Source organism: Chelonia mydas, chromosome 9 (assembly GCF_015237465.2).
Source record: "Chelonia mydas isolate rCheMyd1 chromosome 9, rCheMyd1.pri.v2, whole genome shotgun sequence".
NCBI lineage: Eukaryota > Metazoa > Chordata > Testudines > Cheloniidae > Chelonia > Chelonia mydas.
Genome location: NC_057855.1, coordinates 26,706,375 through 27,223,554, shown reverse-complemented (window position 1 = coordinate 27,223,554; position 517,180 = coordinate 26,706,375). Strand labels below are relative to the sequence as shown.

The 517,180-nt window shown below is 41.3% G+C and overlaps 9 protein-coding genes and 1 long non-coding RNA gene across 15 annotated transcripts; 2 read left to right on the top strand and 8 right to left on the bottom strand.

Moving 5' to 3' along the window:
• Window positions 1-20,515: 20,515 nt before the first annotated feature.
• MINDY4B (MINDY family member 4B) lies at window positions 20,516-46,119 on the bottom strand. The gene is made up of 12 exons (XM_043522545.1): window positions 46,006-46,119; window positions 44,546-44,657; window positions 43,846-44,022; window positions 41,176-41,295; window positions 37,575-37,669; window positions 34,464-34,629; window positions 33,945-34,010; window positions 33,240-33,310; window positions 32,296-32,368; window positions 29,967-30,140; window positions 24,533-24,713; window positions 20,516-22,818 (listed from the first exon to the last, which is right to left on the bottom strand). Exons 1-12 carry the CDS (start codon window positions 46,116-46,118, stop codon window positions 22,679-22,681), a joined length of 1,488 nt encoding a protein of 495 aa, XP_043378480.1. The 5' UTR covers window position 46,119; the 3' UTR covers window positions 20,516-22,678.
• An 11,160-nt stretch (window positions 46,120-57,279) lies between these two features.
• Window positions 57,280-67,431, top strand: LOC122461655. Its single transcript, XR_006283737.1, has 4 exons — window positions 57,280-57,322; window positions 58,281-58,381; window positions 61,295-61,360; window positions 66,437-67,431. It is a non-coding gene; the product is annotated as an uncharacterized LOC122461655 (long non-coding RNA).
• On the bottom strand, window positions 58,500-73,614 carry CLRN1 (clarin 1). Its single transcript, XM_007057375.2, has 3 exons — window positions 73,362-73,614; window positions 61,861-62,040; window positions 58,500-60,542 (listed from the first exon to the last, which is right to left on the bottom strand). Exons 1-3 carry the CDS (start codon window positions 73,612-73,614, stop codon window positions 60,274-60,276), a joined length of 702 nt encoding a protein of 233 aa, XP_007057437.1. The 3' UTR covers window positions 58,500-60,273.
• A 26,812-nt stretch (window positions 73,615-100,426) lies between these two features.
• On the top strand, window positions 100,427-431,383 carry MED12L (mediator complex subunit 12L). Of its 2 annotated transcripts, XM_043522368.1 has the most exons (44): window positions 100,427-101,231; window positions 118,406-118,510; window positions 123,260-123,451; window positions 126,022-126,181; window positions 149,397-149,566; window positions 155,210-155,320; window positions 155,787-156,056; window positions 158,616-158,765; window positions 159,367-159,466; window positions 160,581-160,717; window positions 190,600-190,731; window positions 192,209-192,335; window positions 202,236-202,450; window positions 203,353-203,457; window positions 203,945-204,121; window positions 338,033-338,180; window positions 338,784-338,902; window positions 340,277-340,420; window positions 341,253-341,416; window positions 342,861-342,992; window positions 350,240-350,467; window positions 355,132-355,273; window positions 356,222-356,342; window positions 357,252-357,353; window positions 358,601-358,714; window positions 363,121-363,317; window positions 363,974-364,162; window positions 371,639-371,713; window positions 371,837-372,027; window positions 372,297-372,458; window positions 376,976-377,087; window positions 378,447-378,536; window positions 380,296-380,405; window positions 380,982-381,117; window positions 381,499-381,660; window positions 383,496-383,858; window positions 386,125-386,281; window positions 391,352-391,563; window positions 407,596-407,685; window positions 408,365-408,585; window positions 415,599-415,755; window positions 416,931-417,002; window positions 424,670-424,751; window positions 430,800-431,383. In XM_043522368.1, exons 1-44 carry the CDS (start codon window positions 101,133-101,135, stop codon window positions 430,850-430,852), a joined length of 6,495 nt encoding a protein of 2,164 aa, XP_043378303.1. In that variant the 5' UTR covers window positions 100,427-101,132; the 3' UTR covers window positions 430,853-431,383. The 2 variants fall into 2 exon arrangements, with proteins under 2 accessions (XP_043378303.1, XP_043378304.1); XM_043522369.1 differs by lacking the exon at window positions 203,353-203,457.
• On the bottom strand, window positions 210,164-214,088 carry GPR171 (G protein-coupled receptor 171). Its single transcript, XM_027819833.3, has 2 exons — window positions 213,693-214,088; window positions 210,164-211,839 (listed from the first exon to the last, which is right to left on the bottom strand). The coding sequence occupies exon 2, from the start codon at window positions 211,782-211,784 to the stop codon at window positions 210,834-210,836; it is 951 nt and encodes a 316-aa protein (XP_027675634.1). The 5' UTR covers window positions 211,785-211,839; window positions 213,693-214,088; the 3' UTR covers window positions 210,164-210,833.
• P2RY14 (purinergic receptor P2Y14) lies at window positions 221,211-238,788 on the bottom strand. Of its 2 annotated transcripts, none has more exons than XM_027819831.3 (3): window positions 237,567-238,788; window positions 227,335-227,441; window positions 221,211-224,499 (listed from the first exon to the last, which is right to left on the bottom strand). In XM_027819831.3, exon 3 carries the CDS (start codon window positions 224,473-224,475, stop codon window positions 223,483-223,485), a length of 993 nt encoding a protein of 330 aa, XP_027675632.2. In that variant the 5' UTR covers window positions 224,476-224,499; window positions 227,335-227,441; window positions 237,567-238,788; the 3' UTR covers window positions 221,211-223,482. The 2 variants fall into 2 exon arrangements, with proteins under 2 accessions (XP_027675632.2, XP_037765568.1); XM_037909640.2 differs by lacking the exon at window positions 237,567-238,788 and adding an exon at window positions 236,387-236,438.
• GPR87 (G protein-coupled receptor 87) lies at window positions 271,152-276,332 on the bottom strand. The gene is made up of 2 exons (XM_043521729.1): window positions 276,263-276,332; window positions 271,152-272,309 (listed from the first exon to the last, which is right to left on the bottom strand). The coding sequence occupies exons 1-2, from the start codon at window positions 276,330-276,332 to the stop codon at window positions 271,273-271,275; spliced, it is 1,107 nt and encodes a 368-aa protein (XP_043377664.1). The 3' UTR covers window positions 271,152-271,272.
• Window positions 300,125-302,370, bottom strand: P2RY13 (purinergic receptor P2Y13). The gene is made up of 2 exons (XM_007057374.4): window positions 301,974-302,370; window positions 300,125-301,366 (listed from the first exon to the last, which is right to left on the bottom strand). The coding sequence occupies exon 2, from the start codon at window positions 301,349-301,351 to the stop codon at window positions 300,338-300,340; it is 1,014 nt and encodes a 337-aa protein (XP_007057436.1). The 5' UTR covers window positions 301,352-301,366; window positions 301,974-302,370; the 3' UTR covers window positions 300,125-300,337.
• P2RY12 (purinergic receptor P2Y12) lies at window positions 323,403-344,608 on the bottom strand. 2 transcript variants are annotated; one of them, XM_027819829.3, is made up of 4 exons: window positions 344,479-344,570; window positions 342,934-342,963; window positions 331,608-331,935; window positions 323,403-326,148 (listed from the first exon to the last, which is right to left on the bottom strand). In XM_027819829.3, exon 4 carries the CDS (start codon window positions 326,123-326,125, stop codon window positions 325,133-325,135), a length of 993 nt encoding a protein of 330 aa, XP_027675630.1. In that variant the 5' UTR covers window positions 326,126-326,148; window positions 331,608-331,935; window positions 342,934-342,963; window positions 344,479-344,570; the 3' UTR covers window positions 323,403-325,132. The 2 variants fall into 2 exon arrangements, with proteins under 2 accessions (XP_027675630.1, XP_027675629.1); XM_027819828.2 differs by lacking the exon at window positions 342,934-342,963 and having other exon boundaries at window positions 344,479-344,608.
• Window positions 431,384-431,516: 133 nt separating the features above from the next.
• Window positions 431,517-455,839, bottom strand: IGSF10 (immunoglobulin superfamily member 10). 3 transcript variants are annotated; one of them, XM_043522366.1, is made up of 7 exons: window positions 455,342-455,839; window positions 453,919-454,168; window positions 451,409-451,538; window positions 449,043-449,433; window positions 442,994-447,433; window positions 441,444-442,344; window positions 431,517-437,071 (listed from the first exon to the last, which is right to left on the bottom strand). In XM_043522366.1, the coding sequence occupies exons 2-7, from the start codon at window positions 454,152-454,154 to the stop codon at window positions 435,163-435,165; spliced, it is 8,007 nt and encodes a 2,668-aa protein (XP_043378301.1). In that variant the 5' UTR covers window positions 454,155-454,168; window positions 455,342-455,839; the 3' UTR covers window positions 431,517-435,162. The 3 variants fall into 3 exon arrangements, with proteins under 3 accessions (XP_043378301.1, XP_007057434.2, XP_043378302.1); XM_007057372.4 differs by having other exon boundaries at window positions 455,256-455,816; XM_043522367.1 differs by lacking the exon at window positions 455,342-455,839 and having other exon boundaries at window positions 451,409-451,581; window positions 453,919-454,056.
• Between the last annotated feature and the right edge of the window lie 61,341 nt (window positions 455,840-517,180).

Sequence of the window (517,180 nt, the reverse complement as noted above, 5' to 3'; positions counted from 1 at the left end):
ACTTTATTTTCTCAAGCAATTGCACAGAGGGAGAGAGTGCACAAGGACACAGGGTTTCCCCCACCTAGGCAGATCTCTCAAAAGATAAACAATTGGAGCAAGCATTTATACCTTTATAACAGACAATAATAAGCAACAGCTGCATATTGTTTATACATATTCCTTCATGATATCTTATTTTTCTCACCAATTTCTCTTATAGTATACATTCTGTTCTTATCTAATACAAGGTCACAACAGCCTCTCTCACGGTTCTTTTCCCACTCGCTTCGCACAAATCCCTGCTTCTACAAATCTCACGTTATTAAAGCTAGAGTTAGTCTGACTCCTGCTCATTTCAGAGGCCTGAATCCAAATTCCCTTTATCTACTTCCACACTTCCCCCTTTTTGTGCTTCCAGCACAACTATCAATTTTAAACTTCCATTCTCATTAAATTTTGTATTTCAGATTCTACATCAAATACTTCAACCTTCGGGGTTTTAATTGGATACAATGACAATGCATGGTTAGTATGGACATGGAGAGTATTATTATTACATCCTTTACAACAATAATAACATAACCCTAAACTAAAGAACAACAATACAAGCAATAACATGCCCCCAATGATAATATAATGGGGTTGTTGCACAGTTTTAGTCACAAAACACAATACATCATAGTTAGTACATAAAGTAGACACTCTATAAGCGGTATGAAAGGCATACTTTTCAACTTGATATATATTTTGAAGCCTATGAATTTGCCCTTTCAGAGTAGCTGCCATGTTAGTCTGTATTCGCAAAAAGAAAAGGAGTACTTGTGGCACCTTAGAGACTAACCAATTTATTTAAGCATAAGCTTTCGTGAGCTACATGCATCCGATGAAGTGAGCTGTAGCTCACGAAAGCTTATGCTCAAATAAATTGGTTAGTCTCTAAGGTGCCACAAGTACTCCTTTTCCTTTTGCGAATTTGCCCTTGTAATTCAGAAATTTTCTGAACCTCTGGTAGGAGTAAAAGTAAATTTTGGAATCAATCAGGTACTAGGGTGGTCCAATTAAAGGGTATCTGAAACTTAAGGGCTGATTGTAAAATTCTATCCGCAGGCCAGTAAATAATATGATTGCCTGCAGCAGTGGTGAGATTAAAATGGATATGTTGTAACATGGTGGCCTGAACAGGCACACAGCTATCATTAGCTTGGAAGAGTAGGTGTCCTGTCAGGGTAGTTCCTTGTCCCATACCCTCCCAACAAACGTTGTCATGAATAGTCACAACTTCCCCTGGCTTCAGTTTACATACACACTGAAGCTGTGGGGGTTCTAACAGCCAGAATGTCCATTGTATCCCTATCCAAATGTGGGGTGTTATTCCAGGAGCACTGACTAAAAATTTATTAGGCATACCAGGTAGTCTAAGTTCCCAAATGTCTCAGTGAATTACCCAGTCCCACATGCATCCTCCCCACGGACTTGGCAGGATTCGGTATGTGGGAGCCCACATCCCTCCAACCGGTCCGTACTCTTGGAAGGAACGCTGCGAACGTCTGCACCTCCACGCAGAAAATCTCCAAGTGTGTCTCCATGGCCACAAATCAGATGATACTCCTGACGTGTCTGTAAGGGCAGTAGGCCAGGCCTGATGCTCTGAAGCACTCCGAATGGCTGTCAGCTGGTCATTCAGGAAATCCTGGATTTCTGAGCAAGCCAGATCCCACTGCAATGATTTCCCAGCCTCAGTGATATTCAGTACCATCTCTGTTAACAGCTTCTGGGTCATTGAACTAAGATCGGAGATAACACGTAATTCACCCACTCCAGCCTGAACCTGCTCCAGTAATGAGACCAATGGCTTTTTCCAACTCTCCTAATTTCTCTTCATGTTCTTGGTTTCTATAAATATTCCAAATTGCTGCTGCACTATTGGCCCCATCCCATAGGGATCCAGCTAAGTCCCTCTTCCTTCTAGAGGAAACCTAGGCCCTTTGTTGTGCTAACCTAATGGCAGCCCCTCTTGAGCAATTTGGATAGGTAGAGGTGATCTGAAAACTGGACAAGGGCAGAGTGAATTTTATAGTCCCTAGTGTAGACAAGAGAGGCATTAGCATTAATGGTATAAGAAGGGGTATATTGCAATATGGTACAGGTTAAATTATTAGTTACTGTAATAACTTCAGTACAGGTAAAATTTCCAGTGACAGAACAAACTCTTTGGGTATACGTTTGGTTATTCACTAATTGGGTGACCAAATAACAATAAGGGCCTCTTTCATCTAACATTTTACAAACTCCAGGAATGACCATCATCTCTACCTTGCTATAGAACCCACTAATCTCAATTTCTGATTCTTGGGGTTCATCTGTAGTGATATCATATGTTTCTATTTCCACTAGTCCATTTGTTTTCCATTCAGTTGTTCTCTTATATGAACTATTCTGAACCTTAAAAAATAGGTTTTCTGAACAAAATTTCAATAAATCACTTAGAAGAGTGAGAACTGTGTTTTTCTCCGACAATCTGGGGGCTCGTCCGGGATGGCAATGCCTGTGTAGACAACAGCAGCTGCTGCGGACCGTTCCCCTTCGAACCCCATGGCACCACAGTTGAGGTAAGAGACCTTTCGAAATCTCTGTTGGGGTATCGGAGAAGGACTCCCCATGAGGCCGTCTGTCCCTTTTGGGCTTATGCCATCTGAACTTATTGATTGTGCAGCAAGATGAGATGCAGAGCGGTACTGGGGATTTGTTTCTTCCCCCAATAAGGTTAGTTTGAAGTGGTACTGGGGATTTAGTTTTGCCACCCCCAATAAGGTTAATGCATAATGCTGAGGGGTTGTTACTGCCTTAAAGGTTGTATTAAGTCCGGACATAAAGCATTAAGGTTATTGTACAGGAGGTGCATCATGGTGTGAAGATACAAAGGCCTTGGTGTGTGTGTGTGTATTAGTGGGAATGAGGGCCACCGAAAGACGCCCAGAGCTCCCCGCGAAGCTGTAAGCTCGTGATCGCGAATATCTCTAACGCAAGCTCGGTGGCTTTATCTTAGCGGATCGGTAAAAGATCCGACCCAAGGCGGCTGTCTCTGCATGGCATGACCGGCGAGGGGTCTGCCTGGGTCTAGGATTGTGTGATCCCATCTCTCCTCCTCGTTTGAACCACTGACTAGTCTAATCACCTCACCGGAGGCAATTAGCTTATGCGGCCTTGTCTGTCCGAGACTAGCCGACGCTCTTTGCTGAAGGGGGTGTTGGAGGGCCGTGGACATCCTTGATAAATCTTTCCTGTGTGAGTGCCTGAGGAGAGAGAGAGAATTCCTTCGCTCATAAGCTGCTGAGCAGACAAGGCTCCTCCCCTGGTGTGTGTGATTGGAAAATGGGTGGGGGACAGTCTAAGAATTCCCCCTCACCCCCAAAGGGTACCCCTTCATACCACATGTATGTGTATTATGGTCCCAAAACCTGCAGATATTTAGAAAATTGGAATTCTTGCACGCATGATAATCCATCTAAACAATTCCCACTAGAAGGTACCTTCCATTTAGATAAACTTACATACCTCAGAGGAACCCTTACATCACCAAAAGCCTCTGATACACAGTGGGAGCAATTTGTATATTGGTGGGAGGAAGTGACAAAGAGACTCCACAAGTCTCGGGTGTGGAGTCTAAAGGACTCCCAGGAAAAATTAAAAACTCAAGGACAGGATTTAAAACTTAAATGCAAAGCATCCGGATGCCTCCCTGCCCGAGCAATTCCCTCTGTCCCTGTAAATCCCCAGTTGGTCAAGACTGAGAGTGAGGGGGAAGCTGCTGAGGACATTGTGGATTTTTTCAGCAATGTTTCACGGAAGCAGCCATTGCCTCCTCTCGCCCCTCTTCAGGCTGCACCTTCTGGTGATCTCCCTACAGCAGCAGCAGGCTCATTGCCGCATGTCTCGACTGTACAAATTGTTCTTTCTTCTTCGGGGGAAGGGCCTTCTTCTTTTCTGCCTTCTACCCGCAGAGAAGTGATTCCGATAATACCAGCCCCTCCAGCAGCTCACCTGACCCTGTTTCTCCTGTTCCAATTGCCCTCCATACTAGAAGCCATATATCAGCACTCCAGGCTCCCTTAAGACATTGCCTAGTAGTGATGGAAATAATCTGATTACAGTTCATGCCCCTTGGACACCAGAGGACCTTAGAAACTTGGTAAAGGAATTTCCTAATGTTTGGGAGGAGCCAGAAACGTTTAGAGACGAGCTCTGGACAGTGATTCAGTGTTATAATCCATCATGGGCGGATGTTAATCAGCTCTTGCGAGTAGTTATGCCAGCCAAAGTTCGACAACGGTTTTCCAGGCAGGCTGATTGGCCCGATGCTGACCCTGGAATTGAACGTGACTTAAGAGAGGCTAGGGACCGTCTTTTGAACTCCATTTCAGAGGTTTGCCCTAAGAAAAAGGATTGGACAAAGATTAACAACTGTAAACAGAACAAAGGAGAGCCCCCTGCTGATTATCTAGACAGACGGACTAAGGTATTTGAACAACACTTGGGAATTGCCCAGCCAGCTGAAAATGCCAGAGAGGCAGTAGGGGCTGCCTTTGTTCAGGGACTCTTGCCTACGGTCCAGCAGCAGTTAAGGACTATCTGTATTGGTTGGCAGACTAAACCCCTTTCTGAATTGGTGGCAGTTGCCAACCATTATACAGCTTGCATAAAGCAGAAGAAGGAAAGTACTGAAACAAAACTCTTGGCCTTGCAGTTGCAAACTTATCAATATAGAGGCCGTGGGGTAATGAGGGGAGGATGAGGACAAGGGCGAGGTCGGGGGAGAGGTCCCTCGTATCCTGCCCCGATAGGGAATACCGCGTGCCACTTTTGTGGCCAAGAGGGACACTGGAGGAATGAATGCCCAAACTGACCGTCTCAGAATCCTCCACCCCCTTTCCCAAATCGTGAAGCACCTGCCTTTCCCCCACCAAACAATTCTTATTAGGACAGCCTGAGGGAATGTAACTGCATCGTGAATCCTTTAATTCCTATTAATCAAGAAGGCCCATATGTAACTTATAAAATTGCAGGACAATCTGTTGCTTGTCTTGTGGATACTGGAGCTAGCTGGTCAGTTTTAAGATCCTTAGAGTTTCCCTCTGTTCCTTTGTCATTCTCATCTATTAATACCCTTGGCATTTCAAATAGAATAAAGGCACTCTCCCGCATAATGGATTATTGGTGCTGTGCACCGTGGCACATTTAGCACACTTTTAAAACGTAAGTTAATCTCAAATCATGTTACATAAGTCTTTTATGACTAGCAGTCACACCATATATTCTAACTTTACATGAACACATGACATAATCACTTCAAAAATTCCTTTGGCAGATTTTAAGATAATGTAAAATTCAGAGTGCTTTTTCAATATTTTCTATGGTTAACATCAGGGATGTGAAAGTTAGAAACCCTTGTTTGGCAAACACTAATGCATATACGGAATTTTGATACTAATCACTTGACTAAAGTTATGCACATGTCTAAGAGTTTGCAAGACCAGGGCCAAAGCAAGTGTAATTAAGTATTATCCAGTGGTTCTTCATTTGGTGAGGTAAATGCTGGAAGATTGCTTGTTTTGTCCAACCAGTGAACATAAAACCAATTGACTCTGACATTACTGAATCTGCATTAAAGAAGACTGCCTAATGAAATGACACATATTTTGTTTGATTGCATCTGGTTTACACAGCATCATTTCAGACCATATCTCCTCTCATTAAAAAGGGATCAAAGGATCCTACTTGCCTAAAGGAAAGTGACTCTTAAGTATTCCCTGGGCTATGGACTATTGTTACCCTGGAACTCTGGGTAAAGACCTAAAAGCACTTAGCCACAGTAATACTAAGAAGCAATGCATCTTCAGTGTTTTTTAGAAATTGACTTTTGTTGATGTTTTTGGATTGTCTCAAGATTTCCCTGTCTTCAGGCTAAGGCTCTTATTCCATTATTCTAGAGCTGCAAACTCCTGCATTTCCTCTTGTATCCATTTAGCCATTGCAGCTATTGGTTCTCTAAGCCCCAATTCAGCAACAGCTACTTTAAAATTCTTCTATTATATACTCTAATTAACCATGTAATGCATCAGCTGATAATGCACAAGTCTGTTATAATCGAATTCTAGAAGTCCATAGCTGCAGTTCCTGGAAGGATAGAAAAAGAATCGACTTGTACCATCTGCATGCCAGAATGAAAAATGCAGTACAGCGTTGACTGTAGCATGGAATACCTTGTGTCACAAGTAGAAAAATATAGCAGGCAGCATGTTATTGTTACCTCTGTGATTTTGGTGCTTGAAATTAAATTGTTTGTATGAAATCCATTCTCAGGAGTGGATGCAACAAAAACTGCCAGCATGTATGAATGAATAAAAAATGAAGATGTAACCCAAACTTCAATGGAATTACTCCTGTGTAAATATAAACAGGATTGGGGCCTGTTTTCATTAAATCTAAAAAGAATTAATGACAAAAAAAGAGTTTTGTGGTGGTGGAATGTTTTGTTGTTTTGCTTTACGTTTAATATTTTCCTAGAGTGCATGAGAATCAGAAAGTGGAACTGATTTGGTTGTTTTCATTGTCTATGCTAAGTGAAATTAGAAAATCAGATTCGATATTTTCAAAATTCCTTTTGTTTTAATAATATTACAGATGTGAGGAAACGTTGGTTGTGAGGAAAAAATAATCTTACAGTACCTCTTTACAATTTGAGTGAAATAGAGGAAAAAGAAGGAATACGTTTGATTATGGTTAGTAAAGAGTCAAACTTAAGTCTGGGTCTGTTTGTCTTTTTGTTCGATGACCATGTGTAGAGGTTAAAAACAAGGCTGAACTATTTCCTATATACAAGCGCCCATGTTCAGCATAACCCATCATAACGATCAGTTAGTCTTGAAGGAGTGGTATAACTAGTGTGCGTTTCCTTGTCAGCAAAATGAGACTATTTTCCAAAGAGTTGTTGTAATTTGCCTCTGAGACTATCTGTGCTTAAAGGAACAGTTTCTTACCTCATGGAGGCTTACATGTTTTTTTTTGTTTGTTAGGCCTTCTATAATTAGAAAGGTTGCTATGATATGAGCAGCTGCATGACTCATTCTTGACTTTAGCCACTAGCAAGATTCTTAATTAAGTTACTATCTGTACAGAACTTAGATTAAAGGGAAATTGTCATAGTTCCAAGCATTGGAGATCATTTTTTCCCCCATGTTCATAGAGAGTCCAGAGCTGCCCTGTAAAATCACAAAATCATATAATTGATAAGAAGAAAAAATGTTTTTGGCATTAGTACATGCATTTCTAGTGTCAATACAGCACTTTACAACTTTTTTAACATTTTAGTAAACTGTTCAATAATGCATAATGCAGTAATACATAGTGAAAAGAGCTTGCATTTCATCTGACATTCATTAGCAATATCATAGGGGAAAAACATGTAGGGGGAAACGGGTATCAAAACACCAACTGAATTTTAATGGAGGATGAATACCCAAGTCCCATTTGTGCCTTTGCAAATCTTTTCCCAACTTCTAATTTTTCGTGATGACCATTGATTTTCTGAATAGTTTTTTAGTCAGGTTTTTTCTCAAAAGAGTCAAATCATACTAAGAAGTATAATAGCTTGAAGAATATTCTTAACTGTGGCTGTAGAAGTGACTAAAGAAGTCATGGATTTGATTCTGAGGCCTTTATGGGCTAAATTCATAGCTTCCCATACAGTAGCTAACAATAGAGGAAAATAAGCAAGGTATGTGAAGAGAGAACAAAATGTCTTTCTTACTGTTTTGTCCGCTCTCTGCCCTGTGCATCTGTGATGATAAAACTCAGAAATAATCAACATATTATTAGTTAGCTAATATTATATTATAGTCACAGATGACTCCAAGGAGAGCCATTGATTATTAGAAATATAGAAAAGACTGACCAAATATTAGAATAATTTAGATAATTATAAAACTCTCATTTAAACAGTATCAAGAATAGATAATTACTGCACGGCAAGACAAATAAAAGGCAGTCAGCACAGAAAGTTCAGAAACTGAAGTAGTACAAGTAAAACAACTGGAGCGAAGCACTGATGCCAGCAAAATTAATGTTGCTTAGTGGGGTGCTTTTTCACACCCCTCAGCAACATAAGTTTTGACGACATAAATGGTAGTGTAGACATGGCCTTAGTTTTGGTGTCAGTGGTTGCTAGAATCACCACAGGACATTCTCAGACCATCGCAGACTTTCTCTGATGTATGTTTTCTCAGGCTTGGTCTTCATTTGAAAACTATATTGGCAAAGCTATGGCGGTCCGGGGTGGGGGAAAAATCACACCCCTGACTGACATAGATCAGCTACCATAACTCCCAGTGTAGACATGGTAATGTTGGTGGAAGAATGCCTTATCGATGTAGCTTACGTCATGCAGGGAGGTGGTGTTGCTATACCGATAGTAAAACCCCTTCCGTTGGTGTAGGCTGCAGGGCCATACTGGCATAGTTTTTCTGGTATAGTCTTTATAGGGTAGAGATATTCTTAGTGAAATCATCTCAAGAATGCAAAGAAGGCAAGGTAGGCAGTAGCAATTATTCATTCATTTTTTTTAGTCAAGCGGCTTTGTCTTTTACAAGGATCATGGTCTGTATGTTCTTAAAATGTCACTGAACCACACACTACACAGGATCAGTGAGATTTAAATTGAAATAAGGTAGTTTTTGAAATACATGGCTGAGGCTTTTGAAAATTCACTGTCCTTGACTCCATCAGATGAGAAGTCCCTTCACTGCAAGCCATTGCTGCCAGTGCTTGCCATTACTGTAACAGTGAATAGTTCAGATCTTGCGGTTTCATGTCTGCGACTACACTGGTATTCGTTCTCTGAATTTTTCAATCCATTTAAAACGCTACAACTTTACAATTACAGGGCCCAAGCCTGCATTCATTGCACAGCCAAAGCTCCCACTGAGGTCAGGGAGGATTTATTAACGGGGATACTCTATACCCTAGTACTCTATACTCTCCATCATTGGAGAGTTTTAAGAGCAGGTTAGACAAACACCTGTCAGGGATGGTCTAAGTAATACTTAGTCCTGCCATGAGTGCAGGGGACTGGACTAGATGATCTCTCGAGGTCCCTTCCAATTCTATGATTCTATGAAAGAGTACAGGATAGAAATTGATAAAGTACAGGTAGGGAGTGAAGAGAAAAAGCCAAACAAAAAAAGTCTCATTCAGTTACAACACATGAAGGCAGACAACTAAATACTGATAAATTTTATAAATGCTTGTATACAAATGCAAGAACTCTAAATCCTAAGATGAGAGAACTTGAGGTAGTAAAATAAGGATATTGATACAATAGGCATCACAGAAACTTGGTGGAATGATGATAATCAATGGGACACGGTAATATCAGGGTACAAAACATGTAGGAATGACGGAGTAGGTCATGCTGATGGGTGGAGTGGCACTGTATGTGAAAGAAAGCACAGAGTCAAATACAATAAAAAATCTTAAATGAATCAAAAAGAACTATTGAATCTTTATGGATAGAAATTCCATGCTTGAATAATAAAGAGTATAGCTCTAGGAATATTCTACCAACCACCTGATCAGGACGGTAATGGTGACTGTGAAATGTCTAAGGAGATTTGAGAGGCTATAAAAACAGAAAACCCAATAATAATGGGGGATTTCAACTATCCCCATATTGACTGGGAACATTATCTCAGGATTGGCTGTAGAGATAAAATTTCTAGACACCAGTAACGACTGCTTCTAGGAAAGCTTAGTCCATAAGGGGAGAGGCAATTCAAAGTATTAAGTGGCGCACAGGATCTGATCCCAGAGGTGGACATAGCTAAACCGCTCGGTCATAGCAACCATAATGTAATTAAATTTAACATCCTTAGGGGGGGTGGAAGGGGAGTAACCAAAGAAACTCACCGCAGTAGCATTTAACTTCCAAAAGGGGAGCTACACAAAAATGAGGCGGCTAGTTAAATGGAAATCATAGAATATCAGGGTTGGAAGGGACCTCAGGAGGTCATCTAGCCCAACCCCCTGCTCAAAGCAGGACCAATCCCCAATTTTTGTCCCAAATGACCCCCTCAAGGATTGAGCTCACAACCCTGGGTTTAGCAGGCCAATGCTCAAACCACTGAACTATCCCTCTCCCCAAATGAAAAGGAACAGCCACAAGAGTGAGATGCCTGCAAGCTGCATGTAAACTTTTTAAGGATACCATAATAGAGGTTCAAACTATATGTATACCCCTCCTATCCAACCTCCCCGCCTGAAACAAACAAACAAAAAAAATGGAGGACCAAAAAAATGCCACCATGGCTAAACAACAGACTAAAAGAGATGGTTAGAAGCAAAAAGTCAGCCTTTAAAAATTGGAAGTCAAATCTCACTGATAAAAATAGAAAGGAACATAAATTCTGGCAAGTCAAGAATAAAAGTATAATCAGGCAGGCCAAACAATAATTTGAAGACTAACTAGCAAAGGACACAGAAAAGAGCAATTTTTTTTAAAGTACAGAAGCAGAAAGCCTGCCAAATAATCAGTGGGGCCACTGGAGGATTGAGGTGCTAAAGGCCATTGTGGTGAAGCTAAATGAATTCACTGCAGAGGATGTGAGGGAGATTCCCACACCCGAGCCATTCTTTTTAGCTGACAGATCTGAGGAATTGTCCCAGATTGAGGTGTCAGTAGAGGAGGTTTTGGAACAAATTGATAAATTAAACAGTAATAAGTCACCAGGACCAGATGGTATTCACCCAAGAGTTCTGAACGAACTGAAATATAAAATTGCAGAGCTAGTATACATGGTATGTAACCTCTCACTTAAATCAGTCTCTGTACCAGATGCCTGGAGGATAGCTAATGTGATGCCAATTTTTAAAAAAAAGGCTTCAGAAGCGATCCTGGCAATTACAGGCCAGTAAGCCCAACTTCAGTACCAGGCAAATGGTTGAAACTGTAATAAAGAACAGAATTATCAGACACATAGATGAACTTAGTATGTTGGGGAAGACTCAACACAGTATTTGTAAAGGGAAATCATGTGTCACCAATCTATTAGAGTTCTTTGAGGGGGGCCAACAGACGTGTGGACAAGGGTGATCCAGTGCCCATATAATATACTTGGACTGTCAGAGACCCTCTGACAAAGTCCCCCACCAAAGGCTCTTAAGCAAAGTATGCAGTGATGGGGTAAAAGAGAAGGTTCCTCTCATGGATCAGTAACTGGTTAAAAGATAAGTAACAAAGGGTAGGAATCAATGGTCAGCTTTCACAGTGAAGAGAAGTAAATAACGGGGTCCCCCAAGGATCTGTATTGGGAGCAGTGCTAATCAACATATTCAGAAATGATCTGGAAAAGGGGTAAACAGTGAGGTGGCAAAGTATACAGATGATACTAAATTATTCAAGATAGTTAAGACCAAACCTGACTGCAAAAGTTACAAAGGGAGCTCAGCAAACTGGTTGACTGGGCAACACAATGGTAGCTAAAATTCAGTGTTGATAAATGTAAAGTAACACACATTGAAAACATAATCACAACTATACATACAAAATGATGGGGTTTAAATTAGCTGTTACCACTCAAGAAAGAGATCTTGGAGTCATTGTGGATAGTTCTCTGAAAACATCAGCTCAATGTTTATCAGCAGTCATAAAAGCTAGCAGAATGTTAGGAACCATTAGGACAGGGATAGATAATAAGACAGAAAATATCGTAATTCCAGTATAAAAATCTATGGTATGTCCACACCTTTAATACTGCGTGCAGTTCTGGTTGCCCCATCTCAAGATATATTAGAAGTGGAAAAAGTACAGAGAAGGGAAACAAAAATTGTAAGGGGTACAGAACAGCTTCCCTATGAGGAGAGATTAAAAAGTCTGGGACTGTTCCGTTTAGAAAACAGACATCTATGGGGGGGATAGGATGGAGGTCTATAAAATCAGGATTGGTGTGGAGAAAGTGAATAAGGAAGTGTTAATTACCGCTTCACATTACACAAGAATCAGGGGTCAGCCAATGAAATTAATAGGCAGTAGGTTTAAAACAAACATAAGGAAATACTTCTTGACACAGCATACAGTGAATCTGTGGAACTCATTGCCAGGGGATGTTGTGAAGGTCAAAAATATAACTGGGTTCAAAAAAGAATTAGATTAGTTCATGGGAGAGGTCCATCAATGGCTGTTAGGCAAGATGGTCAGGGATGCAACCCCATGCTCTGGGTGTCCCTAACCTCTGAATGCCAGAACCTGGGACTGGACAATGGGATGGATCACTCAATAAATTGCCGTTTTCATTCCCTATGGAGCATCTGACATTGGCTGCTATTGGAAGACAGGATCCTGGGGTAGATGGACCATTGGTCTAACCCATTCTTATGTTCTTATGTCATAGAGTTCAATAAGAAAGGATCAGGTTCCTTTTTGGAATATCTTTTTCTCAGGAATGTGTTTTAAAATTAAGCATAACACTTCAGCGTCATAGGAGAGCATGGGAATGCTGCTATATGGAGAGTTGTCAGTTTCCACTACAAACCCCAGCGTTGAGATTGTTTTAATTTTATATCTCAAATTAAATTTGAGCTGTAACTTCACATTTTAAGTGTCCATCCAGAAAATTTTTATATATTAATACATTTTAAAGTTCGCTTGTTTTTTTAGAATTCACTTGCAAAGTATTTTCATTATTTCAAAACAGTGTATTTTTGCTTGTGGTTGGACCTCTCTTCCTACCAAAATATTTTTCCTCATTTGGGTACACACACTGAATTGTTGTTGTAGAGTTGCGCCTGAATGAATTGATATGTATTTGTTTGTTTGTGGTGTTTGCATCTTCATTTTTTTTTTCATTTTGAATAGAAGCATTTGTTTGGAAACACACTCATTTGTTTAAAAAAGACACAGATTTGTGTGTGTATTTGTAATGTGTGTATCTGATATATAATTTAGGGTCTACTAACCATAGCAGTTAGACTCAAGTTTTGTGGCTTTTAAATGCTTTTCTGTGCTTTTCAAAACAATGCCTAGTTAGTTTATACATTGAAAAGGTCTGTGGTGTTATACTGCTGTGGCTGCAGACTGTCAACAGTGCCAGCAGTGTAAAAACATCGTTCAGCTTCTGTGCAAGTAACTCTTAAAGGTTTTTAGCAGGTCTTGATACTCAGGTGTGACACCCCGGGCCTGATAGGGATTAGTGTGTCAATGGATCACACACTTGCTAGGATTTTGCAGTGTAATCAATAATAGCTGAGAAGGAAAGGTTAGTGTTGTCAGTAGTTGATTGCCTGTGTGTTCCCTCCGTGTGCTGTCCTGGCTCTGGTCAGGTTGCCAGACCAGCAGACCTCGATTGAACGGCCCAGAAAGATTACCGACTTGGTTCAGTGGCGAAGGTGCTCATCCGGATTTATTGCTGACAAAGCATGGTACCAGCCCCCCATGGACTCTGCAGGGACACTAATACATGTATGCTTGTGACAGTGGACCAATTCAGTCAGTGGCAGGATCTCCCACTGCCCCTTCGGTCAGACAAAGACACTCCTCCTTTGACCCCTTCTTTTATACACGGATACAAACAAGTTACATAGTACCCTTCTGATGTGGTTAGTGATCACCCTACACCTTGTACCTGTTGGTTCAAACAAAACATCTGCATCCATTATCCTGTCCTTATCCTTAGGGGGTGCCTTTGTGTCCTTGTACCATCTTCGGGCAGTGTGTTTATACCATAACTTTGTATCGGACTGATCTAGTACTACCCTTCCAGAATGTGTTTCTGTGAATGCCTAGTGCCTAGCCCAGAGGTGGGCAAACTACGGCCCGCGGGCCACATCGGCCCGTGTGACCATCCTGCCCAACCCCTGAGCTCCCAGCCAGGAAGGCTAGCCCCTGGCCCCTCCCCTGCTGTCTCCCCTCCCTCGTAGTAACGCCGCCGTGCGGGCAGCGCAGCTTGCGCCCGCCCACCTCCCAGGCTTTCCAATAAGCCTGTCATGCCGCTCTGACCGGCATGGTAAGGGGGCGGCGGGAGGGGGGGGTTGGAGGTCCTGGGGGGGCAGGAGGTCCTGGGGGGGCAGTCAGGGGACAGGGGGCGGTTGGATGGGGCAGAGGTTCGGGGGGGGGCGGTCAGGAGACCGGGAGCAGGGGGCGTTGGATAGGGGGTGGGGTCCTGGGTGGGGCAGTTAGGGATTGGGGTCGCAGGAGGGGGCGGTCAGGGGACAAGGAGTGTGGGGGGGTGTTGGATGGGTCGGGAGTCCTGGGGGACCTGTCAGGGGGCAGGGGTGTGGATAGGGGTCGGGGCAGTCAGGGGACAGGGAGCAGGAGGGTTGGATTGGGGGTGGGATCCTGGGGGGGCGGTTAGGGGTGGGGGTCCCGGGAGGGAGTGGTCAGAGGACAAGGGGCAGGGGGGTTGGATGGGTCGGTGGTTCTGAGAGGGGCAGTCCGGGGGCGGGAAGTGGGAATGGGCAGATAGGGGGCGGGGGCCAGGCTGTTTATGGACGCACAACCTTCCCTACCCGGCCCTCCATACCGTTTTGCAACCCTAATGTGGCCCTCGTGCTAAAAAGTTTGCCCAACCCTGGCCTAGCCCATCTTAGGAGTGCCTGTGTTTTATCAACACCAGCCATGTTATTGCCAAGGCCATGTACTGGATAGTGAACTTGTAAGCAGGCATTTGCTTTATAGCAGGGCCTGACCTTTGATCATAGCCTGACTTTTGCTGACTTTGGTTCAGGCCTCAGGCCTTGTACCAGGCCGCATGTGTCAGGGTCTCTCTTTCTACTACAATTAAGTCAATAATGTTAAAAGTGTGTCTTAAGTGTGTTGTTTAGAAATCCCCAAAATATACCTAATCACAATAGAATAAGTTAAAGATGGCATCTGAGGGTTAACTTTGGTCCTATTTATACTACACAACAACTAAACCAGTCAGGGGAATCAGTTACAACTCACTTAAAACTTGGAGATTGGATTTAGCTGTGTCCCTGTAACAGTGCTAAAGCTTTATTTTTGTATCCAATTCCCCTGATTTGGCTTTAATTTAGTACAGATGGGGGCCTTCAAAGGTCCTTGCTTTTGAGGGCCAAATTCTGCTCTCATTTACACATGAATTCTATTCAAATTAGTGGAGTCATTTCAGATTTACAGTGGTGTAACTAAAGTCAGACCTTGGCTCTGCAGATTTAAGTTAGACCCTTACAGCTAAGCTTTGCCTATGCTACCCCAGGAAAGTCAGTGCAATTTCATGAAGTGAAAATGAGGGCAGAATGTGCCCTTGTTATTTTTTGTGGTTTATTATGTGTGCTGTGGTATGAGAAAGAGACAGAGAGAAATAACAACCTGCCGACAAATGGAGTGGAATAATATGGGCGTTTGTAACACAAGAGTATCGTTTTGTGTAATCCATTAATAGACATTAATTTAAAAACATGTTAATATATTTAAGCAGGATCTAGTTTTCAAATCTTTGTATGTAGCTATTTCACTTTTTTTTCTACCAAAGGCTCTTGCTAAATAACTACCCTACCTAACACTTGTCAAAGACTTTTTGGGCCTGATTTTCAGTGCTAACACCCACAAGACTGACTTAAATAAATGGGAACTCAGCAAAATCAGGTCCTAAACCAGTTGGATAGGTACCAAAAGAGCATGCGCATTTCCATTGCCTCACACTGGCTTGTCTACCAAGTTATGACTGTCCATTCTTGAAGACAAAGATGCTTGGAAAGGGTAACCCACCCTTGACACAAAATAGTACAGTACACACCACTACCTAAAAGGCTTGACAAGCCCATAGTGACCATTATTTCCAGAAAAAAAGGGTGATTCACAAAGCAGATAGTAAAAAAAATAAGAGCAAAAAGGATACATGCAAACAGCTATCCATACAACAGATAGATCTATGTCAACAAAACAGAGTAAGCAGATACCTAAATAACTGAAGGGAGTTAGGTCTAGAGCAAAACAACATGCTGCATACCGTGTTATGTACGTTTCTGTGAGTATCTTTGAGTGTCATTGCACATGTTTATTACCTATAAGTAAGATGAAGAGAATATCATTTATGGCAAGAAGGTAGCTGATATCTAATCTAGCTGCAAATGCACCTTTCCCTGTAGGCATATTTTTGTTTTAGCCAATATTTTTGTTTTCACCAATATTATTGTTGTTTTAAAAACAAAAGCTTCCATGTTTCATATACGATGTTACAGTCTAAGGACGGAAATATTTAAATATAATTAAAAAAGGAAGAAAAAATACAGGCAGTATAGGATACACAGATGTACCCAAAATTTTCTGTGTATTTGGTAATTTGAGACATTGCACTTTATAAGATTATGATGTTATGGTGGGGGAGAGAAAATTGAATTTCAAAGACCTGGAAAAAGCATTTTTTGCTAGGCTTGTGCATAGGGGAGTGTGCACGGTTAGGATTCCTATGTCTTGTCACCAGCATTTGGATGGTCTGTGTTGTTGCTGATGGGAAATGAAGCCCATGTAAAATCAGTCTTGTTTTGTTTTGGAAAATGGAGCTGGCCTGTTTCAAAGAGATGAGGGCTTCTGTAACCTACATTTATTAGACATTATAGGGGGTCTTTAGACCAGCATGGCCCTCAGAGGGATCATATGGGTGAGTTTAAAAGACACACCATCAATTTCAGTTATCATAATTAATTATGCAAAAATTTCAGAAGGTATATTAACATGGGCAGCTGGTGGAGCCCCGTTTTGGGAAGGCTAGTCCCCAGCTCCGCCCCTTCTGCCCATGCCCCTCCCCTGGGGCAGAGCCCTGAGTGCCACCCCCTTGGACGGAGGAGCCCTGAGCCCCCACGACCTGCCTGAAGGAGCCCTGGGCCAGCTGTGCCACCCCTCCTCTTCCTTCCACTCCCCAGACCCCAAGCTGCTCAGGAAAAGCTGCAGCATGACAGTGATTCTTCCTGGAGAACAACCTGAGCTTTTGATATGCCCCCTGCAGATTCTGGGGCGGTTGAGGAGGCAGTATGTGTTACTCAGATTCCTTAGTTCATCAGTAATCTCTCTGGAGTCCAGGCAGATTACTGGTGAACCCAGGAAGCTGAATAGCACACACCGCCTCCTCAGCCACCCTAGAACCTGTATGGGGCATAATAAAGCAACACCTTCCCCCCGCCAAACCTGTAACTAGGCATCTGGCGGCAAGCGCCATGGGATGCAGAACCGCCCCGGCCTATTATATCCTCCACCCATGGATATTAATCCTAGTGCGTCAGGGCTTAAACCTAACCATCAGAGAGCAGGATGAGGCCTACGTGGTGGGCAGATTATGCCACATCTGCCTACTGCAGGGCTCTTCTGAAGCATCTGGTGCTGTTCACTGCCGGAGACAGGATACTGGACTACATGGACCTTGGGTCTGAGCCGGTCAGGCAATTCCTATGTTTCTAATTTTAAAATTGCACTATTCTCTGAATGTTTTTACCTGCTGTTGTTACCTAAGGTAGTGTAAGTGAATGAGTGAATGTGTCTAGAAAAGGGAAAGTTTTCCCCCGGTTTGCTTACATTGTCCATTTGATAGCAGTTTAGTCAGTTCTATTATTTCCTATGGATAGTTAGCCAACTTTCCCATTTGTTTGTGTGGATCTTTCACACAGCAATAGAGAAGAGAAAAATAGTTAAAAAGCAAACAAACAAGTGGACCCTCCCAACCCCCGGGCCAAAAAAAATTCTGCTTATAAAACAACAGGAATTGGCAGGAGGACTCAGATACGCCTAGTGCTTGAAACTGCTTTCAAACTCCTATTTTGTGGCTTTAAGTGCTTTTTTGTCCACTAATGTTTCTTTACAAAGACGTAAGAGTCCAAAAAAGGGGGTTGTTGCTTTAGCTGGTAGGGAGGTTGGCTTGTATGTGTAGACATAGACACAGGAGACAGTGTTCACTATGCTTTGAAGAGCTTCAGCACTTTCTCATGTGTTAAAGCTGAGCTGTTAATACTGAGCCATAATCTTTGTATCTTTGGGTGTGCAGTGGCCAAGTTAATCGGGTACAGAAGTAGGAGTTAGAAGGCCTGAATTCTATTCCCAGCCATGTCACTTTCTTATTCAAACTCTGTGGGCAAATCACTTGGTTTCTCCATGACACAATTTCCTCATCAGAAAAACAGAGAAAAATGATACTCATGCTTTGTAGAACATGAGAGTGTGGGTGAAAGTTCTGCATTATTAACAGTAATTAGTGATGTGTGTACCACCTCTCCCGGCTGGATGGTGGCCATTCTCGTTTTCTAAATTACTTTCTAATTCCCAGTTTCTGGGTAATTGCTGGATATGGAAGCTGCACAGCTTGGTGATATGAAAAGATGTCCTGTCTGGTTCATTCACTCCTATAGCCTCTGATAAAGGGTTGTTCACGGTGACTTCATATTTTAAGATGCCTGAGGAGATGGCAGCATTTAATCTTTTTTTAAAAATAGGAATTGTGTGGTAAGCTAATGTGGTGTGGGTGTAGGTGTGTGAGGAGGGGCATTGGAAAAGAATTGCTTGTGGGAAGTTACAGTGCTAGGTATCCTATAAAAAGTGCTTTGCACTCCCCTAGTGCCTCCTGATCAAGGATGTCAAAATTCCTGGCAAACATTAGCCCCACAACACCTTTATGAAGCAGACATTATTACCCCCCATGTTACAGATGCTAAATATCCATGTGACAGAGATGGAAACCCAGACTCCCAGTGCTGTGCTTTTCTGGATGCTGTTTCCTCTCCTTCGGCTTGTGTAAGCTGTTGTTATAATAAAACACAATATTGAATACTAGGGGTAAAATCCTGGTCCCTTTGAGGCCAATGGCAAAACTTCCGTTCTCTTCAGTGAGGCAGGATTTCACCCCAAGTGACTTCACCCATCTAATCCATGCAATATCCCCTAGAAATGCAATGTGTGAGGTTTCTAGCTGCTATTATGAAACAGAATTTATAAAGAACAGTCAGGAAAATGTACCCACTCATGTTGTATGGGGCTTTGAATAGGATGTGCCACCAACCATAGGTAGTCAGAAAGTTGAATTTATGTCCAGCTCTTGAAAGCCATTTCATAATCATCCTCATCACTGTTTGATTGCTCTTGGAGTAATAAACTTTCCAGCTCATCCAGGAGTTTTCAAGGAGTTACATTGTTTGAATATTGAGGCTGGCTCAGGTAAGGTACCAAAATGAGTTGTGAGTTTCATTGTTTACATTGACTGGATTTGTTTGTGAAATACTTTGTCATGGCAGATTGTCCGGCTTAAAAATGGAAGTCTGGCCTGCCTAGACTATTCATGGGTAAAGTTAAGTAGGTGTGTGAGTCTCTGCAGGTCTGCAGCCTTAGCCTGCCTTCTGAGAAGAAATTTCTGTGCTAAAGGTGGAAAGCCACAGTTATTTTAATTGTGATTAACCTCTTGAATGCAGAATTTCTCTGAGCAGTCAGAGCTGTTTAATCTCCACACCTGTTTTTTTTAAATAGGCTTAACTAATAGCCACCGGTCTGTTATTTTTAGAGCCCCCCAAAATGTGCTGCAGCCTCAGAGAAATGAACGAAGACGCTGTCCCTGCTCAGAGGAACGTACAGCCTAGATTAGACATGATGCAACAAGGGGGATATAAACAGATGCTAGGCCAGGGCGTGGGGAGGGGCAGAAGAGAGGAAATCAAAGGGAAACAGTGAGGTCAGATGGTTTCTCAGCTCAGTGAGGCATGTGCACATCTTGACGTTTCTGTTCCCCTTTTTCCCCTTTCTTACTTCTTTTAGGTAAGACAGCAGAGATGAGGTGGCAGGGGAGGGGGGATTTGAATGAGGCGAAGGAGGTGGTTTGAGGAGCAGTGTTTAGGAAGGTACTCCAGGCCCAAAATGGAATTGGTGAGTTGTTTGCAAATCACAAGTCATGTGCATTTAGGGTGACCAGATGTCCTGATTTTATAGAGACAGTCCCGATTTTTGGGTCTTTTTCTTATATAGGCTCCTATCACCCCCACCCCCGTCCTGATTTTTCACACTTGCCGCCTGGTCCCCCTATGTGCATTGCCCAAGTTTACATGGGAATATTGCACAGAGCTTGCCCACATTATGCAGTCTCATGGTCACTAAAATCACCGAATACACCTGACAAATATTTGAAGAGGTTGCTTTTGGCAAAATACTCAGCTTCCCGCGTGTGAGTTTTTGTACCATTTTTGCTGAAGTAAAGGGTAAATTAATAGCTATAGTAGCACCACCTTGTGGAGAACTTAAATAACATTTAATGCAAGAGATTTTATGTAGAGCAGGTGTTTTAGGATACTGTTTATTGCTAAAAATGTTTGATTTACATGGGGTTTTTTGTGTGCAATAGATGCAAATTGTTCTCAGTAGTGACAAGTTCTTTACACTTTCATACTGTACTGTCTATCTGTCTGTGCACACAATCAAAGGACACCATTCTGATAAGATCAATTTTCTGTTTATTTCATGGAACAGTTAATATCATATGACTTTTTATTTTTAGATGTTCAGGTATGTCATGTTACATAACGTTTACATGCTTATACATATAAACAGAATATTTGTATGTGTTGTACAGAGAAAAAGAGACAAAGAATGACAAGAAAACTGAGAGGAACTGTATTTTAAAATGCAGTCACTAGAATACTCTGTTCCTGGTTTGTCAATGTGTCTGGGTATCTGAGGCAGGAATCAGTCACCAGTTCTATACTAGAGCTCTACCACTGACTTGTGGACATGATGTTGTTTTTCCTCTCATTGAAATTAAAATGCAGTTTTCAAAAGGGTTGGATGAAACTAACCCAGGGTGAGTGTTTTTTCTCATCACTGTAGTTCACCAAAATTATAAAGAAATTGGTCTAGATAAAATGTTTTGTCAGAAAAGTCCAAGTCCTGTAATGAAGGGGAATTGTAAGAATTAATTTACAGTGGAAATTAATTTCCTGTTACAGTTTCATTTGAACAGACTACCAGCTTCTGTTTCCTCCATACCTATTATGGTAGCACTCAGTTGGTTAGTTGCCAGGGCTCTGTTGTTCCAGAAATAGATACTCACTCCATAGTAATAGTTTAATTTTTTTACTAGCAAAGTGGTAGCGACTCTGATTACAGGTTAAGTTGGTGTGTGCAGTATATGGATGGGGTGACCACCTGTCCCAAATTGGGTGGGACAGGCCTGAAATGCAGAGTTCAAGTTCCTGTCCCGGGCTGAATGACTCTGGGACAGCATTTGTCCCAGAATCCCTCCGGCACAGCTCTGCACTTTCCCTGAGGCTCAGGGGTGGCACTAGTCTCTTCCGTGGCGGGGGTCTGAGGTGAGCCAGGCAGTAATAAGAGCTGGTCAGGTAGCTTGGGCTGCTGTGGGGAGCCTGGGACTGTCCACCTGCCCTTGGTGGTGTGCCTTGGGGGGGCAGGGACACTGGCTGGGGGCTGGTCTTGGGCACCCCAGCCCCCCATCCAGGGCAGGTGGAGGGTTTGGGACTCCACACAGCTGCCCAGCTCCTTGGGCTGCTCTTACCATAGCCTGGTTCCAGCCTCTGGCCTGGCCAGGGCCTCCGGGTGGAGTGGGGTCTCAGGGGAAGAGGAGGAGGAGAAGCAGGGGGAGGGGCCGCAGCCGGGGGTGCAGGACTCCTGCATATGTCCCGCTTTTGCCTTTTGAAAAGATGGTCTCCCTATATATATGGAATGCACACAGGGAAGGGACAGCTGTCCACAAAAGACCTTGTAGTAATCACTGGGCCAAAGGAATCCCTGTGTGAAACTGAGTCCTGGCACAAGGGTGCAACTCCAGTGCAGAAAGTGCAGTTCTACTCTCCACCATCCTGAAATTCAAGGAATGAATGTCATTCAATATTTGAAGCAGGGCTACATTCTCACATTTAAAGTCTTCGGGTGGGACTTTAATAATTGCTCAGAGTTGCCTCATATTTGCTCCCAGTGCGAGCAAAGTTAGGTCAATGCTGAGTGCATTTGAAAAATCACATGCTATTGTACCTTGCAACCAAAAATGCCTCAGAAGTGAGCTGTATCTAGTTCCCAGCTTCAAATCCTATGCTCAGTCCACTAGGACGCTTTCTTTACTTACAGTAGAAGATTTCTTTTTTTAAAGACATTAATTAAGTGACAAATCAGAAGTGCAAAGAATTTGAAACGTTGAGCAGCTTGCATTTCATACACATCAGATGAACATAATGGTCTTTTATACTATCCTCGCTTTATTGACTCTGATTTTGTTTCCACTATGTACAGCACATACAGGAGATACTATTATTCAGTTAACATCACTGCTTGCCCTGGGAGAAAGTGATAGTGTTGGTGTGGCCCCTTCTTCCCCCCAAAAAGTTGCCATGCTCCACTTTTCTCCTTACTCTTTTTTCAGCCTGCAGCTGTGAGAAGTGTGTGTGTGTGTGTAGCATAAACTACACCCCCTCCCAGAATTGTTGTATAGATTAAAATAGTTTAATGATGAATTCTTCTGTTTCATAAATGATAATTTATAACCAAATGCAAAGTGATTCGTAGTAGACTATAATGCCAGTCTAAGCTGGGAGTCCTGTTAAGATGGCAAAGATTGTTCTAATGGTAACAAAGCATTCTTTTCCTCAGTGGACTTCCGTACTTTACAGAGCCAGTCACAGGGCCGTGGATGCCACATTTGTGCAGTCTCTTTCTTCAGAAGAATGGGACAGCCCCATTCCAGTTGATGGCTGCCCCCTCCCACTTAGTTCTGATTGCCATCTCCACAGAAGGAAATCTCTTCTCTGGATCACTTTCTTCACAGTGATTCTTTTCCCAATGATGAGAATGAGTGTCTGAAAGAGCAATGCCCCAGATTCAGTGAAAAAACCCCAGCAATATGAGTCTAATTGCTACAGCTCCATTGGCTGTTTTGTGCAACCGCTGATCAGATTTTAAAATCCCACATTAGAAGCCTAATGGGACTGTGTGGTAATATTCTGCTCTTCTACATGCAGAGCTGGTCTAGAACTGCTAGGCGAATGCAGCTATTGCAGATGAAACTCTAGACTCATGGCAATATGTAGTTTAAATTTAACATAGGTGGCACTACTTGCTTTCCAACAGTTCATAATTTCAAAGGCGACTGTTTTAAATGTTCAGTTTTGGGGGTCAGAATTTCAGAAAGTGAGGCTTGAAGTCTGTGGGCATTACAAGCATATGGGCATGCAACTGGAACGAACTGTTGGTGTAAAAATGGACAAGGACCTCACATCCTAAAAATCTGACCCTAGTTTACAATAGCAGTAATGACCTCTGGGTGGCACACTTCCTGGCAGTTTAAGACCAGCTATGTTAAAGGCCCTTGGGCTCTCAGTCCTTCCCCTTGATTATAAATAGGCTGGAGAGGCCCTTTCCGTCAGTTATTACTTGATTCTGAACTCAGTGAAACGGTTCAGAATAAAGTCTTGCTTTCCCATGGGTTATTGTGCTAGTCATTAGCTGTTTAGAAGGCTGTTACTGAAAATACATCAAAGTCTGCACCTGCAGCAGCATGCAAAGCTCAGGATATACAGTTTATTAAATCAGAGCAGCCATAACGTCCCCTAGTGGCTTTTATATAGCAGTGATGGGGCAAAGGGTGGTGGGAAAGCTGCAGGTGGGGTTACAATGTAGTGCATGGAATGAAAGTATAATCGTTGAGTCACAGTTCTAGGGGCCATCCAACCAGAGTGGCAGTCCCTGAGCCACCTCCTGCAGATCCAGTTCCCGGCTCCAATAAACTGCTGTACCCCAAAAGACCTAGCCTCAGCGGCGTACAGTGCAGTAGAGTAGCAGCAGACTGGCCGTCGTGGCACACTCTCTTTCTGTACCTATTAGACACAAATGGATGATCTGGCCTATGGGCTGCAACATCATGATGTATCTGTGCCATTGTTTCATTAGGGGAGGACAGTTTTGTGATTAAGTCACTGGACTGGGACTCAGGAGATCTGGATTCAATTCCTAGCTCTGCCATTGACCTTCGGCAGGTAATTTAATCTCTCTGTGCCTCAGTCTCCCATCTGTAAATGTGGATAATAATACTTCCTCTCTTCCACCCTTGTCTATTGAGATTGTGAACTCTGTAGGGCAGGGGCTGTCTCACACTAGGTGTCTGTACAGCACTTGGTACAGTTAGGCCCTGATCTTGGTTGGAACCTCAAGACACTACTGTAATACATGTAATAATAATAATGTGATCCCAGTCCTGCATGGTGCTGTGCTCTCAATTCCTATTAATATTGGTGGGTATCGAGGATGCTCAGCATCTCAGAGGATTCTTGATATTCATATATAGATTCAAAAGTGGTCAATTCTACTGACAATATTCTTAGATATCGCCCCAATAATAGAGCTTCTGCTCAAGAATATTATCCCCACCCAACTGATTATGTCTCTTAAAATCAGCTTTTGATCTGAGCTGTCTCTTATGCACTGTTTACTGTATCTCTACATGAACAGACTAATATTAAACACTGACAGTGATATACATTTAAATATCTTTCTTTGATAAGCTTAAATGCCTACCTACTGTTAGATGTACTGTTTTTTTCTGTGATGGCTGCCCATTATATAAGTAAAGATCAAAGATGTGTTCCATTTTCCAGTCAGATAAGAGCAGCCTGTTTGTGCTGAAGAGAACACTGTATATGCCACTGATGTTGCACAGCCAGATGGGTAATTTAGGAGTCTTTAGCATGCTTCCAACCTGGGGGGAAAAGGGTATTTCAAACATACTTTCATTATTAATAGGCACTTAATGTCTATGTTGCTTTAAAGGAACATTAGTTTTACTGCTCTGAATACAGAGTTACTAGGAGGTATTACTGTCCATTCCCTCTAGTAATATCTCTACAGATACCTTTTAATCAGGACATGAGTAAATAAGTCAAGGTGGTATGAATGATATATGTCTCAAGTTGAACTCCAGCGCTGATGAAATCCTCACCTGTGCTTTCATGTCTATTGATTTACAGCAGCTGAGGATCTCACCCACTATGTTTTAGCTTGAGAAGTGCACTTTGCTTTATGGATAGTGTAATAAAAAACCTCCAGTAGATCCTAAGCCTGGGAATATATTTACGGGAATCAGCTTTTAAAAATAACACTGACATAATGGGGTTCCAAATGGTCTAAGAAAGGGTGAGATAATGAACGGGTTGTAGCCAGTTTAACAAATTGTGGACCCAATTCCGCAGTCCTATGCTCATTCTAAAGTGCATTTGTGCAATTGCTACTGAACATTGGTGCTATTCTGTCAGTAGGTCTATGTGGTAATGTAAGCAGCTAACATCAGCATCTGAAAATATAGAAAACAAACAGTGGTATGATGTGGTGTGACCGTGGAGAGTAAGGTGTATTCAGCGGGGTTTGAAGGGCTGAACATTGCAACAAGAAAAGTCTTTCTAAAAGTATGTAATATATTTCTCCCCACGAGTAGCTGTGAACTCTCCCAGTCCAGTATGTTTCCAGGTAGTCTGAGCATTGCATTATCCTCCAGGACCTGCTTCATAATGTCTCTTCATAGAAACCTCAGACCTCTGGGCTAGGTTCTGATCTCAGTTACACTGGTGTAAATATACAGGAACTCTCTTGGGCATAATTCTCATTTCGCTTACTTATATAGGTTTTAGGGCTGTCAATTAATTGCCGTTAACTCATGCAATTAACTCAAAAAAATTAACTGCAATTAAAAAAATGAATCACGATTAATTGCACTGTTGAACAATAGAATACCAATTGAAATTTATTAAATATTTTGTATGTTTTTCTACATTTTCAAATATATTGATTTCTATTACAACACAATACAAAGTGTACACTGCTCACTTTATATTATTATTTTTTATTACAAATATTTGCACTGTAAAAATGATAAACAAAAGAAATAGTATTTTTCAGTTCACCTCATACAAGTACTGTAGTGCAATCTCTTTATCGTGAAAGTGTAACTTACAAATTTAGATTTTTTTTTGTTACATAACTGCACTCAAAAACAAAACCATGTCAAAACTTTAGAGCTTACAAATCCACTCAGTCCTACTTCTTGTTCAGCCAATCGCTAAGACAAACAAGTTTGTTTACATTTATGGGAGATACTGCTGACTGCTTCTTATTTACAATGTCACCTGAAAGTGGGCACAGGTGTTCGCATGGCACTTTTGTAGCTGGTGTTGCAAGATATTTATGTGCTAGATATGCTAAACATTCATTTGCCCCTTCATGCTTTGGTCACCATTCCAGAGACATGCTTCCATGCTGATGACGCTCCTTAAAAAAAATAATGCGTTAATTAAATTTGTGACTGAACTCCTTGTGGGAGAATTGTATGCCTCCTCCTCTGTTTTACCCACATTTTGCCATATATTTTGTGTTATAGCAGTCTTGGATGGTGATCCAGCAGATGTTCGTTTTAAGAACACTTTCACGGCAGATTTGACAAAACGCAAAGAAGGTATCAATGTGAGATTTCTAAGGATAAATGCAACACTCGACCCAAGGTTTAAGGATCTGAGGTGCCTTCCAAAATCTGAGAGGGACAAGGTGTGGAGCATGCTTTCAGAAGTCTTAAAAGAGCAACACTCCGCTGCGGAAAATACAGAACCCAAACACCAAAAAAGGAAATCAGCCTTCTGCTGGTGGCGTCCGACTCCGATGATGAAAATGAACATGTGTCAGTCTGCACTGCTTTGGATCGTTATTGAGCAGAACCCGTCATCAGCATGGATGCATGTCCTCTGGAATGGTGGTTGAAGCATGTAGGGACATATGAATCTTTAACGTATCTGGCACGTAGATATCTTGTGACGCCGGCTACAACAGTGCCATGCAAACGCCTGTTCTCACTTTCAGGTGAAATTGTAAACAGGGAGCAGGAGGCATTATCTCCTGCAAATTGTAACCAGACTTGTTTGTCTGAGCGATTGGCTGAACAAGAAGTAGGACTGCGTGGACTTGTAGCTTCTAAAGTTTTACATTGTTTTATTTTTGAATGCAGTTTTTTTTTTACATAATTCTACATGTGTAAGTTCAACTTTCATGATAAAGAGATTGCACTACAGTACATGTATTAGGTGAATTGAAATATACTATTTATTTTTTTATAGTGCAAATATTTGTAATAAAAAATAAATATAGTGAGAACTGTCCACTTGGCATTCAGTGTTGTAATTGAAATCAATCTATTTGAAAATTTAGAAAACATCCAAAAATATTTAAATAAATGGTATTCTATTATTAACAGTGCGATTAATTGGACAATTAATTTTTTAAATCGCTTGACAACCCTAATAGGTTTTATAGTGATGTAACACCACTTAAGTTGCTTTGGATTTATACAGGGGTAAGTGAAATCAGAACGTGCCCCCATAACTTAAAACAGAAAAATAATGGGGGTGCTCTCTAAATGGTATAAAATGTAGTAAATACTGCTGTTACAGAGAACAGGCCAAATTCAGTTCTGGTGTAAGAGGACATAAGTCCATAGACTTCGATGGAGTTGTGTCTGCTTACAACAGGGCTGAATTGGCCTCTCATGAAAGGTCTTGTGTCTCTTTTGGCAGGCTATTGTGAGGATCACTTGGGGAAATGCAAATTTAATGTCTCTGGATGTGGCCTTTGAACCTTGTTTTCATTGCTTTTCCATTAGGTTTGGACTCTGATGTCATATGATATATATTTGGCAGTCTCAGACCAGCGCTTCATCGACAAACAGCTTGCATCCAATGGCCATTAACATTAAGTCTGGTGTGTAAAGATGAATTACCAAGGTGAAATGAGATATGACCAATCTAGAGACAGAATAATTCCTCACTTTGAGAACAAAATCTGTCAGGCAGAATTAAGTACTGAAGAAGAAGGAACCCCCTAAACAGTTTATAGACTCTAGTCCTTAGACATATCCATGCAGTAGTTTATTAGGAAAGACAGCTAAGATTAACTCTAGCATTTGATGGTATAAATAATCCCTCATACATAAAAGAAGAAAAGAAACTTTATGTTTTGCATTATTGTGTATTCTCTCTTGTTTGGGGGGAGGGGGGAAGCATCCTATCTAGAAAGTAAAGCAAGTCAGCTGAAAAAAGTGAATTGGACAACAATGTCTTGTATGTCAAGTTTGAAATGATCACCATGCTATTGATGTACGTAAGCCTCAAGAGCATGACAATGAGAGTAACACATGTAAGGAAAGAAAGAACAACATGTATTGAGTCTTCTCTGGATAAGTGAAATTAACCCCAGAGGGTCATGTTTGCATTCGTTCTGCATTAACTAGATCTGTGAAAATATTTCAGTCTTAAAAAGGGAACTAATATAAGAAAACCTTGGCTCAGGTCCACAAAGGTATTTAGGCTTCCAAATTTGGATCTGGGCCCTAGTAACTCAAGACCTTAAAATAATGTCCCAAGACATTAAAAGACTCTTCAAGCAGCTTAAATCCCATCTTCATAAAGGGCAGACTGTGTTGTTTTAAACTCCTATGGGAGTAGGCAAAAAGCAGATGGAAGTAGCAGTTTCCCAGCATTGACAATCTAGAAGTGTATTTGAATCTTTAAAGCAAATCGTGACTGACTAAACTTCACAGAACCTCTGGGAGATAGGTAAATCTTATCCTTATTTTACAGAAAGGGAAACAGAGGCATTGACAGGGTATGTGAACTGCCCCAAAGCCACACAAGTCAGTAGCAAAGCCAGGAATTAGAACCCAGAGAATCATGACTCTCAGTCATGAATACCATCCATCAGACCACACTGCCCTTCTTTACATATACATCAGAGTGTTTCATTGTCTTCATTCTTCCCATCAGCGATACTTTCACTCTTCAGCCAATTTTATTACTGTGTTTGATGAGTTGCTCTGAGGGCTGTAGCTTTGAAGCCCTGGAGTTTGCAAGGCAACACATTGAGCACTGGGGTTGTTCTCCTATGGCCTGAACAAGGGTGCTGAAAAACCCTTAGGGAACAAAGGAAAAGAATAGGGAGCACTGGAACCTATACAGCAGCTCCTCGGATGTGCTGGTGGTGTAGGCATGTGAGCAAAGTGTGGTTGTTTTAGCCATCTAAGTGGAAGCTCCTGTGATGCAGCAGGCCAGGGATTGGACAAAAGGAGGGGGCAGGAGTGTGCCTTAAAGGTTCAGCATATGGGCATCTAGCAGTGGGGATTGAGTATGGGAGGCGGGTGGGAAAGTGTGGGAGCTGTAGACTGAGAATGTGTGTGTCTGTGTCCAGCAGTAACTGTAAATGTGTGGCCATCCATTGCCCTTTTGTATTGGCAGTGAGTGGAGTGTGACTTATACAATGAGAATGTGTGTGTGTGTAGACCTGGCTAACTGGGGCTGGCTACATTTTGGCTTAATGCAGACATTGTCAGCATTAGTTCAGATGGCTTTCTACAAATGTATTTCCATGTTTTCTTTGCATGATCCTCCTTTTCCCCCTGTCCCTCCTCCCACTGACTCCACCTACTTTCTACCCAGCTACACTCAGATTATGTGCCTGTGATCTGTTTTTATGCTAGTTTTGTGTGTGTCATTGTTGGCACATTTTAGCTGCATGGCAGGGTGGCATTGAGACAACAACCCTGTAATTACCTAGCCTTCAGACGCTTTACTTCATCACTTATTGCCTATTCCCTTATTCCACTGCCTTTTTCCAATGCCATGATGTGGCCCCCACCCTCAGTAACCGTTGTGCTTTCAGTATATTGCCCAACAGGAACCTTTCTAAGATGGTTTGCAGGTTTCACATGATTTGTCTTCATTAGTATTTTATCTTGAGTTACCTAACTCAAATTAAGAACACGCTTTATTTTCCAGTAAAGATAAGCTCCCAGTCTACAGAGGCTAAATGAAATTTAAGGGGAAAGCTGATGATATATAGTGCACTCACTGTAATAATCTAAAGCCAGGGGATCTGAGCATAGGAGTGTCAGTGCAGCTCAGTGATTTGCATACGCTCTCACCTGGAGGGGTCTGTAATGCTCCACTTCCTCCTTGTTCCAGTGTAAATAGCCCACATCATTGCGGGCCAGGACTCCATGCAATAGTTCTTGCACTCCACCTTCACTGTCAAATTTCTGGAACCCATTAAATACATGTGGACTTGCTCTGCCTGTTAAAATGACGTTGAGAATTGCCTAGAGGGGAAATGACCTACAATTACACTTTCAGGCAGCGGAGCAGAAACTACGCTCTAGAATTCCTTGCTGTTGTTCATCTTTCCTATAGCTCCTTTTTTTTCTCTATATAGAGTAGGTGGCACAAAAGCATGATTTCATACACATCTGTCTTAGGCATTTTCAGGACACCTGTCACCCTGGTATCTACATGCCAATAATAATACTTGCCATTACGTAGAGCCTTCCAGATGTCACTTCCCTGTGACAAAGATAAGTATTATGAACTCCATTTTACAGATGGGGAAACTGACGCAGAGAGGTTAAGTGACTTTCCCATGGCCACATCGTGAGTCAGTGGCATAGCCAGGACTAGAACTCAGAAGCGTTGCCTCCGATCCCAGGCTCATTCTGCTAGACCATGCTTGTGTTGATGGAAGTTTCAAAACTGTATAATCAGTAGTAAAAACCCCATTGTGTCTATTGGAATGTGAGGATGGATTCATTATATTAATTAATGAAAATATGGGCAGGCAGCAAAACCAAACTCAGACTTCTGCTTACAACAGGTTGCCATCCATTACTTCACCAGGATGTGCTTGCTATTAAAGACAACTTCTGTTCTCTTCTCATTTCCACTTGTTTTGCAAGCGTCCTCAGAGAGGAAAAGCAATTGCTATGATTCTGAACCCTAGGCACTTAAATCTTGGTTGTCACTGATGTCTCCCACAAATAATTGCATAGGTGCTGAAACTAGGGATGCTGCAGCACTCCCTGGCTTGAAGTGGTTTCCATTATATACAGGGTTTACAGTTTGGTTCAATGGGCTCTCAGCACCTCCACTATAAAAACTGTTCCAGCATCCCTGAATAACTGAGGTTTATTTTATGCTGCACAAGGACATATATCTATTCGCTTCCCCCAACACCTGCTTGTACTTCTGTATTATCCTTTAGTGTGCCTTGAAGATAGACCTAAGTAGGCGATCTGTACCTTCTGATGCCTTTTGATTCAAGTAACTAGAAGCGGGAAAATATTTGCATTTACATTTGTAATGCTTGCCATGTGAGCATTTTTGCATTTTGTCAAAAATCCAAAACTGGCCCTATTTTTGAAAAAATACCAAACTAAAACAAGCCCACTATCATGTGAACCTTTTAATTTTGCATGTTTTTAGACTTAATTTCCTGTTTTTATGATCTTTTGCCCCCAAAGCCACATAATTTTCAGAGGTGGAAAAATACCTAATGAAGCCACCATAGCAGATGTCAGGAGAATGCCTGAAGCTTTACACAGCCCAGCAATGCCCTTGGCAATAAAACACAGCATTTTGCGACAGTAAAAACCATAATGATGGCTCTCAATCCTCATTGTCATTTCTGGATATAGACATCCAGCACAAAGTAATCTGCTTTTCTTCTCTGCAAATAATAGGTGCCAGATCCTTAGCTGGTGGAAACTCATGTTACATCCATTGAATGAGGATCTGTCCCATAACCCTTTATGGCTTAACATTTGCCCTTTAGCAAAACATAGTAAAAGTTATGACTGTTTTTCTACCTCAGCCACCAAATGATGTAGGAAATCATCTTCATCATGGGTAACATTAGTGATTCAAATTCTGGGAGACCAACAGTCAGCTATGGTAGGTGTATGAACCATGAACAATAAAAATCATCTGTTTGATAGGACTTGTAGAGGCTGACGCAAATAGTTTTTGAGTGGGGTGGGATGGGGATATCTACTGGGCCTACTCTTTGCTGCCTGGTTTGTTCTGTTTTCTCATTGTATTTTGGTGTGTGGTGATATTTTTTGAGACTACAAGTTTAGTTGTGGCCAGGACATCTAGAGTTTGTGTACAGATGTTCTTTTTTATATTTTAAATGGAAAGTAAGAAATCATAAAAATATTTTTGTAATTGGGAAGACCTTGATGGATTCTTTCTGAAATTGAAAAGACTAGAAGCAATAATGGAAATTGACCTAAAATGCGTACACTAATGTTAAGACAGTCAATTAGGAGAGCACGATTCTAAAGTGTCAGAATTACCTTTTGACCATATTTGGAAGTGGAACCATTTACTTTTAGGTGGGTCTTATTAACAATTGTGAATATTAGGTAAACTGATTACACATATTTTACAAGAACCATTCAGGAAAAAATCACATGGTCCTACCTGTCTACAGATGAAGTTTCCAAGACTGAATTGTAACAGATGAGATGTTGTGAAGTCTAGGTCTTTTTGGAGCCTGTGCAACCAAAAACAAAGTATTATTGTGGTGTCAGCTGAATGATAGGAATGACTCTGTACATCAATGTATGATTGTCAAGAAAAATTAAAGTGGCAATATGTTCCTCAGGGTTCTTTTGTTTTTCTTTATTACAGGCAAGGCAGTGGTGATTGAGCTATACTTTTATTTATAAACCCAGGTTTAACTTTTATTCGAGTTGGATCTGAGATGCAAAATTCAAATTTAGACCCAGACCCAAACTTTCCCAAAATGTATGTATGTTTGGTTCACAAGGTTTGGTTCCAAGTGATCTCTAGCATTTTCTGGTAACTATTATTAACAATTCTGATACCTATCTTTAGGAATTGAACTGAAATGTTAGTGAGTAACATTTTGAAAAGTGCCTAAGACCTGGTCTACTCACCTATTTTGTATGGCTATATTTATTTTTGTTAGGGGTATAATTTTTTTAAAACTAAAATACTGATACAACTCTGGTGTGGATGCAGTAATATTGGTATAAAAGTGCCTTATATCAATACAACTTATTCCCTATCCTACATAGGAATAACTATACTCGTATAAAGCACCTTTACACCAATACAATTGCATCCATTCTTAGGGTGGGGATAGAGGTTGTGCCACTTACCTTTATTAGTATAGTTAGAGTGATAATTTTTGAGTGTATACAAACCTCTTAGTGATTTAGGTGTCTAAGTCCCATTGACTTTCAGTCACTGTCGCCACTATCTATGTGATAAGAGTTGGTACAATACAGGTATAATTTGGCTTCCCTCTCCTAATTCCTCCCAGTGTCATGAGGAAAGAGACCACTTCATATGATATTGCTAAACGTGTATAGAAGGTTTTAAAAAAAGACATAATTTACCTTTCCAATGTCCTAGAGAAAAGCAAGCTGTATAGAAATAAGATCACACCATGGCTTCCTTCACCTTTGAACTGATAAAAAAACAATAAAGAAGGAATTATGGCAGTTACCCATGACTGGTTGAGATACCCCTTCTGTTAACTCTTCAGATTTGTATCCCTTGCGCCTTTTGCTACAATCTTAGATGAAAATACTGGACCAAATGCATGAGCTGCTACTGCAGTCAATGGGAGCTTTGCCACTGACTTATTAATCACAGTAGGATCAGGTCAAAAGGGGTGATAGAAATCTTTCATATCATTTCTATTATTTCATAGAACAAACTACAATCCTATTTGTTGTTTTCTTTGTATGCAGATTTTAACAAATGATTTTAGTGACTTTACAATTTTTTTGTATTTTTACAAACCACTTTTTCATTAACATAAAATTTAGCTCCTGATTACATAGAGTGGAGTATCCTGATCCCATTGAAGTCACTGGCCAAACTCTCATTACTTTCACTGAGAGCAGGATCAAGCCACGTAATGTATTGTTCTAATTTCCTGTAGTGAAAATCAGAAATGATTCATGACATGTTCATTAAGTTTCTGAAGATCACATTAAATATGATGTTATAAGCAAGATCAGTTTTTACACAAGAAATAGAATGGGTGGGAAGCAGCAAAATAACTCAACATAAGAAATTGCTTATTCCTCACTTACACATTGTATATGATCACAGATAAATTTCTGAGCTGCTTCTTTCTCAAAAAATTCAAACAGCTGGAGCTGTAAGTCAGGAACATAAGAAAAAAATAGAACAGAAGACATTAATTATATCCAAAAGTGGAGTTTTCAACCCACTGTTGTATTTCTTTCAGACAAACAAAAGAATAATACAGGAATCTAATCTGACTCTGCCTGAACTAAGGCATTCAATTATATACAGGAAAACTAAATAAATAGTTATAAAGTTAACATGTTTGCCCTTTTAGGAGGGTGGGAGAAATCATAGTTGTTAATCAAAAATAATTATAGCCTCTGGATTCATATAAAGCCTTTATAAAGAGATAGAAATACCTTTCAGAGCTCCAGCTGTGACATGGATCTTAAAGTGCTTATAATTTGTAATGTATCATAAGGTAGGGCACGGGTTTATGAGATTTTATATTTGTCTTTAAAAAAAACCCCACTTTTTTCTGCAAATCTTGTTTATAATAGGTACTGTATCTTCTTACTTACTCTTTCAGTCAAGTTATCTATTTTGTAGTCTATATTGGGTGTAAAATAAGTATCAGTGGTGACAAGACATACAATGGCTTTCCGACGTTCCCCTGCTGTCCACAGAATATCTCCCAGAGATTCTGCAAGAGCGTTTTCTTGTTCTGTTTGGCTCATTTCACATAAACTGTAATGCAGGACACAAAAGAATATGAAAGGCATGGCAATGGCCGATGAAACTACCACAGGAAAATTCTAAGGCGTTGTGTATGCTCAGGGACATCCCTGATTCAGCACTCAGTGCTGGCATCTAAACATAGACAGGGCCATACTGGGCTTTGTATCAAATGAGCTAAAGGACCGGCACAAACGCAGCTACACCAACTGCTGGCAGTTGTTTGCTGAATCAGGGCTGTGCCTGAGGATAGCCAAGGTTGTTACGAACATTATGGTGTTGAAGGGTTTTCTTATTATTATAAACGAGTGCCCTGTGTTCTGACATGATTTGGTCTTTCCTGTGTTAGAACCATTTTATAAGCATGCTACAGAATTATGATACAGTTCAATGAAGGTTAAGGTTCTAATATTCATTCTCTAACCTGGGTTGCCTCTGTCTGCGTAGGTGAGACCACGATGTGTTATGATATGGTCAGGATACTATCATGTAATAACCTGATTCCTGACACAATAAAATATGTACGTAGATCAGCCTTAGTTGACAACCAAATTCTATCCCCACAGTAAAACCTGTGAGAGGAGGCCAGAGGACCTTGAAGGGTTTCTGGCAGATGATCCTCTCATGGGATGAGCTTAGAGGGTTGGAGGAGGCCAGAGTATGAAAACGATAGCCCTGAGGTACCTGCTTCTCTGCAGCACTGCCTCTGCCTCTCCCTAGAATCATGCTGCCATTGGCTGTCCATGTCACAGTGTAAGTTAGTGCTATTAGCAGCTGCATTAGCTCCTGCATGGTTATCTGCCGCTGTTAAAGGGGGATGGGGAGCATGGCTGGAAGAGGTTTCAGGAGTTCTGAGAGGGAGGACCTTGCCACACTGGCTTCCAGCCCTTCGGATGCGTTCCCACTCAACTTTAGTGTATTAGCTCCCCTCCAAGTCTCACTGAGAGGGGTTTAAAAGTCTCTGTTAGATATTTGCTCATGTTTTTGTCTCTCTCCTTTGGTTTCTCTGAGGGTGCTATTGAAGACTGTCACTGCCAGAGAAAGGAAGATCTACCTTTATAGCAAGTGCAGCTTTACAGAGCTATCCTGATTACCCTGTTTGCCCTATCACCTGAACTAGGGCTAAGCAAGTTCCTGTTAAATCCTGCCTGATCTCTCTGAACCTTGGGCTGCTTTTTGGGGGTTTCAGTGCTGCATGGCATAACCTATAAAGAATTAGGGCCTGGTCCCATTGACAGCAATGAGGTTTTTTGGTTCATCAGGAAAAGGATTGGGCCCTTGGTTTGACCATATTCTTGTTGATTTACTTTCTAAATAACACATTATATGAGCCATTGAGTTATTTTCAAATAGTGTTTAATGCAGGGGTAGGCAAAGTTTTTGGCCTGCAGGCCACTTCTGGGTATAAAAATTGTATGGTGGGCCATGAATGCTGCAAATTGGGGGTTGGGGTGTGGGAGGGGATGAGGCCTTTGGCTGGGGGTGTGGGCTCTGGGATGGGACTGGAGATGAGGGGTTCGGGGTACAGGAGGGTGCTCCAGGCTGGGACTGAGGGGTTCGGAGGGTGGTAGGGGGATCAGGGATGGGGCTCAGGATGGCAGGCTCCAGGCAGTGCTTACCTCAAGCAGCTCCCGAAAGCAGTGGCATGTCCCTCCTCTGGCTCATACGCGGTGGTGTGGCCAGGTGGCTCTGCACGCTGCCCCATCTGCAGGTGTCACCCCCACAGCTCCCAGAAGCAGCAGCATGCCCACGGACGGCTCCTATGCGGAGGCGTGGTGCTGGCCATGCAGTTCTGGACTCTGCCCCATCCGCAGATGCTGCCTCTGCAGCTCCCATTGGCCATGCTTGGCGTGGGAGCAGTGTGTGGTGAGCCCCCTGGCTGCCCCTACATGTAGGAGCTGGAGGGGGGACATGCTGCTGCTTCCGGGAGCCGAATGGCAAGCTCCTGACCCAGCTCCCAGCTGGAACACTGGAGCGGGTCAAGCCCTTGACCCCACTCCCTGGCAGGAGCTCAAGGGCAAATTAAAAGGCCTTATGGGCTGGGTGCGGCCCGTATTTGTCCACCCCCGATTTAGTGGTTTTGTGGCTGTCATAGTGAAATACTTGTCAACTCACATAGCCTGGTTCTCAGCTCCTTGACACCAGCGTAACTCTATTGATTTCAATGGAGGTCCTCCTGATTTACACCAGTGTGAGGAAAGAACAGGCCCATGAACTCCATGTGTTCACTAGCCTCAGCTAGTGTAGAGTTATGCCAGTTTACACCAGCTGAAAATCTAGACCAATGTGGTTACTTAGATTTTGGATCCGTCAAGGAAGATATCACATTGGAAACTGGAAGGATTTGCTAAGAAAGGAGCTGCAGCACAAACGGTTAAATTTTTTCCTTTAAAACACCGGTGAATTCCTATTACAATATATTCAGCCAATTAGCCAGCCTGAACCCCAAATCTGGCTCTTTACCAAACAGTGCAGTCAGCACATGCATTTGTTATCATTAAGAAGGACCACACGTGCAGAGAGGGATAGCACCTGTGTTTTCAGGGCTTTCATTCATTTTAGCGCTACCACATTGGTGTCCTTTGCAATGACTGCTGACCCCTGCCTTCTCCTTTCAAACACTGACAAAGAATGTGCTTGAGATCAGGGGAGGCTTTTAATTTCAGTTGCCAGTTCAAAGGCCGGCCATGCAGCATGGAAATTGTCCATAAGTTCTGGTCACCACAACTCAAAATGGGCCAAACAAGCAAGTCTCTTGGCCATAAAACTAAAAGATTTCTGAGAGAAAAATCTATAGCAAATGGACCAGATTCTGCTCTTCACGCTTGGATTTGCAGAAGCATAATGGAGAGTAGACTCTGTCTCTGTATAACACATAGGACAACACTAATCTTTCTGTTTATGTCCAAATAATTTAAGTAATTCGTATTTTTTTGTGGGAAAGTACATTTTCTTACCCTTGGAGGGGAATATTTTCCTCTCTATTTCTTACGAACAAGCAGTATTTAATGATGTACACCTGTACAGCCATCAGAATTGCTCTTGCTCCCCCCTAGAAAAATTTCAGAGAGTTAAAAAACCGTAAAAGACCAACCTCCTGCCCCATATACTAGTGGAACCAAACTACAATGCGCTGTGTGGATTTTATGCTTATTCCAGCTGTCTCTGACCAAAGTTTTAGCTTTCAAATACCAGTGTCAGTAATTTGTCCAGCCTGCCTGAGACTTCAAAATGGCCACCATGCTACTGACAGCTCTGGAGATAAATGGAAAAGTAAGTAGAGAGAGGGCTTATGAGCCTAAAATTAGGAAATCACTATCCAAGAAAGGGCACAATTTTGACCCTGCTAGATGCCTATGCTGGGAAGATGTCCCCTTTACTCCTTTATGCTGGCTACAGCTATCTGTATGGTGCAACAAGGGGAGAGAGCAGCTGCTGCCCAGTCACTACTTGTCATCCTGTGCAGTGGGCAGGCAGGGGCAGAGCGTAGGTGGAGTCTGCTCTGCACAGCAGTCTGCTCTAGATATAGGACAGGTTCAGGTTGCATCTGGCTACTTTCTCCCCCTCCCCAACAGACTCCCAGAGCACCAGAGGGACCAGATTCTCTGAATTGCAATCTGATTCCTGATCTGCTTCTAGAGTAACACAAATAGCTCCTGACCCAGGGCTCATTGCAAAGTCCAACTAAGGCCTAAATTAATAAATTAAGCAATAACAGACCCTTCAAGATTAGAAAGTTTTGGCCCGACTTGCTAAAAGTTTTTCAGTGACATTAAATGGAATTGCTAGAAAGAATTGCTACATAAATAGTGGATTGTGGACATTCACAACATTAATTGCTTACTGCAGTCGTCTTGCTTTTCTTTTAAGGCCCTGACCCAGCAAAGCACTTAGTATGTGTGTAACTTTAAGCACCTTAAAAAGAACAGGAGTATTTGTGGCACCTTAGAGACTAACAAATTTATTAGAGCATAAGCTTTCCTGGGCTACAGCCCACTTCATCGGATGCATAGAACACCCCTACTCTACTTGCGCTACATTGATGACATCTTTATCATCTGGACCCATGGAAAAGAAGCCCTTGAGGAATTCCACCATGATTTCAACAATTTCCATCCCACCATCAACCTCAGCCTAGACCAATCCACACAAGCGGTCCATTTCCTGGACACTACTGTTCTAATAAGCGATGGTCACATAAACACCACCCTATACCAGAAACCTACTAACCGCTATACTTACCTACATGCCTCCAGCTTCCATCCAGGACACACCACACGATCCATTGTCTACAGCCAAGCTCTAAGATACAACCGCATTTGCTCCAATCCCTCAGACAGAGACAAACACCTTCAAGATCTCTATCAAGCATTCTTAAAACTACAGTACCCACCTGCTGAAGTGAAAAAACAGATTGACAGAGCCAGAAGAGTACCCAAAAGTCACCTACTACAGGACAGGCCCAACAAAGAAAATAACAGAACACCACTAGCTGTCACTAGCTGTCAGCTCCCAACTAAAACCTCTCCAGCGCATCATCACAGATTTACAACCTATCATGAAAAATGATCCCTCACTCTCACAGATCTTGGGAGACAGACCAGTGCTTGCTTACAGACAGCCCCCCAGCCTGAAGCAAATACTTTCCAGCAACCACACACCACACAACAAAAACACTACCCAGGAACCTATCCTTGCAACAAAGCCCGATGCCAACCCTGTCCGCATATTTATTCAAGTGACATCATCATAGGACCTAATCACATTAGCCACGCCATCAGGGGCTCGTTCTCCTGCACATCTACCAATGTGATATATGCCATCATGTGCCAGCAATGCCCCTCTGCCATGTACATTGGCCAAACAGGACAGTCTCTACGCAAAAGAATAAATGGACACAAATCTGACATCAGAAATCATAACATTCAAAAACCGGTAGGAGAACACTTCAACCTCTCTGGCCACTCAGTAAAAGATTTAAGGGTGGCAATTTTGCAACAGAAAAGCTTCAAAAACAGACTCCAGGGAGAAACTGCTGAGCTTGAATTAATATGCAAACTAGATACCATTAACTTGGGTTTGAATAAAGACTGGGAGTGGCTGGGTCATTACACATGTTGAATCTATTGCCCTAAAGTTAAGTATCCTCACACGTTCTTGTCAACTGTCTAAATGGGCCATCTTGATTATCACTACAAAAGTTTTTTTCTCCTGCTGATAATAGCTCATCTTAACTAATTAGCCTCTCACAGTTTGTATGGCAACTTCCAACTTATCTGTATGTATATATATTTCTTCTTACTCTATGTTCCATTCTATGCATCTGATGAAGTGAGCTGTAGCCCACGAAAGCTTATGCTCTAATAAATTTGTTAGTGCCTAAGGTGCCACAAGTACTCCTGTTCTTCTTGCGGATACAGACTAACACGGCTGCTACTCTGAAACCTGTCTTTAAGCACCTTAGTAATTACATTGAAGTTACATTGGGACTGCTCATGTTTTCAAACGTAGGTACATGCCTGCTGGATTAAAGTGAAATGTGATCACATTTGTTCCTTATGTGGATCTAGAAACATGTTGGGGCTTCCCTTATGGGACATATTTTGAATTGCCGTTGGGGAGCATGCATATGATTTGAAGTCCTCTACTGTGCATTTCATGGAGAAAAACAACAAAAATAGTGTACGGCTATTTAAAGGATGATTAAAATGTTTAAAAGAAGTTGGAAATACAGACCTCAGGATTGACTCTATGGACTAGGGAATGACAGAAATCATGAGAAAAACTGTCTAGAGAGGGGACTGGATGAGGAAATCTGAAGGGACTGAATTGAAGAAACAAGTTTTATAAATAGGAGACGGTAAATGAACAGAGGGATCTGAACACCAGCAAAACAGAGCTGGTAAATCAGTGCAAAATAACAATACCAACAAAAGAAGAGCAATAGTAATCATATCTGGACAGTTATTACAGAAAAAAACAAAACCTTGAAGAAGCAAGACAAAAGAAACAGGAAGGAAAATCCCACTGCTAGATAGGGGAGTAAACTGAAGAGTTCTCTAAATGGTTAGATTCCCGTGTGCAGTTTCACTGCCTAAAGGAAGAACAGAGCACTTCATTACAAATCTCCTGGAAATCTCTAAATTAAAGAGTCCGCCAAAGGCATGAAAGGGGAAAAGTGCAGAAATGTCTCAAACTCTATTTCAGCCCATTACTTCTAGGACTATTATAAATAAATCCTCTCTCTTTTTGGTATTTATAGCCTTTAGATATTTGCAGACTGCTTTGTCCCCCCTCAGTCATTGCTTAGCCATGCAATATATTCAAGTCTTGTAATCTCTCCTCATAAATCATTCTCTCCAGACCCATAATTATCACCTCTGAGCACATTCGAATTTGTCCATATTTCTGGTATTTAGATGCCTGGGATAGAGCACAGTGTTCAGGTGTGATCATGCAGAATTAGAGTCCGGTAAAATTAGAGTACATTTGCAAATCCCCGCAGTTCACTCTGTGATACTGAAAACACATGGTCAGTCATTACATATAAAAATTTACCTTTTCTGCCTCCAAAGCATAGGATAGGTCAGAATATGGAGTGTGGAACTTGAAACATGATTTTTTCCATTCATAGCTGAAGACGTGGAATGTGTTTCCAAATAACATTTTTCGGAGCCCCTTAACATGAGAGGAATAAAGATAGAATGGGTCCGATTCTCATTTACACTAGGGCCAATTTACACCACTTTGGCAATGTAGAGGGGCCTTCAAGTAGGAGTAAATTACATTTACATTCACTTTCAGGCACCTTCCTTCACATTGCCAGCGCAGTGTAAAGTGGTCATAGGGTGCATCTACATTTGAGCTGGGAGATGTAATTCCCAGCTTGCTTACATGTGCCTGTGCCTAAAAATAGCAGTGCGTCCCTCGTGGCAGAGGCAGGGGCGTGGCTAGATGCCTGAGTACATACCCAAAGGGCTAGGTGGGATTGTACTTGGGAGAGGGGGAGCCGCCACCAATGACACTGTGCTATTTTTAGGTGCAAGCTTGAGCAGAACTAGCATGGGTACATCTATGCAAGCTGGGAATTGCACTTCCCAGCTCAAATATAGATGTACCCTTCGTGAGAAGCAGGCCCTATGACATGAAAGGAAAGGAAGCATTTTTGGTTAGTCACGATGACTTATTTCAGGTCTCAATTACAATAAAATATAGCTCTAGGTTAAATTATTAATTTTAGGTTATAGCACCTAGTTAAAAGGAATCCACTTTTTCAGATTTGCTGTTGCTCTTCTATGTAATTCCAGGAATGAAATTCTGGACCCACTGAAGTCAGTGGTAAAAATCACATTGAGTTAAATGGGGCCAGGACTTCACCCCAGAGATGCAAAGGGGCCATAAAACTGGCTTAACTGGCTGCTTGGGAAGTCTCCTGTGTAAGGCGAAGCATAGAACTGGTGTGGCTGTTCACTCTCCCTAGTGGAACGCCTTCATCCCTTTAGTCCTACTCACATGAGTGAAGCAATGTATATACGTGTTTGCCCATTCAAAATGGATAAAAAGCCATTGTGCACCGATCACTTATTGTGCTGCACTTCTAGTCAGAAAACACTTAATGGGAACACCTGCCTGTGGTGTTCACCTCATGAGAGCGTGGCATAGAAAAAAGAAGCTTGGTTTAGCCAAAAGAGAGCACGTTCCCCATACCAGTCAGAGTAGGGTGTTCCTGGGCAAACATCATGGGTCCCTCTGTGCACAGCCTCTGCTTAGGCTACTCCACGTCAGATATGGAATGATTTATGCACACAGGCTGTTTTATCCAGTGTGGAGAGATTCATTTGAAGTCAGTGCGACTACTCACGTAAGCAAAGTCATTCATATACATGAGTCTTTGCAGGACTTGACCCTTACTATCTATTTTGTAAAAAGAAAAGGAGGACTTGTGGCACCTTAGAGACCAACCAATTTATTTGAGCATAAGCTTTCGTGAGCTACAGGTGAGCTCTAGCTCACGAAAGCTTATGCTCAAATCAATTTGTTAGTCTCTAAGGTGCCACAAGTACTCCTTTTCTTTTTGCGGATACAGACTAACACAGCTGCTACTCTGAAACCTGTCTCTGTTTTGTGTGTGTTCACCAATGCAGTTCTCTTGTCAGAATTTTACCCTTTGTGTTAAATGCCTGAGCTTTATGTTACATGGGTGTTGTACATTAATAGATAACTGGGATTTTTATTGATCCTTACAGCCTGTAGGCACCAAAGACCAATTCTGCAAGTTCCCCATCTTCAAAAATCCCATTGAAGTCATTGGAGACTCTGCATATGGCAGGATCATGCCCCAAAATATTTAGTGACTTAAAAAACTAGCCTTTTGGATAAGGGAAGAATGTTAACCTAATCTCCTGAATTTATGACCAGTGTTCTGACACGTAGGCCAGTGGTTCTCAAAATGTGGAGTTCCCCCCACAGGGGAACATGGAGGAACATTTAGGGGGCACATGAGGCTGGAGCCAGCCTCCACAGGGAGCAGGGAGGGAGCTCCATGCTTCCAGCGCCGCTCCATCCTCACACCAGCTCTGCCTTCAACCCTGTTCAGCCCCGAGTCCTGCTCCACCTCCAGGTCCAGCTCCATCCTCGCTCCCTCTCTGTCCCCACGTGAGCTCCGACCCCAGTCACAGCTCCACTCCTCCCCAAGACTAGGTGTGAGCCCAGCTGCAGCTCCACTGCGCCTCCTGCTCAGGCCCCAGCCTGGCTCTGCCTCTTGCTCCAGCTCCTCTCCCATCCCCAGTTCTGCCCCCAGCTCCATCTTCAGCTCAAGCTCTGCTGCTGAGGAAGCTTTGGCTGTGCAGTAATGGAGGGGTGTGTGTGTAGACAAATTCCATTGCTGGTAATGGGAGGGAGGGTGTGACTGGAAAATTTTAAGCACCACTGCACTAGGCAACAAAAATACCAAATAGCAAAGAAACAATATCCTTTATTATTTGTCATAGTACCTAATAAACATTGTATTATATCAGTTTTGTGGCTTGTACAGCAACTGTGTTCTTTAAAAGCATAATAAATAAATAAATAATTAAATGTATATTCTTCTTTTATCAATACCAACAAACTGCAGCCTTGAATCCAATAATAATCTAATCATCATATAACACCAGATAAATTCCCAGGTCTTTCTTGATTTGGTGAGGTTAAATTACAGCTCATGCTTAATTGACAAGATATGCTTACCACTGCCATTTCTAGGGAGATAGGCAGGCCGCCCAGGTTTGACGAGACTGTAAGCGGTTTGGGGATTGAGAAAGGGATAGTGGATAGAAACTGTCCCTGCTTTTTGGAACTTCTAAACTGAGATGCTTCCATTCCATCCTTGTTGTCATAATCAGATTTGTGATTGTCTTGGTATTTCTATAGAGAGAAATGAACAGGACTTGTATATTCTTTCAGCTGCAGGAGTTAGAAGCTAGCTTATTCCTATGCTTGGTCCTACTAAGTTATTTCCTTCCCCCTCACCCCCCAGCGTCCTTTTTTCATAACAACATGGACATGATGAAGTTAAAGTTATTTTAAAAAGTGGTAAAAGATTAAGAATACATATTCTTTGTCATATAATTCCAGATAGTTAAAAGGAAACTATAAAATGACCAGTACACTGATGTTCTAGATTTGAAATAATACAGCAATATATTTAAAGAGACAGACTGACATGTAATTCTGCAACACTGCTCAAATGGTGCAGTTTTTGTAATAACTGTATAGTTATCTTTCTAACGGCTGTTTTAAGCCACATAATTCCTAATATTTTCTGTTCATTGCATTGTGGAAACTAAAACACAGGTAAAATCACTTTCATGAGTCAAATTCCCAACAGGGTCGGGCATTTCTATTTTTGGGGTTGGGAAAGGAATAAAACAAATACTTTTCTACTTACTATTTGGCTTTTCTTTACCTCTTCCTGCAGTATTTCAGTATAACTTAACTTTGAATCTACTCGTCTGTTGACTTGCTGCACTTTTGGACCGATGTCCATAGTTTGCCAGTATAACGAAAGCAGTTACAGGAGAAGTTACCCAGTGACAGCTGAACCTTGGAAAAGAGAATTGCCTTCCTAGCTGTCTGGATTACCAGAGAACAGGAGAAGATCTCTTTCTTATCTAGTGAATAAATCATCTGAGTCATAGGCAACTACTGGAAGAGAAGCTTTATTGCAAACAAAAAGACAAAGCTGTCACATCGGCACTTTGAATGTTTTTTCAACCCTCCCACCTACAAAATGTTATTTATCTAATATGTATTTTTATTTTGTCTTCCTTCCTTATACACTTAGTTTTGAACAGGATTTCTAAAGAGTTTAAATTATTTCATTGTCCCCTATTAGGACATGAACAATAATTAATAATTTAAAAAATCCAGAGCTATTTCTGCTTTAGAACAAATTTGTTCAGGAAGCCATTTAAGAACAGACTTCAATAAAGGTGATGCCTTTAATTTCAAGTTAATTTATTTTAAACATGCATGATATTGAAAGTCAAATATTGGTTTTATATCCAGAAATGATTGTATTATCCTAAATACTAATGAGGGTGAAAGAGTTATCTGTACATATTTATTGTTTTAAATTGCTTAATACGCAGTTTACTTGTCTGTCTGACTCACCTTTTATTTTTTTTATCAATGGTTGCCAATAACTTCAGCACATTCTAATGACTACAGTACAAAAATATGTAATCTATGACTAAACTTTGACATCTTTCAATTTAAGGTTTGGGGCAATACATACATTTTGTATTTCTGAACACTGTGTCTTCTTTCCTATGTTTTAAAATTAACCAAGAAACTCTTGACTTTTAGACAAAAAAGTTCATTATCCTAGATTCTTCTGTTACTTTGAACCTGATTATGAAAATTTCTCTTCCAAATATATGAAGGCTTGCTTCTCAAAGGAAAAATGTATAAGCAGAAATTGCTAAAACAGGCTTTTTTACAGTTTGATTATTATTTTCTTAAGAGAATACGAGCATCTAATGTGCTACATGTTACATGAGTAATCTCTTAAATGCGATTGCCTACTGAAGCAATCACAAAAAAGGGCAGACAAATACAAAAATGTTACCTTTGAGAAAAACAGTTACCTGGTGAATTGTATTATTGATTTTCAACCTGCAAGTGAAAATAAAACTCAGCTGAAAAAAATAAATGCAGTATTAACCTCGTACAGTTTTCTTTGACCAGTGGGGAAGAAAAGCTTAAAACCAAGGGATTATACTTGCATTTTGAAAATACATTTGAGAATGCAGACATAGAAATAAAACATTTAAATTTGTAAAACCCCTAACAAAAGACTATCTGGTTGTAAGAATATGTGAGAACAAAGCAGAATAAAAATCTTACCCATGGCAACTAAAAATTTCTCTCCGTTTATCTCGATTTGAAATTTTGCTGGATATCTCAGCTAGTTCCATTTGTTGTAAGCTGTGTTCACCATTGGATGCCTCCTTGTCCATCTGTACTCTGCACAAAAGTAAGAGATGTAAACATTAAAAATCAGGATATAAACTCCCTTGTATCTAAAAGAGAAATGACCCTCTTGGCACATATGCCTATATGAAGTGTCCTAGCTCATATCATCAGATCCTGATTAAACTTTTATTAGAGTTGGACATAGTTTGTTTTTTTCTGCTCACTGTATATACAGCATGAATGTTTAATCCAAGACACAGATTTATACAAAAACAAACTGCAATTACATATCTGTTTCAGCGAAATCTGAATAATTAACTTGATGGCACTAGGCTTGGGAGAGTGTAATCATTTTCATATAGCACTCCAGGGAAGCCTACCTAAGGACCAAGTCTTGATTCTATTCAAGTTGATGGCTAAATGCCCATTGACTACAAAGGGACCATGATTTGGACCTTAATGAATGCTTGGTGCTGAAATAAGTTTCCTGAGGAACACATTTACTAAACAGATATCTATGAACTCCGACACATTCAACACAGTGATGTTACTGTGGGAGACAAGCTAGTAAAAAAGATGAAATTTAAGATGAAGACTGACACCCTGTCTTTGACTGCCCCCCACTTGTCAGTGTTTAGAGTTGACTGTTAGACTTATAGACTGATAGACTTTAAGGTCAGAAGGGACCATTATGATCGTCTAGTCTGACCTCCTGCACAACGCAGGCCATAGAATCTCACCCACCCACTCCTGTAACAAACCCCTGACCTATGTCTGAGCTACTGAAGTCCTCAACTCATGGTTTAAAGTCTTCAAGGTGCAGAGAATCCTCCAGCAAGTGATCTCTGCCCCACGCTGCAGAGGAAGGTGAAAAACCCCCAGGGCCTCTGCCAATCTGCCCTGGAGGAAAATTCCTTCCCGTCCCCAAATATGGCGATCAGCTAAACCCTGAGCATGTGGGCAAGACTCACCAGCCAGACACCCAGGAAAGAATTCTCTGTAGTAACTCAGAGTAACCCACCCTATCCAGTGTCCCATCACAGGCCATTGGGCATATTTACTGCTAATTGTCAAAGATCAATTGTCAAAATTAGGCTATCCCATCATACCATCCCCTCCATAAACTTACCAAGCTTAGTCTTGAAGCCAGATGTGTCTTTTGCCCCCACTGCTCCCCTTGGAAAGCTGTTCCAGAACTCCACTCCTCTGATGGTTAGAAACCTTCATCTAATTTCAAGTCTAAACTTCCCGATGGCCGTTTATATCCATTTGTTCTTGTGTCCACATTGGTACTGAGCGTAAATAATTCCTCTCCCTCCCTGGTATTTATCGCTCTGATATATTTATAGAGAGCAATCATATCTCCCCTCAGCCTTCTTTTGGTTAGGCTAAACAAGCCAAGCTCTTTGAGTCTCCTTTCATAAGACAGGTTTTCCATTCCTCGGATCATCCTAGTAGCCCTCCTCTGTACCTGTTCCAGTTTGAATTCATCCTTCTTAAACATGGGAGACCAGAACTGCACACAATATTCCAGATGAGGTCTCACCAGTGCCTTGTACAATGGTACTAACACCTCCTTATCTCTACTGGAAATACCTTGTCTGATGCATCCCAAGACCGCCTTAGCTTTTTTCACAGCCATATCACATTGGCGGCTCATAGTCATCCTGTGATCAACCAATACTCCGAGGTCCTTCTCCTCCTCTGTTACTTCCAAGTGATGCATCCCCAGTTTATAACAAAAATTCTTTATTAATCCCTAAATGTATGACCTTGCACTTTTCACTATTAAATTTCAGCCTATTACTATTACTCCAGTTTACAAGATTATCCAGATCTTCCTGTATGATATCCCGGTCCCTCTCTGTATTGGCAATACCTCCCAGCTTCGTGTCATCCGCAAACTTTATTAGAACATTCTCACTTTTTGTGCCAAGGTCAGTAATAAAAAGATTAAATAAGATTGGTCCCAAAACCGATCCCTGAGGAACTCCACTAGTAAACTCCTTCCAGCCTGACAATTCACCTTTCAGTAGGACCCGTTGTAGTCTGCCCTTTAACCAGTTCCTTATCCACCTTTCAATTTTCATATTGATCCCCATCTTTTCCAATTTAGCTAATAATTTCCCATGTGGAACCGTATCAAATGCCTTACTGAAATCGAGGTAAATTAGATCCACTGCGTTTCCTTTGTCTAAAAAATCTGTTACCTTCTCAAAGAAGGAGATCAGGTTGGTTTGGCACGATCTACCTTTTGTAAAACCATGTTGTATTTTGTCCCAATTACCATTTACCTCAATGTCCTTAACTACTTTCTCCTTCAAAATTTTTTCCAAGACCTTGCATGCTACAGATGTCAAACTAACAGGCCTGTAGTTACCCGGATCACTTTTTTTTCCTTTCTTAAAAATAAGAACTATGTTAGCAATTCTCCCGTCATACGGTACAACCCCTGAGTTTACAGATTCATTAAAAATTCTTGCTAATGGGAAATTATAATCTTCCCCTCAGTCCTGAGAAGGGGTCCTGCTTATGGGCCATGTTCTGGCCTCTTTGCACTATTCCGATGGCAGGAAGAGACCAAACCCCAGCCACAGCTCCCCACTGTGAAGTACTTCTAATGCAGAACAGTCTCTAGCATAGGTGTGTGTCTGGGGGATCAAGAGGGCATGTGGACAGAGTGCAACTCCTTGAGGCTGCTCTACATTTTACTGGGGGCTACTCTCAGATATTAGAAGGAGCAAAGGTAGCTTAAAGTATCTATGTGCCCTCCACCACAACTTGCCCTTGTCTACACCAACTGCAAAGTTGTGTCAGCATTGCATGTATTAGCTTGACCCTTCAAGGTCTTGTTCCATCATGACTAGATTTTGTGGTGAAGACAACCCCTAATTAGACTCTGTCTGGGAGAGTAACTCTAAAACTGACCCAGGGATCAGGAGAGTTTTTCTATCAGATCTACTGCTCCTGTCTCTGCCTCAGGTTTCCCCCCATTTCTCCCCTACAGAGATCCCCCACAGTTTGATGCTACAAAGTAGGCCTCACATTCCCTATCTGTTCCTGGTGCAGTGGATGTGGGGTGATTCTGCTGTGTTTTGGGCACTCTGTAGGCAGAGGGCCACGTGATTTAGCTTTGTGAAAGCCAGGCAGCAGCATCTAGAGCCAAAGCCCTGACACTGACTAGCATACACCCTTTCTCCTTAACCTTCCAAGTCTGCTATGCATAATAAAAAATGAATAATTAATCAGAGAAGGTGAATAAATTACTTTAGCTTAAGGCATCAGTAATAAGATCTGTGTAAATCTCAGCTGTTGACAGCATAAATCCTTCTAGGTGATAGTTTGGCATTTCCTGTGCCCATAGCTGATTTTTCTCATACAAATTAATAGTGACTCTCCTGTTTTTCAGTTTTGATATATCCAATGGGCCCAGTCCCATGAGGTGTATGTATTTGCACAACTCCAGTTGGACTCAGTGGGAGCCCCAACCACAATGGGCTTGTAAGACTGGGTCCAATATGAGCAATTACCTAACAAGCCAGTAACAATGGGTCAATAATCACAGGGAGGTTTAAATGTAGAGAGAGGCCACTGAAAGGGTGGGAATGCCCAGCCCTTAGAGCCAGTGAAAGGCACAAGAGCCATACATGGATAGCTTTCATTTGCTGTTGATTCCAAGGGGTCTGTGAAGCAGACCCATGGCCATTCAGCAAAGGGAAGAGGATTTCCCTGCTTTGTATCTGTCTTTGTACAGTGCCTAACACAAGTAGGTCCTGATTCTGACTGGCACTTCTAATTGCTACTGCAATACAAATAATAATTTATAATAACCCCTGCCAGCCCCCACAGAATGATCTGGGAGCAACATTGTGAGGAGATCCTTGCAAAGTTCTTCTCACCCTTAACCCTTTCCTGTGGGGTTTGGTCAGGAAGGGACAAGCTAAGCTCATATTAGGTAAAGGAACAGAACCATCTTTTATCCTAACACCTCCCTCCTAAAGGTTGTGAACATCTTAATATTTGTCCTCTCTATAATCTGCACTATTGACCCTGGTCTTAATAAATAAATAAAAAGTGGATCTGCCCTAGAGACTGACTTTACCACTTCTAGGATGTGTTATAGGTCAGTTTATTTGTGTTACTGTTTTATTAAGTGTTTAAATGACCAATGCAATGTATCAAAATTATGTAAAGGAGATGTTGGTATGAAGAGGTTGACACTTAATCAACAGTTTCTACAACAAAAAATTTTTATTTTGTTTCTATATACGCCCCCTCTTACAGTTGCTCTTGGTTTGAAAGATAGCCTTCATCAAGGAACCATAACAGTCAAGTGTAATGGCTTCTTACGTGCACTATAATGACTATTGTATTTTGATGCCGTACTACATTCCACCATATTGTATACACCCCTCTTTGTGACACATCAAAACTTGCCTGAGAAGATGTGCTCAGTGGATGCAGGCATTTTTTTAGACATCATAATGCACACAATGTCCATCATGAGACATTGTAGAAGACTATTTTTAACAAAAGTTTAAGTAGAGACATGTAGGAAGAAGCTTTACCAGCCCCTGAAAACTGATTCCTTTTGAAAAAGGTTAGGTTCTGAGGAATTAGCAGTTGTTACTGAACTCTCTCCATTACACCATTCAAAGTGCTGTTGAGTACATCATACCCGCTTAGAAACATTAGGTGAAACTGATATAGTCAGACACATGGAAAGGAATGGGAGAGCTCACCTATTGTAGTATCACCACCTTTTAGGCCAGATTCTGATCCTCTGGGCAAAGCCCAAGAATGGAAAAATCTATGGAGAGACATGGACTCCTTTACCTCAACCCAGTATCCAGCCACTCCTTGCTCACTACCAGAGACATCGTGCACCTCCACTCAAGGATTTTAGGCTAGTGGATCCATGTAGTTTGTGGGCTTGACACCCATACCCTAGAGCAAGTTTAGGTTTGAAGTAGTGCTCTGTGACACACGGGGCTCATGAAATGTCCCTGCTCTGCTTATCCAGGGCTCCCTCCTCACACCCACTGTTAGAGGACCCTGGAGGCTGGGCTTGGCAGGAAGTACTGCCCAGCAGGACTTGAGTGGCAGCCCCCAGCAGCCTCCTTTTTGGCTGATACCAGTACTTAAACCAGGAAGCCATAGAGGGGAGGTGTCTGAGCAACCACGCAGACTGTCTGCCTGTCTCTGCTCCAGACCGTGCTTGTGATAGACTCTGGCTTCTGCCCCTGGTTTGTCCTCAACTTTGTTATTCGATTGCTGTCTGTAACTTGGTGCCCAACCCCGATTTCCTGGTAACCTGATCCTACCTGCCTCCTGTTACTGGACTCTCACTTCACTTTCTAGCCTGTCTTGGGGGTATGTCTATGCAGCAGAGAAAAACCTGTGGCTGCCCCGTGCAAGCTGACTCAGGTTCATGGGGCTAAGGCTGCAGGGCTGTTTCATTCTGTGCAGACTTCTGGGGTCAGGCTGGAACCCAAGCTCTGGGACTTTCCACCTCGCAGGGTCCAAGAGCCCGGGCTCCAGCCTGACCCCAGACATCTACACACCAATGAGCTGCTGTATAAATGTACTCTTGCACTCTCACCCATGGGTAACCTGACTGTGCCTGCCTCCTGATGTCTGACTCTCAGTTTGCCCTCTGGCTTGTCTTGGACTCTCACCTCCCAGTACCCAAGTGTTGCTCTGACCACTAGGTAACACTGCCCTCATCCAAGTTGTGACACCAACCCACCCTCGTGTTCAGTGGAACTGTATTAGTTCTACATGTCAAACTTTAGTTTCCAAATGGTTAAGTGGGTTCTGCTGATTCACTGAAGGAGGTGTCTCATCACTCACCTAGATATAGAGGATGTGGTTGTTAAGAAAGGAAGAATCTAGGGTGTGGGCTGAGCAATCCTGAGGTAGGAGCCCTCCTGAGTGATGGCATGAGCTGAACTTTCTTATGTTAGTAAGGCAAGAGTGTTTGGGCTTTGTTTTGAACAAGTTGTGAAAGGCACCTGCTCACACAGCTCTGTGTGTCAACTGAGAACTGCACATGTTGTTCTTCAAACAGGACCTGCAAACTCTAGGAGTCAAAAGAGTCTGAAAAAATCATTTACCTAAACATAAATATAAACAGGAATTGTATTTCAGAAGAGGTGTGTGCGTGTCTGGGTGGGTGTGAGAAAGAGTATATTTAAAGCGTTTTTACACTTTGGGCCAGATTTCGTCCTCATTTACACTGGTGTAAATCCAGAGTAATTCCATTGAAGTCAATGGAGTTATCCTAGATATATATGAGTGTAGCTGAGCAAGATTTAGCCCAGTATTTGTATAATATTTTTAAAATGTTGTCACATTAAAAGAAAATGTACCAAAAACATTTTATAGGAGCAATGCTATATATCGTACATCACCACACAGCTGAGATATGTGGGGATTTTGTATAATTGCTGCCCCTGCCTCCCCCAGGATATGTTGTTTAGAGAATTTCAGGCGCAACATGTTTCTTTGTTCCAAAAAAATCCCCATCCTGCTGTATATTTTTCAATTTGCCTGCCTTGAATTGTTTGAATCCTAATATTAGCACAAAAATAATACATTCCATCTGTAGATAGATCTTAAAGTGCTTTACAAAGAAGGTGGTGTCAGTGTCCCCATCTTCAAGACTGAGAGGTTATATGACCTATCCAGGATCACTTATTGAGCCAATGGCAGGTCTTCTGACTCCAGGTCTAGTGTTCTAAAGGCAGCCTTGTCCAATGGGTAGAAGGGAAAATTATTTAGCTGTAGACGGCTAATGAAAGTCATTGCATTTTTGTGTGCCAGTCACATCCTTAAATTGGGTGCCTAAAAACAGTTCAGCTCAGTTCACAAAATCAGTGAAACTGAGGTGGCAGAGATCTATTAGGTCATCTTGTCCATGTACATAGCCATGGTATGTGTTAATTTTGAATACATACGTTTCAATATGAAGCTTCCATCATAGAAATGTTGCAGCTAAGAAGCTGCAGAGTTAATTCCCAGGCAGGTGGATTATTAGGGGTAATAAATAAACCCTGGCTAGTGAAGTCAGAACTATTTTAACATTAACAGGTTTCAGAGTAGCAGCCGTGTTAGTCTGTATTTGCAAAAAGAACAGGAGTACTTGTGGCACCTTAGAGACTAACAGATTTATTTCTGCATCCGATGAAGTGAGCTGTAGCTCACGAAAGCTTATGCTCAAATAAATTTGTTAGTCTCTAAGGTGCCACAAGTACTCCTTTTCTTTTAACATTAACAGATGCCAGGAGCAATGAATTAGTGTTTTAAGGGTTTTTCATAATGTCTGCAGCAGTGAAATGTAAAGAGGAATCTGTTTTTCCCACCTTGCACCATCTGTTATTTATAACAATCAGTAATAGATAAGTTGTTCATGTTAGTTACAGGAGCAAATTAGTTTTATTTTTAATTGTTTCTCCCCTCATGTGGTAGGTATTTTATATGAGGATAAGAACTGTAATCACTTGGAAGATAAATGGAAAGTTAGAACTTTTCCCTGTATCATGATACTTGGAATAAATCACCTTTCTTTATATAGGGAAACAAGTTATAAATAACTCAGTGGGTAACCTTTCATTAAAAGTGTGCTTCAGTTACTAGAAAACATGTCATTGAGGAATAATGCCTGCTATTATGATTCATCCATATGGTTTTATAATCCCCGGTTAACACTTCTTTGCCCAGTGTATTTACTGGACTATACTCTCCCAGTTGTTCTTATGCAGAACACCTCATTGATTTCAGTGGGGAGTTTGGATTAAAATTTGACAGCACAAGCCAGTCCAGTATGTGTAATTCCGACATGCTATATGCAACAGCGGTTGGTCTGTTTTAGATCTCATCTTTTCCATAAGTGGCTCTTCATTGCTGTCCTTCAGCTTCTGGGCTTTCTCCTTGTCTGCAGGGGTGAGAGACATAGAATTTAGGCACAGAGCTTGTGGCCCAGGGAAAGGGGCTGAGTCAGAGTACATATCTTCAGTAGGTGGGATATTCTTTCAATCCACCTGAAGGGGCTGGTTGGCTGGGACTCTAACTGGGAAGCCGGTCAGTTCTAATGTAGATGGTAGGGACAGAAAATAGGTTTTGCATTGTTTCTGTTATAGTTTGGGTATGTCTACCCAGCAAAAGTTGCGTGTTTCGGCTAGTCTAGCTGAGCAAGCTTAAATCCAGCTAGTGCGGGTAATAGCAGCCAAGTCAGCAGAGTGAGAGCTTCAGAGCAAGCTAACAAGCCAAGAACATACCTAGGATCCATGCTAGGCTTGTACTACTAGTGCTGAAGCCCGAACTAGCTCAGGTGGTCTAGCCCTTGCACAGCTTTTGCTGTGTTGACATACCCTTAGTCACACAAAGGACCCTATTGTGCTTGACCCTTTCAGAGGTGCAGAAGGGGGAAGTGGCCTTTCCCCCCCTTTTGCATCCCCATACAAGAGCTAGGCCCAATTGCTTTCTTCCGAGTTCAGGGACTGCTTCCCGTTGGCATCCTGAGGCATTCTAGTCACTCCAAAGAAGGTGGGAGGAGATGGGGCTATGGCTCTGCTCCTCTCTTCATGCTGGCCTGTGGAGTTGGCTGGCTAAAGAAGGGAGAGTATAGTATGTCGCACCTTCTTCTGCTCCAGTGGTAGCTGTGAGTCCTCAGAAAATCAGGTGTTTCAGTTTGGGCAGCCAAAATTAGTTGAATGCATCTGAAAATGTTATAATTGTCCCTCTTCTTCCTCATTAGCACCTGGTGTTGCTGGTTGCCGGTAAGTCCCAGTACATATGTGCTACAAGAAAAGGAGGACTTGTGGCACCTTAGAGACTAACCAATTTATTTGAGCATCCGATGAAGTGAGCTGTAGCTCACGAAAGCTCATGCTCAAATAAATTGGTTAGTCTCTAAGGTGCCACAAGTCCTCCTTTTCTTTTTGCGAATACAGACTAACACGGCTGTTACTCTGAAATATGTGCTACAGCGGCTGTTCAGGGACGATTCCTCTCTGTCATGCTCTCCCTTTTGCCTTGTAATCCTTTTAACTTCCTTCTTTCTTATCTGTCAGTGTCAGGTCAAATTACAAAGGTTTCCTATCACAGGCAGCACCTCCGTGTGGAAGGAGGAATTCTTGCCTGGTGGCGCAACACAGCTCCGCTGACTCTGAGTGTTCTCAGCACTGACTGGCCCCTGTGCAGTTAGCATTCTTTCCACAGTGGAAATGTCCACACTGCTGCTCCAGCAGGGAAATGGCTTTTCACCTCTAGGCGTTCACAGAGGGCCATTGTGATTAGACAATTAATCATTTTATAAAGATAATACTTTGCATTTCCATAGCAACTTTCTTCCCAAGATGTCAAAGCACTTTACCCAGATAAGTGAATGACATGGGAAGGTGTTGTATACCCCAGGAACATGACTCACCTAATTCTCCTTTAAATCCATTAGCCTGAGACAGATTTAAATGGATTTTACTTCTCTAACTTCACAGAAGATAGCTAGTCTTTCAAGTTCTACCCCCCCATCCTCATCTATCAACGGTTATAATTAGTGATTAAAGACTTAAGCAGGATAAGGGGAAAACATAACCGGTTTATTAGACAGCAAGATTTAAACAACAAGGACCCCAAACAGAAACAGAACAAATAATAATAGTCTGGTTGTTAATGATGATGTTGTGGACATGAATTCCAGAGCCCCCAAACCCTTACACAATAGGGCAAACTGAGGGACAATAAAAGACAATCACAGTACCATCTCTCTCACTGACCCAAGGGAGGAACCCTGTTGCTACAAGATGATGATGACCGGTTCCCTGGACTGGAACTGGAACTCAGGAACACAGGGACAGAAGCTGGAACACAGGAATGGTGGAACAGGTGATCACTTAGGTAAGTGGCCAATGTCCTCTTCTTCCTCTATCTTCTGTTCTTGAAGATGTCGTCCTGTGTGTGGTATGGAGACTCTTCTTTCTTAGATGTGTAACTGTTGCATGCAGGTAAGTCTTGAAGCTGGAAGCTATATAGAACCTGAAATCACTAACAAGTCCTGGTTTGGCTGGGCTCTAGCTCTTGGCTGCTCATGTGGAAGACTGCCTGCCATTCTGATGGACTGCCCAGAGTAACGGTTACGCTACCCTTAAATAATCTGCAGTTGCTGGGCAGACTAGGTTGTTACATGACTTACCCTTTTCCCGCTCTAATTTGAAAAAGTCAAAAAGGGTGCCAAACTCTTCATGAAGGAGGGTGTCCAAGATGGAGACCTAGTTGTTGTTTTAACAAATTCAACATGGCGAATGGGGAAACCATAACAAACAGATTTTAACCGAACACTTTTACTTCCATTTTACACCAGCAGAACTCCACTGACTTCACTGCAGTTACTCCTGACTGTTGTGAGAGGAAAATCAGGGCCACAGCATATGAAAAATGCCATCCCCAACAATGGGTACTGATGAGGAGTTAGAATCTTGAGTATGTCTTGAAGTTAATGCTACAGACTTTGGTCTGCCAGAGAGCTGGATGTTGATACATAACATTACAACCTCCTTCCCAATGCACATGTGCGCACACAAACACACACACGCAGGTAAATATGATGATGATTTTAAAATATTTTCTTTATTCCACCCCCCTCACCATACAACTGCTTCATGCTTTCTGATCACAAAATATGTGAATATCAAAATGGCATAGGGCAGAGGTTCCCAATCTGAATTCTGTTTACTGCTAGTGGTTTGCAGAACACTTGCTGGTGGTCCATAGCAAGAAAGAGCTGGTCACATGATGCTGGCTCTCACCTTTGCTTTCAGCTGCTAAAACACACAAATAGTTTCTAAGTAAACAATTGCTGTGATTGTAAAGGGGATGAGGTATGATCATGAATGGGAATGGTGTTGGTCTTCACAACTGAATAGGAGAGGTGGTGGCCCCTGGAGCACTCTCTTTAAGTGGTTCACCTTATGACAATGTTGTTTGGGAATGTGACAGGATGTATTAGGCCCAGAGGCCCCCTGCTGAAACCCTTACAGTCTTACACATGCCGTCCCAGAAAGGAGCAGTAGAGAAGTCCTCCAGGCTGCCTACCGTGACTGCGGGGGAAGTAGCCAATCAGAAGGAGGCTGCAGGGAGCCGCCAATCCAGGCCCAGCAGGGCCATATAAAAGCAGTTGCAGGGCTCTCTTGAGCAAGTCAGTTGCTGCCTCAAGTTGGAGGAGCACAAATGGTGTTCTTGGCTGAAGGAGGTACAGGGATGGGATAGCTCAGTGGTTTGAGCATTGGCCTGCTAAATCCAGGGTTGTGAGTTCAATCCTTGAGGGGGCTGTTTAGTTGGTCTGGGGCAAAAAATGGGAATTGGTCCTTCTTTTAGCAGGGGGTTGGACTTGATGATCTCCTGAGGTCTCTTCCAACCCTGATATTCTGTGATTACCTGATTACATTGACAGAATAGGAGAAAGTGTTAATATGCTTTTCAAAAAGGGGGGAGGGATAGCTCAGTGGTTTGAGCATTGGCCTGCTCAACCCAGAGTTGTGAGTTCAATCCTTGAGGGGGCCATTTAGGGATCTGGGGACTGGTCCTGCTTTGAGCAGGGGGTTGGACTAGATGACCTCCTGAGGTCCCTTCCAACTCTGATATTCTATGATTCTATGACCATGGACAGAGCAGTTGCCGGCAGGGACTCGGGAAGCAAGGAGGTGCTCCTGGCCAATTGCTGGGATGGCGTACAAGATTTCAGCCCTACAGTAAGGTTGAAGTGGTTGTGAAGCTGCTGGGGCTGTGGGGAAGTAGTCCAGGGAATTGTAGAAGCAATGCAGCTTAGTTAAAGGGATGTTGTGGGGTGGCTACTATTTGTAGGGTGCTTGGGCTAGGACCTGGAGTAGTGGGCAGACCCAAGTCCCCTCAGCCACTGTGGAAGTGGCTGGAATACTGAACTGTGCTAAAATCCCAGAAGGGGAACTGAACTGATAGGTGGCCTAGCTGGAGAGCTAGGATCAGAAAGGCACAAAGTGGGCAAAGAGTCTCCAGAGAGGAAGCCTTGGGGGCATGGCCCCATACCAGGGTCGAGGGACATTTGAAGGTTGTGGGACTGATAAGGACTGAGCCCAGGGAGGGCTACAGGAAGAGGTGTACCAAGATGTACCAACCATCATGGGCCCTATTGGATTCTTTATCCTAAAGGGATTTGCTTGTATTTCACACAGACTGTGTGTGACTTGGCAAGAAGGTTGAGTCACCGAACACCCACCTGAACTGAGAAAAAAGCAGGCTCACACACCAGTTGACAAGGGGGCACTCTCATGAGGTGAGTGCACTCCATTACAGGGAACCTCAGTGATAGAGTATCTCTGGTTCCATGTAGCTAAAATGTATTGAAAATACTGACTTCTTTACTGACCACTTTTTGTTTTGTTCTTTATTTTACAAATATGGGTCCTGCTCCTGCAGTCGGATCTGCTATGGAGCCCACTTCATGCAAAGTCTTAAAAATATACAAACAAATTATTTGTATTTTTGATCCATTACATTAAAATTTCAAAGATGTTGCAAAAAATTTTAAAGTAGATAATCTTTATGACACACAAAAACAACCAGAACAGAACATCCTTTTTTTCATTTACTGTATTTCCTCATCACCAATCCTATTCAAATGATTTACAGTGTGTCTGTACACTTACTGATTGTTCATATTAAAAATATTTCTTGGTTGTGTCATACTAGAGTGTGCATTACATCTCATTCAAATTCCAGTTGATATGATATGCTTTAGGAGACGATGGGATGTAATGGATGGGACACTGGGGTAGGAGAGCTGCATTGTATTCCATGCTCTGCCACTGATTGTTTCTGTTATCTTGGGCAAGTCACTGCCCTCCTCCCCCCTATGCCTCAATTTCCCTTCCTACCCTTTGACTCTCCTTCTGTTTAGAAAGTAAAGTCTTCAGGACAGAGAATCTCTTACTATGGGTGAAACCCTTGTGCTGTTGAAGTCAGTGGGAGTTTTGCCATTTACCTCAGTAGGGCCAGGATTTCATCCTATATGTGTTCAAATAATAATTAATTTGGCCCCTTCTCCAACCAAGCAACAGGTTTTACTTTCTATTTCTTCCCTCTATGGTCTTCTGGGATTGTCAGTACCATGGTAGATGTGGTACCTGTGAAATATGTGTGGGTTTAAGTTGTCCGCTATCTTCCTCTAATGTTGTTTACCTGCACCACTGAGAACAAATGAGTTTTTAAAAAAATGGAGCTTCTGTACTAACTAATTAAAAAAAAATCTCCTGCTGTTCAAACTCTTGTATTGCAAAAATCCTTTGTCTGGTTAACCTCTCTTTTATTTTTTTAAGTGGGGGCAGCAGACAACACATGAGGAAACAGGAGACAGAAGGAGACCTTTTTTCTGAGCAATTTAGGAGGGATGGAGGCATATAATAGATAAGGTTATAGGAAAGTCTCTCTTTTATGGACTCAATAGTGCAAGGTACTCAGCAAGCCTGGGAGGTGCTGAATACCCAACTCCCACTGGACGGTTACATATTCTGTAGATTTCTCCCCCCTCCTCCCTTCTGTTTGGAATAACCGCCCCTGCCCCCCAGCATGGTTTTGAACATTACTCATGGTCATTGTACTTGAGAGAGAGAATTCATCACCTTGTTTTGCAGGTATGGGCCCTAAATTTGTTACTTAAGCTGCAACAATACATTCTGTTTTCTTTCATTTGGTGTTTGCCGCTTTCTGGTGCACTCACCACTTTTCATTTGTTGGCCGGAGTGGAATTCTTAGTCCAGTCTTGATGCATAAAACATTAGTAATAGTCATTCCAATACACCACTACTTTTACAGATATAGGCAAATGCCGTACTGCTGGTGGAAATGTTTGCTTTCCTCCTTTATTAAAGTACATAGGGCCCAGATCACTGTTATATCTTATTTCTTTCATAATCCCATTGAAACAAATGGGACCGCTGTCATGATAAGGTACTATGCGATGGGAGTAAGGATATGTTGATCTAGTCCTAATGAGGACCATGAATACTATGCCTTTATTGTATTTACTGTGTTGACATTTATTTTAGATTTCTTCTTGATTTTAATGTCTTTCAAATTAATGATGTAAAACCAGATAGATTTGGTCACTGTTGAAAGTGTCTGAGATTAACCTTTTTGCTTGAAATGTTATTAAAAATTGACATCAGGCTAGTACATGAGATCAACTGCTCCAGTAGTTGTTGTGTCTGACTCTTTAGATTTTGAAAAAGGAAATTCAAATCCAGCAAGCCGTATTAGCACAACATTCAAGAAGTGCACCAAGGAGCAAACCAGGATGATCCAGAATGAATCCTGAAATTGTTCATTGTGAGTTTTAAAGATGAAACTTCCCTCTTTGTAATTTGCAATTTTCTCAGAGAGGTGGTGAATTTTCACTTCTGAAGAAAATAGTATCATGATGAGACAACTGCAAGAACCTGAAATAGAACAAGAAACATCACTGCTCTGAGAATTTCCTAACAACAAATCTTTATAAGCGACATAATAACCAAAAAGTAAAATGTCATTTTCATTACATTTGAATATATATTTTATGGTCACTTAACTGACTCCTTCCAAGGAGCTTCTTTTTCAGGACCTGATCCAATGGCCATCGAAGTCAATGGGATTCTTTCCATCGACTCCAGTGAATTTTGGATCAGGACCTAAATAGCCAACCATACCAAGTGTTATGTCTAGTGTAAGACCTCAGTCCAGCAAAGCACATATGCAAGTGCTTAACTTGACTATTCAGCATATTAATAATCCAATCGATGTTAATGGGACTGCCCAGGTGCTTAAAGGTAAGTATGTACTTAAATACTTTGCTGATCAGGGTCTTAATGAGCAACATCCCTTAGCACAATTTTTCTCTCCAGCTAAACTAATAGTAAAGATTTACTCTAGTTAAAAGTCTAATATGCCTCATTCTTTTTACTGCAAGTGGCAGTAGATTTCCTGTCCCTAATGGGCTTCTTCAAATAGGATGCTTTCCAGTTGCAACCCTTACAAAGTGTGAAATGTTGGCAATGAATCTGCCTCTTGCAAAGAAAGGCCCCTGAGCCTGATTTTGATCTCGCGCTGATATCAATCAGGAGTAATCCCAGTGAAGTCAGTGGTGTTGAGATAAGAATCAGGCCTATTGTTCTTTCTAATAAGGTACTAATACAGAGCCCTTTTCTCCCCACAGTTACACCAGTGAAATTCCACTGACATAAAGGGAACGAATGGGAGAGTCAGGCCCAAGGATTCCCAGGTGGGTTCCCCAACAAACAAACAAAAAAAAATTTTTTTTGGTTTTAGAATTTGCTGATTCATCAAAAACAAAACGTTCTGTGGAGATGGTTCGAATCTGACAAATGGAACCTTGCTTGCCAGGCAAGTTTTGAAACCCTACCTAGAATCCAGCCAATTTGCCTGCCTGGCTCTCTGGGACCTGTCTGGTAGGGTGCTGGGGAACCCAGGTTTCCAAGGTCTGTGGCCGCAGACTAACTAGTGGCCATGCTTCCTACCCTGTTATGGAGAATTTTGAAGTTTTGGGGTTTGTTCAGAATCAGAACTGCACCAAATTTTAAAATAGCACAATCCTCCAAAATGGAATATCTTTCTCCACCCAGCTATAGTTTTCAGGTTCAGATTCAATGCAGCGACAGTTCTCAGGACAGTATCATGTTTTATTAAATAGATCACTTATCTTAAGTCATTAAATATGAATAAGTGACTAATTTAAATGCAGAACTATACTAAAGTACTCACATGAAATGAAGCTCCAAAGATATAACCCTACTGGACCATGCAGAGTTTCATAGGGATTGCCAAATGCATTGTACATGAAGAAACCTGTTCCCACCAGAGCAAAGACTATCAGTACTGTACAGAAGAGAATGACACTTACATGGATACTTGCAGGGATAATTTTGAGCAAATCTGGAAAAACTAAAAACAAAATAGAACAAAAAATTACTACAAACATTAGACAAAATTATCATTTTAAAAATCTGAGCAGGGATTTTGTGCTGCTCTGTGCTAATTGTTTTAAATTGTGCTCCTCAGAACTCATGAAGTAATCAGATTTAATTATAAACAGATTTGTAAGGATGTTTAAAGAGAAGCACATTGTGGAATTCAGAAGTGCAAATTGGCCAAAAGAGAGAGACTAGCTTTGTGGGAAACCTCATCTCACCTTTTAGATCACATCTACCTACATGTATTAATAATTACTGCCCTTTCTGTGCCAGAGAGTAACTCAAAACCTTACCTTGTGATGTCCAAGCTTTTAAGAGCATTCTATCTGAGCCAGCCTTATTGTGTTGAGCTTTTAAAGAATGTAAATTCCACATATTTGAATTTTTAAATGGTAAAAATATGCCCTGAATCAGCATACTAAATGTTCACTCCCTACTCCCAAATGGTATTAAAACAAACTAAAGTGCTTCAACATCTGTAAGTATTCCTTCTGTTACACAGTGCCTAGGGACAATATAAAATGCAGACTAGAGTACAACATTTCAACACCCTGGAAGTCTCTGGGCCAAATTCAGTACTGATGTAAATAGTGGTGCAAATTATATGTTGGGCATAAGTTGGTCAAGAAACAGATCCTGCTGCATGTAAGTTGCAAAGTAATGTAACTGGCACCCATTTGACATTAAGTTTTTAATCTCAGTTAAGTTAGCCTGTCATAAAACAGGAAGAATGCAGTGGTAAATCAGATCCAGGTTGATAAGGTCTAAATAATGACACAAGGTGCAAGAGAGTGGAAAACCAGGTCCAATGGTGGTGATAAAGAGTGTAACTTGCACACCAAGCTGGTGGGGAGAAGGGCGGTGGAGGGGTGGCGGGGGGCGGGGGGGGGGAGAGAATGAAGCAAGAAAATGGTGTAAGAAAATACAGCTCTCACCTCACTTAATTTATAGGGAACCTTCCCATTAATTTTCTAGGGCAAAATTCCACACTGGCGTAGTGGGTTTCAACTAATAGGTTTCAGAGTGTCACATGATTATACAAGGACAAATTTTGTCCCCACCAAATCCCAAACTGGTGTAAGTTATACTTGGTTGACACACTTACTGAATGCCAAATTGTTGCAATTTATTGTATTTTTCTTAAACCCACTTAAATCAATTTTCTGACCAAGTTACACCTTATGTAGGTTACATTGACATCACCTAACATGGTGTCAAGTATCAGGGGTAGCTGTGTTAGTCTGTATCCACAAAAACAACAAGGAGTCCGGTGGCACCTTAAAGACTAACAGATTTATTTGGGCATAAGCTTTCGTGGGATGAAATGGGTTCTAGCCCATGAATGCTTATGCCCAAATAAATCTGTTAGTCTTTAAGGTGCCACTGGACTCCTTGTTGTTTTCATTGACATCACTGTTAACTCTGGTCCATAGTCTTCTATAAGTAACAAAAAAGTGCTGGACACTGGATTGTTCTGGTCATTTATGTAGCTGTAGCAAATGTATGGAATTAATTCAGAGTTTTGTTTGGAGGAGTTTGGATTTTTATTATTCTCACTTTATTTGCTGAGGGTCTTAGGTTGAGATCAGGAGTACCTTTACACTGTATCATTATTGATATTGTGTTCTTTAATTTATTTGATGGGCGCCTATTGGAGCTTTTATAAATCTAAAGAAATTTAATGATTAACTCTCCACCAGCTTTTTCAGTTGTAATTAAGGGTTTGATTTATACTGTAGGGGAGATTAATGCATTGTATTGTGTAGTGTACTTCCTTATCTGTTGGAGACAGAAAGGACTTCCCACTGAAAATGCACAGTCTGTGATTGATAATGGAAATGTATTGTGTGGGCACTTATTTATGGTTAAGGGTGTCCCATAACTTGATTGATGTAGGTGCAGATAGCTACCCCAGTTTGTGTTTGTAAGTTTGTTCCTAGATAGTTCCTATAGTTTTGAGTCCAGGAACTACAATTCCCAGGATGCACTGGGGGAGGAAGAAGAAGGAGGTGGAGGAGAAGAAAGATAGGAAGAATGTGAACTTTGTGAAAGAGTGAGGGGAATAAACCTTACCTTTGCTGTTATCAAGCTTCTCGAGCCTTCCTCAAAGGGGTTCAGGTAGAAAACAAACTGGCAATGAGCATAAAAGAACCTCAGAGAAACATAAATGTAAATTTATCTAAGTGCCTCATGATGTGGACTTACCACCAGCAAGAAGAAATGTCAATTCTGTACCAATTCAGTGACATATCTAGGACATACAATATGTAAGAATAGCATACAACCCAGACCAAGTGAAAGCCATTTGTGATGCACTAGAGCCTGACAACAAGGGAAACTTTGATCCTTCTTGGGACTGCGAATACTATTAAAAGTTTGTATAGCAATTTGCTATGAAAGTAGACCCCTTTGCATCATCTCCTAAAAATGATGTAAAGTTTGAATGGGATGAAGCATGCAAGACCAGCTTTAATAAGATAAAACATACAATTTCTACCAATCTGCCTCTTAGCCCTTTTATTTCTGAGATGCAAACAATTTCATAACAGACGCTTGTGAGTACAGTCTTGATTCAGCTAAAAAATGGACAAGAAGTCACTATTGCATTCACCTCCAGAGCCTTGACTGATCCAGAAAAATCCTAGTCTGTCACTGAGAAAGAAGCTCTGGTACATTTCTGGGCAGTAAGTCACTTCAGAAACTACCTGTGGGATAGGAGATTTATCTTTAAGATCTGATCACAAACTTTAAACTTTATTCAGCATGTGAGGTTGTGGGTGAGCAACACCAAGAATTGCTAAATGGGCCACCAAACAAATGGACTTTGATTTCCAGACAGTATATCTTCCAGGTGCCAAGAATACCACTGTAGATTGTCTGTCTCACCTGCCCATACCTTATCATGAGTTTAAATAGAGAAAGATAATGAAGAGATTGTCATTGCCCAAATATCTGCCACAACCCAAGGAGTGATCGCATTCTGAGAGTGGGCAACAGTCATGAGAGAAAACAATGTACTTCAGGACCTAAAGACTTACATTCTCAACAGATGACCTTACAAGACAATGACACCAGAACACTTGCAACCATATAGACACATATCACATGAGCTGTCCCTTGTGTAAATGAATGGATTTTGAGAATTGACTGTCTTGTGCCTACACTTCTGAGTATGATTGATTCACATGGCACATGAAGGATATCTGGGGATGAGTCTAACCAAAAGACAACTGTGACAAGCCTTCTGGTGGCCAGGGATGGACAAGCAAGTTGAGGAAATAATCAAGAATTGCATGGCTTATGTTAGTAGAGGTAAGTCACAGAAAACCTTCAGCATCCTCTCACAATAGTTGACTATCCAAGCTGTCCATGGGAGAATATGGCTCTCAACATAATAGGACCATTTGAGGATCAGCCTGTTATGCAAAGGTTTGCCATAATATTGGTAGATTCATTCAAAGTGTCCAGAAGATAGATTCACTGGAATGGTTATCACTTAAAGAGTGATTACGGTCATGTCATCAGTCTTCTCCCAAGAAGGATTTCCCAAGGAATTGGTGTCTGACAATGGAATGCAATTGACCTCTGTTGAAATGCAACACTCCCTCACTAGCAATAGTATCAAGCACAAAAGTGTTAGTTTATACCATCCTAGAGCTAATGGTCTAGTTGAGAGAACGAACAGACTGGTGAAAGAATGTTTGCAACTTATCAATTTGCAAGCTTTACTTGAAACACTGTTTGCTTACAGGACCACTCAACAACAAGAGTATCAACCTTTGAACTGTTGAGTGATCCAATACACGACTTACTACTGGTCAAGGGCTCACATTCTCCTTTTTCAATTAAACCTTCCAATGAAACTATTTGTGAACGTGTTAAGAATAAACAGCAGAAATACAGACAGTATGTAGATCATAAAAAAGGTGCTAAACCTCACAAGTTTCAAATTGTAGATTGTGTGAAGCTGCCATACAGAGTCAAAAAGGACATTCAAGATAGCAGAAATCCAGGGGATTCTGCTGTATTAATAGATTATTCTTCAGCTGCTGGCTGATGAGCTGTAGACAGAGTGCTAATTCTCCACCTTGGACCAGAGAACATCAATGACACCAATAATAATGATGGACAATCTATAGTAGTAAGAATTGCTCCACTGCTTAGTCTTGTTCCTGCCTTTCCAGGTATTAGGAGAAGTGTGAAACAAAGATTGGAAGACTTTGCTAGCAGACTCAAATCATGGTTTGGAAACGACTGTTAAAAGTTTTACAATGGTTATTATTAAGGGGAAGGCTGAGTTCTATCTACCTAGATGCAGATAGCTACCCCAGTTTGTGTTTGTAAGTTGTTCCTAATTGTTCCCATAGCCTTGAAACCAGGAACTACAATTCCCAGGATGCATTGGGGAGGAGGAGAAGAAAGAGGAAAAAGGAAGACTGAGCTCTATGAAAGTGTGAGGGTAATAACGTTACCTTTGCTGTTATCAAGGTTCCTGAATCCTCCTCAAATCCTCCTCAAAATTGGTATTTCCTTTTTCGTTTATGGACTATAACAATGAACTGGAACAAATGCACTAGGTTTACATTAGAGAATTTCCCTTCCTAAATTCTCCAAATGGCCTGCTGAAGCTAGGAACGGACAAAGGTCAAGGGTATTTTATAAGATCAGAACACTTCCCCTGAGTTTCTTTAAGTAAAACATTTAATGGAACGTTTTGTGTCTGAAAACATAGTTCTGCATGTAAAAGAGAGGGAATTAAAGGAGAAGTAAAAGAAAACAGTGAAGCCTTAATTTTAAAAAATGGGATGTCAAAATAAAGGAAGAAGAAACTAGTGGCCAAATAAGATGTATAGATATTGTGGGCCTTTTCCTGCTCTGACTCATGCTGGTTTTACACCTCTAACTCAATCAGTTTGGTCAGATGGCATCCTTTTGTGGGCTGTTGCTTTGCTACTTGTTACAAAGCACAGTACTCTGTATGTAATAACTCATTAATCAGCACTAACTTGTAAGTCTATATTTGTTTTTTAAAAATGGCCTCAATATTTTGGCTACAATTTGTTGCATGTGCAATTGTGCTCTTTGTCCTAACTACCTAAAGGCATCTACAAAGCAAGCAGTTACCCATCTAATGGGTATAAACATGCACATTATTATGCCTGCAGTTTTGCACCCATACTTAATTATTACTGAAGGATAAAAACTGTGCCTGCAAAACTGGAAACTATGTTGAGGCTTAGCTAAAAACAAGGCATATTTTATCAGACACAGTATCAAATACAATGTTAGGAATTATAAATGGTTTTGGCATCTTTTGTATTAGGTTTTAGCTATTAGTTCAAATTATGACCATACCTACACAGGTCAGGGTGGATAGTGAATCAGATTTTCTGTAAGTAATTTTTAATCATTTATGTGTTCGGTGACAACAAATATTTTAGAACTAACAATAGAACAAACTTAACTGCTGCCGATCCACAGGGGCATGATTAAACTGGGGGTAATAACTCCTCAAACTGCCTTGCTGTGATTATAACATGCTGAGAAAGAGCTAAGTAGGAGCCTCACATAAATTAATCTACCTTGTAAAATGTTTACCAGCAAACAGTTTTGTAGCCGGCAACGCAGTAAGCATAAAAAAGCAGGTAATGTAACATTTATAGTCATGATGAAATTAACAGCAAATTAATTATATTTAAGCAAACATTTGTAAAATTTGCTAGGAGATTTGCTAAATGTAATCTTTAATATTGTCTAAAAATATAAGGGTGCACTACAGCGAGTCCAGGCATTCAAATTCCCTTCTCCTTGCCCATTACCCTCTCTCAGCCCAATGTGAGAAGAATGCTTTAAAGCACTATTCAAAAGATCTGTTAAAAACTCTACTTGTCTTGACCGGTGTTGATGGACAAAGGCATTATGTAATTATGGTTTTGCCTTGATAGTCCCTGAGGGGTACAATCTCATCCATGTTTCTCTTATCTTGTGATGAAACATGTCCAATTGCAGAATCAAATCTCATAAAGTCAGAGTTATTAACACAGGAATTCCTCAAATACCAGTTCATATATTTCTAGCACTCACCAAGAACTTTGCATTTAAAACTAGCCATGAAAATAAAATTCAATTCAAACACTTATAGCCTTTGTAGCGTAGCTACAGAACTGCTGTTCATCAGCAACAAACAACCCCTCTGGTAATGCTGCCACCACCACCAGGCAGGAACCAAGCCTTTTCTACTTTCAAGACATCAGACTACAGTTATAATTCATTCCTTACTATTTAGGGTCTGATTTTCAAAATGTGTGTGCATGCCCAAAACTATGTACAGGATTGCATGCCTAATTTGCAAGAACATTTACCACAATTGCATGTATAAATCAGGTATTTGCAAATGCTATTTCTGCTGCGAGCCACTAACTACTGGTAACTAGACATTTGCACATCTGAATATCCAGGTTTCATGTGCAGTGACTGGGACTGTGCATGCATAGTTCTGAAAATCAGGCCCTTCATTTATTCTTTATTACACATTTACTTTCTTACTACCCAAAATAGTACTTACTAATAGTACTTACAGTAGTATCAGTGGAAATGGTATACATTTTAGCACTATGCCAATTAAGTTAGCCATAAACTAGGGAAAACAAAGTCTTTAGTTCATGTCGACTTTCTAAAAGGGTATATCACACATTCTATCACAAATAAGGTTCTCCAGAATTAAATCTTTCAGCACTAGTGAATGTTTTGGGATAAAGTACAATACGGCAAACTTAATAAGATCAATCTTTATTTTAAGTAAACATATAACTACATTGTATTGGCTGTTACCCTTGACAGCTACGTCTAGAATTTTAGAATTGTATAGGTGACATATCAGGAAAAATTAAATTCAGCAGAGATGTTGTTTTGAAAGAAAAACATTTCTTCATTATAATGAATGAATTTGTGTGCTAGGTGTGAATGCCAATGACCTTTAGAAAATGAACTGCCGACCCAGAAACTGATGAGAATCAGCCAGAGTAAATGAAGCAGAAGTCTTTTCCCAGCCTGACGGAGTTTGCTGGCAGACCAAATTCATTTTACAATTAAAAGAGATATAGTGGTCAGTAGGGAACATTTAATGGGAACAAACATAGAACTAAATCATTTAACCTATTTTCCAGACTGTTTCTTCTCAGATGTGTTACAGTGTACTTCAGTTCATTAAACTGTGGACACATATATCGTACTGCTTCCTGAGACATTTATAATGACTTCTAGAAAGAATTTGTGTAGACGTTGTGTGTATTCCCACAGATATGGAGAATGTCAACTGTCTCTCAGTAATTGGGCTCTGTGCAGCTGAAATCCTTCCTTAGATGCAGATATTAAGCTACCTTATCATATTTAAACACAAAAATCACATGCATTTGCTCTTTCAGCTAAATAAAAAATAGTCTGAGTTATTTGTAAAGGGAACATTAACTCCTCCATCATCCACTCTCTGTGAAAGTTCACAAAAGACAAAAATGCTTTAGTGACTGATTTTCCAAAAGGGTGTGTTTATAAGATTTATGCTGTAACCTAGTTGCAGCAGGTCATCCTCATGGGATTCTACAGTTTCAGATGTACACTAGGGCCAGTAATCACTTCCTGGTAGTCTCTTCTGAGGACACTACAATGAAATATTCCTGGGCATGTAAGCAGGATTTACAATGGGCTTGTAATACAAGGGGAAAATCTATTCACATAACAATGCAATGCCACATATTTAATTTAGATAAAAGGAAGGCAACATACACTATGGTTCACTTAGGGCAGGGGTGGCCAACCTGAGCCTGAGAAGGAGCCAGAATTTGCCAACGTACATTGCCAAAGAGCCACAGTAATACGTCAGCAGTCCCCCATCAGTTCCCCCTCCCCGCTCCCAACGCCTTCCTCCCACCGGCAGCCCCGCCAATCAGCGCCTCCCCCTCTCTCCCCTGCACCTCCCGATCAGCTGCTTCGTGGCATGCAGGAGGCTCTGGGGGGAAGGAGGGAGGGGTGAGGGCATGCTAGGCTCAGGGGAGGGGGTGGGAAGGGGTGGAGTGGGGGCAGGACCTTTGGCAGAGCCAGGGGTTGAGCAGTGAGCACCCCCCAGCATACTGGAAAGTTGGTGACTGTAGCTCCAGCCCTGGAATCGGTGCCTATACAAGGAGCCACATATTAACTTCTGAGCCACAGGTTGGCCACCCCGGACTTAGGGAAATGAGAGCTAGGAGGCCTGACTCTCTACTGATTTGTTTTATGTTCTTGAACAAGTCACTTAGACCCCTGTTCAGGAAAGCAGTGACACATATGCTTAAACTTAAAGTACATAGTTAAGGGCCCTTCCTCAGGAAAATGGGTGCATTCCTGAATCAGGGCCTTAATCTCTTTGTACCTCATTTTCTCCATCTGTAAAATTAGGATGATAATATTTGCTAGAGTTTCTTGTATTATTCTTAACACAGCCTCTTTTTTGCTTGTGAAATATGTGCAAACATTGCAATTTCCTCATATTTATTCATTACTCAAATGTATTTGATGAATTTTTAAAGAATATTTTCCCATGTGGAATGATCACATAGTTCATTGTGGATGGATTATCTAGTGCTCAATTTTTAACATTCCACACTGTGTTTAGTATGTTTAGCTGTGATTAGCTAGATACCTCACCTAGTATTGTTTCTGTTCATCTATTGGATGTGCATGCATGCACTTCTGGGTGCAGTTACTTGTAGGTGTGAAGCACAACATTCTGGTGAATGCCACTTTGAAATTAATATTTGGTGAACATTTGTGACAGTAAAGCTCGTTTGGACGAATGGTCCCAGAAAGCTCATCCAAAGAGTATATCTCCAGTGCAAAATAAAAAGGTGAGTTCTTAACTCACATTAGCTAACCCAAGATAGCTAACTCAGGTTAAAATAGCAGTAAAGACACAGCAATTCGGTTTTTAATTTGAGCTAGCAGCTTGAGTTAAAGCCTGTAGGGGAGTCAGGGGTTGAACGCGAGCTGCAAACCTAAGTTAAAAAACAAGTTTGTGCATCTTCAGTGCTATTTTAACTCATGTTAGCTAATGTGAATTAAGAAAACACCTTTATTTATTTATTTATTTTTTTGCGGGGAAGACAAACCCAAAGAGTGCAAGTATGACAAGGGAGCAAATTCATTTAAAATGGGAGTAGCTATTCATGGAAAATTTGTTGCAGTATTTTCCCAGCTCTAAACTCCACTTTAATAAAGAACTTTCAGATCCTTTGATGTATTATTATTATTATAAATCATTACAAACCTATTAAGAGCACATTCATAATTTCTCTTTATATAGAAGCAGAAGTGATATCAGATTAGAAGTGACCAATTCAGAACAGACTAGTAAATCATTTTGGTAATGACTAGTTCCATGAACCCAGCCACCTTAGGCTAGGAAAATGCATTATAACCATTTTACTTTACAATATGAGGACAATGCAAGTGTTCTAATAACTCAGGGCCCAATTCTGCAACCAGAAAAGGAGTACTTGTGGCACCTAGGGACTAACCAATTTATTTGAGCATAAGCTTTCGTGAGCTACAGCTCACTTCATCGGATGCATACTATGGAAAGTACAGAAGATCTTTTTATACACACAAAGCATGAAAAAATGGGTGTTTACCACTATAAAAGGTTTTCTCTCCCCCCACCCCACTCTCCTGCTGGTAATAGCTTATCTAGCAGGAGAGTAGGGTGGGGGGAGAGAAAACCTTTTATAGTGGTAAACACCCATTTTTTCATGCTTTGTGTGTATAAAAAGATCGTCTGTACTTTCCACAGTATGCATCCGATGAAGTGAGCTGTAGCTCACGAAAGCTTATGCTCAAATAAATTGGTTAGTCTCTAAGGTGCCACAAGTACTCCTTTTCTTTTTGCGAATACAGACTAACACGGCTGTTACTCTGAATTCTGCAACACTTACTCATGCTGAGTAATCCCTATTTGAGTGAAAGTCAGTAGAACTACTTGTCTAAGTAAATTCTGCTCAGTGTAAGCATTGCAGAATCAGGCTCTCTGCTGGAACTTTTGCCAAAACTCATTAGTGCTTCACACATTCCCAAGCTGCTGGGGAGACAACCTCCCCACTCCCCCCGCTAATCATGTGATTCCCAGCTTTCTCCTTAACCAGTCTTAACAACTCCATTATCTTAATGAACATGAACTAAATCCAGTCAGTGCTCTGTTGTGCTATCTGCATTATCATTTGCAGTTCATAAAAATATCTACAGATGAAATCTAATTCCTTGGGATTTAGTAGACTGCTCTGAAAATTCATCCCAGACTGTAAGCTGCAGGGTAGAACATCAGCATAGTGTGACAGCCAGGAAAGTAATAAAGAGAACTGTCATAAATAGACCCGTTATGGAATTTAGACATATCAAAGTTTAACAGTAAACTAAATGAATTTGGTCTGCTACCTCTGCAGAAATAGTACATAGTAAATCTTTTCTGATGCGTAATCTGGTAACCTTACACCACCACAGATGATTGATGCAAGCAATTTACCATTACTGTTTCAGAAGACTGCTTCCAAATTGTCTTTTGTAATAATAATTTCATGTGGCATATTGTAAGATACGTACATAAAACAAAGATCCATTTGTTATTATCCATTTAATATGTTGCTATATATAAACTGTATGTTCACTTGATCAATGTATTAATCTTTTTATCCTTGAAGATGAACAGGTTATGAATATTGCATGTAAATCAAAACAATTTCTAACTGTCTCCTTCCATTAAACTCTGTATCTGTCAGATACCCAATTCAATTTGCAGGTCAATTAATTGAACAGCTACTAGCATAAACCCAGTATGTTTTCCCAATTAATGCAGCAGATTTTATCTTTTGCTGCTATGTTCTTCAAAAGCAGTAAATGAGGCTTTGCGCTGTCTTTCTAATAAGGCTGCTGTTACCTTACTGCTGTTGATTTCACAATAGAACATAAAATAGATAAATAGACAACAAAATCATTCTTTCAAAATAACAAAAAAATTAGGGGGAAATAGCTATTTGTTGTAATAAACCATAAGAGAGGTGCATTGAAATTGTCACTAATACTGTAACTAATATTAGTAAGGTAGTTTAAATGTTAAGATGGACACACTTCAGAAACAATACCATTTAATCTTAGAATATTTTGCACTTGTTAAAACTCTTAAGTAAATAAGAACGCTGCAGCATTTGTCTGCTCATTATCATGGTAGTGTGCACTAAGGTATTAAATAATTCAAATGTCATTGTTACTTACATGAAAATCGAAAAGGTCTCCCTCCTAGCCCACATTGTCTAACACGCTCCCCGTAGAAAAGCCCATACTGAATTTCACCAATAAACTTCTCCAGTTCTGGTCCTGAGGCGTTGACAAGTAGAGCTCCAGTTTTGCACAGTATTGTTCCTTTGATCCATAACTGAGTTCCGATGGCTGCTGCAATGCCTAGAGCACAAGCAAAGCTTAACACCCCAGCTATGCAAAATATGACTTTCTTCTGTTGGGCTGGCATGGCTGCTTGCAAAGTCCTTTCTAGGGAAGGAACAAAACTTTTAATAAGAGAGCAAAACGATCTTCATCACATCAGCAAAGCAGACATACTATCCAACCCGAAAACTGCAATTTCAACTCAGTGGTAGCCCGTCCCCTCATAGTACTAGTATGCTGCTATAGTGCTAAGTAATCTCCCCCCAAAGAAGCTTTTAATTCTTTTTTTCCCTCTCCCCCTACATAATCCTAATTTATATACACACATTTTAAAAGAAGCTGTAAAATAGAACTGTTTGCAAAGTGTTTTTCAGCATATCCTCTGTGTTACTTGATAACAAAGGTCTAAGATAACAGATGGAACCTTCTGTGTAATTTGATGAATGTTTCTCCTCTTCTTCATTCTTTGTCTGATTGAGTGAGCTGAAAATTACAGAAATAGGTTTGGCTGCCATGTGACATTATCAACTTTCCAAAAAGTTAACTTCTGTAGGTGGTTTTAATTTTCCAGTGATAACTCTAAAAACTAGCAACATATAGCATTTCTGCTTGTTTCACTATTCCTTGTGCAGTACAGAGAACCAGAAACTGAGACAGAAGTCCTAGGTGGAATGTCCTTTTCCCCATCAAGATCTCCTTTACAACAGGGCTAGTGTGTTTTACTAAATAGTATTTTGTTTAAAATATGTGGCTGGATGCCAGCTTCTTGGTGGAGTTTGGACAAATATATATTTGAATTTGGGTTTTAGATATAAGCAAATAATTTCCATTTGTTTTACTCTTATACAGTAATATGTTATTCACAGCACTTATGTAGTTAGGCCCTAATTCTGCAAACACTTATGCATATGCCTATTTTTGTGTGCATGTGAGTTGAAGTCAGTGGGACTACTCATGTGCATATATTTATTATGTGCATGTTCTTATGTGCTTGCCAGATCAGGGCCTCAGATAGGACCAGATGCATCGGTGAACAACCTGGAATGGTTCATTGACTACTTGCCCTCTCAACACTTTTTGTAAAACATTAGGGCCTTGTCTAGACTAAAAAGTTTCACCAGTTTAACCAAACCAGTTTAGAAATGGATTTAGTTAACTCAGTGCAAACCCTTTGGATGAACACTCTTAAATTTGTTTAAGAATACGTTATATCAATTAAGCTTAAACCGATTCCTTACTAATTTAAACTAAATCCATTACATTAATTCAAGCACTGGTTTAACTAATTGGTTTTAAAACAAGACTTTTTAGTTAAACTGGTACAAGTTTGTGTATCAACAAGACCTAAAATAGGATAGTTTTCTGTAAATAAAATAAATTAAATAAACCTTTGCTCATGGTTGTGATAGTAGATGTAACCAAAAGATGGCGCACTGCTTTATCATTAAAAGAAAAGGAGTACTAGTGCCACCTTAGAGACTAACCAATTTATTTAAGCTTTCGTGAGCTACAGCTCACTTCATCGGATGTAGCTCATGAAAGCTTAAATAAATTGGTTAGTCTCTAAGGTGCCACTAGTACTCCTTTTCTTTTTGCGAATACAGACTAACACGGCTGCTACTCTGAAACCTGCTTTATGATTAGAATCCTTAGGGTCAGGCTTATACTATACTCTGCACTAAATGCATACGTGTTTGTAGCAGTACTTAATTTTAAAAATGATTTTGAAAATTCTTGGTCAAGAGGAATGCCTTGAACACTTCCAGGTAACATACTATACAAACATCACAAGTACAACAGCACTGACACCACACACAACAAAAACTCCTGGGAATCATTTAAAAGAAAACATGTAGTTTAAAAATGAAAGAACTGAGGGTATGTCTACACTTGCCAGTAGATCAGCACTGCTGCAATCGATGCAGCGAGTGTTGATTTAGTGGGTCTGGTGAAGACCCGCCAAATCGATGGGAGCATGATTTGTGTACTCCACCTCTCTGAGCCGCGTAAGGGAAGTCACATAGCACAGTGTAGCCACCGCGGTAAGTGGATCTAACAGTGTTGACTTCAGTTACGTTATTCATGTAACTGAAGTTGCGTAAATTAGATTGATTTACCACGGTGGTGTAGACCAGCCCTGAGTGCTAACAGCACCACAGATCCCCTACCTGTGGGGATTTTATTTGATAGGGCCAGTTTCTGATCCCCTTTCTCATTTTGACTAGTACCTTACTCCACAGATAGTTCGATTACATCAATAATGTTACTTGTGGAGTAAAATATTATTCCACATGAGCAAGAGGATCAGAATCTGGCACTCATTTTTTAGTGTTTAATTTAAAAAAGAACGAAAACAAATAAAAAACTCTAAGGGTCAGGCTCAAGACTCATGATTTCAAAGCAGCTACTCCAAGGGTAAGGTACTACTCAGCATCTTGCCTATAATCTTAAATTTAGCCACACTCTGTTTGTACTCTGCTGGCCTAATTCAGCTTTTACGCAAGTGTGAATTAGGAGTGACCCCAGTGAAATCAGTGAAGCTATACTGTTACAGCAGTATGTGAATGAGAGGAAAATCAGGTCCTTTTAACCATAAGGGTGGGGAATTGTTCAATGGCGAAGCGGATTAGTGCTGGGTTGCTTTTAAAATCACGGTGTTTAGAATGTATTTTAAATGTCAAGGGGGAGTAGAGTGTATGGATAGTTTCCTTTTAGCATATTTACAAATCTAAATAAATACAATAAATCTCCTGATATACGAGGCAGATGTTAACTTTTCAGGTCTCTGCAAACTTGAGGCCCAATCCTGCAAACCCTTGTTCATGCAAGCAGTCCTGAATGGTCCATGAACAGTGTTGTTGAAGTCTATGACACTACTCACAAAAGCAAAGGTCTGAAGTATTGTTATTATTTCATTAATTTAACAATTCTATTGAGGTAGTGTCTAGAGACCTCAACCAGATCAGGGGCCCCATTGTGCTAGGCACAAACTCTTTTTACTCAGACTAAGTTTCCAACCAATTTAGGGCCATATTCTGATATCCTTACTTCCACGAAGTGGCAGCTTACTCCATGAGTAGTTCCATCAACTTTAATAGGACTACTGAGTACTCGTATTTTGAAGGAAAAAGGATATTGAAATCTGGCCCTTGGCAATTAAGGGTGGGATTTTTCAAAAGTGCTCAGCATTAGCCTAACTCTGCTCCCATCGAAGGCAATGGTAAAACTCCTGTTGATTACAAATGGGAGCAGAGTTGGGCCAATGCTGAACACTTGTCCAAATCCTACCCTGTATATTGAGCTATCTTAACTGAAATGCTTTTGATTTGAAGATGAAGAAGAGCCTTGCTAATCCATATATCACACACCTGCCCTCTCAATTCACAGAGATATCTTTGTGTCTCCCTATATATCACTCAAGATATTATACCAAAATGCAAGTGATGTTACCAATAAGCCCTCATTGTTCATAGGAAATAGGCTGCAGTACATCTACTGGTACGTTCTTTTCACAAGTAATTCAAACTAACCTGCAGTTGCTGAGATAAACAAGTGAGGTGCACTTTTCTCTTGGGTCAGCCTAACATTGGCCGGAGCAGAGGGGCTTTGGGCACCACACGCTTTCACAAAGAACCAGTGTCAGTGTCAACTTGTCAGCCCTCCATCCAGTGTTGACGCTTCTGTCATACTCCCAATGATGCACACACTGGGGCAAATGGGGCAGACAGTGGGTGGGCCTCCTTATGCCCTCTCAAGGCTCCCCAGAATGGGTGCCTAGGGATGTTTGCTCATATAACTAAATACTCCTGCTCCATTACAAGAGTAGTTGAAGTTTTAGGGCAGGAGTGGGCAAACTTTTTGGCCTGAGGGCCACATCGGGGTTCCAAAACTGTATGGAGGGCCGGGTAGGGAAGGCTGTGCCTCCCCAAACTCTAACCCTATCCGCCCCCTCCCACTTCCCAACCCCTGACTGCCCGCCTCAGGACCCCTGACCCATACAACCCCCCCTACTCCTTGTCCCCTGACTATCCTCTCCTGGGACCCCCTGCCCCTAACCGCCCCCCCCCAGGATCCCACTCCCTATCCAACCCCCCCTGCTCCCTGACTGCCCTGCCCCCTATCCACACCCCCACCCCCTGACAGGCACCCGGGGACCCCACTCCCTATACAACCCCCCCACTAAAGCCCCTTTCAGAATGTGGCCCGGCGAATATGGGCGGAGGACTCAGGAGGAGCCGGGGCAGCCGCGCAGCCAGAGAGAAGCGGCGGTTTCCCCTTCAAAGCGCCGCTTCTCTCTGGGTGGCTGTGCAGCCGCCCGATACTCCTCCTGAGTCCTCCGCCCGCGTTTGCCGTGCTCCCACCATCCGCACCGCCCTCCTGCTTCCCTGTGGCTGCAGGTGAGCCTCCCTTCCTGCTCTCCCCTGCCCCCGCAGTGCAGCCCACTCCCGCGCTGGCGGTGCGGTGAGTCGAGGCTGTGGGGAAGAGGGGACAGCGGGGGAGGGGCCGGGGCTAGCCTCTGCGGCCGGGAGCTCAAGAGCCGGGCAGGACGGTCCCGCGGGCTGTAGTTTGCCCACCTCTGTTTTAGGGCTAAATATAAATAGTGGCTTCTCTGCAAGACCAGAGCAAAGGACAGCGACCGGTTGTGCTGTCCCAGGCAGGAGCAGAACCAGAGAGTCATAATCCAGTTGGTGGTTCCTTCCTGGCTGCAGGAGGGAAGGAAATTATACTGATTGTACAGATTATTTCTCTGTCTGAGCCAGCTCAGCTGCACTGGCCCATGCAAAAGCCATGGCTGGATAGATAGATAGATAGATACATACTGTGCACTGGCCCATGCACTAGCCTGGGGGTAGAGCCAAGGATCCACCCATTCCCAGCCTGCCTGTACAGGAGGCAGAGTAGCAGCTCTGCAGAATGATGTAGATATGCATAATCCTGACACGGGAAAAAGAAGCGGGCTTTCTAATGTCTCTTTACTCCCCTACATGCTCACATAGGGGGAGTGACAGTCTTGTCCTTTATAAAGATGGAGATTAACCCTTTCCCCACTTCTCCATGGCCAGGGTTTAGACATCTCATGACAGAGACAATGCAAATCACTGAGGTTAGTGAAGTTATAGTATATATAAAACAATACATTTTCAAATATAAACCCCATGATGTGATAAGTTTAGAAGAATGAATGTGCTTTGAGGCGATTCAGTGCTGAGTTGCCGTTTGCCTGCACTAACAGGTGGGTAAAAAGGTATTTTTTATGGTTTTCAAATTTGAAGAATTATAATAGACAGTTTGAGGCTGGTGGGGTGAGGTTCTGTTCTCATTGTTTTTAGCATTATTCAGGTACCCCTTTTCTTTGTGACCTTTCCCGAGCTTTTCTTTTGTGACAAGGAGTCAGGAGCTGCAGGTTGGTACTGTTAATATTCCTTGCTCCTGAATTGTGTCACAGTTGTCGGAAGCTTTCAGAGATTTAGGCCCATTGCTGCAAGCACTTACTACTGAACATGTATTTCTTCAGTGGGGTTGCTCACAGTTGTAACCTTAAGTATGGTAGAAAGTATTTGTAGTCAGGCTTTAGTCATATGTGCTGTTTAGACAGGCCCAGATCCTCCAAAGTATTTAGTTGCTTTACTTCCATTGATTTAAATGGGAGTGAGGCCAAATCTACATTACAAAATGTTGTCAGTATAGCTATGTTGCTCAGGGGGAAAAACACTGCCCTCCCCCCCAGGCAACATAGCTATGCCAGCAATCTCAGCCCCCCCTCCCCCGGACGCAGCTGTGCCAACAGGGGGAGGTGGTGTTACTATGCCGACAGAGAAACTCCTTCTGTTGGCATACCCTGTGTCTGCGCTAGGGAGGCTCTGTTGATATAACTGTATCAATACAATACTGGCAAAGCATTTGTAATATCGACAAGGCCTTAAGGGTCTAAATACCTTTGAGCATCAGAGTCATGCTGACTAGTTTAGGGCCTGCTTTCCTTGAGTTTAATGAGAATGGTTGGTGAACTAAGAATATAGGATCTAGCTCAGAATCAACCATTGCTGCATGCAATGCACACATTTCACAGCACAATCAATAACTATTATCTGGCTCTTCCCCCTCTTACATTGTATGATGCATTGTACATCACAACATACAGAGGTCATGAACAGTGAGGTATGTGTGTGAACGCCAAAGAGAAGTTGTGTGTTATCCTGTTAGCAACATCTACAGGACACAGATAAATATTTATTATTTATTGTGGCAGTGTATGCATCTATCTCTAAGGACTTTATCAAAAGGATCAGAGCTAGCTGTTGTTTTGGAGTAGCGTTTGTTATGTCTTCTGCAATTGAGTTCCAGGGTTTAGTACATAGGTTTGTTGCAAAGATATGAAGAAAATTCAATTAAGTCCTGTACTGCATGAGGAAAGAGAGAAACTGGATATACTGTCCTTCAAATTTTGGTACCCTAGGCAGTCAGATTTATCTACACAGCGTACAGATTATATTCTATAACAGAAGACTATTTCATTATTCCATGATTTCATTCCTTTATTAAGAGAGGCATAAATGAAGCTCTTTCGGATTAGGTCCTAGGCTAGATCCTACTCTTGTTTGAGCTGATGCATGAGGAAGAAAAAGGGCATGGGGCAGCATTATGCAGGGGAGGGGATATCTTGCAAGAAGCCACAGGAGTGTGCAGGCAACTATGCATCTATGAGTCAGGACCTGCACTATGGTAATCAGGATGTGAAAAGTAATCTGAGCAAAAAGGGACATGGCTAGGCCTCCTGTGCTACCGTCGTCAATAGTGTAGCAGCACCTGGCAGTGCATTGCAGTGAGCCATTGTATTCTGCTATGGTAGAATGCCTTTTTTTGCTGGATGTACAGTCAGCTAATCACCTCTCTCTCCATGCATTGATTTCCTGCAGTCAAAGCTATAGATTTATGCATTTATCTTCACAAACCATTGTTATTTCTTTAAAGGGGTTTAATTGATTTCAACAGAAGTTAGGTGCCTATATCCTTTGAGGATCTTTGTGCTTTATTCTCCAGAGTGCTGAACACTATCAACCCCACTGGGGTGAAAAAAACCAAACTTTTCATTCCCCTTCCAGCTTAGGGCTTTCCATGGAAAAGAATAATTTAAACTGACACCAAGGACTGGATTCATCTTTCACATACCCCAGTATAACTGAGAGGAGAATCATGCCTGATCATTCTTAAACTTACTCACTCTTTGAACAGGTGTACTGTACTCAGTAAGTACAGACATGAAGCAAAAGCACCCTTCTAATGATCACCTGTATTCTGCATTCCCAAAATTGCAGATGAGGTTTCTGGCAGTGTCATGCAAGCATTCCTCTGGCAAGAAACAGAGTATGGCAATGCAGATTCTCTTTGATTCCTGATCAGAATTCAGCTCTTGAGTTGCTATTAATAGGGATTTCTACTTTTCATCTCTCTTCTATATGCTTTATTAAGTATCCTTGGTGAGGGAAAAGCATGTTTTATATGGAAACTTGCCAGAAACCTCACTGATGACTCCTAGTTTGGATAAGATAAAGCCGATTAGTCACCTTTTTATTTTTACTGTGTCTCCATTAATAATCCATTAATAATGTCCTTCCGCTCAGCTCAAGACCAAACATTGCATGCTGGGGTCTATTGTCTCTGTGGGCTAGAGGCCACATTAAAATTGAGGGCATCTGCAAGCTCTGTTGTAGAATTCTGGTCACCTCTCCTCTTTTTGAATGAAATTTCACACTGACACAGTAGGTAGGTCATTCAAGCTTAGCATGTACTAATTAAATTACTAAATTAATCTTTATTAAATCTGTCAGGTGAAGCAATTTCATGGAGCCTAAACCTAAAAAAGGTATAATTTTGTGAGTAGTAACTTCTCTCTAGCGGGGATCGATTTATCGCGTCTAGTCTAGACATGATAAATCGACCCCCATGTGCTCTCCCATCGACTCCTGTACTCCAGCGCCGCGAGAGGCGCAGTCAGAGTCGATGGGGGAGTGGCAGCAGTCGACTCACCGCGGTGGCGACACCACGGTAAGTTGATCTAAGTACATCGACTTCAGCGACATTATTCACATAGCTAAAGTTGCGTAACTTAGATCGATCCCCTCCCGCCCCCCAAGTGTAGACCAGGGCACTATCAGGTTTCTGCTATGCCACTTTGAAACAAACTAGCTGCTATAGAGTGGCTGGTAATTTAAGGGGAGTTGGTCCCAGCCTAATATGTGATGGATCAGGGATCTCTCAGCTGAGACTGATTAGCTAGGAATCAGGGGATTGTAAAAACCAGGATAGAGAGCTGCTGGGATTAGAGGGTTTCTGGGCGAAAGTCTCTTGGTAAAGCTATAGTAAGAAGATGGGCTCCTGTAACAGGCTGGTTCAAACAAGTGCCTGCTAGTGTGAGAACCTGTAGGGAAGAGATATTCCCCTGCAGAGGACCCTGGATTAGGTGGGAAAGGATGATTGATATTCTGAATTTCTGTTAGTTGTTTAGAGGAAATAAAGTTGAATCCCTGAGAAAAAGGGCCTGAACCAGACTCTGAATGTAGTATCAATCCTTCCTGGGCTGGGGAGCCCACACTTGCCAAGAAATGTGATAATTTAATGTTACTCTGCAATGTTGTTTATAACGAAAGGCCATGGATGATAATGAATTTTATGTTTGTACTAGAAGAAGGACATGAGCATTAAAGGCAGAAGATTGTTTACTGTAACACCACCCTGCTATGCTCAGGGGTGCCTCTAAATTTCTGGAAGTCTTGAGACCAAATTCAGCGATTGTCTACACTGTAGTCCATGGTGTATTTGAAAGCAGAACTTGGTTCATCAGCACTGTGTGTTTAAAATGATACCATTGGTAGTTTGGAATACAAACCTACATGATTTTGGTTCAATGAATTTACAATGGTCAAATACATATGGTGTTTTAGATCATATATTGTGTATTAATTTTGCTATCATTTAACTGAGTTCCAGGGTATCAAAATAAATGTTTCACTTTGCATGGGGAATTCCCAGTTGGCTGTTTAGGGCAACTCTGTAGCCATAGTGGTACAAAGGAGTTGTTATCTTTGGGGTCAGGATTTAACTGTAGGTTTTTACTTGCAGTGCTTTTTTTTTTTAGTTGGAGTATCCATTATTAAATGTAGGTACTGTGATGGGTTCCCCGCGGGGTGCCACCTGGAACTGGGGTACTACTGAGCCTTCTGCCCCACCAGCCTGAGCTGCCTCTCATACTGCACCATTGTGACAAGCTCCAAAGCCCTCCAGCCTGCACTTTCACCAACAAACATACAGGGAGGGACACACCCAGCTGCAGTTACAAGCAGACTCTCTGACCAACCCCTGCATGGGAAGGCTACTCCCAGCTCTTCAGGCTCCCCGTCTCTGAAGTATAAACCCAAAATTATACCATTTTGCGCTGCACAGGGAACTGTACAGTGTAAGCTCATAAAATTTGCCTGCTCCCTCAATATGGAGAGGAATATGCAACAGCCTTTTGCCCCGAGTTATGATTCAAACACATTTCACTCCAACTCACTGGTTTAGCTAAAGCAAAAACAAATTTATTTACTACAAAAGATAGATTTTAAGTGATTATAAGTGATAGCAAACAGTTCAAAGCAGATTACGCAGCAAATAAAAAAATGCAAACTAAGCTTAATATACTAACTAGATTGGATGATTCTCACCCTAAGAGATGATACAAGCTGCAGATTCTTCAGTGGTAAGCTGCACTTGCTTTACAGCTTGGAATCCCCAGGTGTTTCATTTACAGGCTAAAAATCCCTTTAGCCTGGGTCCAGCACTTCCCCCAGTTCAGTCTTTTTTCCTCAGGTGTTTCCAGGAGTCTTCTTGTGTGGGGAGCAAGTAACACCAGATGATGCCACTCCCTGCCTTATATAGCTTTTGCATATGGTGGGAACCCTTTGTTCCCAAAGCTTGGTTCCCAGACCAGTCTGTAGAAAAATACTGACATCCCAAGATGGAGTCTAGAGACATGGTCTCATCACATGTCCTTGTAGAGTCATAGCAGCCATTACTTGGAGGTTGTCTGTAGCATTCACAGGAAGGCTCCCAAGGTGGGAGATAAGCTTCTCCTAAGGCCTATTATTTTTTCCTAATGGCCCATTGCCCTGAATAGGCCCTTCTCCACCCACTATTTAGGCTGAAAGCATCTTGTCTAGTGGGCATTACCCAAGTGTAACTACATTTTAAATACAGATATGTAGTCAATATTCATAACCTCAGATACAAAAATGATACATGCATACATATAGGATAGTCATATTCAGCAAATCATAACTTTTCCAATGACATCTCACATGACTTATTTCTCATAAAATACATTCTAATTATGTCATAATCATATCATAATATCATTGTGAAGAATATCGGGTGCAGTGTCACAGGTACCAGCTTACTTCTCTTATTCCTTAGGAGAAGTGGCTCTGCACGGAATAGATGTAGCTATCGTGTATTATTCCATACTGTTTCCCAATTTAGAGACCCATTGTGTAAAATCATCAAGTCAGGCCTGGTTGTTTGTTTGAAATTCCTTGTTTTCTCCCCACTGGAAGATATCAATGATATAGCTCAATGCTAATAGATAACTTTGAGTTAGACCTTTTTATTTAGGGGATTTAATATCTTTTCTGTACCCTTTGTAAATGTGTGTACCATCTGTGTTCTTAGAGCAACTGATTGTGTGTGTGTGTGTGTTTAAATCAGAATGAATGAAATAAATATCTCTGCCTAGCTTGCCCCCTGTCAAAAAAAGCACATACAATGGTGATCAGCAAAGACGGCTGACCGTGAATGAGGAACTTATTCAACTGAATATGAGGGAAGGATTTTTCCCTACACTTTCACTAGCATTAGGAGGAGTAGTGCTGATGAAGCTGATAACAGAATGCAAAATAGGAAAGAGCCATCACTGGCTGATCTAATGTATGTCAGGGCCAGGGCGGAGCCAGGTGGGTAATTGGAGAGCTGTATCTATGAGATGTCCTCTCCTCTCTGCTGTGCCCAGTGGGCTTCTGCTGCAGCAAAGCCTGACTCCCAGGACTTGAACAACCAAACTAAAATTAAAGGCAGCCCAGCAGGACTCATAAAAAGAAGTAATTCATAGACTCATAGACTTTAAGGTCAGAAGGGACTATTATGATCATCTAGTCTGACCTCCTGCACAACTCAGGCCACGGAATCTCACCCACCAACTCCTGTAACAAACCCCTAACTTATGTCTGAGCTACTTAAGTCCCCAAATCGTGGTTTAAAGACTTCAAGGTGCAGAGAATCCTCCAGCAAGTGCACTGCAGAGGAAGGCAAAAAACCCCCAGGGCCTCTGCCAATCTGCCCTGGGGGAAAATTCCTTCCCAACCCCAAATATGGCGATCAGCTAAACCCTGGGCATGTGGGCAAGCTCTGTACTGTCAAGAATCGCAACCCAGCAGTTTAGCAATGGAACTGAAAGGGTTTATTGGAGGAAGTTTCCAGGGCACTGGAGCAGTGGGTTAAATTCAAAAGGGGCCCCTATGAAATTCCCAGAGATGTATAGGGGGAGACTGGGACTGCGTGGGAAAAAACTTCCAATGAATAGTGCTGGAAAAAAAATGCAGAAAAAAGAAGCAAAACAATTTTTACTGCAGGAACTACGTGTGTCTTTGTTTTCAGATGTTTATTTTGTATTATAGTGATGCAGAATTGTCTCATGTAGTCAGTGTAGGGATGCTGGGCAGTTACTGACCCAGAACCGTATACGTATTCTCCAGTGATTTTAGTTCTCTGCACTGTGGCTGAGAGGTTTGATTTGCATGAAGATTGTATGGTTATTTCTCAGCCATACAGTGTGTAGATCCCTGCATACTCTCTGGCTCAGGGCTGTTATTAATATTATTAATATGTTATTAGCTGATCAGAGCTCAGGGATTTATAGTAGACAAGCAGAGTATAAGAGAGAGGAGGAGGAGGAAGGGAAGTGCATTTCAGCACAGTAGTAAATATAACTATTTGTATTCTAACAACACCCAGAATGTGCTGACCATCTCTGAATAACATTCCTGTTAATAAATTTGAAGGGGCCCCTGATTAACTCAGTAATTAACATGCCCTGCATTAATAAAAATTCCTAGGCCTTTGACCTTGGTGTTTATTTCCTACAGACACCTTAGCCTTTTTCCTACTGTTTTTCATCCAATATATAATTATTATCTTGAAAACAGGGACCATTTTTGTTTTTCATTTAATAACAATGAAAGTTATGGCTTGATAAGTCTATGGGCAGTTCAAAGTGCTGCTGTTTTTTTTTTAACGAAAAAGTAATGTATGCTTAAGCTGGAGTAGTGGTGTGTTACTTCCTGGCTGTATTCAGGGTTGTGAAATCTCTTGCTACCACCTGCCCTTAGGAAAGCGTTGGCAATGGCTATTCTGAGTCAGCTCCCCAGGTCCACAGGCAACACAAGTACTTGCCTTGTCACTCTACAGGTTAGCAATTGGTACACTCCAATCCTTGAGTGTTCCGAGCGTCTTCCTGGAGTGTTCGGCCACTGGACACTTGCTGTATTCTCAGATTTGCTGCTTCCAAAGAAACAGTACACCCCAGCTTACCAATTCCACCTCAGATCACTGCTCCCCTTAGTGCACAGAGCACTTAGATATGTTTTTAGTGAAATCAGGCATAAGTTACAGAAGCACAGAAATTCAAGTAGTATCAAGTGGAAGTATTGGAAACAGAAGGTTAAATATAAAATTGTAGCATGCATTCTAGAAACTAGACTTAATTAACAAGACACTCATCTCTTATAGATAAGGTTGAGATTCTTTCACAGGTATTTTTAGTAAAAGTCTGGGAGAGGTAGTGGGCAATAAACAAAAATTCACAGAAGCCCGTGACTACTCACTGACTTTTACTAAAAATACCCTCGGGGGAGGGGGACGAATGGTCAGAGTGCTGCTGGGGACTGACCTCCAGCAGCTGCTTTAGCCCTGCCGCTGCTCCAGGCCCATCCAACCTCGGCCGCTTCGGAGGTAAGGTGACCAGACAGCAAGTATGAAAAATCAGGACGGGGGTGGGGCTAATAGGAGCCTATATAAGAAAAAGACCCCAAAATCGGGACTGTCCCTATAAAATCGGGACATCTGGTCACCCTATTTGGAGGCCACTGGATGCGCTGGAAGAAGTCCCGGAGGTCCTGGAAAGTCATGGAATCCATGATCTCCGAGACAGAATCATATCCTTCCTTATACAGCATAGCTCACCCATAATCCTTGCAGCACTTTATAGCCAGGCTGGCTTGGACTCTCTTTTCATGAGGCAAGCACACTGTCTCCTAGGTGAAGGATTCACTGCGTCGTTTTGTGCTCCAATCCTTTGTCTTTATTCATAAATAGCACACCCCCTGCTGCATGTTTCTTCCTGTAGATTTTCTCTCCTGTAGAATTTGCGATCTCACCATTTGCATTTAGCTCAGTATATAAATAGACATACAGTACACAAATGGCCCCATCAGTAGATAGGTGTCAGTTACCTCCTACCTGACTGGAGCATTTCCTAGGTATGGCACCTCCTGGTGACTTGATTTACCTCCAAGACCTTAAAAATATAATTTCAGTATAGATATGTAACTCCTGAAATACTGTCCGTACATACAGTTCTCAGTGATTATGACAACCAGTGGGCTAGTGGCTCTCAGTAGAAGACTCACATGCTACCCTTCAATGACCTGTTATGCAGATATTTGACCCCAGGGATTCCTGTAAAACCCTGTGCACCCCTCTGCCCTCTGCCAGGTGTCTTTATATATTATTTACCTTATATCATCCATTACAGTGTCCAGAACTATTACAGCAGCAAAGGTACAATTTCCTATGGGGACACTACAGTTCCCCTTATTAATAACAAGTAGTATTAATATGCCTTCTGCCTAAATCCATATGTTCTCTGTTAAATTCTGCCGTTAAAGTTCTGCTTGTGACACAAAAGAAGAATATTTGACAGGGCCTAGTGATTTATATTTGATAACACAGCTGCACATTTATTGCTTCCCCACCTACTGTCTTGTTTACCTTCCTGTCTTCAGACTGTGAACTCCTGCGTGCAGGAATTGTGCTTTCTGCTCTGGGTGGAAAGTGTCTTGCACACTGTGGGTACTATTCGAAATCAGTAACATAGAGGGCCAGCTCCTCAACTGTGAAATTAGGCACAGCTTCATTGAATTCAGTGGATCTGTGCTCATTTACACCAGCTGAGGATCTGGCCAATAATATTTCTAGTTTAAAGGCTAAATTTTCAGCTGGCTTTGAACCACCCCAAGAACATATACCTAGAAGATGGGTGCATGTTTAATTTTGTGGGCACAGTGCTTTTGGGAGCAAATTTGGAGGCTGTGGCTGAGTTGTCCCTTCCACCATAGTTATGACTCAGTCAAATTTTTAAACAAATCCACATTTACTGCATTCATATTTTGTGTTCTAATATTTTAGCAAACAAGTTGGCTACCAGCAATGTTTGCCAAAACAGCATAGTACAAGTCTTGGTATTTGATTTGATCCTAAGAGTTATGCTCATCCTATCAGAAAACAGAAGCTGAAGCATACCTTATCATATCCATGCCCAATCAGGCAGCTCAGATATTGAATACGTGGAATGAATGTGTACTAGTACCTGTACAACTGCCTTAATCTAGTTTCCTGAAGTCCACTTTTTGATTGGTGTTTCTTCTTCCCAATTAATAAATCACTGTGCATTACTGTTAATATTGTTCAGTAGCAAATTATATATATATATATACGTACATAGGAGAGAGATATTATATAGATAGATAGATATAGATATAAATAAAATTCAAAGATAATTTTGAGCTTGCTTTAGCTGCAGTAGTCATGCTGAATTCATTTGATATTCATGGGATATCACATGCATCTTGACAGCCATTGCACTGTAATGCAGCATTATCTTCTGAATGCTTAGAATAATATCTCCAGCTATCTTCGGCATTCTGTGTATCAAGCAATTTACCAAAAAAAGTCCCCACCCCATTATTTTAGATGTTGATGACATTTTGTATACAGGCAGAGAAAGGTGTCTCTCAGTGAATTTTTGCAGGTTTCACACAAAATGTCCTCCAACTTCTGGAGTACATGAAGCAGTAAATGCCCCCCCCCCTTTTTTTTTCTGCAGGTGATTAAACACAGAAGTGAAACTGAGTCTGTTGATAACCACACAACTCATTTTATTGCAAGTGCTGTATGCTCCAACTCCATGAATGTTACTCCTAATATGTGACAAGAGACCAGAAGATACAACAAATCACAAAATGAAAAAGTATGTGGGGGTGACTAGCATTTTTTTTGCCTTAAGAGCATGAGAAGCCAGACATTCTCACTGAATCACTGATGATGAGACTAAAGCAAGTTACCATTCAAGGGCCAGTTTGATAACCTAACGTTTGTTCAAGGAGTGTTGTAAGTGGGGTATTGTGATTGGATGTTATCAGATGGGAAGGGATGATGTTTAATTTTTGTGGCCAGTAAGTGGCTGAAATCTGTTTTGTTGCTAGATAAGCTGCCACTTAAAGTATCACCAACCACCTTAAAATATTTTACTGTAATTCACACCATCGTATTAATTGTATTCACACCATTGTAATAATCTTTGTACAAAATATGCCTTGGGAGGTATCATTTGAAAACTAATAACTTTCTGGTCAATAATATCATGTAATATCATGTGTAGCAACACTGTATGGAAAGTTACAAAATCCCCCTGTATGATATTATTAGCACATGTTCAAAATCACACAGCCCTGCCTAGGGAAAAGTTGTTAAACAGCTGTGTCCTAAACAAAGGAATGTGCATTTACCTTAATATACATATAAATTGTAAACAGCATCCTCAGACAGTGAGAGGGTGAAGACAGCAGACAAGGAAAATCTGCATTTTAGCAAACCACAGCATGAAATATCTTTCATTATGCGATCCCATGTCTCCATCCTCACAGTTGGAAGGAACTTTATTTGGGGGTAACCCTCAGGAAAATGCATTTCAAAGGGTGACAACTATAAAAGAGAGAGGTGAAAACACTCCACATTCTCTCTTCCTATCCATCTCTCTCTTTTCCACCTAGGAAGACAAAAGAAAGAGTCTATGGACTTTGGGAGCAGATCCTCATCTGTTACTGGGAACCTGTGGTAAGAATTTTACCTTGCACCAAGTCTAGTTTGTCAAGAGGAGAAAGCATCTTATCTTTATTTCTCTTGTAACCATTTCTGACTATAATGCCTTATACTTATACTCACTCAAAATCTCTCTTTGTAGGTAAATGTTTTATTCTTTAATCAAAACTAATCCAGTGTTGTAAAGTATGCGGGTAACTCCATTTATAGTACCAAACTGTTGTATATTGATCCCTTTAGAGTGGCAGTGGACCTAATGTATTTGGACTGGGAGTGTGTTGGGGTCACCCTGTAAGTAGTAACCAAGGCTGCTGGAAGCCAGAGTGTGGCTGGAGTTTGCTAACAGGCTGCAGGGGTCAGAGTTGCTGGACCAGGGCTGTGGCTATACACAGATACTCAGAGTGTGACCTGCATGCTGATTGTGAGGAGCCCGGGTTGGGATATACAGCAGCAAAATATTGTGAAGCAACCCATGTTGTAGAGCAGGGGTGACACAGCCCCTTACTGGTCTGAATCGCATTACAGAATATCATAAAGGTTTAGTCAAAAATCTTGGTATGGCTGTCACCCACCTCCCCTCCAAAAGAAAACCTGAACTGCCGCTTAGACTTACATTCTGTCATCTTTGACTCTTTCCGGTCTTTCTCCCCACATATCCAGACTGTCACTAAATCTTGTTACTTCTTTTGCCACAGTATTTAAAAAATCCTAACTTTCCTCTCCATCCTGATAGCTAAAACACTCTCCTGAACTCTTTTCATCTCCTGTCTCAGCTTCAGCAGCCTCTTCCTCTCTGGCCTTCTTGACATCCCAGTTCCTTCCCTCTAGTTCATCCTAAACTATGGTGCCAACACAATCTTCCTTGGCAGATGATCAGACAAGGTGCTCTCGCTTTGACTCTCTCCATTGGCTTCCCTTTGCCCACACATAACAAGTTTAAACTTATTCTCCCCTTTAAGGTCCTGTACAGCTCAACCACAGCCTGTATTGTGGATCTTGTCTCCCATCATGTTCCTAGCTGACCCCTTCTCTTCACTAATGCCAATCTCCCACTTTCATTCCCTTCTCTCACTCCCACCTTTGTGCCTTTCCCCAGGCTGTCTCCTACTGATAGAATATTTTTCCATACCCAGGACATTCGCCACTCCTCTTTCAATCCTCTCCTACTAAAGGCCCCTGTATCCCACAAGGCCCAGGTACAATGAAAAATAGATTCAGGGATACACTTAAAGCTAAGTTTTATTTTTATCATTCTTCCCTCTTCCTCTTTCTTATTGCTGTCCCCTGTTTTTCCTTTTAGCTAATCCCTTCCTGTCTTCCTTCCTCACCTATCCTCGTCTATCATATATTTAATAGATATAATATAGTAAGTAAAATAAATAGAAACCTATCCAACAATAATTAAAAAACAAAATAACCGTCCTATCCACAAGAAATGGTGGCAGTAATATGACACTTGTATGGCTCTGTTCACAGTGTATATTATATCCTTTCCTGGCCCACCGTCTGCCTTGTCTATTTAGATTGTAAACTCTTTGGGGCAGAGACTCAATACTTACTCTTGTGCTATTCTTGTATAGTGGCTAGTATAATGAGATCCAGTCTTGGATGGGGTTTCTATATGCTACTGGAATACAAACAATAATAAGGTAATTCCTTTTAATTACAATTTTGCAGCATGTCTCATCTTTCCATGTCTATTTTGTATACTGCAAGGGATCATGTCTTAACAGTTAATAACAATTTTGGTGGGTAGCCTAACCTGCTAATTACTTGCAATGGCTTTGCTGAGTGTTCTGTATCGAAATACTGTGCACAGTGTATTAAAAAGAGGATCTGGAGAATGCGGGGATTGTGTGTGGTATTTTTTACAAATAACACTTGCCCTTCAGGGTACCTGTGTTATAAGAGAATGACAGAGAGGAGAGTCCTTGAGGAAACAATGGGGAAGATGTTTATTGGGGAATACTCCCTACTTGGATCCACCTGGGCTAAGAACCATTTACTCTTCCAAAGACTAAGCTTAGGATCAAAGTGGACACTAACCCATTACAGGACCCTGGGAAAGAAAACGGTTTGGATGAGCTAAGTGGAGCTGCCCATGGCACCAAACTCAATTGGGCCTGTTTTGTTAGTAGGGAAATAGGGCTCTGCACCCCAGAGATATAGTCTGAGGAGTTGGACCATATGATTCCACCCATAGTGAGGTGCACTGAAGAGGGACAAAAAGGTGTCTAAGGAGCAGCTTGTCTGACAAATGGTAAGGAGGTTAACTGCCTTCTATGTATCAAGAGACTCAATCAGTATATATACTTCCTGGAGTGTTCAGCACTCTTTTTCCAAGGGAGCATGCCTTTTAGGTGTGGTAGGATATCCTGCAGAGTGTCTGTATGAAAATAGCTCCTTTTTAATGGTCACATCTGTATGCTCTTTTTCAGTTATAGTGCAGCAACTTAATTGACAAAAATAAATTTTAGGTTAGCTCTGCAGTGCTAAGAGCACAATCTGTGAAAAAGCATGCTGGGATCTATGCTGCCTAGTACATTATCAACAAAACTGTTAGCTACATTCTGGTTCCAAGATCTTTATTTGTGATGATATAATAGGCAGAAAAACCACAGCTGGATGTTCTGATCACAAGTTGATTTGTGCTGCTTAGAAAAACTTCTTTTGAGTTGTAAACTAAATAGGTTTTCTGTGGAAGTAACTGAGATGCAATAAACTTCTCCATGTCATTTTTACAAAGTCACCTTTCAGAGTATGCTTTTCTGAAAATATTGGTGTAAAATAGGTACACCTGACATAATGAGCTGTTCACCTGCACATTTGTTGCATTTTATTGGATGGCAGTAGTGGTGTAGAGTTAATGCACTTGGCACAGAGTAAAAGAGATTTGTAAGAAGAAACATTGTGAGAATCCCCACAAAGATTACCAAGTTTCTAAGCATGAAGGTACTAGTTTGTCTGTATAATAGAAGGATGTCAGTGTATTGGTAAATAGTATAGTAGAATCAGATTAATCTACATGTCTTGGTGGACACAGCAACAACAACAAAAAATCCAGCAAATCATCATCCTGATAATTAGATGCTCATAAGAATATGATGTAGTAAATTAAAATAATTTACCTCCCTCTCTCCCAGGGATGTTGTGAAGATTGATTAGTTAAGGATCGTACTGTCCTTTGTCGATGTAAAGAACTATATTCTATAAATGCTAAGTGTTGTGTAAAGTGCTGGTACTGGTATGATTTCAGTAAGACCTGTGGGTGCTCAGCTCGTCCCAGTACACAGTAAAGTAAATTTTATTTAAGATGTATGTTGCACCCATAATAGACCAGGAAAGAATCATGAGGTGAACAAAAGACTGAAAAATATGTTGAACTAGATATTGTGACTTGGTCCAAACTCGCTTCAAGGAAGGAAGCGGGAGTCAGAACCTCCCTTATGTCCCTACAGAGGGCAACCAGACCTTGGCTTTAAGAGCGTAAGAGTAAGTATTTTGCCTACCTCCTACTCCCCTCAGAGCAGGTGGGTACAGAGTGGGTATGGGATAGGTGGACCCTTGGCCATAATCTCCTACATTCTGGCCAGTGCAACACAAGTGAGATGGGGGTGTTCTAATTTTATTGCTGGTACAGACCACGAGCAAATTTCTGCCTGCCGGCTCAAGGAGCAAGCACTGGAGGCATTGTAACCCCAATGGGTATTCCTGGGGCTACTCCTACGTAGTGCAGTTTATAAACTACTCATTGCTCAAGGTTTAAGTTACACTCTAGCCCATGCTAGCAATCACCAAATCATACTTGTAAACTACTGTGAATAGTCTTAGAGAATCTGGTACTGTACCAAGCATTCACTTAAATGCACTAGTATGCCATTGTGGAGATATCTCTGTGATTTGCTACAGTCTTCTGTGTTTACTTTGCACAGCACCTTGTTTAGATGGCTTTGTAAATCAGTACCAGTTGTTTATTGGGATTGAAATGCATTGTATTGAATCTGCTCGCTGGCCACCATCTCAATCAAGTAGATATATTGTTATTTATTAGTGTGCCGATGAAGTGTATTTTATTGTACTCTAATGATTGAAAGTATGTGGATCAGGGACACATGGAAGTATTAGGACCTCCAAAATTGCCTCCAGGTTTGTATGACAGATCATAGTTGGTGCAATGCACGAAAGAATAGGACTTTAACCTCTGGGACACCAAAATTCAAATCAACACATTCTATACGTGGAAATGATTTTGGTCTGGTTCTAGTCCCCTTTGTCCTTGTCACAAAACTACTGCACAGTTTGGCTCAATTCAGCACAAGTGGCAGTTTCTGTTATAAAGATGGAAACAGCAGGAATAATGTAGATCGAAAGTGAGAGATACCAACACAGCGATCTGTGGGATGCTTACACATTACCTGCTTGTGCTCCACCTGACTTCAGCCAAGGCCATTAGTCCTTCACTACCATGAGCAATAAATTCACTTACAAATTTTGAGAACAAGAGATGTCTGTAAAGAAAACATATTATTGATCATTAACAGGGTGATTTCAGAAGTTACTTTTTATTTTTAACTAAGAGGAGCTCAGAAAAATCAAAAGACGATGAAGGTGGATAAATTACTATGGGCAGATTCTGCCACCCTTCCTTGCCATGTAACTAATTTACTTCATGAATAACACAATTAAATCTGTGGGACTGCTCGTATAGAAAGGTACAACTCAACTTGAGGAAGGCTGGCACAAGCTGACCTATTATTTTGTGACTAGATAGAACCCCAAACCAGGATTTGCATTCCAGATAGGGATCCAAATTTCAAACAGGATTTCTGCAATGGTACATACTGACAGTCAGGTCAGTATGGTCCCAAACCTGAAGGTTTGAAATCTGATTCGGAATCCAAATTTCCCCAAATTTAAAGATATTTGCAAGCCACATCTGATACAGATCATTATAGAAAGCAAACAACTCAAATCCACATCTGAATTTAGATCTGTGCTTTTTGTTGGGCCCCCTTTCTGTGGAGAACTTTGTGGGGATGTTGTGAATTTGTTTAATGTTTGTAAAAGGTTTGAGATGCTTGGATGGCATGGGATAGCATGCAATGTATTTCTATGAGATCGCCGGACAATTTTGAATTGTAAGAAAGACACTAAAGGTGTAAAAAATGCATGTAAAAATATTAAGATATGTTTCACAAAGTCTCAGACAGAAATAAAGAATGTAATGATATTAATCTTAAAATATGAAAATGTGAATTATTTTAATCTTTCCAAAGATATGGATCTTAACACTAATCTAGTTATTTTGCATACCAGTGCAATATATGAAAAGTTCTGAAGCATTCTTATCTGCTACTGGAGATGATGGATAGAGATAACAAACACTGCTAACCAGATGAGCATACTCTTGATTCAAGGACAGAATCCAATAAACCCATCAAGGAGGGTTGTTCCTGAACTGAATGTTAACTTTTTCATGAGCTCAGACTTGTTGATCTTTGGCCTTTTGGTGAAGACTATAGCTTTAAGCATTATAAGTAATTTAGTAATAAGAAAATGGAAGAAGATTAAATTATTTAAACAGAGGGATGGATTTGCCAGTTAATAGATTTATTAAAAAACAAAACATATGGGGGCATTACTACCCTACCTGATACCATACTCTAATTCAGTATCAGCCTTTAAATTCTCCTTGGAGAATTCATCACAAAGATTAAACTTTTAATCCTAGGATAAAAGAAGGGAGGGACCAGACAAAGTGTCCAGTACTGCCAACACCTCATTGTTCATGAGTTCATCTGCAGAGTGACATGGTTAATTTTGTTAGGAGCCATTTGCTCACCTACTATCGAATGGAATTTTATTGATAAAGAATGCAATTACTGTCCTGGGTGGAGGCTTAGCACCACAACAGAAGCTGATAAAAGCTGGGGATAGGAAGCATGAGAACTACTTTTTCCTCTGTAAACATATTGCTGTCACAAATGCATCTGCTTGCCTGTAGCAAACTAGTTTCTATTTATATTAGGTGTTTGTAAGGTGCCTACCATCCTGGCATCTCTACCAAGCAATTGGAGACTTTACTGCAATAAGGGAAGTGAACAATTCTGACAGCAATTGCATATCTATGGTAGGGACTAACACCCTGATTCACTTACATAGGGAAGTATGTGATATCCTTACTCATCTTAAGTAGTACATTATTCTGGGAGAAGTCCCACTGAGTTCACTGTAATTTTCTTTTGCAGAATAAGTATTCAGAAGTTGCAGCTCATTCTACTGAAGCTGTTTTGTTTTTCCCATCCAGAGTAAGTTCCAGGTCCTGTGGCCCTTACTCATTGAAGTCTATGGGGCTATTCATGTGAGGAAGGACTGGGTTGGATAATTGCATAGTAACAAATGTACTTAGCATTTATACAGCAGTCTTCTCACAAAGATCTCAATGTACTTGACAAAGCAGGGTGGATATAATTAGCCCCCTATCCTAGATGTGGAAACTGAGGCACAGAGATTAGAGACAGAGTGACAGAGCCTAGAATGAAATTTGGGCCTCCTGACTCCCACTCATTGCCCTATTCAATGGAGCATAGTGCCTTTCCATAGTCTTTTTTCATGTATTGGGTCAGGCTCTTGGCCTGCTTGTCGCAGACTGTACTCAGTCATGCAGGGCAGTAAGGGGAGTTACTCCTCTGCTCATGGGTGCCAGGTTTGTATAATTTTTGGTGGTGCCCAGAACGGGTCCAAGCAGAGACATCCCGTCCATAGGATGGACTGGGGCAACCGCCCTGGGCCCAGTGCTTCAGGTGGACACGGGGTCCATGGCGGCCTGGGGGATTCACGGGGGGCCTGGTGCTGGCAGCAGCAAGCGACCATGGTGCCAGCCCGCTCCGTTGCTCCCGGCGTTACTTGGGGGAGGGGGCAGAATCTGGAAAGAGGCGGGGCAGGGGTGGGTCGGGGCGGAGCAGGGGCAGGAAGGGGTGGCATGGGGTGGGGCAGAGCAGAGTCACTTGCTGCTGCTGGGACCAAGCCTCCCGCTAAACCCCAGGCCACCCTGGACCCCGCATCCCCCTGAAGTGTGGAGTCTGGGGCAATTGCCCCAGTCCTTCCTATGCTCTGAAAATATAAGCCGAAACATTTGTGGAGCTGGGCCCACCTTCCTGAATATTGGTGGAGCACAGGCACCATGGGCCCATAAACTTGCCACCTATGCCTCTGCTTGGCCATACTCAGATTCCTTCCCCAGGGCTGGTGTAGCAGAGCAGGGGCTACTTGCTTACTACTGCTCCTCCCTGCAAGCAAATGGGTGGTGAGAGGGAGGTGCTGTGGCCCCACAGCTTCCTTCTCATTGTGAGAAGAGCCTCCATGAAAAGAGGTGAAGTAAGTTACTCCTCTCACAGACGCAGTGGGTAGGAGAGAGGGAACTGAGACTCTGAGAATCCCAGTTTTTTCCCTGAAGTGGTGCAGTTATGCACTAGCCTTTGCTTAGGCCAGGCTGTGAAGTTACAGTCTAGCCCTATCTGATAGTCTCTGCACCCTTGGACTCACGAGCAACTCAGGGAAAAATATTACAGTAATTGCAATATTATAATAGCATTTCATATAATAAGCTACATTTGTTTGCTATTACTCTAGGCCTAAATCTTGCAGTTCCTACTCAGAAAAAACTCCCATTCACTACAGCTATCCTAGCAAGGACCACAAGCTTTTTCCTGGGGAATTTAACAAATAGCAATAAAAACCTGAATTATACATATTGACACCATGACTCTTGTGTGAGAGCCTTTCGTGCCTTTGCCACTTAACAACTGGGCAACTGCAATGTTGCTCTATATCTGATGTCCAGTCACAAGCTGAGGCTAGTGCAGAATATGACAGCCCACTTAATAAAGAGCCTTTTTTACTGTGAACACCTGAAGCCAGAACTCTGGGATCTTCATTTGCTGATTTTTTTAAAACTTCTTGATTGAGTTTAAGGTGGCATTTTTGACCCTTTAAAACTCTAAATGGCCTGGGAGCAGCCTACCTGAGAAACTGCCTCTTCCACATGCCCTAGTACCACAGATGAGATCAGCAGGTGCATTCAGTGTAACAGAGAGAAGTCTGCCAGCTGAGCCTCTCCCTGAAAGCCCCTTTCTGTTGGGAATACTCTTTGCACTAGTTTAGAATAGCCCATCTATTTGAGCGAGTGTTAGATAATGGAAGAGGAAATCTGTGAAGGGAAAAGTATGTGGTGTTGTGGGAGCATTAATCCATATGTGCTTGGCTGAGAGAGACCAAATCTAAACAGTCTCAGGCTTTCTTCTTTAACCATCAGAAAGCAATCCCAAGCTTACTCAGATTGAAACCAGGAGACTCAGTCCTGATTAAAATTGGATGAGTGTAAATACTTGACCACACCATCTGCAGCCCAGGATGCTACCTTGATGAGACTGATCAAGAAACTGGGTGCAGAAGAAACAGAGCATATTCAGTTGTTTCCACATGCAGTTGAATTGCCATGATTCTAATCTCAGTGGGTTTAATGCAGGGAGATAATTCTGCTGAGAAGGGTCTTAACTATTGAACAGGAGTATACACATTTGGGGTTTGATAGTCCCAACTGGACAAAATCTTGCTCAAGGCCAGAAAATGACCAGATCTGAACAAGTGAGGGAACTAATGACTTGTCTGGAGCTATGATTTTGATTTTCAATAATAATTCTGGCTAAGGATAACTTACATAGAAAAAGGGGGTGGGGGAATTGTGAGGAGATGTCTGCTATTTCTTTAAAACTTTGGTGTGAAGGCGGATGGAGGGTGTGGTGGGGTTGAAGGTGTGAGTTAGGTTCTACAGTGAAGAATGAGAAAGATTAGCTTTAGGGAATATATAGTTTTCCCTATTACAATAGAGTTCCATGTTGTTCTAGAAGACAATTACTCTGTAAATCTGTACTGTTGTCATGTGACATCCACAAGAGAAGGGCACCTGCTGTGCAACAACTGAGGAGACTCTTTCCCTCCCCCCATCACTTGACTTAAGAGACATGTTGGGAGTACACCTGCTGCACAATAACTATGGGCTTTCCTCCACCATCTACATAATATGTTCACCCGAAGAAGGGTCTGTAATAGCTGGTGGCCTCTCTCTTCAGCACTGCAAACTACACACCTGCCAGAGGAACAAAAGTAGCAACCTGCCAAGCCCAAATGTGGGATGTGATATAGGACAAAGATCCAGAATGGGGAATATAAAAAACCATCCATGCAGAAAATTAAAAATGCTGTGGGATTCCTTACTTTAGTGCAAATGACTCCCTCTATAATGTATGCAGTGTAGTTGTAGCTGTGTCAGTCCCAGGATATTAGAGAGACACGGTGGATGAGGTAAGATCTATTATTGGACCAACTTCTGTTGGTGAGAGAGACAAGCAATTGAACCACACAGAGCTCTTCTTCTGGGCTGGGAAAGGTATTTCTAGCATCACAGCTAAATGCAAGGTGGCACAGATGATTTATTATTTATTTAGCATAAGTAGTTAGCACATATTGTAAGGGACCATTCAAGGCAGAGTGGCCCATTATCAAACAACTGCAACCCATACTTGATGCAGACCCCATCCTGAAAGAAATCTTTCCTGAACCCCCACTTCTGGCCTGAAAACAACCACGTAACCTCTCCAACTTCAGCATCAGATGCAAGCTCCCCACAGAGCAGGACACACCAACTCAAAGCGGCATCAGACCCAGCCAGCACAACAGATGCAAAATGATAAAAGAGAATCACCCCTTCACCTGTGGGTGAACACTTTTCACAAAGTGATCACTCTATATTTGACCTATCCTCAAAGGAAACTGGCACAAAACTTTCAAAAGATTAGCCTGGGAGCTTAAATTCATTACTCTGTTGGACACTACAAATCATGGACTGAACAGAGACACTGGATTTATGTTTATTACAACAATCTGTAACTCACTTATCCCTTTTTTGTCCTGTGACTGCAGAAATGTTAACAACCACTCTACCTTGAATGGCCCCTTAGAAAATGTGCTTACTACTTGGGATAAACAATCTGTTCCACCTTGCATTTAGCTGTGGTGCTCATACCTTTCTCAGACCTGAAGAAGAGCTTTGTGTGGGCTTGAAAGCTTGTCTATCTCATCAACAGAGGCTGGTCCAATAAAAGATATTACCTCACCCATCTTGTCTCTCTCTACAATCTCAGTTTTAGGATTCTTTATTTCAGAAGTAAATTATTTTCAACAGTAAAAGTGAGTCAGGAGAAGTGACACCAAGTTTGTTGAATGTAGGTAAGTTTGCGACTAAATGAATAACATCTCTCAAAATAAAGTACAGTGGAGTGCTATGCAGAGAAGGTGTCTTTTTGCGCAATAGCTATGGGTGTTTCTCCATTACTCTCCATAATACATCCACCAAACACACTGGAGTTAAGAAAGCAGTTAACCAGGCTGTAAGCCACTGTGAAAGTCTGCTGCATTTTGCAGAGCCCATATCCCATTTCCTTCACATTATTTCTAAGTGGAAGCACTTAGGGACCGCAGTTTCATTTTGAAGCAGTAGGAAGCAGCCACTTAACAGGCACAGACAAAATTCCTGCAGATTCCCACCTGCCTCCCCCTCCTCAATCTCTTTCAGGCCTCAGCTGTGCTCACTTCCATCTACTAGCATTTGTGGGAGTCACCCAAGCCTCCAGAGCTGTAGGCATCGAGGGGGGAGAAACACTTTATCTGTTTAAACATTTAATGTCAGAAATAGCCAAATAACACTTAAAAAAAAGTTTTGCTTTGTTATGACTCAAGTTATTAGTCAATGTCCTGCTATGAGCCCATCTAGCTCATCTCAGTTATGTGGAGATTAATGCTTTCTCTTTCACTTGGAGATTAATTTTAAACCAGTTTATTTCTGAGCCCCTCTCAGGAGGAAGGAGTTTGCTCTGCGTTGCAGTCGGGCATCTACCATCAACCCCTCGTTCTGGATGCAATTGGAAGGCATCTCCCTCCTGATGAGTGACTTGGCTGTGTCTTTAAGTAATATAGTTGAAAAAGAAATAGCCAGGCCGGTTTGAAATCCCCTCAGTGAAATTATCCTAGAGTGAGAGAGGGAGCCCTGGCAGGGCTGGGGAGGGGGGAAATACCCCACCCCCAAAACCCTCCCTCCAGCTGTCCCAGGGCACACACTGCCCTGCCCTGCCCTGCCCTGCCGGAGCCCCAGCTGTGGGGCACTTGCTTGGCAGCAGCCTGGGGGCGATGCTGGTGGGTGTCTGTCAGGAGGCAGCATCCAGCCTGCCTCGCTCGCCGCTGCAGGAGAGAGCGAGCCAGACGGAGAGAGGGAGCCTGTCTGCAAAGTGCTGCTCCCTGGTGCTCAGAGCCTGCTCCGTCTCCAACTCTCATTCATTTTGCCGGCTAACATGAGAGATCATGGCCGCCTTCGGGCTTCTCAGCTATGAGCAGAGACCTCTCAAACGCCCCCGGCTGGGGCCGCCCGACGTCTACCCCCAGGACCCCAAGCAGAAGGAGGTGAGAGCCCGAGCCCTCGGCTGCGCCGGGCGGGGGCTCCGCGGAGCTGGCGAGGGGCAGAAGTTTGCCCGGCGGCCACCTGAAGGGGTGATGGGGGCGCGGGTCGGGGGGTGGGGTGGTGGGAAGGGAGCCTGCCGGAGCGGAGCTGCTGCCAGTGTGGGGGGAGCCCTGAACCGGGGCGGTGATGCCTTCACTGGGGGGCTGCTCCCAGCCTGGGCCTGAGGCAGCCCCGGCTGCTGCCGCCCCATTCCCCTCCCCTCCCTAGTGAAGCCTTTTAAACTTTTGAAAAATGTCGGCTGACAAGGCAAGGCAAGGCACCCCCCACTGACTTGCATTTTCTGCGGCGAGGCTGGGCAGGCATGACAGCTCTCTGGACCTGTGAGAACAGGAGACCCCCTCCGCTGGCAACCCTGGGGGAACTGATTTTCCTTCCCTCCCGCCTTCTGGGGCAGGAAATTCTGACCCAGAGGAGATGGACAATCATTATAGACGGACAGAGGCTTGTCTATGTCCATGGATGCTGTAGCGCAATAGGCAAGTTATTTGGCTGTTGGTCAATGGTCAGTAACATCTGCTGAAAAAAAAAGCTGTTTGCTTGACTTCTAGGTGCGTTGCTTCAGCACTCTGGGTGCCACTAGCAGGTACAGTGCAGTAACCATGGCATTCTGTAGGTAGGGTACACTGCAATTAACAAGCAATTATTTAAAAATAATTGCTTGTTAAAATAATCACTCTGCTACAATTTGTCATGGGACTTGTTTATTTTTTGACTCACCTGCTTCCCATCTGTAGTGTTTTGTACAGGTTAAAGCTTCAGTCACCTGTAAACCATTTTGCCTGGGTGACTTTCCTTTTCTTACTGTGACCTCAGCCAAATGGTAGTCATTGCCCTCATAGATATTTTGAATGTAATTGAGGGAGGGAGGGGAAAACAATTACGTATTAATCAGCAAAGATAATTGAAATGAGATGGATCCTCAAATTTGTTGAGGTAAAACCTTCTGGGAAGTGCAAGTGTTCATGTCCTTCTGTTACAAAAATTTGGTATTTTTCTTTCTAAAAGTGCACTTTAAGAAAATGTGCCCTCGAATTGTTAATCTAGATTGTAAAATTACAAATCCCAAAATAACAAGTAACTCTTAAAAGAAAAGGAGTACTTGTGGCACCTTAGAGGCTAACAAATTTATTTGAGCATAAGCTTTCGTCAGCTACAGCTCACTTCATCGGATGCAAGTTTATGCTCAAATAAATTTGTTAGTCTCTATGGTGCCACAAGTACTCCTTTTCTTTTTGTGGATACAGACTAACACGGCTGCTACTCTGAAACCTGTCATCAAGTAACTCTTAGGCAGTGCTTGCTGATGTGTTGACTTGCAGGTAAACCAAATAGAGATCTGAGACCACAGAAGTAGGGATAATGATTCTAATTTCAAAGGGCAGCTGGATGCATGGCCATCTCAAGTGAGAATTTATTAATTACTAAAACATAGTTTCTTAAATCTTAAGCAGTGGGCTCTGAGTGACCTTCAGTTCTAAGGTAAGATGCAGCCCAAGGAATTCAGAGACTTGAAAATGTATTTTTAAAACTTGGTCAAAGGGGGAAGGGGAAGGACGAACCATACTTGCTGCTCTCAAATATTATCCAAACATTTGATCATAGTCTCTATGCTGCTGTTGTCTCTGGTAATATAACAAAAACATATCTAGAATTATGGTTAATTCCTTTATTGAGGACTTGGGAGAGTAATTCAGGACGGGCAATATGTTCTAGTTGGTGCTTCTCTGTAAAATCTGACAATCCATTACACTGTCTGTCAGTATATCTGCTTCCTGTACATTTTTTTCCTTTTGCCAAGAAGATTTCCCCATTTCACCTTTATATTTCTTTTATGTTCAAAGCTCCTGCTTCAAGCTGATTATGCCTTTGGCTGTCTCTAAAGTCCTGGGGTTTGATCCAAAGCCCATTGAAATCCGTGAGAGACTCGCTTTTTCTATTGACTTTGTTGGGCTTTGGATCAGGCTCATGGCCCCTTGTGTGGTATGAAGGCCACGTACTTCCATTCCCTGCTGTTCCTCTCCTTAGTAGCTGTATGTACTGTTCCTAGAGCACTTCCAACTTCCACCCTTTCCCCACATCTTTTTTCGGTGAGTTCACCATTTATGAAAGTTGCCAGCCTGAGTCCTGGAGAATGAATCTCTCTAGTTATCTATGGAGCAAGTATAGCATGGGCAGCAGCAATGTAAGATTCTCCAGGTCACCTGGTTATCATGGCCCATTCAGTCTTTGGTTTCTTTGCTGAGACAGCCAGCAAGGATGTCAGTGATGCTAATTTTGATGGTGATTTGCGAACATGGACGCATCTGCTATGAATTAGACTTAAACCACCAACTGATTCATATAGGTCACCAAACAGTCATCAGATTGTAACTACTTCTGGTGACGGCTGACTTCAGATGGATTTGGACTAGTGATTTAGATAAAAGCTCCACTTTCTATCCCATTACCAATCCTCTGAACTCTTGTTTCTTCCGGCCTCCGCTTCCATCCCACATGCTGCCCTTGTTGTCATATTTATAAATAAAATTGTAGGTTACCATTATTTTGTGACACATTATATATTTTTACAAGTGATCTTGACCAAACTTACAGAACTGTATTTGGACTAAGGTGTGACTACATACACAGATCAATTTTTAGCTCAGGAATGCGATATATTTTTAGTTAGGAAGTGGACTGATTCTTGCAGATACATTTTATACATATGCAGTCAGTTACAATAAGCGTGATAGTGGTAAGTGTCCAGATGGTTAATATTTAGAACACATGCATGGGCATATTAGTAAGTAGAAAATAACTGCAACCGGCCTATTATTTGCCATGAGATAATTGATTGAAGAATAACTTAGGGGGAAGACTTGCTCACTTTATGTTCACATGTTGCATTGCTATGTGTTTGTTGCAGTGAGCATACACAGTATGAAATTACACTACCAGCATCACTCCGTCTCTGTTGTTAAACCATAGTCATCATTTTTGGAAAGTGGTAATAAGCTTAAAATGATTGATTGAAGAAAAGTTAGGAGCAAGTTAGAGTAGATATTTTTGATTAGTGTGGTGTCAAAAACCATCATTTCATCCTTTACCAAATTCACACTCCATCGAGAACAGGCAACACCTCATATGTTGAATTGTCAAGCTCTATATCTCAAATCTGGTTTTACAGTAAGTGGATGCAAATATGAGGTATTGTAGGCTTTAAGACCTGGTGTTCAATGTTTTTTACAATTGGTCAGTCTCTTTGGAATTAGTAATTACTTACAGATACAAAAGGATGGTTGAAGGCACACCTTCAACTTAAAAATCTCACTTCTGTCTGAATATTTTTTTACCTAAAACTGCTATAAAAGAAAGATTAAAGAATTATTTTTTGGTGTATTACTTTGGACAATACTTGGCACTTAGAAAGTTTCACTGTGTATTCAGCTTCATCTGTTGAATGACTGCATTTTTCACATAACATAGGAGAGAAAAACACTGAAAAAAATTAAGGAAAATGTGATTGCAGGGGAACTCGGGGCAAGTGCAGTACCTAAACCTACGTTTTTTCCTTTTTTTAAAAAAATGCTTATTAGATTTCAAGTTGACAGTGTCCTTTTAAAATAAACTCAACTCACATTAAATGCTGTCTAACACAGATCTAAGGCATAACACTAAACCTAAATAATACAATACAGCATTAGGGCCAGGTCCTCCCTGTTTTGCTCATATAAGTAGTTCCATTGACTTAAAAAGCATTATAGAATTTCATCCTTATAACTTGTATGAAGGAGACTATTAAATCTCAAAATGATTTACAGAATCAAATTCAAAGTATAACAATTTTGTGTCATGCACATCACTGTTGTATTTAAGAAGTGCCCCCAGTAAGGAAGGGGTTTCCGTTGTTCTTTCCAAACTAGAAGCATACAGCATGACTCTTCCCGAACTTCAGTTCTCTTAGGTTTAAAATGCCTCCCATTACATCCATAACCAATACTTTATTTTGTTTCAGATACTGAATTGTTTCATCCAGCATAACAGAGAAATCTATCCCAACACGATTCCCTTATGCAGGTTCAGAACATGCCTATTCTTCTTAGGCCCTTTGAAAGTACATGTAAATCACTCCTTTCTCTCATGCTCTGCGGATCCATTTAATATGTTCAGTGTGTAATCTTCACAGCCTCTGATACACTCGGCTTTAGAGCTCAGTGTTTTCCCCTTTCCAAAGTAATGGAAGCACCATTCTGAATAGTTACCCTAGAAAGCACTAATTGCCATATTAACATTAAGACTAATCCTCCCCTGCTTCCTCTCCCACCTACTTGCAATGTATTGCATCATCCATAAGAGGTAACTAGTATAATATGTTATCTATGTGCTTTCTCATCTGTTTTAGGGAGTTATTTCTTGATCTCAGTTATAAATCAGCTGCACTACTATAAACCATGTATATGCTGGGGATTTGTGCCAGGGCAGCCGCATCAGTGGCTAAAATCACAGTATAGACATGAACATAAGAACGGCCATACGGGGTCAGACCAATGCCAGGTGCTCCAGAGGGAATGAACAGAACAGGTAATCACCAAGTGATCCGTCCCGTGTCGCCCATTCTCCGCTTCTGGCAAACAGAGGTTAGGGACACCATCCCTGCCCGTCCTGGCTAATAGCCATTGATGGACATATCCTCCATGAATTTATCTAGCTCTTTTTTGAACCCTGTTATAGTTTTGGCCTTCACAACATCCTCTGGTAAAAAGTTCCAGAAGGTGACTGTGCGTTGTGTGGAGAAATACTTCCTTTTGTTTGTTTTAAACCTGCTGCCTATTAATTTTAGTTTGTGACCCCCTAGTTCTTGTGTTATAACACTTCCTTATTTACTTTTTCCACACCAGTCTTGATTTTATAGACCTCTCTCTCATCCCCCTCCTTAGTCCTCTGTTTTCCAATCTGACAAGCCCCAGTCCTTTTAATCTCTCTCAACAGAAGATGTTCCATACTGTTAATTTTTGTTGCTCTTTTATGAACCTTTTCTAATTCCAATATATCTTTTTTTTAGATGGGGCGACCACATCTGCATGCAGTATTCAAGATGTGGGTCTACCATGGATTTATATAGAGGCAATATGATATTTTCTGTCTTATCTATCCATTTCTTAATGATTCCCAACATTCTGTTTGCTTTTTTGACTGCCGCTTCATATTAAGTGGATGTTTTCAGAGAACTATCCATGGCCTTACTTAGGAAGGGTTTGGGTACCCGAACTAGTACTTTAGCCTGGGAGTAAAGGCCCCAAAATCCAGTCCCTCCGTTTGTCGCTGCTGCCGGCTGAAAAAAGGAAATATGTTTTTGTGAGAGTTTAGGCCAGAGCTGAAATTAATGAGACATTATACATGCTTATCAGCTAAGACATCTGCTTTTTCAGTAATGTCTGTTACCTTACAAATGCCTACAGAGAATATAAAGATAGCATTACAAATGTAGCTGAACATGTGCAGCTCTGACTCATTCACCTGTCCTTATTGGTACATACTCTGGATTTAATTCTACATTTTTGTATTTCATTTTTTATCTCAGTTTTGTTTTCATTCTTAGACTGGAAAAATAAACACAAAAACACAGAAGCTGATCATAACAGCTTGTATACTGTTAATTTTTTATATAGAGCATTTCTAAAATGTTTAATAGTAATCCATTAAGTCTGAAAATGCAATCCAGGTTTAATTTCAGTGTACTAGTCTTTGTCTATGACAAATTTGTTAGCAAATGACAGAAACAGGTTGCTATTCACATTTTATATGAGAGCGAGAAAATACCTGAAATAATAACAACAAAACTCTTCCCAGCTCACAAATGGTTTTGCAGTTGTGTGGCTCAAAATGTGATTTTTTTTTAAAAAAAATATTGACAGCTCAAAGTATTGTCTAATCACACCTAGTATTTTACGGGGGACGGGGGAGAAGCCTCAAATTGCCCATTTTAAAATTAAGGTTGGTATGTGAAGGTTTGAAAGACAATCTAAATGTGTACTCTCAGACCTGAGCCTTCCTTTAGATATGCAGTTTATATGTGTGTATTTGTGCTGGTATAGTTTATAAGGAAAAAACCCAGATACATGAGGTAGATGATAGCTGAAGTGAGTGGAAAGACTCCCATTGACTTCTGTGGTCTTTGAGTCAGGCTCTTAATATTATGCTGTAATCCTAATTCCCATGATGGAGGAGACGTTGTCTTTCTGATATAGAACTCTCAAATTTGATGTGTAATAAAATGCATCCTTGTACATCTCAAAAACAGCTTGTGTGTGTGTGTGAGTGAGAGAGAGACACACACACACACGGTTACTTTCTCTGGGTTTATGTTTTATCGCTTCAAAGAGGTTTACAAATGTTAACTAATCCTCATAGCAACTGTATGTGGTAGGTAGTTAAGTGTTCCTGTTTTACAGAGAGGATGAGGGTCTGGCACTGGCTATACCAGCCTTGTGTTGAGTTGCATTCTACGCCCATGGGCAGAATCAGCCCTAAATGCTTTATACAAGGTCACTAGGGTGTCAATGTGATTTGAACACACGAGTTCCTGGCACACAATCCCGTTTCATAACCACTATAAATCACAGCTTCATAATAACTCATTTCTAACCCCTTGTAGTTGCTTTGTGTGGTGTCATCAATGAAATACCATGTTACAGCATGTTAGCACTGTATGCTGTGTTTCTTTATCTCCTAAATCCAACTGATAGCACTAATTCCTTCATATATGTTGAAAGATGACCACACCTCTGTTTGAAATCTCATCAGTCAAATGGAAAGAAATTGTGTTAGGTGTGTTTCAAGATGGCATGTTGAATTAATCAGTCATGCATTTACTTACTTACACACACCCCCCCAGCAGCAACTTCTGCAAATGGAAATATAGCCAATCTAATGGACACTTCAATTAACACATATAACTAATGTATTTTGCACTTTAGTGATAAGTTTTGTACATGTTTATAGTTAAGGATCAGTCAGGATTTTCATGATAAGTGGCTCAGGTCACTGTCTCTTATGGGGAAAACCAACAGGTGGGAGCCAGAGAGGAGGAGAACTCTCCCCAACATCTCTATGCTGTAAATTGACGAAGTTCAAGCTGTACCCAGCTACTATGTCAAATCTCTTCCGTGCAACAGTGCATTGAAGTTGTGTTGAAGTGTCCTGAGGCTTTGTGCGGCTCTATGCCACTCAAAGCATCATCGAAGCCATCATGGACTGGGAATAATGCTTTGTCTGTCTTGTAATATTGTACTAAAGAAAAAAGGTGGAAATGTAAAATGCTTAAAATAAAATAAAAAAAAAACCCACCAGACTTCATAATTCACATAAGGAAGAGAATCCAGAGTTTAATATGGAAAGTATTTATTGTAGCTGTACTGTAAATAGTGGCAAAACAAGTGCCTGTTAGTGCTGGATTGTGCATTTGAGCCTTCACAGCAAGGGTGGGGGCAGAAACTCCATCTTCCTTTTCCAGAAACACAGGCTTCTACCACTTCAGCTTAAGAGAAACTTCCTTAGCTCTTAGACATATAGGTAGAGCACTATGCGGATACAAATTTGTATCCACATCTGATGTGTGATCCACAAAAATGGTCTGGATAGCTGCATCCGTGGATGTAAAGGAGATATCCGCAGATTTGTAGGGCTCTATATACAAAATTTGTATCTGCATCTGATATTCAATCTGAAAAAATGGTCCGTGGATATCTGTGGATTTGCAGGGCTCTACGTACAGGACCGATGAGACACAAGCCAGTAATTCTGATTCTATCCGGTTGACGGCAGTATCCCACGCACATGAGCCAGTTCATTAGTGTCCTTTTATGCCTGTTGTACTTAGATTGCAGGGGGCCACACCACAGTGGCTGAATGTGACTACTATATATTATGCAATATCTTCTAGACACAAGAATGAGTAAAGAATATTATTTTGCATTTCCTTTCTTTTGTGGGTTTAAGTTGGTCCCCTTTAAATTTAGTCCTCTGAAGGATTCTCTCAGGTTAAAAATTACATTTTTAAAAATCCGTTGTTTTTAATAACACTATTAAACTGAAATAATTTTAAATCTAATTTGCCATTCACCAGTTCTGCTGTCTGTTTACTTCATATGCTTCATTTAGCCTGTATGTCAAAATACACTGGGCAGTTCCCATTTTATTTTTCCCTGTAATTTTCTAGTCATTTACTTTCTGATTCTCCTTCACTAGCCCAATGATGCAGTGACTGAGTGATAAACATTACTGGAGAACGTTGCAAAAGAGTCTCTTCAGATTTCAGCAAATTAAAAACAAATTCTTATACAACTATATAGTCTGAAGTACCCCACAGTGATCCTTTAACATTGTTTGAACATAATTATTTATGGTGTATTTGTATTCAGTGTTCTCTCTCTGGATTCAAAAACACTAATTGAAGTAGGCCTGTCATGTACTAATTGTGACCCTAGGAGCACCCCGATGCCAGTTGGCAAGGGGCTCCCTGGTACATAACAATAAAACTCAGCTGGCCTGACCAGCTCAATGCACTTCATATGCTGTTGTCATGATATTTATCTAAAAGGTGTTGTCATGGAAGGTGGTATGGACAAACTGGTAACATGCTGGTCCTGAAAATCATTGCATGGTGTATATATGGGGCTTGTACAAAGAGTTGTAAATGTGTGCCGGAATTCTGTTAAAATGTGTTTGGCAAGCAATGCATAAACCCAGTCTGCCCTAGAAAAAGGAATATGTATTTGCTTGTCTGACCTGCCTGGTTGTCAGACAGAGACAATGAAGGTACGTATAAGGTAAATAAAGCTAACAAGCAGGGGAGAAGACAGCATGGTATCTGCACCCCAGCAGGTTTTGTCTGGTCATACTTTTCAAAGAATATATTTCAAAGGTTTACTGGCCTATAAAAAGATGGGAGAGAACACTTATTTTATCTTTCATGGAATCAAAGAAACCAAGTGCTTTGAGCTCTGTGTGTTGGGTCTTGGCTAAAGACCGGGCCAACTATGCTATGCCCAACTATGCCGGGCCAGCTATGTAGTGAGAGAAACTTCTTTGAACAGAAGACTCTAGTTTTGTTGATTTTCAATCATAGAAGTGTATTTTTAGTTTGTTTGTAACCATTTCTGTCCTTATTCCTTATACGTGGTGTCACTTAAAACTATGTCCTTTCGTTAATGAATTTGCTTTACTTTTACCATAAACCAACTCAAAATGCTGTGATTGAAGTGGAGAGTTTAACCCCAGTTTTTACTATCTCTTTAAAGGAGCAGTAAAGTTTTGTGGGTGCTACTGTGGGAGGGGCTAAGCACCGCAGAGAAAGACATATTCGAGGTACTCGGGAATTGGAGCTCACTCATTCTTACCAGCTAGGCAAGGTTTGGACTGGTAGAGTCCTGAAGTTTGTTGGCAAGGCAAGGTTTGGACTGGTAGAGTCCTGAAGGCTAGGCAAGGTTTGGACTAGTAGAGTCCTGAAGTTTGTTGGCAAGACAACCATAGCTTAGCAGCAGCAAAGCTCACACTTGCTGAGACTCACAGGGGTAACACACTGGCTCACAGTTCTGGGAAACCCAGCAGATTGTCGTGCTAATATTCTGAAGGCTCTTTTGACTGCACTTGGTAGGTGTTGCAAGACTCTACCATACAGTGACAATGGCAGTATATGAGGAGTGTAATAATGAAGGACAGAAATAAGTTCAGGGCCTGACTTTTTCTTAGAGGTGTAGAACAGCTGCAACTTCGATTCAAACTATGGAAGGTGAGGATGCTCTGAACATCAGCATTCTAATGTATTATCCTTTTCAAAATTTCTTACCTTTTATAAATGCTCAGCTACTATGGAGATGAGTGTTCTGAGTGCATAAGATGGATCTCAAAAATGCTCTGTAAAGCAATTAAGATTTAATAAAATTTGAGCTCAGCTACTCGGATGACTATTTAAAACTACAAAACAGTTTTAAATCTTGATTGGGCTTGCTTGGGGGCGCTGCTTGACATCTTGAAAGCAGGCTTGACGTCCCTTCAAGATCCTGCAAAATCCAGTGCAGTGCAGTACAGTGTGTCTCCTCATAAGTGACAGCACTGTGTGGCATTCCTGTGTTTGTTGCTTGGAGATGGCTTGATTTTCAAGCTAAACCAAGTGATAGCATGCTCAACCTTTGTACATTTAGTTGTGTGCAATTTAGGGTTGTCTACACAGAGAAAAGCCTCGGTAGCTGGTGTGCACTAGCTGTGTGGACACTTACTGTGCACTGGGTGCCTTTGTGTGCATTAGTTTAATTGGAGATGTACTAATCTAAACAGCTTGAGGGCACTAAGCAGTGTCTACACAGGGTGTTTGTGCAGAGTAACTAGTGCACTTTAATTTCACATGCTAGCTTCCTGCACGCTAACTTCTCTGTGTGGACAAGTCCTAAGTTTTTTACTGATGTTACATAACTAATTTGCTTGGCATTTTTTTCTAACAAAGTTGTACTTTCAGGATCTGATCCTGCACCATTAAAGGAATTGGTATCTCTCTTTGACATTAACAAGAGTGGGGTACGGTTCTTATTTCTGAATTTTTTAACCTTCCTAGTATGATGGGTGTTCAGTTATATGAATATGATTGGTTGAATTAAACTAGGGTGATATATTTGAATCTTTTGATGGTATCTGGTACCTGGATTAATTGACCTCTGTTCTTGGTATGTTAAACTTCATTTATTAAAATCAAAAGCTGATTGGAAAGAAATTAATAAAAAAGTGAACCACTCCTCTGAAGCCCCACCTAGCTCTAAATTTGTTTGAGGCATGGATTCATTTAAAGTTCTTGTATCTGAACTGTTGTTTGACCAAGAAAAGTCAAACCAAAAAACTACAGTATTTGTGGTACCACTTAAACTTCAGCTCATGACATGGGTCAACAGTATGTAGGATATTGGAACATAATGTCACTTACGGACAGATTTTCAAAAAAGCAGAATTAAAATAAAAAGACAAACAGCAAAACCTTTTGAGGTCATCTATGCAGTGAGCAGTAACAGTAACAAATATATTATTTTTCTTTGCAACTTACTTTACATTTTATTTGTTTGCTTAGAATTAGGGCTGTTGATTAATCGCAGGTAACTCACACTATTAACTCAAAAAAATTAATTGCGATTAAAATATTAATTGCAATTAATCGAAATTTTAACCACAGTGTTAAGACAATAGAATACCAATTGAAATTTATTAAATGTTTTTGGATGTTTTTTCTACCATTTCAAATATATTGATTTTTATTACAACACAGAATACAAAGTGTACAGTGCTCACTTTATATTATTTTTATTACAGATATTTGCACTTTAAAAATGATAAACAAAATTAATAGTATTTTTCAATTCACCTCATACAAGTACCGAAATGCAATCTCATCGTGAAAGTGCAACTTACAAATGTAGATTTTTTTTGTTACATAACTGCATGCAAAAACAAAAAGATGTAAAACTTTAGTGCCTACAAGTCCACTCAGTCCTACTTCTTATTCAGACAATTGCTAAGACAAAAAAGTTTGTTTATATTTAGGGGAGATAATGCTGCCAGCTTCTTTTTTACAATGTGACCTGAAATTGAGAAATCACATGGCACTTTGTAGCTGGCATTGCAAGGTATTTATGTGCCAGATATGCTAAACATTCATATGCCCTTCATGCTTTGGCCACCATTCCAGAGGACATGCTTCCATACTGATGACGCTTGTTAAAAAAAAAACCTGAACTCCTTGGGGGAGAATAGTATGTCTCCTGCTCTTTTACCTGCATTCTGCCATATATTTCATATTATAGCAGTCTCAGATGATGACCTAGCACGTGTTCGTTTTCAGAACACTTTCCCTGCAGATTTGATGAAACGCAAAGAAGGTACAAACGTAAGATTTCTCAAACCAAGATTTAAGAATCTGAAGTGCCTTTCAAAATCTGAGAGGGACGTGGTGTGGAGCATGCTTTCAGAAGTCTTAAAAGAGCAACGCTCTGATGCGGAAACTACAGAACCTGAATCACCAAAAAAGAAAATCAACCTTGTGCTGGTGACATCTGACTCAGATGATTAAAGTGAACATGTGTTGGTCTGCACTGCTTTGGATCATTATCGAACAGAACCCGTCATCACCGTGGATGAATGTCTTCTGGAATGGTGGTTGAAGCATGAAGGGACATATAAATCTTAAACGCATCTGGCATGTAAATATCTTGCAACGCCGGCTACAACACTGCCATACGAACGCTTATTCTCACTTTCTGGTGACACTGTAAACAAGAAGCAGGCAGCATTATCTCCTGCAAATGTAAACAAATTAGTTTGTCTGACTGACTGAGCAAGAAGTAGGACTGAGGGGACTTGTAGGCTCTAAAGTTTTACAGTGTTCTATTTTTGAATGCAGTTATTTTTTGTACATAATTCTACATTTGTAAGTTCAACTTTCATGCTAAAGACATTGCATTACAGTACTTGTATGAGGTGAATTGATAAACGCTATTTGTTTTTTACAGCACAAATATTTGTAAGAAAAAATAAAGTGAGCACTGTACACTTTGTATTCTGTGTTGTAATAGAAATCAATATATTTGAAAATGTAGGAAAACCCCAAAAATATTTAAATAAATGGTATTCTGTTATTAACAGTGTGATTAATAACAATTCATTTTTTAATCGTGCACTTAATCGCAATTAATTTTTTTAATCGTTTGGCAGCCCTATTTAGAATCCTTTTGATCACTTTCATCTCTTGGTTGGTCTAATTTTCAAGGCTGTCTTGGGGGATAGTGTAGGTGGGAGGAGGGTTTTAGCACTTTGTTGTACTCATTTAAAATTCAGATTAGTGTTTCTGGCTGGCTTCATAAACCCTGCAGAGTGCTCAGAGTTCTCTTAAATTCAAAAATACTGTAGTGAATAATTCCTATGTTACCCTTCAGACTTCCCAGAAATACTCAAAAGCTCTGCTCCTTGTTGAGGATAACAAAATAAACCAAAAGGGGAGTTTCTAGGTCAAACTCCTTTTGGAAGACTGTTTTGCCAAAAAAGATTATAGTCCATATATTTTTGGAAAAAAAAATGTCTTCTGCACAGTATTTGTTTAGTTTTGGTGAAGTTTAGGGAGTTGGAGGAGGCTGTTAGAGCAGGTCTTAATTGGCAAGTTACACCCCCAACCTGTAAAGACCTAGGTATGTACATGCGATTAGTTCACCGAACTCAGTGGGATTACTCATGCTTTTTTGAGTTCTTATTGTCCCATTAATAGGACTGTGCACTTGTTTAATGTAAACACAAGCATAAATCTCTGTAAGATCAAGTCACTGTCAAAACTTTATAGTAGTGATGATCTCTCACCGTAATACTCCTACTGCAAAAGTAACACTCCAGAAGAAAGAAAAGGAGTACTTGTGGCACCTTAGACACTAACAAATTTATTTGAGCATAAGCTTTTGTGAGCTACAGCTCACTTCATCACTTATTTATGCTCAAATAAATTGGTTAGTCTCTAAGGTGCCACAAGTACTCCTTTTCTTTTTGCGAATACAGACTAACACAGCTGCTACTCTGATTCGAGAAGAAGTAGGTTGAACTGCAAAAGGGGCACCATTGCTTCGTTGTAGCTGATTATTCCGGCTGTTTCAGTATGGGTAGTAAAGATCTGTTTCAGTTGTGGTTTCAGCCACCGAGCTGAAATGGTTGCATAGAAAGTTTCAGCAAAGCAAAATATGGTACAGACCATTTCTCTTTGTACCTGTCATAAATCAGATGCTGTTTTTGCTCTGTGCTCTTGGGGCAGGACTACATAGGATGATGTTCTTAAACCCTGCCACAGATCTCAAGTCGGAATGAAGCTGCCTCTGTAATGCAGTGGGAACATATTTTTACCTTTGCTCTCTGAACTGCATTGGTTTCCTGTTTGTTTCTGGGAGCAATTGGAGATGTTGATTCTAATCTGTAAAGTTCTTTATTCTGTCTGACATCATGTCTCTCTCTGCACCATCACAACACATGAGATGCTGACAGTTTCTAGATATGTGATCTGAAGGGCTGGAGCAGAGAGTCCCCAGCTGTGGGAGCTCTCTGCTTTGGGCAATCCAAGAGCGCTTTCAAATTCACTGGTTTTTTTTTCAGAGGGACATGCAAGACACAATTTTTAGTCCAGATCTACTCTGGTTATTGATTGTCCCTGTGATATTTATAATGGCTTGTTAAAGCAACAGTGCTGCTTGTGCTTTCTGTGGTGAACAGTTTCATTTGTTCTTTGTTAACTTGCGTCATGCGCCCAGCTGCCACAGCACAAGTGCATAAAAATATAGAAATGTTATCCCTTCTGTTTCCTACAGCTTCAGCTGAAAGCCTTCAGGTTTCTAATCCAAAAATAATAAGAGTTCTGGGTGCCTCTGAAATGTGTCTTGTGCTCTTTGGATGGTATAACATTTAAATACCTTCTGAAAGCTTTTGGTCATTGAGCATTGTGATGCATTCAGGTAAGTGCCAGAATTAGCTCAGGAGTGTAGCCATGTCGTTGGATATGCAGCATCCGCAACTTTTGATGCCAATGTCTCTCTTCTGTAGTATTGGTAGAAGGACTGGGAGGCAAGGATCAGACATATAGCTCCATTTAGCAATGAGAAGTAAACCTAACTCTTGCCCCTCCGCCTTAAAAATATGGAGCCATCTTTGGAGAGGTGGGATAAATGCTACTGGCTCTTCAGATGTGAGTCTTGAAAGGCCTAAACTGTATGTAGAAGTGCTTTGTCATGGGATTTCCCTTTTACGGGCCAAACTAAATACATCTTTGAGGAAGGGGGTGGGGAAGCAGATGGAAAGGTTACATTTGTGTGTGTAGTAAGACCATGTTTGGCTTTAACAATACACTGGAGAACTTCTTTATGAAGATCATGTCATTTTAGAAAATGGCCCTTGTAGTGCAGCCAAGAGCAGTGAGACCGATAATAGGGTCATCTGCGAAGTAAGTGCTGATAATGGAAGGCAGTGGTAGTGATGGCAGCTTGAATATTTATGTTCGGTCATTCTCCTAAGATGATACATTTGGGGAAAAATATATATGTAAACATGTTTGTGTGTAGAGAAATTCTAGTGCCTCACGTGAAAGGGCTTTGCATGGGGAAACAGTGTTGGAGCTGATGGGAACACAGGCAGGCCATGGAATCCTTTTGCCTCTCACTCCCCACCAGAACAAAAGAAAACCAAACCAATAACAACAACAAAAACTTGCAGATCAGTACAGTTCATTGGCTGTAATGCTGAATACAACCTGTATGTAACAGACAAGCCGGAGGCCTGGCACCTCTATCACTGGGTCTCAGTTGGTATTTTGTGAGTTACGGTTTTTGGAGGGACTGTGTGACTGTTGAGAGCAAGTCTTGCTGGGAATGGGGAAGCAGAATATAAAAGGCAGGTACCACGTCTTGTTTGCCAGTGTGAAGAGAGACTTGCAAAGAGCAGCATGCTGATGAGGTTCTCCAGTGACTCGAGGCCAGCAAGCAGAGTTCCCAGTAAGGGGCCATGCTAAGGCCTGTGGAAGGAGAGGTGAGATGGGCCAGTGTAGGAAGTGGGTCACAGAGAATTATGCATGGAGTGGGCAGCTGTTTTGCTGCTGTAAGATGTTAGAGGTTGGAGCCTCTGATTAGAGGGTGGCACAGGCTTCCCTGTGGTGCTGCCTGACAGTGGTAGTGTACTGGCACCCTGGCAGTGAAGAGGAAAAAGGGCTGTTGTGATACCACTGGAGCAGAGGGGGAAAATTCCAGACTTGTGTGGTTTTCCTTTGGGCCTTTGTTTACCCCAAAAGGGAATGCTTTTTAGTTTGGTCAGAGGGTCTGACCGCCTTACCAGTAAAGGCAAGCAGAGGTGTAGATGGAGGAAACAGAGGCAGGGGTCCACCTAGCCTTGCATGTACCCCATAATGGAGGTTTGTGGCTAGTGGATCTATCCAGTTCCTGGACCTGGATTTATGTGTGTAGTCAAGTCCTGCCACACTCTTGGCTAACCCAGAGCTCGCCCTGCTGCAGAGCTCAGCCCTATGGCATACAGAAGACTGTGGAGTCACACTCTGCTCTGTCTGTGCTTCACGTCCTCCCCTCTCCCAAATAGTAGAACCATATTTGGTTCTATTGTGTGTGGGCTTGATGCGCAGATACTTGTGTTGCCGGCACCCAGTGCCGAGAGGCTAAACAACAGCTGGAGTTGGTTCACTACCCGGTGTGCTACACCCAATAATCACAACGGGGTGGAGAAGCAGAAAAGTTTATTTGCAGCTGCAAAAAGGTACAGGGAGAATAAAATCTCAAATCCTGCACACCGAGCAGGAAGTTACACAGGCTTTTATACATCCTTTTTCCCAGCATACTTATCCAATAGCAAGCTGCCCTAAGTATCCATATAGCCAGCCAATCCAGTTCCCAGCTAGTGCCCTTGTTCTCTGTATCATTTCTGAAACCATACATAAAGCTGCTTTATTCAGCATTGTTCTTCCATATCTGCCCTGTTTGGCCTTGCTTAGTTTCAGGCAGTCTGACTCTGCAGCATATTGTTGCAGATTCTCAGCATAACTGCTGTGTGTGCCTCCAGGCGGGGGGGCCAAGGACAATTGGGCCTAGTACACAGACCTGCTGCGAGTGCCTCCAGGCGGGAGGGGGGGCCAAGGACACTTGGGCCTAGTGCGAGGGGGCTTCGACACTCATGGTCTTCCATCCCCTCGAGTTACCTAGTGGCCATGACCCAGTGTCCCCAACACTTGGATGATTTGATCTCCAGGCAGTTTCTGTTCTTCCTTCTTTCCTCTTTTTATAGGAACCCTCCTGCTCCAGCAAAAATACAGACAGGTTTGAGCTGAAGCCTGGAAATCTGGAATTAGGAAGAACAATTTCATGTAAATGGGAACAAGAGTTGCATACTGTCATCTTCCCTTTTCATACAATTTTAGAGAAAGCATATGTAGAGAATACACCGTCTACGTGCAAAATATACAGTGTGACACACCAAGACTTGCTTTTATAAAAATATGTTTATGCAAATGATCAAATTTAAAAAAACCTAAATTCTAAATTTAATTCTTTGTAACTTAAAAATATGCTCTTTGCAGGATGAACTTACTGCAGTGAATGTAAAGCAGGGTTTCAATAATCAACCAGCCTTCTCTGGAGATGAGCATGGATCTGCTAGGAATATTGTCATAAATGCCTCAAAGGTAAGGCAAGGTTTGTTAGTTTGCTGGAATACTGATTTACAAACATGTATATTTTACCATTTAAGTTACTCTGTCTGGAGGATGGGGGGAGGGAAAGTGGTCTACAATTTGTAAGTCAACAGTGGTGTTTTTTGTTGCACTGATTGTTCTACACTAAAGTCTTAATATTTGTAGATCAAGATTGGATGTTTGTCTAGAAGATATGCCCTAGGAATTATTTTCAGGAAGTTCTGTGGCCTGTGCTATACAGGACGTCAGAATAGAAGATCAGAATGGTTCCTTCTGGTCTAAGAATCTGAGTATTGAAGTTAATTGTGAACCTAGTGTAAGAATGTTGAGAGTAAATTCCAGTTCTTCAGCTGGTTACTGTACTGGCCTTCAGATGTTAATAATAGGGTTGTAAGTAATAACCAACATAGATTTGTCAAGAACAAATCATGCCAAACCAATCTAACTCTTTGACAGGGTTACTGGCCTAGTGGATAGGAGGGAAGCTGTAGATGTGATGATCTTGATTTTAGTAAGGCTTTTGACATAGTCTCATAAGCAAATTAGGGAAATGTGGCCTAGATGAAATTACTACAAGGTAATTCAACCGGTTGAAAGACCATACCCAGAGTAATTATTAATGGATTGCTGTCAAAGTGGGGTGGGGGTGTATCTAGTGGAGTTGCACAGGGGTCTGTTCTAGACCTGGTACTATTCAATATTTTCATTGATGACTTGGATAATGGGGCATGCGCAGGGGGGGGGCAAGCAGGGCCATGCCGCCCCCCCCAAATAATCAGCAGGGGCACAGAACTCCTCCTGGCCCCGGGGCTGTGGCAGGGAGCGCGAGCTGCTCCCGGCTGCAGTGGGGACCCTCCAAAACAGGTCAAATTCAAATTCCTGTAGATGCCTCTGCTTATATTTGCAGATGACCCCAAGTTGGGAGAAGTTGCTAGCACTTTGGAGGACAGGATTAGAATTCAAAATGACTTTGACAAATCGGAGAATTGGTCTGAAATCAACAAGATGAAGTTCTTTAAAGACATGTGCAAAGTACAACACTTAGGAAGGAAAAATCAATGTAGAACTACAAAATGGGGAATAACTGGCTAGGTGGCAGTACTGCTGAAAAGGATCTGAAGATTATAGTGGATCACAAATGGAATGTGTCAACAAAATGACGCAGTTTGATAAAAAAGAATATCATTCTGGGGTGTATGAACAGGAGTATTGTATGTAAAACATGGGATGCAATTGTCTTGCTCTGTTTGGCACTGGTGCAGCCTCAGCTGCAGTACTATGTCCAGTTCTGGGTGCCACGCTTTAGGAAAGATATGGACAAACTGGAGAGAGTCCAGAAGAAAGATACTGAAATGATAAAAGCCTTAGAAAACATGGTCTCTGAGGAAAAGTTAGAAAAAACTGGACTCCTTTAGTCTTAAGAAAAGAAGACTAGGCGTGGGGGTGAGAGGAATGTGATAAGTCTTCAGATATGTTAAGGGCTGCTATAAAGAGGACTCAGATCAATTTTTCTTCATCTCCACTGAAGTTAGGACTAGAAGTAATCAATTTAATTTGCAGCAAGGGAGATTTAGGTTAGGTATAAAGAAAAGCATTTGAATAGGCTTCCAAGGGAGGCTGTGAAGTTCCCATCACTGGAGGTTTTTAAAAACAGGTTAGACAAACACCTGTTCAGGGATGGTCTATGTAAACTTGTTCTTGCCTTAGCACAGAGAGCTGGACTAGATAACTTCTCGTGGTCCCTTTCAGCCCTCTGTGGAAAAAAGGGTACTAAAAACTGAGTACTGTTTACTTGACATAATACCAGATTGTAACATTTCAACCTGAAAAAGGTAATTACTTTTTGTGTTCAGTCTTATGTTTTCATGGTTTATAAAGGCAATAATGACTTTCTTTCCTTGTAGGTAATCATTGCTGGTGTAAAGACACCTGCCTTGTGGTGGGCCCTTAACTAGTCCAGCTGTTTACTTACTGCCAGGAAATACCTTCCCCATCAGCCATTGTTGCTGCTTGTTTGATTCTATTCAAATGAAGATTTTTTTAAAATGTAGTTTTGAATTGGATTTACTAAAACTTCACATACTTTTTTTATGAAGAAAGCTAAGCAAAAATCAAAGTACTGTGAAGCTCAGTAAAATATAAGTAAAAGTCTTCTAACATGATAATTACAGCTTATAACTTAATTTTTTTTTTAAAACAAGGTTTTTCAAAGGAAACAGAGAATTTCTTTTTTCCTCCTCTGTTCTCCTCCCCCACTTTACTACTGGGAAAGGAGGTGGGGGGGAAGGAATTATTTATTGATGGAAAAACTGAAGTTTCAGGCAAAATGAAAAAAACTTTATTGCATTTGTAATTTTTAATAGAAAACACTTATCTTCAGGGCTGGTTGGAAAAGTGATTTTATTGTGATAAGTAATCAACTCTTTTGTACACAGAGGACATGTAGCTGTTTGGAGAAGCATAAATATCAAAATATGGTATTTGCCAATTTATTCTTTTAAAATATTAAGAGATGCATATACAAATTGTTTGTATTGACAAAATACTAGTGCATTTGTGCTACGTTCTTGTGGCTTTCGTATCCTGTAGAACTGCTACCTGCAGACACTTGCTGTGTCATTTACCCTTGAATTAGTCTTGCATTGAATAATATTGTACTGTGATGAGATCTTAACTATTCAAAAATACAAACTTAAAAAAAAAACAGTTCTGAGGAAATGCTCATAGCTATTAAAGCTGTTTTATTCTACACAACTTAAAATGTGTTCAATGTCTATTTTAAAGCCTTTTTGCTGAAATTAAAACTTAACCACCTGGAAACATTTTCCATGAAGATTAAAAAGCCCCCCTCAAAATGGTTTTAAAATATCCATCTATAATAGCTTATGTTGTGATGAAATACTTGTTTTGAGATCTAAATAAATTTAGATAACCTTTTTTTTCTTTATCCCATCTTTGTTTTTCCTGCTGTTGGTAGGGCTGCCAGTTTTAGTTGTACATATATTCCTTGAGGTTTCATCACATGACATAATCTGTAATTAAAGATTAATCTTTAATTCCTGGAGACTGCAGGACAATCCTGGAGGGTTGGCAACCTTAGCTGTTGATTGAACCTGAGATTGCTGAAATACTGTAAAAGGCAGTTCCCTTGAGCATTTTTGGCTTAGAAATAGGGCTGTCGATTAATTGCAGTTAACTCATGTGATTAACTCAAATTAATCACAATTAAAAAAATTAATTGCGATTTATTGGACCTTTAAACAATAGAATACCAATTGATATTTATTAAACATTTTTGGATGTTTTTCTACATTTTCAAATGTATTGATTTCTCTTCCAACACAGAATACAAAGTGTACAGTGCTCACTTTATATTTATTTTTTATTACAAATATTTGCACTGTATACGTTTGTAAGCTACACTTTCATGATAAAGAGATTGTACTACAGTACTTGTATGAGGTGAAATGAAAGATACTCTCTTTTGTTTATCATTTTTACAGTGCAAATATTTGTAATAAAAAATAATATAAAGTGAACACTTTTTATATTCTGTTGTAATAGAAATCAATACATTTGAAAATGTAGAAAAAATCCAAAAATATTTAAATAAATGGTATTCTATTATTGTTTAGCAGCACAGTTAATCGAGATTAATTTTTTAGTCACTTGACAGCCTTACTTAGAAGAAATCAAGAAGTATTGGAAATCTCATGAATCTATGCTTAAACATTTTCATATACATTTGAACCTTTATATGCTTATCTGTACCTTTTCAGGTTTGAATATCATCACTGATGATGGAAGGAAATTGAATACTGTCCTGGTCATAACTGAGGGCTTTGTCTACATGGCAAGATGCTGTGTGGCAAACCAGGGTGTCAATCTGTAGTACTCTAGGTTGCTGCATAGTAATAGGTCCCACATGGACACTGCTACAGCACACTGAAAGTCCTGGAGTGAGGCTTAGAAGATTACTACTTGAAAATACAGTACACTAAGTCATTCACTGTATTTGTAACAGTGTCCACGTGGGATGTTACTGCATAGCAAGCTGGTGTGCTGTAGATTGATACCCTAGCTTGCTGAGCAGTAATTTATCAAGTCCATAGTTTGCTTTTAAGCAAAGGGTGTGTGTGGGGTGAGGGAAGGGGCACGCACGTGCACTCTCACACAACGTGCTATAATGATGAAAGATCGAGGAACAGTGAGAAATGTATTACTGTTAAAGTAGTTATTTTAGACTTGTATTATGGTCTCGATCCAGCAAAGGATTTAAGCACACTTTTAACTTTAAACATGCGAGGAGTCCTGTTAAAATGGGACTATTCATGTACTTAATGTTTAGAAAAATTCTAAATTCTTTCCTGGAATGGGCCTAAATTGGGGATACTGTTCTATTGGAGAGACATGGAAGTATGGGTTATAGTGTAATCATTGGAAATATGGTGTGCACTGCATTTTTTTTTTAACTTTATCAGGCATCTTCAAGAGCCTTTCTTATTTACAGCTTGGCTTTGTTGGCCCTTATCTCCTATGACTAGTAATGGTGCTCTGCTGCTTAGCATAAGGAAACTCCAGCTCCGAGCTCCAGGGAATTAAAGTGTAAGCTCATTAAACTGATAGCTTAGACTAGAGTGATGACTACCTCTATTCAAATGGAAATCCTGTGTGTGTTAATGTACAATAGATGCTTACTTACTGTGTTGTCTTATATTTGTGTTTTTGTTTTTCCACCAGATTGGCGCTTATTTTAGCAGCATATTAGCAGAAAAGCTAAAACTTAATACTTTCCAGGACACAGGAAAGAAGAAACCACAAGTAAATGCCAAAGATAATTATTGGCTGGTTACTGCTCGCTCTCAGAGTGCAATTCACAACTGGTTCACAGATTTAGCAGGAAATAAACCACTGACTATTTTAGCAAAAAAGGTATAAACAGATTTTCACTCCCTTTTTTAGTGTTCCTTGGATTTTACAGAGTTGGAGTATTTATGTAATACTTTATATTTATATTAACCAATGCATATTTCTGCATTTATTTATTAAAAAGTGACTTGATCTCATTCTGATCACAAAGCAGGCTTTCTTTTAATCTTGTAATAAGGGTGTAGGTGGATATGGACAACTCTATATACATCACATGGGGAAATGCTTTTTTCTCTGTCCTGAGATGTATAGTAATGGGAAAATTGGCATACTTTATAACTGGGGTCCCCACTGAAATCAATATGATTTTGCCACTGACTTCAATGGGAGTAGGAGGATGCTTTGAAATGTTTGTTCTTGTCTTTGTATCTTCTCATTCAAAAGAAAAGAGGCAAGATTCCCAAATACCATCTAAACTGTGAAGTTCTTTGTGCAAATTGCCTTACTTCTCTTTGGCTATAGTTAACCTTGGGTAACCGGGTTCTCTGTGTATACACTTTATTTAGATGTTTTCTGTCTCAGTGCAAGAATTCTGCTCTACAGAAATTTCTCATAACAAAATAGGAAAGTGTTGGAGGTTGATGCAGTATTGAGAGAAACACCTTGCTTTTACTCCCACCCTCTTGAATGCCCTTTATATTGACACCAATACGTCCTTACTATCTCTTGTAAATTATTTTCCTTTCACCATTCTTACTCCTAAGATCTTGCTCAGGTTTGAGCTTCCAACAGCTCAAGGATGGGGGAAGACATCTTGCTTCTTTTCAGGTTTCTTTCAAATAGCATGATGTGTCTGAAAAAAGAAGTGTGTGGAACTAGGAAAAAATTCTGTCAAATCAGTTAGGAATATTGAGACAATCAAGACAAGTGTCAGTGTGGCTATGGAAATCTTACACTGTGCTTGAGATGGAAACTGGAACCAAAATAACTAAATTGGTGTCATTAGTTATTTTGGTGTAAATCTGTCTGTGACAATCTTATTGTGGTATAAGAGTGACCTATGAGTTTAACAGGTTTCAGAGTGGTAGCCCTGTTAGTCTGTATCAGCAAAAACAATGAGGAGTACTTGTGGCATCTTAGTGACTAACACATTTATTTGGGCATAAGCTTTCATGGGCTAAAACCCACTTCATCAGATGCATGGAGTGGAAAAAACAGAGGCAGGTGTATATATGCACAGTACATAAAAAAAATGGGAGTTGCCTTACCAAGAGGGGGGTCAGTGCTAACGAGACAATTCAATTAAAGTGGAAGTGGGCTATTCTCAACAGTAGAATACCAAGGGAGGAAAAATCACTTTGGTAATGAGGCAAATGTAATCAGGGTGGCCCGTTTCAAACAGTTGACAAGAAGGTGTGAGTAACAGTAGGGGGAAATTACTTTTTGTAGTGACCCATCCACTCCCAGTCTTTATTCAGGCCTAATTTGATGGTGTCCAATTTGCGAATTAATTCCAGTTCTGCAGTTTCTCACTGGAGTCTGTTTTTTGAAGTTTTTTTGTTGAAGAATTGCCACCCACTTTAAAGTCTGTTATTGAGTGTCCAGGGAGATTGAAGTGTTCTCCGACTGGTTTTTGAATGTTATAATTCTTGACGTCTGATTTGTGTCCATTTATTCTTTTGCGTAGAGACTGTCCAGTTTGGCCAGTGTACATGGCAGAGGGGCATTGCTGGCACATGATGGCCATATGATATGTTTTTTCCACTCTATGTATCTGATGAAGTGGATTTTAGCCCACAAAAGCTTATGCCCAAATAAATGTGTTAGTCTCTAAGGTGCCAGAAGTACTCTATAAATTTAAGTTACATTGAGATATAGTACTCTTATTCCACAATAAGATTGTGCACAGAGAGACCTAAGCAGAGCTGTGAGTTACACCAAGTTTGGTTCTGGTTTCTGTGTTTCCAAGGCCTACGACTAAAATAAATAGCATAAGAATATATACCATCCATTGCCAGGAGTGAGTGTTTTACAATAAGAGCTATGTTCATTATCAACCAATAAGGTTAATTTCTTAACTTAAAAAAATGTTAATCTCAGAAGTGGTGATACTGAAAGGATCCTTTAGACTATATTCTTGCTTCCTAGTAAGTGGCCAGGACACTTAAATGTCTGAATAGCTAGGATAATTGACCTGCCAATAACACCACAAAGGGATACTAACATTGTCATGTGTCTAGTAACACAGAATGGACCACCACTGTTACTGAACACCTGTGAGATACTGTATGAAAAAATGCTATCAGTCAATGTCAAAGATCATGAAAACAGCCATTATTATACCAGGGACAGCAAGCTGAGCATTCACGCCTTACTCCACAGTATGAGTTGCTTTGAAAAAGTGTTCAATGGATATGTTTTCCTCCTTAGATATTGCTTCAAAATGCATTACAAAATTATTCCACATATATGCAAAAAGTTAGATGATCTCCTGAGTTTATGGATTAACATAAAATATACTTCAGAAAGAATTTTAGAATTAAATAGTCAAGGTCTATAGAAACCCAAGTTGGTTTCCTTACAGTTGGTTACATTGGATTTGCTATAGTATTTTATTTTCTGTTTCATTCTAGGTTCCTATCCTCAGTAAAAAGGAGGATGTCTTTGCTTATTTGGCAAAATATTCTGTGCCACTACTGCGAGCAGCATGGCTGATCAAGATGACCTGTGCCTACTATGCTGCTGTATCTGAAGCTAAAATTAAAAAACGTCAGGCTACCGATCCAAATATTGGTAAATGAGCAAGAATTCTCATGTCTAACTGCACTGTAAGAGTTGAATGGAACTGTTCCTTTTGTTCAGTGTTCTGGGGTTGCTAGGAAAGTATGTAGCAAAGATTCATTGATTAGTAGGAGTCTTATTTTTTTTCCATTTAGATTTCCATTCCCCTGGCCCCCACTCCTCCCGAAACCATCAAATAATACAGAGTGCTATAAGATACAAAATATTGCCCCATCCAATTACCCCTCCACCTGTCAAATCAAATCCCAAATCTCTAATCACTTTATTGAAAAGAATATAATGTATCTTAATCATCTGCTGGTGACATTCATCCCAGTGTAGAGAGCTCACCTAGGGGCCTATCCATTCAAGTTCCTCTTATTATGAAGTTAAAGGCTTAAATGGCCAGAGGTCCTTCTATGCTAGGATGAATGTCATCCTGGAGTGAATTGAGCTGTTACTTTGAAAAGCCTGGAATTAAATTTGAAAGCTTATATTTGAGGCATAATTATATTAAAATGATTGTGGGAGCACTTTTCATTTCACCAGTGGGGTTGAATGCTACCTTCTGGCACCAAAAAGTACTGGGCCAAGTACTGAATGTACCATGGATGTGAACATGAAAATCTAAAGAGCTTTCAAGAACAGTGAGAATGGCATGCTCTTTCAAGAGAGATGGGGAATTTGTTATGTCTTCCTGCTGAACTCCAACTTGAAAACATATTTGTAGGCTGTTCAATGCTGGAGGGATTACATTTCATGTCAGATTTTCTGTATGTACAGACAGGTTGGTTGCCTGATCCAGATCTGACTTGTATGTCTTTCTCAGCGTTGTCAGAATAGTTTAGTGTGAGCTGTCTGGCGCAGGGACTGTCTTTTCCCTTCCTTGTGTGTACAGTGCCTACCAGAATGGTGCTGCTGATTGTGGTTCCTAGGTACTACCAGAACATAAATAATAATTGGAACAAGCTCGGTCCTGGGGGAAATATGCCATTTTTCTGATCTATCGCTAAGTCATTAGTATGGTCCATCTCGTTCCCGCTACCCATTTTCCATTTCCTCTGGGCCCAGCCCACCATTCCCACTGCAGATCTCTCTCTTCTGTTCTCTAGCACTATGTCCCTTATCTAAATCCTCCCTCTCTAGCTTCTTCCTGCCACTGTTCCTTGTTTGTGGGTTTGTACTAATTTATTATTTGTATTATGATAACATCTAGAAACCCCCATCAAGAATCAGGGCTGCGTTGTGCTAGGCACAGCACAGCAAAATGACAAATAAAAAGACAATCTAGGTATGAGACAGGAGAAAATACAGTAGAACCTCAGAGTTACAAATACAAGAGTTATGAACTAACTGGTCAACCACACATCCCATTTGGAACCGGAAGCACACAATCAGGCAACAGCAGAGACAAAAAAGAGGAGGAAGAAGGCTTTCTTCCGGCAACTCACAGAAGTTACTAGATCGCAGGCCCTGGTTCTCATGGGAGACTTCAATCACCCTGATATCTGCTGGGAGAGCAATACAGCAGTGCACAGACAATCCAGGAAGTTTTTGGAAAGTGTAGGGGACAATTTCCTGGTGCAAGTGCTGGAGGACCCAACTGGGGCAGAGCTCTTCTTGACCTGCTGCTCACAAACCGGGAAGAATTAGCTGGGGAAGCAAAAGTGGATGGGAACCTGGGAGGCAGTGACCGTGAGATGGTCGAGTTCAGGATCCTGACACAGGGAAGAAAGGAGAGCAGCAGAATATGGACCCTGGACTTCAGAAAAGCAGACTTTGACTCCCTCAGGGAACTGATGGGCAGGATCCCCTGGGAGAATAACATGAGGGGGAAAGGAGTCCAGGAGAGCTGGCTTTATTTTAAAGAATACTTATTGAGGTTACAGGGACAAACCATCCCGATGTGCAGAAAGAATAGTAAATATAGCAGGCGACCAGCTTGGCTTCACAGTGAAATCCTTGCTGATCTTAAACACAAAAAAGAAGCTTACAAGAAGTGGAAGATTGGACAAATGACCAGGGAAGAGTATAAAAATATTGCTCGGGCATGCAGGAGTGAAATCAGGAAGGCCAAATCACACCTGGAGTTGCAGCTAGCAAGAGATGTTAAGAGTAACAAGAAGGGTTTCTTCAGGTATGTTAGCAACAAGAAGAAAGTCAAGGAAAGTGTGAGCCCCTTACTGAGTGAGGGAGGCAACCTAGTGACAGAGGATGTGGAAAAAGCTAATGTATTCAATGCTTTTTTTGCCTCTGTCTTCACGAATAAGGTCAGCTCCCAGACTACTGCACTGGGCAGCACAGCATGGGGAGGAGGTGACCAGCCCTCCGTGGAGAAAGAAGTGGTTCAGGACTATTCAGAAAAGCTGGACGAGCACAAGTCCATGGGGCCGGATGCGCTGCATCCGAGAGTGCTAAAGGAGTTGGCGGATGTGATTGCAGAGCCATTGGCCATTATCTTTGAAAACGCATGGCGATCGGGGGAGGTCCCGGACGACTGGAAAAAGGCTAATGTAGTGCCCATCTTTAAAAAAGGGAAGAAGGAGGATTCTGGGAACTACAGGCCAGTCAGCCTCACCTCAGTCCCTGGAAAAATCATGGAGCAGGTCCTCAAGGAATCAATTCTGAAGCACTTAGAGGAGAGGAAAGTGATCAGGAACAGTCAGCATGGATTCATCAAGGGCAAGTCATGCCTGACTAATCTAATTGCCTTCTATGACGAGACAACTGGCTCTGTGGATGAGGGGAAAGCAGTGAACGTGTTGTTCCTTGACTTTGGCAAAGCTTTTGACACGGTCTCCCACAGTATTCTTGCCAGCAAGTTAAAGAAGTATGGGCTGGATGAATGGATGATAAGGTGGATAGAAAGTTGGCTAGATTGTCGGGCTCAACGGGTAGTGATCAATGGCGCCATGTCTACTTGGCAGCCGGTATCAAGTGGCGTGCCCCAAGGGTCGGTCCTGGGGCCGGTTTTGTTCAATATCTTCATAAATGATCTGGAGGATGGTGTGGATTGCACCCTCAGCAAGTTTGCAGATGACACTAAACTGGGAGGAGAGGTAGATATGCTGGAGGGTAGGGAAAGGATACAGAGGGCCCTAGACAAATTAGAGGATTGGGCCAAAAGAAATCTGATGAGGTTCAACAAGGACAAGTGCAGAGTCCTGCACTTAGGACGGAAGAATCCCATGCACTGCTACAGACTAGGGACCGAATGGCTTGGCAGCAGTTCTGCAGAAAAGGACCTAGGGGTTACAGTGGACGAGAAGCTGGATATGAGTCAACAGTGTGCCGTTGTTGCCAAGAAGGCCAATGGCATTTTGGAATGTATATGTAGGGGCATTGCCAGCAGATTGAGGGACGTGATCGTTCCCCTCTATGCGACATTGGTGAGGCCTCATCTAGAGTACTGTGCCCAGTTTTGGGCCCCACACTACAAGAAGGATGTGGAAAAATTGGAAAGAGTCCAGCGGAGGGCAACAAAAATGATTAGGGGACTGGAACACATGACTTATGAGGATAGGCTGAGGGAACTGGGATTGTTTAGTCTGCGGAAGAGAAGAATGAGGGGGGGATTTGATGGCTGCTTTCAACTACCTGAAAGGGGGTTCCAAAGAGGATGGCTCTAGACTGTTCTCAGTGGTAGCTGATGACAGAACAAGGAGTAATGGTCTCAAGTTGCAGTTGGGGAGGTTTAGGTTGGATATTAGGAAAAAGTTTTTCATTAGGAGGGTGGTGAAACAGTGGAATGCATTACTTAGGGAGGTGGTGGAATCGCCTTCCTTAGATATTTTTAAGGTCAGGCTTGACAAAGGCCTGGCTGGGATGATTTAGTTGGGGATTGGTCCTGCTTTGAGCAGGGGGTTGGACTAGATGACCTCCTGAGGTCCCTTCCAACCCTGATAGTCTATGATTCGAAGAAGAAGAAGAAAAAAAGAAGATACAGTACTGTAAACTACTAAAAAAAGGAAAGTTTTTAAAAAAAGATTTGACAAGGTAAGGGAACTGTTTCAGTGCTTCTTTCATTTAAATTAAGATGGTTTAAAGCAGCATTTTTCTTCTGCATAGTAAAGTTTCAAAGCTGTATTAAGCCAATGTTCTGTTGTAAACTTTTGAAAGAACAACCATAACATTTTGTTCAGAGTGACGAACAACCTCCATTCCCAAGATGTTCATAACTCTGAGGTTCTACTGTAAGTGGGCAAAAAATACCAAATGGGTATCTGGATGAGATAATATATGAACAGAGTTTTTAGCAGATAAACAGGATTTGATGGATACCAAGTCAAGTTGTTAACCTCCAGGGTTTAAGGAAAGCATTTTTTAATTTAATATTTAAAGTTTAATACTGAATGTACTTTTAAACAGTTGTTAAATGTAGCTGAAGTACATCTCCTTTGCTGCTGAGTGTACCTGGTAAACCCTGACTTTCTGATTTAAGTGAAATGTCACTTTAAATTGGCAGCTCAGAACTGTGCCTTGGAATCCAGCATCAAAGGGACTAAAACTAAAAAATATTTAGCCAGTTTGGAAGTTGGAGAGTATGCAGATTGTTAGGGATGAAATAATGTTTACAACTCTTCCAGTACCTGAAATTAGTGATTCCCTTCTTCCGCCCTTTATTTATAATGTAAACCATTAAGTTAAAGCAAAAGCTCTTTGTTTTTCACCATCATATTACAGCACTTCTGTGTCCCTGCTATGAGCACCTGTAGGCTGTCATATCTTGCTAATATTTCATGCAAACATTTTTTCCGTTACTATTTGTGGGTTTTCAGCCCCTAAACTTTGCTTTGATTAACACATTTTAAGCTAGACAAGCATGTTTTTCATTTTTTAGCAAAAATCTTAGACAACTTAGCCCTCTAATGGGGATGTACAGAAATAAGTATCTGACCCAACTTTTCAAAAACTCTGAAAGTGTTTGTATTTTGGAAGTTATAAAACCGTAGTAGATAGAACCAAAGAAACCTGTGGTAGTGCTGCATGATGCTAGCATTGGTAATGCTAGATGTGCTACTTTATTTTCCAACCTGCATAACCTGGGGCTTGAGATTCAGAGTCAAACAAGGAAGGAGGCAAACTGAGGGTGCTGCGTATACAGCATTGTTTTTTGGAAATATTGCTGCTCATGGCAAATTCATTAACAAAAAAGAGTCAATTGATTATAAACTAATCAACTTGATTATGAAATGGACATTGCATTATAAAATACATTAAAAGAACATTAAGATTGCAAAATCCAGCACTCAGAAGTTAGGAAATGCCAGATCTGAGGTTAACCATGCAACATTAATTTGGCCTTTTAGTGCATATGCATTATGATACAGTCTTTAAGTACATGATCACAGACACTCTTTTCCCCCACAGATCCCAGGGTCATTCAGCGCACAGGATGATAATCTAGACACTCAAAAATGTTTGATCTAAAATATTAACATCTGTGGTTTTGCCCTAGGTTTTGGCCTAAAGTAAATTACAAATTTTTGTGTCATCGGACAAATGGTAGGGGTGTCTAGATTAGTATTTTAAAACTTGTTAGTTAATCGGCAATCTGCTAACTTGTGTTAGAACAGGAACAAAAACTGTAGTCTGCCTAGTTCCACTCATGCTACTACAGCATCTAGAATTGTTTCCTATAACTGAAATATTGATGATTTTTTCTGTAAAACATGTGGCATATACCAAAATATATGGCATTTTGATATGCGATAAAGGTTTTAATAGTGCTTTTTTGGGATAATCTGTATAACTCACTCTTGGCTTTGGCAGTCTCTTACTAATACATCCACGCTAAACTGATGCTGATAAATCTTTTGTACCACACAAATACGTTGTTTTGGTGTCTTCTACAAGTGTGCTCTGAGAAAAGTTCAGGACAGAAATGTATCCTTGCCCTTAGTACACATCACAAATCATTGAGAGAAGTAATTTGTGACTCTACAAGAGCTGGTCTTGTGTCTCAAGAGATGAAAGGCTTGTGCATTAACCCACTATGCCAGCCAGTGAGACACAAGTAAATGTGGATTTACTGGCAAGATGAGTTTTCAGATTGCATTTATATCTTATTAGATAGAAATTGGGTCTTTGGAGGACAGTCTACTGAGGGATCATAAATATTTAAGTTTAAAATAATTATAACGAGAGTATTCTGCAAGTCCACATTTTCCTCTGAGAACCTTAATTTTATGTCTGTCTTTGGAAATGGGGCTGATTATCAGCTTACCATATTCTGAACACAGCTGGAGGATGGTAGGTGCAAAGGAGCAGTGTGCAACCACCCCAACCCCAATCCTGGGGCTGGTTCTGAATCAGCTGGATTTTCAGTGTAGGTTAGAGAAGCTTGAGGGCTGCTCTAAACAAGGTTTGGGTGGAAACATCATTTAGGGATGAATTTATTAAAGGGGAAACTCTGTATGCTAGTAAAGAGGATAGGAAAGAAATTGGTAAACTATGGATAGAAGCTAGTGAGAAACAGTCAACTATAAAAAAAAAAAAGTCCCATTTAAACATAACACATGAAGGCAAGTAACTAAATACTGACAAAATTGTACAAGCTCATGTATACAAATGCTAGAAGTCTAAATACTAAGATGGTGAACTAGAGTGCTTAGCATGAAATTAGGATATTGATATAATAGGCATGGAAACTTGGTAGAATGATGATACTCTGTGGAACACAGTACTATCAAGGTACAAAATATATAGGCATGACAGTGTAGGTCCTGGTGGTGGGGGATATGTGAAGGAAAGTATGGAGTCAAATAATGGAACCATAGAATCTCTATGGATAAAAATTCCATGCTTGAACAATAAGAGTGTAGCAGTAGTACTGGCCACCTGACCAGGATGGTGACGGTGATTGTGAAATGCTCAAGGAGATTAGAGAGTCTACAGAAGCAGACAATGCAATAATAATGGGAGATTGCAACTATTCTCACATTGACTGGATATATGACCTCAGGAAGGGATGCAGAAATTAAATTTCTAGACACATTTAAATGATTGCTTCTTGGAGCAGCTAGTCCTGGAACTCACAAGGGGAGAGGCAGTTCTTGACTTAGGCCTAAGTGGAGCACAAGATCTGGTCCAAAAGATAGATAAAGCTGAACCGCTCAGTAATAGCGACCCTAGTGTAATTAAAATTGCGTCCTTGTAGGGGAAAAATACTAAAGAAACCCACCACAGTAGCATTTATCTTCAAAAAGGGGAACTATACAAAAATGAGGAGGCTAGTTAAATGGAGATTAAAAGGAACAGTCACAAGGGTGAAATGCCTGCAAACTGTACAGAGGCTATTTAAAAACACCATAATAGAGGTTCAAACCAGATATATCCCAAATAAAAAAACAGAAAGAGGACCAAAAAATGCCACTCTTGCTAAACAGTAGAGTAAAAGAGGCAGTTAGAGATAAAAAGTCATCCTTTTAAAAATTGGAAGTCCACTACTAATGATGCAAATAGAAGGAGGCATAAACTCTGGCAAGTCAAGTGTAAAATATAAGGCAGGCCAAGAAAGAATTTGAAGAGCAACTAGCAAAAGACACACAAACAGCATTTTTTTTTAAAGTACATCAGAGCAGGAAGCCTGCCAAATGGGGCCACTGGACGATCGAGGTACTGAATCAGTGCTCTGAGAAGGCAAGACCGTTGCGGAGAAGCTACATTAATTCTTTGCATTGGTCTTGTCTGCAAAGGGTATGGGTGAGATCCCCACACCCTTATAGATCCTGTGCTAACATAGTGTGCTTGTACTTTCAGAAAGCCTTTGACAAGGTTTCTCACCCATATGCTCTTAAGCAAAGTAAAGAGTCATGGGATAATAGGGAAGGTCCTCTCATGGATCAGTAATTGGTCAAAAGATAGGAAACAAAGGGTAGGAATAAATGGTAAATTTTCACAATGGAGAGAGAGAAATAGCAGGGTCCCCGAAGGATCTGTACTGGGACCAGTGATGTTCAGCATATTCATAACACTCTCTTCACTGAGATCATTTAAGTCCAAAGCTGACTGAAGAGTTACAAAGGGATGTCACTAAACTGGGTGACTGGGGCAGCAAAATGGCAGATGGAAATTCGGTGTTAAGTGCAAGGTAATGAACCTTGGAAAAAATAATCCCAGTTCTATGTACAAATGGATGATATCTAAATTAGCTGTTCACTCCTAGATCTCTCTTTTCAGTGGTATCCTGGATAGTTCTCTGAAAACATCTGCTCAATGTACAGCGGCAGTCAAAAAGGTGAACAGAATATTTGGAGCCATTGGTAAAGGGATATATGATAAGACAGAAAATATCAGAATGTCGCTATATAAATGCATGGTACACCCACACTTTGAATACTGCGTGCAGTTCTGGTTGTCCAGTCTCAAAGAACATCTATTAGAATTAGAAAAGGTGCAGAGAAGGGCAACAAAGATGATGAGGGGGATGGAACAGCTTCCATATGAGGAAAGATCAAAAAGACTGGGACTGTTCAGCTTAGGAAAGAGATGACTAAGGTGGGGATATGATAGAGGTCTATAAAATCGTGAATGGTGTGGGAGACCATGAAAACGGTAATGTTTTTTATCCCTTTGTGGAACACAAGAACTAGAGGCATCTGATAACATTAATAGGTAGCAGGTTTAAAACAAAAAAAAGGAAGTAGAGTCACACAACACATAGTCAACCTATAGATCTTATTGCCGTGGGATGTTGTGAAGGCCAAAAGTATAACTGGTTCCAAAAAATTAGATAAGTTCGTGGTGGATACGTCCATCGATGGCTGTTAGACAAGATGGTCAGGGACATAACCCCATGTGCCAAGTGTGTCTAAACTTTCAATGTCCAGAAGCAGGGACTGGATGACAGGAAATGGATCACTTGAAAGTGCCCTCTTCTGTTCATTCCCTTTGAAGCAGCTGGCCCTGGCCACGGTCAGAGACAGGATACTGGGTTAGATGGACCATTGATCTGAGCCGTATGACCATTCTTATGTTCTTATGCTAGCTGCCAAGGGGCTGTTCTGGTGTCTGAACATCATCAGGTCATATGGAAACTGTGTCTGAGCCCTCTCTTTCAAGGGCTGGGATGGATTTACCTAGAGAGTCTCTTGCACTGGAGGGATCCACAACTAGCCAGATTTAAGTTTGCCTTCTACCAGGAAAAAAGGCACAAAGCAGGCATAATCTGTCCAGTTATTTCCCTTTGGGCTAGCATTTTTAAAATGCAAATCCTAGATCTGTCACTGTTGGGGAAGATTGGGACCTGATAGGATTTTGACAGCTGGGATAGGCAGGCTGATGATGCAAATAACATAATGGGAAATCTGTTTTCCTCAACCACTGTGTTTTCTTGGAGGCTACCACACTCACTCCTGCCTAAGGGTTTAGGTGCTGCTGGCTGTTCCTACTCGCTTCCTTTAGGGCCCAGGTTTGCTGTTTATAAACCTAATTTGGCTGCTTTTTCTTTCCACTGGCTAATTGAATTTGCATGGCATAATGGCAGTATATTTATAGAACATCCCATATTGTGCCTCTTAACGTAAAACATGGCAACCAGCTTAATTCAATGGAGAAGTGGCTGGAGGAGAGAGCAGGGCGTAGCGAGGAGGAGAGGTGGTGCATCTTGGGACCAGCACAGACACCACTGGATCCAGCCGCAGCAAGGGATATCGAAAGTGCAGGGAGTCTAACTGTCTAGCTCTGTAGGGAACCTAGGGCAAAACCCAGTTCTGCAAGAACCACTGAGAACATTTGATGGTGGATTGTCCCTCCAAAGAAAACAAACAAACCCCAAAAAGATATTTGGGAACCCTAATCAGGTCTTTTAAGGAGTATACTTGAATTTTGGCAGCCTATTTGCTGCCCTATTTGTCAGTGCTTCTCAATTTTATATATATCTGCTCTTTTCAATAGCATACAGGACTTTCTCTTTCAGCTTGTTTTTCTTTCTGTTGAAAGAATTAAACTATTTTTTTTGTTTACTTGGATGCTGGTAACATGTTGCATTAGATCTAGGACATGGGGAGAAAGAGGCAGCCAAGCAGGATGCAATTGTTCATCTGCAATTTTTCCAAATCTGAAACAGCTCATGTGCCACACCCATGAAGAGTGTTTTCTGGATGTGGGGTGTCCGAGAGCATTTTGCACTGTAGCATAGATATGCCTTGATCTGTCCCACCAAATCATGTAGCTTATTCTGTCTGGGACTGTGGTCAGGCCATAATATGGGCCAACACTAAGGGCATATCTACACTTGCAAAGTTACAGCGCTGGCAGTTACAGCGCTGCTCAGAGAGAGCGGAAGGAAAATTGCTGTTGTGTGTTCAAACTGAGAGCTGCCTGTGCAATAGCATGTTCACGCTTGTGGCACTTGCAGCGCTATTCAGAGCGGTGCAGTCTGGGCAGCTATCCCACAGAGCACCTCTTTCTCTTTTGCCTCTAAAAGGTGGAGGGAGTCGCGGGGCATCCTGGGTCCAGTCCCAATGCCCCGTGATGCATTGCTTTGCATCCCATCACTCCCTGTGCTTCTGTCCACATTTGGCGCCATCTTTCAACGGTTTGTGTACTGCGCGTCCTGCCTCTTTCAGGCTGCAGGAATGGATCCCGAACTGCTGACCAGTATGCTGCTCACATTGACCAACACGTCACAAGTGGCAGTGGAGTTATTCCTTAAACTACAAAGGCAAGAGGAGTGCAACATTGATCTCACCACGTGTAGTAGCTACGACACGAGATTGCTTGTGGCGTTCATGGAGGCGCTGACCATAGTGGAATGCTGCTTTTGGGCTCGGGAAACAAGCACTGAGTCATGGGATCAAATCGTGATGCACGTCTGGGATGATGAGCAGTGGCTGCAGAACTTTCACATGAGGAAAGCCACGTTCATGGGACTGTGTGATGAGTTCGCCCCAGCCCTGTGGTGCAAGGACACGAGAATGAGAGCTGCCTTGTCACTGGAGAAGCGCGTGGTGATAGCACTGTGGAAGCTGGCTACTCCAGCCTGCTACCAATCGGTCGCGAACCATTTTGGAGTGGGAAAGTTGACTGTTGGACTTGTGTTGATGGAAGTGTGCAGGGCCATTAATTGCATCCTGTTCTGAAAAACCGTGACTCTGGGCAATGTGCGTGACATTGTGGATGGCTTTGCACAAATGGGCTTCCCTAACTGCAGAGTGGTGATAGATGGCATGCATATTCCAGTTCTGGCACCAGACCACCTAGCCACTGAGTACCTTAATCGCAATGGGTATTTCTCAAAGGTTCTCCAGGTGCTTGTGGATCACGGTGGGCGTTTCACAGACATTACTGCAGGCTGGTCCTGAAAGGTGCATGATGCATGCATCTTCTGGAACACTGGCCTGTTCAAGAAGCTGCAAGCAGGGACTTTCTTCCTGGACCAGAAGATCACTGTAGGGAAAGTCGAAATGCTCATTGTGATCCTGGGAGACCCCGCCTACCTCTTAATGCCATGGCTTATGAAGCCATACATGGGGCAACTTGACAACAGCAAGGAGCAGTTCAACAACAGGCTGAGCAAGTGCAGAATGACTGTGGAATGTGCATTTGGCCGTTTAAAAACCTGCTGGCGCTGCCTCTATGGGAAGCTGGACATGGCCGATGACAATATTCCTATGCTTATAGCCGCGTGCTGTATACTCCATGATACTTGTGAAGGGAAGGGTGAAAGCTTCACTCAGGGCAGGAGTGCAGAGGCTCAGCACCTGGAGGCTGAGTTTGAACAGCCAGGGACCAGGGCTATTAGAGGGGCACAGCGTGGGGCCATAAGGATCAGGGATGCCTTGAGGCAGCAATTTGAAGCTGAAAGCCACTAATTTTTGTTGCTACGCTCGAGATAGCAGTGCTTGTAATGCTAGGAGGTGATTGGTGCACATGATGCAAGAAAAGGCCTTAACATTATTGTATGTTGCTTTGCAGTGCTCTTTTTTGCTTTCACTTAATAGAATAAAGATTGTTTTCAAACAAACACAACTCTTTTATTAAAAGACAACAACTGGAGGAAAGAGTCAAACGAAAGAATTCATCAGCAGGGAGGGGAAGGGGGTATGGAGGGAGGGAAGTTCTCAAGAGGAGTCGTCATCCTGGGACAGCTACAGCTTTGAGTATGTCCAGGGATCATACCCAACCTTCTCCTTTGGAGTACAATGCACCCGGTACTTCAGCAGGGCCAAACTGCAGAGGGATGGGTGCTGAGTGCAATAGGTAGTGGGAGTCCACACTGTTGGACTGTGAGGGGGGAGGAGTGGAATGCTGCGGGTAGAGAGTGGAGCCAGGATGTTAATAAGAGTGTGTTGGCGGTGTCCGGAGGGGGCACATGGGAAAGAGTTTTGTGACAGAGTCTGCAGGGGAGGGCAGGCGCGGAGCTGCTCTGTTTGAAGACCTAGTATCACCTGGAGCGTGTCCACTTGGTGCTCCATAACTGTTAAGAGCTGCTCCGTGGCTTCTTTCTGGTGTGCTGCCTTCTTGTTTCGGTCCCTCTACTCGCTGTCCCACTGCTCCTTCAATTCCTGTTTCTCGGTGGCCAAGTGCATCATAACCTCACGCAGAAAGTCCTCTTTAGTCTTCTTGAGCGCTTTCTAATTCTCCACAGCCATTCTGCTGCTGATAAGGGAGGCTGTGCTCCCAAGGTCATCTCTGTGAAGTTTAATTGCAACATTTTACAGAAGCAATATTGTTTGCAACACAGACAACAGTGATTCAGTGCTTTAAAACACAGCCAGTACTCTCACACCTGTCAATAACTGGCTGACCCCAGGCAAGCACTCATGAGCTACAAGAGCCCCAAAATGGCGAGTAGCCTCGGGGGCAGGTAGATTGCTGTTCCCGGACCCTACTGGGCACGTGGCACTCGGGTAGAGCCAGTACTGTAGCGGGGGCCTGATAATCATTCCTGTCCCCACACTTTCCACAGGACGTGATCATTTTGGAAGTTATCTTGCTGCTGAGGGTGAGCAGGGAATCAAGGGACGGTCTTCTCCAAGCCTGCAGCTTCCGCCCTGGCGCCTATGCGGCTAGCCTGTGTGCGGCAATGGTCCGTTTCTCCTCACCCCCCCGGTCACCGCAAGGTGGCACAGGAAAGTTGTTATTAATGGGGAAAGAAACGAAGCAGCTCTGCCGAGGAGCCTGTGGCAGCGGATTGCCCAGTATCTCCACGAGAGTTTCCTGGACATCTCTGAGGGAGATTCCCATGAAGTGAGGGAAGTCTATCAACAGTCTGTTCCGCCACTCAGACTAGGCATGTGGTGGGAGACAAGTCTGCTTCCTGCAACCCTCCTGTCCCCAACAACTTGCTTCATCAATTCCCAAAATCAGATCCACTTACCAGGGGCCTCCTCTCCAGCGAAGTATCCACAGGGGCCTTCACAGTGGAGGAGGGGTCGCTGCCAAGTATCACATCCAGCTCTTTGTAGAACCGGCAGCTCGTGGGCGCAGCACTGGAGTGGCAGTTTGCCTCCATGCCTTGTGGTAGGTGTTCCGCAGCTCCTTCACTTTGACCCTGCACTGCAGTGTGTCCCGGTCATGGCCCCTTTCTGTCATGCATCGTGAAATCTGTCCGTAGGTATCATAATTCCTACGGCTGGAGCACAGCTCGGACTGGACAGCTCCTCTCCCCAAATGTCGATGAGGTCCAGCAGCTTGGCATTGCTCCAAGTGGGGGATCGCCTGGTGCGTGGAGCAGGCATGGCCATCTGGAAAGATGCGCTGAGACCACTGTACGCATCAACGAGTGAACAGGAAGGGGACTTTCAAATTTGCAAAGGAATGTACGGGGTGGGGCTGACAGTTGGTCACCTGAGGGCAGGGCAGTAGAGTTCAAACTGTTGACCAGAGAGGTGAGAATAGGCATTGTGGGTCACCTCCTGGAGGCCAGTCGCAGCGCTGTAATCGACCACAGTGTCTATTCTGGCACTGCAGCACTGTAGCCCCAGTGCAGAAAACTGTACGCCTCTCGGCGGAGTGGTTTTTTTTTTTTTCCAGTGCTGCAACTGTGCAGTTTCTGTGCATTAAGTGGCTTGGCAGTGTGTACACCTCGGGAGTTACAATGCAGAAAGCTGCTTTACTGCGCAGAAACTTGCCAGTGTAGACGTGGCCTGACTCATCCACTGAAGTTATTCCAAGACCACTTTTTCTTCCAGCTTCTTGTATGATACTCCACAAAGTAACCTGTAATGTGCATAGAGCGTTCTGGAAATGCGAAAGAGAAAGTGGTGCTTTTGTCATTCAGACAAGTCCAGCAAGAAAAGTGCAAAACATGGGCTCAATCATGCAGCCCTTAAATCATGTGAGTTGTTTCTCTGAAATGACATACAAGCTGTAGGATTTATTTTTGTAATGACTGTTACTTGGCTGTTTCTGTCATTAGAAAGGATTGTGTCACAGGATATGACACATGCTGAACGTACAATTGAACTGGGAAACACAAACAAGCAAAACAGCAAAGTAACATGAGAACACACCAAACAAAATAAAATAAAATCATATTTGCAAAAAAACTGCAAACTTGAACTGACTTGTTATAAGTACCAAGTATTTTTGTGTAGGATCCCCTGTCCTCCCCTCCTGTGCACAGTGGGATGTTAGTTCCTTGTAAGTGAATAGAAAATCCCTTTTAATTAAAAGAAAAAAGAGAGGGCACTCTTAAAATTCCGAATCATTAGTTAGATATCATTAGATTAAAAAGGAGTTTTTTCAAAACTTTGCATGTTTCGTGCTGTAAGAAAAGCAAATCTGGCTCTAGGCAAGGAAGTGTACTTTCAAGCTGCTGGACAAGGAGTTAGGCCCATATAGCATCTACAGAGGCTGCACAGTTCAGTTAAGGGTACAGAAAGATTGGAAGGACAGGATACATATGCCTCAGTGTAGACGCTAAGCATGGGGTGAGAGGATAGGAATTTTTGAGTTCTGATTGTAGCTCTTTCACTTACTGTCTGGATGACCTTGTAAAGTCATTTAATCCCCCGTGACACTTTCCCCACCTGTAAAACATGGGTAAAGATACTATTACTTCATTATTGAAGTGCCCAGAGTGCATGCAACACCGCATAAAATGTGGTCCCTGTCTGAGAAATTTACAATCTGAAAAAGACAAATGAAACATGCTAGAAATCCCAGGAGAGGGATTATTCGAGCATATATATATTTTAATTTAATGTGGCGATGACATTTGTACTGTCATGGACTGGGTTTGAAAGGAGCGAGATGCCTGGCATACTGGGAATAGGCTGTGGGGTCAGCAAGGGAGAAAGCATGAAGATGGGAGATGTGGGGAGAAGTGAAGTAGGATTCATGAGCAAAGGTGATGGTGATAACTAAGAACAGCCAGGCAGAGGAGGTTTGAGCAGGACTAGAAGGCAAGGAGGGCAGTTGAATTTGGGTGGGGGTAGATGAGAGGAGGTCTGTGGAGGGATTCAGGGTGAGGTGACATTGTCCAAGTGGCAGGGAAATGTTTATTTTAGTAGTTGCATTCTAAATGGAGTGGAGGAGAGCAATACAGGAATGGCGGAGGGCAGAAAGATGATGCTTGAAGTATTCAGGAGGATAATCAATGAGTGGACAAGCACTTTAGCCGTAGGCACAAGAGTGGAAATTTGGAGATATTGGAAAAGTGAGTAGGATTTGGTAACTACTTGGATATTGGGGAATAGGAATGGAGAGGAACTGAAAATAAGAGATTGTGAGCTTGGCTGAAAGAAAGGGCAGTCAATCGCAATGGAAAAAGAAAGGAGAGAAAGTAGTGCCTAAGAAGAAAGAAATTAGGAGTTCTTTCTATCATATGTGATGGGGGGTTGTGAAGATTGCTTAATGTTTGTGCTGTGATTTGAGATACAGAGTACAGTAGAAATGGCAAATAGTTACAGCACTACTAGTTCTAGGTAAAAACTTCATCATATTGCAGGTATTAAAGGGGGGAAAACAGTCCCTTAAGAGGATCTCACGTTCTGTGAGACGCACAGACTTTAACCAAACTCCAAAGATAAAGTTAGAGAAACCACCAACATTAGAAAATAGGAAAACTAAGTTACACAAGCAGACTTAACTCTGTCCTCATCCCTGCTAACCTTCTATTCTTTCCACTGTCACATCTGGATTTTTGGAGAATGTTTCTTTGTCAGGACTTTAAGAGGTTTTTGCAGCCTGTGGCAGTTTGGCTTTTTCACAAAGTGAATTATGGCAGCCTGAAAAAAGCCATCTTTAAATCTGAACAATTTTTTTTTAAATTGTGTGACAGTGTTGTAAGGTTAATTTAGGATGGGATAATGTATGACTATATAATACTATTGCACCCGTTACTGTGACTGTAGGTTAACTGCATATTAGTAGCAGCAAACTCCCAAAGCAATAAACTTGAGCTCCAGTGGCAGAAAACAGTGTTGTGTTAAATTAATAATTCTTGTTCAGGAGTCTAAATATGAAAACAGGTGAGAGCAATAGGCGAGACACTGAGGAACTAGAATGTCACGAAAAAGGTATAGATTCAGAAGGGGAAAAAGCAATGTTTACAGTGTAATAATCCGTGTATTTAATAGAGTGGCTGTAATGAAAGCAAATGAAACAAAGTTAAATTAACCTAGTTTAGTTGAAAGAAAAGGATCACTTGGGGCACCTTAGAGACTAACAAATTTATTGGAGCATAAGCATTCGTGAGCTACAGCTCCCTTCATCGGATGCATTTTTTCCCCCCCACTGAATGCATCTGATGGAGTGAGCTGTAGCTCACAAATGCTTATGCTCCAATAAATTTGTTAGTCTCTAAGGTGCCCCAAGTACTCCTTTTCTTTTTGCGGATAAGGACTAACACGGCTGCTACTCTGAAACCTAGTTTAGTTGTGCATTTGGCAGTTAGGACCCAGTTTGCATCTCATCCAAAAGATGGGACCTTTGGCACAGTGCTGTCTTGCAAGTGTATTGATTTAGTACTGTCGCAAACAGATAAAGGTCTACTGAACTGGCAAAATGAATGAGTTGTGTTGTCCTGGGTTTTCCTTAGCACACTCCCATCAAACTTCTGTCCAGGTCTGGCCTTGCATATCTTGCAATCTAAGGATGACACAATTGCAGCTTGAAGCAAGTTTTTGCAACACTGTTGAAGATCGATTTTCCAAGATAGAGTAATAAATGGTAGAGAGGGGTCTGTGCCATGAGGCTTAGATCAGGCATTCTCCAATGTCTGTGTGTGTTTGGACCCAGTGTTCAGGTTTGGGCCCAGATACTCTGTAATATGTAATGATTGCTGGAGTGCATTTCAGAACTCTGTTGAAATGGGACCGTGTCCCATCACCAGTGACTGGAAAAAGGCCAAAAATATTGAATTAGGTTCATGCCTCCATGTTCTGTTCTTGTTTCCTTAAGTCAGGCAGTGAAGCCCCCTCCTGATATTTGATTTGGTTGGTCTAGGGTCCATGCCTCTTGTCTGTGACTGACAAAAAGTGCTCTTTGGTGGATAAATGTCTGCCTTTTTTTCTCCCTTCCCTCTCTGCTGCTGCTTTTTCCCCTTTTCTCTACAGGAGAAGCTCATCTCCATATCAGTGAAGCAGATCTGCAACTTTTTGGGGGACTGACCACCTTACTTATCTAACTCTAACTCGCTGTTTCACCCTTATCACTTTTTGTGTGGCAGAATCTCTTCTCTTTCGCCCCAAGCATTAGGGGTGGGGTACGCATTGCAACAGGGTCTTTCCAACCCCTCATGACCCTTCCAGCTGCTGTGTGTGAGTGTAGCAGTGGGTCCTCTGCTGCCTTTCCCCAGGCCATGGAGTGTAGGGTTAGGGCTTGCCGAAGCAGGCCCTCTTTCTCCTTCCTGAAGGGAAAAGGGTTGGGGAGATGGTGGGGTGTTGGCAGTAGGATCCTCTTCTTACCCAGTAGAAGTGATAGAAGAGGATCCCTAGATGAGAATTCCCCCACTCCCTGCTTCTCAGTAATGTGTGTGTTTTAATGCAGCTGCTGGTGGGTGGCTGGGCTGCTGAGTTCATCTCACATGTGAGTTCACATCACCTTCTTTTTCTCCTCTTCCTCCTGTGACAGTCGATTATATCACAACAGCAGGGAGGCAGAAGGCAGTGTCAACTCCTGATGGGGTCTGCTGCTGGCCCAGCAGTCATGGATGGGGAGAGGGAGCAGGCAGGCTTCCGAGGGAAGGGAAAGAGACTGAGGGTGGCACTGTGGGCTCTGTGCATCTTTTCCTTCCCCCTCCCAAGGTCTCTCTGATGTAGAAACCTTTGGGGAAGAAGAGTCTCTAGGACCTGTCCCTCAACCCTGTGACCAGTGCTGCCTTGCTTCTCTTCTGCTTTTTTTTTTTTCTATTCCTTTCCTGTCACACACTCTCTTCTCTCCTTCCGCAACCTGTTATAGGTTTCTATAGAACATAGTGTCCTAGGCACTTACTCACCTGTCTCCTATCTCCTGCTTTTGCTATTCCACCTTGCTATTCCAGTCTCTGACCACCTTTATCCTCTTACCTCTACTCCAAACAGTTTTAGGGATAGTCCGTAGGAGGAGTTACAGTATTAACCGTTAGAAATAAGTTTATTGCTTCCCTAATCACGGCGATTAGCTCTGCTCATGATCTTCGTTGAGACAGCACATCATGCTATCCCAGGGAGATATAAAATGACACTGGATTAGGTTTGAGTACCAAAGGCATATCTTCTCAGCCTGGAATGAATATTGGTAATGCTGTATTTAAACCAAAGAATTCTCTCAAACTATCTTGACTTTTTAAAAAAGAAAAGAAAAATAAATACATTGAGTCTTCTGAGCAAAATCAGTGGTTCAGGTCCTCAGTTGGTGTAACTTGTGGCATAGCTTCAGTTTACACCAGCTGAGGCAGTATTTGTGAAGAAAATGTTGTTCTGCTTCCTGGAAAGGGAGAGACAGTGGTACCACAGAGGGAAAAATAGGTGGGTGGATACTTCTGGTTTCAGTTCTGTCTTTGGTCAGTTCCATGATAGCTGGAGGAGGCACATGGTTATCTGAATGAAACGAGATAACAGGACTGTCCTAAGGCTGATGCACTTAGTTTTTGTTTCAGTATTATATTAGTGCTCCAACACAGATTTCATTTTGAATGTGCCAAATGGGTGCTAAAGGTTACATTATGCATGCAAGTTCGCTATTTTGCAAAGGTTATTTAGAGCTATCTGAGAATAATTATACAGTACATCACTGATTAGTTTTTGGCAGTCTTCAAAATGTTTCAGGTCTGTGCCTTAAGTAATGAAAATCATTCATTCTCCATGGTTTCTAACTCAATGACACTGAGGTACTGGTAATAAATTGCCTTGGGAAAATTATCCTTTCATGGTGTGACATTGAAAAGAAGTGTGAAATGGTGGATTTGCAACAGTTTTTAGAAAATTGAGTGAGTGTTTTGAAGCAAATATTTACTAAACATTTCTATATAGTTAGTTTAAGCCTGAAAATTACTCCACGTTTTTTGTACCAAGCCACTAGCTTTGGAGAGAAAACCCTTTCAATAGATGTTGATGGTAGAAGAAATTCAGGGAAAAAGATTCAAAGATGAGCAAGCTAGCGTAAAGCCTGAGGAGCAAATATTGCACAGGCCACAATGAAAACTGTAGCCTTTCATATAGGGAGTCCCTGTAGCTCTGATAGTAAACAGGTTTAGACTGTCAAAGCAGTGCTTTCATGTGTTCATAGAAGAATGTGTTACAGTATTCTCAAATATGCTGCATGCTGGTTAAACATAACTCTGTAACATATTTGTCTCTTGTGGGATATTAAAAAAATATCCCTAGTAAATTCAGCTGTACTGTTAAGAGGATGGAAAAGAGGAATTCTAAGGTAGGTAATCCTTCACCTAAATTATCACCCCTCGTTAATTTAAGGTTTGTCTAGACAAAGTTAGTCTGCAGCAAGCTGCGATGTGAATCTAAAGCACACTAGCATGCACGTAACAACTGTCCATGTAGACCCTGCTACCACCCACTCCTGCATTTGTACTAGTTTTAAGAAAAGTTCCACCATATTTTGTGTATTGCTCTCATACTGGGTCCATATTTCTGTGATTATCTGAATAAGAATGACAGAAACGCAGCAATCATGTCATTATTGCAAAACTTCACATAGCCTTCTACTACATTGTTCACTTCACTCTAAACTTTAGAACGAAACACTCAATGAGGTAAATGGTAGTGGCTTAATTAACTTCGATTAGCACTGTTCTGTGTATGGCAAGATCAAAGCTTGTGATGTCGGTGGTAGTTTGTATTCACAGAAATCCTCTTCATGTGCACAGATGATAAATGCTTAATTGTGTCCTGTGAGGTGTGCAAGTCAGACAAAAGACAGAATCTGCAAGATGAGAGGGGTGTTTGGTTTTTGAAAGGCAAGACATCAGAAGACTTTACAAATATTAATGTAAGGTTCAACAAATGGCTTACATGACTTCAGTGAAAATGTTAGGAGTTCAGACGAGCAACTGCCAACAGGAAGACCCAAGGTTTTGGGTGTAATGAGCTAGAAGGAAAGATTTAGGGCCAAATGTTCAATTTGGAGTGCCTCAAAATAGGCATTTAAATTCATATTCAGACACGTTTTACGTGTCTATGTTGAGGTATCTGCATTTCAAAGGAGGAAAAAAGAGGTCATGTTGGGGTAGAAATCTGAGGCATAACCTTTTAAAAGGAGTGCTACAAAGATTAGGTGGAGAAATTGTTCTCCATAGCAATCAGCTGTAAGGTTAGAAATAATGGCTATTTTCTGAAGCAAGAAAAGGTACAGTTAATAGAAGAAGCTGTTTTGGTAAACTCAGCAGGGCAGTTGGACATACCACAAAAAGGAAAAAAAAATATTAGTAGTAGAAATCATCTGAGTCATATTTTGAGTAGCCAAAAGTGCTGAGATTAAAGTAATGGAAAACTCGCCCTTTTAGTTAGCAAAATTCCAGTGGGCTAAAACTGGAGGGTTTGGGTCACACCCCAAAAGTTTGCTTGGAATACTGAGTTTGCCATTGAGGCTTGACCACTCCCCTGACTACAGGGTGTGGCAAGAAGCTCTTCTACCTCTGCTTCCTATCGCCTACAAATCTTTGGGAAAGATCTTCCAGGGAGTGGGCTGTCTGCCTTATACTGCCCCCCACCCTTCCCCAGTTCAGTAGCTTCCTGCCCATTCAGTACTGTGAAACTGGAAATTCTCCTTCCTGCTTGGTTTTGTAAAAGGACGTTTACTTTATTTGGGGGTCTGAAGGAGACTGATCAGGTCATGGAAATTGCATCCAAACCTCTGTGTAAAGCACTAGCACACATCTGATCCTATCAAAATACTGCAGAATACATTGTAAAGTAAAGAATTGATATATTTTTTTTAATCCTAAGGGCTTTTGTATAATCAAACCTGTATTTTGTGACTTAAGCTACTTGAGGGTGAACTTTTAAGTGTATTCACTGAAGTTGGTGATGGCTCAAGGTTTTAATATCCGTCTCGTCCTGTGTATAAAGGAGGAACGCAATATTATTTGTTGTGTATTGCTCTTTCTTGCGTGTATACTCAAGTGGGCTGACACTTGCTGTAGCTTCTGCTGAAGTCAGTTTTGAAGTTCAGCACAGCCATCCCTTAGATCAGTCACTGTTGGCTCTGACCATCTGGTCAGGGAACATCCTATCAGAGGTAGGCCCAGGTAGTAGGGTTGTATGTAAGAAAGTGCCAAAAGATTCTTTCACATATGCAGTGGGGGAGGTTTAGGTTGGATAGTAGGAAAAACTTTTTCACTAGGAGGGTGGTGAAACACTGGAATGCGTTACCTAGGGAGGAGGTGGAGTCTCCTTCCTTAGAAGGTTAAGGTCAGGCTTGACAAAGCCCTGGCTAGGATGATTTAGTTGGGGATTGGCCCTGCTTTGAGCAGGGGGTTGGACTAGATGACCACCTGAGGTCCCTTCCAGTCCTGATATTCCATGATTCTATGGTCAGGTGGAGTTGTGGCCATTTTCAGAGTTACACGGCAATCTTCTCCGGCAGCAGACTGGATGGTCTATGGGTTATTTTTCCCTTTCTCCGAGCACCTTGCAGGGCTCGCGTTGTAAGGCAGCTGTTACCCCTAGGGGTCGGAGCTAAGGACAGACAATGCATCTTTAGGTAGTCATGATGCCCTTAAGGGGAATCTTTTTGAGATAGTGAGAATTGTGCCTGGGGAAACCTGTGATTCTCAAGTGGTTGTGCACCAAGAGACCAAGGGCGGTTTGTAGGGGTACAGTGAAAGGAGACTGCAAGGACTGGGCACCCCTGAATAACTGTTGGTTCATTTTGATTTAAGGTTTTGGACAGAGGCCTTTTAAATAAATGTAAGATCTAGAGTTTTATTGGCAGTTCTGACAAGTGGCATAAGCAATGTGTCACTAGCTCTCTGAGATACCGAATGAATTGAAGTTGACCTTTTTATGCTTTGAGGTTGCCAAAGGTGAATTTCTAGTGGGTGAATTTCTGCCCCTATCGTTTTGATGTAATTTGATGTACTAATTCTCCCTGCCCCCACTAAAGCATCCTGCATTGTAGACTCACTGGGTGGATGAGGCTAAGAGAAGCAGTACTGCTTGCTGTTAACGTCATGACTATGTGACAGGCAGTGCAAGATGACTCAAATCTGTGATTGCATCTTTGTCCGTCTGACTTGAGAACCGTCAAAGCAGTCTTGTCGTGATGCGTTTGACACTGCAGTGGCCAGTCTGTTGATCTAATAAACTGCTCTAAGAAGGTTACGTTCTGGAGAAAAAGTGAAATCAGAGTTCTTATAGATCAACTTCAAAGCATTATAAGAAGAATGGTTTTTTTATTTCCAATCATTCTGGCTTGTGTAAAATCCTGTTTTTGTTTTATTTGTTATAATTCTTTGCGGGGAAAAGTAAGACTCCACATCGAAATAATTAATTGTAGTATATTCCTACACTTCTATGCAAGGTTGCTTTGTGATTGAATATTGAGCCTTGATGGAGCAGATGGGTGATTCCCTAAAGGCATAGCTGGTATTTGTGACGTTTTAAAATACAGGTGGACACATTCCTGGTGTGTACACTTTGAAAACAAAGCACAGGAGATGCGCACACACACAACCTATTAGTTCAGAATCATGTTATACAATTGCTGCTTAATGTTATGAAAAGGTATTTTGACTGTAGAGGTAATTGAAAAGTTGTATTTTTACTATGAAGAATTAAATATGTCATCACGTGAAAAGAAAAATAAGTCAATTTTTAACTGTAAACTTATTTCATAGAATGGACTCAGATCTCAACCAGATACCTTCGAGAGCAGCTGGCAAAGATTGCAGAATTTTATCATGTGTCCTCAAACCAAGGGAATGGCTCGGTAGCTATGCCTCAAGAGGTGGAACAAGCCCTGAAGCAGTGGGAATATAATGAAAAGTTGGCATTTTATCTGTTTCAGGTAACCTTGTAAAAAGTGCCTTTTTGGGGATGACTGTATTAGGTAGGGTCCAATTTTAAAATGCACTTAGAAGTAATTTGGCACTTTGCCTGCTCTTTCATAATTTGCAGTTAGCAGCTTACAATTTGTGCATGTTTTGTTAAAATTTGCTAGGTATGATATTGTTTTAAGTTTTCTCTGTATTAGATTTATGAGGTTAAATGCATTCAGATTTAGGGACAAACTTTCAACTGGTTTTTAATTTTGGGTGCCTGGTTTAGGATATCTAGGGCAGGGGTTCTAAGGACAAATTTTTTGGTGGCCTCAGAGTGTGGCCACCAGCAAGGGTTGGTGGCCGCTCTCTCATTTTTCCCTAGAATACTTAATTAGCTTTAGGAAAAACAAATAAATATGCACATATACATGTCTGACTCATTGTAATTTATTTATTGCTAGTGAGTAAGTCTGTTGTGAAAAGTAATATTAACAAACATACAAGTATCACTTTTCACAGCAGACTTAGTCAGTCCTGGAAAGCCTGGGGACAAATGAAGGCCTGGATGGAGGTTCGGGGAAGGTAGCAGGAGCTGGGGCAATGAGGGTTGGTGGGTTGAGGGATGGGGGTGGCAGCGGGTGGCTGGAGCCTGAAGAACCGCAGCCAGAGCCTGGGGTCTGCTGCTGCACCGCTGGAGCCCAAAGCCCTGCTGCCAGAGCCTACCAGTCCACCACCCCAGGGCTGAAGCCCAAAGCCTGAGCCCCACCGCCCCTAGGAAGGCGGGGAACTCACCAACTCCCTGCTGCTCCTGCATTGTGCCCCAGCAGTCTCCAGAGGGGACAGAGCCCAACTGCTGCTGGTGGCCCCAGCAACCAACACCAAAGCGGAGCATTCAGGAGCAACAAGGAGGGGGAGGGGGCCACTATTTTGTCACCCTCCCAACCCCATCACAGTCCAGGAGGTGTGGCCTCAAGAAAAGCCCCTGGTGGCTGCATTTGAGAAACGCTGATCTAGGGCCTGATTTTTCAGAGATTTTGTGGTTCTTTTACTGGGGTTGTGGGTGCTCAGTATTGCTGAGGATCATGTACTGCTAGGTCTCTGGGGCTGTACACCAAAAATGGAGGCATCCAAAATAGAATTCCGTTCTGAAAACTTGGGTCTCCTTTCCCATGACTCTGGTGTATGCACAGTTATTGTCACTTGGACAAAGCTGCAACTTTCTTGTCTTACCACTGATTAATTTTGCATGAAGTGGATTTAAACCTTTTAATTTAGAAAGAAATGCACATTATTATCAAACTTCCCATTTGCAGTCACTGAAACAGATAATGAGCAAATTAATATGTTAATTCAGGTGCAACCTGCTGATAGCAAACTTGTAGCTTCATATTTGGTAATGAAAGAGCTATTTGTTCATAATAGGATAGTGTAATTCAGCTCAACTGTAACTTGAGGTTGTGTGTGTGTTGTGTGTGTGTGTGTGTGAGCAGAGGGTGCTTCTTCCATAAGCCTAGTTTTCTGACCAAATTGTATGAATGAAGCATAAAGAGGTCAGGTAGCATGTGTTGGACAGTGGCTTGAACAGGGTTAAAGCTCGAGATTCTCTGATCCCTTAATTGATTAGTCACTTGCTCAGCCCATTAGACCCTGTGCCCTCCATAAATGCATTTTCAGCATGTATTTGATTCCAGTGCTTGTCCATACATATTCCATTCTTGGTACGCATGCACCCAGTGCACTCGAGTTTGGGTTCTTTTGGCCAGCAGTGTCTGTTGGGGGCTGTTCCAGTGGCATGAGTGTCCTTGTACCTCCAAACAAGGGCATGAGGGAGGAGTGACCCCAGCTGCTTCTCAGTGCCTTCTCACTGCCTGTGGCTGCAAGTCAGATTTGCAGTGTCTGAGCTTTGTTGCTCACTGTGCAGCCCCAATCCCCACCTATCCCTTTTCAGGGCCCCTTTTCAGGACAGCATGCTACACCAGGAGGTGCAGTCACTGCCATATCTCAGAACAGTGGCAGAAGTACCTCAAGAGCATGGGGAGGGCTTTTACCCTCATTACTTTCTGAATCCCAGAAAGGAAGAGGGCTGGAACCTTTTCCAGGACCTGGGACAAATGAACCCCTTCAGGTACAAGTTCAGGTTGGTACCTATAATTTTGGTGATTCCAACTCTAGATCCACACGACTGTTTATAGCTTTCACTTCCAAGACACTTATTTCCATATAGCGATTTACCCTGCCTGTAGAAGGTATCTGAGATGACAAGTGGGCAGTTCCCACTACCAGGACAGTGTTCTCCCATTTTGCCGATTGACAGCATGATGGGTATTCACAGAATGCCTGGCAATAGTGGGGGCTTACCTCAGGAAACAAGTTCATTTTTATCTGTGTTTAGATGACTGGCTCATTTGCAAAAGTTGCATTGACAGGTTTCATGCTCCATACTACAGACTGCAACTTTTCATCCCTTAGATCATAGAATCATAGAAGATTAGGGTTGGAAGAGACCTCAGGAGGTCATCTAGTTCAACCCCCTGCTCAAAGCCGGACCAACACCAACTAAATCATCCCAGCCAGGGCTTTGTCAAGCCAGGCCTTAAAAAGCTCTAAGAATGGAGATTCCACCACCTCCCTAGGTAACCCATTCCAGTGCTTCACCACCCTCCTAGTGAAACAGTGTTTCCTAATATCCAACCTAGACTTCCCCCACTGCAACTTGAGACCATTACTCCTTGTTCTGTCATCTGGTACCACTGAGAACATCCGAGCTCCATCCTCTTTAGAATCCCCCCTCACTCTCCTCTTCTGCAGACTAAACAAGCCCAGTTCCCTCAGCCTCGCCTCGTAAGTCATGTGCCCCAACCCCCTGATCATTTTCGTTGCCCTCCGCTGGAATCTCTCCAATTCGTCCACATCCTTTCTGTAGTGGGGGGGCCCAAAACTGGACACAATACTCCGGATGTGGCCTCACCAATGCCAAATAGAGGGGAATAATCACTTCCCTTGATCTGCTGGCAATGCTCCTGCTAATGCAGCCCAATAAACCATTAGCCTTCTTGGAAACAAGGGCACACTGCTGACTCATATCCAGCTTCTCATCGGCTGTAATCCCCAGGTCCTTTTCTGCAGAACTGCCGCTTAGCCAGTCGGTCTGCAGCCTATAGCGGTGCATGGGATTCTTCCTTCCTAAGTGCAGGACTCTGCACTTGTCCTTGTTGAACCTCATCAGATTTCTTTTGGCCCAATCCTCCAATTTGTCTAGGTCACTCTGGACCCTATCCCTACCCTCCAGCATATCCATCTTAGAGTCATCTGCGAACTTGCTGAGGGTGCAATCTGTCCCATCATCCAGATAATTAATAAAGATGTTAAACAAAACTGGCCCCAGGACTGACCCCTGGGGTACTCCACTTGATACCATCTACTAGGGCTGCCAACTTTCTACTCACACAAAAGCGGACACCCTTGCCCTGCCACTATCCCGTCCCTCCTCTGAGGCCCTGCCCATTCTGAGGCCCCGCTCTCACTCACTCCATCTCCCCTCCCTCTGATGCTCACTCTGACCACCCTCTCTCGCTTGCGCATTTTCACTGGGCTGGCTCAGGGGGTTGGGGTGCAGGAGGGGGTTAGGGCTCTGGCTGGGGCTGAGGGCTCTAGGGTGGGGCTGGGGATGAGGAGTTTGGGGTGTAGGAGGATGCTCTGGGTTGGGAACGAGGGGTTCAGAATGTGGGAGGGGGATCAGGGCTGGGGCAGAGGGATGGAGTGTGGGGGTGGGTGAGGGCTCTGTGCCGGGGGTGTAGGCTCTGGGGTGGGGCTGGGGATGAGTGATTTGGGGTATAGGACGGTGGGAGGGGGGATTCTGAGGGCGGGTGGGGGATCAGGGTTTAGGCAGGGGGTTCGGGCACGGGAGGGGGTCAGGGGTACAGGCTCTGGGTGGCACTTACCTGAGGAAGCTCCCAGAGGCAACGACATGTCCCCCCTCCGCTCCTACACAGAGGTGCGGCCAGGCAGCTCTGTGCGCTGCCCTGTCTGCAGGTGCTACCTCCATAGCTCCCATTGGCTGCAGCTGCCCCTACACCTAGGAGCTGGAGGGGGGGACATGAGGCTGCTTCCAGGAGCTGTGCGGAGCCAAGGCAGATAGGGAGACTGCCTTTGCCCTGCTGCACCGCTGACTGGACTTTTAACGGGCCGGCCAGGTCAGTGGTGCTGACTGGAGCCACCAGGTCCCTTTTTGACCGGGTGTTCCGGTCCAAAACCAGACATCTGGCAACCCTAAGATCTACAAGTAAACCAAGAAAAATCAATACTAACTCCAAGTCAAAGAATGAAAATTATAGGAGGGGCTTTAGTATCCTTGAGGCCAATGGCCTACCTGTAGCCATTGTTTAGGTTGACTGGTAGCACTCACCTCTAATACTGTAGGCTGCTGCTTGTGAGTCACTAGCCGTGGAATATGCATGAACAAGTATTCAAAGAAAATATTGTTACTTACCCTACAGTAACTGTGTTTCTTTGAGATGTGTTGTCCATGCATGTCCCATGACCCGCCCTTCTTCCCTGATACTACAGAGTCTGATAACACCTGGATTCTGTATTGGGGGAAAGAACTGAGAGATAATTGAGGCCATCCTGCTCTTTATGCCTATGCTCAATGCACGAGGACACTCAGTGTGTAACCATTGCACACCAACACATACTACTGGCCAAAAGAATCTGAACTCAGGTGCATTGGGCGCATTTGCACCAACCGTGGAATATATATGGACAACACATCTCAAATAACCTGTTATTGTAAAGTAAGTAACTGTTTCTTTCTATCTGTGTTGTTGTAAGTTAAAGTAATTTTGGTTTATAAGAAGTTTAAAAAAAGATGTGACTAGAAAATAGCTCTTGTATAGACTAACCATTGTACAATTAGTATGGGCCTAAAGCCAGGTTACATGCAGGGATCCATTCCCGGCATTTGAGGGTTTCTCGATTTCCCATTTGCAGAGTACTAGACTACACCATCAGACCTCAAAAACCAAGAACAACAAATTGGTGCTGAATCAGTTTTCTGCTCCATGGAGAATGTACTTTGTGGAGTTCCCCTCCTGGATGTTCAGCCTTGCTCTCCTCCTGCATGGTCCACTGTGCACTCAACTTGCCTAGCCTGTCACTAAGCACTTCTTTCTAGTCTGATTATTAAAAATAACCGTAAAAAGGAATTCTGTTGTGGGGTAAATCAAGAAAGGTAGCGGGAGGCTGTGCATGGAGAGTGTGTACTCCCTGCCAAGCTGAAGGTCTGAGAAGGGGGAACTAAGACAGAAACGGTGCCGGGGTCAGGCTTAGAGCTGCCAGGGGTCATGATAGTGAATCTGTCAAGGGGATAAGGTTCAGACAGTCTGGTGAATTTGAACTGTGTGCATAGTCCATTCCAGTTCATGGTTGCTTCTTCATCTACTGGGCTCTTTCAGTAGCATTAGTTCTTGCATATTTTTCTTTCTAGGTTAATTTTTAAAAAATCTCTGAGAGTTGTAGGGTCTTATCATCAAGTCTTAAAATCATTTTGATTTGAGTCAGAAGATCAGAACCAAGTGGCATGATAAAGGAGCATTTGTAACAAAATTATAAAACTTCTTGTGTGCTGCTTCCAATTAATTTTGATGCAATTTTAAAAAAAATTCTTTCAGGAGGGAATGCTTGAAAGACATGAGTATTTGACATGGATACTGGATGTTCTGGAAAAAATCAGACCTGCTGACGATGAACTTCTTAAACTCTTGTTACCGCTAATGTTGCAGGTACAGAGCATGGTTTAAAGCTATAGTTATTTTTGAAAACAATTATATTTTAAAATATCCCTGGTAACATTTTTTTATTTGGTGCTCTTCAGTATATTTGTAAAAATTGCTTATGTACTAATGTTCTACCTATAAAAAGTAGTGAAATCTTTTTCCAGATGCTTCGTATTTGGACTAAACTACAGTTTTATATGCATTTTTAATGCTTTGAAATTCCTCATGCATTGAATATATAAATTAGGTTTTCTAAATAGAAAAACAGGGCCAAAAATGCTCTTTCAGGACAGAAGATTTTTTAGAGAGTCAGAACTGTAGACCAGTGTTTCAACAATGTTTTCTGTCTAAGAGATCTTCTAGATGCATTAGATGATCACTTCTAATTTATGTATGTTAGATATCAGAATTGTAGTGAACGTGAGTACCTTGAAAAGTCTGTTTTGCTTAATATATTATGCATTTTTTTCAGTATTCAGAAGAGTTTGTTCAATCAGCCTACCTGTCCCGTCGCCTTGCTTATTTCTGTGCCAGACGACTGTCTTTATTGCTAAGCGATACTCCTAACCTCGTAGCTGCACACTCACCTCATATGATAATTGGACCAAACAATCCTCCTTTAGCAGCTCCAAGTCCTACTGCAACAGGTCCTGTGGTGAGCCCGGTACAGCTAGCCTGTTCAGATTTCTTTTCCTGCCCACAACATCGTCCACTAGTTTATGGACTGAGTTGTATGCTGCAGGTAGGTAGATGTTTTCAAGGCTCTAACAATTCTCATTGCAATGTATCTGGGGACTTGATGATTTATGGGTCTGGTAATGCGATAAAAAGTCTTCTACGTAAAGGTCATTATTTCATATCTATCTGTGACAATTTTTGTTACCATCTCATGGTTGTTCACTGGTCAATTTGAAATGAGTGGTGTCAGACACATTCCTAATGTATAGGTGCCATATCACAAAAACCACCAATAGGTTGGGTACTTCTGACAATTTCAGCTAAGAGATGAAGATCTGAATGAGCCTGGTCAATGAACATAAAGGTGGCTTCTCCAGGTTACGACTGAGAGGTATCAGCAGGACAGCAGGAAGAAGCATGTGCTGGCTACTGTCCATGTTGGTACCTGTTGTGTGGACAGAAGCCCTCTGCTGGCAGAAATAATCAAAACCTCTCTCGGAGAGCACTCTGCTAGGCACGTTGAAATGCATGGTAGTCTGGCCTGTCCTCAAGAAGCCAGCGCGTGACATCAGTGACTCTTGTTAATTTCTGCCTGGTGTCAGACCTTTCATTCCTGAGCAAGGTCAAAGACAAGGTGGTAGTACACCGACTCCGGCAGCATCTAACCTCAGAAGATTTGCTAGATTTTTCGAGGTTGGCACAGAGTCAAAACAGTGTGGGTCATACTGATAGACAAGTCCCGGTGGCAATGAACCAAGGTGAGACAATGACATTCATACTACTTGCTTTTTTATCAACCTTTGACAGTATTGATCATGAGGTGCAGGTAACTCGTTTACATGTGCTGGCAGGAGGTGATAGAACTAGGCTAATATAACTTTTTTTCCTTTCTAAAAAGGCTCAGTTATGATGAGCAGCTGCTTCTCCTCCCTAAGAGCTCTGACGTGCAGAGTACCTCAGGGCTCAGTTCTGTTTCTGCTTCTGTTTAACATCTACTTGATGACATGGGTTGTGATGTCAACAATATGCTGATGACATGCAGCTCTATGTATCTCTCAGGCATCACTTTCTCACAGGCCAGGGCACCTGAGGGAATTGAGAGCCTGGGTGAAGACCAGCTGGCTCAAACTGAACACCAGGGACACTCAATTAATACTAAGTGAAGAAGGTAAATGGGAACATGAGTACCTCTTCCTCCATCAAGGGCTTGTGACTGTACTAGGATAATGCAAAGTCTATGGACTCCTCACTGACTCAGGAAAATCAAATTGCAGCTAGAAGAGAGTTTTTGCCACTCCCAGCTAGCAAGACTTCTCCTGTTCCTCTTGGACAAGGACCTGCCATTAATGTTTGTCGCCTCCATATTGGATTACTGCCACATGTGCTCTTTTTCTCTCTTAGCACAGACAAATTCATAAAGCTGGTAAACAACACAGTGGCTTATTTCCTAACTGTAACAGTTCAAAGAGACTATATAATGCTTTGCTACCTGCGCTGGTTCTCCTTGTATCACCAGATCAGTGCTGAGTTTTGGTACAGATTCACAAAGCTGTCAATGGGACATGCCCAGGTTATTTTCAAATGACACTTCTCGGGCAACCTGTTTAGCAGGTTACTGTTGTTGGAGTCCAGATCTGGATTTGTGAGAGCAGGAGGTAGATCCTCTCAGCAACACAACCCAGGACTCTGGAACATGTTCCCAAAAGAAGCTGGGAAGAACCTTACTCTAGCTGTTTTTCAGATCATGCGTTAAGATCCATCTCTCCTTCACCAAAAAAATTTCCAAACCACCAAGGCAAAAGAAAACAGAGTGGCAAGCTCAGAAGCAACTTAGAATTTATTTTCTTACTTTCTAAAAGTAATTTAGAGCAGGATAGGTTGCTGAATGGAACCCAATCAAGAGGTCCTGCTTATAGCTCGATGATGAACAACCCTCGTGGTGGGTGAAATCTTGCGCCCGATGAAGTCAATGGCAAAACTCCTATTGACTTCAGTGGGGCATGATTTCCCCTGGTGGATTTTAATCCTTGTACAGCACTAGATACCATAGCAATAGTCATTTTTATAATGGTTTATAAATGAACATCAGTCTTCATCCAGCACCTTTCAGGAACAGTAGATTTACTTAGAAATAAGGTGCATTTGAATGGCTCCTTTGTGTTTTAAAATCTTGATAGGAAAGCATATTTTAATTAATGACATAAACTTTAATTTTTCACACATAGCTTCTCTTTGTAAACGAAACCCAAAAATGACACCTTTTTTGCTAAAAGTTATTCATGTTTTATAGGCAGTGTCTGATGGAAATTAGTCTTCAGTGGTGTCTTTGATGACAGTATGAAAGCAATACAAATGTAAAGTGAGCAAGTATATATTTAAATTCAATTTTCAAATTAATAATGAATAAGGAAAATACCATTTTAATTTAATTTCCCGCACTGATGTTTTAAAAAGCAAATGGTTTTGCAAAGGCCTCTTTTTAGTCATTTTCACTGCACTTGTGAGGCAGAAATGATTTAGTTCAAGAGACTATCTCCTTTTGTTGGTGTTAGCTGTGACCCTGTCTGTAGCAAATGTCCTGCAAAGGAGATTACTTCTAACTACTTTACATTGTCACTTGCAGACTGTAACTCTCTGTTGCCCAAGTGCCTTGGTGTGGAATTATTCCACGAATGAAAGTAAGAGCATTAATCCAGGCTCTCCTCTGGATTTACTTCAAGTTGCTCCATCTAGTTTACCTATGCCAGGTGGAAATTCAGCATTTAATCAGCAGGTAGGCTTGTGTTTTACAGGGCAAAGGTCTGTATTCTGTGTACCTTCCAAAAACGTAATATTTCATGCTCAATATTTCAAGACTAGTAAATTTAGGTATGCCTATATTCTTGGTTTGGGATTAATTACAATTCTAAAGCTAACATGTATTAGTTATGGTGTACTAAATTGTTTGGCAAATCTTTATGAATGATGGGATTGTTTGGATTAAAGTATTGTGCATTTGAATAGCAGTATTGTTAATGCTTTCAAAGTAAAGATCTTGAGTTAATTTAAATTGATGTTATTTAATGGCACAAAACAACAAATAGCAAGAGACTTGTTGCAGCTGCTAGTAAAGTTGCGACATTCATGGCCTGAAAAACTTTCACTCATACAGTATTGTTGGGTTGAATGTAAGTCCTGAAATGAAGATATTTCAGTATAGATCATGTTTAAAAAAAATCAAATCAGTTGAACACTCTGTGCTTGAGGGTACTTTTTCCTAATATAGGAAAAATTGCGATACACTGTTGTATACCTTACTCATGCAGAGAAATGTACTTGAGATGAGAATTGTGGCTTCCCAGCCACTAGCTAATAAGTAACAATAATCTTTTTAGGTTCGGACAAAGATTTATGAAGTAGAACAGCAGATAAAACAACGAGGTTGTGCTGTGGAGGTGCGATGGTCTTTTGACAAGTGTCAAGAATCAACTGCAGGTAAAGCAAGTCAAATGCAAAGTAAATGTTGAAAAATGTGGGTCCTAGGTTTTACATATTTGTGTGTTAGGGCTTGATTACATCACATTGTGATTAATTTTAGGCGTAGATTTGATAGACTGACACAAAGTAACAGGCACCATGTATTTTTTTTTGTTTTTGGATTGGTGGTGTGTTAGCATAAATATTAGTCGGGAGGGATCATTACAATTCAAGTTCTGGGCTTAGTGAATCCTAAACTCTTGGACCAAGTGGGGATATGAAAATTTGCAGAAATAGCCTCTTCAGTCAATAGGGGATAATTTTCCATGACTCTCCTGCTGACACAGGACTAAGTAGTTCTGGGCTCCTGAGGGAAACCGTATGTAACCCATCTGAACTGTAGGGTTGGTCGATGTGAGAAGGGAGCATGTAAAGATCCCTGGGGGTGGGAGTGTTCCAAGAAGGGCAGTGAGGACACCACCTAAGGACTGGAGAAACTTGCAGTTTTAATAGTAGGGTTTGTGTGTGCATAGATTTCTGGTAACAAACAGGATTTGGTTAATCTCTAGATGTATTTTTAGAATACAAGAAAGTATTTAGCATACCATATCTTTCATCATTGGATCAGCTATTGCTTACTAAACATCACCATCTGCAGCTTTGGTGGGCTGCAGTAGCTCAGAGGATTGATAAAGAGAGTGAGTGCGTTTGGTCTTACGTCATTGGTTCAAATCTAGCCCCGGTTGATAGTGACTGACCATTCTTTTTGCTTTTCAGAGACCAATGGGGAAGCTAATTTGATTTTAGTCATGTTGGCTGAGGACAGGAGTCCATGTCAAAGAATCATAGAATATCAGGGTTGGAAGGGACCTCAGGAGGTCATCTAGTCCAACCCCCTGCTCAAAGCAGGACCAATCCCCAATGTCATCAGATCCACCACCCAAATTAGCACTTTCATAGTACCATAAACATTAAATTCAATTTCCCTCCTTTTTTAGGGGTGGGGTGGAGATGGCTTTTGTGTTCATTTCACCCAGACGTTAGTGCTGCGTGCATCCAGTGAAAACAGTTTTAACAAAGAATTTTTCTGGTAAACTATTTGGTTACTTTTTTTTTAAACTTTCATATCTAGGGGTCACCATCAGCCGAGTTTTGCATACACTGGAGGTCTTGGATCGACACTGTTTTGACAGATCAGATTCCAGCAATTCAATGGAGACTCTTTATCACAAGATTTTTTGGGCAAACCAGAACAAAGATAACCAAGAGGTAATTAAGGTTCTCCCAACCCACTTCAGAAATTGTAGGCTCATGATTCCTTTATTCATTGAAATAATTTTATAAAAGTTTGGCCTTAAAGTTTCATATCTTTGTTTAGTTTACATGCACTGGGTGATTAGTTGTTAGGAAAAAATGGTTCCTCATTGTTATGAGAGACTTCTTCAGTGTTATATGACCTAAGCCCTTTTTTTATAAGGAATACTCTTTCTCCACTGGAGCATAGCTCCCTGGCCCCTCCGATCCATTCCCTGGCAGAAGCTGCGAGATGGGGGAAGCCCCGACCCCATTCCTGGCAGAAGCCACGGGACGGGGGAAGCCCCCACAGCAGCTCCTCCTCCAGAAGCGCATCCCCCGTCCCCAGGAGAAACCCCTACCCCAGCAGTCCCGACCCTGGCAGAAGCCCCCAGGCAGGGGTAGCCCCCCCCCCAGTGGGTCCCAGTCCTGTCTCTGGCAGAGAGAGCCCCCAGTGCCCCGACCCCACTGGGTGGGGTGGGAGAAGCCCCAGCGCCCTGATCCTGGTCCCCTCCAGAAGTGTGGCACCTGGACCCCTGCTGCAGCCCCGGGACTGGAGGAGCTGTCACTCCCCGCTATGGCGCTGGGGCTATGGTGCAGGGACAGAACTTCTCCAGTCTTGGGGCTGCAGTGGGTGGGGGAGCAGGGAGGAGAAAGGAGCAAATGGGTCACAGGGAGGGCGGAATGGGGAGGGGACCACTGGGTGGCATAGGGACTGCTTCCCAGGGAAGAGGCAGAAAGGGGTGGGGTGTGGGCGGGCCCATAGATGGAAGGGGCAGAACGGAGCGAGACCGCAGGTAGAAGGGGTGGGAAAGAGCCCCCCACTTATTCTGACCCAGGGCCCTGGGAAACCTTAATCTGTCTCTGGGGCTGACTAACCTCTGCAGGCCATGCATGGGAAGAGTGAAATTGATCCCACAGCCTTCTGCAGAACCTAACTTCGGCTCATAATGGGCTAGTCCAGCACTATCCACTTCAAACAGTTCCAAGAATCTGTCAAAGCTGCCTTCATCCTAATAACAAATACTGCATTTATATAATTTCACAGCATGATTATAGGGTATGTATGTGTGTTGTAACAGGGATTCTATCACCACAGTCTTGATTCTGGATGCCAGCCGCAAATTCTGATATATTCAATTAATTAGATTAAAATAAAATAGAATTAACTGCAAAGCATATACATAGGTGTAAAATCCTGTTCCAATGGGAGTTTTGCTGTTGACTTCCATGGAAACAGGAGCTCACTCAGAGTGTTTAAGCCTATTGAATGATCTTCCACTCCCTTCCTTTGTCATCCCTTGTTGTGTTAAGATTAATTTAGAGCTGTATCCTGTAATCCTTACTCATGCAAGTATCCCACTGAAATGTCATGCAAGTATGACTTGTGAGTAAGGTTTTGATGGATCAAGCCTTTAGGTTCCTGTAGCAAAGTGAAAATTGGGATCCAGTCAGGGGTGCTGAGAGCCACTGAATCAAACTGTAAACCCTGTATATGATGGAAACCACTTCAAACCATTGGGTGCTTCCACACCTCCAGCACCCCTAGTTCCAGCACATATGGATCAAATTACAAAGTGGATTAAATAGATCAGCAGATACTGGTACAGAAACTTTCAACACATTTGATTCTTGTGATTGTTTCGTGTATAAATATACAGTTGTAGCCCTTACATAGTTTGGTAATTTTAGAACTACAGCAAGATCCCCTTCAAACTACATATTTTAGACTCCTGTATGTGGATGGGTTGGAAGGATTTTTTTGTTCTGCTGGGGTCGAAGAGGAGGCGTTTACTGCAGTGGAGTCAGACTGAAATGATGGTGGGGAAAGAGAGAGGAAGAAGAAATGTTAAAGCAAGACGATGAATTTGCTGAAGGTTCTGAATCTTAAATCATGGTGAAGAAGCTGGGAGTTTTCCCCAACAAAAGTCTGAAACTCTTAAACTACAAGAAAAGTGACACCCTTTGTTGCTCCTAGCATTTAATATTTTGTTTTCATTTTCCTTCTATGGGTCAGGTTATTTGGCTCTTCCTTATTGCTCTGGTGTTTCCCAGGGTCTGAATGGATTCCTCATCTTCTGTCTGTATTTTACAAAAAGGCATTGCTGGCAGCAAAATGGAATTTCTCCATCCTTATTGTGTATCTGCTTCTCTCTCTGTCTCTCTCTCTCTCTCTCCCCCCCCCCTTTTTCTCTTATGGTCTTTTTTGTCATTCCCATTATTTTTCTCTTCTGGCACCTGTTTGTCTCCTTTTGCTCTCCTTTCACCCTCACTCTTGCCTCTCTTTGCCCCCTCACACATCCTCAGCATTTCTTTGTACCACCACATTCTCCTGGCTCTCCACCTGGGCTGACTTCCTCCTGGCCTGTCTGACCCTCTGCTTTGTATCTTTCTCTCTGTGTTCTGCACTAGAGTAACTCTAATTTACCTGCCTCTGTTATGGAAGTGATGTTCCACATGGCCAGATCTGTTCCTATGATTCTGAGGGGAGGGGAGGAGGTCTGCTTGGTGTGCATGTCCCAGGCAGGCAGAGCTGTGAGCTGAGGGATGCTGCAGAAACAGGTCCACAGTGTGAGGTCAGGCTGAGCATTGCACGTACGTGTGTGTGTGTGTGTGTGAAAGATAGTGAGTGGGGATTAGCACTTTGCCCTGTGCTAGAAATATATGTTTCAGATTAATTGTTTGACTCCCTGTAACTTCTTTTAGTGATCTTGGTCCCTTACTAAGTATGTCCATAACTATTGGCTTGTGCACCCTTTTGTTGCTGTATGTGTGGGGTGAGATTATTCAGAAGAGTGTAGTGCTGAGCAGCAACTTTTGTGACGCTTAGGGATGGATTTTTTTCAAAGGAGCTCAGTACCCAATGCCTTGAGCTCTTTTCAAAACAAAATCAATCCCCCCCCCCCCTTATTTTTGGTGTCTAAATGGGAGCTGAGATCTCTTGAAAACTTGGCCCCCGTTCTGGGTGCTGAACTTTTCTGTTAAAATCTGGCCCTTCCTTTGCAGAGTAGGTAGGGTTGCCAACTTTCTATTGGCATAAAACTGAACACCTGAGCCCCACCCCTTCTCCAGGGCCCCGCCCCACTCACTACATTCCCCTTCCCTTAGTGGCTCACTCTCCCCAACCCTCACTCGCTTTCACTGGGCTGGGGCAGGGGATTGGGATGCGGGTGGAGGTGAGGGATCTAAATGGGAGTGCGGGCTCTGGGGTGGGGCCAGAAATTAGGGGTTCAGGTTGCAGGAGGGGGCTCCGGGCTGGGGCAGGAGGTTGGGGTGTGAGAGGAGTGAGGGTTCTGGGTGGGGCTGGGGATAAGTTTTTTGGGGTGCAGGAAAGGGGCTCCGGGCTGAGGGATTCGGAATGTGGGAGGAGGCTGTGGGTTTAGGCAGGGGGTTGGGGTGTGCGAGGGGTGAGGGCTCTGGGCTGGGGATGGGGATGAGGGGTTCAGGGTATGTGGGGGGACTCTGGGCTGGGGCAGGGGGTTGAAGTGCAGGAGGGTGAGGATTCTGGGCAGGGGGTACAGGCTCTGGGGTGCAGGAGAAGGCTCAGGGTTGGGGCGTGGGCTTATCTCGGGCAGCTCCTGGTCAGTGGTGCAGTGGGGCTAAGGCAGGCTTCCTGCCTGTCCTGGCTCCGTGCTGCACCCCAGAAGTGGCCGGCAGGTCTGGCTCCTAGGCGGTGGGGGAGAGGACAGGAGGCTCCATGTCATGCGCTGCTTTCGCCTGCAGGCACTTCCCCCCAGCTCCCATTGGCTGGGAACCGGTCAATGGGAGTGCGGAGCTGGTGCTCGGGGTTGGGGCAGCACGCGGAGCCCGTGGCGCCCCGCCCCCCACCTAGGAGCTGGACCTACTGGCCACTTCCAGGGCGGAGCACGGTGCCCAGGACAGGTAGGGACTAGCTTGCATTAGCACCGCTGACCGGGCTTTTAATGGCCCAGTCAGCGGTGCTGACCAGAGCCGTCAGGGTCCCTTTTCAACCAGGTGTTCCGGTTGTAAACCGGACACCTGGTCGCCCTAAGAGCAGGCCATTTTCTGAAGGCTTTGAAATGGCAACTTTATTCCAGTATATGGTGGTAGGGAGTTATGAGGCATTCTCACAGTAATCTGTTGAAGTCAAACATACTTGCACGTTGGTTATATAGCATTAGCTGGTTAGAGGAATTAGGAGGAAAATAAAAAGAGTACTTGTGGCACCTTAGAGACTAACCAGTTTATTTGAGCATGAGCTTTCGTGAGCTACAGCTCACTTCATCGGATGCATAGCATATCGTGGAAACTGCAGAAGACATTATATACACACAGAGACCATGAAACAAAACTTCCTCCCACCCCACTCTCCTGCTGGTAACAGCTTATCTAAAGTGATCATCAAGTAGGGCCATTTCCAGCACAAATCCAGGTTTTCTCACTCTTCTCCCCCCCCCCCCTCCACACACATACAAACTCACTCTCCTGCTGGTAATAGCCCATCCCTCTTTGAAACCTCTCTTTATAATGCGCATGATAATCAAGGTGGGTCATTTCCAGCACTAATCCAGGTTTTCTCACCCCCCACCCCCCACACACACCCCCCTCCAAAAACCACACACACAAACTCACTCTCCTGCTGGCAATAGCTCATCTTACAATGTGCACAGCAATCAAGGTGGGCCATTTCCAGCATAAATCCAAGTTTAACCAGAACGTCTTGGGGGGGGGGGGTTTGTAGGAAAAAAACAAGGGGAGATAGGCTACCTTGCATAATGACTTAGCCACTCCCAGTCTCTATTCAAGCCCAAATTAATAGTATCCAATTTGCAAATGAATTCCAATTCAGCAGTTTCTCGCTGGAGTCTGGATTTGAAGTTTTTTTGCTTTAAGATAGCGACCCTCATGTCTGTGATTGCGTGACCAGAGAGATTGAAGTGTTCTCCGACTGGTTTATGAATGTTATAATTCTTAACATCTGATTTGTGTCCATTTATTCTTGTACGTAGAGACTGTCCAGTTTGACCAATGTACATGGCAGAGGGGCATTGCTGGCACATGATGGCATATATCACATTGGTGGATGTGCAGGTGAACGAGCCTCTGATAGTGTGGCTGATGTTGTTAGGCCCTGTGATGGTGTCCCCTGAATAGATATGTGGGCACAGTTGGCAACGGGCTTTGTTGCAAGGATAGGTTCCTGGGTTAGTGGTTCTCTTGTGTGGTATGTGGTTGTTGGTGAGTATTCGCTTCAGGTTGGGGGGCTGTCTGTAGGCAAGGACTGGCCTTTCTCCCAAGATTTGTGAGAGTGTTGGGTCATCCTTCAGGATAGGTTGTAGATCCTTAATAATGCGTTGGAGGGGTTTTAGTTGGGGGCTGAAGGTGACGGCTAGTGGCGTTCTGTTATTTTCTTTGTTAGGCCTGTCCTGTAGTAGGTGACTTCTGGGAACTCTTCTGGCTCTATCAATCTGTTTCTTCACTTCCGCAGGTGGGTATTGTAGTTGTAAGAATGCTTGATAGAGATCTTGTAGGTGTTTGTCTCTGTCTGAGGGGTTGGAGCAAATGCGGTTGTATCGCAGAGCTTGGCTGTAGACGATGGATCGTGTGGTGTGGTCAGGGTGAAAGCTGGAGACATGTAGGTAGGAATAGTGGTCAGCAGGTTTCCGGTATAGGGTGGTGTTGATGTGACCATCGTTTATTAGCACTGTAGTGTCCAGGAAGTGGATCTCTTGTGTGGACTGGACCAGGCTGAGGTTGATGGTGGGATGGAAATTGTTGAAATCATGGTGGAATTCCTCAAGGGCTTCTTTTCCATGGGTCCAGATGATGAAGATGTCATCAATATAGCGCAAGTAAAGTAGGGGCGTTAGGGGACGAGAGCTGAGGAAGCGTTGTTCTAAATCAGCCATAAAAATGTTGGCATACTGTGGGGCCATCTGGACTATCGGGTCGCTATCTTAAAGCAAAAAAACTTCAAATCCAGACTCCAGCGAGAAACTGCTGAATTGGAATTCATTTGCAAATTGGATACTATTAATTTGGGCTTGAATAGAGACTGGGAGTGGCTAAGTCATTATGCAAGGTAGCCTATCTCCCCTTGTTTTTTTCCTACAAACCCCCCCCCCCAAGACGTTCTGGTTAAACTTGGATTTATGCTGGAAATGGCCCACCTTGATTGCTGTGCACATTGTAAAATGAGCTATTGCCAGCAGGAGAGTGAGTTTGTGTGTGTGGTTTTTGGAGGGGGGTGTGTGTGGGGGGTGGGGGGTGAGAAAACCTGGATTAGTGCTGGAAATGACCCACCTTGATTATCATGCGCATTATAAAGAGAGGTTTCAAAGAGGGATGGGCTATTACCAGCAGGAGAGTGAGTTTGTATGTGTGTGGAGGGGGGGGGGGGGGGAGAAGGGTGAGAAAACCTGGATTTGTGCTGGAAATGGCCCTACTTGATGATCACTTTAGATAAGCTGTTACCAGCAGGAGAGTGGGGTGGGAGGAAGTTTTGTTTCATGGTCTCTGTGTGTATATAATGTCTTCTGCAGTTTCCACGATATGCTATGCATCCGATGAAGTGAGCTGTAGCTCACGAAAGCTCATGCTCAAATAAACTGGTTAGTCTCTAAGGTGCCACAAGTACTCCTTTTCTTTTTACGAATACAGACTAACACGGCTGTTACTCTGAAACCTGAGGAAAATAAACACATTTATGCCAGTTGGTTGAGAGACTTTAGTTTTCCCCTCCTGTCCTCCCTGTTTGGCTCCTAGGCTTATGTTAAATTGCAAAGTGTTCCCTTAAATGAGCAGAACCTGATTAGGGTTTTCAGAGGATTGTAACTTGCTGCTTGATATGATGCGTATGTTGACTAATAGGAAGTGGGAGAGCCTTGTATTGCTGACGGGCTGTTTTCCAGTGTTTACTGAACATTATCTGATATTTGAGTTTTTAACAGTGGAAAAAATTATCTCTTTTGATGTATGTTGTCATCTGCACACTGACTTTCAGAGAGCTCCTGCATCTTAATAACTGACAGGTGTGTGGTGACCATGAGTATAATGTAAATCACAATCTCTGTGTGTTAGTCCATGTACCTTGTACATAATTTAGGAAAGTGTAGTTGAGCCACTAGGTGGCAGTTTGTTTGCACCTTTATGGGCCTTGCAAGTTTACTTATACCAGCTATACTTCATCTTTACCTTTGTAGAAGTCACATACTCAAGAGAGTAGATCTGTACTCAGCTAGAAGGCCTCTGACTTGTATCTGGTCTTGATTTCAGTCTGTTAGATGCAGGCTGTCTCTGTGTTTGCAACAAGAAGCTCTCAATCATGGGCTTATGCCTGTACTCCTATTTTTAGCTAACCATTTATGTAACATTGTGGCCTGTCCTTGTTTTTTATAGTGCTCACAGCACCAGAGTGTCTGCACGCTAACAATTATTTAAAGCAAAATTCAGTATGAAGGACTGTATGCGTTATCCCCCATTGATAGGAAGCCACCGTAGCATGTTTGTATGAGTTATCCCTGATTGATAGGACTGTATGCATTATCCCTGATTGATAGGAAGCCACCATAGCATGTCTGGCATTTTTTTTTTCCTGCTTCCATGGTTGATGAATTGTAAAACTTCATCATGAAAATAGTAAATTATGGTAGTGTTTATTTTACACTATAGGAGTGCCCCAAAAGTGCTAGGCACTGTACAGAAATACAGGGAAGACATGAAGACCTTAGAATGAAGAGATCAAAAAATCAGATGTTTGGAGTGGTGCTTTGCCACCAACTTATCTTATTGATTACATGAAGGATTTTTTTTTTTATGGAAGAAGTAAAAATAAATCTTTTTATTTCTTTCAGCTGTCATAGAACAAATGGCTCTTAGGGAGTGTAGTGGGGTAGTTACCCTGCTCCAGCCCTGAAGGGGTTCAGGCAGCCCTGGAGAGGGCTGCAGCTGGGAAAAAGCTAGGCTGATTGGGGGGAAGCAGCCACAGCCGGGCCCGTGCCCCAGTCAGGCCACAGCTGGCCCTATAAGAGGGCTGAGGGCCAGAAGCTGAGGGAGTCTCACTCTAGCCCAGGAATGGGAATGGCTAGCTGCCTGAGAGTGAGGTGCCTTAAGCGGAGCAGTGCTGGGGAAGGGCAAAGGGAGCTGGGGAGCTCCAGCCTGTTAAAACCCCAGGCTGCAGGCCTTGGTAAAGTCCCAAAAGGTACTGGGGCTGCAGAGGGGCAGCCTGAGGATAGGCAGAGGCAGCTGGTCCAACCTCCTTGCCAGTGATGAGTGGCCATTACACTGCCATCTGCCCCAGTGAGTGGGGGCTAGATGATGACTGGCAGTAGCCACTGAGGCAATGTGGGTTTAGAGGGTTGGGGGTTCCCCTGGGAGGGGAGACCCAGACTGTGGGGTACTGCGGTGGGCAGAACCCCAGGGTAAGGGGCACCGGGGTCCAGGAGGGACACGGGGGGCCATAAGGCAGGTGAGACACTGGCCTGCAGAGGGCGCTCTGGAGGTTGGAGAGCTAATTCCCGAGATGACCAGCAGGAGGCGCCGCGCCAGTGAGTCGTTACTTTGCTGCAGGGAGAGGTTTGATGAGGGTAGTGGAGTGACCTGGTAAACCAGCTGAGGAAGCGCAATTCAAGTATGGAGGTAGTGTGACGAAACAAATGTGGAAGTAGTTGTGGGAGAAATGAATGATGGGGCATCAAGGCTGGAAGAGTTTAAGGGCTGGGGGTAATGTGAACAAGGCAAATGTGGATAAGTGAAGGTGTTGAGTGAAAGTGTTAGGCAGGGCCTTGAAGTTTAAACTTTGTTGCAGTGGAGAAGTAGAGGATTAAGAGGGAGGTGATGTAGTCAGATTGGGCCAGAGAGATGGTCTTAGCAGCTTCATGAACATGTTGGGTAGTTGAGAGGGGGAAATGCAGATGTCCTCCCTTGGAGTGGATGGTGTGTGTGGGTGGGTGGGGGGAAGGGGGTGGAATGGCATCAGTGACAGAGAATGGGGAAGTGAAGAAGCTATGGGCTGAAAAATAGGGGTTCAGCTTTGGCTATGCAAGTTTGAATTACAGCGACATATGCAGGGGAGGAGGTACATAAATGGATTGAGTAAGACAGTGGGCAGGACGATTTTGAGAATCATCAACATAAAGATGGCATTTTGAAACTGCATGAGTAGATGAGGTCACCCAAAATGAGGATCTAGAGGGGGAAGAGTGGACTAAATACTGAGGCCTGTGTGGGACACTTGCAGAAAGTGGGTGGGGCTCTTTTTCGAGTGCTTGCTCATGTGTTTTCCACAGTAGGTGTGCATGCTCACCACGTGCACCGGTGGTGGAAGTTTTTCCCTTAACAGTACCCGTAGGGGGAGCGCTGCTGCGACCCCTGGAGTGGCACCTCTATAGCACGCTATAAGGGAGCTGCGCGCTCCCCCCACCCTCAGTTCCTTCTTGCCGCCAGTGAGGGTGTGTCGGAACTACTTGCTTCAGCTTCGCTTCAGCTCATCCCAGAACTTGTCGTTTGTTGTTAGTGGCACCTGTGTGTGTGTGTTCAACAAGTTTCAGTTCAGTTAGTTAGCGTTTGGGCCGGGGCATGCCCTGTGCCCCAGGGTTTAAATCGTGTGACTCTTGCAGGTGTTCGATGCCCAGAAGTGACCCGCACGCCGACTGTCTCCGCTTCTTGGGTCAATCCCACATTAGCGACCGTTGTAAGATCTGCGGGTCCTTTAAACCTAGAACCAAAAAGGAAAGAGTCATTAGACTTTGGGCCCTTCTCATGGAGTCGGCACTAGCCCCAACCCCAGTGTCCCGAGTGGATTCGGCACCGGACACCTTGTCTTCGGTGTGCAGTGATCCCCTGGCACCTTCCAGTGGCTGGCACCGCTCCCCGTCTAAGAAACAGAGAAAGGCCCCATCTTCTCAGCAGCGTCAAGAAAAAGCAAGGGGAGAGGCTAGACCTGAGTTGGGCAGCCCCAGTTCCCCCCCGGGCTCCAGAGCTCCGACTCATGTTGAGTGGAGCAGCCTGGTTGCATCGACTCAGGCCTCTCCTGATGTCCGGATGCCTTTGACCGCGAAGGCCCTGCAGGCGGCCCGAGACATTATGACTCTGCAGGTCCCCGAGGCACCACCGGCACCCGGGCCCCACTCTAGAGGCAAGCCGCTGCTGGGCTCTAGGCAGTCGACCCCAACCCGACGCAGATCCCAGTCAAGGGACTGCTCTTGGGCCCACACAGCATCCTGTCAGGGCACAGTCTCCAGCCTCCACTTTCGTCACCCACTAGGTTGTCTGGTCGGGTGCCGTCGGATTGGAGTTCCAAGCACCGCTCCACGCTGAGCAGAGAGTATCGATGGGACAGGCAAAGGCGCCGTATGCGCTCCTTTTTTCGTTGGAGCTACCATAGCCACTCCTGACGCGGGTGCCATCGCCATTCGCGCTCCAGTTCTGTCTCCTTGAGGCACCATGCCCATGACTCCCGGTGGGGATTGCCAGCGCCGCATCGTCGTGGATCTAGGTGTCGCAGCGTCTCGAGAAGTAGAGGCTCGAGGCGGCAGTGTTCCTCGATGTTGGAGTCCCTGTCCTGTGGCAGACGTTGTCCTCGGCACCATTGATCGTATTGCTCCCATGGTACCGATAGGTCATTGGTAACCCCGACCTCGACCCACCCGCGGCCCCCTACGTCCCAGCCCAGCCAACCCGACCAGCTGGTTGTACGATCAGTGGCAAGGGCTCCCATGGCAGGGACAATGGTGCCAGTGGACCCCCTGGCCCCCTCTGCATGCCCAGCCAGGGGCTCGTTCGGTAGCAGGGGCATCTGAGGTTCCCTCCGCCTCACTATCCAGGCCTCCAAGGAATAGATCGGCGGGTCATGGATCCTTGGCACCGCACGTGGAGTCCGACCAAAGGATGGATCCTGCTGCGCCGGCCGACGTGCAGAGCTCCATACCGGCCTCCTCCCCGGCTCCAGATGACAAGGTTGCAGCCCCATCCCCCTCCGCACCACAGGAGGACTTCAGGGCTCACCAGGAGCTACTGAAGCAAGTAGCGTCGAGCCTCCAACTCCAAGCTGAGGAGATGGCGGGACCCTCAGACTCACTCCTCAATGTCCCCTCGTCTTCGGTACTGGGCCTACCGCTGCATGAAGGGGTGGCTGACATTTCCAATGCCCTCTGGCAAATGCCGGCCTCCCTTGCGCCAATATCAAAGAAGGCAAAGCGCAAATATTTTGTGCCCACGAAAGGGAACGAGTATCTTTATACCCACCAGGCCCCCAACTCCCTAGTGGTGGTGTCTGTAAATCCGAGGGAGAGACATGGTCAACCAGGACCCACACCCAAGATAAGGACTCTAGAAGGCTGGACTTGTTTGTTAGGAAGCTTTATTTGTTGTCCACTTTCCAGCTCTGCGTGGCCAACCACCAAGCCCTCCTTAGCCGTTATGAGTTTAACTTGTGGGGGTCACTGGCCAAATTCAAACCCTCCCTTCCGGAGTGTGAAAGGAAGGAATTTAAGGCGCTTGTGGAGGAGGGTGCCGCTGTCACAAAGGCTGCTCTGCAGGCAGCATCGGATGCAGCTGACATGGCTGCTCGGTCCATGGCCTCGGCGGTGTCCGTGCACAGGTGTTGTGGCTACTGCTGTCGGGGCTCTCTACGGAGGCACAGTCTGTGATGCAGGATCTTCCCTTCGATGGCAAGGACCTGTTTGTGGAACAAACAGACGTGAAACTTCATGGCATGAAGGACTCACGTACTACCCTGCAAACCCTCGGGCTTTATGTCCCGCCTGCCAAGGACAAGCCTAAGCCTCAGACTCCTGCCCCGGCTCCCCAGCCAAGATATGAACCCGCCTATAAGAGGTCCAAGACCCAAAAGAGGTGACCTCAGAGGCATTCTCGCTCTGCCCCGCAGCCTGGGCCCTCAAGGGGCAAGGAGCAGGAAAAGAGGCGTTTTTGACTGGTTGCAGGAGGGTACCCGGGTGCCTCCTGAGAGGACCCTCCTACCAATAAAGTTTGCCTTTAGCAACCGCTTGTATGAGTTCTTTGCGGAATGGTCCCGAAATAACATCGGACCATTGAGTCCTCAACACCATTTCCCAGGGCTACATGCTACAGTTTGTCTCACTCCCGCCTTCCCACCCCCCTCCCTGGGACAGCAGGGGGGACCTGTCACATGTATCCCTGCTAGAGCAGGAAGTGGGTCAGCTCCTCAGCTTGGGAGCTGTGGAGAAAGTTCCAAGGGAGTTCCAGGGAAAAGGGTTTTACTCCCATTACTTCCTTATCCCGAAGGCGAAAGGGGGGCTCAGGCCTATCCTGGATTTGCGAGACCTCAATTGGTTCATGGCCAAATGTCAGTTCCGCATGGTCTCTCTGGCATGTATCATACCCTCTCTGGACCCTGGCGATAGGTATGCTGCCCTGGACCTTCAGGACGCATACTTCCATATCAGCATATTCGAGGGGCACAGACGCTTCCTTCGTTTCTTGGTGGGACAGGACCACTACCAGTTTACGGTCCTCCCATTTGGCCTGTCCACTGCACCCAGCGTATTCACAAAGCGTATGGTGGTCGTGGCGGCCTACCTCAGATGCTGAGGGGTCCAGATATTTTCCTACCTCGATGACTGGCTGCTCAAGGGCAGTTTGCGGTCTCAGGTACAGGCCCATGTGGAGCTGCTCTTGGCTACTTGTGCCAACCTGGGCCTCCTAGTAAACGAGGCCAAGTCGACATTGGTTCTGGTGCAGTGCACAGAATTCATAGGCGCTCTCCTGGATGCCTTCAAGGCCACAGCCTCCCTTCCCCGGGCAGGTTCCAGATGCTGAAGGGGCTCATATCCTCGGTCACGGAGTTCCCCTTGACCACAGCCAGGGCAAGCCTGCAGCTCCTGGGCCACATGGCTGCGTGCACATACGTGGTTCGCCACGCCAGACTTCGGATGAGGCCCCTCCAACTGTGGCTGGCCTCAGAGTTCTCCCAGGCCTGGGACAGGCTAGACAAAGTCCTCACGGTACCAGCGCTTGTGATTGCCTTGCTAAAATGGAAGTCCTGCCTGGTCAATATGCTCCAGGGGATTCCCTTCTGGGGTCCAACCCCCCCGCTAGACCTAGTGTCTGATGCGTTGGACTTGGGCTGAGGGGGCCCACATAGGGAGCTCACAGACCCAAGGGATGTGGTCGGCCTCAGAGTTGTCCCTTCACACAAATGTCAGGGAGCTCAGGGCAATACGCTTAGCCTGTGTGGCTTTCAGCTCACAACTGCATGGCAAGGTGGTCAGAGTACTCACGGACAACACCGCTGCGATGTTTTACATCAACAAGCAAGGTGGGGCGAGGTCCTCAGCCCTCTGCCAGGAAGCCATCAGGCTCTGGGAGTTTTGTATAGCCCACGACATCTCCCTGAAGGCTTTCCACCTACCAGGAGTCAACAACACACAGGCTGATTGCCTGAGCAAGGTTTTCTCCTCTCAACACGAGTGGTCGCTCCACTTGGAGGTCACTCACTAGCTCTTCCAAGCGTGGGGCACTCCCCAAGTAGACCTGTTTGTGACCCGACAGAACTGGTGTTGCCACCAGTTCTGTTCCAGGTGGGGGTGGGGAGGAACACGATCTCAGATGCCTTCATCCTGCCATGGTTGGGTCAATTCCTCTACGCCTTTCCCCCGTTCCACCTCATTGGCAAGATCCTGGAGAAAGTGAAAATGGACAAGGCACAAGTCCTCCTGATCGCTCCAGCTTGGTCCCGGCAGCATTGGTACAGGACCCTCCTGAGCTTGCTGGTGGCCCCTCCGCAGCTGTTGCTGCTCCGCCCAGACCTACTTTCCCAGGACCCAGGCCGCTGCCTCCATCCCAAGCTGGCCACCCTCCATTTGACAGCGTGCCTGCTCAATGGCTAGATGCAGAGGAGAGAAGGTGTTAGGAAGGGATCAGGCGTGTCCTCCTAGAAAGTAGGAAGCCATCCACTTGCCGAGCCTACCTGGCAAAGTGGTCCAAGTTCACCAGGTGGGTGGGTGAGCGGGGTACTTCCCCAGGGTCTGCCCCTCTCCGACTTATCTTCCTTCACCTTAGACCTCAGGGTCTGGCACCTTCCTCCGTCAGGGTGCATGTGGTGGCTATATCGGCGTTCCATCCGCCAGTCCAGGGCTGTTCAGTTTTCTCCTATGCCATGACCGCGCGTTTCTTCAAGGGGCTAGACCGGTCCTTTCCATATGCTAGAACCCCCGTTCCACAGTGGGATCTAAACTTGGTGTTATCCCACCTCACGGGGACCCTGTTTGAGCCCATGGCCACATGCTCCTGGTCTCGCCTTTCATGGAAGGTAGCCTTCCTCGTGGCTATCACGTCAGCTCGGTGGGTTTCGGAGCTCAGGGCCCTGACCTGCGGACCCCCCCCCCCCCGTCTTTCACAAGGACAAGGTTCAGCTCCGCCCACATCCTGCATTCCTCCCTAAGGTGGTCTCTGTCTTCCACATGAGCCAGGACATCTTCCTGCCTGTCCTCTGCCCCAAACTTCATGCCTCTAACGAGGAACGCCGCCTCCATATGCTCGATGTGCGCAGGGCACTGGCTTTTTATCTGGATCGGACTAAGCCGTTCCGCAGGTCTTCGCAACTATTTGTTGCTTCAGCCGAGCGCATGAAGGGTCAACTGATCTCCACCCAGAGACTTTCCCGGTGGGTCACATTGTTCATCCACACATGCTATGACCTAGCAGGGGTTCCCTCATCACCGATCGTGAGGGCGCAGTCGACAAGGGTTCAGGCCTTGTCGTCTGCCTTTGTGGCCCATGTCCCTATCCAAGACATCTGTAGAGCTGCTACCTGGTCCTCAGTTCACACGTTTACCTCGCACGATGTGATTATCTCCGACGCTGGGGATGACGCTGGTTTCGGTAGAGCTGTGCTTCAGCCAGGGAATCTGTGAACTCCTACCCACCTCCATCAGACATAGCATGTAATCACCTACTGTGGAATATACATGATCAAGCACTCGAAGAAGAAAGGACGGTTACCTGTTCCATAACTGGCGTTCTTTGAGATGTGTTACTCATGTCTATTCCACATCCCGCCCTCCTTCCCCTCTGTCGGAGTTGGTTCGGCAAGAAGGAACTGAGGGTGGGGGGAGTGCACGGCTCCCCTTATAGCGCGCTATAGAGGCGCCACTCCAGGGGTTGCAGCAGCGCTCCCCCTACGGGTACTGCTAAGGGAAAAACTTCTGGCACCGGTGCACGTGGCGAGCATGCACACCTATTGTGGAATAGACATGAGCAATACCTCTTGAACGCCAGTTACGGAACAGTTAACTGTCCTTTCTGCCCACCAAAAGAGTCCTTGAAGGAGAGGCAGGAGGAGAACCAGGGAGTACAGCATCACAAAAGGCAAGGGAGGACAGCATTTCAGGCAGGAAGGAAGTGATCAGCAGAGATGGAGGATGTGAGAGAGTGTTGGCCTCAAGATTTGGCCATAAGATTGTTAGGATGTGCTCTAATTAGAGAGACTCAGACTGTATTCATAATCTGTCTTCATTTTGTGACCAGGACTAGTTGCTCCACAGCTGCATGACAGGGGAATAGATACTGTATTGACGAAGTGAAACTTTAAGCAGGAGATGACCGATTGTTTCTGTTTCTGATTGACTGACTATACCTGTAGCTTAGCAGGGTGATGGCCTCTGCGTTACTAACTTTGAACAAATTGGCTTGAGGAAACAAAAAAAGCCTTCGATATGATCACAGACTACAGCACACATACTCTTTGCCTTATGCTTGCTTTCATGTGAGATACAGTAGATTTACCCAACTGTTTGTGTACAGGCCAAAAAGCAATGTTCAGTCTGTCTGTCTCTAGTCCTGGTCTACACTGGGGGGAGGGGAGGGAGCAGGAACTGATCTGAGTAACGCAAATTCAGCTACGTGAATAACATAACTGAAGTTGACGTACTTAGCTCTACTTACCGTGGTGTCCTCGCTGTGGTAAGTCGATGGCTGACGCTCTCCCGTCGACTCTGCCTGCGCCTCTTGCTCTGGTGGTGTACCGGAGTCAACGGGAGAGCGCTCGGCAGTCGATTTACTGTGTCTGGATTGGACGCGATAAATTGACCCCTGCTGGATTGATCGCTGCCCGTCGATCGAGTGGGTAATGTAGACAAACCATGATTTTTAACAATGAGCTGTCTCTTCAGTTCCATGGTATCGTAGTAATACTCGGGTGAATTCTTTAAAACCAAAGCATATGGTCTGAGCTCTCCTACTATTTTTATTTCATAACGCCTTACTGAAATTCATATGATGAGAGAGAGAGAGTGTTATGCTAAGCACAGTGACTAACCGTTCACTCCAACAGTTCATTTACAACAGTTCAGCTCCACTGACTTGAGTGGAATTGCATCTAATTCTCAGCAGTGGGATAGAATTGGGCCCTAAGTATCTATGATACGGCATAGGTAAATATGACTTTCCACTGACTTAACAACAATTAGCTACTTAATAGCTACTTTCCACTGACTTAACAGGAATTTCCTGTTCCATGCTGAGCAACCCCATAGCAAAAAATTGTATCGGTGTAGATTTTAAAAAAATTCATGCAGCTTGATATGTCATTTGAGATTGCATGTATGTCTGTAGAATTGTTGTGCTCCGCTCAAAAATGATTAGTGCTATAAATATTATGACGCAGGTGTAATATTTTAAAATAAATATTGTGTGGGTAGCCCTCCATTCCAATCAGGCAATTTTAAGCAAGGTTAAATGTTTACTAAAATCAGCTAGATTTCAAATGAGTGGTTACCGTAAATGCAGTGAGCTGTAGCTCTCGAAAGCTTATGCTCAAATAAATTGGTTAGTCTCTAAGGTGCCACAAGTACTCCTTTTCTGGTTACAGTAAGAATGCCTTTTAATTGCTCCTTTTTAGCTGCTAAAAATGCCTCTGGAGGTTTGGATTAAAAATAGGGCCCTTAGAAACATTAAGGCAGTATCCCATAGAGGCAGCCTAATGCACAGGGATATAGTACCAATTTCTTTCTGGACCTCAGATGAGTAGGTTTGCAACAAGATGTATGGAAGTCATAAATTATGTTTAACGCTCAGCAGCAGTTGCTAGAATTGCATGACTAGCAACCATCTGGTTTTAAAGTACTCACATAGCTTCCTTTTCACTTTTGTGCACTGGAATTTAGTTTGAGCAAAATCATCACCCTACTGCACAGCCTGAATAATGGGGCTGTGTACTGAGCTGTCCCATGTGATTGTGAATAAAGGAATCCTCCTCACCCCAGGACTGTGCAGTGACTCTGTGGATGCTCAGGGATGCACACTGTGCTTTTGCACATAGTGCGCTTCTGTGCCTGACCCTCCAAAACCTGCAGGGAAGAACATCTGCCAGGCACGGATGTCAAGAGCCTGGCCAAGGAAGCCATGTCTGAGAAGAAATGAACAGAACAGGGCAATTTTGAGTGATCCCCACCCCCTGTCACCCAGTCCCAGCTTCTGGCAGTTGGAGGATTAGGGATACCTGGAGCATGGGGTTATGTCCCTGACCATCTTGCCTAATAGCTCATTGCTGGACCTATCTTCTGTGAACTTTATCTAATTCTTTTTTGAACCCAGTTATATTTTTGGCTTTCACAACATCCCCTGACAATGAGTTCCACAGGCTGACTGTGTGTTGTGTGAAAAGTACTTTCTTATGTTTGTTTAAATCAGCTGCCGATTAATTTCATCAGGTGATCCCCAAGTTCTTGTGTTAAGTGAAGGGTTGAATAACAGTTCTCTATTTACTTTCTCCATATCATTCATAATTTTATAGACCTTTCTCATATCCCCCCTTGGTCATCTCTTCTCTAAGCCAGAACAGCGCCTGTCTTTTAATCTCTCCTCGTCTGAAAGCTGTTCTTTACCTCTAATAATTTTTATTGCCCTTCTCTATACCTTTTCCAGCCTCATTCAACAAGCAATGGAAAAGCAGGAATAAATTCTGAGCAAGATTATAAAGTTTAATAATTCAATCAGCACATGCTGAATTACTGTTTATTTGAAACTTGTCTATTTTTCTTCTGTGCTGCAGAAGTCCAGCATGAAATTCCTTCATGACTAAGGGACTGTACTGCGCAAAATCACTTGTGTGAGGCAAAGTCTGCCCTGTGACATTAATAACATGAACAGTTTTTTAAAACAAACTGAACAAAGAATTTCTATTATTAGAAAAGTTGTAAAAGGGCAATATTCTTCATAAATTTTTTGTTGGGTCCGGTCTGATTTTTTTTAAAGCAAACATGTAATACAATGTAGCATGTACGTCTAATCCGAGGCTTGTCTTCAGTCTTAGAGTATCTTGGTGTAGTGAGTAATGGCTCTCCCATCTTCCTTTCATAACTTTCTTCCATTTGGTGGTTGCTGTCATGATGTCATAAATACATACACTATATTATTGCGTTCTAAGTGCTTTAGAACAAAAACAATAAAATTATGAACTTTGTCAGAAATAAATTTCCAGGATGCATATATATATTGAGAGCTAGGAATCTGGGTCAGAGTCAGGTTGGAGTTGGAGACCAGGCAATGTCTGATGTTGTAGCAGGCCAAAGTCTGTGTGGCTATCCATACAACTTCTCGGGGCAACCCTTGGGGTTAAATGGGGTGCTTGGCCGATCAGAAGGCTGCAGGGTACCGTCACTCTGGGTATCCTGGGCAGCACTTCCTACAGCACCTGCTCTCCATAGTACTCCCACAGTAGCACCCAGAATACTATGCAAATGCACAGCCAGGGAGCATCAACAATCCCAGTCTCTGCAGACTATTTTCTAGTCCCTGGGCCCTTACAGGAACAAAGGATTCTCAGGTAAGACCCGGAGGAGATGAGATGAATCCAGAGTCTGATCACCTTTCGGAGATGCTACTTGAATGTTAACTAAATTACAGTGTAAATAAAAATTCACAGCATCAGAAATCAGGAAGTCCTGAGCTAAAGCTTTTATGAGATGATGTGACACGCTCCCTTATGCACAAAAAAGGTAGTCTTTATATATGAGAATCGGTGTGCTATGCTTTTCACTGTCATAGGTTTATTGATCATATACACAATTTGTTCATTATGTTGTGCACTTGACATTTAAAAAATGCTGTATTTTTGCACTCATTTATCCATCACTTTAAATTGATAAAATAAAGACTTTTGGTGTTGTGCTCTTCACACGCATACTTTTGTGCACTGTGAGTGGTTTCATGGATGTCGATACAACTGACAACTGATAAAATGAAGAATATACATAACTCTGCAGGATAAGAGCCTAAGAAATTCAGCTATTTATATTGCTCCTCATGCATGTACATTTTATGAAGAGTTCATTGTTTTTAGTCACTTTGAATTTTGAGGTGGGTAAACATTTTAATGTTTTTTCAAGTAATTGGAGCCTTGTCTTTTTGTTCAACAGAGATTGTCTTTTGAATAAACATATTTACTGTGCTAGTGAAAAGTATGAAGCTGTAGAATCAGTGCCATGGTTTTTGAGTTTAATCACCTGCAGCCAACTAGTGCTCCCTTTTTTTAATTGGCACCTTACTTTTCTAAAAATTTACATTAATTTTATTTTGAAGGTATATAATCAAAATTTATTTTTATATTTGGACTAGCAGTTGTACAATATTAACCAGTAAATGACACACTTAGAAACAGAACCAGACATCTGCCCCTTTTCAGTTTCACAGAGTTGTTTTTCTAGTTTATTGGTTTATTTTTCTAGCGTTAATAAAGAACATTTTTGAAAGTCTTCAGTAAGAAGAGAAATGATTGTCTCTTTAAAATATTCAGACAATTCTACTGTATAACCTGTTTAAATTTAGGGTGAAACTGGAAAAGATTTAATTTAATCTACAGCTGCCTTTGTCAACTTCAGTGCTGTACTCAGTAGGGTAAATGCATGTTTTTTACTTTATTGCAAAGTATACAGAGTATACTTCTAGCAGAATTTTAAATTGGACCTTTGTAAATACTGTATCATTCAAATGTAAGAAGCCACAGCTGTTCTTGAGTCAATTTATAAAGAAGTTTTAGCTTTCAGATTACAGGGTCAGCAGGCTCTGTTTTTGTTTTTGTTTGACTTTTTTTTTTTGGGCTCTTTCCTAACCAAAGTTAATTATACACGCTTTAGTCAAATAAGATATGTGATTAATGTTACTGGCATATATATTAGCTAGGAGTGTTCTCTTGTGTGTGTGTGTGTGTGTGTGTGTGTGTATAATATATGTACACACATATGTATGTATAATAAATCTCATCCTTCTTTTTATAAATCTACCTCCACAATTAGTGTCAGAGTAAAAGGTTTGAATGTTCTTTTTGTTTTTAATCACAGTGCCTCTCATTTAGCAGCCAATCTGAACTTTCAGGTTGTTATTTGATAACACTGACTGCAGAAGAAGATAAGCTTTCCTAATGAGGGTTTAAAAAAAATCACATATGAAAGAGAGGATTTGAGTCGATAAGCCTTTGCCCCTAGTTCCAGTTGGTATAGTACTTAATTGAAGCTCTGGTTCCTTAATAGAGCCTGTAGAAATGCGATAGTGTAAATTATTACATTTCTCCAAGTACTTAGCAGAGATGCTGTGTGTCTGATAAAGCAGGATTTGCAGTTTTCCACCATCTGTCTTCATAGTCTCAATAGACTCAGGAAAAATAGGTTTTGTGGTACTGACATTTCCCATCTTCCTGATATGTATCTCAGGATGAGCTTTGATGTGTACCGGGGACTATTATTCGAAAGCTTAATTATGCAGGCTGGAAGGAACCAGTGATGACCTGTTGCATTAAGTACACAAATTTAATGCACTCTTAGATGTAATTTACATTTTTGTATGTAGTGGAGAGGAAACCCCAAATCTGTTCCATCATCTTCATAGTAACATATATGTAGTCTGCATGTGTGAATCACTGTCCACTTGGACAATTGAAAAGAACTTTTTTACATTTCGACATTTAACAAGGGCCAACTGTAATAATCATTGAGCCCGTGTGTGTTTATCATGTTTGTGATCAACTTCCTGCTGATTTAATCATAACATTAATGTTCATAATAGAATCGTATAACTTCACAAGTAAAACTTTTTATACAGTGTTTTCTTTAATGTTTCCCTTGCTCTTTATTAAATAATCTTTTCTTTGTATGGTACATTGAAACGTTAATTATTACTATGTTTATCATAAACCTGAGGCTGGGTTAGGATGGACTTTTGCTACGACTTGAATTAAGCCAACAAGATATGAACACATTGAGCTTGGTGGGATCACAGGTGGGTTGGCTGCATGGTGCTAATTCTTTTTCATTTTTCATATTATTTTTAAATATAAGAGAATAACGGATGAATATGTCTGATGGTTTTGACCATCACAGATACCTTTGGAAGAAAATGTTTGCATATTATGTGTGCAGATATAATTTTTGTAAAGAACAATAATTTAATTATATTTGTGCTGGGACAACCTGGTGAATGTGTTTTGGGGCAATTCTATGGAAAAACTTTCCTAAATTCATTTATCAGCGTTTTTGTCCTTGAAATTTCACGTGTGCCCCAGGTTGGACCAAGACAGAAGCATCGAGGGATGTTTGCCCTCTGGTTCCACCTCCAGAAGTGGCATGGTGGGACCTGTTCAAGACTTGCTCTTTTTCTTAATTTCTCTGCAGTTTATTTTCTTGTCAGCTTCTCTTTCTATGTTTCCTCCCTTCTGTTTCCCCTAAACCCAATCACTAGATGCCTTGATTAGTCCAAAGACCCTAATTGACCCTACTGATATTGGAGCTCACACAACTCTTCAATAACCTGCAGTCTTGCTGCTGGATTCTACATTTTATCATTTCCTTAGGGCTTGATTTTTCAGAGGTCTTCAGTGGGAGTTGTGGGTGTAAGTGTTGCTGAAAATGAGGCACTTGATCAGTTTGTACTAGGAGCAGCCATCCTTTCTGCTTACTGATGAGATAGAGATGATCTATATGAGGGGAGGGAACTCCAGCTAGGAATCCAAAGAAGTGCTGTTGTGCTAAACACAGCACTGCTGCAACTACAGGGATTTGATGATCTAAGAAACTTTTCTTTTCTCCCATTTAAGACTGCCCTTGGTTGAGCTATAGAGCCATTTCCTTCCATTTTTTTAAACTTGTTTTCTGTTGCTTGCAGAAAGGGGAACAGGTCAGTGTAAAGTTCAAACTATAATATCTTAGGGATTTCCTGCCTGTGTGTTGAAGATATGGTTTATCATTATTTGAAGATATTTGTTTCCATCCGCCACAGGAAGAAGTTTGTTTGACCCTTGTGGTTCCGTCTAACCCTATGGTTCTATGATTGTTCCATTTGATTATGAAAGATAAAGTAAATATTTTGCCACCCTACATTTGTTTGAAGGATTCTGCTTTTTACTGTTTATCTTTTTGATGGTTTTAAACTGTTTAATCTCTCTTTCTGGCCTGCCCTGCTTGAGCACAAATGTAATATGTGAAAATGTTCCATTCAGTAAGTAACATAGCATAGTTTTTGTAGGTGTATGGCTTTTATGCAAATAATCATCTCTCTTAAAAATATTAATCCTGAAACAGTTAATCTTCAGTGCTTGGAGGTCTGTAACTTTTAATAGCTCTGAAAAATGTGTTTATTTTCTGGCTGTTTCATGTATGTTAGCCTTTTTACTTTTTAAACTCTTCAAACATAATATTGATTAATAATCTAGAGGAAGATGTAAAGAGCCCACTTATTTAATTTGCAGATTATGCTAAATTCAGAGTGTTTCAAACACTAAGTGAAGGCAGGGTAGTAGAAGTATACACTGTATAGATGCAGAAAAGTTAAAAATATGGGGAGGAATGACCAAAATCTAAATTCAAGGCAATATCTGAGGGGGAAAATATTTTTAAAATGAAGATGTTCAATGTGATGGGAGATATTTAGTAAATAGTTGTTTTTTCTTTTTTTTTTTTATTACAACTTTCTATCATGGCATGATAGAGAGAGAAAATTGGATATGAGCTTGTTGTGAGAGGAGAGTGGATTTTAAAATTATTTTAAAGCGAAACTAGTGTAGTTTTGTGATGCAGTACTCGGAGGTGTCACATCAGAGATCAGCGATATCCTCCTTTATTTGTCACTGGAGATTTAGTAGCTATTATATTTCATTCATTTCTGGGTACTTCAATTTAAAAAGATGCTGATAAACTGGAAATAATTCTGAGATGAGCAACACAAGTAATTATGGTTCTGGAGGTATTTCTTTGAGCAACGTTTAGCCAAATTAAACATATTTATTATGGAGAGAGGAGCAAGGTGATATGCTGTGTTCCTGCTAGGTGTTCTTGTTTACACACTTTTTTTTTTAATGGAAAATTGGATTAACTAATTTTTTCATGATCTCTACTTTCCACAGAATTTAATTTTTTTTCATCAATACAATTTTTTTCTGTTTAGATATGCTGCTGCAGCGTCTTATGGGAGTGATAGGTTCATTGCCTCATGTTGCTATTCTCTATGGGAAGCATTAGGCACCCAAACTATAACTCTGATGGGGCAATTTTCAGACAGAAGTATTTCAGATTTCAGTCCAAGATTTTCATTATATATTTCAATTTTGGACAAAAAAGCAAAAATTTCCGTGGGGGAAGAAAACCCTATTTTATTATTTATTTGTATTACTATAGGGCTAGGCACTGAATAAAGATACAGCAAAAAGATGGTCCCTGCCCCAGACAGCTTACTGTCTAAGTCTGAGACAAGTCAAGAGGTGGGCACTGACAGACAGATTGGGGGAGTGTAAGGAAATGAGACAACGTGGGTTAGTATGATAGGCAGTGGTCTCAGCATGGCAGTGGCCTAACTGTTACATTTTTTTTTGTAGGCATTACAGAAAAGAAGAGTTAAAAGAGGTTTTGAAGGAAGATAATAAGGTAGCTTTGTGGATATTTATGAGGAGCTCCTTCCAAGCATGGGGGCAGCATGGGCGAAAGCACAAAGGTCCTTGTTTGAAAATTTAACAAGTGGGTGATGGAGGCAGGAGTTGATGTCTTGATGTTGAAAGAGAGTTAATAGGTAGGGTAGGGATAGGCTGTGAAGGCCCTTGAAAGTGAAGACAAGTAGCTTATGTTTGATGCAGTAGAGAAGGAGGAACCAGTGGATGGATGCAAAGAGACAATGAAGACATGGTTAAAGTGACTGGCTAGAAAAATTATCTTTGCATCAATATTCTGAATGGATATGAGTGGTGCAAGGTTGCATTTGTCAATACCAGAGAAAAGGATGTTTCTGTAATTGAGGCATGGTGTGATGAGAATCTGGATGAGTGTTTTAGCTGTGTGAATGGATAGGAAAGGCTGTATCATAGAGATGTTATACATAAAGAACTGACAAGATTTAGGTATTGCCTGGATTTGAGCACATTCCTAGAAATAAGTCCGAGTCAAAGATGACACCTGGATTACAGGCCTGAGTGACAGGTAGGATGATGGTGTTGTCCACAGTGATCAAGAAAAGAGGTAAGCAGTATGGGTTTTGGGGGGAAGTTTATGGCCTCTGTTTTAGCAGTGTTTAGCTTGAGCTGGCAGCTAGACATCCACAAGGAGGTGTCCGAGAGACTATGATTTTTAGTATGGACAGAAGGAGACAGGTCTGGAGTAGAGAGGTAGATCTGTGACTTATCTGCATAGACATGGTAGTAGAATTTGTGTTTGCTGTTGAGATTGTCCAAAGATCAGCTGAAGAGGGAGAGAGAAGAGAAGGGGGCCAAGAACATAGCCTTGAGGAAGTAACACAAGGTAGGAAGGAAGATGCTCTGAAGGAGCAATTGGAGAGGTAGGAGGAGAAACTGGAGAGTCAAATCATGGAAGCTAAGGGAGAACAAGATTTCAGGAAGAAGAGAGTGGTTGATTGTGTTGAAAGTGATTGACAGATCAAGGAGTGTGAGGCTGGAGCACTGGTCTCCACTTTGTCTAGGGACAGGTCATTAGAGACTTTGGCAAGACTAGTTTCAGTGGAGTATGAGAGGCAGAAGCCATATTGAAGAGGGTCTAGGATGAAGTTGGAAGAGAGGAGCTCAAGGAAGCAATTGTAAACAGTGTGTTCAATAAGCTTAGAGATAGAAGGGAGATGGGGCAGGAGTTGGTGAAGGATTTGGGTTTTTTTTAAGATGGGAGAGACTAGATCATGTTTGTATCGTGAGGGGAAAGAACCAGAGGAGGCTGAGAGGTTAAGGAGAAGAGGAAGGGAAGGAATGAGAGTGGGCACAATGATAATCAGGAGATGAGATGTGGTGTGTGGGGCAAATGAAGGGGTGAGAGGAGGAAACCAGCCGACAAAATTCTGTGCCTCTACTTTTTGGAGTCTTCAGTAACACCAGTAGTAAGAGGGAACCGAGGGAGGGTTGCAGTCACCCTGTTCTTTATGCCCTCATATGGGACAACAAAGAGGCATACAGTGCATGCATGGCCCAATGGACATTGCTAATCAAAACATTCTGGTCTTGTGCACGTGAGGCTGCACCTGCACTCATGCTGACTACATTATCTTGAAGAACCATAGTTATAGTAGGGTAAGTAACCATTCTTTGTTTAGCTAGGAAGATGGCAGAACTGAAAGAGGAGAGTATGAGTTTGAGAGAAGGCGATCATCTTGGTCATAGGATTTCTGCCAGACACATTCTGAAGAGTGAGAGCAGGAACAGAGGAAACTGATGTTGCGGGTGGCAAGGTGGATCTTGTGATGGAAGAAAGGGGCAAAGAGTTAAGAGTGGAGAAGACTGAAGCATGAAGTAAATAAATCACCATATTAGTGTGGGAGAGAGTCTGAGAACAGATGAGAAGTCACCAGTGCTGATTGACCAGATGTCATGGAAAAGACTGAGTGACAGGGGATTGAGAAGGAGCTTGACGGTCAATTCTGAAAGGAACCAAATGATCAGAGAGGAGGAGTGACTCGGCAACAGAGAGAGAGAAGTGCTTGGTGAAGATGCAGTTGAGTGAATGGTCCTTTTAGTGCATGGGAGAGTTGAACCCGGGCTGCAGGTTGAATGAAGACATGAGGATGAGGAAACATACATCGAAGGGCTCAGATGGGTCATCAGTATGGAAACTGAAGCCCCTGAGGATCAGGCTGAAGGGGAGGAATGGAGTGGACTGTAGATGACAGCAGAAGGGAAAAGTTGGTTATAGTGGTGTTCCAAAGAGGAGAAGGAATGGGAAGGGGGAGGCAGAAGGGGTTGGCAGTATTAGGGATGGGAGCAGAGAAACCCAGCACCACCTCCACAGTCTGATCCAGGGTGGGGTGTGGGAGCAGTTGACAAGCTCTAATCAGGGGACATTTCCTAATAGAGTAGGCTCTTATTCTGAGAAGTCTCTCACGAGAAACAGAAAGTATGTAGACTTTTAAAACTAGTCTGGACCAAATGTTATATGGACAAATGCAAATGGCTCTTACCAGTAATGTTTTAAAAAATTTTAATATTGGGAGAGTTGAGGTTAATTTTTAACATATTTAGGTAAATCAACCTACCTCATCTGGTCAGTGTGGCGGTTTGTATAAACAGGAAATAACCTTGGTAACTGCATCCTTCCACTCTAGCAGAGACAATTCAGTTTTATCAGCTGGCTACAGATTACATGGGTGTAACCACACCTTGCCCACTCTGGGTTTTAGGACTCTCCCTTTGCCCAAACTGACTTCTGCCAGCTTCATCACAGCACAGTATGGTGATGGACATGGACTCCACAGTAGCTTTGACAGGTTTTCTAGGCCTTTAATTTTTCTCTTTCTGACTTCTTTAAGGACAGAAATCCGTCTCCTTTCCTCAGAAGCATCCAACGCCTCTTGTCCCAAATGACTGGTCCATGCTTCAGTTAAAATAGATGGAACTGAGCATAAAGTTTATTTGGTACTGGACTAAAGATCCAGAAAACCACAATAAAAATGAAGTTAAACAAAATAAAATTGACTTTAATATTAAAATATGATACGCATACAGTAGATAGCTAAGGTCTGACTCTTTGTTTACAACGTGTAAGTCATGCTGTAAGATTTTTAGCTTGCTTAGGAAATACAGTGATCTTCATAAAAGCAGCATGTTTTTTGTTTCTTTGTTCATCTTTGGGGTTCCAACAAAGTGTCTTTCCATGGCTGATGTCTCACTATGTAACGAGAACCTCATGTATATAGTTCTTTTAGATTGTGAAATCTTCATTAACCTGTTGCTGGTACCTGGATTACTTTTCTTGCTTATGCCTAGAAAATAGTAAAATCAGATTGTTCTGTACATTGAGTTTTCTTCCTAGAAGATGGCAGAATCCAATCCCCAAAGGATACAGGCTCAATATTTAACTTGTCAACATTTTAAAATACCTTTCTCTGATATTAATTTGATAAATCTGTCAACCTTTTAAAACATGGCTAAAATCCCAATTTCTCATTTTAGTGATCTACTTTGTGGTGTGCTGGATCACAGAAACCCCCTTGGGGCTGACAACTGATGTGCCACGACAACTTCTGCCCCCACTTTCCTGCCCTGGCAGCTTGGGACCTCAGTGCCCTGCCTGGTTTGAACCAGACCCAGGTCTGAACCACGTCACCTAACAGCTGTAGGCGTAATTGAAAGCAGCTTAAGAAGTGTTCCTGTCTTTAACACTCAGATGCCCAACTCCCAGTGGGGTCCAAACCCCAAATAAATCGTTTTTACCCTGTATAAAGCTTATGCAGGATAAACTCAAAAATTGTTCGCCCTCTATAACACTGATAGAGAGATATGCACTGCTGTTTGCACCCCCGCCCCAGGTATAAATACATACTCTGGGTTAATTAATAAGTAAAAAGTGATTTTATTAAATACAGAAAGTAGGATTTAAGTGGTTCCAAGTAGTAACAGACAGAACAAAGTGAATTACCAAGCAAAATAAAATAGAACATGCAAGTCTATGTCTAATACAGTAAGAAAACTGAATACAGATAAAACCTCACCCTCAGAGGTGTTCCAGTAAGCTTCCTTTTACAGACTAGTCTCCTTCTAGTCTGGGTCCAGCAATCACTCACCCCCCCCCTCCCCCCGTAGTTACTATCCTTTGTTCCAGCTTCTTTCAGGTATCTTTTGGGGGTGGAGAGGCTATCTCTTGAGCCAGCTGAAGACAAAATGGAGGTGTCTCCCAGGGATTTAAATAGACTTTGTCTTGTGGGTGGATACCCCTCCATCCCCCTGTGTAGAATTCAAGCTACACGATGAAGTTTTGGAGTCTCATGGAAAAGTCACATGTCCATGCATGACTCAAACTTACAGGTAGCAGCCATGGTTCACATGCTACCTTCACATGGTTCACATGCTACCTCAAGTAGACTTCTTATGTGGATTGGAGCCTTCCAAGATCCATGTCCATTAAGTGCTTCTTGACTGGGCACTTAACTTGCAAATTCCTTTCCAAAGAAGCTGACCAAATGCCTTACTAAGGCTATTTAAAATCAAACAAGTATACAGCCAATATTCATAACTTTGAATACAACAATGACACATGCATAGAATAGGATGAATATATTCAGTAGCTCATAACCTTTACGTAGATATGTTACATGGCATATGTAGCATAAAATATATTCCAGTTATGTCATATATACGTTCATAAGCATATTTCCATAAAGCCTTATGGGGTGCACCATCGCATATTCTATTATGATTCTTTAGATGATGTGACACACACTAATCTGCTTTCTCTGACAACTCTGTTTATGTGTAGGATTTTTGCTAGTTGTACTCTGCTGACAAAAGAAAAATGGGCAATGCTGATCAATATACATCCCAGGAACCAAACCAAAGCTGCTTACATGTGTGGGGAAAGTCCCTTTTTGGGGGCTAGGGTGAAAAACTCCATGTCAATTAAGCATGAAAATATTTTCAGATCTTCTTGCTTACATGTATTACAGAGTCTCTGAGAAGTGCAGTCCTTATTCAAAAGTACTTGCCAGCATTTAGAGTAATTCTATATAAAATGCTTCAGAGAAGCCAGGGGGCTGCTGTGTGTATTCCAATTGATTTTAAGTTTATTTTAATACGAGTATCTTAATTATCAGGTGCTCCAAAAGGTCAGTATTTGACTAAGTGTAGATATTTGTTTGAACATGCTGAGGTTCTTCCCTCTCTCCCTTCCCCATTAAAGTTCTGTGGTCCTCTGTTCACAAACAATCCCTTCTTTAAGAGGCCTCCCACCTAGCACTGGTCTGTGGTGAAGCTGGAGGAAAAGTCTGGGCCTTCTATTTTCTATTTCCCCTGACATACTGAAGAGAAGAAAACAGGGCTATTTCCAACACTTAGTGATTTGAACAAGGAGGGACCCTTGGTGTGCTCTTCTTAATGAATGGGGACGAACGACTTCTCCTGTCTTTCTCTTCCTGGGGGTGGGAGCTCTCAGGGTTACTCTTCTCTAGGGGGTGGGGAAAGTACAGACCTCCCTGTCTCTTCCAGACCTGTCTACGTTGGTGAGGCGCAAAGCTGAGGAACAAATTACATAAAACATGCATTGAATCAGCATATGACAGGCATGAAATTTATATAAAATTTGAAATATGGGGTGCTCTGCTACACCCAGCCCCAGATTCACTTATCCCTTGTTCATTAGTTACCGTTGTCCCTCCTCTTCCCCGTTATCCCCAGTATATCCCCCTATATCTGTTGATGCTTCTGTTGTGCCCCTTGCTTCCTTCTTCTGCTGCCACTATGCCCTCCCACACCCACTTTATCCCCTTTGAAGATAAAATGTGCATACACATGCATCAGTAATTTCTAAAAATTGCTTCACGTGGGTAAAACAGAGTGCTAGTACAAAGTACATCACCACCAGCAGCCTGGTTCCATGCTGGTTCTAGCCAGCAAATAAATAAGCAGTGCTATTCCTGTGGAAGTGAAATGACTATTTTGTTTCTCCTTTGAACAGGTTGCCCCTAATGATGAAGCTGTGGTAACATTGCTTTGTGAATGGGCTGTGAGCTGTAAAAGATCTGGCAAACACAGGGCGATGGCTGTGGCAAAACTCCTGGAGAAGAGGCAAGCAGAAATTGAGGCAGAAGTAAGTTATTCTTTCTCATTTTAGAATAATATGTTACCAGTGCACTTAAAATGAGCAGCTGAGGAGAAATTAGCTTGATACAACATAAAGTTTTTAAACTGTTAAATCAGACTTGGCAAATTGGATGTTATGCCACCAATTTATGGTTCTTGAATCATGTCTTAACTTGAATGATAAAGAAGCTTCTGAATAAAAATAAACCTTAAACTAGCTTCAGTTAGCTTCATTACTATTTATTTTTCCTGTCATGGTTTGCTTTTGTGTATTAGGAGTTTATATATAGTACTGTGTGTGGAGGCTTGCCATCTATTGTCCCTTGAAGAAAGTAGTGTGTTAAACTGGGTTGACAGGTGCATGATTATGCATACTAAAGATTGTGCTCTGATGGCCTACAAAATCTGGAGAATTCTACAAACCAAGTGGTCAATTCTGAACCAAAATAATGTGTCTTAAAGAGAACCATACATTATGTAAAACTGCCTAAGTTTTTTTCCGTTGAATCTGAGAGAACAGCGAAACTGTTTCAAATAGCCTCAGGGCTGTGTCCTTGGCTGGTGTAAAAGGTGTGTCTTTATTGAGATAAATGGATCTAAGCCAATTTACATCAGTTGACATTTGGCTCATAATATTTCTTTAGCTCCTCTACAACTCTTTTTCTTTATAAAATTAAACCCTCTCCACATTGGAGATCAAATGGAGATGCCATTGGTACTTCAGTTAATTGTTAATCTAATAATTGAGTACCTCAGGTCCTGTGGTGTGGTAGCCCATTGGTAAATATTGACTTTTTAATGGTCATCAGTGTAAACTGTGTTTTTTAAGCCATGTCGAACAGACTGTTTCAATAGATGGTCCTACTAACAAAGTTTAGCATAAGGGGTATCCAAAAGTAGGAGGCAAGACTGTATTGATTTAAGATGCAACAGTCTTTTTAATGCAGCCAGAGTACTCTTATAGAAGTGCTTCTTCCACCGGAACTGGCTACAGATAGCACCATACACACAAACGTATTTTTACTTTCACTCTCCATACGCCCTGTGCTCCTTCAAGCTACCTCCTGCCCTGCAGCCAGGCAGTGAGGGGAAGGGAGAACCCATTACACCAGTAATGGGTAATGCACGCAAAAGAAGAAAATTAATTTCCTTTGTTAAAGCTGTAATTATAGCCTGTTTGTGTAATCAATCCAGAAAATTAAGTTTGTTTGAATTTTACTAAAACATTCTAACTATAACATTTTATACAAGTGGTGGTTCTATCCAATTCTCATGTACATCTTTTCCATAATTATTATATAACTCTTAAATAAGCACTTTAGAAGTACTGAAGGTAGACAGAGGTGGGAAAATGCTTTATTTCAGTAGTGCTTCAGTGGGATTTCTGGGATTTGGGTGGATATTACATTGTGAGAAGAAAGAGAAACACTGTCACATTTAGAGTTGCATGATATGCTAATTGGTTTTTTTCCCCCACTGTGTAGAGATGTGGTGAGTCAGAAGTGCTGGATGAAAAAGAATCTATTTCTTCAGCTTCTCTCCCTGGATCCAGCCTTCCTGTCTTTCAGAATGTCCTACTGAGGTTTTTAGATACACAGGCTCCCTCATTATGTAAGTATTAATTCATCTCTGTTCCAAAATAGGACCAGAGCAATTGGTCTTGTGTCCAGCTGCTGAATTTATTCTGCTTTGTCAGACCATGTGCTGCTAATTTGCAGTTTCCATTATGATCCCCTCCACCCATTTTCACATCATCATAATTTTCCAAAATGTTTCATTTTTGTGCTGAAATCTTCCTGTGCTTTCTGTGCCCAAAGGTGAATTTTTGGAAAACTTCAGCAAACTCCTTTTATCCATGTTTGAATTGCAGTATTAGGATGGGAAAGATACACTTTTCATGCATAATACATAATATAAAGTATTGATTTCATGAGGAATTCAAAATGGCTGACTTTGGTATATAATTAGTTCTCAGTGCTTAACTTGAAAAGAAAATTGGTCAGATTATAAGCAAGTGGGATTTTTTTTAATTTTTTTTTTTAGTGGGCATGCTAAGTAGCCATCAAAAATTTCTTAGTCTAATGAAACTCCTTTATGATGTTTCATAACAGTTTCTCCTGACTCAGAAGCCTGGCAAGTACATGGACTGCTGACACTTTTTGCATGAAGGAGATTATAAATGTTTTGTAGAAACATACATAGTACAGTCCTTCAGCAATGTACTCCCTTAGCAACAGGAAATTGTGTTATAAGTTTGTTATAAAATCTGCATTTAGGTGCTAATGGTCTCATTTTGGTGAGGACTACCCAGGGCAAACACTTCTCGGTGTTTACAGTCTCAGGGACTGCGAACTGTTTTTGCTGTTTTAGATGTTATGTTGGATTCCTGTCACTAGGGGCTGCTCTTCTGGGCTTCTCCTGTTGGACATAGAGACCATATGTGGATGTGTGGGCAAACAGCCCCCAGTTCCTTCTCTACCTCCTTGGCCTGAGACAGAGCTCTAGCTTGCCTGCCTTGAGTGTGCCTCGGCTATTTCGTATTCTTTTTATAGTAGTTTGTTAAAATTAGTTAGTTAGTAGTGAAAGGATATCCTCCCCCCCCCCCGTCTTTCTCGTTGGGGAGCCTTGTCTTTCTGGCAAGGCATGCCTGGCTTGCCAGGCTTCAAACACTGCTTCTCCTGCTGAGAGGCTATACCTGTGAGCAATGGCCACTCTAAGTGTGTCCATTGTTTGGGGGAGCCCCATGTCACCCAGAAGTGCAATTGCTGTCTAGCTTTCAATTCCAGGGCAAGAAAGAACAAGGAGATTAAGCTCAGACTGTTAGTGAGGAGTGCTCACTTCAACCAGCCTCTGAGTCAGGTCAGGAGCCCACACCCCATACATCTGTCTCTAGACAGATCCAGTTCCCCTTATCTCTTGATGCAGGGCTCCTAAGAAGGGGAAGTCATAGGAGGCTTCTGAGAGGGCTCCCAAAAAGTGGGGTACAGATTCTCTTCTGAAGGAGCCTGCTCCAAAAAAGCCTAGGTTGCCTGTAAGATCTACAATCTCTGAAGCCTCGACCACTTAGCTTGGTACCACTGAGTCAAAGGACTCCTCCTCCAGTGCCGGAAGATCTGGAAAGTCCTGGAGCTTGAGGGAGACATATGGCTCCAACAGGGCTTCAGTCCCCTCTACCAGGGAGGAGGGCAAGCATAAGCATTCTGGTCTGCTATTGTCAAGCTCGGTCGTGCTTTTGGCACTTATTCATTTGGCACCCTTGCTAACGAGCAAGCAACTATGCCATTCTCCATTGGTGTCTACATCGCTACGCCTGCGATCAGCAGTACCATCAGCTTTGGCTACTATGTCCTTGGCTGCTGCATCGGTACCGGCTCCGTACTGCAAGAGTTTAGATATTTGAGGGACCTCTCCATGATGGATGAGCTGGAATCCCCAACTCTCATGTGTAGTGAGCATCTTTCTGTACCAACACCTCGATCTCCAGACTTCTACTGTACCCTAGGGCTCCTACATTGGATTTTTCTGGGGAGAATGAAGGAGACTTCCAGTCAGCCTCCATTATATCAGTTCAGGGTTGTGTTCCCCCCCCCATCCTGTCAGGAATCCATTCTTCGAGTTGCAGGGAAGATCATGACTGTCATCAAGGTTGATGGAACCAGCCCTGTATGTCACCTCCACTCCCATATGCCCCCCACTTCCCTGATGGCAGTACTGAGGTCCCTGAGCTGCTTACCAACAGAAATTCTCCAGACCACAAGTACTATCTCAAAGGGAGACTAGAGTTGTGCAGTCCTCTCCTCCCCAACCAGTTCACCCCACAGGAAAGAGACGTGAGGAACAGGGTTGATGCCAGTGTGGATAAGGAGATTACCCCTCAAACATCCATTTCATCCTCGTCACCAGATGAAATGGTTATGTTTCCACCACCTTTCATGGCTCATGATTCACTGAGAAGGGGGATTAGTTTTTGGCCCTTGACCGACAAGATCTGTATTTCCATATAGTGGTACACTCTTTGCACAGGAAATATCTATAATTCACTATAGGCCAGGATTATTTTCAATACGAAGTGCTTCCCTTTGGTCTATTCTTTGCCCCAGGGGTGTTTTCCAAGGTTCTGGTGGTAGTGGCTTCTTATCTCTGACAGGAGGCAATCTTCATCTTCCCGTATCTTCAGAACAGGCTACTCAAGGACCATTCTTATGAAGCCGTGCTCTCTCCAATCCAAACTGCTCTTGCTCCATTCCAAGAGTTGTGTCCCAGCTAAATGTGAGAAAATCCACATTAACCCCTGTAAAGAACATAGTTTATAGGGGCTTCTTTGGACTCGTTGACAGCTAGAGCCTACCTTCCCTCAGACAGGTTCGTTGTCTTGTTAGGTTTGGTATGGACAATTCATGTGAATCATCAGACCACTGTAAAGAACTATCTTCAGCTCTTGGAACACATGGCAGCTTGTACTTTTGAGACTGATCGCACAAAGCTACCTCTCCATAGCTTTCAAGGTTGGCTCAGAACAACCTATTTTCCAGTCAGACACATCTTCGCTAGACAGGTGATGGGTCCTCTTTAAGTGGGGAACTCCCTGGACTGGTGGAAAGATCAACTTAGTGTCTGCGCAGGAGTTCTATTCTGCTGCCCAACTCCATCCCTAACTTTAACAACAGATGCATCACACTTAAGATGGGGAACTCATCTCAATGCTCTTACAACTCAGATGGATAACTCAGGAGACCAATCTCCACATCAATCTATTGGTGCCCAAGGCTCTCAGGAACGCCTGCTTTAATTTCCTACCTCTGATCATGGACAAATCAATAAGGGTCATGACGGACAACATGTTCTGCACTTTTTACATCAACAAGCAAGGAGGAACAAGTCCCTGGTCCTCTGTGCACTGAAGCTGTGGAACTCGTGCATAGCTCATCAGATACAATGCCACCTCCCAGACATTCAGAACACTGCAACCAATGTCATCAGCAGACACTTCTCACAGGATTGTGAATGGGAGCTAAACTGTCAAGTGTTCTACAATGTATTCCAAAGATGGGGTCTGCTGGAGGTGGATCTCTTCACCACCTTCAGGAACAAGAAGTGTTCTCTTTTCTGCTAAAGATGGGATCTGGGATGCAACTCTTTGGGGGACAGAAGAATGATCTGTTGTATGCATTTCCTCCAACTCCACTGACACAGGATTTATCCTAATAATACCAACCTGTCTGAGACAAGCTTAGTATCCTTACATGCTTTATCTATGTATCCATCCACTGCTCAAGCTTCTCGCCACTCCTTATCTCCTCTCACAGGATGTGGGTTGCTTCACTCCGATCTAGGTGTTCTCTGCCTCTAGGTGTGGTTCCTGGATGGTTTGTGGGAAGAATCCTCCTGCACTGAGGAAGTGCAACAGGTGTTATTGAGTAGTAGGAAGAAGTCAATCTGTGCTACTTACCTGCAGAAATGGAAGAGATTCTCTCATTGATGCTGTCATTGCTGCTTCCTGCCTGAAGCTGTACCTCTTTGTCATCCTGGATTATTTGGTGGATCTGAAGAATTCGGGATTATCAGTGAACTCAATTAAGGTCAATCTGGCTGCAATATCATCCTTTCTTCTGGCTATAGAGGGAGTTTCCATATTTGCTCATGCTATATCATGTAGGTTTATTAAGGGTTTGGGGACGCTCTACCCCCCAGACAAAAGATCGCACCCTGACCTGGGACATGAACCTGGTCAGGACCGGCTCTAGGCACCAGCAAAGCAAGCACGTGCTTGGGGCGGCACGTTTCCAGGGGCGGCAACCTAGAGCCAGCCCTGGGTAGGAGCCCTCTTAGCAAAAGAAGCCCTGCACGTTGACCGTGAAAGTGTCCATGTACTCGAAGTAATAAGCCAGCCTCATGGTCCCTGCCATGATCACCATCTGGAAGTAAAGCATGCTGGTGAGCGCAGAGGGCACTGGCAGGCGCTCCGGCGGACGCAGCAGCCCCCCCTCCTCAGCTGCGGGCTCCGCCTGCTCCCCGGCAGCATCCACTGGGGGAGGAGGCAGCTAGTCCCAGCCATCAGCGGTGGCGGTGCCACCCAGGCGGAGGCTGGAGCACATGGGCAGCGCAGGAGGCTGGTTAGTCGTGGGCAGCGGCTCGACCCATGGGCTAACACCAGGTAGCTGCACCAGCGTGGCCTGGGTGCAAGCCCATGCCCGTGGGCTGCTCCTGTCAGGTGGCTGCGCCCTGGCACAGGCTTGGGCACTGGGGGAGCAGATGGCGGCTAGACCTGGGCAGCAGCGCCAGCTCCATCCGGGCACATGCAGGGAAAGGCGGGTCCCCTCCTGGGAGCAGCCCCTGGCTGCCGGAGCAGGAAGCCCAGCTGAGAAGCAGATCCGAGGGTTCTCCTCTCCAGTGGCACTGGGGCTGCAGTGTTCGGGCCAAGCCCATCCCCGGGCAGGTGCCTGACGCCTCTGCCCAGCGCCAGCCTCCTGCGGGAGGGAGGGGGGCGGGAATCCCAGTCACCCCGAGCTCGCCAGCTCAGTCCGCACTAGCCCAGCTCCGGGCAGGCAATGCAGCTGCTGCTCCTGGGCTGCCAAATCCGCCACCCTTTCCCATCTTAGGATTTTGTGTCTTTGTCCAAACAGCTGGAGCAATAATTGCCCGTGCTGAGCAGCCTTGTGCACAGCCCCTGCCACCGCCTCCTCCACTCTAGCTGTAAATTCTTTGACAGATGTACCAATATATTCTTCAAAAAGTTATGCTCTGAGATCAGAACTCCAAAAAATAAATACAGATAACAAGTAACTTTCAGGTTGTGCTCCAAAAGGACAAAAGCCAGAGACTATAGTCAAAAAGCTCAAATGGTCTTTTACAAGGCCACACTGTTAACTTTAAATCCATTTTAAACTTTACTTGGCTTTGTTACTGCAATCAATCAGTCTGATCTCAGTTGTGAACCAGATTTGCCTGTTATTTTTTCCCTCTCCTGCCAGAGCAAAGGAACCTCCACAGATTTTGTGTGTGCTTTACCTTTTTTCCTTTGCCATACTAACAAGAAATACTCCCTGCAGAAGGACTGGCTTAGCATAGCATAGAAATGTGGCACTGGAACAACGATAGGCTTGGCAGAGTCTGTCACTTTGGTAAAGAAAGTGCTAAACAGGAGAATATATTTAGAAAATGGGGAAAATTATTCTTTCAAACACACATACAGCTTTGAGAAAAGTCAGATTCTTTTATACTGAAAAGTTGGACTCAGAATGTAAATTATTCATAGTTGATTAGACCAAGACAAGCGTTTCTCAAACATTTCTCAATGCTTAAAATTAAATGAATACAGTAATAGGAAATTGTTTTATTTCACTAACTACAAATTCTCTGGTTTCATTTTTTAAAAGATTTTAAACAGTCAAAACAAAAGAAAACAAAAACTTTGCAAAGTGCAAACGTGAAAAGCCAAAAAAAAGGGTGTGGGGGGTGGCCAAAATTTTTTTTGCTTGGGGCAGCAAAAAACCGTAGAGCCGGCCCTGAACCTGGTGAACAATTACTTTATGAAACATCCATTTGATCCTATGGAAACTTGTTCTTTACTCCATTTATCTGTGAAGATGGCCTTTTTAGTAGCCATCACGTTGGCCCATAGAGTTGGGGAGATTGGTGCCTTGATGGCAGATACCTGTTTTACGGTATTCTTCAAGGATAAGGCTTTTTTTGCGCTCACATCCTAAATTCTTACTGAAGAATCTCTTGTAGTTCCATGTTAATCAGTTTATTAATCTACCAGTGATTTTCCTGAAGCCACATAACTCTTCAGGAGTCATGTTTTCATATCCTGGATGTTAGAAAGTATCTGGTCTCTTTCTTGGGTAGGACCAAGCAATTTCGAAGGTCACCAAGACTGTTCTTCTCTTTTGCAGATGGATCCAAGAGATCTATGATTTCTGCTCAAAGACTATCAAGATGGATATTTGGATGTATTGTCACTTGTTATAAAACCACAGGCATTTATTATCCATAGTGTTGCTTAAAAACATAATGGTGTCTGAGATACGAAGGGCTACTCCGTGGGCCTCAGTACGTACGTTTTCAAAGCACTATGCTGTGGTAAACTGTCGTGTATGAAAGAAGAATTTACTCACCTGTGCAGTAACTGCAGTGCTTTGAGATGTGTCTCCCTGTGGGTGCTCCACTACCCAGCCTCCCTTCCCTTCTGCTTCAGACTGTTCTCTATGGAGATGTTTGAGTGGAAAATGAACTTAAGGTGGTTCACCTCCACATCCCTACATAGCCTTGGTGTCTGGCGTGAGGAGGCACAGGACTCATGTGCAGGCCAGGTACATGTGCATCTGAAATGGAGTGCCCACAGCAGGTCACATCTTGAATTGCAATTACTGCATAAGGTGAGTAAATTCTTCCTTCCTACATGGTAGCTTACCACAAGTCTTCCCCACAGTGTTTTCAACCAGGATGGCTGAGATCCTTCTTTCATAAGTTCAAGCCAAATATCATTTGTCTTTGCAGATTGAAGGATACCCGGGGATTCATCTGCACCCTAGATATAACAGGCCAGAACTTTGATCTTCACCTGAAAACAGGGCCCTTTCCCCCCACTATTCACCTCTTCCTGTTGATTTCCTTCTAAAATCTCTAAACTCTTCATGAGCATTTGACTCAGTATGCTAATAAACTTCTTTTGTAAGATACACAATACATCAATGGTCCAGCAGGGAGTTAAGTGTCTCTCATCTTCTGTCTGGAGGTTTGTCTCAAGGAATGCTATCTTTGATTGATCTGCTCTTAATGACAAGGCCTAGAGAATATAATATTCAGCATCTATACATAAGTCCTCATGTATTTTCCATACTGTGACTGGGCAAGGCCAGATGGCTATGGAAAAGTAGTGGGAGATAGCTATATTAGCTCCAGGCTAAACAAATCCCTAGTACCAGGATAAGTGAAATGGCAGCTGCTCCAGGTCAATTAAGACACCTGGGGCCAATTAAGAACTTTCCAGAAGGCAGGGAGAAGGCTAGGTTGATTGGGACACCTGAAGCCAATCAGGGGCTGGCTGAAACTAGTTAAAAGCCTCCCAGTTAGTCAGGAGGGTGTGCATGGCAGGAGCTATGGGAGGAAGTTGCGCTGGTGCAGAGGCTGAGTAGTACACACCACATCAGGCACAAGGAAGGAGGCCCTGAGATAAGGGTGAAGTGGAGCTTGAGGAAGTGAGGGCTGCTGTGGGGGAAGTAGCCCAGGGAATTGTACATGTTATGTTTCTAAAAGGTCATTACCATAGCTGACACTATTAGGGTCCCTGGGCTGGAGCCTGGAGTAGAGGATGGGCCCGGGCTCCCCCCGCACCTTTGTCCCCTGATTAATCACTGAGGCTGGGAGACAACAGAGACTGCGCAAGGAAGGATAACTTCTCCTCACCTCCCTCGCTGGCTTATGATGAAAATGGCTCAGTAGACTATGACCCTTGTCTCTAGAGAGAGGAGGGTTACGTGGAGGGTCACAGTGAGCCTCTGAGGCTAGTGAAATCCGCCAGGAAACGTGGGACCCACGGAGGCAAGGACAGAGCTTTGTCACAATACATACATTTCATATTAGTTATGATGACTAGTGTGACATGCTTTCACTAGGCCTCTTACATTACATTATTTTGGTGATCCCAGTACCCTTATATATCCCTGTGCCCTCTGCTAATTGGCATCAAGAAGTCCTTGGGTCACACAAACCTGTTCTCAAAGTAGGGGTGCCTAACTCGCTTGTTCTTTAGAGATTTTTTTTTTCATGTTGGGGATTTGAGAGAGCTAAATTTTGAATTATTCATTTTGTGAAGTTCAGTTTTCTTAGACCTTTCTGTTGGTGTTTTGAGGTATCTTCTCCTTCCCTTCTCTTTTCTATCTGAAACATAAAACAAAAGTATGTTGAAATCATTCAGCGTGGTATTTGTGGGGTTGCATACTGGCCTCCTTGTTAAACTTGTTGCAGAATGTATTGTACTTGAATACTTTTGAGATACTGTGTGAACTACTCAGTCTCCAGGAATGAGAATACTGTGGAGATAGTATCTATCAATAGAGGAAAAATGGCTATACTATAATTGTACTTTTTTAAAAGATACTTCTCTCACTCCTCTGAGTTACCACTTCTCTGCATCTGGGGGTTCTACTTTTGAAGCTGTGTGCAATTTTCTCTGTCCTTCGAACAATTTTTTTTTTTTAAACTTAGACTATTTTAATTTTATAGCAAACATTTTTTAGTGAGCTTTGGCTTCCTTCCCAATTCAGGAATTAACTGAAATTTTCACTTTAGTTTTGCAGGTGTACACTTCTGGTAGTTCTATTTTTAAAGTGAAAGCATAGCTGGGCTGTAACTACGTAAGTGTGATAGTGTACTATATTGAGAACTACAACAAACAGAGTTTATAAAAGGTGCATTAGGGTGAAAAATAGAAGGACTTTGTTTGTTTGCCAAAAGTTAGGAGTGACCTAGCAAACTCACTCGTTCATCCGTAAATTGCTTAACGTTACAGCAAATTATTGCTGTTTGTAGAACAATGGTTGTATTTTGAACTAGTTTCAGATTTTAGAGTGTAACTTCATTTTGGTTTCAAATACTTGTTGATGAGTTGAATTTGTGGCTAGCTGGAGGTGTTGTTTCCTATTAAAGAAGTTGTGGTAAAGAGCTACTTTCTGCTACCTCTGCTTGATTACAAACATGAAATGCTTGATATATGGAGTAAATATGGAGTAAAATTTTAGTATTGCTGTGACAAATGCAAATTAAGTAAAATAGTCACCTTCAAAAATGATTATTCATTCTTGATTCTTTGTCAGCCAATGGTAACTCATTGGCAAAAGTGGATGTTTCTTTCTTTCTCTCTTTCTCTCTTTCTTTCTTTCTTTAAACTCCTTTCCCCCCCCTCAGATACACATAAGTATGTTTAACTGAAAACATAAAGTTAACATTAATCTGTAGTAAAATAATCTTCCAAATAGTTTTCTAAAATATTTCAAAGGATTTAAGGATTTGTGTTCAAAAGGTGTTTACTAAGAACATAATTTCATATAGTCACCTTAAAATGCCCCAATAGATAGAAACATAATAAAATCATGAAGACTTCTTTGGCAAGGTGGGGGGGGGGGGAAGAGAGAGAGAGAGCAATCCTAGTGTGTCCATTTTTACAATATGTAATATGCTCGTACATTGTTAAACATGGTAGAAATACATTAAAGAAATGAGCAGTGAATAGCCTGCTGGTAATGCAATGTGGGCAGAAGTCTATGGAGCAGAATGCTTTGGAATACACTGCCAGAAGAAAGTTCTTCAGAGAGATGCCCTGAATGGTAACAAATCTAAGTATGCCAGTTATGCAGCACTGGATTAGAGTTGGCTTATTATGTAGAGAAGAAAAGCGGTACTTAGAAGACAAAAATAAAAAACAGCTATGGTTAAAAATGGTTTTAAAGACATTTTTATGGAATTGAAGAGCAAATTTATGTTTTAAACTACAATTAATTTTTTTGGTAGCTGACCCAAACAGTGGATATGAGAAGACTGAATTTGTGAATCTGGTGCTGCTGTTTTGCGAGTTTATTCGACATGACGTTTTCTCCCATGATGCATACATGTGCACTTTAATATCGCGTGGAGACTTGTCAGTTACTGCAACCACTCGACCACGCTCACCTACTGGAGAAACTGTGGATGAACACTATTCTAAGGACCATGATGTGAAATTGGAGGTAACAATACACATCTTCACTTATTTCTGTTGCATTCAAGGTTCAGCATCAGTAGCAGACCTCCACACAAGGAGTGCAGAACTTCAAACCTGATCTTTTAATAATTGGAAAAGAGGTGAAAATCTGTTGCATTTGGAGTCCCAGGTCAAATGTGTCTCTATCCTGGTGCTTTGAAATACCTCAGCTGCAGTGCAGGTATAATGAATTCCCTTCAGCTGAAGATGATAATGCAAGGCAGTGCTTCTGATACATGTTCAATCCCAGCTGGAATCTCTGAGTTTCAGAAAAGCAGATCAAAGTAAATGGGGAAAGGCTGTCATTAACTTCAGTGAACGTTACATCAGGTCCTTAATTTGCTGAGGTGAAATCATCCTGTAGCACAACCTGTATAGTATCCATGGTCTGCTTCTTGTGTTTCCTCGGTTTCCTTTTCAGCTCCCACAGTCTCACAACCTGATTGAAACTTGAGGACATGGGATATGTTCAGATTACACCCTGTGGTGTCCACAGGGACACATGCATCAGAGGAAGTACTGTCCGTCAAAGGAGGGCAGGTAGCAATACTGGTGAAAGCAGTTTTGAGTTCTATAGGAGCCCCTATGGGCAGAGTCACCCTAGTACATATGCTGATTCTTGGTGAACAAGATGTGCTATCTGTCTTTGTCTCCCTTTCAACCAGTCTGTACTTGATTATCTTTAGTATATGGGTATGAATTAGAAAACCTTTTATAAATTGGGGAATATTGTGAATATTGACAGTAGGAATGGTTTGTTTTTTCTTGATTTTAAACAATAAAATATTTCTTAATTTTAAATGGGTGGAATTTTTGGCTTTATGACCAATCAAACAGAATTTTCATTATAATCTGACTGGTGTTTTTTCTCTCTCTGGTGATTATTAGGAACATAGTATTATGGAACATATGGGCATTGACTCAGGAACCACTAATATTTTTGATGATGTAGACAAGAGTGACTTTAAGACAGATTTTGGTTCGGAGTTTCCAGTAGGTTTAATTTTTTATTTTTCTGCACACTATGCATTTCTTTGCCCCTTGCTTCCTGTTTGCACAAACGTGTTCTCCATGATTCTGAATTAGAACCATCTTATTATTGTCATATGGCCAATATTCTTTCATTTCCAATCCTTGTAGTGTTACAAGTATAGGGTATTGCATCATAATCTTCATACACCCACCTGTTACAGCATTGCTTCATTTCTACATTGGGAAGCTCTCACTGATTTCCACAGTTGTCCCTCAGGCCATCTCCAGCATATCAAAGCACTATTAGTCTGTACATACACACTGTACAAATACTTGGGGTAATGTTGTGTAATATATTTTTTAAATGTTGAGCCTGATTCTCTATTCTCATGATGGTTTAAATCTTGAGCACCTCCATTAAGGTAAATAGGAGCAGAATCAATGCAGTGGTTGAATTATGAATGTTTCAGTTTCCAGTAATCTTAAACATTTGTTTTGCATTACTTAGATTTTTTCTCCAATGCCTGGGGAGTCTTGTGAGAATGTCAACTGTTTGTTAGAGGGAAGAATTTTAGTGAACAGTGAGAAGTCAGTGAAGAGAGAAAAACTGAGAGAACTGATTTTTCCATCCAGTTATGACCTCCTTCGCCATTTGCAATATGCAACACACTTCCCTATACCTCTGGTAAGTTAACTCCTTACATTTAAATTTTATATGTAAATGTATAGATTGAAGACGGTAAAGCACTTAGATAAAAGAATAAAACTGCTTGGAGGGTGAGATTTATCACTTAGCAAAGGTATGGGACACCACTAAAGCCAACAGTCCTTCATTAGAAGGGACGTCCCTTATTTATTCATCTCTGTACAATGACATCGGGAGTTGCTGAGGATGGCAAAAAGCTGCAAGAAATACCCCTGGCAAATGTAGGTGAGTACTGCTAACTATTATTTTATTGTTTATGATTATTTATTGCAATGATGATACTGATGATAATATTGGGAGGAAGGGTGAGGCAGGAGTGCTAAAAAACAGTCCCTTATTTTTGAAATGTAATGTTGGCAACCCTAGATGGGTGTAGTATAAACACTTAAATATAACACAAGGCTTATTTTACTTTGATTTTGCTAGAAATTCCCAGGATTCACTGGAGTAGGGTTTTTTTTGAGGGGGGGAGGGGAAAAGGGGGGTCTCCTGCCCTTCCCCCTCTTCTTCCTGGAAAAAACTGGTTATGTCAAATGTGGCCCTCTAAACAAATATCTGCAGTAATGCCACTAACACCTGTTAACAGGTGTTAACTTCATATTAATTTTAGTCTTTACTTTTTGTTTCATTCTGAAGAATTGTATATTCGTAAGACTTCCTATACTGGGTCATTTAAAAAAAAAAGTTACCTGGTTTCTTCTTCATGATGACGATGGAATATATTTGAAATTCTGGAAAACGTGTGTTTTAAAAATTAGGTTTTGTTGTACTTTTTAGATTATTGCATTTTTTGACTAGAGCTTCCTAATGCACCAACCTGGGGATATAGATGAACAGTTTGTGTTCCTGCATTAAGAATGAGATTCCCATGCTCCTTGCAAATGACCCAATAGACTGTGTTTGGGGAACTGTGTGGATCTTGGCAGGGCAAAAACCACACACTTGCCAGTTCCATATAGTTTTGTTATCCCCTTCCTTGCTGCCACTACAGCCTCTGTGTTAGAATTAAAGTTTCACTCTAGAGACAGCTCCTATACAGGCGTTTGCAACTGTGGACTTAGTGGCCTAGCCTGCCTCTCCTCCTCCAAACTTCTGTGATGGCCCGTGCAGAGTCAGCACAGAGCCTATCTCTGCCCTAGCTTGCCCAGGCAGAGTACCCCTGTCTATCCAGTCCACAGGGCCACCCACAACATTTTGGCACCTGAGGCGGGGAGCTCAAATGACACCCCCATGTCTCCTCGCTTGGGCCAAAACTTTGAAAGTTCTAAATTCTGCCTTCTTCCTGTTCTTCTCCTGTCATGGTACTGCTCTGCTACCTACCCCAATAAAGGAGAACTAACAACTTAAAATGCCTTGTTCAAAAATTTTAAGTAACACTTAACTTTCAAACACCTGAACAGCAAATGTAACTTTTCTTGTCTGCATCGTAAACACTGGCATTTTTATCTGTTTGAATAATCAAAGTGGTGCTTTCCGTGCCTTCTTGGTTGCAAAGATTTGAACTGCTTCCTGCTGAAGGTCCACAGTCTGGGCCAGATCATGCTTTATTGAGATGGTTGCAAGACTGACCAGCCTCTTCTGTGTCATTGTGGAGTGCAGATGTGTTTTTATTAACTTCAGCTTGGAGAAGCTGCGTTCCACTGGCAACTGTTACAGGAAGTGTTAAAAGTATGCACAGAGCAACAAAAGCATTTGGAAAGAGGGTGATCATCTTATTTGTGCACATATATTCCAGAACAGCCTTTGGAGTTGATCCTGCTGAAATGTATCTTGAAAGCGCTTTCAGTTCATCACCTAAATCACTCGCATCAATATCGCGCATGTTATCATGTGTCAACACTGTCTCTAGTACCCTGCATTGCTGGTGTAGGTCTTCTTCAGGTATGGTGAGGAGTTTTGGAATATCATACACCATCCCAAATATTCTGCTGTGTTCCTTGAGCTGCATGAAACTTTCTTCAACTGACTGTATTGCACAATCTAGCACATGGTTAAAGAATTCAACTTTGAATTGTTGTTTGGGGTCTCTTATGGGATTATCCCGTGCCTCGTAATCAAAATGTCATCTTCTTCGGTGACTCTTCTATTCTTGAATGGGTGGGAAAATAGTTTCAGTGTGAAGTTCCTCCTCTAACTTCTGTGCGCTCTTCAGAACGTTTTGAAAGCCCTCATCTGACCAGTAAGACTGTAGGTATGACTTTGCTTTGTCCAGTTGTTCCATTGCTCCAGATATATCAAGGTCAGCACCTTGGAGTCTCTTGCTTATAACATTTATTTCAAACAGTATGTCATGCCACAACACTAAGCCACACAGAAATGTAAAGTTATGTATGTATGTTGTGATTCCATTTCCCTCTGCCACTGTTCTCCCATGAACAGTTCCTGTCATAGCATTATCCTCCATAATGGCAACGATGGCATCCTCTATCTTCCCAATTTGGTGTTTGATAGGCTTTATCGCCTCCACTTGACTTTCCCATCGTGTGGCACTCAGGGTTTGTGTCAGAGAGGATGTTCCCAGATGTTGCTTCAAAATTTGACGTTGATGAGTTGATGCAGAAACAAATACATAGATGCTTTGAATTACATTACAAAATTCAGCAGCCTCACTAGAAGCTGATGCTGCATCACTGAGCCCCAAGTTCAATGAATGAGAACTGCATGGGACAAAAAAAGCTCAAGGGTTTAACTCTTGGATCCGTGTCTGCACTCCTCTGTTCTTTCCTCTCATGTTGGCACCATTATCGTAGCCCTGACCTCTCATGTTAGCTATCGCAATTCCCGTATCTTCCAGCTTTTTAAGAAGCACATTTGTCATACCAGCTCCTGTAGTATCATCAATGTCAATACATTCTAGAAAATGCTCTCTGACTGACCCTGCAATGGTGACTTTTTCACTAGGTTCCGTTTTACAAAACGCACCATTAAAGTCATTTTTTTCCATATGGGTGATGTCAGGTGTGCAGTCCAGCATAACAGAGTAATATCTTGCTGACTTCAGATCTGCCACAATCTTCTGTTTGACTTTTGTTGCCAGTAGCTGTGTGATCTCATTTTGAATTGTTTTTCCAAGCTAGTGGCGTGTGTACATTTCTTGGGTGGTGACTCTTCTTAGACGCTCCTGGAGTACAGCATCAAACTCAGCCATCAGCTCCACAATTTTAAGGAAGTTTCATTGTTTGGCACATACAGCTGATCTGAAGTGCCACGCAGTGCTGGGTTTTGGGTAGCAAGCACTCACAATGGCAATGAGCCTTTTCAGAACATTTTGCCAGTAAAGAAACTCTGATGCAATCTTCTCTTGATGCTGATCATCTATGGTGGCCTTTAACCTTAGTCTCATCTCAAGCTCTTTCCAGCTATGGAATGCTCTCTGGTGATTTGCTGCCTTCTCATGGCATGCCAGATTTCTAGCCAGATTTTTCCAGTTCTTTGTTCCTGTAGAACCCAAGTGAATGGAACATTAGACTGGAAGAGTTTGCAACAAAAACAGTATGCAGCATTCTGGGTTTTTGAGTACATAAACCTTGTCACCATTGGGGATTCCACGCCAGTAATGTGTTGGATGGAAACTTCTATTTTCATTGTCTTTGGGGTTTTTCACTTGCTGTGGCCCATGCAGTACAAGGAAGTCCCTCAAGCTACTGCTCAAGTGGGTCCACAGTCCTGGATCATCTAGACTTAAGGAACTAAACTCAGCAGTAGGTGTTTCTTGCGCCTCCATCACACACTTCTCTGATCTATACTTTTCTTCAGGAATGTACATGGTTACATCCATTTGAGATGGAGATATGGATGCTGCAGTAGCTGCCAGGTTACCTGCACTCTGACTAACTGGAAGATCAAGCATCTCCTCACCACTCACATCCTCACAGGGGCCGGAAGGCTCACCGTGAACATTTGTGTCTATGTATCTCAGGAGAGCTCCTTCCTGCTTAGATAGAAAAGCTTCCTTTGCTTTCTTTCTTTTACTGAATGCTGCCCCAGAGGGGTGTTTTCTTCTTTCACTCATGACTGCTGTTCTGTACCAGCTATAGTGGCTCTCAACACTCAATTGAAGGGGACAAATAAGCAGGCTGGTAGCAGGGCCTGCGTGAAGGAAGATATCAGTGTCTTAAGGGCCTAACTGGCTCCTACTACTTCAGTTGGCTGCCTGTTCTCCTCAAGTGGGTTCAGGGAAGCAGCAGGAAACAGGAAGCTCCCTGAGAAGCTAGTGTTAATCAGTCCAGGCTCCTGGGGATGCTAGACAGGTACATAAGAGGCTCCTACTCCTCTCTCTCCCTGCAGCTCCTGCTGCTTTCTGTTATTTCCTCTCACCTTTTCTCCTGCTTGCTTGCCTCCCCCCCCCCGTCACCCAGTCTGGCATCTGAGTCGGCCACCTCAGTTCACCTCATGGTAAGGCTAGCCCTGCCACTCCACAGTTGCTCTTGTCCATGGTGGCTCTACTAAAGTGACGACCTTCAGTAGCACCTACTACACTGGGTAACTTTGACTCCAAAAGATTATATTTATAGTTGCTGTGACACTAATTTTATTCTTAACCCTGTTGTGCAATGCTGTGCCCAAATGCGAACCACATCTAGGGCACAAGATAATATGAGATGCAGCAAGGAATCTTTTTTGGTTACTTTGAGTGTTTTATATTTCAGTGAGCCTTCCGAGTAGTTGTTTAGCTACAGATGTATGCATTGGAAATAATAACACATGGTGATATGCTAGATAAAGAAAATGAGTACGGCATTAAAATACTCATTTAGGGATTATGGATCAAATAAACAATTATACTGAATAGAAAATTGGATACTGTTAGTCACTGGAATTTTCATTTTCTGTAGAATTAGACGACTGCTGTCTGGTTAACTTACCAATGCATTGGTAACAGTTTTTCTGTTTCATTTGCTGTTTCATTTTCTGAGTCATAATTGACAGTGTAGCTGAGAAATAAGGGAATCGGAATGTATGAGATTAGTAATGGTGAAATGTGTAGGACTGAAAAATTATTGTAGGTTTTTCTTCTTTGGGTCTTTCTGTTTGTTTGTTTGTTTGTTGGCATTTAACTGTATGCCACTTGAGGAATGAAGGGAGCTAATTGATACATGTCCCAACCCGAGAAAATCCCACCTTTCCAACACATACCCTTGTTGGCAGCTTCAGGAGAGTGGCCTAATACTGAATAAGCCTAAAGGCTTATTAAATGTTCACTCAAAACAGAGGAAAACCGACACAATTTAAAAAAAAAAAAAGGAGTACTTGTGGCACCTTAGAGACTAACAAATTTATTTGAGCATAAGCTTTTGTGAGCTACAGCTCACTTCATCGGATGCAGCTCACGAAAGCTTATGCTCAAATAAATTTGTTAGTCTCTAAGGTGCCACAAGTACTCCTTTTCTTTTTGCGAATACAGACTAACACGGCTGCTACTCTGAAACCTGACAATTTTAAAAGACAATACAAAATTCAACCAACTATTGTAGCTATCAGATCAAGAGGTAAGATGTGATGTGGCACTTATAATCATCTCTGCTTTAAAAATATAGGAAGCTTGGGTTTGAATTTTCTTGCTGTTAATTTCTTGCTATTAGATGTTGGATGAGCTGTCTGTCCAGAGTAATTTTGGGTGCTTGTTTACAGTTGGTCAAAATATGAATACGTTTTGTGGATTAGTAAACAAAGACAATCTAGTTTTGTTTTATATTTCTGAAGTATTTTTGGTTTACCATTAGAACGAATCCAGACTGGCAATAACTTGTATTTGTCTTTGTTATTGGGTGTTCAAGACGTTTTGGTTTTCTAAATGTCTGAGGTGTAAATACCATGTAGCTATTTTATTGGTGTCGTTTTTTGTTTAAAAAGTCTTATAAAAATCACGAACATACAGAAAGAAAAATTGAATATTTTACATTTTGTCTAGACACTTTGCGCTGTTCAATTTTTCCCATTTAACCCAAGAATTTTACTGTAGTAACTTACATATTTCCACAATTTTAATACTCAATGAAGTAGCAAAATGGGGAAAAAAGATGAGTATTACAAAATGAAAAAATTTATTTGTAAGCAATGACAGGGGTGATATAAGCAGATACAGTGCATTTTAAATCAGTTCAGCTTAAAATCACTTTCTAGAGAAAGTGCCTTTTGAAATGTTTGGTTTTATTATGGCTGTGGAAAGTCTTTGCAGCTTATCAGTTGCTGTTGAGTACATTCTTCCTTTATTATACCAGGTAAATTAATACAGAAAGCATTTAACATTATTATGTAGTAAAGGTGAGTCCAGATCGCCTCAATCCATAAACCTTTATTAAATATTTTTGAATCTTTCTTGATAAATTGCATTACAAAACATGTTTGGATCATGCTTCATAGGTATTTTTTGGGTAGGTCTTTAGTATGACTTCATATGTTCTTAATTAAGCAGTGTGTTAAAATATTCCTATGACTCGTATCAGGTCTTCTGAAAGTACAGAACTGTATAATATTCCAAATCAGTGTATGAAGCTGTAAAATAATAAAGTGATCCAGATCCATCATTAAGCTTTCCTTCTGCCCAGGGTTAGGGTTTGACAGTAATTTTATTGACATTGTTAGCCGTGTTCAGCAAACGCACAGCAGTTGTATAAATTACATATGCACACACAGTGTTGGTAGTCTAGGTTGAAATACTACAGTACTTTTGTATATAATGTGCCCCTTCTCAATGTACTCCTTCTCCTGTGAGAATCTTTGTTTCTTTATGTGCTATAAAAGTCTCAGTAATTTTCAGTCTAAATGTCTTGGAAAGATAAAAATATAAAATAGGATCAAAACAGAGATTCAACACTGCCAACAGGAGAGTGGATTCCTTTGCTTTAAAGAGGGATTGTTTCAGAAGACAATCGGTTATAGCATCACTCTGGCTCAAAGTATAGGGGATCCGAACAATGTGGTAAGGAACGAAACACATGATGTAGCCTGCTGTTACTAACAGTATATTTATCTGAGCTTTCTTTACATTTGCATAACTCTTGCTGTATTTGTTTAGGTAAAGTTGTCTAACAACAAGAAAATTGGAAATAAGTATCATGGCTGAAAAATTCAGGAATATTGCTGTACATATGAAATTAGTAAACACATGCCAATCTTTTCCAACTGTTGTTTTGAAATCAATACACCCCACAGTAGGCTTTGGTTCTATTTCTTTGATTGGAATCGCCATGTTAGGTACCATTATAAGGAGAACCATTATCCATACAACTGCAGATAACATCTTGGCAAATCCAGGTTCTTGGATTCGATAGATCTTAGTACTGTGCATTAACTGAAGGCAGCGGTCCATGCTTACAAATCCCAAAAATATGATTGATAAATACATGTTAATATAGATGAGGCAAGCTGTGACCTGGCAGTGGAATATCCTCAGTTTCCAGGGGGCAATACCTAAGTCAACAATTATTTTTACTGGCAATGCCAGAGTCAACAGGAAATCAGCTGTTAGGAGGTTAATTAGATAGATGCTCATACATTTTTGTTTCTGATCCTTTTGAGTGAATGCCCATAGGGCAAAACAACTCCCAATAAATCCAATGAGGAAAATTAAGTAGTAAAAATAGGTAAATGGTTCCAGTTGTCTGTAGACACTGCAATTTGAGATATTGCTAAAGGACATTTTAATTATCCAGTGGAAAAGTAAGGTGTGTTGGCTGCTTAAAGATATCTAGAACCTGAAAAGTAAGACATTAGAGATAATTAGTGTGAGAATCTTGTTCCAGTATAATTTCATAAAAATGTGTGACAAGACTTGGAAATGATATTACTGAAACTGAAGTATTTGTATTTCTCAGTGTCTGGAATAGTTCACATTAAGTTGCATGGGTTTCATTCAAGTTTAAGCAATTTATTGAAATATCTTGGGTCCCTTTCCTGCAAACACTTATGCTTGAGTATGTTCACTCATGTGAACAGTCCATTTAAGCGAATGGGACTATTTGTGTGTGTATATATAAAGTTACTTGTGTATCTGCAGCAGGGCTGCCCCTGGGGTTTTTTCTCCTCTGGGTGGAAAACATTTTCAGTGTCACCCAGCAGTTGACCTAAAAGAAATAAACCCCCAAACAAAACCACACAACAACAGATGAGCGGAGCAGCAGAGTAAAATAAATAACTAAAGAGACTGAGTGATGTGCCCCCCCAAATGGTGATTTGGCACCATTAAAAGTTGGGATTCAGGGTGATCACCTTGCCCCTAAGACTGGCCCTGATTTTGCTGGATCAGGGACCTAGTTAGTTCATTGGAGCCACATTCAAATGTAACTTTTTTTAAAAAATGACACTTTTACTCAACAAAACAAAAACAAACCTAAAACCAAACCAACCCTCCCAAATCCCCCCAGTTAAGTTAATGTTTATAAAAATACTTCATATATAAAATATTACAGGATTAGTAAATGTTAATAATACTCTGTCAAAACCAATAAGGGTCTATCCAACAGAGAGAGACAGCAGAGTAGCTGTGCTCAATACTAAATATTCCTAAAATTGTTGATTCTTCTAGTTGAACAAAACAAAAATATATTTGATGAATATTTTATGTAGTTCAGAAAACATTTAAAGAATCTGTCAGTCATTTGCATCATATTTTCAGGCTTCCTCAGACATTTAGGGAAAGGAAAGTGTATTTGCTTAGATGGGAACCTAAGTATTATTTTAACTATCTGAAACTACCATTGTATAACTTTTTTTTTTTTATAGTAGCTACACTGGCATTAACTTTAGTTGGAACATGTTGACTGAAGAGGAAATGAGTGTGTTAAAGTTTTTCTGAGAAATAAGACAGGGAAGCAAGTCTGTTGAAATAGCATTGAACCATACTAGCTTTCTATTTATCTAGTACAGTCTTTTTCATTTGCTAAAAATTCTGTTTGTTTTAGTGATCAAACATAATTCTAGGTTAAATGTTGCCTGAGTAGTAACAGTTGACAATGAATCAATATAACTTAATTACTTGGTCTGTGTGTATTGTGTATATAAAAATGCAACTACCTGAAACTACTTATGGCTAGAAATAGAAGATCTATAACATTATAATAATCACCCTTCTGCAAATGGAGGATATTACCCTCCCAAAAAAAGAGATTATTAACCTGAGGTTAAATGAAGTTGAATGCCCACAAGGTACAGAGGAAATAGTTGGTTTTGTTCCTGAGCCAACAGAAGGTGGGAGCCAAATTCCTGATATGAAAGAGAATTCACTGTGTCATTCCACAATGATTATTCTGCTTGATTTCAGATGAGCTTGGGAATGAGCTGTATCCAGTTCTCTTTGGCTCAGGGACTGCTCTACTGGAGGGCTTTTTTTTAATGTGGAAGGAGCCAGGGTCTCCAAAGGGCAAGACTTTCAAAATGGTTATAATGAAGTAACACTTAATAAGTGCAGTGAAAAACATTAGTGCTTTTAATATTTAACCTATTAGTTTTTCAGTGCATTTGGCATATTATTTAGTATTTTATGCAATATATTTACCTTGGTGTATATGGACATATTAAAAAATGTATAAAAAGCATTTAAAATACATACCTTCCTTTTTAGATTCTGAAGTCTCATAGGCATTAGAAGAAAGTTTGTAAAATGCTTGATTAGTCTCAGTGGATAGTCACATCTTTGTCTGATAATATGTAAATCCTTTCCCCTTTGTGCGTAGGCTGCTTTTTAAGAGAAATGTCTCTGTGGTTTTTAAATGTGTAGATTGACGTAATTAAAACCAGCACTCAAATTACTAAACAACCTGGAAGTTACCTAAAAGGGTCATGATAGAAAAATGTTAGTGTTCACGGAACAATCCAAAGTTGCCTTTTTCCTCTTTGGGAGAAGATGATGTTATGGAACAATGTTTTCCTGAGCTGAAGGCAAACTGCCTGCTGCTGTCATGAGGCCAGAACTTGCACAGCCCTCTACACCTGTTAATTTCCATTGACTTCAGTGAGATATTGAGGGCACATTGCATCTTGCAAGACAAAACCAGAGTGAGCTGTGTGGGTAGAAGGCAGCCTCTTAAAGAATGGAGTTATAAACTCTGACGTGCTAACACAAATAGAATGGATTATCGTGCTTCAACATTTTGGTGGCATTTGGGTAATTTCTATCATTTTAGAGCAGGGGAGGGCAAACTACGGCCCGTGGGCTGGATCCGGCCCATCAGGGCTTTCAGTCTGGGCCGTGGGATTGCCAGCTCCATGGCGCAGCGGGGCTAAGGCAGGCTCTCTGCCTGCTCTGGCCCTGCGCCGCTCCTGGAAGCAGCTGGCACCACGTCCCTGTGGCCCCTGGGGAAGGGGGAGGGAGGGGCAGAAGGCTCTGTGCGCTACCCTCACCTGCAGGCACCAACCCCCGCAGCTGCCATTGACCGGGAATGGGGAACCACAGCCAATGGGAGCTTCGGGGGTGGTTGCGCAGTGGCGAGGGCAGTGCGCAGCGGAGCCACCTGCCACACCCCACTCCCAAGAGCCACTGCTGGACATGCTGGCCACTTCCGGGTGCGGGGCCAGGGCAGGCAGGGAGCCTGCCTTAGCCCTGCTGCGCACCGCCGCCCCCACCGCTTGAGGTAAGTGGCGCAGGGCCAGAGTCCGCACCCACAGGCTTGTCAATCTGTTGTAATAAAAATTAAGGTTAACAAACATTGATTTGATTGTGAATGAGGGATTGGTGACTCTCTGCTCAAACCTTAGTTTATTTTAAGACTGAAACTTTGGGCTTGTCTGGATGGTGATGGCAAAGCTCACTAGAGGTATGTGATTTGTGCTAACATGTGGGGCTCTAACTGCCCTGTGTAGACTCTGATGGTGGTCTCTAAAAGGTACCTAATTCACCTTAAAGTCATCCAAACAGGACTATGTTAATGTGAAGCAGGTACCGTTTAGAGACTGCAAGGTCTATATGGGGCAATTAGATCCCAGCATGTTAGTGAACTTTATAATTCATAATCCCTGGCACGCTTTGCTGTGCTGCGTGGGGAAGCTTTGTCACACGTTCACTTGCGTTCCCCTTTCCTCCCCACTGTGCACTTTCAAGTTATGGCTGGAATTAGAATTAGAAGAGCCAAGATGCTATAACTAAGGGCTGGTCTTGTGGCATGTGGTTTGGAAGCAGAAGCAGAGGTATAAGAAATCTTATGAGTAAGTCTTTTCTTGCAAGAGTTACAGCCCAGTTTGCAAACTTAAAAGTTTCAAGTGCTTCTAGTAGATATCTAAGCATATGGATGTCTTTCTGAACCAAATTCAAGTTTCAAATCTTCTGAGATTTGTCCAGTCTCTACTAAAAATAGATGGGCTGAGCGAGCAGCAAAAATCTTCATATTTTTCTTTTTGAGAAAAAACCCAGACAGTAGAACAAGCTGTTGAATTTAGCCTAGTTTCTCTGACAATAGTACAGAGAAACTAAAATGTATAGCAAACTCACTGCAGACAATCGTCAAGATCTCAGAAAGTTGAATGACATGCCAAATGGAAGTAGTTATCACCACCAACCAAAATACCCTTATTGCTTACAGGGTTGGGAAAATCCTTTGTAAAGAAACTACTCCGTGTGTCTGGTTTCAAGCTTAGTCACAAACTCAAAACTCAGACTATGTTTGTGAAATGTTTGGAAAGGTTCATAAAGTTTTTGAGTGATCCTGGATTCAGAATTGAGCAAATGTGGGTGGAGTTATGGCTTTCCACCTAAATCATGCAGACCTGGTAGTTCTGTATGTTTTTAACATGAAACCCAAGGTGCTCAGATTTAATTTCATTTTAAGATTTTGGAGTTCAAGTTGAACCCAGATCTCTGAGAACTTCCTCAGGTATATAAAAGGAGAAGAATCCCCCTGGATCCAAAAGGAGTGAAATGTCTCTAGTTTTCCTAAATCTTTCTAGTTATTCAGAAGGGGAGGAGGCATGGAATTATCTCCAAATGAATAAAAATGCAATTTATGTCAGTTTAAGATTTTGTCTTTATTTCTGGATCAGCACCCCCTCAGTAAGCTCCCCTGTTTGTGTCAGTTATTGAAGACGTCAGTGGGGTTCATATATATTTTTACTTTTTATCATGATCGCTGACTGATTTAGCCAAAGGTATCAAGACGCTTCTATTTTAAGTCCCCTTCTTGCAGGAGGCAATACATCACGGACCCCAGCCTTCAGTATAGGAGAAAAGGATAGGACTTCCATGTTAGTCAGAAGTTAAGAAGCAGCGGTGTGACTCTAAAGTGTATAAGGCAGTATGTAGCCCTTTATCCCAGGAAGAAGAATGTTATAAACATAATATTCCCCATCTGATTAATTTAGAGTGTTCGTACTTGAATCCAGAAAGTTCACATCCACCCATCATTTAGGCCTTGATTCAAGAAAGCATCTCTATTTGGGAAAGCACTGAAGAACATGGTTAAATACTTTCCTGAATAAGGGTTTGACAATCATTTGTTAGGCCGGTTACTGACATACAAGGCTTTGCATACTTTGTGACCACACAGGGTATGTCTGCTCTGCAATTAAAATCTGTGGCTGGCCCATGCCAGCTGACTTGGGCTCAGCCTAAGGGGCTTCTTAACTGCGGTGTAGACATTTGGGCTCAGGCTGGAGCCCAGGCTCTAGAGGACCTTGCGAAGTGGGAAGGTCCCAGAGCTCCACCTGCAGTCCAAGCACGAACACTACGCCACAGTTACAGCCCATTAGCCCAAGCCCATAAGCCTGAGTCAGCTGGTGCAGGCCAGCTGTGGGTTTTTAATTTCAGCATAGACATATTCACGGTCTCATGGGTTTTTCTCTTGTGGAGTTTCTAACCCTCATAAGAGTGAAAAAGATTGAGAGCTGCTGTACTCATCCTCTCACCTGGGATGTTGCTGATGGGCGTGAACACTTCGGTCACAGGGGTTCACTTTTGCTGTGTGTGTTGTTGTCCTGAATCCTAGAAAAATCTCTCTTGCTGTCTTTTGCTGTCACTTTTAAAAATGTGGGAGCAGGAAACACATGTATGTATATAATGCAGAACAATAGGAAGGAAGCAGGCAAAATGCTGGTGAGGTAGCTGAAAACAGTATTAGAATGGCTGTATTGGTTGACATGGTAGTGTAAATGGAGATTCATATGGCATTTTGCTAGAGAGGAGAGTTACAAGGCCATTTGCACAATCACATTACATGTGGGATGTAGGAGAGCAACATATTTAGAAGCTTGTTCAGGCCTCAGAAATACAGTAGTCCTGCCATGGAGTGAGTTACCGATGAGATGAATTTGACCCATTGTCTTTGGATCCTTGTCTTATGTACAATGTAAAGTTATATGTTCTGTAATGTTACAAATACAGATGTCAATTTTAGATTTCTCTCAGCTTTGAATTCTTTTGTGTGTATGTGTGGGTTGAGTTGCCGAACTCCAGTGTGTCTGTATAAAGTTTGAAAACACACACACAGGAGTTGGCATCTCACACACTAACACAGTCTAAGCTGAGATAAATATGTGTAACATTGTGTTTGTAACACCCTAACCATAGTAGAAAAAACTTTCTGTATTTTAGAGAGTGAGTGAGTGAGTTTGAAAATATAATTTAATGAGTTGGGGGAAATCTTTATTTTTTAATCCGGGATTTATGTTGCTATTTAAATATTTACATGGTATTAGGAGGTGATCACTCTTGAAGATGTACTAAGTGTTTTTTTTTCTTTCAGCCAGTTACTGTTAGAGATGAGTTTAATATAAACTTCAGAAACCCAGTAATCAGGGGACTAATAAAAATGAGACCTGGAATTTTCCTTCATCCCTTTCTCCACATCCATTTTGTGATTATAAGCTTTGTGACTAAAACTGTCCTTAAGGAGTAATTGTTGACAAGTTTTATTAGCAGCATTCAACCACGGAGTTCTTATGGTGGTTCTTTCATTTATGGTTTTCTTCCTGTTTGTTTGTTATGAGGAATCCAAGTAAACTCTGGCTCTGTTCGTACTGTCCCTAAGTCTCTTGAGGGAGGCTCCTGCACGTCTTTTTGGGAAATGAGCAAAAAGAAGTTTTTCTGTACATTTTTAACCTCTACATATACTAACTAGCAATTTCAGCACACTGTGTCTTGTGACTTTCGTTTGACAGATTCATTGTTTACCCCATAATATATTTACAAAAACATCAAAAATTTAGATCCTGCCACAAGGGAGTTATATGAAGTTTGAGCAGGGACATTTATTGTGGGGTTGAGGGGAAGGGATGGACTTTAATTTTTTGAGTTAAACATAAAGAATGGTAAATTATTATTTTGTAGTTCAGTGTAACTCCTGTCTCTTTAAGACTGTAATCTCCTTAGGGAGGGGCGTAGTTCTTGTTTGGCACACTGCACTGTGTGCAACCAAGCTGCTGTATAAAAATGGTAATGAGCAGGGCCTGTAAATGACCTAGTGCTGCACTTCATGGCAGCTAATGTCAGCTGCGTAACGTGATCACAAGTATCTTCCCTGACAGGCTATGGTGTAGTGTTTTTATAATGTGTAATTAATTACTTTTAATTAATTCATGTTTACACAGTGCTTTAAAGATGTGCAGTGCTGTGTAAGTGATCCTTATTAGTTGATCTATTAAGAGACGTTCCTATTAAATATACTTCCATAAAAAGGATGCATGATTAAAACTTAAGAAAATCAGTCATTTGTGGGTGAAATCCTGACCATGCTGAAGTCAGTGGAAGTTCCCCATCTGACTTCAGTGGGGCCAGGATTTCATCCTTTATGTTGGCAGAGTTTGGGATGAGCTTTCCTCCATAAATTAATTCCTATTTGCTGAGTTTAGCCCTTGCTTCCGAAAAACTGTGGTGTTCTGTTAGTGGAGAGGGAATTTGAAGCTCCAGTCCAAAACATTAACATAAATAACCCATTGCACGTTAATGGGATCATTGACGTTTGTCCGATGTAGCTCGTGCATTATCACTACAGGCTAGAGCAGGTATATGAGCTGATGCATAAGTTAGTGTGAGATTTATGTACTCTACATTTCTGAGTTTTATGTGACAGATATATGTGCTCATATCAGGTCATCTCCTCAAGAGTTTGAGTGGCTGAACAAGTGAATCTTAAGAAAAAGATGGTTTTGAATTCCATTTAGAAATTTATGTTTAAAACCTTATGAGCAACTTCATTTTCACATTTATGCTTTAAATCTCCCTTGGCTTCTCATGCTGCATGTTACCTCTACCCAGGAAGAGAACAGAAATGGTTACCTCTGCAGTAGGCACAAAATACATTTCAGTCCCTTACTTCTCAAAAGGAACACAACCATGTTATTATAGTGGAGCCCAGGGTGTCATGAGGAAGACAATTCTTCTATTGCTTATATACCTACCTAAAGCATGGGTTCTCAAACTGGGGGTTGTGACCACTCAGGGGGTTGTGAGGCTATTATGTGGGAGTTGCAAGCTCTCAGCCTCCACCTCCAAGCCCCTGCTTTGCCGCCAGCATTTATAATAGCGTTAAATTATAAAAAAACGTATTGGGGGGGGGGGTCGCATTGAGAGGCTTGCTGTGTGAAAGGGGTCACCAATACAAAAGTTTGAGAACCACTAGCCTAAAGTGAACAGGCACATTTCTGTTTGGTTCTGAACCAGTGGAAGGAATTATAGAAAGTAAGTCCCTCTTTGGATGGTTGGTGACAGTGGCATGACTGCAAGACTTGTGGCCATCTGGGGAGGCAGTTGGGGTAGGTAGATAGTCTGCTGAAGGTATGCGACTCACTTTCTTTCAGAGGTAGAGTTAACCACCTTAGTGTAGAATACATTTCTGACCTCACCTGCAAGCCCTGTCCTTTCCAGTTTATTTAGCTTATTTTCAGTCCAAGTAAAAGTGAAAAGCACTGTGATGGGAAGGGAGCAAAACTAGGTTTCATAGGCAGGCTGGTTGAGACTTGTGCCCGGTATAGACACCAAACTATTGTTGGTTCAAAGGCTATGGACGCACTGTTATGCATCAAAGTTATCTAGTGATGGATTGTTTTTTAATAGGGCAATATAAAAAAAAAAAAGCACAGCGAGCAGCATGTTTTCCATTGTAACCCCCTAACGTGTATCTAGTCGTTCAAAGTGATAACGTGTCAACCTGTTTGGGTGGGGAGGAAAGATTTTTCCAGAATATAGATATGTTTGCATAAATTACTTTCTAGTCATGAAGATGAGATTTTACAAAGGCAGGTGACAGAAGCTGTTTTCATGTCACTATACCAGTACTCTTTCACTGACCCTTTTGTTTAGATAATGCAGCATATACAAAGGGTCACTTATGCAAGGTAGTAGGTGCTCTTGCCATAAATTACAATAATAAAATTAAAATCTCTCACAAACCAGTAGATTCCCCTCCTTGACACATCTGGATTTCTATTGCTAGGGGGAATTAGTCTACCAATGGAACCAGTGCAGTTTCTCTATATACGCTGTTCTGGAACCAGACTGACGTGTCAAAGAGACCTGAGGTAACATGAGAAATATTGTTTCTGATCTTAAAAGAAAGTTCAGACTAGATATGGACTCAAGCTGTGACATTCAGATGAAAATCTAAACCTCTGTAAAATGTGGGGATGTGAGGGTCTGGGATTTTGGTGTGGGACCACTTCCAATTCAAACAGTAATATCAATGGGACTCTAGATGGTTTTCCAGAAATGTGGTGGTTACTTTCTAGTCCCTTAGGGCAAATCTGGCATAGGTCAAAAGTGACAAAAAGCCATTACTGTGGGTTGGTGCTCTCAAATCAGTTCATGGTAGACATGGCCTCAACAAACAGATTAGGGATTCAGTGAATGCATTTATGTACTGATTATCAATACAGCCCATAGCCTTGTCACGAGGATGCCTTATTTTTAGTTAAAAATGCATATCAGTTATGAACTACCTTTTCATCCTGAGAGACTGTCCTTTCAGAACAGTGGTAAGGCAAATTGGCAGGATCCCTATTGGAAAAACTCATGTTGTTTCCAGTCATAGAGAGTAAAATGGAGAGCTTCCATTTCCAGAGGAGTCATCTGGAATCTTTTATAAACATTACGTTCACTGGCCCACTCCCCATGTAAAATTATAAAATCCAAACAAACAAATCTAGCTGCATTGAAAAAGAGAGGTTTTATTTTTTTAGTATAAACACAATAAAACATGCGAGATGCACAATAAAATATATGTACACACAAAAATAAATGAAATACGGGTAGTTTTCAGTCCTTTGTACAAAGAAAAACAATGAAACAAAGCAAAATACCAAATCATTCTTTCCAAGTACACAAATGTCCTGTTTTAAAGAGAAAATAATAGCTCTGAGTTTTAGGTACAAACAGCTAGTTTCAGTAGACTCTCCTTGCCTCCTAAAAATTCACTGTTAGTGAAGTCACAGCCTCTTTGCTTTGCAGGTTTTTTGGTGCAGACTAAACTGCATGCTAGACAGTGTTTGTTCATACCATAGATATAGTAATGACTCAGTCTCTGCTGATCTGAATGGGTGTTTAGTTTTTCATCTACTAAATCATCTGTGCGGGTCACCATTTTCCCTTAAATTTCATTTCCGCCTTTCTGTACATAAGCAGCAGTTGCTGTGTATACCTGGTATTAGAGCAAATTGACAGTCTCTTCTAAGGACTTAATCCACTCTCTGATATGCTGGCATGCATTTCCATTTGTCTTGTAAAATGTACAGCTATGCATAGTATGAGTAAGCCAATGATTTGACAAGCTACTGTATATAATAATGTGAATGGGCATGTTACCAAAAAGGACTGTGCTCTGAGAGAATAGAGCTGTTTGAAACTAGTCGTTGGAGAGTATGCAAATGATACACTAGGCATTATTTCAGCCTGTAGAAACAGGGATAAGATTGGGACCTCTCAAATTTTCCCAGTACTCAGTGGTCCAAAATGCAAGAATATTGGCCTCACATCTAACTCCAAAGCAGAATAGCATATTAAACATGGGGCTAAACTGTTTCAGCAGAATTTTAATAATGATTTGTGTGTTAATCAGTAGACTGGGAGACTTATAAAAAGGCCCATTAAAATATACTTTCTTCATTATGAAGTCCTGTAGAATTTAGTAGAAAAATACTTTTCTACAGGTTTGTAGAACCATCCTCTGCTTAAAATAATATATCATATCTGTGCTGTAGCATTCAGTAGGGTGGTTTCTAAAAACAGACAGGATATAATTTTCTGTTACTGTCTGTAGGTTGTGAGAATCACTCTTACAGATTCCTATAGTTTTGTTGCTCTTAAATTAGATAAAGGTTTCAAATAGATTTTCATGAACTATGAAATTACCTCCTGTCACCAAATCATTCTAGGATTCCCCAAGCTCTACGCAGAGCCTTGAGGATCTGAGCTATGTTACACCTTTATTCTTTCCTATCGTCCGTCAACTGTCCTACGGTTGGCTGGGTGGAACTGTCTCCAGAATCAGTCATCTCAGCTCTTCATTTTGCTAGAGATTAATATAGGGCTCTCTCTTCCCTTCAGGGGCTGAGTACTCTGACTTGGTCTCTACCAGCCACTCCAAAACAGTCTGCTGCTGAGGTAGAAGATCTCCTCCATCCCTGAGCTGGGCAAATAACGGATTTTTTTTAAATTCAACATCAGTTGCAAAAAATAGGGGAAAAAATCAGTTTGGGTTGAAATTCTTGAATCAAAAAGTCTGTTCCATAGTGAGAATTTGAACCTGGATCTACCACATTCAAGATGAGCGCCCTCGCCACTGGGCTAAAGGTTACGAGTGGGTGATAGCGTCACCAGCAGCAGGAGCGTCACTACCTCCTCATCTTTCTCCTCCTCCTTCCTCTGGCTGTTTTGTGAATGCCCGAAACTATTCATGTCAAATTCACGACTAGTTGGAAGGCAGCTGAAACTGCATTTTTTTTGTTGAATAAGCTATTTGTCAAAATTTTTTGCCCAGCTTTGCTATTCAGTCACTCCCAAGCCCTTGTTGCTAGCTTTCTCTTCTTATGTGCTCCAGGTTGGCTTATGGAGGCCAGTGGGCTGCAGCTGTTGCATAGTTCTGCTGGTTAATCCTTGCCACTCACATAGAACCCTGGCCTGGATAGCCAGCTTTCTAATGCAGTCATTCTCCTGCCTGTCCTAGGCCTCAGACATCTAATATATTCCATTATAAGAAGTTATAGTTTGACGTAATCTGGAAGTAGTGCATAGTACAGTGTGTGGTAATGCTTTTAAATATGGAAAACGAACAGCTGAAATGCTTTTTAAATTGACACCTTGTGTTTATTGTTGCACATGCTCTTCGTTTGTCCAATTCCTTTGTTAACTGCTTTGCAATCTGGAATAATTTTCCATACTGTATCTTATAAGGGATATGTGAATTTATGAAATAACTACGCTTTCATGTAGTGTTTGACCTCCTGGATCTAGAGTTTTCTATTTCACCCGAAGTTGTCAACTTGAGATGCAGTTGTTGGTATAACTTTTCTCTAAAGGGCTTGCAGAGAAAGAAATAAATAATGGGGTCAAGGCACACATTTGCAGCGGACAGTAACAGAGTAAATTCTTTTGCATAGAACAGATTTTTGCTTGACTGACAGGAGAACTGAGACCCAGTTTGACTTAATGTGTATGGAAGTCTGCAAAGATGATATGGCACAAAACAAATGATAAATACAAACATGATGCTGAATATATTGCGATTGATTTTTTCCCTAGTTACTGTTGAATTTCTCCTGAACTTTCTGTAGGAACTATATATTTTTCTTGATATTGCACTGTAAAAAATGATTAAAAGAAGAAACACAGTCCAGAAAATTCCTAGGCAAATATAGCTTGAAGCCTTATGCCATTGTAGTCCAAGCTCACTTTTAAGATTTACACACTTTTTGGAATTCTTCTCTGTAGGACTTTGGTTAGTTAAAATAATATTTGGCAGTGATAAAAACATGAGCAATGCCCATATGGCTACAGAGACAATCTTGCTGTAATTAACTGTGTGAACAAAGGAGGTAAGCAGAGGCTTTACAATTTTGTAGTATCTGTCAAACCCTATGAGGCCAAAAAATGTTATTCCAACATACATATTTAGGTAAAAAATAACAGCAGAATATCGGCAGACAATAACGTTGAGCTGCCAAGGCCCAATTTCCGCATCACTAAGAATTTTGAAGGGGAAAGTCAGGCTCATAAGAAGGTCGGCAGCAACAATGTTCTTGAGATAAACGACAAAGCTTTTCTTGCTAGGAACATGTAGGAAAATCCATGCTGCTACACCGTTTAGCAGGATTCCTCCTATGAAAATGAATCCATAAGCCAGTGGAATGACGTGAGTAGTTACTGCTGAGTTGTAAGTACAGTTGTTTCCTGAAGTGTTTACGCTTGAGTTGGACATCTTAGAATATTTTAGTCTGTGTTCCTGAAAGCAGAGGGAAAACAGTTTTACCAGCAAGATAAATTGGATGTTTTCATGTTCAAGTTGTTTCCATTATTATAAAATTAACATTGATGTCCTTTGCTGTATCATCAGGATGCTTTTCAGGAACTGAAGTAAATATCATTTCCAATAAATGTGCTTAGTATAAATGTCTAATCACTGGTGTTGGTTCACTCTTTTGGCTCTATGAGGGAATAGTATTGTTTTAAATAAGAAAACAATAGATTCTCTAAGTCCTTGATGCCTTTCTCTGAGACAGGCTTATTGCAAAAAAAGTGGGGAAAATTGTGGGATGGTCTAGTTAAAATACCAAGGTGATCATTCACTTAGTGATCTAAATTTTGGGTGTCTACTGGAAGAAAAGCCTACCTACAACATTACTTATGTTAGAAGAAAAGGTGGAACAGAAGGCTTGTTTTTTTTTTAAATTTTCAGCACCACTGATTTCCCAGCACCTCAAGTGCATGTTGCATTTTCACTTTAACAAAATTATTATATTTTTAAAACACTGAAATATTTCACTTTTTTCCCCTTCAGTGTACTACAAAGTTGCACCCTCTAAGCATGGATGGTTCCAGACACAGCAGAATCTATGAAGTTCTGTTCTGCAGGAGTAATATGTAAGGCATGATTTCAGGTGCTTAGAGGAGGTCTCCTGTTTTTTGTTATGTAGTGGAGACAAGATTGATGAATATATTCCTGCCCAGATCCGTTGCTCACGAGGGCTGTAGGGGCTGCTCCAGTCCTGAGGCTGGAGTAGCAGCTGGAGAGTTACTCAGTTGATACTATATTACCTGGGGAGTAGGCTTTCTTCCTGTCATGGCCCCATGGAGATACCAACTCCAGTTCCTTGGGCTAGGTACTGGGAACAGGATTTGGAGCACAGTATATGTGGTTTAATGAGTGCAGATATATGCAGTTACAAAGGTCTGGAGTTCTGAACTCTAAGGCTGGTATACTATAGATATCCTGTATGTTGTTAGAATGTGTGAGGGAGAGAAATGTTGCTTCAGCAAATTTTATATTCTGTATATTGCACTTGTAAACAAGAGGCATAGTGCCAGCATTCCTTACGTTCTGTTGAAGGAAAGCCTTAAGTGCAACTAGCACAGCTTGCTCTATCTTAGTTGTTAGTGGCACAATTATAAAGATACATTTGTACACTAGCATAAGGTGTAAGCTAAAAGTGTCTTCTAAGGCTCCCCAAATTAAAACATAGATCATTTCTTCATGGGCTCCAGGAAATCACATCTGCTGCCTGCTCTGCTTTGACAGAAGGTTTATATGGGTCTATTGTCCTTGTTGGGAACTGAGTAACCAATACTGTATATTGCTGCTGTATTTGGCAAACTAAAACTTTAAGAACAACTGAGAAAATAAAGCTCTCTGGTGTCCCTTTGAAAGTAAAGCTTTTGCTTGTTGCCATAAGTTTGTTTTGCAATGGTCACAAGTGAACCAAAAGTTAAGAATAGCAGATCCATGGGATTCCTGTGCGTGGGAGGCTGGAACTCAGACACAAGCTCATGGTCATTTTAAATACACAACATGGGAAATTTTCTTAGAAATAGGACTGCACAGTTGGGTCACTTTTTGCATACTGTATTTGAAACATCCGGTTTACAGAGAGATTGTCAGGTTTTAAATCAGTCACCTTTAACTTGGAATAGGATGGCATATGGTATATCACGGGTCCCAGATTCTCCCAGTGATAGGTTCAGAGGCCCACAGTTAAATCTTTTCCTAGTAGACACACATTCAACTGTAAACAACTTTAAACTCTAGCTGTCAATTTTAGTTGGGAAAAGAGGGGTGTGTGTGAGAGAGAGAGAGAGAGAATGGGGTGGGAGGAGGTATTGTTTCATGGTGTCTGTGTATATAATGTCTTCTGCGATTTCCACAGTATGCATCCGATGAAGTGAGCTGTAGCTCACGAAAGCTCATGCTCAAATAAATTGGTTAGTCTCTAAGGTGCCACAAGTCCTCCTTTTCTTTTTGCGAATACAGACTAACACGGCTGTTACTCTGAAACCTATAGTCAGAATGTTAATAGATGGGGAGGATCATTAAAGGGTCATAAGGTTAATTCACCTAGAGCTTGGGAAGGAATTATCAAATATAGGAAGATTTAAAAAAAACTTGCTACAATTTCCCCAACTGAAATGGCTAAAGCTAGATACCTAAATCCCTATTTAAGCGCCTAAACATTGCCTTATTTGTAGGCTCATTTTAAATTGATGGGAGTTGCATATGCTCAACATCTCTGAAAATCAGACCACTTTTATTTAGGTATTAAGGCATCTGTGTTTGAAAAACTGTAGTCCTTGGGTACTGTCCTCTTCCCTAAACTCTTGTTTGTACTGTTTTTTTTCTGTTTAGACTGTAAGCTCTTCTAAGCAGGGAGCTGTCATGTTTGTCAAGTGCCTTGGAAATATTTGGGTGCTACATAGAAAATGAGCTATATGCGCAAGAATTTTGCTAATGGCTAGTGGTTCTGTATCTAGTAAAGAGTTTGGGCAAGTTCAGGTGATGGTCCTTGCGCAGATGCCGCACACTCTGGAGGGTTGTCTCGATGGTGTTGGCACAAAGAGGTGGGTATAGAAGAGCTTTGTATTTTGACTCTCGCTTAAGTCCAAGACAGAGGATTCCTTAGAGGAAGATTACACTTTCAATTTGTGCTTAGTTCAGTTTCCTTTTAACAATTATATAGTTCATAAATATATTATCTAGCCTATACAAGCTGGCTATATCTAGTGAGTGATTGAAATCACACACAGGACAGAATCTGCAAGTCAACTGAAACCAGTGGCATATCCTTACCTGTCTTCTTCTGATTTGATAGGTTGCAGCGGTTATTTACCGAGGTGTCAGTGTTCTGAGGGAGTTTTGCATCCCAAGGGACAGAGATTTTTCCTTTCTTGGGTAATCTGTACATAAAATGAAAAACATACAGTTTAGTTGTGTGTCAATGGTTACATATCTCCTTAAAGGGTATTATAGGGGGAGCTGACAGTAACCCCTGTATTTAATTTGCCTAATATTTAACATTATAAAAGATTGTGGAGACCTTTTATTGAGAAGCTCTAACACTTCCATTGTTTGTAGCAGGCCTTTAAAATTTGGCAGAGACAAAGGCCCAGGGCTAGAGACTTCTGTTTTGCACATCGTGTGAGATTCCATTCAGGTTTAACTGAATTATAAGTTGATAAACATAGTCATTTCCTTGCTTTGGCTTATGTTCCTCAGGAAAATTTTGGTAGTGCCTCAGAATAACTAACTATGAACATTCTAAGAGCCAGGCCCATGCTACATTGGAAAGCCAGGGAGTTATTGGAGCAGCTATTGACAGGGGGTGTTGTGTATATATAGCCCCAGAGTCCCATATCCTTCTGTGTGGACACAACATGAGGTAAGAGCTCACTACATTTTCGGGGAGGAGAGGGACGAGCTGGGCTGGAGTCCTGTAAGTTTCCTGGCCCCAGCATATAGCACTAGCAGCTCATCCCTCTCCCTCTTACTTTAAATTAAAAAAAAAAAAAAAGTCTTCAGCTAATGTCAGTTTTTAAAAGCTCTATCACAAATGTAGAACACTTAACACTAAAACTACTATATTAATTATCCTTTTTTAATAGTGCATTAGAAAATCCACTTAGTTGGTACCCTGTTTCTATCCTCATGTGAGAGCTATAATGCCTAAACAGACTTTATCCTTTTTTGCTCATTGGTATTGGAAACTGTTGTCCTTGACCAGAAGTTCTTAAAACAGCCTGTGTAGTTCTTGTTGCCAAGGCTGTATCTTGCTTTTCACTAATCACTGTGATCATATATTGAACATTTGGTTTGGGTATCCTCTGAAGATGATGCTAGAATTCTGTACTGTACATCTTTATTGTTTATAAATGTGCATCTGCATTTACAGCTGTCTGGACGGTGCTTCAAATATATCATTTTTAGGCTGGCTAACATGCGTAGCAAGTTTCTGTGACTTGATGCATGCCACCACCACTCTTCAAAAATAAAATTAAAAAGCAATATCTTATGTAGTGATCCAGTATAAAAGGTCCTAATGTAATGGCCTCAGCACCATAGCTGCTCCACTAAATAACTCCTCATTTTCTCTCAAGTAATTCATCATTTTCTACCCTCCTATGTTTTGACAAAAAATAGATATGCCCCTGTGCAGCTGCTGCTGCTCTCCTCCTCTCTATGGGGAAGTTGGTGGCAACTGAACCTCTGGAACCACAAAGCCATTGGCCATGTCCTCCCACTTTCCGTTGCATACACTGCTGCTCTGTGGTGGCTCATGTGAAGGTGGCACAGAGCCCAGCCCCACCACATGCAGGGGATGTGCAGTCCTTCATACTTGTTCAATAGCTGTCCCTCACACCTCCGCAACAGGAATATCTTAGTGCCAGTATTGATTGGGGTTTTAATTTTTATCTTATATTTAGGTAGAAACAGTCTGTACTAAGCTTAGAATTGACGCCTATATGTGTGGTTTTTTCTTATCCAAGATAGTGGTTCATTGGGAAACTTATGCTGTCTGCCATTTGATTTTATGTGTGTGGTTGAGGGATCTGTCTCTGTCAGTTATGTTGGAGGTGAGGGTGATATAAAGCCAACTGAAGGTAGGAAAATTGTGTCTTTCCTTGCTAGTAAATTTGTTGTGTGAGAAAGATTATAATACACACATTGGTTAGCAAATTTAATTAACCAGTTACCTTTACGAGCTTTGTCTTGGTTCTTTGGATTTGTGTTCCTTACATAAAGTACAGACTATACAACTATTATGAATTTGAGTTTTATTAACCAAAATAGCTTTGAAAGCAAATGAGAAATTATGAAAAGCAAAATAAAGATGATCAGATGATAGCATTCACAATGCTGAAAATTGAGCTCAACATGGGATGTTACAATTTTCAAGAGATAAATAAATGAGTTCAATTAATTCAAGGTCTCATTACAGTCTTGTTACAAAGACAAACTTTTATCCTTGTTCTACATTAGTCTGGGTGGTGGTTTTGGTATCAACATGGAACTATGGATCTTTAAATATAGATCCAAGTAGGATCAGTTCATATGTGAAACTCTGTGCAACTGCCACACAGATAATCAGGCCTTGTGATCACTTAGGCTTTAAAAGATTTAACTTCATATTGACTTCTCAACATACCATTTCAATGTATCAGTTTATTTAGTACAAAACAAACAGTTTGTTAGATATACGTCTGTTAGATTAATATGATAAATATTTATTTCTATTTAAAATAGACAGCATCGCCTGAACTGTATAATACTTTGTGGTCAGGTTGCCTAGGCAATGAGACATTCTCAAACTGAAAGCGTCTATTAAGAGAATGCTTTTAGATGGGTTTAATTTTCTGATATAATTTCTTAAACCTTAATTAATACACTTTTAAATTTATCTAATAAGATTATACCTTGATACTGTATGACATAATCTGGCATGATCTACTCTGTCTCTGTTACACATAAGTGGAAAGCGTATAAAATGGAACAAAATGGTAAAAGAGGAAATTACTTCACCCCTTATCAAAAGTTTGTGGTTATCTGACTGGTTTGCTGTTGTAGATACTCAACCTGTGTGAAACACAGAAACTCCATCTGCCGTCTGACATGCTCTAAATGTTTAGGGCTAAAATATGCCAAGATTCTGGCCTTTGTCTGAATCTATGCTATTGTTAATAAGCACCATATTTCATATATTACAGCTATCATGCAATTTCTGTCCTGGCATTTGCTCATATACATATTAAAATGGTGTGTTCTAATTTCTCATGTAAAGATTACATGCTTGCATAATTGTTTTAAATGCATGTTCCACATAACATGATGTAGTTTGTATATCATGCACATACATTAGTTGGTTGTACAAAGAAAGCAAAATTGACAAGCTGAGTTCACAAAAGTTTGATTTGGTCAAGCATATAAATACCCACTTCTTTTTGGGCTGCCAGTTCATTTTATAGTCTTGCCAAAAATGTGAAAGGAAAGTTTTATGCAGCTACATGATTAAAATGTTTGTATTCCTTCTATATTTAAACGCCTTATCCCCACCAAACATGGATTCCAAAACCATTGAGACACATACAACTTGTCTGTCAAATTCAGAAATCTAAACATATAGTTCATAACCTCCTTTTTACTGAGTACCAAACAAGATTTGTGCAAACAGTCAGGCAAGTAACATAACCTTTGACTTCTATATGTGAGATGAAAAACTAAATTTTTTTTCTGCTCTCTTCCCTGATTTTTAAGCATTAATTTTCTCATCCTGCTGCAAATGGCTGCTCTATAGCTACAGAAGACGTTAGCAGGCTATTTTTGGAAACTAGTGCAGCTGCTTGATCAGTGAATAGGCTATACGATTCATGGGTGCAAGAATTGTTGGCAATAGTTGGTGGTGGTGGAATCCTCTCTGAATGGGAAAACATGTCTACCCAGGGTGGCAAGACCATGCCGAATGTTAAATTTGAGTGCTTTGGTGTCATGAGAACTTAGATACAAAGGAAGTAGAGTTTTTTTTAAAAAAAAGCCATAAACATTATACAGCAGTTACAAATTACGCTGGAATCCATATTTTGAGGTATAGCTAATTTTAAAATTTTAAAATACTGTATCATAGTGTGGAACATAGGAGGTGCCCTGGAGTATGTGCAGACCTCAGCCGACCTTGGGTGCTTGAGTGCCTGGGGATAGAGCTCAGATCATCCTGTCCTGAAAATCCAGGCCCTGACCGCTTCAGCTAAATGAGACTACCCTTTAGTCGCCTGCCAATCTAAGGCCTTTATTAGCAGCTGAGTGATTCTGATTCCCTTTAGCAGAGAGCCATGGTACGCGTACACACTAGCCAGTTCTTTATGGACCTGCCTCCAGGAGAAAAACGAACTATTCTGGATGTTTAGCAGTGTGTTCTCCCTGGCCTGCCTCATTTGGTATTGAAAATGGTTTAGGGCCAGCAAGGACCACCAGATCATTTGGTCTGACCTCCTGTATATTACAGGCCACCAACAGCACCCCACATCCACACACTGAACTCAGCAAGTGAAATTAGACCAAAGTGTTACAGACCATAGGAGATTAAACTATTATGTGCCACAGGCAGAAAATAGGAAGTACTGAGGTTCACCAGTGCCAGAAGCCCCTGGAATGGCAGGGAATTGAAGAAGTGGAATATACCCAGATGTTCTCTGGCAAGTGACCCCATGCCCCACACTGTAGAAGAAGGTGAACCCTCCCCCACCCATATCACTGTCAATCTGATTTATGGCTATCAGTTAGACCCTGCGTATGTGAGCAAAGACCAGGCTGCCAAGTACCTGTGTGAGAGAAAATTCTCTCTACCACCTCAGAGCACTGGCATACCCTGACCAGTGTCTCATCTCCAGTTGTGGCCATCTCTGAAGCTTCAGACAAAGGAGACGCTCTCTTCTTCCCCCCACCCCCAAAGAATACATTTCAGTGGAAGAGTTCTTCCTGACCCCTACAAGCAACCAGCTGAAGTGCTGAAGCATGAGATTTTAGGAACAAAATACATGCGACAAAATAGATCCAACATAGTTACAGAAAAAGCATGGTTTACCTTGACTGACTAACTTGAGTTAAAAGCACAACTGCATTGTCTACAGTAGGATTTTAATGTGTGTTAACATGTTTGTTTAGAACTGCACCTTTTCCCCTAGTGTGGACATGGCCTTTGAGGATAAAGGATGAGAGAGGATCTATTGATGAAAAACATTCAGTAATATGTTGTTTTCTTAAAGTAGAGAAGGTCTACAATATCCCCTTGGCTCATTAAAACCCCAGTCTCCAACAACATTATATTAAGTAAACCTAGCTCTTTCCTCGTCTCTGAATTTTCTAACTCCTTATCGTGATATGCTAAAAATTTAAGATCCCACCATAGCTTCATTATGGTTTTATCATAACTCATTAGTTTTACAGTTTCATGGATGTACAGTTATTTCAGCAGCATGCTGATACACCATTTTTAGCCATGCTTCTCTTCAGGAGTGTGCAGTGCAGATATTCCCTTATGTAGAATACATGCACTGCACAGCCCTCTTCCCCCAGTACGGGTATAAGTAGCAGTGTAGATGGTGAGGCACTGCTTAGGTGAGTAAAGACACACTTGAAGTCTTAGGGTATGTCCCCTATATAGCTCTCTACAGGCCCACGCGGTGCCTCCCCCATCTACACTACACTGCTGTTTCTAGGAGTGGAGTGTCCTGCTGGCTCCCCACCACTGGAGTCTTTCCCTACTGCCAGAGTCTTTCACTGTCACATGTAGCTTGCACTGCAGCGTGGATGCAGCCTGCAGCATATGGTTACACGTAGCCTGCACACCGCCACCAGTGGTGTGCAATGTAGACATACCCTGTGCATAGTGTGCATATATTACACTAGCTAGGGCTGGTAATGATCAATGAAGATTTACGTAACTTAGCATAAAAATCTCTCCAAATTCTTCAACTGTGCATAGTTTGGTCCTGCTTCCCTAAGGACGAATTCAATAATGGAATAACCATTTTCAGTTCGTGTTTACACTAGTTTCTTATTTTCATAATCAAACATATAAAACACCTTGCACCCTGATGACTGCTGTCCAAAGACAGTGATATTAAAAATCTGGTTTTACACCTGGTAAGTGAAGCTTGTAGTGTAAAAAAACTTTTCCTTCAGTTAATAAAGATTAGCCTGGTCATGTTATTCTTTAATGTAAGAGACTAGTATTAATTTTGTGTGTCAGCAACAGGTTTTGTTCATCAATTTGTAAGCATTTGTAAATGGCTAGGCAGCTGGTGACAACTGCTTATCACACTTTTCCTAATAGTCTCATTAAGCCCTTGTGTTCCCTCCATCTTTCATTGTATCCCCCTGTTGCCTCTCATCTTATACTTAGATTGTAAGCTCTGTGGGGCATGGACCGTGTCTTGGTACATGTTTTTACAATACCCAGCATTCTAGAGACCCAATTGTTGATTGGGATCCATTAGGCACGCCTGTAGTATAGAAAATAATTATTTTATTTGAAATTGTGGGCCTCAGATCATCAGATCTTGCTCAGCTTCCTCTGTCAGGTGTGCTTTTTCATATTTCATACAAGTCAAAAGTACTATATGTTTTAGTGATCAATAATTTCTTGCTATTTCCTTTGCTAAGAGAATAAATTCATATTGTTTTTTCTGATCTCATTACAACTTTTGCCACAAGGCAACATCTGTATTTTAATACCAAGGAGGGTGAAAGAATATATAAAATAATACTATGTATTACTTCAACCATTTAAAATATTCTGTGTTTGTATTAGCTGGTCATTCCACTTGGCTGTCACAAATTTCAAGGCCATAAAAAGGGAAAATGGGGAATAATCAGTCAATCAAATTATAGGATGCCAGAAAAGTCAAAATAAGTTTTCTCTCCATAAGAGGTAGAAAATATTATTGAGAGACTGTAGCAAGTACATAAACATGTTCAACGCAAAATCTCTTTTAAAAAAATACTGCTGATTGACAAACATGGAGATACCATTCGAAGATTTTAATTCTTCACTTTTCTATGTTATCTGGCTACCGTTTTCAGGAGGGACCATTAAGCGTGAGAAGGTAGTTCATTTTCCATGACTCATTTGATCCTTGGCCTGTGTCACTAAACCACTATCAAATGTGTGTGTTTTTGATTCCTTGTATGGGTGAGGTACTGAATTTATAAGCTTGGTCACGGTTTCTGCAAACGCTTACCACCAGGGATAGTGCCCTTCCCTGCAGCTGGTGATTTGAGAATATAAATTAGAGGCAGTGCAGGCCAGACCTTACAGCTCAGTTTTGGAAGGACTACTCCTTTGAGTAGTCCCATTAACCTCTCACATAAGTAGGCACTATGCCCAACAGTAAATATCTATAGCCCTGGGATTCACTATTGTCAGGATTGTAAATGAATGCCAATTTCCAGACAGGTTTAAAATATCTGTGTGTCTAAGTATATGTCTATACCACAAATTAAGGTGTAATTGCAGTGTGGATACACCTACCCACGCTAGCTTTAATTCTAGCAGTGAAGATGTGGTGACATGGACCCTGGCATGGGTCAGCTGCCTAAATATGTACCAAGAGTCCCTAGTGGCCTTCTACTGAGGTGGCTAGCCTGTTCTGCAACAACTTCATTGCTATTGTTACCTACGCTAGTTAGATTAAAGCTAGTGTGGGCATGTCTCCTTGCCTACTTTAACTCTGGTGCAATTCTCAGGCAAAATGTGGACTGAGGTTTTGTTCTGTTTTCCTCCCCCTACCCCCAAGGTTGCTACCTTAGCTATTCAGTCAAGTTAGTGATGCTGTATATAGTCATTTTTATGTCCTGCTAGATCAAACAACTGATGATGGCTTGGAAGAATACAGGAAATTTAATTAGATGGCTTGCGTGATTTTCAGAGGTGCTGAGCACCTGCAGCTCCCATGGATTTCAACTGGAGTTGTGTGTTCAGCACTTCCAGGCTTTAAGTAATCAAGTAAAATTGTTAATACAATAGTTTGTGTTAAGTGTCCATATTTTCTTTTTAATACATTGGCATGTGCAGGTGTCGATCATAGGTAATGGAGATTATACCTTCTGAGGGAAAAGGACTTGAGGTTCAGAAGGATAAGACACTGAGCTAGTCAATCTCCTTAGTTTTCCTTATTGATACTGCTACATGTTTCCTTACTCTGTTCCCTATGACTACTACTGTAAAGTAGAAGTTGATAGGATGCAGCACCACTGTAAAGTACTTTACACTGTAGATGGATCAGAGCTTGCTGCAGTCAGATAGGGCCAAATTCTGCACTAATTTAAGATCAGGGACCTTCGTTGAAATTGATGGGACTACTTAACAGTGTAAATTAGCATGGAATTTGGCCCACCATTATACATGTAATCAGCATTTGTATAAACAGCCACATTCCCAGTGTGTATATATGTCTCCCTCTCTTTGACTCTCCCTCCAGGGAAAATAGATAGATGTGACGTTGTCTCATTTTACTGATCTCTAGATCAGTATATATTTTTATCATTTTCTTTCTGGAGAGTTAGTTTTGTTCTTGTTTCTGAATTTTATATTAGGCTCTAAAGTAATTAAATCTAGCCCTTTAATCATAAATGCTTATTTGTGGATCTGTGCAAACTCCTGTACTTGCAGGGAGACCCACTGAAGTCAGTGGCACTTCAGGGGTCCCCTTTGTTTGCATGTAGAGCTCTTTGTAGCATCTAGCCTAAATATTGGACTTATTTCCAATATATGAATTAAGCTTTAAAAAACTCCCTTATGCAGTCAGCCACAAGGTATTTCATTAATTGGAAAGTAGGAGGAGTAAGAGGAAAAGTTGACATGGGCATGTAGTGTGTACATGATGATCCTGACCCTCAACATCAGAAGATTAAAGAGAGATATTTGGCTTTTAGAAATATCAGCCATATCAAAATTTTGGTTCCTTTAAGCCATGTAAAATACTTTGTATGCATTAACATTTTTATTGTCCTTGAAAGCGAATATTTGAGGATGCAAGAGGTATTTTTTAAAAAATTACAGATGAGAAGGAATTAAAAATATTCCTTTTTATAATTTCATGTCTGTTGAATAATACATCTAACTATTTTCATAAAACTCCTTGACTTAATATTAAAAGCATCAGACAATGGCAACCATCCTTAATTTTTAATATTTATGTTCTATTGATCACAGAAAACTAAATGAAAATCTGGGGCAGGGGTGGTGGGAAGCACTGCTTAAAAGAAGAAAAGGGAAAAAACACCACAAACAAAAACCCACACTTTAGGAAATAAATCTTAAAACTACATATAAAGATGGAAAAGTCCTTACCTGTATATCTGTAGGCGGTAAGACTAGATGATCACAAAAACAGACTCCAAAGAGAAACTGCTGAACTTGAATAAATTTGCAAACTAGATACCATTAACTTGGGTTTGACTAGAGACTGAGAGTGGCTGGGTCATTACACATATTGAATCTATTTCCTTAAGTTAAGTATCCTCCCACCTTCTTGTCAACCGTCTAAATGGGCCATCTTGATTATCACTACAAAAGTTTTTTCTCCTGCTGATAATAGCTCATCTTAACTAATTAGCCTCTTACAGTTTGTATGGCAACTTCCAACTTATCTGTATGTATATAGATTTCTTTTTACTATATGTTCCATTCTATGCATCCAGTGAAGTGGGCTGTAGCCCATGAAAGCTTATGCTCTAATAAGTTTGTTAGTCTCTAAGGTGCCACAAAACGAAAAGGTGCCACAAGTACTCCTGTTCTTTTTGCAGATACAGACTAACACGGTTGCTACTCTGAAACAATGGTCTATGAGTCCTTATCTGAATAGATGTATGCTATTCTAGAGTGCCATTATGAGTACCATTGTTAATAGAAGGGGAGATGATAGCCTGGTTTTTTTTGTTTGCTCTTTGTACTATAGTTGCAATCCTATGACTACTGATATTATAATAGCTTTGCATACTACGTGAATGTTTCCTGTTCACAATTTTTGGAGTAGCAGCCCTGTTAGTCTGTATCTGCAAAAAGAAAAGGAGGACTTGTGGCACCTTAGAGACTAACAAATTTATTTGAGCATAAGCTTTCGTGAGCTACAGCTCACTTCTTCGGATGCCACTGAATGCATCCGATGAAGTGAGCTGTAGCTCACGAAAGTTTATGCTCAAACAAATTTGTTAGTCTCTGAGTTGCCACAGGTCCTCCTTTTCTTTTTGTTCACACTTTATCATTTTAAAGCATTTTCTTAAACACATCTAACTAATGCTTATAAATGTTTGTATATTAACAAATGTAGGATTGTACAAAATATATTTTTTAAAAGATGTGAAATTAAAATGATCTTTTAATAGGACAAGCAATTAAATATAAAATTTTACATATGATTCTTGTTGCTAATTTAAGGCTAAACAAATATATTTCAGGAGAAAGCATATACAAATGTATTGGAATATATTACAGCAAAAAGTTTTAAATTATAGCGTTTTCTTTCACTCACCAATTATTGTGTAACCTTCTCTGTGGTATCCATTAATGTTGTTCCTTAGCAATCAGATATACTCTCAGTTCTTGACTGAAATATGCTTCACTCTGTTTTCTGCATAATCTTCTTAAGTAGTGGTAGTGCTTGGAACTGCTGCTTTAGTTCCCAAACTGAAGTATTTAAAGGCTGGTTCACGCTGTCTTAATGCTTGACCAAATGTGGTTTTTAAATGTCAAGTACTGCAGATGCCAGTACTATTTTATTATACTTAGATGTATTTCCAGGAGGATCAGCATTGAATTGTATTCAGAAGTTACAAATTTGCAAAGTTTGGCAAAACACTAAACAAAGTGGAGTTTGTTTTTTTTTTTACAAAAATTGTTCTCATGCCTAGCTGTGACCTTCTCTAAGAAGTTACTAAATAGCTTCCGTATTTATTAGTGGAAGTGCTCTAAACTGGAGGTCATGGGTTGCACTGCAGTTGCTTGGAGTGTGTTGCGAAAATCACAAATATTTACTTTGGGGAAAAGCATGATACATCTTTGGGGTGTTTTTTTTTTTTTTTACATCTTATGATTTCTCTAATCTTCTTGCCTGCCTCCCTCTCCACATGCTTCACTGGTAGGCTCCCAGATCAACCACAAAACCTCTAAAATTAATGATGATACAAAAGCATGCATTCCTTACATTTGATTTTCACTTTTTAGTTATTTTCTTGGAAAGCTCAAAAAACATTCTTTTTTTCCCCTTCGTCCTCAAAACTTACTCTTGTATTTTTTCCTCCCAGGTTCACATTAAATATGTATTACATTCATTTTAAAAAAATAAAAACAATGTTGTTGTTGCAAAGTCATGCGATAACAAAAAATTAGGAAATGCCAAATGTGCAACCTTAGTTTGGTCCCCTGGTGCATATGCATTATGATGACCATTTCCCCCCCAAAGCCTTCTGCATAATTCAGTGCACAGGATGGATAGTACGTTCATTGAATGGTTAGCTGTTCAGTTGCATTTATACTTGCCATTCAGTGTGTGATCCTATGCCTTATTTATTACACAGCATCCAAACCTTGCTCTGAGTACAAAATTACTAATTTCCTCAGGGGCTTTTCTATGAGTGTCCATTACTGTAACATTAGAATTTTTCACAACCATTAATTAAGTTATTTTCACAACACTCCTATGAAATAGGAAGTGATATTACCCTGTTTTACCAATGAGTAACTGAGAAACAGATTAAAGCCAAAATTGTCGAGTGACTACTAATTTTGGGTGCTGAACTTGAGATGCCTAGGGACTGATTTTACTCTACCATTTCTATAGCATTTTATATTCAGTGCACAGCTCACATAGATTTTGGTTGCAGTTGTAAGTATTCAGCGCTTTTGCAAATCTGACCCCACGTCTCAAGTTGGGCACTTACAAAATAAGTAACATTCAGTTAGTGGCCACCTAAAAAAATTTTGGTTTACGGGACTTCACCAGCATCACATAGAAACTCTGTGGCAGAGACAGGGATAGAATCCAGTTCTCCAGGGCAGCATTCACCTTCCTTAACCATGAGACTATCCTCTTTTCCTGCAGTCCTCTTGCCTCATTCACTATACACCTTCCAACTTCTGCAGTGAGGCAGGGTCCTGTGGACAACTGTTTCCTTCACTACGCACCCCTGACTGATTATCTGAGCACCGTCCTTTCTGTGCACTGAAAGAGGTAAGGGTCTTGAAGGAAAAATGGTATGTGCTCATTAATTAAAGACTATCATAATGCATATGTGCAAGGGAATAGCGTGGGTTCAAATTAAGGCTGCACAGGTAACCTTAACTCATATCCTCACTTTTTGGTGCTTTGCAACCTCAATGTTCTTTTAACATAGTTTCTGTGTATATTTTCCTAGGTTTTTAAAAAAACAAACTGAAAAAAATAGAAATTCTGTCATGTGGAATCATACCAAGCCTTACATGGGTCATCAGCAGGGTTGAAGCCTTTAAATCCACAGCACAGACCTCTGCCACTTGACCTGTGGAGTAACCGATAGCAGTAGCAGGTTGTTATTCTCTGTGTGGACCAGCACTAGAGGTGGCTGAGGCAAAACTTTGACAGTGGGTTTCACAGGTATTTGCTAGACAGCAGATTAATGTTGACTCATGAGAGTCAACTCATGAGAAACGTTGACTATTCCAAATTCTGGAAGGGGGGAGTATGATCTAGTCGTCACAGACCCTTCTTTCCCTTTCCACCCTACCTGCCCCCTCTGCCTGTGCTCCTAGCATGTGCCCCCTTGTATCCTGTCTCTGCACTGTTTCTCCCTTTTAACTTGTCTGTTTCTATCCCTCTAATTTTTCTGTCATTCCCCTACTCCCTGCCACTGCCTTGTTGCCCTTTTGAACCTGTCTCTGCTTCCTGCCTTCTACCTTCTCCACATGCCTCTGAGTTGCAGTCAGGCTGCTTCCTCTTCTCCTGGGTGCCAGCACTGAGAGCACAGGAAAGACAATCTCCCTGTTCTCGGTTCCTGTGCCTAGCACCTGCACAGCTCTAGCAGCTGTGAGAAGTAATTTTAGAGGCTTATAACTTGGCCTTTTACTGTCTCTGGGGAAAATCTGTCCAGATTTGTCATCACGTGACTGTCACCGTGACCCTCCTGCCACAGCTCCAAAATATGGTGGCTCTAGGGTGTCTTAATGAAACAGTTGTAAGAGAAAAGGAGGACTTGTGGCACCTTAGAGACTAACCAATTTATTTGAGCATGAGCTTTCGTGAGCTACAGCTCACTTCATCGGGTGCATACACGGCTGTTACTCTGAAACCTGAAGTTGTAAGAGGTTTTTTAACTCGTAAAACTGTGTGTTTTCCCCTCACCTCGTTCTGAGAAGGAGCTACATTGTTTTTGGTGAAACTGTGCAAAAATGTCACATCTGGCAAGGGAATGGTTGAAGATTAGTAAAATTTTATAAGCAATTGAAAACAAGCTCTTAAAATTGAAAATGTTAGGCAGTCTAGGTAAGAATTCCTTTTTCTTTTTCCTGTTGTCAGTATCCCTCCAAACTCTGTGTTGTATTTTTAGTCTCGTATTCACTTTATTTTCTCTGACTCTGAATCCTTCCTGCACCATCAGATGTCACTCAGAGCCCAAACAGGGCCACCATCCCAGTCTAGCCAGCCATTTGCCAGAATGGTTACATTGTTGTGCTTCTATAACTTAACTTTTTTTTTTTACTAGGATAGACTGTTGGTCTGGAGACGCATGAACTGCATTTAATCTGTTTCTGCCCTTTGACCTGTCCAGCTTGGGTGGCCCTACCATGAGTTAAAAGTCCTGTGAGCATCGTTCCCAGTGTCACTGGAGCACACAAGGCTTTCACTTCTCCAGGGAAGCCTGTTTTCTCCCTCTCAATTTAAAACATTTATTTTATTTTAATCAGAAGACACGGTATGATTTCATGGATCTCATTTGATATTTCTGGATGGTTGTAGACCTAATGTAGCTTTTGAGAGGAATCTAGTTAGTGTCTCTGGTCAGATGCCAGACTTCATGAAAGGACTGGTGCGTGAGCTAGTAGCAGTGCAAGCAATCTATCTTAATTCATAATGGTGTCCACAGATCCAGGACATTCGGTCTCTGCTCTGTGCAGCCTTGGAGCTAGACCAGAGCTGTCAGTCTGTGGCAGGGAAGGGAAGGCTGCACCTCAGAGAAGCTTGCCAGTTTTCTTCCACCTTCACAGGTGCTGGCAGGCAACCAGTTCTTCTGCAGAGTAAATAAAGAAGTCAATTAGCTTAAAATCACCAAGCTCTCAAGATCTACCTTTATCAGCAGAGGGGATTCCCTTCTCTTCCCATAGTCTCCAGGGCACTCTACCCTCTCTGCTCATCCATGTAGAGTGCAGCAAGGTGGAGAAGGCTAGAGAGGGAAAGTCAGAGACTGTTGTCTGCACCTCCCCACTGACTGAGTGAGTGCCTGCATGGAAATCTGTGCCTATTCTGCAGAGACCCAGGCCCCTCTCAAGTGCTCAGGCAGGGGATAGAGTTTCCCTACAGCCTCTCTCCCCAAGCATGAGAACGCCAATGAAGCAGTGATAGCTCCTCAGACCAAAATGCTCTGAGCCCATCACAGGCAGTGGTCCCCGCTCTCTCTGTGTTGGGAGTTTGGGTGAAGTACATCAAAGGGCCATGGAAACTTCCCTCCCAGCTGCTGGAGCCTGTATTTGTAGCCCCAGCTGCTTGTATGGAGAAGCAGTTGCTCAGCCCTTCCCAACTGTGGCTGCTGCAAGTGGCAGGGGGCTACTGACAGGGATCCAGAGTAAAGAGAGCCTAGTAAAATGGGCCGAACCCCGCCCTCCCTTCTACAACAGATTGGGTCTCTCTGGCTAAGGTTGTTGCAGCCTGTTCTCTATTCAAGGAGACAGCCATTTCCACAGAGGGAGACCTATTGCCAAAGGACTCCACCGATAGGAGAATTGAATTGGCAACAAGGACTTCACCGATAGGAGAACTGAATTGGCAACAAGGAAAAGATTTAAAGCAGCATCAGCTGCCGTTAGCTGCATCTACTTGTTTTGCTAGAGCGATGCTGGCCTGGGATGACAATCTGGTACAGTACTGCTAAAGTATAAAAAAGCCTTTAATCTGGCACATCTCTTGAAAAAGCAGTCCTTAGTTGATGCATGTGTATCTGATGCCTCCCTGAACGCTCGCTGTACTCAGCTAGGTCTGTGGGCTAGAGTGTGGTAGCATACTGACACAGGAGGCACTGGGTCTGGAAGTTAGAGTAAAGGCTAAACAGCTTTTAGCTCATTCAAGATTCTCAAGGGGCAAGCTATCCAGTAACCCCATGAAAAAACTGATAGTGGATTCACTGGAAAAAGATCAAGAAATGCTGTAGTCCCCAACAAGCAGTATAGGGGAGATGAAGGACTTTACTCCAAACCAGGGCGGTCCTTTCATGCTAGCCAGTGTAGAAAGCCTATCAGGAAGTGACTCAGCTGCATCAGAGAAAAATAGAACAGATGCAGGGGACCACAAGAGAGCGGAGGTGAAATTTCCACTCAAACCCCAGCCTCTTCAAAGCAATCCACAAGACCTGCCATCAGCTCAGTCTGGGGTGGAGCAGAAACTGATGGTGGTCTTCTTCAGAAGTGCAGAGGGGATTACTCTTTGATCTTTTCAGATACCCAGGACTCAGGTATATCCCATCTCCTGAGTCAAAGGATCCTCAGAAAAGATGGGATCTACAAGCAGCCATCCTAGATCTCCTACGAATAGGAGCAATAGAGCCTGTCCCTTCTCTACAGCAGGAACACAGGTTTTACTCCATCTTGTTCTACCATCAATAAAGGGGGACTTAATGGCGTCAATAGATTTGAAAGGTGCCTCTCTCCATATCCCAGTTCAATGTGTTCTGTTGCAAAGGTGGCCAAAGGTACTCAGACATGCCTTTCCTCCCTTTCATCTTCTTACCAGAACACTACAGAAGATTAGGCAATAAGAAGCACTGGTGATTCTGGTAGCCTCATTCTGGCCAAGGAGACCTTGGTTCTCTATTTCCTCAACGTGACACACAGACCTCCCATCTGCTTTCCATCCAGAAGGGATCTTCTACTACAAGGGCCAGTCATGCATCACAGTCCATACAGTCTGAGCCTAGGTGCCTGGCACTTGAATGGCGCCTGTTAAGCCAAAGAGGAGGTTCAAAAGATGTAATATCTGCTCGTTTAGCTTCCAGAAAGAACTCTAACTCAGTGTATCAGGGCTTGGTTGAGGTTTACCCATTGGCGCCAGGACAAGAGTCTCATCCTCATCCTGCAGCAGTACAACAGATTCTCAGATTTCTTCAAGGTGGACTGAGACTAGGTTTGGCAGCTCAGGCACCCAAAGGTGAAGTTGCTACATTGTCTGGCATCCTTAGTGCAGCAGGCAAGAGGTGGATTTAATCTTCCCCAGATGTCAAGTAGTTTTTCAAAGCAACCTTTCTTCAACACCCTCCTGAAATGTAGTGTTTCTTCATGGGATCTTAACCTCATCTCATTGTATCCCCGTCCCTCTATCTCAGGGGTGGCCAACTTGAGCCTGCGAAGGAGCCAGAATTTACCAATATACATTGCCAAAGAGCCACAGTAATACGTCAGCAGCCCTCCATCAGCTCCCCGCTCCCAGTGCCTCCCACCCACTGGCAGTCCCGCGGATCAGCGCCTCCCCCTTCCTCGCCACACCTCCTGATCAGCTGTTTCCTTTTGTGCAGGAGGCTCTGGGGGGGGAGAAGCAAAGGTACTGCAGGCTCAGGGGAGGGGGCGGGAAGGGATGGAGTGGGGGCAGGGCCTGTACCAGAGCCAGGGATTGAGCAGTGAGCACCCCCTGGCACATTGGAAGATTGGCACCTGTAGCCCCAGCCCCGGAGTCAGTGCCTATACAAGGAGCTGCATATTAACTTCTGAAGAGCCGCATGTGGCTCCGGAGCCACAGGTTGGCTGCCCCTGATCTATCTGAACTGCTCATGAAGGTATCTAATTACTTGCTAACCATTTCACCTCACTACAAATAAGAACAGAAAAATGTATCTCTGCCTTACCTGAAAATTTCCTTTCTTGGAGTAATAAGATCCACAGATGAACCCACTCTGAATGGGCTGTTAATTGGGGAAAATATGGGATTATTTATTAGCACTCGAAGTTAGTTATTCATTTGAATTCCTTGCTCTGCCAGACAATTATTCTGTTTGGTCTTAATGTTTAATTTTCCTTACTTGTATAGAGTGGTTAGAGATTTCCTACTCCATGGAAGTGTCTCAGTTGGCAGGTTTCTCAGAGGTGGAGCAACACCTCGCCTGCTACTGATTAACAGGTCTGGTCTGCCTCAATGGCTGCATAGAGCAGAGACCCAATATCATAGACCTGTGAACCTTGTTACTCGGTGAAAGGAAACTTTCAGGTAAGGCACAGATAAATGTTCACATTTTCACCTATTTTAACCTGTATAATGACTTTGGTCCAGTTTTTTTAATGATATTTAGGTGTTGTGGTGCTCAGCATTGCAACACCTAAGTAATTTTGGAGTCTAAATATCATCTTCAAAAATAATTTAGGCACTTAGGAGACAAAATCCAATTGGCTGACCCAAAGAAGTACTCTGTATAAGCTTGAAAGCTTCTCTCTCTCACCCACAGAAGTTGGTCCCGTAAAAGATATTACCTCATCCACCCTATCTCTCTAATAACCTGAGACCAACATGGCTACAGTAACAGTGCATTGACGGTCAGTGGCAGTTTGGTTCCTAAGTTCCTAACTTCCTTTTCAAAATGAGATGTGGGCTCCAAAATCAGCTAGGTTGTTGCAACACTGAATGGGGTAATGCTGATTGGTAGAACACCTAAATACCTCTATTAATTTGAGCCTATAACTTTTTCAGTACTTTAAAAGTGATACATTCATGCATATAAATGAAGTAATTGGAGTGATGCCAGAGTAAAACAGGTGTCAGTGACATCAAAACCAGGCTCAAAGACTGAAACTTTATGAATGGGAACTGTCTAAAAGGTTTACCAATCATATGTGAACTGAAACCACGAGTTAGTCACAGTGCAGTCAATGGTTACAGAAAATTGCCATGTATCATTGTCATCTATTTTGTTGGTCAGTGTGAAATGCCTGTGGCTCCAGGTTCTCAGGTTGTTCCCTAAAGCACATGCCTCTCAGACAATTGTGACCATGATGTTTTTGCTGTTTCAACAGAAGGCGACCCAGCACTGAAATGACCTCAGTAACTGTGTGATAGAGTGGGTAGCTTTGTATGACTAATACGCCTCTGCTGTTGTTAGAGTATTATCTGAAGGCTGTCTGAATTAAGGACCGGATCTTGCAAGGTGCTGAGCTCCTCCTGAGGAGTGCTGAGTGCCCTCAACTCCTGACTTCACTGGCCCTGAGCTCCTAAAAGTCCCAATAAGGAGGGCATGATCTTGCATGGTCAGGCCCTGACTGTTGAGGGAAGCTGTCAATAGGATAATAAATAATATAAAGTTTTTAAAAGATGTTTGAAAATAAGCTCTTGGAATGGACTATAGCTTCTCTTCATGCTTTTATCTGTGCTGAGGAGTCATCACCATATTATGAGACACTAGTGAGATCCATTCACACTATAGTATCAGAAGAAGCAGAAGGTCACAGAGTCTGGGAGATAGGTCTAAATTTTCAAAAGTGACTACTTATTTAGGGTGTCCAACTTGAGACACCTGAAAGGAGATTGGTTTTCAGAAAATGCTAAGTTTCTGCCCTTTTGAAAGCCAGGCCCTTTTCAAACATCTCAAATTGGATGCTCAAAATCACTAGTCAGTCTTGGAAAATTTAGACTTGGTATTTTAACATTTTGATGTAGTTGTATCCCTTATTTTGCAGGGTTGCTGGGTTGGATTTTTTTCTCTCAGCAGAGGATATTTTGAAACAGAAAATAGCACATTTTGAGTTTTTCAACCATTGTAGTTTTCCCTTTTAAATGCTATCCTTCTGCGTTGTACATACAGGAATGGTGTTTGTTATTACTTAGCAGCTGGAAAAGGATTAAAGGAAACCTGTCATAACACTTTGACATAATTTGTTATATTAATCTCTAAAGGAAAATTAGAACAGTGTGTTGTCATGTTTGTGACTGAAAAGTATTCTAGCATAAATCAATTTTATTTTGACCCAGTGTCATTCACAATAAAAAATATAAACAAAAGGCTTTAATAATGTAGGACAATTTCTCTTCTTAATTATGCCAATGTACATCCAGACTAATTGCAAATGAAGTGGAATTACTCCATATTTACTCCATTATAACTGAGACCAGGCCCTGATGCTGCAAGGAATCTCACTTACTGGAACTTAACAGATGTCTTTTTGTCCCCCAAGATAACCTAATGGTTTTATGACTCTGTTTCGCTCTGTATTTTTGTCTCTTGTAACCCATCCAAGGAAAGATGAAAACTACTACTTTTGGAAGCATGGGTTTATGGGCTGTCAGCAGGTTGGCAGTGTCTTCAGTTATTGCAATAGATTCTGATAGAATCCTACTTTCCATAGAAGGTTTGTTGTTAGAAAACAATTGCTTTAACATTTTTTTTTTTTGGCTTTGTTTAATGTAACTGAATTCCCAGAAATACATTTCATGTGGAGACAACAGAAAGCTTGTGAAATGTAATCTGTCTTTTGGACAGAATTCTAAATTTTAGTTTTTTTTTATTTAAAGGGACACTCTCAGATTGACTTAAACTGATCATTTAGATATTATTTTTAAAAAGTTTCAAAAGACCCACGTTCAGTAGAATTTTTCTCACTATTTTTTCCCGATGAAAACAATATTTTTGAAAATTAAAGGTTTTCTGTATTGCTTGAACCCACAGTACAAAACCAAAATGAATGGGAAGTTGTATAGTAGGATATGGTGTGCAACCCAGACATTGCACCGTTGTGCTGGTGCATGATTGTCAGACGGTGAGTGATACTGACTTCCTTTAATTATCCAGAGTGAAATTCAAAAAGTAAATCTTTCACCTTTAACATTGAGTCATTAATATTGTAAAAATTATTATTGTGTTCATATTGTAAAGTGATAATGATAACATGGGGCGGTGTAAATCTTAAAAATAATTTTAAAAAGTAAAGCCCTAACATGTCCGTTTACTTTTGAAATCATGAACCTCTTCTGTCATTGTGGCATTAAGTGGCAGTTCTATTTCCAGCAATGTTATGACTGTGCTGGACAGCGAGAGGCGTGTCAGTGGGAATGTGCTGATGAGCAGTGATACTGTTTTTCCTCTATTTTACTTTCATTTTAATCTATTCATGTTGTCATAGCTGATGCCTATAAAATTTTCTCTAGCCATATCCATTGTTAGTTAACTCCCACGGTGCATTTCACTATGTAATTCTGGCAAAAGGTTAACAATGGAATGTATCAAAGGGACTTTATGTAAGCATATTCTAGTGTGCAACAGCCTGTTAATTTTAATTGGATTTTGTACACTCTTGATGTTGTCAGTCTAGTGAGCTGATTGCTAATATTGGCTCTGATACTGGCTAATACTGCCAGTACAAGGATACTGTTGATATCTGTGGCCCTTAACCTGTTTGCTTTAGCTTTTCTGTCTGCAAAATGGAAAGGGCGGGAAAAAACGCACATCAGCATAAAATACACATGGTTCTCAATCCCTGTAAATGAAGCCAATGTAAATAAATACAGTCCATGTATAAGGCCCCCCTCAAACATTATTTATACGGGAAATGTTAACAGACCTTTAATTGTGAATACACAATACAGATATAAACCCCATGTTAAATCTCTTCCCGTTTTGCTGAGCACAACACTGTGAAAGTTTGTTTGACAAGAAACATACCTAATATGCTACGGGGCAACTTCTTTTGGCCTAGTGTGTTAGGGTATGGCTTCACTGCAGAGTTATCCCAAGCTAAACTAGCATGAGTAGAGTCACTGCAAAGCCCTACCTGTGCCAGACCCATGTGGCTGTGTCCACAATGGTGCTGAACTAGCCCGTGTGCTGGGCTGGATTTGTAGCAGGATATCCCATGATTCCTAGTGGTACATTACATTGGGCCACTCTATGAATTCATTTACAGTGTGCTGTGGGAGAACTTGTTCATCCTTCCTGGACTCGTGTGTGGAAGTTCTTTTGTGGGTCGTACTAATACCATGTCACAGCTTTACTAGAAGGCTGGTGTCAAGTTCTGGCCAACTGACAGAACAGGAGGGTTTCTTGGATGTTCAAATGCTGTGGAAAGTTCAGTAGAAATAGAGCAGATAAATGTGGGTTTAAAACTCAGTGCAGGAGAAAGGAGCAGTTTGACAAACAAGTGCAGTGCAAGTGGAATTGTGGGATAGGATTGGAGGACAAACAGCAAGTAGGCTTGGTTAGCTTGATTTCTTACTGCAAAGTAGGCAGGTTGCCAGCCTGGCCTGTACTAAAACCCAAACTCAGACCTGTACCCTTAGTCATGCTAGTCAGAGTTTAAAGCCTCCTCAAGCCTGGGTTTTCTCTGGGGGTGGAAGGGAGTTAGGGGTAGCATCTGCACTAGACCCTGGGCTAACTCTGCAGTGAAGACATACCCTTAAAGACTGAGTAGCTGTGCCAGAAGTGGGAACTGGGAAAGTATTTAGGGTCTTACTGTTGCAGAGTGATTCGGGGTGTGGATGCAAACAGGTTCTCACCACCACAAACAATATGAATAATGATAGCAGAACACTGGGCTGCTTTCCAGAAACCTGGTAATGAAGTGCCACTGGACTTCCCCTGTGCTGAAAGTCACAGGGTGGCTGGATGTACTGGGAAAGGAAGGGTATTCTGGACTAGTCCATGTCATCTTGAAGATCAGGTGGTCTGAGTTAACTGCTGGGCTGGAAATAAGTTGTGGTTGGTTTTGGTTTCTATTTGAAAAGTCACACAGCTCTATGAATGCACTACTTTCATGTTCTGTTCCAGGAGGCTGAAATGAGTTGCAACACACTTAACAGAGAGAGAGCATTCAGCAGAGAGATCACGCTCAAGAAATCTTTGGGTTGTTGCACTAGGGGTGAATTTGGTCTGTTATATTTTGTTATCAAAGCCACATTATGATGATATTGCCCATCAGCACTGGTATTTCATTCTTGGTTAGAAATGTCTATTTTCAGCTCTTCATTTGTTCAGCTGCAGCTTCACTTAAAAAACAAAAACCACCATAAATGCAATTTAACAGGTTTTTGGTCACAAGAGTCAATCCTGCTGTCATATCTGCAAGTGCAGGGCCTGCCTAAACAGATTCATGAACTTCTTCTGTGTCGGGATGGGGAAGAGATTTTGAGAGTAGGGGTTTTGTTTGGGTATGGACTGTAGAGATTGGGGGGTGCTAGAGTTATGGAGCCTATTCTAGCAGTTAACCAAGAGAAATGGCTCCTTTCTAGACTCGTTTGTGGTACTACATAGCTGAATTATGCTTGGTAGGTAATGCTCTGGTGATGTGATGTCAGAGAGTTTTGGGAAGAGAACATACACTCTCCCACCCCCACCCCAGGCACCATGAGGTCTGGTATTTTTAAAGGATCCTAAAGGATGCCCTAACCCCATTGAAATTTAAATGGCACTTAGCTCCTTTAGGCTTCGTTGATCATTTTAACCTTAGGGCCCAATCCTGTGAGGTACTGAGTGGCATAAACTCCCATGGACCTTGTAGGAGGTGTCCAGCATCTTGCAAAATCAGGCCCAGCTTTGAAAAGTATACAGTGTTTTCTTAAAAGAAATGTCATCTGTGTTTTTTTTCTGCATACTTGCTGCCAATGTGAATAGGATAGGATTCGTTTCAAGATGTATAGTATGCTCGAATATAATTTAGATTTCTAAGTTATTTTGATTAAAAGGGTGCTTTTAGTAAAGGACTTTTAATGTAGTCATTAAAATTTCAGGTAAGTAAGTAATTTGCACACGCCATCAGTATCCTAAGAAGGAAAAAGTTCACAGGAATGGAGTAAGTTCTCATGTGTAAAACAGCCATTCAGCCAGCATAGTTTCTGTAAATCAAGGAAGATTAAAATAGCATAAGCTTAATTAAAACTAAGTCATACTGACTAATTACATGTTTATTTGCTTTAATTCTAGAGGGCAAAACATAGTCTCAGGCTCCGCAAACTTCAGGTAGAGAGTCCTCCTTTAAAAATAAATCACGCTCCAACATACAATGAACTGTGGGCATTTTTAGTTAATAAGAATATTGCTTATATAGGCAAAAGTCTAGAAATTCGCAGTTAAGGCTGAAAATATTCCCTTATTCACAAATAACTAACTTTGTATTTAAAAAAGGGAGAGAGAGAAATAGAATTGTTGGAGGGATTAAAAGCTTTGAGGGAGGGTGGGAAGTCTCAACTATTTACATGCAATTTGAGCCTGCTAAAAATGGCTCTAGGCAGCTGTACAAATCAGTGGGTCACTCCATTCCCATTGTGCTAACATAGACATTTTCCAAACTATTGGCTAAATAGATACTTAAGTGGATCTACAGATATGTCTGGTGTCTCCAAAGGGTTAGAGAAAGAACAGTGGTAAATGTCAAGACCCCCTGCAACATCTAACAAACTGTTAGGCATGACATGTCTTGTTTTTCTACTTTTGTCCATTTAAGTCTAACCTTTTTTAAAAGTGGAAAGGGGTATGTATGATTGTAGCTTTAAAAATTCCATTTTGTGCCAATGTAGTTCTTGTGAAAGGGTGTCGGATTGACAGCCCTTAAGACTGAACTCCACTGTCTATCCAAAAAATGTATATAGCACAGATGTGGGACAGTGAAAATCTCTCTGCACTGCCCTACCAACATTTCTCAGCCCTCACCTGCTAGGGCAGGATGGGCAAACTTTTTGGCCCAAGGGCCACATCTGGGTGGGGAAATTGCATGCAGGGCCATGAATCTAGGGCTGGGGCAGGGGATTGGGGTGTGGGGTGTAGGAGCGGGTGTGGTGTGCAGGAGGGTGCTCAGAGCAGGGGGTTGGGATGCAGAAGCGGTACGGGGTGTGGCAGGGGGCTCAGGGCAGGAGGTTGGGGTGCAGGCTCCAGTCTGGTGCCACTTACCTGGAGCCGCTCTGGGGTGGCAGTGGTGTGCAGCGGGGCAAAGGCAGGCTTCCTGCCTGCCCTGGCCGTGCCACATGCTGTACTGCGCTGCTCTGCGCCGCTCCTGGAAGCAGCCGGCACCACGTCCCTGTAGCTCTTGGTGGCGGGGAGGAGCAGAGAGCTCTGCGTACTGCCCTCCCCTGTGGGTACCTCCCCCAAAGCTCTCATTGGTTCCCCGTTCCCGGGCAATGGGAGCTGTGCGGGGGCGGTGCTTGGAGGCGAGGGCAGCTCACGGAGCCCTCTGCCGCCGCTCTCCCCCAGGGGCTGCAGGGATGTGGTGCCAGCCGCTGCCAGCAGCGATGCGGGGCCTGCGGCGCCACAGGGGTGGCAATCCCACGGGCCAGATCCAAAGCCCTTATGGGCCGTAATTTGCCCACCTCTGTGCTAGGGCCGTCTCTAGGTATGAGAGGGACTTCTAATTCTCCTACCCATACTGTCCTTCACCTGTCTGCTGGGGTTGCCAACTAGGGTGTGTGTTATGGTGTTAGTTCTGTAATGTAGAACCCTAGTGCTGGGAACTGAACTGAGATACCCAAACTCAAGTATCACAGGCGGCCAAACAGCTGTAATGTATTAGCATCTATCTGTCACTTCTGATCTGTCCTAAGGTTCCATATCCCATTACCAAACCCCTTTAGCTATGCAGCCAGTCCCTCCCTCCTTAATAATTGTTTATAATAAAGAAATATTCAGATTATGTGATTGTGTCTTTGGCCAAAGCTCTCTAGGGGAGATTAAGGCAAGATGTCTGAACTAAATATTTTTAGAGAATAATCACAGTTGAAGACTTGTTAGAAATATGTGGGCTAGATGAGCTCCAGCTGAATTGCTCAACTGGCTGTGGAAATAGATCCCAAAGGTTTGTTGATTTCTTGAGATGAACAAAACCTTTTGGTTGTAGCTTTTTGAATATTAAATTCTTGATCTAACCTAAAATTTAGCAAAAGTATTTCAATATTAGTTTTTGTTAAACCTTTACTCTACTAATGGGTCTCTTAACTTTTTCTTACTAATTATTTTAACAGTGCCCAAAAATGCATTGGGCACCCCTCACTACGACAACCCCATGATACCTGCTCCAGCGAGCTTAGCAACTAAGTTTAGGCATGACTTGGTGGCCAAGGATGAAAATGGTAGGGTGCGAGAGGGGAGGAAAGACCAGAGCAAAATAAATCATATTATTCCATGAAGACTAGTGCACAGCATATTGGGTGCAATAAATTATTCTTAATAATTTGGATAGATTGCATAAGTAGATGGAAAGTTTAATGATGTAATTTCTTGGAGGCCTTGCAGAAGAAATGAGTCTCAAGGAGGAATTTGAATGAAGAGAGGTTTTTCAGACCCAGCTCAGGAAAGGTGTTCCATGTGAAGTATGTGTACCTGCCAGATGTCATGCATTTTACATGATGCTAGGGTATTCCTCTTTGATGTCATGCTTTTTCTGCGTACCATCCCTCTGATGTGACCTAGAATCAGGACTGCAAACACTCTTGAATTTTGCAAGTGATGTGATTTTGGTCTTTGCAAAAGGCACTCTCACAGTGGTGTAAAAAGTTCCATTCTTCGCAAAATTCTCACCTGGAAAGAGCAGACAGGAATGGGAGCAGCAGCTGAGTGTCCTCCTCTGTCTGCGTGTGTCGGGAGCACCCCCCCTGCTCTGGGCTCATTCATCCCTGTTATCCGCGGACTTTACCCCACCATTCCACTTCAACTGCCCTAACCTCTGATTGGCCACCTGCTGAGTCACTTCCACCTCTGCAGCCTCAACCCCTGGTAGAGATTGTGTTCCACTAGTGGCCCACAGTATGCCAACATTTTTAGGGCTGACTTAGAACAATGCTTCCTCAGCTCTCGTCCCCTAACGCCCCTACTCTACTTGCGCTACGTTGATGACGTCGTCTTCATCTGGACCCATGGAAAAGAAGTCCTTGAGGAATTCCACCATGATTTCAACAATTTCCATCCCACCATCAACCTCAGCCTGGACCAGTCCACACAAACGGTCCATTTCCTGGACACCACTGTGCCAGTAAGCGATGGTCACATAAACACCACTCTATACCAGAAACCTACTGACCGCTATACTTACCTTCATGCCTCCAGCTTGCATCCAGACTACACCACACGATCCATTGTCTACAGCCAAGCTCTAAGATACAACCGCATTTGCTCCAACCCCTCAGACAGAGACAAATACCTACAAGATCTCTATCAAGCATTCTTACAACTGCAATACCCACCTGTTGAAGTGAAGAAACAGATTGACAGAGCCAGAAGAGTACCCAGAAGTCACCTACTACAGGACAGGCCCAACAAAGAAAGTCACAGAACTCCACTAGCCATCACCTTCAGCCCCCAACTAAATCCTCTCCAGTGCATCATCAAGGATCTACAACCTATCCTGAAGGATGATCTCTCACTGTCACAGATCTTGGGAGACAGGCCAGTCCTTGCCTACAGTCAGGCCCCCAACCTGAAGCAAATACTCACCAGCAACCACATACCACACAACAGAACCACTAACCCAGGAACCTATCCTTGCAACAAAGCCCGTTGCCAACTGTGCCCACATATCTATTCAGGGGACACCATGACAGGGCCTAATAACATCAGCCACACTATCAGAGGCTCGTTCACCTGCACATCCACCAATGTGATATATGCCATCATGTGCCAGCAATGCCCCTCTGCCATGTACATTGGTCAAACTGGACAGTCTCTACGTAAAAGAATAAATGGACACAAATCAGATGTCAAGAATTATAACATTCATAAACCAGTTGGAGAACACTTCAATCTCTCTGGTCACGCGATTACAGACATGAAAGTTGCGATATTACAACAAAAAAACTTCAAATCCAGACTCTAGCGAGAAACTGTTGAATTGGAATTCATTTGCAAATCGGATACAATTAACTTAGGCTTGAATAGAGACTGGGAGTGGCTAAGTCATTATGCAAGGTAACCTATTTCCCCTTGTTTTTTCCTACTCTCTCCCCCCCCCCCCCCCCCCCATACGTTCTTGTTAAACCCTGGATTTGTGCTGGAAATGGCCCACCTTGATTATCATACACATTGTAAGGAGAGTGGTCACTTTAGATAAGCTATTATCAGCAGGAGAGTGGGTGTGTGGGGGGGGGGGGTGAGAAAACCTGGATTTGTGCTAGAAATGGCCCACCTTGATTATCGTACACATTGTAAGGAGAGTGATAACTTTAGATAAGCTATTACCAGCGGGAGAGTGGGGTGGGGGGAGGGGTATTTTCATGCTCTGTGTGTATAAAAAAAGATCTTCTCCACTTTCCACTGTATGCATCCGATGAAGTGAGCTGTAGCTCACGAAAGCTTATGCTCAAATAAATTGGTTAATATCTAAGGTGCCACAAGTACTCCTTTTCTTTTTGCTAATACAGACTAACATGGCTGTTACTCTGAAACTTGAATAAATATGTGGACAGAGTTGGCATCGAGCTTTGTTGCAAGGATAGGTTCCTGGGTTTGTGTTTTCATTGTGTGGTGTGTGGTTGCTGGAGAGTATTTGCTTCAGGTTGGAGGGGCTGTCTGTAAGCGAGGACTGGTCTGTCTTCCAAGATCTGTAAGAGTGATGGATCATTTGTCAGGATAGGTTGTAGATCCTTGATGATGCGCTGCAGAGGTTTTAGTTGGGGGCTGAAGGTGACAGCTAGTGGCGTTCTGTTATTGGGCCTGTCCTGTAGTAGGTGACTTCTGGGTACTCTTCTGGCTCTGTCAATCTGTTTTTTCACTTCAGCAGGGGTCCCCAACACGCTGCCCGCGGGTGCGATGGTGCCCGCTGGGGCAGTTATGTGCGCCCGCAGGACACCGCACCACTGAAATGCTGCCGAGAAGCATTGCCGTTTCTTGGCGGCATTTCGGCAGCGATGCTTCTTGCTGTTGCCACTTCTCAGCGGCATTTCGGCGGCGCAGATTCTGGCACCCATCAGTCTTCTGGGAATAGGAATATGCTATTCCCACAGAAAGGTTGGGGACCACTGATCTAGGCTGAAGTTGATGGTGGGATGGAAATTGTTGAAATCATGGTGGAATTCCTCAAGGGCTTCTTTTCCATGGGTCCAGATGATAAAGATGTCATCAGTGTAGCGCAAGTAGAGTAGGGGTTTTAGGGGACGAGAGCTAAGGAAGCGTTGTTCTGAGTCCGCCATAAAAATGTTGGCATACTGTGGGGCCATGCGGGTACCCATAGCAGTGCCGCTGATTTGAAGGTATATATTGTCCCCAAATGTGAAATAGTTGTGTGTGAGGACAAAGTCACAAAGGTCAGCCACCAGGTTTGCCATGACATTATCGGGGATACTGTTCCTGATGGCTTGTAGTCCATCTTTATGTGGAATGTTGGTGTAGAGGGCTTCTACATCCATAGTGGCCAGGATGGTGTTTTGAGGAAGATCACCGATGGATTGTAGTTTCCTCAGGAAGTCGGTGGTGTCTCGAAGATAGCTGGGAGTGCTGGTAACGTAGGGCCTGAGGAGAGAGTCCACATAGCCAGACAATCCTGCTGTCAGGGTGCCAATGCCTGAGATGACGGGGCGTCCAGGATTCCCAGGTTTATGCATCTTAAGAAGCAGATAGAATACCCCTAGTCGGGGTTTTAGGCAAGTGTCTGCACAGATCTGTTCCTGTGCTTTTTCAGGGAGTTTCTTGAGCAGACGGTGTAGTTTCTTTTGGTAATCCTCAGTGAGATCAGAAGATAATGGCCTGTAGAATGTGGAGTTAGAGAGCTGCCTAGAAGCCTCTTGTTCATATTCCAACTTATTCATGATGATGACAGAACCTCCTTTGTCAGCCTTTTTGATTATGATGTCAGAGTTGTTCCTGAGCCTGTTGATGGCGTTGTGTTCAGCATGGCTGAGGTTATGGGGTAAGTGATGCTGCTTTTCCACAATTTGAGCCTGTGCACGTCGACGGAAGCAATCTATGTAGAAGTCCAGTCTGTTGTTTCGACCTTCAGGAGGAGTCCATGCAGAATCCTTCTTTTTGTAGTGTTGGTAGGAAGGATTCTGTGGGTTAGTATGTTGTTCAGAGGTGTGTTGGAAATATTCTCTGAGTCGGAGACGTCGAAAGTAGGATTCTAGGTCACCACAGAACTGTACCTTGTTGGTGGGCCTGGAGGGACTAAAGGAGAGGCCCCGAAATAGGCCAGTCTCTTCCTTGATAGGATTGCTGGACTAGTGGATAGAGGGGAAGTGGTAGATATGAGATATCTTGATATTAGTAAGGCTTTTGACACAATCCCACATGACGTTCTCATAAGCAAACAAGGGAAATGTGGCCTAGATGAAATGGCTGTAAAGCTGGGTGCACAGCTGGTTGAGAAACTGTACTCAGAGTAGTTACAAATGTTTCACTGTCAAATGGGGGGGAGCATACATAGTGGGGTCTCGCAGGGGTCAGTCTTGTTCTGTTACAATATTTTCATTTATGACTTGGATAATAGAGTGGAGAGTGTGCTTACACAATTTTTTGTCATACACAAATTTTATATGGGAGGGGTTGCTATCGCTTCGGACAGCACGATAAGGATTCAAAGTGACCTTGACAAATTAGAGATTTGGTCTGAAAAAACAATGTGAAATTCAATAAAGACAAGTGCACAGTACTACACTGAGGAAGGAAAAATCAAATGCACATCTACAAAATGGGGAACAATTGGCTAGGCAATAGTACTGCTGAAAAGGATCTGGGCATTATTGTGCATTACAAATTGAATATGAACCAACAATGTGAGGTAGTTACAAAACAGGCTAATGTCATACTGGAGTGTATTAACAGAAATGTGTATGTGAACACAAGAGGTAATTGAAACTGGTGAAACCTGTTTGAGTACTGAATCCGGTCCTGTGTCCAGTACACTTTAAAAAAGATGTGGACAAACTGGGGAGAGTTCTGAGGAGAACAAAAAAAAAATGATAAACCTGACTTACGAGGAATGTTAAAAAAAAAAAACCTGGGCATGTTTCTTCTTGAGAAAAAGAAGGCGGAGGTTGGACTGGATAAGTCTTCAAATATGTTAAGATCTGTTATAAAAAGTGAGAATGGTGATCAGTTGTTTCCCATGTCCATAGAAGGTAGGTCAAGAAATCCTGGGCTTAATCTGCAGCAAGAAAGATTTAAATTCGTTATTAAGAAAAATTTTCTAATTACAAGGATAAGGACTGGAATAGCTTCCGAGGGAGTTGTAGAATCCTTGTCACTGGAGATTTTCAAGGACAGGTTAGACAAATACCTGCTCAGGGATGATCTAGGTATTTTTGGTCCTGTCTCAGCATGGAAGGCTTGGCTACATAACATCTCAAGGTCCCTTCCAGCTCTACATTTCTCTGATTCTGTCTTAGGGGGTGTGAATCCCACTATTTTAGTTACTGTGGTTCTTTTACATACCTTAGGAGACGATGAAAATAGAGCAAAATAATCTCAATTAACAACCATGCCTGCTATTATTATTAGAGAGAAGAAACAAAAACGTGAAACAAAACAACACAAGTAACAGAATACAAGTGATAAACTAGTTACTGCTGTTCAATCTCTTCTGTATGTCTTTCTATGGAGAGCTTTGAGCATGGACTGCCTCTGATGTATTCTTTGGTCCTGCCTTGAGTGCAGGGGACTGGACTAGATGACCTCCTGAGGTCCCTTCCAGTTCTATGATTTTAAGTTAAGACCATGTTAGCAACAATTCCCAAAAGGAAATTTGAATTTCTCTATTGTCAGGTGTTCTTCATAACAAGTATCTGCACGTTATTATATAATCCTCCCTTAGGGGATATCTCCGCTTTATGTGCTACAGACAATGTTATTGGTATTCTGCTTTATCTGTTGCCCATCTGCCTCTCACAAAGGGTGTCTTCCAAAGTATAGTTAACATTGTATTTTCGTCAGCCAGAAAAGGGCTCATGTATACCCGTTCTAAGATGACCTGGTCATTGGAGCATACTGCCTGGAAAAGGCCTCCAAGTAATTGTCTCATAGTCCAGATTCTATTCTGGAACAGCATGGATTAGTCAGCACCACTAGGAGCTGAATGACTCCACACAGTCTGTTATTTCTAGGACTCGTCATGGATCTCGGTCTCCACAGAAGTGTATTTCTACTGGAGGACAGGATTCAGAAGTTGATAGCCACGGGACACAAGGTTTGCTCTCCAGTTGTGTCTATCAGAGGTCTGAGGTCTTGGATCTGAACATTGGTCTCTTGCATCAGCATACTGTTTTAGTGAAGTTCCACCTGTCTTTTCCAGCAGTTTCTAAATTTCCAGGACTCATCATCCTGGCCCTCTCTTGTCCTGTTGGCAAGGAGTACTTTGAAGGTCATAGACTACAAGAATTGAGAAGTTTAGTGAGGAAAATCTTTGCCATCTCCAAGAACAGGGAAGCTCATTAAGGGAACAAACTGATCCAAGGTTAATGGAAGAAAAGACATCCAACGAAGTGTCAGTTGGCCCAAACTCAGAGCACACAGATATGTCCTAAGAGCTTTAACTCAAATCCTAATGAGATGAGATGTAAAGGGTGATGTTTTGCAATAATTTGGCAGTGGCTTTTATCAACAAGCAAGAGGGTACCAGATCCTCAGCCATCATACAATCATCTAATCTTCTCTGTTCCTGGACAAAGAAGAAGGAGAGGAGAAGAAGAAGAAGAAATGTAATGTATATGTGGGGGATAACATTTCCTGTAAAAATTGCCTAACACTTCTGATAAAGGACCCTGCTTTCATTTTCTTAGAACTTTTTAAAAGTTCAAACACTTGAGCTGAGATTTTCCATGCCAGATATCTGCCTCAGGATGATTTTTTTTGTCTTTGTTTTTCCCCCCAAAATTATCTGCCAAAATGGTTCAGCCATTTCTGAGAACAAAGCTAGGGAAAATATATTGTTTTACTCATTAAAAATATTCTAGTGTCCTTTTCTTTGAAGAACGCTAGTGTACATGTTCTTTGGAGCAGGGACTTGAAATTTGGCAGGAGGGATGGCCTTTGTGTTAGGAAGATGCTTCTTGGCACCCTTGTGAAAATCTGCCCAAATTTGGCCAGGTTATAGATCTTTGAAAAGTCAGTTGGCATGTGCTCAGTAAAAACATCTTTGATATTTTAGCAGCTAAAATCTGTGAAGATCACAGAGCACAGTCAAGTCTCTCACAGCTCCTGTGTGTGACTAGACCGTGCATGTTCCATCCCCACTGAACATACTCCATGCCCTCAGAGCCTCCTATGTGTGATTAGATTGAGTGTGCTCAATCCTTTCAGCTCCTACCTGTGTTGACATGTGCATGCTCCATCTCAGAGATACTTCAGTGAAGCCAGACTTGCCCTGCAGTGGCTGTTCAGGGCTAGGGTAGGACCAGGCAGTGAAACTGAAAGCAGGGAGCCTGTTTTTCCTGTGCTGTTGATGACCTACCCTGCTGGCACCCAGACAACATGGAGGAGGAAGTCACTTGATTCAAATGCTGAGGGGACAAAAGCTGGGCCAAGGGGGAGGGCAGGGAGTAAATTGAGACAAGGAATCTGAGACTGGAAACTTGGAGGGGGGTGACTTGAGACCAGGGAGAGGGAAGGCTGGAACTGGCTGAGCAAGGAGGCTAGACTGGGATCTAGTGAGGGAAATGTGTGTCTGTGGAGGGAGGCAGACTGGGAGCAAGTTGGGAACACGAAGGTTGGGTGAGGAGCTGGGGGAAGGGGAGGAGACTGGGACTGGCTGAGCAAAGAGACTGGGATAAGGAGCCAAGGAAGGACAGTGCGGAAAACAGAGAATGGATGAGGAGCCCAGGGAGGGAGACTAGGTCTGAGAGCCAGTGGGAGGGAAAGGAAGAGGCAGATTGAATGTGGAGGCCGGAGGGCAAAATCAGCTGGGCAGGGACAGTGGGACAGGAATGAAAATCCCGAGGAGTGGAGAGTGGTAATAGGCAGGCCAGGAGACTGGGACAAGGAGCCAGGGATGAGGAAGAGGCAGCACAGGCACAAGGTTGGAGGGGGTCAGGCAGAAGGTTCAAGTTTAGGGGAAATGGGCAGAGGAGTCTCTGCTCACGACTGTATGATCCTATCCAGAGCCTGGAATGGAACTCAGGATTCCTCAGTCTCATCGTTCCTCTGTTGTCAACAGATATCTGGCAAAATGTTTCATTCCCCTCTAGTGCTGGTCCTCATAAAAGATAACTTACACCTGGAATCAGTTCCTCCATTAGCGCAAGTGGCAGAGGTCAGTGTGATGGAGCTGAAGGTTACAACCCTACTGCTGAAGCATGTGGGTATCAGTATGATTCCACATGATGGAATTGTTTTTCACTTTCTATTTTAATAAACTAGGAAATTACACACATGTACATGCATGCTATGTTAAAAGAACATAATTAAGGTTGCGGTCAAGCACTCAAAAAATAGGAAGTGCCAGAATTAAGGCTGCCTGTGCAACCTTAATTCATCCCCTATTCTGGATATACATGATAATGCAGTCTTTAATGATGTGATTGCATGCTTTTTTTCTCCACAGGACACCTGCTTTATTCATTGTACAGGAAGAATGAGGGTTGTGTAGTAAGGGAGCTATTTTCTGTAAGACCAAGAAATTGGAAGGTATTCAGTGAATGAGACGGGCGCGGTGCGTAATAATAAGTGCATGGAGGATTTGGGCTCTTATAAGCATTGTATAATGTGGGACAGAAAAACACAAAGACATGAGGAGATCACTACAGGAAGGTTTTGTGAAACAAGATATCTTGGATGAGAGAGACTGGGGTAGATGTACCTGCTTGTCACTGGGAGGCCTTGCAGGTTATTCTAAGAGCTAATGGGTCACATGGAAGATGGTGCAAAGCAGAGACTGTATATATCTCTGATTTGCATCATCTTCCATGCGAGAGAGAGAGATATAATATATATATTAGAACTGTAATTGTTCAGCATAGCTTGGCAGGCAATTTAAACAATATTATGATTATTACTATGCAGACTGTGAAACAAAGGGTACACCTATTGCATGTTGCCTTGTTTATTTCTATCAGTAGATGAGATGTTGAATAAATTAGTCAGTGTGGCTTCTTTTCCTGTTTCTGTTGCAGTCTATGGGCACGAATCTGATCTTTGATGTGGAGCTGAGAAGTATGCTGCTTATCTTGTAAAATCAAGCCCTTGCACTTTTTTCAGTTATAACTCTTGTTAATATCATTATAAAGAAATGTGAAAGTTAATATGTGTTTTTAAAGGCCAAATCTTTCTATATGGTCTGCTAGCATGGATCTTTACACCTGTGTGGGATCCAAAGGGTCCAAGCTAGTCAGATCCTGTTAAAAGATCAGGCCTAAATTTCTTCTGTGTACCTCAGTTGATCAGAAAATGGAATTTCCTTCTTGTGGGAAATTCAGATATTTCAAAACTTGTCGGAGTTTTGAATCAGAATGAAAAGTTGAAATTTTTAGTGAGAAGGAAATTCTGCAATAGTTCATTCTGATAGAATCATAGAATATCAGGGTTGGAAGGGACCTCAGGAGGTCATCTAGTCCAACGCCCTGCTCAAAGCAGGACCAATCCCCAACTAAATCATCCCAGCCAGGCCTTTGTCAAGCCTGACCTTAAAAACTTCTAAGGAAGGAGATTCCACCACCTCCCTAGATAACGCATTCCAGTATTTCACCACCCTCCTAGTGAAAAGGTTTTTTCTAATATCCAACCTAAACCTCCCCCACTGCAACTTGGGACCATTACTCCTTGTTCTGTCATCTTATACCACTGAAAACAGTCTAGATCCATCCTCTTTGGAACCCCCTTTCAGGTAGTTGAAAGCAGCCATCAAATCCCCCTTCATTCTTCTTTTCCGCAGACTAAACAATCCCAGTTCCCTCAGCCTCTCCTCATAAGTCATGTGTTCCCGTCCCCTAATCATTTTTGTTGCCCTCCGCTGGACTCTTTCCAATTTTTCCACATCCTTCTTGTAGTGTGGGGCCCAAAACTGGACACAGTACTTCAGATGAGGCCTCACCAATGTCGAATAGAGGGGAACGTCCCTCGATCTGCTGGCAATGCCCCTACTTATACATCCCAAAATGCCATTGGCCTTCTTGGCAACAAGGGCACACTGTTGACTCATATCCAGCTTCTTGTCCACTGTCACCCCTAGGTTCTTTTCTGCAGAACTGCTGCCTGGCCATTCGGTCCCTAGTCTGTAGAGGTGCACGGGATTCTTCTGTCCTAAGTGCAGGACTCTGCCCTTGTCCTTGTTGAACCTCATCCGATTTCTTTTGGCCCAATCCTCTAACTTGTCTAGGTCCCTCTGTATCCTATCCCTACCATCCAGCGTATCTACCTCTCCTCCCAGTTTAGTGTCATCTGCAAACTTGCTGAGGGTGCAATCCACACCATCCTCCAGATCATTTATGAAGATATTGAACAAAACCGGCCCCAGGATCAACCGTTGGGGCACTCCACTTGATACCGGCTGCCAGCTAGACATGGAGCCATTGATCACTACCCATTGAGCCCGACAATCTAGCCAACTTTCTATCCACCTTATAGTCCATTCATCCAACCCATACTTCTTTAACTTGCTGGCAAGAATACTGTGGGAGACTGTGTCAAAAGCTTTGCTAAAGTCAAGGAACAACACGTCCACTGCTTTCCCCTTATCCACAGAGCCAGTTATCTCATCATAGAAGGCAATTAGATTAGTGAGGCATGACTTGCCCTTGGTGAATCCATGCTGACTGTTCCTGATCACTTTCCTCTCCTCTAAGTGCTTCAGAATTGATGATAAAACATTATAATATAAAGTATTATTTTAAATGTATGTAATATAAATAACACATGAACATAATGAAATTAATATAAAAGTCAAAATGAATTAAACGGTAGTTAAAATGAAACGTTTGGGCATTGTAGAAATGAAATGAGAAAGTTTAAATGAATTGTTTTGACTTTTTCCTGTCAAAAACTTTTCTTAAATAGATAGATATGCTCCCATAAAACTTAGATTTTGCTGAAACTGCATTTTCCTAAGAGAAATTTGTTCTGTCAGATTTGTCAAACAGATGTCATTTCTATATTAAAAAGGTGATTTGTTTTTTTTTTTGTAGAGCAAAGCAAATGCATGGTAGACTATTGCCACCTTCTGATTGTGCAGTTTAAGTGCACTGCCTAAGATACATTTAAACTACCGGCGCTCAGAACACTCAACAATGGGGGCCTGTAATCTCTTGATTTCTGTTTAGACTGGTGATATTTTTGTACAAACTGCTTCTACTCTAACCAATTTGCTTTAATGCACACTGAAATATGTGTGATTGGAGAAGAGGAAATTCACAAAAACATTACACAGTTTACTGAACTTGACTCAAACAAGCAGACCCCTTTTGCTCCTTTTAGCGAAATTTAGTTTGACTGCTACTTTTTTCCATTATGATGCTAGTGTTCCATAAAGTTGCATAGTAGCACTCAAAAAAAAAAAAAAAAAAAAAAAAAAAAAAAAAAGAGAGAGCGAGAGAGACTTGGGCTACCCTGCCTGTATTGACAGTGTGAAATATTGCTGTTTAAGCAGTTTCACACTTCAGACAGTTACTGAAGTACTCATTACTGTAAATGGTCAGCAGTGATGTTAGTATTCCCTGCCAGGTAGAGCTTGGTGGAGGAAATTTTGAAATTTTCAAATGGAAAAAAGGAACAAAATTTTCATTGTTAGCTCCACTGCCCAGGGAATTAATTACTACTGTTGTTTTTTTTGTTTTGTTTTTTGTTTTTTACTTAGGGCTTGTCTTCACTACCATGCTAAATCAGCACCGCCGCCATTGATGCAGCAGTGCCGATTTAGTGCGTCCGCTGAAGACGCATTACGTCGATGGGAGAGCACCCTCCTGTTGACATAATTACTCCACCTCAATGAGAAGTTGAAGCTATGTCAGCAGGAGAACGTCTCCCTCCAACATAATGTAGTGTAGACACGACTTTATATCACTCGGGGGGTGTTTTTTTCACACCCCTAGCGATGCAACTTATGTCAGTTTAAACAGTAGTGTAGACAAGGCCTTAGTCCTTCAACTGCGAATACTATGAACTGGTAACGAAAGGCATGTTGGTCTGGTGGATTAAGTACATAAAAGAGTTAGTAACTTCTTAACTCTAATGCCAGGTCTGCTGCTGACTGTGTGTGCTCATAGATAAGGTTATCAGTATCACTGTGTTGGTTTGATCATTTGTAAAATGAGAATTAAGCAATTTAGAAAAGAAAAAAAGATATAAAGTACCATGTCCAAACCAAAATCACTCCAACAGTTGTTTCTGCATTACAGAACAGAAGTCATGATAAAAGTCAATTCATTTGAAAAAAAGAATGATCCCGTTTTTCAAAACCTGTTACGCTGTCTGTCACCTGGAGTTGTAATAGCCAAATATCGTCAAACTTGCTTGATTTTCTTCATTGTCAGGGGGAAAAAAGAGGGAATGTGACACACACACATCGGCATTACCATACTGGATCAGATCATTGCTTCATTATATCTAGTATTGTATCTCTGATAGTAGCCAGATGCTTCAGAGGAAGATGCAAGAAACCCTGTAGTGAACAACTGTGTCCTCATAGAAGAACATTTCTTCCTAATCAAAGTTAGAGGTTGACTTTTCAGCTGAAGTATGGGGCTTTATATCCTGTCTAAACGCCAGAGCTCTGATTGGGTTAGTAAACAGTGGTACAGCATTCTGGTACCTTTTTCATGCTGGCTTCTTGTTCTCCAGAACCTAAGCTTTTTTTTTTTTTTTTTTTTTTTTTTTGGTATGTCTCTAGATATTTGCTGAGAGAATGTGTGTGCAAAAATGTGTTCTGATATCAGTGATTTAGTGATCTCTGCCTGCATTTGCAGAACCTGGAACAATATCTCTGAGAGGTACACTGTTCATCTCCGTGGGTACTAATTCATCTCCTCAATGATAATACATTAAATGTCCACGCTGTTAATTATATCATTGCTCATAAGCATATAGGAAAGGAGGAGGATCAAATTATAGATATTTGCACAATGTACTGTGATTAATGCCTCATTTCAGCATTATAAGTGAGTGGGCTTAGGAGGTACCACTTGTGATCTTCCCCACAATAAACAAACAAAAAAAACCAATGCCAAGTTAGCTAGCAGAGCATCTGAACCCTGCAAGGGAGAGATAATATCAAGAAGCCCAAAGGAGCATACAAGCCTCATTGAGAAAAAGCCAAGTAGTAGCCCAGCAGATCCCGTGTGTATTCAGACCACACGAAGTCTGAGTCCAGACATCATATGTGATTGCATTTGGAACATCTGCTCATAGTACTGTGGGAAGCATCTCTTATAAGTAAAGTTTGGAAGAGTACAGCTGTGTTTGATTTTCCATTTTGACTCCTAACTGTAAAACTCTGGGTGTTCTCATTATCTGTACAAATGTTTAATATGTTTTGAATTCTTCTAAGCTTTTGACTTCAGTCATGTCATGACAATGAGTTCCATAGGCATTTTAATAAAAAATATTTCCTTTTATTACTTCTAAATTGCTTTTCAGTTCCTTTGAATGCTCCCTTGTCCTGTATCATGAGAGAAGACTACCCAATTTACTTTCCCAGTACCATAATTTTGTATAAGTCTGTCAGGTCACATTTAATTAGTCTCCTCACTAATGTAACATTTCTGATCTCTCCCCCCCCCCGCCCAATAATTTGTGTTGCTTATCTTTGAACTCTTATTTCTGCCGTACCGTGACCAGAACTGAACAAGGGTGAGGGTATTCCAGGAATTTAAGTGATGACATAATATTTTCAGTATTATTTTCTATCCTATTATTTATACTTCTGAATATTTTGTTTACCTTTCGAATGCTTCTGCACATTAAGATGTTTACATTGAACTTTCCATAATGACCTGTAGGTTTCTTTGCGTGATTAGTTAATTTAGTTTTCCTGGATATGAATAGTTCAAATTATTTCTTACAACCTTACATCTTTTTTTTATTTTGTTTTATTTATCAGTACTGAATTTCGTCTGCCAGTGTGTACAGCCCCTGAGGGTAGGCTTATCAGGTACTTCTGAAGGTCCACACTATTTAGTCTGTTCTTGATGAGCCAAAGTAACTTTGTGTCTATTTGACTTTTTCTAGATAATTGATGAATGTGTTATATGGTATTTATTGACTTGAGTAAAGTATTCAACATCATTCCATATGGTATGGTATTCTTCCTGAGAAACTGAGTTTGGACAGAATTGCTTGAAGATGGATAATACAGTTGTCTAAACAAATAAAAAGCAAGTTAATTTAATGACACGATATGCTATCATCATGATATGGGATATCGAGTAATGCTGTGAATGTCAAGCATTTTTTTAAAAGCATAGAAAATGAACACATATCTAACTAATTAGAATGGTGGGGAATACATGGGAAAGACAGAGAACATGTTAGAGGAAAATAAAAATTCAGCATGGACTTGATAAACTAGGGAAATGGGATTTGAGATCAATAAAATGAGATTCATGAAGGACAAATGCAGCATTGTTCATCTGAGGAGGATGAATCAACTGCACAAATTTAGAATGGTAGCATACTGGCTAGTGTTAGAGAGAACTAAAAAAATCATAGAATCATAGACTTTACGGTCAGAAGGGACCATTATGATCATCTAGTCTGACCTCCTCTACAGTGCAGGCCACAGAATCTTACCCACCCACTCCTGCAATAAACCTCTCACCTATGTCTGAGCTATTGAAGTCCTCAAATCGTGGTTTAAAGACTTCAAGGTGCAGAGAATCCTCCAGCAAGTGACCCGTGCCCCACTCTGCAGAGGAAGGCGAAAAACCACCAGGGCCTCTTTCAATCTGCCCTGGAGGAAAATTCCTTCTCGACTCCAAGTACAGCGATCAGCTAAACCCTGAGCATATGGGCAAGACTCACCAGCCAGACACCCAGGAAAGAATTCTCTGTAGTAACTCAGATCCCACCCCATCTAACATCCCATCACAGGCCTTTGAGCATATCTACCGCTAATAGTCGAAGATCAATTAATTGCCAAAATTAGGCTATCCCATCATGTCATCTCCTCCATAAACTTATCAAGCTTAGTCTTGAAGCCAGAATTGTCTTTTGCCCCCACTGCTTCCCTTGGAAGGCTGTTCCAGAACTTCACTCCTCTGATGGTTAGAAACATTCATCTAATTCCAAGTCTAAACTTCCCGATGGCGGTTTATATCCATTTGTTCTTGTGTCCACATTGGTACTGAGCTTAAATAATTCCTCTCCCTCCCTGGTATTTATCTCTCTGATATATTTATAGAGAGCAATCATATCTCCCCTCGGCCTTCTTTTGGTTAGGCTAAACAAGCCAAGCTCTTTGAGTCTCCTTTCATAAGACAGGTTTTCCATTCCTCGGATCATCCTAGTAGCCCTCCTCTGTACCTGTTCCAGTTTGAATTCATCCTTCTTAAACATGGGAGACCAGAACTGCACACAATATTCCAGATGAGGTCTCACCAGTGCCTTGTATAATGGTACTTAACACCTCCTTGTCTCTACTGGAAATACCTCTCCTGATGCATCCCAAGACCGCATTAGCTTTTTTCATGGCGATAGTCATCCTGTGATCCACCAATACTCCGAGGTCCTTCTCCTGCTCTGTTCCTTCAAAGTGATGCGTCCCCAATTTATAACAGAAACTCTTGTTGTTAATCTCTAAAATTTAGGATTATGATGAGTTGTATTTCAAAATTTAACACTGATAAAATTAGAGGACTCACATAAGGGCAAAAACTAATCATGACCTTTGAGGAGAGATTAAAGAAAATTCTATAGCCTGCAGAAAAGAGAGAGATTTATGACGGTCTTTGAATATGTACAAGTAGTTCACAAAAGAAGTGTGCATGTGGTGAGAGTCCGGGGAGGATTATTTTCAGTAATCAGCAGATATGGAACAGGAAGAAAAATTTTATGTTGAATAGAAAGAAATTTGTAGATAATGAAACAAGTTTTCAAGGGAGGCATGGAATACCTAACAAATAACTGTCGAGATACTGAGGAAAAAATGAATACTGTCCAAAGGAGGAGGATCTAGATATGAAGTCTCATCCATAGCTTATAACTATGTCTGTGTGCTTTCTAAATTCCAAAATTTCTCTCATTTAAAAAACCCAACCCCCCATTTTAAATTCTCCATTCATTCTTTACAGAGCTCATTTTATCTATGCATATATGTGTTCCCCCTGTTCCAAATTTGCTTCTTCTCTGGCCACAAAGTAAACTTAAGCTTATGTGTTTTGTCTCATCAGGATTATTAATTTTTACACAGCCTCTTTATCATACTCTATCTCTCAGTGCTAAAATGGCACGAACAATTTAAACATACGGGAAAAATGCAAGAGAAGCTTATAAATCAGAATATCAATAGTGTAGAAAATATATGATAAAGGACAAATTATGCTGTATTATTGTTAGCCACAATATAACCCTCATTTAAGAATGTGTCTGTGAGGTTTTTTTCCCAATATGCAATATAGTAATTCCTTATTACTCCCTTATAACTCTGAGATGAATTGTGTACTTACCCTTTTCTAATTATTTCAAATTGTTAATCGGTAGGTAAGATCACTGCTATTTTGACTGCATTTTAAAAGTAGCTCATAGTACTTAGTCTGGGGATAATCTGTTAGTCAATATGTGTCATGTGGCTAAAACCCTGTATGTTGCTTTGAAAATGTACCATTAAAAGCTTTACTTTAGAATGTGGACCATCTGAATTAAATGATGGACTGACCAGTTCACAAACATAAGGCTTGTCAGTGTCCATTCAAGGTAAAAAGTGCTGGCTCACAAAGTTTGCCTAGGGTTCAATTTAAAAGAATTCCCCACATATTCTTCATTCATCTGGAATAATTCATTAGTTAGCACCCTTCATTTTGGCACACTCTGATACACTAATTGATGCTCTGTGCAGCTTCCCTCCCCCATTCCCCACCAATTATGTCAGCTCTTTCTTTACTCATCCACTGTTATACTATTCTGGATCACCTCTATTTCACAGTTTGGAGTAATAGCCCCTGTGAAGGGACAGTATGTGTAATCCATGGCACAGAGGGCATTGTGGGAGCTCTTCTCCAAAAAGTGAATTTCACCTGCTTGCATACACAATATTATATTTTGCCCTAGCTTAAAACTTCTAGAGCTTGAAATGCATGTGTGAGTGAGCATATATCTAGACCCTTGTATGCTGAAATAGACACTGTACTCATTTTACAAGACAAAAGTATAGGAAAGAAGAGAGTGCCATGTTTTTCTGTGAATGATTTGAAAATTTAGGGTTCCATCATACATTTGCTGATATGCTGTAGCTCTCATTGTCATCACTGGGGGTTAAGTTGCTCAGCAGCTCACAGGAGCAGTTTCTTAAGTTTTTGTTCATGTTGTACTTATGCACACATAAGGTAACGGTATGCAACCTTTTTGTTTTCTGTTCAAATATCAATTTTCAGTAGACGCGATTGTTTCAGATGAATCTTTTCTTTTGCCAACCATGACTTCTTTATTGTGCTTTTCTCACTAAAGTCTGGGGGATGGGTCTGGGGACAACTGGAGAAATTAAATTTTTTTTTTGTATTTCATTCTCTTTTCTAAAGTCTATTACTATAATCTTTCCTTATTTTAAAAAAAAACCACAGACACAGAATTAAGTTAGGTCATCAGTCTGAAATCCATAAATCAAGGTAAAATGAAAAGCTCTGTTTGTTTGATGCAGATGGTAGGTTTGAGTCTAGATAATACTGTGATTGGCACTTTATAAATCTTGGAGAGCTAGATATATTGAAAATAGAAAAAGGTGTCTCCGCTAGATGGTGCTGTGTAACTTGTCTACTTTTATAGTAAGCAGAATCTGTTGCTGAGCCTCTCATCCATTAAAAATTAGTCCTATACCTCTTGCACTCATAACGAACTTTCTTAGCTCTGAGCTGAAGTTATTAGTCTTCTTTCGTGTGTCATACAATATAGCAGTATGTCTAGCAAAGAGGGAAGTATAATACTTTTAGTTCTATTTCATTGTATGATTATTTGATCTGAGGCATTTAAAAATTAAAAAAACAAAAGCTGGAGGCAGGAATTACACCTAGGGTATTGCACACCAGCACAGGAATTAGTTTCCAGCAAGATAAAACCATCCCCTCCCTATAGCTATTTCCCTTCTAGTTGGCTAAAAAGAATTTGACTCTTCAGCTGTACTTCAGGGGCAAAATGCTGTACTGTATTGTTTGGTGAAAATACAACATATGGAGCCTCTTGCCTGTCACCCCAGAATCCAGGCCTGATACTTTCCTATCATCATTTTAAGATCTCGTATAGTAATGTACTTGCTGGTCCTCTATCCCCCAGATGTGCCCGGGGCATGCTCCTAGTCCAGCCATCATACATATGTGCGGGCAGCCAAGATGGTGCACATTCTGCTCTGTTTCTGAGCTGCAGTAAGGAACATATTGCCTCTAATCCCACTGACCCATCTGGCCCAGTACTAGTAGTGAGAGCTGTGAATTCTCTGCTGCCCGCCCTCTTGCACTTCCCTTTAACTGGGTTAGGGTACAATGTTGCCTTTAGTGTCCTTGCTCGTTTCTACAGAGAAGTAGTGCCGAGTATAGGCAGGGATTCAATGAGAATAAAGGTTGATATTAAACATTTTCCTTCCGATTTTTGTTAAGTGGGATAGTCAATGGAGCTAATTAAACTTCAAGCCAGACAGAATAATACCACCTATGGATTAGTGAGATTGCTCTTAGTCAGTAATTTAAGGTATATAAATGCTGTTGCTTAAATTGCTGCTGCTTTCCGCTGGCCTAAAGAACTTCTACCTGGTGAATATTGGAGAGTCTGCTATCCTGGTCTTTTAGTGTAATTTTTTTTTTAAATTAAGGATAGCTATTAGAAAGTTGAAGTGAATAAGAAGTAAACAGCTGGTCATTACTAAATTAATATGCATATTCAGATTTTGTTCGGCTAAATGTATGTCAAGCACACAGATAATCAAAAGAGTTATTTTATTATTTACATGCTTTACAAATATATTCTTGCAAATGAACAAAAGTCTCTGTGAGGATAACCTCACACATCCGTGTATTCATGATATATGCGCACTTCTGATCTTCTGATGCTTTGAAGTGACCTGATACTTTCACTCCTGGTTCGCATATTTGATTTCTTGAACAGCCTTCGTGAAAATGATCTACACATGAAAAAGTAGATGATTGGATCCAGACATACATTACATGCAGACAGGAAAAGTGTCATTTCCTTGCAGTAGTACAGAATTTTATGTGCTGAATCATCTAAAAGTTTATCTATGTGGCTAAAAGTAAAGGGTATTCTACACAAATGATATGGGAGAAAGCATGTGAAAAATACAGCTACAACAACTCTTATGCTTTGGTTGTGTTTTCGTTTTCTGCTTGATGAGCTAATAAATTGTTTGCTTGATTTGTATATGTACCTGGATATAGCAATGTAACAACCTATTAGTACTATAAGCACTGCTACAAACATACAGGTATTGATATAAATGACTGCTTCATGCCATTTTACTCCCAAGGGAGTTTTAAGTTTTATGCAATCATCTATATTTTTCCTTGTTGGATATTCATTGGTAAGAATCAAATTTGGTAAGGCTAGAAAAGCCATAACAACCCAAACACATGCAGACAAAATCTTGGTGAAAGTAATACTGTACATTCTGGAATCCCCAAATGGCTTTACCACTTTCAGATACCGGTCAATGCTAATGAGTCCAAGAAACACAATTGTAGTATACATGTTTGCATAAAACAAAACTGTGGAATATCGGCATAGAAAAAAGTTGAAGTGCCATGGTCCCAGTCTTGAGTCTTGAATTATTTTAAATGGAAATGTCAGTGTCATTAGGAGGTCTGCAACCACAATGTTTTTGAGGTAAAAGATAAAACTTGTTTTGTTTCTGATGTGGAAGAAAATCCATACCGCTAGACCATTCAGTAAGATGCTTGCCAGGAATATGATGAGGTAAAGCACTGGCAAAACAATGGTTGTAAATTCATTTTGTGTGGAGTTCCCAAGTAGACCTGTTGTGGAATTAGTTGAAATAATGTCGTCTTGGCCCAGATGATAATCTATAGGAATGATGGAAAGAAATAACGTAAGTGTGTTTTGACAGTTGTACAAATGATTGTAGCAGCTGTTCTCCAAGGCTTGTCATGTTGTTGTCTTCGGCTGAGCCCAAATGATTCTCATATAACCAGTTTAGAAAACCTGAACTTCTTTAATACAATATCCTTTATTATATATTTTAAAATAAAAGCATATAGCACTTGTTAGGCACAATAAATCAGAATACTGTAGGCATTGGTTGTTCCATGCTGCTGGAACATAAAGACAGTTCTGAAATTTAATTGATAGAAAAAACCTATGAATATGGCTAAAACTGATCATACATTTTGACTTTCTCCTTTGATTGGTAACTATAATACTTACTTCAGTCTTTAAAGCATGTTACAAAAATTGCTACATCTCAGTTACCGCATTATGAGGTAGGGATCCCACACATCCCCAATAATAATCCTACATTTACAGGTGAAGAAATGGAGGCAGAAAGGTTAAGAAAGCTGCTCAGAAGAAGGAGGTCTGCTGAGCTTGGCACAGTGTGCCTCACTGTCTTGTGAGGTTGGGGGCAGGTGGAGCTCTGAAAGATCAGCTTCTAGCCAGGCTATCCATTTTATCAAGAATACACTGTTACACTACTGCTTTTTCAAGCATGGAAGAAGGCTTGGTGCTACAGCCCTGGCCATATGGAGGTGTGATATGTATTTCTATGCACTGAGCAGTTGAGGCTGGCACACCTGCCACACAAGCCTGGGTTGTACTGTGTCAAGGTTCCTCCCCCACTCTGAACTCTAGGGTACAGATGTGGGGAGCTGCATGAAAACCTCCTAAGCTTACTTTTACCAGCTTAGGTTAAAACTTCCCCAAGGTACAAATTAATTTTATCCTTTGTCCTTGGAATAACCACTGCCACCACCAAACTCTAACTGGGTTTACTGGGAAACGTAGTTTGGACACGTCTTTCCCCCCAAAATCCTCCCAACCCTTGCACCCCACTTCCTGGGAAAGGTTTGGTAAAAATCCTCACCAATTTGCATAGGTGACCACAGACCCAAAGCCTTGGATCTGAGAACAATGAAAAAGCATTCCGTTTTCTTACAAGAAGACTTTTAATAGAAATAGAAGTAAATAGGAGTAAAGGAATCACCCTTGTAAAATCAGGATGGTAGGTACCTTACAGGGTAATTAGATTCAAAACATAGAGAATTCCTCTAGGCAAAACCTTAAGTTACAAAAAAAGACACACAGACAGAAATAGTCATTCTATTCAGCACAATCCTTTTCTTAGCCATTTAAAGAAATCATAATCTAACGCATACCTGACTAGATTACTTACTAAAAGTTCTAAGACTCCATTCCTGTTCTATCCCCGGCAAAGCAGCATACCGACAGACACAGACCCTTTGTTTCTCTCCCTCCTCCCAGCTTTTGAAAGTATCTTGTCGTCTCATTGGTCATTTTGGTCAGGTGCCAGCGAGGTTACCTTTAGCTTCTTAACCCTTTACAGGTGAGAGGATTTTTCCTCTGGCCAGGAGGGATTTTAAAGGGGTTTACCCTTCCCTTTATATTTATGACATACTGTCACAATGGCATTGGAACAATTTTTATAGTGGAGTGCTAAAAGCCATTGAACAAAACTGTATATGATGGAAACCACTTCAAGCCAGGGGGTGCTGCTGCACCCCCAGCACCCCTAGTTCCAGCACCCCTGTAGTGTCCATGATTTTTCTCCTTTGCATCCTGCAAGGGCTTGTAGGATTGAGTCCTAAGAGATTTGCCTGGGCCACTAAGGATACCGGTGTGAGGTGCTGAAGTTGGAATGGGGGGGGGGCGGGGGGCGTCTCTCTTCCCTGTCAAGTGCTCCCATTTTGCTTCTCATTGGTGTACTACTTTTATTTATTTTTAATAGCAGGCCAAATGAAATGTACTGAAAGCATCATGGTTTAAACAAATCTATTTTGTATAAACTAAATGCACCGAGGAATTTCTCAAGACAACTTGCCTGATACTTCAAGCTTTCATCCCTTGCAGCTGAGCTACTACAGCAAATGGTTTTTGTGATAGCTTAGGAAAACTTCTTTCATTGCCCTATTGTCAAAAATCTCAGGAGAGTTCTCATATAAGAAGTATAGTAATTGAATTTCTGTTACTCTTAGGATAATTTCTGAAGAAAATCTGCATTTGCAATCACTTCATTAAATTCTGCTGTAAAGTAAAAAAGAAGCAGGATGTACACATGCGTATGAAACTTTTTTTTTATATATATAACTTTGCATTGGCGTTTGTAGCTAAGAAATCTATGGTGGTCGTTATTAAACCACAGTGTACTGTTACATTTAAAGATACGTTCCCGGCTCAAAATTCCTGCTAAGGTGAGTTTATTTGTCTCTTCAATTAATTTTTTGTGGGGTAACTGAGTACTCTGAGGCATGAAATGGGGAATAAACGGTGTGCTGTCTTTCAGGTTGAAAATATCTTTCTGTGCTTTGAATAGAACATGCTTTGTGTTGGGTCACTTAGAGGAGAGAGGATAGTCTCTGCCTGAGCAGTAATGTGCTAGGATTTAAGCCTGAATGGAAGAATACACTGACATCGCATGATCCTTTTGGGTACTTCAGTTGCACAGGAGAGCCAGTCTCTTCCATGCTGCACCCATGTCTTGCATGGCTCAGCTAGGACAGTGCGAGAATGGGTGGTTTCTGTTGGCACAAGATTTACATTAGATGTGCAAGACCGTAGAATTTGTGGGTGGAATGATGGCTTGGCACCCATATAAAAGGCCTTGTGATCTACTAGGGAAATAAACAAGATATTTGGGTGGAATCACCCAGCTAACAGGTTTGTTCTCAGCTGCAAGGACTCTCTGCCTGCAGATATAGATGTGGTATCTTGTTTAATGAAATTGTGACCTATTTTTGCTATTATATTCTAATCAAACACTTCTGCATAGCGCTTTAAATCTCCAAAATACTGTACTAGCGTTTGTTAATCAAAACAGTACTCCTGTCAGACTGATTAGGGGCATTATTATTTCCATTTAACTGATGGAAAGAGATTGAGATACAGAAGGTACAATTCTTTATTGTACTCACTGGCTCAGAGGCCATAAATGCAATCACCGGGAAATTCTTCTGTTGTAAAAGGAGTAAGGTCCATAAGTGAAGCACAGTGGGCACACCAGGACCGCCATCCTCATAAAAAATAAGTCAGACCATCTCTCTGCTCTGACTGTTCCTGGCTGCTGGAATAGTCCATAGGGCCATAGACAACCAGACACGGGCCAAAGCAGCCCTCTGGAGGTCAAAGCAGCCGCTTGCCAGCGTCTGAATAGAGTGGCTTTATGCCACTTCTGTTGCTTACCTGCATCTGCTCTGAGCAGAACTAGAAATGAGTCAAGAGGAGTTAAGTGCCTGAGGCCATGCACAGATGAAGTGGCTAAGTGCAGTCCCTTCACCTATCTGTGCCTGTTATTTTGACCAACAACAGGACATTTTAAAGAATTGTAATGCTGCTTTTCAATTAAAAGGTGGAAGGAAAATTAAGTATTTGTAGGGATAGTACTGTACATTTATGACCTAAAATACTTTTTTTGTGAGAATAATAAATAGATTGTACAGTATTCTGAGTGAGAACATAAATGAATGGCAGATAGCCCATAAGGAAAAGTGGCAAATCTAATAGACTTTTTTTGAGCATTTAGCAAATTAATTAAGGTGGACTCTAACTGTACAGAGGAATATTTAATATCAATCTATTAAAATTAATAATTATGGACCAGGTCACGTTAAGTTACTGATTGACCTTAGCTCCCTTTGACTCCAAGGAGAGCTGAGTGCTCAGCATCTCACAGGATTGGGTCCTCTGTTTTACAGTGTGGATATCATGGCTTATGTAGGCGTGTAAAGATTTAGTTGACGCAACCTGTGCAAGTGCAGTATAATCAGAATTTATCTGTTATACTTACCAATATACTGGGAGTGCACTGTTGATCTTAATTTTAGGTTCTCTTTTGGCTCTGTGTCATAGCAGAACATTCTTTTATTTAAAATGATTTATTCACCCAGAATTGGGAAGGTGAGAATTCTGTTTGGCCCTTATTAAATTGCTAAATATGAAACTCAGTTTACTTAAATTCACAAAGCACAAAATTATAGTAGTGGATTTTAATGTTTGGCATATAAATATTTGTGATCCGACGTCTAACATCAATTCTGTAATTGTTAATAATTTATCTAAATGTTTCTTTTAAAAAAATAATGGCAAATAATATTGTTTAAAATTGCCTCTACCTTGAACTTCTGTGGTGTTTTGAATCAGATTGGAAATCCATAGAGGAAATGTCTGGCAATATTTTGATAGTCTTTTTTTAAAGGACTTATTTTTTAAAAATATTGCTCTTGATAGTAACTATTTCCAAATAGGGAACACTATAAACGTTTCTCAGTTAACTCCAAATTTCGAGAATTCTTTCAAATTTACCTGATATTTTTCCATATGACAAGTTGAACCCCATTATTTTTGTTGCTGTTGATTTTCAACTGAAATACTTTTCAGGAGACACAGGGTTCGTGGGCCTTGGACTTAGCCGGGGCTGTACCAGCTTTAACTTCTGAAAAATATAGGAAATAAAAAATAATTAAAAATAAGCAGAAGTTTTTGCACAACAGCAGCATCTTCCAGCATTTGAGAAACAAAACTGATCAGGGAACACAGACAGCTGGTTGTCTGAACAGTGGTTCTATTCTTCCACTTAAGTATTCCCTAATTCTTTACTCCTGTGTTCTCTCACTACACCTAAGCATCTTTTAAAGTATTGAACATCAGCATGAATTGGTGAACAGACATATGCTAATATTAAAACATAACTGCCTCACTTTGCTCAGTCTGTTGTCCTAACTACTGAAATGCCCTTGGTTGCTACTTTAGCAATTGTTTTCCTTCCTTATGAGCTGCGCTTGCAATGGACAGCTTCTGCCTTGATGAAGAACCTTGGCTTTATGCTCATCCATTGTTGGATGAACACATGCTTAAGTTTGTTCTCAGTTTTGGAATTCCTGGTGGCCAGTTTGGGCTGTTGCTCTTGTCACTGGATCCTCTAGTGCAGTGGGTCTTAACTTGGGGTACACGCATCCCCTGGGGGTGCAAGATGCCCTTTCTGGGGGTGCGAGACATGCCAGGTTTTTTTAGAAGGTAAATAATCGAAAACATAAATTAAGCACAGGCACGTAAGTACAACTACTTTGTTTCATCAAATCTATGTATTTATTAACATTATACATTTTTTAATGATTACTGTAATATACAAACAAAAATATATCTAGGTTTAAAGAACTGACCTACTTCAATGATTTTTGATAAGCGGTGCGAGAACATATTTTGAGAACCAAAGGAGTGCAGGCTGCAGTAAAGGTTAAGAACCACTGCTCTAATGGCTTTCTGTCTTGACATATTAAACCTTTATATGCCCTCTATGGATAAACGGCAAGGTATAAGAGAATGTAGCCAAGTAAAATACTGTCTGTATCTTGTGCGATGAAGAAAAATGTATGTTAAGTGCAATAACTTTTATTTTTCAAATTAAAAAATTTAATACACAGCCACAGTATACATCCATGGTGTTTTTATGTATTTATTTATATATATTGTGTGTGTGTGTGTATGTCTGTGAGATATCATTTGCTCTCGACTTAATATATGGAGTGTGGTGTGTGTTTTATCTTTTTTTGCTGGAAATTGTAATATTTTTTGCTCACTTCCTTGTGGTTTGTGTGGTGTGTTTCTATTGTGTAGCCTGTTGGGAGGTCAGCTTGAAGAGATAGCAAGAAAATCGGGCCTGAAGGGACTCTGAATGAAAGAGTGAGACACTACAATGGCAATATTATATTGCTTTGACACTGAACATAATGTGTATCAAAGTTTAATTATCAGAAATTTTCTCCCCTGTTGATTTATAAAATAACTTTGCGAATTGCTGATGTGTTTGTTATAGGAAGTAACTGTAATAGACTCTCCACTTCTGGCTCTCCAAGCTTTTTTATGTATGATTGTTAGGAAAAAACACAGCAAGGCAGACCATTTCTCAGCGCTAAGCAGTGACACCTTTAATGGCTCTGCTTCTCAGAAGTTGAAAGGAACTCCAAAGCACAGAATCAATTAGACCCACCAAAACTTACATATGTTGAAGGCCAAAACAGTGTTGAACTAAGTTTTACAAGCTTGTCACCCCTTTATCAGGGACTGACAATTAACATATTTTAAGATGCCACTACATGGTAATAAAGCATGTCACTTTTTTCCCTACTGCTACGTTTTAAGTACAAATGAAACTCCAGTCCAAACATTTAAAACTTTATTTTAATTTTGTTTCTTAGTATCTGGTATTGAGGTCCATTTTGGGACATTAAATGAAAAGAGATGGGGAATGTAGATGACAACTTGATATCTCTCAGGCATAGGAAAAAACGTTACTGGCTTATATCACTATCAGTTGTAATCATATAAATCTAGCTACATCATCCATGGTCCAGCAGACACTGGGATTGAAATACGGTGAACCGTATTATGATATTTTATACGTTCTCAGTGGTATTGTCTAGCCACCTTTCTTCTGAGCTTCTGTTAATCCATGAAAAAAGAAAAGGAGGACTTGTGGCACCTTAGAGACTAACCAATTTATTTGAGCATGAGCTTTCGTGAGCTACAGCTCACTTCATCGGATGCATCCTGTGGAAATTGCAGAAGACATTATATACACAGACACCATGAAACAATACCTCCTCCCACCCCACTCTCCTGCTGGTAATAGCTTATCTAAAGTGATCATCAAGTTGGGCCATTTCCAGCACAAATCCAGGTTTTCTCACCCTCCGCCCCCCCCACAGACAAACTCACTCTCTTGCTGGTAATAGCCCATCCAAAGTGACTACTGTCTTCACAATGTGTATGATAATCAAGGTGGGCCATTTCCTGCAGAAATCCAGGTTCTCTCACCCCCCTCCAAAAAACACACACACAAACTCACTCTCCTGCTGGTAATAGCCTATCCAAAGTGACCACTCTCCTTACAACCTGCATGAAAATCAAAGTGGGCCATTTCCAGCACAAATCCAGGTTTTCTAGTCTCTAAGGTGCCACAAGTCCTCCTTTTCTTTTTGCGAATACAGACTAACACGACTGTTACTCTGAAACCTGTTAATCCATGTAAGCCCTTTTTCTTGGTGCCCCAAAGGCACTCTACTTTGCTAGGACCTGATAGCATAATAACATAGGAAGTCTCTCAAGAGTCAAACTCGCTGGATGTCAGGTCTGCAATGATACAACTGCAGCGTGGCAGGCACTCTGGATACAGTTTTGGTTTGAAAGGAATCTCTCGGTTAAAGACAAATTTATGCGTCTTCCCTTGTCTGATGGGCAGTTCTCTGAGGGGGATTCCTTGACTAATTCCTTAAGGAACTAGCAGCAAGTAATAACTCTATATGCTTACCACATAGGAGGGTTCTGCCTAGTGGCTTTAATTCAACATAACAAATGGATATTTATCTTTTTATAAACCAAGGAGAATAGGGGATCATCTTTAAGATGCAAGGATCACAGTCTCACACTTACAGGAAATCCTAAATAATTTCTATCATAATGGATTCTACCTGGACAACCATTATTCCTATCATTCCAGGGAGTTATTTACAACCCATAGGTCTCCAACAGGCTCACCTGCATTTACTGATGACTCTCTAGCACCAACAATTCCTCCTGCACTCCCTCAGCAACCTACATCTCCAATGTCTCACAGTCTCCTTTGGCCTCTCATTGACTTCCTGATTTCATTGCAGTTGTAGCAAGTCACCTCTGGAAACAGGGTTGCAGTCATGGCCTATCCCCACAAGTGGCTAGTGTGTGGTAATTCTTTTCAGGTGACAAAAATGACAGAATCCCAACTCTTACATCTGTTCAGACTTGGGGTTTTATAAGTGAATCCCAAAGAGAGTTTGTTAATTCTTGCCCAGAACATCAATCATGTGAGGGGTTCTCTGTAATACAGTCCTCAAGGAGAGCTTTTCCAGCTGCATAGAGCATGGCGAAAGTGAAGTCAGCCAGGGAATTCCAAGTCTTGTATCACTGTTTGTCAGAGAATGTAGCTGCTCAGGCCTTACTGTACCTTCTCTTGAAATAGTACCTTGGGCTTTCTTCTGGTTCTGGACCCTATAATTGCTCCTCCTACAAGTCAGCCAGGAACAAACCTCAGAGAATCAATAAATATCCCTCTCCTGTTTAAAACTTTCTTATTCCTTTTGTCTAAATGTCTTTGATTTTAAAACAGTTATAGGAAGTGCCAAAATATGGACAGGAAGCAATAACAACAAAATTAACAACAACAACAAACACTTCACAGAAGTGCAAGTCTTGACTGTTTCACCACCTCTCTGATAAAACGCTGTCTTCTGGGAACTCCAGGGCTTCAATCTGTTAAAGAGAACTCCTCTATCTGATGAGCTTCACTATGATTATTTCTATTGTGATGGCACCTAGAGGCTCCAGTCAAGATCCCATTGAGCTAGGAGCTGTACAGTTGCATAACAAAAAGATCATGCCTTCCACAAAGACCTTATCAATTTAATGGAGTTTTTGGGTAATGATTATCCGTCTAGTTAGGGAAGCACATGTTTTGAGGTAGTACAGTTACAGTGAGGAACTTATTCTGCTTAGAGTTAAGGCTCCATATAGATGTTCTGAAGAGAAGGCATCTTTGCCTTCTGTGAAATTCTGTCAGGTCAACAAGTTAGTCAGGAGAGACAACTTATGTGTAATGAGGTATCTCAGTAGGAGGGTGGGGTTGATGAATGAGAACTGTAAGCTTATCTTTGAGAATTAGGGATCACCAAATGAAATTAATAGGCAGCAGGTTTAAAACAAACAAAAGGAAGTATTTCATCAGTCAACACACCATCAACCTGTGGAACTCTTTGCCAGAGGATGTTGCTAAGGCCAAGACTATAACAGGATTCAAAAAAGTACTAGATAAGTTTATGGAGGCTAGGTCTATCCATGGCTATTAGCCAGGATGGGCAGGAATGGTGTCCCTAGCCTCTGTTTGCCAGAAGCTGGGAATTGGCGACAGGGGACGGATCACTTGGTTATTACCTGTTCTGTTCGTTCCCTCTGGGGAACCTGGCACTGGCCACTGTCAGAAGACAGGATACTGGGCTACGTGGACCTTTGGTCTGACCCAGTATGGCTGTTTTTATGTTCTTACCCTAGTATACTTCTGGACTTCTTTGCTTTAAAGCAGCCCATATTCACAGGAAATGTCATCCTGCTCATGGTGTGAGAAGAAACCTAATATTCCCAGGAGAATTCACACTCTTCCACATATTGTTTCACCCTTAGATTTGGAAATGAAAAGTCTCCTCCTTCCTCTCCTCTCTATTAAAAAAAAGGGGACACATCTTGATGGAATGCTACAAGGTCTCATTTAGTTGGTGACTGACTTTGTCCGCTCTTGAAACAGACCCTTTTCCTTCCATGTAAATGGTATTTCTGTGCTGGACGAGGTTGGTCTCCACCTTCTTACAGTTATTTATTGCCAGTTATCTCAGCTTGAGTGAAAGTTTTTTTTTCTCTAGCCCAATTTCATTCCATCCAAGTGTGTCATACCTCCATCTTATACATATCTGTACATCTATAGTAAAAATCCTGCTATTCCATGGGTCCTTCACGCCTATTCAGCTGTGACTCTAAGGGTTCAGTAGAACCTGCACCTTTATTCAGCTGGACCTTAATTCACAATTTTTAGCATTTTTGTGGTTTGTCTCTGGTTGGTTGGGTGTGTGTGTGTGTTTAGTGTCAGTAAAAATAAAAGGTTGGCAGTTGCAATAAATGTAGGTTAAGTACATATTGTTGCATAGATGGTGCAATCTTTTACTACCAATGTTGATAGACTAGTTTATGTGCATGATTGATATAACCTCATACGAGAATTTAAATAATAGGTTACAAGACATTACACAGGGAGATATAGGATGAGTCAATAGTGTTTCTAATTACTACAGCTTTGAGTTCCCTGACCTGTTTTGGAAACGTTGCGCAGGGAAGAGTTTTAGAAAGTATGTGGCGGGGGAACATAAGAATGGCCATACTGGGTCAGACCAAAGGTCCATCCAGCCCAGTATCCTGTCTACCCACAGTGACCAAAGCCAGGTGCCCCAGAGGGAGTGAACCTAACTGGTAATAATCAAGTGATCTCTCTCCTGCCATCCATCTCCACCCTCTGACAAACAGAGGCTAAGGACACCATTCCTTACCCATCCTGGCTAATATCCATTAATGGACTTAACCTCCATGAATTTATCTAGCTCTCTTTTAAACCCTGTTATAGTCCTGGCCTTCACAACCTCCTCAGGCAAGGAGTTCCACAGGTTGACTGTGCGCTGTGCGAAGAACTTCCTTTTATTTGTTTTAAACCTGCTGCCCATTAATTTCATTTGGTAGCCTCTAATTCTTAGATTATGAGAACAAGTAAACAACTTTTCTTTATTCACTTTCTCCACACCACTCATGATTTTATATACCTCTATCATATCACCCCTTAGTCTCCTCTTTTCCAAGCTGAAAAGTCTTAGCCTCTTTAATCTCTCCTCATATGGGACCCGTTCCCGAACCCCTTATCATTTTAGTTGCTTGTCTCTGAACATTTTCTAATGCCAGTATATCTTTTTTGAGATGAGGAATGAGGTGAGGAATCTGCATCTGTAAATCTCATTGCTCTTTTCCTGATCTTTAATTCACTACTTTTCTATTTTATCTTACAACTTTTGTTTTCCCTGGACAATATTGCATATGTTAGGTCATAAGTCTAATATCTGTTTAACACTTTTTAAAATGTGAAACTTGTGTATTACAGTATAACTTTGATATATTGCATTTGCCAATTACTCCAGTCATCACCATTCACATTGGCTAATAGTTGAATTAAGTGTTTAAACGTGGAAAAAAGAGAATATTAAATTTATCATTGGTTGGCTGTATGCGTGTTCATTTTGTTACCTAACAGAACCAATTCTTTACAAGCTAATTTTAAAAGAATACAGTTTAGGTTGCAATGTAATACAGTATTTTTGTGCACATTACTTTTACAAGCACCCTTGTCCCACTCCACCACTGGAGTAAGCCCCAATGCTTCCTTTGTTTCCTTCTTCCCGTCCCATCCTTATGCCTTTCTCTATGCTGCCCCTTGTGCTTGGAATGGCCTATCCAATCCATGAATCAGGCCAGTCTACCCACCCCTTTTCTGCTCAGGTCCTTCCTAATACATTTGTTCCATGTTGTCTGTAAGAAATCTTTATTTGTCCTTTTAGGGGAACAAACAAACAATCTTTAATGGGACTCTTGGGATGTTCATGCAACATAACTGAGTAACCCATATGACCTTATTTCTGTAATCCTTGCACTTCCTCACCCCTAATTGCTACTGTTCGTTACTTTTACTAGCTGTGTAATGTCCAAAATGGATGATCAGAGACCATGCCTTTGTATTTTTATTGTTAAGAGATAAGCACACTTTTGAGAGCTGTAGAAATTACAGTAAAAAAATCAATTACTCCATTCAAATACAAGTTAAGTATAGTATACACATTGTATGACATGTTACCAGGTAATGTCTGTAGCTATCATTTGTTAAGAGGTCAAGAAAAGTTGAATGCCTATGTTTCAGGGCAAATGTTTGCACCTGGGAAACTAAGAGACTCATGGGGAAGGATTTGTGGAGGGTTTTGTTTAGAAAAGTGAAGTTTGTGATTGAGAAAGATGCTAGATGGACAGTCCCAAAGATGAAAGTCTTTTTATCTAGGAAACAATGCAGCCTGGACAAGCTACACTGTGAGCTTCTCCTGGTACCATAGCTTTGTGCCTCAACTCAGACCTGGAGAACAGTTCAATGTACCTGTCTGTGCAATACTTGGTGCTTTTGTTGAGACTTCCATAGGAGGTGTTAGTTATCTCTGCCCTGAGCCATCAAATCATCACTCAATATTTCCTAGTGTTAGAAACGCAGAGCCAGTGAGAAGAGATGGCTGTTGAGATGGGGTTGAAGAGAGTCAAGAAAGCTGTTCTGTGATGAGGCCAGTTTGTGAGGAAGTTCTACTGCTCTCTGGTTGAGTGATAGTGTGGTGTTGGAGGAGCTTAAGAAGAGATGAGGTGAGGGTTGAGGGGAAATCCAAGGAGGGACTAGGAGACCAAACAGGGTATTTTGTACTGAACACAAAAATGCACAAGAAGTTTTCTGCGATGGGAAAACGGTTCCTATTTCTCGGTATAACTAAGGAGACTGCCATTACATTCTAGTGAAACTGCAGTTCAGAGAGATAATAAAGGAAATAAATACACGCTGGGTCAGATTCTCTTATCCTTTTGCACTACAGATTGGCTGGAAATTTGCAGCATCCTTCCAGCTAAGAATCCTCCCTGGTATGCTAGTATTCTCACCTGGCATAGAGTCAATGTAGCCAGCCTTTATACATCTCTTTCCCAGCCTGTTGTAGGGGGCATTTTATGGGGTATGAAGGGCCATTGATAGGGTGCTATTGCTCTCCAGTTATTCTCAGCTGATGGACAGCCCCTTGAGGACTGATACCAGCTTTCCTAGATTAAAGCAACCTCTCCAGGCACTTGTAGCCCATAGCATGGCTGGTTTAGACTCAGCCTGAGAATGAAGGAGTTGTAACTGGATGTCTTATGGCCCTCAGCTCTACTGGGGCCTACAGAGACTGCATGCAGTGAAGAGTTTGGGCCTAAAGTGCCTACTTTACTATTATTAAGCACCTACTATTGAACAGGCCTAAGCCAGGGCTACAGTAGGAGTGCTTTGACCATACAGCTATACCAGGGTTCTGTGCCGTAAAGAGGCATTCTGTGGCTTGGATCCGGGACACCTAGAAGACTGCCTAAAGCTTTAGAATGAAGATCTTGATCAACAACTATGCTCCTCTGGCACAATGGAACTCAACAATAAGGGTAAAGCTCGTATGTGTGGGAGACAGAGCTTTCCCAGGGGCTGGTCCAAGATTCAGGGACCTTATTCCACAAGAACTAAGGACCATCATAAACCACACCTTTCACTCCAACTGCAAGATTCATTTCTTTGACCTGCCTTCTCTAACATAAATACATAGCAACATGTATATTTAACAAAAAAATGAACTCTCCCCCCAAAATACCCTACCAAACCAAGGCATTCCACTGTGTGTGTTTCTTCTCTTGGGGATGGAATGAGAGAACAAATGCATGAGATGTTCAACATTGCTTAATGCACTATTGTAAGTCACTCAGATACTACAGTGATGAGGGCAGTATCACAACATACATAGACTGGATTAATATAATAGAATCATAGAATATCAGGTTTGGAAGGGACCTCAAGAGGTCATCTAGTCCAACCCCCTGCTCAAAGCAGGACCAATCCCCAATTTTTGCCCCAGATCCCTAAATGGCCCCCTCAAGGATTGAACTCTCAACCCTGGGTTTAGCAGGCCAGTGCCCAAACTACTGAGCTATCCTGGCAAAGTACTTCTACTGTGGACATACCTTATACTGGCAAAACTGCACTTTTGCTGGTTTAACTTATTCCAGGTCCACCGAATGAAATAAGCTATTAGAAGTGAGCACTCTTATACCAATATAATTGCATTGACACTGTGGCTTTTACTGGCTTAGCTATGTCAACAAAAAATCTCACTGACAAAGCTATGCTGACAAACTGTTCTTGTTAGACCTGCTCTTAGTGTCAAATTATGCGCTCATCCATGCTGGTTTAAATTCAGAGTAACTTCGTTGACTCTAGATTTACACTCATAACTGAGTAAAATTTGGCTCTTTCTACATAACACTGCTCAAGCCCATTGTGGACAACGGCATGAATAAGACTTACTACAGAACAAGAAGAAGATAATACTGTATGCAAGTTTAATTTCAGAGCTGGCAATAGGTACTGTTATAGACCAGGAAGTTGTAGGAGGCAAAAAAGGGTTTAGAATCAAGACACCTACGTCCCTGAAAGTGACATGAGGATAGAGGCTTTTGGAAGGTATATTTTTATTACTTAGTAGCTTTTTTATTTTGAGTGTACTGATTTGAAGGAAGCAGTGCTGGAACCAGGTGCAGAGAATGTTTTAGGTAAGTTCTATGTAGAATTGTAAAATAAGTCCAGTGTTTCTAAGTATAAAATCTGCATGCCAGCTTCACAAAGCTTGCAAAAAATACTGTACCTCAAATTCTCATCTTTACTGTTAATACTGCCAGAACTTGCATAGTATAGTGTTTTGCATGGGCAGAAAAAAGAATTGTGCTATTTTACATGAATGATTTTTTTTTTTTCTTTCAACCTAGTACTGAGTTCAGCGTGCCTGGAGGTATATCCAGCAACATGCATGTACAAAGGTATATGTCCTCAGGGTGTATGACTATTTTCCCAGATTAAATTTTATGTTCAGTGGAACCAATTTTATTTTAAAGCTATGTTCATAACAGCTCTGCCGTCACTTAGCCGTAGTTTCTTTCAAACCTCAAATTTACTCCTGTGAAATTTCAGTTTTTTCTTTGTGTAATATCAGTGATTTAGTAAGAGCTTATTTGAACCCCTCGGTGGCTGAAGGCACCACTTCTTGATTTACAGGCCTTTCTGCAGGTCAGTTGGGGGAATGGAGTAATGTTTGCTAGTTACATGTGTTTTCAAGTCCTCTTTCCTCAACTCCTCTTTCTGCTCTCTTCTCTCATTATTGACTAATCTACTTCAAAATGTTCTAATTCAGATGTTAACTTTGACTTTCCATATTGATTTGTTTGCTGCTGTAGTTTCTTACCTACTGATTTCTGCTAGGGCTCAATTAATGAGTTTTTTCAGGATATCTTTTTCTTCTCTTTCTCTTTCCTCTTGATCTGTTGCTCATTAGAAGTTGACTAAACATTTTCTTTCAGGAGCACATTATATTCTGTGCAGTAGCTGTGTGTAGTCCAACAAAGCTGTGTTTTTATAACCACTGATTGAATACTTTTTGGTGATTTTATCCTTCTCCTGGAATATGTGTAACAGCTTGACAATGATGTTGATGAAATATTTTCAGTGCTTTGTTATGCTGGTGATAACATATCCATATTTCGTGGTCAAGCCGAGGATGATATATACAAAAAAGGGCAAAACTACAAGAGATGCAATGCTAAACACATCTCTCTTAGGCTTCGTTTGCTATAAGAAATGGATTCAAGAGGGCCACCCACAGGCATGGCCTGCTTTTCCATTATGTAATTGACAGATGTTTTTTCCTGTGAAGGACAGAGGAGTGCCGTTGAATGGTGGCAGACTTTGTGATGGCCCATTCTTCCTGAATCTGTCAGCCTCTTATTAGGTCATGGATATACTTTCATTCCTGTGGTAGCCTGAGCACAGAGAAGAAAAGCTGGGTAATACCCTCTCCCCTCTTCCTGTCTGTAGTCACTTCTACAGATATATGGAGGCGCTGCTGCAGCCTCACAAAGTGGCCTTCTTAGAACCCATGTTGAGAATCTCTGTCATAAAGGATGCAACTTTCATACTTTAATATACTTGACCTTCTCAACAAATGTGATCTATCAGTCTTCTGTTTTTCTCAGCAAAATCTTGGCCTCTGGCTCTTAGAACTCTCTTTCACCATTCATTTCTTACTGATTAACTTGTCTCCTTGAATCCTCCTCCTGCCTTGCTTCCTCTCTCATCCTTTTCTTCTCCCTCATCATTAACCCACCCCCCCTCATTTAAGACCTTCACCATAGCTTTGATGTGTATTCAAAGGGGGAAGGAAAAAGACCCTTTTTGACAGTGTGTCTGTCTGTCTTAGGGTTTTATCCCAGGCTCCATCACATTAGTAACGCATTCAGTTTTCTTGTCTTGGAACCCCTCCTTTCATCCCTATGTTTGGGTAACCCCAGCTTTTCTCATGGCTTCAACAACCACCTTTATGCAGATGATTCCCAAGTAAACTTCATCACCTCTGACCTCTTACTTTGTTCAGTTTTACACCTGCTTTTCTTTCTGGCGGCTTTTGGATGTTCTGCCACCAACTTAATGGCTAAATTTGAACTCCTTTTGCCATCCCCTTCCTACCCCAATCCTTTCCTCTCTCCCTTTCTTCTTCATCACTGTTGGTGTTTCATTATCCTCCCCATTACCCAGGCTTGATCTTCTTTGTTCCTGTCTCTTGTCTTCTCTCACCATATCTAGTCTGTTGCCAAATCAAACAAGTTTTAAATTCACCCTTTCCTCTCCATCTCGTCTGCTAAAATTCTTGACCATGGCCTTGGACATCCTCCTCCTCCTCCTCAAACCTTGCTGCCTTTGATCTATCCTAAATATGACTGAAAGAATAAGCTACCGCTTTTGGTGCTTGGACCATGTAATTTGGCCATTTGAATTCCTTTTATTAGCTTCCCCTTGCTCTTTGCATCAAGTACAAATTTATAGTTCTTCCCGGCAAGGCTCTTTACACCTTCACTTTTCATAAATCTCTGTATGGTCATTTCATCCTCTTCACTTTGACCAAGCCTTTCTCTTAATCACTCTCTTCACGTCCTCCTCCATGCTGCTCCTTAGCCAGGAGCAATCTCCTATCAAGCAACCTCGCTCTCATCAGGCAGATACTTCTTTAAAAGACACATAATCTGTATTGCATTTAAGTGATTATCTTCCAAAGTTATTCTAAAATAATAATAATTATGTATCAGATAGCTTAAATCATTATTTAGGTTGGAGAATCGAGCACTTGAAAGTTAGGAAATACTAGATTTATGGTTGCACGGGCAACCATAATTTTGGCTCCTTGTGCATCCATCCTGTGCACTGAATTTGGCAGGGATCCTGTGGAAAAAATAGTATATGATCATGTAATTAAAAATTATATTATAATGCATATGTACAAGGGGGATGAGTTGACATTTCCTAACTTTCAAGTGCTTGACTTTACAACTTAAATTTACTTTGAAATAGTTTTTTGTATACTGTTTCCTAAGATTTTATTTAAAAAGGGAAAAGCAAATTCTGGAGATTTGAAATAGTTTATATTGCAACCAAATCTGAATGGAATTTCATGGGACAAAGAAAATATACTTCTGGAACTCAAAAGGTTTGCCCTTGTTGTATTTCAAAGGCTTGTTGTGTGGAGCGGGGAGGAGGGTTAGAGTATCTTAAGAAAAGGTTGCAAGAATATTTTATGATGGAGAGCTCTTGACAACTAAAATATAGGAGTCTCTATCTTCACTATCAGCACTTGGACTTCTATTCCATTTAACCCAGTTGCATTCTGAGGAAACAAGGTGTTTGAAGATGACATGGAGGACTCTAGAGAGGCACTTCACGTCCTTTCTTTGTGGTGGTATGGAAACATCATTAGCAACACTTCTTCAATATAAAATATTTTACAATATTAAATTAACATAGCACACATTGTTAGACCATAAATTTGACACTACAAAGTCTCCATTATTGTTCTCCTGGCTGATTTCACCTACTGTTTATTTTGGTCAGCCAAATAAATTTAAATGTAGAAATTACTTAACATGGATCTCTCTTCACAAAAAGAGATTAAAAGACCTTGGGATGTCCAATGAGAGGAAGGAAATGCCTCCATTCCAGTTAATCAGGTAGTTTTACTAAGGCATTTTTTGGGGAGCTATAGAGTCCACTTGCCCTTCTCTGCAGGTAATATGACCAGATGCTTGTATGCAAGACACCAGATGCTTATATTTAGAACAAAACAAAATCTCAGATTAAACACATCTGACATGCCTGCTCCCCCATTCTGATGCCTTCTGCTGGTCTTGGCTCCCTGTGCAGTTTAAAGGAATGCAGGGCTCAGTGTTGCATTGTCTTCTGAATGACTTTTCAATTCAGTTGCTCATGTAGTAGCAATGCAGTCTAGGCTGTTCCAAAATCCAAAGTGCCTGAGGACCTCTGGCGCTTGGAACAGCTCAGACTTGATTGCGTGCTAGTGCATGAATGGTTGCAGTTAGGGAGTGGGGGACTAGGAATGATATTGCAAAGTTGTAGTGTGAAAGGAAACTGGAAAAAGAGGAGGAGAAGGAAGGGAGACAAAAAAGGCCATGGGAGGTGCAGGAAGTGCAACACCTGTGACAATCCATCAATTTGTTTTTTACCACACCTCTACGACAAAAAGTTGCCTTCTGTTTCTAAAACCCATTCACACAGTCCAACCTCTGTCCTGCCTCCTGCCATCTCATCTCCTTCACTTGCAGATTCCTTTAGCCTTTTATCCCCTCTTACTCCTTATAGGACCCAAGCCACATCCTCAAATCCACATGGGACAAGTATCCCCTCTCAAACAGATCAATCTCCTCTTCTCCTAAACCACCTAGGGCAGTATCCCTGGCATCAGAGTTAGAAATGAGAGGAGTGGTAGGAAATCTAATTTACAAGTAAATAAAAAAAAATGAATTAAAGGCTTTTGTGAGGTGACTGATTTCTCACTGAAAGGGTAAAATGATGCCAGGAAACACTTGATTTCAATCCTAATTTCAGAGAGGTGCTGGCCTGGGTTTCCATATGATCAGACTGATACAATTTCTTGTGAACACTGACTATATATGTTGTTTGATGACCATTTGTAGTAAGAGTCCAAGTAGACATTGTTTTAAAGCAAGCTGCAAAACCTCTAAATACCACTTGATTTAAAAACAAAACAAAACCCCTTTTCCTAACAAAAGGAAACATGTAAAGCAGGAAGAAGTTATAGACTACTATAGTACATTTGACACAGTACACAACACACATTCATTTTTAACAATATAGAAATTATAGTCTCACTGTTACTTTGAGTCCTTGGTATCTGAGAATAATCATTCAAGTGTAGAATAATCATTAAGCGATATAGGTTTTTTTGGAAGAGTCATAGTTTGATAAATATGTTTTGCCTCCTGAACTTGGAGACTTAGCAGAAGTACAGCTCATACAGTTGCTAAGTTGTTTAATAGCTATGTGGTTCTTCCAAGTGACTCTTAAACCTAACAAGTTTTAACATGATTTCAGAAGCTTATGAAGGAAGAGAACCCTTATTCTTTATAGTATAATTAACAGAAGTCAAATATATTTTTCCCTTTTTGAAAGAGGCAAAAAAAGTTGAACATAAACCTTTTCTAACTTATTTGGAAATTTATGGCATTTATTTTCAATATCAGCTACTCTGCCTTTAAGAAACAGCACTTCAGTGAGACTTTGAGCTCCTGCCCTTACATAAATATTGTAAGGGAAACAAATGGAAAAAATATTAATCTTTTTAACTTTTGGGTATAGAAAATACAATGTGTTTTCACAACATTTTGAATGGATTGAAGATTAGTAAAATGTCATTACTGGGCACAACTTCAATGCTTTACATTAATGTGATGTCTAATTTATGATTCTAAGCACTTTTAACCAGTGACATTTTTACGCCCATTTTCTACTTACTTTAGAATGGTTAAAAACAAGGTGGTATTTATATTTTTAAACACGTAATGAACACCTTATCTGACCCTTTTGACAGCACTAAAAAATCACTTACCTGTCATCATTATTGCACTCTGTTTGTTTCTTTGCTGTGTCTTGAGAATGCATTAGGCTCCTCAAAAATGCATCTTGAAACTTAAACCAGGCATAAAAGTATATCTTCCAAAAAAGTAGTAATAGAAATTATTTCTGGATGTTAAGCTTTTTTCACTTAATGTGATTCTGCCACCTTCTGATTGCTTTTTGTGACACCTGATCAGAGAGTCAAAATTCCCCGTCAGGAACAACTGAAGCAACTGGCTTTCTCGTTACTGGGAGTGACTCACATGCCAATGTGGAGGTAAGATCTGCAAACTTCCTGAGTCTGGAGTAATACTACCTAAAGAAGCAGACAGTGATTCACCTGGAGCAGTGGGTTAGAGTCTTAAATCCAGAAACATTCAAGTTAGGGAGATGTGAAGAGTCTGCAAGCATGTTTTACAGTAACTATGTAATGATGCCTATGTGTTTCAGTTAATACTACTTTGTTAGTAGAGAAAATATGAATTTAATGTGATGCTTAAAAATTTTGTGCTGGACATATGTCAATCTGTCTTCTGTTGGTCATGACCATAATGTTACCTGTTAATTTTTTTAAGCTGTCTATATTTAGGTATTTTTTAATGTCCTTTGATCAGATCTTCTGTTCTAAATGATGTATAGAATGAAAATGTTAACGTACAGATTTTAACTAAGAAAACTAAACTTTCCATTCACTTCATACTGATTACTACAAGAGCATTCTTTTGAGGATCTGAGTTTCACCTGTGCCTCTTGCATCTCTACAGTTAAGGATTCCAGGTACGTAGAAAGGCAGATTTGTATATGTCTTTGTTTAAATAAAGAGTGAGGTTAACGGCTGCTGTTTATTGAGAAAGTTGGGGAAAGGTAACTTTATTTTAAACCAGGAGAAGAAGGTGGTTAATTCACCATTTCTCTAGTCTCTGCAGGGCTCTACCAGGTCTCTGAAAAAACTCTGGCCTTTATTAGAACTTCCCTGCAATGACCACTAGGCCAAAACTGCTTCTGGAGCATATCAGAGCACCTATGGGTTTTCCTCTGTCTTGTACATATATATTGTCCTTCCCTTCCTCAAAAGTCTGTGATAGTGAACTTATTCCTACCCAGCCATGCAAGAGATAGGAGGCAGTCCTCCTCTTTCTCACTTTAATGTCTTAAACAGACCTCCTGCTTGGAAACACAGTGCTAATACCAGATGGGTCTAACCACCTGCTTAACGGGGAGCCTCTATCCCTGTACTGGTGAACTGTTCCACCCTGCCGCCCATTTAAAATAAAAAAAAGAAAAGCCCACACCAGAGTCTGAGTTGTGAATGCCATCCATCCATGCATTTGTGCTTTTATCCGGTTCTGGTCAAAGGTAGGTAATGCCACCTGCTTCTGCATTTCCCCACAGAAATAACATGTGCTTCCCGATTTCAGGAATTTCCTGGAGTTATCTATTGCTGAGGGGAATGGAAGTCATACAAAGTGAGCCAGTGGAAACATACACTTCTGTATATTACCTTTTGTTCTTTTATCAGAACTTGCAAGCTCGTTCCAGTAACCAAGTAATTCATTTCAGCTGGCTAGTAACACTTTGATCACCAACGCTTCAGCTACTGTAACCAACTGCGGTTGCAGTTGTTTTGTTCTGAAGTGTTATCAAGTGCTAAGATAATTCCCGGTAGGTTTTGTAGTGCTTTCCCCAAGTCCATGCAGGGTAGAAGGTCCCTGCTGGCATTGTTGTAGACACTCACTAGTCTGCAAGCCTTACTAATGGGTTATCCTCATTAGTACAAATTTGTGAAGTTTTTCTATAATGCACTCGGGCCCATATCAATTCTTCCTTTAGGGCACAACTTGCCTATAAAATGTGGGACGGATAGACGCACATGCACATGCACATGCAGATATGCATACATACGCACGCAATTAAATGAAAAATTAAGCTACATTTGTTTGACATTGTTTTAATACTTGTTAGAAAGGTCCAAGGGTTTAGTTATTGGTACCCCAAAATACAATAGATGGATTTTTTTAATAGTGATTAATTACAGCTGTGGTGGTCATGGTATAAATAACTACATAGACTAAAAGGGATAAGAGTATGAAAAGGTTAAAAATAAGATCCTACATGCTTTTTTAATCCAACTGTGTGTGCCAGTTCTCAAGCTGAAGCTTGTCAAGGCTAGTCAACGTCTAAAGGGAATACCATGGGGTTAGTCATGAAAGTGATGTGAAAGAAATGTAAAACTTTGATGAAAAGAGCAGCTGAAAACCAACCCTATAACTTTATTATTCAGATTATTTAAAGATTCAATGTGCTTGTGTCTGTATATTATTCTAGTGATTATAGAGTAATTCTTATATTTCATAAGTCTTGAACAACTTTTTTAGAACAGTTATTACGTTGTTGCTTCATACTACATCTTTTTATTGTCATGTTTGAAAATACAAATGTTAGGTTTATTTTTAATACACATTTACCACCTGGATAATACCTGTGTGATGTATTTATGGTGTTTTTAACAGAAAATTGGTGGAATGAACCAAGCTTACAATATAGGCATGGTTCCTCACGCTTTCTAAAGTGGTATTCAGCAAAACTTCTGAGTTCTGTGTGTTTCAGCTGCAGAGGCCAAAGCTGATGTGTGTTCTAATGTAATTCTGAAACCTGAGTTTTGACTGCAAGTAGCAAATTCTTCTGTTGGAACATGAAAACGTGCCTGCCTCTGTGTGTATCTATGGAAAGTGGTGCCATTTCATGAGATGATGTCAACTTAACTGAGTGTGCATTAGGAGAACAATGACATAACCACATCAGAGTTCATATGGCACTGTTCACTAATCACCTTCCTTTAATTGGAAATACATTTTCTGTTAATGCCTGTTCAGGCTCCTCTAATGGACGTTTGTAGGTTTTGGCTTATGATATATGATATTTTTCTGCTTACTACTTTACTCAAGTCATGTACTTTTACCTTTGTCTTGATCCCCACCCTACTAAAGATAAATAAAGAGAGGATTTCAATAAGAACCAGTATACGCAAAGTATCTCTTATATGTCTTCCCTCCATCTTCAGCCCCGTAGTTTTTTCACCTCAGGGTTAATGGATCACTAGTTGGAACTATTCCTCTTGATTGTTTCCTCATTTCTGAAGCAGAACTATACAGCTTGTATTTTTGACTCATTTGGCTTAACTCCTATAATATTAGGATTCTGCCAATATCTGCCTTAGGATTGATTTCACATAGGACCTCTAAGCTTGAGTACCGTGTATGTTAAACATCTTGCATATCTTCCTTGGATTCCCGTCTACAACACAACCTTTTATTTCTGCATCTCTGATGAATTGAGAATATTGCTCTGTAGTGAGAGAGGTATTGTTGCCTTGTTAGAAGGGTTTGCACTACCGTTTCTTAAAAATTAGGCATTTATAAGGGGTCTAGAATTTGTGTTTGTGAGGCATTTTGTGAACTCTTGATGCCTGATTGAGTTATTCCTGGAGCTGAAAAAATGTGAGATCTGGTGATCTGAAAAGTGGACATACCATGCGAAGACGAGCTCTCATATATATATTTTTTTTAACAAGGCACTGAGAAACAGAGACAAGGACTGTATTAGGGCTTATCAAAATAAGACTATTTAGCACATGGGGTTCCTGCAGAATCCGGCTGCATGGCCCTCTGAAAAATGCTTCTGTTAGAAAACAAAATGACTTGTGAATAGATTGAAAGTTGGCAAAATAAACTCAAGTGGCTGTCATGGGGAAATGACACAGAAAGCCCAGACTGCAAGTACTACATAAAGGAATAGTGCTCAGGGTCTATTTGCAGTGTTGTAAAAGTGAAGAGGAAGAGAGTGGTGAGAGAATAGGGGCCTGGAGTCAGGTTTATTTCTCAGAACCAATTCAAACCACAAAAAAATGTTCCAGTTCAGACAAGAATGAGGTTTAAATTGGTCAGCTGGTCACTATGTAGTGTGTTTTGTTCCTTTCCTCACCATAGTGTAGCACATAAGAGAGAAATTTGATGCCCAAATTAAAGGAAAAGCTCTTCTTCAGTAATTATGCATCAAAACAAAGGAATCTAGAGTGAAAATCTTATACACGTTATTTTTTTCTTCCTGTGTGGTTGCTGTATAAGGAAAAACCAGGGTATTTCTGTAATATCAGTTGTGGTGTCTGAGATGCTCCAGCCAGCCCTGTTAAATCACATTTGTGAAAAGGGTCAGGTTTGGAAAAGCCACCAGAAGTGTGAAATGTTTGTTTGTTTTATCTGAACTATGGAAAGCCATTCATTGTGCAAAAAGCTGAAAAAGAACAGCCTTTGTGGTGAGGTTTCTGGTACTTCCTGGCTGTGGTAAAGTCCGACATCTCTCATGAGTGTCTTCTTTTGTGGTATTGAAATATTTCTGCTTGCAGTTTCAAACAGAGCAAAAAGGATGGAGGCAAGCTGTGAAAATGGAAAAGGTTTCTTGAACTTTCTGTGTGTGTATGGGAGGGGAGAGAGTTAGTGAGTTTCAGGAAACTTTGGTTTAGGAGGAAGTTTATCTCGGATAGTTTGTCCATTCCTTATTTTAATAAATGCACTGTTACCTCTTTGGTTTATCAATGTATGCCAAGTTGGTTGAGACAAGGTTACGTGACTTCCGGTAAAGAGGCTATGGGTTTTAATTTTCTTTCAAGCTATGGGGTATTAGATTTCCATTATAAACTAGAGTTAGGCAAATCAAAAAGGTTTTCTGGTCTATCTGTACTTCTTGAGTTGTAAAATTGGGCTGGAAATTTTAGGAGAACATGCTTTTTTATAATATTTCCAAAATGCTGTAAGGCCAGCTTTTCTCATGGTATTTTGACAGTTTGTTTCCTGTTCTCCAGATAGAAACCTGAATTGCAAAAACATGTGAAAAAAAAACAAACGAATTGGAGACTCTGCAAACATTTCAAAACCTAATAGATGCTTCTTTCTAAAGTGAGCAAAACTTGGGTCTCTTATTTTTGCAACAAGTCTGCCCTTCTATACTACAAATGTTCGTATTTGTGCCTCTCTGTCAGTGTCTTAAGATGAAGGCAGCTAAAAAAAGCTGATTCAGACTTCTGTAAAAACCTTTGGCACACCCCCATTTTAAGGAACGACTCAGTTTATATTGTGGTTACACCCACCATTAGTTGCAATCTTCTTGCTACTTGTGCTGTGCAGTACATGTGCTATTAAATAACTGCAGTGTTTCATAAACAGCAGATGATAAAAGACAAAATCAAAAGTTTCCTTCTCCTTCAGTTTCTGTTAGAAATTTGCATCAAGCTTTATCACAGAGATATTGTACAATGAAGGACATGACTCTCTCCCATTATCTGCTTACACTAAATATAAGCTTGAATTATAGTTTAGACTGAGAAATGGATCCATATCTGAACTTCCTGAAAGTCACAGAATTGTTTACATTCAGAGTTCTGGTACAGCCCATTATAAAGAGATGTCTGAGTTGCAAAGTTTGGTTCTGAATCAGTTCCAAAGTTCCCCAAAATACAGGAATTGGGGGTAGAGGGCAGTAGGTTTTTAGATACAATGTTGTGGTTTGGGCCTAACTCTAATTTACTATGAATTGCTTATTCATTTTTTTTTTAATTTAGCATTAGCCATGGTGGTAATGGTTATGATGTGCGAGTGGGATCAACAATGTGTATTCCATCTTCTGCCTCTTTCCTACCACTTTTCTTTAAATAAGTGATAGAGCTGTGAAAAGTGTTTTAACTTCCAGGCACTACTAAAATAAATAACTATGGTCATATGCTCATTTTTGCCAAAGCAATCAAAATAATTCTGCTAAAGATTGGAGAAACAATTGAACGCTCAACACCAATTTTTACTGAGAGGAAAGAACTGATTTAAAGCATTGATAAGTTTAAAGAGAAGTTTAAAATTAAGAACTACTTGAAAGAATGTGTTCACAGGCCTCAACTGTACAAAGCTATTATAGTTCAGGAAGGTGCATTTTGTGGAACTAACATATCTAGTGAATAAGTAGCAAGTATTAAAATACTAAATAATATTTAAATCCAGCAGTGGGGTGGGGAATCCTAAATGCTGCTATAGTTAAGGTATAGCCGTTTAGAACTGCTTTGGGGAAGGGGAAAAAAAAAGAAAAAAGTCCAAATAGCTACCAGTGTTGCTGTAAAAGGTTACTTTGGATATCAGAAGTTCTGAAAATAACCCATGGAGAAAAGTGGAAGGGAACCAAAGAAAGTGTCTGATGCTTTTAGAGGAAAATAATGACTGAAGGAAAAAAAGAAAGGATTAATTATAGTTATCTAATGAATGGGAGAACAAGAAAAACAATGTTATTAATAAGTAGCTCACTCCACTCCCTCTGCCAGGTTGCTTCACAACATCACAACCCACAAATATGAAATAGATAACCACGTACTGTACAGCCATTAAAAAAGGGCTAAGAAGATCCTCTACAAGGGATGATGGATTAAAATGGAAAACACCTTCAGTGGTGAGGGGTTTGAATTCTGATGCATTCTGCCTTCTCAGTGTAACCCTACAAAATTTTCACCTACCAACCCAAGACATGATGGTTAGAAACAGGTGAAACTATTTTTTTTGCCAGAAATGTATTTTCGGAGCGCTGACACTATTTGCTGAACTTGACCTGAATTCAACAAATAGTGTCAGCCATAAAAAACAAAACAAAAAAACCACGGAAAAAAATTGTTTTGGAAATGTCAAAACACTTTCGTTTTGACACTTTCAGAACAAATCATTCTGACATTTTGTTTTGAAAATGCCATTTTAAGTTGACCTGAACAAATGTTTTTCATTCCCCCCCACCTGAAAAATTATTTAATTAAATAAATAAATTTTACTTCAAAACTAACTTTTTGTGGGGATTTTTTGGTTTGTTGTCCTGGATGACAGATGGTATCAGAGGACAGGTTGGGTATAGCCAGTCAGAAGGAATTAAAAACACTCCAGAAACTTGGCAAGTTTTAATATTATTTTATACTGTTTGGTTAGTTCAATACTTTAACTCAATGGTCATTAGACAGTTGGTGGCTTAAACAACACATGTTGCCAGCCTTTAGACTGGAAAGAATGTGACAACTCCTTGGACTCAGCCCCTTTTGAATCCATCTTGTATTTGAATCAGGGGACCAGTATGGTCTCAGCAGTTACGCAAGTGGAATCTGGCAGGCAGTTCAGGGTGGGAGGGGAGGAGAGGGCTTATCCGATATTATGTATTCCAGTCTCTCTGTGCAGTGTTTTTGAATTCAAGGTGATTGATGTTCACGGTGAGGGATAGGAGACATATTTCCGGGCTTACCCGCTCATGGGTGTTGAACAGCTCTCAGCCTAGTCTTCCTAAAACACTGCAACCCAGGGCTCTGCGTGGACCTATGGGAGAAGAGGATTCCAGTGCCTCACAGTCCCTGAGCTGATTCCTGTTGCTCCAGGACCACCTCCTACACACAAGTGTCTTCTCCTTTTGTCATTACTACACTGACGAGGAGGGAAAAGTGGGTGATGGAGGAGGCAAGAAAATGAGAGATGCAACGTGCAGAAGGGGAGGGACGGGGGATGACTTGCCTCATACACATCATAATTTTCTGTATCAAGCAAAGAAGTTCTTCCTCTCCCCTGCCATGTGATTCCATATATGGTAAGCGACAACCAACAGTGCCATTTGCTAAGAGCAACAAAACCTTGATGTTGAATAGGAGCCTCCACATTCAATATGCAAAAGTCTGCTGTTTGTTTTAGATGGCAGTAAATTTTATACTAGTTTCTCATATGCAGTAGATAGAATTTAAATATTTGTATACTCTGCCATGTGCCTCTTGTTATCCGAGTTAGGCAAAGTATTTTTAGTCCATCTTCATATTCACCATTTCCAATCACTGTGTGTATTGTCCTTATCTACTTGTTTTAGTGACAAAAAAGCTTTTAGTGCTTTCTACTCCTGTTAGCCCAGTGGAGCCAACACAGCAGTGCGAGAGTGTGAACCGGATTCTGTTCCACCTAATGCGTTGCCATCAACGTGATTTTTCATTACGTCCTAACACCTGTGCAACCCCATTGACAGAAGTGAAGTTGAACAGTTATCATTTGGGGTACAACGTGAAGACATTGTGGCTGCACAGGTGTCATTGAGTAAGGTTTGGCTGGCGGAACTTTTGTTAGTCATGATGATACTGCATCAGGTGGAAAGAACCCAGCTTAGTTCTTGGACTGCAAGCTGAGCTTTTGGGTCTGGCAGTTAGAGAAACAGCATTTTATTTGTTAAGCAGAGTACCTTTTGATAGTATAACATTACATTATGCGATTTTTACAAAGTCACATTTCAGAGAAGAACGACCCTTTAAGTTTCAGTTCTAGAATAAAACATCTTGACACAAAATATCCTTCAACTTTTCTGCAAATATTTTAGTGCAAATTACAAAAAGCTATAAAGTTACACCAAATCAAGAATCTACACAGATATTCCGGTGTCCAAGGGGACAGTTGGATTTTCCCGAATTGTACTTCTAAATTTTTTCATTTTGACACAGAATGCTTTTTCAACAAACGATCTGCACAAGATTATGTATATCAAAGGATCCATGCAAATATTTGTAGTAGCTAGCCAAAGAGTACTTTCTTTAGCAATGAATAATAGATTCTGTACATTGCAGTCACTTGTACTGCCAGTTTGACTTAGTGTGTATGGTACTCTACAAAAATGAAATGGAGCAAAACATATGAAAAAGACAGCTACAATGATGAATACTTTTCCATTAATCCTCTGTTTGCTTTTGCAATGTTTCTTTTGAGTTTTTATATAAGACTTATATACCTTTTTGGTAATAATTGCATAAAATAGAAGCATTAGAATTAGCACAGTCCAGAAGATAAACTGACATATGTAATTGACAGTTGCATGCCATTTCAGTCCTAAGGGGTTCTTCAGAGAAGCACATTTCTTCACAGAAAGGGGTGTTGATTTGTTGTTTGATAAAATCATATTTGGCAAGGAGAGGACAAAGAAGAAAAGCCAAACAAGACCTGAAAGAATTTGTGCAGCAATGACATTTTGCACCCAAAACTTCCCAAAAGGTCGCACAATCTTGAGAAATCTGTCAAAAGCAGTAAGTCCAAGTAGTACTATGCTAACATACATGGATTCATAAAATACCACAGCTGAAAAGCGACAAACAAAAGCTCTAAGTTGCCATGGTCCCAGTCCTGAATCGGTAAGAATTTTCAGAGGAAGCGTAAGAGTCATTATGAAATCAGAAACCAGTGTGTTTTTGAGGTAGACGATGAAAGTAGAGGTGCTTTGAATTTGGAAAAAAGCCCGAATAGCTAAACTGTTCAATATAACTCCAATGAGGAAAATGACAGTGTAGAGGATTGGGAATACCACATGTGCAATTCTGGTGTCTCTGTGGCATTGTCCAGAGAAAGATGTTGTCCCATTGGTGGTGATGATGATACTCCAGTTCATTGTTTAAAACAGAAGCTGAGGAGGAAAGTTATTTTTAAAAAAGTGAGAAATTTAATATTTAAAATGTGACATGCTACTGACCTGTGCATAATACTTCCAGAAATTTCTTAATATTCATTGCATTAACAACATCTGTTGACCAAATTTGTGTTCTATTTCCTACAAAAGTTAAACCTGTCTTTTTCCTGTGTAAACCTTAAGGAAAAAGATATTTTCTGTATTACTTTATTATTATTTTCTAATATATTAGAAATAACATATAGTACATTAATATAGGACTCTATTAATATACTATAATAGCTTGGTATCACAGCCAAGTGGCTGGAAGACAGCTTATCTTCCCATGGAACATAAAAAAAAAAAAAAAAGAAAAAAAAAAAAAAGAAAACCTGTTTGAGTTTAAATATCACGGTTAGGGCTTAAAAGCAACATGTTCTAAGGGGAATAACTGTTCTGTGGGTTACTAGTAGCATTCAGGTTTTTAACATTTCTTGCTTAATGCAAACCATATTTCATTTCTCAACACAATTTTAAAACAATCTGAGCAGAAAACATACAGTATAAGTCATTAGCATAGTCTATATATTGAATACATCTTTATGAACATAGATATTGAAGGTACCTGTATGAAGGTTATGATAAAAAGAAATTCTCCTTTGTGTTGAGGGAATACTTGGTTGCTGTTCCTATGCTGATTGTTACCTTCACTGGTACATTAAGAATAGTGAAACTTGTCTTCACAGCGGAACATAATTGTGGGGTGGTTTTTTTTAAATTTTCCTTCCTCATTTTCATGCACTGAATTAGTTAACCCATTCGGTGTCTACTAAATTAATCATTAGCTTTCATTTTAAAATAATATATTTACTATTAACTAGAAATGGACCCAAGGCCAAAAAACTCTAATGTGAAATGAGATTGAAAAGACTGGGACTGTTTATCTAAGAGAAAAGGTGAATAAGATTGTTATGATAAAACTACAAAATAAGGAGTGATACAAAGTAGTAGATCGTTCAGCCTCTTTCATAACACAAGAACAAAGGAACAGCCAACACAATTGGAACGTGACAAATTCAAAACTCATAAAAAGATTTTTTTTTTAAACACAACCCACAGTTAGACTGTGGAACTTATTGACACATGATATCGTGGATGCTGAGACCTAAGCAGGAGTCAAAAAAGGAATAGACATTTATATGGATAACAACAATGTCCAAATATGATAGTAAGTTTTGAGTTTTGGAAGGAATGTAAACCCTCAAGGTTTAGGTTATAAGCCTGCTGTCATGGATACCAGACTAGCTCCACCTTTGACCCCTCTCTTGTCTCTTAGTACACCCCCACAGGTTTCAGACTTCATGTCTTTACCTCTCCTGTGATTCTCTCACTCTTAGCCCTGGTCTACACTAGGAGTTTAGGTCTAATTTAGCAGCGTTAGATCGATTTAACCCTGCACCTGTCCACACGACAAAGCCATTTTTGTCGACTTAAAGGGGCTCTTAAAATCAATTTCTGTACTCCCTCCCCCCAATGAGGGAATTAGCACTGAAATCGACATCGCCAGGTCTAATTTGGGGTAGTGTGGATACAATTTAACGGTATTGGCCTCCGGGAGCTATCCCAGAGTGCTCCATTGTGACTGCTCTGGACAGCACTTTCAACTCAGATGCACTAGCCAGGTACACAGGAAAAGTACGGGGAACTTTTGAATTTCATTTCCTGTTTGGCCAGCATGGCGAGCTCATCAGCAGAGGTGACCATGCAGTCCGAGAATCACAAAAGAGCTCCAGCATGGACCGAACGGGAGACGAATCTGTGCTATCAGAACTCCGTTCCAAAAGACGAATTGCCAAAATATTTGAAAAAATTTCCAAGGGCATGATGGACAGAGGCTATAACAGGGACCCGCAGCAGTGCCGCATGAAAATTAAGGCGCTCAGGCAAGCCTACCAAAGAGGCAAATGGCTGTTCTGGATCAGAACCCCAGACATGCCGCTTCCACTACCCCACCCTTGTCCGTGGACACCTGCAAGGGGGGAATCTCACACAACAGGGATGAGGATTTTGGGGACGAGGAAGATGAGGAGGAGGAGGAGGATAGCGCACAACAGGCAAGTGGAGAAACTGTTCTCCCTGACAGCCAGGACTGTTTATCACCCTGAAGCCAATACCCTCCCATGGCGTGTTCCCAGACCATGAAGCCAGAGAAGGCACCTTTGGTGAGTGTACCTTTGTAAATATAATACATAGTTTAAAAGCAAGCATGTTTAATGATTAATATGCCCTGAAGACTTGGGATGCATTCGCAGACAGTACAGCTACTGGAAAACTCTGTTTATGTGTCTGGGGATGGAGCAGAAATCCTCCAGGGACATAGAATCATAGAATATCAGGGTTGGAAGGGACCTCAGGAAGTCATCTAGTCCAACCCCCTGCTCAAAGCAGGACCAATCCCCAACTAAATCATCCCAGCCAGGCCTTTGTCAAACCTGACCTTAAAAACCTCTAAGGAAGGAGATTCCACCACCTCCCTAGGTAACCCATTCCAGTGCTTCACCACCCTCCTAGTGAAAAAGTTTTTCCTAATATCCAACCTAAACCTCCCGCACTGTAACTTGAGACCATTACTCCTTGTTCTGTCATCAGCTACCACTGAGAACAGTCTAGATCCATCCTCTTTGGAACCCCCTTTCAGGTAGTTGAAAGCAGCTATCAGATCCCCCCTCATTCTTCTCTTCTGCAGACTAAACAATCCCAGTTCCCTCAGTCTCTCCTCGTAAGTCATGTGTTCCAGTCCCCTAATCATTTTTGTTGCCCTCCACTGGACTCTTTCCAATTTTTCCACATCCTTCTTGTAGTGTGGGGCCCAAAACTGGACATACTACTCCAGATGAGGCCTCACCAATGTCGAACAGAGGGGAACGATCATGTCCCTCGATCTGCTGGCAATGCCCCTACATATACATCCCAAAATGCCATTGGCCTTCTTGGCAACAAGGGCACACTATTGACTCATATCCAGCTTCTCGTCCACTGTCACCCCTAGGTCCTTTTCTGCAGAACTGCTGCCGAGCCATTCGGTCCCTAGTCTGTAGCGGTGCATGAGATTCTTCCATCCTAAGTGCAGGACGCTGCACTTGTCCTTGTTGAACTACATCAAATTTCTTTTGGCCCAATCCTCTAATTTGTCTAGGGCCCTCTGTATCCTATCCCTACCCTCCAGTGTATCTACCTCTCTTCCCAGTTTAGTGTCATCTACAGTATTAAGGGGACATTCAGAGGTGGCCATTCCTGCTGGGCTGTTTGCCTGTGGCTGAAAAGAAATCATCCCCGCTTTTAGCCACGCGGTTGGGGGAGGGCCTGTTCACGCTGAGCTGTTCACGTTTGGCTGGCAGGGATCTTCCCTGATACTAGTCACGCGGTGGGAGGAGGGGTGAAGTGATCATCTCAAAGAATTGGGGGGTGGGGGGGCTAGTTGGATTTGTGCTGCATGTTAACCCGAAAACTGTAGCCCCTCCTTTTAAATGGCCAACCCAACGGGTGCTTGGTATGGGAAAGGAGTGCGCTGCTGTTTGAAACCATTCCCACATGTTATGAAGGTTGAAGAAGATGAAAGACTGTGGCTTACCATGACTGCCTGCAAGCCGAATTCTGTTGCCCGGCCCTGCGTGTGAGATCTCTCACACCAAACCGGCGGGCCCTCAATATAAGAGGCAAAATGCGACCTTGTACCGAAAGCACATGTGCTATGTAATGTTAATAGCTTGGTTCACCGTGAAAGAGTCTACCCATTTGTTCTCTAAAATGTGTCTTTTTAAATACTACTCTCCCTTATTTTTTCCACTCGCAGCTGCAAATGTTTCAACCCTCTCCCATCCTCTCCGTCCCAGAGGCTAGCACAGATGATAAGGCGAAAAAAACACACTCGCTATGAAACGTTCTCTGAGCTCATGCAGTCCTCCTGCACTGAAAGAGCTCAGCAGAATGCATGGAGGCAAACAATGGCAGAGTCCAGGAAAGCAGAAAATGAATGTGAGGACAGGAGGGACGAGCAAGATGAGAGGTTGCGGGAGCAAGAGGAGCGGTGTCGGCAGCATGATGAGAGGAGGCAGGATGCAATGCTGAGGCTCCTGGGGGATCAAACTGATATGCTCCGGCATCTGGTGGAGCTGCAGGAGCAAAGACCACTGTTGCAGCCCCTGTGTAACTGCCCGCCCTCCTCCGCAAGTTCCATAGCCTCCTCACCCAGATGCCCAAGATCGCACCCAACCACTCCACCCCAGAGGACTGCCCGAGCAACAGAAGGCTGGCATTCAATAAGTTATGAAGTGAAGTGTGGCCTTGTCCTTCCTTCCTCCCCTCATCCACCACCCCACCCGGTGCTTCCCTCCTCCCCCACCCCTCTGGGCTACCTTGGCAGTTATCTCCCTATTTGTGTGATGAATTAATAAAGAATGCTTAATTTTGAAACAACAATGACTTCATTGCTTCTGCAAGCGGTGATGGAAGGGGGGAGGGCGGTTGGCTTACAGGGAAGTAGAGTGACCCAAGGGGGTGGGTTTTCATCAAGGAGAAACAAACAGAACTGTCACACCGTAGCCTGGCTAGTCGTGAAACTGGTTTTCAAAGCTTCTCTGATGCACAGCATGCCCTGCTGTGCTCTTCTAATTGCCCTGGTGTCTGGCTGCGTGTAATCAGCGGCCAAGCGATTTGCCTCAACCTCTTACCCTGCCATAAACATCTCCCCCTTACTCTCACAGGTATTGTGGAGCACACAGCAAGCAGCAATAACAATGGGAATATTGGTTTCGCTTAGGTCTAACTGAGTCAATAAACTGTGCCAGCGTGCTTTTAAACATCCAAATGCACGTTCTACCACCATTCTGCACTTGCTCAGCCTATAGTTGACCAGCTCCTTACTACTGTCCAGGGTGCCTGTGTATGGCTTCATGAGCCATGGCATTAAGGGGTAGGCTGGGTCCCCAAGGATAACTATAGGCATTTCAACATCCCCAACAGTTATTTTCTGGTCTGGGAAGAAAGTCCCTTCCTGCAGCTGTTCAAACAGACCAGAGTTCCTGAAGGTGCAAGCGTCATGTACCTTTCCCGGCCATCCCACGTTGATGTCGGTGAAACGTCCCTTGTGATCTACCAGTGCTTGCAGCACCATTGAAAAGTACCCCTTGCGGTTTATGTACTGGCTGCCAAGGTGGTCCGGTCCTAAGATAGGGTTATGCATTCCCTCTATCACCCCACCACAGTTAGGGAATCCCATTGCAGCAGAGCCATCCACTATGACCTGCACATTTCCCAGAGTCGCTACTCTTGATATCAGCAGATCTTTGATTGCGTTGGCTACTTGCATCTCAGTAGCCCCCACAGTAGATTTGCCCACTCAGATTGATTCCCGACTGACCGGTAGCTGTCTGGCATTGCAAGCTTCCACAGGGCTATCGCCACTCGCTTGCAAACTGTGAGGGTTGCTCTCATCTTGGTATTCTTGCGCTTCAGGGCAGGGGAAAGCAAGTCACAAAGTTCCATGAAAGTGCCCTTACGCATGCGAAAGTTTCACAGCCACTGAGAATCATCCCAGACCTGCAACACTTGCGGTCCCACCAGTCTGTGCTTGTTTCTCGGGCCCAGAATCAGCGTTCCACAGCATGAGCCTGCCCCATTGCCACCAGGATGTCCAAATTGCCGGGGCCCATACTTTGAGAGAAGTCTGTGTCCATGTCCTCCTCGCTCTCGTCACCGCGCTGCCGTCGCCTCCTCGCCTGCTTTTGCAGGTTCTGGTTCTGCACATACTGCAGGATAATGCGTGAGGTGTTTACAATGCTCCTAACTGCCGCGGTGATCTGAGTGGGCTCCATGCTTGCCTTGGTATAGCATCTGCAGGAAAGCAGAGTTGCAGCGGAAGCGATGGCTGATGACGGATGCCACGAGAATAGATATTTATAGAGGAGAACAACAGGAGGACCTGCGAGGTGGATTCATGACAGCAGGAGAGCAACGGAAGCAGTGGAGGATGACGGTTAACACCGCGCACATTTCCCGAGGAAGAACACATGTACCTGGGAGCCCATGACAGACAACATGGAGAAATTCGCTATTGAGACAGTAGCAGCAGAGCAGAGTTGCAGCGGAAGTGGTGGATGATGACGGTTAGCAGTCCTACTGCACCGTCCGCTGAAAGCAGTATGGTGTCCGCACACAAGAAAGGCCTGAAATGATTGTCTGCCATTGCTTTCACGGAGGAAGGGGCGACTGACGACATGTACCCAAAGCCACCTGCGACAATGTTTTTGCCCCATCAGGCATTGGGAGCTTAACCCAGAATTCCAATGGGCGGCGGAGACTGCGGGAACTGTGGGATAGGTACTCACAGTGCACTGCTCCGTACGTTGATGCTAGCCACGGTGAGGACGCACTCTGCCGACTTAATGCACTTAGTGTGGACATACACAATTGACTGTATAAAATCAATTTTTAAAAATCGACTTCTATAATATCAACCTAATTTCGTAGTGTAGACATACCCTTAGACTGAATCCTGGGCTGCAGTACCCTGTGTAACCACTGTTCTTACCCTGCAAGTCTGACTGGGTTCAGTATTTGCTGCTCTTACCTTTGGGACTCTATCCACCGGATTACCTTTTACAACAAAAGTGTTATTTGTGTAACCATAGAAACAATGCATAATTTACAAGAAAAAATTTTAAAACGGAAGGTGTGTGCGCTATGTCTATCTTACCTGGAGTCTAACCACACTCCTGATGGGGCCTTCCATAGGTCTAACTCACCAGGACTGCCACACAGCAGTCCTTATATTCTCAGTCTCAAATCAATCTCTCGCTCTCTCATGTGTCTCTTTGACACCCCCACCTCCCCTTCAGGGACTGGTTCATTCCTCGGTAAACTTGTCTGGGAAGCCCAGCGGGTGGTCACACCAGAGAATCAAAGTGATGAATTGCTCTTGTATTGTCTCAGAAGTGTTTGTTGATAAGTATCTATCAGTACCCACCCTTCCCCCTCCTTCCTGTGTGCGTTTTTGGGTAATCTTGTTAACTAAATATATGCATACAGTGGACATCACAATCACCCGCTCAGCAAATAATATTCATAAATTATTTCTGGCAACTCCAAATCTGTCATATGCACCTCTAACTATTGAAAGTTCGGAGGAAACTTTCCCTGTGGGCAGGCTATCCAATATCAGCCTACTGCAGGATTTATTCTTTTGAAGCAACTGGACCTGGTCCCTGGCAGTGACAGGATACTGGACTTGATGGACACCATAAGCATTTCTTATGTTCTGAAGTAGAATTGTTCAGATCTGGATTCTTCTTATCTCCAAAAGTTGAGTGGTGGGATCATTTTGTCTTTTCACAACTGCAGTTTTTGTGTATCTTATTTTAAATATATTGGTGCTGGAAATAATGTTCATTTAAGTGGGAAGATAGCTGAGTGACATTAAAACCATTTCTTAGACCCTGAGTACCTATTGAGCAAATATATATACTTAAAAAACAGAAAGCGAGTGAGAGAGGAGAAGGGGAACAGAAAGAAATATTGTATTGTTGTTACTGTCTTTCCCTTTAAAAAATGCGTGATGCTAACAAAAGCATAATTTAATCTACACAGTAATAGTTCTGTTAGTGTACTGTTCATTAACTCAATTGCATACACCAGTTCATAGGAAAGCTGTTTCCAGTGTTCTGTTACAGATACACAGCTGCACTTATTTCTGCTCCTGATGCAGAAGAACCATAAAGCAGTGGAACCTTATGGTTCTGCTGTGTGGGGAAGTCAGATTACAGAGGTTCTGTCTACATGGCACACTAAGCCCAGTTCTATGGGACCTGGTCTTGTGGACTTGTGTTTCCAAGTCCGTGCTTAAGTGTCCACACTGCAATGGAAACCTGGCATTTCACATTTGTGCTGGCATGTCCATACTGCAGTAGTCAGTTTCGAGTCAGAACTTTATTTTCTGTGGGGGTGTGTTATTGTATCCCAAGGTTCCTAGTGCCCTCACTAGCGGAAGCTGCTCAGGGGCTTTTTTCATAGTGGGTTATGGGAGAACTGTCTGTTCTGGGGCAATTGACTGGAAGCATTTTGGGTGGTTGTAGCCCACAAACACATCTAGCTGAGCCATTTTGTGCCCATATGCTTCCTGCAGGCAAAGCCAAGATGGATCCACCCTGGTGGAAAAGCTTTTCTGCCTCATGCTCTCAGCCCTATTTTTGGGACACAGATGGAGCATCTGTGAGATGCTTGTGGACATTTCAGCGGCAGGTTTTTGAACTGCCAAGGCATGTCTTGGAGGAGGATATTGACGTGCCAGCTCCGTGCCAGCTCCAAACCAGCTGATGCTGCTCATACCTGTTGGCTTAGCTGCAGCTTCCCTTGTGTCGACCGGTGCTTCTGGAGCAGGGCCAGAAGCACAGATAGGTGGGATCACACCGTCTTGCGGACATGGATCCAGAACTTTAATGTGAAGAAGCAGACGTTCTTGAAAGTCTGTGAGCAGCTTGCCCCAACCCTTCAGCGCTAGGGTGCACGCATGATGGGGGCCATGCTGATCCAGAAGCAAGTCACTATAGGCATCTAGAAGATGGATACCTCAGAGTGCTACAGGTCCGTGGCTAACCAGTATGGAGCTGGCAAATCAACTGTGGGGGTTGTAGTGTTGGAGGTTTATGAGGTGATCAGGACTCTTGATGCACCCAAAAATAGTGGGCATTACAAATGTTCCTGAAATAATTGCAGGTTTTCAGAGAATAGGCTTTCCAGACTGCACCAGGACCCTTGATGGGTGCCCTCTTCAAGATGTACGTGAGTACATAAACTACAAAGGATACTCCATTATTATGCAGGCTCTGGTTGACCATAGGAGTAGATTCATGGACATCAGTGGGAATGCACTGGTAGGGTGCACAATGCCACAGTGCTTGGAGATTGGATTTTACCTTCATGGAGAAGCTGTGACATTGTTATAAATGGAGTCACTATCCCCACTGTTATTCTAGGGGACCCTATCCCCTGTTGACATGGCTTTGGAAACCATACACTATTTTCAAATGACCTGGCAAAAGAAGATTCAACTATATATATTCAGTACCTGTAGAATGGTGATGGAATGTGCATTTAGCAGACTGAAATCCCATTGGCACTGCCTTCACAACCTCTGGATGCCAGTGTCATTAATGCAGTCAGCATTATTGTGGCTTACTGCACTCTGCCCAATGTCTGAGAGGAGACAGGGGAATCTTTTCACCAGGAATGGACTTGGGGCACTGCTGGATTGCTGAACCAGTATACACAGTCAGACAGTGCACCTGTCATGATTGGTGCATGCTTATTGTGCTTTCACTGTCCCATGCATGAGGGAAAATGAAATGGTATTTGAGGTTGCTCTGTGTATGAGTGTGGGCCAGCAGTGGGAAGATTTTTGTAAATGTGTTGGTATTGTGCATTATGAATTCTAGAGATGGGTTATGCGTTGTATCCATACTGGCAAGGTACTGCCATTTACAGTTTATGGAATACTGTGATGAGTTTATAAATTTTTATTACGAAAGTTTGAGATTGGGCATGGGATGACACTCATGAAAGTTTGTGCCACTTTTTTACATTTAATAAAACTTGTGGTTGCAGCCTTGTGTGCAAATTCAACATTTTATTTCACATGAGTATTTACATGTCATAAGAACCAGAAATCCTCTGCAGGGCACAATAATGGAGAGGAGACTCAGGCTGTGGGTCAGGTGCAGGAGCTGAAGGTGGCACTTGAGCCTGCAGTCAGGTAGCCATGAGTGCAAGTAATTGCTTGAACTGCTCCTGCTGCTGTGCTCTGTGTTCCTCCCTCAGCTTGCAGTCATGTTCCATGAATCTGTCTGCCAGTTCTCCTCATGCTGGGCAGCCTCTGTGTGTCTCTCCACCCTGCATGCATCCTTATGCTTTTGGTAATCCACGTGGTCCTTCTGTACCTGCTAATTAATTTTATGTAGCAGGTCTTCTACCAGCTCATCTCACACTCTTTTTCTTACCCCACAGTAGATTAGTCTGCACCCACAGGCTCCTGATACCATGTGTTTGGAAGGGCCTTGAAAATAGAGAGAGAGAGAGAAAATTATTATTTGAGCACGATAAAAAATACATTTCACACTTTATGAAAGGGGCTGCTTTAATTCAAGATCAGAATTTATCAATGGGATGTATTCTGTTCTATTCACACCAAAAACACTATCATTTTGGATATCCTTTTGAGCAGCATTAAAAACTAGCAGACATCATGGTAAGAGACAAATTGAAAATTCAATTCAAATTATTTCTATATCCTCTTTGGGGTGGGCGGGGGGTAGGGGGGGAGAGGAGTTGTTTGGGGCACACTTATGAGAGGTCTAGTTACTAGCGATGATTGTTCGGTCCAGTCAGGCAGGGTAGGCTCTGGAGACCACTGACCTTCTGGAGGTCACCGAGTGGAAGTATGAACTCCTGTTTGGGGCCAGCCATCTATGTATGGTAAGGAGCTGTTTAGGCATCTGGAGACCCAACAGCATGTCATGGAATGGAGGGGGCTTGAGAGTTAGAGGCAGCCCAAATAAGAATGCCCTGTCCCAGAACATAAGACTGTCTGGAGTTCCTACTCTATGAGAAGTTCACTTTCATCACCAACCAGTAATGGGTGAAAGTTTCTACTGATTTAGCATGAAGACACAGTACAGCCTCCTTACGAGCACACTGTGTCCCTGGACAACCCCTGACTGACGGCCAGCCATTGGGATCCCTAATACAGTTAGCCAGCCACCCTTTGCTGTAACTTGGACTCAGACATTAAAGCAAGCGATGGATCAGATGCATAATGTGGCTTGGTTTACACTCATAAGAGCCAGGTTTTTGAGACTCAGTTCATGGGCAGTCTAGGACAGTTTGGGTGCGGATTTACAAGGCATGTGATATTATGTGGGAGGGGTATGTGAGGCTGTGAATTGTGGAGTCCAAACCCACACTTATAACAGTCAATGAGTAACTAGTAAAAATTTCATGGGTAACTGCTTGTTTAACATTTTTCCTCTTTTCGCCGTGTGCATTTTGAAACTATGTGGCGTCGGGGGTGGGGAGCGGCGGGAGGCAGAAGGTCAATAGAGAAGTGGTGTGGTTTCTGCCCTGAATAGAAAATCACAAAAATCCCAGTTTGTATTAATAACTTCATAGGCCCATGAGCTGGCATCCTTGACTCCGTGGTAGTCTGTCTTCAGCCACGATTCACTCTCTGTATTCTTCTGCTGTCCAGTCGATCTCTAATGCTGCCAGTCGTGCCAATATAATTTTATAGACATGATCATTCCTTGTGCTCTTGGTGAAGTCAAGTGTATTGCTTGCTTGATAACTGAGGTTAAATAGAAGCCAGCTATGTTCCTTTGGTCAACTAGCTGTGTGCTTTTGATGTCAGACTCCATCTTGCTGCTGGGCATAGCTAATGCACATTAGTGTTGACTGACTGTGTTGTTTCCAGTTGAGCAGTCCGCATGAAATGAAGGGTCAAATGCCAAGAGGTTGCATTTGAATCAGGAGGTTGCTTCGGGTTCTGGGGAAGTGAGTGCCAAGTTTTGGATTTGAAGGGCTGGGAAGCACAGCACAGGGGATTGTGGGATAGCATTGTCAGACTCTCCAGACCCAAGTCTGGTGATCTGGACTTGAGCAGCCTCCACACTGCAAAATGTCTGGGCTCTGTCCCGGGTCACAGCACCACTCTGACGGCAGGCTTGAGTCCAGAAGGGTTCCTGGCCCTAGTCAGACTAATTTCTGTGCGAATGGAAAGGGGGTCTTTGGCTTAAATCTGAGTCAAAGTCCAGATTTAGTGTGTTATGTAGACTGTGCAGATGTACCCCTGTATACGACAAAGGATTGCTGTGCAGTAGCTTCTCTGACAGAAGTTTGGAGCAAAGATTTTGGAGAGTGTGGTCAGTGGGTCCATCAACCAACATCCCCACTTCCCTTTTTCTTGTCTCTCTCCTTCCCCTTTCCCACCTGATGTTTAGGAAAGCTAGTACTGTATACATTCTTGTCTTCCCTTCTGTTACAGAGAAGCACTTATTGGATCAAGCTGCTGAAAACAGCAATATAGCCAAACATGCTGGCCCTCCTCTATATGCAAAGCCTCTGACAATCAGTGTGGTGTTTGAAGTTATTACCTTTGTTCTGTCCTCCCTTCTCTCAGTATGTGGAATGTTTTCCAACATAATAATCGGACTCTCACTACAACATTAGTATTAGTTTTTGTGTGTGAATTCCTGTATATTTCAACACAGTGCTAAAAGGTCTTTAAGTGAAACGTTTCCTGGTTGTTACGTTGCCCATGACTATCAGGGGTTCCCATAACTATTTCACCAGTAATAGGAAATCCTGTCTTAAGTAAGCACAAAGAACCACAGATTTGCTCAACTACAAAATCATGAGAGTTGCACGGTCATATGTGTGAACTCTATTCGATAACTGCGTGGCATGGGAAATTGTCTCCAGAGAGTGAAGGGAACTAGAGGCAAGAATAACCTTTTTAACATTGCAGTGAAGGACTGGGCATTAAAGTCTGCTGAATAATCACTCCAACTGGAGTTTACTTATCGTGAGTTGGCTTTATTTTTAAATGTAGGCCATAAGCAGCCTTCAATCATGCTGTGAAATCATACTTTCTTCACTGAGATATTTTTGCTGATACTGCACGAGTGAGCCTAAACTTGACCATTGATATGCATCGGTATGGACGCTGCTGCTCATTCAGATCTTTCAAAGGCTGACTCAGCCTCACTCAGCAGTCCTACTTCTTAGCTAGATAACTACTTCCCCAGGACAGTGCCATGTGAGACCCAGTTAATCAATTTGTTGTCACTAATGTGGGCAACCTCTATTTGAAGTTATTGTAATGTCCGTTGTGATGCATGCATTTCTTTTTAATAATCCTATTCTGCTTCCATGGAAGCCAATGTCAAAATTCCCATTGAATTTGATAGTAAACTGCCCTTTAAGAGCATTGACTCCACAGCTTCTGTGGTGAAGTCACTGTTTAAACCTCCTGACTTCGTAAGTGTAAATGCTGTGGAGCCATGTATTGTGTGCGTCAGAGAAAAGTGTAAAAAGAAAAGGAGTACTTGTGGCACCTTAGAGACTAACCAGTTTATTTGAGCATGAGCTTTCGTGAGCTACAGCTCACTTCATCGGATGCATAGCATATCGTGGAAACTGCAGAAGACATTATATACACACAGAGACCATGAAACAAAACTTCCTCCCACCTCACTCCCCCGCTGGCAACAGCTTATCTAAAGTGATCATCAAGTAGAGCCATTTCCAGCACGAATCCAGGTTTTCTCACCCTTCCCCCCACCCACACACACACATACAAACTCACTCTCCTGCTGGCAACAGCCCATCCCCCTTTGAAACCCCTCTTTATAATGCGCATGATAATCAAGGTGGGTCACCTCCAGCACTAATCCAGGTTTTCTCACCCCCCCCACCACCCTCCCCTTTTCCAAAAACCACACACACAAACTCATTCTCCTGCTGGCAACAGCTCATCTTACAATGTGCACAGCAATAATCCAAGTTTAACCAGAACATCTTGGGGGGGGGGGTTTGCAGGAAAAAAACAAGGGGAGACAGGCTACCTTGCATAATGACTTAGCCACTCCCAGTCTCTATTCAAGCCCAAATTAATAGTATCCAATTTGCAAATGAATTCCAATTCAGCAGTTTCTCGCTGGAGTCTGGATTTGAAGTTTTTTTGCTTTAAGATAGCGACCCTCATGTCTGTGATTGCGTGACCAGAGAGATTGAAGTGTTCTCCGACTGGTTTATGAATGTTATAATTCTTGACATCTGATTTGTGTCCATTTATTCTTTTACGTAGAGACTGTCCAGTTTGACCAATGTACATGGCAGAGGGGCATTGCTGGCACATGATGGCATATATCACATTGGTGGATGTGCAGGTGAACGAGCCTCTGATAGTGTGGCTGATGTTGTTAGGCCCTGTGATGGTGTCCCCTGAATAGATATGTGGGCACAGTTGGCAACGGGCTTTGTTGCAAGGATAGGTTCCTGGGCTAGTGGTTCTGTTGTGTGGTATGTGGTTGTTTAAAGATCTGTCATTCACGTATGAAGTCCATTGTGCTAATAGATTCTTTACAGACTTATTGATCTCCCAAATCTTCCACAGTGGAAATGACTGGTTGTTAGCTACTGTTATTTCCCTGAGGGCAATATGGAACTTAGCAGCCTGCAGAGATGCCATCTTCTGTGCTTATCATCCTGGGTCTGCATGGTACTCCATTTTTATTTGCATGGTCCTTGTGGTTTGTGGCTGGATCACAATTCTGAATACATGGTGTTTTCTATTTAACCCTTTCTGTGCTGCTTTTAGAAATTTCTGGATACTCTGCTTCGAAGTGCTTTCTGACAGCTGATGTACAGTAGCTAGGCACAGTGTTCCTCTGAGAAACTGTGAGTGCTACTTGGAGTGATTGTTCACACAGATACCATTCTTGGTGCCCAGGTGCCAAATGCTAGAACGATTGTGTTCTTTTGGGCAGCAGTGTCTGTTGGGATCATGCCTGTGCCCTAAGTGCCCTCTCCCCACCCAAGGTCATAAAGGGCAGAGTGGGCCAAACCACCCCTCAGTTCCTTCTTACCACCCAAGGCAGAGAGAGATCAATCGCTTGCAGTATCTGCTTACTCTGCACACTGAATGATGTATTAGCACAGTCAGTGATAGTGTAGTTTTCTTTTTAGGTCGATTGGTTAAATAAGTACAGTGTATATAGACTAGAAAGTTGAGTTAATATAGGACCACCCCAGAGTAATGGCAGAAATGATGTCACCAGGAATTTAGATCTGTCCCTCATGTGGTGCTTCAGTGCCCATCAGCCACGGGTGCACTTAGTGCCTGCTGTGTCTTGGAGATGTCCCAGTGTGATGCTCTGTTAATTGCACTTTTCCCAAGTTTACCAGAGAATGGGGGAGGCAAAACTGAAACCTATTCTGGTTAAAGAAGTTGATGCAGGTATTCTCTTAGTAAGTGCCCTGTTGAACACTTTGAGGTTCTGGGCCACATCCACTCATAAGCACCATTCGTCCACTCCTACGTCGGCACTGACATTTGAGAGGGGCAGAGAGAAGCAATGTTGTAAGGATGAGCACACATGCAGATTTCCTCTCTGTCACCTAGCAAGAGACTGAAGGGTCATTAGCTGCATGACTCATCTCGGGCTTCTACTTCCAAGGACCAATATGCTGAGAGAGCCCATTCTGGTACCCTGGCATTGACTTTCAAGGCAGCGCATACGGTAATTTCTAAATCAGCAGACCATGCTACCCTCAGTACTAACCCCATGGCACCAAGCCCTGCATTGAGTCCTTCTGTTATTGTAGCAGTACCTTCCGCCTCAGTACCGATTACCTCTGCAATACCTGCTGTCTCCGTACTGACTGTCTCAGTACTGAAACTTTATACAGTGTCCTGTGACTTATCAATGGGCCTGGTACAGGAGTCCCCTCTGAATGAAAAACTTAGAGAGGTGACTACAAAACCCCCAGCCCTCCCTATATAAAGACAGGGTACGCCTGGCAGGACTGCCTTCCCTCCTCAAGGAGGATCACCACAACAGCTGACCAACTCAGTTCCAATAATTCTAAAGCTCTTTGTCTCACTAGATTTCATAGTCTACAGGCAGAAATCCACACTGACTCCAACTCAGAGCGCAGAGTTCACAGTAGCACTGTTTTACGCCGAGATGGTGAGACTTGCCTCCCACAAGAGAGATTTCAAACATCAATCAATTTCAAGCCCACCCAAGAATCAGTGAGAATATGTCTGGCTTTTAGAACACAGAGCCTCATGGACTTCTGACACACAGCATGCCAGACTTCACTTTCACTCCATGCAAGAGTAGTTGAAATCAGTGTATCCGCCCAGCAGACACTGCATGGACGTGATCGTCATACTCCTACAAAAAGTCCTCACCCATGGTAAAATAGTGGAAAGATCCTCTTCAGATGTGCAATGGAATATTCTTCTCTGCACCTCTGCCTAGCAAGACTCTACCTGTCTAGGTTTTTACGGTTTATTTTGCAAAACAGTCCAATAGAAATCATTTAGAGAATTGTGAAAAGATACCAGTTAAAGGCTCGATTGTGACTGGTCTAATGCACCTCTGTAGGGATGTAAGGGATGGTGCAAGATGTGCCCTTTTCTTCCCTGTGCCTGCTACCTGCATTGTTGGTAGCAGTGTAGGAGGGAGAACAGCTTCCGTGGCGTTGCTATTACCCCTCCTGTGCAGGTGGGTGGGGAGTAGGCAGAGTGCTGGGTTTTCCCATTCAGTGCACCAGCCAGTGGACCAGAAGAACTAATCAGTTCTCGTGTCATAGATTGCTTCCCTCGCACCCCACCCTGTCCCATCTCACCAGCTTTTAATTACTCTGGTCTTACCCTTCCCTGCTTTTAATTACTCTGATCTTCGTATTGCCTGTTTTACAATGTACATTTTACCTGTGCTTGCCTTGAGTGCCTGTAGCTTCAGGGAGGACGTTTAAAACTGTGTGTATGCATGAGTGTGCACCAATGGTTCCTCTAATTTTTTCCATCTGTGTGCGTAATACATTTTGTTATGTGTAATGAAGTAATGTGCGCCACCAGTGGAAACAAAAAAGCTAGATATAATATATATTTTTAAAAAGTTACCATAGGGATAATTACTCCAGCCAGGACATTTTAGGCATTTTAGAACTCACACTTAAATTTAATTCTTTGAGTAGAAAGCGAGAAATAAAAATTGCAAAGTGCATAGACCAGTCAAAAAACTAAATAACACACTTTGAAAGAATAAAATTACAGAGAATATATGAGCATTGTAGGAAGTACCAAAAAGTAACTACTATAATAATACAAGTAAGTGTTGGGAGGTCGGTATGAAAGACTGTCTGCGACAGTGTGTGTGACACAGAGACTGTGGGCATGTCTACACTGGCAGAGTTACAGCGCCACTCAGAGCGCTGAAGGAAAACCGCTGTTGTGTGTTCACACTGTCAGCTGCTTGCACAATAGCGTGTTCACACTTGCGGCACTTGCAGTGGTATTCGGAGCGTTGCACTCTGGGCAGCTATCCCACAGAGCACCTCTTTCTCTTCTGCCATTAAGAGTTGTGGGAAGGCGGAGGGGGTTGTGGGGATTCCTGGGTCCTGTCCCAGTGTCCCGTGATGCATTGCTTCTTATCCCAGCAATCCCTGTGCTTCTGTCCACATTTGGCACCATCTTTCAATGGTTTGTGTATAGTGCATCCTGCCTTTCTGGGCTGCAGGAATGGATCCCGAACTATTAACAAGTATGCTGCTTCCTCTGACCAACACGTCATGAGTGGCAGTGGAGTTATTCCTTAAACTAAAAAGGTAAGAGAAGTGCGACATTGATCTCGCCACATGTAGTGACTATGACACGAGATTGCTTGTGGCATTCCCGGAGGTGCTGACCATAGTGGAATGCTGCTTTTGGGCTGCAAAGAGTGGTGGGATCACATTGTGATGCACATCAGGGATGACAAGCAGCGGCTGCAGAACTTTTGCATGAGGAAAGCCACATTCATGGGACTGTGTGATGAGCTCGCCCCAGCCCTGCGGTGCAAGGACATGAAAATGAGAGCTGCCCTGCTGTTGGAGAAGTGCATGGCAGTTGCACTGTGGAAGCTGGCTACTCCAGACTGCTACCGATTGGTCTCTAACCAGTTCGGACTGGGAAAGTCGACCATTGGAGTCGTGTTGATGGAAGTGTGCAGGGTCATTAATTGCATCCTGCTCTGAAAGACCATGATTCTGGGCAACATGCGTGACATTGTGGATGGCTTTGCACAAATGGGCTTCCCTAACTGCAGCGGGGCAATAAATGACACGCATATTCCAATTCCGGCACCAGATCACCTAGCCACAGAGTACATTAATCGCAAGGGGTATTTCTCAATGGTTCTCCAGGTGCTTGTGGATCACCATGGGTGTGTCACAGACATTACCATAGGCTGGTCTGGAAAGGTGCATGACACACGCATCTTTTGGAACACTGGTCTGTTCAGGAAGCTGCAAGCCAGGACTTTCTTCCCGGACCAGAAGATCACCGTAGGGGAAGTTGAAATGTCCATTGTGATCCTGGGAGACCTCACCTACCCCTTAATGCTATGGCTTATGAAACCATACACGGGACAACTTGACAGCAGCAAGGAGCGGTTCAACAACAGGCTGAGCAAGTGCAGACTGACCGTTGAGTGTGCTTTGACCATTTAAAAGCCCACTGGCGCTGTCTCTATGGGAAGCTGGACCTGGCAGATGACAATATTCCTAGGCTTATAGCCATGTGCTGTACACTCCATAGTATTTGTGAAAGGAAGGGTGAAAGCTTCACTCAGGGCTGGACTGCAGAGGCTCAGAGCCTGGAGGCTGAGTTTGAACAGCCAGAGACCAGGGCTATTAGAGGGGTGCAGCATGGGGCCATAAGGATCAGGGAATCCTTGAGGCAGCAATTTGAAGCTGAAAGCCACTAATATTTGTTGCGATGCTCGGGAGTGCAGTGCTTGTAATGCTAGGAGGTGATTGGTGCAGATGATGCAATATGTGGGTTTAACATAATTGTATGTTGCTTTGCAGTCCTCATTCTGCTTTCAATTAATAGAATAAAGATTGCTTTCAAACCAACACAATTCTTTTATTAAAAGACAACAACCGGAGGAGAGAGTCAAACAAAAAAAGCATCAGCAGTGAGGGGAATGGGGAAAGGGAAGGTCCCAGGAGGAGGAAGGGTCCCGGGATGGCTAAAGATTTGTGTATGTCCAGGGACCATAGCCAACCTTCTCCTTTGGAGTACAGTGCGGCGGGTACTGTGCTTCAGCAGGGCCAAACTGCAGAGGGACGGGTGTTGAGTGCAGTGGGTACTGGGAGTCCGCAGGGCTGGACTGTGAGGGGGGGAGGAGTGGAATGCTGCGGGTATACACTGGAGCCAGGAGGTTGATAAGAGTGTGTTGGCAGTGTCTGGGGGGCGCATGGGAAAGAGTTTTATGACAGCGGCTGCAGGGGAGGGCAGGCGTGGAGCTGCTCAGTTTGAAGAGCTAGTATCGCCTGGAGCATGTCTGCGTGGTGCTCCATAAACTTGAAGAGCCGCTCCGTGGCTTCATTCTGGCGTGCCGCGTTCTCCTTTCGGTCCCTCTTCTTGCTGTCCCGCCGCTCCTTGGGAGGAAGGACAAAATGCAGAAAGTTCTCCTTAGTTCTTGGCTGCTTCCTAATTCTGCTCAACCAGCGATAACAAAGAGGGAGGCTGGCCTCCCAAGGTAATCTCTGTGAAGTTTAAATGCAGCATTTTACAGAAACAGCGTTGTCTGCAACATAGAGAACACTGATTCAGTGATTTAAAACACAGCCAGTACTTTTACACCTGTTACTAACTGGCTGACCCCGGGCAAGCACGCATGAGCCACAAGACCCCCAAAATGGCAAGTAGATGCAGGGGCAGGATAAATCACTCTTCCTGGACCCTACTGTACACTGGGCATGTGGCTCTTTGGAAGAGCCAGCACTGTAGAGGGGGCCTGATAATCATTCCTGCCCCCACACTTTCCACAGGATGTGATCATAGAATCATCAAATATTAGGGTTGCAAGGGACCTCAGGAGGTCATCTAGTCCAACCCCCTGCTCAAAGCAGGACCAATCCCCAATTTTTGCCCCAGATCCCTAAATGGTCCCCTCAAGAATTGAACTCACAACCCTGGGTTTAGCAGGCCAATGCTCGAACCACTGAGTTATCCCTCCCCCATTAGGGATGATACCGCGCTGCTGGGGGTGAGCAGGGAATCAAGGGACGATTTTCTCCAAGACTGTGCCTTCCTCCCAGGCCCTTATGCGGCTCACCTGAGTGCAGCAATGGTCTCCCCTCACCCTCCCGTGATAGCACAGTGATGCGGGAAAGTTACCGTTAACGGGGCAAGAAACAAAGCAACTCTGCTGAAGAACCTGCAGCAGTGAATTGCCCAGTATCTGCATGAGAGTTTCCTGGAGATCTGAGGGAGATTCCTGTGACGTGAGGGAGTCAATCAACAGCCTGTTCCATCGTTCAGGCTTGTCTCCCACCGCATGCCTAGTCTGTGTTCTGCAACCCTCCTGCCCGCAACAACTCATTTCAGCGATTCCCAAAATCAGATTCACTTACCAGGGCCTCCTCTCCTGTTTGTGCTTCGCCAACCTCTGACAGCTGTGACTGGCTAGCCTCCTCTGGGGTAGAAAAGAGCTCCTGGTTGCATGCATCTCTGACCTCATAGTCATCCTCTGCCTCTGGGTCCCCCTACCCCTCCAGTCTTCATCCAAGATTTTCTCCTCTTGGCTCGGTCCAGTTTCGACTGTCATGTAAGCCACAGAAGTATCCACAGGGCCCTTTGTAGTGGAGGTGCGGTCGCCACTGAGTATCACGTCCAGCTCTTTGTAGAATTGGCAGCTCACGGGCACAGCTTCTCACCCCTTGTGGTAGGTGTTCCGCAGCTTCTTCACTTTGACCCTGCACTGCAGTGTGTCCCGGTCATGGCCCCTTTCTGTCATACATTGTGAAATCTGTTCATAGGTATCATAATTCCTATGGCTGGAGCACAGCTGGGTCTGGACAGCCTCCTCTCCCCAAATGCTGATGAGGTCCACCAGCTCGGCATTGCTCCAAGCGGGGGATCGCCTGGTGCATAGAGCAGGCATGGCCATCTGGAAAGATGCACTGAGACCACTGTACGCATCAACGAGCAAACAGGAAGGGGACGTTCAAAATTCCAAAGGAATTTATGGGGTAGGGATGAGGGTTGGTCACCTGAGGGCAGGGCAGTAGAGTTCAAACCAATGACCAGAGAGGGACGGAAACAGGCATTGTGGGACACCTCCTGGAGGCCAGTCGCAGCGCTGCAATTGACCAGGGTGTCTATGCTGGCACCGCAATGCTGTAGTCCTGGCGCAGAAAGTGCTATTCCTCTCGTTGGGGTGGCTCTTTTACAGTGCTACAAGTGCGCAGTTTGTGCGCACTAAGTGGCTTGACAGTGTGTGCACCTCGGGAGTGACAGTGTTCAAAGCTGCTTTACTGCGCAGAAACTTGCCAGCGTAGACAGGGCCTGCATGTGCGCTGGCTGCTGGGGAAGTTTCTGAGAGATGTCATGTGCCGTCTCTTTAAGGCATACATTGAAAGCTGTCCTGCTCCTGAGCCAGGTGTCCCCTCCCCGGCTCTGGGGGGATGGGGTACGTTGGCAGGTGGGAGGGGGAGAGACTCTGTGTGTGTGTGTGTGTGTGTGTGTGTGTGTGTGTGTGTCTGCGCGCGTGTGCGTGCGTGCGTGCGCGCAGGCTGCTGGGGAAGACTGAGAGACCGCACTCTGTCTCTTCAAGGCACTCACTCACTGCCCGGAAGGCTCGTTCAGAGCTGTTGCAAATCCTGAGCCCTGTCCCCCTCCCCTGCTCTGTGGAGATGGGGTACAGGGGCGGGGAATGGGGGACAACCTGATTTCAGCACCTCCTCCCCCCTGCTCTGCACAGCCAGCAGGAGGATCCCTGGAGCAACTGCAGGAGCAATGTGGCTGCAAAGCAGTGAGGGGGAGGGGCACCTGAACACACACCGCCAGATGTGTGCGGCTCTGCGAATCAAGTGCGCGGCACTTGAATCACTCCTGGACCGCTGTGCAACCATGCAGCTTAGAGGGAACACAGGTGTGCACACAAAAGTGGAAGTAAATGTTGTTTAACAGATCATTGAGAAATCTGGAGTTTCAGAAAGTAACTTGAACTGCCAGATCCATCTAAGAATAGTAAACTAAAGTAAATGACATATCCCCCTCTCCAAAGAGCTACCCATATTTTCTTCTGAATTTCATTGTACAACTAGAGGGAGGAGAAATTAAGACATCACTTAAATTATTATTAACTACACTTTATAATTAGGCTTGGCAGAATTCAGTTTTTATTACAATTTCAGCACATAATATTGATTATTTTTAAGTATCTTTTCTGATATTTATCTATTTAAATTTTCACAGTTACAGGAAATTGGGGGTCATCAGACAATGTAACGACAGTAGACACTGAGATTCGAAAAGTTAGCTGTATAACTGTTAAAACAAAAATGGTCAATATCACATGTCAAAATATACAGTGCAAGTGTCTTTTAAATCAACAAATCATACCAGTTTTTACTATTCATTTGCTAGTGCATTTGTAACATGCTTAATTCAAAAACCTAAATCACTGGATTTTGTCCTTAAAATCTTACTTTGCCTGTGTGCACATTTTGGTTATTATCAATGAAAATATTTTTCATCATTTTGTATGTTTATGGTGAAATTGACGTTGACTCATAAAAATCTAATCCTTCCAGGCGTATTTATAATTACAGTTGGTATGATTTATTGGATCAACAGAATAAACCATAAAACATGTATTACAAGTTCAGTACTAAAATTTATATGCAAGTGAAGAACATTTTAACAAGTTATATAGTATTTGGCCTCCATCCTACAAACAGTTACTCCTGTGTGTGCTTGCAGTGGCGATAGAAAGTATACAGAAGGTAATATCTGTTTGTAGGATCAGAGCCTTACATGTTAGTGAAAGATTTTTCAGACTCAGAGTCTGGTTAGTAGTTGTATCAGCAGAAAGTCTGCTAGTGGTTGTTTATGGCAACCTAGGGCCATCTGCAGTCAGAATTATGTACACAATTGTTACTGAAAATTGCATTCCTGATTTCCCAAACTAAAAATGCATCATAGCTGTAACTAAAAAGCATAGCTAGAAATCTAGTATAATGAAAACAAAAGCTGATGTTAACTCTCATAATTGGTTTAACCCTTTCAGTGCTTCTATCCCATGAAACCCAGGGATTTTTATTAGTGTAAAATTAGTTTTACTGAAAATGGTCATTTATATATTGCTCACTGTAAAACTGTGGTTCTTTGATTGGTCTTTCAGAGTGTGTTCTGGGGTACTCAAAGGTTTAACTTCAGTCTAAATAGATTTGCTTAATATACATTATTTCTGGATACAGTTATTAATAAAATGGTCAGCAACTTTAAAAATGCAAATGTATGATGCCAGAAGTGTAATGTTCATTCTGCTAATTCAGCACACATAAATAGCTTTTCCCCCGCTATGCTTAGTTGTTTGGCATTCGGATGCAAGGTGATAGCTTTCTTTTTTTAAAAAAATATCTGTCTTATTGGTATTTTCTTTAGTTGCATTTTTCAGATTTTAATTGGTATGGGTGAAATCCTGGCTCCCACTTGAAGTCAGCGTGCTTTGTCACCAACTTCAAGAGAGCTAGGATTTCACCATTTCTCTGCTGAGCCCTCACAGTTTATAAATTCATCTATAGTATTCTATGACTAAAAAGCTTTCCCCCCCCCCCCTTTATAATTGTTTTAATAAGCATTCAGGCCTGGATCCAACATGTGCTTAAAACTCAAGCACAAGAGTATTCCCACTGACTTTCGTGAGACTGCTTGTATGTAACTAAGCATAAACTTAACCACTTTGCTGCACTGGGGCTATAACCAGTAGTTCCTCTGTTCTAGTGTGTGTGTGCTTCTGTCATAGAACCTAGATTCAAACAACACAGATTCAGTTCCCAGAGAAGTAAGTGGGAGTTAGCCATTGATCTTATTGGAGTAAGACCTGGGTATTTATTATTAATAAGCATGTAAATACCTATATTATTTGCTGTTTACCCAATGTTGTAGCCTTACATTGGCGTCTCATCACTACCAGCTCCATTGTTCTGCTCCTTGGTGCGTTTGTGCAACATGTTTATCAAGGATTTTCTAAAGGACTTACAAAGGAAAAAATATATGAATGGATCTAGGCACGCATTTAAAGATGTCAACCAGAGGGTGCTCTCTTTTATATAGAACAATATGTTTTGAGCAGAGCATTGAAAAACATCTCTTGTTTGGCTCAAGGTATAGGGAATTCTAGTAAAATGGAATGGCACAAAACAAATAAAGAACACTGCAATAATGATAAATACCTTAATATTTACAGGTTTTCTGGATACCTTCCCCGTGCATCTTATTCTTTTATATGATTTATACAGTTCTTTTGTTATGAGTATGTAACATACAATTATGATGACCAAATTAACCCAGAAGATAAACTGGCAAATGTAGTTCACAATTTCATGCCATACTAACCCAAACTCTGATTTCAAGTGAGCACATTTCTTCACTGTTTTACGTGTGGGTTTTTTGTTTGTCAGAATCATGTTAGGTAGTGAGAGAATAAACATTAATATCCATATTACCATGGACAGAATCTTAGCACCTAACAGGCTGCTGGTGCTTGATGTTTTAAATGGTCTGGCAGCTTTCTGATAGCGATCAATAGTTATTAGACCCAGAAACAAAATACTAATGTACATGGTGAAGTAAAATATGACCTGTGTGACCTGGCATACAAATCCCCTCAGTGCCCAAGGCACCATTTTTGCGTCACTGAGAATTTTGAATGGAAAGGTCAGGATCATGAGGATGTCAGAAATGACTGTGTTCTTAAGGAAGACGATGAAATTAGATTTACTGGAGATTTGAAAAAACACCCGCATCGCGAGGCCATTCATGACAATGCCCACGAGAAAGAGAACAGTGTAGAGCAAGGGAAAGAGAACTTGACTGATTTTGTTATCACTGTTGCAGTTGCTTTCATTTCCAGGATAGCTGAAGTTGTATTTGGCATTCATTTGTACTTTGATATCTTTTCCCCCTGTTAAAACAAAGGATGCAGGGTTACCATTTATCAGGCAGAGAACTGCAGCATTCATTTTATTCAGGGTGGATAAACATCACTGATATAATTTTTAATTGGATTTTTAAATTAAAATACAGGTGTATTTTTTTTAAATTTAATCTATTTACATTAATTTTGAAATTGACAACTTATGTTAAGGCATAAACCTATTACAATTAAACTCATTTAAAAGGTTTAAAAATTATATTAAGCAGAACATATTTGCTGCCACATTTGATAGCAAGTCAAATCACAGAACTAGTGGAAGTCACTGGCTAAGCACCTGTACCCTGAGTTTGTTGAAGTGCTAACCTAGCTTTTGACAATAGTAGCATGTTCTGCAGGTTCAGAAAGGATATCTTTTTCATTTCAGTTTATTCAGCTAGTTCAGTTCAAAGACGAATTCATTCAAAGTTAAGAAGCCTGTTGGGAGTTGAAAAAGCAGGAAAGCTTGTTTTCTTATTCCAATCTATTAATAAAAGCTAAGTGTAAAAGGATGAAATCTATTAGCTCTAAAATCTTGAAAGAAACAATCAGTCCAATTCAGTAACTATAGATAATACGTCCTTTATTTAATAAAGCAGTTCGTTTTAAATGCAGAACATGTTTTGATAAAGAAAAAAGTTATGTATCCAGCATGTTTAAGGTTGTTTCATTTAATTAAAAAAAATGCTCCTTTTGAATTTCCATCCAAATAGAGACTGACGCAAATCACAAAAAATTAATCTAGTAAATAAGAAATGCATCATCCACCATTTTCTAACATAAAAATGTAAAAATTAATCTGAATAAATGTAAGTTAACTGTATAATTATTTAAATGTGTAAAGATATATAGACCCTTTTGATTAGCAAAAAGAATCACCAAATTTAGTATAAAGGTTATATTTAGTTGAAAATCAACATATTTTAATGGTTACCAACTCATGAGAATCAACCTTTCTTTAGGAAAATAACTAAAAAGTACAAATGCAAAATATGATTAAAATCAATTATTTTAATCAAGGTTTTGTGCTTGCTGATTTAAATCATAATTAAAACTAGTGATTTAAATCAATCTACCCACATTGTATTCTGGTTATTCTATGTATATGAATGTTGTTGGTTTTTATGCTAACATAATGTCTTGGGTATTTATCACCACACCATGGATGACAGATCTGCAGATACAGGGTTAAATTCAGAGGCTGTTTTTCTAACAATAATTTAGAGTAATTTCAACCATGATCAGTTCAGACAGAGATAGGCACCCTTAGACCCAGTTAGACTCTCTTGGACATTGGTAAGTTGGAGACGCTTGAGTTTCAAGAAGCAAGATGAAAGTAAAAAAAAGTTTAAATTTAGATACGGTGAAGGCTAAGGAATTTAAGCCCTCTTACAACCTTGTTGCCTCTCCTCCCTTGGGTAAATTATACACTGGTATCAGTAAATGGATGTTGAGTCTAAACTGGTCTGACACACAGACAGAGGGTTGGGAGTCAGAAGAAGGTGTAAGACGCACCAAGAGTTTCCTCTCTGAATATGCCCCACAGATTATTCCTTTTGGAGATGCATGATCTTTCCAAGTGGTTTCCTAGTACTTATGTTCTGTGGGGAATTGCAACGCAAACTCTAACCAACTACTGTATCTGTGCAAATACCACCTGGTGGATGACCGCAATAATGCACTCCACACAGTTGTGGATTATAGGTCTTTGGCCACAACTGCTAACTCACAACAGCACAAATGATGAATTCAGGGGCAATACAGGGCTGTCATTTCACTTTTTGCCTGTATAGTGATCTCTCCAAACCGCAGTTTTCAAATGGGGGAAGAAAAATGTTCTTCTAATTTTTTTGTAATACAGGGATGGGATTGCTTATATTAGTTGCTTTTGGCTACAAATTCAGTTATCAGTGATAATTGGATTAGCTGCTAAAAGGAAACCATATATAGTGCTCAGTAAATTATCTACTAACTTTTTTCCTCTCTCCTACCTGAGTCCTCCATCCTAGGACTTTTAGGCAGCTATGGACCTATCTCCTCGCCTGATTATTTTTATTTCCCTTCCCGGTTGCCTATTGTTGCCCCAGTCTCCCTCTATTGTTCTTTTCCCCCCACTGCTCCTCCCCCCACTGCTCCTGTGATGTCTTTCTTGCTGCTGCCCCCTCTTGCTGATCACCTCTCTCAGTGCTGTTTCTTGACCTCACTTTGTGCCTCTTCTAAAGGTCATTCTTCCCCTGTCTTCCTATGCTCTGACTTGTCTCTCTCCTTAGACATGCAGCAGTCACTAGAGCTTTCTCTTCCGAGTGCGGTGGGAGGGAGGGAGGGAAGGAGGAAGAACTTTTGGATCATCTCTCCTGCTGGCTGCTGCCACCCAGGGATGGGAGTGGGTGGGCGAGGATCTGCTCTGCCCCAGCTTTGTCGCTGTAGACTGGCTTCAGAATCTACCTTACCCCATCAACTTCAGCAAGAAGGTAGGAGGGGATTCCAGCTGCGATCTGGGGGCAGGAGGCATCTCTAGAGCTGCTTCCTGTCTTCAGTACTCTATCTGGCCAACTCACTGGCTAATGTTCTGAGGCACCTTCGAACTCTCACGCCAACTGCTGAGCTGCAGTGCTTGTGGAGAGGAAAAATTGCAGGAAAAATGTTTTCCTGCTGCATCGTCCCCACAGTCAGGCAATCTCTTTAAAACCCCTCATAAGTACCTGCAATCACCTATTATTGCTGTGGGCCTTAAACCTTTAGGCACCAGGAGGAGTGGTACCCCAAACTGCAAGTCCCCTAACAGTCCATTTTCTGAGGGAGACTTGAGCACTTGCATGGGGCAGGGATATGCTTTGCAACTGTGTCCTATAAGGTTTGCCTCCCCACATACTGTCGCTGTCCCACCTCAAGTACCAAACTCTACCCCAGGTTTTGGGACAAAGCATGAAGACACCATGTTGCTAGGGACTCCTGTCCTGCCTTCCGGTTGCCACAATAACATGAAATGAAAATCTTCAGGCGCAGCTCAGCAGCCTTTTGCGTACTCCATTGTCGGCGATCCCCAGCCACCTGTCAGACCAAAAGCTTCTTAAAGTAAACAGGTCCAACTCCTCAAACAGTGATCCCGCAGGAAAGCACACACCGCATAGAGCATGGCAGATCCACCATTAGGAAAATCCCTTCCTTAGCCCCAAACAGCAACTGGTGTCATACTTCACATGTGACCAAGGACCAGCTATCTCAGATCTTCATAGATATTTAGGTCAGAAGGGACCATTATCATCTAGTCTGACCTCCTACACAACGCAGGCCACAGAATTTCACCCACCACTCCTGCAAAAAACCTCACACCTATATCTGTGCTATTGAAGTCCTCAAATCGTAGTTTAAAGACTTCAAGGAGCAGAGAATCCTCCAGCAAGTGACCCGTGCCCCATGCTACAGAGGAAGGTGAAAAACCTCCAGGGCCTCTTCCAATCTGCCCTGGAGGAAAATTCCTTCCCAGCTCCAAATATGGCGATCAGCTAAACCCTGAGCATATGGGCAAGATTCATCAGCCAGATACCCAGGAAAGAATTTTCTGTAGTAACTCGGATCCCACCCCATCTAATAGCCCATCACAAGCCATTGGGCCTATTTACCATGAATATTTAATTACCAAAACCATGTTATCCCATCATACCATCTCCTCCATAAACTTATCGAGTTTAATCTTAAAGCCAGATAGATCTTTTGCCCCCACTGCTTCCCTTGGAAGGCTATTCCAAAACTTCACTCCTCTGATGGTTAGAAACCTTCGTCTAATTTCTAGTCTAAATTTCCTGGTGGCCAGTTTATATCCATTAGTTCTTGTGTCCACATTGGTACTGAGCTTAAATAATTCCTCTCCCTCTCCGGTATTTATCCCTCTGATATATTTATAGAGAGCAATCATATCTCCCCTCAACCTTCTTTTAGTTAGGCTAAACAAGCCAAGCTCCTTGAGTCTCCTTTCATAAGACAAGTTTTCCATTCCTCGGATCATCCTAGTAGCCCTTCTCTGTACCTGTTCCAGTTTGAATTCATCCTTCTTAAACATGGGAGACCAGAACTGCACACAGTATTCCAGGTGAGCTCTCACCAGTGCCTTGTATAACGGTACTAAAACCTCCTTATCCCTACTGGAAATACCTCTCCTGATGCATCCCAAGACCGCATTAGCTTTTTTTCACGGCCATATCACATTGGCAGCTCATAATCATCCTATGATCAACCAATACTCCAAGGTCCTTTTCCTCCTCCGTTACTTCTAAATGTGAAAGCCATGCTGAGTGCACAACCAGTTCATTAGTTGCTGGACCTGACACCCAGCTGTTGATATTTAAGACCAAAAAGCCAAGTATGTTAAAGTGATTTGAGATCCTGAAATGCAAAGTCCTACAAAAGTGTAAAGTAGTATTACTGTTATTTACTACTTTTAATTGTACATTGCTTTCGTTAGTCTTTGTAAGGCGGCCCAAATAGTTTTGCTGTGCCAAAAGGGAAGAATGGCAAAATAGGACGTAGGATGGGAAATGCTGCTATGAATCATATCCTTTAATTACAGCTAATAGCGTGTTATAAACAAAAAAATGTATATTTAAACAAAATTTAGTTTGAGATGTCAAAATATTTACCAACAGATCCTTTCAAATAAATGAATATGATGCAACTTTATTCTCAAAATTTCATATTGTCACAAACAGGAACATCTGTGATCTGTGACCATCAGAAAAAATTAGAACCTCACTAATTTGCTTGTTGATAAAGTGTGTACTTCATAATATGTGTACAAATGGCAGTCTCTCCCCACTTTTCTGCAAAGATTAAGCTGTGTTGGCAGTGTCCTGTAGCTTGGACTCATGTTAAGTCTTTGTTCAACCTTCACAATATTTAGTAATGTACTATGAACTGTTATCACTAAGAATTAAAGTGCACTTAAATAAATTAACACAGTGCTGCTTTGTTTTGGTAGTTGGTTTACCTGTTGTTTACAAAAGTAAAAACATTGGATTTTGCAGCAATTAATACAAAAGTATGATCTAAATGGTCTGCTATGTAATCCAAAGATGTTTAGAAAGAGGGATGAAAAACCATATAAGGAAGATTGCAAGAGCCAAGTTTTAACTGAGCAGTAAACTTCAAGCCCTTCAGTGATACAATTATAAACATACTATACTTCAGTATTATCCCAGTAGGAGTGGGGGGTTTATAACTAACTTTAGATGCTCTGAGTTATCAGATGATATTTACATCTCTCTGATAGCTTCATTATTAAAAGGTGCTCACTTGTATTTCCATCTGTAAAAGATTGTATGACAGGAATTTATGAAACACCATGTATTTTAAAATGTAAATATATTTTTAGCTGCACATATCAATTGTAATTAAATGGCTATTACATAAGCTTGAGGGAGCAGAAAAGAATATGTTGAGAGAAAGAAAATTACCTTACAACCGTTGAAAAATGGTGAAATATTAGGTCTTTCCTGTGATGGGAAGTTAATATTGCTGGCAGATCATCATTTGCTGTTCCTTTTCCCCTCTGGTTTTCTTTCCTTTTTTTAAGCTTGAGACTCAGAAGATAGCATTAGTTTAGTAGCTTATTTCAGTAAAAATCCTTCAGATGAACAGAGAGAGAGAGAGAGAAGGAAGCTGTACATCCCAGCTTTAGTACTTAGAAAGACGCTCTGCTCTCCAAGTTAAAACTTGTGTGTCTTAGCTGTGCAGACAGTTTCAAATTCCAGGCGACAGCCTCGATGCTTCTGCTTTTATTTCCTGTAAAAGAGGGAAAAGAGACTTGGTTAAAAAAAATAGACATTAGCCTTCTGCTTTCAATCCATTGAAATACTTTGTGAAAACTACAGATAATGTTTTTTAAAAGCTTTTATATAGTTGTTACTTTGTACAACTCCTGAGAAGTTCAGACTAATATGATCAATATCTTTCTAACTTGTGGTAATATATCTATTATTATGGAAGATGTTCCAGGTTGTATTTTTTTATTTTTTTTCTTTGAAAACATTTAATTGTGTTTAAACAGAAGGTGAAGTGGTGATTTATTACTGTTGAGCAGAAAATTATATTACTGTACAATTTATTGGTCTTTTATGTAGATTTCAAAATATTTCATATCATTTTCCCAGTTCTGTTTCTGCTTACTTAATAATTTACATTTTGAAACTTTAAGAATGAACAAAATTTAATTTTCCCTCAGTTAAAAATTGATTTGTACAGTAGTAACATAAATGACACTATGGTATGGCTCACCATTTTGTTATATTGCCACCGAGGATTAGGATTAATAAATACAGATTTTGAAAAACAATAAAAATACAACTTTGTGAGAAACAAGCAAAACATGTCTTTGTAATAGTTCAGGGGAACCTGTTTACTTACAAGCTATGAATTCTGTTTGATATTATGAACTCTCTATATATCTATATCAAACTACAAAGTCCAGTTTGTTTTCTGAGCACACTTTTGATTATAAATCTGTTCTGTGAGTTCACCGTGGCTCTTTAGCCTCCATGTTGAGCTGGAACATACAAGAGGTTTCAGAAGAAATTTTTGCACTTAGCAGAGAGTTAACAATGAAAGTTCTTTAAGTCTTGATTGTTGTCTATTCAAATGGAAGCATCCTTGGATAAAGAGACAGCTACTGCCCAGGGCAAAGCAGTTTTTCAAATGTTGACTCCAGGTGTTTGGTGATCTAACACCAGGGTGCCTGACAGGGAATTTTGATCACCTGTCAGAGTTTTGACTGGGTGACTGGAAGTCTATAAAAAGAAGTCTCTCTCTCTCTCTAGCTGTTTGAGAGAAGAGACCAGAACCGAAGGCAAAGCTGTTCGGGGGAGAGGAACGACCTTGGATTTCCTAGAGGACTCTGACCAAATCCCCTGAAATGCTCAAAAGTGGCAAGGAAATTGAGCTGGGGAATTGTGTATAGCTGTTCCTTATTTTGCACAGATCTGTGTCTCTCTTGTGCTGTATAAAGTAAAGAATGATTGCTTTAGAAATCTTTTTGCAAGGTCTGCTAATTTACTTTGATTATCACTTGATCCTGAACTGGTAAACTATAAATCAGAGTGCCCACAAGGTTGGAGCTCTGGGAAAGTATGCTACTGGGGAGCCTTTGGGGGGATGGATTCAGCATTGGGCTTGGCGTTTAGGGCAGTTGGACCATGTGGCCTGACTCCCAAGCGGGGTGCCAGACTGAGTGCCTCTGCCTAGGGAGTGGGCTTAGAGGCTACGGGGAATTGACATGAGTCATTTCTAAATGAATAGGTTTGGATAATTGTACTGATTGATTGGCTTTGGCCTAGTTTTGACATGATTGTTGCCTTAGTGACCTTATTATTAAGTAAACTTGCTTACAGTTGCTGCTGTATCGGATGAAGATGATATTTTGACCATGTGCTTTAACTGGAGAATAATGGATACACAAAATGTGCTGCCAAAAAGCCAATTAGAGAAAAACAAGTCTGTAAATCACGTAAAGGGTAAAAGTGGTCTGATCAAGCATGTATCATCAGTGCATGGTCAGTAATAAATCAATTAGGAAAGAGAAATAACATGAAAATAGCAAGGACAACAAAATCAAGCCAATTGACGTTTACACACATGTACTGTAATGAGTTGCATAAGACACACAATATACATAATTCTTAATGGTGATATGAGGAGTATTCATGAATATGTAATTTACGTGTGTATAAAATGTGGTAAATTATAAGGGGCAGTTGGTGCTCCATAGGAAAAATCCATCATGATCTTTCTGTGTGTGAGGAGAAGATAACTGGCCATTGTCTTTTTCTGCTGTCTGCTGTTTTCTACTTTAATAGTGATTGTAATGGCAAGGCGCGTGTGATTCAAATACAGATTGGAATTAATAAACCTGAGTGTCTCAGGCATGAGTGTGTGGCATTCTTACCCAGGAAGGCTGAAGAAGGAGACAGTGCTTTGACCCTACCCAGACCAAAGGGGATACAGTCCCCAGCCTGTCGGTCCAAATCCAACAGCTTGATGAGTGCCCAGCTGGGGGCACTTGACCCAGGCTATGGCAGTCCTACAAAACCCTCAATGATTTAGATTTTCTTTAATTTTTGTAAAAGAGTCTGATTTGCTTCTCCAAGTTTCTAAAACAAACTTCCGGAGTGGTCAACGATTAGAGTGAAATGTCGTGAGGGCTTATGGGCTGCATTTAGAATTATTTTCTTTCTCTGACATGCAGAATGGGGATTCACTGAATAAATGTCTGCAGAATCCAGTAAACAGTAAGTTCACCACTGACTTCCTTCACATAAGTTTTGTTTCAGTGCTCAGATTTGTGGAGAAGAAACTGATATGTTTCATCTTTCTCTCAACTTTTCTCTACCCAGGTACGTTTTTCACTGCTACCAAAAAGAAGTTGGTAGTGGTTTGTCTAGGAAACATGCTAAGTTATGTTTTTAGCTAATGTAGCTCCTGTGGGTACATTGTAGTCAGGGTGTGAATGGCAGCCTGTGTAGACGTATCCTATATATATTGGTCCCAGAATCCTGTAGATCTCTTACCCACTTTATGTTGGGCTTTAGACAGATCTTTTGTTTTGAAAAACTGTTATTTCACCTTATCTTAAATAAGATCACTGCGGTAAGAATTGATTGACTGATCTGTGTATTTAAAAATAGGATTCTATGAAAGTATATTAAATCATTCATAAAAGAAGCAAATGACAGTCCAAGTAAAGTGTGTATTATTTGAACTTTCTGTAGGTCTGAATAATGAAGGAAAAGTAATTCCAGCACAGCGCTGTACTGGCGGAATCTGCTCTTCTAGGCAATTAGTCAAATGTGATGGGTGGTGATATTGAACCTGACTGCTAAACATCTGTTGAAATGCTGCTTTTAAGACATTTTGTTGCAGGATGCATTTGAAACAGACCAGGCCAACAGGGTTATAAATAAAAGATGTCTGCACAGAATGAACACGTCTGCTTTGTGTATGTTGGAATGATCATTCATATAATTTTCTCTGAGCACTTCACTTCAGTGCACTGTACAAATGATAACACGCACAGCACCCTATGTGGTAGGAAAGTCACTGTATCCCCTTTTTATGGATGGGAGAATTGAGGCTAAAAGAGGTGAAGTGACTTGCCTGCAACCATGAAGCAAGTAAATGGGAGTGCTAGGGTTCGTTTCCAGGCCCATGTGCTTTCCTTTTGCTCATGCTGCTGCTTTAATCAGATTCTTTCTTTGGAACGTTGCCCATCAAGGTCTTTTCCTGTTTCAAATGGCATTTCCTCTAAAATGCACTAATAGAGCATTCCAGTAAACTCATGTTAGATTGTTTGGAGAGGATCCTAAAGCAAATGTACTTTCTATAGAATGTATTATAGCTTAAAGGATAAAGTCTTACTGTGCTGATTTATCACAGGACTTGTGTGGTTTTTCAGTTGTACCAATGGCTATTAGTAGCATATTTGTGCTGGTTTCTGGAAAGGAAGCTTAAATCTTTTATCGTTGTTGTATCAATACAGAAGGGAAATGTCTGTATTAGTACTGCTTACTGCAGCCCTAACTGACATAAAACGGTTGGGTGTGGGGGAGAATCTGAGTCACATCTGCTTTCAGGGTGATTGTAGGAGTCGGTGGCACAGGCACCAGTGCAGAGTTTGTCCAGATGCTGGCCAAGTGTTTCTGAGGAGGCACAAATGCTCTGATGCTTCCCTGTGGTACCCAGGGTCATGAGGCACTTCACTACCACCTGCACTTAGCATGAAGAAGTCTTGTCTGTGCTTGCTATGGATCATCTCCCTGATGCCACCAGCCTCTGGCAACACAAGTGCTGCCTTCCAGGCCTCCACAAGACTTGCTCTCTCTCCACAGGTTAGCGATAGGCACACATCAATCCCCGAGTCTTCTGATGATCCCTCTAGAGTGCCCAGCCTCTGATCCACTGAACACTAACAGAAGTCTCAAATTCACTGCTCCCAAATGAATAGTACACATCATGTTACAAGATTCAATCAGGATCACCACTCAACTTCACATACTCTGTGTGTGTGTGTGTGTGTGTGTGTGTGTGTGTGTGTGCGTGCGCGCGCACATATATATACATACATGGAAAGTATGGAAAGTAAAAATATTAGAAGCAAATGGTTACAAATAAAATCATAACACTCTTTCTCGAGCCTAAACTTAACTCACAAGGCATTCCTCTATCTCCTACAAGTTAGCTTATCCCAAATACTTTCCCCAGCATTTTCAACTAGGCTGGCTGATAGAATCATAGAATATCAGGGTTGGAAGGGACCTCAGGAGTTCATCTAGTCCAACCCCCTGCTCAAAGCATGACCGATCCCCAATTAAATCATCCCAGACAGGGCTTTGTCAAGCCTGACCTTAAAAACTTCTAAGGAAGGAGATTCCACCACCTCCCTAGGTAATGCATTCCAGTGTTTCACTACCCTCCTAGTGAAAAAGTTTTTCCTAATATCCAACCTAAATCTCCCCCGCTGCAACTTGAGACCATTACTCCTTGTTCTGTCATCTGCTACCACTGAGAACAGTCTAGAGCCATCCTCTTTGGAACCCCCTTTCAGGTAGTTGAAAACAGCTATCCAAACCCCCTCTCACTCCTCTCTTCCGTAGACTAAACATCCCCAGTTCCCTCAGCCTCTCCTCATAACTTATGTGTTCCAGTCCCCTAATCATTTTTGTTGCCCTCCGCTGGACTCTTTTTCCAATTTTTCCACATCCTTCTTGTAGTGTGGGGCCCAAAACTGGACACAGTACTCCAGATGAGGCCTCACCAGTGTCGAATAGAGGGGAACGATCACGTCCCTTGATCTGCTGGCAATGCCCCTACTTACACATCCCAAAATGCCGTTGGCCTTCTTGGCGACAATGGCACACTGTTGACTCATATCCAGCTTCTCGTCCACTGTAACCCCTAGGTCCTTTTCTGCAGAACTGCTGCCGAGCCATTCGGTCCCTAGTCTGTAGCGGTGCATTGGATTCTTCCGTCCTAAGTGATAGCCTCCTTACGTAATAGCAAGCCTGTTAGCAGCTTGTCATCACAAACTGAAGGATGCCAGGGTGCCTCTCTGCATCTCAGGGTACGCCAGACCACACCTTTGATCTTCACCTGAAAACAGGTTGCCCCCCGAACTCTTACTGTTTACCTCTTCCTGTTCATTTCCTTCTGAAGTCTCTGCAAGCTGGTCATTAGCATTTGTCTCAGTATGCTAATAGACTTCCATTGTAAGACACACAATACATAATGGTCCACCAGGGAGATAAATGTCTCCCACCTTCTGTCTGGAGAAATTTATTTCAAAGCATGCTACTTTTGAGTGACCTGTCTTTAACTACAAGGCCTATAGAACGTAATTTTCAGCATATACTGTATACATAACTACTCACGTATTTTCTGTACATACATCTCACAGTGATTATGATGACCCATGTGACACATACTTTCTGTAGAGACCTTACGTGACCCCTTTTGGTGAATCCAGGGGATCCCTGTGCCATTTGCCAGTTGGCATCAATAGGTTTTTGGGTCACAGGTTCATTAGGGCTTGTTTTTGCTTTTGAGATCTCTGCTCAGTATTTCGTATGGGAGAGGGTGAATAGGGAAAGTTGGCAATGGCTAAAGTGAATACTGCAAAGTTCATATTTATGCATCTGAGTTTAAGTGATTTGAGTTTCAAAAGTGCTGTGCACCTGGCAGCTTCAACCTTGGCAAAATTAATCTGTACTATGTAAGTAAATCCAGGTTGTACTTAGTGTTGGAAAGAGAATTAATTGTCTCTTCTTACTCCTTAATAGCAATCAACAAGAGAAAATGAAAGTTGCTTAATTTGCTTGCTTTTCTTGTTTCTCAGGATGAATCTTCTAGTCATGAATGTAACCAGCGCATGATTCTTCTTTATGGTGTTGGCAAAGAGCGTGATGAGGCAAGGCATCAACTGAAGAAGATTACCAAAGATATCCTGAAAATCCTGAATAAGAAAAGTACTACTGAAACGGGGGGTAAATACTGTACTGAGCTTTCCAGAGTCTGTCATGCATAATGTAGGAACTGTGTAGAGAGAGTTCTGGTTAGAGCCATGCAAATTTATAATATAATTTGACTTTCTTTCCTTCCTAATCAACCAACCAAATACTGGCACTACACCTGCTGCATGAAATACCTAGAATAGATCTGCCTGATAACTGTACCAGTACACTTAAAATCATTTCAACTATATGTCTCTCTATCCATATGAATAACTTGGCTGTAAAAATTATGTTCAGGCTAAAATCTGGAATACACTATGTCAGCCTGGAAAGATTTATGTTTACTACCATGTTAGTAAAATTGTTTAAATATTTTCAGCCCTTGCTAAATGTCTTTTTTTTTTTAAAAAAACACTTGAATTACTTTAAAATGTTTTCCCCCAAAGTTGCATCATGTTATATGCTGTGAAATGTTTTTTTCTAAGCGCAGTAGAAAACTGATGTGAGTGGTGTTTTATGTGGTCATATAGAACCAAGCATTTACATTTTTTTAATTTGTTTTTGAAGCAGTAAAAATGCAAAACTACATGGGCTCTGTTAATATAAAATGACCAAAATAATGTTTTATCTGTTAAGTTGGGGATGAAGGGCAAAAAGCCAGGAAGAACAAACAAGAAGTATTTCCAACTCTGGAGACAATGTTCACAAAACTGCAGCAGCTGTCCTATTTCGATCAACATCAGGTGACATCTCAGGTACTTCCTGTGCATAACATTGTAGCCATTTAAGTCGCACTCTTTACATATCAAGTAGGAAGAAAACTGTATAATAAAAAAATCTGATCCATACATAGTATTAATTTTTAATGCACTAGTACTTTAAAGGCAAGTGAAATACTCCCTCAATATTTTTAAATACCTTCTCCAAATTGTTTATTTTGTACTGGCAAGATGTTAGCAAAGCTATTACTAGTGTCATGAATATTGTACAGTACATATGAAATATTTGGAACTATCACTGTAATATTCAGCTATATGTATGCATAGATTATTAATTGACTGCAATGTATTTATTGCTCATTACTAAATTAAATGCTTCTTTTCAGTTCATCAGTTTTGTGCAGTATGCCACTCATCTGTCTAGGGCGCAAATTATCATTAACTTTTTTCATGAAAGATGGTGAAATCTTTTCCATGTTTCTGTTTAACGTGTGTGAGAGAGAGCTAGAGAGAGTGAGAGATTAAATCTTCACTTGATTTAAATTTTTTGTAGGATTTAAACATTTTAGCTTATTTTTGCTTCTGCTATCAAAGCTACTTTAGTAAATAACTACAAAACACAAATAATGTGTGAATTGTTTTAAATTACACGTGGACTTTCCACAGAAAGACTTTTATCAAGAACTGCAAATTTGTTTCCATTCAAAACATGCTAGTTTGTCAACATAGACTTTCAACATTTAGCGATAAAGTGATTAGTGCTAATTATCATTATAAAAATGCCATTAATGCCAGTAATGTTTCCTTTAAATATATTTTTGAGATCGGCACCGAAAACAAATCATAAAAGAAAAGTGGGCATAAATTCAATAGATTTAAAAATCTTGTATAGCACATTCTTGAGAAGTTTTTTGGATGATTTTGCTAAATATGTTTTGTGATTGATTTTTGTTAGTAAAGCATCTTAGCAATTAATCATAATGATCAATAAAATAAGTATGAATTTTAAAATGGTCAGAATTCCTAAAGATTTAAACACGGATTCAACACTACAAATTACATTTTTAAAACATCTCATAAATAATAGAAATGAAATTGCAAAAATTGAGAATAAGTTGATCCATTTAGGCGACAAGGCAAATTTTTTGTCTTGTTTTTGCTGGCATAGAACACAAAACTGAGTCAGAATTGAATATACATTGTAGTAAACCAGTAAGTAAAAAAAACCTTTCCTCAGTTATCAGTTACTAGAAAATTGGCATGTTGTAAGGTGCTTTTATTATCCGATGCTTTAGTGAACAATTATCGAAAATCACTTACCTAAATTGATGTTAGAAGTGTTAATATTTAGGAAGAGAAATACTCAGTTGTTATAATGTTTTAATACACAGATGTTTTTCATTTTCACAGATCTCGAGTAATGTTCTAGAACAAATAACTAGCTTTGCTTCAGGTACATCATACCATCTTCCTTTGGCTCACCACATACAGCTTATCTTTGATCTTATGGAGCCAGCACTCAATATCAATGGGCTTATTGACTTTGCTATACAGGTAACAAAGTGATTGCTTTGTTCTTATGTATGTCAGGACAAAGCTACAATGTGATGTTTCCATAAATGGTATGTGTCTAACAAATAGGCTTGTAGTTTGTATAACAAAGTCACATGTAGAACAGTGACATGCTGTACAAATAAACATTCTGTGGTGTTAGAGTAGATTTTTTTCCACTCACATTATAAATAGGAAATTATTACCTTGATATTAAACATATATCTGACTGGCATGTGTCCCATGGATAGGACCTGTCCTGGTTGTTAGGAGATCTGGATTCTTCTAGATTTGTGACTTGTGCAAATCACTTAACCTACCCATGCTTCAATTTCCCTACCTGTAAAGTGGGGCTGCCAATACTTAACTTCCCTTTTGCAGTCCTTGGAGATCTATGGATCAAACTCACTATATAAGAGCCTTTTGTTTGCAACTGTACTTTTATTTTTTCTTAATAATTGGAGAATGTATTCCAATTGTCTTTGAAATGTGCTGTAGTTTTTCAAAAATAGCAATTCCAGAACATCTCAGTCCAGAATGTCTTATTTAATATGGTTTCAATGTCTATTTTAATCTAAAGCACTTCTCTGTCTTATGCAATGGTTGTCTAGACACAAGAAACTTTCTACATCTGTGAAGAAAAATTCTTTGTGTGTGTGTTTTTTGTACTGTTTCAGTACTTTCTTCTTGACTTCTAACTTATTAAATAACAATGAATTTTAGCATGTTATTGTATGATGTTTCAGTATCTTTTCTCATTTATGATTCTTGGAAACGTTTTGTATAGCTTAATTTGGAAAAAGATATTCAGTTCAGTATTTATCTTATACTTTAGCTGTTAAATGAATTGAGTGTTGTGGAAGCAGAACTACTGCTGAAGTCATCCAGCCTGGCAGGAAGTTACACCACAGGATTATGTGTGTGCATTGTTGCTGTTTTACGGCGTTACCATGCCTGCCTAATTTTAAATCCAGAGCAGACTGCACAAGTTTTTGAAGGGTTTGTAGCTGCTGTATTTTTTCTATGTTTGTTTATAATATGCATAATTAAACTAAGAATATATTCAAATATGTCAGCTGTATACATTGCATTGCATATAAATCATTCAAAAACCATTTAAACTAGTGCAAAAATTCAGTTTGAATGGTTTATTACGGTTAAGCTTAAATCATTGAGGAATTGACTTAAGCTAACTTGATATAACCTACTTTTACACTGAAATAAGGATTTTACATTAGTTTAAATTTTTTTAAATGATTTATACATAATGCAATAGTTTCTCTGTAGATTTTTGCACTGATTTAGCTAAACTGGTTTTAAATATTCTTTAAGATCTGAAGTGGTTATCTGTCCTATTAGCTGTGGGTAGTTACAGAATGGTTCACTCAAAGGTAACATACTGTTGTTGTTTTTGCTTTGTGTTACAGTAAGTTCCCAAGTGTTCCACTGTGTTGGGCAGTATACAAACATCAGATAGGACAGTCTTTGCCCCCAAAAGCTAACACTGTAAATAATGACAGGTGGGCATAGAACACACTGGCCTCTCAAGTGTGACAGAAAAGGGCGAACAGTAGGTAACTGTCCCGGTATAAAATCATTGATGCAGAGGATACTGTGGTCTTCCTTCCTCAACAGTGCCTTTTTGACAATCACTGTAGACGCAGGGAGAGCCAAATAACATATGAAATGTATGCTTCCATGTACTGTTACAGTGATATTAGCTAAAAACTGAATTCCATTGGTGCAAAGCCCAATTAAAATGTGAAATGCTTAGTCCTTCTCTGTGCACATTAAGATTATGCTGTGCTAAGTTAGTAATTGTTGCACACTTTTGTATCATTATTATTAGGGAACAGGGCTCTAAATCTTTGATCTGTTTTTCATGGCCCTGATTGTGCAATGAGCTCTGTTTGGGCAGACCCCTGTGGCCTGTGTGGAGCCCTCTTGATGTCGGTAGGAATTCCCTTGTATGTAATTCACTGCAGGATTGTGGCCCATATGTGTAAAATACTATGAACACTTAACTATTTTCATTTTAAAATTGTGACCCTAGGTTTCAAATGAAACCCTTTATACCTATTGAGAATGCATTCACTTAGACTTTTCTATGGACGTAGACCATTGTCTAGTTATTGGCATGGGTATGTTAATTTTATAATATTAAAATGTATAGTTAGGTATTAGAGAGAAAAGGTGGGTGAGGTAATATCTTTTATTGGACCAAATTTGTTTGGTGAGAGAGTGCAAGCTTTCAAGCTTATGCAGAGCTCTTCTTTAGGTCTGGGAAAGGTACGCAGAGAGTCACAGCTAAGTGCAAGGTGGAACAGGTTGTTAAGACAAGAAGTTAACACTTTACAAGAGACCATTCAAGGTGAAATGGGCAGTTAATAAGTTTTCAAAAGTCTGAGTTGGAATTAATCTTGGATTTTTTTTTTCCCTCCAGATTATGTGGTGTTGTCAAGCATGTTGTTAATCCATCAGAATGTTCTTCTCCAGAAAGATGTATTTTAGCTTACCTCTATGATCTCTATGTGTCATGTAGCCACCTGAGAAGCAAATTTGGGGACCTTTTCAGGTTAGTAGCACAAAGATGTTACAAACTTAAATTTAACTGTAGAATCTACTAACAAGCAGACTTCTGCCTTTATGTATTGTAGTAATGAACTTTTAATTCAATTTATCTGCTCTTTAAAATGCACCTTTTCTACTTGCTAGTTTTCCTTTGCCCTACTTGTGAACCATTTTGCCTACACAGACTGTTTCAGGTTTGAAACAGGTCATGATACTGCTTGAGTGCTCAGAACAGCAGGCATACCTCTGTGCCCACTGACACCTCACTGAAGTCAGTGGAGCTCCATGTGGGTACACAGATCCACCTGCAAGTTGCTCAGTGCAGGAGGGACCTATGAGGGTAAGTGCCCACGTGCTCATGCACACATACAGAATAGAGATAATGCTAGCAAAGTAGTTTAATTCTGTTAATTGCAGTTTAGTTTTCATTAATTTAAGATCCTCTGTAATGTACTAGTACTGTAAATCTACTGTAATAACTACACCATCATTGAAAATAATGATGGCTTAGCTGACACCAGTACAACACTCTGCTTACTAAATCTGTCATTAGAAATAGGTAGAGAGACATCAGAAAGTGTGTCGTTTGCAAGGTGCTATATTGCAAACTTTCAGTTCCTTGTTCTAAACTGGAATCTTACTTTAGAAACCCCAAAGTCAGTATTTTTGGCTATTTTGAAAAAGACCTTTTGTCTGTGCACTTGCTTATTGTGAAAGTTACAAACCAGCTTACTCACGTTTTTTCCCCACTTATTCTTGTGGGTTTGATCTGCATGTTTCATGTTTGCATTGCATAGTTATCTGAGAGAGTTACCAGTAAGAGAACCTGTAGATATTGTAAATGGATTTACAAATGCACGTGGCCAGTATTTCTACAATGTTGCTTAGTAAAAAATTATGAAATATGGGGTGGCTTCTTAACTACAGATGTGTCTAAATAAAACAAGAGTGCATTTATTCTACTGCTCACCTCGTCCCCAGATTTTTCAACTCCAAAAGCTACGGCTTAATAGAGCATATAAAATGGCAACAAAAAAACCACCCACCCCCGCAAAAAATCCCATAATCAAAAAAGAATCTATTTTATTGGTGTCCTATAATAATACTTTAAAATGGCATGCTAATAACATGGGAGTTAACTGTGTTAACTGTTAACTGCATCTGCACACAGCACTTGTTTGACAGGTTTTCCTGTCCAGCGTAATTAAAAATGACTGATTTAAAATACAAACCCTCTGAAGACTGGTAATTCATAAAGAAATACAGGGGGTTCCTTAACTATAGCAGTGCACACAAGGTACTAGCAGTACAATAGTTTAATCTTTGATGGTGCCTTACTGTGTGTGACACACAATAGTTAACTACTTCAATCACTCTTTCAGCTGCTCTCTACCACACTGCAGGTGCCGTTGGTTCCCTCTTTTAATAAATTTCAAAATATATTAAAATGCTGTATTTAAGAAAACATTCACTTTATACTTGACTCTTACCTTCTCTTGACTTCTGGCTTTAAAGGTGGTTTTTCTGGTATCATCCTAAACAGCTGACATAAGGAAGCCTACTGGAGGTTCCAGACTTTTTTATTTACTAATGTTTACTACACTTCCTTTTTTTAAACTCTCTCTTCACATTTTTTTATGATTCTGATCTTCCGGCCACTCCCTCAGCATAACATGTTATCAGAAATTTAGTTTACAAATCCACTGTATTAAGATATGGTTATCATTGTGACCATTAGGAAAGAAGAATAATTCTGTTTTGTGTTCCGATCTGTAGAATAGATTTAGTACAAAAATTTCTGAAGTAGCTAAGTCCAATTTTCCAAAGCACCTAAGAGGAAAGACCATTTGAAAGTCAATGGGATTTAGGCTCCTAAGTAGTGTCAGTGCTTTTGAAAATGCTGTCCGAATCCCTAATTGTTTGGTTTTGGCCTTCTTCTGCACTGTATGCGTACTGTACTTACGTTGTTTTTCAGGAAGCTAATGTGTTCCATAAGCCTGTTTTACATCTATTAACAAAGTTTGAGCTGATTCTGGCATTTATTAGATTATGTTCAGACTGTAACTTGTGCTGCATGGGTTGGGGGATGGAATGTAATGAGCTTTCCCCCTTCTACCTACACCACTTGTGAAAAGGCTAGCCGCATTGTGACTAGTGAGTGAAGCCCCCCGCTATATGCTACAATTCCAACAGTACTGGATTCTTTAAAGGGGCAGAGTGAAATGAGGACCATGTCCAGTGTAACTGGCCAGGCTCAAGAGGAACACATGCAGCCTACATTTTTAATGGGTGGTAGAGCTAAGGCTGCAGTGTGTCCTTCCCCCAAGTCTCAGGAGGAATCCTGGCTGAGTCTTTCTGAGGATCCTTCTGCAAAGTGGGCCCCAACCTGCCAACATATAACTGGGTCTTTAAGACGTAATCTAGCCTTCAATCTTTAAGCAGCATGCAAATGATTAGAAATGTGGAATAAGAAGCCCCATTTCAGAAACGGTAAGCTACTTATCTCAAGGAGAGGAGTTTTGTTAGTATTGAAGAAAAAAAAAAGCCAGATTTTCAGGTGAAAGTCATGCGAGCTTTTTTACCTTTAAACAATGAGTTGTATGGAAGTAGAAGTATGGTGAGCGGCAAAGTTCTGTAGGCTTCAGTGAAGTTAAATGTGGACGCAGGTACAAAGGCTGATTTTACAAAATGAGAGGAAAACAGAGATGATGGAGAGAGGTTTTGTCAAATAAGTAGTGAAGTAAGTGGCATTGACATTCAGCATCTTCAGCAACAGGCACTTCCTTCCTTACATACCAAAGGAGTAGCTGGTTCTGCAGGGTCTGGATTATCCAGTACCTCTGGTGGTATACTTTTGGCTCCAAACTACATAAAAAATTACTTTGCTTCAGCAAAATGTGTGCCAAAGTTATAGTGCTGATTCATTGATTGATTAATTAATTAATTCATTACATGTACAGCTACTTTGAGCTATTCCATTGGATAAAATACACAAAATAATACAAAAAGGATGCACATGTAAATAACCACTGCAGCTCTCAGCGCACTTTCTCCTCAAAAGCTTAAGGGAAGAGAGAAAAGATTGATTTCACAGTTGTTTCTGCGGTGTTCTTATTACTTTGGTGTCTTAATAATTACAAGCCAACTGCATCCCTTGTTGAACTACTGACTTCAGGGTAGTTGCATGAAGGATAATTTTTGTCCACTTAAGAACATAAGAATGGCCATACTGGGTCAGACCAATGGTCCACCTAGCCCAGTATCCTCTCGTCCAACAGTGACCAGTGCCAGATTCTTCAAAGGGAATGAGCAGAACAGGGCAACCATCAAGTGATCCATCCCCTGTCATCCAGTCCCAGTATCTGGCAGTCAGAAATTTAGGTACTGCAAGCCCAGAGCATGGGATTGTATCCCTGACCATCTTTGTTAATAGCCATTGATGGACCTATCCACCATGAATTTATCTAATTCTTTTTTTAACCCAGTTATAGTTTTGACCTTCACAACATCCGCTGCCAATGAGTTCTACAAGTTGACTGTACATTGTGTGAAGAAGTACTTCCTTATGTTTGTTTTAAACTGGCTGCCTATTAATTTCATTGGGTGACTCCTGGTTCTTGTTTTATGTGAAGGGGTAAATAACACTTCCTTATTCATTTTCTCCTTGCCATTTATGATTTTATAATCTTCTATGATATCCCCCCTTAGTTGCCTCTTTTACAAGTTGAAAAGTCCTAGTCTTTTTAATCTCTCCTTAGGGTTATGGAATAGCTCATATGGAAGCTATTCCATAACCCGGATCATTTTTGTTGGCCTTCTCTGTACCTTTTCCCATTCTAATATATCTTTTTCAAGATGGGGTGACCAGAACTGCACCCAGTATTCAATTGGTGGGTGTACCAAGGATTTAGATTGTGGCATTATGATATTTTCTGTTTTTTTTAATCTATCCCTTTCCCAATGGTTCTTAACATTCTGTTTGCTTTTTTGACTGCCACTGCATGTTGAGCGGATATTTTCAGAGAACTATCCACAATGCTCCAAGATCTTTCTTGAGTGGTAACAGTTAATTTAGACCCCATCATTTTGTATATATGGTTGGGATTATGTTTTCCAATGTGCATTACTTTACACTTATCAACAATGAATTTCATTTGCCATTTTGTTGCCCTTTTTAAGTCTTTCTAGTCTGCTTTGGATTTAGGCTGTCTTGAGTAGTTTTGTATTGTCTACAAACTTTGCCACCTCGCTGTTTTACCCCTTTGTCCAGATCATTTATTAATATGTTGAACAACACTGGTTCTAGCCCAGATACCTGGGTAACGCTGCTATTTACCTCTCTCCATTTTGAAAGCTGGCCATTTATTCCTACCCTTTTGTTTCCTATCTTTTAACCTGTTATTGATCTGTGATAGGACTTTCCCTCTTATCCCATCACTGCTTAGTTTGCTTAAGAGCCTTTGGTGAGGGACCTTTTCAAAGACTTTCTGAAAGTCCAAGTCCAAGCTTGATTTTTGATACTTTTTTGTATTTTTTTTTAAAGACAAATTTAGCTACTCTCATCCTTTCTTTTCATTGGTTTCCTTATGATTAGAGAATACTTTGAATAATGTGACTCTGTGATGCCAGAGGTCTGGATTTCCTATTGTGGATCCCATTTGCACTGATGGAGATGACAGCAACTGATAAACCAAAAGACTAATGGAGCTCGTCTCCGTATGATACCATTTAACACCATAGACACATAGAGCAATGATCATTTAAACTGCTTCTGGCTGTGGAAGAGGTAGTGATGTATTTCAAGATAAAAAAGGCAAAAATCCACAAAAAATTGTTACTGATGGTTCCTTGTTTCTAGTAGCCACCTCTCTCTCCCAGTGCATCTGTCTCCCCCAGCCTGAGGTCAACATATACCTATGGCACTCAGTGATGTGAAAAACTCACACAGAAAAGCCCCTTCCGTCACTATAGGATGTGTCTAAGCTATGGCACTAGTGGCATAGCTGCAGTGGCATATCTGTGCCACTGTAACACCTGTAGTGTAGACATGGTCTCAGATTCAGTGCCTTTCTGCCTCTCACCAGAGGTCAGAAACTCCTCTCCCTGGTCTTGGAGAATGGACCACAGTGAAAATCCCAAGAATAATTTACGACCTAAAATATATTAAATGAAAACAAGTTTGTTGGAAAATGGAGTTTAAAATTAAATTGGAGCTAAACAGTAGTAAACTACACCCAGCCTCTGGTAGGCGGCAAAAACCTTATTTGCAGGAGAAATTAAATGCTCACACCATTAGAAAATTCCTGCCTCTGCGGATATGCCTTCATTGCGGAGTTAACCTAGGTGGTTGCACCCTGGGTTAGCCTACCCTGGGTGTGAGGAGCCATACCCACGCTACTGTGTCCTCACTGGTGCTGTACTCACCCATGTGTGTGTCGCTAGGAGTTCTGGGGGCATATCCCATGGTTCTTTGTGCTGCTGCATTAAGCTAAGCCACTCTGTGATTCTTTCCAGTGAATTACGGGACAACTTGTCTGTCCTTCTGGGCATGTGGAGGAATTATGGGAAGGCACTGGAGGACTATCAGCACTCCAGTAGTTTAGCCACATCCTCACTGCAAAGTGGCTGGGTTAGCAGCCTGAATAATAACTTCACCCAGCCTTTAGCCCCACATAAGCTAGCTAGCCTGGGAAAACTCTAAACTTGGTCAGGTTTTTGTGTATATACAGGATGGGGGTTAGGGGCAACACCCGAATAAGAGCTTGGATTAACTTTGCATTGAAGACATACCCTGAGGGATTTGCTGTGTTTGATCCCAATGTCTGATCTCCATTTCCTTGGTGATCACAGCCATCTCTGACGTGAAAACTACATTTCTGACCCAATAATACTTCTTCCCCAACTTGTGTTAGATCCTATCCATACATTGTCGTTTCACCAAAGTTATACCAATTTAGTTAGATCAGTGCAACCCCTGTGTAGACTTTAATTGATTTGAGTGTTTTATGTCATCAGATTCATATTACACTAAATTTACATAAGGAACTCTTAAATTGATTTCTGAATTTAGTAAAATTTACTCGTGTAAATAAGGCCTTAAATATGGAGTCACATGTTAATATCCCAGCCTAGACTTTCTCTCTTTCTTTTGTGTTTATTGTTAATGTCATAAAAACATGACATTCTCACATCCTCTTTCTATTTTTTGATTCTGTCAGCCAAGAAATCATAGATGATATCCAGTTCACTGTGTCAATAATTAAAAAGTTATTGTCAAATATGTAGTCTTTTTAAGGTGTTGAGGTTTTATATTTTAAAAAGAATTTAGGTAGGATCCTGATATTTCTTGGCACTTAATTAACCCCTCACCCCCGTGCACGCTCCAGTTCATTCAATATGTAGTGAAATGTAAAGGAGGAATAGCAGTCTTCTAAACCAGCATCAGCATATGTTTACAAGGCATGTTGTACTACATGAAATCCTTGCCAAAAAAGGTGAATGCTTTCTGATACATCTTCTGCTCAGGCTTTGAATAAACGTATCACAAAGCTGGTATGGGAACTTGTCAGTTTATATTAATTGCAGGAAAACTTTAGTCAAATGGGCTGTGTGCTACCTGGGTTTGTCAGACTCTCTGTAAAAACACCACAGCTTTCTGAAACAGTGTACAGAAGAGTAATCCAAGTAGGGTGAATTTGCTTGTGTGCATGGGCGACATGTGAACCGCTGGCTGAGGGAGGCTAGCTCATAGCTCTGCTCCTTCTGCCAGAGGCCCCGCCCCTTCCACCTCCCCACCCCCAGAGCCCAGAGGCCCCCCCACTGCTGCTGCTGGCCCCCACCCCAGGCTAGTGCCCCCAGCCCCGGAGTTTCCCAAGCCTCCTACCGCAGCCCCAGAGTGCTGGGAGGGTGGGCGGTGTGGCCCCAGCCCCGGAGTGCTGGGAGCGCCAACCCACAGGGAGACTGGAGCCAGGCCAAGCTGGAAGCAGGAGGGTATCTGGGGGCGGAGCATGTGCTAGGCCACGCCTCACTGTTTGCTGAAGCACAGCCTCCCCCAGCCCATGATACCCGCCACCCATGCTTGTGTGCTCCAGTGCCTTCTAGGGAAATATAGATTTTCTGGGATTTAACAATATATCTACTAGCTCTGCGAGTAGTAGTTGGTAGCCATTTTGTTTTAATCTGCATAAATATTTCAACAACCCAGGAGAAGTGAATAATAATTTTGTGTCTCCTTCTGTTTTTAACCCTTAGTAGCGCCTGTTCAAAGGTAAAGCAAACCATATACAGCAACGTACAGCCCTCAAACTCCAACTTGTTATGGGATCCAGAGTTCATGTTGGATTTTATCGAGAATCCCTCTGCTCACAGCATCAACTACTCAATGCTAGGCAAGATCCTGAATGACAATGCAGCCAATCGCTACAGCTTTGTCTGTAATGCACTAATGAATGTATGTATGGGGCACCAAGATGCAGGAAGGTAAGAGAAATTGATTCAGAAATAGAACTATGGAAGTAGTTGACATAGGTGTTAGTGGTGGAGTGAAATGAAGTATCTGAGATATTATTAGAGCTAGTTGGGGCTGTTTATGTGCATGTTTTCCTTCCTTCCTTCTTTTTTGGCTCCCTTTGTATCCTTTTGGTATTTTCTTCATTTACAGATTTCCTCTATCTCACGGCTTCGTTATTGCACTGTTCTTTTGAGTGGGTTTCCGTTCACCTAGACTGCATCAGACTGGTTTGCATAACATTACAAGGATTAATAACAAATGGCATACTGCAGGTGTAGGCTTACATGATTCTGGCACTGGATTGCTATCTCAGCACAATCATCATCGCACCCTGATAGTATCCTCATTGTCAAGGAATGTTCAGTACCAGATCAATTCCTTCCCCAGATGAACTATATTATTAATTAATTGAATTATGGAACTCCTAGCCACAGGATGCTGTTGAGGCCAAGTACTTAGTAAGTTTAAAAGAGGCACTGGACATTTAAATGGATAACAAGAACATCCAGATTTGTTATAGCTAATTCATTAAAGAAGAATTTTGGAAAGGAAATAAAATCTCATGCGTCAGCGTTTAAACCATTCTCTAACTATTAGGATTAGGATGACACCTGCATGTGGGTCACATTATCCCACAGCTGCCTGCTCTGGGGCTTCTTATACCTTCTCTGAAGCATCTAGTGCTGGCTGATGTCGAGACAGGATACTAGTCTGGGTGGACCCTGGGTCTGAACCAGTCTGGCATTTCCTATGTTGCATGGTATCTGGTCTCTAAATGGAAAGTACCTGTGGCAACTGAGAAGAAAATAGACTGACGTTCCTGTCAGCTCAGGCTTTCAATATAATGACTAGTTCTTGAAGAGAAGGCTTTAAGGGACTATCAAAGTGGTTCCCAGCTTTTTCTGGTGATGCATCCTTGCAATAGGCTGGCTAATGATAGGGACCTTTTCCTTTTCTCTCCTGGCACTTTGCCAGCATCTTTTTCTTTGTCCAGTTTCTCTCTCTCATCTGTTTCTGCCTCTGTTTTTACCTCCTCTCTCTCTCTCTCTCTCTCCCCCCAGCTAGGTCTTTGCTACGAGCTAGGGGTATGATTCCCCTGCTTGTGTACACATACTCATGTTAGCTCTCATCCCACTACTGTGCATATAAATAACAGTGTACCTGCAGCAGCACAGGTAGCAGCAGCAGAGGCATGGCTCAGCCATGCTGAGTAAAAACCTTTCTGAAACCGGTGGGCACGTATTCTGCACTGCCATGCTACTGTGGCCACACTACTATTTATACTTAGGCTAGCTCAATGAGAGCTAGCCCGAATATGTGTACACAAGCAGGAGAATCTCACCTCAGCTCGTAATGCAGATATGGCTTCTTTCTCTTTTTAATTGTTCAGCTACCGTAGGGATCAATGTGAGAGCAAAAAAGAAAGGCAGGTGGCTTTCAAAGAACCTTCTCTGTATTACCCATAGCCACAGACGTATATTTGCGTTGGAAGAGCAGATCCAATACCATGCACCTTCTCAACCTCCTGCACACAGACATCTTCCTCTGTGTGCCTGCCCTTTATGCCCCACCTGAGAGTCTGGATCCTCCAGGTGAGAAAACATTGAAGGACTGCTATTGAAAGATCACTGTTACAGTGATCATTTCAGCATCCACAAAGGACACACTAAACTCAAATTACATTATTAAAAGAAGAAGAGTTGCCAAAAGTGTTAGATTTTGTGGGACAAAACACTGGTTTTTCCCATCTCATTAAAATTATCCTTTGACACTCCAAATTTGGTCCTGGGATTTTCACTTCAAATCAAGCATACCTCTTCTAGGACAGAACTGAAAGACCTTCTATGTCATGATTCCCTTTACTATTGTCCTTTATGACAAACAATAATTGTCTCCTTTATCCTTGCATTTTGGTATGGCGTTGAAGAGTTCTTCAGTGTTTGGACCTCATTTAGAGATCAGCTTTCTCATAAAGATTAGTTTTTTCTTCTCACCATTACTTCCTTTTCTTAGGATCTCTAACAATAGGCAAATGTTAAAACTATTCCTTCCATCCAAAAATAGCATTGGATTTCCTTGTTGGACTTGTTTTTCTTAATTATCTGTTCTGCAAACCCCATAATGCAGGTAGAGAAGAGCCTGAATTTTACATCTGGATTTCAACTCCAGTTCCCTCAAAATCAGAATGGTTGAGATATGGAGTTCTGGTTCGACTCCTAATCAAGAATTCAGTCAGAATTCAAGGGCAGATGATAAACTTTCCATGTTCAAGGTTGTTCAGATTTAATTCTGACCCTTATCTAATTCAGATGTTGAAAACTGTCATCCTCAAGGTCTGAGACTCTATAACAGGGTTAACCATATCATAATGAGTGAATTTAAGTAGTATCTTGGATTTTGGAATCATTATGAAATACAATGTGCAATATCTATTCTTCTAACTTCTTATAGATATCTTTTCATCAGTCTTTCTCTTCGTCCTCCTTCGCTTTGGTAAAGCTACTGAAAAGTCACTGATGGATTAAGGAAGAGAGAGGGAATTATCAGCTACGCTTCATAGCAGGAATCTTTTTTCCCTTTCTGAGTGACACTCATGTGGTAGATCATTCCTTCTCTTCCTCCCTAAGGAGCATATTGATATTTTGTCATTTTACCCTCCAAAACTCAGTCTGAGGCAGTCTAGGCAACTGAGGGAGTATTGGCAATGTGGAGTGGCGGAAAGGGAATGATTCATTAAGTCAATGAGAAGGAACACCCCAAGGTTACCAAGGGAGTTTCACTCTGGAAGGGAAAAAGGAACTTGGCCAGGGTGAGTAACCCACATTTCTTCTCTCTTAACCGGTCAACATGGCTCTTAACATTGCCCTGAATCACAATTAATTTAATCTATATGTAATCCACAAAGTGACAATGACACACTTGATTATGTGTCCCCTTCTTGCTCCTAAATCAGGAGAATTATTCTAGCTACATTGCAGTGAGGTATGGTTTTCCTTACAGTTGATAGCTGGCAGAATGTCCATGGTGGCCTAGGATCTGTGCAAGATATGGTGGTTTCTTAATTTAGCTTTTGTTACAATATGGTCCATTTTTGAGGGAATGATTTGGCACCTTGAACAAAGCTGGAGCTCTTCTCCCCATGCCACCACTGCAGGAGTGTCAGCTTGTGTCACCTGGAAGGGGGAGCAGAGCACTTGTCACTATGGGGTAGAGCCTGGAAGGGTTGTATCCCTAAATTCACCTTTCATGGTTGGCCAGCAGGTGGGGGAAGGTGATTGAAGCATGTTGGGGGAGACAACTGATAAAGGAGGTGTGATTTACCAGTGTACAATCCAGATTAGTGAGTAGTTGTCACCCCTGCCCTCTAACCTGTGGTGCCCTTTACAATGCTTTGCTGCTGTAGCCTCCACTGTGGACTGCTATTATCAGCCTCCAGCATACAAGTCTCTCCCAGCTATGTCTGCATGTGTGCTGCAGCCAGCCAGCCAGCCACACCTTGGCTCTGACCAGCCTTGATTATACAGCAGGATGACCCCAAAACACCCCCAGTTTTCTATTTCCCCCCAGATATGTATGTCCTGTACTGCCCAGCCATCTCCTGGATAGTACACGTTTATGTGAAGTCTGTTATATTTTTAATAGAAATAACAAATGGAGTTTCCGAAACACATAACTTTAAACACGCTGGATTAGATAAAACAATAAAACAAGTTTAGAGAGAGAGATTTTAAGTGAATACAAGTAATGAGGCATAAAAGTCAGAAATGTTTACAAGAAAATAAAGTTAAAATGCTACTGGTGCCCAACTTAACAAACTATATCAGATTCAAGAAAATTTCTCACCATATGCTTTCAGCATTCTTACTGACCAAATCCTCTAGGTCAGGACCCCTTCTCCCAGGGATTCTTTTCTCTACGAAGGCTTCTTCTGTTGCTTCAGGTGCAGCAAACTGATGGGCAGGGAGAGAGGAGGGGTACCTTGGGGTGTTTGTCCCTCCTTTTTCTAGTGTCAGTCTCCCTCTTGAAAAGCATTTCCAGCTGAGATTCAGGAGGCCGAGTCTATGTGGAAGGGTATTCCCTGATGTGTTTTTCCATCTGTTTTTCTCTGTTTAAACATCCTTTGTCTCTCATACCTAGCTGATTACTCTGCTTAATGCTTAAACGCAAATTAAACAGAGCTCACGTTCCTTTCTTTGAGACGGACCTCAGTTTGGAATATGTGTTAATAACACCATATAGTAGAATATTATAACTTGACATACAATGTAGCTACACATATTTTATCAGGACAATATTGACCAGCAAATGATAAGTTTTCAAATGATACCTTAAAAATCCTAACTTGAACCAAGATTATTACAACAGGGTGTGGGGTGAGGACATGGGTACATTCTGTCATAGGAGGATCTCTACAAAATGCAGTGCCTTGTGCAACAGCACATTAGACTCATGCCAGTCACTGGGGACAATGCATGTACCAAACGTTGTAGTTAACAAGAATAGGTCTCCACAACTGGAGAGACCTAGATGAAATCTGAAATATAGATCTGGACATAAACTTTTATTTATCTCCAAAATATTTATCGCTAATGAGCGTTTTTCTTCTGTTAACTTGTTTTCTCTTGTCTTCTAGAATTAATGATATAGCTAACCTTTGCGCAGAGTTGACAGCATGCTGCACAGTGCTAAGTTCGGAATGGTTAGGGGTTCTAAAGGCTCTTTGCTGTTCTTCAAACCATGTCTGGGGTTTTAATGATCTGCTTTGCAGTGTGGATGTAAGTTGAATGTATCTTGAAATATAAGTACCAGTTAAACATATTTATCTTAAGTTGCCTCTAGAAGACCCATCACATAGTATCTAAACACTATATATTGTGGAACAGGGTTTTAGAACTGTATCTGTTTATCTTTTCAAAGCATCTTCTGAAACTCCTGAATTATGTTTTCTGCATTTTCATTGTTTCATTCAAAATAAAATATAGACTACATACAGAGTTGTGTTTTTACTCAAATACATTTTTTTCTCATTGCACTACTGTAGTGTAGTGCTATAGGTTATGGGAGGTACCTTGTGAAAGAGACAGGCAGATATCTATATGCATATCTTCCTTATCAATCACTGTTTCCATGAATTGAACAGTCCGACTCTTAAATAGCATGCCTCTGGGCTGGCACTTAGTCATAAGGGTATAATACACTTCATTGATCCTAACTGAGCTGCTGTAAATTGTCAGAGCTCCATTGAAGCCAGTGGGGTTATGACAGTTTCCATCATTGGAGGACCTGGCTTGATATATTTATCCTAGTACTTTAAAAGATTGGTTTATTCTTGGACCATGCATGTTAAAGGACGGCTCTGTAAATCTAGAATTTTTCTTGCTGTGTGCTAGCAGCTGAGGAGTGAATATGTGTGCCACCAATTTCTATTTAAAGATAACATCTGTTCCATCTTTTATAAATCAATTTTTGTCTCCTATTCATTTAATTAAAATTTAATGTATGAAGAAAAAAACAGTACATTTTGTAATTAACTTAAATCAATAGACGTTTGCCATTGAAAATATTTGGGAGGTGCATTAAAAAGTGGAGGAATCTGCTTATTTGTGATAATTTTACTCTTCATTGGTAAGCCAAGTTCGCTTTTATATCTTGGTCATTAATCACAGCAATGAAGATTTGTGTATCGTAACGTGAAAGCATTCCAGTGTTGTTTTTCTTTCAAGGTGAGTGACCTCTCATTCCATGATTCACTGGCCACTTTCATTGCTATTCTGATAGCCCGGCAATGTTTTTCTCTGGAGGATGTAGTTCAGCATGTTGCACTTCCCTCTCTCCTTGCAGCAGGTAAGAAAATATCAATATCAATCTAGACACATTGTGATGTTTTGTTTGTAAAAACGTTTTTCTTTCTGTTGATTGCAAAAATTTACAACTCATTCTGAAACCACTTTCTGATGGAGAATGCTACCGCAGTATGTGACGGCCAGGATACTCTCTCTATACGTTTGTAACAGACTGGTCCCATAAGTAGTACTAATGTCAGGGCGAATCAAAGAATCTGTGTTTGATAAATGACATAAAGGTCATATAAAATGCATTCTACTTCTTTGACAACACCATCCTTCTCCCTATTATCCAGGTCCCCTATCTCCATATGATATATGACTTCTTTGTCTCTTGCACACAACACATCCAGATAATTGCCAAAGCGTGTTAGTTCTTTCACAACATTTCAAAAATCTAACCCTTCCTTCCAGCCCTCACAACTTAAAATTCTCATCTATATCTTGGTTACCTCCAGCCTCAACTACTGATATCACTTTCTCTGTGGCCTCCTCTTGCTCCCTTCTAGTCCATTCAGAGTTGAGTAGGTACATTCTTCTGCCTTGCCCACTGATCAGACCATAACACAAAATGCTTGGAATCCCTCCACTAGCTCTTTCTCACCTTCTGTTTCACTTCTGTGCTGATCCTTGCTTTAAATGCTCTGCACAATTTCACCCAGATCTTCATCTCTGCTCTCATTTGACCACTTCTCCCCTTGCTTTTTCCTCCAACAATTAGTTCTGCTTAATTAACCTCTCTTCTTCCAAAAACCTACAAATGCTGACTCCCATCAAATAAAATGCTCTAGTTGCATTTGAAATAGGTTCTGTCTTACAGAATTATTTCTGTGGATCTTCCAGTGAATTCTGTATATGATTTCTAAGCTCCTTGAGAAGGTGCCTTGTGTCAATGTCCCATTTTCCATAGCCTGTGGGGACCCAGATGCTGAACCTGGAGCGAGAATGACATGCCGTCTTCTGCTTCATCTCTTTAGAACACCCCAGCTCTACCTGTTACCCCAAGCAACGGGTAAGTTGACAGGCTTTATGTTCTTTTCATTTTAGAAAATGAAGTGAATTCTGAAACTTCTGCATAGGCCTCCTGCATCATACTTTCATTACTTTTTTCCACACTTGGGTTTGAAAATTGTAGGCAATATTAGATAAAAGGGGCAGAGGCCAAACAGTCATTGGTATGGAAGTAATCAAACCATTTCAGTGAATAAAATTCTGCCATGGAATATAATGTTCTCTGAGAAGCTGAACAATGATTGTCTTTGCATTTTTTATTTTCATTTTTTAAACTGTGTATGTGCAGTCAAAAGATTCTTGCATACTGAAGTATAGTTAAGCAGCTCAGCAGCACATACTTCTGATTTATCTGGAAAAATAGGGCCTTTAAACCAAATGGTTATGCAGATGAAGCAATTTCACTGCTGAACTCAATGGATTATGGATACTTGAGCATTAAAATGTTATCCTGTCAATGTAGAACTCCAGCCTTTGTCATAGTAAGTTTAACAAAAGTTCAGTTTAAATATAACAGCTGTATATAGTTCTGGTGAAGACAACTAAACTGGGAGAAATCTTTTACTGCTACAGTGCTCTTGCCTTTCAAATTCTGAAGATACGTATCTTCAAAAACAATTATTTTGTTTTTGACTGTATCATGTACAATCTTATGAGATCCTAACGCAGACTTTCTTAAAACATATGCATAAGTGGATATAGCAAATCTTATATGTTCAACCGCCATTTTCTCATTTCTTGACTTTGGGCCTGGTCCTCCTCCTGCTGAAGTGTGGAAAAATATCCAATGACTTCAGTGGTGCAGAATCAGCCTGAACTATACAACAAGAAATTTGTATTAAATGTACTTGTTAGATTTATATAATAACTTTGTTGTGGAAGAGGATGAGGGGGAAAAATTCATAAACCTCTATAGCTGAAACCAAAATAGACTTTCCTTTTCTTGACAGCTTACCAGTTTAAATTATTGAATTTTATGTTTGAGACACTTCTTTAAGGCTCTTGATTAAAGACAGGATCAGAAGCGTATTTTCCTAGATTTAAATGACTGTAGCTAGTTTTGTTGTTAGTATGCTACTACTTACCCCCATTCATTTTAATTAACTACAGCTGGGTCTACAGCTTCAAGCAAAACAACATTTTACCTCATGAATTAGTCATTGATGCATTGTAGAAAAGTTCTTGTATAAAGAAGTCTGTGCTGGTAAAGAATAACAGTACTACATATATCTCTTTCTCTGCTCTTAGGGAAGTCATTCCCAGGCATTCGCTCTTCTTGTGACCGCCACCTTCTGACTGCTGCTCACAACAGCATTGAAGTGGGAGCTGTGTTTGCAGTCTTAAAAGCAATTTTGATGCTTGGTAAGATTATTCAGAGAGAGGGGTGTGTGTGTGTGTGTGTGTGTGTGTGTGAAGATCTTCAGTTTAACACTTGGCTAAAAAAGGAATCGGTTTTATTCATTTTCTTGAGAATGCTTCTGTGATTGGGGATCCTTAGTTATTAAAGTACCTGACTGAAGACAAATTTGGATTCTTCCTGTGCTTCCTTGACACCAATGAGTAGCTTTCCCCCCACAGGTCAAGAGACAGAAGTTTTCTCTGGTGAGTCAGCCCCAGACTTTCGTGACTTTAAGCAGATGTGACTCTTGCGCACACTTCCTGTCAGAAAGTCACAGTAAATTTGAACTTGACCTAGTCTAAACATGTTTTAAGACATTTCTAAGGGGAGTGTCCTGAATCCAATTCTTAAGCTTCACTTATTCCCATGTTTGGACTTACAAGTAAATCCTAATGCCTGAAATTGAATTTCTGAAGTCTTGAAAGAACCATTGTTAAACAATCCTTCCAGAGCAGAGCACTCACTATCGCTCCACTTGTGTCAGTTCTTAAGCCTAAGGCCAGCTGTACACTAGAATCACTTTGCTGGTAGAGCTATAATGGTAGAGTGTAACATCAAAGTACTTACAGTGTGGATGCAGCATATTCCAACAAACTGTTCTTTTGCCATCATACCTTATTCCAGCCCTCCTGAGCAAACAAGCTATACTGGCAAAAATTCAGGCGACATTATACTTCGAGCTGTTGCTGACACAACATAGTTAAACTGACAAAAGTGTATCCTAAGTGGAGATTTATAAAGTACGGGCTGGTCTATGCTCCAAAGTTTTGCTATAGTGTATACTATGCTAAAAGTATAGCTATGCTGGTTTAAAAAAAATCACACCCTAAACAACATAGCTATACCATTATAACTTCTCTAGTATACACCTACATTTGAGGTGGAGTTAAAATCATACCTGTGGCTAACATCCGTACTTTATTGCTGTTTGCAGTGATTGGATTAGAATTCTTATTTTCCTGCATTGCTGAGGTTTGAATAAATGACTAATGCACGGGTTGCATTATGCATTGCAATGCAAACTCTGCATTTGCAATGCAATTCAATGCAAACTGTCTTGCAGGAGCTTGTGCCAGTTAAAGGCTATATGGTACAGAGATCTAGAACACCCATTTCTCTAGCACCGTCCCACCTCACCACCATCCTCACCTCATCAAAATATAATATTTTGGAAGATGAAATATTGATGTTTTTAAAAATCCCTTCTCACATTTCAAATGAATTTCTTAAAAATTGCACTTAATTTATTGAGAAAAGCCTCAGGTATGCTATACCTAATGGGGTTATATGCTTAATAAGTAATTAATTTGGGGAGCAGAAATCAGTTTTAGAAAATTTAATCTCTCCCCAAAGTGAAGGACATAGTTGTATAGTGAACTGCAGTAGGAGTATATTCAAGGTAGTCTTTTCACAAACCTTACTGCAATGTTGTGGGTTCAGTTCAGAAAAGTAGAATTTTTTTAGCTTCCTTCTGTACAATAAATAACTCATAACATCTGCGTAACTAGGTCTCCCTTGTTTAGGCTGACCAGACAGCAAGTATGAAAAATCGAGACAGAGGGGTAGGGGGTAAATACGCGCCTATATAAGACAAAGCCCCAAATATCGGGGCTGTCCCTATAAAATCGGGACATCTGGTCATCCTACCCTTGTTGATATGTGATTTGCAGTTGCAAATACCAAGCTTGATAACCATAACAACATATAGATGGTTATGGTGTGCAAGAAAGGCAGATTCTGGCTCACATGTCATTATTATCCATTCACATACATTTTGTCCTATTTTGTGTCATTCGGTCTGTTTTTTAGGCCCGTTTTGTTTGTTTTTTTGCTGTGTTATGGTTACTGTTGAAGCACTGTAGATTGGACTATAGTGGCATTACTAGAGTTGGGCCCAAGCCCTGCAGGTCAGATGCGATATTCCATTTCTGACTAATCTCTATTAACTATAATGTGCCAGATCCTCAGATCATTAGTCAGGCAAACTCCTATTGACTTCCATGGCTGGGGGTTGGCTTAGAAGAACTGAGTAAATACTGTATAAATATCTCATGCTTAGGGCCCTGTATGTTTTAACTTATTAATTCCCTTAATTGTTGGTTTAGTTCTGGGTTATGTTAGTTTTGGGGGATTTTTTTTTACAAGATTTCAGTTTTACAAGATATTCTTTTCTTATTTTCTTGCTTTCAGTCCATTTGGAACTATGTTTGCCATGGCATTGATCTTTTCTAATCAAAATTAATAAAGAGTTATTTTTTTAAAATGTTGCTATGGTTTGTTAAATAAGTAAGAATTTTAGAAATGTGTGTAGGGGGATTTTCTGCTACATATCAACACTTCCTGTGCCTTCCATGCTCAGAAGAGAGGGGCTGGATGTAGAAACTTTGTTTATAACTATTTCTCATAAGAAGTCATAACTGTAGTACTTGATTAGTGGCAAGTCTCCCTTCTTACCATAATTGTTAGTTCCAAATCTTGCAACTGACTGCCTGGGTAGGGCTCCACACGAGTGTGGAAATATATTGGCTTCAGTAGCCCTGCACATGGGTGCGAGGATCCCGCTGTGCAGAGTTAGTTGAAGAATCAGCGTCTCATCAAGCTCAGTCAGTCAAATACACTGATATAGCAGCAGGTAGTGATCTATTCTATACATAAGAAGGCAGTGTTCAGTTACAAGCCAGTCTATCATAATGTGTCCTCTAATTTTGATGAGTAAAAGGTCCAGGTGGTTTTAATCCTGTTAAGGAGAGATTCAGGTACTGCTTATTGGAGAATAACATCGACGTGATACAAACTGTGAGGATTTCATATGATGAAATAGATCTTGAGATAAGGACATTTTTCCACTGGTGCAGCTTCGCACTGGTAATGGTGGGAGAACAAGCATCGTACACAGGTCACCAGCAGCTGCTGACATTTTAAGCACCGCATTGTGCAGACTTGCTCTGAGCAAGTGTAGACACGATTCTGGTAAAAATACCAGCGCTGCTTATAACTCTGTCTACATTAGCAGTTTCTTCGTTACTATCACTGGTATTGCTGTGGCAGTGGCAGCAATGGTGTAAGATTTTAACAAAAAAAATCCCATTGTAGAGACAGCCAAAAAGCAAAATTTGATGTGTCTGTTTTAAAGGAGTTGAGCTGGAATAGCAGAGAGACTTTTAACCATCAAGGACAACAGGAAGATGGGCAGATGCTTGGATGACCATTTAAATGGCGATTGACTTGATGGGGATGTTTTATGGAATATTGGTTCGTGTGGCTATATCAAGGTGTTTTAACTGGCTGAATCGTCCGGACTTCCTGTGCCATATTAGTTGTTGAGATTGTCATTAGATCAAATCGTGGTGCTTGATAAGTGCTGGAGAGAGCATATGGCAGACCAGTTAAGGTCCACACGAGTTTTCTGCTAAATGCTAGAATGGGTATGTTGTCCCACTAACTTACATATCACCTGGAAACATAACTATTTTCCTACGTAATGCATGATCTCAGATGGTCCCACAACAGTTGTGAAATTATATTTAGCATTCGGGGCTTATTTCTCACTGTTAAAAATAGTAGTTGCATCTTGCATTGTGAGAGAGCGCTTTGATGTAAGATTTCAAACTCTTCAAAGGTTGTTAGTTGCCATTTCAACATAGGGCATTATGCAAATATTTATTTCTGCTTCTTGCCCAAACAATCTTACTTTGCTTAGTCTGTCCCCTTTCCCACTGCCAAAATTAAATATTGAGGTTAAGTTTGTGCAGTTGTGCTGATGATTTGCAGAAAGGATGGGTTATTCAGTGTTTGCCCTGTGTGACAGGGCTCCCTCAGCATGCATTGCCCTTTTCCATTCCCAGGAAAATAAATCTCTCTTGTCAAGAAGTTCATAGTAAGGTGGGCTAAGGTGACCACCAGTCAAAACTTGTCTCTTGATCTATCGAGAGTTAATAAATCAGAGTAAGAGAGAAGACTTGGAAAAAAGGGATACCTAAAAGGATGGGTAACCCAACTTTTCCTTATTTTACAGCCAAATCAAGTCTGTGTGCCCATGAGTACTCGTTACTGGGGGTAGGAAGGATGTAGTCTCTTTCTTGGTTTGGTTTGTGTAACTTTTTCTAGTTCAGAAAAAGTAAATTTCATTTTAATGAAAAATATATGAAGCAAAATAAGGAAGTAACATTTTCAAAAATTGTACTTTTCTAATATCCAGTTTTTATTTGTGTTGCCTGCTGTCTAATTTGGCTGTGCACAAACTTCATTTCTGCGTTGTTTCTCAGATAGGACATACCTTCGAATGCTTCCTTAACTGACTATGCAAATTCAAAATCTCAAGACTTCAATAAGATTTTCACTTTTGTACTCCTGTGCTTCTGCTGTGTAGGTGATGCTGAAATTGGCAGCAGCGGTGTTAACTCTTTGAAGAATGAGGACTTCACTATGAGAGGTTTATTAGATGACCTTAATGATGATGAAATTTGGGGTGCCTCTCACACACTGAAATGTGGAAAAGCTATTTCCATAGAAACTGCTAGTCTAAGTGAATATGCTAGATATGTGCTAAGAACTATTTGCCAGCAGGTAATTTGTAAAACTGTGTTTCCTAGCTTTTCTTTATAGACAACATTATTTTTGTCAAAAATCTGTCATGTAAGAGGCTTTAATATGTTTGAATGCAAAACAGACTTTGAGGTTGTACTGTATGTCTTTTTTCTTATGGTATTTGAATCTGAGTTCTCCCTTGTAGTTGCTTGACTTTGACCAGAGGTCATTTAAAAGTCAGTGGAGCTAAAATGGGGGTGAATTTGGCCTATAGTCTTCAGTATGTTCCAGTCTTTTTAATTTACACTATTTTTCCCAGTTGAACCTCAAACACCCTGCCCTTTTGGTGGCTGGAATAGCAGGCCTTACCTGAGAAATGCCAGTGATGCTCCATGAATTAGCTGGTAAAAAGTGCTCATGCAACTTGTGGATATCATTTGGTAGAATCAGTTAATTATCAATCTGCTTTTAGTGTTTTTAAGGAAACAAATTTTGGAAAACAGTTGAAAGTGTACTGTACTTTTAAGGGTTATAAATTACTGAATGAAGGTGAAATTTCAAGTATCATATAGACTCATGTGGAACTGGTTTTCAGTTTGTGAATATCTGCATGTGGAAAATGTGTTTTGTGTGCATTGCATATGTGAAAAATGAGTGTTATATTGACATCGATCCAGCTGTTTGATTACTTTCAGGAATGGGTGGGAGAGCACTGCTTGAAAGAGCCTGAGAGGTTATGCACGGACAAAGATCTTATATTGGATCCTGTTCTTTCAAACAAGCAAGCACAGAAACTACTGCAGCTTATCTGTTACCCTCATGGTATTAAAGAATGCACAGAGGGTGACAACGCTCAAAGGCAACACATCAAGCGCATACTTCAGGTAATAAAATGTAAAATTATTCCAAATTACTTCTGTAAGATATTAACTCTTGAAGTCTCATTCAGCAGCACCATCAATTCAATGCAGATGTCTTTCAATTCCCAATATTACCAACCACCAAAGTTCAAAAGTAATTACTCAGACCCCCTCCCCTCCAATCATGAGATTTTTTTTTTGTCAATGCATTTTGGGCCTGTCTTTTGCCCACCCCAGCCCCCATGAGAAACAATTAGTGTTGCCAATGCCAGTTCTCCCAGATCTGAGTATGATGATTTTGTCCCCTTGCTGCAGGGAGCTCTTGATAACTGGTTGTTCAGTGCTTCCAACTTCTCTTCAGAATTTTCATTAATTAGCGTTTTGCCCACCTCCAGCCCCGACATCTGCCTGTACAGCAACTTCCATCTCTGCTCCTCATGTAACTCCTTGGGTTCTTGATCCCTCCTCCCAGGCCTGGGCAGGTGCTGCAATTGGGTTCTCTTATGCCTCTTCCCAGGCATGGGAGTGGGGCAGCTCCAGGGGTTCTTCACCCCCTTCTCTCTTTTCCCCAGCCTTGGGGCCAGGCAACTTCAGGGCCTCTTCACAACAGGTGTTGCAGGAAGGAGGAGGAGAAAGGAGACTTGACCCATTGTTCTCAGGAGAAGAGAGGGGAGGAGGGAACAGAACCATTCTGAGATACTGGGCTCTATCTGCTCCTTTCTCCCAGCTCCTATGGAGAGGAGCTGGGGCTCTTCCTGCTTCCTGCAGCAGCCCTGATTAGCTGTACTTCTCCAAGAGTGAGGGAAGTGGAAATAGCGGCCAATCAGAGGGGATTTCCCTCCCAGGCAGGGTGAAATTCATGCAAGGGCTGGAGCTTCTTCTGTCATCGTGACTCAGGCTCCAGCCGCAACCAAAAGCAGAAGAGCTGACAATCCTGAGTTCCCTTTCTCCCTATTTTTTGTAGTTGATAGATATTTCCTGTCAAGTACTTTTATTGACCAGCAAAAGTTTCTATTTAAGCGTATTCTCCAAAATCAAATCCACGTTTGTCCATTTATGTATTTCATCCTCTGTTAGAAGCACAAAGTATATTGGTTGGAGTTTCGAGATCTAGTCCACGTCTAGTCTAGGAGTGTTTGACCATTATAATAATACAAGTATGCTATACAGGCAGAGAGCTCCTGGCGTGGGTGTACCTATTACCAGCAAAACTGCATTTGACAGCAGTATAGTAAAACTATGCCTAACAAGTGAAACCTAACTATATCAGTAAAAACAGTTTTGCTGCATCTACACTACAGACTTCTGCTTTCACAGCTGTCTGTCAGGGATCACGCTACTTCACTGACCAGCACAGCCATGCCAGCAGACGTCTGTAGTTTAGACATAGCCATCTTGTGATTACCATAGTTTTTATCCTTTATCCCTTTTATCCCTAGTTTTTATTTTAACATATTGTATCATACTTTAAAGCAGCAAGATAGAAAGTTTAACATAAAGCTTCTTACTGGCCCTAGAAAAACATGAGGCATTTTAGAGTAAAATTTCTTTGCTTTTGTAAGTTTGTTACACTCAGCGACTTTTGAAGTGTAGATTTTAAGAATGGGAACTAATAATTTTAACAGGTATTAAAAATTTATTAAAGTTCAGTGGATCTGTGAAATCTACAGCAGCACGCAACTTTGACAAATGTTTTCAAATGAGTAAGAGACTTGAGATGAAAAGAGTTTACAGAAATAGTAAGCAGCCTTTTAAGATATTTAGATATCTTGGAGAGGTCAGAAAAGAGAGAAAATCTGTTCTGAAGACTCACTATCACAAAACTAACTCTGAATCTCTTTCAATCAGTTCAGTCTCCTTCCTCTTTTCTGCTCCTTCTGTCACTAATGGCATTCAGAAATTTGGATGATTTAGATCAGTGGTTTTCAAACTTTTTTTCTGGGGACCCAGTTGAAGAAAACTGTTGATGCCCACGATCCAACGGAGCTGGGGATGAGGGGATTGGGGTGTGGGAGGGGCTCTGCGCTGGGGTAGGGGGTTGGGGTGCAGGAGGGGGTCAGGGCTCTGGGCTGGGTGTGGGGCCAGGGATGAGGGGTTTGGGGTGCAGGAAGGGGTTCTGGGTTGGGGGGGCTCAGGGCTGGGCAGGGGTTTAGGGTGCAGGGTTGGGGTGCGGATGTACCTCTGGCAGCTCCCGGTCAGCAGCGCAGCTAGGGTGCAGAGGCAGGCTTCCCGCCTGTTCTGGCACCGTGGACCGCGCTGCGCCTGAAGCAGCCAGCAGCAGGTCTGGCTCCTAGGTGGAGGCGCGCAAGCAGTTAGGGTTCCTGGCCAATGGGAGTGTGGAGCCAATGCTCGGGGTGGGGGCAGTGCATGGAGCCCAGTGGCCCCCCTGCCTTGAAGCCAGACCTGCTGCTGGCCACCTCCGGGGTGCAGCGTGGTGTCGGAACAGATAGGCACTAGCCTGCCTTAGCTGGGCAGCACTGCTGACAGGACTTTCAATGGCCGGGTTGGTGGTGCTGACCGGAGTGACCCAATGCCTTACGTGCCGCAACCCATTACTGGGTCAGGACCTGAACTTTTACAAATGCTGATTTAGATGATAAAGTATTACATAAAAAATAAGAATGACCCTACTGGGTCAGATCAAAGGTCCATCTAGCCCAGTATCCTGTCTTCCGACAGTGGCCAATGCTAGGTTCCTCAGAGGGAATGAACATAACAGGTAATCATCAAGTGATCCATCCCCCGTCACTCATTCCCAGCTTCTGGCAAACAGAGGCTAGGGACACCATTCCTGCCCATCCTGGCTAATATCCATTGATGGACCTATCCTCCATGAATTTATCTAGTTCTTTTTTTGAACGCTGTTATGGTTTTGGCCTTCACAACATCCTCTGGCAAGGAGTTCCACAGGTTGACTGTGCATTGTGTGAAAAAATACTTCCTTTTATTTGTTTTAAACCTGCTGCCTATTAATTTCATTTGGTGACCCCTAGTTCTTGTATTATGAGAAGTAGTAAACAACACTTCCTTATCTACTTTCTCTACCCCAGTCATGATTTTATAGACCTCAATCATATCTCCCCTTAGTCATCTCTTTTCCAAGCTGAAAAGTCCCAGTTTTATTAATCTCTCTTCATACGGAAGCCATTCCATACCCCTAATCTTTTTTGTTGCCTTTTTCTGAACCTTTTCCAATTCCAATATATCTTTTTTGATATGGGGCAACCACATCTGCAGACAGTATTCAAGATGTGGGAGTACTATGGATTTATATAGAGGCAACATGATATTTTCTGTCCTATTATCTATCTCTTTCCTAATGATTCCCAACATTCTGTTTGCTTTTTTGACTGCCGCTGCACATTGAGTAGATGTTTTCAGAGAACTATCCACAATGACTCCAAGATCTCTTTCTTGAGTGGTAACAGCTAATTTAGACCCACATCATTTTATATGTATAGTTGGGATTATGCTTTCCAAAGTGCATTACTTTGCGTTTATCAACATTAAATTTCATCTGCCATTTTGTTGCCCAGTCACCCAGTTTTAAGGGATCCTTTTGTAGCTCTTCACAGTCTGCCGGGGTCTTAACTATCTTAAGTAATTTTGTATCATCTGCAAAATTTTCCACCTCACTCTTTACCCCTTTTTCCAGATCATTTATGAATATGTTGAATAGGAATGGTCCCAAAACAGACCCCTGGGGGACACCACTATTTACCTCTCTCCATTCTGAAAACTGGCCATTTATACCTACCTTTTATTTCCTATCTTTTATTTCCTATCTTTTAATCAGTTACCAAACCATGAGAGCACCTTCCCTCTTATCCCGTGACAGCTTTCTTTGCGTAAGAGCCTTTGATGAGGGACCTTGTCAAAGGCTTTCTGAGTACACTATATTCACTTGGTCCCCTTGGTCCACATGCTTGTTGACCCCCTCAAAGAATTCTAGTAGATCGGTGAGGAATAATTTCCCTTGACTCTTCAACAAATTATGTTCATCTATATGTCTGACAATATTGTTCTTTATTATAGTTTCAACCAGTTTGCCCAGTACTGAAGTCAGTCTGACAGGCCTATAATTTCCGGGATCACCTCTGGAGCTCTTTTTAAAAATTGGCATCACATTAGCTATCCTCCAGTCATTTGGTACAGAAGCTGATTTAAATGATAGGTTACAGACTACAGTTAGTAGTTCTGCAATTTCACATTTGAGTTCCTTCATAACTCTTGGGTGAATACCATCTGGTCCTGGTGACTTATTGCTGTTTAATTTATCAATTTGTTCCAAAACCTCCTCTAATGATACCTCAATCTGGGACAGTTCCTCAGATCTGTCACCTAAAAAGAATGGCTCGGGAATGGGAATCTCCCTCACATCCTCAGCCATGAAGACCGATGCAAAGAATTCATTTAGTTTCTCCGCAATAGCCTTCTCATCCTTGAGTGCTCCTTTAGCACCTCGATTGTCCAGTGGCCCCACTGGTTGTTTAGCAAGCTCCTTACTTCTGATGTACTTTAAAAAAAATTGCTATTACTTTTTGAGTCTTGGCTAACTGTTCCTCAAATTCTTTTTTGGCCTTCCTAATTGTATTTTTACACTTCATTTGCCAGCGTCCTTTCTATTTTCCTCACTAGGATTTAACTTCCACTTTTTAAAGGATGCCTTTTTGACTCTCACTGCTTCTTTTACTTTGTTTAGACACGGTGGCTCTTTTTTGGTTCTCTTACTATGTTTTTTAATTTGGGGTATACATTTAAGTTGAGCCTCTATTATGGTGTCTTTAAAAAGTTTCCACGCAGCTTGCAGAGATTTCACTTTTGGCACTGTACCCTTTAATTTCTGTTTAACTAACCTCCTCACTTTTGTGTAGTTCCCCTTTCTGAAATTAAATGCTACAGTGTTGGTCCGCTGTGGTGTTTTTCCTGCCACAGGGATATTAAATTTAATTATATTATGGTCACTATTACAAGCGGTCCAGCTATATTCACCTCTTGGTCCAGATCCTGTGCTCCACTTAGGACTAAATCAAGAATTGCCTCTCCTCTGGTGGGTTCCAGGACCAGTTGCTCCAAGAAGCATATTACACTGTAGATATCTGGTGGCTGTCTGTTTCCTCCAACGGAATGATTCACCCTCTATGAACCCTGGTCTGGAAACATGACAGTTCAGAGTATAGCCTATTAGGGTGCAGTCATATCATGCCTGCAAACCCTAATTATTCAGATCTGCATGTGGGAATTATTATTTACAGTAAACGTTCAGCAGGTGTAACTTCCCTTGCTTTCCATATATGCCCAAACACCAAAATGGGTGCCAGGTCACCCCAAGCTGATCTATGTGATAAGTCCCTACCCTTCATGGAAAAGAGAAAGTGGTCAGATGTCTCCCCAGCACCTCCCATGCCCAATACTAAAGAGGGTTCTCCAGAGGAGTCAGGGATCTACTTGTGGAAAAGACAGGGGCACTACTCTAATCACTCCTATCCCATCCTAGCAATCACCAGAGAATCCAGTGAAAAGTGAATCAATTCTGGGGCTGTATTAACTGATAGGTAAAAAGAAAAATCTCTGTGCTGTCTTTGAGGTGGGTTCCAGAGCAGCCGTGGGTGGAGCCACTGTTGGCAGTACAGCTCTGTTGAAGAATATCTGAGCCAGTGCAGAGGCACAGGGTTTTGGGGACACAGCCCTGAACTCCAGCCAATCCCCCAATGTCTTTGTTGTTTATTATTTGTGTTATCATAGTGCCTAGGAGCCTTAGTCATCCACCAGGATCCCATTGTGCTAGGAGCTGTACGAACACAGAATGGGGGAGCTGGAGCATATGATTTATGAGAAGAGGCTGAGGGAACTGGAATTATTTAGTCTGCAGAAGAGAAGAGTAAGGGGGGATTTGATAGCTGCTTTCAACTATCTGAAAGGGGGTTCCAAAGAGGATGGATCTAGGCTGTTCTCAGTGGTATCAGATGACAGAACAAGGAGTAATGGTCTCAAGTTGCAGTGGGGGGGTTTAGGTTGGATATTAGGAAAAACTTTTTCACTAGGAGGGTGGTGAAGCACTGGAATGGGTTACTAGGGAGGTGGTGGAATCTCCTTCCTTAGAGGTTTTTAAGGTCAGGCTTGACAAAGCCCTGTCTGGATGATTTAGTTGGGGATCGGTCCTGCTTTGAGCAGGGGGTTGGATTAGATGACCTCCTGAGGTCCCTTCCAATCCTGATATTGTATGATTTTATGAGAACAAAAAGACCACCCCTGCCCCAAGGATCTTATAATCTACATATAAGAAAAGACAATGGCTGGATACAGACAAATGAGGGAATACAAGAAAACAAGAAACAATATTAGCCAGCATGGTAGACAGTGGACAGGGACCAAACCCCCATCCATTCTTCAGGTGGTAAATCTCATCCTAATGATGGAATTATCTCGAGGTTGTGTTTCCCCTATTGATGTGGAGAAAATAAATGAAAAACACTTATAGAAATTACTGCACCTGTGTAAAGCCCCAGTGTGTCAATGGGAAAATAATCTCCTCTCAATTAACAGTCTACAGTAGCTGAGAGGTGCTTTATTTTTGGCATTGATTTAACTTGGAAGTTGTTTATCCACCCACTCAGGTTCTTGCTTTTTACTCTTATGTAAAATTTGACAGTGGAAAATAACCACTTACAGAGCCCCCTAGAAAACATAACTGACAGCATGATTTTAGCCATGTAATCACCACTTCCAGGATAGATACAGTGGATTACTTTCACAACATCACATTTGTGGTGTTAATTTCCTGTGCAGTACATAAGATGATCGGGAACTCCCTGTGCATCCAAATGACTGTATATAAATAGTAGGAGGTACTAAAGCCAAGAACATATTAACTACAGGACAATGTTTAGAAGAATACAGAATTGTTTTTACTTTGTTACAACAGTGATTTCAAGCCTAGTGGGTTGTTTTACCATCTACTTCCTCTCTGGGCATGTCTTCACTAGAAAATTGTATCATGTTTGAATACCATTGTGAAGAATTGAGTTAGCTAACATGATGCTGGCCAGTGTGGACAAGGACAAATCATATTCATCCTCACATCAGATAATTATGATCAAACCCTGTTGGAGTTATAGTTTGATCATATTTAGGTGACCTAATGCTGAGCGTGATTTGGTCTGCATTGATGACAAAACATCATGTCAGTGAATTCAGTTTTTGATCATTTTGTCTGAACACAGTACAATTTGTAATGAACAGCCATTGCCGCATCAGAAAATTTGAATTGGTTAAAAATATTGATGAGCTGATTTTGGGGGTAGGGAGAATGCAAAGGGATAACGATTGGGCTGATAGGTCCTTGAATTGCTTTGAAAAACTTAAAGCTTTGAAAGTTTTAAAGAACAGTGTGGTGATCTACTGTGGTGACATGATTTAAATTGTTCCAGTTAAGAGAGTTAAAAAAATTTCTACAATAAACTTGACACACATATTTTTCATTTTAATAATTTTACTCAGAACTTAGATCAATGGACTCTCAGGCAATCTTGGTTGGAGCTCCAGCTAATGATCAAACAGTGCATGAAGGAACCTGTAAGTATTTGGTTCTTTTAATGTACTTACAAAATATTTAATTTATTAAAGTATGTAAAATTTGAACCTAGCCCATGAGCAAACATACCATGAATATGCTAGTTTACTTATGTTTCACTGTAGGGTTCTGGGTCTGTGGCTGAAATGAACAGCTTGTTGGATAATATTGCAAAGGCGACAATAGAGGTGTTTCAGCAATCCGCTGATCTAAACAATAACTCTTCTAACTCTGGTATAGGCCTCTTCAATCCAAACTCTGTTGGAAATGCTGACACAAGTAATACAAGACAGAATGGTAAAAAGACATTCCTAAGGTATTTTTGTGTAGCACCTTTTAAATTATTTTAACTGACATAATGGTTAATAAGGCATAGAATGAAGTGAAAACTTCGAAACTTATAAAGGCTTTTTGCACTTGAAATGGGAATGTTTAAGAAATGTTACCTGAAGATTACTGGTTTTTTACTCTTGTTCAACAGTAAACATTGGTGTTATCCCTGAATTTTTGGAATGTATCATTTGTGGCTGCTCAGCAAATGCTAGCTAGATTTTGGATGAAATAAGTTTGTGATTCTGCTTTTAGTTCTTCTGAACGTCGAGGCGTATGGTTGGTGGCTCCCTTGATTGCAAAACTGCCTACCTCAGTTCAAGGTAGGGTCCTGAAAGCAGCTGGAGAAGAGCTGGAGAAAGGTCAGCATTTGGGATCGTCCTCAAAGAAGGAGAGAGATAGACAAAAGCAAAAAAGGTACAACCTTTGAAAATATTTGTATACAATTTCAGAAGGCATGTTGAAAGCAGAGGTGTGCCGGGGAGGCTGTCTTTTTGCTGTTGCAAATCTCATCGGTCGCCTTTTGGTGCTGCAAATCCCCAAACCAGGTGTCGTTCAGATCCTGGTTCCATTTTATCTAAAACAGTCAGTTTCAGGGGGGGAGTGGAGGGAGAGATGGAAAGATTTCTGGATGGGTGTACCGGACTCTGTTGATTAAATATTATGCAAATTTCAGTAATAAAGGGATGTGAAATGGATAAATATTTAATACCCCCAAATCACAATTGCCCTCTCTTGCCTCCCTCCAGCACAGGGTATTTTCATTACCATTAAGATGTCAGTCTCAATTACTGTGAAAATGTTGCATCTTGGCAGTGTCATTCCTAAATTTACACACACAGGTGGCTATCAGAAACTTGCCAGTTTTGCATCCTTAGAGTTACTGTAGTAATTACACTGAATACTGCTATTAATTACATCGTTTAACTTTAAATACTTACCAACCTCTCCTTTTGTGTAGTTGGTCCAAGAAGCAGTTGTTTAAGGTGCCAAATTCTCTAAAACTTGTGATATTTAATTGTTCTATATGCAGGCAGCTGAAGTCATCCATTATTGCAACATCATTATATTTTGTTACCTTTTTGATTTCCCTCAGCATTGTGCACTTAGCATACTTTTCCTGATCAAGAGGTCAGTAATATGAACGTACCAAAACATTTGTATTCTTATCGCTTAGCATTTTTATCCATATGGACCCTACTGTATGGTTCTTGTTAGAGTCTATGGAATAATTTTGATATAGTGCTATCCCCCCACCTCTGCAACCTAACCTATCCTTCCTGTATAATTTATAGTATATTTTATTTTGTCATTGCAACATATTTCAGAGATGCCTATTATTTCAAGATCATCTTCATTGCCAGGCATAATGGTTGGTATAGAGACATGTAGGTTTGGTTTCATTTTATTTGCCATGTCTGTATATTATTTAATTCCTTTGTCTTGACTCACTTACTTCTTTTTGGAACTTAGCTCTCTGATCTCAAGCTGGTTCCTTCTCCAATTCAGCTGTAATTTCTGTCCTACCCTTTATTGGATACAAAGATACCTTTGGGTTATTGACTTCCTTAGCATATTTCTTTGACTAACTTGAGTATTCCTCAGTACCACTTGGTTTTTCCTGAACTCCTAGTTTAAATCTCCCAACATTTGCTCATTTGCTGTTTCAGTAGCAAGATTCCACTTGGGCTAAGATGGAACCAGTCCCTTCTGTCTAAGTACTGTGACAGGGTCAGGCTAGATGGCTATTGGAGAGTAATAGAAGGCAGATATATTAGCCCCAGGCTAAGTAGGTCCCTTTTCCCTGGGTAAGGTAACAAGGAAGGTTCCAGAACAATCAAAGACAATTAAGACAGGCTGATTAGAACACCTGCAGCCAATCAAGAAACTGCTAGAATCAATTAAGGCAGGCTAATCAGGGCACCTGGGTTTTAAAAAGGAGCTCACTTCAGTTTGTGGTGTGCGTGTGAGGAGCTGGGAGCAAGAGGCACTAGGAGCTGAGAGTGAGAATGCGGACTGTTTGAGGACTGAGGTGTACAAGCATTATCAGACACCAGGAGGAAGGTCCTATGGTGAGGATAAAGAAGGTGTTGGGAGGAGGCCATAGGGAAGTAGCCCAGGGAGTTGTAGCTGTCGCACAGCTGTTCCAGGAAGCACTCTAGACAGCTGCATTCCACAGGGCCCTGGGCTGGAATCCGGAGTAGAGGGCGGGCCCAGGTTCCCCCCAAATCCTCCCAACTCCTGGTCAGACACAGGAGGAGTCGACCTGGACTGTGGGTTCAGAAAAATGGCCAAGCTGAGGGCTGCCGTGAAGCTCCAAGGCGAGTAAATCTGCCAATAAGCGCAAGACCCACCAAGGTAGAGCAGGAACTTTGTCACAGTACTTCCTTCCCATAAAAGTTTCCTAGTGCACAGAAAATTTAAATGCCTCCTTTGATATGATCTTCTCATGAACATATTAAGACTTGGAAGTTTCTTCTGCCTAGATATCCCTGTGCACGGAACCAGAGGTACTCAAGAGAAGGCTATCATAGTCTTATCATATCTATTCTTTCTGTGTGTCTTTGAGTATGTCTGCACCAGAGCTGGAAGGTGTAATTTCTAGCTTGGGTGGACATACCCATGCTAGAGTGCTAAAAATAGAAGTATATCCATGGAAGCGGGAGGGGCTAGCCACCCAAGTATATACCTTTTGTTTTCAGATGGGATCGTACTTGAGTGGCTAGATTCTCCTGCCACTTATGCCAGTGTGGATTCGCTTCTATTTTTAGCACACTAGCTCAATCAGAGCAAGAGCAGATATGTCTACCCAAGGTGGAAATTACACCTGCAGTGCTTTAGTGAAGGCATACTGTCTGAGACATATCTGCTTATGTAACCCACACGCCTTCTGGGTGTGGTGTTCTGTCCCATCGGGGGAGGGGGAGAGAGAGAGATTAATGAGTCTGCTCCACAGCCTTAGCTAACAGTCAGTTGGCTTTTAGCTCATGCCATAGAGGCTCATGCACTAAGCTGTAGAGGTCCCCAGTTCGATCCTGCCTGCTGATGACCAGAGTCTGTTGGCGTTACACTTACCTGATAAAAAGACAGGCTTTTACTGGTGCTTGCATGGCAGAGCCTGTACCACTATGGGAGAGTATTAAACTCTGTTTTGCCTTACACATCATCATCATTGTCAGATAAGTCCCTGATTGGAGAATTTTTATTACCATTTGCGGTGGTGGTTGTGGTGATGGTGATGTAAAAGTTGGAGGATGCAGTTTGATTTTTCAGATCAGATTGAATGGCAATGGTAGCAATTATAACAATCCATGTTTGACTTGTCTGCGGAGCAAATGTGTTATGGAAGTTATTGAGAGAATAAATAGGGGTTGCTACAGTGCCATCCTTAGAGCCACTACTCTGGCCCAAATCACACTTTGACTTGTGCTTTCAATAGAAAAGATTTTCTGCATTGCTTTTTTTATAGCTTTGGAGTTTTTCTAGCTACTTATCCCCTGAATTATGAGAGCAAAAATTAAATGCCAAATACAGCTGTTGAACAGTTGTACATAGATGTTGAAATGAATATGTACATTTGAGTTGTAATATATAATATAATATGTAATATATAATGGTGTACAGAACTTTCAGAGAGTGTTACACAGCAAAAGCTACATCTACATTATGCGGCAGGAGTGTGATTCCTCTGCTTGTTATACATATACCCTCGCTAAGTGTCATTGAGCTAGCATGAGTATAAATAGCAAAGCTGCCTGAAACTGGTGCCTATGTACTATGTACTCTGCAGCCTCTATCCTTGCAACCATAGCTATACTGCTATTTATACTCATGCTAGCTTGATGAGAGCTAGCATGAGTATGTGTACTTGGGTTGCCAACCCTCCAGGATTGTCCTGGAGTCTCCAGAAATTTAATATTTATTTTTAATTAAAGATTATGTTATTTGCGGAAACCTCCAGGAATACGTACAACCAAAGTTGGGAACTCTAATGTGTACCCAAGCAGGAGAATCACATCCCTAGATCATAGTGCAGACATAGCTTAAAACACTGGTAAAATAATTGCATGAATTGAATTTAGATGAATGCAAAGGCCTCTGCTGAAATTTTTTTTTTTAACTTCTTTCTCCTTTCCAAATTTATGTCAGTTTCTGTTGGAATATATCTTAATATATATCCCATAGTCCCATTGGACTGGTCTGGGCCTTCTTACTCTGACACAGTCCCTGTACCCTTTAGTGGTAGTTTTAGTGCAGCTGTGTCTTTAAAAAGTTATCTTTTTAATTAACTAACCTTTGTTAAAATCCCTGGACAATTTACCAGGACCCACTAACATGGATTAAAACTACAATGGCCTTGTCTTCACTAGAATTTTAACACTGGGTAGTTAGCTTTAGTTAAAATATACCTGTTAAAATCCTAGTAAGGACAAGGCAGGTATAATTTTAATCTATGTTAGCAGAATAAGGTAAACTTTCAGGAGGAGTTTGGGGTTTACCTTGTCCAGCTGACATAGGTTAAAACTATACCTGCTATGTGTTCATGAGAATTTTAACACGGGTTAGTTAACATAGATTAAAAATGACTCCTGTTGTCCAGAGTAAGGCTTGAGTGTCTCCTGCAAGGTTCTGTGCCTCTTCATCTCCTATTGACTGAACCAGGAGTTGAGGGGTTCAGCACCACAAATGTAGGTTCCAAGTAAAGACTTCAGGATTTGTCCCTTTATGCTTTGATTGGCCCACTTTATACACTGTCTGCTTTACACTTTGTTTAATTTCTGGCTTGTGAGGCTGTAACTTACTAAAACAGACACCAGATAGATCTGAGCAGCATTTTCGTTCAGGGGAAAATTATAGGGAAGGAAGGGAATGGAGACGGGAAGTATCAAAATAACCTTACTAATTGAATCTTATGTGTTTTGCCTCTTTTAAAGCATGTCTCTTTTGAGTCAGCAACCTTTCCTTTCTTTGGTACTTACTTGCCTTAAGGGACAGGATGAGCAACGGGAAGGGCTTCTAACATCACTGCAAAATCAAGTTAATCAGGTAAAACAAACACATAATACTGAGCACCCTCCATTTGATATTTGTGCCATCAGTTTTATGTGTACTGGATCATGCAAAACTGGGAAAGTTCTAAAGATTCAACACACTGATTTTCAGAAATGAATTGTCAAATGAAGGAAGAATCAAAGATGAAGAGAACTTTAATTTATCTGCTCATAAGAATGACTAAATGTTCCTTTAACAGCAATTTAAAAATAACTTTTCCCTTTGCACTGACCAATAACTTTCTTAGAGTGTTTCTAAAAATAATGGAACAAAAATGTAAGTAATCCAGAGCCTGATTTCAGACCTTTTCTGAGAAGCAATGGTAGATTGTTTTCATGACAGGGAAATGCCTCCCAGTGCTTCATGTCTACTGAGTTTATAAAATCATAAAAACTTAGATTTTCCTGGAAAAAAGGTCTCTTCCTTGAGTAAATGCATAATTGGAAATAGATAAATTATTTAAAAAAAAATTATTATCCCCAAATTATCCGATTCCCCAAAGCAAAGCAACCCTGCAATGTTTTTTCAGGTAACTTACACACATGCACATACACCCTCTCTGCCACTTCTACACCAGTTCCTTTGCTCCCATCAGATTCCCACCAGATTCTAACCCTCAAGATTGTAAGCTCCTGGAGGCTGAGACTGTCTTTTTATCAGTGTGTGGACAGTGTCTGGTACAATGGAGCCCTGAAACTTGTTTTCAGTCTCTAGATGCTACCACCATACAAATTAATAACAACCACCTTCCCCCATATTCTCACTCACATCAGATCCAGTCCCTGGCTTTGCTCCCCATCCTCATTTGATCCATTCCTTGATGCTGCTTTTCTCCATTTCTGCTACTGCTCCCTGGCCCTCCTCTTTTTTTAAAACTATTTTTATAGGTTCTCATCTAAATCCATCTAAAATCTGACTTACACCCTCTTCCTTGCAATCCTGTCTTTGTTGATCTGTGGTGTTCAATAGGACAGAATGGAGGAGCAGCAGCTGATGTCTGAGTTCCATGTGTCTAGCCCATGGTGCTAGGATGTTTGAGAGAAATTATTATTTTATCAGAGTGGATGACAAAACTGCTTATTTTCTCTTCGAAGGAACAGTAGTAAGATATAGCCTCACAGTCAAAGCCAACAAATAAGTATCGCATCTATTCCAGTTCTTTGTAGATATAAACATTAAGTGTGTGTGTGTGTGTGTAGGGGGGGAAATTATCAAGCCCAAATTCAATGAAGGCATGAAGATTAAAAGTGAGACAATTCTTCCATAGTTCTTTGTAAATAAGAAGTGATGGGTAGAAATATTTAACAGTTAAATGGGAAAAACTACTTTTATTCAAATGGCTGTTGTTCTTAGATCCTAAGTAACTGGAGGGAAGAACGATACCAGGATGATGTTAAAGCTAGGCAGATGATGCATGAAGCCTTACAACTACGTCTTAATTTGGTAAGAAAGATGCATGAATATATTCCCCTTCATATTTATAGTATCTAAATTTGAAAATAGCCGTTGACAGAAATTAGTTTGCAGCTGATGGTAAGAGGCAAGGGAGATGGAGAGTAACGAAGTCTGACTGCCTGTCTATTGGGTTTTGTTCTGCTGCCCATCACCAGGGTATCTTAGCACCTTCTACATAAAATCAAATAGCAATAGTAAAGTCCCTAGCAGATTCAACTCTTTTTATTTTTCTTTCTCTTGTCATTTCTTCCCTCTTTTCCTCGTTTCCCTTCCCTGTAGTATCACTGGAGAATGTCACAAATGTGCTACCTTTTTTTGAAAGCTGAAAGCCAGAGTCCTTACCTATTTGGTCACTATATGTTGATATAAAACCGACTTTTTTTTTTTTTTTTTGGAAACACGCACTTGTCAGCTTTGAAAATCTCAACCATAATTAGAAGATTCACCCACATGTGGCAGCTACATGGCTAAATTCCAAAGTCAGCTTTGACAGTTTCTAAATGAGAGGTGGCCTAACGGCATTTTCTTTATTTTAATGACAGGTTTCAGAGTAACAGCCGTGTTAGTCTGTATCCGCAAAAAGAAAAGGAGGACTTGTGGCACCTTAGAGACTAACAAATTTATTTGAGCATAAGCTTTCGTGAGCTACAGCTCACTTCATCGGATGCATTCAGTGCTTCTCGAAAGCTTATGCTCAAATACATTTGTTAGTCTCTAAGGTGCCACAAGTCCTCCTTTTCTTTATTTTAATGTAACTCCCAATAAAGGCTTAGCTCAGCAGAATAGCCAATTTTTGGAAGCAGCACGTAAATCCAAAATGGAGAAGCCCCAAAATAAAACAGAACAGCTGGGTGTAATCAGGTGGCAGGTTTTAGCCAAGAAAGAAGGTGCAATGCTGTGCACCTCTACAACCTGCAGGTCCAGTCCTTCTCCTATTTAAGTCAATGTCACAAGTAATGTGGACTTCAGTGGGTGCATGACTGGGACTTAGGACTGTTACTCTGCAAATAGTAAGAACATTCCTTGTACAGAAAAGCCAGTGTGGAAACAGTGATCTTTAAAGCTTTAGACTTCACTGAGGAAAACTGAATTGTGTCTACAGTGAGAGAAGCAACAAATAAAGATTTAATTATTAAGTATCTTCCTAGCATGTGGCTTCAGACCAGAAGTTAGCAACGATCCTCCCTCCACTCTAATCTTGACGAGGAGATTGATTGACAAGGCACTGGGTATGGAGTCCCAGCTCTTCAGCAACTGGGGTGTGAGGGACAGGTGCTTCCCATGGAAAAGGCATCAGACTAGTTGCAACCATTCCAATCTAACTATGAGCCAGTGTTGTCGATCAAACGTGGGCTCAGAAATATCCTTTTCTTCAGATCTTTCAACAGCAGCAACATTAACTATTTTTAATCAAATTTTAGATAAAGAAAAGTTATACTCTTTAAGGATATGATTCAACACCCTTTGAAATCAGTTAGAATCTTTCCATTGACCTCAGTGGGTGCTGGATTGAGCGTTAAATTTGTTAAGACTGATATTGCTGATCTTTCATTTTTCAGCACTTTTGTGAAGTGTTGTTGTCTTGAGGCAGGGAGAATCAAGTCTTTTTGCCAAAGAATTTATCAAGTTAATGTATAAATTATTTCATGTATGAAAAAAGCCATCAAACATAGTGTAACTAATAAATATTCAAAGATAGAAACATGTATGTATTTGAGTTCTCTGTGTTCTGTTGTTTTGCATGTAGGTGGGTGGAATGTTTGACACTGTGCAGAGAAGCACGCAGTGGACTACAGACTGGGCACTTCTTCTCCTTCAGATAATTACTTCAGGAACTGTCGATATGCAAACCAACAAGTATGTTACTCTTATTATAATTCAATAATTCATTAATGTCTGTAATGCTTTGAATGAAAATCCAGATAGTTATATTTATGTGTTTATCGTAGCTTATTGTAGTAACAGCCCTGATTTGGGGAAGCACTTCTGGGAGGGACAGCACTTAAGCAAGAATTTAAAATAAAGCACCTCCTTAAATACTGTTCTGAATAGAGATGTATTTAAGCATGTGCTTAAGTGCTTTCCTGAATCAGGTCCTATTTTTTCTAATGACCATTTATGCCAGCAATTTATGTGATGTTACAATCTACAGTGGCTCGGATTTGCAAATATTTGTGTTCACATATTTGACCATGCACCTGCATGGTACAGGGGTTGTACAAGCTCCCTGGAGTTCGTGTATGCATAATATGCTTGAAAAATCTGTTTCAATATGCCCAAATAAGTGTCCGTAGTCTTTGCCATAATCTACTTCCGAGATGTATTGACAATCATGTTACTATAAACATGATAGAATTTTAAATGTTAAGTTAACAAGATGTGTCAGTATTGCTCTTTAAGATGCAACATACTACTTATCTCTTTACCTCTTAGTGAATTATTCACAACTGTGCTTGATATGCTGGGCGTTCTCATCAATGGAACTTTAGCTTCTGACCTATCAAATGCATCCCAAGGGGGGTCCGAAGAGAACAAAAGGGCATACATGAATTTAGTGAAAAAGTTGAAAGTAAGTTTTGGACCTCTGATTTTTAACTGCATTCCTGTTAAATCACATTTTAGGCTCATCTTTTAATCTTAACAGTTTTATTGTCAGGGCGGTTGAAAGGAAAAGATCCTTCAGCAACAAGTGCCCTAGCAATACCTGAAGGAGTATCATCATACTTTTAGCCATGTTTGAGACTTTTAAATCAGCATTTCACTTAAATCCTGTTTATATCTTCTGTGTTCAAATAAAAAGGAAGTGCACAAGACAATTTATAGGTGCAACAAAGGCCAAGCTAAAATACTTGATTATATTTAGTAAAAGTACAAGGAAGTGATTCATCTGGGAACTTGCTGTCTTTGAATTGTGAAGCATTGTAACATTTTAACTTCTCTTTTTTGTTAGAAAGAGCTAGGAGACAAGTTTTCGGAAAGTATTGACAAAGTTCGCCAGTTGCTACCTTTGCCAAAACAGACGTGTGACATTATCACTTGTGAGCCAATGGGATCTTTGATTGACACCAAAGGAAACAAAATTGCAGGATTTGACTCCATAGATAAGAAACAGGCAAGAGTAAATGTTTACCTTAACATCTCAGTTTTGTTATGACTTTCTCATGCATATGAAAGTCAAATAAACAGTTTGATGTAATTTTTTACAGTGTCTGACTGTATCTGAAATTTATGGAAGTACTGTACTTCTGTTTTAATGTACCTTCCTTAAAAAACAGAAACAAACAGCTGATCTTTCTATGCATAATCACTCCTAAAAATGGTCATAATGTTACCAAGTTGAGAGGAGAAATGGATGTTCTTGGTAGATCGAGAATTCTCAACCTCATGGAACAATACCTTTTAGAAAAATGTTTTTCAAGATAATTGACCTTTTACTGGTACAGGTATGCTTTAATGTCAATAGAGATAACATACATTTTAATTTGAGCTGTATGAAAATTCACACACAGTGGGTGACACTTTCTAGATTTCCTTACCAATAAAAACTCAGTCCATCCTCATGTAACAGCTCAATGATATTTGCAAGTATTTTGAGAAGCTTGGATAGATTTGTTTTTAGGTGTAAGCAATGGAAAATTGTATGGTTTTTACATAGTCTTGTGTAGCCACCAAGCAAAATTCAGCAGTTTTGATTGTTTCACTTCATTTTTTTATTTAATTAATTTATAAAACTGGCAGTACAAAACCCACACAAATTAAAATTGAATGAAAGGTTACTATGAACTCCTACAAACAAAAGCCCCAGAGTTTGAGATTCAGGTTCAATTCCTAATCTATTTAGTTTTGAAATTTGTATTGCTTCATTTTACAATCTAGGGTCTTGACTTCCATCTGATATGCATGTTACCAAAAGGAAATAACCTATGCCTTGGAGGCGACTACTGGATTAGCTCTGAGAAAAACTGTTGCCCCACTGGGACACAATCATCCATCCTCACTAACAGCCTTTCCCTAAAAGTGAAGTGTGCCCCCACCCAAGGTCTAGCCACAGGGCACATCAGGCATATAACTAAAGATGGGTACCTTTAAAAATCATTGGAGGGATTTGGTAGGGAGGTAAAGAGCCCAATTGATTTAGTTTTCCTGAAGGGAGAGAGTGGTCCCTGCTTCTCAAAGCTGCTCTATAAAGCAAGTTAAATCATGCACATTTATTTCTCCTTTGAAGGAGGGTCTTTTTGGGCTAGAGTGGGCAGCTTCAGTTTTTTCAATGCTACTATGTGAAACTAGTATGTTGGGAACACATTTCTTATTCCAGACATTTCACAAACGAACAGTGCAAACCAGTTTCCTTGGATGAGTAGTCCTCAGAAAACTGTCTAGCTTCATATAAATTTACATACTTTTTGACCTAAATTTTAGCATGAAAAAGAAAAGCTAGGATTTTTTTTTAGTTGTACCGCTCTTTCCAAGGGCAGTTCAGCTTTTTTATTTTACAACCCACGTTCTGCATTTCCTGAAGTATAGTGCTGACACTTATTCAGTTGTATTTTAAATATATGTACTTTGAGTGATTTGGTCCTATGTTTTAATCTGGTGATTAATAATTTTTGATATTTAAAAGGTAGATTGTTTGCACTGATGTCCAAGGAAGCTGTTGCATGATAGATGAAACGTAAGAAATTTATTGGAAAATAACCACATTTTCAAAAAACCCGGTACAGCTATCAACATACAAAACTATGAAAATGTAGCTTGATTCATTCTAACAGGTGTCAGCCTTGGATGCTAGTTGAATCCCCATACAAACATGTAAATGATAGTTTTTGTGTTGAGGGGAAAAAAATCCATACAGTGGTTTTAACCATAGTACACAAAAGCAGGTAATTCACATTCTTTGTTGTTAAGGTATCATTTAAGAATGCTGTGGTACTTTGTATTTCGAAACAGGGTCTTCAGGTATCAACAAAACAGAAAGTGTCCTCTTGGGATTTATTTGAGGGTCATAAAAATCCTGCTCCACTCTCCTGGGCTTGGTTTGGTACAGTTCGTGTTGATAGGAAAGTGATAAAGTATGAGGAGCAGCAGCATCTTCTCCTATACCACACACATCCCAAGCCCAAGCCACGAAGCTACTACCTCGAGCCCTTATCACTTCCTCCAGAGGAGGAAGAGGAAGAGCCTACTACACCCGTTTCTCAGGAACCAGAAAGAAAATCAGCAGAGCTGTCAGATCAGGGAAAGCCTACCACAGACGAAGAGAAGAAAACAAAAGGCAGGAAAAGAAAGACAAAATCAAACTCAAGAGCTGATGTAAGTGACTAAATGTACAGCGTTGAACAAGTAACCAGGTAATTAAAGGCTTTTTGCTGCAACGTGTGATTGTCTTCACCACCTACAGAAGTTGCTCAGCAACTTGCAAGATTGAGTGCTAGGAAGAGAGTAAATTGTAAAAATTAAGCAGTAAGACAAAATGTTACCAGACAAGCCTGCCTAAAGGATTGATGTATAGGAATGCACTGTAAATTAATAATACTTGAAAATTAATATGAAATCTACTGAAACATACTATAGCAGCACCTCAGAGTTATGGACACCTCGGGAATGGAGGTTGTTCGTAACTCTGAAATGTTCGTAACCCTAATAAGACATTATGGACTTCAGCCATAGGGTGGGTTGGGGCTGCAGTTGAAGGGTGGGGGAAGTCAGGGCTCTGGGCTGGGGCGGGGAGAGGTTGGGGCTTCTGACACTGAGGATGGTGGGGCTCTGGGCAGGGGACTTAGGGCTTCTGGCCTGCGGGAGCACAAGGGCTCAGGGCTTTAGACCTGGGGGGAACGCTGGGGCTCGGCGCTTCAGCCCTGCAGCTCCACTCCAGGTTTTAGTCTCATGGGGGGTAGCCTCTGTTCCTGGCTTCCAACCCAGGGTGGGTGTGGGGGGAGTGGTTGCCAAGGCTCAGGGCTCCCCACAGCTCTGCTCTCAGTTTCAGCTAAAACTGGCACTCCCCCCGTAGCTAGAGCCCTGAGCCCCGGTATCCCCCGCAGGGCTGAAGCCAAGAATGGAGCCTCAGGGCTGAAGCACTGGGCCCTGGTGCTCCCAAGGGTCAGAAACCATTTGGAGCCTTACCTCCCCGACCTTGCAGCTGCAGCCCCTCTCCCCCTCCCCCGCGTGGTTGAAGCCCTGAGCCCCTGAGGGTAGTACAGTATTTTCTGAGGGAAGGTGTCTTGTTTTGTCTCTGCTGCTGCCTGATTGATTACTTCTGGGTCCACATGGTGTCCGGTTGACTGGTAAGTTTGTAACTCTGATGTTTGTATCATTGAGGTTCTACTGTAGACTGGATCTGAATCATTCAGGCATACCCACACATGGTTATTATTTGTTCCCTTGCTTGCATTAGAGAAGCACCTGAGTTATAGTTTGGATACATTTCTAAATTTCCCAATATCAGCATGTGTTTGGAACTTGGGCTTTGGTTGAGGCCTAGTTCATATTAAAGGGACATGGACAACTTGAAACAGGTCACTAGAATCTAATAAATGGATGCCATTTTAACTTTCCATGGAATTTGTTGCAATTTGTTACCAAATTTTCCTGTTTTATGCTGTATTTTGTGTATGTGGTTGGAGGGTGTTGCTGTCTGAAACTCACATAAACACCAAGGTCCAATGCACATGCACAGTATAGAAAACCTCTAATGTGGCAAACTTAACCCTTCTACAGTAGAACCTCAGAGTTACATACACCTAAGGAATAGAGGTTGTTCATAACTCTGAACAAAACATTATGTTGTTCTTCCAAAAGTTTAGAACTGAACATTAATTTAATACAGCTTTGAAATGTTACCATGCAGAAGAAAAGTGCTGCTTTTAACCATCTTAATTTAAATTAAACAAGCACAGAAACAGTTTCCTTACCTTGTCAAATCTTTTTTTAAACTTTCCCTTTTTCTAATAGTTTACATTTAACACAGTACTGTGCCGTATACTGCCTGATTACGTACTTCTGGTTCCATTGAGGTGTGGGGTTGACTGGTCAGTTCGTAACTCTGGTGTTCATGACTGAGGTCCTATTGTATATGACCTTTTTTTTTCACCTAAGGCCAGAACTTCATGATTGAATGGCAAACCCACAATTTCTGAAACCTTTTCTTTATATAATAACAGTGTTTTAATACTATAGTCCAGATGTAGTGGTATTATGTAAGCTTAAGACTAGCTTGTGAATGTGTTGCATATGCAGATACAATAGTGGTAACTTTAATGTAGGGTTTGGGGTTTTTTGCCTTTTGTGATGTTTCACTTTAGATTCCCCGTGTTATCTGTGGGTACACTATAAATTGTGTTGATGTGCTCTAGCCTGCAGAAGATACTTTTTATAAGATGAAACCGGATGGAACATTTAAGAGAAGCTGTCATTTTTAGTTACCTGTAAATAGTTTGTGACTCCATCTATTTTTTACAGGATAGTAAACTACAATGGGAACAGTCTCCAATCCTTAAATAATTTAGTAGGAAAACTGGCATTATTTATGAGTTAGTAGGGTATGAACGTCAGTAACCTTCCTTTTTATGGTATGTTCAAGGAATATCCACAGAACAACTTATACAGAGTGCCTCCCAACTATTCACCGATTTCCTCTCAAATGATGCATCATCCCCAGTCTGCTTTGTGGGGTTATAACATTATGGGACAACCACAACAGCCTAGTTTCTTTGTTCAGAACCAGCCCCTTCCACCAGGTATGTGTAGGCTTTGGAAGTAAATGGAGATATGTTATTTGTTGTATAATAAGAATGTTACTTCTTGAAATAACAGCAATATCTTATTTTTACTTTAGTTTTTTTCCCCAAAACATGATGTGTCTGCCAAAGCCTTGAGTTTTAATCCTTTAGTTCACTTAATACAAGGGCTTTACTTTCTCAACTAAAAAACTTTGAGGATCACCTCCATTAATGTATTACATTTGTGTTTTATCACTGGGCACAAATAGATCACTGAGATGTGTTAGAGGAATTCTGGCAGAATGCTGATAAATAGTTTAATGTGGGAGGTATAAGAAAATATAATTTTTTAAAAAATAATGGTATTTGCCTTGTTACTTTGATTCATGATGTGTATTTTGATACTAATCCAATCCCGATTTTTGGTTTGTTTGTTATAAATCGATCAATGTCCATTATAAGTGGCATATAAATACCATGGGATAACACATATCTGCAGCATTTGCTTGCCATGTGTGTTTGCGTACATTATTTTGTTTTTCATTTCATGTTCATGTCCAATGAAAATATTTTGCATACTCTAAGGGGAAATACAGAAAATCTTTAGATGCTATAAAAATAGCTACCACATCATGAAGGAAAATTATACAACATAAAAATTGTATAAGTTTGGTTACAAATATATAAACATAAAATATTTTTTCTGGTGTTTCAACTGTAAGTAGATTTTATTTATTCTAGGTAAAAAATGTCTAGAAAATGTTAGATGATTGTAAAAATTAAGGAGATGAAGTTAAGAAAGCTGCAAATGAAGTCAGTTTTGCTTCATAATAAACACACATTAATTTATGTCAGGCAGCACACAGAGAATAAGAGATATTTGGCCTCTATTATGTCAGGGTGGAGTGGACTTATTCTTTTGCAGATTGTCATAAAACTACTCACTTTCTGTTAATGAACTGTCATGGGTAATTTTTATTTTTCAGGATAAAATGTGTTGTACAGTACATCGCTTTATCATCTTCAGTACCAGGAGTTAGCATTCATAGACCTCTTTCAGTCTTCAAAGCTATTTTTCAAACATTTGGTGTCATGAACTCAGGAGTTCATGGTTTGCAGTCCTGTGATCTCAAACTGCTAGACTATACCTATTGGCACAATCCAGCTGTACCCACCTCAATCAGGAGGCTGTTGGAATGCTGGAGCAAGTGTGACTTGAGAGCTGCTAGTACTACTGCATTTAGTTATGGAGATTTCTTTGGCCTTTTATTTATAAACCTTCTAATTAGATTTTGGTTGAGAAATTGGAGAGAGAGGGGAAAAAGGAGGGGGGAGATGGAACTAATATAAATACCATGCAGAACAAGCAATCTCACTACTTTTTTATGTGTATTTCTCTCCCTTCCATTTGCATGAAATCATTTCTCCCTGTATCCTGTCTTACCCTTCTCTTACCTGTTTTGGCCTGAGCGGCTAGCCAAAAATTCAGGGTTTAGTAGGTTGTTCCAATTGGAAGTAGAAATTGAGTCTGGTATTTCTTTTGTACAACTTTGTTTATTTACAAAGAATGTACACAGTCCTGTGTCTCTGAATGCAGAAGGAATCAAACAACAGGAAACAGATTCTTTTGCTCACAGCACAAAGAGCACTCTTTTAGCCTGCACCGTTGATCCCCAAAACCTCCTCCCAAGTTTCTTCCAGAATCAGCCACTATGCTTTCAAATGCTCCTTGAGGCTGTCTGACTGTCTGTCCTTGTCTGTCCTCAGTTTCTATGTGATCTCTCTTCCCTTCCCATTCTCCCAGCCCTCCACCCCCCAAATGCATCTAGCCAAAAGAATACTCAACCAAAAGCTCCTGGATGGGTTCTCACACACCTTTTGTCTTAGGTGGGGCTTATGCATATAGTTATGGTAATTGAAGGGTGAGTTTACACCTACCAATTTCAGTGGGGTTTTAACTCAACCCATTACAAGTTTCACACAGTATCTGTTAGGGGTCCCAACAATGCCAAAACCCGAAACAGTACTCAGTAGGGGTCCCGATGTTGCTAAAACTAGTGAGCCGAGTGTGGAGGAGACAAACAATCTTAGCTATACACCACAGAGAACAATGAGGCTGAACCTTTGGTACAGAACTAATTCAGACACACAGACTCCACACTGTGACAAATTGACCATCTACAATAATCATTTAGGGAATGGAGCCTCTCGGAAAATGGACGTTTGCAGGGAGTAAAAAAGAAGGGATATAAACCTCTGTGCCTAAATCTCTCTGATAATTCAAATAGGCATTTTTCTGTGCCATTCTATTCGCAGTGATCATAAATGACATAATTTTGATAGTATAGGTATGGTATGTAAGCTCTTGTCACTTTGACCCTTAAACTTGGGTATCTTCTGTGTATCTGGTGAACCAGAGGAAAGCAGCACATCTTACAAGAGGGGACTCCTAAGACCATGCCATTTGACCAAGATTCCAAAGCTGGGTAAATTTCAGACACTCTTTCATAACTGCCACCTCTTGGAAGCTGAAAGTTGTTTTACCTCTTTGTGACCATCTGCATAAAATTCTTGACCATTCTAAAATCATCTGGATTTCAGTAAAACAAGATTTAGGAATAATAGAAGTAGGAAAAATAATATAAAATAAAAGAAACAGTATACGTAACATAAGTAAGGCTTAAACTTTGCATATGCTAATCTAAATAGGTACAAGGTGTAGGCTAAACTATTTAGGTTGTTACAGGGAATAATCAATATTTTACATTCCTGCAGAGAGCATTCTCTTTCTCCCTGTCCCTTTGACAGAATGGCATTAGAGGTCTCTAGTCGTTCTCCTTGTTTCCCTGGGGTGGTCCTCAATTATACATGTATTGTTATCCATTTGTATTACAATAGTGCTCTCACAGTGTTTGCTACTCATGGGGTCCCCCTCCTGGCCACTCTGGGGATTGGCTCTTTCAGCCTGAATGCCCTTGTCTCATGGTTTTCCGGCTCCTTATCTCGCTCTGTCGCTCTGCAATCGCTCTCTGGTTCCTCAGGAGCGGCAGTGCCTCATGTTGGTGGCTTAACCTTCCGGCCAAGTCATAATGGTCCTCCCCTTCCAGAGGTCTGTCAAATCCTCCATGGCATCCTAGGCAGTCCTTAAGTTCACTGCCATGGCTAAGTCACTTCCTCAGTGACTGGGATGAACAGTCCCAAATAGTCTTCAAGATCACTGCCCAGATTGTGCCACTCATTCATTGGCTGGTAGAGGAACCCAGGCCCACCCGCTACTCTGGGTTCCAGTCCAGAGGCCTCTCTCCAGCAGCCAAGGTCTGCACTATGCCAAACCTTCCTGCCTTTCTCCTGGACTACTTCCTACCTTTCCTATCCCAGGCTCATATTCTCCACCCTAGCTAAACCCCTATCTCCGGGTCTGCTAGACAAACTCTTCCTCTTTGGTCCAAACCCCTTTCTCTCCCATATCACAGAAAGACTGACTGCAGCCCTTGTTCTGCTACCAGCTCCCTGGTTTTATAGAACCCCGTCCTGTTCCTCCACAGGGGCGCTTTCCTTAATTAGGGCTCTCATCTCAATGTAAATATCCCCCAGCTTGCAGCCTAATAAGTTAATTATAGACTCTCAGGACTGGAAGGGACCTCAAGAAATCATCTAGTCCACTCTCCTTCACTCATAGCAGGACGAAGGGTTATTTCTAGACCATCCCTGACAGGTGTTTGTCTAACCTGTTCTTAAAAATCTCCAATGATGGAGATTCTACAGTTCCATAGGCAATTTATTCCAGTGCTTAACTACCCTTAACTTCCCAGTCAGGAAGTTTTTCCTAATGTCTATCCTAAACCAGCCTTGTTGCAATTTAAGCCCATTGCCCTATCCTCAGAAGTTAACGAGAACAATTTACCTCCCTCCTCCTTGTAACAACTTTTTGTGTACTTGAAAACTGTTATCATGTCCCCTCTCAGTCCTGTCTTCTCCAGACTAAACAACCCCATTTTTTTTCAGTCTTCTCTCAGAGGTCATGTTTTCTAGACCTTTAATCATTTTTGTTGCTTTTCTCTGGACTTTCTCCAATTTGTCCACATCTTTCCTGAAATGTAGTGCCTAGAACTGGACACAATACTCTGGTTGAGGCCTAATTAGCAAGGAGTAGAGCAGAAGACTTATTTCTTGTGTCTTGCTTACAACACTCCTGCTAATGCAGCCCAGAATGATGTTTGCTTTTTTTGTGACGTTAACTCATATTTAGCTTGTGGTCCACTGAGACTCTCAGATCCCTTTCCACAGCACTTTTTCCAAGGCAGTCATTTCCGATTTTCTATGTGCAATTGATTATTCCTTCCTAAGTGGAGTACTTTACATTTGTCCATATTGAATTTCATTCTGTTTACTTCAGACCATTTCTCCAGTTTGTCTAGATCATTTTGAATTTTAATCCTATCCTCCAAAGCACTTGCAACCCCACCCACCTCACCTACATTGCCCTCTTCCAGGCAAGTTTGGGGCAAGCATACCCCATCAGAAGGGCCTAGAATTTAGGACCATTCACTTTGATCTGCCCCTCTGAAACATTTCCTAGAAAGGTATTTCTACTGATGTACTCCTCAAAACGTTCTGATGGTCTCTTATTAAATGACCTTTGTATGTTTCCCAAATTCATTCAGGATTGTATTCATTGCTTTGGGCAAGCACTCTAGTTTGTTTTTCCGGTGTCAAACTGTTGCAATTTGAACAGTTATTTTGAATGTTGTTTGGACGCAGTAATTGTCTCCTCTCGCATCTTCACATCTGAGGCACTTGGATATTACAGTTTTGGGCACCAGCTCCATTTTTAGAACCTAGAAAATGGATAGACTTCCAGTAAAGCTCTATTTTAAAGGTGCTCTGCTCTTTTTTGTAAACCGTGCTTGCCTGTTAATTGTTCTGGCTGGAAATATTAATCTCAATCCAATTCTCTGCCTTTAAAGAGACAGACCGCTTACTATAGTTTATTTGTATTTGATATGCAGTAGAAGAGACAGATTAACAGTGATCTGTCAGCCCTTTTGCTTTAAAAGACAGGGAAAACATTTATATTTTGTTTTTTAGGTTCGAGATTGGATCCTACAGGCTCTTTTGTTCCAACGAACACAAAACAAGCCCTGTCTAACATGCTACAGAGGCGTTCTGGTACCATGATGCAGCCACCCTCCATACATGCAATTACATCTCAGCAGCAGCTGCTCCAGATGAAACTTCTGCAGCAGCAGCAGCAACAGCGGCTACTCAGGCAGCAAGCCCAAACAAGACCTTTCCAACAGGTTTGTTCAAACCCCAAAACATGGAGAGGGAGGCCTTTCTTTCATCTTGTATTATAGTTAATTGCATGTAGCCGATGAGCCATCTGAGGTTATTTTGATCTCAGTTTACTGCTACAGCAGCAGGTCCATGTACTCCAAGTCTTGTTCCACCAGGGCCATTTATTCTTTATTTGCCAAACCAACCGCTTTGTCTGTGTGTCCTTTTTAATTCTACTGCAAATCTCATGAAATCATTGGCTGGTCTTCTAATGCTTAATGTCCTTTAACTTCCCTCTGCTAATCTGTTTAATGAGTGTACTGATATTTTAAATGTATGTAAGTAGGGTCAGACCCTTTTTTACAGGCAGCATGTGTAGAATTGAATACGTTTTGTAAAGCACTACAGAAAGGAAAGTATCATTAGAGATTGCAAATCCCTACGACCCTATTCTGATCTCAATTATGGGTCACTTATCTTATAAAACTGGGTGTTACTTAAAACTTCAACAGGTGATAAAGAAGAATAAAATTCTACCACTGGCCCATGCCAGCTGACTCTGGCTAAGGGGCTGTTTCATTGGGGTATAGACATTTGGGCTTGGGCTGGAGTGTGAGCTCTAGGACCCTCCCACATGTTCGTCATTTTGTTGTGCACATTTTGTTGTGGTAAGTTGCAGTTCAGCTTCTAACATCGTTTTTGCCTTTCCTATAGCCCTGAGACTGAATCTGAAATAAAAGGCTCCTATGAATCTTCATACTGGTATTGTCAATATTATGTGTACTTTAGGAGAATACTACAGACTTTTTATTATTCTTGGAGCTGCATATAATTTTTAAAAAGCACATCACCTTAGACTGTTTCTAAATTTCCTCAAGGTGAGAATCTGAGAGAGCTTTTCACATTCATGCTGCTTGATCCAATATACTGCCAGACTGGGTAAACCAAATTTGCTCTGTTTCTGCTGTTTAATAACAACCTTAATTACATTTAATAATTCCAGAATTTCCAGGGGGAGCCATTTACACACACGGGGGAGTGTTTCCGCTCTCTCTCTCTCTCTCTCTCTAAAAATTTCTGATGTTTCATAAAGAGCAACGAACAAATGTTATACACAAAACCACACTTATATGCTATGTAAGTATGTGGGAGGTGCACAACTTGAACCTAGTTTCCTGGAGATTGCTGCAGGTCCCTCCCAAAGCTGATGGCTTAATCAGAGCTAAAGAACAGTATTTAAAAATAAAATTGGCTTCCAGATCCCTGTTACAAAAAATTTATATATGAAACTTGAGTGATTTGTTGCCCTGCCCTTTCACATCTTGCTCTTACTGCTGATTGTGTTTTCAAATCTTTCAAAATCTGCTTCTTGGACATTCTTGGAACAAAAACTTCATCTTTCCTGTAAGGAAATCCTTGGCACCAATAAATATACAGTTGAGCATCAAGCCATTTTTTTTCCTTTGGCTTATTGCTCCGAGGGAGTAGTACTTTTTTCTAGGAAATGTTTTGCTAATCTGACCTTTGTAAAATGGTATGTTTGTCATCTCGTGCAAGTGACTGTGGATGTGTTCATTATTGGCCAAGAATGGATGAACAGCAGCTCCTGATGTACAATATACACACATAAATGAAAAGCAAATAAAATAAGCCAACTCAACACAAGTCCCAAGAAAGTTGATGAGTAAATTCTATTGTTTTTCCAGTATAAGTTGCAATTTCATTGCCAATTTGTTGATGGTAATCATATAAAGGATCCATTTGTGGGTAAAATTTGCTGAAGATTTTTGTTTCCCTAAGAATAAGGGCTTCTCTCATCTGATTATTCATATATTGGGGGCAGGGAGGACAGACTCCACTTAACTGTGGTAGAGTCCTTGCAAAACTAGATCAGCAAGTTGTTTAGTTTGCGGAAACAACTTAAATACATCAAATTTCCATTTCTCAAGAATGTGTTATGCTTTTCTCAATAGGTGAATTTAACGCTTATGAAAAGTGATGACTGCACAGTCCTGCAGACACTTGTCTTCTGTTTATCCATAGAGCAGGTGAAACCCTGTTAGCAGACCTGCAAGCTCCCACCACAGTAGATCACCACATTATATAACCTGTCAATCTGAGTTATCTCTCTAGGCTCGGTGTTTATATACAGGATATTGATAGACAATTACTGCCCAGTGTGTGAACCAAATATAGAATGACCAGCATTTCCCAGAGCTTCATTTTGTTGAATTTTATAAACAGTGTAAACTATGTCAAACATAAACTACCCATCTTCACTTTTAAGGCTCTTTTGGCCTATCCCTATGCTATATATCATCTCATATACTATCATGATGTCAACTTCTGCCTCCACTCTGACAAAGATACCTGTCTTGATTGCCCATTTATCAAATTTTCCAGCAAGTACCTACCTGGTTTGTCCTGTGCTGCATGAAAGGAGCTCCCTGTAAATATCCATAAAACTATTTCATTATCCTCCTTCAAATCCCTTCTTAAACCTCTCCTCTGCTGTGATGCCTACAAAAACCTCAACAATGATTAGAAAGCTGGTATGCTGAGACAGCTGCTTAGCACATTGTTCATAATCATCTCATCACCTTGCGCTTTCCCCATATGTCTGTTGTCTCTTCATTAGACTGAAAGCTCTGTACAGCAGGGACTGTCTTTTTGTTATGTGCTTATAGGGTGGCTAACACAATGGGGCCTGTATTGCTCTTTTGGGGCCCTGAAGTTCTGCTGCAGCACAAATAGTAAATGATGATACATAGCATTATTCACAAGCGGTGGCTTGGTGTTTGACAGCCAAAGAGAGAGAGAAACTCCTTTTGTTCACTTCCCATGCGCTCCTCTGTACTTCTCAGATGGAAATAGGAGAAATTCCAGCACTGTTGTGGTTTCTTCCTTGAGGATTTTCTTTCCTCATGTCTGTTGTCCCTCAGAATGAGGCAAGTTACTAGCATTTAGAACTCAGTTAGTTCATGCTGTACAAATGCTGTTGATTTTTGTTGGCACAAATACCCATAACCAAATACTATCGGGGCGAAGTGCTACTCCTCTGTAGGGCCAGGAAATTCACTTCCTTCTGTTCGGCACTGAAGAGGGGTTGACTGCAGGAAACTGTATGAGTCTTAAGATCCAAACAGATATTAGAACACCCACAAGATATTGGGGGTTTTGTGTGGGCTTCTCCCGTCCCCATGGCGGACATGGGGAACTTTCCATATTATAAAACTGTATTGTGTTTGACACACTGCTGATTGTGACTTAGTGATCAGTGTAGAACAAATGAGCCAAGATACTACTGTAAGGGATGGCAGTACAAAACCCATAAATAAGAGAGAAACTGTGACAGCCAACCTGATTAAACCCCAATCGACTTGTACTGTAGACAAATCCAAGGGGAACTTGGGAGGGTTTGCAGCTGAGTAGGAGATACTGCTCTTCTGAACAGCAGGAACTTCTGTGCAGCTTTCCATTTAAAATCCACCCACATCCCTGGGGACCTACAGAGAACAGCTGTTCCTTGGTTTCTTCCCACTCCTAGTCCTAACCCCGGCAGACACTATGGTCTGTCACTAAATTTAGGGGGCTCATCAGGGCAACAGGCAAAATATAACTATGAAGAGCAGAGAGTAGTATGTTGGTTTCAGATATTTTATTATTGTTATTTATTACTGTAGTGCTTAGAGACCATTGTGCTAGGCATAGTGCAAATATGTAACAGTGTCTTCCCCAAAGATCTTTTATTGATTACTATTTTCTTTTTATCAAAGAATTAAGAAGTGGTTTAGAAAGAACGTCAGTCAATAAAATATAAAAAGGAAAAAAACCTTCAATTGTTTTGCTTCGTTTTAGTTGCAGGTTAAAAGATAATACAAATTGCAAACCAGATAAGACTAAAAAAGACGCCCACTAATAAGAAATAAGATCTCAAATTATATTAAAATTAGGTGTAATGATCAATCATATATAGCGACCCAACATTTCCTATTTCATAGAAAGCAATCCAGCTACAAGATTTCCTATATTAAGCAACATTATTAAGGGCCCAGCTCAGTACTACTTACTTAAAGGTCCCTTGGCTTCATATTCACAAGATAGAGTATAGAGATATCAGCAAATCTGTGCCTGAATAAGTAGTGTTAAATATACAGAAGCCTAAACGAAACTCCTAATTGTTTTATCCTCTCGTTTAAGAACACCCCTAACTGTAATAGTTATGCTGACGAAAAAACCTGTGTAGATGCAAAAGAGTAATACATTTAATTAAATTTGGTAATGAATCAGTTTAAGCTACATCAATATACACTGGATTTAAATCAATTTAAGAGAATCCAGATAGGTGTTTTGCATTGGCTTCACTAAATTAGTTTTTAAACCTTTTAGTTAAACCTGTGCAGTTTTATGCATAGACAAGGCTTTCACAACATGCAACAGGGCTTGGTACAGACATTTGGGTTGGCCACTGCCAAGGTTGTGTATATAATGCCAGGCTCAGGCTCTTTGTGGTGTCATCTGTTTCCTGGGACTTTTATCTGTGATTAAAGGGCCTACTGACAGCATCTGTAGCTGTCTATACTAAACATATTACCAAAATATTCCCCTCATTGCTAACACCATGTGACCTACTTCAGTGGTGGCAGTTATAGTGGAGAGATGGCTCCTCTGCCTGATGGCATTTTTAACACCACATAGTTTAGATCTGTTCTGAGCCTTATCTACACTGAGGTTTAATGCACTGGTGGAGTTGCACAGGTGTTAGCAACAATGGGGAAAATTTTGGCTAAAGAATTTGAGAGTCGATAAGTGCTTTAAAAGTATAAGTTGATTTCACAGGCTTCCCAGGCACATGCTGTCATACAACCAGAAATACTCGTGAACGCTCTGCAGCCTTTTCCTCCATCGTTCAAATACAGTAGTGGGACTGAAAAATTTGCCAGTTTTACCTAAGTGAAAAAGACATGGTCATGTCAGCATTTGCGATATTTCTTTTTATTTCCCTGGGCTTAGTACAGGAAATACCTTGAAAACTGGAAGGGGAAAAAAAGGCCCCCCCCGCCCAAAAAATGTTAGCAGCTGCAAATCTTATCTTTATTTAAAGCATTCGGTAAGTTTTGGGCACCACCATCATGAGCTATATTTTTTTAAGGGGTGGTGAAGCAAAGAGAGTTTCTTAAATATTTCTATTTCTGTATGTTGCTGCCATCTGGAAAATTGGAGATGTTACTCACTGACATAAGTAGCACGACCTATTTCACAAAACATCCATAGTATGCAATTCTATAGGACTCCCTAGATTCTTCTATATAAATCCAGAAGGAACCAACACTTTTGAGCTGGTGGGACTGTAAATGCCATTCTGTTAAAAACTTTTAGCTATAAAGTAAACATCAGTCTCTATTAAAAACTATTATTTGCTCCACTGATTTCAAATATTACATATAGAATAAAAGTCTACTGTGAATTACAAGGAATCCTATAATAGTTTATAGACCGTTTAGAATTCCTGTACAGAAATCTTATAACAATGCTATGCTTGATTAGCACCATAAAACACCTGTAAGCAATTTTTAGTGTTCCTGAAGGACAATTTTCTGATGGTAAATACAAATAGGCAGTATAAAGATTTTTGTTTAGCTAGGGAAAAAAAGTATGTCATTTATTTTTTTTTCTATTAATTTATTATGTACAATGAAGAATGAAGGATTAATACATAACAGTTGCCTTAGATATTTGGAAATCGCTTTTTTGTGTTATTTTGGTGAATGAATTTACTAAGTTGTAATAAGGTGATTGCTATGATTTAAATGACAGAGTAAAATTAGTTGATATTTTTATTACAATAAAATAGTATGTTTCTTGGCTGTTAGTTTTCTCCAATGTATAACCTAGATCATTTTAAAATAAGATACATTAAGACATAAATGAGTCACAATATGACCAAAGTTACATTAGTATAATGCCAGAGTAATACCATTGACTGCAATGCAGCTACTTTGCACTTACACGGGTGTAGTTGTATCAGAGTTGTACCCTAGAGTAACAGCAGAATCCGGCACCATTTCTTTATTAAAGACAAACAATTACTGATGCAAAGAACATGTATTTTACTATTTGTGATTAAGAATGTAATCATCCACTTTCATGTAGAAAATGTCTGTGGTGTTGACACTAGACTTGCAGTTGATTTTAATGGTAAGTGTAAAGATTCAATGAGGGAAACCATGAATTACAAATGCTTGAAGTAGGGGTCCAGCCTGAGTTTCACAATGAGAGCCTAAGGGTATGTCTTCGCTACCCGCCGGATCAGTGCGCAGCAATCAATCCAACAGGGATCAATTTATCGCGTCTAGTCTAGAAGTGATAAATTGACCCCCAAGTGCTCTCTCGTCGACTCCTGTACTCCAGCGCTGCGAGAAGCGCAGGCAGAGTCGACGGGGGAGCGGCAGCAGTCGACTCACCGCAGTGGAGACACCATGGTAAGTCGATCTAAGTATGTTGACTTCAGCTACGTTATTCACATAGCTGAAGTTGCGTAACTACGATCGATTTCTCTCCCTCCCACCCCCCCAATGTAGACCACGGCTAAGTGCAGTTAGGTATGTTGTGTTAAGAGGATCCGAAGATAACCAGCCAGTCAGTGTAGTAGATGAAGCCCTTGAGTGTGTTAATCTAGCTGTGGGTCTAGGAAGTTGTGGTTGAGATCTAAATTCCCTGTAGATTTATCTGCTACAAAACAAACTCTTTGTGATATCCTGATATCAGTATTCTGACAGTTTGTAAGATCATCTTAACCATATTTCTCTATTCCCAGGAGATGTGATGTTTCTGTATCAGCTATGGCTAGAAATGAATCACTTATTGATGACTTAGTGGTTTTGTTCCTCCTAGTCATAGGAGATCAAATCTTTGTTTTTATTAGATCTGCACGGTAATGCAAAACATGTTGCGGAAGGCAGTCCACAGATGCAGTGTTTACTCATCTTCCATATTTGTGTTCTGAGGAACATATAAAATATGCATGTTCTTCCAGTGTGGAAGTACACTTATTTTAATTATAACATTTAAAATACTGTAAATTCAGGAAAAAAGTTCTTACTGACATTATTTTACCATGTTTTTAAATGGAAATATTTTGTAAAAAATTGTTTTAAAAAGTGAACAGTTAAAGGACTTTTCTAATATGGCCTACCGCAGGTTTGTACTCCTTCAGCACGAGTTAAAACAGTACCAGATAAAGAACATAATTTGATGATAAATGTAGTTGCTTAGATGGATATTTTTCTGTGAGGTGCATTACTATGAAGTTGTGCGTCAAATGCAGTAATCTCATTGCTGTTGAACAGCTGGTGTATCTGTAACCCGTTTTCGATCTGATACTCTGAAACTACTACTTGCCCTCACATCACATTGATTTCAGTGTGTGTTGAAAATGCTCAACATCTCTCAGTGACAAGGTGCACAACACTTTTGAGGATTGGATTTATGGAGAAGAGCAAGTAGAATGTATGGAAGTATTGTTTATATCGGTGTGACCTGCACCTCCTCTAGCTCTCATCTCCTCCCTGGTCTGTTGACGTCTCCTCTTGTGTTCACCCTCTATGGCCTGCTAGCAACACCAGCTGATTGTGATTGGACACCAGAAACTCTACACAGTAGCCTCTCTCCTTGGAGGTTCTGTTTGAGGATGTTTGCATGGAACTGTCCACACAACAGTAATCTATATATTTATTAAAAATAGAGGAAAAATGTAATTAAAACAAAAGAAACCATTTGCTTAACAATCTATATTTACACTTCCCATAATCTAGATAGGGCATTCTCAGGTAAATTACAGAAGAAAAAAGGAAAGGGTTGAATAGCTTACATCTCTTGAAGGTAATCCCCTCTCTGTTAAGACTGTCAGCCTCCCTTGCTCTCTAAATATCAGCTCTTCTCTAATGTCTCCAGGACCTGCTTATCAAACCGCTTTTTACGGGTCAGTTTGCATGTTCCAATGTGCCTTTCCTAAACTAGTAGAGAGAGAAGATGGCATAGGCGCCGACTCCGTGGGTGCTCCAGCGCTAGAGCACCCACAGGGAAAAATTGGTGGGTGCTCTGCACCCACGGGCAACCAAGCTCCCCTCCCCACCCCCTCACCTAACCTCCGCTTCCTCCCCATAGTGCGCAGCATCTCCACTTCTCCTCCCAGCACTTGCTGCCGCAAAACAGCTGTTTCGCGGCGTAACAAGCTCTGGGAGGGTCGGGGAGGAGTGGGAATGCTGCGTGCTCAGGGGAGGAGGCAAGGAAAAGGTGGGGCTGGGGCAGGGATTTGGGGAAGGGGTTGGAATGGGGGGCGTAGGGGTGGAGTTGAGGTGGGGCTGGGGGTAGAGGGGGGGTCGAGCACCCACCAATGCCAGCAGAAGTTGACGCCTATGGAAGGTGGGTGAGGTAATATCTTTTATTGGACCCAGTTCGGTTGTTATGCTTAACAATCTGTTCTACCTTGCATTTAGCTGTGTGGCTTGGAGTACCTTTCCCAGACCTGAAGAAGAGCCACAGTGGTGTGGCTCAAAAGTTTGTCTCTCTCACAAACAGAAGTTGGCCGAATAAAAGATATTTCCTAATCCAGGGCAGTTACTCCCAATTTCCAAACCAGATTCCTCCATTTACCTGTGCACACAATAGGGTTTGGGAATTTGCTGCATTGGGAGATGGACCATTGAGGACATGAGTACCTGTTGATGATGATGAATAGCTGTCTTTCAAATGCTTAGCTGCCTAGCTCAATGACCACATTTCACAGAGCAAGTTGTCTGGTTGTGTCTAGTTTAAAATCCATTCCAGCAATTTTTTTTCCCTTTTGCCAAGAAATGAGAGTTGTGGTCAGGTCCCCGGACCTTCTGTGATACCCTGAAGCTTTTTACTCTTAAACTCATTTATTTTAAATAGCTTGTGCAAAACTGTTAAACATGAGGTGCATTTGAAATGGTTTGTCTCAGATCATATTCACCTATCATGTTCTCAGTTGTTTATCAGGTTCTTCCAAATGGCAAAAGGATTAAAAATAAAAGGGTGTAAAAATATCTGATACTAATCCTTCTAAAGATAATACATTTGGTAAGTGGATTGTGTTACTGCTGATGGTGGATGTATAGTAAAATGATAATTATTTTCAGACTCTTATGAAAGGATGTCACTAGCCTTTTCTCATCAATGCAATAACTATGTTATAAAAATGTCATGTAAACTGAAGTAATTTATATATAATAATAGTGTTTGGGTTAAGGGAACAACTTTGCTAATGAACTAAAGCTAATATTTATTCTCTGTATTGTTTGCCATTTTCCTGCCTGTTCTTTTCCTTCAGGATGTCTGTAACACTGCTGTAGCTCTTCAAGAAGGCTTTGACAACATAATGGTAACCACACTGCTGTCTTCAACTTTTTTTTTCTTTTGCACAAACATGCATTTCTTTCAACTCACAAGCTGCACAGTTTGCTGAAAATGAGAATGATATGCTTTGAGCTCCCCTGTTACTCAGATAGAGTGTGCGCATGTGTGTAACTAGGGTGACCAGATTGCAAGAGTAAAATATTGGGACACATGGTGGAGGGGCAGCCACAGGCTCATAGCCCCCACTGGAACGATGGGGGAGGGAGGTACACAGCCCTAGGAAGCTGCAAATTGGGGGGGACACACGGCCTGGCTCCAGCCCCACCTGCAAACTGCAGGGACTCACAGCCCCAGCTCTAGCCCATGCTGTGGGTCGGGGGGCACATGGCCCTGGCCCCGGCTCCAGCCCCTGCAGAAACCACGTGTTGGGGGCGCACGGACCTGGCACCAACTGCATGCTGCGGGTCTGGGGTGCACAGCCTGGGCTCCAGCCCTGGCTGCAATGGGGGAAGTCTCAGGGCTGGGGCAGTGAGTTGGGGTGTGGGAGGGGGGTTCAGGGTGCTGACTCTGGGAGGGAGTTTGGGGGCAGGGGCTTGGGGTGCTGGAGGGGGTGCGGGCTCTGGGTGGTGCTTACCTCAGGTGGCTCCCCAGAAGTGGCAACATTTCCCTCTGGGTCATAGGTGGAGGTGCAGGTAGGTGACCCTGTCTGCTGCCTCGTGGGCAGGCACCACCTCCACAGCTCCCATTGGCCGCGGTTCCCAGCCAATGGGAACTGCAGAGCCAGCGCTCATGGCGGGGGCAGCAAGTAGAGCCCGCCCCCGGACCCAAAGGGAGATATCTCCACTTCCGGGGAGCTGTGCGGAGTCAGTCAGGTAGGGAACCTGCCAACCCCACGTCAGCTGGAGGCCTGACAACCCTACAGTATCGGGACAAATGGTGTCCCGATCATACATCGGTCCAGACGCGGGACAGAGAGTTCAATCTCAGGACAATCCCAATTTTATCGGGACATGTGGTCACCCTATGTGTAGATTACATATACACATGCACACATGGAGTGTTCCTTTAGACACGTTTCCTATTATTTTCCTGTTTTAAATATTTCATAGTTTTTGTTCTACAAGATTAAAGGAGAGATGTTTCTGATGCCACACACATCTAAGCATGACCCATATCTTCACAATCTGCCCATATCTTCATGCTGATTGCTGGTTTTGCTCCAGTTTTTACCTTCCAACACCTCCCTGCTTTGAGCTTCTATTATGCCAGCTTTAATCATTTAGTAAAATGAGACTTACGGGATTCTGCAGTAGTGTTCCCAGTACTGCTCCATGGACTGACTGACAGATGAGCTGTAAAAGTAGTGTGGGCAACATGCTTCTCAGCACCCTATTTCATGCCATCAAAAATTCCAGAGAAGCAATTAATTCCATTCAGATTATGGGCATAGGCCTGTTCCTGATCCCACTTAAGTGGGTAGTAGTTCTGCCATTTCATCAATGGAAGCAGAGTTCTTCCTTGTCCCTCTGTACTTGGAGCCCCCCTCCCTCCCCCAAATGCTTGTGATCTTGGATCTCGTGCATGCATGGACTGTGCACTGCACTGCTGTCATATTACTGAGCCACCTCGGAAAGCAAGTTTTATAATAAATGTATTTTAGATTTTGCATCAAGTAAAAGAACTATCAGTACAGCATGTTGACATATGAGTGCTAAATATTGAAACATAAACCCTTATCCCCATTTCAGAAGTCAGAAGATAAATGATGTTTCATGATAAATATAGCGTGTAGCATATTTTACATTTTTGTATTAGTACTGAGTTTTTATCAGAAATTGGAGAAAATCATATACATTTTCTAGCTAACCTTTTATGAAAGGATATTCTGTCTCTGGGATGTCTATTATCCAAGGTCAAGTTTTAATGGAGCGTAGCTCCCATTTAGGTACCAAGATAAATGGCCAAGTTTTTAAAAAAAATCTCAGCATACTAGGTGGTCTATTAAAGCTGAGATCTTTTAAAAATCTGCTTACAAATGTCACAGTGGGGACCTTTTGAGTGCTGAGCACCTTTGAAAATCTGACCTAAAGGGCTTGTGACTTGACATTTTGTCAGCAGACAAAGGGTAAAATCTTGACCCTGTTGAAGTCAATAAGAGTTGTGCCATTGATTTCAATGGGGCCAGAAATTTCATCCAAATTAAAAAAAAATGAATGAAATTACTTGATTAAAAATTAATCTATTGCTATGGCTTGGTGAGGTTCCCATTCTAAAAGCTGTGTTGATGGCTTGCAAGGCATTATTGATTGGGAAAGTTAAGCTTCAAAGTTGGTTGTATGCCTTACTTCCAGTCCTGGGGAGCACTGTTTATGTTGGTAAAGCATTAATTGATAGAGAGAGACAAACTAAATCAATCTTTGTAAAAATATCTGCTGGATGCTGTGATTTTAATATTTTCTATATTTGCAATAAATATTTTTATTTACTAGAGACTTGGCAGCAAAGGGATATAGTTTGGCATCTGTGCAGTTCATAAAACAAGTCTAGATTTATTGTGGGCAGACAGTGAAGTCCTTCATTTTATACAAATGTATCAAACCATGATATTTATAGTCTGAATCATAGAATATCAGGGTTGGAAGGGACCTCTGGAGGTCATCTTGTCCAACCCCCTGCTCAAAGCAGGACCAATCCCCAATTTTTGCCCCATATCCCTAAATGGCCCCCTCAAGGATTGAACTCACAACCCTGGGTTTAGCAGGCCAAAGCTCAAACTACTGAGCTATCCCTCTCCCCAAATAAGTGTTAGTGTTTTGCTCTCTGTTTCCAAACACAGATTTTGTTGCCAATCAGCTGAGGTAGCTCAGGCTGCTTAAATGGTCTATGTCAATTCTATTGCCTTACTATAAAAGGTAAATTATGACCACACAACTTACCAGACAGTGTATTCAGTTCAGTTCCAGTTGCAGTGAGCTTTGCTGCATTTTATTTTATACATGATCAGATCATAAGATAACATTGTTACTATTGTAAGCTTGCATCCGCTCTCAGAAGTGCTCATTTTTGTTACATGCATGCACGATTCCATTTCTCACCAATTCACTTGCATGCTAGTTTACTCCTGACTAAGTAATGCCTGTTCTGATAAGCCTTTAGAATTTATTAAAAAAAAAAATCACAGAATACTTGCTCACACCATTGGAATTTTCTCTGTGGTTGCCTGCTGCTTTGGATAAAGTTGATTTGTATCCTGCCTAGCTAATAGCTTTTTGTTTTAAAGTTCACTTTTGCCTATACTGATAGCTCTTGTCTGACCTAATGCCTTATTGCTCAAGTGGTACCCCTTAGACTGTGGTCATAAATAAAAATATGCTCTGCTTTGTAACTCATAAAACATAGCCTGCTGGGCTTCAGGTTGTACCTTTTAATTGTTGAGAAAAGTCTGTGTATGAATTTTATGAACAAGAGTAATTAAATTTGGGGGTTCCTGCCTACAACTTGGTTCTGTCTGTGAAATCATACGTCTAGTCAGCATTTTCTTCATGAATTAGGGCTCAATTCGGCTCCTACTGAAGTTTATGGAAGTGTTTCCATTGATTTCAGTGGGAGTTGAATGGGGCCATTATTAAATGAGTGGACAAAATTCCATTCTCCATTGACTTCATTGCCAGTTGGACATATTTATCAGTAGAAGAACCAGAAGCAATGATGACAAAGGGCTGACACATTCCACTGAACCCCTAGAAAAGAATGTGCGCATCTGGTTCAGGCCTTGAGTCTTTTCTGCTGCTGTTTTCCCAGAGTACAGTACAACTAACCCCAGGTTTTCAGGGGGTTGGGCTTTTTCTGGCTCTCCAGCCAAACTCAGTTACTCCTTCTCAGGGTAATGTCTCTGTGATGGGGTTCCCTGGACTGTGGGACCGCTGAGCCCTCTGTACCACCAATCTGGTATATCCCTCTCATACTGTGATACTGTTGTTAAGCCACAAACCTCTGGCAGGTGCTGCACTTACACAGACATCCACAGGCAGGGACACACCCAACTGAGTTACATGAATGCTTTGCCAGTCACTCATGAACCAACAATAGAGAGTCCCCAGCCAATGCCCCCGCCGCTCCCCAGCCTTGTACCCCAGAACTGTACCATCTTTCCCTGGTCAGAAGCCTGACCAACGTAAGTTGATTACCCAGTCTGCACCTCCCTTGATGTGGAGAGGACACACACTAGCATTTGTAAACTGAGCTGAGATTTTCCAAGCACTTCAACCAAAGCACACTCTTTTAGGTAAAATATAAAACAGATTTATTAACTACAGAAAGATAGATTTTAGGTGATTAGAAGTAATAAGCATAGAGATCAAAGTTGGTTACTTAAAAAACAAAAATACATTCGTAGTCTGTTCTACAAACTAGACAGGATTTGAATCAAACAATGCCTCACCCTGACAGCTGGTAAAACCACCCTTTCCAGTTCAAAGTCTTTGTCCTCCAGATGTTTCTTCCAGGTGTTGAGTTGGGGTGGGGGGGAATGAGAGAGGTCAAGTGATGATGTCACTTCTTTTATAGTTTATTCCAGCTTGCTGGAAAGATCCATGCTTGTGACGTGGGGGTCCGCCCCCTTTTGTCAAGCAGTGTCCATTGTCTATATGCTCTCTCTGAGAAGTCTTCTGGGATGGCTGTTGGGAGAATGGATTCCCTTTAATGGGACATCAGCACATCTGGCTACTCCGTTGTTGCACTTGAAAGACTGGTTGTGAATGTTCCCAATCTCTCAACATATTTCAGTAACACACATATAGCAGAACTTCCTAACTTTATGTATAATGATAGCACACACAATCCAACAGGATATTAATGTTCAGCAGATCAACACTTTTAAACTGATACCTCACAAGGCATACTTTGTACAAAACATATAATAACTTTATGACGGTGAATTTGGGGACTCCAGGGGGCTGCTGATCTCTTTATGCCCCAGGTCTATTTTCCTGATGCTTTTGTGGCAGTGTCCAAATAATAGTTAAATGTAGGCCTGTTATTTACTTATTTTTGTATAGATTTACTATCACATTTCAATAGTTTATATAGCTTCCAACAATGTGACTATTAACAGGATGAGAGTGAGTAATAAAGAAAAATTCCTGTTGCTCTTGAGGCAGTATCTCCAAGTGGCATTACTCTTTGTCTCACTGATGGTACTCATGGTAACATTGCTATTGGCAGTGTGTTATTGTCCAGGTGGCTTTGAATGATAGTGCCAGTGTTTTGCTTGAATGTGGTGATAATACATCTGATTTTTGTTTTTCTTTTGGGGCTTTTGGGTTTTGTTTCTTGGTTGTTTTATTGTTGGGGAAAGTGAAGCTCAATGCAAAGTCTGAATGAAAAGCTCTGAACCTTAAAGCTCCTGTAATTTGACATATGTCTACAAATGTTTGGTGGCTTGAATCCTTAGGCCCAGATTTTTGGTATTTTTCAAAGGTGATTTAGGCACTGAGGAACTTAAATTTCATCTACTGTCAATAGAATTAGGCTCCTAAGGTCCTAAATCCCATTTTTAAATGAGACTTAGACTCCATATCAATCAGGGGTTGCAATGCTGAGCACAACAACGCCTAAATACTCTAAAAATCTGGGCTGTAGTGACTAGGACAATTGTCCAATTAATCTGTTAGAAGCTTCAGAATCACAGAAAAAATATAAGTTTCATTATACCTCTCTCGGTTTTTCACTTGCAAATTGGTGACCCGCTTGATCTCGAATTTGTGCCCAACACTAATATTTTCTTCATCATTCTTCCTTTCAAAACCTGTAGACGAGTGGCAATTTAAATTTTTTAGTGTTTTGTTATTCGTCGGGGACATCACCACTAACGTGTTTGCTTTTGAAAATTAAATTGTAACAAACTCTGCTATTGCACCACTGACCTCACTTGCTTGGGTGCATTTCGTTTGTATGGACTCTGGCTGTGTCACAATTCATATATCCACATATAGGAGACCATTTAAAATCAACAAATGGGGGTCTTTATGAGCAAAAGCGCTGCATGTGTTTTCAGGCTATACTGGAAATGGTTGCATTGTCTGTCTGCCTATTCAATAGGTATTTATATTTCACCATAGTATCTAAGCACCTTATGATAGTCATAGTCCTTTATTTTCATTGTTTGCGCTTTCTGTTATGAGGGGTAGTTCTTACAATAATTGATCATAATGGCTTCAGAAAGTTATTCTTTGTATATTAAAGCAAGTGATTTTCAGTGTATTGATAAGTCTCCTGCATAATTCAGTGCACTGCCCTCAAGAATTTATTACTTTTTTAATCCAGAAGGGCCAGTTGTATTCCAGACCTTATTTTTAAGTTATAGCCTCTCTACTGTCTTGATGATCGTTGGTTTTTTCACTGCATTGCTGTGCTTACAGTAGTGTTTCTGAGCTGAACAAAAGATAACCTTTTTACCTCCTCTCCCGACACCTCCCACAGACAGATGCAGAGGCACATATTGCTCAGTAGTCAGCTCAGTGTCAGAAAACAGAATTTTCTTGAAGGAAAAGGGTTGGAAACTGGTTAGTTAATTCTGTTCAAGACTAAACTGCATGAGCTGTTTGGATCCATGGACAGAAACAGAAAAACTTGTATTTAGAATAAGCAGATTTTATTTGATTTGTACTTTCTTTCAGGGCCAGCCAATAGATCAGTCTGCTATTTTCGCTCAGCAAGTACGTCCTTCTTCCCAGCTTCCACAGTATCCAGGGTTACAGCAGGCACAGGTACTGAGCTACTCCTATGGAACATTTGCTACAGGCTGTAAGGTATACACATGAAACTCACCTCAGTGCAGAGGGTCCAAGCAGTGCCCTACATCCCATTTAAGACCTGCATTAAAGGCTTAATTGGGACTTAAGTAGTGAGTCTTAGAATTTCACCCTTAATGAAAAGTTATTGACAGTCCTCTAGTTCCTGCATAGTTTAGTCAAACAAATCTTTTTGGCAGGCTTCTAATCTTTTCCCAGTGATCTGCCTGTAAAGTCCATGTGTACCACAGTACTGAGTCTAAAATCCATCCTGGTTAGAGTGAGGTTGGGATCACTGACCTTGCTCCCCTCATTGTGTCATCATGATGCTACTGATACCGAAAAGAAGTGTTGGTGCTGAAGACCCCAGACGCCACTCCTGATTAAGCACTGAATAACTAGGCAAGATGTAAATTAAAAACAGAAATGAATGTGTTCACGCTGCAGCTGAGGGAGCCTATTAGAAAAAGAGAAATACACTATTAAAATATAAGGGTAATTGCTGTTTGGTATAATTACACAGTTGAATGTTTTACTGAGGGCTCCATTGTCCAGATTTTGCTTTTTAATAAAGGTTACCTTTTTTTCTTTAATGACTTAAGGATACGAACATGTGGCCTTTGTTAAATTGTACCATGGGCTGTTTTCCATGCAGACTGTGCCTCATGGATACACAATGTACAGTACTCAGATGCCTTTGCAACAACAGCAGGCTGGTGGTGTAGTGCTTTCACCCAGCTACAACCCCAGAACATATCCAGCAACTCATTCCAGTCCAGCTCTAATGGAAAGACTAAGACAGCTGCAACAACAGCCAAGTGGGTACATTCAACAGCAGGCTGCTGCTTATATTCAGCCTTTAACAGGCACTCAGCGGTAAGGCTTTATATGTTCTTCTGGTTTATTATATTACAGGGACTTTGCGGTCTTGATATATAGCTCTAATACTTGATTTAAAATTACGTCCATTAATCAGAATGAGGTTAAGGGCGAGTCTTGCTACTGTTACATTTGTTCTCCCTCCCACTTCCCGCCCATTGTTTGTTACAGTCACCTGTTGCTTCTTGTTTTCGAGTACAGTAGAATCTCAGAGTTATGAACACCTTGGAAATGGAGGTTATCCATAACTCTGAAATGTCTGTAACTCTGAACAAGACGTTACGGACTTCAGCCACTGGGGCGGAGGGGTTGGGGCTGGGGCTGCAGCTGCAGGGTTTGGGGGGACAGGGCTCTGGGCAGGGGTGGCTTAGGTCTTATAGAATCATAGAACCATAGAATATCAGGGTTGGAAGGGACCTCAGGAAGTCATCTAGTCCAACCCGCTGCTCAAAGCATGACCGATCCCCAATTAAATCATCCCAGCCAGGGCTTTGTCAAGCCTGACCTTAAAAACTTCTAAGGAAAGAGATTTCACCACCTCCCTAGGTAACGCATTCCAGTGTTTCACCACCCTCCTAGTGAAAAAGTTTTTCCTAATATCCAACCTAAACCTCCCCCACTGCAACTTGAGACCATTACTCCTCGTTCTGTCATCTGCTACCACTGAGAACAGTCTAGATCAATCCTCTTTGGAACCCCCTTTCAGGTAGTTGAAAGCAGCTATCAAATCCCCCCTCATTCTTCTCTTGTGCAGACTAAACAATCCCAGTTCCCTCAGCCTCTCCTCATAAGTCATGTGTTCCCGTCCCCTAATCATTTTTGTTGCCCTCCGCTGGACGTTTTACAATTTTTCCACATCCTTCTTATAGTGTGGGGCCCAAAACTGGACACAGTACTCCAGCTGAGGCCTCACCAATGTCGAATAGAGGGGAACGATCACGTCCCTCGATCTGCTGGCAATGCCCCTACTTATACATTCCAAAATGCCATTGGCCTTCTTGGCAACAAGGGCACACTGTTGACTCATATCCAGCTTCTCGTCCACTGTAACCCCTAGGTCCTTTTCTGCAGAACTGTTGCCAAGCCATTCGGTCCCTAGTCTGTAGCGGTGCATGGGATTCTTCCATCCTAAGTGCAGGACTCTGCCCTTGTCCTTGTTGAACCTCATCAGATTTCTTTTGGCCCAATCCTCCAATTTGTCTAGGTCCCTCTGTATCCTATCCCTACCCTCCAGCGTATCTACCTCTCCTCCCAGTTTAGTGTCATCCGCAAACTTGTTGAGGGTGAAATCCACACCATCCTCCAGATCATTTATGAAGATATTGAACAAAACCGGCCCGAGGACCGACCTTTGGGGCACTCCACTTGATACCGGCTGCCAACTAGACATGGCGCCATTGATCACTACCCGTTGAGCCCAACAATCTAGCCAACTTTCTATCCACCGTATAGTCCATTCATCCAGCCCATACTTTTTTAACTTGCTGGCAAGAATACTGTGGGAGACCGTGTCAAAAGCTTTGCTAAAGTCAAGGAACAACACGTCCACTGCTTTCCCCTCATCCACAGAGGCAGTTATCTCGTCATAGAAGGCAATTAGATTCGTCAGGCATGACTTGCCCTTGGTGAATCCATGCTGACTGTTCCTGATCACTTTCCTCTCCTCTAAGTGCTTCAGAATTGATTCCTTGAGGACCTGCTCCATGATTTTTCCAGGGACTGAGGTGAGGCTGACTGGCCTGTAGTTCCCAGGATCCTCCTCTTTCCCTTTTTTAAAGATGGGCACTACATTAGCCTTTTTCCAGTCGTCCGGGACTTCCCCCGATCGCCATGAGTTTTCAAAGATAATGGCCAATGGCTCTGGAATCACATCCGCCACCTCCTTTAGCACTCTCGGATGCAGCGCATCCGGCCCCATGGACTTGTGCTCGTCCAGCTTTTCTAAATAGTCCCGAACCACTTCTTTCTCCACAGGGGGCTGGTCACCTCCTCCCTATGCTGTGCTGCCCAGTGCAGCAGTCTGGGAGCTGACCTTGTACGTGAAGACAGAGGCAAAAAAGCCTGAGAGCACCCGAGCTCAGGGCTTTAGATCTGGGGGGATCGCTGGGGCTCAGGGCTTCAGGCCTGCGGCTCCTTTCCCGGGTTCTGCCCTGTGGGGGGCTCTTTGGCTTGGGGCTCCCCACAGCTCTGCTCCCAGTTTCAGCTGGGTGGGAGGGTGCCAGGTCTCAGGGCTTTAGCTACAGGGTGAGGACTGGGGCTGAAACCGGCACTCCCCTCTTAGCTAAAGCCCCGAGCCCTGTCGCCCCACATGGGGCTGAAGCCAAGAACGGAGCTACGGGGCTGAAACTCAAGTGCTCCCGAGGGTATGAAGCCCTGACCCCATCCCCTGCCCAGAGCCCTGACCCCCCTCACTCTGCAGCTGCCACCCTGAGCCCCATGGCTAAAGCCCTGAGGCAATAAAGTATTTAGTGTGTGTGTGTGTGTCTGCTGCTGCCTGATTACTTCCAGTTCCAGAGGGTGTCCATTTGATCAGGAAGTACGTAACTGGTGTTCATGTCTTTGAGGTTCTACTGTAGATTATAAATTGTTTGGGCACAGCCTGGGTCATCCTCTGTATTGGTGCAGCATCTGCACAATGGAGCCCTTCTGTGTGTAAGCATTTTGGGTCCGTAATACACAGAGAACTTACCAAGTTAACACAATACCATAATTTGGTTTACAATCATAAATCCTGCAGGATCCATAGGGAAATAAATGCTGGAAAGTCTAGGAAACACAAGATCTGTTCATTCATTGAACTAGCGATGGGCAATTTTACTTTGCTTATGTTTTAATGCATTAGATCATTACTAGTTTGAAAGTTCAGCTCAGATGTAGTGGCATTTACGTTCTGCCTAGGAGAGACTATCAGAGAAGTCGCATTAAGGGGAAAAGGAAAAATCAAGAGTGGGAAAAAGATGTAAAAATGGAACAGAAAGCAGGCAGAGTGAATGGAAATTAAATAAATGGATAGAGGGGGAAAGAGGGAAATTCTAATGAAAATGTAGGCTAGGATTTTCAAAAGTGCCATGTGTTGGCCTAACTCTGCTCCTATTGAAGTCCCATGAGAGTTTTACCATCAACTTCAATAAGAGCAGTGTTAGACCAAAGCCAAGGGCCTCTGAAAATCCCACTGGCACTGTATATACCAGCCAGTCACTTGTGCCAGCCTAGCTTTTAGAGCACTTTTCTGTCCCTAATATGGAGCAAATTTTACTCTTCAACTAGAAATGCACATTTTTATCCAAATGTTCCTTGAAAAAACAGGTTAAAATATAGGTGAAAAAGTTTTTCACAAACTCCAAATTGTTGTGAAAACAAAAAAACAAGTTTTCAATATTTGCAAAATCTCAGACTCTACAAATTTATCTATCCCTAATTGTAATGGGATAGTATGATTCAAAAGCCTGTTTTTAAAAGGACACTTTAAAAGACTTCCCACGCTTTGTTAAAAGCATCTCTGAGGTCACGTTAACTGTGGGGACTTGAGGATAGAATAGTTGTTGGCTTTCTTTCACTGCAGATGTTATTTTTCAAAGTCAACATGAAGCACGTTGATTCCATTTACTAGTTATGTAAGTTATCACAGTCAAAATGACTAATCTGAACCAAGGTTTTAGAGTCTAACGCATGTACAATACCTGATATTAATCTTGTATAATATGCTGATTTGGGTATTGTAGAGCATTCTCAAACTCTAAGAATAAAGCTTCATGTTTGACCTAGGACTGTAAAATATTTCTAAAATATGCTTAATAACTTATGGCCTGATGCAGCTCCCAGTGAAATCAATGACAGTTTTCCTGTTAATGAGATAGAATGGGTTAGTGGATAAGGCACTGAACTGGGCATCAGGATTCCTGGATTCTACCACTAACCTGTTGTGTGGCCTTGGGCAAATTGTTTCCCCTTCCTTTCCTCTATTTCCTTTTGCACACTTTGGTTTGTATTTTTAGACTGTAAAGACTTTGGTGCAGGGACTGTCTCATTATGTGCTTTTACAGATATTGCAATCCTATGCAGTATCTTTGAGAACCACTGTATTAAATTTATTAAAGCTGTATGTAGGTTTGTGTCCTGCTCCTTGGGATGAATTACCACAGCTCCTCTAGTAACTAAAAACAGTAGGGGGAGACTACCCCGGGACCCTAAACAACTTTGGAGAAGCACTAGCTCCTGGGATTTGCATATGCTGATTCAGGCTGGGTTTGTCACCACGTAAGCAATAAAGAGAAAATGTGGGGTATTTAAAGGGTGAGTTTAAACAGACTGAGGACCTTCTTTCTGAATGAGCAAACAGACAGGATTTTTGAAGGATAGAAAGGGGTTCTGGCTTACCATGCTCCCCATGTGGAAGATGGGTGAATTCAGGTATGCTTAGTAAGCCTTTGGTTTTATTGGTTTTTTATGTGTTTTCTCTGTGATGCTTTGCCCTAAGAATAAATAAATAAATATATCCTGCTGGGAAGGAGCTGTGTAGTAGCATATAACTGCTGCATATGCTGGTCATTCTCCGAGTCAAGAAAGCAAAGCACAGGCACTGGCCATTAGGCAGACTGGCATGCTGGGGATATCACACTGTATGGCAGGGAGCTGTACAACCTTAAACCCTGGTCAGAAGGGAGTGGGACATGGGTCCCTTCCCAAAGACAGATCATGGCTGGAGGCCTGAGACCTGACTGGGCACTCTGGGGGCGGGGTTGGGCAGCGGTGGAGGACATGGAGGTGAGGGGAGTACAGGGGCAGTTATCCTGAAAGTGTGACACCTAGCCCAAAGGTGCTCCTATAAAAATAATAATAATAATTAATAATAACCTCAGTGGGAGCTGCATAGGTCCACAGGATAAAATAGAAAAGCCTTAAGAGTTGTTGCTTGTTTACATAAACTTTTGTATTCATGAACTTTTCTATTTTTTAGTAGGTGAATTGGTTGCTTAGAAAAACTAAGTAGCTATCAGTCCTGGCTAAAGACATTATTTTAAATAGATCATAGAAATAAATATATAGGTATTAAAGTATTGTAATTTTAATTTTACCTTAAAACTTCATTTTTATCATGACATGATCTCAGAATCAGTATCCCTTCTGTCCCCAGTGGTGGGGAGGCTAGCTGCATTTCAGGTTTCAGCCTCATGCCCATCACCCAGACACTGTGGAGATCTCTCCAGCAGGGTGAGGGTTCTGAGGACTTGATATATTTCAAATCATGCAAAAAAATATGCAGGAAAAAATGTAACTGCTGCTTCCCCCAACTTAATAAAAAATAAAAAGTTTAAGGCCATTTTTATGCACACCAATGGAGCAATAAAAGGCATTTTCTAAATCTATTTCTGCTGGGATTTTCAAAACAGCCTAGGAGAATTAGGCACCCAGATTCCATTAAAATTCATTGGGACTTGGATGTTCAGTTCCCTTTGGCTCCTTTGAAAATCCTAGCCTGATTGGAGTAGTTCCAAGAGGCCCTGATCAGGATCAGGTCTCATTGTGCTTGATGCTGTACAAATAGAGGTAGAACAGTCATTGCCCTGAAGTGCTTGCAGTCTGTTCTGCTTCACAGTTCACTTTAAATGTCCTCAGCATTGTTAAAAATTATAATCCTGGCCCACACATTGTAGAGTAACTGATTTTTATCCTTAAGGTCAAATATCCATTTTTTCATCTTAGCAACAGCATCAAGCTTGTGTCCAAGTTTTTCTTCTGTTTCTCCTTTCTTCTCTGTTGGTGAAGAGATAATTTCCATCTTCTGATGACTGCATAGTGGGCTGCTAACAACAAAGCATTAATCATCTTGGGTTTGTTATAAAAATGGCCGAGCCTTGGCCATGTTCCAAAACTAACTATCCTGTTAGGGAAATGAATTGTCTCCCTCAGTGTCCAACCAATGAGATATCCTCTAATTTGGGTGTATTTACAACTTTTACTGTAACTTTGGCGTGTCTTTACCTCACCTGATTCTCATTACTAAATTACACCACTATGGGAATACACTGACCACAGTTTTATTTAATCAGCTTACAAATAAATAAGCATTAATCATCATGTCGAAATCCAGGTCATTCACACCATGAGAATGTGTCCCACACTGAATTCTATCCCACATATTCTGGAGTAACACTGATTTATCAGTTAGGGAATAACGACCTATGCCCTGCTGCCTATGACACATGATGTTCTTCTTTTTCTGTGTGAATTCAGTTCTAAACCATCCCCAGACTAAAACGCCCCTTTTGAGCCCAAATGTCAAAATGTGCCTAAATCACTTACCATTTAAGTACAGCATCGTATTATAATGGGGGGAAATTAAAAAATATTTAGTGTGTTCAAAAATCAGTTTAATCTAGGACTACAGACATGAATGTGTATTAATCAAATTGTACATTTAATGCATAGTGTTGCTAGAGGGCAGAGATAAGGTTGTTTCGGTTTGCTCACTGTGCATTTCCATGCTTTAACAGGTTTGGATTTCTTTGAAGTTGAAGCTTAACTCTGAATGTCCTGGATTTATAATGCTTGTTTTGGGGATAATTACATCATCCTTGCAATGTTTTTATTAGAAAATACTGATATTCTCAGCCTCAAGTTCACCTTAACATGGTTTTAGTCTAGAACTAAATCGTAAGGCTGGTGCAGAATGCCTGCTTCCTAGTTCTACAATAAATGTTACATGCAGTGTAGAAGCTGGCTGCTCATTCGAACAGTAGTTGGATTTCTTCTCTTTAGTTTAATTAATGTACAGATATTGATTTCAACCACATATTACTATCCAGTTCAATTATTAGATAATAGCACTGTAGATGTTTCCATTAAATACTTTTTTCCTAAATATTCTTGCTTGAAAATACAATCATCCTGTAAAATTTGCGTTTCAAATATACAAAGAACAAATTTTAATCCGGGGAGTTGAACTCACACTTACTTGATCTTTGTCTGTAAATTAAATAGTTACCCTGAAATAGATTCTTCTCATTCAGACTGACTCATCAGCCTTTGCAACAGAGTTCCTTGGTCGGAGGGGGACTTGATACTGTACCAACCACAGCTCCTCACCCAAACCTTAACTCAGTACAGCTGCCTCAGGAACAGATGAGACAGAGACAACAGCAAATTCGACAACAGCGACTCCTTCAGGTGGGACACATGGTTGTGTTAATGAAAAGCATATGTGGGGCCTTATTCGCTGAATCAGGTAGTGGCTTTAACCTGGATCTCCCGTGTCACAGGTGAGTACCTTAGCTGCCATGCTGTGGAGTCAGTCAGTCAGTCTTTCTTGCTCTCCCTCCCTCTAGTCCAGTGAATATTTAATTATCTATACAAAATGGAAGAGCTCCAACAGGAGAGATTAAGAGAGACCCATCCCAGAATAGTCAATAGCCTGGTGGTTAGGGCCCTAACTGCTGGGCTATTGGCTATTCTGGGGTCAGTCTCAATCTCTCTCTCTCTCTCTCGTTTTGAACAAAAATATCATCCTGGACCTGAGAAACCTTCCCAGTGAATCAGCATTTTTCAGCAAAAAATAATTTGTCAAAAGATTCGTGATGAGACTTAGTTCCTCTCCAGTAACCTCCTCTGTGCCTCAGGCTATTGAGCTGTGACAATCGCAATTTATAGTTTTAGGTTATTACAGTATTAATTGACAATAAGAATATGTATATGCCAAATTAAAGTTGGGTGGAAACAGCCCATGTCTATAATATTTTTGATTATTCTGATTTGATGATGTACCCCAATTTGGTAGTTAAATCTCAGTTTGGCAGTTAAAAACCAAAACTTCACCCTGGGGTTGACATAGAGGTAAAAGCAACACACATTAAAAATACTTTGTGTTTTTGGTGACGGTATAATTATTTTCATGCTTTAACTCTAATGCCAATAGCTCATTTTTAAAAATATTATCAAGAAACTTATGTGAGCATATAGTTAACAGCTGAATATACCAAACAGCCTTTTACATCTGTTTCTGCAGTGATGTTTCGACAATAGATATTATGAACACTGTATTGTAAATATTTGTTGTTCATCATCCATGATATGGCTGACATTGTGCAAATGGAGAGAACAGCAGGGTCCAGCTCCTAAATATTATAGTGAGGAACACGCCTTCCTCAACCAACACTAGAATCATAGCTTAGAAAGATAAGTAATAAAAAGGCAAATTCCATGATCTGTATCCCTGGAACAGCGAGAGGCTGCTATGCCTTCTCAAATCAAAAGGCGGCGGCTGCTGCTGCTATTGCTATTAATCATTTATATAATATAATACATGTATACATATTATTGTTGTTACCATGGCAATGTTTTTTCAGTTGCAGCAGCAGCAACAGCAGGGTCAGCAGCAGGCACTTGGTCTCCAAGCAGTGCAACCACAGCAGCCTTTGGTAAGCAGACGTATTAAAACCAGACGTTTTTGTGTGCATATGAGGGTGCTTATGGGGTAGATGTTGTTACTCCTGGAAGTAAAGCAATCTAGGAACAGTGCCAGTAAGTGCTGTATAAGCTTACTCAGACGGCTCTCCCTTTGCATGTCAGTGCTGATGTGCACAACCCTGTAGTTTCATCCAGGGTCCTCTCTGACAGTCTTGCCAAATGGTGGGATGGGTTTGATGATATGGCTAAGACAGGTTACCCAATGACTGACTTTTTTTTTTTTTTAATGTAAAGCCCAGATTTGAACACGTGTCATGAAGCAAAAGGCTTGTGTATTAATCCTTTGCCCCACCTGGTCTACCTAAAACTCAGCATTTTAGTTTGTCTTTTAGAAACACTAGTTCTGGGACTGGTGTACCATGAACTACCCAGTTACCCATAGATGTCAGTGTTCAGTTATACTGGGAAAGTTGGGAACTGCTCTTACTCACGTCAAAACTGTTGAATAGATAATTAACAGAGGCCTACTTCTGTCAGTCTGGAAACTTTCATGAGCACTAAATTCATTTAATTATTTTAAATTCATGAGTTCATAGGCTCTGAATATATTATTTGAGTGTGTGTGTGATGATGATGATCAGCCTGGGTTTGGGATGACCATATTGCTCACATGCAGTGATTATACCTTACCCATGCTGATAAATCCTATATATTGCACCAAACTATCTTAGATTTTGTATATGCCACACACTTAACAGAAACTCTGTTTCTGGAACTGTTTGAGAATTTTTTAAAAATGTGATTGGAACTTCCTCTGTCTTACTTTTATTTTGTTCCCCCTGTAAAACCAGGTTGCTGAAAGGCCATGAATCCTATTATGCAGACTTGGAGGCAGAGAGAGCAATATAACCAATACATTTTAAAAACCTCTCAAATTCTTATTTGGATTCTAGACATTAAAATGCCACTATTTCAAGCTCTGGTATAACAGCAAGGGCTGGTGTAATATTGGAAACCTGGGAATCTCTCCATTCTAGGGTGTAAACCGATAATGTATTAGCCTAGAAGGAATGAGATATTTGAACTTAACTTTTACTGCAGCAGCATATGTTGACCATGTATTCGGTATATACTATGTATTTTATAAATTTCCTCATGTTATTGAGTAATAAAGAACTATCTTCATTTGCTAGGCAGAACTCAACTTTACAGGAAATTTTTTGCAGCATTGCTAATGGTTTTAGCCTTACATTTTTATACAGATTTTTGTTTTAAAACTTTTATGTGAAAGCAGGATAATATGATTGAGGCCAGTTGTGAAACTGTGTGCACTCTCATATGAACAATAGAATCCAATTGGAATTCTAAGGCGCTTTATATTTTCCTTTGACAATTTAAATACATTTGTATTATATTTACTTGATTTTTATGGGCTCTTCTGGTGTCCAATTTTAAACAGTGAAAATTCCACTATCGTATTTAGTCAAAAACTGCAGTTTGTAGCTTAATGCCTAAATATGACTCTAATACACATAAATGGGTTTAAATCCTGAAGAAGTAGTTGTCTTGATATACTGATAATGTGTGCCAAATGGTTAAAATATAGTCACTCTCTTGTACTTTTGTAACTAAGATGTAGCTGCCTGTTATCTGACATTTCAATGTGTATAAAAAAGGATCTGTGGCCGAACATTCTGGAATGCTGTTCTGGTGTTTTTGTGGGGATCCAGAACAGAGTAATGGCATAGTGCCGGAAGTGTGTTCTAGCACTTCTTTTTTTTGGTTAGGACTTGAGCATATAACAACTCTGTAGAGATGCATTTTACTGATTGGTCATGTACTGCAGTTGCATGGAGAGTACCATATAATCATAGTAACTTTCAGAATATTTCTTTGTTAGTCTATAACACTGGAACCTTTCATTACATCTAAAGTATGAAAGTATCTTGGTAAAAACATTTGAATGACCTGGTCTCCTCCCAAACCATCGAGTAATTTTCTGCGAACACGTTGTTTTACCATGCACTACATTCGTGTATTTACACTGGAATTTTGAATTTACATTGGAATTTCTATCCTTGGTTATACGTCTTTAAAAGTAGCTAACTAAAGGAACTCAATTTAAAGCCACGCCAAAATGTGATCCCTACAAAAAGAGCCAGGTTAGAAACAGGTTCCCAACTTAAATAAGCAAGTTTAAAGAAAATATCAGCCCTTAGTGCTAAATTGTGCACCCTGAGTTTTTGAACTAGAGTTTGTGTATTCTGGGGAACCAAGTTACCCAAATTGCATGGTGTTTAAGTTGGATGTTAAGTTGGATGTCTAGCCCTTTTCTTAGGTAGCTGGTTTATTACCATAGGTGTAACTTGTGGATTGTGTATGTCTGTGTCAGCTTCTCCTGAAACTGTCGTTAGGAGCTGAAGATTGTACCAGAACATGCAAAAAGTACTTTTCATTAGATTTACAATATGATCTTTGATGTGACCCATGTCTTTGAGCTCATAAAGTAATAGTGATTGTGACATGTACCGTACAGCTAAACAAGCTGTGACCAGGGCCTTTGAGTTAGGCAGAGAAAGTATTAATCATCTAAGGTCTTGTCTACACTGCTGCTTACAGCCCTGAAACTTTCTTCGCTCAGGGGTGTGAAAAAACACCCTCCCCCAAACAATGCAAGTTTCAGTGCTGTAAAGTGGCGGTGTAGATAGTGCTACAGTGCTGGTAGCTGCGCTCCCGGTGCTGGGAGCTATTCCTCTTGCGAAGGTGGTTTAATACAGCTCCGGGAGAGCTTTCTCCCAGCACTGGAGCCGCCACTACACAGCCAAAATCAGCTGTGTAGACATACCCTTAGAGGCAGAATCACTTCAGGTGGTGCAACACAGCAGGACTAGCCTATCAAGGAGGAATTAACATACTAGCAAATCTCAGGGAGAGAGCTGGGGTTGGAGCTGAGAGAAGGCAAGGGTGGAAATTGCTCCTTGCCCCAATTTCAAGATGCCTGAAATAAGTCAGAGTTAACACTGGTTTGGAACCATGGCTGAGGACAGCCTAGTATCGCCTGCCACGGCCTTCAAAGCACTGGATCTTCTTTGTATTTTCTTGACCCTGAAATACACCTCCCAGCTGTCTTTTACCTGCAATAAGCACAACACAATGCTCTACATAAAATAGATTTTTAAACAATTAAAGTGATCTTTTGTGCCCTGAGAGTTTTTCAGAGTGGCTGAAAGGTGCTTCTGAAAAGGAGGAGAAAGGAGACAAAAGAGGCTGTGAGCCCAGGAGGCTTCTGAATCAAACCCAGACCTGAAGTGAAGAGAAACTTCCTAGCTTATTCAGAAGGACCATACTGGTTCCCAGAGGCTCAGTCTAATCACTGAAAGGACCCTTTTAAAATTTTTTGCAGCTGTGTCGCTAAAAGTCAGGTAGTGTAAATGCTGTTTATCGGCACTTTTGCCGACAAAATACTTCCACCCCCTACAAGCGGGGTTCGCGTTGTTGACAGGAGAGGGTTCCTGCCGGCAACGAGCCTTTTACACTGCCACTTGCCACGTCAAAACTTTTGTCTTGGAGGGGAAGAGGAGGGACTTTTTAAAGCACCTGTGAACAACAAAAGTTTTGTTGTTCAATTGGCAGTGTAGACAAAACCCAAGTGAAGATTGGACTGTCACCTAATGATCTGTTCAAGCTGTATTGTCTGTGTCTGATCTACCGTGTGCTGCTTGAGCAAAGACTTTCTGAAAGTAAAATATATTAGACTATGGAATTGCAGTGGTGGTATAGCTGTGTGGATCCCAGGATATTAGAGACACAAGGGGGTGAGGTAATATTTTTTACTGGATCAACTTCTATTGATGAAAGAGACAGCTGTGTAGCTTGAAGGACAGAAGTTGGTCCCGTAAAAGATATTCTCACCCACCTTACCTGATTAGACTATAGAAAGCTTTTGAAGCCTCATTGCTTTGGGCATCTAAAACTTTCTAGACTATGTCAATCTAATTTAATGTAAAGAAACAATCCTATATTGGCTGGTGGGGCTATATCATTATAGTAACTTTTGAAGGCTAACAGTGATGGCTGATGTGCTAAATTAAATATCAAGGATACTTGCAAATACAGGGAAAAATCCTGTGACATGTTTTGTTACTAGAATTTGGGCAGTTACCTTTTTGTTTTAAAACACCTCAACCTGCATGAAGATATTTTTATCTCCTGAAATAAATGTATATTTTAAGGTTTATTTTGGCCCTTGCTGTTCTGTCTCCTCAATGACTTTTAGGTCTTAATCCTACAATAAGATGATGATTCTTTCCCTGCTCCTACACTGCACTTAAGGACATGCTTAAAGGTAAGCACATGCATAGCACTTAACAGATGTGCTTAAGTGCGGTGTAAGATCAGTGACAAAGTGCTCAGCGCTTTGTAGGATTGAGCCTTAAAGAGCAATTATCCAAATTCTGGTCTCAGTTACACTGGTATAGTTCAATTTATTTGAGCGTGAGCTACAGCTCACTTCATCGGATGAATGAAGTGAGCTGTAGCTCACGAAAGCTCATGCTCAAATAAATTGGTTAGTCTCTAAGGTGCCACAAGTACTCCTTTTCTTTTTGCGAATACAGACTAACACGGCTGTTACTCTGAAACCTGGTATAATTCAGTGGACATTCTCTGGATTTACAGCAGTATAATTGAGAGCAGAGTTTAATCCAGGGACTTTACAGATAGCCTGAGCCTGTTATACTGTATATTATACCCAGTGGTAACTGAATTTTAATGTGATTTATAAATTATTCTTTTTTCTGCCAGTTTTCCTAGCTTTTTCCTTGCTCTTATGTCTGAGACATAGCCATTTATAATGAAGCTTTGAGATAATGCCATAACTACAGAATTAAGATAGAAAAACTCTTTCCAAATACACAGTGAATATTCATGGCTTGTTTTGTTCATTTAGGGCCCAATAATACAGCCATTTCCAAGATCTCCTTGTGTGATTAAGGGGTTACAGGAATGGGTCCTTAGTCTTTGGAAAACTGAAAGGAAAGTATCACTTTTAAAGAGAGGTTTGGCATAATGCAAACATCAGTGTAATGAGAAAAGGAGTACTTGTGGCACCTTAGAGACTAACCAGTTTATTTGAGCATGAGCTTTCGTGAGCTACAGCTCACTTCATCGGATGCTGTAGCTCACGAAAGCTCATGCTCAAATAAACTGGTTAGTCTCTAAGGTGCCACAAGTACTCCTTTTCTTTTTACGAATACAGACTAACACGGCTGTTACTCTGAAATCAGTGTAATGGTAACTCATTAAAATGCATAAACCATTGTAACCTCTTATTCTACCATGTAAGAATAAAACTCAGGTTTTACCAATTGAAACTATTCAGAATAATAACCTTTTGAAGTCAAATGTCAGTGGTGACAAAACCACACCATGATCCGTATTTACTCAGTTTCTCCCATTCTGTAATTTACCTTCTCAAGTTGCTATGAGTTGCATAAGGAACATCTGGAGTTGGGAGCACATGTTGTTGTTGTTCTAATTCAGCAGCTTGATTTTAAGATATATGATCAGCTACCTACAGATAAAAGCTCTTAACAGAGAACAGTTTTCTTTAGAACTGCAGCCTGAAGCTTGGAAAATAAAGTGGTGCTAGTCCTGCTGTGTGTATTAATCTGAAACCCAGACTCCTGTGTAGAAGGGCTGGGAAGCAATGCATGTTGATGGAGAGGCTAATTCAGGGCCAAATTCTGATCTTGTGCCAGTATAGATACAGAGTAACGTCACTTAAGTCAATGGAAGAACATTGGTCTAACCCCAAAGTAACTGAGAGCAGAATTTAGCCCTTAAGATTTATTTCCCACCAGTTTTCTATTGGTGTAATTCCATTTACTTGAAAGAATTTGCACCTGATTCTCTCCGCATAAGCAAGATCAGAATCATGCTCATCACTGTTATCTTGTTTCATATGGGCAGAATTGGTCTGATCCTGAAAGGTGCTGGGCATCCTCAGTTCCCACTGAAGTCAAAGGGAATTGAGGACACAGTCACCACCTAGCAAGTTGTGTGCAGAACCCTGGAGGATCAGGCCATTTTGTGCTTATCTTTAATTTCATTTGGAGTAGTGTCATGGTGGAAAAAACATCATTCCCCCTCCCCCCACCAGTACCAGAAGTTTTTGGTCAAAACATAATTGGTATTTACAAATGATACAGTCAAAACCAACAGACCTTTTTATCAGCTTTGGACAGGGCAGATGATCAAATCACTTTAAAGTACTTTCCTGGATGAATGCTATCTGCTGCAAAGGTAGGAAAGATGGATGGTCTGTTTGTAGAAGACTGAATCTATGCCTTTTGTCTGCCTGGATGCATGTGTGATATCTTATAACCCAACAGGAAATTGAGAAGATTCCAGAGACTGAGGAAAGCACATAATTTATTGTATAAACGTTAACACTTTGTTCCATCTGTATTCACTATTTATTACCAACAATTTTGTCATGTTCTGACATCATCGATCTCCAGAAATGTCTCTTTCTAGTTGCTTTTGCTTTTGTTGCCAATTGCATATGGGATTTTCAGGAAGTGAGAAGGTTTTCTTTTCTTTTTACAGTTAACACTTAGGGAAACTGAAAAGAAACATCTGCTTCTCCCTAGGGTGTAATAGGAGAGTCTGAGAAGTTTTGACTTCCAGAATGTGAAAGGCATATATGTATAAATGCTCCAAAATTATCTCTCTCTCTCTCCAAGGAACAATAGTCTCGGTGACAGCAGGGTCAGCACAAGCTCCAGAACTTCACTGGCGCATTTTGTTTTGTTACATAGAATCTTCTATCTCCTCATCTGCTATTTTCTGTACATGCCCAAAATCTCTATTATTGGGTTTGCAGTGCTTCCTAGCATCTACACTGCAGCTGGGTGTATGCTTCCCCGCTTGGGCAGACAGACAAGTGCTAGCTCTGCTTAAGCTAGCATGTTTTAAAAAAAAAAAAAAAAAGGCAGTGTAGCTGGGGGTAGCAGGAGTGGCAGCTTGGGCTAGCTGCTTGAGTATGTTCCAAGGTTTCTGGTGGATTTGTATTCAGGAAGCTGCCCTTGGCTACACTGCTATTTTGAGTGCACTAGCTCAAGCAAACTAGAGTGTCTGTCTACCCGTGCTGGGAAGTAAGCTCCCAGCTGCAATGTAAACATACTAGTGACAGCAGTGAGACACCAGAGATTTGGAGACAAACTGGAAATTAAAGAGAGATGATGGAGGAGGAAGGGAAGAGAGTCTGGAAGAGGACCTGGCCAATTCTCCTCCTCCTCCTCCTCCTCCATTGTCTTCAATAACAACACAAGAGGTACAGTTCCCTTGAGCGCCATTGTGATAGCTGTTTGGGAGGTCTTTTCACGGTATTATACATATTTAGTCCTGCTGTTTATTACTAACTGCTTACCACTCAAGCCAGGGATTGGTGAGCCAGATAGTCCAGGAAGGATTTCCTGTTTCCCCAGTTCATTAATACCTATATATACTGTTATATGTTAAATTCAGCATGCTAGTTGTTTTTTAATATATAGATATAATATAAACCTTCGCTTTCCCTTTGTGTGTTTTGAGAGAGGCATAGACCATACTCCTTTGATAAGACATTGATGTGTCATTCTGAATTGTATGAGCATTTTTCATCTTCCTGTTGCAGTTTCCAAGACAAGGTTTGCAGCAGACACAGCAGCAACAGCAGACAGCTGCTTTAGTCAGACAACTCCAAAAACAGCTCTCTAGTAAGTATGCCTATCTATAAGAGGCATCTATTTTTCTGCAGTTTCCTTTGCATATTTAAAACAAGAAACATGAAAAGTAAGTACATCATCCTATTGACACCTTCAGTTCTGGTCTCTAGTAAAAGGACAGTTCTGAAAATGATGTAACGGCAAACACTGAAGATCAGATTCTGGATGTGACTCAGTACCAGTGCATCCATTGGTTCCCATAGGTCTGAACAGAAGCACCAAGTCATTTTCAGGGTTGGGGACTGGATATTTGTCATCCTGAGTTCAGTCAATGTTATTTTCTCCTTTCATGTCCTATTTTCAATTGTGGGGATAAATCAGGAACATCATTGCATTGAATTTTTTCCTTGTTTTTCTCCAGCTATTTCTTGCTCACGTTTCAAACATTGTATTGACAAATTTATTTTATTATTCAAAACAATTGTAAGTGTGTGCACATCAAGGCCAGTTTTTTACGAAATTTTTCATTTTTTGGAAAAATTTCTTAATGGTACATTTAAAAAAAATGAAAACAAATATTTTTATTGTTTTTGTTTGATTTGAAATAGTGGGAAAATTTACACTCTGTTTCCTTTTCCTTTTTCCGGTTTTTTCTTTCTGGAAAGTTCAGCACATTTAGAGAAAAAATATTTTGAATTTGGGTTTTTTCTTTCCCCCAGCACCTTTTTTTTTTTTACCCTTTTTTCCCACTGGAAAAGGTTTGAGGAAAGTGGAAAAGAAAAAAAACCTAACATTTTGAATTCCACATCCCTCTTTTCCCCCCTCTCTGGAAAAAATGGCAAAAAAAAAAGTGAGGTGGGAAATAAAAAATGAAATTCTTCTAACTGAATTGAGATTTCTCAAAACAAAATGTTTTAGAAAAAAATGTTTTGAGTTTTTTCACAGAAAAAACTGCTTTTTGAACAAAACAAAAAACATTCGTTTTCGTTTGAAAATTAAAATTTCAACCACCATTAGTGTAGGGACTTCCTTTCAAGAGACTGAAAAGGTTAAGACTTTAGTTTAGAGTGGAGATGAATAAGAAAGTTATGTAACATATCATAGTATTTAGAAGATAAATTGGGTGCATCTCTCCAAGAACAAGGTTACAGCCAGTGAAATTGAAAGGCAACAAATTAAAAACCGATAAAAGGAACTACCACTTTACACAGCACATTGACTGCCTCTGGAATTTATTGACACATAACATTATTGCAGTGAGCAGTGTTCTGAAAGGGTATGAGAGTTGTATGTCTAGTGAAAGCATCCCCAGTTACATTACATAGGATTAAAAAATGTATATGGAATGTAATGCCCCCTTATGGTTCAGGGTGTAAACGAATGAGAGAGTGATGGGGGTTAGAAAAAACATCCCTCATGGGCAGGTTATTCCATTAGGGATGTCTTGCACCTTCCTCTTCAGTAGTGTCAGAGACAAGATATCAGACTGTATGCCCCCTGGTCTGATCCAGTATGGCGATTCTTGTGTTGCTAGATAAAAATATTACAATTTATTGCAATCATTTTTTAAAAAAAGCTTAATTCTCCAGGACAGGTTGTAAATGTAAGATATAAAATAGTGAGTATGCGGCCTGCTATGATTACCAGGAATTGGAGCATTCAAATTTCCAGTGTTGTACAGTGCCAGTGAATTACCCATATTCAATGCCTACAGATCTTTATTCATCTATTTTTTTAAACAGAAGCATTATTTCAGGAGGACCAGTCCCGATGAGAACTGAGGATAGAGTCTCTAGTTGGAAAAAGATATGCAAATAAATTAGTATTCAAAGACCTGATCTGGATAGATTCTGAGCACTCATGTCTCCTGTGGAATTCCAGCCAGAGCAGAGGTTGCTCAGACCAGATCAGGCCCTACATTTTTCGAAGTAAGCTTGTGTTTTTTTGGTCAGAATACTAACTTGATGGATTGATTAAAAATTTAAAATACAATGTCACTATTTTCATCTTTTAAAAGTGTTCAAAACATAAACAAATCTTTATTCATTGGCAGGCTTTTCATAGAAGTTTTGATTTGACTGTAGTAAGCTAGGTGTCAACCTATTTGTTAATGGAGTAGCCAATGCGGCAGATAAATGTATTCTCCTGTTGTATTAATTTAAATGGAATGTATGGACCTAAGGTGTTGACTATAACTCAGTCACTGTCTAACATTAAACAGTGTTAACCAAGATCCAGGGTTTGGTATACAGAGACCTCACCCGGCTTAGCACATGACACCCACTATTAAAAATCCTTCTAATCTTTTATTAAACATAAAGGAAAGAAGGAAAAAAACAGTTAAAGCATTTGAAATGTGAAGTATTAAATTAGGCCTTTGCTTTAACAACATCCCTTGTTCCGTTTCCCTTTAGCTGGAGAGAATTTTTAGAAGGGAAAACCCCCTTGTTTGACGATCTTTTAGATGATGATAAAGTTAGTAATAGCTGTCCCTTTGGGGAAAAGAGAAGAAGTTAGTTGCTATGGGCTGGAGCTGCTGCTATTGTGTTTAACATCTGATCCCATTTTATCCCGAGTGGTGTTATGGGATTCGACTGGAACTGGTAGAGTGGCAGTGTCATTTGGGTCCCTCTCTTTGTCCTGGTCTGGTCATGACTTCTCCCAGGATCAGGACAGTGAAGGTGTGGGGTCCCAGGAGAGGGTGTAGGGGTGGCAGTTAGGATGGTGAAGCTTGTTCCAGTAGCCAGTTTTTCTCCCAAAGTCTCTTTCTTGAAGGACCCACAAAGGGAATGGTGGCCACAATAGTCCATCCCATTATTATTTTGTCCACCAAGTACGTCTGTTTTCTGACACACCGATTTTTGGTTCAAAGATTTCTGATTCCACACTTAATTTGTTTACTATACATGATCTCAACCCATACCGAGTTATATCAGTAAGGCCCTTTTGTTTGTATATCAGTCTTTGTCTCCTTTTATACCTTTTTCCATTAACATTTGTTGTTATAGGTTATTGTGACAGCTTATGAACATGTACTCACATTTTTCAGTTAGGGTAAACTTATCAGCCCAATTATCACAACACCCCTAAAGTCAGGACTGCAGAATGGACTTTCACTTGGGTCCCAGAGGAGAACTGTTTTTCATTACTAGTTAAGAAAAGCATTTTGACAATTCCATTATTTTTTCTAACAAATTGCAAGTATCAACATCCTGCTAGATTAAGTATGCGTGATTAAGTAATATTGCTTTGAATGGCCTTATTTATGTTATGCAGAATACTACGATTCCAGGATTGCTTTATATTCAAGATATCAATGCTGTGGAACTGCTATGGTTGGGAGAAGCTCCCACCTGTTGAGTGCTGGAAATTTTTTCTCTAAACTACTTGCAGGAAAAAAAAGGAGAGAGAAGAATAAATATTGTCTATTAGTAATAGCCAATTAAGTATTGGAACCTCATAATCTGTTAATTTATAGTTGGTCCATAGAATTTATTTTCCCCTCAAATCCTTATCCATAAGGTTCAAACGGGGGAAATATAGGTGGTACAATACTTACCAGTCTGCAGTCCTACATTAGCTGGATGTTCCTGACTTAAAAAATCATGGGTGAAATCCTTACCCCACTGAAGTCAATTGCAAAGCTCGCATTGGATTCACTGGGGTCAGGATTCCACCCTTCAGTGAAAGCTCACTTGATATCTTTTTTCCTTTGAGATTACAAATTTGGTTAATAAAAGTAATAGAGCTGATGTAATATACTTAGACTTCTGTAAGGCAGTTGACTTGGTACCAGATGACATTTTGATTAAAAACATAGAGCAATATAAAGTTAACGTAGCACACATTAAACGGATTAATAGCTGGATAACTGATAGGCCTTCAGATGTAACTCTAAACAGGGAATTGTTATCAAGCAGGTCTCTTTCCAGTGGGGTCCCACAGGGATTGATTTTTGGTTCTACGCAATTTAACATCTTTATCAGTGAACTGGAAGAAAATATAAAATTATCACTGATGAAGTATGCAGGTGACACAAAAATTGGGGGAGTCATAAATAATGAAGAGGAGAATAGGTCACTGATTCAGAGCAATCCAGACCATGTAGTAAACTGGATGCAAGCAAACAATATGCATTTTAATGTGGCTAAATGTAAATGTATACATCTGGGAACAAAGAGTGTAGACCATACTAATAGGATGGGGAACTTTATCCTGGGAAGCAGTGACTCTGAAAAAGATTTGGGGGTCATGGGTGATAATCATCCAAATATGGGCTCCCAGTGCAACATTGTGGCCAAAAGAATGAATGTGATTCTGGAAGGCATGAACAGGGGAATCTTGAGTAGGAGGAGAGTGGTTTTTTGACCTCTGTATTTAGGACTGGTGTGACCGCTGCTAGAATACTGTGGCCAGTTCTGGTGCTCCCAGTTCAAGAAGGATGTTGATAAATTAAAGAGGGTTCAAAGGAGAGCCCAAGAATGATTGAAGGATTGGAAAACATGCCTTAGAGAGAGAGAGAGAGACTCAACTCGCTCAATCTATTCATCTTGACAAAGAGAAGGTTATGGGGAATTTGATTACAGACTACAAGTACCTATATGGGGAACAAATATGTAATAATGGGCTCTTCAGTCTAGCAGAGAAAGGTATAATATGATAAAATGGCTGGAAGTTGAAGCTAGACAAATTCAGACTGGAAATAAGGCATAATTTTTTAACAGTGAGAATAATTTACCAACAGTTATGGTAGATTCTCAATCACTGACAATTTTTAAATCAAGATTGGATGTTTTTCTAAAAGATATGCTCTAGAATTATTTTGGGGAAGTTCTATGGCCTGTGTGATACAGGTCAGACTAAAGGATCACAATGGTCCCTTCTGGCCTTAGAATCTATCAAATAGGCCCCAATCCTGGAAATACTAACATACTTAACTTTTTTAGCATGAGGAGTCATATTGAAATCAATATGGCTACTCATATTAGTAAAATTAAGCACATCTATAAGTATTTGCAATCCTGGGGCCTCAGTGACAAGCGAGTCTAACGTTACACTTGTCAACATTAAGTTTTAGAGGAAACACCCCAGCAATAGTAATTAATAATTGAAAGCAGTTCATACCTTTTGAGCCTATAGTGTTTCAGTCTGTCTACAGACTTAGGAAACCCTTTTGTACTGGTTTACATTTGGAAATTTTCCTTCAGATGATAAGAACTAGGAATTTTTCTTCATGCAGGAAGGGACTAAAGGATTACAAAAGGGGATAAGGCTTCCAAGAGATTTTTCTTGCAAAGATTTTTCTCCAGTATGGGGTTGAGTGGTACCAGGGTTTGTTCACCCACAAATTCTGCTGATTCCCTGACGGTCCAAAAGCCACTAGTTGTGTCCCCATCGTCCATGACTCCACTGAAGCCAAACTGCTGTAAGACAACCCTTGCCTGCTTAAAGACAGGCACATCCCCACCATGCAGAAGGCGCAGCACAAAGTTAATAGGGTCTGGGACTATATTATCTTTTCTCTCAAATCTCCATATGATGGGAAGGGGCTTAAGTGTATCCACACTCATCCTGGCGACTTGCAGGGTGTTGGAAAAGGATAGGATACTTTCTTGGAAGCACTGAGCCACCCTTTCAGAGAGGGGAAGTGTGATCCACATGTGGATCAGGGAAATACAGGTGCAGAGTCCTCCCTTTTTTTAATGAAAGGTTAAATGCTGCAGAAACTGATGAGACCATCAAAGAGATGTGGGTTATCCAGGAAAACAAGTGTTACAAAATAGTTGCTTTTAACTTTTATTGTTTTAGTCATCTCATTTGCTTACACGTAATTATTGTTTGAAAGGTCATCTTAAGGGCCCATCCTGGAATCCTGGGGCAGGCAAAACTCCCCTGGAATTTTGTTTGTGGTGGGTGTGCAAAATCCAGCCCTTAATTTGCAACTGTTCAGCCTTCAAAAGTCCTCATTTTCTGAATGGATTGCTCTGACCCTTGTTTATTGCTTATTATGGTGATTTGAAATATAGGTATTTATTCATGTATAATTTTGTACAGCGCACACAACACACGTAAACACTTTGCTTTATTTTTGTTATTTAGGTAACCAGCCACAACAAGGGGTTAACCAATATGGGCATTCTTCACACTTCTGAATCTGGAAGGTGGAATCAAGATGTAGTGTTATGTTTGCACTGAAGAAAAATCAAAATTCAATGCACTAGTTATTGCTAGAAAGCAAATTTTTAATTTTTTTCTCTTTAATTTTTTCAATACGTATTTTTTGTGCTGCAATTGATGTGAATATGTAACTAAGTGAAAGTTTTTTGGTTTTTTGGGGTTTTTTTTTTTTTTTTTGCATTTAACTGGAATTAAATGTATGATTTGTGGGCCTATTTAAAGAACACAGTTGTTGCAAAGAATTTGGTGCTTTTTAGGGTACTGTTACTTTAAAAGGGTTAAAGAATGTTGGATTTATTTATTTGTGGGAAACATTTTTTTCTTTTTTTAAGAACTGCACTGGACCAAACTACTGATTTGAAAGGCACTTCCGATTTTGGCATAAAGATTGATTTGTTCATTAAAGTGTTCTCCTTAGTTCTTCAACAGTAAAATAAGCATTGATTTAAATCATATTAATTTTGACTGTTTGTAATTTTCATAAGCACTTTATAAAGTTCTTTGTTTAAAAGTACCCAATTTTCTCTTGCTTTCATTGTGGAAAGAAGGTGCTGAAGTGGGTTTCTTGCTTGTATTAGAACTTCCTAAGATTCATCTAAAAAGCTACAATGTAACATTAATAAACCTACTAGAAGTAGCTGTGCTTCACATTTTTCTTTTTAATGCAAATTTCATTGGCAGTGAGGGTACAAAATGTGGTAACAAAAGCCTGAATAGCCACAACAGATTTTGCTCTAAATCATTTAGGGCCTGAACCAAGTCCTTTTGAAATCTGATGGCAATATTTCCATTGACTTCAATGGGAATTGGATCTCTGGGTCTCATGCTAGGTTCAACAAAAGTCTCCTTCCAGCTTTTGCCCTTTGGAAACTTGTGCCAGGGTCGAAAAGCCCCGCAAATCCCTTTTGCTGTTGCCACAGTGCTCTAGCTGGGCCTCGCATATATTGAACTTGACCTAAATGAGTTCTTCCTCTAATAGATGTATTTATTATTTATTTTGTATGGTAAGTACTTAATTTTTTTAATTTAATTCTTAATGTTGGGTGATAGTCTTGGTTGTGTAATGCATACTGCATTTATAAATTTGGTGCAAAAGCACAAGTTATACATTACAATTATTATAAAGAGATGTAACTATTTTAACTTTGTTCAAGTATGTGGTATATTTGCTCATATTAGAGTAAAAAAATCAGTAAATTTACTATGGGTCCATGTAATTTAAGAGTTACTCCATATGATATTTTTTTAGAATTAGATGCACAAATTTTGAATGTGAAACCTGCAGGGCATTTCAAAATATATGGGAATTTTGTTCTCATGTTCTGTATTAACTCACCTTTTAATTTGCCATAATATAAGTGTACTGTGTAGTGTCATAGTCAGACTTACATTGAATAGAAGAGAGTCAACACTCAGCAAGCATTGTAGAACTGTATGACAGCCCAGATAATTAAATTTTCATAAACAATTTAGTGTGGAAAATCATAATATCAGTAATTTGTATCTAATTCTGATTTCCACACTGCAAAGTCTTACCCATGAAAACAACCAGTAGGATCGGTCAGCATCTTTACTGAAATAAAATTCTTGTGAACTGCTTTGTACACTGTCAAAATTATTTAGCTCAAAAATTCTTCACTTGACCATCTCAGCTTGTATCAAAAGAGAGAGGCCACTCATTCCACTAAATGAATAGGTTGTCTGTTTTGAAAAGTTAACATGTACCTGTACATTTATTTTCTTCTTTTTTTTACATTAGGTATTTCAAAAAAAAGCCTGATGAAAGTCGATATCCCTGTCCTTTCAAGTGACTGCATATTACTAGAATAGTATCAACCACAGAAAAGCAGACTTAAGACCAGTTTCTGTCCTCAGCCACATCCACACAATACCACTGACTACAGTGGGGCTTCATGGTTTTAGCTGAGGGCAAAACTGGGAGGTGCATGTTTACTTAGTAGAATTTGTTTGTTTACAAATTAATGGCATTGAAAGCGTCAGAAGCAAAATACAATTTTAACTTTAATTTTTCTTTCGGAGCAAAGACTTAAAACTGTGTTAAACAAAAATAACCTAGATTACCATAAAATCAATGTTCAGTGGTCCCCGGGGACCTAGTCAGCAAAAGGCTGCCTGTGCCTTCCAAAGCCCCAGAAGTTCTTGGGTCCTGACTCTGCTTGAGTCAAAGTTATTCAGCAAAAAAGATCAGGTTGAAACAAAAGCTCTTTTAAAAACAAATGAACAAGCTTGCAACTTTTTGATCCTAAGGTTTTGGAGCTGGCTAGGAAGCTCATGTAAATAACTTTGCCACCAACTCATTGTTCCTAGTTACTTTTAACCTCTCAGCAAATCAGAGTAACTGTCGTGTGTGACCACAATTAGGAAGACTTATTAACACCATATTAGTGGCAGGTCTTTGAATAGTTCTAATTTTTGCTGCTTTTTCGATGAAAATGCGTTTTGGTTTCCTGTGCACTAGGATTACTTCCCTTCACTGTCCCTTGAATGGTTTATAATGGGAGTGAAATTTTTGTTAATCCTCTGAGCCACTGTCCTTTAATGCTCTTCACTGGGGACTAAAGACATTCCTGAGATTAAGCAAACAGACCTATTTAATCCAGCCAATTTTCCTCTACCTCTCTATCAGTACTAAGGAAGGAACAAGCAGCTATCATATATGTGGCTGATCTCAGGAAGTGACTGATCCACCACAAAACAGTCAGTCATGCTTTAGGCTGTGGCCTCTTTTTAAAGTTCTTCACCAGCTGACTAAAATTTAGTCAAATATGGTAGAATCTGCACTCAGATCTTGGAAACATTCTGACCATGTTCTGAGTATCAAAAGCCTGCATGACCTATGGATTAATTCAACAGATGGGTTGGGGGGGGGTATTGCTTTGTTAGTGTACAGGGGTTTCTATTATAGGGCCTTTTTAATGTGTAATCGAGCTATACCTATTTTTTCAATGATAGTTTTAAATATTGTATGACATTTTGCTGATGTAAGGTACTAGGATGGTATTACATGGTAGGAACTGCTCTACACGATTTCCTGTATCTAACAGATTTTCTGTGGTTACTGCTAAAGAGGCATTAATTTCTACTCTGCAATCTATGATTCCTGTTGGAAGGGATCACAGAGCTCAGGTTATGGGCATGGGAACCAGTCGCAGCAAAACCAGCCTGCCATATTGCTGGTGTGGAAAGGACCTCGAGGAGTAACACTGAGGGGCTTCTGCTCCATGCATATGTCCCAAATTTGTGAGTTTAGGCCCAGCATTCCCTGCAAATACTCAGGTTCTGCATTGGTGTTGGAGCTGTGCTGTGAGCCTACATTAACACCTCTCTTAGAAAGACAAGTCAGTTAGTGACTTAAGCTTTTGAGGTTTATTTGCCCCAGAGAGTCCAAAAATCTTCTCCGGCGCAGAATGCGTAAGTGGCCATTTCCTGTTGAAAAGGGACTTTCTCCTGAATTTGCAGGAGGCAGATGCTTGGGAAGACTATTTTCTATTTGACTGAGCCCCTTTCATTCTGAATTCCAATACAAATTGATGCACTTATTTTTTTAATTTGATTTAATTAGAAGCTGAGCGTGTGGTGAAAGTGACATTGTACCAAGCTACTCTGTTTTAATAAGCAGGTTTTGTTGCTTTTGAATTTTTAAACAAAGATTAATAGAAACCCTATTGTCCATTTAGAGAGCATTATTAAATCATTTTGTATTTCTCCTACTGCCCTGGAAAAAGTTCTCCATTGTGAAAGAATAGAATGTCATATTATTTAAAATAGCTAAACACTTATTTTCTGTGAAATATTTATAAAAGAACTACAAAATATTCATACATATCAGTAAGGCAATTTAAATCACAGTAAAATTTCCTCTTTTTTGTTCTTAAATATTTTTGCATTATGTGTGCCATGCTTATCATAGTGATACAAGATGGACAATAAGAAACTAATATTAAAAAAAAGCCATCCTTTACTGGAGATTTTTCAGGTACATTTTGGAAAGCAGTTTTATTTTGATGTTAACTATTTGTTGGCAAAATAAAAGTGCCTTATGTTTTTAATTGAAGTCTATTTGTCATTGAGTAAATCCATTCTAGTTCATACTGCAAAAATTTTTCCCAAGTCTTTCTCTTTTGCATGTTCATTGTACATTGATTATTGTAAATGTATTTGGATCCACCTACATGCTTCCTGGCTGCCTTTGATTAAACTTCCACAAATAAACTCAGTCCAGATGGAGACTTTGTTAACAACTGCTCAGCCTGTATTTCTCATTTCAAACAACTTGAATATATGTTATTGTGAAATCGCTGCCAAATTGATTCTTAGCTATGCACTTGTACATGCCAGAATCTGAAGATTTTGGATTCTGAATGATTAATGTCCCTTGGGGGTGAAGAAGTTCACCTCCAGATGGTCTGCCTTTACTAGCTGGGGAAAGCACAGAGTGGTCTGGCAGCTCCCATGTGATTTCTGGTTTTGGTATCCCCAGTGCCATACAGTTGAGCTGAACTGCTGCCCCAGCCATAGTGCGTATACTCTGTGGTGGTCTATTTGTAATCCGTGGGGGATAGGCTACAGTCATTACAGAAACAGTTATAGATGACTCTCCAGCATTGTTCTGAGCCTTACACAGGTAGTTTCCTCTATCACGAATGGTTGCTTCTCGAATAACTAAAGTACCATTTTCAAGTAATATGTATTTCCCAGTAATTTGAGGCCGATCTAGCACATAGCCACTTGGTACTGTCCATATAATGTTTGGTTTGGGGCTTCCATCAGAGAGACAGTGAAGGGATAATGATTCCCCACTGATGCTCTTTATTGGTCCTCTTGAATGGGTAAGAATAGTGGGCTTCTGACCAACTTCCAAGATGATCAGCTTTTCAATGTAGCCTACTTTATTTCTAGCTGCACAGCGATACTTTCCTGCATCATCTTTGGAAGGATTATAGATGATGAGGGTACCATTACTCCCTATATGATACCGGGAAATTCTGGCTCCATTGGAAAATCGTGTGCCATTGGGTAATATCCAGATGATTTCAGGAGGAGGGTTTCCATCCACTGAACAATTTAATATGATAGTTTTTCCTGCTTTTGCTATGATTTTTTCATTGAATGGATTTCTGAACATTGGTCGTCTTAGCATTTCTAATACCTCCAACTGTACTACCAATATGCTTTCTCCTCCATCATTACGTACCATGCATATAAAATCTGCTGTGTCTGAAGGCCTTACATTCCTAATTTCAAGTGTCCCATTTTTGTGTACTGTTATTCTGCTCCCATAGTATGGAGCTGTTAAGAAAATATTGTCAGGCATTATCCACATAATTTGAGGGGAAGGTGTCCCTTCTGACATACAATCTATTTGCTTCTTTGAGTGCCTTATTGCTGTTGCTTTAATGACAGTTTTGTTTGTATATAAACCATTTATCACGGGTGGTTTAGAAATAACATCCAGTTTATAAAGTTTTGTGTCATCTCCACCAGGATTTCGGGCAACACATACATACTCCCCAGCATCCAACAGTTTCACTTTGCTGACTGACAGTGAGCCATTAACGTGCAGTAAATATCTGTCTGTTGAAGCTGAGATCATGTCACTGGAAGGTAGCAACCAAAATATTTTTGGCTTGGGTTCTCCAACAACCTCACAGTCAAATACTGCATTATCCCCAGCTTTTACTTTAGCATATGTCTTGTAATTCTGCTTTATACGAGGTGAAGCTGTTACAACTGTAATGTGTACCTTCATTTCATCTTTTCCTAATGTATTTTGGGCATAACAGGTATAGTTGCCCTCTTCAGCTATTCCAACCTTGTTGAAATACAGAGTTCCATTGTCAAAAAGAATGTATCTCCGAGACCTGCGTCCATTGTCATCTGCTTGCATCACATTATTAATCATGGTGCCATCTGGCAAACTCCAGGAGATCTCTGGCTCAGGTGATCCAGAGGCTTTGCAGTCCACTTTGAAGTCCTTCCCATATGGTACCTGTTTTTTAAAATACTGTTTTTGGTCAATCTTTGCTGGTTTCATAGTCACACTGACTTTCATCAGCATCAGGTCATCTCCAATTCTGTTTCTTGCTACACATAAATAGTCACCTGCATCCTTTTCTGTGACTGCCTCGATAAACAAGGATCCATTAGGATAAACATGGATTCGACTTCCCATTCTAGAAGAAAAAAAGAATTGTTTAATATGTAGCCACATGCTAAAGAAGAACACTGAGCCCTAATAAGTGATGTAAAGATGTATGGACTTAAGTGGATGAATTGCTGTGGGTTTTTTTCTTCTATATCTTAAAATTGTGTCTATCCCATGCTGTAGGTACATGCACACTATCCATTTTAAGGAAAAACAAAGATATATCAATATCTTTCCCAACCCTGTTCCCCCATTTTTGTGAGGACTAATTTATCTTCCCCCTTTGACCACATCAACTCCCTGCCCCCCCAAAGACTGGGAAAATAAATATTGCTATGTACCATGAAAGTCATCAAACTTGGGCTCTATCAGATCAACAGGGGAAGAGAGATCCAGAATTTATGGGCCAGTACTTCAGCCAAAGCCAAAAAGCAGCTAGCATAGGTCAGATGGTTGTATGCAAAGCAGACTTAGAGCTCTCCTTTACACTGTCTCCCTCCTGCAGCAGTTGTGGGTATAGACATTTTTCTCCTGCATTGTGTTAAAACAACCTGATGGCTGCTCTAACACCAGGGGGCTGAAAACACAACCCAGGATCAGCATGGCATAAAGGGCATCATGACTGTTGTCACATTTCCCTATGACAACTGCAGCAAGGGGAGTGCATGGTATAACAGCCACTGCAAGATCATCCTTATAGTAAGATGATTGATTCCTGGCTGCTTAAACTGAATTTAGAGCCAGTTTATGCTAGCAGTGTGACACATTAGTTAGAACATGCTGCACCAGATAATCTGGACCTTGGAGTCTGATTCTGATCTCACACCAGTGTTTGCACTAATGTAATTCTAATGACTTCAGTGGAGATTCTTCGGAGACTCAGTGGTGCAAGTGAGTAGAATTAGGCCCTAAGGAAAACATTCCTTCTATCATTTCCATCCTGTGTAAACTTGGGGCAGTGGGGGTAGAGCCATACCCAGATTTTATAAATCATTTATTTGTCTTATAGTGAATAAAATGTATATAATAATAATCTGGATAAACATTCATAAAATGAACATTAAAGGGAATGTAATTAATTTTAAATGGGAAACCATTTATTACAGCTACCTATTTAATAATACATGCTTATTGGGTTATCACTTGTAAAATTAGGGTCATATATTGCTCTTCTGCAGGAAAAATGCACACAGGCAAGAGAGATGGGCGAATTCTGACCCTTTACAGCTGCAGAAGAAAACCTTCATCTACAGTGTGAGAACATGCCTGGTTTTTTAATTAGGGTTTTGCCTTTGTTGCACACGGTATGAAAAGCTTTGTTTTTTCCTCTTCATCTCTCCCATTCAGCCTTTTTAAGACTACCTAGTCCGCACTAAAGGAAAAATTAGGCTAAATTATAAAAGTTCTACACACCAAAATTTCAGGACCAGAGCTCATCCGAATCTGGTAATAACCATTCCATGCTTGCGGAACTTAGGAGCTCCTTAATACTGAGGTACCATTTTTGTGAAGCTACTAAGCTCTGCCGCATCAAGTGATCCTCTCCGTTTTACAATATCGCTGAAAACTCTGGAAATGAAGAATCTGTGCAGTTATTTGACACCTTCATAGACCTAGCTTTTCCTAAGTAAACCCTGTAGACCTATGTTTTCCTAAGTAAACCCTCAACAAGTCTCTTTTTGGGAGGAATTCTAAAAGTACAGGTTTTATAATTGTGGAAGTTGTTCATATAATCAGAAATCTAATCTGCTTGAACTTTTTGCTTGGGAAGTAAGTTTCAGAGTATGAAGCAGTCTCTGGAGTTGTAGAATGAACCCGACCGCCCCCACTGCCCTCCCCCCCTCCAGCTCTTTGTTCAATAACTAGATCCCAGAAAACAGGAGAAGATGAGTGAGGAACTTTAGTGGCAGGCTTTAATAAACCTTTCCTCAAATCTCTGTGTGAAAAGCATCTTAATTTATAATGCTTCTAGCAGCCTATAAACAGTGATATGTGGTGATAGACAGAAGGTTCTACAGCTTTTTTGGTGTGCAGGACATAGCTAGAAAGCTAGGACTCCCTTGCACTGAAAGCAATATCACGTTGAAACTGGCAGTAACTTAGACTCACTGGAATATCTCCTGCTCTACTGATTTTCAGTAACAGAATAGTTAAGTGTAGGTGGAGTCTTGCATTTAACCTGGGCACATCCCCTTGTTTCTTCCATCTAAAGCTCATCCACCATGTTCTTCTCCACTAGTGGCAGAATTCCAGATCTGGCCATTTAAGATCAGTATTAATAAAGTGAATACAAAGGAAGTATGTTGTGTGTATGAATTTGGTAGACATTACAATAACTGCAAACTTTTATTTAAATCAACTCAGTGTCAGCAGATTTGATTTTTTTATTTATTTATTTTTTTGTTAAATTGGGCCTTTTAAACTGCTATTTACCATTTGAAATAATAATTTTAAAACTGCAATGTAAACTGTGAAACAATTAATTTCTTTGGTCATACTTACTGATTGCCAGTAACATGACTGCAGTAAATTTATTACCAACTTTCAGTAATTGGACTATAAACTCACAGGATTTTGCTTTTAATACAGTAAATGAGGTTTTATAGGTTTTCCCTGTAGGGGATATTTTCAATCTATAAATAAACAAATGAATACTTTAGTAATGCCAGTCTGTCTCGAGCCAAATGGCTGGCAACTGGTGTATGCACATAGTCAAAACAAAGTATGTTAACTGGTACCCAGTCTTAGCTGCGCTCATTCTGTAACTGGCTAGGATGTGAGACATGTCAGCTCAGCCATAAAATACAGAAGTCAAAGCAGCTGTCAAAGGTTGCAAGAGTAATCAAGACCCTCATTTTATAAATTTGTGTTCTCACTATATTCCATTTGCTTTTCAGGAGAAACTATATTCACTAGATTCTGTTTCTTAATGAACTAGTAAATGGCTTTTCATATTTTTAGCAATTATATTAGTTTTGGAATTTTGCAATCAAAACTTTTATTTTGTAACAGTTAAACTGTCCCCACTTCGGCTCCAACAAATTTAGATTTTATTGTGCAACTGTTTTAAATTTTGTGATGGGAAAGCGGTTTATTTTTATAAAAATAAATTGCTAATTGTTACCAATTAAATATTTATATGATATCCAACTATATCAGTTTGCTTGCCACTACATTCACAAACTATCATTGTCACTGTTAAATTGGTTTTTTCAACAAGCAATCTTACAAAGCATAATTAAATTGTTACTATGTACACCAGATTTATAGTAAGTTTATTGTATTTCTCTGTAGCCACTGTGCTCTGAGATGCCTTTAATTTAATTGATTTATGTTAAATCTCTTCTGTGGTACGTATGGCATGTAAAAGCCTTTCTAAAGTAAAAATCCTCAAGCTTACTCTAAAGCAGGGGTGGGCAAACTTTTTGGCCCGAGGGCCACAACTGGGTGGAGAAATTGCATGTAGGGCCAGGGCAGAGGGTTAGGTGCAGGAGGGAATGCGGGGTGTGGGAGGGGGTGTGGTGTGCAGGATGGGGCTCAGGGCAGGGGCTTAGGGTGCAGGAGGGGTTTGGGCTCCAGCCCAGCACCGCTTACCTGGAGTGGCTCCGGGGTAGCAGCAGTGCGCACCGGTGCCCCACACTGCTCTGCTCTGGAAGGTGGCTGGCACCATGTCCCTGCAGCCCCTAGGCTCCACACATTGCCCACGCATTGCCCTTGCCTGTGAGTACCTCCCCTGAAGCTCCCATTGGCTGTAGTTCCCCATTCCTGGCCAATTGGAGCTGTGGGGGGCGGTGCCTGGAGGTGAGGGCAGTGCACGGAGCCCTCTGCGCTCCCCCCACCCCCGGGGCCGCAGGGACATGGTGCTGGCTGCTTCTGGGAGCAGCGCGGGGGTCGCGGCACTGCAGGGATGGCAATCCTGTGGGTCGGATCCAGCCTGTAGACCGTAGTTTGTCCACCCCTGCTCTAATGTATATATCCTGCATGAGGGTCAACTTTATATTAACATCCAAATCCTATTCAACTGACATACATATGTTGAGGATTTGGCCTTAAATCAGAACAGAATAAAATGACCTAAATTCAGCCATTGCATGAACAGATTAGGCTTCACTGATTTAGTTGGGCTGCACCCGCCTATAATAGGGCTGAATTTGGGCCATTAATATTAGAAATATAACAATAAAATTGCATTTTCTGTCACTAGAGATGACTCACTTTTATCGCGGGTTAAAAACAAATTTGGCTTCAGTTAAGCAGAGTTACAGTACTTTAGGCATTTATGCTTGGCAATATCACAGGATTGACTCTTTAAGAAAATTCTTTCAGTGATTTGTGGTCTGCAATGTTAAAGTAAGGACTAGAAAAATAAAACGAGCTCAGTCACAAAGAAACATTCCTACCTGTGCCATTGGTCAACAACTGCCTTGGAAGGCAACCTCCAGATTATTCTGGGCTTTGGCTCCCCAGTAGCTGAACAGTTCAGAAGCAATCTGTCCCCAAAATTCAGCTGAGTCATTTTCAGAGATGCAGTTGCTATTCTGGGAATTGTATCTTTCTGTTCCACCATGAGATTTACCACCCTCCTCTCTGACCCAGTGGAGCTTGTAGCTATGCATTCATAGTTCCCACTGTCAGAAGGAGCTATGTTTCTTATGTAGAGGGTTCCATTGGAGAACAGGAACAGTTTGGCATTTACAAAATGCAAAGGCTTCACTGCTGTTCCATCAAAGAGGACCCAGTGAACACTCGGATGAGGGTTTCCTTTTGCTGTGCAGGGGAGTTTCAAACTTTCACCCATAATTCCTGCAATGTGTTGTCTCTTCTCTTCCAAAATAACAGGAGGTGCCACAATCACCTGGAGTTTTACTGTCAGCGTATCGGCACCAGCTGGATTACTAGCCACACATGTGTAAAGCCCTCTGTCATAAACAGTGACTTCCTTGATTATTAAAGTGCCATCTGATTGCACAGACGCTTGTTTACTTCCTGGAAAAGATTCCGAGACATACGTTTTGTTTGCTAGAATCCATGAAATGGTAGGGATGGGCCTGCCTTCAGCTCTGCACTTCACAGACACAGGCTTTCCAGAATGGACAGTGATCACTTTTGACCTGCCCTCTAGGATCCTCGGTGGATATGCCACCACAGACAAAGTGACCAGGAGCCGATCTGAGCCATGCTGGTTGGCAGCAATACACAGGTACTGTCCGCGGTCCTGAATGTTCACATTCTGGATGGAGAGGGTGCCGTTAGCAAATACTTCAAACCTGTTGTCACGCTTGCTTTTTGATACATCAGTCCCTAATTAAACAAAAAAAGTAAAATATATTTATATTACATAAGAAGCCTTTATTTATTTACTTTTGCTTTTTATCTAATACAATAATAATTGCTAGCAAAAAACCAGCTGCCTTGGTTTTTATCCTGCACTCATCACCATGGTATCTGAGCACACCTTTTGTCCCATAAGGGCTAAAGAACAGTGACAGGAATGAGAGGAATAACAGTGCATGTGTTTATGTATATTGTGAAAGATGTATTACGGAACCAACAAAAATCAGGGGGTGGGGGGAGCAGAATTGCTCAGCAATGGAGCGCAGGATCTTATTACAGGTGGATTCTTAAGAAGCATGATCTTCTGTATAGGCCTCACTACAATAATGCTATTGTTAACATATGCTGAATATGGTAAATGTTAAATACAGATTGACCTTTTTTTCCTTTCTCTCTCTTTCTTGAAGAGCCGTTTTATAAATACAGTAAGACACTTAAGGATGTATGTGCAGTGCTGGAATATTACTACTTTTCAGCCATATGTAGTATTCATCTTATTGCTTTATGGCTGGTATCCACCTAAAGCATGGCTATATCCCAGCATTGCACCTAGCGCCTGTCTTATTGCTAATATATAGTAGAAGACAACCTTTTAAACAAGGCTTATATGGCTTACCTGATGACACTTTAGTCCAGTGAATTGTGGGAAGGGGATTACCAGTCGCTTCACAAGGGATGAAGGCATCTGAATTAGCCAAAACGGTAAAAGCAGCCAGTTTTCCTCCCACTATTCTAGGTTTTGCCAATCTATTTTTATATAAAGAGTCTAGGGCTATGAGGTTGTTGTTGGTTTCTTGATCTGCTGTCTTGTCAGACCAGCTTTTGACAGAATTGTCCTTGTCCCTTCTCCTTGCAGGAGTGTATGGAGTGGAGCGCTGTGGGGATTTTAATGTAGTCAGAGTATTAACTGTTAATGTTTTGCCTATTTCTGAAACTTCAGGAGACTGTTTATGCCAAAACTTGTTTTCCCACTGGGGAGATAAGGTGATTTGCACGATACTTGTGTGTGGTGTCTCTGTTATTTGGGATGTTAATGGGGTAGGATGCTGTATGCTGGAGTTGATCACATGGGTAGTTACAGCAGGAGATTTGGTACTGAGCTCAGCTTTGTCAGGAAATGTTGCCTGTGCTGTATGTTTCTGCTGAATAACTCTCTCTCCCATTTTTTGGCGTGGTCTTTTACTTACCATTACAATAGTTTTGTTTTGTTGATTAGGCACTGATTCAGATGTTACAAAGGATGTGGCAGGTAATATTGTGGTGGTGTTGAAAGGCTTCAAAGAAGGTGATGTGGCTGGGATTGTAATGGCAGGTTTTTCAGTAGAGAGAACATCAGATGGTAGTTTAACAGGTTGAGTGTTCTCAGCTGTTGTAATTCTAGTTAATGTTTGCATAGTTGTTGCAGGTGAACCTTTAGTTACATCTTTTGTGTGAAGAATCTGTGGCACAGTTGTAATTGGGATTACACTTGTGTTCTTATAAAGAAATCCAGTGGGTATGGGGATAGTGGGCTTAGTTAAAGACTTAGCTGTTGTCAGGATATACAAGGTTGTGTTCACTGATGAAGCAGTGGTGGTGCTATGGCTTGTAGTAATGCTTTGTGAAGTCATAATCTTCTGGGGCTTTTTCCTCCTTTGATCTCTCCTCCTTCCAGCTCTGAATGCTTTGATTTTAGTGATTTTCATTTCAGTGTGGGGAACAGTAGTAGATCTAAATGTTGGCATTGGTCTTGTTGCAGTCATTTCTTTCTTCATAACAGTTGGAAGATTAGAAGAATAGGCTGAAGATGGCAGTTCTGCAGTAGTAAGAGATTGAATGGGAGACTGTTTCTCGGACATACTATTGTCATGACTGATAGGTTTAGTTAGGGATAAGAGATCATCAGTTTGATTCACTTCCACTGAAATTGTTGTTAAATGTAAAGGAGAAACTCTATCTATGGATAGCATTGCAGTAGTTTTAGGAAGCATGCTGGTTATTGCTGATGATGGCACTGTACTTGTTCGTCGTCTGGGTAGCTTCTTCAATAGCTCCTTTTGAATGTGTGTCTTTCCAAAGAGATGGTGCCAAGGAATTTTTCCTCTTAAAACTTTGGAAGAAGTTCTAATTTTAGTGGTTGGGATGATGGATTTAACATTTGAGGATGTCTTGCTGTCTGCAGAAGTTGTAGTTTCCATAGATACACTAAGGGTCTGTCTTGCAGTTGTAGGGAGTCTGACAGTGTGTGTTTGCAATGGTGCACTGGCCTCTAGTTTCCTTTGCAGGGTACCCTGTGTGCTTTCACTATAGAAAGGCATTACAGTGGGAGTTGTTTTTTCTCCTTCTGCAGTGAGTCTGTTTTTCTCTTCAGCCAGGAATGCTGTGGTTTGACTTGTAGGCTGCTCTGATGTGAGTTCTGGTATATCCACTTTCACAGGTGGGGGCATATGTGTTTCTGGGCTAAGCAGTTCAAGTGAACTTCTGGAAGGAGTTGCGGGATGTGAACACAATAGACATTTTGTGTCCAGCTCTATAGCTGGAGGCAGAGTTGTACTTTCTCTACTGGATTCTTGTCTCACAAAATTATATCTATGTCCTCTGATAGCTGGAATTCGATCTGGTCTAATAATTCGTCTTCTACCAGAAATTTTCCTTCGTCTTCCATATCGTTGTCTTGACTGTAGTGTATTAGCTGTAACATCTCTAATTATCTGAATCTGCTGATGAGTAATAATAGTTGACCCTGGTGGTAGTTTAGGAGTTGTTATTTTTTGAGTACTGTGAAAATAAATGTGACCAAATTCAGTGTTTGGCTCGCTGACTGTCACTACAGATATTCGATGATCTGATTTAGTTGAAGTCTTATCAATAGACTCAGTAAATAAATCAGGTTTTTCAACTATGTTCTGGGAAGTGACAAGGCTGGTAATTTCAGTAACATCTGCTGTTTGTGTTGTAGATATGATTTTTAAATACTGATTACTTTCCCCAAAAGACACCAATCTGTGTTCAGCATTAAAGTCTTTAGCTGTACTATTCACTAAACTAGATGTAGTTAATGGCTGTATAATAGTTAATGATGTTTGATTTAATTCAGAAGTTTCCAGTGAGTTTGGTCTTGTGACTGCAGATGTTAGATCTGCATTTGGCTTTTTGCTCTTGGGTCTTATAGACTGTGTAATCCATGGACTAACTGTTGGAGCTACTGCCTCTGTAACCATGACAGAAGTTGTTTTAGACTTGAAATTACTTGATGTAGTTTTAGGTTCTTCAGTTACAATAGTTGCTGAAACCTTTTTCAGAGTAGGTATAGTTGGTGCTTCAGACGCTAGTATAATAAATTCTTCTTCTGGAGGTATATGGTCACCAGATGTTTCTTCCTTATCCCCAGACACCTTAGAGGATAGATGGTCTGCTGTAGGTGATTTTGTTCTGGCATTTTCTTGTTTTTCTGGCAAAGTGGAATTCTTCTTTGTTTTTTCAACAAATGCTGCCCAATGTTGTGGGTCAATTCTCCTGGCTGAGGAAGTGAATTGTCTTCTGTGTCCCCTAAATCGTCTGTTTATTTTGTCCCCATTGCGTCTGTAAGTCATCTCTCTATAGTTATTCCATTTATTTGCAATCCCTATAGCTTGATTTCTGGATGCAGAATCAGTGGGTGCTTTAATTGTTACTGAAGTTTGCACAGTAGCTAATGGATACTTATGTTTTGTAACAGCTCTAAGCTCCTCATGACCAGATCCATCTCTCTCTTCATTTTCTTCTGGAGCTGTCTTTTGTTTTTGTGAAGCACCCTCATTCACTTTAACTAGCACTTGGAAAATCAAAAAATCCATACCATGTTGATTGGCTGCTACACATCTAAAATAGCCACTATCTTGTTCTGTCATCTCTTGTATTTTTAGTGTACCATTGTGGAAAATATGTTTGCTTCTTACAGACTGATGAAGAACTGTGTGCTCAGGTAGGATCCAACTAATAGATGCATCTGGGACACCAACAGACTGACATGGAAGGTAGAGTGTGTCACCAATGAATGCCGAAAGTTGAGCCCCATTAAAGTTGTTGTGTTCCACGTAAGTATCAATCACTGTGATCCTAAATGTTAGGACATCTGCATCATTATAATTTGTGCCTATGCAGTGATAAACTCCAGTGTCAAAACTATCAGCTGTCCGCAGTGTGAATTTTCCACTTTTAGCTATTATGATTCTTCCATCTTCACTAACATATGGCGCTCTAACTTTGCTCCCATCAGCTAATATCCATTCAATGGTAGGAGAAGGCTCACCAAGTGCCTGACAGTCCAGTTCCACGGTCCCACCCACTAAAACAGTGTGTTCAACTCTTGTTTTATTATCTCTTGCAATTATGGCCCAGCTGTGTCTCAACTGTTTTTCATTAGCATTGGGCAAGATAATTTGAGCATCAGTTACATATCCAATATGTAGTGTGCTGAATGTGGTTGCTGTCCTGTCTAATTGTAAGGCCACCTGGCCTTGGAGCAGCCAAGAAGGTTCAGCTGTCAGTTCACTCTCTACATTGGTAAAAACTTCTTCACTTTCAGAGTACATCTGTTTGTACTTGTAACTGATGTAAGGCACTTTGGTCAGTAAGAGATTCCTTTCGAGTTTCAGGGGAGAATCACTGTATAGGGCCAATATGCTCCACAGCTGTTGAATGTGTTCATAATCAATACTACACACCAGAAATGTTGAAAATGATACTTTGAGTACTGTATTATCACCATCTTTGTCAAATGACAGTGGGGACATTTTTGTGGGTTTTTGAACATTGCAAACCAAGTTAGCTTGATTTCCTGTTTGGTCTGTCATATTCAACATCATGGTTCCAATGGGAGCTATAAAATCTTTGGGAGAGATGGAAATGAAGTCCCCTTCATCTGGCATAGTGATGTTTTTAAATTTCAGGGAGGGATCTATGGTTGGCTTACTACAGGTTAAAGATGCAGATGGGATGTTAACTAAATGTTTGCCTTTAGAATTTCTGGGATTGGCACAAACTGGACATTGCTGGGCACTAGAAGAACCTCTGTCTTTCTTGCACTTTATAATATCTAGGGGGAGGAAAAAATAATGTAAGTTTTTGTGATACTAGTTCCAGTACCAAAACAACAACTTATATTTTGCTGAAAGATCTTTCCTTGAATAAAGGGCTATGAAGTATTGACAATAGAGATCTTTAAGTCATCACCAAGCTTTATTTTAACTGTTGCCTATTCCATTAGTGAAACCTTCAGCATGACTGTCATTGCTATCACAGCTAGTCAGCATGCCACAGCCTTGCCTTGGGAAGCACACAGCTCCAGCAAGAGCTGTAGGAGGCATTGTTCTATTGTGCCCAGATCCTGTTCAGGGGTGCAAAAAGGAGAAGAAACTCCTTGTGCCCTCTTCTTCACTTGTGCACCTTCCCTGTGGTCAGGCACAATATGGCCCTAATTAATTGAGGCTTACCATTGTGAGGCAGGCAATTATTACTTTCCTTCTTTTAATGACCACAAAGGCAAGCCCTGGAGAAACAATGGGACTTATCCAAGGCTGCCTTTCTTCTCCTTTAGCCACAAGACAATCCTTCCCTTTTATCTCACACTTTCCAAAAAATCATTTGTCACACATCTTATAGTGGTTTGGTAACATCATCTGGTTACGCTTTGTCATGAAAACAATTTATCTCAAAAATTTGTCTGAAGAAAGCTGCTTATTCTTGTAAATAATTATTATTCCTGAGACTAAGACTGCAAACCATAATACCAAAGTATGCTCTAAAAATATAAAAACTAACAAAAGTATTTGTTCTGGTAATCAAATTGTAAACTACACAGAAAATATTACACATTTAATGCATCTCTCTATCCGCACTTCACCTAAAATGTACCTCAGTCTAGCCCTAGAGGGAACCACTTAGAGAGAGAAAGAGAGAATAATTCATTCTCTTTCAACATTTTCACCTGTAGAGAGAGAAGATAATTCATTCTTGAACATTCAGCTTTGGGCACTGCCAAAAAGGGTTCCATTTAGAGATACCTGAGCTTGGAAATGTATTGGGACCACTAACCTCAGTTCATTTAGGCCACTAAACAACATTCAGATATTCTGTTTGCATGCATATGCGCGCACCTTGCTAGCCAACAATAATGGAAATAAAAGAGATGCATGGTAATTTAAGGGAATAAGGCACCATGGGGCCATGGAATGGTAAGGAATAACATTTTAAACAGCTGACAAGGAAGTCACAGAAGATCAACAGAAAGTCACAGAATAAAGTGTTACACTTTAAAAAGTGTTGTTATAGTAATGACCAATCTCTTACTATTCATAAGTAATTTAATTACTAATTTGCACACACACAAAAAAAGATGACTACTATAATGCCTCTATCCAGACATTACTAACTGGTCATCATAATACTTTGCACTTAAATAGTGCAGTTCAATGAAGAATCTCAAAGCACTTTCAAAACCTGGAAGTTATTTTCTCCATTTTAATGGTGGCTTAGAGAGGTTATGGTCACACATTAAATCAGTGGCAATTAGAAACAGAACCCAGATCTCCAGGCTCACCCTGTAGCAACTAGAGAATGATGCCTCCTTTGCAAAGACCCCAAGGGAAGTCACCAATCTAGTAAGAAGGTATAAACAAACAGAAATCTTTCAGCTCATACTGTACCTGGCCATTGTTCTGCCCAGTCTACAAACCATTGTAGATCACAATCACAGGACCAAGGGTTTCCATGAAGGTATATGCTCTCTAGTTCAGTCATGTAAGAAAACATCTCTTGTGGTAGTGAAGTTAAGAAGTTGTCAGACAAGTATATATGCTTTATGGAGGATGTTTTAAATATCTGGATGTAGCGCAAGGTGACAAAAGCATCTGGATGAAGCTGTTTAAGTAAATTTCCTTCCAAGTGCACCAGCCTCAGTGATATAAACCCATAGAAAACTTCTGGGTGTACAAATTCAATTTGATTGTGGTCCATATGCAACCGTACCAAGCTCTTGAGACCATGAAAAGTGTCCTTCTGAAGTATTCTGACTTTATTATAGCTCATTTTTAAGACCTGTTGGTGAAAAGATAGGGATAAAAAGTCTAATAAAAAACTACATTATTTTGGTATTGGTAGAAGAATTCTAGCCAACTTTGAATTATTACTACTCAGGTGAAGTACCTAGATATGAGTCATAGGCACTATGGGAAAAAACAACAGATATTATCATTTTTATAAGTGTGGTTATGGTCAGACATGACCTCAAATATTCAACAGGCCAATGTATGTATACACTTTACTCATACCAATAGTCCCAATCAAACTGCTTTTGTGAAGAAGGTAAGCAGGGTTTGACCATAAAATAAGTGAGTGTATATTTTTTTTTCCTTCACTTACTACTACAATGCCTATACAAATATGGAAGAACAAGCTGGATTCTTGGCTGACAAATATTTTGTCTGACAAATAATGAAAAGAATTATTAACTCAGTCCCAGTTGAAGGATCTTTTTTATGAGAGAGAATGTGCTAGCCAAACTCAACTTTCTGATGGTACTTTGTTTGCAGACTTGCAGTCTAAAATGAGCAAATTTGGCAAAAGGTTATTGAGTGCTAATAAATATGGAATGATAAAACCATTTTTGCAGTCATTTTTCAGGTTGGAATCATACTTTACATACTTTAGTATGTATGTTCTTTACTGGCTTCCTAATCCTCACAAAGAACTGGTGATGCCTTTATGAATTACTGAATGTTGCAAATTAGCGAGTAAACAAACAATACAAAAAGCAACAATAATGCACAAAATCTACTTTGTTCAAGTATTTGCCAAATCTAATTGTTATAATTATTTACAGTCATACTTTGTGTTCTTCTAGTTAATAGCAGCTGTGGATCAAAGTTTCAGTTGGGAAACTTTTAGGCATTGTCTACATATGGAGCCATTCAGGAGTAGCTATTCCTGAATAACTCCATATGTAGACACTCTTGTTCCAAAACAAGAGTGCTTTATTCCGGCATAAAAGTGTCCACATGTAGAGTTATTCAAAAATGCTGTTCCTGACTAACTCCATGTGTAGGTAGACAAGCCCTTATTCTCCTTAACTGCCAGAGGACTCTTGAAATACAAACCAACAAAAACCCTCAGCTCTCTACTGTAGCTTCCAGGCTGTTCAATGAAGTGCAAATTCTCTGAAGTCCATCTGTTAGAGCTACCCCTAGTGAAATATGCACTAATACAGCCAGAGGCATTGCAGCAGTTATCTTAGGTGGAAAATAGAAAGTCAATAATTTTAAATTAATATGTGTGAGCTGCACACAGAGTTGGTCTGAAGATAAGTATATTTTATTTAATTTTCTAATATTTCTGAATGGCACAATGCACCAGCTGCTTCAATGGCAGAACTGCCTCTGAACTGGTAATTTACTTTATAAAAATAAAGTAATTGTTATATATAACCTTCCTATAACAATCTTCTAGGAAATCTCTGCAGAGACATGCTAGGAAACCCACTTGGTTCTGTGTGCAAATGATGGGATGTGCAATTTAGAGAAGATCTACTGTCATAAGTTTACTAATGTTTTATTTTAAATAAGCAATAAAGCACCAAATATTATAAACCTGTCTCATCCACTGTTAATAACATCAAAGAACTGCCCTTAATATTAGAATGTAGCATTTTCTTTCTGTCATACAAGGAGCTTTGCAGCAATACTCTCCCTTTTGTCTTGGTGGATATGAATAAGAATTGCAACTGCTAGAAGTACTAGCTAGGACAGTGCTGGCAGATATTCACCACACTCCTCAGCCTGGTATCTAAGTGCCAAGCTGGGACAGAAAGAAATTCCCCTGTGGGTACAGTATTTCAAAATTAATTACCCTGGGAAGGGGAAGAGCATGATTTCATCTGAAGCATTTTTCAGAATTACCATTAGAAACAGGATATCAAGATAAATGGACGACGGGTCTGTTCCTATAGATTTGTACCTTTTGTTGATTTTTCTGTAGCAAAACTAAGATGAGACCACCGTCTAATTTCAGTTCTTACCTGTAATGCATTTAAATCAGTGAATGTCTTGTCGGGGATTGTATGGATCTCATTGCTGTGCAACATCAACAACTCCAGTTTCTCCAGGCCGGAAAAATCTGTTTCGGTCAGTTTAACCAAGCTGTTGTAACTGTAACAAACATTTCATTCCAGATCTGGGTTTAGTCAGTCAGCTAAAGTTCAAAAGTAAAAAACAAAAGAAAACTTTCTTTTGCAAATGCACAACAAAGGTAGATTTTAGTTCTGATGTGACAAGGCAAATTCTAAAAGCTTTTTTCATCTTAGCAGGTAAAACTCAAAGATTTTGCTAGTCTGGCACAGACTGATTCCTGTGAACTGTATTCAAGTAGGTGGGGATATAGCTGCAGTAGATGGATGCAAGAACGTGAGAAGAAAATTGCCATCTTTGGACTCTTGTCTAGGAGGAGGAGAAGGAGCTTCAGTACCGGTAAAAGTCTACAATAATGCATTGAATTTTTATGATTTTTTTTTCAAAATTATTCATGGCTGGTGAAAGGTGGGATCAGCTGGAATCTTTATTACACAGAAAATACAAGCTTCCCCACATTACCCCATCAACGTGCCTTAACAGCAGATGGAGTCGAAAGAACGTAGTTCACTGTCATTGCTCTCTGCTGCGATTGTTAACAAGACTAGATTAATCGTTTCAAAGGCCAGAAGAAGTGATTGTGATAATCTTGTCTAACTTTCTGTATAACACAGGCCATAGAACTTCCCCAAAATAATTCCTATTCAAACTAGAACATACCCTGTGTCTTTTTTTAAAAAATCCAATTTTGATTTAAAAATTGCCAGTCATAAAGAAACCATCACAACCACTGGAAAATTGTTCCAGTGGTTAATTACCCTCACTATTAAACAATGTGTGCCTTATTTCCTGTTTTAATTTGTCTAGCTTCAACTTCTAGCCATTAGATCTTGTTATATCTTTGTCTGCTGGATGAGAGCCCATTGACAAATTTCTGTTCCTTGTGGAGGTATTTATGGACTGTGATCAAATCACCCCTTAACCTTCTCTTTGTTAAGCTAAATAGATTGAGTTCCTTGAGTCTATCACTATAAGGCATATTTTCTAATCCTTTCACCATATTTATGAGTCTTCATTATTGACTACGATCAGGGATATGGTGATGTGGATACCTCCCCACCAGGACCTGGACAGAGAATTGAAGCTTATTTTTCATGGGCCAAAAAATCACCGAGTAGTGGTGGTAGTTGTTTTTAATAATTTATTATTATTTATATTATCGTAGAACCAAAAGGCTCCTGTCAGGATTGCAGCCCCATTGTGCTGGGCACTTGATCACTATGGGCCTGATGCCATGCCCACTTAAGTAGATGGAAAGGCTCCTGTTGACTTCAGTGGTCAAGATGAAGCCCTATCAGCCTGGGCTGGATTTGAACTGTGGCCACTGTTAGCCAGCCCTTTAGCGGGCCCTCTAATAATAATGATATGGATCAGACACACTCAGATACAGATTTTTTTTAAGTTGCTGGCTGGTCTTGTTTGATTGTATTATCAAGACTTTCACAACAGGGCATTACAGAAAAACAAATTTGAATAGATAACTTGAAGGTTAGTGAGAAATAAAAAGGGAGAAACCAGTATGGATAAAATAAACATCTATTCCCTCCCTCATTTACCCAATTATAGAACAGAATAGTTTCTGAGACAAATATTCAGAGAAGTGTTACTTCATATCTGATTAGCAGATGGAAACAGAGGAGGCAAAGTATCATATGAAAAGTTTCTCATGGTACAGTATGTCCAAAGTGGAAGTGCTGGCACTAATCTTCATAGTATCTGAGACCCATATATGTTAATCAATTTGTTCTCACAACAACCCTGTGAGGTAGAAAATATTATCATCCTCAGAAAGACTAAATGGCTAGCCAAATGTTACGCAGGAAGTGGCAAAGCTTAAATTTGAACACATCTATTGAGTTTGCACTCCAGTCTTAACCTTTGTAAGGATGATCTCAATTCCAGGCAGGAATCCTCTGAATTCACTTTTACAGACTCAGTAGGTTCAGATAAGTATAAAAGAAAGAACTGTATACTCCAAATCATTGGAGGTTCTTCCATCCCTAGTGATAACATGATTTTGCATTAAGGTGGTGGGGTAAAAGTAATGGGGAAAATCAAGTCTCAGATTGCCAGTTATGGAAAAGGGAAAGTGGGTGTCTATTCTTGTGCAAATTATGGTTCAAACCGAATAAATTTTGTTTTTATCTGTTTTTAAAAATTATATTCCTTAAATTATTTAACAATTGGCCCCTAGAATCTGAAACCTTGAACTCCCAATCAATGTGGGAGAACATTAGGTTTTGCCCCAGCTGTTACTGTAATGAATTCTGAATACTGCAAAATAGTAGATTTTAAAGGTTTTTAAAATCAATTTTAACACAAACCCAGAAACTCTAATTATATTTTGCAAGGCAATGAGAGTTAACTGCAAGCATAGACAAAATGCAGATGTTAAACATACCCTAAATTGATGCGCTCCACGTTTTGGGGGATGTGCGGTGGGATGGCTGTGAGGTACCGAAATGTACAGTGTACTTCAGTAGGGACGTAGCAGGCACAGAGCCTGGGGCACGCACTACTGCTGGGAAGAGTAGCCAGGCAGAAACTGAAGAGAAACTCCAGCAAGCAAGGTTTGCTTCTGCCTTTTACTTTCATCCTGCGTGCTAATCCTAAAACAACATCCCTCACAGCAAGCATGAACAAATGCAACCCTGCAAACAAAACAAAAAACACAAGCAGTCATATTGTGAGATAAGTATCAGTTATCTTACACCTGGGTACTTGTACAACTATTATAGAAAAGTTTGCTACCATAAAAACTGTAGGGTTTTCCTCATTTTTCAAATGGATACAATAGCTTGAAGTATTTATAATTTTAAAAAATCCTGCACAGTTTCTTACTTTTAATGGGAAGCACTAGGCATGCTATTGCTTACAGGTGTAATAGTAGTAGAAGTAGTAATAAACCTGACACCCTAAAGAGACTATTGTTACAAATATATGATTTTGGTTATTTAAAACATCCATAAATCTGCTTGTAATTTGTTCTTGGCAAAGAACACGTCAGCTCCTTTCTTGCCAAATAATTACTCCAAACAAAATTAACAAATTTCAAAAAATCTGAGCTAGTTTAAAAATCTAGCTGTAGAAGCATGTAGAAGCATGACTAATGCCACTCAAATTTAATCCTGTTCTTTCTATTCTTTAGACTATATCCAAGCAATGAATCCCCCCTCCAATACTCTGCTTCTGCGGTGGGCAAGGGTTGGCATAGAGTTCCACAGCAGAGATCGTTGTTGACCAGGAATGTCTATAATCAGCTACTAGAATTTGGTACTTAACAGTCTGGTATTAAAAGCTTGTTGGGATCTAAACCTTCCCTGAACTGAGCTGCATTGGTAACAGTCTAACTACAGACAAGTTCAGAAGAAGAGACTATTGCATTATTTTGAACTGTGAATTTCTTTTTGTTCAAAAATCTGTGCCCTAAACCACGGAAGTGCTAAGCACCCTCATCTCTCAGTGAAATCAACAATTTACTCAGCATCTCTTTGGATCAAAATCCAAGGGATGCTGGGAGTTTAAAGAGTCTATAGGCCACATCCAGTTCCTTTGATTCTTGCAGTTAGCACAACTGACTGCAATAAGCCTGCTCAGGTGAATAAGAGAAGCCAGATTTGGTTCCAGAGCTGCCTTTTCACAGCATTTTATAAATGATGAATAAGTAAAACTCTCAGCCCTTTCAATGTTCATAAACGAATTTTACGCTTAAACCAGTTACTGTAAGTCCAGTCTTACCTGGGCAAGGAGCAAAGGTGAGACGGTCAGAGCGAATATTGCAAAGACCATTCAAGAATGCCCTAATACCATAGAAAGGACCCTACCTGAGACTCAATATTGTAATTAGCTGGTTTTTTTCTCCGTCAGTGCCGCTTTCGGTTTATGAATGGAAAACCAGTAGCGAGACACACGCTAGGGGGGACGGGAAGACCGGCCCCCACTGGCACTGAGAAAAGGCCCTTTGCAGCAGCCAGTCAGGTGAGGGGCAGGGCGCGCCCGGGGCTCCGGAGGAGCGGTCAGAGGCGCCACCTTCCCCCCGCCCTCAGCGAGGCGCCGGCCGCCGAGCCGAGTCAAGGTGCATGGCCCGAGTGGCCGGCAAGTCTCCCGCGCGCCGTGTTCGCCTGGCTTCGGCTCGCGCACAGCGCTCCTCCCGCAGCCTGAACCCCGGGGTCCGGAGACCGTGCCCCTGCCCCTGCCCGCCGGCTCTCTCGCCCCTCCCTGGGCAGGTGCCGGGGCTCTGGGCTGCGCCCGCGTCTGTGGCTGCAGCCTGGGGTGAGTGAGGGGCTCCCGTGTGCTCTCTTCGCAGCTGTCAGCCAGTCTCTGTGCCCTGCACTCCCCGCACGGGCTCGGCACGCCCCCCGGCTCCCGCGGCACGCTGATTGGGGGGAGAGAGGCGCCTTCTCCCGCGGCCGGCCCGGCCCGCTGCTGCCTCGGGAAGCGGCAGGGTCCCTGCTGGGCAGCACCAGCAAGAGCCGCCCGCAGCCCCAGGCTCGCCGCTTCTCCTCTGGGCTGCAGCTGCGGGACCTAGGTCCCCGGGGCGCCTCCGGCGCTCTCCTGATTCTGCCCCTCTCCGCCTCAGTCCGCCCACGCCGCCCTGGGGCACCGGCCCATGTGCCCCCGCTATTGCCTGCGCTCCCCTCCGCCCCCCCCCCCCCGCACTCTAATTCCCTACCCCCCACCGGGCTTATTGCCCCAGGGCACGGCCCCTCTGCCCCCTCACTCTAATTCCCAATCCCCCATCATGCTCATTGCCCCTGAGCACAGGCCCCTCTACCCCCACCTCTCTAATTCCCCATCCCATACAGTGCAAAACTTCCTCCTTGTCCCTTCTCCCCACTGCCTCTGGTCCCAGGGTCCTTCCAGTTCTGCCTCCTCTGTGCGCTGGTGTGAAAGACCCTGGACCACTGTATCTGGTTTCTGTATACCTGTGTCACGGGTAATGTTCTACTATACCATCATCTAAACATCTCAAAACGTCTCTGTAAAATCATATCAGGCTTCATCTCTCTTAAGGGTATGTCTACACTATGAAATTAGGTCGAATTTATAGAAGTCTTTTTTTAGAAATCATTTTTATATAGTCGATTGTGTGTGTCCCCACACAAAATGCTCTAAGTGCATTAACTCGGCGGAGTGCTTCCACAGTACCGAGGCTAGCATTGACTTCCGGAGCGTTGCACTGTGGGTAGGTATCCCACAGTTCCCGCAGTCTCCGCCGCCCATTGGAATTCTGGGTTGAGATCCCAGTGCCTAATGGGGCAAAAAACATTATCGCGGGTGGTTCTGGGTACATGTCGTCAGGCCCGCCCTCCCTCCCTCCGTCAAAGCAACGGCAGACAATCGTTTTGTGCCTTTTTTCCTGGGTTACATGTGCAGACGCCAGACCACGGCAAGCATGGAGGCCGCCCAGCTCACTGTCACTGTACGTCTCCTGGGTGCTGGTAGATGTGGTACTGCATTGCTACACAGCAGCAGCTCATTGCCTTGTGGCAGCAGACGGTGCAATAGGGCTGATAACCATCGTCATCATGGCCTAGGTGCTCTTGGCCACCTCGGTAAGGTTGAGCAGGAGTGCCTGGGCAGACATGGGCACAGGGACTAAAATAGGAGTGACTCGACCAGGTCATTCTCTTCAGTCCTGCTGGCAGTCGTAATGCACCGTCTTGTGGCGAGTAGCCAGGAGATGAGGATGGCTAGCAGTCCTACTGCACCGTCTGCTGCCAGCCAAAGATGTAAAAGACAGATGGAGTGGATCAAAACAAGAAATAGATCAGATTTGTTTTGTATTCATTTGCTCCCCTCTCCCTCTGTGAAATCAATGGCTGACAATCGTTTCTGTGAGGTCTGTCAGGAGCACCTTGAAAAATTTAATGGAGATTCAGTCCTGCCTGGAATACAGAGGGGAGGGATAGCTCAGTGGGTTGAGCATTGGTCTGCTAAACCCAGGGTTTTGAGTTCAACCCTTGAGGGGGCCATTCTGTGTGACAGTTGTTCTTGTTTCTCCTTGATGTAAAGCCACCCCCTTTGTTGATTTTAATTCCCTGTAAGCCAACCCTGTAAGCCATGTCATCAGTTGCCCCTCCCGCCGTCAGAGCAATGGCAGACAATCATTGCTCGTCTTTTTTCCATGCAGATGCCATACCACGGCAAGCATGGAGCCCGCTCAGATCACTTTGGCAATTAGGAGCACATTAAACACCACGTGCATTATCCAGCAGTATGTGCAGCACCAGAACCTGACAAAGCGAAACTGGGCGAGTAGGCGACATCAGCACGGTGACAAGAGTGATGAGGACATGGACACAGACTTCTCTCAAAGCAGGGGCCCTGGCAATGTGGGCATCATGGTGCTAATGGGGCAGGTTCATGCCATGGAACGCCGATTCTGGGCCCGGGAAACAAGCACAGACTGGTGGGACCGTATAGTGTTGCAGGTCTGGGATGATTCCTGGTGGCTGCAAAACTTTCACATGCGTAAGGGCACTTTCATGGAACTTTGTGGATTGATTTCCCCTGCCCTGAAGCGCCAGAATACCAAGATGAGAGCAGCCCTCACAGTTGAGAAGAGAGTGGCAATAGCCCTGTGGAAGTTTGCAACACCAGACAGCTACCGGTCAGTGGGGAATCAATTTGGAGTGGGCAAATCTACTGTGGGGGCTGCTGTGATGCAAGTAGCCAACACAATCAAAGATCTGCTGATATCAAGGGTAGTGACCCTGGGAAATGTGCAGGTCATAGTGGACGGCTTTGCTGCAGTGGGATTCCCTAACTCTGGTGGGGCTGTAGATGGAACCCATATCCCTATCTTGCCAACGGAGCACCAAGCCGGCGAGTTCATAAACCGCAAGGGGTACTTTTCAATAGTGCTGCAAGCACTGGTGGATCACAAGGGACGTTTCACCAACATCAATGTGGGATGGCCAGGAAAGGTACATGATGCTCGCATCTTCAGGAACTCTGGTCTGTTTCAAAAGCTACAGGAAGGGACTTTCTTCCCAGACCAGAAAACAACCATTGGGGATGTTGAAATGCCTATAGTTATCCTTGGGGACTCAGCCTACCCCTTAATGCCATGGCTCATGAAGCCATACACAGGCAGCCTTGACAGTAGTCAGGAGCTGTTCAACTACAGGCTGAGCAAGTGCAGAATGGTGGTAAAATGTGCATTTGGACGTTTAAAAGTGCGCTGGCACAGTTTACTGACTCGGTTAGACCTCAGCAAAACCAATATTCCCATTGTTATTACTGCTTGCTGTGCGCTCCACAATATCTGCGAGAGTAAGGGGGAGACGTTTATGGCGGGGTGGGAGGTTGAGGCAAATCGCCTGGCTGCTGGTTACGCGCAGCCAGACACCAGGGCGGTTAGAAGAGCACAGGAGGGCGTGGTGCGCATCAGAGAAGCTTTGAAAACCAGTTTCATGACTGTCCAGGCTACGGTGTGAAAGTTCTGTTTGTTTCTCCTTGATGAAACCCCCCGCCCCTTGGTTCACTCTTCTTCCCTGTAAGCTAACCACCCTCCCCTCCCCCCTTCAATCCCCGCTTGCAGAGGCAATAAAGTCATTGTTGCTTCACCTTCATGCATTCTTTATTAATTCATCACACAAATAGGGGGATAATTGCCAAGGTAGCCCGGGAGGGGTGGTGGAGGAGGGAAGGACAAGGCCACACAGCAGTTTAAAACTTATTGAATGCCAGCCTTCTGTTGCTTGGTCAATCCTCTGGGGTGGAGTGGGCGGGTGGCTGGAGGCCCCCCCCCCACCGCATTCTTGGGCATCTGGGTGAGGAGGCTATGGAACTTGGGGAGGAGGGCGGTTGGTTACACAGGGGCTGTAGCAGCGCTCTGTGCTCCAGCTGCCTTTCCTGCAGCTCAGCCATACGCTGGAGCATATTAGTTTGATCCTCCAGCAGCCTCAGCATTGAATCACGCTGCCGCCACCTATCAGCTTCAGCCCTCTCTTCAGCCTGCCACTTACCCTCTTCAGCCCACCTCCTCTCCTCCCGGTCATTTTATGCTTTCCTGCACTCTGACATTGTCTGCCTCCACACATTTATCTGTGCTCTGTCAGTGTGGGAGGACAGCATGAGCTCAGAGAACATTTCATCACAAGTGTGTTTTTTTTCGCCTTCTAATCTTCGCTGGCCTCTGGGAAGGAGAAGATCTTGTGATCCTTGAAGCACATGCAGCTGGTGGAGAAAATAAAAAGGGACAGTGGTATTTAAAAAGACACATTTTATAGAACAATAGGTACACTCTTTCATGGTAAACCTTGCTGTTAACATTACATACATAGCACATGTGCTTTCGTTACAAGGTCGCATTTTGCCTCCCCTCACCGCATGGCTAACCCCTCCTCTCTCCCCGTGGCTAATAGCGGGGAACATTTCTGTTCCGCCACAGGCAAACAGCCCAGCAGGAACGGGCACCTCTGAATGTTCCCTTTAGAAAAGCACCCTATTTCAACCAGGTGACCATGAATGATATCACTCTCCTGAGGATGACACAGAGAGATAAAGAACGGATGTTGTTTGAATGTCAGCAAACATACGCTGCAATGCTTTGTTCTGCAATGATTCCCGACTACGTGCTACTGGCCTGGCATTGTAAAGTGTCCTACCATGGTAGATGGAATAAGGCTGCCCTCCCCAGAAACCTTTTGCAAAGGCTTTGAGAGTACATCCAGGAAAGCTTTATGGAGATGTCCCTGGAGGATTTCCTCTCCATCCCCAGACACGTTAACAGACTTTTCCAGTAGCTGTACTGGCCGTGAATGCTAGGGCAAATTTAATCATTAAACGCACTTGCTTTTAAACCATGTATACTATTTAAAAGGGTACACTCACCAGAGGTCCCTTCTCTGCCTGGTGAGTCCAGGACGCAGCCTTGGGTGAGTTCGGGGGGTACTGGCTCCAGGTCCAGGGTGAGAAACAGTTCCTGGCTGTCGGGAAAACCGTTTTCTCCGCTTGCTTGCTGTGAGCTGTCTACAACCTCATCATCATCATCTTCCTCATCCCCAAAGCCTGCTTCTGTGTTGCGTCCCTCTCCATTGACGGAGTCAAAGCACATGGTTGGGGTAGTGGTGGCTGAACCCCCTAAAATTGCATGCAGCTCATCATAGAAGCGGCATGTTTGGGGCTCTGACTTGGAGTGGCCATTTGCCTCTCTGGTTTTCTGGTAGGCTTCCCTCAGCTCCTTAAGTTTCACACAGCACTGCTTCGGGTCCCTGTTATGGCCTCTGTCCTTCATGCCCTGGGAGATTTTGACAAATGTTTTGGCATTTCGAAAACCGGAACGGAGTTCTGATAGCACAGATTCCTCTCCTCACACAGTGATTGGATCCCGTACCTCCTGTTTGGTCCATGCTGGAGCTCTTTTGCGATTCTGGGACTCCATCATGGTCACCTCTGCTGATGAGCTCTGCATTCACCTGCAGCTGCCACGCTGGCCAAACAGGAAATGAGATTCAAAAGTTTGTGGGCCTTTTCCTGTCTACCTGGCCAGTGCATCTGAGTTGAGAGTGCTGTCCAGAGCGGTCACAATGGAGTACTCTGGGATAGCTCCTGGAGGCCAATACCGTCGAATTGCATCTACACTACCCCAAATTCGACCTGGCAAGGCTGATTTCAGCGCTAATCCCCTTGTCAGGAGTGGAGTAAAGAAATTGATTTTAAGAGTCCTTTAAGTCAAAAAAAAAAAAAAAAAAAAAAAAAAAAGGCTTCATCGTGTGGACGGGTGCAGGGTTAAATCGATTTAACGCTGCTAAATTCGACCTCAGCTCCTAGTGTAGACCAGGGCTAAGGTGGAGAGATTTTTTATCACCTACTTTTAGTTCTAAGATACCCCTTGGGCTCATTAGTCTGTCTTTGCTTAACTCCCAAGGCCTGAGAGACAGGAGGATAGTCAAACTCAGCACTTCCACAAAGGAGAGCGGAGTCACTAAGACACTGGGCTCTTAGTGATTATTATTAATTTTGGTATGGCAGTGCTCAGCAGCTACAATCAGGATTAGGTAGTGTACAATCAGGATGGCCCATTTCCAACAATCACTACAAAAGTTTTTTTTCTCCTGCTGATAATAGCTCACCTTAACTGATCACTCTCGTTATAGTGGGTATGGTAACACCCATTTTTTCATGTTGTCTATGTATATCTATCTATCCATATCTTCCTACTGTATTTTCCACTGCATGCATCGATGAAGTGGGTTTTAGCCCACAAAACCTTATGCTCAAATAAATTTGTTAGTCTCTAAGGTGCCATAAGTACTCCTCATTCTTTTAACATTAAATACATTCCTTCATAATACAGCATGAGAGAATATCAAAATCAACATAACCTCTATGGGTCTGTATATGACCAGTGTATGTTTTCTTATCAGTGTTAGCGGGAGCAAAAGTGTTCATGTCACTTTGAAACAAAACAGACCAGGATGAGCCCTAAGGATTTCTCTCAACTTGGTTTTGTATTTTATTTTATTACATAAAATAGCCATCAATAAGGGAATGTATGCTAAACAACTCATAAGCATAAAATATAAAATGTGTAACTGTGTGAAGCTCTTCAAACTTAAGGGGAAAGTTAGGCTAGCAATAACTCAAACAATATGAACTGTAATTGCATTGTTGTTTTTATTAATAAGTAATAATTTTTGCATCAATGTTTCACTCTCACATGGCCAGTTGTATTCTTTCTATGTTAAGAGGCTGCTGCTGGCCAATTTCAGTGCTGGGAGTTGTCAGGGCTCTTGCTCCTCCCTTGCTGTCAAAGGCAAGTTGCATTTAACTTTTTAATTGTATAGTTTTACTGTTAAAAGTCTTGTTTAAAATAATTGTTTCTTTTAACACATGCTAGGTAACTAATTAATTATGCTTTAGCTTGGCTAGTTCAGCATATGTTAAAGGCAACACTCCTTGTCTGCACTGGACTTTAAAACCTGTTAGCTAACATGCTAGCAAAACACTGTAAATCCTAGGCTAAATAAAGCCTATGGTATCCAAACACACTACATAAGCATATTAGTTGGATGTTTCTGCTAAAATGATTAGTAGTGAAATGGCTTTTATTGATGTTTAAATTATCCCTGAGTTTCACTGTAAACACTGCATGCACTGAATGGGGGCAGTTTACATCTCTTACAGTTTATTGTCTGTTTGCAGACTCTGGAAGACAGCCGTGTATCTATCACTTTATATTCAGTTCAAGTTCAGAAGGCTTGCTTTGCAACCATAAGAGTTTCAAGCTTTTCCCTTTAAATGAAAACTTAGACTCTGTAGGAGCTGGAAAGCCACTGGTTAAGATTTGGAATGATTTTATAGCCCATCTCTTCTACTTTCAAGCCTTCTTCCTTTGGACTTGAAAAATGTGATTATCCAAAACTCATGTCATCACAGATACAATATGAGTTAAAAAGACAAAACAACAACAAATTATGCATACTCAACATCAACAAGACTCTTCTAAACCCACCATGCTTTTGGTTCCTAGGCTCTTTATAAATTTAAATATTTTAATTAAAAATTGGCTGATTTAAAAACTGCCTACGTTATTTTTGTTATTATTTACTTTTCTCTATTTAGGCATTTCCTCATTTTCAGATATCCCCCTTTCTTCTGCAAAAAAAAAAAAAAGGATTGGTTAAAAGTGGCATAAATTGTCTACTGGTCATCGGGGGGGGGGGGGGTAGAGTATTTATAGCTGCTTGTTTTCTTAAGAAAACTCTATCTTCCTTTGCATTGTGTTCTGCCACAGACTGAAAGGGAGTAATTTATGAATTATTTAGATTTATATTGCTTGTTCACATACTCTCTGATACTGTATTTCATTTGATGTTATTGACTGGGAAGGTTATATCCCAGTTGTAAACTGACTGAGGATTTATGACAGTTAAGTGAGATAGAATGAAATGCAGTCCATTTCCCATCACTTCTCTTCAAAGTTATCTGATTAAACCAATAGTTCATGATAATTAATAATATTCCACATTTTTACTACTATGTGTTTGATGCTGGAAACCCCTTTCCACACAAATAGTCCTTACTCATCTGAATAGTCCCAGTGAGGTTAATAGGGCTGGTTCCATGATCAAGGATTACTCACATGAGTAAACCATTGCAGGATCATGCTGTGATGGATTTGTGTATGTTGTCTATATCTATATCAAACTACAAATTCCATTTTGTTTTGTGAATGCCATTGTGGTTGTAAAAGAGTTCTGAGCCTTCAAATGTGGTGGTCTTCTTGCACTGAAAACCCCAGGAGGTATCAGCAGAAATACCTATACCTAGCAGAGGCTAACAATGGAAAATAATCAAGAAGCATTCACCTGGATCATTGACGGGGTGAAAGTAAAATTTATCTCTTACTGGTATGGGGGTGGAGGGAGGTCGGCTTTGCCCCCCTCCCCCCTGGACGGGGTGGTGCCTCAGGTGGAAGAGGTGGGGCTGAGGGGGGTCAGCGTCCCCCAGCCAGCCCATCTGTGCTGCCTGGCCTGCGCCGCCTGGGGCTCCACCCACTGCCGGTGTTGGCAGCCCGGGGGGCAAAAGGGGCAACGAAAGTGCTGCCGCGGCAGTGCTTTAACGTCAGCTGTATGGGCCGGTACTGGCAGCTACTTTTTACTAGTACGCCGTACTGGCCCATACCACCTTACTTTCACCCCGATCATTGACCATTCAAATGGAAGCACCGTAAGACAATGAGCTGGCTAGAGCATAGAAGAACCAGTTCTCCCAGGTGGGCTTGTAACCAAACAACAGCTCACCTGATGAGAATCGTGTTCATGATAATCACTCAGGAGAGTCACTTGACAGAGGAGGCTAAAACCTTATAACAGGGAGGGCTCTCTCACTGGCCTCTTTTAGACAAGAGATCAGAAGCAGAAGGCAAGCGATGCAGGAGAGGAGAGATCCTGGACTCCCTAGAGTGACCAAAACCCAAATGGCTCTCAGAGTGGTGAGGAAACTGAGGCCAGAATTTGCATGCAGGTTTTTGTTATTTTCTTTAGATGTGTATATCTCTTGTACTTTGTGAGTTCAGTGTTGTTGTCCTGAACCTTTGTCCTGAAACTGAAACATTTTAGGTTGGTTTGACATTAATCTCTGTCTGTCTGAGCCATCATGGTGCCTCATGGGAGTTGTAGTTTGGGTGCCTCAGACGCTGGTTTACCTTTATGGGATAAGCTCATGGGCTGGACTACATGTTCCATTACGTAGGGGAAGAAACACAAAAATCTTTGTCATTGTAGAATTGACATAATTAAATGTTCCAGACATATTGCCACCCTCTACATAAACATTAATTTTTGAAAATGATATGCTGACTATTACATTAAAGTACTTTTTTAAACAAAGAAAATGCAGAAATTATGTATATAATAATATTTTAACTGCCGGATCTTTCAACAAGATTAATAGTAAAAATGAAATATGCAGCCAGAGGAATTAACAAATGTTAGAATAATTATCTACAGATGTTGAAAAATACTTAAATATCTGTTTTGCTATTGATTTCCATTCAAGTGCTTTTTAAATACAGTGGAGCGCAAAGCTTACTATTCTGGGAGCTTGCTGATTTATAAAAATTAAAATTTCCCTGAAGCAAACTTCTTCAAACTAAAAGCTGATAAAATCACAATGGCTTATGTTAAATTTTCAAAATCAACAGGAATATACTATTGTATCTTCATGACAGTATCACATGCTGGCAGGTAAAACTGGGCTATTGTAATAACAATAGCAAAGGAGTGAAACTAGGGATGTCCGAATAAGTTAAGGATAACAAAGACAAACGTGAACATCTTGCTACCATCAAAGCAAACATGAATGTTTATGAAGTTTAGGTCAGTGCAGATACATAACCTAAGAAAATCCTCCAGGCTCATCTCGAAGGGTATGCTACCTGTCACAATAAGTTTCCCTACACAGTTGCTTGGAGATACTGCCTAAGGTCACCCAGCATGCCAGTGGCAGAACCAGGAATAGAATCCAGGTCTTTTGTGTCTCACTCCAATGCTCTATCCAATGGGCAACAGATCATTAACTTTTTTACTGAAAAAAATACTTACTGCCGTTACTATCTCATTACATTTCAAAAAGAAATACAGCAGTGTTGCATGCTGGCATTGCAAAATAATCTATATTAAAACTATGTGACAAAATTGCAAGCAAACCATGTTAAAATTATTCACTGACACTGCAGCAGTCTTTCTGGGGTTGGTGAGTAGACATTGCCCCAAGAATGCTTCTCAACATATTTGGAAAAAGGTAGCCAGAAGAACAGTCTTTTACAGATTTGAAAAATTGATCTTTTAGTGTCCATTAAAATCTCTTTAGAATTACTATCAATTTTACTTAAGACCAATAAAGGACATAATGGGAAGGGATAGCAAACCAATGAAACAAAACAAGTGCCCTGAATTCTGACACATGCTGTGCCCGCAAGGGCTGGGGGGAAGATACCAGCAAAAGGAGGACACTCAGGCCTAAGAATAGTAAACTATGCTTTATTGAAGGAAGGAAGAACTTATGCTCCAATCTGCGCGGGGAGCCCCTAGGATGCGTGGAGGGGCTGCAGGGGACTCTGGCCATTCGAGACAGCTGACCAGGCAGGACTCCACCCGGGGGGAGTCCTCTGCGGCGCTATATTCTCTGCGTTTATCTCAGAGTTACATGGGATCAACAGCCGGTTACATTCTTACGTGTATAATTTATGCTTATTACATAAACTGACTTGTTTACAGGCAAAAATATGCTGAGCTATGCTACAATATCTTTTGGCAGGGTCTGTCGGACAAAGTTCATTGAAACTGCCTGCATCCTCCGCTTACATCCAGTCACATACTCAGTCCACCACTCAGCTGTACATCAGTCCACCACTTAGCTCCTCGCCAATCTTCCGCAGCCTTGCCCCTCCACATGCACTCATGGAAGGTTTTTGTTCTTGGTTGCTGGAATGGTTAAAAATTTCAGCAGTGGTTGGCTCTCTTAAATTATTTAATTTAATTGGCCTAATTCTATGAGTAAGTGTGCTTTGATCCCTCAAGCTTTAGTTATTTGGGGGGATAAGCGAGTCATGCTGTGTATCTTCATTGCAAACACTGAGACTGAATAGTGTCATCAGTAAAGACAAGATACAGCTTTTAAAGACATTTTGAGATTTCTAAAAGATTTCAGGATGGTTTCACAAGAAAACAAATGAGTGTTTTGATAAATCTTAATGTGGTTCTTCATGCTTACTTATTCAGAACAGTTCAGTTGGCTTAAAAAAAGTTTTCACGATTTCTGAAACTCTAATATTGTAGCAATATAGTAAATCTTTCTCTGATGGGCTGTAAATGCCTCAGGAAATTTGTAATGGAATACATTGCCTTTTACACCTAAGTCACTGATAGAAGTCTTTCCTAGGTAAACACCATGTAAAAGTCAATATCATTTCAGCGGTGTATTTCTGAATTGGATAGGTCTTAGTCCAATTCCTAGTGGAAAGCTGCTCAAGAAACAAGAAACGCCATACTGGTTGTATTAATTGGCTTCCCTGCCCCTCAGTCTCAACAGCGAGATCAAGCATTGAGTGGCATTGAACTGTTCCTCTTTGGTAAATAAATCCTCTTCCTCTTTGGTAGATAAATAGAGGACTTCAGCACTATCCATCAGGCACCTTTTGTAAGTACTAAATTTAGTCTGAAAAGAAACAAGTGAATCACTTTCATACATTATTTTGCTCTGCTAACTGACTGAGGGTGAGGCTTTTGCAGTGACACATATTGATGCTGCTTTTCTTGTTGGTGAAAATGTGACCTAAAAGAAAGTGCAGGAATGATTTTTGTACAAGTCATCATAATTTGTGGTGGAAACAAGACTGCATTTTTCTTAAGACAGTCTCCAAAAACACATACTTCAAAATCTGTATTTTTCTTTTTTATAATACAACGTATGTAGTTAAAACTTAAGAAAAGAAGTATTCATCTACATATATGCTATACATTTTGTAATTAAATCCCAATTCTTACTATGCATCTCTGAAACACAGTATTCAATTACAAAATATACAAAGTTCTCCCCCTAAGAAGGTTGCTGAAAAGTATATGGGCTATTTTACACTGTAGTGTGGTTGTGATTTAATGGGGCTGCCTTAGAAAAAATATAATGGTTAGAGAAACCCACATTGTTGTCTCTGTTTTGCTAACAAATCCTGGCACATGTATGGTATGGAAAGATGTTGCTTTGGATGGAATTCATTACTGGAGAGAAGCAAGGGAGGTTGTTTTTTTTTAATGAAACTATTTTGGCAGGATAGATTGGGTCAAGGTAAACTCAGCAGTACTAAATGAAAAAAAAGGAGCGAGTGAGTGAGCAAAATACTCTGAAGTGGAATACTGAGTCTACAGAGCAAAAAAGTATATGAATACCAACATCACCACACAACTAAAGAAAGCAGTTCCATGTGATTTATATAACTTTGGAAGCATAAATCATTCACAAAAGTAAGGCTGTGTTCTTTGCTGCTACCTCAATTAAAAGAAACCCAGTTGCAAACAGAATTCTAATACCATGTTTTTCCCAGTACGTATAGCTTATATGGCCTATTATTCTGCCCTCCACAACACCTATTGTTGTTTTCTTAGAATCCTGTATCTTAGGGTATTTATTTGTATTACAGATGTAGCAACCAAGATCAGGCTCTCATTGTGCTATATGTTGTACAAACACATACCAAAAACCAGTTCCTACCCTGAAGAGATTGCAGTTTAAATGGACAAGGTAGACAAAGGGAAGAGAGGAAATATTATTATCCCTTTCTTTGTAGGTGGGGAATTGAATCACAGAGAGGTTCCCAGACATGTATGCATGTGAGTAGTCCCACTGGCTCCAGTGAACTACTCACACATTTAGATTTAAGCATGTGTATAAAAGTACCTAACTCATGTGCCCAAAGTCACACCGGAAGTCTGTGGCAGACCAAGGAACTGCACAAGCTCTCCTGAGTCCTAGTTTAGTGCCTTAGCCACAAAACCATTTTTCCTAGGCTTCAGACCTGAGCTCCTTACTCAGGCAAAAGTCCCATTGAAATCAAGTTGAAGAAGTGAGCCCTATGGTTGAACTAATAGCTATTTTGTAGTTATTTACTACTTAGTATCTTTGGAAAGAGACACCACTCTTTAAGATGTTTATTTTAGTAGTGGATGATCATGCTTATCTAAACATACATGCTCTCTCGTAAGCTGTACATCTCTGAAAGGCGTCTTGGTATTATTGTTCTCAAACTACTTACAATAGTTTGTCATTAGTCCTCTCCTCTCCCCTAGCAGAAATGGAAAATGAGCTAAGCTAATTTATTAATTAACTTCTTTTGGTTCTTCTTGTTCCTGACATAAAAGCAAAACCATTCTATCATTTAAATATTCTAAGATTTTCATTCCTCTACCTGCCATAAAGGTGCTTAAAGAAGAATCCTTAGCTAAGCAATTTTTTTGCCCAACTCCCTCATACACAGATTATGTAGTGTTCAGGAGACAGAAGGTTTAAAAACAAAAGTACATTGAATTAGATCCATAAGGGTTTACTGAAAGTTGTAGATTTATATCTAAGCAATAAATAAATGTCATCTAACAAGCTGTCCCAGTGAGTAAGCTTCTGTAAAACAATCCCTGTAAATATCTTCAGGTATACCAGTGCATGTAGAAAATATAGAGAGCATTCAGAGAAACGCCTCTTAAAATAGTGCTCAGATACACTGGTGATGAGTGCTCTATAAATAGATAAAATGGCTAGCATAACATATTGCAAACCCATACTAATTACACACCAAGTACTGCTATTACAAAACAGACATATGTTGGATTATGATAGGAATACTTCACTATATTCAAAAATAGTTATTTATTATTTTGCATAGCTCCTAGGACCCTAGTCAAGGACCAGGACCTCATTGTGCTAGGTGTTGTACAAAGACAGAACAAAAAGACAGTCCCTGCCTCAAAGAGTTTACAATTTAATTCTCAATCCTTGAGCTTTACACAATCTTTTAGATATGCTAGACTGAGGCCACTGGGTGCCTTGAAGCTAAATAGAAAGATTTTGAGTTTGACTTGATATTTTATGGGAAGCCAATGAGGAGAGCAGAGGACCTGTCTGAAGTGTTCACAGTAGCCTGTGTTGCTGAGATGTGCTAGAGTGTCCTGTATCAGTTGGAGTTTCTTAAAACCACAAGTATATTGCATTGCTACAGTACAGATGAGAGGTGAAAATGGCATGTAAAATTGATTCCAGGTCATTGTCTGCCAGAGTGGGACAAAGTATCTTAGTCAACTGGAGATGGTAGAAAGCATTATTCATAGATGCTGCTGTGTGCATACTTCATGTCAGTGAGGAATCCAGGAGAATTCATGTAATCTGAACTTAATTGGCCAGTTGTGGGTATGTGTCTTCAAAGGAGACTGCACTGTATCTGCAACTCTTTAAAGTGCTTTCTCTGCCCACCAATATAACCTCTGTCTTGCTAGTATTCACCATCAACAAGATGTTCTTAATTCATTAGCTAATCTTGTACAGGCACTGTGCTATTTTGATGGTAGTGGTAGAGTCGTTTGTGGTGAAAGATGGGTAGAGCTATGTGCCATCTGCACACATGTTGTCTGACCAGTTCACCTAGTAGTTGCATGTAGATGTTGACTTGGGACCAGAGAGAGAATTATTCCTTGTGGGATTCTATAAGGGCAGGGTCTAGTGGGGAGCGGCAGTTTTCTCTCACTACTCATTGGGTGCATCCCTCCAGGAAGGACTTAAACCATTTTAGTGTATTTCCCTGGACTTCGGTCATGTCTCTCACGTAAGAAAGCAGTCTCTCATGGTCAACAACACTGACTGCTTCATAGTGTCCCAGGAGGATGAGAATGGATGTCTGCCCTCCACCCATTGACAGCAGGAGACCATTCACTGACACCACCAAAGCTATTTCTGTCCCATGCCCTGGCCTGAATCTAGGTTGTGCCAAGTCTAGGACATTAACTACAGTTGGATGGCTTTGGGCTAGCTTCTCTGTTAACTTGTTCAGGAATGGGAGATTTGACAATGGGCAACAATGATTACAACTGATGTATTCAGGGTAGGTTTCTTCAGTATTGACTGGATTATTGTATATTGAAGAATGGAAGGAAGGATTCTTTCCCCCCAATGAGGGGTTAGCAATTTTCAGTCCTGAATGGCTTTAATTGCTCATGACTCTTTCACAAGCCTAGAAGGGCATAGGTCAGAATCACAGGTCTTAGATCAAGACTCCTTTACGATGTTCAGGGCTTCTCAAAGAGTTAATGTACTGAACTCTGGGAATGCAGGCAGGCTGCTTGTTGGCCATATTAAAAGGAGCAGATCCATACTATTAGAGAAGCCTTTCCAAATGTCCGTGATCTTTTCAGAGAAGTACGTTAATAGTTCTTTGCAGCACATGGTGCTGTGTTCTGCTGTGAGCTCTAGGCACTCAGGATTGAGAAGGCAGTTTACCAACTTAGATAGCTCCTTAAAGCAAAATTTAGCAGCTTCAGTGGAATGTAGTAGGAAGGTTCTTTTGCTCTGTAATACAGCTTTAACAAAGGCTAGAAGAAATTCTTTGTTTCAGACTTTGGTTTCTGCCACCAGCACTCAAACTTTGACCCACTCTCTTCATCCATAACAAGGTGTCATAAAACCAAGATTTATATGGGTGATGGAGAGCAATAGGCCATTTGGGGGCTTGCATGCTGATGGAGGTAAGAAGGACATTTGTCTCCCTCTCCAGTATTGTACATTAGATGGTAGGTGCTTTATGGATTTATTTTCTTGTCGCTGGTGGACACAAGGCACCAGACCTGATGATCATATGGTTCTATCCAATATAGGAAATCCAGTGTTGTTAACCATGTTTATTTGGGATAAAAAATTCCAAAAGTGCACATGTGACTTAGAAGCATAAATTCCATTTTCAGAAGTGACTTAAGCACTTAAGTGGAACTACAAAGGTCAAGCATAATAGTACAGTACCTTCTTTTGTATGGTTTGTGACAATACAAAGTGTACATTATACTCCTGTTTATCCAAATAGCACTGGGGACACAGATTTTATTTGGATAATCAGGAGTTCAGATAATCGGGAAAATAGACTCTTATCCCAATCCCCTCGAGCGCTCTCCCTTGTAGTCAGAAACAGTAGGACAGGGTATAGGCTTTGCTGTTGTCACTAAGCATGCACAGTAACAGCAAGGCAGCAGACTCTCTAGCACCTGGGTTCCTACTGTGGCTGCTCAGCTTGGCATGTCCCAGCAGTGTCTCCTGTGGGCCACCCAAGGAGCAGCATAGAGGCCATGTTGAAGAAAGAGCTGGGCACTTAAGTGCTACATCAGTCAGGGTTGGAGCTGTGACACCGACCAGGTGAAGAGCAACACCATGGTGGAGATGCGGGGACAAGGAAGTGGACAGGGGGAGGGGATGTCCATGCAAGCACAGGTGGCAGGGGTTTCACTGAGGTGTTCCATGCCAGCAGCTGGGCAAGGTGGCTAACTTGGGGGCAGGGGTTGCACACATGCAGTTGTTTTTGGGGGCAGGGACAAGGAAGCGATTCGGATAATGCAGTGGTTTGGGAAGTAGGGTTCAGATGAACAGGAGTATACTGTGAAATATTTTTACAGCACGCATAAATGTATTATGACTTCAGACAGGTCTCAATGGAAAGCTAGAGATTACAGACATACAAAGCTTAATACGAAGACCGTATATCTGTGTCTGTTGTTCTAACTAAACGCATTAGCTGGAATAATGCAATTAAAAAAATCAGTCCTTACTGAAGCAAACCATCAATTGTCCTCAGTGGGAATTCTGCCCAAGTAAGAACTGCAGGATTTGGTCCAGTAAAAATCAAATGAATGAAACAAACATGGTCAGGAATTGTATTTCAGCCCCTTGGGTGCTGGGAGTGGTTATAGTTCTGCTGTTTTGACAGAAAGCAGGCTCCAGTATAACTAACCACAAATAGTCCTCATCTAGTGAAAGAAAAAATTATTTAAATAAAATTCACAAAGTCATCACTGATGGAATGCCATTGATTTGAGTGCAGATACACTAGGGACAGACATAACCGAATATGTTTTGGATTATCTGCTAATCATATTTGTTGTTGCTCTTAATTTACTTTCATATTTTAAATAAATGCAAGTTACATTTTAAGAATGAAAATTTTACATCTTCCTTTTAGTCAAACAGTTCAAAGTTTATAGCTCTGGATTCAATAAGCAAAAAATTGTCAAATTTCACATTGTAGATTCCTGTGTAATGTTGTATAAATTCCAAAAAACACAATTCAGATTTCTTTGCTACAATTAGTCTTTTCAGTGAAATTGGTGTTTTTGAAGGAACATATACAGTGGGTGCACTGGAAAAGTTCATTCCAGTTTTAGTGATATTGCTGGTTCCAGTAATGTTTTAAATTTACTTAAAATGTGACAGGCTGCTAGAAAAGGAAATATACCTAACAAGTTCATCCAATTATTAAGAGCATCCACTATAATGAAACCTTACTCTGTTTTGGCCGTTCATCTATTCTCAGATGTTCTTATAAAGTATTTGTTTTATTTATCATAGTTTTTAAAATGAATTTTTAGGACAGTTGTCTCAATATTTTCTATCTTGTAGGAATTATCAGGATGTGTTTTTGAGAAACTAGATTCTTTTGCATGTCATTTGCATAGAAAATATACTAATAACAGCTACAGCCACTCCAGGTTTATCAGAGAGTCTTGAAGGTGGCAGAGTCTTTCACGGTTTGGCAAATCTGTAGTATGAATTAGAGAGAGAACGGTGTGTCTGTTTGGTGGGCTCTGCAGTATAGCTCTTCTCTTCTGGGATCTGGATAGTGCAGACCTGTTTCATCAATGAAAATGAGCTATGGAGAATCTCAACTTCTCTCCTGGGACATGAATGGCTTCAGTGGGATTTGGATCAGGCCTTTGGAGGTGGATTTCCCTTCCAACTTTTGTGAAATATCATGTGAAATTATTGTGTGCTAAGCTATTGCTCAAAGGCTATTCCTGACTAAAGTCAGTGATGCATGGATTCAGTTGTCTGGTGTCAATTTCTGAATACCGTAGAGACGCAGGATAAGCTCAAGTGACTGTGAAAAGGACTTAGGGGTCATGGTAGTTAATTAACTGAACATGAGCTCTGAGTGTGATACTGTAGCTAAGTGGGCAAACACGATCTTTTGAGGCATCAGAAAGAATATCAAGTAGATGCAGGAAGGTGGTATTACTTCACTATATGGCATTAGTGAAACCATTACTGGAACACCATGCCCAGTTATGCTGTCCACGTGTAACCCATGTGGTGGTCTGTCCCATCTAGTGGCACTGAGACCACTTAGAGAGAGAGAAAATGAGTCTGCTCTACAGCCTTAGCTAACAGCCAGTTCACTTTTAGCTCAGGTGGTAGAAGCTCATGCACTAAGCTCCAGAGGCCCAGCGTTTGATCCTGCTCACTGATGACTGTCGGCGTTACACACGCTTCAAAATAATTGGAAGGGGTTCAGAAAAGAGCTACAAGAATGATTCAAGGTCTGGAAAACATGCCTTATAGTGAGAGATTTAAGCAGCTCAATCTGTTTCTTTTATCCAAAAAAAGGGGGATGGACTAAATGATCATAATGGTTCCCTCTGGCCTTAAAATTTATGGATCTATGAAAAACAGGGGACTAGAAAGGTGCAGCAAACAAGGTGGGTGAATTTGGTGATGGGTATAATAATCTCTATTTGTATTTAGTCTGAAAATCATGTAGGAGAGTCTTTGGGATGCAGTATGTAATGTGATATTAATAATATAGGGTATGATCTAAAGACCACTGAGGTTAATGGGAATCTTTCCATTATCCTAAATGGGCTTTGCACCAGGCCTGTAGAGAACTAGTGGATACTCTGGCCTATATCACTCATGACATTTAAGCAGATCATCCACATTTCCTTATATATTTTTCACCATGGGCATAACGAAGAATGTGGGGTTTGGGGAGAAGACAAAGTGACTTTAGCTGTGAGTTTCAAAATGTTTCTCAGGTCCCTGCAAGTGGCACAGGTCTGCAACCATTAGACTGTCACTTGGGGTGTTCCAAGAAGTATTGTGTCATTTACAGTCACCCAAAGTCCATTTCTTATTCCAGAAAAATTTGTACAATTGAAGTGGGATGGGGATGTGACAGCACCTTGGGCAGAAATAAATCTTCAGGTCATGGAGTAGCATGTCCCCGCTACTTCAGGACAGTCCAACAGTCACAGGGATGTGACCTAAGAAGTTGGGTTTTTTTTGTTTTTTGGTCACTTATAGGCAGTCAAAGCCAGCTCATTATTTGAAGAGCATTTGCAAAATGGAAATGGGTTTGGAGTGTAACATGTGGCAGCATTTTGAGCAGGAATATAGCTTTGGGTCAGGGGGAACTGCATGTGCCAGCTCCTTCAAAACAGTTTAAGTCTCAGGGATATGTCTCTTGGAATGACTCAAAAAGTATTTTGTTATTTATATATCATCAAATATCAGTAACTTTTTGAAATTTCACCTTGTGGGACTGTAGTCTTGCTTGAATATATATTGTTATAAAATTCAGTCTCATTATTTCGGTGAAATTTCTAAAAAAAACCCCAAAAAACACTTACACTGGTGAATTTTAAAAAACATAATTTGGCCTTTGAATAAGGAACTGGAACCAACTTCAGCTTCATGCCAAGACAATGGTGGAGAAAAATCTTCGCTCTACATTTCTGAAGAACGATGGAGTGAGTTTTTCTTAATTTTTAATACTTGAATTAAATCAGGAGATTTTTTTCAATTAATTTTGATGTATCTACATATTTTTCTTCAGTATTTTGGGATTTTCTTACATTTTATGATGATGATTCTCTTGCACTTGAAGGAGAGAAGAATGAGTATCAGCCTTGTATTTCTCATGCTGAATTCACAAACAAACAAATAAAATTAGCCTGAACATTGATGATCTATTATTGAACTTTGTAAAGTGTTCCCTTTTGATAAAGCATAAACAATTTTTGTTACTAGTATAGGGAGAACAAAGTAACTGACCATAGAAAAAAGGGAAAAACAAGATTCCGTTCCTATTTCCTAGGGCCAAAATATTGTGATCATCATTCATTTAGAATTCGATCCGGCTCCCATTGAAGTCAGTGGCATAACTCCCATTAACTCCAGTAGTGTAGGATTGAGTTTATAATGTACTTCTAATTTAGTGGGCCCAGTTCTTTTCTCTGATCCTGGTATAATTTAGGAGCATCTCCATTGGCTTCAGTGTAAAACTACACCAGTGTAAAAATGGTATGAGAGGAAAATCAGGCCCTATCAGTATGCTCCAGCCTATGATGACAGTAAAATATACATTACCTTCTTGTACCAACTAGAGCAAAATATCTGTGTTTTGGAATTATCACCTTTAAATAAGTATAGCAGGTCCTTTTTGAGTTCTAATGTAATATGACACGCTTGCCAGCTAACATCATATCACAGAGTGCAACTTAAACTGACACAGCCTTGTCTCTGGGCAGAATTTTAGAGCTAGCCAAGTTGAAATACTGTCTTTTTGATGTGGAACTTACCACCTCCTGACATCAATATTGATTCTTCTCAGCTCTTTGTAACATTTCAGAACATTGTATGTGGTGTCACTTTTACTTACTTGAGATACTGCTTATGGAACTGAGTGCTAACTGGGTGTTGAGTCATAGCCATTACCAGAAAGAAATCTTTTCAGACAGAAATGAAATATGACATGCCCAGAATGTTTCTCCTAGGTGTCATGGATAAACATGCATTGGAGTCTCACAAGACTGTAAGAAATCTTATGGGGAAAAAAAGTGTGTGTGTGTGTGTGTATGGATGCCCATAAATGAATATACAGATGTGTTCTCCTGTGGCATTTGAGAGGTTGTCTTGATATATGACAACAAAAATCTTTGTGCCTTGTAGTGGCATCTGAGGAAGATTGCAGTTTTAGTTTTGTAATAAAAATAGTTCCAGACCAGTTATACCTTTTTGGATTCATAGTGCAGATGATACCACAATAGTTTGATGGTGTGCTATTTTCTATGAAATCTTTGTCCATAGAATTGAGCCATTGTACATGTGAATGTTCTTTATATATAACTCTCTCGCAAAATAAGTGTCATGTTCCTTTCTAGTGGTGGTTTCACTAGATAACAGCTTAGTTCTGTTGCCAGCTAATAGAGTTAATCCTTTAGCTCAAGTGGTAGGGGTCTGTGCTTTGCTGCTGAAGCTCTCAAATTCAAACCCGATAAAGGAGCCATTCAGTGGCCCATTCCGTGTGGTTTAAACAAGATATCAACAGCCAACTTTTCAAAAGGTCTTAATTCTGTAAGCCTGTGTACACATACAAACGTGGGCCAGATGCCAGCTTTGTATATGCAAATGCTCATTTGTGTATGCAAACTGAGGATTTTTGTTCACAAATTTGATGCGCTCAAAATATGGAGGTCCTTTGAAAATTTGATGCTCAACTTTTAATAGACCTATAGGTTGTATAGGTATCTCATGTATATATGTTGTATCTTGTCATGATTCCATATGGTACATCAATTGGCTGCCCTTTCTATCTGTGATCAAGGTGGGCTGTGTTTTGGCCTGCTTTGGTTTCCGAACAGTCTATCTTGTTCTGCAAATCAGAAACTAGAATTGTTCATCCCGTACCTATGCACAAGTCCTGGTTCATTCGAAGGTAAAATAACTTGATCTAGAACCATGTAACTTTAAATGACTATTATTTTCTTTCAAGTCTTTTTCACTTATTAAAGTTCATGTTTAAAGTGCAGCATTCTCTGTGAATACTTGAATGTGCTAACAATAGCTATAAAATTATATTCTTGTTTTATGTCACTCTATTTCAAATTGTGGCTCCAGTACCAAAAAATGCTAGAACCGAGAAATTAGTAACAGCCTATTACATTGAGACCATGATTTTCTGTTATGTGCCTCTTGAGTTTTCCTTATGCTTTTTGGATTTGTAATTCTGGTGCTCGCCATTGCTGTGCCCTGGTCTGACTTTCATTTAAGTGCCTACTGACAGAAACATGAGGCCAGATCATTCTCTTGCACTAGCTTAAGGTCAGAGTAATTCCATTAAGTCTATGGAATTACACTGTATAACTGGTGTGAGGGGAGAAGTAGACCCATAAATGAGTAGTGTTGTTTCCAAATTCTTTAATGTAATTTTCCTGAACACTCTTGTATGTTTTTTCACCACTAAATTGTAGTTACAAAAAATTCTAAATTGTATATTTTGGTGCTTTTCTAGTGATACTGCTATTGGTTATGTCCTCATGCCATCATACGTACCCATCTGTTTTAACTCATTATTAGGTTTTAGAACAGACTGATCATCTAAACAGTAATAAGTCACCAGGACAAGATGATATTCACCCAAGAGTTCTGAAGGAACTCAGCTTTGAAATTACGGAACTGCTAACTCTACTATATAAGCTGTCATGGAAATCAGCCTCTGTACCAGATGACTGGCAGAGAACTAATGTAATGCCTATTTTTAAAAAGGGCTCCAGAATTGATCCTGGCGATTACCAGCCAGAGAGCCTAATTTCAGTACTAGGCAAATTGGCAGAAACTATAGTAAAGACCAGAATTATAAGACACATAGATAAACATGATTTGTTGGGGGAGAGTCAACATGGCTTTTGTGAAGGGAAGTTGTGCCTCACCAATCATTAGAATTCTTTAAGAGAGTCAACAAGTGTGTGGATAAGGGTGATTCAGTAAATATAGTATCCTTGGATTTTCAGAAAGCCTTTGACAAGGTCCCTCACCAAAGGCTGTTAAGCAATGTATTCAGCCATGGGATAAGAGGGAAGGTCCTCTCATGGATCAGTAGCTGGTTGAAAGATAGAAGTCAAAGGGTAGGAATAAACAATCAGTTTTCACAATGGAGAGAGGTGAGCAGCAAGATTCCCCAAGCATCTGGGCTGGGACAAGTTCTGTTCAACATATTCATTAATAATCTGGAAAAGAGAGTAAACAGTGAAGTGGCAAAGTCTGCAGATGATACAAAATTATTCAAGATAGTTAAGTCCTAAGCAGACTGTGTGGGGTTACAGAGAGATCTCACAAAACTGGATTACTGAGCAACAAAGTGGCAGATGAAAGTAAAATGCTGATAGGTGCAAAGTAATGCACTTTGGAAAAAAATAATTCCAACCTATTATAAATTATGGGTTCTAAATTAGCTGTTACCACCTGAGAAAGAAATCTTGGAGTCACTGTGGATAGTGGTGACTGAAAACGTCTGCTCAATATGCAGCAGTGGTCAAAAGGCTATAATGGTATGTTAGAAACTATTTGGAGAAGGATAGAAAATAAGAAAGAAAATATCAGAATGTCACTATAAAGTGCCATGGTGTGCACTTGAATACTGTGTCCAGTTCTGGTTGCCACATTACAAAAAGGATATAATGGAGCTGGTAAAAGTTTAGAGAAGGACAACAAAGATGATCAATGGTATGGAATGGCTTCCATATGAGGAAAGACTAAAAAGATTAGGGCTGTTCAGTTTAGAAAAGAGATGATTAAGGGGGGATATGATAGTCTACAAAATCATGAATGGTGTGGAACAAGTGAATAGATAAGTGTTGTTTAACCTTTCATATAATACAAAAAATAGGGGTCACCTGATGAAATTAATAGGCACCAGGTTTAATACAAATAAGAGGAAGTACCAGTTCACTCAACTAACCTGAGGAACTCCTTGACATTGGGTGTTGTAATGGCCAAAAGTATAAGTGGGTTCCAAAAAGAACTGGATAAGTTCATGGAGGACAGGACCATCAATGGCTGTTAACCAAGATGGTCAGGGATGCAACCCTATTCTTTGGGTGACCCTAAACCTCTGACTACCAGAAGCCAGGAGTAGAAGATAGGGGTGAATCACTCCATAATTGCCATGTTGTGTACACTCCCCCTGAAGCGCTGGTACGAGCCACTGTCAGCGACAGGATAGTGGGCAAGATGGACCATGGCCTTACCGAGTAAAGCAGCTCTTATGTTTTTATCAGCAGGAACAGTGAAAGAATCTGAAGGATTTTTTTGTGGCTTCAGAATGCACTTCAAAGCTAACCTGAAGAGCTCGGCAACTGCGTACTAGAGTTTAAAATCCATTTTCCTTATCCCTTACAAATTAGTAATTGTTGCACAAAAGATAGCATATTTTTCAGATAAATGTCAAAGATGAATTATGAAAAGAGCTAAAAATAGGAAAATTTCTAAAAGTTTTCATTGTCAAATATAATTTCTTGCATTCAATAGTATAACATTTGTAATTTGTCAGCATAGCATAAATGAATTTCTTCATTGTGTGCAGCTAACTGTAGGATTGGGGCATGTATTTGCATCAAGAATCCATATCTGAATTTCCATTAGTTTTGCGGTGTATGATTCAGATTTTTGACTCAGTGTAGAGAAAGTAGGCATTCACGAAGTGCAGATCTGGACCTAGACCCAAGCTTCCACAAAGTTTAGGGTGATGAGGTCCAGAAATTTGTATAGAGCCTATTTCCTCTTTTTCCAAAACCTGTACAAGTTGCAGTGAAGAGGAAGGAGAGAACCCGGCAAGCAAGCTCTGTGGCCCAGACTGTCTAAAGGCATTAGTACCCATGTGAGAGCCTCATTTTCAAAAGAAAAGGAGTACTAGTGGCACCTTAGAGACTAACCATAAATTGGTTAGTCTCTAAGGTGCCACTAGTCCTCCTTTTCTTTTTGCGAATACAGACTAACACGGCTGCTACTCTGAAACCTGACATTTTCAAAAGAACTTTTTTTTCCCTTTTGGCCCCAGAATAAATGGGCAGATTTTCAAAAGCACTCAATACAGACTAACTTGTTGAATACTGTTCCTTTCTGAAAATCTGACCTTAAAAGTCACAATGAGAGCTGAGCACACTTGAAAATTTGACCCTAAATTCCTGTTTGTATCGATTTAAAGTTAACTTTTCTTAAATTCACCTAATGTAAATGATGTAAAGAAATTCAAATGGTGAAACATGACAAGCAACTCTCCCAAGAAATGGTCTAATTGCCATTGTTATAATAGTACAGTATATAGTCAGTTTCATACTGTCATCCTGGCAAACTTGAATCAAATACCAAACAGCAAAACAAAATTCCATACCTACATTCCTTTTTACTTTTATTTTTGAAAACTCTTTTCCCACCCAAAATTACTTCCGCCATTGATGGACAGAAAGGGCGAAAATGCTGACTTTTTTGATGCTGTCTTGTTTACATTGTTCACTGGTGAAAACAACTGGGTTTCAACCCAGATCAATAAACACAACATAAAGAAGAATTAGTGGGATTGTGGGTTTATGTAAATTCATAGTAGAAACATTTCTTTCTTTATAAACAAAAATAGACTTCAGCCTATGCAACACCAGTTTAATCAAATGTGAGCTAAAAATGCATGATTTTATTTACAAAAACACAATGAAGATTATGCTGTAATAAAAGGGGAGGTGGTTGAAATTATTACTGTATTACAATATCTTTTTAATATTCCTGTGTATCTGAGATCAAGCATCTGCCGTGGGGATTGCAATTATTTTCAGAGGTGTATAATTAAAATGAAGAAATCCTTTGCAGACTGAAACTGGACCGTAACATAGATGTTGTCAAAAAATTGATTTAAAAAATCAGTTTGTCATCATTTGTTGAGGAAGCAGAGAAGGATCAAAAGGATATGCACTTTTATTGGTTTCAGCTGTCTTTTTTCTCTCCTAGCCAAATATAGTCATGATTTTGCCTTTAATATGCTATTTTAATAGTTTAAACAAAATGTGGTCAGTGTATCCAAGATACAGATGCTATAAAGGTGGTCATTGCACGTACACAGCAATTATCTTTCATAAAATGTTAGCGTATGCAACTCCAATTTAAAACCTGACATGAAAGAGGACCATTGGTATTAACTATTTAATGACTGATGTGACTGAACACAGTAAAACAATATCTCGTTCACTTCCATTGCAACCCCAGCTGAAGAACCAGAATGTATTAGAGTTTTTTAATCAGATTTTAAGACCTCAAGAGTACAGACAGGCCTTGCTTATATTTATGCTAAGGCCCCTTTACGCCATCTGGCAGCGTAAAGGAGACTTGGAGTGGTTGTAAACTACATAATTTAGTATAAAGGGGCCCCTTAGTGTAAATAAGAATCAGGTCCATAGTTTCATAAGCTCGCAATGATACCTTTTATATTGCACAGCACTGCCAGTGAAAGAACTAAAACAAATTATTTCAGACACATTTTGGAGGGCTTCTTTTCTTTTCTTTTCTTTTCTTTTCTTTTCTTTTCTTTTCTTTTCTTTTTCTTAAGTTTCCTTTAAATTGTTATTCAAACTTGCATAAAAATATAAAAGAACTAAACCCCAAGTGACATCAATGTAATGATTAAGGTTCTAACTTAAAACTACAAAAGCAAAGAAATTCAAAGGTAAAGCTGACATGGACCATATGTTTTTTTTCATACTTAACCATAATAGGGCATGACCTTAGCTACTTTCTAACAATGCCTCCTTTTATGCTTAAGTATTAGAGGACATATGGTACATTTCAGTCTTGCATTTGAATTTCCTTGCCCTTGTGGATTTAGCCTAAGCCCTTCTCATTTTCTGGGTCTTCTTAGGTCATTTATTGTTAAGGGTCTGATTCTGGCATTGAGCAGCACATACTCTTGGGAGCTCTCCCATGAACTGAAATGAGTAAGTACCACTCAACCTGAGTAAGGCTAGTAGAATCAAACTATACGTGTTTTAAGAACCAGAACCCCTCTTAAGCAAGCAATAAAGTTTTGAGACATTGGCAAAATATATAGTCAGACAATAAATACAGTGCTGGATGAACTGGGGACAGAAAGACCTAAATAAAAGGCAGATAATTGTTTAGGCAAGAAAAGAAAACAATTTGGTAAGTAGATGGAAAAGCCTTAATACTGGTTCTGTTTTTGTTACAGAGTTTAAGGCTAGAAGGGACCACAAGGTCATCCATTCTGTCTCCCACAGGCCACCAGCAGCACGCACACACTAAACCCAACCATTGAAATTAGACCAAAGGATTACAACCCACAGAAAACTAAACTATTATGTTACACAAGGAGAGAATGTGGGACCAAGGTGCACCAATGCCCAAGGCCCTTGCAACAGAAGGGAGATGATTAAGTGAGAGATGCACAGATAATCCTGGCGAGCTACCTGCACCCACATTGTGCAGAAGAAAGTGAAAAAACCCCAAGGTCACTGCCAATCTGACCTGGGGGAAAATCCTTCCCAGTCTCACATCTGACAATCAGTTAGATCCCAATCATGTGAGCAAGAACCAGCCAGCCAAGCTCCTGAGTGAAGGAATGCTCTGTGCCACCTCAAAGCCCTGGCCCTCCCTGTCCAATGCCCCATCTCCAGCTGTGGCCATCTCTGATGCTTCAGAGGAAGGAGATAAAAAAACACAACCCTTAAAAGTCATCCAGAATACTCTTGAATCCCTCCCTGACCCCGTCAGATAATAAATAAAAATTATTTATATGTATTGCAGGGGTGCCTGGATTTGAATCCCCCTATTGTGGGAATTGTGCACTTGTACCATGGCAAGCAGCTAAGTATATGCTGTTAAACTGCAGCAAGGAGACAGGAGGAGCACAAAGTAACAGTGAGATGATCAGAATGAGTGTAATAACCATCAGTTGCAGAATACCAAGTTCCCTGCCGCTGGCAAGAGATGTGCCCTTTTGTCTGTACTGCTGTCTATGGTATGAGAAGAGTAGATGAATGGAGAAGGAAGACAGAGGAGGAAGAAGAAACCAAAAGGTATCATCCATTAGTACAGTCTGATTTGCGTCTTCTGCTGGGAAAAATAACTTGTCTCTCAGTAGGATATTTGGGCTTAAAGATGGATTGAAGAATGTGGTTTTGAAAATAATGTTTAAGTGAAAATGATACATTGTGACGAAGACACTGTGGAAATTGCTGTTCTCCATTACCAATATGGTTACTGCTGTGGCATAACACAAAAAGCATTGGCCAAAGTTACAACTTTGCTTTGAGAAAGTTTTTCTTGCAGGAATACTGGATCTCTTCCACACTGAAGTAGTTATGAATGCATCTCATACTTTAATTCCATCCTCCTTGGGGAATGTGAAACCTCTAGCTGTGTAATATGTGTTGAACTCTTTATGGCTCCCCAGTTCTGCTCACAAGGAAGTAAATTGCAAAATTCCCATTGACTTTAATAGCGCAGAATGAGGTCCTATAAAAGTGTGTTTGTATATGTATGTAAAAGTTGATTAATGATACAAACATGATACTGTTTTAGCTGGATTCTCTTCTTGACTTATTCTAGGTTTGCATAGCTGAAGGTTTTAATTTAGTTAATATAATATCTGTATAATTTAATGGGTTACTAAACTTTGATTAGATGGCAAAAATATGAATCTCATGTCAGACTTCATCACACTGAAGAGTAAAGAGGGATACACATCTCTATTGGACTTTGTGAAAGAAGTATATAACATTCAGATCAGGCAGAAAAGGGGCATTTCAATCTTCTTAATAATGAAAAATGAGCATGCCTGGAGAAAATCCCAACCCCAATATATATTGTACAATGCCAGCAGCATTTCCATCAGTTTATCCATGGTGAGTGACCTTTGCATATGTTTTCCCACTGGCCTACGTTGTTCATTTTCCTGGTATATCTGGAATTCCCGTCCCCTTCCAATATGGCCTATTGTGCCTGCACTATGGGCTCGACACTGGTTTTGCACTGGGATGGTTCAAAATAAGAGTGGATCCTGTTGGACAAAATAGTTCCTTGGCCAGTTGGCGAGGTACCTGCAGGAAGAACAAGAAAAGAGCTTATTGCATCAAAGAGTTACAAACCCATCATCGCCATCACCAGCACCATCACTAATGCCTGACTCCTGTGATGCTGGGATGTGTGATGCACTGTTCTACCAAGCCATTGAGGTATAAAGAATTTGCACTCAGTGTGTGTGCCTGTTACCACATTCACAGCATTGCCTTTGTACACTGCTTGACTGAAATCCTTAGCCAGATTTTCACCTCCTCTTAACTGTCAAGCTCCCTTCTCCATGGCCTACCGGAGACCTAGGTCCCCAGGCTGCACCATTTACAGAATGCAGCTCTTGTTCTCACATGTAGTCAAGGATCTCAGCACTCCCGTGTGCAGATACATTCACTCACTCCATTTATGTCAGGCCAGAGATCAAACCTGCCCTCTATGTAGTTAAAATATCTTTTTAGACTTATTTCAGCTGACCCCACAGAGCTTGGGCTCAATTCTCAACTACATTTAGGGCATGACTACACTGGAAACTTCAAAGTGCTGTCGCAGGCGTGCTCCCACAGCAGTGCTTTGAAGTGTGAGTGTGGTGGGGCGTGAGCGCTGGGAGAGAGCTCTCCCAGCGCTCCTGGTAATCCACCTCCATGAGGGGATTAGCTCTGAGTGCTGCGAGCGTGGCTCCCAGCGCTCGGAGCCTGTCCACACTAGCGCTTTAAAGTGCTCAGATTTGCTGCCGTCAGGGGGGGTGATATTTCACGCCCCTGAGCCAGCAAGTTAGAATGCTATAAAATGTAAGTGTAGACAACCCCTAAGGCTCCTTTACATCGCTCTGGCAGTGTAAATGCATCTTTAAAGTGGGTGGAAATGGCCCACGTATCCTCCCTGGGTAGGAAGTATTCTCTTTGTCTAGTGTAGAGCTGGCCTAAGGGCTCTTAGCCCTGCTTCCAGGCCCCAGCCTATTGGATGAATTAGGGGTGTGGTGGGAGAGCGTGACACTATGGCTAATCTCTCCTTCCCAAAGGTTATAAGAATGTTAGTGAGGGCAGCCCTAAAACTGCTCTAACTTACACCAAAGGCTGGGCAGGGCCCTACGTGGCCCCAGAGTATGGGGAACAAAAAAGTGGGTTAAAGCCATATAAACCTGCCTCCACCATCCCTACCCCACACACAAGTATGGAGTAATTGAGAATCAAGCTCTTTGTCTTCTCCTCTGGGAGTTCTGGAGGCATATCTGTGTTAGAGCTGTGCAAATAAGTGATTATTCAGTTTTTCTGTTCTGGAACAGTCTGCACTTGTGGGGAGAGTTGCCTAGTGGTCAGGCTTAGGACCTCCAGCATGCGGGGAGGAGGGGATGCTAGGGGACCCCAGACCCTCCCACTCCACTGGGTTCTGGCCCAGGGCCCTGTGAGTAGGATTGCCAGGTGTCCGGTTTTGGGCTAGAACGCCTGGTTGAAAAGGGACCCTGATGGCTCTGGTCAGCACCGCTGACCGGTCCATTAAAAATCCGGTTGGCACAGGGCTGATAGACTCCCTACCCAGCTCTGTGTGGCTCCCTGGAAACAACAACATGTCCCTCTGTCTCCTGGGCATAGGGGTGGCCACGGGGGCTCTGCATGCTGCCCCCACCCCGAGCGCCAGCTCTGCAGCTCCCATTGCCTAGGAGCTGGAGGGACTTGCCACTGTTTCTGGGAGTCACCTGAGGTAAGTGCCACCCAGAGCCTAGACCCCTTTCCCCTCCTGCACCTCAACCCCCTAGCCCCAGCCCTGAGCCCCCTCCTGCACTCCAAACTTGGCCCCAGCCCAGAACCCCCTCCAGCACCCTAACCCACCTGCCCCAGCCCTGAGTCCCCTCCTGCACTCCAAACTCCTCTGCACCCCAACCCTTTGCCCCAGCCAGAACCCCATCCCACACTCTGAAGCTCTCAGCGCCAGCCCAGAACCCCCTCCTGTACCCCAAATCCCTCATCTCTGGCCCCACCCCAGAGCCCGCAGTCCCAGTCATAAGGTGCTCCTGGCAGTCAGACCCTTGTGTTGCCCTCACAGATAGGGTTGCCAACTTTCTAATCACAGAAAACCCTTGCCCGGCCCCCTATCCATTCCCTGAGGCCCCGCCCTGTCTCCAAGTCCTCACCCTCTCCTGCATCCCTGCCCCAGCCTGGAGCCCCTCCTGCACCCTGAACCCCTCATTTCTGTCCCAGAGCCCACACTCCAACCCGGAACCCTCACTCCCTCCCACACCCTAACCCTCTGCCCCAGACTGGTGTAAATGAGCAAGTGAGTGAGGGTGGATTGAGTGCAGGTGGGGCAAGGGTGTTTGGTTTTCTGCGATTAGAGAGTTGGCAACCCTATCTGTGAGGGCAACACAAGGGTCTGACTGCCAGGAGCACCTTAAGGCTGCCCTTCCTGGGCCACTTCCTACCACCCCACTATTGTCCAAACTTCATAATCTGCAACAAGGAGGCTGTGCAGAGGGTCAGCTCACTGCTTGGCATCTCTCCAGCTCCCTCTCTCTTGAGGCAGAAGCTGCCCCCTCTTGTGCTTTGGCTTAGCCTCTCCCCTTCCAGGGTAGTCCATAAACAAAACATAGGGAATCGCCGCAAATAAACTGGGCTAGTAGGTTAGCTGGGGTCTGAACTTCCTCTCAGGGTAAATCAGAGGCAGGTCCTCCCTTCTCTCAGGCAGTTGTTGGCAAGATCCTGCAGGCAAGATCCTGCCTTCCCCTAGTCCTTTCCTCAGGAGCTGCAAGGTGCTGGTCTTCTCTTCCCAGCCTGCCAACAAGTGAACTATTCTGTTCCCTTTAACTCCTTCTCTAGCTTGTGCATCTTTTGCAGGTGTGGCAGAGTGGGGTAGGCTGAGCCCAGAGCAGTTCCTTAACCCCTTTTTTCCCAGTATGGGGTTTGTATACCAAGCCCATGGCTGTTCTGAAAAACAGAAAAAAAATGTGTTTTGGGTCAACCCCAAACAGTTTTTAAAACATTTTTGGTGAGCTGAGAATTAAAAAAATTAAAATTGTTTTGGGTCGAACTAAATGTTTTATTTAGTTTTTGAGCTTTTTAAAATGTTTCTTAATATTTTTAATAAAATTGAACTACATTTCAAAACAAAATGGTTTCAAATCAGTCAAACTATTTTGTTCAGAAAATGTCGAAAGGAAACATTTTGAGAGCTTTTTACAACCAAAACAATTCAGCGAATTTGACATGAATTTGTGAAATGTTTGTCAACCTGAATCTGTATTTTTCATTGAAAAATGTTTTAATGAGTCACCCACTCTAATCTGGGTGCCTCACTACCTCTTGAACTAATTTAAAATTGCAGGTGAAAAGCTTGTGTTCTTTGCTCGTCTAGAACTCTTTCTGCGCTCGATAATTTATTATTTAACACTATAACTATACTATGTAGCACTGCAAAGAGTTTTGGGGAGATGGTTTGTATGGAAATTTGGCCTGAATATAGGATTTTATTTAATGACCATCTTTCTTTCTTTGATCCTTCCTCTTCTCACTGGTATATGCCACCTTGTCAGTGACCATATACTTGTTTGTTGACTTTGCATATGGGATCTTGATTTATGTTTCATTTACTTGAACTATAAAGTGTGTCTTCAGAAGGAAGCAGTGGAAATGACCTAGCTGACTGATTAATGTAATACATTAGTAAACTACAAGAATAAATCATAAAAGAGTAGGTCTAAACCCATAGCTTGCAATCCCCTCAAACAACATTAAATCCTGGTCCCATTACAGCTATGTAGAGTCAAAGCTGTAAGCCTTTGTAAGCTCTCCATTTTTCCTGTGCATCTCCTCTCTGCCAAAGGGCTGGAGGGCTTGATTCATGAGGAAATATTAAAAGAGCAAAATTTATATTGTTTCACTGACCACTACGAGGCAGACAAGCTAATAGCCTGCAAGTTCTTGAAGGGTTTAGACAGGAAATGAGAGGAATCATTAAGGTGGTCAAAAGGTACAATACTAATGACAGAGATCAGGGTGGTAGCCATGTTAGTCTGTATCAGCAAAAAAAAAAAAAAAAAAAAAAAAAAGAGGAGTACTTGTGGCACCTTATTTGTGGCTTAAATAAATCTGTTAGTCTTTAAAGTGCCACAAGTACCCCTTGTTCTTTTTAATGACAGAGTAAATTTTAAATTGGTTTAATTAAACTGGTGCAAAAGGCTCCACAGACACTCTTACTTCAGTTTAAACCAGGCTTATTTTGATTTAGCTTGAGTCTGTTAGGGTCTGGTTTAAACTCAACTGAAATAAACTGCTTTCAAACCAAATAAGTGTACACGCAGGGGTTTGCACTGGTTTAACTGAACAGTTTCTGTGTAGACAAGGACTACGTGGATAAAAGCCTGGGGCCCGATTTTTCCATCGCTTTTCATCTTGTACAATCACTTAAACCAGTGTAAAGTGAGTGTGAAATTACAACCATGCTGATTTAATTTTGCACGGGTGTAAATTATTGCACAAAGTGTAGGACAGCAGTCAATTGGGCCCTGGAAGGATTGTTATCCATTGAGTTTGACGTGTCCCAAGCAATGGAGCTTGCTGAGATTCTCCCCCTCTAGAGAACAGACTGTAAAGAACTGCCTTGTATTGACTCCCAGCAATAGTACCAACCGGGGGTTGGGCTCAGCAGTGCTTGCTTCACATCTCATGTGAATAAACTGATACTCAGTACATCAGAGCTTATTTCCCCAAGAATCTTGTTCAGATACAACACTGGGTTTTCCAGCAAGATTCCTAGTTTTACAGAAGTTTCATGATTGGGTTGATTTGAATTGCTTCGGGAATGGGGGCCAGTGGTGGCTTAGAATAGCTAATCTTGCCTTCAGCCCCAAGAGGACCTTCTGATCCAACTAGTTTCCTCCCCAAAACACTACTATGGAAGAGTCTGTTTGACAAATGCTAAAGTATTTTGGTATTGATTTAAAATTCCTACAGTGCATTATTAGTGGGGAGTTGAGAAGGGAAGAAAGGAAATAAATTTTACAGGCACCAGGATCATACAATTTAGCATTACACATCTTCAAAGAGCTGCACAAACTTTGACTAATTATTCCTCATGCTCCCATGAGGTAGAAACGTGAGCTGTATTATCCCCATTCTACACAAGGAAACATGTATAGAGAGTGGTCTTGAAGAAGTGAATGGGCCTACTCATGTGATTCAAGCTACACACATGTTCAAGTGCTTTGCTGGATCATGGAGCCTTAGCATACATCTACAAAGCCTGCAGCAGTGAGCCTCTGAACCTGGGTCAACGGACCTGGGCTCCCAGGTCTTACGCTACCATGTTAAAATGCTGTGTAGATACTGCAGCTCGGCCTCTGAAGTCTAAGGTGTGGGATGGGTTTCAGAGGTTGAGTTCCTGCCTGAGCTGTAACTTCCAAGCACTCTCTATACCAGCGGTTCTCAACCAGGAGTCTGAGACCCTCTAAGAGGCTGCGAGCAGCTTTCATGGGGTCTGCCAAACAGGGTCGGTGTTAGAATCACTGGGGCCCAGGGCAGAAAGCTGAAGCCCAAGCCCCACCACATAGGGCTGCTGGAATCTGAGCCCCACTGCACAGGGCTGAAGGAGCTGAAGCCCAATCCCCACCTTGCTGGTGAGGAGCTGGGGCTGTACAGGTTGGCCAGCTAGCTGGTGGAGGGGCTGTGTCTGTGTCTGTCAGCTGGCTGGTGGAGGGGCAGGGGCTGTGCAGGTCGGTGGAGGGGTTGGGGCTGTGCTGGTCAGCCATGACATCAATGAAAACAAAGTAGCAAGCCAGGATGAACACTGAGCATGACATGCGTGTGTGCTTGTCGAAGATATCCCTACATCTAGACAGAATTGTTGATCAGCACTAGCAACAAGTTTCACACTAAGTAAAACAAAAATAATCAGATTTTTATTTTTGTACCTGTATTATTATTTTCATTTTTACATTATGTGTGCGTGTTTAACTGTATAACTATCAAGTTAATGCAGCTTTTAATCTACTGGATATGCAGAAAACCAGTTGTTGTGGCACAGGTGGGCTGTGGAGTTTTTATAGCATGTTGAGGAGCCTCAGAAAGAAAAAAGTCGAGAACCCCTGGTCTACACAGCTGTTTTTGAATGGTAGCGCAAGCCCTGCGAGCCCGAGTCTGTCAATCCAGGCTGAGAGGCACGCTCCCGAGGGCTGCTGCCGGTTTTGTAGACGTATCCTTAGTGACTTGCCCAAAGCCAGAAAGTGGAATGAGTGTGAGTATGGAATGAACCAGGCCTGGCCCCTGATCCTATTCCAGCACAAATCCAAACTCATCAGCGCATTACTCACCTCATCCACATTGTAGCGGGTCTTGTTGCCTCTCATGGCAGACAGGGACTTCAGGAGAGGGGACATGGTTGTCTCTGGATGTTTCCAGCAGCCAATCAGGAGTCGAACATGCACTTACTTTGCCTAGGCCATTTTCCTGAGGTGATCCTCAATAGCTGGCCACTACTTGGGGAAACTAACAAAGATCACAAAGGCATGACTCTGAATTATTAACTAAAATGATGATTGCCTGAGATTTTTTAAAAATAACTTGACCTAATTTTTCAGAATTCCCTAGTGATTTTGCGTACCCAAGTTGAGACATATTAAAGAAGATTTTCAGAGAGTGGGTGCTCAGTACTGTTGGAAAATCAGGTCTCTTTAAGGCACCCTTAACCTAGCCTTTTGTTCTTATGAGGGCATATGAAGTACTGCATCATATGTTACTGGATCAATGTAACTTACACTGAAGTCACTGAGGGATACAAGTAAAGCAGGACTGCAGTTAGATGAAGCTTTTCTTGTATGTAAGGTCCTAACCCACAAAACTCGACACCAGAGAGAATCTATTGTTTAGTTGCATTTTAAAGTTAATTAAGGTAGGGGTCCCACTTGCTAAGCTTGGTGTCGATAATTTCTGGGATCTTGAATCAGCTCTGTGCTTCCAAATTATCGGGGTTTGGCAGCCCTTGTTTCAGCACCCAATGGATAATTCTGTCACTCCATCAATGTCTGTTTCGTTTCTGACTTTATCCACTCAGCTAACAACCTCTTCACCTGCTGCAGTGCAGAGAAGGCATCCATCTGGATGGAATGGGACAAGCTAGAATACACTCTTAACTTGTGTGGATCTAGTCTTATCTTTATCTCTCTGGTGCCCTTACTGTGAAAATATTCTTATTAATGGGGACATTTTTCAAGAAACAAAATAAACACCCTCACCTGTCCCTAGTGATTTGGAAACCTGTGACCTCTGCTGTTTACTTTCCCACTCATGGGTGCACAGGCCTGCTGAACCACATGGTTAAGGTATCTTAAAACTCAGGGAGACCTGTGATGATGCTAAGATAGAGATCTTGGAAGGGTTGGTGTTAAAAGGCTTTGCAGAATTCCCAGCAAGGAAAGAGGGAGAAAGTTAGAGCTTGGATCTTTCCCAAGTGGCATTATTATTAGTTGTATTCTTGTAGTCTCCTCCCCCTCCCCCAACAAGTCAGGGACCAAGATTCCATTGTGCTATGCGCTGTTCGAACAGAACAAACAGTCCATGCCCCAAAGGGCATAAGTATATGACAAATATAAAACAAGAGACAACAGATGGATACAGACAGATCGGTGAGTACAAGAAACAATGAGACAATATTGGTCAGCATGATAGGCTGTGGTCTCAGCACACCAGCAGCCAAACCATTGTCACGCTTTTTGTAGGCTTCATAGCAGAGAAAAGTTTTAGGGGGACAGTCAAAGAAGAAGAAGAAGAAATTAGTTTTGTGGTGTTTATGGGGCATTGGGATTCCCCTGGACAGGTGATCTGGGCTGCTTCCAGGTTAAAACTCCCAAACTAAATCATGACTTGAGTCAAAAGTTAAAGTTCTGGTGACATTTCTCTGGTCTAGCCTTGGACCTGGTAGACAGAACTTCTGGGTTCTAATCTCATCTTTGCCACACAACTTCTGTGTGGACTTGTGAAAATCAACCTCAACTTTTAGTACCTCTTCTATGCAATGTATCGAAAGGGGGTAATGTGTGGATTAGTTAGTTGTTATGCTTTGTAAATTATTTTGAATATGGAAAGCTCTAGAGACATGCAAAGGCTTATTATTAGTTTCCAAACCTGGCTTCAAAAGGGCTGTCTTGAGGTAAATGCACGTGACTGGAAGCCAGGAGATTTGGGGTTTATTATCAGGAGTATTGGTGTCAGTGTTAGTGTTTGATAGAACCCAAAGTGCAAAGCAGGAAGTCAGATGGATGGCCAAATAGTTTCATTTCCTTACTATTACATGCATTTCATGGGAGGAAAGATTGCCTGGTACTTAAGGCCTCAGACTGGCTGCCACAAATTGTGAGTTATATTTCCAACTCTGACCCAGACTTAGTACCGTATGGGATATTGGGTAAAGCCCTTTACTTCTCTGTGCATGATGATTCTCCATCTGTCAGATGGGGATAATAATTCTGACTTCCTTACATATTTTAACTTGTAAATCCAGGTTCGTTTTCTGCTCACACTAATAGCTCAGGCCACCATTGCTGTCCTACAGTCACTGCTCATTGACTTGAAAGTAACCTGTCTTTAGGATCCTGCTGCTAAATGTGCAAAGGATCAATGAGCATATAATCTTCTCACCTGGCCAAAAAATTCTGATGTATCTTAAATTTGGATTTCCTGGTTTTTAGAAGTCCAAGTTTGAAATACCTTCACTCTTCATTTCCTGGGTTTTTGAGTTTTTCTGAACTCTACATTCTGGAAGGGCACAATATAACACTGGGAAACCTTAACTTTCTATTAATGAAATTGTTGGTTAGAGAATATGGTTTATGCCCAAGACTTCAATTAACTATATGGAAAGTTTTTGAAGTATCTGCATTAAAGTGTTGTTGAAGTCATTCCGGACAAAGAAAACACTCAAACAGATACTAAACTTCTTAAAAGACCTAATTTTAACTAATTGTAACTGAAACTAAGTAATGGATTTACTTGTAAAAACTCAAAAAAAATTATTCAGTAGTCAGAAAGCAAGTGCTGTGAGTACAGGTAGGACTTTGAATTCTTCATACAAAACAAAAACATTGAATCTATGTTTTAACTACAAAATTTAACTGAACCATGAGGTCATGCTTGGATAATGTTGCTGAATCACAAAATTCAAATCTGAGAAACCGGAATAAGCCTATGTTCTTTTAATAATGCTGCCATCTCCATTTCCTTCTTTGTCCCTTCCTGTGGTTAAAAGAAGAAGGGGAGAAAATCTCCAGAAGGATCCAAACATGGAGATTTCTCCCCTCCCTCCCCCCACATCATCCCGGTAAAAGTCGGGGAAGGGATTCGAAGGAGGCCAGGTCATCCATTGGGATCCTGTGTCTCTGAACTAAATCTGGCCATTGGTGGATGACCTGACTCCATTGGAGCTAAGCAATGTGGGATTCCAACTGGCTTCAGCTTTCATTCTCAAGGCCTTCTCAAATGACATAGATCAGTAACTGTGGAAGCTAATAGAGCAACCACTATGTAGTAACAGTTCACATAGACATGGCATTAAGAATTGCTTTTATTGAAAGAGGAGCAGTTGGCCAGGACACCAGGTTTATCTACAACTCTTCTGTGAATATGCCATAGTATCTTCAACTTTTATCTGGACACAGACATGGGCAGAAAAAGAGCTCACTTTGTTTGTGAGAAAAGATGATTTACTGTTTCTTGCGCTTGAGAAGCAGATCTGCTATCATCATTACAGGAATATATGTGCACCTGATCAATTAAACATGCATTGCACTGTGACAAGTACTATCAATAGTTCATATGCTTTAAATGCATTAATTTCCTTTCAGATGACCTCGGAAGCAAGGACTTCATTGTTAGCCTGCAAATGTACTCAAGCAGCTGAGATAAAACACAGATGCTCCTGTTAAAACTATTTCACAGGTGCAGACTTGATGTTGTGAATATTAGTCCCAAGTAAAAGCAGGCTAGTATTTTGATAGTATTCATTCTCAACAGCAGTATTAGAGTCAGAATTCTGGAACCCTTTGTGCATCACTCACTGCAGATAAACTGGGAGAATACTTAGTCTAGTATGATATTGCTTCTCTAAATTCATTGTAGGTGGTATGTGTTCTCACATAATGATACAAGAAAACAGGTTTACTGTTTTGTCATGTTAAATGCATTAGCATAATAGAACTGTTTTATTCCAACTACTTTACTGAAATTTAAACTAAATCAGATCAAGTTGTTCTGGCAGGGAACAATTCAGCAGCGCATAGAGTAAGCAAGCTAACAGAATGAATGTAAGATATGCTACAGCACCTAGCATCTCATGAAGCTTTATCATTCTTAGTAACAAAAGAGGCACCAGAGTGGATCAAATTCAGGCAGTCTCCGAGTCGAGCTCACATGCACATTATGCACAACATGATACCCAGTGAAAAATCTCAGATGGACAAGTTAATGAAACTTCAATCTCTGGATCACCTCATTTTTTGCATATGAGGATGAGCCAACCGAGTGAGACACTATTCTGGCAATGTTTATCTGAGATCACAGTGACCATTTTACATGTTGATTATCAGCTCCAGTGGATTAGAATATGTTTTTCCCCCAAACATTTGAACAAGAACTGTGGATTGACCATATTTTCAAACTTCTTGTCTGGTCCAGTTTTATAAATATCCAGTGCAACTTGGCTTTATAGTAGGATATAAACAACCATAGTGAAATGGTCATGTACACCGTGAAAAAATTCTCTTTGATGTTCAAGTCTAGTATAAGGATCAGTAACAGATTCACAAAATAATTGCATAGGAATTTAGGTATTGTTTTAGTGAATAAGGAATCTAATCAGGTATCCTGCTTCCTGACGCTTGAGACATCCTTCCTCCTCTGATTCTGCCCTTAGAATTATAATTTTTATCCTTCATAAACATGAATGGAAGAAGAAGTTTGCACTACATCTATGGGGTTTTTTGTGTGACCTTCTGCCACATGTACAGTGTGAAGTGCAATCAATGGCATTTTGGAAATAGCAAGGGTTGGACTATTGAAGTCTTGGAGGCTGAGGATCTATGAGAAAGCCTAGTCCAAACTATGTGCGCCTTGGTGCTTGTATGTATAGCATCGGGAACATGATGCTTCTCTCACCACCCACAAGTACTGTCAACGTGGTTCTCTCCTGTATGCTACTCTTTTTTCCTCCTTTACCTTGGGTTCCAGAATCTGAGAAAATGGAGGATGAAATTAGAGCGAGGGTAATAAAGGCCTGGGCTCAGATGGAGAGATATAAGTAGTGCACTATGTGACAGGAAGATACCAAGAAGCGTAAAAGGGAAAGACTAAAATGGCCGTCCATCCAGTTTTAATGTATGGCACTGAGCGTTGGGCAAAAAAGACAAAACGTGAACAAATGATCTGTTCCACAGACATGCGAATGTTGAGCTGGATGAGTGGTGAAAGCAAGAACAATCACTTGAGGAGTTAGAGACGTGCTCAGAGTAACTCCCACAAACAAACAAAAATGAGGGCGCGCAGGCTTAGCTGGTTTGGTCACATAAAGCGCAGTCCTGCCAACTATGTGGGGAAGAGAGTCCAACCAATCAAGACTGAAGGAAAAAGAGAGGCTGACCCAAGAAGAAGTGTTGGGATGTCATAAAGGAAGACATGTCAGCATGTGACGTGATAGATGATATGCCACTGAACAGAGCACTTTGGAGGGAGAGGCCTTGTACAGAGGGACCTCATTTGATGGGATTAACACAAGCAAGTAGAAGAGGCCTCATTGTGTGTGCTCATGTGTTGCCCTGCAGCAGGCTTCACAAACTATATAAAAGATGCTTATTGTATCAGACCGTGTGGAATTTATGGTGTATAATTTCCCAGAGTAATGATTCTCCAAGGGGAGTATTTCACATGTGGAGGATGTTCCTTGACTTCCCCCACTTCCTGAAGGCCACCCCCCCTAGCTTTTGCATTTAGCTTTTTTTGGTATACTTTCTGCAGAGAGGCTGGTGGTAGCCAACAAAAATTTTCATTTGCCTGCAATATTGGGCTTTGGCTGACATGATGAAAGGAAGAGGAGAATTAAGGCATTGGAGGAACATGCACAGAGCTATAAAATGTTCACAAAATTAACTCCACACCCAGGAATAATTAAATATTGCATTTGTCGATCTAATCACAGTTTTGTAATCTCTTGGATGGGCCTTGTAAATGTTGTTTTTCTTTACTGACTATAATAATTAAATGTATTAGCTTGAACTTGGAGAGCGTGTCTTCCTTGTGGATGCTTTGTCCCAAGTTTCCATAGCTCTGGCTTTGATCATGATCTAAATGAACTTTCCCTTGGCACCCCACCCCCACCCCCCAGAAAAAACCTGTATATTGTTTTAATATTAACTTTATCTTTAAAAAATTGAAGTGTACAAAGTACTCATATGGGTCAGGAACTTATTTATGGTCAGTTTTTGTTTGATCTCTGGCACTGACAGAGGCTATTTGTGTGGTTTCTACCATGAATTCACATTGTTTGATCTGAAGCAAAGAAAATATTAGGGAAAGGAGATTCCTGAAGCTGCAGTAAAAAAAGAAACCTTAGGAGCATGTAGAAGCTTTTCCATTCATGTATCTGTAGAAAATTACATCCAGATGCCTTTCTGTCGGGGATTTAACCACCCTTGTTATTTGGATACAAGTAGTTGGTGCATGCAGTGCTATAGCTGTATCTTTCCCGCACCATGCTAATTTTATTTTGATCATTAGAGTAGCTTTGATTAATATGTAAGAAGCTTTTGAACCAATTTTGAAAAACACATGTTTTTCCCTTTCACTCACCCATGCACCAATTGCTTTGCTTTGGTTTCATTTGAAACCTTTCATTTTATTTTTCTTGTTTTAGTTTAAAATACATTCTTGGTTATGTCAACAAATTATCAGCACTCTTAAATCAATATTTAACTGCCTGAAAAGCAAATGGACTGCTACATGTGGATTCTGAGATAAAAGGCATGTAATTGTGGAATTATGCACATCTTGCAAGGCCCAAGAAACATTTTCTGCCCCTTGAGCATCTCTGCAAATCCTTAGAACCCATCAGTTTGGTTTTTTTTATTTGTCTCTTGGGTCACCTCAATGCTCATCTCCTGAATTGCCTGACTCACTGTTGCCTATATAGCTGACCTTTTGGGGATAGTACGCCCTGAAAGACTGTCTGTAGGGACTGTCTGTTGGGGTGTTTAGGGCCCCCAACTCCCATCTGGTTTAATGGGAATTGAGGGCACACACGAACCCACAGGTCAAACCTATAATTTTTTCTGGATGTGGTTCCTTCCTGCAGTTTTTTTCACAAGCAAAGCCCCTGCTGTCTTCACTAAGAATCTAATCCAAACCCCGCTGAAGTCGGTGGAGAGATTTCCATTGACTTTGGCTCAGGCTCTAAAGGACCAGTCCTGGAAGTTGCTGAAGGAGGTGCTGCGAGTTGCTGAGTATGCATTAAGGGTGCTTACCCATTAGGAGGTGTCAGCACCTAGGAGGCATTAAATAGTTACATTGCTATTTCACAAGATATTGAAGTGCATTTTAAAAACAAGCATGAAATGCCATTTGACTTTAGGTGTGCTTTCGGTAATGCTATGAATCACAGTCCATCTCACCACACCATTAGGTTATATAGCCATACTTCTCACACTGTTTCTAAAGTGCCATGTAAATGTGCATTGGTAGGTAAATTGTATTTAACAACATAATGCATAAACATAAATTAAAGTTATATTGTATTAAGTTTTAGGAATAATAGCTGCTATAGTACTGAACTGTTTGACAATGTGTTTTAATAATAAATAGTAACATTAAAATATTACATTTTTCAGTATCTAATGCCCTAAGTTATCTGGGAATCTTAGCCAAAAACAACAACCTAGGAACAAAAGAGAATCATGTCTCAGATAAACCACTGAGTCCGTCAAAGGGAACAAACACCCCAACAACCCACTAGCACAAATATTGCATAATGCAAACAGCATGCTCAGACCACATAGGCAAAATGAAAAGGGAACACAAATATTCCTAAGCCTTTGAGTCTGATGGATGCCACCAATCAATTTTTGTGTCCAGTGGAGGGAAGAGAATTCCAGAGTCAAGGGCTTTCAGTGAATATGGTCCTACTGACCTCAACAGCTGTGACAGGATAGATGTGGAACAGGTGGTCCCTCAAGGAGTGAGCCTCTAGTAATGTTTAACCCTTTAAATACTAAAAAAGCGAAACAAACATAGCACATTTATTTAGTTCAGTTACACAGATGAGAGAATCCCATGGTTTTATTCTAATTGTACTTCTTTATTTTTGCTTTTTATTATAAAAGCGGAGCATAGTTTCAAAAACATATGCAGTAGCATCTCAGTTATAAAGTGAAGCCTTTTGACGCTGTAGAACTTCAACTCTGCTGGCTTATGACCCAATAGCCAGCACCTCCCAATTTAAACATATCTGCAGTTAGCCAAAGGAAACTCCTGTCCATCATGTTCTTAAACCTGTGCCGGAGTTTGTGTGTGCATCCATTGGGCCTACTCACATGCTTAAAGTTGGGCAGAGACTTAAATCCCCTGCTGAATTAGGGCCTTCGGCTGTTCTGTATCTGAGTCACTCAATACAATAGCTTGTAGGCATATGGTTGAAGACAGGAGGAGTATGCATTGTGAAAATCTTTCCAATGTAAACTTTTCTTGCATACAAAGTTCTTTCTAAGGGCAGATCTGTACTGGAAACTTTTGCCTGTTGGAGTATGGGGTTTTTTGGGGGGTGATATTTCCGTATTGGAAAAAGCCCTAGATGCAATTACACTGGCATACAAGTGCTTCTAACAGTGTAGATTATTTAGCTCACTGAACCAGTACAAGCTATATTGGCAAAAGCACTTTTTTGCCAGTGTAAGATGTGTCTGCACTAGAAGGGTTCGCTGATGTACCTGGCAAACCTTTTTGAGGGTAGCTTTTGTCTAATGCTGCTAGATCAATAAAAGAATTACTCACTTGTTTCAAGTAAGAACACCACTACTGATAGGTACCGATTGTGTGCATGGGGGGGGGGGGGGGCGGACCCTCAAGTTTCACTTAGTGCAATTAAAACTTAGAATAGTCTGAGACATGCAGAGAAGGGCTACCAAAATTATTAAGAGTATGGAACAGCTTCCATATGAGGTGCTATTAAAAAGATTGGAACTGGAGCTTAGAAAAGAGACAACTAAGGGAAGACACAATAGATACAAATCATGGATGGGATACCCAGTGAAATTAATAGGCAGCAGATTTAAAACAAACGTAAGGAAGTTCTTCTTCACAAATGAACAGTCAACCTGTGGAACTCATTGCCAGGGGATGTTGTGAAGACCAAAAATATAACTGGGTTCCAAAACTGGAGGATTGGTCCATCAATGGCTATGAGCCAAAATGGTCAGGGATGCAACTCCATGCTCTAAGCGTCTCTAAGCCTCTAGAAGCTGGGACTAGATGACGGGATGGATCCCTCGATAAGTTGCCCTGTTCTGTTCATTCTCTCTGAAGCATCTGGCACCAGCCACTATCAGAAGACAGGATACTAGGCTAGATGGACCATTGGTCTGACTCAGCAAAGCCATTCTTATGAGTATTTTTTCACCCTGAATACTATATAAAGAAAGCATTTTTTTATGTATGCTTGTTAAAACAGAAATATCCTGTGAGCCTTAACTTGCCCCTGGGCTTGATTCTGGTGGTGCAAGGAAGACAGGAGCAGCCCTAAGATGTTATTTTGATTGACCTGTTGGGTAGAGGATTGGGGAGCAGGAAGGTTTCTTAGGGTCACCACTTGCACCTCCCACCCAGGGCCCTGCAGTGAGCATAGTTCAGCCAGATCTGGGGATTTGTCCCAATGTCTTCTAATGTAAAGACGCAAGGTTCATAAAGTTCAAAGCATTTTTATGTGAAGACAACCTCATAACCCACACATGGATTTGTAACAAATCAAAGAAGTTATTTCTTTTCTGATTCTTTTTGTAGCCTGTGCTAGCTGGGCCTTAGAAAACAAGTTAAAGGTTAATATTATTGCAGCAGATTCAGTGTTCAACATAGGTTGTTTTTAGGAGTCTGCTGCAACAGTTGTGTGCCAATGTTAATATTAACGTTAACAATAATAGTCAATATTAACATTGAACTCCCTAGATTTTGACTGTGTGTATCACAACTTTAACATTATCTAAAAGGTTGGATTATGTTTCTGGTTTATTAGTCTAGCCTTCTCTATAAAGAACCATTTTAAAACAAGTCTGTCCTTAACATCAATTTACATGATTTATACACTGAGATCTCTGTATTTTTCAGCATAATCCACATGTTGTATATTAAGTTCTAGCATTAAGTAATATTGTGCAGTCTCTCTGCTCTTATAATCATCCTGAAAGATAAACACAGCCCCAGTTAAAACTATAGTTCTAGTGTTTGAATGAAAAGGGGCTGTGTAAGTGATGTATATAATGTTTACAATAAAATCTACAAGATTTTCCCATTGTAAAGATGATACAAGTATGTTTCAAAATCCGTTGTCAACCAAAGTGACATTTCTATGAAAGTTATACAAATATCTGCAGGACAAGTAGACTTGATCATATCTAAAAGTATAAGGTGGGAGTCTCAAATGTGCTCCTCATTGGATTAACTGTGTTCCCACTGAAGTCAACAGTAAAATTCCCATTGAATTCAATTGAAGCAGAGTTAGACAAATGCTGAGCACTTCTGAAAATTTCATGCCTAATTTATACATCAATTATGCTGACCGGGAAGAAAGCCATACATTTTATTCTTTCCTAAACTTAGTTTGGTATATTTCTATAGCCTAGTGATGAACTTTGCCTTGCAGAGGGCTTTTATTGAAAACTAATCATAATTGCAGACATTTTAATCATAATTCTTTATTTCATCAGTTTAAAAATATAACACTTTTATTCCACGATAGTATTGAACCTGCTTGTTTAACTTATTTAAAGGAATATAGCTGTGATATCACCATATGTTGTATTTTTCTTCTAAACAATTTAACATTTCTTATTTGTTCTTTCAGCAAAACTATTATTGACAGATACCAGCTCAAAAATGCAGTGACTGTTAGCACAATTACAGAATTACTTTACGGGAAGGATATATTAACGTAAAAGTTGACTAGATCAGCAGTTCTCAACCAGGGTTCTGCGGCCCCATGGAGGGCCACAAGCAGGTTTCAGGGAGTCAGTCAAGTAGGGTTGGCATTAGACTTGCTGGGGCCCAGGGCAGAAAGCTGAAGCCCGAGCCCCGCCATGCAGGGTTGAAGGAATCCAAGCCCTAGCTTCAGTCCCATGGGGCTGAAGAAGCCCGAGCCCCAGCCCTGCTGTGCTGTGTAGTTGATTGCCTGGCTGATGGAGGGGCTGGGGCTGTGCAGGTCACCCGTGACACCAATGAAAACAAAGTACTGAGTCAAGCTGAACATTGACCATGACCCACACGTGTGTTTGTCGAAGATACTCCCACGTCTGGACAGAATTGTTGACCAGCACCAGCAACAAGTTTCATGCTGAGTAAGTAAAACAAAAATAATATTCAGATTTTTATTTTTGTACCTATATTATCATTTTCTTGTGTGTGTATCTGTCAGTTTAATACAGCTTTGAATCTACTGGATATGCAGAAAAACAGCTTTTATAGCATGGTGTGTGTGTGTGTAGGCTCAGAAAGAAAAAGGTTGAGAACTGTGGACTCGATGACTGAAGTATTTTCTAGTGATGATAAACTGTCATGCAGCCATTGTGGCAAAGCAAGGGTTTCTATGAAATCTACTATAAATCATATATATGTAGGTTGATTAAACAGTTTCTAAAGTACCCGTGTTTCAGTAACACATTACACACATTTACTGAGATTCCAGCCAAGTGGTACAAAACAACATCTTATGACAGATTTGTGAATAGAACCTGTGTTGTCTGGTGTTACGAATTCAATTCCCAGTGAGGATTCAAACTAACAATATATTTCCTGATCTTGGTGTAGTGGGGGCAGTTACCCTGCTCCTGGGGAAAAAGGTAGGCTGATTGGGGAAGCGGCCACAGCTCTGGCCACACCCAGTCAAGCCACAGCCGACCCTGACATAAGGGCTAAGGGAGAAGCTGGGTCAGTCTCACTCCAGCCTTGGACCTAGCTGCTGGGGAGCACAGCGTACCTGAAGCAGAGCAGTAATGGCGAAGGGCAAGAGGAGCTCCAGCCTGGCAACTCCCCAGTCTGAGGCCTTGTTAAAGGCCTAAGGAGGTATTGGGGTGCAAAGGTGCAGCCCAGGGATAGGCAGAGGCAGCCGGTCCAACCCCCTTGCCAATGATAAGTGGCCATTACAGACTGCAGTTTGTCCCAGAGGAAGGGGGCTAGATGACGACTGGCAGTAACCATGGAGGCAAGGGGGGATGGGGAGAGGGTTCCCCTGGGAGGGGAGATCCAGAGTGTGGGGGCACTGCTGTGGGGCAGAACTCCAAGGTAAGGGGCACTGGGGTCCAGGAGAGGCACTGGCCAGCAGGAGGCACTCCGAGTGCTAGAATTGAGCTAATTCCCAGACAACCAGCAGGAGGCGCCGCGGTGATGAGTGCTCGACCTGCTACATTTGGGCATGGTAAGATAAGGTGACCAGATATCTTGACTCTTCTAGTTTTTTGTAAAAGTTTTTTCTTTTCTGTTTTAATTCAACATAGGTATTTGTTGGCTTTGTCTGGTATCTTTTGCCTTTCTTTTCATTGATGGTTGTTTAGAGTTCAGTCCTAAGAAGTTCTGAAACTGCCATGGGGCTCAACTTATATACGTGTAGCAGGACAAAATGATGGGGTTAGTTCTGTAGGAACTCAGTCCTGCAAGGTGCTGAGCACTCCGGCCCAGATCTAGTAAAGTAATTTAAGCTTGCAAGTAGTCCCACTGAATGAGCCCTTAAAGTTAACCAGGCGCTTTGTTGATTCAAATCTTTGGAGAACCAGACACATCATTGCCCATATCACAGTTTGAGCCACATGGCAGTTTCAAAGTAGCTTACTGGAACAAGTAAGAAAATGGTCCATTTTGAAGATCTTTCCACAAAGATGGAATCTAATCTTTATAAGAAGATTGTCTTTATAAGAAGAGGAAAGTTAGTTGGCAACAGGACTAGTAGAACTAATTCAGACAAAATATAAACTCCAACCTTGAACTACCAGAAGGTGGAACTGGACAACAGGGGATGGATCACTTGATAAACTGCCCTGTTCTATTCATTCCATCTGAAGCATCTGGCAACAGCCACTGTCAGAAGACAGGGTACTAGTCTAGATGGACCATTGGTCTAACACAGTATGGCCTTTCTTATATTCTTATTTTATTTTACTTGTAACTCTTTCTGTCTTCATTCCTTATACTATATTTTGTTAATAAATTTGTTTTATGTTCATTATAAACCAACTCAGTGTTTAAAGGGGGACATGTATTCACCAGTGAAGTTAATAAGCTGTCATGTGTTATTGTGTATTTAGAAGAACAAATAAACCATATTATTTCTCTGAACTGTCCAGGAGAGGGCTGGACATTACAGAACACCCAGTTTAGGAAAATTCCGAACTGGAAATATGTTGCGGTCGCCGTGCAAATAGTAACCAAAGCTGGTAGAAGCCAGAGTGGGGCTGTCCACAGGCTGGTGGGGTCAGAGCTGCTGCACTAGGGCTGTCTAACACACAGTCACTCACTTGTGCAGCCCAGGGCAGGAGCGACAGCAGCAAAGCATTCTGAGACTCCCAAGGTTACAGGGCAGGCAGTGACACAACCCCCACTGGTTTGGATTGCACCCCAGACTGTCACTTTGGACTCTAGAGCTGGTGAGTTCAAACTTTGTATTGCACTGAGGCTTCTCTGTTAGTCAAGAACGTAGTGGTGAGATGTACATGCCTGTTTACACGTCTATGCATGCACCTTGGTTACAAACAATGGCATAGTGGGGAATAAGGCACTTTTCCAATAGTATGCAAATTGTAACTGTAATGTTTTCAAACCTGCTGCAATAAGAATAGGTCTGAAATTTGGAATGGACACAGTCCTTACTGAGGATTTAGTATGTGGCTCATTAAAATGTAGTGTTGGATGGACATGCAAGTCATTGGCTTAACCTATGGATCAGAAATGGCTGAATAAAGCGGAGGCAACTGGTCTTTTAAGTTAAACATTTATTTGACAAAGAGAGACCTCCAAAGTTTTGGCCTAAGAAATTCTCAGAATATTACATCTTAACATGCCAAAGCCTAAATATAATACACAAGAAAATGATTAGTGGGAGAAACCCGTTTATGGGCTGGGGATTATTTCCTTAATGTAACAATGACATTTTCTATAAACATTGTTTTGTGATTCTTCATTTCTGAGCTAAATAATTTACAGAGACAAAAATAAGATAACTGTAATGCATTTGGAAGATCCGCTTTTGAAGCGTTTCAAAATGTATTGAAAAAATATGCAAAAAGAAAAGGAGTACTTGTGGCACCTTAGAGACTAACCAATTTATTTGAGCATAAGCTTTTGTGAGCTACAGCTCACTTCATTGCCGATGAAGTGAGCTGTAGCTCACGAAAGCTTATGCTCAAATAAATTGGTTAGTCTCTAAGGTGCCACAAGTACTCCTTTTCTTTTTGCGAATACAGACTAACATGGCTGTTACTCTGAAACCTGAAAAAATATGGTTTGTATAGAAAATATAATTGGGAGAAAGACACTAAACCACACAAGTATAGTTACAAAGAAAAACTGTCCTTTTTTGGTTTTGGATATGGAATCGAAAAAATGCAATATTTTAAAATAGGCTTTGTTCTTGAAACATAAACAACAGTAAAGACCATTTTTCATTGTTTTTTGTTTTTATTGAATCTACTGTTTTTAGCATTGAGAAGAAAATCCAATAGTCTGTATTCAATGTAAGTGAAACAATAAGTGATATAAGCACAATAGGTTGAGCTCTTCACAGGGTTCTTTTGGATAAATTGATTATGTTTTAAAATGAAGAAATGCATCAAGAAATCTTCACTTTTGCCTGGAAGATTCCACTTACATCTTGTAAAAATATGACTGCTGTTGAAGTAACACTCTGCAGGAAGTCACAGGAATTTCTTTTTGGCTCCTGTATTGTCATAGATCATTTTACAGAAGTAGAAACAATGGTTTCCAAATTGTAAAATAAAATAAAACCAGTTGTAGTGTCTTACCACAACATTTTCTGTGAAGTTAATGCATTTAAATCCTTATTTAATTCAGATGTACCAATGAGCTATTTCTTTTCTTTCTGAAGAAGTCCCTGAATCTTCCAGTTGTATACAAAATATGCGTGGGTAATCTGACCTCCATGTTACACAAAAGAATCAAAACCTGGGGCCAAATTCATTCCTGGTGTAAGTTCGCTATGTTTTCCGATTCATAGTTAATATCCAAAAGAAATAGCCTTTCTAACTTTTTGTTCCATTTCTTTATCTGCTATAATAAATACTATGTTTACCCTTGGAAACGAGCATATTTTATGCCACTGAATAGATATATGGCCCCTTCGTAATACAGTTTTTCTATTGGATGGTGTTTTGTGGATAAATCTTTTATTAAACTAAAGGTGTAAAGTGCATAACTACATTGCTGATAAAAAGAAAAGGAATACTTGTGGCACCTTAGAGACTAACAAATTTATTTGAGCATAAGCTTTCGTGAGCTGTAGCTCATACAGCTCACGAAAGCTTATGCTCAAATAAATTTGTTAGTCTCTAAGGTGCCACAAGTCCTCCTTTTTCTTTTTGCGGATACAGACTAACACGGCTGCTACTCTGAAACCTACATTGCTGATGCCATTGCAGAATAGGGAGTTAAAGACACTCTTCATCATTCTTTAAAGTAAAAGCAACAGGACACAACTTTATTAATTGAGGGATCACTCGGGAGGAAAGCTTTGCAATTTCGTATGGGAAGGGTGGTAGCCTTTAGCAGTAATTCTAGCGCTGCCCACCCCTTTTCCCTGCAGTTACCTTGAGATATGCACAGTTCCTGATAGATTAGCCCAACACCATCCATGAGGAAGCTCCAGGGCCCTCTGCTGCTAAGTATCTATGGGACCTGTGCTGTCAAGGTTTCTTTCACTGATACCTGTACCCCCAGATCCCAATGAGATGGTTCAACAGAGAGATCCATGGGAAAAGTAATAAAAGCTGATGTTAGCTTAATACGGATTTAAATTACAGGAAGAACAGGTGAGTGAGGTAATAGCTTTTACTGAACCAACTTTTGTTGATGACAGAGACAAGCTTTCGAGCTATACAAAGCTCTTGTTTTATGTAAGCTTGAAGGCTTGTCTCTCTCACCACAGAAGTTGGTCCAATAAAAAATATTACCTCACTCACCTTGTCTCACTAATATTCTGGGACGAATATGGCTACAATCCCACTGCATAGAGGAAGAAAAGGTGAATTTTAACTAGATTAAACTGTTATAGATCCTTGTAGATTAAGCTTTGAGATCCTTGGTTATTGGGATGAATTGGAAATTGCAAAATTACAAGATTAATAATTCTAGAGTTTTCTCAAAGAGTTTCATTAAGATGATATTGTTGTAAGTGTATCTGGATGTATTAGCATAACTAGTTGGTATCCTGCTGAAGCATTTTGAAAGGGAAGGAATGAGACCAGATTTCCTAGATTTGTTGGCAGTAACTAGAATGAATTAGTGTGTTCTAGTACATCCTTATTTATCATAGACTTCTACTGTGAATAGACTAATTCTGGATGAGTTGACCAATCACAATTCAAAGCATATGGTTTTGTAATGTAATTTATTTACATGTGTAACTGGCTTTAGAATAGTCTTTGCTCTGTCAAAAAAGTAAAACTTATTTTTTTAAAAAATCACAATTCTTGTATAGAATTTTTGAAAATTCTTTCTACCAGCTAGGGGATGTTGGGTTGCTTATGTGTAATGCTTGTACTGCTCCACTCAGTTTCCTAGCGGACAGTGGCATTAATTGACTTCATTGTTGGTAATCTCAGTAGAAAGGACCAGGATTGGCTGGGCAAAGAGACCAAAATAACTTTGCATTGAGGTGATTCTTTCAGGACAGGGCTGAGACACATTGGGAGGTTGATGTTATGAAGCGTGCATTACCACTGACTGAGTTGTACTGATTCTTTGGATTCACAGAAGACATAGGTTCTCCGAGCTGTCAGTCTGGCTCCTTCCAAGATCATTAAATTGACTTTTAACAATTTAATTGTTTTGGAGCAATAATAAAATGTACAACTCAGGATATTTTTCAGGCCCCCTTGTTTCTCTCCTAGCCGAGAAACAGTTCATAGCAAATCTTACTGCTGTTCCAGCGAGAAGTGGCATACTCCTTCATTAGTACATGCTGTCAACCACAGCGAGAGCCAGGGGCCTGTCGTATCTGTAGCTAGTAGACCAAATCCAGATAGCTGGTGTTCCCTATTCATAGTGCATTAGCAGGATGACTCAGACTCTCCATGCCAGCAGCACCATTTTGCTTTCTCTTCTAGAGCTAAGACTCATTTTGTCTTTTGGCCGTAATAGGCCAAATTTTCAAAAAAGTGCAGGTAGAGATCCAAACACAAAAACATGTAAGACCATGTACAACACCTACATTTCCACATAAACACTGCTCCCACCCTGCTGCAGGCAAGGTGTTTATACAAGGTATTTATGCAGGTGAGGTATTTACTTGTGTAGGTGCTATTTTGTCCTGCAATTACACAATACACGTGCAAAAGGAGTTGCAATGAAGCAAATGCAGAGGGTTTCCAGATTATGTAAGTGTTAGTAATCTGTTTTTATTCTTTATGTTTCTATTAGGGATGTGGAATAGAGTTGGGAGTTTGGAAACAGCTTGGCAGCTACTAAAATAAACATTCTTTTTCTTTCTTAGCTTGAACTCTCAATGGTAATAGGAGTCTTCTCTTAAATTTAAAATTGTGAATATGTTACTGAATTCTTTAACTAATAAAGTTCAGATATGAAAACAGAAACCTGGTGATTTTAGCTTTCTACTGCACCAGGAAAAAACAATGAGGAAATACATTTACTTAGCTTTGTGCATTAATCTAAGTAATCTAAATATACGTAGGCACTTAAGGCATCAAAAGAACATTTAATTTTAAACAATTAAATCTGAATTGACTTTTGTTTTATTCCTGCTACATAAATCAGACTAGCTGTAGTAAAACTGAAATAAGTCAAGCATGTGTTCGCTAAGCTGAAGCTGGTGAGCCTGGAGCCCGGTATTTAAGCTCTCAGAACTGATTTCTCTGTTTTTGCAAGCACTCGACCATAACCTTGTCCTTGCCAACACCGCAAATATTCAACAAGTCTGCCAGTCAGTTAACTTTTATTTATTAGCATAAGATGTAACATACTAAAATTTAGGACAAGTTCCAAATAGGCAGTATAATACTTCACTTTAAGACATCATAGGTTTGTTCACCATATAGCTTACTGACAGGTAAAAAACACATTCTGCACATATCCATTAGTTTGTTTTCTTTATTTAACCTACAGTATGGCATGAGCTTAGTAATATTAAGCATTTGTGAGCAAGATGCAAAACAAAAGGGGGATGTTATTCTAGAGGGGCATCACATTAGAGGGATACAAATGGGGACACCAGCTAAGGGGGTGGCACATGCCGCCCACGTGGCCTGCATGTTAAGGACAGCTGCATTATTCAGTTGCATCTGTCCCACTGAAGACTGGAGATGATTTTTAAGTCTCCTGAAGCCGGTGAATGAGTTCAGGATGATACAGGCACAGTGAGAAGGATTCTTATATATTTGCAAAAAGAAAAGGAGTCCTTGTGGCACCTTAGAGACTAACCAGTTTATTTGAGCATGAGCTTTCGTGAGCTACAGCTCACTTCATCGGATGCATAGCATATCGTGGAAACTGCAGAAGACATTATATCCGATGAAGTGAGCTGTAGCTCACGAAAGCTCATGCTCAAATAAACTGGTTAGTCTCTAAGGTGCCACAAGTACTCCTTTTCTTTTTACAAATACAGACTAACACGGCTGTTACTCTGAAACCTATATATTTGCAGTACTCCAGAAACATAATGCTTCCAGAGTACTGAAAATGAGTCTTTAATTTAAGCACCATCATTTTGTATGTATAGTTGGGATTATATTTTGCCATGTGCATTACTTTGCATTTAACCTTGAATTTTTATGAATTTTATCTGCCATTTTGTTGCCATTCATCTGCCTTTGTAACTCTTTGCAGTCTGTTTTGGACTTGGGTATCTTGCCACCTCACTGTTTTCCCCTTTTTGCAGATCATTTATGAATATGTTGAACAGCACTGATCCCAGACCAGTACAGACCCCTGGGGACACTTCTATTTACCTATCTCCATTCTGAAAATGGACTATTATTCCTACCCTTTGTTTTCTGTCTTTTAACTGGAGTTCCTGGGAATGCTTTCAGAATCATCTAATGGTCCTTAATTTAATTTAATGACAAGCCTTTTGTTCTCTTAATCACCCTGCCTCTGTTTATAAACAAACTCCCAGAAGTTTTAGCAGCACAGAACTCCTCACATTTCACACTCTAGCTCTGACTCCTGGGCGCTGTTGGATCTTTGCTCCCCCCCCCCCCCCCCCCCGCCCAGGTGATTGAGGAGGGTCATGTGAGCCTTCAGCGCGCCCCCCCCCCCCCCCATGTCTCCCTTTTGCAGCATTGATGCCTCTGCATTTGGTTTCAGAGTAGCAGCCGTGTTAGTCTGTATTCGCAAAAAGAAAAGGATTACTTGTGGCACCTTAGAGACTAACCAATTTATTTGAGCATAAGCATTTGGTGTGGGCCATATAATTTGAAGCACTTCGTTAATAGAACTGTGTAAAACTTGCCCGTTTCTAGTCACGTAGGTTTTGACTAATTCTTCTGATTTATGTAGTTTGTTAAGTTTCTCTAAATTTCAGGTTAGAGTTATTGAAATCTACTATGGTGAAAGCAAAACTGAAAACTAAACCAAGCTGTACATTGTGTGTGGTTCCATAAGAGTTCTCAAGTGTTTGCTCAGCCCAGAAGAGAAGATCTTTGTTGTGACTCATGGGGTGAGCTAGCCCTTTAAGGGAGGGATGGAGGTGGTTTAAGGCTCAGCCCTCTCCGATGCCGGATTTAGCCACCTCCAAAGGTGCAGGAAATGAGAGCATGGGCAATGGGTATAATAGGCCAGGGAAGGCTATGCCTTCCCTGGTGCAGCCACCGCTGACCTGCTGCCGGACACCTGGGCTGTGGTGGCCCCGCCTGTGCTCTGCCTCTTCCCTGAGGCACCTGCCACTGCCTGGTGAGTCCCTCTTGCTTTATAGCAGTAAGGCTAAAAACTGTCTCTAGACACACAGTCAGTGAGATCCAGGAGAGAAACCTTAAGCTCTTTAAAGTGACTAACAGTAACCCTGAGTTACAAAGTTAGAAAAGTTTCAGAGTAGCAGCCATGTTAGTCTGAATCCGCAAAAAGAAAAGGAGGACTTATGGCACCTTAGAGACTAACCAATTTATTTGAGCATAAGCTTTCGTGAGCTACAGCTCACTTCACTGAAAAGTCTCCACAGGGCAGACATACTCATGATTTCTCATGCATTAGAATCAGGTTTAGGGAGGGCCTCCTATAAAGCTAGTTTTGGGGAAAACCTTAAAATCCAACCATTTCTGTCAGTGATGGTTTGTTTTCACATAATGATGCTTCATCATGTATTAATGTAGAAGTGTGATGCAGCAGCCGCAATCAAAGCAAACTTGTGATTCTTAATAGTTCTGCAAGCTGGGTTCACAGGACATACAATAATGGAAATTTGGACTGTCCCATAAACTCTGGAATAGGGGAAGCACCGTCTTTATTATCAGGGGATCTCCAGCATTACTGAGGGCCCATCATGGATATCGTAAAGCTAAAGAATTGTGAATAAGCTGCCAAGGATATGACTGCTTCTTGGAGAAGAGCTATCCACTGAAAAAGGTTTCTCTAGAAGGTGTCCAGTCCCAAGTCAATAGAAATGCTGCGTAAATCTTTGTTTTGAAACATTCAAGCTTCATCACTTTCCATGTAATTTCAGAGACTGTCACCCTCTCCTCTCTGGTATGAAGACTACATTGAACTGGGCATATAGCACTTTTTCTTTCTTTCTTTCTTTCTTTCTTTCTTTCTTTCTTTCTTTCTTTCTTTCTTTCTTTCTTTTTCAGCTTTATTCATTTATTTTGGTTGCTGTACAGGGTGATACTTCTAAATATATGAGGGCCGTTCAAGTTAGAAGCTCATAAATGTAAGAAAAGAAGTTCCATCCAAAAGATAGCAAGCTTGCTTTACCCACTTTTGTAAAATGCTTTGAGCTTTATGGATGAAGATTGATATAGAAGGGCTCATCTATATGAACACTTAGTTCATGGCAAGCTGCGAGTAAATCTACTTTTCACTAGCCTGCTGTCCACTAACTGTCTGTGTATCCTGCTGCCACTCGCAAAAAGTTCCGTAACGCACTTGGATCTACTACCATTTCAAAATGGGATACAGAACATTTAGTGCATGGAGCAGGGTCCACATGGCCAGTTAATGTGCAGTAGGCTATTATGAGGTAGATTTACACCCCAGCTTGCCACACACTAATTATCCGATAGACAACCCCTAAGTGTAGCTTAGAATACAAAAAAGCGGCTAGCTCAGAGTACTTTTCACACTTACGCTGGAGCACCGGTACCACTACAAAAGTAGACAGTGTACAGCTTCCCTCTCCTCAGCCAAGGAGTTGTCGCAATGTAATGTATTCTGAACTGATTGGAATAACAAACTTGATATTTGCTGTCAAACTGGATAACAAATGTGAGGCTGGTCTGATCCTGTCGACTATACTGTACTCAGGCAAAAGTTCCACTGGTATATTAGGTGGAAACAGAACTACAGAGTGCCCCCCATAACTGCAGACAGCCATACGTAGCCAGCTATCTGATTAATTTTTCCAGACTGATATTACTCAGCTTGGCTCCCTCTTGTCTGCATTGGATTATTCCATCCCAGGGTCTATAGACTGTTCCAAGGCTTGCCTCCTCTACAATGAGACAGCCGTCCTCAGCCAAACCACTGGCTCGTTTTTGTTCTAAAGACCAGTGGCAAGTTCGGAGGAGAGTTCATTAATCTTCTTCCAGAAGTTCCTCGGCCAACAAGGATGGGGATAGCCATAAACAGCCTGTTATTGGAAAGTACTCTTCTCTCTGGGTTTTAGTATTGCCACCAGCCAGGGGGCCATTTTACATCTTTGACAGAGCTAATTACCTAAGACATAGAAACAACAATGTCAAATTTTGTAAAGATTTTAAAATGGAGCCTCTCAATACTTTAAATCAACTTAATTAGCTTTCTAATCCTGCTCTTCCTTCTGTTGTTGCATCAGTAGGGATTTTTAAAAAATAATTTTATCTATGCAAAAATATATACGTGGACCCAATACCGCTCCAACTGAAACTATGGCAAATCCCCATTAACATTCATTGGAGCAGGGATGAACCTCTTAACATTTTTCTCCTAAATGAAGGACTTTGGTGTAGGAATATCTCTGTTCTCTTTGATATAGGCTTGTTCCCCAAAAGAACACGTTCCCCAAGGTTAATCACCGCTGTCTAATGATCAATTTCTTTATATGCTTCAGCAGTCTGTGAGTAAGTGCGGGGTGTAACTGTTTCTGCTTAGCTCTGATTTGCCAATATTTTGTTAAATGCAAAGATCAGAACTGGAAGATGTGGCAGAAAGAAGATAGAAGGGTCATGAAATATAGCTTTTAAAGTGATGCTATGGGCCCAATGCAGAGTGGGCCAATAAAGGTCACTTTTTTGTGACACACAATTTTGTCTAAAGTCAAATCTGTGGCCTAGTTATCGGAAAGAAACCGAAACTCTCACATAACTAATGCTACCTTCTCTAAGCACTGTACCTCACACTTAAACTTGGCCTATGTTGATGCCAGCCAACTCTAGGATATTTCTGTTTTTCTGATAGGAAAACTGAGGCACGGAGTGACTTGTTTAGGCAGTCAGCAGCAGAAAAGGGTGTAGAATACAGCTCTTCAGAGTCCCCGTGCTGTGTTTAAATCAGTGCTGTTACAGGGACAGGAACAGTGAGATGGTGCTCCTAAACCCATAGAGCTGCAGTTCTCAAATTTTAGCAACCTGAAGACCCCCATTTTGATTTAAAAATTTTCAGGGACCCCGAATCCCCTGCTAACCCCCCCGTTCAGCCCCAGGCCCCACCCCTTCCCCCCAAGTGTGCCCCATCTCCGCTTCTCCCCTTCCCTCCCAGTGCCTCTGGCGTGCTGTTAAACAGCTGTTCCCCAGCATGCAGGAGGCACTGGGAGGGAGGAGGAGGTGGAGTTAATCAGCGAAGCCAGCGGCCCCAACATGATTCCACCCTCTCCCCCGCCCCCCCCCGCTTCTCCCCCTCCCTCCCAGCGCCTCCTCCACTATGCTGAACAGCTGTTCCCCGGTGTGCAGGAGGTGCTTGGAGGGAGGGGAGGAGTTGAGGGAGCGGGGGAGGAGTTAATCAGCAGGGTCCCTTGGTCCCAGTCTGAGAAATGCTGCCTTCAAGCAGCAGTTCTCAACCAGGGGTCCGGGGCCTCTTGGGGCGCCATGAGCAGGTTTCAGAGGGTCTGCCAAGCAGGACCAATGTTAGACTTGCTGGGGCCCAGGGCAGAAAGCCAAAGTGCCACTGTGCAGGGCTGAAGTCCAGGGCCTTGAACCCTGCCACCTGGGGCTGAAGCCGAAGCCTGAGCAACTTAGCTTTGCGAGGTCCCCTGTGGCATGGGGCCCCAGGCAATTGCTCTGCTTGCTCCTCTCTAATGCTGGCCCTGGCTTTTATATGCAGAAAACCTGTTGTTGGGGCACTGATGGGCTGTGGAGTTTTTATATCACGCTGGGGAGTCCTCAGAAAGAGAAAGGTTGAGAACTTCTGCCTTAGAGTATTATGAACTGTAGCCCTGGCTGTGAATGGCAGTCCATGTAGACATACCTGTGTTAGCTCACTAAAAATAGAAGTGAGGACGCCCCTGGGTAAGTACCCCAGAAAAGCTAAAGGCACAAGGCCTAGCACTTAGGTGGGAATGTGAGCTCAGATACCAGAGAAAAGGTTAGAGGTGCAGCTAGCCCTGGATTTAAAAAAAAAACCCAGCTTAGCATTGGTCTAACTTTGCTCCCATGGAAACAGCTGCAAAACTCCTTAATAGAAACAGGGTTATGCCAACACTGAAGGATTTTAAAATGCCAAATTTTTATCAAAAGGCTAGACATACATGCAGAATATGTCGATGAGGCAGAAGTTTGCAAAAGCATTTCAGTAAGTATCTTTATACCTCCACAGATACCAAACTTCTGTCCTGTTGTCTCTTACATCTGGGCCTAGGCCTCTCTAACTTACTTACAGCTGTGGGAGCACTTTATTACTGCCCTTCTCTTCCTGCCCTATCGGCAGCTTGGGAAATTATAACCTGCTGCTGACATTACTCTCATTCTGTTCAAGTGCCTGTAATTTGTTCTTCCTTCACTCAAATATAAAATCACTCCTCCTTACGATGTGCGCACATACAGGACAGAGGGTGAGGCTGTGGAATGCTCACCATAAGCGTACAGTGAGCCTTGAGAACTCAACAAATGTATTGTGGTTAACTTAAAGTGCCCTGGACCACTCTCTTCCTCCTACAATTCTTCATATCTATATAGAGAGAATTTCCTGATTTCACAATATTGTTCCAGTATTTTACTTCCTCTGAATAAGCTGCTGAATCTGGCAATTTGTCTTGGTGCTCTATTTCTTTTGAGCTGGCTGACAAATGTAGGTCTATGGGTCTGTACTCAGAAATGGTTCATTCATTATCTGAGGGATAGATTTGTCTCCTGTTTAGCACAAGTCCTTATGCACAGGTTACTCAGTGGCACCTTAGAGACTAACCAATTTGTTTGAGCATAAGTTTTCGTGAGCTACAGCTCACTTCATCCGATGAAGTGAGCTGTAGCTCACGAAAGCTTATGCTCAATAAATTGGTTAGTCTCTAAGGTGCCACTAGTACTCCTTTTCTTTTTGCGAATACAGACTAACACGGCTGCTACTCTGAAACCTGGTTACTCAGTGCAGACTCATCAAGAAGTATTAATCATACAGTATGTGCTTATGTCCTAGAGCGAACAGCTGTTGCCTTTTTCTGCTGCCTTGGTCAGTCCTCGGGTTGATGAGTTTGGACAGTCCTGGGAGCATAGGCCTGTTGTCTATAATTAGAGGAGGTGATCGGCAGGCTTTTGAAGTCTCTCCTTAGGATATTCAAAACCTAAGAGTTAATTTCCTTAATTATCTGAGGCTATGTACACACTACAGCTTAGGTCGGTGTAAGTTCCTCAGTGGTTTGAGCATTGGCCTGCTAAACCCAGTGTTGTGAGTTCAATCCTTGAGGGATCTGGGGCAAAAATTGGAGATTGGTCCTGCTTTGAGCAGGGGGTTGGACTAGATGACCTCCTGAGGTCCCTTCCAACCCTGATATTCTATGATTCTAAGTTTATATTGCTCAGGGGTGTGGGCTGGAGAAATGAAGTCAAAGGCTTAGAGCTACAGTGGTGCAGCTGCAAGGGTTCTCAGGGCCAGGATAAATGTCTGGTGAAAGAGAGTCCCCAGAATAGCCAACAGCCCGGTGGTTAGGGCTCTCACCTGGGATGCAGCAGACCCAGATCAAGTTCCTGCTCTGAATCACGTCCACATCCCAGCTGAGTGCCCTAACCACTGGGCTGGTTGGTCACTCTCCATTTTCCTCATGAAAAACTTCGAACAGTCTGTTTCATTCTGTTGCAAAATGGAACTAGATGCAAAACCTGTAATTTTTTTCACAAAATGGAATTCTTGGTTTTCAGCCGGCTCTGTCTCAGCAGCTCTGCCCACCTCTGCTGGCTGGTTGTGCTCTTAGCATTGCTCTTCTGCTACATCTTGGATTTAGCCGCTTTCTCTCCAACGTAACAAAATTGCCACATAGTGAACTTTTCAGTCCTCAGATACTTCATTGATCTCTGGGTGGCTATTGCCATTCCTGGTTCCTTTTAGTGCAATGTTCCCCAAGAATACTGTCCAGGCTGGAGGTAGCCTTTTACATACTTAGTCATCAGAAATATTGTACTAATATCTAACTTGGTGCCGTATCTGGAGATCTAGTTGTGTGACTAAGACGTTATCAACATTTGAGACGTGACTGACTGGGTGGTGGTTACAAGAAATGTGCATTGGTAACATGTCCAATCAACTCAGCATGACATGGAATTTTGCATGCCATGTCATAGTGAGCCATGGCAGTGGCTAACTACTGTTTTCCAAGGAAAGGAAGACGAGCAGAAGTGGCAGCTTGAATTGGCCATGAGGGGATCTCTGAAGGTAACACATGTCACCACCACTATAAGTATGCTGGTTCTGATTACCTCAGGGCTTGGCTACAACTCTGTTTTTCAAAGAGTGTAATTAACTGGCAACTTTTTTATATCTGTAAATAGTTAGACCAGTACTAACTATTTTTATACCTTTCTCGGCTAAGAATACATTGCAATGTGAACACTGCAAGAATGTTTTCTGTTAAAGGCCAGTAACTTTCCACAACAGTAAGCTGAATATTTTATATGCAGAAAATTATTGAATCAAATGAGGACAATGCTCTTAATTCTTCCAGCAATTTTTAAACCACAAATTCTGCAAGTATGTACAAAAGCCCAG

Coding starts and splice junctions, on each gene's coding strand:
- MED12L (XM_043522368.1), top strand. CDS start 101,133: ATGGCCGCCTTCGGGCTTCTCAGCTATGAGCAGAGACCTCTCAAACGC. Junction 202,451..203,352: donor ACCATGATGTGAAATTGGAG/GTAACAATACAC, acceptor GGTGATTATTAG/GAACATAGTATTATGGAACA. Junction 356,343..357,251: donor TCCCTCTCTCCTTGCAGCAG/GTAAGAAAATAT, acceptor CATTTTCCATAG/CCTGTGGGGACCCAGATGCT.
- P2RY13 (XM_007057374.4), bottom strand. CDS start 301,351: ATGAACTGGAGTATCATCATCACCACCAATGGGACAACATCTTTCTCT.
- GPR87 (XM_043521729.1), bottom strand. CDS start 276,332: ATGTTCTGCTATGACACAGAGCCAAAAGAGAACCTAAAATTAAGATCA. Junction 272,310..276,262: donor AGTGCACTCCCAGTATATTG/GTAAGTATAACA, acceptor TCATTCCTATAG/ATTATCATCTGGGCCAAGAC.
- MINDY4B (XM_043522545.1), bottom strand. CDS start 46,118: ATGGACAAGGAGGCATCCAATGGTGAACACAGCTTACAACAAATGGAA. Junction 44,023..44,545: donor AGGTAAAGAAAAGCCAAATA/GTAAGTAGAAAA, acceptor TTCTCTCTATAG/AAATACCAAGACAATCACAA. Junction 30,141..32,295: donor GAAACTTCATCTGTAGACAG/GTAGGACCATGT, acceptor TTTCCCCTCTAG/GCAATTCTCAACGTCATTTT.
- P2RY14 (XM_027819831.3), bottom strand. CDS start 224,475: ATGTCCAACTCAAGCGTAAACACTTCAGGAAACAACTGTACTTACAAC.
- IGSF10 (XM_043522366.1), bottom strand. CDS start 454,154: ATGCTTGCTGTGAGGGATGTTGTTTTAGGATTAGCACGCAGGATGAAA. Junction 447,434..449,042: donor CTGGGCAGAACAATGGCCAG/GTACAGTATGAG, acceptor TCCTCCCCCTAG/ATATTATAAAGTGCAAGAAA. Junction 442,345..442,993: donor CTGGACTAAAGTGTCATCAG/GTAAGCCATATA, acceptor TTGTTTAATTAG/GGACTGATGTATCAAAAAGC.
- GPR171 (XM_027819833.3), bottom strand. CDS start 211,784: ATGTCCTTTAGCAATATCTCAAATTGCAGTGTCTACAGACAACTGGAA.
- CLRN1 (XM_007057375.2), bottom strand. CDS start 73,614: ATGCCAGCCCAACAGAAGAAAGTCATATTTTGCATAGCTGGGGTGTTA. Junction 62,041..73,361: donor GAGACCTTTTCGATTTTCAT/GTAAGTAACAAT, acceptor TTTTGTTTTTAG/TTTTTCCAGATTTGCTCAAA. Junction 60,543..61,860: donor TCTTTGGAGCTTCATTTCAT/GTGAGTACTTTA, acceptor GTTCTATTTCAG/GTTCTTGCAGTTGTCTCATC.
- P2RY12 (XM_027819828.2), bottom strand. CDS start 326,125: ATGAATGCCAAATACAACTTCAGCTATCCTGGAAATGAAAGCAACTGC.